The sequence below is a fragment of the Calliopsis andreniformis genome, unplaced genomic scaffold, assembly GCF_051401765.1.
Source record: "Calliopsis andreniformis isolate RMS-2024a unplaced genomic scaffold, iyCalAndr_principal scaffold0197, whole genome shotgun sequence".
Classification (NCBI taxonomy): domain Eukaryota; kingdom Metazoa; phylum Arthropoda; class Insecta; order Hymenoptera; family Andrenidae; genus Calliopsis; species Calliopsis andreniformis.
The window spans coordinates 127,049-703,764 of record NW_027480606.1 but is presented as its reverse complement, the minus strand read 5'-3'; the positions used below and the strand labels follow the sequence as shown (position 1 = coordinate 703,764).

General features: G+C 50.1%; 1 pseudogene; it reads right to left on the bottom strand.

Moving 5' to 3' along the window:
- Window positions 1-553: 553 nt before the first annotated feature.
- On the bottom strand, window positions 554-1,283 carry LOC143187740 (uncharacterized; annotated as a pseudogene).
- Window positions 1,284-576,716: the final 575,433 nt, after the last annotated feature.

Below are 576,716 nucleotides of genomic sequence, written 5' to 3'. Positions count from 1 at the left end.
ATTACCGAATCTTATGGCTGAATACAACATACGGAAACATAGAACTATTAGAATGCGACCATGTGGTGTTGCCCTTACAATTGCTGGTAAGCTTTTGAAGACAGTATATAGCCATATAGAGATTGCTGCTTCACCGAGATTCAAGGTTGGTGTCTCTGTACGCGTCAGCAAATACAAAACCGTTTCCGACAAAGGATATACACCATATTGAACTTCTGAAGTGTTCAAGATAATCAAAGTATAGATAACTAATCCTGTGACTTATCTGCTGCAAGATTCATGCGGAAAGCCTATTGCAGGAGGATTTTATGAACATGAATTACAACGCGTTATCAATCCCGATGTGTATTTAGTGGAAAAAGTATTACGTAAGGAGGACGATAAAGTACATGTTAAATGGTTAAGGTTTGATAATTCATGCAATTCATGGATACATGAAAATAATGTACTGTAAACATAAAAGGATGTTTTTACTACAACGTTAATATAGAAAATGCAAATAAATCGATTTTCGTAAAATAATTTCAATCTATTATTGTACAGCTTCTATCCTTTACAATTTTATTTTATAATGCCCCCAAGGTAGTGTATCATTTGAATCAGATATAAGATATCGCTTATCATCATATGGACTGAGAGCAATTTTCAATTCTGTTACAATATATACCTTATGCAATTTAGATCTTATGCATGACTGACGACGAGTTATTTCAAATGCATTGCGTAAACAATGCTTGTAATCATCGAAATTGATCATTTTGGCAACAACATTGTTTTTGACACTTTTCAACGTTTTCACATCTTTTTTACCAAACTCTTTCAAAGCATACACCTTTGCTCTAAGTCCAACGAATTCAGTCATTATTGAATCACTGTTTTCATTTTTCATCGAACCAGGCACTTTCTTATTGACAAGCGGTATACATTGTCTTTTGGATAATCGCTTGTGTCGAATCTATGGATATCGCATTTCATCATCTCATAAACATCTTCACATTGAATATAATAAATTAAACTGTCTGTGTCAGTATACATAATTTTACAACTTCGTTGGTGTAATGGACACATATAATCGTAGTGGAATATGTTTAGAATGGCCATACCAACGTAAATTGATTTGTTGAATTTAACCATAAGTTTACGCAACTCAATTGCAATTAAATTTTCTGAAAGAATACTTCTGCTTTGAAAGTTAGGTTTTGAGATTATTGCCTGTACACCAAATCTTCCATCCCATTTTGTCAGATGTTTTACATCAACATGATTTCGAACATTTTTCATTGTTTTACCAAATACTGCATTGTTCTTTAATTTATACAAATTTTTTTCAAAATCATTTGATGCATGTGTTCGAAATTGAGTATTGAGTTCTCTATAATCGCGAAGCCATGGTGATTGATTAAATTCGAGAATGCGTTGTATCTTTGTAATGTGAAGACCATGATGAATACACTGTTGTAAGTTGCAATAATGTATACCGTAACGCTCCTTATCGTATAATGTAGCCAATAACTTATCCTGTTTCTTAGCAGAGGATTTGGCACGTGTTGGACAAAACGGTAGATCAGCATGATCATCATGTAGATGTTGTGGATATTCTATATCAACTTCAAGAATATAACCTATCGATGAATCAATTGCAATTGAGGATACATCAAAATTTTCAACACTATCGATCCAGTGAAATCCTGCATATGGTAATGGTTGACACATTGCCCATCCATATAAATTGTTTATATCAAAGTGCATGAGGTACGATGACGATTTCGATGGATCATAGGATAACATATACTTATTATTGGCTTGCGCATATCTCCCAGAACATTGACTCAAACCACCACGTATACACCGCTCGGTAAACAAAACCATTTCGATGTCAGTGAGCAATTCAAAATTAACTTTAGTATGCTTTAACATAGCATCCTATATAAAACTTGGTAATGTGTAATAGTGATCCTGATCTAGACCATAACTCTTGATACAACTTTCTCAGAAATTTTCGAAAATATCTGCTAATAATAAAATATCTGTTTTTAAATACAAATCGCTGTATTCACCTAAAGTTTTAATCTCGAAAGAATGCCATATGTTCTCAGCGTGTGCGTAATCGCTTTCGGATACTATTTCATCAGTCAACGAACTGTAAAAAGATTCCGGCGATGGTAAACAAGAATCTTCTAATTTCTCAAAGCAATCAATGTATTCGTATGGAAAGACACCCTTTCACGTCAATAAATCAAATTTTTCTGTGGACAACATTTGAAGATTAGAGTATAATATTTTTAGCTTATCTTTACTGAGAAAAGACGCTAATTTACCAAAACTAGTATTTAAAAATTTATACGAATCGATAAATCGTAATCTTATATAATTTCGACAACCTAATTCTTGTTCTGTTACATCTTTTAAATGTTTTGTAACAGAAATATACTTTTATTTGGTTATAAGTAGTAAATCAATGTAACCTTCAAATGCGTTAGCTAATTCCATGATGATAAAACGTGAATCATATCCAGATAAATTGTGAAAGACTATCGGGACGTGGAATGAGTTTTTATAATTTATATAACAGTCAACATGTGTAGGATCTCTATAGCGCCCTGTTAAATGACAATGATCTCGCACACGTGTTTCGTTGATATCGAATGGTTTCTCACAAATATGGCAATGTATAACATTGTGAAACTCATCCCACTGCTCTTTCGTTAGGTGCACCATAGAGATATTATTAGATAATATAGATTTAACAGTCTGTGCTAAATTCTTTAATTCCTGGATAAACCATGAAACGCAGTCTATATCGCGACGATATTGATATGATGATAATGATGTATCATAAGAACAATGCATACAATATCCAATACTGAATACCCTATGATGTTGATATGCATGCGATATACATTCATCTGCGACGCTATCCTTAATTTTTTCTAAAACACACTCGAGGTCTTCATAAACCACAAACGGAACCCGATCATTTCTGCAATAATTGTTGACTTTGAGCCATTTATCGTCCTCGCTGGGTAGCAGAACAGTGCATTTATTCATATTCTGACAATTATTCTGATGAGCATCTAACCTTTCACGGGAATTGAAGAAGTGTAAGCATCTGTAAAAGTATTCATATATAATCGTTTATTCTTCATAAAATTAAAATCATAATGTTTTTACACGTTTTATACATACCGATCACAGATGAACTCCTTTTCTTTATGTTTGCTTAATTGTGTGCCAACAAGCCGAGACAAATTTTTTATCCATGCAAAGTGTCCTGTGCCATCATTCTCTATGTACAACAAAATCACATGTCTATCCCTGTTCTGATCAGTGAGACGCAATGGAACGATGACTTACTTCAGATCCTTCTGTGTTTTCTTGATGTTTTCTTCGATGCTGAATAGATTCACGGAGATATTGTTCATCGTTTCAAACTTTTTAGTATCATTCATGGGTATTGGATATCCGATATTTTCAAAATTAAGCACTGTTCTATAATATGGATAGGAACTTTGTTGAGATGTATGCTGTTTAGCTGAATATAAAGCGGCTGCCACAGCCCAAGCGAAACATGCGTGGTCATAGGATTTTACAGAAATTACTGCTTTTTTAAGTAGTATTTCTCGCGGTAGCTTGAAATGACATCCAACATGCATCGGATTATACTTGTTTAAATTGATTATTAAATTCAGTATTTGCGACAATGCCCACCCACTATCACGTTCCTGAAATTCTTCCAACAATGTTATTGTACATTCAACAATACATCGTTCACACCACTCTTCAAGATGCGCGAAATAACTAACAGTATTTGATATTTAAGCATTTATCACCTGCTATAAATTCCCCATTAAATATCGTATTAACTTTAAGTGCAGTGTGCTTCACCAATGCATGTCTGACATGTAAAAGCACTATACTTTTCGCACCGTGAAGGAAATTACGTGGATCGATATAATCTGAGTTTATCACAACACCTGTCAATACACGATTTTCGAATGCAGTTTCTAATTCACGCCACAAGAGACCATTGTTTGAATGTCCTGCACCTTCATGCACGAAACGAGTACGCGTCACTAGTTTAAAACTTTCAAATTGTGCAATTCGAGCAATCAGAGATTGTTGAGTACCAATTGATAATCGAGGGCGTTTCTTTACTTGACAATATTGTTCCAATGACTCAAGATATTCGTTGCAACGTTCTTCCCATGCAATGTATTCATCTAGACAATTCAAACGAACGGCTTGTTCCCGCAATTCGTGTTCAGTAAGAACAAATTCATCCATGTCCATGACTTGTTAACTCTTGAATGTAACAGCACATTACGTACAAATCTTTTATTTTACTTTTATATATTCTGATCACAGTTTAAACTGGTGTTATATGTCGCAATCAAGTTGCATCTGTTTGTTCGTATAAAATTTCTGATAATTTTAGATTATGCTGACATTATGCTGACGAGAAGTCACACGCAATTCGAGAAACTAAATAAATCATATAATATATTACAAATGCATTTTAAAAATTATTTAAGCAAAAAAAAAATGTATTCTTTTTGGAAATTATTTTAACACTTATTGTATCAGTATAAATACAAAGCTTACATCTTTTTTCATGTATTATGCAATGGTTATAAACACAATGCAGATTTATAACTAATCAGCTGTTATTGAATCAAACATTCATTTATACAATTTATAAGAACATAAATACTAAACATAAATTTTTCATATTACATTATGAGATTGCAAGTGATATATAGATGTATTGTTAATCAATTACGACGAAATATTAGACATCTATTATACAATTTGTCAAAATGTATAATTACAGATGGTCCCAACACTATGGGACAAGCCGAGACATGCATATTCTTCATGCAAATAGAAATCGAAAAGTCCTGTACCGTTTTGCAATCTGGAGCTTCATTTTCAAGATATCGGTGATTGAAATTCAGGTGTCGGACTTCCGGGGCGCGCTGTTCAAATCCCAGTCAGCCGAACGTGTGACCACACACACGCGAGTTCGAACGCGAGAAGCACGCGTCGATGAACATACACACGCGTATACTGCTGATGTTACAGATGTTATTGCACTTCCATGGTATGAACTGAACAGTTACTTAACTTTTTCACTAATTGTAAGTCATAATAAATGTTCCAAGAGCAAAGACAGCTCATTTTATAAAAACTCCAAGTACGTCCTGGCTGACTGTAGAAGTGTGAAGAACCGATATCCTGCTGTTTTACCGAAATCGCCGTATCTGGCTGCCGACTGTACACGCGCCTATTGTCCCTCTACAGTGGACAGGGGTAACATCAGAATCTGGTCACCACGTGTACTAGCCGCCGACGCGCCGGAGTAACGTACAGATTAAAAAAAAATAGCTTATTGTTCAGAACGAAGACGTCTGAACTCTTAAAAGGTGTCCTTTTGCGGTGCTTTTCCAAATGAAGCAAGCTGATATTTTCCAGACACTCCTCGAGAAGAAATAACTGCATGTCGTGAGACAAGTAGGTCTTTATTCGCTCGTACCCTTCTTAGATTCTATGAACCAAGACACTTGGCACCGTCGTAAATTTTCCACACAAACAGCTAATACTTTATATGCTGTATTTTTACCATTTCTCTGCCTGCTCTTTTCAAGTTTCTCAACCAATCTTCGTTCATTTTCCAGCTTTCTTAAGTGTTAAAGGAACCAATAATGTTCTTTCGAGGTATCCCCTTGACTTGATCTGTTAACATGCGGATTGTAACAGTCAGAATCATTCTTTGAGCGAAACCGAGAGCATCGTAAAAAGATTTCTGAAGACATACATTATTGGTGTCCAACTAACTATTAGCTTAGTTATTATCTAGTTTTTACCCTTAATTATTGTTTAGACTTTAGTTTAAATTAGTGTGTGGATTTTAGTGTGTGTCATTGTGTAGGTTTTAGTGCGTTATTTTCTAAGTTGTAGTGTACTAAGATTAGTGTTTTGAACTTACGTCGAATTAAAAACTCGAACGTTAAACAATGTTCTCCAACGAAGAGTACTACGATATGATGCTTGCATTAGGTGAATGCAGAGGCAACATTTGTGCAGCAGTACGGTTGTACAATGAAAGATTTGTAAATAGACAACCTACAATGCGAAAAGTGTTAACGCGGGTCATGTGGAACTTCCGGCAGAATGGCCCATATTCGCGTGACCGTTCGGAAACAGGAAGACCAAGGAGCACGCGTTGTAATGCAAACGAGGAACGTGTCCTTCAATACACAGAAGAAAACCCCCAAACGAGTGTACGACAGATGCAAAGATTAATTGGGATACCACGCTCGACTGTACATCGAATTTTACAAGACGAAGGACAATATCCATACCACATGTACCGTGTGCAGTCTCTACAACCTGCTGATCTACCGGCGAGAATGATTTTCTGCAGATGGTTACTGCAGAAACACGAAGAAGATGAGAATATCTTGCAAAGAATACTATGGACAGACGAAATCATTTTTACGAGATCTGGTGCTTTTTATACACGCAATACTCATGTTTGGAGTTATGAAAATCCACATGAGACAAGGTCCACTAATTTCCAATATCGATGGAAACTTAACGTTTGGGCAGGAATAGTAGGTAATGACATTGTGGGTCCAGTTTTTCTCGCGGAGACATTAACAGCCAGGACGTACTTGGAGTTTTTACAAAATGAGCTGCTTCTGCTCTTGGAAAATATTCCATTAGCTGTAAGGAATACTATGCTTTTCCAACAGGATGGAGCACCAGCTCATTTTGGACGAAGTGTTCGTGAATTTTTAAATAATACATACCAAGATCGTTGGATCGGACGATTAGGTCCAGTGGCCTGGCCACCACGATCTCCCGACCTCACTCCCTTAGACTTTCTTTGTGGGGGTACGTGAAACAAAAAGTTTACGGGGTCGAAATTGAAAGTGTCGACATGCTGCGTGACAGGATCCAAAATGCGTTTGAGGAAATTAAACTGGACGGAGTGTGTGCTAGTGTACAGGACTCATTATTAAGAAGACTTCAAAAGTGTGTTGATAGACAAGGAGATGTGTTCGAACATTTATTATGACTTACAATTAGTGAAAAAGTTAAGTAACTGTTCAGTTCATACCATGGAAGTGCGTTAACATCTGTAACATCAGCAGTATACGCGTGTGTATGTTCACCGACGCGTGCTTCTCGCGTTCGAACTCGCGTGTGTGTGGTCACACGTTCGGCTGACTGGGATTTGAACAGCGCGCCCCGGAAGTCCGATACCTGAATTTCAATCACCGATATCTTGAAAATGAAGCTCCAGATTGCAAAACGGTACAGGACTTTTCGATTTTTATTTGCATGAAGAATATGCTTGTCTCGGCTTGTCCCATAGTTTTAGGACACCCTGTATAATGGATGTAGAATATGTTGACGAATAGTAGTGATGGTAAAGTAAGGGGAGGGGAAACTGAATTCAATGGATGTGGCAATGTTGGGGGGGGGGGGGGGGGGGGGATCGTTCGCGCTCGATATGTGATACGAATGAGAGTAGGAAGTATCCCCTCCCAATTAATGTGATGAGCCATTCACATAGCTCATAACAACAAATATAAGTGGAAGGAGTAAAGCATATTTGCAATGGTCGGAAGCCAACTGAAAACTGAGTTATTCATTAAATGCTGTGCTAAAATATAAAGTTCAATCTGTAAACTTCGTGTCACACGTGTGAGTTAATTGTGTTTGAAATGTTTCGAACCGAAAAATTGTATTAATTACTATTAATTGTATACCAGAATACAGTTTTTATAAATACAGTTAAATCAAAATGTGTTCTCAATATTATGAAGAAAATAATGAATCTGTGTCTCATACTCCAATCAACGAATCAACCGAAGATAATGCATCGTCTCCTAAGAAAATTAAATATGTGAAGTATTGTGGGGTTGGATAAGATTATGTTATGTTTAAAAACATTTAGACTTAAGTAGTTTATGACTGGGCCATTTGGGACGTTGATGTTTTGCAGGCGAGTGACGATGGCCTGCAGAACCGTGTCCCAAACCCTTGGAGACTGCTTTAGATTTATTGTTTATGTTTGGGTCGTGAATGAGAGAGAGCATGAAAGAAATGAGTGGTGTCGACGGTGCGGGATGAAGGAAAATTCGGCAGAGTGGATTGGAAAGCCATAGGGCACAGATCAGAAGTTAAGGCGTAGAATATTGTGTGGATTATTAAAATATTTAGTCTAATTCATTTAGTAATATTATATTTCCAGTGATTATACAAATATTTATATATACTTACATTATCATATACACGAGCTTGATTTAGCAAAAATCTTCCAATCCCACAGTACGTATTAATCTTACTCTTAATCTTAAAATTAAAATATTAAATTAATATATATCTTATAAAAAAAATTGATTTGTTCTAGATCTAATTCTACTTTCAAACCGTCACACCCACGCTCTGTTCGTATCTTGTGAGGTAGGTACCCGCTGACATCAACATCCTATAAATATTTAGAAATTGGAATCGCAGTTGGACTCATATCAACCGTTGAAATTATTCTTGGTGATAATCGAGGCAGTCAACTTCTATTACCTGCACCAATATGGGATGCACTCATTGAAAAATGTGCAGAAATTAAAGAATGTGTTCTATCCATGAGTTCAGATTCCCCACCAATATGGATTGAAGGATTTGTAATAGAATTTACCAAAATTCATAATGTTAAGCTAATAAAATTTAGTCTAGCCAATATCTCCTTATATTACACTATCGAAACGTTGAATAATTTATTCAATCATGTAAACTGTATTAATCTTATGCGGTCACAACTATATGAAAATACACATCGTATTCATATTCAGTTTATAAATTTTGTAAATGTTTTGAAACAAAATGGTGTCACACCAAAAACGAACTTGTCATGTATTCCTAATATGATATGTAACAGTAAATATTTCGACGACGATGCTTTGATTGATTGTGAACTACTAGCGTGTGCTTTAAATATTCTTGTCTACAATGCTAATATTTAATATTGTATAAAATTCTATTGTGATTTTACGCATTTAAATAATAATGAGGAAAAAAATTTAATAAATATTAACATTAAATTTTAATTTCATGTACTAAGTTACCTATTGCATTCTACCTTCCCACTCTATACTTACATTTCTATCAATCAATTCGTAACAATTGGAACTAATATATATATAGTTTTTAAAATTTTATTATATTTCAGACAACTAATTTCATGTACTCAATCACATTTTTTTAAAGAAATATCCTTTTATTGAAAAAAATTGAATAATTTTACACATACACACATACACAGTCTATCATTTCAAAATAACTAATTTCATCTACTTAAGGGGTAAAACCACTTTAGACGCAGAAAAGAAGCCCTAAATTTGACAATTTATTTTGGGAGTATGACAAACGGAGTAGAATTTCTTTTCAGAGGGTTTACTCAACACATATTGAAGTATGAAAAGCAATATTTTTATTTTCATTTCCATACAAAATGGCGGCGACGGGGCCCTTCGTCGAAAACAGCTTTTTTAGAACATCCCCAGCGGAGGACGAATTTCTCGCCATGTATGAGTCTTGGAACAAAAGATCAAAAGATTTTGTGATCTATGTACAACTGGCTTTGGAAGTATGTAGGATTATTCTTTTTAATCGATCCTGGAAGTAGTGCACTTTTTAAGAAATGAATCGATCTCTTGCCATAAAAATGGGCATTGAATTGTTTATAAAAATTACTATGATTACTATGATTATTACGATCATCACTAAGGTTATTATTGTGACAATGATTATTATGATTATTATGGCTATTATAATGATTATTAATATTATTTCAATGATTATTCTGTCTATTATGACGATTGCTATGATTATTCAGTTTATTATTACGATTGTTATCATTGTTATGGTTATTACAGTTATTACTATTATTATTATGATTATTATATTTATTACGATTATTATTGTGATTATTATAGTGGTTATTATGATTATTATCGCAATTATTATGATTGTTATGATTATTATTATTATTACGATTATTATGGTTATTATGATTATTATGATTATTATTATGATTATTATGGTTATTATGATTATTATTAGTATTATTATGATTATTACTATTATTATTATGGTTATTATTATTATTAATATGATTATTATGATTACTATGGCTATTATAATGATTATTAAGATTACTTTCATGATTATTCGTTTTATTCTTACGATTGGTATGTTTATTATGGTTATTACAGTTATTACTATGATTATTATGATTGTTAAGGTTATTATTATGATTCTTGTGATTATTATGGATCTTAGTATGGTAATTATGATCATCGTTAAGATTATTATGGCTATTATGATTATTCTGGTTATTATGATTACTATGATTATTATGGCTGTAATAATGGTTATTAAAATAATTTTCATGATTACTCTACTTATTATTACGATTGTTATGATCATTATAGTTAGTATAATTATTACTATCATTATTATGACTATTATGATTATTGCTATGGTTATTATGATTATTATTATGATTATTATGATTATTGTGGTTATGATGACGATTATTATAATTATTATGGTTGTTAGTATGATTATTATGATCATCATTCAGATTAAAATGGCTATTATGATTATTATGGTTATCACGGCCCTCAGAATGGCTATTATGACTATTTCCATGTTTGTTATGGTTATTATTATGATTATTATGATTATTATGGTTCTCAGTATGATTATGGTGAATATTATGATCATCATTAAGGTTATTATGGTTTAATGATTATTAAAATTATTGTGGCTATTATAGTGATTATTATGATTATTTCCATGATTATTCGTTTTATTATTACGATTGTTATGAATATAATGGTTATTACAGTTACTACTATGATTATTAAGATTGTTAAGGTTATTATTACGATTATTGTGATTATTATGTTTTTCAGTATGGTTATTATGATCATCATTAAGATTAGTATGGCTATTATGATTATTATGGTTGTAATGGCTATTATAATGGTTATTATGACTATTTCCATATTTATTGTGGTTATTATTATCATTATTATGATTATTGTAGTTAGTATAATTATTACTACGATTATTATGATTATTATTATTGTTATTATGATTGTTGTGGTTATTAATACGATTACTATGATTATTATGCTTGTTGGTATGATTATTATGAACATCATTCGGATTATTATGTCTAAAATGGGATATACAATTTCTGTCGATGCTTTCCGAAGTAAAAATGTCTGCTGCATCGCGTGGTTGGGTCAAATTTTCCCCTAGACCCTTAGTTTTTTAAGCAAATTGAAAATTATCTGCCAAGATTGGTGCATTTCGGGTGTCCTTTTGCCTTTGTTCTTTGTTTAAACATTTTTAAATGTTTACAGCCCAGTAATAATGCATGCCATTTTGTTTGGGAATGTTCACTGAATAATCTGACACAAAATTCAACTGAATAACTATTACCGTTTAAACACAATAATTGTTCAAAGTTTAAGAGTTGCGTTTATCTTCAAATCCTATTTTTTCGAAAACTGAGGGTGATGGACCAATTCCGTTTCCGGATTCGTATTTCAGACAGGGTAATCTACGAGGATCACACACTGGATATTGAAAGGTAAAACTCGTGTTGGACAGTATAATTGATGAAGTTCCTGCAATATGTATTGAAAAAGTTGTTATGTCTGTTAAGGAAGATGGGTGATACATATGGGTGATATAGTGGAGCATAAATTGTTCATCCAGTTTCTGATCCTCAATTCAATAAGTTTCTTAATTATAATAAGATAATTGAAGGGGGCAGTAATCAAAATCTTATATTATTTATACGAGGAAATGCCATATCTGGTGCACCAATTATTAAAGAGATTAATCAACTTCCTAATCCTCCAATTATAAAAGGTATAACTATAAAAAAGGTTATAATGAAAGCATGGGATGTTACAACAGAATTATAATTTTTATCATTTTTAATTCATGTACCAGGATTTCTTAATTCAAATCGAATAATAAATCTTAACGATGATCCAATTATTCCTGATCATATAGCGAATATAAAACATAATATTCCAATGTTTTTATGATTAGTGGAGTATATTCATTTTTTAATTCATAAAAAAATTAACATTTATATAATTATTTTATATATTTAATTTTGAAGATTAATAGTTTCAATTAACTTAAAATCTCTTTGAAAGTATTATGGCTGATTAAAAGGAATAAATTGTAAGTTTATTAATGAAATGAAAATTTCTAATACTAAATATATACGGAGAGAATAGATATTAAGTTTAAATATTAAATTGTCATTATAAGTATTTTAATTTAGTAAATACAATTATTATAATAAATAAACAGTTAAATTGATAATAAAATAAATGAATATTTACTTCTATAATTTAATGAAAAATATTAAATTGCAAATATAAAAAAAAAATTAATTTTTTAGAAATTAAGTATCAAAATAAATATATATAATTCTAAGAATAATTATTATGATATTTGATGATTTTAGAATTCAAATATATAATCGTTTGTATTTTAAAAATGTATTAGAATAATTTTTATTAAATAAATTGTTATTAATGGAATTTACATAATTTCAGGTTATAGTAAGTCTTCAAATTGCAATAATAATAGAAGGTACATAGTTGAAACGTTTGAATTTAATTAATAAATTTTTTAATGTTATTCATTTTATAAAAAATACCCTTATGGGAGTGATACATATATATGTTAAAGACTAAAAAAATATAAGTTTGCAATTATTTCTACAAATTATGTATACATGTGTTCATTGTTCCCCTTGAGGTTACAATTTTCTCCCTCTTCTCTTACCCTAGCCTCCTCTCTCTCACATTCTACATCTTACACCTATTTATGATCTACGTCTTACGACGGAAGTTTGGGAAGTGTTAATCGCCGATTTTAATGGAACTTTGCAGAATTATTCTATGGTCCTACCTAAGAATCTGGCGGTAGAAAGAAGCTACCCATACGCACTTTTAAGGGAGAAGCTACCTCTACAGGGTGTAACAAAAATGTCGCAGTTCCTTGAAAGGGGTGATTCAGGGGGTGATTTGAAACAACTTTTTCCTTAGCGAAAATGTAAGATGAGGCTTGGTTAACGAGTTATTAAGGAAAAACACCGACCAATGAGAGCGCGAGTTTACCGCTGGAGCGGCCGCGGTAGAGTTGGGTACGCGCTAGGCGCTACGGTTGTACTCCGAACAAGAAAGTCGGCATGCATCGAAGGAAATAGCATTAATATGAAAACTGAAAGCGATATAACAAATAATACCGACTCCTTTTTTTATTTATTATATGAAGTGAATAATTAATTGAAATCGAGGAAAAGTACGTGCAATGTAAAAACACGAATACACAATTGTTTTGTTTAAGGAGAATCGAGAATAATAATTACTTGATGTGAGAGAACAAGGAATACGTAAATTTTATATTCGCATAACAATGAAAAAGCAATGCAAGAAAAAAATGAACGGAAAATCGATTTAAAAAATAATAATGACTAATAAATGAAATGCAATTCACCTGTAGTTTGTAAAGCTGTGTTACTGGGTCACTGTACCGATCCTGGTCATCGACCGTCGAAATGGTTTATGGCAGGGTAGCGTCTAGTCCACAGCTGATCTTAGGTATACGACCACCACTGAGAGTGAAGGGTCGCAACGTCAGGTGCGTTCGGGTTAGTACACCGAATGCGTATTATTTACTTCACTGCACAGCCACTAATCACTTGTCACGACCTTTTTATGTTTGTTGCATGGAACGAATTGTTCCTACGTTATAGGAATTGGTGGCCCCGAAAGGGGCCGATTGTTGTCAATGCAATAAATGTTCGACGTAGCCACCGTCAGTGTCAATGCACGTTTCAGCACGCACAACTATTTGGCGCTGAACGTTTTGAAGCATTTGTGGCGAGATCTTAGCCAATGCGCCGTGGATACGTGCAATTGCCTGTTCAGGCGTCTCCAGTGGCTGACGGTACACCTCATTCTGAAATGATTATCGTAAAACAAATGCAAAATGTAAGTAAAAAAATAATTATAACAGAAATAAGTAAAACAGAAATAAGTAAAATAAGTAAAAAGGATAAATAAGTGAATTAAATTACCTTTAGGTAGCCCCAGAAGAAAAAATCCAGCGGATTCATGTCTGGTGAGCGTGGGGGCCACGCAACAGGACCGCCGCGGCCGATCCACCTGTCCTGGAAGGCTTGATCTAAATAGGCGCGGACATTTTGGCAGTAATGTGCAGGAGCACCGTCATGCTGGTAGAACATGTTCTGTCGAATCTCATATGGAATATCATCCATGAGATCCGGCAGAACATGTTCTAAGAAAATTTTATACTTTGGGCCGTCCAGCCTGTCAGGCAGAATGTACGGCCCAACGAGGAAATCGCCACAAATGCCGGCCCATAGATTGATCGACCAGCGGACTTGTGCTGCTCGTGGACGCAGTGCTCGCGGATTCTCGTCACTCCACATATGCAGATTATGGGAGTTGAAGCACCCATCCCTTGTAAACAGGGCTTCATCTGTCCATAAAATGCATTTGCAGAATGACGGATTTCGCGTCACTTCTGCCAACAGCCACCTAGAATAATGAAGCCGCTGGTGGTAGTCTTCTGGGTGTAAATGCTGCACCCGTACATATCTGTACGGATGCAGCAAGTGCTCCCTCAGAATTCGGTGCACCGTCATGTGGCTGACACTAGAACAAAATACAGAAACATCAATTATTAGATAAAACTTTCCTTCCTTAATTAATAATTACTGCAATTATCTTGTTTTGTGACTTACTTTAAGCGGCGGCTCAAATCGCGTACACTGACGGTGGCATCTTCTTGAACTGCATCCAGGACACGGTCCGTAGTTGCAAGGCTCCGGCTGGACCTAGGCCTTCCAACCTCGCTGCCATGCGTTTCTGTCCTGCCCGTAGAGAAAAGTCGTGTCGCTAATCGACGTAGTGTTCCGGCGTCAGGTATTCTAAGATTAGGGAACTCCTGCTCAAGAGCCCTTATCGTTGCTGTTGCATCCCCGTTATTTTGGGCATAAACCCAAAACATAGAGTAATACTCTTGGGAGGTGTACATGACAAACCTGTGATGCTTGTAATGCTGAGCTTGTAAATGCTTAGACTGACAGAATTTTTCCAAAGAAGCTCCTTCTACCCCCACATAGTTTCCCATCGTTCTATTATGAGTTAACTCCCACTACGACAAGAAGTTTGAGAGAGAGAAAAATCAGTATTCCCCGAAAAAGCACGTGCTTTGCAGAAGTGCATAACGAACAGACCATCAAGCAGTTTTACAAAAGCGCCCACTCCACTCTTTTACTGTCTACGTATCCAATGCTTCGAGACAGAAAACAGACACATCGTGCATCGGTCCAAAAGGGTCCGCGAAGAAGAGAAAGTCTTTTCCGTCTCCGAAGAATAAGAGAAAAATTTTTAGCAACACGTGTCGAGTTGTCGCTGCTAGGACCACTCTAAGCATGCCAGACCTTCCTTTTTCGGACACTCCAAGTCCGTTGTCTCGTTCGAAGCCAAAGCAATGAAGCCATAAATTACCTAAACACGTGCCCCGTGTCTCGGTTAGCAGCGACAACTCGACACGTGTTGCTAAAAATTTTTCTCTTATTCTTCGGAGACGGAAAAGACTTTCTCTTCTTCGCGGACCCTTTTGGACCGATGCACGATGTGTCTGTTTTCTGTCTCGAAGCATTGGATACGTAGACAGTAAAAGAGTGGAGTGGGCGCTTTTGTAAAACTGCTTGATGGTCTGTTCGTTATGCACTTCTGCAAAGCACGTGCTTTTTCGGGGAATACTGATTTTTCTCTCTCTCAAACTTCTTGTCGTAGTGGGAGTTAACTCATAATAGAACGATGGGAAACTATGTGGGGGTAGAAGGAGCTTCTTTGGAAAAATTCTGTCAGTCTAAGCATTTACAAGCTCAGCATTACAAGCATCACAGGTTTGTCATGTACACCTCCCAAGAGTATTACTCTATGTTTTGGGTTTATGCCCAAAATAACGGGGATGCAACAGCAACGATAAGGGCTCTTGAGCAGGAGTTCCCTAATCTTAGAATACCTGACGCCGGAACACTACGTCGATTAGCGACACGACTTTTCTCTACGGGCAGGACAGAAACGCATGGCAGCGAGGTTGGAAGGCCTAGGTCCAGCCGGAGCCTTGCAACTACGGACCGTGTCCTGGATGCAGTTCAAGAAGATGCCACCGTCAGTGTACGCGATTTGAGCCGCCGCTTAAAGTAAGTCACAAAACAAGATAATTGCAGTAATTATTAATTAAGGAAGGAAAGTTTTATCTAATAATTGATGTTTCTGTATTTTGTTCTAGTGTCAGCCACATGACGGTGCACCGAATTCTGAGGGAGCACTTGCTGCATCCGTACAGATATGTACGGGTGCAGCATTTACACCCAGAAGACTACCACCAGCGGCTTCATTATTCTAGGTGGCTGTTGGCAGAAGTGACGCGAAATCCGTCATTCTGCAAATGCATTTTATGGACAGATGAAGCCCTGTTTACAAGGGATGGGTGCTTCAACTCCCATAATCTGCATATGTGGAGTGACGAGAATCCGCGAGCACTGCGTCCACGAGCAGCACAAGTCCGCTGGTCGATCAATCTATGGGCCGGCATTTGTGGCGATTTCCTCGTTGGGCCGTACATTCTGCCTGACAGGCTGGACGGCCCAAAGTATAAAATTTTCTTAGAACATGTTCTGCCGGATCTCATGGATGATATTCCATATGAGATTCGACAGAACATGTTCTACCAGCATGACGGTGCTCCTGCACATTACTGCCAAAATGTCCGCGCCTATTTAGATCAAGCCTTCCAGGACAGGTGGATCGGCCGCGGCGGTCCTGTTGCGTGGCCCCCACGCTCACCAGACATGAATCCGCTGGATTTTTTCTTCTGGGGCTACCTAAAGGTAATTTAATTCACTTATTTATCCTTTTTACTTATTTTACTTATTTCTGTTTTACTTATTTCTGTTATAATTATTTTTTTACTTACATTTTGCATTTGTTTTACGATAATCATTTCAGAATGAGGTGTACCGTCAGCCACTGGAGACGCCTGAACAGGCAATTGCACGTATCCACGGCGCATTGGCTAAGATCTCGCCACAAATGCTTCAAAACGTTCAGCGCCAAATAGTTGTGCGTGCTGAAACGTGCATTGACACTGACGGTGGCTACGTCGAACATTTATTGCATTGACAACAATCGGCCCCTTTCGGGGCCACCAATTCCTATAACGTAGGAACAATTCGTTCCATGCAACAAACATAAAAAGGTCGTGACAAGTGATTAGTGGCTGTGCAGTGAAGTAAATAATACGCATTCGGTGTACTAACCCGAACGCACCTGACGTTGCGACCCTTCACTCTCAGTGGTGGTCGTATACCTAAGATCAGCTGTGGACTAGACGCTACCCTGCCATAAACCATTTCGACGGTCGATGACCAGGATCGGTACAGTGACCCAGTAACACAGCTTTACAAACTACAGGTGAATTGCATTTCATTTATTAGTCATTATTATTTTTTAAATCGATTTTCCGTTCATTTTTTTCTTGCATTGCTTTTTCATTGTTATGCGAATATAAAATTTACGTATTCCTTGTTCTCTCACATCAAGTAATTATTATTCTCGATTCTCCTTAAACAAAACAATTGTGTATTCGTGTTTTTACATTGCACGTACTTTTCCTCGATTTCAATTAATTATTCACTTCATATAATAAATAAAAAAAGGAGTCGGTATTATTTGTTATATCGCTTTCAGTTTTCATATTAATGCTATTTCCTTCGATGCATGCCGACTTTCTTGTTCGGAGTACAACCGTAGCGCCTAGCGCGTACCCAACTCTACCGCGGCCGCTCCAGCGGTAAACTCGCGCTCTCATTGGTCGGTGTTTTTCCTTAATAACTCGTTAACCAAGCCTCATCTTACATTTTCGCTAAGGAAAAAGTTGTTTCAAATCACCCCCTGAATCACCCCTTTCAAGGAACTGCGACATTTTTGTTACACCCTGTATAATTCAAATCGCCCTTCTCCTTTCGGTGCTTATAGTTCGCAACGTAAAAGCGCTATAGAAAAGCGTTTCATACAAAAGTTTTGCTGCTTTTCATGTCCTATAAAATGGCTATCTAAAAATTTTGAAAAAACGCATTTTTTTTAAAGATTCAACTTCCCGTCCCCCCTATTTTCCAACAAAAAATGTTTTTATTTCAGATAAATAAAGTGCTTTTTGTTGTTAATTCTGCATTGTATAGCGATATACAATTGTTCTATTTCTTGTATACAAAAACGCTGCATCATTTCTGCGTAGCATAATATTCGATCTTATTGGTACGGTGAATGGAAGTAAATATACAATTATTATATTTTTTATTCTGATTTTCGCGTGCTGTCGTTATCGTCATTCGTTAAAAGCCCTTCATTTATCTGAAGTAAAAACATTTTTTGTCAGAAAAAAGGGGGTGGGGGGGATATTGCATTTTTATAAACAATGAGTTTTTTCAAAATTCTTTTCCAGCCATTTTATAGACCCTGAAAAACGGTTAAACTTTTGTATAGAACCTTTTTTTTATAGCGCTTACACTTTGCGAGCTATAAGCACCGACAGGAAAGGGGCAATTTGGATTTAAGGGGTAGTTTCTCCCTTAAAAGTGCGTATGGGTAGCTTCTTTCTACCGCCAGATTCTTAGGTAGGACCATAGAATAATTCTGCAAAGTTCCATTAAAATCGGCGATTAACACTTCCCAAACTTCCGTCGTAAGACGTAGATCATAAATAGGTGTAAGATGTAGAATGTGAGAGAGAGGAGGCTAGGGTAAGAGAAGAGGGAGAAAATTGTAACCTCAAGGGGAACAATAAACACATGTATACATAATTTGTAGAAATAATTGCAAACTTACATTTTTTTAGTCTTTAACATATATATGTATCACTCCCATAAGGGTATTTATTATAAAATGAATAACATTAAAAAATTCATTAATTAAATTCAATCGTTTCAATTATCTACTTTCTATTATTATTGCAATTTCAAGACTTACTATAACCTGAAATAATTTAAATATCAATAATAATAATTTATTTAATAAAAATTATTCTAATATATTTTTAAAATACAAACGCTTATATATATGAATTCTAATATCATCAAATATCATAATAATTATTCTTAGAATTATATATATTTATTTTAATATTTAACTTCTAAAAAATTAATTTTTTTATTTTTATATTTGCAATTCAATACTTTTCATTAAATTATAGAAATAAATATTCATTTATTTTATTATCAATTTAACTCTTTATTTATTATAATGATTATATTTATTAAATTAAAATACTTATAATGACAGTTTAATATTTAAACTTAATATCTATTCTCTCCGTATATATTTAGTATTAGAAATTTTCATTTCATTAATAAATTTACAATTTATTCCTTTTAATCAGCCATAATACTTTCAATGAGATTTTAATTTAATTGAAACTATTAATTTTCAAAATTAAATACATAAAATAACTACATAAATCTCAATTTTTTTATGAATTAAGAAATGAATATACTCCACTAATCATAAAAACATTGGAATATTATATTTTATATTCGCTATATGATCAGGAATAATTGGATCATCCATACGATTTATTATTCGATTTGAATTAAGAAATCCTGGTACATGAATTAAAAATGATCAAATTTATAATTCTGTTGTAACATCCCATGCTTTCATTATAATCTTTTTTATAGTTGTACCATTTATAATTGGAGGATTAGTAAATTGATTTATCTCTTTAATAATTGGAGCACCAGGTACGGCATTTCCTCGTATAAATAATATAAGATTTTGATTACTGCCCCCTTCAATTATCTTATTATTATTAAGAAACTTATTCAATTCAGGATCAGGAACTGGATGAACAATTTATCCTCCACTATCATCATTTATACAGGGTGTGCCACATAAGGTGGCGGAGCCGAAAAGGGGAGGTTCCTGGTGTGATTCTAAACAACCTTTTCCTTTACAGAAATGTTCTCTGAAGCTTTGTTAACGAGTTATTACCGAAAAACATCGACTAATCAGAAAGCGCGGATAGCGAGCGATCGGCCGTTCAGTGACAGCGCACAAGTTACGCGTAGTGTTTCCTACTCGCTGTGCTCGAATCTTGTACAAGAAACTCAAGATCTCTACGTTATTGCCCAATTTCTCTTAAACTATTAGATGGAAAGTTATGAAAAAAATCAGGGACACGTCAGCTATTCCGACACATATTTTGAAATTTTTTCAAATTTTTAAATTAATTATCTAACTTGTAAAAAATAAAAAGCGAGGAAGAAGAATATAAAAATGCCGATTTATTAAAGTAATGCTATAGTAAGATAATAAAAAACAATGTTTCCGTAGTTCCTACAGATTGTACATTATTTTACTGGGTATCAAAGCATTGAAAACTGTACAAAATTACTTATTCCATAAAGAATGAACGGAAGTTGGACGTATTAGTTGCTGCAATCGGTAAAAAGTACGGACACATTAGTTTTCATTTTTTTAATTATGGCGCACCGAATAATAATTAATAATAGTAATAATTATTATCGGTAAAACTTACCCATTCGGAGAAGAATTAACTTGCTACTTGTACACTTGTTCCACCGGATCACTGCACCGATCCCGGTCGTTGGGGGATGATGCCCAGGTAGCGCTGATCGCAGGTGTCCAAGACCACAAGAAGACACCTTGCATTTACAGCACTACGCGGTCACTAACACTGATCACTTCACTAAACGAGCACTTGAACTTTTAATGACCTACAATCGACTATTTTGAAACGTTCTGCGCCATTCCGTAAATAAAAAAAAGATGTTACACACTTCAGCGGCGAAATTGCGATCGATACTGGTGATTTTTTCCGAACACTCGTTCCTCGTGCCCTCGCATCCCTCCAGCGCGACTTCACGGGGTGTAGTTTCGTCGAAATGCTCAAATTTGATTTATTAGCTGACACCAACGAGGTTGGATCTTGCTCGGTTACTTTTTTTTTTTGGAGGTGGTAGTCTCCTCTTCGGGTCGAAAAAGTCACAAGCAAATTCATGGGGAAAAGCAAAGGCATATCGAATTAGAGTAGGAGGCGGCAACGAGTGTCTCGCATATGTGGCCGTTTATTATCATCGGTATTGGCCTGCAAGTTCAGCGGTACACCGAAGCCGAAGGTCGCAAGGGTTGTGTCGCGCTTACCGTTCAAGTCCTTTCGATGCATTTGGACGGATGAAATATGGAACTGCTCGTCGTAAAAGTAGTAATTGGGGAAAGTTTCTGGACGTTAAACATTTGGTCAACGGATGTCTCGCACAGATAGACAAACTTGTCGATTAAGGAAAAATACATCAATTGCATTCCAATGTAGAATAAATAACATTTTTATTTCGATACCTGTATAAATTTGGTTGATAATCTATTATTTTTCATGGAATGCAAGTATACTCTTGCGGATAAATGATTTTGTATTATTCTATGAAAGCGTTGCTTTTAGCGTGCTTTTGTCGTATCAATCGTTAAATGTCGATAAATGTCGATAAATACTATTCTGTGACGGATTTAATTTTTGTTACAGTTAGTTTTATTGATGGCCAGGTTGAGGGCGCATTATGTACTAAATATCGATTAAACATAGGTGACACATACATATCTCTATACACGCACACGACCACACGCACATAGCGGAAACGACGTGATCTTCGCATTTCTTTTGTTTCTTGTATATAGGGATTATACGTATTATTGGGTACATTGCGTTGCGACAAAGAGGTGGTTTTTTTTATTACATTTGTACTGATTTAAGGCAAGTAAATTCATAATAATATTTGTCATTACTTTGTATTTACGTGTAAATATGCTTCGTTAAATCGCAGAAGCGATAAGACAAACCGATACGTTTTCTTAATGTATATAATTTATACTGTGTGTCTCTATCGCATGTATGGTTTAGGTATGTACGCAACCTCATACGTAGCACAGAGATGCATGAGTAAAAGTGTCTAAAAGAAATCCGGTAAAGCTCTAAAAAAAAAAATGGCGATGAGACGTTCCTGAGATGTTTGATCATTACAAATCAGTATGTTTTTAGGACGTCTTAAAATGCATTTTCATAAAACGCTTAAATTAGGTTACGTCTACAAGATGTTTTGCGTTAATGCTTTTGATTCCGTTCTCTCTTGCTTTTACTTTGAAATGCATGTACCTCTTTATATTAACAAAAAATATTTCTTTAACTTTAGAACTTGACTTTCTTTTCATTTTTAGAAATACTATTAAGGAGAAAAACAGAAACCATTGAGTATGGTAAGCTTTTTTTCTTTTTTATTTCTGGGTTCCTTGAGTTATTTACAATAAGCAAAATCTACTCGTTTAGCTGCTCTGCGCCATTGTCGAGTACGCTTTACTGGTTGCAGATTTGAGCCTTAATGTTTCACATAAAATTAGTCGATAGGCTGCATTGTTTGCGCCGTGTATCCAGAGCAGCAACCGTAGAAAGGGGCGATACAAACGTCTTGTGGATGTCGTTGTCGTTCTTGTTGTCATTGTTTTATAATTATTATTACGATTATGATTATGGTTATGATTATGACTAGGATTACGATTATAACTATAATTATGATTACGATTATGATTATGATTTTAACTATGACTATAGCTATGGCTTCCACGGCTATCACTATGGCTATGGCTATGGCTATGGCTATGGCTGCTATGGCTATGACTATGGCTGCTATAGCTACGGCTATGTCTACTATGACCATGGCTATGGCTGCTGTGGCTATAGCTATGGCTGCTATGGCTATGGCTATGGTTGCGGCTGCTATGGCTGTGACTAAGGCTGCTATGGCTATGGCTATGGCTGGTTTGGCTATGGCTATAGCTACTATGGCTATGGCTATGTATATGGCTGCTATGGCTATGGCTATGGGTATGGCTGCTATCGCTATGGCTATGGCTATGGCTATGTCTATGGCTGCTATGGCTATGGCTATGGCTGCTATTTCTTGGGATACGGCTGCTATGGCTTCGGCTATGGGTATGGCTGCTATGGCTATGGCTTTGGCTGCTAAGGCTATGGTTATGGGTATGGCTGCTATGCCTATGGCTTCTATGGCTGCTATGGCTATGGCTATGTCTGCTATGGCTATGGCTATGGCCGCTATGGCTATGGCTATGGCTATGTCTATGGCTGCTATGGCCATGGCTATGGCTATGACTGCAATGGATATAGCTATGGCTGCTATGGCTATGGCTGCTATGGCTATGGCTATGGCTATGGCTGCTATGGATATAGCTATGGCTGCTATGGCTATGGCTGCTATGGCTACTACGGCTATGGCTATGGCTATGGCTACAGCTATGGCTGCTATGGCTATGGCTATGGTTGCTATGGCTATGGCTATGGCTACAGCTATGGCTGCTGTGTCTATGGCTATGTTGCTATGGCTATGGCTATGGCTACGGCTATGGCTGCTGTGTCTATGGCTATGTCTATGGCTGCTACGGCTATGGCTATGGCTGCTATGGATATAGCTACGTCTGCTATGGCTATGGCTACGCCTACAGCTGCTACCGCTATCGCGATGACTGCTATGGCTATGGCTATGGCTGCTATGGCTCTGGCTGCTATGGCTATCGCTATGGCTATGGCCGCTAAGGCTATAGCTATGGCTACGGCTGCTGTGGCTCCGTCTATGGCTGCTATGGCTATGGCTATGGCTGCTATGGCTATGGTTATGGCTGCTATGGCTATGGCTATGGATATGGCTGCTATGGCTATGGCTATGGTTGCTATGGCTATGGATATGGCTGCTATGGCTATGGCTATGGCTATGGGTATGGCTGCTTTGGCTATGGCTATGGCTGCTGAGGCTATGGCTATGGCTATGGTTGCGATGGATATGGCTGCCATGGCTGCTATGTCTATGGCTATGGCTGCTATGGCTATGGCTATGTCTGCTGAGGCTATAGCTATGGCTACGGCTGCTGTAGCTATGTCTATGGCTGCTATGGCTATGGCTATGGCTGCTATGGCTATGGCTATGGCTGCTATGGCTATGGCTATAGTTGCTGTGGCTATGGCTGCTGTTGCTGCTATGGCCATGGCTATGTCTATGGCTGCTATGGCTATGGCTATCGCTGCTATGGCTATGGCTATGGCTGCTAAAGCTATGGCTATGGCTACGGCTGCCGTGGCTCTGTCTATGGCTGCTATTGCTATGGCTATGGCTGCTATGGCTGTGGCTATGGCTGCGATGGCTATGGCCACGGCGAAGGCTACTATGGCTATGGCTATGGCTATGGCTATGGCTGCTATGGCTATGGCCATGGCAATGGCTACTATGGCTATGGCTGTGGCTATGGCTGCCATTGCTATGGCTGTGGTTCTTATGGCTATTGCGTCTGTCTGCGATGGCTATGGCTATGGCTATGGCTGCTATGGCTGCTATGGCTATGACTATGGCTGCTATAGCTTTGGCTGTGGCTACTACGGCTATGGCCAAGGCTGCTATTTCTTTGGCTATGGCAGCTATGGCTATGGCTATAGCTATAGCTCCTATGGCTATGGCTCTGACTACTTTGGCTATGGCTATGGCTGCGGCTGCAATGGCTATGCAGCCATTGTCAGTATCAGGCGCATTGTCAGTGGCAGGAGCAGAGTTAGGAGCAGTGTCAGTGTTTTGAGCACTGTCACGAGCAGTGTCGGTGTCAGGAGCAGCGTCAGTGCCAGTGTCATGAGCAGTGTCGGTGTCAGAAGAAGTGCCAGGAGCAGTGTCAGTGTCAGGAGCAGTGTCAGTGCCAGGAGCAGTATCAGGAACAGTGTCAGTGTCATGAGCAGGGTCAGGAGCAGTGTCAGTGTCAGGAGAAGTGTCAGTGTCAGCCTCAGTGTCAGGAGCAGTGCCAGTGTCAGTGTCAGTAGCAGTGTCAGCGTCAGGAGCAGTATCAGGAGTAGTGTCAGTATAAGGAGCAGTGTCAGTATCAGCGTCAGTGTCAGGAGCATAGCAGACTTAGCCATAGCCATAGACATAGCAGCCATAGTCATAGCCACCGCAATAGCAGCCATAGCCATAGCCATAGCAGCCATGGCCATAGCCATAGCAGCCATAGCCATAGCCATAGCCATAGACACAGCCATAGCAGCCATAGCCATAACAATAGCAGACATAGCCATAACCACAGACATAGCAGCCGTATGCATAGCCATAGTAGCCATAGCCATAGCAGCCGCAACCATAGCCATAGCCATAGCAGCCATAGCCATGGTCATACTAGACATAGCCGTAGCCATAGCAGCCAGATCCATAACCACAGCCATAGCAGCTATAGCCATAGCCATAGCATTCATAGCCATAGCGATAGCCATAGAACCCATAGCCATATAAGGCATAGCCATAGCAGCCATAGCAATAGCCATAGCAGCTATAGCCATAGCCTCAGTCATAGCCATAGCAGCCATAGCCATAGCCATAGAAGCCATAGCTATAACCATAGCAGCCATAGCAGCCATAGCCATAGCCATAGCAACGTAGCCATAGCCATAGACATAGCAGCCATAGGCATAACCATAGCCATAGCGGCCATAGCCATAGCCATAGCCACAGCAGCCACAGCCATGGTCATAGTAGACATAGCCATAGCCATAGCAGCCATAGCTATAGCCATAGCCATAGCAGCCATATCCATAGCCATAACCATAGCAGTCATATCCATAGCGATAGCAATAGAAGCCATAGCCATAGCCATAGCAGCCATAGCCTTAACCATTGCCATAGCGGCCATAGCCATAGCCATAGCAGCCACAGCCATGGTCACAGTAGACATAGCCATAGCCATAGCAGCCATAGCTTTGGCTATAGCCATAGCAGCCATACCCATAGCCATAACCATAGCAGCCATAGCCATAGCCATAGCCACAGCAGCCACAGCCATGGTCATAGTAGACATAGCCATAGCCATAGCAGCCATAGCTATAGCCATAGTCATAGCAGCCATATCCATAGCCATAACCATAGCAGTCATATCCATAGCGATAGAAGCCATAGCCATAGCCATAGCAGCCATAGCCTTAACCATTGCCATAGCGGCCATAGCCATAGCCATAGCAGCCACAGCCACGGTCACAGTAGACATAGCCATAGCCATAGCAGCCATAGCTTTGGCTATAGCCATAGCAGCCATACCCATAGCCATAACCATAGCAGCCATAGCCATAGTCATAGCAGACATAGCCATAGCGATAGCCATAGAGGCCATAGCCATAAAAGGCATAGCCATAGCAGCTATAGCCATAGCCACAGTCATAGCCATAGCCATAGCCATTGCAGCCATAGCCATAGCCATAGCCATTGCAGCCATAGCCATAGCCATAGCCATAGCGATAGCCATCGAAGCCATAGCCATAGAAGCCATAACCATAGAAGCCATAGCCATAGCAGCCATAGCCATAGCCATGGCGGCCACAGCAGCCATAGCCGTAGCCATAGCCGTAGGCATAGCAGCCATAGTCATAGCCATAGAAGCCATAGCCAAAACCATAGCAGCCGTATCCATAGCCATAGGAGCCATAGCCATAGCCATAGCAGACACATCCATAGCCATAGCCATAGCAGCCATAGCCATAGCCATGGTGGCCCGAGCAGCCATAGCCGTAGCCATAGCCATAGCTATAGCCATAGCAGTCATAGCCATAGCCATAGCAGCCATAGCCATAGCCATAGCCATAGCAGCCATAGCGATAGCCATAGCAGCCGTAGGCATAGGCATAGCCATAGCAGCCATAGCTATATCCATGGCTGCCACAGACATAGGCATAGCCATAGCAGCCTTAGACATAGTCATAGCAGCCTCAGCCATAGCGATAGCCATAGCCATAGCAGCCATAGCCATAGCCATACTAGCCGTAGCCATAGCCATAGCAGACACAGCCATAGCCATAGCAGCCATAGCCATAACCACAGCCATAGCTGCCATAGCCATAGCTATAGCAGCAATAGCCATGGCCAAAGCCATAGCAACCATAGCCATAGCAGACGCAGCCGTAGCCATAGCCATAGCAGTCATAGCCATAGCCATGGCGCCAATGCCAGACATACACGAGGCCATAGCCATAGCCATAGCAGCCGTAGCCATAGCCATAGCAGCCGTAGCCATAGCCATAGCAGCCATAGCCATAATCACAGCCATAGTTGCCACAGCCATAGCCACAGCAGCCATAGCCATGGCCAAAGACATAGCAGCCATAGGCATAGACATAGCCATAGCCACAGCAGCCAAAGCCATAGCCATAGCCATAGCAGCTATAGACATAGCTATAGCAGCCATACCCATAGCCACAGCCATAGCAGCCATAGCCATAGCCATAGCAGTCATAGCCATAGCGATAGCCATAGGAGCCATAGCCGTAGCAGACATAGCCATAGCCATAGACATAGCAGCCGTATCCATAGCCATAGTAACCATAGCCATAGCCGCAGCAGCTTTAGTCATAGTCATAGCAGCCATAGCAATAGCCGTAGCAGCCATAGCCATGGTCATACTAGACATAGCCGTAACCATAGCAGCCAGATCCATAGCCACAGCCATAGCAGCCATAGCCATAGCCATAGCCAAAGCAGCCATAGCCATTGCCACAGCAGCCTTAGCCATAGCCATAGCCATAGCAGACATAGCCATAGCCATAGCCACAGCAGCCTTAGACATAGCCATAGCCTTAGCAGCCATAGCCATAGCCACAGCCATAGCAGCCATAGCCATAGCTATAGCAGCCATAGCCGTCGCCATAGCAGCCATGGCCATTGTCATGGCGGCCATAGCCATGGCCATAGCAGCCATAGCCATAGCCATAGCCATAGCAGCCATATCCATAGCCATAGCCATAGCAGCCGCAGCCATAGCCATAGCCAAAGCCATAGCCATAGCCATAGCCATAGCAACCATAGCCATAGCAATAGCAGCCATAGCCGTAGCCATAGTAGCCATAGCCATAGCCATAGCAGCCATAGACATAGCCATAGCCATAGCCATAGCCATAGCCATAGCAACCATAGCCATAGCCAAAGCAGCCATAGCCATAGCCATAGCAGCCATAGCCATAGCCATAGCAGCCATAGCCATAACCATAACCACAGCGGCCATAGCCATAGCCACAGCAGCCGCAGCCATGGCCATAGTAGACATAGCTTTAGCCATAGCAGCCATAGCTATAGTCATAGCCATGGCAGCCATAGCCATAGCCATAACCATAGCAGCCATAGCCATAACCATAGCAGTCATAGCCATAGCGATAGCCATAGAGGCCAAAGGCATAAAAGGCATAGCCATAGCAGCCATGGCCATAGCCATAGCCATAGCCATAGCAGCCATAGCCATAGCCATAACAGCCTTAGCCATAGCCACAGCAGCAGCAGCCATAGCCATAGACATATCAGCCATAGCCATAGCCATAGCCATAGCAGCCATAGCCATAGCCATAACAGCCTTAGCCATAGCCATAGCAGCCGCAGCCATAGCCATAGCCATAGCAGCCATAGCCATAACCATAGCAGTCATAGCCATAGCGATATCCATACAAGCCACAGCTATTAAGGCATAGCCTTCGCAGCCATAGCAATAGCCATAGCAGCTATAGCCATTGCCACAGTCATAGCCGTAGCAGCCATATCCAGAGCCATAGTAGCCATAGCCATAGCAGCCATAGCTGTAGCCATAGCCATAGCAGCCATGGCCATAGCAGTAACCATATCAGCCACAGCCATAGCCATAGCAGTCATAGCCATAACGATAGACATAGCAGCCATAGCTATATCCATAGCAGCCACAGACATAGGCAGAGCCATAGCAGCCTTAGCCATAGTCAGAGCAGCCGCAGCCATAGCCATAGCAATAGCAGCCATAGCCATAGCCATGGCGGCCATAGCAGCCATAGCCGTAGCCATAGCCATAGCCATAGGCATAGCAGCCATAGCCATAGCCACAGAAGCCATAGCCAAAACCATAGCAGCCGTATCCATAGCCATAGTAGCCATAGCCATAGCCATAGAAGATACAGACATAGCCATAGCCATAGCAGCCGTAGCCGTTGCCGTAGCCATAGCAGCCATAGCAATAGCCACAGCTCACATAGCCATAACCAAAGACATAGCAGGCATAGCCACATCCATAGCAGCCACAGCCATGGTCACAGTAGACATAGCCATAGCCATAGCAGCCATAGCCATAGTCATAGCAGTCATAGCCATAGCGATAGCCATAGAGGCCATAGCCATAGCCATAGCAGCCACAGCCATGGTCACAGTAGACATAGCCATAGCCATAGCAGCCATAGCTTTGGCTATAGCCATAGCAGCCATACCCATAGCCATAACCATAGCAGCCATAGCCATAGTCATAGCAGTCATAGCCATAGCGATAGCCATAGAGGCCATAGCCATAAAAGGCATAGCCATAGCAGCTATAGCCATAGCCACAGTCATAGCCATAGCCATAGCCATTGCAGCCATAGCCATAGCCATAGCCATTGCAGCCATAGCCATAGCCATAGCCATAGCGATAGCCATCGAAGCCATAGCCATAGAAGCCATAGCCATAGAAGCCATAGCCATAGCAGCCATAGCCATAGCCATGGCGGCCACAGCAGCCATAGCCGTAGCCATAGCCGTAGGCATAGCAGCCATAGTCATAGCCATAGAAGCCATAGCCAAAACCATAGCAGCCGTATCCATAGCCATAGGAGCCATAGCCATAGCAGACACATCCATAGCCATAGCCATAGCAGCCATAGCCATAGCCATGGCGGCCCGAGCAGCCATAGCCGTAGCCATTGCCATAGCTATAGCCATAGCGGTCATAGCCATAGCCATAGCAGCCATAGCCATAGCCATAGCCATAGCAGCCATAGCGATAGCCATAGCAGCCGTAGGCATAGGCATAGCCATAGCAGCCATAGCTATATCCATGGCTGCCACAGACATAGGCATAGCCATAGCAGCCTTAGACATAGTCATAGCTGCATTAGCCATAGCCATAGCAGCCGCAGCCATAGCCATAGCCATAGCAGCAACAGCCATGGTCATAGTAGACATACCCGTAGCCATAGCAGCCATAGCCATAGCCATAGACATACCAGCCATAGCTATAGCCATAGCCACAGCAGCCATAGCCATAGCCATAGCCATAGCAGCCATAGCCATAGCTGACGCTGCCGTAGCCATAGCCATAGCAGCCATAGCCATAGCCATGGCGCCAATGGCAAACAGAGACGTAGCCATAGCCATAGCCATAGCAGCCGTAGCCATAGCCACAGCAGCCATAGCCATAACCACAACCATAGCTGCCACAGCCAGAGCCATAGCAGCCATAGCCATGGCCAAAGACATAGCAGCCATAGACATAGACATAGCCCTAGCCACAGCAGCCAATGCCATAGCCATAGCCATAGCAGCTATAGCCATAGCCAAAGCAGCCATCGCCAAAGACATGGCAGCCATCGCCATAGCAGACATAGCCATAACCTTAGCCATAACTGCCATAGCCATAGCCATAGCAGCCGTAGCCATAGCACACATAGCCATAACCATAGCCATGACTGCCATAGCCATAGCCATAGCAGCCATAGCCATGGACATTCTAGCCGTAGCCATAGCCATAGCAGCCATAGCCATAGCCATAGCCATAGAAGCCATTGCCATAGCCATAGCAGCCATAGCCATAACCACAGCCATAGTTGCCACAGCCATAGCCATAGCAGCCATAGCCATAACCATAGCCACAGCGGCCATAGCCACAGCCATAGCAGCCAGAGCCATGGTCATAGTAGACATAGACATAGCCATAGCAGCCATAGCTATAGCCATAGCCATAGCAGTCATAGCTATAACCATAGCAGCCACAGCCATAGCCATATCTGCATTAGCCATAGCCATAGCAGCCGCAGCCATAGCCATAGCCATAGCAGCAACAGCCATGGTCATAGTAGACATACCCGTAGCCATAGCAGCCATAGCCATAGCCATAGACATACCAGCCATAGCTATAGCCATAGCCACAGCAGCCATAGCCATAGCCATAGCCATAGCAGCCATAGCCATAACCATAGCAGCCGTAGCCATAGCCATAGCAGTCATAGCCATAGCGATAGCCGTAGACGCCACAGCCATAGCAGCCACAGGCATGGTCATAGTGGACATAGCCGTAGCCATAGCAGCCATAGCCATAGCCATAGCCATTGCAAGCATAGCCATAACCATAGCAGTCATAGCCATAGCGATAGCCATAGAAGCCATAGCCATAGTCATAGCCATAGCAGCCATAGCTATAGCCATAGCAGCCGTAGCCATAGCCATAGCCACAGCCATAGCAGCCATAACCATAGCCATAGCAGCCATAACCATAGCCATAGCAACCATAGGCATAGCCATAGCCATAGCAGCCATAGCCATAGCCATAGCCATAGCAGCCATGGCCATAGCCATAGCAGCCACAGCCATAGCAGCCACAGGCATGGTCATAGTGGACATAGCCGTAGCCATAGCAGCCATAGCCATAGCCATAGCCATTGCAAGCATAGCCATAACCATAGCAGTCATAGCCATAACGATAGCCAGAGAGGCCAATGCCATAAAAGGCATAGCCATAGCAGCCATAGTCATAGCAATAGCCATAGCGGTCATAGCCATAGCGATAGCCATAGAAGCCATAGCCATAGCCATAGCAGACATAGCCATAACCATAACCATAGCGGCCATAGCCATAGCCATAGCAGCCGCAGCCATGGCCATAGTAGATATAGCCATAGCAATAGCAGCCATAGCCATAGCCATAGCAGCAATAGCCATACTCATAGCAGCCATAGCCATAGCCATAGCAGCCATAGCCATAACCATAGCAGCCATAGCGATAGCCATAGCAGCCGTAGCCATAGCCATAGCCATAGCAGCCATAGCTATATCCAAAGCAGCCACATACATAGCCATAGCCATAGCAGCCATAGACATAGCCATAGCCATTGCAGCCATAGCCATAGCCATAGCCATAGCAGCCATAGCCATAGCCATAGCAGTCATGGCCATAGTAGACATAGCCATAGCAATAGCAGCCATAGCCATAGCCACAGCAGCAATAGCCATACTCATAGCAGCCATAGCCATAGCCATAGCAGCCATAGCCATAGCCATAGCAGCCATAGCGATAGCCATAGCAGCCGTATCCATAGCCATAGCCATAGCAGCCATAGCTATATCCAAAGCAGCCACATACATAGCCATAGCCATAGCAGCCATAGACATAGCCATAGCCATTGCAGCCATAGCCATAGCCATAGCCACAGCAGCCATAGCCATAGCCATAGTCATAGCCATAGCAGCCATAGCCATAGCCATAGGAGCCATAGCCATAGCAGCCATAGCCCTAGCCATACCCGTAGCCATAGCAGTCATCGCGATAGCCGTACCAGCCGTAGCCATTGCCATAGCCATAGCGGCCATAGCTATATCCAGAGCAGCCATAGCGACAGTCATAGCTGCCGTAGCCATAGCCATAGCCATAGCAGCCATAGTTATATCCTTAGTAGACAGTGCCATAGCCATAGCCATAGCAGCCATAGCCATAGCCATAACAGCCATAGCCATAACCATAGCCATAGCTGCCATAGCCATAGCTATAGCAGCAATAGCCATGGCCAAAGCCATAGCATCCATAGCCATAGCAGACGCAGCCGTAGCCATAGCCATAGCAGCCATAGCCATAGCCATGGCGCCTATGGCAGACATAGACGTAGCCATAGCCATAGCCATAGCAGCGGTAGCCATAGCCATAGCAGCCATAGCCATAACCACAGTCATAGCTGCCACAGCCATAGCCATAGCAGCCATAGCCATGGCCAAAGACATAGCAGCCATAGACATAGACATAGCCATAGCCACAGCAGCCAATGCCATAGCCATAGCCATAGCGGCTATAGCCATAGACAAAGCAGCCATCGCCAAAGCCATAGCAGCCATAGCCATAGCAGACATAGCCATAACCATAGCCATAACTGACATAGCCATAGCTATAGCAGCCATAGCCATTGCTATGGCGGCCATAGCAGCCATAGCCGTAGCCATAGGCATAGCCATAGCAGCCATAGCTATATCCAAAGCAGCCACACACTTAGCCATAGCCGTAGCAGCCATAGACATAGCCATAGCCATAGCAGCCATTGACATAGCCATAGCCATTGCAGCCATAGCCATAGCCATAGCCATAGCTATAGCAGCCATAGCCATAGCCATAGCAGTAATAGCCATAGCCATGGCGGCCATAGCAGCCATAGCCGTAGCCATAGCCATAGGCATAGCAGCCATAGCCATAGCCATAGAAGCCATAGCCAAATCCATAGCAGCCGTATCCGTAGCCGTAGCAGCCATAGCCATAGCCATAGCAGATACAGCCATAGCCACAGTCATAGGCATAGCCATAGCCATGGCAGCCATAGCCATAGCCATAGCCATAGCAGTCATAGCTATAGCGATAGCCATACAAGCCATAGGCATAGCCATAGCCATAGCAGCCATAGCCATAACCATAACCACAGCGGCCATAGCCATAGCCACAGCAGCCGCAGCCATGGCCATAGTAGACATAGCCTTAGCCATAGCAGCCATAGCTATAGCCATAGCCATAGCAGCCATAGCCATAGCCATAACCATAGCAGCCATAGCCATAACCATAGCAGTCATAGCCATAACGATAGCCAGAGAGGCCAATGCCATAAAAGGCATAGCCATAGCAGCCATAGCCATAGCAATAGCCATAGCGGTCATAGCCATAGCGATAGCCATAGAAGCCATAGCCATAGCCATAGCAGCCATAGCCATAACCATAAGCATAGCGGCCATAGCCATAGCCATAGCAGCCGCAGCCATCGCCATAGTAGACATAGCCATAGCAATAGCAGCCATAGCCACAGCCATAGCAGCAATAGCCATACTCATAGCAGCCACAGCCATAGCCATAGCAGCCATAGCCATAGCCATAGCAGCCATAGCTATATCCATAGCAGCCACACACTTAGCCATAGCCATAGAAGCCATAGCCATAGCCATAGCCATAGCAGCCTTAGACATAGCCATAGCCTTAGTAGCCATAGCCACAGCCACAGCCATAGCAGCCATAACCATAGCCATAGCAGCCATAGGCATAGCCATAGCCATAGCAGCCATAGCCATAGCCATAGCAGCCATGGCCATAGCCATAGCAGCCACAGCCATAGCAGCCACAGGCATGGCCATAGTGGACATAGCCGGAGCCATAGCAGCCATAGCCATAGCCATAGCCATTGCAGCCATAGCCATAGCCGTAGCCATAACAGTTATAGCCATAGCGATAGCCATAGAAGCCATAGCCATAGAAGCCATAGCCATAGCAGCCATAGCCATAGCCATGGCGGCCATAGCAGCCACAGCCGTAGCCATAGCCATAGCCATAGCAGCAACAGCCATAGCCATAGAAGCCATAGCCATAACCATAGCAGCCATAGCAGCCATACCCGTAGCCATAGCCATAGCCATAGCCATAGCTGTAGCCATAGCAACCATAGCCATAGCCAAAGCAGCCATAGCCATAGCCATAGCCATAGTAGGCATAGCCATAGACATAGCCATAGCAGCCATGGGCATAGCCATAGAAGCCATAGCCATAGGCATAGCAGCCATAGCCATAGCCATAGGCATAGCAGCCATAGCCATAGCCATAGCAGCCATAGCTATAGCCATAGCCATAGCAGTCATAGCCATAGCGATAGCCATAGAAGCCATAGCCATAGCCATAGCAGCCATAGCCATAACCATAGCAGACACAGGCATAGCCATAGCCATAGCAGCCATAGCCATAATAGGCATAGCCATAGCAGCTATAGCCATAGCCACATTCATAGCCATAGACATAGCCATTGCAGCCATAGCCATAGCCATAGCCATATCAGTCATAGCCATAGCGATAGCCATAGAAGACATAGCCATAGAAGCCATAGCCATAGAAGCCATAGGCATAGAAGCCATAGCCATAGCAGCCATAGCCATAGCCATGGCGGCCATAGCAGCCATAGCCGTAGCCATAGCCATAGGCATAGCAGCCATAGCCATAGCCATAGAAGCCATAGCCAAAACCATAGCAGCCGTATCCATAGCCATAGTAGCCATAGCCATAGCCATAGAAGATACAGACATAGCCATAGCCATAGCAGCCATAGCCGTTGCCGTAGCCATAGCAGCCATAGCAATAGCCACAGCTCACATAGCCATAACCAAAGACATAGCAGGCATAGCCATATCCATAGCAGACACAGCCATGGTCACAGTAGACATACCCGCAGCCATAGCAGCCATAGCCGTAGGCATAGCTATAGCAGCCATAGCCATAGCCATAGCCATAGCAGCCATAACCATAGCAAACATAGCCATAGCCATAGCCATACCAGCCATAGACATAGCCATAGCCATAGCAGCCATAGCAATAGTCATAGCCATAGCAGCCATAGCCATAGCCATAGCAGCCGTAGCCATAGCCATAGCAGCCATAGCCGTAGCCATAGCAGCCATAGCCATAGCAGTCATAGCCATAGCGATAGCAATAGAAGCCATAGCCATAAAAGGCTTAGCCACAGCAGCCATATCAATAGCCATAGCAGCTATAGCCATAGCCACAGTGATAGCCATAGCAGCCGTATCCGTAGCCATAGTAGCCATAGCCATAGCCATAGCCATAGCAGCCATAGCCATAGCCATAGCAGAAATAGCCATAGCCATAGCAGCCATAGACATAGCCATAGCCATAGCAGCCAATGCCATAGTCATCGCCAAAGCAGCCTTAGACATAGCCATAGCCATAGCAGCCTTAAACATAGCCACAGCCATAACAGCCATAGCCATAGCCATAGCCATAGCAGCCATAGCCATAGCAGCCGCAGCCATAGCCATAGCCAAAGCAGCCATAGCCATTGCCATAGCAGCCTTAGCCATAGCCATAGCCATAGCAGACATAGCCATAGCCATAGCCATAGCAGCCTTAGACATAGCCATAGCCTTAGCAGCCATAGCCATAGCCACAGCCATAGCAGCCATAGCCATAGCTATAGCAGCCATAGCCGTCGCCATAGCAGCCATGGCCATTGTCATGGCGGCCATAGCCATGGCCATAGCAGCCATAGCCATAGCCATAGCCATAGCAGCCATATCCATAGCCATAGCCATAGCAGCCGCAGCCATAGCCATAGCCAAAGCCATAGCCATAGCCATAGCCATAGCAACCATATCCATAGCAATAGCAGCCATAGCCGTAGCCATAGTAGCCATAGCCATAGCCATAGCAGCCATAGCCATAACCATAACCACAGCGGCCATAGCCATAGCAACAGCAGCCGCAGCCATGGCCATAGTAGACATAGCCTTAGCCATAGCAGCCATAGCTATAGTCATAGCCATGGCACCAATAGCCATAGCCATAACCATAGCAGCCATAGCCATAACCATAGCAGTCATAGCCATAGCGATAGCCATAGAGGCCAAAGCCATAAAAGGCATAGCCATAGCAGCCATGGCCATAGCCATAGCCATAGCCATAGCAGCCATAGCCATAGCCATAACAGCCTTAGCCATAGCCATAGCAGCAGCAGCCATAGCCATAGACATATCAGCCATAGCCATAGCCATAGCCATAGCAGCCATAGCCATAGCCATAACAGCCTTAGCCATAGCCATAGCAGCCGCAGCCATAGCCATAGCCATAGCAGCCATAGCCATAACCATAGCAGTCATAGCCATAGCGATATCCATACAAGCCACAGCTATTAAGGCATAGCCTTCGCAGCCATAGCAATAGCCATAGCAGCTATAGCCATTGCCACAGTCATAGCCGTAGCAGCCATATCCAGAGCCATAGTAGCCATAGCCATAGAAGCCATAGCCATAGCCATAGCCATGGCAGCCATAGTCATAGCCGTAGCAGCCACAGCCATAGCCATAGCCATAGTAGCCTTAGCCATAGCCATAGCCATAGCAGACATAGCCATAGCGATAGCCATAGAAGCCATAGCCATATCCACAGCAGCCACAGCCATGGTCAGAGTAGAAATAGCCATAGCCATAGCAGCCATAGCGATAGCCATAGCAGCCGTAGGCATAGGCATAGCCATAGCAGCCATAGCTATATCCATAGCTGCCACAGACATAGGCATAGCCATAGCAGCCTTAGCCATAGTCATAGCCGTAGGCATAGCAGCCATAGTCATAGCCCTAGAAGCCATAGCCGAAGCCATAGCAGCCGTATCCATAGCCATAGTAGTCATAGCCATAGCCGTAGCAGACATAGCCATAGCCATAGACATAGCAGCCGTATCCATAGCCATAGTAACCATAGCCATAGCCGCAGCAGCTATAGTCATAGTCATAGCAGCCATAGCCATAGCCATAGCAGCCATAGCCATGGTCATACTAGACATAGCCGTAACCATAGCAGCCAGATCCATAGTCACAGCCATAGCAGCCATAGTCATAGCCATAGAAGCCATAGCCATAACCATAGCAGCCATAGCAGCCATAGACGTAGCCATAGCCATAGCCATAGCCATAGCAGCCATAGCCATAGCCATAGCAGACGTAGCCATAGCCATAGCCATAGCAGCCATAGCCATAGCCATAGCAGCCATAGCCATAGCCATAGCAGCAATAGCCATGGTCATACTAGACATAGCCGTAGCCATAGCAGCCAGATCCATAGCCATAGCCATAGCAGCTATAGCCATAGCCATAGCATTCATAGTCATAGCGATAGCCATAGAAGCCATAGCCATAAAAGGCATAGCCATAGCAGCCATTGCAATAGCCATAGCAGCTATAGCCAGAGCCACAGTCATAGCCATAGCCGCCATAGCCATAGCCATAGAAGCCATAGCCATAACCATAGCAGCCATAGCAGCCATAGACGTAGCCATAGCCATAGCAGCCATAGCCACGGCCATAGCCATAGCAGCCTTAGCCATAGCCATGGCGGCCATAGCAGCCATAGCCGTAGCCATAGCCGTGGCCATAGCAGTCATAGCCATAGCGATAGCCATAGTGGCCATAGCCATAGACATAGCAGCCATAGGCATAACCATAGCCATAGCGGCCATAGCCATAGCCATAGCCACAGCAGCCGCTGCCATGGCCATAGTAGACATAGCCTTAGCCATAGCAGCCATAGCCATAGCCATAACCATAGCAGCCATAGCTATAACCATAGCAGTCATAGCCATAGCGATAGCCATAGAGGCCAAAGCCATAAAAGGCATAGCCATAGCAGCCATGGCCATAGCCATAGCCATAGCCATAGCAGCCATAGCCATAGCCATAACAGCCTTAGCCATAGCCATAGCAGCAGCAGCCATAGCCATAGACATATCAGCCATAGGCATAGCCATAGCCATAGCAGCCATAGCCATAGCCATAACAGCCTTAGCCATAGCCCTAGCAGCCGCAGCCATAGCCATAGCCATAGCAGCCATAGCCATAACCATAGCAGTCATAGCCATAGCGATATCCATACAAGCCACAGCTATTAAGGCATAGCCTTCGCAGCCATAGCAATAGCCATAGCAGCTATAGCCATTGCCACAGTCATAGCCGTAGCAGCCGTATCCAGAGCCATAGTAGCCATAGCCATAGAAGCCATAGCCATAGCCATAGACATAGCAGCCATAGGCATAACCATAGCCATAGCAGCCATATCAATAGCCATAGCAGCTATAGCCATAGCCACAGTGATAGCCATAGCAGCCGTATCCGTAGCCATAGTAGCCATAGCCATAGCCATAGCCATAGCAGCCATAGCCATAGCCATAGCAGAAATAGCCATAGCCATAGCAGCCATAGACATAGCCATAGCCATAGCAGCCAATGCCATAGTCATCGCCAAAGCAGCCTTAGACATAGCCATAGCCATAGCAGCCTTAAACATAGCCACAGCCATAACAGCCATAGCCATAGCCATAGCCATAGCAGCCATAGCCATAGCAGCCGCAGCCATAGCCATAGCCAAAGCAGCCATAGCCATTGCCATAGCAGCCTTAGCCATAGCCATAGCCATAGCAGACATAGCCATAGCCATAGCCATAGCAGCCTTAGACATAGCCATAGCCTTAGCAGCCATAGCCATAGCCACAGCCATAGCAGCCATAGCCATAGCTATAGCAGCCATAGCCGTCGCCATAGCAGCCATGGCCATTGTCATGGCGGCCATAGCCATGGCCATAGCAGCCATAGCCATAGCCATAGCCATAGCAGCCATATCCATAGCCATAGCCATAGCAGCCGCAGCCATAGCCATAGCCAAAGCCATAGCCATAGCCATAGCCATAGCAACCATATCCATAGCAATAGCAGCCATAGCCGTAGCCATAGTAGCCATAGCCATAGCCATAGCAGCCATAGCCATAACCATAACCACAGCGGCCATAGCCATAGCAACAGCAGCCGCAGCCATGGCCATAGTAGACATAGCCTTAGCCATAGCAGCCATAGCTATAGTCATAGCCATGGCACCAATAGCCATAGCCATAACCATAGCAGCCATAGCCATAACCATAGCAGTCATAGCCATAGCGATAGCCATAGAGGCCAAAGCCATAAAAGGCATAGCCATAGCAGCCATGGCCATAGCCATAGCCATAGCCATAGCAGCCATAGCCATGGCCATGGCGGCCATAGCAGCCATAGCCGTAGCCATAGCCATAGCCATAGCAGCCATAGCCATAGCCATACTAGCCGTAGCCATAGCCATAGCAGACACAGCCATAGCCATAGCAGCCATAGCCATAACCACAGCCATAGCTGCCATAGCCATAGCTATAGCAGCAATAGCCATGGCCAAAGCCATAGCAACCATAGCCATAGCAGACGCAGCCGTAGCCATAGCCATAGCAGCCATAGCCATAGCCATGGCGCCAATGCCAGACATACACGAGGCCATAGCCATAGCCATAGCAGCCGTAGCCATAGCCATAGCAGCCATAGCCATAATCACAGCCATAGTTGCCACAGCCATAGCCACAGCAGCCATAGCCATGGCCAAAGACATAGCAGCCATAGGCATAGACATAGCCATAGCCACAGCAGCCAAAGCCATAGCCATAGCCATAGCAGCTATAGCCATAGCCAAAGCAGCCATCGCCAAAGCGATAGCAGCCATAGCCATAGCAGACATAGCCATAACCTTAGCCATAACTGCCATAGCCATAGCCATAGCAGGCGTAGCCATAGCAGACATAGCCATAACCATAGCCATGACTGCCATAGCCATAGCCATAGCAGCCATAGCCATGGACATTGTAGCCGTAGCCATAGCCATAGCAGCCATAGCCATAGCCATGGCCGTAGGCATAGCAGCCATAGTCATAGCCATAGAAGCCATAGCCAAAACCATAGCAGCCGCATCCATAGCCATAGTAGTCATAGCCATAGCCATAGCAGACACATCCATAGCCATAGCCATAGCAGCCATAGCCACAGCAATGGTGGCACGAGCAGCCATAGCCGTAGCCATAGCCATAGCTATAGCCATAGCAGCCATAGCCATAGCCATAGCAGCCATAGCCATAGCCATAGCCATAGCAGCCATAGCGATAGCCATAGCAGCCGTAGGCATAGGCATAGCCATAGCAGCCATAGCTATATCCATAGCTGCCACTGACATAGGCATAGCCATAGCAGCCTTAGCCATAGTCATAGCAGCCGCAGCCATAGCCATAGCCATAGCAGCCAGAGCTGTAGCCATAGCCATGACTGCCATAGCCATAGCCATAGCAGCCATAGCCATGGACATTGTAGCCGTAGCCATAGCCATAGCAGCCATAGCCATAGCCATAGCCGTAGGCATAGCAGCCATAGTCATAGCCCTAGAAGCCATAGCCAAAGCCATAGCAGCCGTATCCATAGCCATAGTAGTCATAGCCATAGCCGTAGCAGACATAGCCATAGCCATAGACATAGCAGCCGTATCCATAGCCATAGTAACCATAGCCATAGCCGCAGCAGCTATAGTCATAGTCATAGCAGCCATAGCCATAGCCATAGCAGCCATAGCCATGGTCATACTAGACATAGCCGTAACCATAGCAGCCAGATCCATAGCCACAGCCATAGCAGCCATAGTCATAGCCATAGAAGCCATAGCCATAACCATAGCAGCCATAGCAGCCATAGACGTAGTCATAGCCATAGCCATAGCCATAGCAGCCATAGCCATAGCCATAGCAGACGTAGCCGTAGCCATAGCCATAGCAGCCATAGCCATAGCCATAGCAGCCATAGCCATAGCCATAGCCATAGCAGCCATAGCCATGGTCATACTAGACATAGCCGTAGCCATAGCAGCCAGATCCATAGCCATAGCCATAGCAGCTATAGCCATAGCCATAGCATTCATAGCCATAGCGATAGCCATAGAAGCCATAGCCATAAAAGGCATAGCCATAGCAGCCATAGCAATAGCCATGGCAGCTATAGCCATAGCCACAGTCATAGCCATAGCCGCCATAGCCATAGCCATAGAAGCCATAGCCATAACCATAGCAGCCATAGCAGCCATAGACGTAGCCATAGCCATAGCAGCCATAGCGACGGCCATAGCCATAGCAGCCTTAGCCATAGCCATGGCGGCCATAGCAGCCATAGCCGTAGCCATAGCCGTGGCCATAGCAGTCATAGCCATAGCGATAGCCATAGAAGCCATAGCCATAGACATAGCAGCCATAGGCATAACCATAGCCATGGCGGCCATAGCAGCCATAGCCGTAGCCATAGCCATAGCCATAGCAGCCATAGCCATAGCAGACATAGCCATAACCTTAGCCATAACTGCCATAGCCATAGCCATAGCAGCCATAGCCATAGCAGACATAGCCATAACCAAAGCCATAACTGCCATAGCCATAGCCATAGCCATAGCAGCCATAGCCATAGCCATAGCCATAGCAGCCATAGCCATAGCCATAGCAGCCATAGCCATAGCCATAGCCATAGCAGCCATAGCGATAGCCATAGCAGCCGTAGGCATAGGCATAGCCATAGCAGCCATAGCTATATCCATAGCTGCCACAGACATAGGCATAGCCATAGCAGCCTTAGCCATAGTCATAGTAGCCGCAGCCATAACCACAGCCATAGCTGCCATAGCCATAGCTATAGCAGCAATAGCCATGGCCAAAGCCATAGCAACCATAGCCATAGCAGACGCAGCCGTAGCCATAGCCATAGCAGCCATAGCCATAGCCATGGCGCCAATGCCAGACATACACGAGGCCATAGCCATAGCCATAGCAGCCGTAGCCATAGCCATAGCAGCCATAGCCATAGCCATAGCCATAGCGATAGCCATCGAAGCCATAGCCATAGAAGCCATAGCCATAGAAGCCATAGCCATAGCAGCCATAGCCATAGCCATGGCGGCCACAGCAGCCATAGCCGTAGCCATAGCCGTAGGCATAGCAGCCATAGTCATAGCCATAGAAGCCATAGCCAAAACCATAGCAGCCGTATCCATAGCCATAGGAGCCATAGCCATAGCCATAGCAGACACATCCATAGCCATAGCCATAGCAGCAATAGCCATAGCCATAGCCATAGCAGCCATAGCGATAGCCATAGCAGCCGTAGGCATAGGCATAGCCATAGCAGCCATAGCTATATCCATGACTGCCACAGACATAGGCATAGCCATAGCAGCCTTAGACATAGTCATAGCAGCCTCAGCCATAGCGATAGCCATAGCCATAGCAGCCATAGCCATAGCCATACTAGCCGTAGCCATAGCCATAGCAGACACAGCCATAGCCATAGCAGCCATAGCCATAACCACAGCCATAGCTGCCATAGCCATAGCTATAGCAGCAATAGCCATGGCCAAAGCCATAGCAACCATAGCCATAGCAGACGCAGCCGTAGCCATAGCCATAGCAGCCATAGTCATAGCCACAGAAGCCATAGCCAAAACCATAGCAGCCGTAACCATAGCCATAGGAGCCATAGCCATAGCCATAGCAGACACATCCATAGCCATAGCCATAGCAGCCATAGCCATAGCCATGGTGGCCCGAGCAGCCATAGCCGTAGCCATAGCCATAGCTATAGCCATAGCAGTCATAGCCATAGCCATAGCAGCCATAGCCATAGCCATAGCCATAGCAGCCATAGCGATAGCCATAGCAGCCGTAGGCATAGGCATAGCCATAGCAGCCATAGCTATATCCATGGCTGCCACAGACATAGGCATAGCCATAGCAGCCTTGGACATAGTCATAGCAGCCTCAGCCATAGCGATAGCCATAGCCATAGCAGCCATAGCCATAGCCAAACTAGCCGTAGCCATAGCCATAGCAGACACAGCCATAGCCATAGCAGCCATAGCCATAACCACAGCCATAGCTGCCATAGCCATAGCTATAGCAGCAATAGCCATGGCCAAAGCCATAGCAACCATAGCCATAGCAGACGCAGCCGTAGCCATAGCCATAGCAGCCATAGCCATAGCCATGGCGCCAATGCCAGACATATACGAGGCCATAGCCATAGCCATAGCAGCCGTAGCCATAGCCATTGCAGCCATAGCCATAATCACAACCATAGGTGCCACAGCCATAGCCACAGCAGCCATAGCCATGGCCAAAGACATAGCAGCCATAGGCATAGACATAGCCATAGCCACAGCAGCCAAAGCCATAGCCATAGCCATAGCAGCTATAGCCATAGCCAAAGCAGCCATCGCCAAAGCGATAGCAGCCATAGCCATAGCAGACATAGCCATAACCTTAGCCATAACTGCCATAGCCATAGCCATAGCAGGCGTAGCCATAGCAGACGTAGCCATAACCATAGCCATGACTGCCATAGCCATAGCCATAGCAGCCATAGCCATGGACATTGTAGCCGTAGCCATAGCCATAGCAGCCATAGCCATAGCCATGGCCGTAGGCATTGCAGCCATAGTCATAGCCATAGAAGCCATAGCCAAAACCATAGCAGCCGCATCCATAGCCATAGTAGTCATAGCCATAGCCATAGCAGACACATCCATAGCCATAGCCATAGCAGCCATAGCCACAGCAATGGTGGCACGAGCAGCCATAGCCGTAGCCATAGCCATAGCTATAGCCATAGCAGCCATAGCCATAGCCATAGCAGCCATAGCCATAGCCATAGCCATAGCAGCCATAGCGATAGCCATAGCAGCCGTAGGCATAGGCATAGCCATAGCAGCCATAGCTATATCCATAGCTGCCACAGACATAGGCATAGCCATAGCAGCCTTAGCCATAGTCATAGCAGCCGCAGCCATAGCCATAGCCATAGCAGCCAGAGCCATAAAAGGCATAGCCATAGCAGCCATAGCAATAGCCATAGCAGCTATAGCCATAGCCATAGTCATAGCCATAGCCGCCATAGCCATAGCCATAGAAGCCATAGCCATAACCATAGCAGCCATAGCAGCCATAGACGTAGCCATAGCCATAGCAGCCATAGCGACGGCCATAGCCATAGCAGCCTTAGCCATAGCCATGGCGGCCATAGCAGCCATAGCCGTAGCCATAGCCGTGGCCATAGCAGTCATAGCCATAGCGATAGCCATAGAAGCCATAGCCATAGACATAGCAGCCATAGGCATAACCATAGCCATAGCGGCCGTAGCCATAGCCATAGCCATAGCAGCCACAGCCATGGTCATAGTAGACATAGCCATAGCAGCCATAGCCATAGCCATAGCAGACGTAGCTATAGCCATAGCCATAGCAGCCATAGCCATAGCCATAGCAGCCATAGCAATAGCCATAGCAGCTATAGCCATAGCCACAGTCATAGCTATAGCAGCCTAAGCCATAGCCATAGAAGCCATAGCCATAACCATAGCAGCCATAGCAGCCATAGACGTAGCCATAGCCATGGCAGCCATAGCCACAGCCATAGCCATAGCAGCCTTAGCCATAGCCATGGCGGCCATAGCAGCCATAGCCGTAGCCATAGCCATAGCCATAGCAGCCATAGCCATAGCAGACATAGCCATAACCTTAGCCATAACTGCCATAGCCATAGCCATAGCAGCCATAGCCATAGCAGACATAGCCATAACCAAAGCCATAACTGCCATAGCCATAGCCATAGCCATGGCAGCCATAGCCATAGCCATAGCCATAGCAGCCATAGCCATAGCCATAGCAGCCATAGCCATAGCCATAGCCATAGCAGCCATAGCGATAGCCATAGCAGCCGTAGGCATAGGCATAGCCATAGCAGCCATAGCTATATCCATAGCTGCCACAGACATAGGCATAGCCATAGCAGCCTTAGCCATAGTCATAGTAGCCGCAGCCATAACCACAGCCATAGCTGCCATAGCCATAGCTATAGCAGCAATAGCCATGGCCAAAGCCATAGCAACCATAGCCATAGCAGACGCAGCCGTAGCCATAGCCATAGCAGCCATAGCCATAGCCATGGCGCCAATGCCAGACATACACGAGGCCATAGCCATAGCCATAGCAGCCGTAGCCATAGCCATAGCAGCCATAGCCATAGCCATAGCCATAGCGATAGCCATCGAAGCCATAGCCATAGAAGCCATAGCCATAGAAGCCATAGCCATAGCAGCCATAGCCATAGCCATGGCGGCCACAGCAGCCATAGCCGTAGCCATAGCCGTAGGCATAGCAGCCATAGTCATAGCCATAGAAGCCATAGCCAAAACCATAGCAGCCGTATCCATAGCCATAGGAGCCATAGCCATAGCCATAGCAGACACATCCATAGCCATAGCCATAGCAGCCATAGCCATAGCCATGGTGGCCCGAGCAGCCATAGCCGTAGCCATAGCCATAGCTATAGCCATAGCAGTCATAGCCATAGCCATAGCAGCCATAGCCATAGCCATAGCCATAGCAGCCATAGCGATAGCCATAGCAGCCGTAGGCATAGGCATAGCCATAGCAGCCATAGCTATATCCATGGCTGCCACAGACATAGGCATAGCCATAGCAGCCTTAGACATAGTCATAGCAGCCTCAGCCATAGCGATAGCCATAGCCATAGCAGCCATAGCCATAGCCATACTAGCCGTAGCCATAGCCATAGCAGACACAGCCATAGCCATAGCAGCCATAGCCATAACCACAGCCATAGCTGCCATAGCCATAGCTATAGCAGCAATAGCCATGGCCAAAGCCATAGCAACCATAGCCATAGCAGACGCAGCCGTAGCCATAGCCATAGCAGCCATAGTCATAGCCATAGAAGCCATAGCCAAAACCATAGCAGCCGTAACCATAGCCATAGGAGCCATAGCCATAGCCATAGCAGACACATCCATAGCCATAGCCATAGCAGCCATAGCCATAGCCATGGTGGCCCGAGCAGCCATAGCCGTAGCCATAGCCATAGCTATAGCCATAGCAGTCATAGCCATAGCCATAGCAGCCATAGCCATAGCCATAGCCATAGCAGCCATAGCGATAGCCATAGCAGCCGTAGGCATAGGCATAGCCATAGCAGCCATAGCTATATCCATGGCTGCCACAGACATAGGCATAGCCATAGCAGCCTTAGACATAGTCATAGCAGCCTCAGCCATAGCGATAGCCATAGCCATAGCAGCCATAGCCATAGCCATACTAGCCGTAGCCATAGCCATAGCAGACACAGCCATAGCCATAGCAGCCATAGCCATAACCACAGCCATAGCTGCCATAGCCATAGCTATAGCAGCTATAGCCATGGCCAAAGCCATAGCAACCATAGCCATAGCAGACGCAGCCGTAGCCATAGCCATAGCAGCCATAGCCATAGCCATGGCGCCAATGCCAGACATACACGAGGCCATAGCCATAGCCATAGCAGCCGTAGCCATAGCCATAGCAGCCATAGCCATAATCACAACCATAGGTGCCACAGCCATAGCCACAGCAGCCATAGCCATGGCCAAAGACATAGCAGCCATAGGCATAGACATAGCCATAGCCACAGCGGCCAAAGCCATAGCCATAGCCATAGCAGCTATAGCCATAGCCAAAGCAGCCATCGCCAAAGCGATAGCAGCCATAGCCATAGCAGACATAGCCATAACCTTAGCCATAACTGCCATAGCCATAGCCATAGCAGGCGTAGCCATAGCAGACGTAGCCATAACCATAGCCATGACTGCCATAGCCATAGCCATAGCAGCCATAGCCATGGACATTGTAGCCGTAGCCATAGCCATAGCAGCCATAGCCATAGCCATGGCCGTAGGCATAGCAGCCATAGTCATAGCCATAGAAGCCATAGTCAAAACCATAGCAGCCGCATCCATAGCCATAGTAGTCATAGCCATAGCCATAGCAGACACATCCATAGCCATAGCCATAGCAGCCATAGCCACAGCAATGGTGGCACGAGCAGCCATAGCCGTAGCCATAGCCATAGCTATAGCCATAGCAGCCATAGCCATAGCCATAGCAGCCATAGCCATAGCCATAGCCATAGCAGCCATAGCGATAGCCATAGCAGCCGTAGGCATAGGCATAGCCATAGCAGCCATAGCTATATCCATAGCTGCCACAGACATAGGCATAGCCATAGCAGCCTTAGCCATAGTCATAGCAGCCGCAGCCATAGCCATAGCCATAGCAGCCAGAGCTGTAGCCATAGCCATGACTGCCATAGCCATAGCCATAGCAGCCATAGCCATGGACATTGTAGCCGTAGCCATAGCCATAGCAGCCATAGCCATAGCCATAGCCGTAGGCATAGCAGCCATAGTCATAGCCCTAGAAGCCATAGCCAAAGCCATAGCAGCCATAGCCATGGTCATACTAGACACAGCCGTAGCCATAGCAGCCAGATCCATAGCCATAGCCATAGCAGCTATAGCCATAGCCATAGCCATAGCAGACGTAGCCGTAGCCATAGCCATAGCAGCCATAGCCATAGCCACAGCCATAGCAGCCATAGTCATAGCCATAGAAGCCATAGCCATAACCATAGCAGCCATAGCAGCCATAGACGTAGTCATAGCCATAGCCATAGCCATAGCAGCCATAGCCATAGCCATAGCAGACGTAGCCGTAGCCATAGCCATAGCAGCCATAGCCATAGCCATAGCAGCCGTAGCCATAGCCATAGCAGCCATAGCCATGGTCATACTAGACATAGCCGTAGCCATAGCAGCCAGATCCATAGCCATAGCCATAGCAGCTATAGCCATAGCCATAGCCATAGCAGACGTAGCCGTAGCCATAGCCATAGCAGCCATAGCCATAGCCATAGCAGCCGTAGCCATAGCCATAGCAGCCATAGCCATGGTCATACTAGACATAGCCGTAGCCATAGCAGCCAGATCCATAGCCATAGCCATAGCAGCTATAGCCATAGCCATAGCATTCATAGCCATAGCGATAGCCATAGAAGCCATAGCCATAAAAGGCATAGCCATAGCAGCCATAGCAATAGCCATAGCAGCTATAGCCATAGCCACAGTCATAGCCATAGCCGCCATAGCCATAGCCATAGAAGCCATAGCCATAACCATAGCAGCCATAGCAGCCATAGACGTAGCCATAGCCATAGCAGCCATAGCCACGGCCATAGCCATAGCAGCCTTAGCCATAGCCATGGCGGCCATAGCAGCCATAGCCGTAGCCATAGCCGTGGCCATAGCAGTCATAGCCATAGCGATAGCCATAGAGGCCATAGCCATAGACATAGCAGCCATAGCTATATCCGTAGTAGACAATGCCGTAGCCATAGCCATAGCAGCCATTGCCATAGCCATAGCAGCCATAGCCATAACCACAGCCATAGCAGCCATAGCCATAGCTATAGCAGCAATAGCCATGGCCAAAGCCATAGCTGCCATAGCCATAGCAGACGCAGCCGTAGCCATAGCCATAGCAGCCATAGCCATAGCCATGGCGCCAATGGCAGACATAGACGTAGCCATAGCCATAGCCATAGCAGCCATTGCCATAGCCATAGCAGCCATAGCCATAACCACAGCCATAGCTGCCATAGCCATAGCTATAGCAGCAATAGCCATGGCCAAAGCCATAGCTGCCATAGCCATAGCAGGCGCAGCCGTAGCCATAGCCATAGCAGCCATAGCCATAGCCATAGCAGCCATGGACATAGACATGGCGGCCGTAGCAGACATAGCCGTAGGCATAGCCATAACCATAGCAGCCATAGCCATAGCCACAGCAGAAATAGCCATAACCATAGCCATAGCAGCCATAGCCACATCCATAGCAGCTAGAGCCATGGTCATAGTAGACATACCCACAGCCATAGCAGCCATAGCAATAGCCATAGCCATAGCAGCCATAGCCATATCCATAGCCATAGCAGCCATAGCCATAGCAAACTTAGCCATAGCCATAGCCATAGCAGCCATAGACATAGCCATAGCCATAGCAGCCATAGCCATAGCCATAGCCATAGCAGCCATAACCATAGCCATAGCAGCCATAGCCACAGCAGCCGCTGCCATAGACATAGTCATGACAGCCACAGACATAACCATAGCCATAGCCAGAGCCACAGCAGCCATAGCCATAGCAGCCATAGCCATAGCCATAGCAGCCATAGCCATGGTCATACTAGACATAGCCGTAGCCATAGCAGCCAGATCCATAGCCATAGCCATAGCAGCCATAGCCATAGCTATAGAAACCATAGCCATAACCATAGCAGCCATAGCAGCCATAGACGTAGCCATAGCCATAGCCATAGCAGCCATAGCCATAGCCATAGCAGACGTAGCCATAGCCATAGCCATAGCAGCCATAGCTATATCCATAGTAGACAATGCCGTAGCCATAGCCATAGCAGCCATTGCCATAGCCATAGCAGCCATAGCCATAACCACAGCCATAGAAGCCATAGCCATAGCTATAGCAGCAATAGCCATGGCCAAAGCCATAGCTGCCATAGCCATAGCAGACGCAGCCGTAGCCATAGCCATAGCAGCCATAGCCATAGCCATGGCGCCAATGGCAGACATAGACGTAGCCATAGCCATAGCCATAGCAGCCGTAGCCATAGCCATAGCAGCCATAGCCATAACCACAGCCATAGTTGCCACAGCCATAGCCATTGCAGCCATAGCCATGGCCAAAGACATAGCAGCCATAGGCATAGACATAGCCATAGCCACAGCAGCCAATGCCATAGCCATAGCCATAGCAGCTATAGCCATAGCCAGAGCAGCCATCGCCAAAGCGATAGCAGCCATAGCCATAGCAGACATAGCCATAACCTTAGCCATAACTGCCATAGCCATAGCCATAGCAGGCGTAGCCATAGCAGACATATCCATAACCATAGCCATGACTGCCATAGCCATAGCCATAGCAGCCATAGCCATGGACATTGTAGCCGTAGCCATAGCCATAGCAGCCATAGCCATAGCCATAGCCATAGCATTCATAGCCATACCGATAGCCATAGAAGCCATAGCCATTGAAGACATAGCCACAGCAGCCATAGCCATAGCCATAGCCATGGCCAAAGCCATAGCAGCCATAGCCATAGCCATAGCAGACATAGCGATAGCCATAGCAGCCGTAGCCATAGCCATAGCCATAGCAGCCATAGCTATATCCATAGCAGCCACAGACACAGCCATAGCCATAGCCATAGCAGCCTTAGCCATAGCCACAGCCATAACAGCCATACCCATAGCCATAGCCATAGCAGTCATAGCCATAGCCATAGCCATAGCAGCCATAGCGATAGCCATAGCAGCCATAGCCATAGCTAGAGCAGCAATAGCCATGGCCAAAGCCATAGCAGCCATATCCATAGCAGACGCAGCCGTAGCCATAGCCATAGCAGCCATAGCCATAGCCATCTCGCCAATGGCAGACATAGACGTAGCCATAGCCATAGCCATAGCAGCCGTAGCCATAGCCATAGCAGCCATAGCCATAACCACAGCCATAGCTGCCGCAGCCATAGCTGCCGCAGCCATAGCCATAGCAGCCATAGCCATGGCCAAAGAGATAGCAGCCATAGACATAGGCATAGCCATAGCCCCAGCAGCCAATGCCGTAGCCATAGCCAAAGCAGCTATCGCCATAGCCAAAGCAGCCACCGCCAAAGCGATAGCAGCCATAGCCATAGCAGACATAGCCATAACCATAACCATAACTGACATAGTCATAGCTATAGCAGCCATAGCCATGGCCGTAGTGGACATAGCCATAGCAGCCATAGCCATAGCCATAGCCATAGCAGTAGTAGCCATACCGATAGCCATAGAAGTCATAGTCATTGAAGCCATAGCCATAGCAGCCATGGCCATAGCCATAGGCATAGGAGCCATGGCGATCGCCGTAGCAGCCGTAGCCATGGCCATAGCCATAGCGATAGCCATAGCACCCATAGCCACAGCCACAGCAGCCATATCCATAGCCATAGCCATAGCAGCCACAGCCATAGCCATAGCCAAAGCCATAGCCATAGCCATAGCCATAGCAACCATAGCTATAGCAATAGCAGCCATAGCCATAGCCATAGCAGCCATAGCCATAGCCGTAGTAGCCATAGCCATAGCCATAGGAGCCATAGCCATAGCCATAGCCATAGCATCCATAGCCATAGGCATGGCGGCCATAGCAGCCATAGCCGTAGCCATGGCCATAGGCATAACAGCCATAGCCATAGCCATAGAAGACATAGCCAAAACCATAGCAGCCGTATCCATAGCAATAGTAGCCATATCCATAGCCATAGCAGACACAGCCATAGCCATAGCCATAGCATCCATAGCCATAGGCATGGCGGCCATAGCAGCCATAAACGTAGCCATAGCCATAGGCATAGCAGCCATAGCCATAGCCATAGAAGACATAGCCAAAACCATAGCAGCCGTATCCATAGCAATAGTAGCCATAGCCATAGACATAGCAGACACAGCCATAGCCATAGCCATAGCAGCCATAGCCATAGCCATAGCAGCCATAACCATAGCCATGGAGGCCCGAGCAGACATAGCCGTAGACATAGCCATAGCCATAGCCATAGCAGCCATAGCCATATCCATAGCAGCCACAGCCATGGTCATAGTAGACATACCCGCAGCCATAGCAGCCATAGCCATAGCCATAGTTATAGCAGCCATAGCCATAGCCATAGACATAGCAGACATAGCCATAGCAAACATAGCCATAGCCATAGCCATACCAGCCATAGACATAGCAATAGCCATAGCAGCCATAGCCATAGTCATAGCCATAGCAGCCATAGCCATAGCCATAGCAGCTAAGGCCATAGCCAAAGCAGCCATCGCCAAAGACATAGCAGCCATAGCCATAGCAGACATAGCCATAGCCATGGTGGCCCGAGCAGACATAGTCGTAGCCATAGCCAAAGCCACAGCAGCCATGCCATAGCCATAGCAGCCATAGCCATAACCATAGCAGTCATAGCCATAGCGATAGCCATACAAGCCACATCTATAAAGGGCATAACCTTAGCAGCCATAGCAATAGCCATAGCAGCTATAGCCATAGCCATAGCCGTAGCAGCCATAGCCATAGCCATAGCAGCCATAGCCATAACCACAGCCATAGCTGCCATAGCCATAGCTATAGCAGCAATAGCCATGGCCAAAGCCATAGCAGCCATAGCCATAGCTGACGCAGCCGTAGCCATAGCTATAGCAGCCATAGCCATAGCCATGGCGCCAATGGCAGACAGAGACGTAGCCATAGCCATAGCCATAGCAGCCGTAGCCAGAGCCATAGCAGCCATAGCCATAACCACAGCCATAGCTGCCACAGCCATAGCCATAGCAGCCATAGCCATGGCCAAAGACATAGCAGCCATAGACATAGACATAGCCTTAGCCACAGCAGCCAATGCCATAGCCATAGCCATAGCAGCTATAGCCATAGCCACAGCAGCCATAGCCATAGCCATAGCCATAGCAGCCATAGCCATAACCATAGCAGTCATAGCCATAGCGATATCCATACAAGCCACAGCTATTAAGGCATAGCCTTCGCAGCCATAGCAATCGCCATAGCAGCTATAGACATTGCCACAGTCATAGCCGTAGCAGCCGTATCCAGAGCCATAGTAGCCATAGCCATAGAAGCCATAGCCATAGCCATAGCCATGGCAGCCATAGTCATAGCCGTAGCAGCCACAGCCATACCCATAGCCATAGTAGCCTTAGCCATAGCCATAGCCATAGCAGACATAGCCATAGCGATAGCCATAGAAGCCATAGCCATATCCACAGCAGCCACAGCCATGGTCAGAGTAGAAATAGCCATAGCCATAGCAGCCATAGCTGTAGCCATAGCCATAGCAGCCATGGCCATAGCAGTAACCATATCAGCCACAGCCATAGCCATAGCAGTCATAGCCATTTGTATAGACATAGCAGCCATAGCTATATCCATAGCAGCGACAGACATAGGCATAGCCATAGCAGCCTTAGCCATAGTCAGAGCAGCCGCAGCCATAGCCATAGCAATAGCAGCCATAGCCATGGCGGCCATAGCAGCCATAGCCGTAGCCATAGCCATAGCCATAGCAGCCATAGCTATATCCATAGCAGCCACACACTTAGCCATAGCCATAGCAGCCATAGACATAGCCATAGCCATAGCAGCCATAGACATAGCCATAGCCATTGCAGCCATAGCCATAGCAGCCATAGCTATATCCATAGTAGACAGTGCCATAGCCATAGCCATAGCAGCCATAGCCATAGCCATAGCAGCCATAGCCATAACCACAGCCATCGCTGCCATAGCCATAACTATAGCAGCAATAGCCATGGCCAAAGCCATAGCATCCATAGCCATAGCAGACGCAGCCGTAGCCATAGCCATAGCAGACGCAGCCGTAGCCATAGCCATAGCAGCGGTAGCCATAGTCATAGCAGCCATAGCCATAACCACAGCCATAGCTGCCACAGCCATAGCCATAGCAGCCATAGCCATGGCCAAAGACATAGCAGCCATAGACATAGACATAGCCATAGCCACAGCAGCCAATGCCATAGCCATAGCCATAGCAGCTATAGCCATAGACAAAGCAGCCATCGCCAAAGCCATAGCAGCCATAGCCATAGCAGACATAGCCATAACCATAGCCATAACTGACATAGCCATAGCTATAGCAGCCATAGCCATAGCTATGGCGGCCATAGCAGCCATAGCCGTAGCCATAGCCATAGCCATAGCAGCCATAGCTATATCCAAAGCAGCCACACACTTAGCCATAGCCATAGCAGCCATGGACATTGCCATAGCCATAGCAGCCATAGACATAGCCATAGCCATTGCAGCCATAGCCATAGCCATAGCCATAGCAGCCATAGCCATAGCCATAGCAGCCATAGCCATAGCCATGGCGGCCATAGCAGCCATAGCCGTAGCCATAGCCATAGGCATAGCAGCCATAGCCATAGCCATAGAAGCCATAGCCAAATCCATAGCAGCCGTATCCGTAGCCGTAGCAGCCATAGCCATAGCCATAGCAGATACAGCCATAGCCACAGTCATAGTCGTAGCAATAGCCATAGCCATAGCAGCCATGCCATAGCCATATCAGCCATAGCCATAACCATAGCAGACATAGCAATAGCCATAGCAGTTATAGCCATTGCCACAGTCATAGCCGTAGCAGCCGTATCCAGAGCCATAGTAGCCGTAGCCATAGAAGCCATAACCATAGCCATAGCCATAGCAGCCATAGTCATAGCCATAGCCATACCAGCCATAGCTATAGCCATAGCCACAGCAGCCATAGCCATAGCCATAGACATACCAGCCATAGCTATAGCCATAGCCACAGCAGCCATAGCCATAGCCATAGCCATAGCAGCCATAGCCATAACCATAGCAGCCGTAGCCATAGCCATAGCGGTCATAGCCATAGCGATAGCCATAGAAGCCATAGCCATAGCCATAGCAGACATAGCCATAACCATAACCATAGCGGCCACAGCCATAGCCATAGCAGCCGCAGCCATGGCCATAGTAGATATAGCCATAGCAATAGCAGCCATAGCCATAGCCATAGCAGCAATAGCCATACTCATAGCAGCCATAGCCATAGCCATAGCAGCCATTGCCATAGCCATTGCAGCCATAGCGATAGCCATAGCAGCCGTAGCCATAGCCATAGCCATAGCAGCCATAGCTATATCCAAAGCAGCCACATACATAGCCATAGCCATAGCAGCCATAGACATAGCCATAGCCATTGCAGCCATAGCCATAGCCATAGCCATAGCAGCCATAGCCATAGCCATAGCAGCCATGGCCATAGTAGACATAGCCATAGCAATAGCAGCCATAGCCATAGCCATAGCAGCAATAGCCATACTCATAGCAGCCATAGCCATAGCCATAGCAGCCATAGCCATAGCCATAGCAGCCATAGCGGTAGCCATAGCAGCCGTATCCATAGCCATAGCCATAGCAGCCATAGCTATATCCAAAGCAGCCACATACATAGCCATAGCCATAGCAGCCATAGACATAGCCATAGCCATTGCAGCCATAGCCATAGCCATAGCAGCCATAGCCATAGCCATAGTCATAGCCATAGCAGCCATAGCCATAGCCATAGGAGCCATAGCCATAGCAGCCATAGCCCTAGCCATACCCGTAGCCATAGCAGTCATCGCGATAGCCGTACCAGCCGTAGCCATTGCCATAGCCATAGCAGCCATAGCTATATCCTTAGTAGACAGTGCCATAGCCATAGCCATAGCAGCCATAGCCATAGCCATAGCAGCCATAGCCATAACCATAGCCATAGCTGCCATAGCCATAGCTAAAGCAGCAATAGCCATGGCCAAAGCCATAGCATCCATAGCCATAGCAGACGCAGCCGTAGCCATAGCCATAGCAGCCATAGCCATAGCCATGGCGCCTATGGCAGACATAGACGTAGCCATAGCCATAGCCATAGCAGCGGTAGCCATAGTCATAGCAGCCATAGCCATAACCACAGCCATAGCTGCCACAGCCATAGCCATAGCAGCCATAGCCATGGCCAAAGACATAGCAGCTATAGACATAGACATAGCCATAGCCACAGCAGCCAATGCCATAGCCATAGACATTGCAGCTATAGCCATAGACAAAGCAGCCATCGCCAAAGCCATAGCAGCCATAGCCATAGCAGACATAGCCATAACCATAGGCATAACTGACATAGCCATAGCTATAGCAGCCATAGCCATAGCTATGGCGGCCATAGCAGCCATAGCCGTAGCCATAGCCATAGCCATAGCAGCCATAGCCATAACCATAGCAGTCATAGCCATAGCGATATCCATACAAGCCACAGCTATTAAGGCATAGCCTTCGCAGCCATAGCAATAGCCATAGCAGCTATAGCCATTGCCACAGTCATAGCCGTAGCAGCCGTATCCTGAGCCATAGTAGCCATAGCCATAGAAGCCATAGCCATAGCCATAGCCATGGCAGCCATAGTCATAGCCGTAGCAGCCACAGCCATACCCATAGCCATAGTAGCCTTAGCCATAGCCATAGCCATAGCAGACATAGCCATAGCGATAGCCATAGAAGCCATAGCCATATCCACAGCAGCCACAGCCATGGTCAGAGTAGAAATAGCCATAGCCATAGCAGCCATAGCTGTAGCCATAGCCATAGCAGCCATGGCCATAGCAGTAACCATATCAGCCACAGCCATAGCCATAGCAGTCATAGCCATTTGTATAGACATAGCAGCCATAGCTATATCCATAGCAGCGACAGACATAGGCATAGCCATAGCAGCCTTAGCCATAGTCAGAGCAGCCGCAGCCATAGCCATAGCAATAGCAGCCATAGCCATGGCGGCCATAGCAGCCATAGCCGTAGCCATAGCCATAGCCATAGCAGCCATAGCTATATCCATAGCAGCCACACACTTAGCCATAGCCATAGCAGCCATAGACATAGCCATAGCCATAGCAGCCATAGACATAGCCATAGCCATTGCAGCCATAGCCATAGCAGCCATAGCTATATCCATAGTAGACAGTGCCATAGCCATAGCCATAGCAGCCATAGCCATAGCCATAGCAGCCATAGCCATAACCACAGCCATCGCTGCCATAGCAATAACTATAGCAGCAATAGCCATGGCCAAAGCCATAGCATCCATAGCCATAGCAGACGCAGCCGTAGCCATAGCCATAGCAGACGCAGCCGTAGCCATAGCCATAGCAGCGGTAGCCATAGTCATAGCAGCCATAGCCATAACCACAGCCATAGCTGCCACAGCCATAGCCATAGCAGCCATAGCCATGGCCCAAGACATAGCAGCCATAGACATAGACATAGCCATAGCCACAGCAGCCAATGCCATAGCCATAGCCATAGCAGCTATAGCCATAGACAAAGCAGCCATCGCCAAAGCCATAGCAGCCATAGCCATAGCAGACATAGCCATAACCATAGCCATAACTGACATAGCCATAGCTATAGCAGCCATAGCCATAGCTATGGCGGCCATAGCAGCCATAGCCGTAGCCATAGCCATAGCCATAGCAGCCATAGCTATATCCAAAGCAGCCACACACTTAGCCATAGCCATAGCAGCCATGGACATTGCCATAGCCATAGCAGCCATAGACATAGCCATAGCCATTGCAGCCATAGCCATAGCCATAGCCATAGCAGCCATAGCCATAGCCATAGCAGCCATAGCCATAGCCATGGCGGCCATAGCAGCCATAGCCGTAGCCATAGCCATAGGCATAGCAGCCATAGCCATAGCCATAGAAGCCATAGCCAAATCCATAGCAGCCGTATCCGTAGCCGTAGCAGCCATAGCCATAGCCATAGCAGATACAGCCATAGCCACAGTCATAGTCGTAGCAATAGCCATAGCCATAGCAGCCATGCCATAGCCATATCAGCCATAGCCATAACCATAGCAGACATAGCAATAGCCATAGCAGTTATAGCCATTGCCACAGTCATAGCCGTAGCAGCCGTATCCAGAGCCATAGTAGCCGTAGCCATAGAAGCCATAACCATAGCCATAGCCATAGCAGCCATAGTCATAGCCATAGCCATACCAGCCATAGCCATAGCCATAGCCATAGCAGTCATCGCGGTGGCCGTTACAGCCGAAGGCATAGCCATAGCCATAGCCATATCCATAGCAGCCATAGCCATTGCCATAGTAGACATAGCCATAGCCATAGACATAGCAGCCGTATCCATAGCCGTACTAGCCAGAGCCATAGCCATAGCCATAGCCATAGCAGCCATAACCATAGCCATAGCAGCCATAGCCACAGCAGCCGCTGCCATAGACATAGCCATGACAGCCACAGACATAACCATAGCCATAGCCAGAGCCACAGCAGCCATAGCCATAGCAGCCATATCCGTAGCCATAGTAGACATAGCCATTGAAGCCATAGCCATAACTGACATAGCCATAACCATAGCCATAGCAGCCATAGCCATATCCATAGCAGCCACAGCCATGGTCATAGTAGACATACCCGCAGCCATAGCAGCCATAGCCATAGCCATAACCATATCAGCCATAGCCATAACCATAGCAGTCATAGCCATAGCGATAGCCAGAGAGGCCAATGCCATAAAAGGCATAGCCATAGCAGCCATAGCCATAGCAATAGCCATAGCGGTCATAGCCATAGCGATAGCCATAGAAGCCATAGCCATAGCCATAGCAGCCATAGCCATAGCCATAGCCATAGCAGCAATAGCCATACTCATAGCAGCCACAGCCATAGCCATAGCAGCCATAGCCATAGCCATAGCAGCCATAGCGATAGCCATAGCAGCCGTAGCCATAGCCATAGCCATAGCAGCCATAGCTATATCCAAAGCAGCCACATACATAGCCATAGCCATAGCAGCCATAGACATAGCCATAGCCATTGCAGACATAGCCATAGCCATAGCCATAGCAGCCATAGCCATAGCCATAGCAGCCATAGCCATAGCAGCCGCAACCATAGCCATAGCCATAGCAGCTGTATCCGTAGCCATAGTAGACATAGCCATTGAAGCCATAGCCATAACTGACATAGCCATAACCATAGCCATAGCAGCCATAGCCATATCCATAGCAGCCACAGCCATGGTCATAGTGGACATACCCGCAGCCATAGCAGCCATAGCCATAGCCATAGCTATAGCAGCCATAGCCATAGCCATAGACATCGCAGCCATAGCCATAGCAAACATAGCCAGAGCCATAGCCATACCAGCCGTAGACATAGCCATAGCCACAGCAGCCATTGCCATAGCCATAGCCATAGCAGCCATAGCCATAGATATACCCGTAGCCATAGCAGTCATCGCGATAGCCGTACCATCCGTAGCCATTGCCATAGCCATAGCGGCCATAGCTATATCCAGAGCAGCCATAGCGACAACCATAGCTGCCGTATCCATAGCCATAGCCATAGCAGGCATAGCTATATCCATAGTAGACAGTGCCATAGCCATAGCCATAGCAGCCATAGCCATAGCCATAGCAGTCACAGCCATAACCACAGCCATAGCTGCCATAGCCATAGCTATAGCAGCAATAGCCATGGCCAAAGCCATAGCATCCATAGCCATAGCAGACGCAGCCGTAGCCATAGCCATAGCAGCCATAGCCATAGCCATGGCGCCTATGGCAGACATAGACGTAGCCATAGCCATAGCCATAGCAGCGGTAGCCATAGTCATAGCAGTCATAGCCATAACCACAGCCATAGCTGCCACAGCCATAGCCATAGCAGCCATAGCCATGGCCAAAGACATAGCAGCTATAGACATAGACATAGCCATAGCCACAGCAGCCAATGCCATAGCCATAGCCATAGCAGCTATAGCCATAGCTAAAGCAGCCATCGCCAAAGCCATAGCAGCCATAGCCACAGCAGACATAGCCATAACCATAGCCATAACTGACATAGCCATAGCTATAGCAGCCATAGCCATAGCCATGGCGGCCATAGCAGCCATAGCCGTAGCCATAGCCATAGGCATAGCAGCCATAGCCATAGCCATAGAAGCCATAGCCAAAACCATAGCAGTCGTATCCATAGCCGTAGTAGCCATAGCCATAGCCATAGCAGCCACAGTCATTGCCGTAGCCATAGCAGCCATAGCAATAGCCACAGCAGACATAGCCATAACCCTAGCCATAGCAGGCATAGCCATATCCATAGCAGCCACAGCCATGGTCACAGTAGACATACCCGCAGCCATAGCAGCCATAGCCATAGCGATCGCCATAGAAGCCATAGCCATAAAAGGCTTAGCCATAGCAGCCATAGCAATAGCCATAGCAGCTATAGACATAGCCAAAGTCATAGCCATAGCAGCCGTATCCATAGCCATAGTAGACATAGCCATAGCCATAGGCATAGCAGCCATAGCCATAGCCATAGCAGCCATAGCGATAGCCATAGCCATAGCAGTCATAGCCATAGCGATAGCCATAGAAGCCATAGCCATAGCCATAGCAGCCATAGCCATAACCATAGCAGACACAGGCATAGCCATAGCCATAGCAGCCATAGCCATAATAGGCATAGCCATAGCAGCTATAGCCATAGCCACATTCATAGCCATAGACATAGCCATTGCAGCCATAGCCATAGCCATAGCCATATCTGTCATAGCCATAGCGATAGCCATAGAAGACATAGCCATAGAAGCCATAGCCATAGAAGCCATAGCCATAGAAGCCATAGCCATAGCAGCCATAGCCATAGCCATGGCGGCCATAGCAGCCATAGCCGTAGCCATAGCCATAGGCATAGCAGCCATAGCCATAGCCATAGAAGCCATAGCCAAAACCATAGCAGCCGTATCCATAGCCATAGTAGCCATAGCCATAGCCATAGAAGATACAGACATAGCCATAGCCATAGCAGCCATAGCCATTGCCGTAGCCATAGCAGCCATAGCAATAGCCACAGCTCACATAGCCATAACCAAAGACATAGCAGGCATAGCCATATCCATAGCAGCCACAGCCATGGTCACAGTAGACATACCCGCAGCCATAGCAGCCATAGCCATTGCCATAGCAGCCTTAGCCATAGCCATAGCAATAGCAGACATAGCCATAGCCATAGCCATAGCAGCCTTAGACATAGCCACAGCCTTAGCAGCCATAGCCATAGCCACAGCCATAGCAGCCATAGCCATAGCTATAGCAGCCATAGCCGTCGCCATAGCAGCCATGGCCATTGTCATGGCGGCCATAGCCATGGCCATAGCAGCCATAGCCATAGCCATAGCCATAGCCATAGTAGACATAGCCATAGCCATAGCCATAGCAGCCATGGGCATAGCCATAGCAGCCACAGCCATAGCCATAGCCATAGTAGCCTTAGCCATAGCCATAGCCATAGCAGCATTAGCCAGAGACATAGCTGCCATAGCCATAGCCATAGCCATAGCAGCCATAGCGATAGCCATAGCAGCCATAGCCATAGCCATAGCAGCCATAGCGATAGCCATAGCAGCCATAGCCATTGCCATAGCAGACATACACACTGCCATATACATAGCAGCCGTATCGATAGCCATAGTATCCATAGCCATAGCCACAGCAGCCATATCCATAGCCATAGCCATAGCAGCCACAGCCATAGCCATAGCCAATGCCATAGCCATTGCAACCATAGCCATAGCAATAGCAGCCATAGCCATAGCCATAGCAGCAATAGCCATAGTCATAGCCATAGCAGCCATAGCCATAGCCATAGCAGCAATAGCCATAGTCATAGCCATAGCAGCCATAGCCATAGCCATAGGAGCCATAGCCATAGCAGCCATAGCCATAGCCATACCCGTAGCCATAGCAGTCATCGCGATAGCCGTACCAGCCGTAGCCATTGCCATAGCCATAGCGGCCATAGCTATATCCAGAGCAGCCATAGCGACAGCCATAGCTGCCGTAGCCATAGCCATAGCCATAGCATCCATAGCTATATCCAAAGCAGCCACACACTTAGCCATAGCCATAGCAGCCATAGACATAGCCATAGCCATAGCAGTCATAGACATAGCCATAGCCATAGCCATAGCCATAGTCATAGCCATAGCCATAGCCATAGCCATTGCAACCATAGCCATAGCCATGGCGGCCATAGCAGCCATAGCCGTAGCCATAGCCATAGGCATAGCAGCCATAGCCATAGCCATAGAAGCCATAGCCAAATCCATAGCAGCCGTATCCGTAGCCGTAGCAGCCATAGCCATAGCCATAGCAGATACAGCCATAGCCACAGTCATAGGCATAGCCATAGCCATGGCAGCCATAGCCATAGCCATAGCCATAGCAGTCATAGCTATAGCGATAGCCATACAAGCCATAGGCATAGCCATAGCCATAGCAGCCATAGCCATAACCATAACCACAACGGCCATAGCCATAGCCACAGCAGCCGCAGCCATGGCCATAGTAGACATAGCCTTAGCCATAGCAGCCATAGCCATAGCCATAGCCATAGCAGCAATAGCCATACTCATAGCAGCCACAGCCATAGCCATAGCAGCCATAGCCATAGCCATAGCAGCCATAGCGATAGCCATAGCAGCCGTAGCCATAGCCATAGCCATAGCAGCCATAGCTATATCCAAAGCAGCCACATACATAGCCATAGCCATAGCAGCCATAGACATAGCCATAGCCATTGCAGCCATAGCCATAGCCATAGCCATAGCAGCCATAGCCATAGCCATAGCAGCCATAGCCATAGCAGCCGCAACCATAGCCATAGCCATAGCAGCCGCATCCGTGGCCATAGTAGACATAGCCATTGAAGCCATAGCCATAACTGACATAGCCATAACCATAGCCATAGCAGCCATAGCCATATCCATAGCAGCCACAGCCATGGTCATAGTAGACATACCCGCAGCCATAGCAGCCATAGCCATAGCCATAGCTATAGCAGCCATAGCCATAGCCATAGACATCGCAGCCATAGCCATAGCAAACATAGCCATAGCCATAGCCATACCAGCCGTAGACATAGCCATAGCCACAGCAGCCATTGCCATAGCCATAGCCATAGAAGCCATAGCCATAAAAGGCTTAGCCATAGCAGCCATAGCAATAGCCATAGCAGCTATAGCCATAGCCAAAGTCATAGCCATAGCAGCCGTATCCATAGCCATAGTAGACATAGCCATAGCAATAGGCATAGCAGCCATAGCCATAGCCATAGCAGCCATAGCCATAGCCATAGCCATAGCAGTCATAGCCATAGCGATAGCCATAGAAGCCATAGCCATAGCCATAGCAGCCATAGCCATAACCATAGCAGACACAGGCATAGCCATAGCCATAGCAGCCATAGCCATAATGGGCATAGCCATAGCAGCTATAGCCATAGCCACATTCATAGCCATAGACATAGCCATTGCAGCCATAGCCATAGCCATAGCCATAGCAGCCACAGCCATAGCCATAGCCATAGCCATAGTCATAGCCATAGCCATAGCCATAGCCATTGCAACCATAGCCATAGCAATAGCAGCCATAGCCATAGCCATAGCAGCAATAGCCATAGTCATAGCAGCCATAGTCATAGCCATAGCAGCCATAGTCATAGCCATAGCCATAGCAGCCATAGCTATATCCAAAGCAGCCACACACTTAGCCATAGCCATAGCAGCCATAGACATAGCCATAGCCATAGCAGCCATAGACATAGCCATAGCCATAGCAGACATAGCCATAACCATAGCCATAACTGACATAGCCATAGCTATAGCAGCCATAGCCATAGCTATGGCGGCCATAGCAGCCATAGCCGTAGCCATAGCCATAGCCATAGCAGCCATTGCTATATCCAAAGCAGCCACACACTTAGCCATAGCCATAGCAGCCATAGACATAGCCATAGCCATAGCAGCCATAGACATAGCCATAGCCATTGCAGCCATAGCCATAGCCATAGCCATAGCAGCCATAGCCATAGCCATAGCAGCCATAGCCATAGCCATGGCGGCCATAGCAGCCATAGCCATAGCCACAGCCATAGGCATAGCAGCCATAGCCATAGCCATAGAAGCCATAGCCAAATCCATAGCAGCCGTATCCGTAGCCGTAGCAGCCATAGCCATAGCCATAGCAGATACAGCCATAGCCACAGTCATAGTCGTAGCAATAGCCCTAGCCATAGCAGCCATGCCATAGCCATATCAGCCATAGCCATAACCATAGCAGGCATAGCAATAGCCATAGCAGTTATAGCCATTGCCGCAGTCATAGCCGTAGCAGCCGTATCCAGAGCCATAGTAGCCGTAGCCATAGAAGCCATAACCATAGCCATAGCCATAGCAGCGGTAGCCATAGTCATAGCAGTCATAGCCATAACCACAGCCATAGCTGCCACAGCCATAGCCATAGCAGCCATAGCCATGGCCAAAGACATAGCAGCTATAGACATAGACATAGCCATAGCCACAGCAGCCAATGCCATAGCCATAGCCATAGCAGCTATAGCCATAGCCAAAGCAGCCATCGCCAAAGCCATAGCAGCCATAGCCACAGCAGACATAGCCATAACCATAGCCATAACTGACATAGCCATAGCTATAGCAGCCATAGCCATAGCCATGGCGGCCATAGCAGCCATAGCCGTAGCCATAGCCATAGGCATAGCAGCCATAGCCATAGCCATAGAAGCCATAGCCAAAACCATAGCAGCCGTATCCATAGCCGTAGTAGCCATAGCCATAGCCATAGCAGATACAGCCATAGCCATAGCCATAGCAGCCACAGTCATTGCCGTAGCCATAGCAGCCATAGCAATAGCCACAGCAGACATAGCCATAACCCTAGCCATAGCAGGCATAGCCATATCCATAGCAGCCACAGCCATGGTCACAGTAGACATACCCGCAGTCATAGCAGCCATAGCCATAGCCATAGCTATAGCAGCCATAGCCATTGCCATAGCCATAGCAGCCATAGCCATAGCCATAGCAGCCGTAGCCATAGCCATAGCAGCCATAGCCATCGCCATAGCAGCCATAGCCATTGTCATGGCGGCAATAGCCATGGCCATAGCAGCCATAGCCATAGCCATAGCAGCCATAGCCATAGCCACAGCAGCCATAGCCATAGCCATAGCAGTTATAGCTATAGCGATAGCCATAGAAGCCATAGCCATAAAAGGCTTAGCCATAGCAGCCATAGCAATAGCCATAGCAGCTATAGCCATAGCCAAAGTCATAGCCATAGCAGCCGTATCCATAGCCATAGTAGACATAGCCATAGCCATAGGCATAGCAGCCATAGCCATAGCCATAGCAGCCATAGCCATAGCCATAGCCATAGCAGTCATAGCCATTGCAACCATAGCCATAGCAATAGCAGCCATAGCCATTGCCATAGCAGACATAGCCATAGCCATAGACATAGCAGCCGTATCCATAGCCATACTAGCCAGAGCCATAGCCACAACAGACATAGCCATAGCCATAGCCATAGCAGCCACAGCCATAGCCATAGCCATAGCCATAGTCATAGCCATAGCCATAGCCATAGCCATTGCAACCATAGCCATCGCAATAGCAGCCGTAGCCATAGCCATAGCAGCAATAGCCACAGTCATAGCAGCCATAGTCATAGCCATAGCAGCCATAGCCATAGCCATAGGAGCCATAGCCATAGCAGCCATAGCCATAGCCATACCCGTAGCCATAGCAGTCATCGCGATAGCCGTACCAGCCGTCGCCATTGCCATAGCCATAGCGGCCATAGCTATATCCAGAGCAGCCATAGCGACAGCCATAGCTGCCGTAGCCATAGCCATAGCCATAGCATCCATAGCTATATCCAAAGCAGCCACACACTTAGCCATAGCCATAGCAGCCATAGACATAGCCATAGCCATAGCAGCCATAGACATAGCCATAGCCATTGCAGCCATAGCCATAGCCATAGCCATAGCCATAGCAGCCATAGCCATAGCCATAGCAGCCATAGCGATAGCCATGGCGGCCATAGCAGCCATAGCCGTAGCCATAGCCATAGGCATAGCAGCCATAGCCATAGCCATAGAAGCCATAGCCAAATCCATAGCAGCCGTATCCGTAGCCGTAGCAGCCATAGCCATAGCCATAGCAGATACAGCCATAGCCACAGTCATAGGCATAGCCATAGCCATGGCAGCCATAGCCATAGCCATAGCCATAGCAGTCATAGCTATAGCGATAGCCATACAAGCCATAGGCATAGCCATAGCCATAGCAGCCATAGCCATAACCATAACCACAGCGGCCGTAGCCATAGTCACAGCAGCCGCAGCCATGGCCATAGTAGACATAGCCTTAGCCATAGCAGCCATAGCTATAGCCATAGTCATAGCAGCCATAGCCATAGCCATAACCATAGCAGCCATAGCCATAACCATAGCAGTCATAGCCATAGCGATAGCCAGAGAGGCCAATGCCATAAAAGGCATAGCCATAGCAGCCATAGCCATAGCAATAGCCATAGCGGTCATAGCCATAGCGATAGCCATAGATGCCATAGCCATAGCCATAGCAGCCATAGCCATAGCCATAGCCATAGCAGCAATAGCCATACTCATAGCAGCCACAGCCATAGCCATAGCAGCCATAGCCATAGCCATAGCAGCCATAGCGATAGCCACAGCAGCCGTTGCCATAGCCATAGCCATAGCAGCCATAGCTATATCCAAAGCAGCCACATACATAGCCATAGCCATAGCAGTCATAGACATAGCCATAGCCATTGCAGCCATAGCCATAGCCATAGCCATAGCAGCCATAGCCATAGCCATAGCAGCCATAGCCATAGCAGCCGCAACCATAGCCATAGCCATAGCAGCCGTATCCGTAGCCATAGTAGACATAGCCATTGAAGCCATAGCCATAACTGACATAGCCATAACCATAGCCATAGCAGCCATAGCCATATCCATAGCAGCCACAGCCATGGTCATAGTAGACATACCCGCAGCCATAGCAGCCATAGCCATAGCCATAGCTATAGCAGCCATAGCCATAGCCATAGACATCGCAGCCATAGCCATAGCAAACATAGCCATAGCCATAGCCATACCAGCCGTAGACATAGCCATAGCCACAGCAGCCATTGCCATAGCCATAGCCATAGCAGCCATAGGCATAGATATACCCGTAGCCATAGCAGTCATCGCGATAGCCGTACCAGCCGTAGCCATTGCCATAGCCATAGCGGCCATAGCTATATCCAGGGCAGCCATAGCGACAGCCATAGCTGCCGTATCCATAGCCATAGCCATAGCAGCCATAGCTATATCCATAGTAGACAGTGCCATAGCCATAGCCATAGCAGCCATAGCCATAGCCATAGCAGCCACAGCCATAACCACAGCCATAGCTGCCATAGCCATAGCTATAGCAGCAATAGCCATGGCCAAAGCCATAGCATCCATAGGCATAGCAGACGCAGCCGTAGCCATAGCCATAGCAGCCATAGCCATAGCCATGGCGCCTATGGCAGACATAGACGTAGCCATAGCCATAGCCATAGCAGCGGTAGCCATAGTCATAGCAGTCATAGCCATAACCACAGCCATAGCTGCCACAGCCATAGCCATAGCAGCCATAGCCATGGCCAAAGACATAGCAGCTATAGACATAGACATAGCCATAGCCACAGCAGCCAATGCCATAGCCATAGCCATAGCAGCTATAGCCATAGCCAAAGCAGCCATCGCCAAAGCCATAGCAGCCATAGCCACAGCAGACATAGCCATAACCATTGCCATAACTGACATAGCCATAGCTATAGCAGCCATAGCCATAGCCATGGCGGCCATAGCAGCCATAGCCGTAGCCATAGCCATAGGCATAGCAGCCATAGCCATAGCCATAGAAGCCATAGCAAAAACCATAGCAGCCGTATCCATAGCCGTAGTAGCCATAGCCATAGCCATAGCAGATACAGCCATAGCCATAGCCATAGCAGCCACAGTCATTGCCGTAGCCATAGCAGCCATAGCAATAGCCACAGCAGACATAGCCATAACCCTAGCCATAGCAGGCATAGCCATATCCATAGCAGCCACAGCCATGGTCACAGTAGACATACCCGCAGCCATAGCAGCCATAGCCATAGCGATAGCCATAGAAGCCATAGCCATAAAAGGCTTAGCCATAGCAGCCATAGCAATAGCCATAGCAGCTATAGCCATAGCCAAAGTCATAGCCATAGCAGCCGTATCCATAGCCATAGTAGACATAGCCATAGCCATAGGCATAGCAGCCATAGCCATAGCCATAGCAGCCAGAGCCATAGCCATAGCCATAGCAGTCATAGCCATAGCGATAGCCATAGAAGCCATAGCCATAGCCATAGCAGCCATAGCCATAACCATAGCAGACACAGGCATAGCCATAGCCATAGCAGCCATAGCCATAATAGGCATAGCCATAGCAGCTATAGCCATAGCCACATTCATAGCCATAGACATAGCCATTGCAGCCATAGCCATAGCCATAGCCATATCTGTCATAGCCATAGCGATAGCCATAGAAGACATAGCCATAGAAGCCATAGCCATAGAAGCCATAGCCATAGAAGCCATAGCCATAGCAGCCATAGCCATAGCCATGGCGGCCATAGCAGCCATAGCCGTAGCCATAGCCATAGGCATAGCAGCCATAGCCATAGCCATAGAAGCCATAGCCAAAACCATAGCAGCCGTATCCATAGCCATAGTAGCCATAGCGATAGCCATAGAAGATACAGACATAGCCATAGCCATAGCAGCCATAGCCATTGCCGTAGCCATAGCAGCCATAGCAATAGCCACAGCTCACATAGCCATAACCAAAGACATAGCAGGCATAGCCATATCCATAGCAGCCACAGCCATGGTCACAGTAGACATACCCGCAGCCATAGCAGCCATAGCCATAGCCATAGCTATAGCAGCCATAGCCATAGCCATAGACATAGCAGCCATAGCCATAGCAAACATAGCCATAGCCATAGCCATACCAGCTATAGACATAGCCATAGCCATAGCAGCCATAGAAATAGTCATAGCCATAGCAGCCATAGCCATAGCCATAGCAGCCGTAGCCATAGCCATAGCAGCCATAGCCGTAGCCATAGCAGCCATAGCCATAGCAGTTATAGCCATAGCGATAGCAATAGAAGCCATAGCCATAAAAGGCTTAGCCACAGCAGCCATATCAATAGCCATAGCAGCTATAGCCATAGCCAGAGTGATAGCCATAGCAGCCGTATCCATAGCCATAGTAGCCTTAGACATAGCCATAGCCATAGCAGCCTTAGCCATAGCCACAGCCATAACAGCCATAGCCATAGCCACAGCCATAGCAGCCACAGCCATAGCCATAGCCAATGCCATAGCCATAGCCATAGCCATAGCAACCATAGCCATAGCAATAGCAGCCATAGACGTAGCCATAGTAGCCATAGCCATAGCCATAGCAGCCATAGACATAGCCATAGCCATAGCCATAGCCATAGCCGCAGCCATAGCCATAGCCATAGCAGCCATAGCCATTGCCATAGCAGACATAGCCATAGCCATAGCCATAGCAGCCTTAGACATAGCCACAGCCTTAGCAGCCATAGCCATAGCCACAGCCATAGCAGCCATAGCCATAGCTATAGCAGCCATAGCCGTCGCCATAGCAGCCATGGCCATTGTCATGGCGGCCATAGCCATGGCCATAGCAGCCATAGCCATAGCCATAGCCATAGTAGACATAGCCATAGCCATAGCCATAGCAGCCATAGCCATAGCCATAGCAGCCATAGCCATAGCCATGGCGGCCATAGCAGCCATAGCCGTAGCCATAGCCATAGGCATAGCAGCCATAGCCATAGCCATAGAAGCCATAGCCAAATCCATAGCAGCCGTATCCGTAGCCGTAGCAGCCATAGCCATAGCCATAGCAGATACAGCCATAGCCACAGTCATAGTCGTAGCAATAGCCATAGCCATAGCAGCCATGCCATAGCCATATCAGCCATAGCCATAACCATAGCAGGCATAGCAATAGCCATAGCAGTTATAGCCATTGCCACAGTCATAGCCGTAGCAGCCGTATTCAGAGCCATAGTAGCCGTAGCCATAGAAGCCATAACCATAGCCATGGCCATAGCAGCCATAGTCATAGCCATAGCCATACCAGCCATAGCCATAGCCATAGCCATAGCAGTCATCGCGGTGGCCGTTACAGCCGAAGGCATAGCCATAGCCATAGCCATATCCATAGCAGCCATAGCCATTGCCATAGCAGACATAGCCATAGCCATAGACATAGCAGCCGTATCCATAGCCGTACTAGCCAGAGCCATAGCCACAACAGACATAGCCATAGCCATAGCCATAGCAGCCACAGCCATAGCCATAGCCATAGCCATAGTCATAGCCATAGCCATAGCCATAGCCATTGCAACCATAGCCTTAGCAATAGCAGCCATAGCCATAGCCATAGCAGCAATAGCCATAGTCATAGCAGCCATAGTCATAGCCGTAGCAGCCATAGCCATAGCCATAGGAGCCATAGCCATAGCAGCCATAGCCATAGCCATACCCGTAGCCATAGCAGTCATCGCGATAGCCGTACCAGCCGTAGCCATTGCCATAGCCATAGCGGCCATAGCTATATCCAGAGCAGCCATAGCGACAGCCATAGCTGCCGTAGCCATAGCCATAGCCATAGCATCCATAGCTATATCCAAAGCAGCCACACACTTAGCCATAGCCATAGCAGCCATAGACATAGCCATAGCCATAGCAGCCATAGCCATAGCCATAGCCATAGCAGCCATAACCATAGCCATAGCAGCCATAGCCACAGCAGCCGCTGCCATAGACATAGCCATGACAGCCACAGACATAACCATAGCCATAGCCAGAGCCACAGCAGCCATAGCCATAGCAGCCATATCCGTAGCCATAGTAGACATAGCCATTGAAGCCATAGCCATAACTGACATAGCCATAACCATAGCCATAGCAGCCATAGCCATATCCATAGCAGCCACAGCCATGGTCATAGTAGACATACCCGCAGCCATAGCAGCCATAGCCATAGCCATAACCATATCAGCCATAGCCATAACCATAGCAGTCATAGCCATAGCGATAGCCAGAGAGGCCAATGCCATAAAAGGCATAGCCATAGCAGCCATAGCCATAGCAATAGCCATAGCGGTCATAGCCATAGCGATAGCCATAGAAGCCATAGCCATAGCCATAGCAGCCATAGCCATAGCCATAGCCATAGCAGCAATAGCCATACTCATAGCAGCCACAGCCATAGCCATAGCAGCCATAGCCATAGCCATAGCAGCCATAGCGATAGCCATAGCAGCCGTAGCCATAGCCATAGCCATAGCAGCCATAGCTATATCCAAAGCAGCCACATACATAGCCCTAGTCATAGCAGCCATAGACATAGCCATAGCCATTGCAGACATAGCCATAGCCATAGCCATAGCAGCCATAGCCATAGCCATAGCAGCCATAGCCATAGCAGCCGCAACCATAGCCATAGCCATAGCAGCCGTATCCGTAGCCATAGCAGCCACAACCATGGTCATAGTGGACATACCCGCAGCCATAGCAGCCATAGCCATAGCCATAGCTATAGCAGCCATAGCCATAGCCATAGACATCGCAGCCATAGCCATAGCAAACATAGCCAGAGCCATAGCCATACCAGCCGTAGACATAGCCATAGCCACAGCAGCCATTGCCATAGCCATAGCCATAGCAGCCATAGCCATAGATATACCCGTAGCCATAGCAGTCATCGCGATAGCCGTACCAGCCGTAGCCATTGCCATAGCCATAGCGGCCATAGCTATATCCAGAGCAGCCATAGCGACAACCATAGCTGCCGTATCCATAGCCATAGCCATAGCAGGCATAGCTATATCCATAGTAGACAGTGCCATAGCCATAGCCATAGCAGCCATAGCCATAGCCATAGCAGTCACAGCCATAACCACAGCCATAGCTGCCATAGCCATAGCTATAGCAGCAATAGCCATGGCCAAAGCAATAGCATCCATAGCCATAGCAGACGCAGCCGTAGCCATAGCCATAGCAGCCATAGCCATAGCCATGGCGCCTATGGTAGACATAGACGTAGCCATAGCCATAGCCATAGCAGCGGTAGCCATAGTCATAGCAGTCATAGCCATAACCACAGCCATAGCTGCCACAGCCATAGCCATAGCAGCCATAGCCATGGCCAAAGACATAGCAGCTATAGACATAGACATAGCCATAGCCACAGCAGCCAATGCCATAGCCATAGCCATAGCAGCTATAGCCATAGCCAAAGCAGCCATCGCCAAAGCCATAGCAGCCATAGCCACAGCAGACATAGCCATAACCATAGCCATAACTGACATAGCCATAGCTATAGCAGCCATAGCCATAGCCATGGCGGCCATAGCAGCCATAGCCGTAGCCATAGCCATAGGCATAGCAGCCATAGCCATAGCCATAGAAGCCATAGCCATAGCCATAGCAGGCATAGCCATATCCATAGCAGCCACAGCCATGGTCACAGTAGACATACCCGCAGCCATAGCAGCCATAGCCATAGCCATAGCTATAGCAGCCATAGCCATAGCCATAGCCATAGCAGCCATAGCCATAGCCATAGCAGCCGCAGCCATAGCCATAGCAGCCATAGCCGTCGCCATAGCAGCCATAGCCATTGTCATGGCGGCCATAGCCATGGCCATAGCAGCCATAGCCATAGCCGTAGCAGCCATAGCCATAGCCACAGCAGCCATAGCCATAGCCATAGCAGTTATAGCTATAGCAATAGCCATAGAAGCCATAGCCATAAAAGGCTTAGCCATAGCAGCCATAGCAATAGCCATAGCAGCTATAGCCATAGCCAAAGTCATAGCCATAGCAGCCGTATCCATAGCCATAGTAGACATAGCCATAGCCATAGGCATAGAAGCCATAGCCATAGCCATAGCAGCCATAGCCATAGCCATAGCCATAGCAGTCATAGCCATTGCAACCATAGCCATAGCAATAGCAGCCATAGCCATTGCCATAGCAGACATAGCCATAGCCATAGACATAGCAGCCGTATCCATAGCCATACTAGCCAGAGCCATAGCCACAACAGACATAGCCATAGCCATAGCCATAGCAGCCACAGCCATAGCCATAGCCATAGCCATAGTCATAGCCATAGCCATAGCCATAGCCATTGCAACCATAGCCATAGCAATAGCAGCCGTAGCCATAGCCATAGCAGCAATAGCCATAGTCATAGCAGCCATAGTCATAGCCATAGCAGCCATAGCCATAGCCATAGGAGCCATAGCCATAGCAGCCATAGCCATAGCCATACCCGTAGCCATAGCAGTCATCGCGATAGCCGTACCAGCCGTAGCCATTGCCATTGCCATAGCGGCCATAGCTATATCCAGAGCAGCCATAGCGACAGCCATAGCTGCCGTAGCCATAGCCATAGCCATAGCATCCATAGCTATATCCAAAGCAGCCACACACTTAGCCATAGCCATAGCAGCCATAGAGATAGCCATAGCCATAGCAGCCATAGACATAGCCATAGCCATTGCAGCCATAGCCATAGCCATAGCCATAGCAGCCATAGCCATAGCCACAGCAGCCAATGCCATAGCCATAGCCATAGCAGCTATAGCCATAGCCAAAGCAGCCATCGCCAAAGCCATAGCAGCCATAGCCACAGCAGACATAGCCATAACCATAGCCATAACTGACATAGCCATAGCTATAGCAGCCATAGCCATAGCCATGGCGGCCATAGCAGCCATAGCCGTAGCCATAGCCATAGGCATAGCAGCCATAGCCATAGCCATAGAAGCCATAGCCAAAACCATAGCAGTCGTATCCATAGCCGTAGTAGCCATAGCCATAGCCATAGCAGATACAGCCATAGCCATAGCCATAGCAGCCACAGTCATTGCCGTAGCCATAGCAGCCATAGCAATAGCCACAGCAGACATAGCCATAACCCTAGCCATAGCAGGCATAGCCATATCCATAGCAGCCACAGCCATGGTCACAGTAGACATACCCGCAGCCATAGCAGCCATAGCCATAGCGATAGCCATAGAAGCCATAGCCATAAAAGGCTTAGCCATAGCAGCCATAGCAATAGCCATAGCAGCTATAGCCATAGCCAAAGTCATAGCCATAGCAGCCGTATCCATAGCCATAGTAGACATAGCCATAGCCATAGGCATAGCAGCCATAGCCATAGCCATAGCAGACACAGGCATAGCCATGGCGGCCATAGCAGCCATAGCCGTAGCCATAGAAGATACAGACATAGCCATAGCCATAGCAGCCATAGCCATTGCCGTAGCCATAGCAGCCATAGCAATAGCCACAGCTCACATAGCCATAGCGATAGCCATAGAAGACATAGCCATAGAAGCCATAGCCATAGAAGCCATAGCCATAGAAGCCATAGCCATAGCAGCCATAGCCATAGCCATGGCGGCCATAGCAGCCATAGCCGTAGCCATAGCCATAGGCATAGCAGCCATAGCCATAGCCATAGAAGCCATAGCCAAAACCATAGCAGCCGTATCCATAGCCATAGTAGCCATAGCCATAGCCATAGAAGATACAGACATAGCCATAGCCATAGCAGCCATAGCCATTGCCGTAGCCATAGCAGCCATAGCAATAGCCACAGCTCACATAGCCATAACCAAAGACATAGCAGGCATAGCCATATCCATAGCAGCCACAGCCATGGTCACAGTAGACATACCCGCAGCCATAGCAGCCATAGCCATAGCCATAGCAGAAATAGCCATAGCCATAGCAGCCATAGACATAGCCATAGCCATAGCAGCCAATGCCATAGCCATAGCCAAAGCAGCCTTAGACATAGCCATAGCCATAGCAGCCTTAGCCATAGCCACAGCCATAACAGCCATAGCCATAGCCATAGCCATAGCCATAGCAGCCATAGCCATAGCAGCCGCAGCCATAGCCATAGCCATAGCAGCCATAGCCATTGCCATAGCAGCCTTAGCCATAGCCATAGCAATAGCAGACATAGCCATAGCCATAGCCATAGCAGCCTTAGACATAGCCACAGCCTTAGCAGCCATAGCCATAGCCACAGCCATAGCAGCCATAGCCATAGCTATAGCAGCCATAGCCGTCGCCATAGCAGCCATGGCCATTGTCATGGCGGCCATAGCCATGGCCATAGCAGCCATAGCCATAGCCATAGCCATAGCCATAGTAGACATAGCCATAGCCATAGCCATAGTAGCCTTAGCCATAGCCATAGCCATAGCAGCATTAGCCAGAGACATAGCTGCCATAGCCATAGCCATAGCCATAGCAGCCATAGCGATAGCCATAGCAGCCATAGCCATAGCCATAGCAGCCATAGCGATAGCCATAGCAGCCATAGCCATTGCCATAGCAGACATACACATTGCCATATACATAGCAGCCGTATCGATAGCCATAGTATCCATAGCCATAGCCACAGCAGCCATATCCATAGCCATAGCCATAGCAGCCACAGCCATAGCCATAGTCAATGCCATAGCCATAGCCATAGCCATAGCAACCATAGCCATAGCAATAGCAGCCATAGCCGTAGCCATAGTAGCCAGAGCCATAGCCACAACAGACATAGCCATAGCCATAGCCATAGCAGCCACAGCCATAGCCATAGCCATAGCCATAGTCATAGCCATAGCCATAGCCATAGCCATTGCAACCATAGCCATAGCAATAGCAGCCATAGCCATAGCCATAGCAGCAATAGCCATAGTCATAGCCATAGCAGCCATAGCCATAGCCATAGGAGCCATAGCCATAGCAGCCATAGCCATAGCCATACCCGTAGCCATAGCAGTCATCGCGATAGCCGTACCAGCCGTAGCCATTGCCATAGCCATAGCGGCCATAGCTATATCCAGAGCAGCCATAGCGACAGCCATAGCTGCCGTAGCCATAGCCATAGCCATAGCATCCATAGCTATATCCAAAGCAGCCACACACTTAGCCATAGCCATAGCAGCCATAGACATAGCCATAGCCATAGCAGCCATAGACATAGCCATAGCCATTGCAGCCATAGCCATAGCCATAGCCATAGCAGCCATAGCCATAGCCATAGCAGCCATAGCCATAGCCATGGCGGCCATAGCAGCCATAGCCGTAGCCATAGCCATAGGCAAAGCAGCCATAGCCATAGCCATAGAAGCCATAGCCAAATCCATAGCAGCCGTATCCGTAGCCGTAGCAGCCATAGCCATAGCCATAGCAGATACAGCCATAGCCACAGTCATAGGCATAGCCATAGCCATGGCAGCCATAGCCATAGCCATAGCCATAGCAGTCATAGCTATAGCGATAGCCATACAAGCCATAGGCATAGCCATAGCCATAGCAGCCATAGCCATAACCATAACCACAGCGGCCATAGCCATAGCCACAGCAGCCGCAGCCATGGCCATAGTAGACATAGCCTTAGCCATAGCAGCCATAGCCATAGCCATAGCCATAGCAGCAATAGCCATACTCATAGCAGCCACAGCCATAGCCATAGCAGCCATAGCCATAGCCATAGCAGCCATAGCGATAGCCATAGCAGCCGTAGCCATAGCCATAGCCACAGCAGCCATAGCTATATCCAAAGCAGCCACATACATAGCCATAGCCATAGCAGCCATAGACATAGCCATAGCCATTGCAGCCATAGCCATAGCCATAGCCATAGCAGCCATAGCCATAGCCATAGCAGCCATAGCCATAGCAGCCGCATCCGTGGCCATAGTAGACATAGCCATTGAAGCCATAGCCATAACTGACATAGCCATAACCATAGCCATAGCAGCCATAGCCATATCCATAGCAGCCACAGCCATGGTCATAGTAGACATACCCGCAGCCATAGCAGCCATAGCCATAGCCATAGCTATAGCAGCCATAGCCATAGCCATAGACATCGCAGCCATAGCCATAGCAAACATAGCCATAGCCATAGCCATACCAGCCGTAGACATAGCCATAGCCACAGCAGCCATTGCGATAGCCATAGCCATAGAAGCCATAGCCATAAAAGGCTTAGCCATAGCAGCCATAGCAATAGCCATAGCAGCTATAGCCATAGCCAAAGTCATAGCCATAGCAGCCGTATCCATAGTCATAGTAGACATAGCCATAGCAATAGGCATAGCAGCCATAGCCATAGCCATAGCAGCCATAGCCATAGCCATAGCCATAGCAGTCATAGCCATAGCGATAGCCATAGAAGCCATAGCCATAGCCATAGCAGCCATAGCCATAACCATAGCAGAGACAGGCATAGCCATAGCCATAGCAGCCATAGCCATAATGGGCATAGCCATAGCAGCTATAGCCATAGCCACATTCATAGCCATAGACATAGCCATTGCAGCCATAGCCATAGCCATAGCCATAGCAGCCACAGCCATAGCCATAGCCATAGCCATAGTCATAGCCATAGCCATAGCCATAGCCATTGCAACCATAGCCATAGCCATGGCGGCCATAGCAGCCATAGCCGTAGCCATAGCCATAGGCATAGCAGCCATAGCCATAGCCATAGAAGCCATAGCCAAATCCATAGCAGCCGTATCCGTAGCCGTAGCAGCCATAGCCATAGCCATAGCAGATACAGCCATAGCCACAGTCATAGGCATAGCCATAGCCATGGCAGCCATAGCCATAGCCATAGCCATAGCAGTCATAGCTATAGCGATAGCCATACAAGCCATAGGCATAGCCATAGCCATAGCAGCCATAGCCATAACCATAACCACAGCGGCCATAGCCATAGCCACAGCAGCCGCAGCCATGGCCATAGTAGACATAGCCTTAGCCATAGCAGCCATAGCCATAGCCATAGCCATAGCAGCAATAGCCATACTCATAGCAGCCACAGCCATAGCCATAGCAGCCATAGCCATAGCCATAGCAGCCATAGCGATAGCCATAGCAGCCGTAGCCATAGCAGCCGCAACCATAGCCATAGCCATAGCAGCCGCATCCGTGGCCATAGTAGACATAGCCATTGAAGCCATAGCCATAACTGACATAGCCATAACCATAGCCATAGCAGCCATAGCCATATCCATAGCAGCCACAGCCATGGTCATAGTAGACATACCCGCAGCCATAGCAGCCATAGCCATAGCCATAGCTATAGCAGCCATAGCCATAGCCATAGCCATAGCAGCCATAGCCATAGCCATAGCAGCCATAGCGATAGCCATAGCAGCCATAGCCATTGCCATAGCAGACATACACATTGCCATATACATAGCAGCCGTATCGATAGCCATAGTATCCATAGCCATAGCCACAGCAGCCATATCCATAGCCATAGCCATAGCAGCCACAGCCATAGCCATAGCCAATGCCATAGCCATAGCCATAGCCATAGCAACCATAGCCATAGCAATAGCAGCCATAGCCGTAGCCATAGTAGCCAGAGCCATAGCCACAACAGACATAGCCATAGCCATAGCCATAGCAGCCACAGCCATAGCCATAGCCATAGCCATAGTCATAGCCATAGCCATAGCCATAGCCATTGCAACCATAGCCATAGCAATAGCAGCCATAGCCATAGCCATAGCAGCAATAGCCATAGTCATAGCCATAGCAGCCATAGCCATAGCCATAGGAGCCATAGCCATAGCAGCCATAGCCATAGCCATACCCGTAGCCATAGCAGTCATCGCGATAGCCGTACCAGCCGTAGCCATTGCCATAGCCATAGCGGCCATAGCTATATCCAGAGCAGCCATAGCGACAGCCATAGCTGCCGTAGCCATAGCCATAGCCATAGCATCCATAGCTATATCCAAAGCAGCCACACACTTAGCCATAGCCATAGCAGCCATAGACATAGCCATAGCCATAGCAGCCATAGACATAGCCATAGCCATTGCAGCCATAGCCATAGCCATAGCCATAGCAGCCATAGCCATAGCCATAGCAGCCATAGCCATAGCCATGGCGGCCATAGCAGCCATAGCCGTAGCCATAGCCATAGGCAAAGCAGCCATAGCCATAGCCATAGAAGCCATAGCCAAATCCATAGCAGCCGTATCCGTAGCCGTAACAGCCATAGCCATAGCCATAGCAGATACAGCCATAGCCACAGTCATAGGCATAGCCATAGCCATGGCAGCCATAGCCATAGCCATAGCCATAGCAGTCATAGCTATAGCGATAGCCATACAAGCCATAGGCATAGCCATAGCCATAGCAGCCATAGCCATAACCATAACCACAGCGGCCATAGCCATAGCCACAGCAGCCGCAGCCATGGCCATAGTAGACATAGCCTTAGCCATAGCAGCCATAGCCATAGCCATAGCCATAGCAGCAATAGCCATACTCATAGCAGCCACAGCCATAGCCATAGCAGCCATAGCCATAGCCATAGCAGCCATAGCGATAGCCATAGCAGCCGTAGCCATAGCCATAGCCACAGCAGCCATAGCTATATCCAAAGCAGCCACATACATAGCCATAGCCATAGCAGCCATAGACATAGCCATAGCCATTGCAGCCATAGCCATAGCCATAGCCATAGCAGCCATAGCCATAGCCATAGCAGCCATAGCCATAGCAGCCGCATCCGTGGCCATAGTAGACATAGCCATTGAAGCCATAGCCATAACTGACATAGCCATAACCATAGCCATAGCAGCCATAGCCATATCCATAGCAGCCACAGCCATGGTCATAGTAGACATACCCGCAGCCATAGCAGCCATAGCCATAGCCATAGCTATAGCAGCCATAGCCATAGCCATAGACATCGCAGCCATAGCCATAGCAAACATAGCCATAGCCATAGCCATACCAGCCGTAGACATAGCCATAGCCACAGCAGCCATTGCCATAGCCATAGCCATAGAAGCCATAGCCATAAAAGGCTTAGCCATAGCAGCCATAGCAATAGCCATAGCAGCTATAGCCATAGCCAAAGTCATAGCCATAGCAGCCGTATCCATAGCCATAGTAGACATAGCCATAGCAATAGGCATAGCAGCCATAGCCATAGCCATAGCAGCCATAGCCATAGCCATAGCCATAGCAGTCATAGCCATAGCGATAGCCATAGAAGCCATAGCCATAGCCATAGCAGCCATAGCCATAACCATAGCAGAGACAGGCATAGCCATAGCCATAGCAGCCATAGCCATAATGGGCATAGCCATAGCAGCTATAGCCATAGCCACATTCATAGCCATAGACATAGCCATTGCAGCCATAGCCATAGCCATAGCCATAGCAGCCACAGCCATAGCCATAGCCATAGCCATAGTCATAGCCATAGCCATAGCCATAGCCATTGCAACCATAGCCATAGCCATGGCGGCCATAGCAGCCATAGCCGTAGCCATAGCCATAGGCATAGCAGCCATAGCCATAGCCATAGAAGCCATAGCCAAATCCATAGCAGCCGTATCCGTAGCCGTAGCAGCCATAGCCATAGCCATAGCAGATACAGCCATAGCCACAGTCATAGGCATAGCCATAGCCATGGCAGCCATAGCCATAGCCATAGCCATAGCAGTCATAGCTATAGCGATAGCCACACAAGCCATAGGCATAGCCATAGCCATAGCAGCCATAGCCATAACCATAACCACAGCGGCCATAGCCATAGCCACAGCAGCCGCAGCCATGGCCATAGTAGACATAGCCTTAGCCATAGCAGCCATAGCCATAGCCATAGCCATAGCAGCAATAGCCATACTCATAGCAGCCACAGCCATAGCCATAGCAGCCATAGCCATAGCCATAGCAGCCATAGCGATAGCCATAGCAGCCGTAGCCATAGCAGCCGCAACCATAGCCATAGCCATAGCAGCCGCATCCGTGGCCATAGTAGACATAGCCATTGAAGCCATAGCCATAACTGACATAGCCATAACCATAGCCATAGCAGCCATAGCCATATCCATAGCAGCCACAGCCATGGTCATAGTAGACATACCCGCAGCCATAGCAGCCATAGCCATAGCCATAGCTATAGCAGCCATAGCCATAGCCATAGACATCGCAGCCATAGCCATAGCAAACATAGCCATAGCCATAGCCATACCAGCCGTAGACATAGCCATAGCCACAGCAGCCATTGCCATAGCCATAGCCATAGAAGCCATAGCCATAAAAGGCTTAGCCATAGCAGCCATAGCAATAGCCATAGCAGCTATAGCCATAGCCAAAGTCATAGCCATAGCAGCCGTATCCATAGCCATAGTAGACATAGCCATAGCAATAGGCATAGCAGCCATAGCCATAGCCATAGCAGCCATAGCCATAGCCATAGCCATAGCAGTCATAGCCATAGCGATAGCCATAGAAGCCATAGAAATAGCCATAGCAGCCATAGCCATAACCATAGCAGACACAGGCATAGCCATGGCGACCATAGCAGCCATAGCCGTAGCCATAGCCATAGGCATAGCAGCCATAGCCATAGCCATAGAAGCCATAGCCAAAACCATAGCAGCCGTATCCATAGCCGTAGTAGCCGCAGCCATAGCCATAGCCATAGCAGCCATGGCAATAGCCATGGCGGCCATAGCAGCCATAGCCGTAGGCATAGCCATAACCATAGCAGCCATAGTCATAGCCACAGCAGACATAGCCATAACCATAGGCATAGCAGCCATAGCCATTTCCATAGCCGCCACAGCCATGTTCATAGTAGACATACCCGCAGCCATAGCAGCCATAGCCATAGCCATAGCTATAGCAGCCATAGCCATAGCCATAGACATAGCAGCCATAGCCATAGCAAACATAGCCATAGCCATAGCCATACCAGCCATAGACATAGCCATAGCCATAGCAGCCATAGCCATAGTCATAGCCATAGCAGCCATAGCCATAGGAATAGCAGCCATAGCCATAGCAGCCATAGCCATAGCCATAGCAGCCATAGCCATAACCACAGCCATAGCTGCCATAGCCATAGCTATAGCAGCAATAGCCATTGCCAAAGCCATAGCATCCATAGCCATAGCAGCCATAGACATAGCCATAGCCATTGCAGCCATAGCCATAGCCATAGCAGCCGCAACCATAGCCATAGCAGCCGTATCCGTAGCCATAGTAGACATAGCCATAGAAGCCATAGCCATAACTGACGTAGCCATAGCCATAGCCATAGCAGCCATAGCTATATCCAAAGCAGCCACACACTTAGCCATAGCTATAGCAGCCATAGACATAGCCATAGCCATAGCAGCCATAGACATAGCCATAGCCATTGCAGCCATAGCCATAGCCATAGCCATAGCAGCCATAGCCATAGCCATAGCAGCCATAGCCATAGCCATGACGGCCATAGCAGCCATAGCCGTAGCCATAGCCATAGGCATAGCAGCCATAGCCATAGCCATAGAAGCCATAGCCAAATCCATAGCAGCCGTATCCGTAGCCGTAGCAGCCATAGCCATAGCCATAGCAGATACAGCCATAGCCACAGTCATAGTCGTAGCAATAGCCATAGCCATAGCAGCCATGCCATAGCCATATCAGCCATAGCCATAACCATAGCAGGCATAGCAATAGCCATAGCAGTTATAGCCATTGCCGCAGTCATAGCCGTAGCAGCCGTATCCAGAGCCATAGTAGCCGTAGCCATAGAAGCCATAACCATAGCCATAGCCATAGCAGCGGTAGCCATAGTCATAGCAGTCATAGCCATAACCACAGCCATAGCTGCCACAGCCATAGCCATAGCAGCCATAGCCATGGCCAAAGACATAGCAGCTATAGACATAGACATAGCCATAGCCACAGCAGCCAATGCCATAGCCATAGCCATAGCAGCTATAGCCATAGCCAAAGCAGCCATCGCCAAAGCCATAGCAGCCATAGCCACAGCAGACATAGCCATAACCATAGCCATAACTGACATAGCCATAGCTATAGCAGCCATAGCCATAGCCATGGCGGCCATAGCAGCCATAGCCGTAGCCATAGCCATAGGCATAGCAGCCATAGCCATAGCCATAGAAGCCATAGCCAAAACCATAGCAGCCGTATCCATAGCCGTAGTAGCCATAGCCATAGCCATAGCAGATACAGCCATAGCCATAGCCATAGCAGCCACAGTCATTGCCGTAGCCATAGCAGCCATAGCAATAGCCACAGCAGACATAGCCATAACCCTAGCCATAGCAGGCATAGCCATATCCATAGCAGCCACAGCCATGGTCACAGTAGACATACCCGCAGCCACAGCAGCCATAGCCATAGCCATAGCTATAGCAGCCATAGCCATAGCCATAGCCATAGCAGCCATAGCCATAGCCATAGCAGCCGTAGCCATAGCCATAGCAGCCATAGCCGTCGCCATAGCAGCCATAGCCATTGTCATGGTGGCCATAGCCATGGCCATAGCAGCCATAGCCATAGCCATAGCAGCCATAGCCATAGCCACAGCAGCCATAGCCATAGCCATAGCAGTTATAGCTATAGCGATAGCCATAGAAGCCATAGCCATAAAAGGCTTAGCCATAGCAGCCATAGCAATAGCCATAGCAGCTATAGCCATAGCCAAAGTCATAGCCATAGCAGCCGTATCCATAGCCATAGTAGACATAGCCATAGCCATAGGCATAGCAGCCATAGCCATAGCCATAGCAGCCATAGCCATAGCGATAGCCATAGCAGTCATAGCCATTGCAACCATAGCCATAGCAATAGCAGCCATAGCCATTGCCATAGCAGACATAGCCATAGCCATAGACATAGCAGCCGTATGCATAGCCATACTAGCCAGAGCCATAGCCACAACAGACATAGCCATAGCCATAGCCATAGCAGCCACAGCCATAGCCATAGCCATAGCCATAGTCATAGCCATAGCCATAGCCATAGCCATTGCAACCATAGCCATAGCAATAGCAGCCGTAGCCATAGCCATAGCAGCAATAGCCATAGTCATAGCAGCCATAGTCATAGCCATAGCAGCCATAGCCATAGCCATAGGAGCCATAGCCATAGCAGCCATAGCCATAGCCATACCCGTAGCCATAGCAGTCATCGCGATAGCCGTACCAGCCGTAGCCATTGCCATAGCCATAGCAGCCATAGCTATATCCAGAGCAGCCATAGCGACAGCCATAGCTGCCGTAGCCATAGCCATAGCCATAGCATCCATAGCTATATCCAAAGCAGCCACACACTTAGCCATAGCCATAGCAGCCATAGACATAGCCATAGCCATAGCAGCCATAGACATAGCCATAGCCATTGCAGCCATAGCCATAGCCATAGCCATAGCAGCCATAGCCATAGCCATAGCAGCCATAGCCATAGCCATGGCGGCCATAGCAGCCATAGCCGTAGCCATAGCAATAGGCATAGCAGCCATAGCCATAGCCATAGAAGCCATAGCCAAATCCATAGCAGCCGTATCCGTAGCCGTAGCAGCCATAGCCATAGCCATAGCAGATACAGCCATAGCCACAGTCATAGTCGTAGCAATAGCCATAGCCATAGCAGCCATGCCATAGCCATATCAGCCATAGCCATAACCATAGCAGGCATAGCAATAGCCATAGCAGTTATAGCCATTGCCGCAGTCATAGCCGTAGCAGCCGTATCCAGAGCCATAGTAGCCGTAGCCATAGAAGCCATAACCATAGCCATAGCCATAGCAGCGGTAGCCATAGTCATAGCAGTCATAGCCATAACCACAGCCATAGCTGCCACAGCCATAGCCATAGCAGCCATAGCCATGGCCAAAGACATAGCAGCTATAGACATAGACATAGCCATAGCCACAGCAGCCAATGCCATAGCCATAGCCATAGCAGCTATAGCCATAGCCAAAGCAGCCATCGCCAAAGCCATAGCAGCCATAGCCACAGCAGACATAGCCATAACCATAGCCATAACTGACATAGCCATAGCTATAGCAGCCATAGCCATAGCCATGGCGGCCATAGCAGCCATAGCCGTAGCCATAGCCATAGGCATAGCAGCCATAGCCATAGCCATAGAAGCCATAGCCAAAACCATAGCAGCCGTATCCATAGCCGTAGTAGCCATAGCCATAGCCATAGCAGATACAGCCATAGCCATAGCCATAGCAGCCACAGTCATTGCCGTAGCCATAGCAGCCATAGCAATAGCCACAGCAGACATAGCCATAACCCTAGCCATAGCAGGCATAGCCATATCCATAGCAGCCACAGCCATGGTCACAGTAGACATACCCGCAGCCATAGCAGCCATAGCCATAGCCATAGCTATAGCAGCCATAGCCATAGCCATAGCCATAGCAGCCATAGCCATAGCCATAGCAGCCGTAGCCATAGCCATAGCAGCCATAGCCGTCGCCATAGCAGCCATAGCCATTGTCATGGCGGCCATAGCCATGGCCATAGCAGCCATAGCCATAGCCATAGCAGCCATAGACATAGCCACAGCAGCCATAGCCATAGCCATAGCAGTTATAGCTATAGCGATAGCCATAGAAGCCATAGCCATAAAAGGCTTAGCCATAGCAGCCATAGCAATAGCCATAGCAGCTATAGCCATAGCCAAAGTCATAGCCATAGCAGCCGTATCCATAGCCATAGTAGACATAGCCATAGCCATAGGCATAGCAGCCATAGCCATAGCCATAGCAGCCATAGCCATAGCCATTGCCATAGCAGTCATAGCCATTGCAACCATAGCCATAGCAATAGCAGCCATAGCCATTGCCATAGCAGACATAGCCATAGCCATAGACATAGCAGCCGTATGCATAGCCATACTAGCCAGAGCCATAGCCACAACAGACATAGCCATAGCCATAGCCATAGCAGCCACAGCCATAGCCATAGCCATAGCCATAGTCATAGCCATAGCCATAGCCATAGCCATTGCAACCATAGCCATAGCAATAGCAGCCGTAGCCATAGCCATAGCAGCAATAGCCATAGTCATAGCAGCCATAGTCATAGCCATAGCAGCCATAGCCATAGCCATAGGAGCCATAGCCATAGCAGCCATAGCCATAGCCATACCCGTAGCCATAGCAGTCATCGCGATAGCCGTACCAGCCGTAGCCATTGCCATAGCCATAGCGGCCATAGCTATATCCAGAGCAGCCATAGCGACAGCCATAGCTGCCGTAGCCATAGCCATAGCCATAGCATCCATAGCTATATCCAAAGCAGCCACACACTTAGCCATAGCCATAGCAGCCATAGACATAGCCATAGCCATAGCAGCCATAGACATAGCCATAGCCATTGCAGCCATAGCCATAGCCATAGCCATAGCAGCCATAGCCATAGCCATAGCAGCCATAGCCATAGCCATGGCGGCCATAGCAGCCATAGCCGTAGCCATAGCAATAGGCATAGCAGCCATAGCCATAGCCATAGAAGCCATAGCCAAATCCATAGCAGCCGTATCCGTAGCCGTAGCAGCCATAGCCATAGCCATAGCAGATACAGCCATAGCCACAGTCATAGGCATAGCCATAGCCATGGCAGCCATAGCCATAGCCATAGCCATAGCAGTCATAGCTATAGCGATAGCCATACAAGCCATAGGCATAGCCATAGCCATAGCAGCCATAGCCATAACCATAACCACAGCGGCCATAGCCATAGCCACAGCAGCCGCAGCCATGGCCATAGTAGACATAGCCTTAGCCATAGCAGCCATAGCTATAGCCATAGTCATAGCAGCCATAGCCATAACCATAACCATAGCAGCCATAGCCATAACCATAGCAGTCATAGCCATAGCGATAGCCAGAGAGGCCAATGCCATAAAAGGCATAGCCATAGCAGCCATAGCCATAGCAATAGCCATAGCGGTCATAGCCATAGCGATAGCCATAGATGCCATAGCCATAGCCATAGCAGCCATAGCCATATCCATAGCAGCCACAGCCATGGTCATAGTAGACATACCCGCAGCCATAGCAGCCATAGCCATAGCCATAGCTATAGCAGCCATAGCCATAGCCATAGACATCGCAGCCATAGCCATAGCAAACATAGCCATAGCCATAGCCATACCAGCCGTAGACATAGCCATAGCCACAGCAGCCATTGCCATAGCCATAGCCATAGCAGCCATAGCCATAGATATACCCGTAGCCATAGCAGTCATCGCGATAGCCGTACCAGCCGTAGCCATTGCCATAGCCATAGCGGCCATAGCTATATCCAGGGCAGCCATAGCGACAGCCATAGCTGCCGTATCCATAGCCATAGCCATAGCAGCCATAGCTATATCCATAGTAGACAGTGCCATAGCCATAGCCATAGCAGCCATAGCCATAGCCATAGCAGCCACAGCCATAACCACAGCCATAGCTGCCATAGCCATAGCTATAGCAGCAATAGCCATGGCCAAAGCCATAGCATCCATAGCCATAGCAGACGCAGCCGTAGCCATAGCCATAGCAGCCATAGCCATAGCCATGGCGCCTATGGCAGACATAGACGTAGCCATAGCCATAGCCATAGCAGCGGTAGCCATAGTCATAGCAGTCATAGCCATAACCACAGCCATAGCTGCCACAGCCATAGCCATAGCAGCCATAGCCATGGCCAAAGACATAGCAGCTATAGACATAGACATAGCCATAGCCACAGCAGCCAATGCCATAGCCATAGCCATAGCAGCTATAGCCATAGCCAAAGCAGCCATCGCCAAAGCCATAGCAGCCATAGCCACAGCAGACATAGCCATAACCATAGCCATAACTGACATAGCCATAGCTATAGCAGCCATAGCCATAGCCATGGCGGCCATAGCAGCCATAGCCGTAGCCATAGCCATAGGCATAGCAGCCATAGCCATAGCCATAGAAGCCATAGCCAAAACCATAGCAGCCGTATCCATAGCCGTAGTAGCCATAGCCATAGCCATAGCAGATACAGCCATAGCCATAGCCATAGCAGCCACAGTCATTGCCGTAGCCATAGCAGCCATAGCAATAGCCACAGCAGACATAGCCATAACCCTAGCCATAGCAGGCATAGCCATATCCATAGCAGCCACAGCCATGGTCACAGTAGACATACCCGCAGCCACAGCAGCCATAGCCATAGCCATAGCTATAGCAGCCATAGCCATAGCCATAGCCATAGCAGCCATAGCCATAGCCATAGCAGCCGTAGCCATAGCCATAGCAGCCATAGCCGTCGCCATAGCAGCCATAGCCATTGTCATGGTGGCCATAGCCATGGCCATAGCAGCCATAGCCATAGCCATAGCAGCCATAGCCATAGCCACAGCAGCCATAGCCATAGCCATAGCAGTTATAGCTATAGCGATAGCCATAGAAGCCATAGCCATAAAAGGCTTAGCCATAGCAGCCATAGCAATAGCCATAGCAGCTATAGCCATAGCCAAAGTCATAGCCATAGCAGCCGTATCCATAGCCATAGTAGACATAGCCATAGCCATAGGCATAGCAGCCATAGCCATAGCCATAGCAGCCATAGCCATAGCGATAGCCATAGCAGTCATAGCCATTGCAACCATAGCCATAGCAATAGCAGCCATAGCCATTGCCATAGCAGACATAGCCATAGCCATAGACATAGCAGCCGTATGCATAGCCATACTAGCCAGAGCCATAGCCACAACAGACATAGCCATAGCCATAGCCATAGCAGCCACAGCCATAGCCATAGCCATAGCCATAGTCATAGCCATAGCCATAGCCATAGCCATTGCAACCATAGCCATAGCAATAGCAGCCGTAGCCATAGCCATAGCAGCAATAGCCATAGTCATAGCAGCCATAGTCATAGCCATAGCAGCCATAGCCATAGCCATAGGAGCCATAGCCATAGCAGCCATAGCCATAGCCATACCCGTAGCCATAGCAGTCATCGCGATAGCCGTACCAGCCGTAGCCATTGCCATAGCCATAGCAGCCATAGCTATATCCAGAGCAGCCATAGCGACAGCCATAGCTGCCGTAGCCATAGCCATAGCCATAGCATCCATAGCTATATCCAAAGCAGCCACACACTTAGCCATAGCCATAGCAGCCATAGACATAGCCATAGCCATAGCAGCCATAGACATAGCCATAGCCATTGCAGCCATAGCCATAGCCATAGCCATAGCAGCCATAGCCATAGCCATAGCAGCCATAGCCATAGCCATGGCGGCCATAGCAGCCATAGCCGTAGCCATAGCAATAGGCATAGCAGCCATAGCCATAGCCATAGAAGCCATAGCCAAATCCATAGCAGCCGTATCCGTAGCCGTAGCAGCCATAGCCATAGCCATAGCAGATACAGCCATAGCCACAGTCATAGTCGTAGCAATAGCCATAGCCATAGCAGCCATGCCATAGCCATATCAGCCATAGCCATAACCATAGCAGGCATAGCAATAGCCATAGCAGTTATAGCCATTGCCGCAGTCATAGCCGTAGCAGCCGTATCCAGAGCCATAGTAGCCGTAGCCATAGAAGCCATAACCATAGCCATAGCCATAGCAGCGGTAGCCATAGTCATAGCAGTCATAGCCATAACCACAGCCATAGCTGCCACAGCCATAGCCATAGCAGCCATAGCCATGGCCAAAGACATAGCAGCTATAGACATAGACATAGCCATAGCCACAGCAGCCAATGCCATAGCCATAGCCATAGCAGCTATAGCCATAGCCAAAGCAGCCATCGCCAAAGCCATAGCAGCCATAGCCACAGCAGACATAGCCATAACCATAGCCATAACTGACATAGCCATAGCTATAGCAGCCATAGCCATAGCCATGGCGGCCATAGCAGCCATAGCCGTAGCCATAGCCATAGGCATAGCAGCCATAGCCATAGCCATAGAAGCCATAGCCAAAACCATAGCAGCCGTATCCATAGCCGTAGTAGCCATAGCCATAGCCATAGCAGATACAGCCATAGCCATAGCCATAGCAGCCACAGTCATTGCCGTAGCCATAGCAGCCATAGCAATAGCCACAGCAGACATAGCCATAACCCTAGCCATAGCAGGCATAGCCATATCCATAGCAGCCACAGCCATGGTCACAGTAGACATACCCGCAGCCATAGCAGCCATAGCCATAGCCATAGCTATAGCAGCCATAGCCATAGCCATAGCCATAGCAGCCATAGCCATAGCCATAGCAGCCGTAGCCATAGCCATAGCAGCCATAGCCGTCGCCATAGCAGCCATAGCCATTGTCATGGCGGCCATAGCCATGGCCATAGCAGCCATAGCCATAGCCATAGCAGCCATAGACATAGCCACAGCAGCCATAGCCATAGCCATAGCAGTTATAGCTATAGCGATAGCCATAGAAGCCATAGCCATAAAAGGCTTAGCCATAGCAGCCATAGCAATAGCCATAGCAGCTATAGCCATAGCCAAAGTCATAGCCATAGCAGCCGTATCCATAGCCATAGTAGACATAGCCATAGCCATAGGCATAGCAGCCATAGCCATAGCCATAGCAGCCATAGCCATAGCCATTGCCATAGCAGTCATAGCCATTGCAACCATAGCCATAGCAATAGCAGCCATAGCCATTGCCATAGCAGACATAGCCATAGCCATAGACATAGCAGCCGTATGCATAGCCATACTAGCCAGAGCCATAGCCACAACAGACATAGCCATAGCCATAGCCATAGCAGCCACAGCCATAGCCATAGCCATAGCCATAGTCATAGCCATAGCCATAGCCATAGCCATTGCAACCATAGCCATAGCAATAGCAGCCGTAGCCATAGCCATAGCAGCAATAGCCATAGTCATAGCAGCCATAGTCATAGCCATAGCAGCCATAGCCATAGCCATAGGAGCCATAGCCATAGCAGCCATAGCCATAGCCATACCCGTAGCCATAGCAGTCATCGCGATAGCCGTACCAGCCGTAGCCATTGCCATAGCCATAGCGGCCATAGCTATATCCAGAGCAGCCATAGCGACAGCCATAGCTGCCGTAGCCATAGCCATAGCCATAGCATCCATAGCTATATCCAAAGCAGCCACACACTTAGCCATAGCCATAGCAGCCATAGACATAGCCATAGCCATAGCAGCCATAGACATAGCCATAGCCATTGCAGCCATAGCCATAGCCATAGCCATAGCAGCCATAGCCATAGCCATAGCAGCCATAGCCATAGCCATGGCGGCCATAGCAGCCATAGCCGTAGCCATAGCAATAGGCATAGCAGCCATAGCCATAGCCATAGAAGCCATAGCCAAATCCATAGCAGCCGTATCCGTAGCCGTAGCAGCCATAGCCATAGCCATAGCAGATACAGCCATAGCCACAGTCATAGGCATAGCCATAGCCATGGCAGCCATAGCCATAGCCATAGCCATAGCAGTCATAGCTATAGCGATAGCCATACAAGCCATAGGCATAGCCATAGCCATAGCAGCCATAGCCATAACCATAACCACAGCGGCCATAGCCATAGCCACAGCAGCCGCAGCCATGGCCATAGTAGACATAGCCTTAGCCATAGCAGCCATAGCTATAGCCATAGTCATAGCAGCCATAGCCATAACCATAACCATAGCAGCCATAGCCATAACCATAGCAGTCATAGCCATAGCGTTAGCCAGAGAGGCCAATGCCATAAAAGGCATAGCCATAGCAGCCATAGCCATAGCAATAGCCATAGCGGTCATAGCCATAGCGATAGCCATAGATGCCATAGCCATAGCCATAGCAGCCATAGCCATATCCATAGCAGCCACAGCCATGGTCATAGTAGACATACCCGCAGCCATAGCAGCCATAGCCATAGCCATAGCTATAGCAGCCATAGCCATAGCCATAGACATCGCAGCCATAGCCATAGCAAACATAGCCATAGCCATAGCCATACCAGCCGTAGACATAGCCATAGCCACAGCAGCCATTGCCATAGCCATAGCCATAGCAGCCATAGCCATAGATATACCCGTAGCCATAGCAGTCATCGCGATAGCCGTACCAGCCGTAGCCATTGCCATAGCCATAGCGGCCATAGCTATATCCAGGGCAGCCATAGCGACAGCCATAGCTGCCGTATCCATAGCCATAGCCATAGCAGCCATAGCTATATCCATAGTAGACAGTGCCATAGCCATAGCCATAGCAGCCATAGCCATAGCCATAGCAGCCACAGCCATAACCACAGCCATAGCTGCCATAGCCATAGCTATAGCAGCAATAGCCATGGCCAAAGCCATAGCATCCATAGCCATAGCAGACGCAGCCGTAGCCATAGCCATAGCAGCCATAGCCATAGCCATGGCGCCTATGGCAGACATAGACGTAGCCATAGCCATAGCCATAGCAGCGGTAGCCATAGTCATAGCAGTCATAGCCATAACCACAGCCATAGCTGCCACAGCCATAGCCATAGCAGCCATAGCCATGGCCAAAGACATAGCAGCTATAGACATAGACATAGCCATAGCCACAGCAGCCAATGCCATAGCCATAGCCATAGCAGATTTAGCCATAGCCAAAGCAGCCATCGCCAAAGCCATAGCAGCCATAGCCACAGCAGACATAGCCATAACCATTGCCATAACTGACATAGCCATAGCTATAGCAGCCATAGCCATAGCCATGGCGGCCATAGCAGCCATAGCCGTAGCCATAGCCATAGGCATAGCAGCCATAGCCATAGCCATAGAAGCCATAGCAAAAACCATAGCAGCCGTATCCATAGCCGTAGTAGCCATAGCCATAGCCATAGCAGATACAGCCATAGCCATAGCCATAGCAGCCACAGTCATTGCCGTAGCCATAGCAGCCATAGCAATAGCCACAGCAGACATAGCCATAACCCTAGCCATAGCAGGCATAGCCATATCCATAGCAGCCACAGCCATGGTCACAGTAGACATACCCGCAGCCATAGCAGCCATAGCCATAGCGATAGCCATAGAAGCCATAGCCATAAAAGGCTTAGCCATAGCAGCCATAGCAATAGCCATAGCAGCTATAGCCATAGCCAAAGTCATAGCCATAGCAGCCGTATCCATAGCCATAGTAGACATAGCCATAGCCATAGGCATAGCAGCCATAGCCATAGCCATAGCAGCCATAGCCATAGCCATAGCCATAGCAGTCATAGCCATAGCGATAGCCATAGAAGCCATAGCCATAGCCATAGCAGCCATAGCCATAACCATAGCAGACACAGGCATAGCCATAGCCATAGCAGCCATAGCCATAATAGGCATAGCCATAGCAGCTATAGCCATAGCCACATTCATAGCCATAGACATAGCCATTGCAGCCATAGCCATAGCCATAGCCATATCTGTCATAGCCATAGCGATAGCCATAGAAGACATAGCCATAGAAGCCATAGCCATAGAAGCCATAGCCATAGAAGCCATAGCCATAGCAGCCATAGCCATAGCCATGGCGGCCATAGCAGCCATAGCCGTAGCCATAGCCATAGGCATAGCAGCCATAGCCATAGCCATAGAAGCCATAGCCAAAACCATAGCAGCCGTATCCATAGCCATAGTAGCCATAGCCATAGCCATAGAAGATACAGACATAGCCATAGCCATAGCAGCCATAGCCATTGCCGTAGCCATAGCAGCCATAGCAATAGCCACAGCTCACATAGCCATAACCAAAGACATAGCAGGCATAGCCATATCCATAGCAGCCACAGCCATGGTCACAGTAGACATACCCGCAGCCATAGCAGCCATAGCCATAGCCATAGCTATAGCAGCCATAGCCATAGCCATAGCCATAGCAGCCATAGCCATAGCAAACATAGCCATAGCCATAGCCATACCAGCTATAGACATAGCCATAGCCATAGCAGCCATAGAAATAGTCATAGCCATAGCAGCCATAGCCATAGCCATAGCAGCCGTAGCCATAGCCATAGCAGCCATAGCCGTAGCCATAGCAGCCATAGCCATAGCAGTTATAGCCATAGCGATAGCAATAGAAGCCATAGCCATAAAAGGCTTAGCCACAGCAGCCATATCAATAGCCATAGCAGCTATAGCCATAGCCACAGTGATAGCCATAGCAGCCGTATCCATAGCCATAGTAGCCTTAGACATAGCCATAGCCATAGCAGCCTTAGCCATAGCCACAGCCATAACAGCCATAGCCATAGCCACAGCCATAGCAGCCACAGCCATAGCCATAGCCAATGCCATAGCCATAGCCATAGCCATAGCAACCATAGCCATAGCAATAGCAGCCATAGCCGTAGCCATAGTAGCCATAGCCATAGCCATAGCAGCCATAGACATAGCCATAGCCATAGCCATAGCCATAGCAGCCATAGCCATAGCAATAGCTATAGCAGCCATAGCCATAGCCATAGTCATAGCAGCCATAGCCATAGCAAACATAGCCATAGCCATAGCCATTCCAGCCATAGCCATAGCCATAGCCATAGCAGCCATAGCCATAGCCATAGCCATATCAGCCATAGCCATAGCAAACATAGCCATAGCCATAGCCATACCAGCCATAGACATAGCCATAGCAGCCATAGCCGTAGCCATAGCAGCCATAGCCGTCGCCATAGCAGCCATAGCCATTGTCATGGGGGCCATAGCCATGGCCATAGCAGCCATAGCCATAGCCATAGCAGCCATAGCCATAGCCACAGCAGCCATAGCCATAGCCATAGCAGCCATAGCCGTAGCCAAAGTCATAGCCATAGCAGCCGTATCCATAGCCATAGTAGCCATAGCCATAGCCATAGGCATAGCAGCCATAGCCATAGCCGTAGCAGCCATAGCCATAGCCATAGCCATAGCCATAGCAGTAATAGCCATAGCGATAGCCATAGAAGCCATAGCCATAGCCATAGCAGCCATAGCCATAACCGTAGCAGACACAGCCATAGTCATAGCCATAGCAGCCATAGCCATAATAGGCATAGCCATAGAAGCCATAGCCATAGAAGCCATAGCCATAGAAGCCATAGCCATAGCAGCCATAGCCATAGCCATAGAAGCCATAGCCAAAACCATAGCAGCCGTATCCATAGCCATAGTAGCCATAGCCATAGCCATAGCAGATACAGACATAGCCATAGCCATAGCAGCCATAGCCATTGCCGTAACCATAGCAGCCATAGCAATAGCCACAGCTGACATAGCCATAGCCATGGCGCCTATGGCAGACATAGACGTAGCCATAGCCATAGCCATAGCAGCGGTAGCCATAGTCATAGCAGTCATAGCCATAACCACAGCCATAGCTGCCACAGCCATAGCCATAGCAGCCATAGCCATTGCCGTAGCCATAGCAGCCATAGCAATAGCCACAGCTCACATAGCCATAACCAAAGACATAGCAGGCATAGCCATATCCATAGCAGCCACAGCCATGGTCACAGTAGACATACCCGCAGCCATAGCAGCCATAGCCATAGCCATAGCTATAGCAGCCATAGCCATAGCCATAGCCATAGCAGCCATAGCCATAGCAAACATTGCCATAGCCATAGCCATACCAGCTATAGACATAGCCATAGCCATAGCATCCATAGAAATAGTCATAGCCATAGCAGCCATAGCCATAGCCATAGCAGCCGTAGCCATAGCCATAGCAGCCATAGCCGTAGCCATAGCAGCCATAGCCATAGCAGTTATAGCCATAGCGATAGCAATAGAAGCCATAGCCATAAAAGGCTTAGCCACAGCAGCCATATCAATAGCCATAGCAGCTATAGCCATAGCCACAGTGATAGCCATAGCAGCCGTATCCATAGCCATAGTAGCCTTAGACATAGCCATAGCCATAGCAGCCTTAGCCATAGCCACAGCCATAACAGCCATAGCCATAGCCACAGCCATAGCAGCCACAGCCATAGCCATAGCCAATGCCATAGCCATAGCCATAGCCATAGCAACCATAGCCATAGCAATAGCAGCCATAGCCGTAGCCATAGTAGCCATAGCCATAGCCATAGCAGCCATAGACATAGCCATAGCCATAGCCATAGCCATAGCCGCAGCCATAGCCATAGCCATAGCAGCCATAGCCATTGCCATAGCAGACATAGCCATAGCCATAGCCATAGCAGCCTTAGACATAGCCACAGCCTTAGCAGCCATAGCCATAGCCACAGCCATAGCAGCCATAGCCATAGCTATAGCAGCCATAGCCGTCGCCATAGCAGCCATGGCCATTGTCATGGCGGCCATAGCCATGGCCACAGCAGCCATAGCCATAGCCATAGCCATAGTAGACATAGCCATAGCCATAGCCATAGCAGCCATGGGCATAGCCATAGCAGCCACAGCCATAGCCATAGCCATAGTAGCCTTAGCCATAGCCATAGCCATAGCAGCATTAGCCAGAGACATAACTGCCATAGCCATAGCCATAGCCATAGCAGCCATAGCGATAGCCATAGCAGCCATAGCCATAGCCATAGCAGCCATAGCGATAGCCATAGCAGCCATAGCCATTGCCATAGCAGACATACACATTGCCATATACATAGCAGCCGTATCGATAGCCATAGTATCCATAGCCATAGCCACAGCAGCCATATCCATAGCCATAGCCATAGCAGCCACAGCCATAGCCATAGCCAATACCATAGCCATAGCCATAGCCATAGCAGCCATAGACATAGCCATAGCCATAGCCATAGCCATAGCCGTAGCAATCATAGCCATAGCCAAAGCAGCCATAGCCATAGCCATAGCAGCCATAGCCTTAGCAGCCGCAGCCATAGCCATAGCCATAGCAGCCATAGCCATAGCCATAGCCATGGCAGCCATAGCCATTACCTATAGCCATAGCAGCCATGGCCATAGCCATAGGCATAGGAGCCATGGCGGTCGCCGTAGCAGCCGTAGCCATTGCCATAGCCATAGCGATAGCCATAGCAGCCATAGCCATTGCCATAGCAAACATAGCAATAGCCATAGACATAGCAGCCGTATCCATAGCCATAGTAGCCATAGCCATAGCCACAGCAGCCACATCCATAGCCATAGCCATAGCAGCCACAGCCATAGCCATAGCCAAAGCCATAGCCATAGCCATAGCCATAGCCATAGCAGCTATAGCCATAGCCATAACAGCCTTAGCCATAGCCATAGCAGCCGCATCCATAGCCATAGCCATAGCAGCCATGGCTATAGCCATGGCGGCCATAGCAGCCATAGCCGTAGCCATAGCCATAACCATAGCAGTCACATCTATAGCCACAGCAGACATAGCCATAACCATAGCCATAACAGCCATATCCATAGCCATAGCAGCCATAGCCATAGCCATAGCAGCCATAGCCATAGCTATAGCAGCCATAGCCATAGCCATAGCAGCCATGGACATAGCCATGGCGGCCATAGCAGCCATAGCCGTAGGCATAGCCATAACCATAGCAGCCATAGCCATAGCCATAGCCATAGCAGCCATAGACGTAGCCATAGCCATAGCCATAGCAGCCATAGCCATGGCCATAGCAGCCATAGCCGCCGCCATAGCAGCCATAGCCGTTGTCATGGCGGCCATAGCCATGGCCATAGCAGCCATAGCAATAGCCATAGCAGCCATAGCCATAGCCACAGCAGCCATAGCCATAGCCATAGCAGCTATAGCCATAGACATAACCATAGCAGTCATAGCCATAGCGATAGCCATAGAAGCCATAGCCATAGCCATAGCAGCCATGGCCATAACCATAGCAGACACAGCCATAGCCATAGCCATAGCAGACACAGCCATAGCCATAGCCATAGCAGCCATAGCCATAGCCATAGCAGCCATAACCATAGTCATGGTGGCCCGAGCAGCCATAGCCGTAGCCATAGCCATAGCAGCCATAGCCATAGCCATGGTGGCCCGAGCAGCCATAGCCGTAGCCATAGCCATAGCCATAGCCATAGCAGCCATAGCCATAGCCATAGCAACAGTAGCAATAGCCATAGCCATAGCAGCCATAGCTATGTCCATAGCAGCAACAGACATAGCCATAGCCATTGCCATAGCCATAGCAGCCTTAGCCATAGCCATAGCCATAGCAGCCATAGCCATAGCCATAGCCATAGCAACCATAGCCACAGCCGTAGCTGCCATAGGCTTAGCCATAGCAGCCATAGCCATAGCCATAGCAGCCAGTGCCAGAGCCACAGCAGCCGCAGCCATATCCATAGCCTTAGCAGCCATAGCCATGGCCATAGCAGAGATATCTATAGCCATAGCAGCCATAGCCATATCCATAGCAACCATAGCCATAGCTATAGCAGCCATAGCCATAGCCATAGCCATAGCAGCCATAGCCATAGCAAACATAGCCATAGCCATAGCCATACCAGCTATAGACATAGCCATAGCCATAGCAGCCATAGAAATAGTCATAGCCATAGCAGCCATAGCCATAGCCATAGCAGCCGTAGCCATAGCCATAGCAGCCATAGCCGTAGCCATAGCAGCCATAGCCATAGCAGTTATAGCCATAGCGATAGCAATAGAAGCCATAGCCATAAAAGGCTTAGCCACAGCAGCCATATCAATAGCCATAGCAGCTATAGCCATAGCCACAGTGATAGCCATAGCAGCCGTATCCATAGCCATAGTAGCCTTAGAAATAGCCATAGCCATAGCAGCCTTAGCCATAGCCACAGCCATAACAGCCATAGCCATAGCCATAGCCATAGCAGCCATAGCCATAGCAGCCGCAGCCATAGCCATAGCCATAGCAGCCATAGCCATTGCCATAGCAGACATAGCCATAGCCATAGCCATAGCAGCCTTAGACATAGCCACAGCCTTAGCAGCCATAGCCATAGCCACAGCCATAGCAGCCATAGCCATAGCTATAGCAGCCATAGCCGTCGCCATAGCAGCCATGGCCATTGTCATGGCGGCCATAGCCATGGCCATAGCAGCCATAGCCATAGCCATAGCCATAGTAGACATAGCCATAGCCATAGGCATAGGAGCCATGGCGATCGCCGTAGCAGCCGTAGCCATGGCCATAGCCATAGCGATAGCCATAGCAGCCATAGCCATTGCCATAGCAAACATAGCAATAGCCATAGACATAGCAGCCGTATCCATAGCCATAGTAGCCATAGCCATAGCCACAGCAGCCACATCCATAGCCATAGCCATAGCAGCCACAGCCATAGCCATAGCCAAAGCCATAGCCATAGCCATAGCCATAGCAACCATAGCCATTGCAATAGCAGCCATAGCCATAGCCATAGCAGCCATAGCCTTAGCCATGGCCATAGCGGTCATAGACATAGCCATAGCCATAGCAGCCATATCAATAGACATAGCAGCTATAGCCATAGCTATAGCATTCATAGCAATAGCGATAGCCATAGAAGCCATAGCAAAACCATAGCAGCCGTATCCATAGCAATAGTAGCCATAGCCATAGCCATAGCAGACACAGCCATAGCCGTAGCCATAGCAGCCATAGACATAGCCATAGCAGCCATAACCATAGTCATGGTGGCCCGAGCAGCCATAGCCGTAGCCATAGCCATAGCAGCCATAGCCATAGCCATGGTGGCCCGAGCAGCCATAGCCGTAGCCATAGCCATAGCCATAGCCATAGCAGCCATAGCCATAGCCATAGCAACAGTAGCAATAGCCATAGCCATACCAGCCATAGCTATGTCCATAGCAGCCACAGACATAGCCATAGCCATTGCCATAGCCATAGCAGCCTTAGCCATAGCCATAGCCATAGCAGCCATAGCCATAGCCGTAGCCATAGCAGCCATAGACATAGCCATGGCGGCCATAGCAGCCATAGCCCTAGACAAAGCCAAAGCCATAGCTGCCATTGCCATAGCCATAACAGCCATAGGCATAACCATAGCCATAGCCAGAGCCACAGCAGCCATAGCCATAGCAGCCATAGACATGGTCATAGTAGACATACCAGCAGCTAGAGCAGCTATAGCCATAGCCACAGCCATAGCAGCCATAGCCATGACCGTAGCAGTCATAGCCATACCGATAGCCATAGAAGCCATAGTCATTGAAGCCATAGCCATAGCAGCCATAGCCATAGCCATAGCCATAGCAGCCATAGCCATAGCCATAGCCATAGCAGCTATAGCCATAGCCATAACAGCCTTAGCCATAGCCATAGCAGCCGCAGCCATAGCCATAGCCATAGCAGCCATGGCTATAGCCATGGCGGCCATAGCAGCCATAGCCGTAGCCATAGCCATAACCATAGCAGTCACATCTATAGCCACAGCAGACATAGCCGTAACCATAGCCATAACAGCCATATCCATAGCCATAGCAGCCATAGCCATAGCCATAGCAGCCATAGCCATAGCCATAGCAGCCATAGCCATAGCCATAGCAGCCATAACCATAGTCATGGTGGCACGAGCAGCCATAGCCGTAGCCATAGCCATAGCAGCCATAGCCATAGCCATGGTGGACCGAGCAGCCATAGCCGTAGCCATAGCCATAGCCATAGCCATTGCAGCCATAGCAGCCATAGCCATAGCCGTAGCCATAACGGTCATAGCCATAGCGATAGCCATAGAAGCCATAGCCATAGAAGCCATAGCCATAGCAGCCATAGCCATAGCCATGGCGGCCATAGCAGCCACAGCCGTAGCCATAGCCATAGCCATAGCAGCAACAGCCATAGCCATAGAAGACATAGCCATAACCATAGCAGCCATAGCAGCCATACCCGTAGCCATAGCCATAGCCATAGCCATAGCTGTAGCCATAGCAACCATAGCCATAGCCAAAGCAGCCATAGCCATAGCCATAGCCACAGTAGGCATAGACATAGCCATAGCCACAGCAGCCATGGGCATAGCCATAGCAGCCATAGCCATAGCAATAGCTATAGCAGCCGTAGCCATAGCCATAGTCATAGCAGCCATAGCCATAGCAAACATAGCCATAGCCATAGCCATAGCAAACATAGTCATAGCCATAGCCATACCAGCCATAGACATAGCCATAGCCATAGCAGCCATAGCAGTAGTCATAGCCATAGCAGCCATAGCCATAGCCATAGCAGCCGTAGCCATAGCCATAGCAGCCATAGCCGTCGCCATAGCAGCCATAGCCATTGTCATGGCGGCCATAGCCATGGCCATAGCAGCCATAGCCATAGCCATAGCAGCCATAGCCGTCGCCATAGCAGCCATAGCGATTGTCATGGGGGCCATAGCCATGGCCATAGCAGCCATATCCATAGCCATAGCAGCCATAGCCATAGCCACAGCAGCCATAGCCATAGCCATAGCAGCCATAGCCATAGCCAAAGTCATAGCCATAGCAGCCGTATCCATAGCCATAGTAGCCATAGCCATAGCCATAGGCATAGCAGCCATAGCCATAGCCGTAGCAGCCATAGCCATAGCCATAGCCATAGCCATAGCCATAGCAGTAATAGCCATAGCGATAGCCATAGAAGCCATAGCCATAGCCATAGCAGCCATAGCCATAACCATAGCAGACACAGCCATAGTCATAGCCATAGCAGCCATAGCCATAATAGGCATAGCCATAGCAGCTATAGCCATAGCCACATCCATAGCCATAGACATAGCCATTGCAGCCATAGCCATAGCCATAGCCATATCAGTCATAGCCATAGCGATAGCCATAGAAGCCATAGCCATAGAAGCCATAGCCATAGAAGCCATAGCCATAGCAGCCATAGCCATAGCCATGGCGGCCATAGCAGACATAGCCGTAGCCATAGCCATAGGCATAGCAGCCATAGCCATAGCCATAGAAGCCATAGCCAAAACCATAGCAGCCGTATCCATAGCCATAGTAGCCATAGCCATAGCCATAGCAGCAATAGCCATAGCCATAACCATAGCAGCCATAGCCATAACCATAGCAGTCATAGCCATAGCGATAGCCAGAGAGGCCAATGCCATAAAAGGCATAGCCATAGCAGCCATAGCCATAGCACTAGCCATAGCGGTCATAGCCATAGCGATAGCCATAGAAGCCATAGCCATAGCCATAGCAGCCGTAGCCATAACCATAACCATAGCGGCCATAGCCATAGCCATAGCAGCCGCAGCCATGGCCATAGTAGACATAGCCATAGCAATAGCAGCCATAGCTATAGCCATAGCAGCAATAGCCATACTCATAGCAGCCACAGCCATAGCCATAGCAGCCATAGCCATAGCCATAGCAGCCATAGCGATAGCCATAGCAGCCGTAGCCATAGCCATAGCCATAGCAGCCATAGCTATATCCAAAGCAGCCACATACATAGCCATAGCCATAGCAGCCATAGACATAGCCATAGCCATTGCAGCCATAGCCATAGCCATAGCCATAGCAGCCATAGCCATAGCCATAGCAGCCATAGCCATAGCAGCCGCAACCATAGCCATAGCCATAGCAGCCGTATCCGTAGCCATAGTAGACATAGCCATTGAAGCCATAGCCATAACTGACATAGCCATAACCATAGCCATAGCAGCCATAGCCATATCCATAGCAGCCACAGCCATGGTCATAGTAGACATACCCGCAGCCATAGCAGCCATAGCCATAGCCATAGCCATAGCAGCCATAGCCATAGACATACCCGTAGCCATAGCAGTCATCGCGATAGCCTTACCAGCCGTAGTCATTGCCATAGCCATAGCGGCCATAGCTATATCCATAGCAGCCATATCGACAGCCATAGCTGCCGTATCCATAGCCATAGCCATAGCAGCCATAGCTATATCCATAGTAGACAGTGCCATAGCCATCGCCAAAGCAGCCATAGCCATAGCCATAGCAGCCATAGCCTTAGCAGCCGCAGCCATAGCCATAGCCATAGCAGCCATAGCCATAGCCATAGCCATGGCAGCCATAGCCATTACCTATAGCCATAGCAGCCATGGCCATAGCCATAGGCATAGGAGCCATGGCGATCGCCGTAGCAGCCGTAGCCATGGCCATAGCCATAGCGATAGCCATAGCAGCCATAGCCATTGCCATAGCAAACATAGCAATAGCCATAGACATAGCAGCCGTATCCATAGCCATAGTAGCCATAGCCATAGCCACAGCAGCCACATCCATAGCCATAGCCATAGCAGCCACAGCCATAGCCATAGCCAAAGCCATAGCCATAGCCATAGCCATAGCCATAGCAGCTATAGCCATAGCCATAACAGCCTTAGCCATAGCCATAGCAGCCGCATCCATAGCCATAGCTATAGCAGCCATGGCTATAGCCATGGCGGCCATAGCAGCCATAGCCGTAGCCATAGCCATAACCATAGCAGTCACATCTATAGCCACAGCAGACATAGCCATAACCATAGCCATAACAGCCATATCCATAGCCATAGCAGCCATAGCCATAGCCATAGCAGCCATAGCCATAGCTATAGCAGCCATAGCCATAGCCATAGCAGCCATGGACATAGCCATGGCGGCCATAGCAGCCATAGCCGTAGGCATAGCCATAACCATAGCAGCCATAGCCATAGCCATAGCCATAGCAGCCATAGACGTAGCCATAGCCATAGCCATAGCAGCCATAGCCATGGCCATAGCAGCCATAGCCGCCGCCATAGCAGCCATAGCCGTTGTCATGGCGGCCATAGCCATGGCCATACCAGCCATAGCAATAGCCATAGCAGCCATAGCCATAGCCACAGCAGCCATAGCCATAGCCATAGCAGCTATAGCCATAGACATAACCATAGCAGTCATAGCCATAGCGATAGCCATAGAAGCCATAGCCATAGCCATAGCAGCCATGGCCATAACCATAGCAGACACAGCCATAGCCATAGCCATAGCAGACACAGCCATAGCCATAGCCATAGCAGCCATAGCCATAGCCATAGCAGCCATAACCATAGTCATGGTGGCCCGAGCAGCCATAGCCGTAGCCATAGCCATAGCAGCCATAGCCATAGCCATGGTGGCCCGAGCAGCCATAGCCGTAGCCATAGCCATAGCCATAGCCATAGCAGCCATAGCCATAGCCATAGCAACAGTAGCAATAGCCATAGCCATAGCAGCCATAGCTATGTCCATAGCAGCAACAGACATAGCCATAGCCATTGCCATAGCCATAGCAGCCTTAGCCATAGCCATAGCCATAGCAGCCATAGCCATAGCCATAGCCATAGCAACCATAGCCACAGCCGTAGCAGCCATAGGCTTAGCCATAGCAGCCATAGCCATAGCCATAGCAGCCAGTGCCAGAGCCACAGCAGCCGCAGCCATATCCATAGCCTTAGCAGCCATAGCCATGGCCATAGCAGAGATATCTATAGCCATAGCAGCGATAGCCATATCCATAGCAACCATAGCCATAGCTATAGCAGCCATAGCCATAGCCATAGCCATAGCAGCCATAGCCATAGCAAACATAGCCATAGCCATAGCCATAGCAGTAATAGCCATAGCGATAGCCATAGAAGCCATAGCCATAGCCATAGCAGCCATAGCCATAACCATAGCAGACACAGCCATAGTCATAGCCATAGCAGCCATAGCCATAATAGGCATAGCCATAGCAGCTATAGCCATAGCCTCATCCATAGCCATAGACATAGCCATTGCAGCCATAGCCATAGCCATAGCCATATCAGTCATAGCCATAGCGATAGCCATAGAAGCCATAGCCATAGAAGCCATAGCCATAGAAGCCATAGCCATAGCAGCCATAGCCATAGCCATGGCGGCCATAGCAGACATAGCCGTAGCCATAGCCATAGGCATAGCAGCCATAGCCATAGCCATAGAAGCCATAGCCAAAACCATAGCAGCCGTATCCATAGCCATAGTAGCCATAGCCATAGCCATAGCAGCAATAGCCATAGCCATAACCATAGCAGCCATAGCCATAACCATAGCAGTCATAGCCATAGCGATAGCCAGAGAGGCCAATGCCATAAAAGGCATAGCCATAGCAGCCATAGCCATAGCACTAGCCATAGCGGTCATAGCCATAGCGATAGCCATAGAAGCCATAGCCATAGCCATAGCAGCCGTAGCCATAACCATAACCATAGCGGCCATAGCCATAGCCATAGCAGCCGCAGCCATGGCCATAGTAGACATAGCCATAGCAATAGCAGCCATAGCTATAGCCATAGCAGCAATAGCCATACTCATAGCAGCCACAGCCATAGCCATAGCAGCCATAGCCATAGCCATAGCAGCCATAGCGATAGCCATAGCAGCCGTAGCCATAGCCATAGCCATAGCAGCCATAGCTATATCCAAAGCAGCCACATACATAGCCATAGCCATAGCAGCCATAGACATAGCCATAGCCATTGCAGCCATAGCCATAGCCATAGCCATAGCAGCCATAGCCATAGCCATAGCAGCCATAGCCATAGCTATGGCGGCCATAGCAGCCATAGCCGTAGCCATAGCCATAGCCATAGCAGCCATAGCTATATCCAAAGCAGCCACACACTTAGCCATAGCCATAGCAGCCATGGACATTGCCATAGCCATAGCAGCCATAGACATAGCCATAGCCATTGCAGCCATAGCCATAGCCATAGCCATAGCAGCCATAGCCATAGCCATAGCAGCCATAGCCATAGCCATGGCGGCCATAGCAGCCATAGCCGTAGCCATAGCCATAGGCATAGCAGCCATAGCCATAGCCATAGAAGCCATAGCCAAATCCATAGCAGCCGTATCCGTAGCCGTAGCAGCCATAGCCATAGCCATAGCAGATACAGCCATAGCCACAGTCATAGTCGTAGCAATAGCCATAGCCATAGCAGCCATGCCATAGCCATATCAGCCATAGCCATAACCATAGCAGACATAGCAATAGCCATAGCAGTTATAGCCATTGCCACAGTCATAGCCGTAGCAGCCGTATCCAGAGCCATAGTAGCCGTAGCCATAGAAGCCATAACCATAGCCATAGCCATAGCAGCCATAGTCATAGCCATAGCCATACCAGCCATAGCCATAGCCATAGCCATAGCAGTCATCGCGGTGGCCGTTACAGCCGAAGGCATAGCCATAGCCATAGCCATATCCATAGCAGCCATAGCCATTGCCATAGTAGACATAGCCATAGCCATAGACATAGCAGCCGTATCCATAGCCGTACTAGCCAGAGCCATAGCCATAGCCATAGCCATAGCAGCCATAACCATAGCCATAGCAGCCATAGCCACAGCAGCCGCTGCCATAGACATAGCCATGACAGCCACAGACATAACCATAGCCATAGCCAGAGCCACAGCAGCCATAGCCATAGCAGCCATATCCGTAGCCATAGTAGACATAGCCATTGAAGCCATAGCCATAACTGACATAGCCATAACCATAGCCATAGCAGCCATAGCCATATCCATAGCAGCCACAGCCATGGTCATAGTAGACATACCCGCAGCCATAGCAGCCATAGCCATAGCCATAACCATATCAGCCATAGCCATAACCATAGCAGTCATAGCCATAGCGATAGCCAGAGAGGCCAATGCCATAAAAGGCATAGCCATAGCAGCCATAGCCATAGCAATAGCCATAGCGGTCATAGCCATAGCGATAGCCATAGAAGCCATAGCCATAGCCATAGCAGCCATAGCCATAGCCATAGCCATAGCAGCAATAGCCATACTCATAGCAGCCACAGCCATAGCCATAGCAGCCATAGCCATAGCCATAGCAGCCATAGCGATAGCCATAGCAGCCGTAGCCATAGCCATAGCCATAGCAGCCATAGCTATATCCAAAGCAGCCACATACATAGCCATAGCCATAGCAGCCATAGACATAGCCATAGCCATTGCAGACATAGCCATAGCCATAGCCATAGCAGCCATAGCCATAGCCATAGCAGCCATAGCCATAGCAGCCGCAACCATAGCCATAGCCATAGCAGCTGTATCCGTAGCCATAGTAGACATAGCCATTGAAGCCATAGCCATAACTGACATAGCCATAACCATAGCCATAGCAGCCATAGCCATATCCATAGCAGCCACAGCCATGGTCATAGTGGACATACCCGCAGCCATAGCAGCCATAGCCATAGCCATAGCTATAGCAGCCATAGCCATAGCCATAGACATCGCAGCCATAGCCATAGCAAACATAGCCAGAGCCATAGCCATACCAGCCGTAGACATAGCCATAGCCACAGCAGCCATTGCCATAGCCATAGCCATAGCAGCCATAGCCATAGATATACCCGTAGCCATAGCAGTCATCGCGATAGCCGTACCATCCGTAGCCATTGCCATAGCCATAGCGGCCATAGCTATATCCAGAGCAGCCATAGCGACAACCATAGCTGCCGTATCCATAGCCATAGCCATAGCAGGCATAGCTATATCCATAGTAGACAGTGCCATAGCCATAGCCATAGCAGCCATAGCCATAGCCATAGCAGTCACAGCCATAACCACAGCCATAGCTGCCATAGCCATAGCTATAGCAGCAATAGCCATGGCCAAAGCCATAGCATCCATAGCCATAGCAGACGCAGCCGTAGCCATAGCCATAGCAGCCATAGCCATAGCCATGGCGCCTATGGCAGACATAGACGTAGCCATAGCCATAGCCATAGCAGCGGTAGCCATAGTCATAGCAGTCATAGCCATAACCACAGCCATAGCTGCCACAGCCATAGCCATAGCAGCCATAGCCATGGCCAAAGACATAGCAGCTATAGACATAGACATAGCCATAGCCACAGCAGCCAATGCCATAGCCATAGCCATAGCAGCTATAGCCATAGCTAAAGCAGCCATCGCCAAAGCCATAGCAGCCATAGCCACAGCAGACATAGCCATAACCATAGCCATAACTGACATAGCCATAGCTATAGCAGCCATAGCCATAGCCATGGCGGCCATAGCAGCCATAGCCGTAGCCATAGCCATAGGCATAGCAGCCATAGCCATAGCCATAGAAGCCATAGCCAAAACCATAGCAGTCGTATCCATAGCCGTAGTAGCCATAGCCATAGCCATAGCAGCCACAGTCATTGCCGTAGCCATAGCAGCCATAGCAATAGCCACAGCAGACATAGCCATAACCCTAGCCATAGCAGGCATAGCCATATCCATAGCAGCCACAGCCATGGTCACAGTAGACATACCCGCAGCCATAGCAGCCATAGCCATAGCGATAGCCATAGAAGCCATAGCCATAAAAGGCTTAGCCATAGCAGCCATAGCAATAGCCATAGCAGCTATAGCCATAGCCAAAGTCATAGCCATAGCAGCCGTATCCATAGCCACAGTAGACATAGCCATAGCCATAGGCATAGCAGCCATAGCCATAGCCATAGCAGCCATAGCCATAGCCATAGCCATAGCAGTCATAGCCATAGCGATAGCCATAGAAGCCATAGCCATAGCCATAGCAGCCATAGCCATAACCATAGCAGACACAGGCATAGCCATAGCCATAGCAGCCATAGCCATAATAGGCATAGCCATAGCAGCTATAGCCATAGCCACATTCATAGCCATAGACATAGCCATTGCAGCCATAGCCATAGCCATAGCCATATCTGTCATAGCCATAGCGATAGCCATAGAAGACATAGCCATAGAAGCCATAGCCATAGAAGCCATAGCCATAGAAGCCATAGCCATAGCAGCCATAGCCATAGCCATGGCGGCCATAGCAGCCATAGCCGTAGCCATAGCCATAGGCATAGCAGCCATAGCCATAGCCATAGAAGCCATAGCCAAAACCATAGCAGCCGTATCCATAGCCATAGTAGCCATAGCCATAGCCATAGAAGATACAGACATAGCCATAGCCATAGCAGCCATAGCCATTGCCGTAGCCATAGCAGCCATAGCAATAGCCACAGCTCACATAGCCATAACCAAAGACATAGCAGGCATAGCCATATCCATAGCAGCCACAGCCATGGTCACAGTAGACATACCCGCAGCCATAGCAGCCATAGCCATAGCCATAGCAGAAATAGCCATAGCCATAGCAGCCATAGACATAGCCATAGCCATAGCAGCCAATGCCATAGCCATAGCCAAAGCAGCCTTAGACATAGCCATAGCCATAGCAGCCTTAGCCATAGCCACAGCCATAATAGCCATAGCCATAGCCATAGCCATAGCCATAGCAGCCATAGCCATAGCAGCCGCAGCCATAGCCATAGCCATAGCAGCCATAGCCATTGCCATAGCAGCCTTAGCCATAGCCATAGCAATAGCAGACATAGCCATAGCCATAGCCATAGCAGCCTTAGACATAGCCACAGCCTTAGCAGCCATAGCCATAGCCACAGCCATAGCAGCCATAGCCATAGCTATAGCAGCCATAGCCGTCGCCATAGCAGCCATGGCCATTGTCATGGCGGCCATAGCCATGGCCATAGCAGCCATAGCCATAGCCATAGCCATAGCCATAGTAGACATAGCCATAGCCATAGCCATAGCAGCCATGGGCATAGCCATAGCAGCCACAGCCATAGCCATAGCCATAGTAGCCTTAGCCATAGCCATAGCCATAGCAGCATTAGCCAGAGACATAGCTGCCATAGCCATAGCCATAGCCATAGCAGCCATAGCGATAGCCATAGCAGCCATAGCCATAGCCATAGCAGCCATAGCGATAGCCATAGCAGCCATAGCCATTGCCATAGCAGACATACACACTGCCATATACATAGCAGCCGTATCGATAGCCATAGTATCCATAGCCATAGCCACAGCAGCCATATCCATAGCCATAGCCATAGCAGCCACAGCCATAGCCATAGCCAATGCCATAGCCATTGCAACCATAGCCATAGCAATAGCAGCCATAGCCATAGCCATAGCAGCAATAGCCATAGTCATAGCCATAGCAGCCATAGCCATAGCCATAGCAGCAATAGCCATAGTCATAGCCATAGCAGCCATAGCCATAGCCATAGGAGCCATAGCCATAGCAGCCATAGCCATAGCCATAGGAGCCATAGCCATAGCAGCCATAGCCATAGCCATACCCGTAGCCATAGCAGTCATCGCGATAGCCGTACCAGCCGTAGCCATTGCCATAGCCATAGCGGCCATAGCTATATCCAGAGCAGCCATAGCGACAGCCATAGCTGCCGTAGCCATAGCCATAGCCATAGCATCCATAGCTATATCCAAAGCAGCCACACACTTAGCCATAGCCATAGCAGCCATAGACATAGCCATAGCCATAGCAGTCATAGACATAGCCATAGCCATAGCCATAGCCATAGTCATAGCCATAGCCATAGCCATAGCCATTGCAACCATAGCCATAGCCATGGCGGCCATAGCAGCCATAGCCGTAGCCATAGCCATAGGCATAGCAGCCATAGCCATAGCCATAGAAGCCATAGCCAAATCCATAGCAGCCGTATCCGTAGCCGTAGCAGCCATAGCCATAGCCATAGCAGATACAGCCATAGCCACAGTCATAGGCATAGCCATAGCCATGGCAGCCATAGCCATAGCCATAGCCATAGCAGTCATAGCTATAGCGATAGCCATACAAGCCATAGGCATAGCCATAGCCATAGCAGCCATAGCCATAACCATAACCACAACGGCCATAGCCATAGCCACAGCAGCCGCAGCCATGGCCATAGTAGACATAGCCTTAGCCATAGCAGCCATAGCCATAGCCATAGCCATAGCAGCAATAGCCATACTCATAGCAGCCACAGCCATAGCCATAGCAGCCATAGCCATAGCCATAGCAGCCATAGCGATAGCCATAGCAGCCGTAGCCATAGCCATAGCCATAGCAGCCATAGCTATATCCAAAGCAGCCACATACATAGCCATAGCCATAGCAGCCATAGACATAGCCATAGCCATTGCAGCCATAGCCATAGCCATAGCCATAGCAGCCATAGCCATAGCCATAGCAGCCATAGCCATAGCAGCCGCAACCATAGCCATAGCCATAGCAGCCGCATCCGTGGCCATAGTAGACATAGCCATTGAAGCCATAGCCATAACTGACATAGCCATAACCATAGCCATAGCAGCCATAGCCATATCCATAGCAGCCACAGCCATGGTCATAGTAGACATACCCGCAGCCATAGCAGCCATAGCCATAGCCATAGCTATAGCAGCCATAGCCATAGCCATAGACATCGCAGCCATAGCCATAGCAAACATAGCCATAGCCATAGCCATACCAGCCGTAGACATAGCCATAGCCACAGCAGCCATTGCCATAGCCATAGCCATAGAAGCCATAGCCATAAAAGGCTTAGCCATAGCAGCCATAGCAATAGCCATAGCAGCTATAGCCATAGCCAAAGTCATAGCCATAGCAGCCGTATCCATAGCCATAGTAGACATAGCCATAGCAATAGGCATAGCAGCCATAGCCATAGCCATAGCAGCCATAGCCATAGCCATAGCCATAGCAGTCATAGCCATAGCGATAGCCATAGAAGCCATAGCCATAGCCATAGCAGCCATAGCCATAACCATAGCAGACACAGGCATAGCCATAGCCATAGCAGCCATAGCCATAATGGGCATAGCCATAGCAGCTATAGCCATAGCCACATTCATAGCCATAGACATAGCCATTGCAGCCATAGCCATAGCCATAGCCATAGCAGCCACAGCCATAGCCATAGCCATAGCCATAGTCATAGCCATAGCCATAGCCATAGCCATTGCAACCATAGCCATAGCAATAGCAGCCATAGCCATAGCCATAGCAGCAATAGCCATAGTCATAGCAGCCATAGTCATAGCCATAGCAGCCATAGTCATAGCCATAGCCATAGCAGCCATAGCTATATCCAAAGCAGCCACACACTTAGCCATAGCCATAGCAGCCATAGACATAGCCATAGCCATAGCAGCCATAGACATAGCCATAGCCATTGCAGCCATAGCCATAGCCATAGTCATAGCAGCCATAGCCATAGCCATAGCAGCCATAGCCATAGCCATGGCGACCATAGCAGCCATAGCCGTAGCCATAGCCATAGGCATAGCAGCCATAGCCATAGCCATAGAAGCCATAGCCAAAACCATAGCAGCCGTATCCATAGCCGTAGTAGCCGCAGCCATAGCCATAGCCATAGCAGCCATGGCTATAGCCATGGCGGCCATAGCAGCCATAGCCGTAGGCATAGCCATAACCATAGCAGCCATAGTCATAGCCACAGCAGACATAGCCATAACCATAGGCATAGCAGCCATAGCCATTTCCATAGCCGCCACAGCCATGTTCACAGTAGACATACCCGCAGCCATAGCAGCCATAGCCATAGACAAAGCAGCCATCGCCAAAGCCATAGCAGCCATAGCCATAGCAGACATAGCCATAACCATAGCCATAACTGACATAGCCATAGCTATAGCAGCCATAGCCATAGCTATGGCGGCCATAGCAGCCATAGCCGTAGCCATAGCCATAGCCATAGCAGCCATTGCTATATCCAAAGCAGCCACACACTTAGCCATAGCCATAGCAGCCATAGACATAGCCATAGCCATAGCAGCCATAGACATAGCCATAGCCATTGCAGCCATAGCCATAGCCATAGCCATAGCAGCCATAGCCATAGCCATAGCAGCCATAGCCATAGCCATGGCGGCCATAGCAGCCATAGCCATAGCCACAGCCATAGGCATAGCAGCCATAGCCATAGCCATAGAAGCCATAGCCAAATCCATAGCAGCCGTATCCGTAGCCGTAGCAGCCATAGCCATAGCCATAGCAGATACAGCCATAGCCACAGTCATAGTCGTAGCAATAGCCATAGCCATAGCAGCCATGCCATAGCCATATCAGCCATAGCCATAACCATAGCAGACATAGCAATAGCCATAGCAGTTATAGCCATTGCCACAGTCATAGCCGTAGCAGCCGTATCCAGAGCCATAGTAGCCGTAGCCATAGAAGCCATAACCATAGCCATAGCCATAGCAGCCATAGTCATAGCCATAGCCATACCAGCCATAGCTATAGCCATAGCCACAGCAGCCATAGCCATAGCCATAGACATACCAGCCATAGCTATAGCCATAGCCACAGCAGCCATAGCCATAGCCATAGCCATAGCAGCCATAGCCATAACCATAGCAGCCGTAGCCATAGCCATAGCGGTCATAGCCATAGCGATAGCCATAGAAGCCATAGCCACAGCCATAGCAGACATAGCCATAACCATAACCATAGCGGCCACAGCCATAGCCATAGCAGCCGCAGCCATGGCCATAGTAGATATAGCCATAGCAATAGCAGCCATAGCCATAGCCATAGCAGCAATAGCCATACTCATAGCAGCCATAGCCATAGCCATAGCAGCCATTGCCATAGCCATTGCAGCCATAGCGATAGCCATAGCAGCCGTAGCCATAGCCATAGCCATAGCAGCCATAGCTATATCCAAAGCAGCCACATACATAGCCATAGCCATAGCAGCCATAGACATAGCCATAGCCATTGCAGCCATAGCCATAGCCATAGCCATAGCAGCCATAGCCATAGCCATAGCAGCCATGGCCATAGTAGACATAGCCATAGCAATAGCAGCCATAGCCATAGCCATAGCAGCAATAGCCATACTCATAGCAGCCATAGCCATAGCCATAGGAGCCATAGCCATAGCAGCCATAGCCCTAGCCATACCCGTAGCCATAGAGGTCATCGCGATAGCCGTACCAGCCGTAGCCATTGCCATAGCCATAGCAGCCATAGCTATATCCTTAGTAGACAGTGCCATAGCCATAGCCATAGCAGCCATAGCCATAGCCATAGCAGCCATAGCCATAACCATAGCCATAGCTGCCATAGCCATAGCTAAAGCAGCAATAGCCATGGCCAAAGCCATAGCATCCATAGCCATAGCAGACGCAGCCGTAGCCATAGCCATAGCAGCCATAGCCATAGCCATGGCGCCTATGGCAGACATAGACGTAGCCATAGCCATAGCCATAGCAGCGGTAGCCATAGTCATAGCAGCCATAGCCATAACCACAGCCATAGCTGCCACAGCCATAGCCATAGCAGCCATAGCCATGGCCAAAGACATAGCAGCTATAGACATAGACATAGCCATAGCCACAGCAGCCAATGCCATAGCCATAGACATTGCAGCTATAGCCATAGACAAAGCAGCCATCGCCAAAGCCATAGCAGCCATAGCCATAGCAGACATAGCCATAACCATAGGCATAACTGACATAGCCATAGCTATAGCAGCCATAGCCATAGCTATGGCGGCCATAGCAGCCATAGCCGTAGCCATAGCCATAGCCATAGCAGCCATAGCCATAACCATAGCAGTCATAGCCATAGCGATATCCATACAAGCCACAGCTATTAAGGCATAGCCTTCGCAGCCATAGCAATAGCCATAGCAGCTATAGCCATTGCCACAGTCATAGCCGTAGCAGCCGTATCCTGAGCCATAGTAGCCATAGCCATAGAAGCCATAGCCATAGCCATAGCCATGGCAGCCATAGTCATAGCCGTAGCAGCCACAGCCATACCCATAGCCATAGTAGCCTTAGCCATAGCCATAGCCATAGCAGACATAGCCATAGCGATAGCCATAGAAGCCATAGCCATATCCACAGCAGCCACAGCCATGGTCAGAGTAGAAATAGCCATAGCCATAGCAGCCATAGCTGTAGCCATAGCCATAGCAGCCATGGCCATAGCAGTAACCATATCAGCCACAGCCATAGCCATAGCAGTCATAGCCATTTGTATAGACATAGCAGCCATAGCTATATCCATAGCAGCGACAGACATAGGCATAGCCATAGCAGCCTTAGCCATAGTCAGAGCAGCCGCAGCCATAGCCATAGCAATAGCAGCCATAGCCATGGCGGCCATAGCAGCCATAGCCGTAGCCATAGCCATAGCCATAGCAGCCATAGCTATATCCATAGCAGCCACACACTTAGCCATAGCCATAGCAGCCATAGACATAGCCATAGCCATAGCAGCCATAGACATAGCCATAGCCATTGCAGCCATAGCCATAGCAGCCATAGCTATATCCATAGTAGACAGTGCCATAGCCATAGCCATAGCAGCCATAGCCATAGCCATAGCAGCCATAGCCATAACCACAGCCATCGCTGCCATAGCCATAACTATAGCAGCAATAGCCATGGCCAAAGCCATAGCATCCATAGCCATAGCAGACGCAGCCGTAGCCATAGCCATAGCAGACGCAGCCGTAGCCATAGCCATAGCAGCGGTAGCCATAGTCATAGCAGCCATAGCCATAACCACAGCCATAGCTGCCACAGCCATAGCCATAGCAGCCATAGCCATGGCCCAAGACATAGCAGCCATAGACATAGACATAGCCATAGCCACAGCAGCCAATGCCATAGCCATAGCCATAGCAGCTATAGCCATAGACAAAGCAGCCATCGCCAAAGCCATAGCAGCCATAGCCATAGCAGACATAGCCATAACCATAGCCATAACTGACATAGCCATAGCTATAGCAGCCATAGCCATAGCTATGGCGGCCATAGCAGCCATAGCCGTAGCCATAGCCATAGCCATAGCAGCCATAGCTATATCCAAAGCAGCCACACACTTAGCCATAGCCATAGCAGCCATGGACATTGCCATAGCCATAGCAGCCATAGACATAGCCATAGCCATTGCAGCCATAGCCATAGCCATAGCCATAGCAGCCATAGCCATAGCCATAGCAGCCATAGCCATAGCCATGGCGGCCATAGCAGCCATAGCCGTAGCCATAGCCATAGGCATAGCAGCCATAGCCATAGCCATAGAAGCCATAGCCAAATCCATAGCAGCCGTATCCGTAGCCGTAGCAGCCATAGCCATAGCCATAGCAGATACAGCCATAGCCACAGTCATAGTCGTAGCAATAGCCATAGCCATAGCAGCCATGCCATAGCCATATCAGCCATAGCCATAACCATAGCAGACATAGCAATAGCCATAGCAGTTATAGCCATTGCCACAGTCATAGCCGTAGCAGCCGTATCCAGAGCCATAGTAGCCGTAGCCATAGAAGCCATAACCATAGCCATAGCCATAGCAGCCATAGTCATAGCCATAGCCATACCAGCCATAGCCATAGCCATAGCCATAGCAGTCATCGCGGTGGCCGTTACAGCCGAAGGCATAGCCATAGCCATAGCCATATCCATAGCAGCCATAGCCATTGCCATAGTAGACATAGCCATAGCCATAGACATAGCAGCCGTATCCATAGCCGTACTAGCCAGAGCCATAGCCATAGCCATAGCCATAGCAGCCATAACCATAGCCATAGCAGCCATAGCCACAGCAGCCGCTGCCATAGACATAGCCATGACAGCCACAGACATAACCATAGCCATAGCCAGAGCCACAGCAGCCATAGCCATAGCAGCCATATCCGTAGCCATAGTAGACATAGCCATTGAAGCCATAGCCATAACTGACATAGCCATAACCATAGCCATAGCAGCCATAGCCATATCCATAGCAGCCACAGCCATGGTCATAGTAGACATACCCGCAGCCATAGCAGCCATAGCCATAGCCATAACCATATCAGCCATAGCCATAACCATAGCAGTCATAGCCATAGCGATAGCCAGAGAGGCCAATGCCATAAAAGGCATAGCCATAGCAGCCATAGCCATAGCAATAGCCATAGCGGTCATAGCCATAGCGATAGCCATAGAAGCCATAGCCATAGCCATAGCAGCCATAGCCATAGCCATAGCCATAGCAGCAATAGCCATACTCATAGCAGCCACAGCCATAGCCATAGCAGCCATAGCCATAGCCATAGCAGCCATAGCGATAGCCATAGCAGCCGTAGCCATAGCCATAGCCATAGCAGCCATAGCTATATCCAAAGCAGCCACATACATAGCCATAGCCATAGCAGCCATAGACATAGCCATAGCCATTGCAGACATAGCCATAGCCATAGCCATAGCAGCCATAGCCATAGCCATAGCAGCCATAGCCATAGCAGCCGCAACCATAGCCATAGCCATAGCAGCTGTATCCGTAGCCATAGTAGACATAGCCATTGAAGCCATAGCCATAACTGACATAGCCATAACCATAGCCATAGCAGCCATAGCCATATCCATAGCAGCCACAGCCATGGTCATAGTGGACATACCCGCAGCCATAGCAGCCATAGCCATAGCCATAGCTATAGCAGCCATAGCCATAGCCATAGACATCGCAGCCATAGCCATAGCAAACATAGCCAGAGCCATAGCCATACCAGCCGTAGACATAGCCATAGCCACAGCAGCCATTGCCATAGCCATAGCCATAGCAGCCATAGCCATAGATATACCCGTAGCCATAGCAGTCATCGCGATAGCCGTACCATCCGTAGCCATTGCCATAGCCATAGCGGCCATAGCTATATCCAGAGCAGCCATAGCGACAACCATAGCTGCCGTATCCATAGCCATAGCCATAGCAGGCATAGCTATATCCATAGTAGACAGTGCCATAGCCATAGCCATAGCAGCCATAGCCATAGCCATAGCAGTCACAGCCATAACCACAGCCATAGCTGCCATAGCCATAGCTATAGCAGCAATAGCCATGGCCAAAGCCATAGCATCCATAGCCATAGCAGACGCAGCCGTAGCCATAGCCATAGCAGCCATAGCCATAGCCATGGCGCCTATGGCAGACATAGACGTAGCCATAGCCATAGCCATAGCAGCGGTAGCCATAGTCATAGCAGTCATAGCCATAACCACAGCCATAGCTGCCACAGCCATAGCCATAGCAGCCATAGCCATGGCCAAAGACATAGCAGCTATAGACATAGACATAGCCATAGCCACAGCAGCCAATGCCATAGCCATAGCCATAGCAGCTATAGCCATAGCTAAAGCAGCCATCGCCAAAGCCATAGCAGCCATAGCCACAGCAGACATAGCCATAACCATAGCCATAACTGACATAGCCATAGCTATAGCAGCCATAGCCATAGCCATGGCGGCCATAGCAGCCATAGCCGTAGCCATAGCCATAGGCATAGCAGCCATAGCCATAGCCATAGAAGCCATAGCCAAAACCATAGCAGTCGTATCCATAGCCGTAGTAGCCATAGCCATAGCCATAGCAGCCACAGTCATTGCCGTAGCCATAGCAGCCATAGCAATAGCCACAGCAGACATAGCCATAACCCTAGCCATAGCAGGCATAGCCATATCCATAGCAGCCACAGCCATGGTCACAGTAGACATACCCGCAGCCATAGCAGCCATAGCCATAGCGATAGCCATAGAAGCCATAGCCATAAAAGGCTTAGCCATAGCAGCCATAGCAATAGCCATAGCAGCTATAGCCATAGCCAAAGTCATAGCCATAGCAGCCGTATCCATAGCCATAGTAGACATAGCCATAGCCATAGGCATAGCAGCCATAGCCATAGCCATAGCAGCCATAGCCATAGCCATAGCCATAGCAGTCATAGCCATAGCGATAGCCATAGAAGCCATAGCCATAGCCATAGCAGCCATAGCCATAACCATAGCAGACACAGGCATAGCCATAGCCATAGCAGCCATAGCCATAATAGGCATAGCCATAGCAGCTATAGCCATAGCCACATTCATAGCCATAGACATAGCCATTGCAGCCATAGCCATAGCCATAGCCATATCTGTCATAGCCATAGCGATAGCCATAGAAGACATAGCCATAGAAGCCATAGCCATAGAAGCCATAGCCATAGAAGCCATAGCCATAGCAGCCATAGCCATAGCCATGGCGGCCATAGCAGCCATAGCCGTAGCCATAGCCATAGGCATAGCAGCCATAGCCATAGCCATAGAAGCCATAGCCAAAACCATAGCAGCCGTATCCATAGCCATAGTAGCCATAGCCATAGCCATAGAAGATACAGACATAGCCATAGCCATAGCAGCCATAGCCATTGCCGTAGCCATAGCAGCCATAGCAATAGCCACAGCTCACATAGCCATAACCAAAGACATAGCAGGCATAGCCATATCCATAGCAGCCACAGCCATGGTCACAGTAGACATACCCGCAGCCATAGCAGCCATAGCCATTGCCATAGCAGCCTTAGCCATAGCCATAGCAATAGCAGACATAGCCATAGCCATAGCCATAGCAGCCTTAGACATAGCCACAGCCTTAGCAGCCATAGCCATAGCCACAGCCATAGCAGCCATAGCCATAGCTATAGCAGCCATAGCCGTCGCCATAGCAGCCATGGCCATTGTCATGGCGGCCATAGCCATGGCCATAGCAGCCATAGCCATAGCCATAGCCATAGCCATAGTAGACATAGCCATAGCCATAGCCATAGCAGCCATGGGCATAGCCATAGCAGCCACAGCCATAGCCATAGCCATAGTAGCCTTAGCCATAGCCATAGCCATAGCAGCATTAGCCAGAGACATAGCTGCCATAGCCATAGCCATAGCCATAGCAGCCATAGCGATAGCCATAGCAGCCATAGCCATAGCCATAGCAGCCATAGCGATAGCCATAGCAGCCATAGCCATTGCCATAGCAGACATACACACTGCCATATACATAGCAGCCGTATCGATAGCCATAGTATCCATAGCCATAGCCACAGCAGCCATATCCATAGCCATAGCCATAGCAGCCACAGCCATAGCCATAGCCAATGCCATAGCCATTGCAACCATAGCCATAGCAATAGCAGCCATAGCCATAGCCATAGCAGCAATAGCCATAGTCATAGCCATAGCAGCCATAGCCATAGCCATAGCAGCAATAGCCATAGTCATAGCCATAGCAGCCATAGCCATAGCCATAGGAGCCATAGCCATAGCAGCCATAGCCATAGCCATACCCGTAGCCATAGCAGTCATCGCGATAGCCGTACCAGCCGTAGCCATTGCCATAGCCATAGCGGCCATAGCTATATCCAGAGCAGCCATAGCGACAGCCATAGCTGCCGTAGCCATAGCCATAGCCATAGCATCCATAGCTATATCCAAAGCAGCCACACACTTAGCCATAGCCATAGCAGCCATAGACATAGCCATAGCCATAGCAGTCATAGACATAGCCATAGCCATAGCCATAGCCATAGTCATAGCCATAGCCATAGCCATAGCCATTGCAACCATAGCCATAGCCATGGCGGCCATAGCAGCCATAGCCGTAGCCATAGCCATAGGCATAGCAGCCATAGCCATAGCCATAGAAGCCATAGCCAAATCCATAGCAGCCGTATCCGTAGCCGTAGCAGCCATAGCCATAGCCATAGCAGATACAGCCATAGCCACAGTCATAGGCATAGCCATAGCCATGGCAGCCATAGCCATAGCCATAGCCATAGCAGTCATAGCTATAGCGATAGCCATACAAGCCATAGGCATAGCCATAGCCATAGCAGCCATAGCCATAACCATAACCACAACGGCCATAGCCATAGCCACAGCAGCCGCAGCCATGGCCATAGTAGACATAGCCTTAGCCATAGCAGCCATAGCCATAGCCATAGCCATAGCAGCAATAGCCATACTCATAGCAGCCACAGCCATAGCCATAGCAGCCATAGCCATAGCCATAGCAGCCATAGCGATAGCCATAGCAGCCGTAGCCATAGCCATAGCCATAGCAGCCATAGCTATATCCAAAGCAGCCACATACATAGCCATAGCCATAGCAGCCATAGACATAGCCATAGCCATTGCAGCCATAGCCATAGCCATAGCCATAGCAGCCATAGCCATAGCCATAGCAGCCATAGCCATAGCAGCCGCAACCATAGCCATAGCCATAGCAGCCGCATCCGTGGCCATAGTAGACATAGCCATTGAAGCCATAGCCATAACTGACATAGCCATAACCATAGCCATAGCAGCCATACCCATATCCATAGCAGCCACAGCCATGGTCATAGTAGACATACCCGCAGCCATAGCAGCCATAGCCATAGCCATAGCTATAGCAGCCATAGCCATAGCCATAGACATCGCAGCCATAGCCATAGCAAACATAGCCATAGCCATAGCCATACCAGCCGTAGACATAGCCATAGCCACAGCAGCCATTGCCATAGCCATAGCCATAGAAGCCATAGCCATAAAAGGCTTAGCCATAGCAGCCATAGCAATAGCCATAGCAGCTATAGCCATAGCCAAAGTCATAGCCATAGCAGCCGTATCCATAGCCATAGTAGACATAGCCATAGCAATAGGCATAGCAGCCATAGCCATAGCCATAGCAGCCATAGCCATAGCCATAGCCATAGCAGTCATAGCCATAGCGATAGCCATAGAAGCCATAGCCATAGCCATAGCAGCCATAGCCATAACCATAGCAGACACAGGCATAGCCATAGCCATAGCAGCCATAGCCATAATGGGCATAGCCATAGCAGCTATAGCCATAGCCACATTCATAGCCATAGACATAGCCATTGCAGCCATAGCCATAGCCATAGCCATAGCAGCCACAGCCATAGCCATAGCCATAGCCATAGTCATAGCCATAGCCATAGCCATAGCCATTGCAACCATAGCCATAGCAATAGCAGCCATAGCCATAGCCATAGCAGCAATAGCCATAGTCATAGCAGCCATAGTCATAGCCATAGCCATAGCAGCCATAGCTATATCCAAAGCAGCCACACACTTAGCCATAGCCATAGCAGCCATAGACATAGCCATAGCCATAGCAGCCATAGACATAGCCATAGCCATTGCAGCCATAGCCATAGCCATAGTCATAGCAGCCATAGCCATAGCCATAGCAGCCATAGCCATAGCCATGGCGACCATAGCAGCCATAGCCGTAGCCATAGCCATAGGCATAGCAGCCATAGCCATAGCCATAGAAGCCATAGCCAAAACCATAGCAGCCGTATCCATAGCCGTAGTAGCCGCAGCCATAGCCATAGCCATAGCAGCCATGGCTATAGCCATGGCGGCCATAGCAGCCATAGCCGTAGGCATAGCCATAACCATAGCAGCCATAGTCATAGCCACAGCAGACATAGCCATAACCATAGGCATAGCAGCCATAGCCATTTCCATAGCCGCCACAGCCATGTTCACAGTAGACATACCCGCAGCCATAGCAGCCATAGCCATAGACAAAGCAGCCATCGCCAAAGCCATAGCAGCCATAGCCATAGCAGACATAGCCATAACCATAGCCATAACTGACATAGCCATAGCTATAGCAGCCATAGCCATAGCTATGGCGGCCATAGCAGCCATAGCCGTAGCCATAGCCATAGCCATAGCAGCCATTGCTATATCCAAAGCAGCCACACACTTAGCCATAGCCATAGCAGCCATAGACATAGCCATAGCCATAGCAGCCATAGACATAGCCATAGCCATTGCAGCCATAGCCATAGCCATAGCCATAGCAGCCATAGCCATAGCCATAGCAGCCATAGCCATAGCCATGGCGGCCATAGCAGCCATAGCCATAGCCACAGCCATAGGCATAGCAGCCATAGCCATAGCCATAGAAGCCATAGCCAAATCCATAGCAGCCGTATCCGTAGCCGTAGCAGCCATAGCCATAGCCATAGCAGATACAGCCATAGCCACAGTCATAGTCGTAGCAATAGCCCTAGCCATAGCAGCCATGCCATAGCCATATCAGCCATAGCCATAACCATAGCAGGCATAGCAATAGCCATAGCAGTTATAGCCATTGCCGCAGTCATAGCCGTAGCAGCCGTATCCAGAGCCATAGTAGCCGTAGCCATAGAAGCCATAACCATAGCCATAGCCATAGCAGCGGTAGCCATAGTCATAGCAGTCATAGCCATAACCACAGCCATAGCTGCCACAGCCATAGCCATAGCAGCCATAGCCATGGCCAAAGACATAGCAGCTATAGACATAGACATAGCCATAGCCACAGCAGCCAATGCCATAGCCATAGCCATAGCAGCTATAGCCATAGCCAAAGCAGCCATCGCCAAAGCCATAGCAGCCATAGCCACAGCAGACATAGCCATAACCATAGCCATAACTGACATAGCCATAGCTATAGCAGCCATAGCCATAGCCATGGCGGCCATAGCAGCCATAGCCGTAGCCATAGCCATAGGCATAGCAGCCATAGCCATAGCCATAGAAGCCATAGCCAAAACCATAGCAGCCGTATCCATAGCCGTAGTAGCCATAGCCATAGCCATAGCAGATACAGCCATAGCCATAGCCATAGCAGCCACAGTCATTGCCGTAGCCATAGCAGCCATAGCAATAGCCACAGCAGACATAGCCATAACCCTAGCCATAGCAGGCATAGCCATATCCATAGCAGCCACAGCCATGGTCACAGTAGACATACCCGCAGCCATAGCAGCCATAGCCATAGCCATAGCTATAGCAGCCATAGCCATTGCCATAGCCATAGCAGCCATAGCCATAGCCATAGCAGCCGTAGCCATAGCCATAGCAGCCATAGCCGTCGCCATAGCAGCCATAGCCATTGTCATGGCGGCAATAGCCATGGCCATAGCAGCCATAGCCATAGCCATAGCAGCCATAGCCATAGCCACAGCAGCCATAGCCATAGCCATAGCAGTTATAGCTATAGCGATAGCCATAGAAGCCATAGCCATAAAAGGCTTAGCCATAGCAGCCATAGCAATAGCCATAGCAGCTATAGCCATAGCCAAAGTCATAGCCATAGCAGCCGTATCCATAGCCATAGTAGACATAGCCATAGCCATAGGCATAGCAGCCATAGCCATAGCCATAGCAGCCATAGCCATAGCCATAGCCATAGCAGTCATAGCCATTGCAACCATAGCCATAGCAATAGCAGCCATAGCCATTGCCATAGCAGACATAGCCATAGCCATAGACATAGCAGCCGTATCCATAGCCATACTAGCCAGAGCCATAGCCACAACAGACATAGCCATAGCCATAGCCATAGCAGCCACAGCCATAGCCATAGCCATAGCCATAGTCATAGCCATAGCCATAGCCATAGCCATTGCAACCATAGCCATCGCAATAGCAGCCGTAGCCATAGCCATAGCAGCAATAGCCACAGTCATAGCAGCCATAGTCATAGCCATAGCAGCCATAGCCATAGCCATAGGAGCCATAGCCATAGCAGCCATAGCCATAGCCATACCCGTAGCCATAGCAGTCATCGCGATAGCCGTACCAGCCGTCGCCATTGCCATAGCCATAGCGGCCATAGCTATATCCAGAGCAGCCATAGCGACAGCCATAGCTGCCGTAGCCATAGCCATAGCCATAGCATCCATAGCTATATCCAAAGCAGCCACACACTTAGCCATAGCCATAGCAGCCATAGACATAGCCATAGCCATAGCAGCCATAGACATAGCCATAGCCATTGCAGCCATAGCCATAGCCATAGCCATAGCCATAGCAGCCATAGCCATAGCCATAGCAGCCATAGCGATAGCCATGGCGGCCATAGCAGCCATAGCCGTAGCCATAGCCATAGGCATAGCAGCCATAGCCATAGCCATAGAAGCCATAGCCAAATCCATAGCAGCCGTATCCGTAGCCGTAGCAGCCATAGCCATAGCCATAGCAGATACAGCCATAGCCACAGTCATAGGCATAGCCATAGCCATGGCAGCCATAGCCATAGCCATAGCCATAGCAGTCATAGCTATAGCGATAGCCATACAAGCCATAGGCATAGCCATAGCCATAGCAGCCATAGCCATAACCATAACCACAGCGGCCGTAGCCATAGTCACAGCAGCCGCAGCCATGGCCCAAGACATAGCAGCCATAGACATAGACATAGCCATAGCCACAGCAGACACAGGCATAGCCATAGCCATAGCAGCCATAGCCATAATAGGCATAGCCATAGCAGCTATAGCCATAGCCACATTCATAGCCATAGACATAGCCATTGCAGCCATAGCCATAGCCATAGCCATATCTGTCATAGCCATAGCGATAGCCATAGAAGACATAGCCATAGAAGCCATAGCCATAGAAGCCATAGCCATAGAAGCCATAGCCATAGCAGCCATAGCCATAGCCATGGCGGCCATAGCAGCCATAGCCGTAGCCATAGCCATAGGCATAGCAGCCATAGCCATAGCCATAGAAGCCATAGCCAAAACCATAGCAGCCGTATCCATAGCCATAGTAGCCATAGCCATAGCCATAGAAGATACAGACATAGCCATAGCCATAGCAGCCATAGCCATTGCCGTAGCCATAGCAGCCATAGCAATAGCCACAGCTCACATAGCCATAACCAAAGACATAGCAGGCATAGCCATATCCATAGCAGCCACAGCCATGGTCACAGTAGACATACCCGCAGCCATAGCAGCCATAGCCATTGCCATAGCAGCCTTAGCCATAGCCATAGCAATAGCAGACATAGCCATAGCCATAGCCATAGCAGCCTTAGACATAGCCACAGCCTTAGCAGCCATAGCCATAGCCACAGCCATAGCAGCCATAGCCATAGCTATAGCAGCCATAGCCGTCGCCATAGCAGCCATGGCCATTGTCATGGCGGCCATAGCCATGGCCATAGCAGCCATAGCCATAGCCATAGCCATAGCCATAGTAGACATAGCCATAGCCATAGCCATAGCAGCCATGGGCATAGCCATAGCAGCCACAGCCATAGCCATAGCCATAGTAGCCTTAGCCATAGCCATAGCCATAGCAGCATTAGCCAGAGACATAGCTGCCATAGCCATAGCCATAGCCATAGCAGCCATAGCGATAGCCATAGCAGCCATAGCCATAGCCATAGCAGCCATAGCGATAGCCATAGCAGCCATAGCCATTGCCATAGCAGACATACACACTGCCATATACATAGCAGCCGTATCGATAGCCATAGTATCCATAGCCATAGCCACAGCAGCCATATCCATAGCCATAGCCATAGCAGCCACAGCCATAGCCATAGCCAATGCCATAGCCATTGCAACCATAGCCATAGCAATAGCAGCCATAGCCATAGCCATAGCAGCAATAGCCATAGTCATAGCCATAGCAGCCATAGCCATAGCCATAGCAGCAATAGCCATAGTCATAGCCATAGCAGCCATAGCCATAGCCATAGGAGCCATAGCCATAGCAGCCATAGCCATAGCCATACCCGTAGCCATAGCAGTCATCGCGATAGCCGTACCAGCCGTAGCCATTGCCATAGCCATAGCGGCCATAGCTATATCCAGAGCAGCCATAGCGACAGCCATAGCTGCCGTAGCCATAGCCATAGCCATAGCATCCATAGCTATATCCAAAGCAGCCACACACTTAGCCATAGCCATAGCAGCCATAGACATAGCCATAGCCATAGCAGTCATAGACATAGCCATAGCCATAGCCATAGCCATAGTCATAGCCATAGCCATAGCCATAGCCATTGCAACCATAGCCATAGCCATGGCGGCCATAGCAGCCATAGCCGTAGCCATAGCCATAGGCATAGCAGCCATAGCCATAGCCATAGAAGCCATAGCCAAATCCATAGCAGCCGTATCCGTAGCCGTAGCAGCCATAGCCATAGCCATAGCAGATACAGCCATAGCCACAGTCATAGGCATAGCCATAGCCATGGCAGCCATAGCCATAGCCATAGCCATAGCAGTCATAGCTATAGCGATAGCCATACAAGCCATAGGCATAGCCATAGCCATAGCAGCCATAGCCATAACCATAACCACAACGGCCATAGCCATAGCCACAGCAGCCGCAGCCATGGCCATAGTAGACATAGCCTTAGCCATAGCAGCCATAGCCATAGCCATAGCCATAGCAGCAATAGCCATACTCATAGCAGCCACAGCCATAGCCATAGCAGCCATAGCCATAGCCATAGCAGCCATAGCGATAGCCATAGCAGCCGTAGCCATAGCCATAGCCATAGCAGCCATAGCTATATCCAAAGCAGCCACATACATAGCCATAGCCATAGCAGCCATAGACATAGCCATAGCCATTGCAGCCATAGCCATAGCCATAGCCATAGCAGCCATAGCCATAGCCATAGCAGCCATAGCCATAGCAGCCGCAACCATAGCCATAGCCATAGCAGCCGCATCCGTGGCCATAGTAGACATAGCCATTGAAGCCATAGCCATAACTGACATAGCCATAACCATAGCCATAGCAGCCATAGCCATATCCATAGCAGCCACAGCCATGGTCATAGTAGACATACCCGCAGCCATAGCAGCCATAGCCATAGCCATAGCTATAGCAGCCATAGCCATAGCCATAGACATCGCAGCCATAGCCATAGCAAACATAGCCATAGCCATAGCCATACCAGCCGTAGACATAGCCATAGCCACAGCAGCCATTGCCATAGCCATAGCCATAGAAGCCATAGCCATAAAAGGCTTAGCCATAGCAGCCATAGCAATAGCCATAGCAGCTATAGCCATAGCCAAAGTCATAGCCATAGCAGCCGTATCCATAGCCATAGTAGACATAGCCATAGCAATAGGCATAGCAGCCATAGCCATAGCCATAGCAGCCATAGCCATAGCCATAGCCATAGCAGTCATAGCCATAGCGATAGCCATAGAAGCCATAGCCATAGCCATAGCAGCCATAGCCATAACCATAGCAGACACAGGCATAGCCATAGCCATAGCAGCCATAGCCATAATGGGCATAGCCATAGCAGCTATAGCCATAGCCACATTCATAGCCATAGACATAGCCATTGCAGCCATAGCCATAGCCATAGCCATAGCAGCCACAGCCATAGCCATAGCCATAGCCATAGTCATAGCCATAGCCATAGCCATAGCCATTGCAACCATAGCCATAGCAATAGCAGCCATAGCCATAGCCATAGCAGCAATAGCCATAGTCATAGCAGCCATAGTCATAGCCATAGCAGCCATAGTCATAGCCATAGCCATAGCAGCCATAGCTATATCCAAAGCAGCCACACACTTAGCCATAGCCATAGCAGCCATAGACATAGCCATAGCCATAGCAGCCATAGACATAGCCATAGCCATTGCAGCCATAGCCATAGCCATAGTCATAGCAGCCATAGCCATAGCCATAGCAGCCATAGCCATAGCCATGGCGACCATAGCAGCCATAGCCGTAGCCATAGCCATAGGCATAGCAGCCATAGCCATAGCCATAGAAGCCATAGCCAAAACCATAGCAGCCGTATCCATAGCCGTAGTAGCCGCAGCCATAGCCATAGCCATAGCAGCCATGGCTATAGCCATGGCGGCCATAGCAGCCATAGCCGTAGGCATAGCCATAACCATAGCAGCCATAGTCATAGCCACAGCAGACATAGCCATAACCATAGGCATAGCAGCCATAGCCATTTCCATAGCCGCCACAGCCATGTTCACAGTAGACATACCCGCAGCCATAGCAGCCATAGCCATAGACAAAGCAGCCATCGCCAAAGCCATAGCAGCCATAGCCATAGCAGACATAGCCATAACCATAGCCATAACTGACATAGCCATAGCTATAGCAGCCATAGCCATAGCTATGGCGGCCATAGCAGCCATAGCCGTAGCCATAGCCATAGCCATAGCAGCCATTGCTATATCCAAAGCAGCCACACACTTAGCCATAGCCATAGCAGCCATAGACATAGCCATAGCCATAGCAGCCATAGACATAGCCATAGCCATTGCAGCCATAGCCATAGCCATAGCCATAGCAGCCATAGCCATAGCCATAGCAGCCATAGCCATAGCCATGGCGGCCATAGCAGCCATAGCCATAGCCACAGCCATAGGCATAGCAGCCATAGCCATAGCCATAGAAGCCATAGCCAAATCCATAGCAGCCGTATCCGTAGCCGTAGCAGCCATAGCCATAGCCATAGCAGATACAGCCATAGCCACAGTCATAGTCGTAGCAATAGCCCTAGCCATAGCAGCCATGCCATAGCCATATCAGCCATAGCCATAACCATAGCAGGCATAGCAATAGCCATAGCAGTTATAGCCATTGCCGCAGTCATAGCCGTAGCAGCCGTATCCAGAGCCATAGTAGCCGTAGCCATAGAAGCCATAACCATAGCCATAGCCATAGCAGCGGTAGCCATAGTCATAGCAGTCATAGCCATAACCACAGCCATAGCTGCCACAGCCATAGCCATAGCAGCCATAGCCATGGCCAAAGACATAGCAGCTATAGACATAGACATAGCCATAGCCACAGCAGCCAATGCCATAGCCATAGCCATAGCAGCTATAGCCATAGCCAAAGCAGCCATCGCCAAAGCCATAGCAGCCATAGCCACAGCAGACATAGCCATAACCATAGCCATAACTGACATAGCCATAGCTATAGCAGCCATAGCCATAGCCATGGCGGCCATAGCAGCCATAGCCGTAGCCATAGCCATAGGCATAGCAGCCATAGCCATAGCCATAGAAGCCATAGCCAAAACCATAGCAGCCGTATCCATAGCCGTAGTAGCCATAGCCATAGCCATAGCAGATACAGCCATAGCCATAGCCATAGCAGCCACAGTCATTGCCGTAGCCATAGCAGCCATAGCAATAGCCACAGCAGACATAGCCATAACCCTAGCCATAGCAGGCATAGCCATATCCATAGCAGCCACAGCCATGGTCACAGTAGACATACCCGCAGCCATAGCAGCCATAGCCATAGCCATAGCTATAGCAGCCATAGCCATTGCCATAGCCATAGCAGCCATAGCCATAGCCATAGCAGCCGTAGCCATAGCCATAGCAGCCATAGCCGTCGCCATAGCAGCCATAGCCATTGTCATGGCGGCAATAGCCATGGCCATAGCAGCCATAGCCATAGCCATAGCAGCCATAGCCATAGCCACAGCAGCCATAGCCATAGCCATAGCAGTTATAGCTATAGCGATAGCCATAGAAGCCATAGCCATAAAAGGCTTAGCCATAGCAGCCATAGCAATAGCCATAGCAGCTATAGCCATAGCCAAAGTCATAGCCATAGCAGCCGTATCCATAGCCATAGTAGACATAGCCATAGCCATAGGCATAGCAGCCATAGCCATAGCCATAGCAGCCATAGCCATAGCCATAGCCATAGCAGTCATAGCCATTGCAACCATAGCCATAGCAATAGCAGCCATAGCCATTGCCATAGCAGACATAGCCATAGCCATAGACATAGCAGCCGTATCCATAGCCATACTAGCCAGAGCCATAGCCACAACAGACATAGCCATAGCCATAGCCATAGCAGCCACAGCCATAGCCATAGCCATAGCCATAGTCATAGCCATAGCCATAGCCATAGCCATTGCAACCATAGCCATCGCAATAGCAGCCGTAGCCATAGCCATAGCAGCAATAGCCACAGTCATAGCAGCCATAGTCATAGCCATAGCAGCCATAGCCATAGCCATAGGAGCCATAGCCATAGCAGCCATAGCCATAGCCATACCCGTAGCCATAGCAGTCATCGCGATAGCCGTACCAGCCGTCGCCATTGCCATAGCCATAGCGGCCATAGCTATATCCAGAGCAGCCATAGCGACAGCCATAGCTGCCGTAGCCATAGCCATAGCCATAGCATCCATAGCTATATCCAAAGCAGCCACACACTTAGCCATAGCCATAGCAGCCATAGACATAGCCATAGCCATAGCAGCCATAGACATAGCCATAGCCATTGCAGCCATAGCCATAGCCATAGCCATAGCCATAGCAGCCATAGCCATAGCCATAGCAGCCATAGCGATAGCCATGGCGGCCATAGCAGCCATAGCCGTAGCCATAGCCATAGGCATAGCAGCCATAGCCATAGCCATAGAAGCCATAGCCAAATCCATAGCAGCCGTATCCGTAGCCGTAGCAGCCATAGCCATAGCCATAGCAGATACAGCCATAGCCACAGTCATAGGCATAGCCATAGCCATGGCAGCCATAGCCATAGCCATAGCCATAGCAGTCATAGCTATAGCGATAGCCATACAAGCCATAGGCATAGCCATAGCCATAGCAGCCATAGCCATAACCATAACCACAGCGGCCGTAGCCATAGTCACAGCAGCCGCAGCCATGGCCATAGTAGACATAGCCTTAGCCATAGCAGCCATGGCTATAGCCATAGTCATAGCAGCCATAGCCATAGCCATAACCATAGCAGCCATAGCCATAACCATAGCAGTCATAGCCATAGCGATAGCCAGAGAGGCCAATGCCATAAAAGGCATAGCCATAGCAGCCATAGCCATAGCAATAGCCATAGCGGTCATAGCCATAGCGATAGCCATAGATGCCATAGCCATAGCCATAGCAGCCATAGCCATAGCCATAGCCATAGCAGCAATAGCCATACTCATAGCAGCCACAGCCATAGCCATAGCAGCCATAGCCATAGCCATAGCAGCCATAGCGATAGCCATAGCAGCCGTTGCCATAGCCATAGCCATAGCAGCCATAGCTATATCCAAAGCAGCCACATACATAGCCATAGCCAGAGCAGTCATAGACATAGCCATAGCCATTGCAGCCATAGCCATAGCCATAGCCATAGCAGCCATAGCCATAGCCATAGCAGCCATAGCCATAGCAGCCGCAACCATAGCCATAGCCATAGCAGCCGTATCCGTAGCCATAGTAGACATAGCCATTGAAGCCATAGCCATAACTGACATAGCCATAACCATAGCCATAGCAGCCATAGCCATATCCATAGCAGCCACAGCCATGGTCATAGTAGACATACCCGCAGCCATAGCAGCCATAGCCATAGCCATAGCTATAGCAGCCATAGCCATAGCCATAGACATCGCAGCCATAGCCATAGCAAACATAGCCATAGCCATAGCCATACCAGCCGTAGACATAGCCATAGCCACAGCAGCCATTGCCATAGCCATAGCCATAGCAGCCATAGGCATAGATATACCCGTAGCCATAGCAGTCATCGCGATAGCCGTACCAGCCGTAGCCATTGCCATAGCCATAGCGGCCATAGCTATATCCAGGGCAGCCATAGCGACAGCCATAGCTGCCGTATCCATAGCCATAGCCATAGCAGCCATAGCTATATCCAGAGTAGACAGTGCCATAGCCATAGCCATAGCAGCCATAGCCATAGCCATAGCAGCCACAGCCATAACCACAGCCATAGCTGCCATAGCCATAGCTATAGCAGCAATAGCCATGGCCAAAGCCATAGCATCCATAGGCATAGCAGACGCAGCCGTAGCCATAGCCATAGCAGCCATAGCCATAGCCATGGCGCCTATGGCAGACATAGACGTAGCCATAGCCATAGCCATAGCAGCGGTAGCCATAGTCATAGCAGTCATAGCCATAACCACAGCCATAGCTGCCACAGCCATAGCCATAGCAGCCATAGCCATGGCCAAAGACATAGCAGCTATAGACATAGACATAGCCATAGCCACAGCAGCCAATGCCATAGCCATAGCCATAGCAGCTATAGCCATAGCCAAAGCAGCCATCGCCAAAGCCATAGCAGCCATAGCCACAGCAGACATAGCCATAACCATTGCCATAACTGACATAGCCATAGCTATAGCAGCCATAGCCATAGCCATGGCGGCCATAGCAGCCATAGCCGTAGCCATAGCCATAGGCATAGCAGCCATAGCCATAGCCATAGAAGCCATAGCAAAAACCATAGCAGCCGTATCCATAGCCGTAGTAGCCATAGCCATAGCCATAGCAGATACAGCCATAGCCATAGCCATAGCAGCCACAGTCATTGCCGTAGCCATAGCAGCCATAGCAATAGCCACAGCAGACATAGCCATAACCCTAGCCATAGCAGGCATAGCCATATCCATAGCAGCCACAGCCATGGTCACAGTAGACATACCCGCAGCCATAGCAGCCATAGCCATAGCGATAGCCATAGAAGCCATAGCCATAAAAGGCTTAGCCATAGCAGCCATAGCAATAGCCATAGCAGCTATAGCCATAGCCAAAGTCATAGCCATAGCAGCCGTATCCATAGCCATAGTAGACATAGCCATAGCCATAGGCATAGCAGCCATAGCCATAGCCATAGCAGCCATAGCCATAGCCATAGCCATAGCAGTCATAGCCATAGCGATAGCCATAGAAGCCATAGCCATAGCCATAGCAGCCATAGCCATAACCATAGCAGACACAGGCATAGCCATAGCCATAGCAGCCATAGCCATAATAGGCATAGCCATAGCAGCTATAGCCATAGCCACATTCATAGCCATAGACATAGCCATTGCAGCCATAGCCATAGCCATAGCCATATCTGTCATAGCCATAGCGATAGCCATAGAAGACATAGCCATAGAAGCCATAGCCATAGAAGCCATAGCCATAGAAGCCATAGCCATAGCAGCCATAGCCATAGCCATGGCGGCCATAGCAGCCATAGCCGTAGCCATAGCCATAGGCATAGCAGCCATAGCCATAGCCATAGAAGCCATAGCCAAAACCATAGCAGCCGTATCCATAGCCATAGTAGCCATAGCGATAGCCATAGAAGATACAGACATAGCCATAGCCATAGCAGCCATAGCCATTGCCGTAGCCATAGCAGCCATAGCAATAGCCACAGCTCACATAGCCATAACCAAAGACATAGCAGGCATAGCCATATCCATAGCAGCCACAGCCATGGTCACAGTAGACATACCCGCAGCCATAGCAGCCATAGCCATAGCCATAGCTATAGCAGCCATAGCCATAGCCATAGACATAGCAGCCATAGCCATAGCAAACATAGCCATAGCCATAGCCATACCAGCTATAGACATAGCCATAGCCATAGCAGCCATAGAAATAGTCATAGCCATAGCAGCCATAGCCATAGCCATAGCAGCCGTAGCCATAGCCATAGCAGCCATAGCCGTAGCCATAGCAGCCATAGCCATAGCAGTTATAGCCATAGCGATAGCAATAGAAGCCATAGCCATAAAAGGCTTAGCCACAGCAGCCATATCAATAGCCATAGCAGCTATAGCCATAGCCAGAGTGATAGCCATAGCAGCCGTATCCATAGCCATAGTAGCCTTAGACATAGCCATAGCCATAGCAGCCTTAGCCATAGCCACAGCCATAACAGCCATAGCCATAGCCACAGCCATAGCAGCCACAGCCATAGCCATAGCCAATGCCATAGCCATAGCCATAGCCATAGCAACCATAGCCATAGCAATAGCAGCCATAGACGTAGCCATAGTAGCCATAGCCATAGCCATAGCAGCCATAGACATAGCCATAGCCATAGCCATAGCCATAGCCGCAGCCATAGCCATAGCCATAGCAGCCATAGCCATTGCCATAGCAGACATAGCCATAGCCATAGCCATAGCAGCCTTAGACATAGCCACAGCCTTAGCAGCCATAGCCATAGCCACAGCCATAGCAGCCATAGCCATAGCTATAGCAGCCATAGCCGTCGCCATAGCAGCCATGGCCATTGTCATGGCGGCCATAGCCATGGCCATAGCAGCCATAGCCATAGCCATAGCCATAGTAGACATAGCCATAGCCATAGCCATAGCAGCCATAGCCATAGCCATAGCAGCCATAGCCATAGCCATGGCGGCCATAGCAGCCATAGCCGTAGCCATAGCCATAGGCATAGCAGCCATAGCCATAGCCATAGAAGCCATAGCCAAATCCATAGCAGCCGTATCCGTAGCCGTAGCAGCCATAGCCATAGCCATAGCAGATACAGCCATAGCCACAGTCATAGTCGTAGCAATAGCCATAGCCATAGCAGCCATGCCATAGCCATATCAGCCATAGCCATAACCATAGCAGGCATAGCAATAGCCATAGCAGTTATAGCCATTGCCACAGTCATAGCCGTAGCAGCCGTATCCAGAGCCATAGTAGCCGTAGCCATAGAAGCCATAACCATAGCCATGGCCATAGCAGCCATAGTCATAGCCATAGCCATACCAGCCATAGCCATAGCCATAGCCATAGCAGTCATCGCGGTGGCCGTTACAGCCGAAGGCATAGCCATAGCCATAGCCATATCCATAGCAGCCATAGCCATTGCCATAGCAGACATAGCCATAGCCATAGACATAGCAGCCGTATCCATAGCCGTACTAGCCAGAGCCATAGCCACAACAGACATAGCCATAGCCATAGCCATAGCAGCCACAGCCATAGCCATAGCCATAGCCATAGTCATAGCCATAGCCATAGCCATAGCCATTGCAACCATAGCCTTAGCAATAGCAGCCATAGCCATAGCCATAGCAGCAATAGCCATAGTCATAGCAGCCATAGTCATAGCCGTAGCAGCCATAGCCATAGCCATAGGAGCCATAGCCATAGCAGCCATAGCCATAGCCATACCCGTAGCCATAGCAGTCATCGCGATAGCCGTACCAGCCGTAGCCATTGCCATAGCCATAGCGGCCATAGCTATATCCAGAGCAGCCATAGCGACAGCCATAGCTGCCGTAGCCATAGCCATAGCCATAGCATCCATAGCTATATCCAAAGCAGCCACACACTTAGCCATAGCCATAGCAGCCATAGACATAGCCATAGCCATAGCAGCCATAGCCATAGCCATAGCCATAGCAGCCATAACCATAGCCATAGCAGCCATAGCCACAGCAGCCGCTGCCATAGACATAGCCATGACAGCCACAGACATAACCATAGCCATAGCCAGAGCCACAGCAGCCATAGCCATAGCAGCCATATCCGTAGCCATAGTAGACATAGCCATTGAAGCCATAGCCATAACTGACATAGCCATAACCATAGCCATAGCAGCCATAGCCATATCCATAGCAGCCACAGCCATGGTCATAGTAGACATACCCGCAGCCATAGCAGCCATAGCCATAGCCATAACCATATCAGCCATAGCCATAACCATAGCAGTCATAGCCATAGCGATAGCCAGAGAGGCCAATGCCATAAAAGGCATAGCCATAGCAGCCATAGCCATAGCAATAGCCATAGCGGTCATAGCCATAGCGATAGCCATAGAAGCCATAGCCATAGCCATAGCAGCCATAGCCATAGCCATAGCCATAGCAGCAATAGCCATACTCATAGCAGCCACAGCCATAGCCATAGCAGCCATAGCCATAGCCATAGCAGCCATAGCGATAGCCATAGCAGCCGTAGCCATAGCCATAGCCATAGCAGCCATAGCTATATCCAAAGCAGCCACATACATAGCCCTAGTCATAGCAGCCATAGACATAGCCATAGCCATTGCAGACATAGCCATAGCCATAGCCATAGCAGCCATAGCCATAGCCATAGCAGCCATAGCCATAGCAGCCGCAACCATAGCCATAGCCATAGCAGCCGTATCCGTAGCCATAGCAGCCACAACCATGGTCATAGTGGACATACCCGCAGCCATAGCAGCCATAGCCATAGCCATAGCTATAGCAGCCATAGCCATAGCCATAGACATCGCAGCCATAGCCATAGCAAACATAGCCAGAGCCATAGCCATACCAGCCGTAGACATAGCCATAGCCACAGCAGCCATTGCCATAGCCATAGCCATAGCAGCCATAGCCATAGATATACCCGTAGCCATAGCAGTCATCGCGATAGCCGTACCAGCCGTAGCCATTGCCATAGCCATAGCGGCCATAGCTATATCCAGAGCAGCCATAGCGACAACCATAGCTGCCGTATCCATAGCCATAGCCATAGCAGGCATAGCTATATCCATAGTAGACAGTGCCATAGCCATAGCCATAGCAGCCATAGCCATAGCCATAGCAGTCACAGCCATAACCACAGCCATAGCTGCCATAGCCATAGCTATAGCAGCAATAGCCATGGCCAAAGCCATAGCATCCATAGCCATAGCAGACGCAGCCGTAGCCATAGCCATAGCAGCCATAGCCATAGCCATGGCGCCTATGGTAGACATAGACGTAGCCATAGCCATAGCCATAGCAGCGGTAGCCATAGTCATAGCAGTCATAGCCATAACCACAGCCATAGCTGCCACAGCCATAGCCATAGCAGCCATAGCCATGGCCAAAGACACAGCAGCTATAGACATAGACATAGCCATAGCCACAGCAGCCAATGCCATAGCCATAGCCATAGCAGCTATAGCCATAGCCAAAGCAGCCATCGCCAAAGCCATAGCAGCCATAGCCACAGCAGACATAGCCATAACCATAGCCATAACTGACATAGCCATAGCTATAGCAGCCATAGCCATAGCCATGGCGGCCATAGCAGCCATAGCCGTAGCCATAGCCATAGGCATAGCAGCCATAGCCATAGCCATAGAAGCCATAGCCATAGCCATAGCAGGCATAGCCATATCCATAGCAGCCACAGCCATGGTCACAGTAGACATACCCGCAGCCATAGCAGCCATAGCCATAGCCATAGCTATAGCAGCCATAGCCATAGCCATAGCCATAGCAGCCATAGCCATAGCCATAGCAGCCGCAGCCATAGCCATAGCAGCCATAGCCGTCGCCATAGCAGCCATAGCCATTGTCATGGCGGCCATAGCCATGGCCATAGCAGCCATAGCCATAGCCGTAGCAGCCATAGCCATAGCCACAGCAGCCATAGCCATAGCCATAGCAGTTATAGCTATAGCAATAGCCATAGAAGCCATAGCCATAAAAGGCTTAGCCATAGCAGCCATAGCAATAGCCATAGCAGCTATAGCCATAGCCAAAGTCATAGCCATAGCAGCCGTATCCATAGCCATAGTAGACATAGCCATAGCCATAGGCATAGAAGCCATAGCCATAGCCATAGCAGCCATAGCCATAGCCATAGCCATAGCAGTCATAGCCATTGCAACCATAGCCATAGCAATAGCAGCCATAGCCATTGCCATAGCAGACATAGCCATAGCCATAGACATAGCAGCCGTATCCATAGCCATACTAGCCAGAGCCATAGCCACAACAGACATAGCCATAGCCATAGCCATAGCAGCCACAGCCATAGCCATAGCCATAGCCATAGTCATAGCCATAGCCATAGCCATAGCCATTGCAACCATAGCCATAGCAATAGCAGCCGTAGCCATAGCCATAGCAGCAATAGCCATAGTCATAGCAGCCATAGTCATAGCCATAGCAGCCATAGCCATAGCCATAGGAGCCATAGCCATAGCAGCCATAGCCATAGCCATACCCGTAGCCATAGCAGTCATCGCGATAGCCGTACCAGCCGTAGCCATTGCCATTGCCATAGCGGCCATAGCTATATCCAGAGCAGCCATAGCGACAGCCATAGCTGCCGTAGCCATAGCCATAGCCATAGCATCCATAGCTATATCCAAAGCAGCCACACACTTAGCCATAGCCATAGCAGCCATAGAGATAGCCATAGCCATAGCAGCCATAGACATAGCCATAGCCATTGCAGCCATAGCCATAGCCATAGCCATAGCAGCCATAGCCATAGCCACAGCAGCCAATGCCATAGCCATAGCCATAGCAGCTATAGCCATAGCCAAAGCAGCCATCGCCAAAGCCATAGCAGCCATAGCCACAGCAGACATAGCCATAACCATAGCCATAACTGACATAGCCATAGCTATAGCAGCCATAGCCATAGCCGTGGCGGCCATAGCAGCCATAGCCGTAGCCATAGCCATAGGCATAGCAGCCATAGCCATAGCCATAGAAGCCATAGCCAAAACCATAGCAGTCGTATCCATAGCCGTAGTAGCCATAGCCATAGCCATAGCAGATACAGCCATAGCCATAGCCATAGCAGCCACAGTCATTGCCGTAGCCATAGCAGCCATAGCAATAGCCACAGCAGACATAGCCATAACCCTAGCCATAGCAGGCATAGCCATATCCATAGCAGCCACAGCCATGGTCACAGTAGACATACCCGCAGCCATAGCAGCCATAGCCATAGCGATAGCCATAGAAGCCATAGCCATAAAAGGCTTAGCCATAGCAGCCATAGCAATAGCCATAGCAGCTATAGCCATAGCCAAAGTCATAGCCATAGCAGCCGTATCCATAGCCATAGTAGACATAGCCATAGCCATAGGCATAGCAGCCATAGCCATAGCCATAGCAGACACAGGCATAGCCATGGCGGCCATAGCAGCCATAGCCGTAGCCATAGAAGATACAGACATAGCCATAGCCATAGCAGCCATAGCCATTGCCGTAGCCATAGCAGCCATAGCAATAGCCACAGCTCACATAGCCATAGCGATAGCCATAGAAGACATAGCCATAGAAGCCATAGCCATAGAAGCCATAGCCATAGAAGCCATAGCCATAGCGGCCATAGCCATAGCCATGGCGGCCATAGCAGCCATAGCCGTAGCCATAGCCATAGGCATAGCAGCCATAGCCATAGCCATAGAAGCCATAGCCAAAACCATAGCAGCCGTATCCATAGCCATAGTAGCCATAGCCATAGCCATAGAAGATACAGACATAGCCATAGCCATAGCAGCCATAGCCATTGCCGTAGCCATAGCAGCCATAGCAATAGCCACAGCTCACATAGCCATAACCAAAGACATAGCAGGCATAGCCATATCCATAGCAGCCACAGCCATGGTCACAGTAGACATACCCGCAGCCATAGCAGCCATAGCCATAGCCATAGCAGAAATAGCCATAGCCATAGCAGCCATAGACATAGCCATAGCCATAGCAGCCAATGCCATAGCCATAGCCAAAGCAGCCTTAGACATAGCCATAGCCATAGCAGCCTTAGCCATAGCCACAGCCATAACAGCCATAGCCATAGCCATAGCCATAGCCATAGCAGCCATAGCCATAGCAGCCGCAGCCATAGCCATAGCCATAGCAGCCATAGCCATTGCCATAGCAGCCTTAGCCATAGCCATAGCAATAGCAGACATAGCCATAGCCATAGCCATAGCAGCCTTAGACATAGCCACAGCCTTAGCAGCCATAGCCATAGCCACAGCCATAGCAGCCATAGCCATAGCTATAGCAGCCATAGCCGTCGCCATAGCAGCCATGGCCATTGTCATGGCGGCCATAGCCATGGCCATAGCAGCCATAGCCATAGCCATAGCCATAGCCATAGTAGACATAGCCATAGCCATAGCCATAGTAGCCTTAGCCATAGCCATAGCCATAGCAGCATTAGCCAGAGACATAGCTGCCATAGCCATAGCCATAGCCATAGCAGCCATAGCGATAGCCATAGCAGCCATAGCCATAGCCATAGCAGCCATAGCGATAGCCATAGCAGCCATAGCCATTGCCATAGCAGACATACACATTGCCATATACATAGCAGCCGTATCGATAGCCATAGTATCCATAGCCATAGCCACAGCAGCCATATCCATAGCCATAGCCATAGCAGCCACAGCCATAGCCATAGTCAATGCCATAGCCATAGCCATATTCATAGCAACCATAGCCATAGCAATAGCAGCCATAGCCGTAGCCATAGTAGCCAGAGCCATAGCCACAACAGACATAGCCATAGCCATAGCCATAGCAGCCACAGCCATAGCCATAGCCATAGCCATAGTCATAGCCATAGCCATAGCCATAGCCATTGCAACCATAGCCATAGCAATAGCAGCCATAGCCATAGCCATAGCAGCAATAGCCATAGTCATAGCCATAGCAGCCATAGCCATAGCCATAGGAGCCATAGCCATAGCAGCCATAGCCATAGCCATACCCGTAGCCATAGCAGTCATCGCGATAGCCGTACCAGCCGTAGCCATTGCCATAGCCATAGCGGCCATAGCTATATCCAGAGCAGCCATAGCGACAGCCATAGCTGCCGTAGCCATAGCCATAGCCATAGCATCCATAGCTATATCCAAAGCAGCCACACACTTAGCCATAGCCATAGCAGCCATAGACATAGCCATAGCCATAGCAGCCATAGACATAGCCATAGCCATTGCAGCCATAGCCATAGCCATAGCCATAGCAGCCATAGCCATAGCCATAGCAGCCATAGCCATAGCCATGGCGGCCATAGCAGCCATAGCCGTAGCCATAGCCATAGGCAAAGCAGCCATAGCCATAGCCATAGAAGCCATAGCCAAATCCATAGCAGCCGTATCCGTAGCCGTAGCAGCCATAGCCATAGCCATAGCAGATACAGCCATAGCCACAGTCATAGGCATAGCCATAGCCATGGCAGCCATAGCCATAGCCATAGCCATAGCAGTCATAGCTATAGCGATAGCCATACAAGCCATAGGCATAGCCATAGCCATAGCAGCCATAGCCATAACCATAACCACAGCGGCCATAGCCATAGCCACAGCAGCCGCAGCCATGGCCATAGTAGACATAGCCTTAGCCATAGCAGCCATAGCCATAGCCATAGCCATAGCAGCAATAGCCATACTCATAGCAGCCACAGCCATAGCCATAGCAGCCATAGCCATAGCCATAGCAGCCATAGCGATAGCCATAGCAGCCGTAGCCATAGCCATAGCCACAGCAGCCATAGCTATATCCAAAGCAGCCACATACATAGCCATAGCCATAGCAGCCATAGACATAGCCATAGCCATTGCAGCCATAGCCATAGCCATAGCCATAGCAGCCATAGCCATAGCCATAGCAGCCATAGCCATAGCAGCCGCATCCGTGGCCATAGTAGACATAGCCATTGAAGCCATAGCCATAACTGACATAGCCATAACCATAGCCATAGCAGCCATAGCCATATCCATAGCAGCCACAGCCATGGTCATAGTAGACATACCCGCAGCCATAGCAGCCATAGCCATAGCCATAGCTATAGCAGCCATAGCCATAGCCATAGACATCGCAGCCATAGCCATAGCAAACATAGCCATAGCCATAGCCATACCAGCCGTAGACATAGCCATAGCCACAGCAGCCATTGCGATAGCCATAGCCATAGAAGCCATAGCCATAAAAGGCTTAGCCATAGCAGCCATAGCAATAGCCATAGCAGCTATAGCCATAGCCAAAGTCATAGCCATAGCAGCCGTATCCATAGCCATAGTAGACATAGCCATAGCAATAGGCATAGCAGCCATAGCCATAGCCATAGCAGCCATAGCCATAGCCATAGCCATAGCAGTCATAGCCATAGCGATAGCCATAGAAGCCATAGCCATAGCCATAGCAGCCATAGCCATAACCATAGCAGAGACAGGCATAGCCATAGCCATAGCAGCCATAGCCATAATGGGCATAGCCATAGCAGCTATAGCCATAGCCACATTCATAGCCATAGACATAGCCATTGCAGCCATAGCCATAGCCATAGCCATAGCAGCCACAGCCATAGCCATAGCCATAGCCATAGTCATAGCCATAGCCATAGCCATAGCCATTGCAACCATAGCCATAGCCATGGCGGCCATAGCAGCCATAGCCGTAGCCATAGCCATAGGCATAGCAGCCATAGCCATAGCCATAGAAGCCATAGCCAAATCCATAGCAGCCGTATCCGTAGCCGTAGCAGCCATAGCCATAGCCATAGCAGATACAGCCATAGCCACAGTCATAGGCATAGCCATAGCCATGGCAGCCATAGCCATAGCCATAGCCATAGCAGTCATAGCTATAGCGATAGCCATACAAGCCATAGGCATAGCCATAGCCATAGCAGCCATAGCCATAACCATAACCACAGCGGCCATAGCCATAGCCACAGCAGCCGCAGCCATGGCCATAGTAGACATAGCCTTAGCCATAGCAGCCATAGCCATAGCCATAGCCATAGCAGCAATAGCCATACTCATAGCAGCCACAGCCATAGCCATAGCAGCCATAGCCATAGCCATAGCAGCCATTGCGATAGCCATAGCAGCCGTAGCCATAGCAGCCGCAACCATAGCCATAGCCATAGCAGCCGCATCCGTGGCCATAGTAGACATAGCCATTGAAGCCATAGCCATAACTGACATAGCCATAACCATAGCCATAGCAGCCATAGCCATATCCATAGCAGCCACAGCCATGGTCATAGTAGACATACCCGCAGCCATAGCAGCCATAGCCATAGCCATAGCTATAGCAGCCATAGCCATAGCCATAGCCATAGCAGCCATAGCCATAGCCATAGCAGCCATAGCGATAGCCATAGCAGCCATAGCCATTGCCATAGCAGACATACACATTGCCATATACATAGCAGCCGTATCGATAGCCATAGTATCCATAGCCATAGCCACAGCAGCCATATCCATAGCCATAGCCATAGCAGCCACAGCCATAGCCATAGCCAATGCCATAGCCATAGCCATAGCCATAGCAACCATAGCCATAGCAATAGCAGCCATAGCCGTAGCCATAGTAGCCAGAGCCATAGCCACAACAGACATAGCCATAGCCATAGCCATAGCAGCCACAGCCATAGCCATAGCCATAGCCATAGTCATAGCCATAGCCATAGCCATAGCCATTGCAACCATAGCCATAGCAATAGCAGCCATAGCCATAGCCATAGCAGCAATAGCCATAGTCATAGCCATAGCAGCCATAGCCATAGCCATAGGAGCCATAGCCATAGCAGCCATAGCCATAGCCATACCCGTAGCCATAGCAGTCATCGCGATAGCCGTACCAGCCGTAGCCATTGCCATAGCCATAGCGGCCATAGCTATATCCAGAGCAGCCATAGCGACAGCCATAGCTGCCGTAGCCATAGCCATAGCCATAGCATCCATAGCTATATCCAAAGCAGCCACACACTTAGCCATAGCCATAGCAGCCATAGACATAGCCATAGCCATAGCAGCCATAGACATAGCCATAGCCATTGCAGCCATAGCCATAGCCATAGCCATAGCAGCCATAGCCATAGCCATAGCAGCCATAGCCATAGCCATGGCGGCCATAGCAGCCATAGCCGTAGCCATAGCCATAGGCAAAGCAGCCATAGCCATAGCCATAGAAGCCATAGCCAAATCCATAGCAGCCGTATCCGTAGCCGTAGCAGCCATAGCCATAGCCATAGCAGATACAGCCATAGCCACAGTCATAGGCATAGCCATAGCCATGGCAGCCATAGCCATAGCCATAGCCATAGCAGTCATAGCTATAGCGATAGCCATACAAGCCATAGGCATAGCCATAGCCATAGCAGCCATAGCCATAACCATAACCACAGCGGCCATAGCCATAGCCACAGCAGCCGCAGCCATGGCCATAGTAGACATAGCCTTAGCCATAGCAGCCATAGCCATAGCCATAGCCATAGCAGCAATAGCCATACTCATAGCAGCCACAGCCATAGCCATAGCAGCCATAGCCATAGCCATAGCAGCCATAGCGATAGCCATAGCAGCCGTAGCCATAGCCATAGCCACAGCAGCCATAGCTATATCCAAAGCAGCCACATACATAGCCATAGCCATAGCAGCCATAGACATAGCCATAGCCATTGCAGCCATAGCCATAGCCATAGCCATAGCAGCCATAGCCATAGCCATAGCAGCCATAGCCATAGCAGCCGCATCCGTGGCCATAGTAGACATAGCCATTGAAGCCATAGCCATAACTGACATAGCCATAACCATAGCCATAGCAGCCATAGCCATATCCATAGCAGCCACAGCCATGGTCATAGTAGACATACCCGCAGCCATAGCAGCCATAGCCATAGCCATAGCTATAGCAGCCATAGCCATAGCCATAGACATCGCAGCCATAGCCATAGCAAACATAGCCATAGCCATAGCCATACCAGCCGTAGACATAGCCATAGCCACAGCAGCCATTGCCATAGCCATAGCCATAGAAGCCATAGCCATAAAAGGCTTAGCCATAGCAGCCATAGCAATAGCCATAGCAGCTATAGCCATAGCCAAAGTCATAGCCATAGCAGCCGTATCCATAGCCATAGTAGACATAGCCATAGCAATAGGCATAGCAGCCATAGCCATAGCCATAGCAGCCATAGCCATAGCCATAGCCATAGCAGTCATAGCCATAGCGATAGCCATAGAAGCCATAGCCATAGCCATAGCAGCCATAGCCATAACCATAGCAGAGACAGGCATAGCCATAGCCATAGCAGCCATAGCCATAATGGGCATAGCCATAGCAGCTATAGCCATAGCCACATTCATAGCCATAGACATAGCCATTGCAGCCATAGCCATAGCCATAGCCATAGCAGCCACAGCCATAGCCATAGCCATAGCCATAGTCATAGCCATAGCCATAGCCATAGCCATTGCAACCATAGCCATAGCCATGGCGGCCATAGCAGCCATAGCCGTAGCCATAGCCATAGGCATAGCAGCCATAGCCATAGCCATAGAAGCCATAGCCAAATCCATAGCAGCCGTATCCGTAGCCGTAGCAGCCATAGCCATAGCCATAGCAGATACAGCCATAGCCACAGTCATAGGCATAGCCATAGCCATGGCAGCCATAGCCATAGCCATAGCCATAGCAGTCATAGCTATAGCGATAGCCACACAAGCCATAGGCATAGCCATAGCCATAGCAGCCATAGCCATAACCATAACCACAGCGGCCATAGCCATAGCCACAGCAGCCGCAGCCATGGCCATAGTAGACATAGCCTTAGCCATAGCAGCCATAGCCATAGCCATAGCCATAGCAGCAATAGCCATACTCATAGCAGCCACAGCCATAGCCATAGCAGCCATAGCCATAGCCATAGCAGCCATAGCGATAGCCATAGCAGCCGTAGCCATAGCAGCCGCAACCATAGCCATAGCCATAGCAGCCGCATCCGTGGCCATAGTAGACATAGCCATTGAAGCCATAGCCATAACTGACATAGCCATAACCATAGCCATAGCAGCCATAGCCATATCCATAGCAGCCACAGCCATGGTCATAGTAGACATACCCGCAGCCATAGCAGCCATAGCCATAGCCATAGCTATAGCAGCCATAGCCATAGCCATAGACATCGCAGCCATAGCCATAGCAAACATAGCCATAGCCATAGCCATACCAGCCGTAGACATAGCCATAGCCACAGCAGCCATTGCCATAGCCATAGCCATAGAAGCCATAGCCATAAAAGGCTTAGCCATAGCAGCCATAGCAATAGCCATAGCAGCTATAGCCATAGCCAAAGTCATAGCCATAGCAGCCGTATCCATAGCCATAGTAGACATAGCCATAGCAATAGGCATAGCAGCCATAGCCATAGCCATAGCAGCCATAGCCATAGCCATAGCCATAGCAGTCATAGCCATAGCGATAGCCATAGAAGCCATAGAAATAGCCATAGCAGCCATAGCCATAACCATAGCAGACACAGGCATAGCCATGGCGACCATAGCAGCCATAGCCGTAGCCATAGCCATAGGCATAGCAGCCATAGCCATAGCCATAGAAGCCATAGCCAAAACCATAGCAGCCGTATCCATAGCCGTAGTAGCCGCAGCCATAGCCATAGCCATAGCAGCCATGGCAATAGCCATGGCGGCCATAGCAGCCATAGCCGTAGGCATAGCCATAACCATAGCAGCCATAGTCATAGCCACAGCAGACATAGCCATAACCATAGGCATAGCAGCCATAGCCATTTCCATAGCCGCCACAGCCATGTTCATAGTAGACATACCCGCAGCCATAGCAGCCATAGCCATAGCCATAGCTATAGCAGCCATAGCCATAGCCATAGACATAGCAGCCATAGCCATAGCAAACATAGCCATAGCCATAGCCATACCAGCCATAGACATAGCCATAGCCATAGCAGCCATAGCCATAGTCATAGCCATAGCAGCCATAGCCATAGGAATAGCAGCCATAGCCATAGCAGCCATAGCCATAGCCATAGCAGCCATAGCCATAACCACAGCCATAGCTGCCATAGCCATAGCTATAGCAGCAATAGCCATTGCCAAAGCCATAGCATCCATAGCCATAGCAGCCATAGACATAGCCATAGCCATTGCAGCCATAGCCATAGCCATAGCAGCCGCAACCATAGCCATAGCAGCCGTATCCGTAGCCATAGTAGACATAGCCATAGAAGCCATAGCCATAACTGACGTAGCCATAGCCATAGCCATAGCAGCCATAGCTATATCCAAAGCAGCCACACACTTAGCCATAGCTATAGCAGCCATAGACATAGCCATAGCCATAGCAGCCATAGACATAGCCATAGCCATTGCAGCCATAGCCATAGCCATAGCCATAGCAGCCATAGCCATAGCCATAGCAGCCATAGCCATAGCCATGGCGGCCATAGCAGCCATAGCCGTAGCCATAGCCATAGGCATAGCAGCCATAGCCATAGCCATAGAAGCCATAGCCAAATCCATAGCAGCCGTATCCGTAGCCGTAGCAGCCATAGCCATAGCCATAGCAGATACAGCCATAGCCACAGTCATAGTCGTAGCAATAGCCATAGCCATAGCAGCCATGCCATAGCCATATCAGCCATAGCCATAACCATAGCAGGCATAGCAATAGCCATAGCAGTTATAGCCATTGCCGCAGTCATAGCCGTAGCAGCCGTATCCAGAGCCATAGTAGCCGTAGCCATAGAAGCCATAACCATAGCCATAGCCATAGCAGCGGTAGCCATAGTCATAGCAGTCATAGCCATAACCACAGCCATAGCTGCCACAGCCATAGCCATAGCAGCCATAGCCATGGCCAAAGACATAGCAGCTATAGACATAGACATAGCCATAGCCACAGCAGCCAATGCCATAGCCATAGCCATAGCAGCTATAGCCATAGCCAAAGCAGCCATCGCCAAAGCCATAGCAGCCATAGCCACAGCAGACATAGCCATAACCATAGCCATAACTGACATAGCCATAGCTATAGCAGCCATAGCCATAGCCATGGCGGCCATAGCAGCCATAGCCGTAGCCATAGCCATAGGCATAGCAGCCATAGCCATAGCCATAGAAGCCATAGCCAAAACCATAGCAGCCGTATCCATAGCCGTAGTAGCCATAGCCATAGCCATAGCAGATACAGCCATAGCCATAGCCATAGCAGCCACAGTCATTGCCGTAGCCATAGCAGCCATAGCAATAGCCACAGCAGACATAGCCATAACCCTAGCCATAGCAGGCATAGCCATATCCATAGCAGCCACAGCCATGGTCACAGTAGACATACCCGCAGCCATAGCAGCCATAGCCATAGCCATAGCTATAGCAGCCATAGCCATAGCCATAGCCATAGCAGCCATAGCCATAGCCATAGCAGCCGTAGCCATAGCCATAGCAGCCATAGCCGTCGCCATAGCAGCCATAGCCATTGTCATGGTGGCCATAGCCATGGCCATAGCAGCCATAGCCATAGCCATAGCAGCCATAGCCATAGCCACAGCAGCCATAGCCATAGCCATAGCAGTTATAGCTATAGCGATAGCCATAGAAGCCATAGCCATAAAAGGCTTAGCCATAGCAGCCATAGCAATAGCCATAGCAGCTATAGCCATAGCCAAAGTCATAGCCATAGCAGCCGTATCCATAGCCATAGTAGACATAGCCATAGCCATAGGCATAGCAGCCATAGCCATAGCCATAGCAGCCATAGCCATAGCGATAGCCATAGCAGTCATAGCCATTGCAACCATAGCCATAGCAATAGCAGCCATAGCCATTGCCATAGCAGACATAGCCATAGCCATAGACATAGCAGCCGTATGCATAGCCATACTAGCCAGAGCCATAGCCACAACAGACATAGCCATAGCCATAGCCATAGCAGCCACAGCCATAGCCATAGCCATAGCCATAGTCATAGCCATAGCCATAGCCATAGCCATTGCAACCATAGCCATAGCAATAGCAGCCGTAGCCATAGCCATAGCAGCAATAGCCATAGTCATAGCAGCCATAGTCATAGCCATAGCAGCCATAGCCATAGCCATAGGAGCCATAGCCATAGCAGCCATAGCCATAGCCATACCCGTAGCCATAGCAGTCATCGCGATAGCCGTACCAGCCGTAGCCATTGCCATAGCCATAGCAGCCATAGCTATATCCAGAGCAGCCATAGCGACAGCCATAGCTGCCGTAGCCATAGCCATAGCCATAGCATCCATAGCTATATCCAAAGCAGCCACACACTTAGCCATAGCCATAGCAGCCATAGACATAGCCATAGCCATAGCAGCCATAGACATAGCCATAGCCATTGCAGCCATAGCCATAGCCATAGCCATAGCAGCCATAGCCATAGCCATAGCAGCCATAGCCATAGCCATGGCGGCCATAGCAGCCATAGCCGTAGCCATAGCAATAGGCATAGCAGCCATAGCCATAGCCATAGAAGCCATAGCCAAATCCATAGCAGCCGTATCCGTAGCCGTAGCAGCCATAGCCATAGCCATAGCAGATACAGCCATAGCCACAGTCATAGTCGTAGCAATAGCCATAGCCATAGCAGCCATGCCATAGCCATATCAGCCATAGCCATAACCATAGCAGGCATAGCAATAGCCATAGCAGTTATAGCCATTGCCGCAGTCATAGCCGTAGCAGCCGTATCCAGAGCCATAGTAGCCGTAGCCATAGAAGCCATAACCATAGCCATAGCCATAGCAGCGGTAGCCATAGTCATAGCAGTCATAGCCATAACCACAGCCATAGCTGCCACAGCCATAGCCATAGCAGCCATAGCCATGGCCAAAGACATAGCAGCTATAGACATAGACATAGCCATAGCCACAGCAGCCAATGCCATAGCCATAGCCATAGCAGCTATAGCCATAGCCAAAGCAGCCATCGCCAAAGCCATAGCAGCCATAGCCACAGCAGACATAGCCATAACCATAGCCATAACTGACATAGCCATAGCTATAGCAGCCATAGCCATAGCCATGGCGGCCATAGCAGCCATAGCCGTAGCCATAGCCATAGGCATAGCAGCCATAGCCATAGCCATAGAAGCCATAGCCAAAACCATAGCAGCCGTATCCATAGCCGTAGTAGCCATAGCCATAGCCATAGCAGATACAGCCATAGCCATAGCCATAGCAGCCACAGTCATTGCCGTAGCCATAGCAGCCATAGCAATAGCCACAGCAGACATAGCCATAACCCTAGCCATAGCAGGCATAGCCATATCCATAGCAGCCACAGCCATGGTCACAGTAGACATACCCGCAGCCATAGCAGCCATAGCCATAGCCATAGCTATAGCAGCCATAGCCATAGCCATAGCCATAGCAGCCATAGCCATAGCCATAGCAGCCGTAGCCATAGCCATAGCAGCCATAGCCGTCGCCATAGCAGCCATAGCCATTGTCATGGCGGCCATAGCCATGGCCATAGCAGCCATAGCCATAGCCATAGCAGCCATAGACATAGCCACAGCAGCCATAGCCATAGCCATAGCAGTTATAGCTATAGCGATAGCCATAGAAGCCATAGCCATAAAAGGCTTAGCCATAGCAGCCATAGCAATAGCCATAGCAGCTATAGCCATAGCCAAAGTCATAGCCATAGCAGCCGTATCCATAGCCATAGTAGACATAGCCATAGCCATAGGCATAGCAGCCATAGCCATAGCCATAGCAGCCATAGCCATAGCCATTGCCATAGCAGTCATAGCCATTGCAACCATAGCCATAGCAATAGCAGCCATAGCCATTGCCATAGCAGACATAGCCATAGCCATAGACATAGCAGCCGTATGCATAGCCATACTAGCCAGAGCCATAGCCACAACAGACATAGCCATAGCCATAGCCATAGCAGCCACAGCCATAGCCATAGCCATAGCCATAGTCATAGCCATAGCCATAGCCATAGCCATTGCAACCATAGCCATAGCAATAGCAGCCGTAGCCATAGCCATAGCAGCAATAGCCATAGTCATAGCAGCCATAGTCATAGCCATAGCAGCCATAGCCATAGCCATAGGAGCCATAGCCATAGCAGCCATAGCCATAGCCATACCCGTAGCCATAGCAGTCATCGCGATAGCCGTACCAGCCGTAGCCATTGCCATAGCCATAGCGGCCATAGCTATATCCAGAGCAGCCATAGCGACAGCCATAGCTGCCGTAGCCATAGCCATAGCCATAGCATCCATAGCTATATCCAAAGCAGCCACACACTTAGCCATAGCCATAGCAGCCATAGACATAGCCATAGCCATAGCAGCCATAGACATAGCCATAGCCATTGCAGCCATAGCCATAGCCATAGCCATAGCAGCCATAGCCATAGCCATAGCAGCCATAGCCATAGCCATGGCGGCCATAGCAGCCATAGCCGTAGCCATAGCAATAGGCATAGCAGCCATAGCCATAGCCATAGAAGCCATAGCCAAATCCATAGCAGCCGTATCCGTAGCCGTAGCAGCCATAGCCATAGCCATAGCAGATACAGCCATAGCCACAGTCATAGGCATAGCCATAGCCATGGCAGCCATAGCCATAGCCATAGCCATAGCAGTCATAGCTATAGCGATAGCCATACAAGCCATAGGCATAGCCATAGCCATAGCAGCCATAGCCATAACCATAACCACAGCGGCCATAGCCATAGCCACAGCAGCCGCAGCCATGGCCATAGTAGACATAGCCTTAGCCATAGCAGCCATAGCTATAGCCATAGTCATAGCAGCCATAGCCATAACCATAACCATAGCAGCCATAGCCATAACCATAGCAGTCATAGCCATAGCGATAGCCAGAGAGGCCAATGCCATAAAAGGCATAGCCATAGCAGCCATAGCCATAGCAATAGCCATAGCGGTCATAGCCATAGCGATAGCCATAGATGCCATAGCCATAGCCATAGCAGCCATAGCCATATCCATAGCAGCCACAGCCATGGTCATAGTAGACATACCCGCAGCCATAGCAGCCATAGCCATAGCCATAGCTATAGCAGCCATAGCCATAGCCATAGACATCGCAGCCATAGCCATAGCAAACATAGCCATAGCCATAGCCATACCAGCCGTAGACATAGCCATAGCCACAGCAGCCATTGCCATAGCCATAGCCATAGCAGCCATAGCCATAGATATACCCGTAGCCATAGCAGTCATCGCGATAGCCGTACCAGCCGTAGCCATTGCCATAGCCATAGCGGCCATAGCTATATCCAGGGCAGCCATAGCGACAGCCATAGCTGCCGTATCCATAGCCATAGCCATAGCAGCCATAGCTATATCCATAGTAGACAGTGCCATAGCCATAGCCATAGCAGCCATAGCCATAGCCATAGCAGCCACAGCCATAACCACAGCCATAGCTGCCATAGCCATAGCTATAGCAGCAATAGCCATGGCCAAAGCCATAGCATCCATAGCCATAGCAGACGCAGCCGTAGCCATAGCCATAGCAGCCATAGCCATAGCCATGGCGCCTATGGCAGACATAGACGTAGCCATAGCCATAGCCATAGCAGCGGTAGCCATAGTCATAGCAGTCATAGCCATAACCACAGCCATAGCTGCCACAGCCATAGCCATAGCAGCCATAGCCATGGCCAAAGACATAGCAGCTATAGACATAGACATAGCCATAGCCACAGCAGCCAATGCCATAGCCATAGCCATAGCAGATTTAGCCATAGCCAAAGCAGCCATCGCCAAAGCCATAGCAGCCATAGCCACAGCAGACATAGCCATAACCATTGCCATAACTGACATAGCCATAGCTATAGCAGCCATAGCCATAGCCATGGCGGCCATAGCAGCCATAGCCGTAGCCATAGCCATAGGCATAGCAGCCATAGCCATAGCCATAGAAGCCATAGCAAAAACCATAGCAGCCGTATCCATAGCCGTAGTAGCCATAGCCATAGCCATAGCAGATACAGCCATAGCCATAGCCATAGCAGCCACAGTCATTGCCGTAGCCATAGCAGCCATAGCAATAGCCACAGCAGACATAGCCATAACCCTAGCCATAGCAGGCATAGCCATATCCATAGCAGCCACAGCCATGGTCACAGTAGACATACCCGCAGCCATAGCAGCCATAGCCATAGCGATAGCCATAGAAGCCATAGCCATAAAAGGCTTAGCCATAGCAGCCATAGCAATAGCCATAGCAGCTATAGCCATAGCCAAAGTCATAGCCATAGCAGCCGTATCCATAGCCATAGTAGACATAGCCATAGCCATAGGCATAGCAGCCATAGCCATAGCCATAGCAGCCATAGCCATAGCCATAGCCATAGCAGTCATAGCCATAGCGATAGCCATAGAAGCCATAGCCATAGCCATAGCAGCCATAGCCATAACCATAGCAGACACAGGCATAGCCATAGCCATAGCAGCCATAGCCATAATAGGCATAGCCATAGCAGCTATAGCCATAGCCACATTCATAGCCATAGACATAGCCATTGCAGCCATAGCCATAGCCATAGCCATCTCTGTCATAGCCATAGCGATAGCCATAGAAGACATAGCCATAGAAGCCATAGCCATAGAAGCCATAGCCATAGAAGCCATAGCCATAGCAGCCATAGCCATAGCCATGGCGGCCATAGCAGCCATAGCCGTAGCCATAGCCATAGGCATAGCAGCCATAGCCATAGCCATAGAAGCCATAGCCAAAACCATAGCAGCCGTATCCATAGCCATAGTAGCCATAGCCATAGCCATAGAAGATACAGACATAGCCATAGCCATAGCAGCCATAGCCATTGCCGTAGCCATAGCAGCCATAGCAATAGCCACAGCTCACATAGCCATAACCAAAGACATAGCAGGCATAGCCATATCCATAGCAGCCACAGCCATGGTCACAGTAGACATACCCGCAGCCATAGCAGCCATAGCCATAGCCATAGCTATAGCAGCCATAGCCATAGCCATAGCCATAGCAGCCATAGCCATAGCAAACATAGCCATAGCCATAGCCATACCAGCTATAGACATAGCCATAGCCATAGCAGCCATAGAAATAGTCATAGCCATAGCAGCCATAGCCATAGCCATAGCAGCCGTAGCCATAGCCATAGCAGCCATAGCCGTAGCCATAGCAGCCATAGCCATAGCAGTTATAGCCATAGCGATAGCAATAGAAGCCATAGCCATAAAAGGCTTAGCCACAGCAGCCATATCAATAGCCATAGCAGCTATAGCCATAGCCACAGTGATAGCCATAGCAGCCGTATCCATAGCCATAGTAGCCTTAGACATAGCCATAGCCATAGCAGCCATAGCCATTGCCATAGCAGACATAGCCATAGCCATAGCCATAGCAGCCTTAGACATAGCCACAGCCTTAGCAGCCATAGCCATAGCCACAGCCATAGCAGCCATAGCCATAGCTATAGCAGCCATAGCCGTCGCCATAGCAGCCATGGCCATTGTCATGGCGGCCATAGCCATGGCCACAGCAGCCATAGCCATAGCCATAGCCATAGTAGACATAGCCATAGCCATAGCCATAGCAGCCATGGGCATAGCCATAGCAGCCACAGCCATAGCCATAGCCATAGTAGCCTTAGCCATAGCCATAGCCATAGCAGCATTAGCCAGAGACATAACTGCCATAGCCATAGCCATAGCCATAGCAGCCATAGCGATAGCCATAGCAGCCATAGCCATAGCCATAGCAGCCATAGCGATAGCCATAGCAGCCATAGCCATTGCCATAGCAGACATACACATTGCCATATACATAGCAGCCGTATCGATAGCCATAGTATCCATAGCCATAGCCACAGCAGCCATATCCATAGCCATAGCCATAGCAGCCACAGCCATAGCCATAGCCAATACCATAGCCATAGCCATAGCCATAGCAGCCATAGACATAGCCATAGCCATAGCCATAGCCATAGCCGTAGCAATCATAGCCATAGCCAAAGCAGCCATAGCCATAGCCATAGCAGCCATAGCCTTAGCAGCCGCAGCCATAGCCATAGCCATAGCAGCCATAGCCATAGCCATAGCCATGGCAGCCATAGCCATTACCTATAGCCATAGCAGCCATGGCCATAGCCATAGGCATAGGAGCCATGGCGGTCGCCGTAGCAGCCGTAGCCATTGCCATAGCCATAGCGATAGCCATAGCAGCCATAGCCATTGCCATAGCAAACATAGCAATAGCCATAGACATAGCAGCCGTATCCATAGCCATAGTAGCCATAGCCATAGCCACAGCAGCCACATCCATAGCCATAGCCATAGCAGCCACAGCCATAGCCATAGCCAAAGCCATAGCCATAGCCATAGCCATAGCCATAGCAGCTATAGCCATAGCCATAACAGCCTTAGCCATAGCCATAGCAGCCGCATCCATAGCCATAGCCATAGCAGCCATGGCTATAGCCATGGCGGCCATAGCAGCCATAGCCGTAGCCATAGCCATAACCATAGCAGTCACATCTATAGCCACAGCAGACATAGCCATAACCATAGCCATAACAGCCATATCCATAGCCATAGCAGCCATAGCCATAGCCATAGCAGCCATAGCCATAGCTATAGCAGCCATAGCCATAGCCATAGCAGCCATGGACATAGCCATGGCGGCCATAGCAGCCATAGCCGTAGGCATAGCCATAACCATAGCAGCCATAGCCATAGCCATAGCCATAGCAGCCATAGACGTAGCCATAGCCATAGCCATAGCAGCCATAGCCATGGCCATAGCAGCCATAGCCGCCGCCATAGCAGCCATAGCCGTTGTCATGGCGGCCATAGCCATGGCCATAGCAGCCATAGCAATAGCCATAGCAGCCATAGCCATAGCCACAGCAGCCATAGCCATAGCCATAGCAGCTATAGCCATAGACATAACCATAGCAGTCATAGCCATAGCGATAGCCATAGAAGCCATAGCCATAGCCATAGCAGCCATGGCCATAACCATAGCAGACACAGCCATAGCCATAGCCATAGCAGACACAGCCATAGCCATAGCCATAGCAGCCATAGCCATAGCCATAGCAGCCATAACCATAGTCATGGTGGCCCGAGCAGCCATAGCCGTAGCCATAGCCATAGCAGCCATAGCCATAGCCATGGTGGCCCGAGCAGCCATAGCCGTAGCCATAGCCATAGCCATAGCCATAGCAGCCATAGCCATAGCCATAGCAACAGTAGCAATAGCCATAGCCATAGCAGCCATAGCTATGTCCATAGCAGCAACAGACATAGCCATAGCCATTGCCATAGCCATAGCAGCCTTAGCCATAGCCATAGCCATAGCAGCCATAGCCATAGCCATAGCCATAGCAACCATAGCCACAGCCGTAGCTGCCATAGGCTTAGCCATAGCAGCCATAGCCATAGCCATAGCAGCCAGTGCCAGAGCCACAGCAGCCGCAGCCATATCCATAGCCTTAGCAGCCATAGCCATGGCCATAGCAGAGATATCTATAGCCATAGCAGCCATAGCCATATCCATAGCAACCATAGCCATAGCTATAGCAGCCATAGCCATAGCCATAGCCATAGCAGCCATAGCCATAGCAAACATAGCCATAGCCATAGCCATACCAGCTATAGACATAGCCATAGCCATAGCAGCCATAGAAATAGTCATAGCCATAGCAGCCATAGCCATAGCCATAGCAGCCGTAGCCATAGCCATAGCAGCCATAGCCGTAGCCATAGCAGCCATAGCCATAGCAGTTATAGCCATAGCGATAGCAATAGAAGCCATAGCCATAAAAGGCTTAGCCACAGCAGCCATATCAATAGCCATAGCAGCTATAGCCATAGCCACAGTGATAGCCATAGCAGCCGTATCCATAGCCATAGTAGCCTTAGAAATAGCCATAGCCATAGCAGCCTTAGCCATAGCCACAGCCATAACAGCCATAGCCATAGCCATAGCCATAGCAGCCATAGCCATAGCAGCCGCAGCCATAGCCATAGCCATAGCAGCCATAGCCATTGCCATAGCAGACATAGCCATAGCCATAGCCATAGCAGCCTTAGACATAGCCACAGCCTTAGCAGCCATAGCCATAGCCACAGCCATAGCAGCCATAGCCATAGCTATAGCAGCCATAGCCGTCGCCATAGCAGCCATGGCCATTGTCATGGCGGCCATAGCCATGGCCATAGCAGCCATAGCCATAGCCATAGCCATAGTAGACATAGCCATAGCCATAGCCATAGCAGCCATGGGCATAGCCATAGCAGCCACAGCCATAGCCATAGCCATAGTAGCCTTAGCCATAGCCATAGCCATAGCAGCATTAGCCAGAGACATAACTGCCATAGCCATAGCCATAGCCATAGCAGCCATAGCGATAGCCATAGCAGCCATAGCCATAGCCATAGCAGCCATAGCGATAGCCATAGCAGCCATAGCCATTGCCATAGCAGACATACACATTGCCATATACATAGCAGCCGTATCGATAGCCATAGTATCCATAGCCATAGCCACAGCAGCCATATCCATAGCCATAGCCATAGCAGCCACAGCCATAGCCATAGCCATAGCCATAGCCGTAGCAATCATAGCCATAGCCAAAGCAGCCATAGCCATAGCAGCCATAGCCTTAGCAGCCGCAGCCATAGCCATAGCCATAGCAGCCATAGCCATAGCCATAGCCATGGCAGCCATAGCCATTACCTATAGCCATAGCAGCCATGGCCATAGCCATAGGCATAGGAGCCATGGCGATCGCCGTAGCAGCCGTAGCCATGGCCATAGCCATAGCGATAGCCATAGCAGCCATAGCCATTGCCATAGCAAACATAGCAATAGCCATAGACATAGCAGCCGTATCCATAGCCATAGTAGCCATAGCCATAGCCACAGCAGCCACATCCATAGCCATAGCCATAGCAGCCACAGCCATAGCCATAGCCAAAGCCATAGCCATAGCCATAGCCATAGCAACCATAGCCATTGCAATAGCAGCCATAGCCATAGCCATAGCAGCCATAGCCTTAGCCATGGCCATAGCGGTCATAGACATAGCCATAGCCATAGCAGCCATATCAATAGACATAGCAGCTATAGCCATAGCTATAGCATTCATAGCAATAGCGATAGCCATAGAAGCCATAGCAAAACCATAGCAGCCGTATCCATAGCAATAGTAGCCATAGCCATAGCCATAGCAGACACAGCCATAGCCGTAGCCATAGCAGCCATAGACATAGCCATAGCAGCCATAACCATAGTCATGGTGGCCCGAGCAGCCATAGCCGTAGCCATAGCCATAGCAGCCATAGCCATAGCCATGGTGGCCCGAGCAGCCATAGCCGTAGCCATAGCCATAGCCATAGCCATAGCAGCCATAGCCATAGCCATAGCAACAGTAGCAATAGCCATAGCCATACCAGCCATAGCTATGTCCATAGCAGCCACAGACATAGCCATAGCCATTGCCATAGCCATAGCAGCCTTAGCCATAGCCATAGCCATAGCAGCCATAGCCATAGCCGTAGCCATAGCAGCCATAGACATAGCCATGGCGGCCATAGCAGCCATAGCCCTAGACAAAGCCAAAGCCATAGCTGCCATTGCCATAGCCATAACAGCCATAGGCATAACCATAGCCATAGCCAGAGCCACAGCAGCCATAGCCATAGCAGCCATAGACATGGTCATAGTAGACATACCAGCAGCTAGAGCAGCTATAGCCATAGCCACAGCCATAGCAGCCATAGCCATGACCGTAGCAGTCATAGCCATACCGATAGCCATAGAAGCCATAGTCATTGAAGCCATAGCCATAGCAGCCATAGCCATAGCCATAGCCATAGCAGCCATAGCCATAGCCATAGCCATAGCAGCTATAGCCATAGCCATAACAGCCTTAGCCATAGCCATAGCAGCCGCAGCCATAGCCATAGCCATAGCAGCCATGGCTATAGCCATGGCGGCCATAGCAGCCATAGCCGTAGCCATAGCCATAACCATAGCAGTCACATCTATAGCCACAGCAGACATAGCCGTAACCATAGCCATAACAGCCATATCCATAGCCATAGCAGCCATAGCCATAGCCATAGCAGCCATAGCCATAGCCATAGCAGCCATAGCCATAGCCATAGCAGCCATAACCATAGTCATGGTGGCACGAGCAGCCATAGCCGTAGCCATAGCCATAGCAGCCATAGCCATAGCCATGGTGGACCGAGCAGCCATAGCCGTAGCCATAGCCATAGCCATAGCCATTGCAGCCATAGCAGCCATAGCCATAGCCGTAGCCATAACGGTCATAGCCATAGCGATAGCCATAGAAGCCATAGCCATAGAAGCCATAGCCATAGCAGCCATAGCCATAGCCATGGCGGCCATAGCAGCCACAGCCGTAGCCATAGCCATAGCCATAGCAGCAACAGCCATAGCCATAGAAGACATAGCCATAACCATAGCAGCCATAGCAGCCATACCCGTAGCCATAGCCATAGCCATAGCCATAGCTGTAGCCATAGCAACCATAGCCATAGCCAAAGCAGCCATAGCCATAGCCATAGCCACAGTAGGCATAGACATAGCCATAGCCACAGCAGCCATGGGCATAGCCATAGCAGCCATAGCCATAGCAATAGCTATAGCAGCCGTAGCCATAGCCATAGTCATAGCAGCCATAGCCATAGCAAACATAGCCATAGCCATAGCCATAGCAAACATAGTCATAGCCATAGCCATACCAGCCATAGACATAGCCATAGCCATAGCAGCCATAGCAGTAGTCATAGCCATAGCAGCCATAGCCATAGCCATAGCAGCCGTAGCCATAGCCATAGCAGCCATAGCCGTCGCCATAGCAGCCATAGCCATTGTCATGGCGGCCATAGCCATGGCCATAGCAGCCATAGCCATAGCCATAGCAGCCATAGCCGTCGCCATAGCAGCCATAGCGATTGTCATGGGGGCCATAGCCATGGCCATAGCAGCCATATCCATAGCCATAGCAGCCATAGCCATAGCCACAGCAGCCATAGCCATAGCCATAGCAGCCATAGCCATAGCCAAAGTCATAGCCATAGCAGCCGTATCCATAGCCATAGTAGCCATAGCCATAGCCATAGGCATAGCAGCCATAGCCATAGCCGTAGCAGCCATAGCCATAGCCATAGCCATAGACATAACCATAGCAGTCATAGCCATAGCGATAGCCATAGAAGCCATAGCCATAGCCATAGCAGCCATGGCCATAACCATAGCAGACACAGCCATAGCCATAGCCATAGCAGACACAGCCATAGCCATAGCCATAGCAGCCATAGCCATAGCCATAGCAGCCATAACCATAGTCATGGTGGCCCGAGCAGCCATAGCCGTAGCCATAGCCATAGCAGCCATAGCCATAGCCATGGTGGCCCGAGCAGCCATAGCCGTAGCCATAGCCATAGCCATAGCCATAGCAGCCATAGCCATAGCCATAGCAACAGTAGCAATAGCCATAGCCATAGCAGCCATAGCTATGTCCATAGCAGCAACAGACATAGCCATAGCCATTGCCATAGCCATAGCAGCCTTAGCCATAGCCATAGCCATAGCAGCCATAGCCATAGCCATAGCCATAGCAACCATAGCCACAGCCGTAGCAGCCATAGGCTTAGCCATAGCAGCCATAGCCATAGCCATAGCAGCCAGTGCCAGAGCCACAGCAGCCGCAGCCATATCCATAGCCTTAGCAGCCATAGCCATGGCCATAGCAGAGATATCTATAGCCATAGCAGCCATAGCCATATCCATAGCAACCATAGCCATAGCTATAGCAGCCATAGCCATAGCCATAGCCATAGCAGCCATAGCCATAGCAAACATAGCCATAGCCATAGCCATAGCAGTAATAGCCATAGCGATAGCCATAGAAGCCATAGCCATAGCCATAGCAGCCATAGCCATAACCATAGCAGACACAGCCATAGTCATAGCCATAGCAGCCATAGCCATAATAGGCATAGCCATAGCAGCTATAGCCATAGCCTCATCCATAGCCATAGACATAGCCATTGCAGCCATAGCCATAGCCATAGCCATATCAGTCATAGCCATAGCGATAGCCATAGAAGCCATAGCCATAGAAGCCATAGCCATAGAAGCCATAGCCATAGCAGCCATAGCCATAGCCATGGCGGCCATAGCAGACATAGCCGTAGCCATAGCCATAGGCATAGCAGCCATAGCCATAGCCATAGAAGCCATAGCCAAAACCATAGCAGCCGTATCCATAGCCATAGTAGCCATAGCCATAGCCATAGCAGCAATAGCCATAGCCATAACCATAGCAGCCATAGCCATAACCATAGCAGTCATAGCCATAGCGATAGCCAGAGAGGCCAATGCCATAAAAGGCATAGCCATAGCAGCCATAGCCATAGCACTAGCCATAGCGGTCATAGCCATAGCGATAGCCATAGAAGCCATAGCCATAGCCATAGCAGCCGTAGCCATAACCATAACCATAGCGGCCATAGCCATAGCCATAGCAGCCGCAGCCATGGCCATAGTAGACATAGCCATAGCAATAGCAGCCATAGCTATAGCCATAGCAGCAATAGCCATACTCATAGCAGCCACAGCCATAGCCATAGCAGCCATAGCCATAGCCATAGCAGCCATAGCGATAGCCATAGCAGCCGTAGCCATAGCCATAGCCATAGCAGCCATAGCTATATCCAAAGCAGCCACATACATAGCCATAGCCATAGCAGCCATAGACATAGCCATAGCCATTGCAGCCATAGCCATAGCCATAGCCATAGCAGCCATAGCCATAGCCATAGCAGCCATAGCCATAGCTATGGCGGCCATAGCAGCCATAGCCGTAGCCATAGCCATAGCCATAGCAGCCATAGCTATATCCAAAGCAGCCACACACTTAGCCATAGCCATAGCAGCCATGGACATTGCCATAGCCATAGCAGCCATAGACATAGCCATAGCCATTGCAGCCATAGCCATAGCCATAGCCATAGCAGCCATAGCCATAGCCATAGCAGCCATAGCCATAGCCATGGCGGCCATAGCAGCCATAGCCGTAGCCATAGCCATAGGCATAGCAGCCATAGCCATAGCCATAGAAGCCATAGCCAAATCCATAGCAGCCGTATCCGTAGCCGTAGCAGCCATAGCCATAGCCATAGCAGATACAGCCATGGCCACAGTCATAGTCGTAGCAATAGCCATAGCCATAGCAGCCATGCCATAGCCATATCAGCCATAGCCATAACCATAGCAGACATAGCAATAGCCATAGCAGTTATAGCCATTGCCACAGTCATAGCCGTAGCAGCCGTATCCAGAGCCATAGTAGCCGTAGCCATAGAAGCCATAACCATAGCCATAGCCATAGCAGCCATAGTCATAGCCATAGCCATACCAGCCATAGCCATAGCCATAGCCATAGCAGTCATCGCGGTGGCCGTTACAGCCGAAGGCATAGCCATAGCCATAGCCATATCCATAGCAGCCATAGCCATTGCCATAGTAGACATAGCCATAGCCATAGACATAGCAGCCGTATCCATAGCCGTACTAGCCAGAGCCATAGCCATAGCCATAGCCATAGCAGCCATAACCATAGCCATAGCAGCCATAGCCACAGCAGCCGCTGCCATAGACATAGCCATGACAGCCACAGACATAACCATAGCCATAGCCAGAGCCACAGCAGCCATAGCCATAGCAGCCATATCCGTAGCCATAGTAGACATAGCCATTGAAGCCATAGCCATAACTGACATAGCCATAACCATAGCCATAGCAGCCATAGCCATATCCATAGCAGCCACAGCCATGGTCATAGTAGACATACCCGCAGCCATAGCAGCCATAGCCATAGCCATAACCATATCAGCCATAGCCATAACCATAGCAGTCATAGCCATAGCGATAGCCAGAGAGGCCAATGCCATAAAAGGCATAGCCATAGCAGCCATAGCCATAGCAATAGCCATAGCGGTCATAGCCATAGCGATAGCCATAGAAGCCATAGCCATAGCCATAGCAGCCATAGCCATAGCCATAGCCATAGCAGCAATAGCCATACTCATAGCAGCCACAGCCATAGCCATAGCAGCCATAGCCATAGCCATAGCAGCCATAGCGATAGCCATAGCAGCCGTAGCCATAGCCATAGCCATAGCAGCCATAGCTATATCCAAAGCAGCCACATACATAGCCATAGCCATAGCAGCCATAGACATAGCCATAGCCATTGCAGACATAGCCATAGCCATAGCCATAGCAGCCATAGCCATAGCCATAGCAGCCATAGCCATAGCAGCCGCAACCATAGCCATAGCCATAGCAGCTGTATCCGTAGCCATAGTAGACATAGCCATTGAAGCCATAGCCATAACTGACATAGCCATAACCATAGCCATAGCAGCCATAGCCATATCCATAGCAGCCACAGCCATGGTCATAGTGGACATACCCGCAGCCATAGCAGCCATAGCCATAGCCATAGCTATAGCAGCCATAGCCATAGCCATAGACATCGCAGCCATAGCCATAGCAAACATAGCCAGAGCCATAGCCATACCAGCCGTAGACATAGCCATAGCCACAGCAGCCATTGCCATAGCCATAGCCATAGCAGCCATAGCCATAGATATACCCGTAGCCATAGCAGTCATCGCGATAGCCGTACCATCCGTAGCCATTGCCATAGCCATAGCGGCCATAGCTATATCCAGAGCAGCCATAGCGACAACCATAGCTGCCGTATCCATAGCCATAGCCATAGCAGGCATAGCTATATCCATAGTAGACAGTGCCATAGCCATAGCCATAGCAGCCATAGCCATAGCCATAGCAGTCACAGCCATAACCACAGCCATAGCTGCCATAGCCATAGCTATAGCAGCAATAGCCATGGCCAAAGCCATAGCATCCATAGCCATAGCAGACGCAGCCGTAGCCATAGCCATAGCAGCCATAGCCATAGCCATGGCGCCTATGGCAGACATAGACGTAGCCATAGCCATAGCCATAGCAGCGGTAGCCATAGTCATAGCAGTCATAGCCATAACCACAGCCATAGCTGCCACAGCCATAGCCATAGCAGCCATAGCCATGGCCAAAGACATAGCAGCTATAGACATAGACATAGCCATAGCCACAGCAGCCAATGCCATAGCCATAGCCATAGCAGCTATAGCCATAGCCAAAGCAGCCATCGCCAAAGCCATAGCAGCCATAGCCACAGCAGACATAGCCATAACCATAGCCATAACTGACATAGCCATAGCTATAGCAGCCATAGCCATAGCCATGGCGGCCATAGCAGCCATAGCCGTAGCCATAGCCATAGGCATAGCAGCCATAGCCATAGCCATAGAAGCCATAGCCAAAACCATAGCAGCCGTATCCATAGCCGTAGTAGCCATAGCCATAGCCATAGCAGATACAGCCATAGCCATAGCCATAGCAGCCACAGTCATTGCCGTAGCCATAGCAGCCATAGCAATAGCCACAGCAGACATAGCCATAACCCTAGCCATAGCAGGCATAGCCATATCCATAGCAGCCACAGCCATGGTCACAGTAGACATACCCGCAGCCATAGCAGCCATAGCCATAGCCATAGCTATAGCAGCCATAGCCATTGCCATAGCCATAGCAGCCATAGCCATAGCCATAGCAGCCGTAGCCATAGCCATAGCAGCCATAGCCGTCGCCATAGCAGCCATAGCCATTGTCATGGCGGCAATAGCCATGGCCATAGCAGCCATAGCCATAGCCATAGCAGCCATAGCCATAGCCACAGCAGCCATAGCCATAGCCATAGCAGTTATAGCTATAGCGATAGCCATAGAAGCCATAGCCATAAAAGGCTTAGCCATAGCAGCCATAGCAATAATCATAGCAGCTATAGCCATAGCCAAAGTCATAGCCATAGCAGCCGTATCCATAGCCATAGTAGACATAGCCATAGCCATAGGCATAGCAGCCATAGCCATAGCCATAGCAGCCATAGCCATAGCCATAGCCATAGCAGTCATAGCCATTGCAACCATAGCCATAGCAATAGCAGCCATAGCCATTGCCATAGCAGACATAGCCATAGCCATAGACATAGCAGCCGTATCCATAGCCATACTAGCCAGAGCCATAGCCACAACAGACATAGCCATAGCCATAGCCATAGCAGCCACAGCCATAGCCATAGCCATAGCCATAGTCATAGCCATAGCCATAGCCATAGCCATTGCAACCATAGCCATCGCAATAGCAGCCGTAGCCATAGCCATAGCAGCAATAGCCATAGTCATAGCAGCCATAGTCATAGCCATAGCAGCCATAGCCATAGCCATAGGAGCCATAGCCATAGCAGCCATAGCCATAGCCATACCCGTAGCCATAGCAGTCATCGCGATAGCCGTACCAGCCGTCGCCATTGCCATAGCCATAGCGGCCATAGCTATATCCAGAGCAGCCATAGCGACAGCCATAGCTGCCGTAGCCATAGCCATAGCCATAGCATCCATAGCTATATCCAAAGCAGCCACACACTTAGCCATAGCCATAGCAGCCATAGACATAGCCATAGCCATAGCAGCCATAGACATAGCCATAGCCATTGCAGCCATAGCCATAGCCATAGCCATAGCCATAGCAGCCATAGCCATAGCCATAGCAGCCATAGCGATAGCCATGGCGGCCATAGCAGCCATAGCCGTAGCCATAGCCATAGGCATAGCAGCCATAGCCATAGCCATAGAAGCCATAGCCAAATCCATAGCAGCCGTATCCGTAGCCGTAGCAGCCATAGCCATAGCCATAGCAGATACAGCCATAGCCACAGTCATAGGCATAGCCATAGCCATGGCAGCCATAGCCATAGCCATAGCCATAGCAGTCATAGCTATAGCGATAGCCATACAAGCCATAGGCATAGCCATAGCCATAGCAGCCATAGCCATAACCATAACCACAGCGGCCATAGCCATAGTCACAGCAGCCGCAGCCATGGCCATAGTAGACATAGCCTTAGCCATAGCAGCCATAGCTATAGCCATAGTCATAGCAGCCATAGCCATAGCCATAACCATAGCAGCCATAGCCATAACCATAGCAGTCATAGCCATAGCGATAGCCAGAGAGGCCAATGCCATAAAAGGCATAGCCATAGCAGCCATAGCCATAGCAATAGCCATAGCGGTCATAGCCATAGCGATAGCCATAGATGCCATAGCCATAGCCATAGCAGCCATAGCCATAGCCATATCCATAGCAGCAATAGCCATACTCATAGCAGCCACAGCCATAGCCATAGCAGCCATAGCCATAGCCAAAGCAGCCATAGCGATAGCCATAGCAGCCGTTGCCATAGCCATAGCCATAGCAGCCATAGCTATATCCAAAGCAGCCACATACATAGCCATAGCCATAGCAGTCATAGACATAGCCATAGCCATTGCAGCCATAGCCATAGCCATAGCCATAGCAGCCATAGCCATAGCCATAGCAGCCATAGCCATAGCAGCCGCAACCATAGCCATAGCCATAGCAGCCGTATCCGTAGCCATAGTAGACATAGCCATTGAAGCCATAGCCATAACTGACATAGCCATAACCATAGCCATAGCAGCCATAGCCATATCCATAGCAGCCACAGCCATGGTCATAGTAGACATACCCGCAGCCATAGCAGCCATAGCCATAGCCATAGCTATAGCAGCCATAGCCATAGCCATAGACATCGCAGCCATAGCCATAGCAAACATAGCCATAGCCATAGCCATACCAGCCGTAGACATAGCCATAGCCACAGCAGCCATTGCCATAGCCATAGCCATAGCAGCCATAGGCATAGATATACCCGTAGCCATAGCAGTCATCGCGATAGCCGTACCAGCCGTAGCCATTGCCATAGCCATAGCGGCCATAGCTATATCCAGGGCAGCCATAGCGACAGCCATAGCTGCCGTATCCATAGCCATAGCCATAGCAGCCATAGCTATATCCATAGTAGACAGTGCCATAGCCATAGCCATAGCAGCCATAGCCATAGCCATAGCAGCCACAGCCATAACCACAGCCATAGCTGCCATAGCCATAGCTATAGCAGCAATAGCCATGGCCAAAGCCATAGCATCCATAGGCATAGCAGACGCAGCCGTAGCCATAGCCATAGCAGCCATAGCCATAGCCATGGCGCCTATGGCAGACATAGACGTAGCCATAGCCATAGCCATAGCAGCGGTAGCCATAGTCATAGCAGTCATAGCCATAACCACAGCCATAGCTGCCACAGCCATAGCCATAGCAGCCATAGCCATGGCCAAAGACATAGCAGCTATAGACATAGACATAGCCATAGCCACAGCAGCCAATGCCATAGCCATAGCCATAGCAGCTATAGCCATAGCCAAAGCAGCCATCGCCAAAGCCATAGCAGCCATAGCCACAGCAGACATAGCCATAACCATTGCCATAACTGACATAGCCATAGCTATAGCAGCCATAGCCATAGCCATGGCGGCCATAGCAGCCATAGCCGTAGCCATAGCCATAGGCATAGCAGCCATAGCCATAGCCATAGAAGCCATAGCAAAAACCATAGCAGCCGTATCCATAGCCGTAGTAGCCATAGCCATAGCCATAGCAGATACAGCCATAGCCATAGCCATAGCAGCCACAGTCATTGCCGTAGCCATAGCAGCCATAGCAATAGCCACAGCAGACATAGCCATAACCCTAGCCATAGCAGGCATAGCCATATCCATAGCAGCCACAGCCATGGTCACAGTAGACATACCCGCAGCCATAGCAGCCATAGCCATAGCGATAGCCATAGAAGCCATAGCCATAAAAGGCTTAGCCATAGCAGCCATAGCAATAGCCATAGCAGCTATAGCCATAGCCAAAGTCATAGCCATAGCAGCCGTATCCATAGCCATAGTAGACATAGCCATAGCCATAGGCATAGCAGCCATAGCCATAGCCATAGCAGCCATAGCCATAGCCATAGCCATAGCAGTCATAGCCATAGCGATAGCCATAGAAGCCATAGCCATAGCCATAGCAGCCATAGCCATAACCATAGCAGACACAGGCATAGCCATAGCCATAGCAGCCATAGCCATAATAGGCATAGCCATAGCAGCTATAGCCATAGCCACATTCATAGCCATAGACATAGCCATTGCAGCCATAGCCATAGCCATAGCCATATCTGTCATAGCCATAGCGATAGCCATAGAAGACATAGCCATAGAAGCCATAGCCATAGAAGCCATAGCCATAGAAGCCATAGCCATAGCAGCCATAGCCATAGCCATGGCGGCCATAGCAGCCATAGCCGTAGCCATAGCCATAGGCATAGCAGCCATAGCCATAGCCATAGAAGCCATAGCCAAAACCATAGCAGCCGTATCCATAGCCATAGTAGCCATAGCGATAGCCATAGAAGATACAGACATAGCCATAGCCATAGCAGCCATAGCCATTGCCGTAGCCATAGCAGCCATAGCAATAGCCACAGCTCACATAGCCATAACCAAAGACATAGCAGGCATAGCCATATCCATAGCAGCCACAGCCATGGTCACAGTAGACATACCCGCAGCCATAGCAGCCATAGCCATAGCCATAGCTATAGCAGCCATAGCCATAGCCATAGACATAGCAGCCATAGCCATAGCAAACATAGCCATAGCCATAGCCATACCAGCTATAGACATAGCCATAGCCATAGCAGCCATAGAAATAGTCATAGCCATAGCAGCCATAGCCATAGCCATAGCAGCCGTAGCCATAGCCATAGCAGCCATAGCCGTAGCCATAGCAGCCATAGCCATAGCAGTTATAGCCATAGCGATAGCAATAGAAGCCATAGCCATAAAAGGCTTAGCCACAGCAGCCATATCAATAGCCATAGCAGCTATAGCCATAGCCAGAGTGATAGCCATAGCAGCCGTATCCATAGCCATAGTAGCCTTAGACATAGCCATAGCCATAGCAGCCTTAGCCATAGCCACAGCCATAACAGCCATAGCCATAGCCACAGCCATAGCAGCCACAGCCATAGCCATAGCCAATGCCATAGCCATAGCCATAGCCATAGCAACCATAGCCATAGCAATAGCAGCCATAGACGTAGCCATAGTAGCCATAGCCATAGCCATAGCAGCCATAGACATAGCCATAGCCATAGCCATAGCCATAGCCGCAGCCATAGCCATAGCCATAGCAGCCATAGCCATTGCCATAGCAGACATAGCCATAGCCATAGCCATAGCAGCCTTAGACATAGCCACAGCCTTAGCAGCCATAGCCATAGCCACAGCCATAGCAGCCATAGCCATAGCTATAGCAGCCATAGCCGTCGCCATAGCAGCCATGGCCATTGTCATGGCGGCCATAGCCATGGCCATAGCAGCCATAGCCATAGCCATAGCCATAGTAGACATAGCCATAGCCATAGCCATAGCAGCCATAGCCATAGCCATAGCAGCCATAGCCATAGCCATGGCGGCCATAGCAGCCATAGCCGTAGCCATAGCCATAGGCATAGCAGCCATAGCCATAGCCATAGAAGCCATAGCCAAATCCATAGCAGCCGTATCCGTAGCCGTAGCAGCCATAGCCATAGCCATAGCAGATACAGCCATAGCCACAGTCATAGTCGTAGCAATAGCCATAGCCATAGCAGCCATGCCATAGCCATATCAGCCATAGCCATAACCATAGCAGGCATAGCAATAGCCATAGCAGTTATAGCCATTGCCACAGTCATAGCCGTAGCAGCCGCATCCAGAGCCATAGTAGCCGTAGCCATAGAAGCCATAACCATAGCCATGGCCATAGCAGCCATAGTCATAGCCATAGCCATACCAGCCATAGCCATAGCCATAGCCATAGCAGTCATCGCGGTGGCCGTTACAGCCGAAGGCATAGCCATAGCCATAGCCATATCCATAGCAGCCATAGCCATTGCCATAGCAGACATAGCCATAGCCATAGACATAGCAGCCGTATCCATAGCCGTACTAGCCAGAGCCATAGCCACAACAGACATAGCCATAGCCATAGCCATAGCAGCCACAGCCATAGCCATAGCCATAGCCATAGTCATAGCCATAGCCATAGCCATAGCCATTGCAACCATAGCCTTAGCAATAGCAGCCATAGCCATAGCCATAGCAGCAATAGCCATAGTCATAGCAGCCATAGTCATAGCCGTAGCAGCCATAGCCATAGCCATAGGAGCCATAGCCATAGCAGCCATAGCCATAGCCATACCCGTAGCCATAGCAGTCATCGCGATAGCCGTACCAGCCGTAGCCATTGCCATAGCCATAGCGGCCATAGCTATATCCAGAGCAGCCATAGCGACAGCCATAGCTGCCGTAGCCATAGCCATAGCCATAGCATCCATAGCTATATCCAAAGCAGCCACACACTTAGCCATAGCCATAGCAGCCATAGACATAGCCATAGCCATAGCAGCCATAGCCATAGCCATAGCCATAGCAGCCATAACCATAGCCATAGCAGCCATAGCCACAGCAGCCGCTGCCATAGACATAGCCATGACAGCCACAGACATAACCATAGCCATAGCCAGAGCCACAGCAGCCATAGCCATAGCAGCCATATCCGTAGCCATAGTAGACATAGCCATTGAAGCCATAGCCATAACTGACATAGCCATAACCATAGCCATAGCAGCCATAGCCATATCCATAGCAGCCACAGCCATGGTCATAGTAGACATACCCGCAGCCATAGCAGCCATAGCCATAGCCATAACCATATCAGCCATAGCCATAACCATAGCAGTCATAGCCATAGCGATAGCCAGAGAGGCCAATGCCATAAAAGGCATAGCCATAGCAGCCATAGCCATAGCAATAGCCATAGCGGTCATAGCCATAGCGATAGCCATAGAAGCCATAGCCATAGCCATAGCAGCCATAGCCATAGCCATAGCCATAGCAGCAATAGCCATACTCATAGCAGCCACAGCCATAGCCATAGCAGCCATAGCCATAGCCATAGCAGCCATAGCGATAGCCATAGCAGCCGTAGCCATAGCCATAGCCATAGCAGCCATAGCTATATCCAAAGCAGCCACATACATAGCCCTAGTCATAGCAGCCATAGACATAGCCATAGCCATTGCAGACATAGCCATAGCCATAGCCATAGCAGCCATAGCCATAGCCATAGCAGCCATAGCCATAGCAGCCGCAACCATAGCCATAGCCATAGCAGCCGTATCCGTAGCCATAGCAGCCACAACCATGGTCATAGTGGACATACCCGCAGCCATAGCAGCCATAGCCATAGCCATAGCTATAGCAGCCATAGCCATAGCCATAGACATCGCAGCCATAGCCATAGCAAACATAGCCAGAGCCATAGCCATACCAGCCGTAGACATAGCCATAGCCACAGCAGCCATTGCCATAGCCATAGCCATAGCAGCCATAGCCATAGATATACCCGTAGCCATAGCAGTCATCGCGATAGCCGTACCAGCCGTAGCCATTGCCATAGCCATAGCGGCCATAGCTATATCCAGAGCAGCCATAGCGACAACCATAGCTGCCGTATCCATAGCCATAGCCATAGCAGGCATAGCTATATCCATAGTAGACAGTGCCATAGCCATAGCCATAGCAGCCATAGCCATAGCCATAGCAGTCACAGCCATAACCACAGCCATAGCTGCCATAGCCATAGCTATAGCAGCAATAGCCATGGCCAAAGCCATAGCATCCATAGCCATAGCAGACGCAGCCGTAGCCATAGCCATAGCAGCCATAGCCATAGCCATGGCGCCTATGGTAGACATAGACGTAGCCATAGCCATAGCCATAGCAGCGGTAGCCATAGTCATAGCAGTCATAGCCATAACCACAGCCATAGCTGCCACAGCCATAGCCATAGCAGCCATAGCCATGGCCAAAGACATAGCAGCTATAGACATAGACATAGCCATAGCCACAGCAGCCAATGCCATAGCCATAGCCATAGCAGCTATAGCCATAGCCAAAGCAGCCATCGCCAAAGCCATAGCAGCCATAGCCACAGCAGACATAGCCATAACCATAGCCATAACTGACATAGCCATAGCTATAGCAGCCATAGCCATAGCCATGGCGGCCATAGCAGCCATAGCCGTAGCCATAGCCATAGGCATAGCAGCCATAGCCATAGCCATAGAAGCCATAGCCATAGCCATAGCAGGCATAGCCATATCCATAGCAGCCACAGCCATGGTCACAGTAGACATACCCGCAGCCATAGCAGCCATAGCCATAGCCATAGCTATAGCAGCCATAGCCATAGCCATAGCCATAGCAGCCATAGCCATAGCCATAGCAGCCGCAGCCATAGCCATAGCAGCCATAGCCGTCGCCATAGCAGCCATAGCCATTGTCATGGCGGCCATAGCCATGGCCATAGCAGCCATAGCCATAGCCGTAGCAGCCATAGCCATAGCCACAGCAGCCATAGCCATAGCCATAGCAGTTATAGCTATAGCAATAGCCATAGAAGCCATAGCCATAAAAGGCTTAGCCATAGCAGCCATAGCAATAGCCATAGCAGCTATAGCCATAGCCAAAGTCATAGCCATAGCAGCCGTATCCATAGCCATAGTAGACATAGCCATAGCCATAGGCATAGAAGCCATAGCCATAGCCATAGCAGCCATAGCCATAGCCATAGCCATAGCAGTCATAGCCATTGCAACCATAGCCATAGCAATAGCAGCCATAGCCATTGCCATAGCAGACATAGCCATAGCCATAGACATAGCAGCCGTATCCATAGCCATACTAGCCAGAGCCATAGCCACAACAGACATAGCCATAGCCATAGCCATAGCAGCCACAGCCATAGCCATAGCCATAGCCATAGTCATAGCCATAGCCATAGCCATAGCCATTGCAACCATAGCCATAGCAATAGCAGCCGTAGCCATAGCCATAGCAGCAATAGCCATAGTCATAGCAGCCATAGTCATAGCCATAGCAGCCATAGCCATAGCCATAGGAGCCATAGCCATAGCAGCCATAGCCATAGCCATACCCGTAGCCATAGCAGTCATCGCGATAGCCGTACCAGCCGTAGCCATTGCCATTGCCATAGCGGCCATAGCTATATCCAGAGCAGCCATAGCGACAGCCATAGCTGCCGTAGCCATAGCCATAGCCATAGCATCCATAGCTATATCCAAAGCAGCCACACACTTAGCCATAGCCATAGCAGCCATAGAGATAGCCATAGCCATAGCAGCCATAGACATAGCCATAGCCATTGCAGCCATAGCCATAGCCATAGCCATAGCAGCCATAGCCATAGCCACAGCAGCCAATGCCATAGCCATAGCCATAGCAGCTATAGCCATAGCCAAAGCAGCCATCGCCAAAGCCATAGCAGCCATAGCCACAGCAGACATAGCCATAACCATAGCCATAACTGACATAGCCATAGCTATAGCAGCCATAGCCATAGCCATGGCGGCCATAGCAGCCATAGCCGTAGCCATAGCCATAGGCATAGCAGCCATAGCCATAGCCATAGAAGCCATAGCCAAAACCATAGCAGTCGTATCCATAGCCGTAGTAGCCATAGCCATAGCCATAGCAGATACAGCCATAGCCATAGCCATAGCAGCCACAGTCATTGCCGTAGCCATAGCAGCCATAGCAATAGCCACAGCAGACATAGCCATAACCCTAGCCATAGCAGGCATAGCCATATCCATAGCAGCCACAGCCATGGTCACAGTAGACATACCCGCAGCCATAGCAGCCATAGCCATAGCGATAGCCATAGAAGCCATAGCCATAAAAGGCTTAGCCATAGCAGCCATAGCAATAGCCATAGCAGCTATAGCCATAGCCAAAGTCATAGCCATAGCAGCCGTATCCATAGCCATAGTAGACATAGCCATAGCCATAGGCATAGCAGCCATAGCCATAGCCATAGCAGACACAGGCATAGCCATGGCGGCCATAGCAGCCATAGCCGTAGCCATAGAAGATACAGACATAGCCATAGCCATAGCAGCCATAGCCATTGCCGTAGCCATAGCAGCCATAGCAATAGCCACAGCTCACATAGCCATAGCGATAGCCATAGAAGACATAGCCATAGAAGCCATAGCCATAGAAGCCATAGCCATAGAAGCCATAGCCATAGCAGCCATAGCCATAGCCATGGCGGCCATAGCAGCCATAGCCGTAGCCATAGCCATAGGCATAGCAGCCATAGCCATAGCCATAGAAGCCATAGCCAAAACCATAGCAGCCGTATCCATAGCCATAGTAGCCATAGCCATAGCCATAGAAGATACAGACATAGCCATAGCCATAGCAGCCATAGCCATTGCCGTAGCCATAGCAGCCATAGCAATAGCCACAGCTCACATAGCCATAACCAAAGACATAGCAGGCATAGCCATATCCATAGCAGCCACAGCCATGGTCACAGTAGACATACCCGCAGCCATAGCAGCCATAGCCATAGCCATAGCAGAAATAGCCATAGCCATAGCAGCCATAGACATAGCCATAGCCATAGCAGCCAATGCCATAGCCATAGCCAAAGCAGCCTTAGACATAGCCATAGCCATAGCAGCCTTAGCCATAGCCACAGCCATAACAGCCATAGCCATAGCCATAGCCATAGCCATAGCAGCCATAGCCATAGCAGCCGCAGCCATAGCCATAGCCATAGCAGCCATAGCCATTGCCATAGCAGCCTTAGCCATAGCCATAGCAATAGCAGACATAGCCATAGCCATAGCCATAGCAGCCTTAGACATAGCCACAGCCTTAGCAGCCATAGCCATAGCCACAGCCATAGCAGCCATAGCCATAGCTATAGCAGCCATAGCCGTCGCCATAGCAGCCATGGCCATTGTCATGGCGGCCATAGCCATGGCCATAGCAGCCATAGCCATAGCCATAGCCATAGCCATAGTAGACATAGCCATAGCCATAGCCATAGTAGCCTTAGCCATAGCCATAGCCATAGCAGCATTAGCCAGAGACATAGCTGCCATAGCCATAGCCATAGCCATAGCAGCCATAGCGATAGCCATAGCAGCCATAGCCATAGCCATAGCAGCCATAGCGATAGCCATAGCAGCCATAGCCATTGCCATAGCAGACATACACATTGCCATATACATAGCAGCCGTATCGATAGCCATAGTATCCATAGCCATAGCCACAGCAGCCATATCCATAGCCATAGCCATAGCAGCCACAGCCATAGCCATAGTCAATGCCATAGCCATAGCCATAGCCATAGCAACCATAGCCATAGCAATAGCAGCCATAGCCGTAGCCATAGTAGCCAGAGCCATAGCCACAACAGACATAGCCATAGCCATAGCCATAGCAGCCACAGCCATAGCCATAGCCATAGCCATAGTCATAGCCATAGCCATAGCCATAGCCATTGCAACCATAGCCATAGCAATAGCAGCCATAGCCATAGCCATAGCAGCAATAGCCATAGTCATAGCCATAGCAGCCATAGCCATAGCCATAGGAGCCATAGCCATAGCAGCCATAGCCATAGCCATACCCGTAGCCATAGCAGTCATCGCGATAGCCGTACCAGCCGTAGCCATTGCCATAGCCATAGCGGCCATAGCTATATCCAGAGCAGCCATAGCGACAGCCATAGCTGCCGTAGCCATAGCCATAGCCATAGCATCCATAGCTATATCCAAAGCAGCCACACACTTAGCCATAGCCATAGCAGCCATAGACATAGCCATAGCCATAGCAGCCATAGACATAGCCATAGCCATTGCAGCCATAGCCATAGCCATAGCCATAGCAGCCATAGCCATAGCCATAGCAGCCATAGCCATAGCCATGGCGGCCATAGCAGCCATAGCCGTAGCCATAGCCATAGGCAAAGCAGCCATAGCCATAGCCATAGAAGCCATAGCCAAATCCATAGCAGCCGTATCCGTAGCCGTAGCAGCCATAGCCATAGCCATAGCAGATACAGCCATAGCCACAGTCATAGGCATAGCCATAGCCATGGCAGCCATAGCCATAGCCATAGCCATAGCAGTCATAGCTATAGCGATAGCCATACAAGCCATAGGCATAGCCATAGCCATAGCAGCCATAGCCATAACCATAACCACAGCGGCCATAGCCATAGCCACAGCAGCCGCAGCCATGGCCATAGTAGACATAGCCTTAGCCATAGCAGCCATAGCCATAGCCATAGCCATAGCAGCAATAGCCATACTCATAGCAGCCACAGCCATAGCCATAGCAGCCATAGCCATAGCCATAGCAGCCATAGCGATAGCCATAGCAGCCGTAGCCATAGCCATAGCCACAGCAGCCATAGCTATATCCAAAGCAGCCACATACATAGCCATAGCCATAGCAGCCATAGACATAGCCATAGCCATTGCAGCCATAGCCATAGCCATAGCCATAGCAGCCATAGCCATAGCCATAGCAGCCATAGCCATAGCAGCCGCATCCGTGGCCATAGTAGACATAGCCATTGAAGCCATAGCCATAACTGACATAGCCATAACCATAGCCATAGCAGCCATAGCCATATCCATAGCAGCCACAGCCATGGTCATAGTAGACATACCCGCAGCCATAGCAGCCATAGCCATAGCCATAGCTATAGCAGCCATAGCCATAGCCATAGACATCGCAGCCATAGCCATAGCAAACATAGCCATAGCCATAGCCATACCAGCCGTAGACATAGCCATAGCCACAGCAGCCATTGCCATAGCCATAGCCATAGAAGCCATAGCCATAAAAGGCTTAGCCATAGCAGCCATAGCAATAGCCATAGCAGCTATAGCCATAGCCAAAGTCATAGCCATAGCAGCCGTATCCATAGCCATAGTAGACATAGGCATAGCAATAGGCATAGCAGCCATAGCCATAGCCATAGCAGCCATAGCCATAGCCATAGCCATAGCAGTCATAGCCATAGCGATAGCCATAGAAGCCATAGCCATAGCCATAGCAGCCATAGCCATAACCATAGCAGAGACAGGCATAGCCATAGCCATAGCAGCCATAGCCATAATGGGCATAGCCATAGCAGCTATAGCCATAGCCACATTCATAGCCATAGACATAGCCATTGCAGCCATAGCCATAGCCATAGCCATAGCAGCCACAGCCATAGCCATAGCCATAGCCATAGTCATAGCCATAGCCATAGCCATAGCCATTGCAACCATAGCCATAGCCATGGCGGCCATAGCAGCCATAGCCGTAGCCATAGCCATAGGCATAGCAGCCATAGCCATAGCCATAGAAGCCATAGCCAAATCCATAGCAGCCGTATCCGTAGCCGTAGCAGCCATAGCCATAGCCATAGCAGATACAGCCATAGCCACAGTCATAGGCATAGCCATAGCCATGGCAGCCATAGCCATAGCCATAGCCATAGCAGTCATAGCTATAGCGATAGCCATACAAGCCATAGGCATAGCCATAGCCATAGCAGCCATAGCCATAACCATAACCACAGCGGCCATAGCCATAGCCACAGCAGCCGCAGCCATGGCCATAGTAGACATAGCCTTAGCCATAGCAGCCATAGCCATAGCCATAGCCATAGCAGCAATAGCCATACTCATAGCAGCCACAGCCATAGCCATAGCAGCCATAGCCATAGCCATAGCAGCCATAGCGATAGCCATAGCAGCCGTAGCCATAGCAGCCGCAACCATAGCCATAGCCATAGCAGCCGCATCCGTGGCCATAGTAGACATAGCCATTGAAGCCATAGCCATAACTGACATAGCCATAACCATAGCCATAGCAGCCATAGCCATATCCATAGCAGCCACAGCCATGGTCATAGTAGACATACCCGCAGCCATAGCAGCCATAGCCATAGCCATAGCTATAGCAGCCATAGCCATAGCCATAGCCATAGCAGCCATAGCCATAGCCATAGCAGCCATAGCGATAGCCATAGCAGCCATAGCCATTGCCATAGCAGACATACACATTGCCATATACATAGCAGCCGTATCGATAGCCATAGTATCCATAGCCATAGCCACAGCAGCCATATCCATAGCCATAGCCATAGCAGCCACAGCCATAGCCATAGCCAATGCCATAGCCATAGCCATAGCCATAGCAACCATAGCCATAGCAATAGCAGCCATAGCCGTAGCCATAGTAGCCAGAGCCATAGCCACAACAGACATAGCCATAGCCATAGCCATAGCAGCCACAGCCATAGCCATAGCCATAGCCATAGTCATAGCCATAGCCATAGCCATAGCCATTGCAACCATAGCCATAGCAATAGCAGCCATAGCCATAGCCATAGCAGCAATAGCCATAGTCATAGCCATAGCAGCCATAGCCATAGCCATAGTAGCCATAGCCATAGCAGCCATAGCCATAGCCATACCCGTAGCCATAGCAGTCATCGCGATAGCCGTACCAGCCGTAGCCATTGCCATAGCCATAGCGGCCATAGCTATATCCAGAGCAGCCATAGCGACAGCCATAGCTGCCGTAGCCATAGCCATAGCCATAGCATCCATAGCTATATCCAAAGCAGCCACACACTTAGCCATAGCCATAGCAGCCATAGACATAGCCATAGCCATAGCAGCCATAGACATAGCCATAGCCATTGCAGCCATAGCCATAGCCATAGCCATAGCAGCCATAGCCATAGCCATAGCAGCCATAGCCATAGCCATGGCGGCCATAGCAGCCATAGCCGTAGCCATAGCCATAGGCAAAGCAGCCATAGCCATAGCCATAGAAGCCATAGCCAAATCCATAGCAGCCGTATCCGTAGCCGTAGCAGCCATAGCCATAGCCATAGCAGATACAGCCATAGCCACAGTCATAGGCATAGCCATAGCCATGGCAGCCATAGCCATAGCCATAGCCATAGCAGTCATAGCTATAGCGATAGCCATACAAGCCATAGGCATAGCCATAGCCATAGCAGCCATAGCCATAACCATAACCACAGCGGCCATAGCCATAGCCACAGCAGCCGCAGCCATGGCCATAGTAGACATAGCCTTAGCCATAGCAGCCATAGCCATAGCCATAGCCATAGCAGCAATAGCCATACTCATAGCAGCCACAGCCATAGCCATAGCAGCCATAGCCATAGCCATAGCAGCCATAGCGATAGCCATAGTAGCCGTAGCCATAGCCATAGCCACAGCAGCCATAGCTATATCCAAAGCAGCCACATACATAGCCATAGCCATAGCAGCCATAGACATAGCCATAGCCATTGCAGCCATAGCCATAGCCATAGCCATAGCAGCCATAGCCATAGCCATAGCAGCCATAGCCATAGCAGCCGCATCCGTGGCCATAGTAGACATAGCCATTGAAGCCATAGCCATAACTGACATAGCCATAACCATAGCCATAGCAGCCATAGCCATATCCATAGCAGCCACAGCCATGGTCATAGTAGACATACCCGCAGCCATAGCAGCCATAGCCATAGCCATAGCTATAGCAGCCATAGCCATAGCCATAGACATCGCAGCCATAGCCATAGCAAACATAGCCATAGCCATAGCCATACCAGCCGTAGACATAGCCATAGCCACAGCAGCCATTGCCATAGCCATAGCCATAGAAGCCATAGCCATAAAAGGCTTAGCCATAGCAGCCATAGCAATAGCCATAGCAGCTATAGCCATAGCCAAAGTCATAGCCATAGCAGCCGTATCCATAGCCATAGTAGACATAGCCATAGCAATAGGCATAGCAGCCATAGCCATAGCCATAGCAGCCATAGCCATAGCCATAGCCATAGCAGTCATAGCCATAGCGATAGCCATAGAAGCCATAGCCATAGCCATAGCAGCCATAGCCATAACCATAGCAGAGACAGGCATAGCCATAGCCATAGCAGCCATAGCCATAATGGGCATAGCCATAGCAGCTATAGCCATAGCCACATTCATAGCCATAGACATAGCCATTGCAGCCATAGCCATAGCCATAGCCATAGCAGCCACAGCCATAGCCATAGCCATAGCCATAGTCATAGCCATAGCCATAGCCATAGCCATTGCAACCATAGCCATAGCCATGGCGGCCATAGCAGCCATAGCCGTAGCCATAGCCATAGGCATAGCAGCCATAGCCATAGCCATAGAAGCCATAGCCAAATCCATAGCAGCCGTATCCGTAGCCGTAGCAGCCATAGCCATAGCCATAGCAGATACAGCCATAGCCACAGTCATAGGCATAGCCATAGCCATGGCAGCCATAGCCATAGCCATAGCCATAGCAGTCATAGCTATAGCGATAGCCACACAAGCCATAGGCATAGCCATAGCCATAGCAGCCATAGCCATAACCATAACCACAGCGGCCATAGCCATAGCCACAGCAGCCGCAGCCATGGCCATAGTAGACATAGCCTTAGCCATAGCAGCCATAGCCATAGCCATAGCCATAGCAGCAATAGCCATACTCATAGCAGCCACAGCCATAGCCATAGCAGCCATAGCCATAGCCATAGCAGCCATAGCGATAGCCATAGCAGCCGTAGCCATAGCAGCCGCAACCATAGCCATAGCCATAGCAGCCGCATCCGTGGCCATAGTAGACATAGCCATTGAAGCCATAGCCATAACTGACATAGCCATAACCATAGCCATAGCAGCCATAGCCATATCCATAGCAGCCACAGCCATGGTCATAGTAGACATACCCGCAGCCATAGCAGCCATAGCCATAGCCATAGCTATAGCAGCCATAGCCATAGCCATAGACATCGCAGCCATAGCCATAGCAAACATAGCCATAGCCATAGCCATACCAGCCGTAGACATAGCCATAGCCACAGCAGCCATTGCCATAGCCATAGCCATAGAAGCCATAGCCATAAAAGGCTTAGCCATAGCAGCCATAGCAATAGCCATAGCAGCTATAGCCATAGCCAAAGTCATAGCCATAGCAGCCGTATCCATAGCCATAGTAGACATAGCCATAGCAATAGGCATAGCAGCCATAGCCATAGCCATAGCAGCCATAGCCATAGCCATAGCCATAGCAGTCATAGCCATAGCGATAGCCATAGAAGCCATAGAAATAGCCATAGCAGCCATAGCCATAACCATAGCAGACACAGGCATAGCCATGGCGACCATAGCAGCCATAGCCGTAGCCATAGCCATAGGCATAGCAGCCATAGCCATAGCCATAGAAGCCATAGCCAAAACCATAGCAGCCGTATCCATAGCCGTAGTAGCCGCAGCCATAGCCATAGCCATAGCAGCCATGGCAATAGCCATGGCGGCCATAGCAGCCATAGCCGTAGGCATAGCCATAACCATAGCAGCCATAGTCATAGCCACAGCAGACATAGCCATAACCATAGGCATAGCAGCCATAGCCATTTCCATAGCCGCCACAGCCATGTTCATAGTAGACATACCCGCAGCCATAGCAGCCATAGCCATAGCCATAGCTATAGCAGCCATAGCCATAGCCATAGACATAGCAGCCATAGCCATAGCAAACATAGCCATAGCCATAGCCATACCAGCCATAGACATAGCCATAGCCATAGCAGCCATAGCCATAGTCATAGCCATAGCAGCCATAGCCATAGGAATAGCAGCCATAGCCATAGCAGCCATAGCCATAGCCATAGCAGCCATAGCCATAACCACAGCCATAGCTGCCATAGCCATAGCTATAGCAGCAATAGCCATTGCCAAAGCCATAGCATCCATAGCCATAGCAGCCATAGACATAGCCATAGCCATTGCAGCCATAGCCATAGCCATAGCAGCCGCAACCATAGCCATAGCAGCCGTATCCGTAGCCATAGTAGACATAGCCATAGAAGCCATAGCCATAACTGACGTAGCCATAGCCATAGCCATAGCAGCCATAGCTATATCCAAAGCAGCCACACACTTAGCCATAGCTATAGCAGCCATAGACATAGCCATAGCCATAGCAGCCATAGACATAGCCATAGCCATTGCAGCCATAGCCATAGCCATAGCCATAGCAGCCATAGCCATAGCCATAGCAGCCATAGCCATAGCCATGGCGGCCATAGCAGCCATAGCCGTAGCCATAGCCATAGGCATAGCAGCCATAGCCATAGCCATAGAAGCCATAGCCAAATCCATAGCAGCCGTATCCGTAGCCGTAGCAGCCATAGCCATAGCCATAGCAGATACAGCCATAGCCACAGTCATAGTCGTAGCAATAGCCATAGCCATAGCAGCCATGCCATAGCCATATCAGCCATAGCCATAACCATAGCAGGCATAGCAATAGCCATAGCAGTTATAGCCATTGCCGCAGTCATAGCCGTAGCAGCCGTATCCAGAGCCATAGTAGCCGTAGCCATAGAAGCCATAACCATAGCCATAGCCATAGCAGCGGTAGCGATAGTCATAGCAGTCATAGCCATAACCACAGCCATAGCTGCCACAGCCATAGCCATAGCAGCCATAGCCATGGCCAAAGACATAGCAGCTATAGACATAGACATAGCCATAGCCACAGCAGCCAATGCCATAGCCATAGCCATAGCAGCTATAGCCATAGCCAAAGCAGCCATCGCCAAAGCCATAGCAGCCATAGCCACAGCAGACATAGCCATAACCATAGCCATAACTGACATAGCCATAGCTATAGCAGCCATAGCCATAGCCATGGCGGCCATAGCAGCCATAGCCGTAGCCATAGCCATAGGCATAGCAGCCATAGCCATAGCCATAGAAGCCATAGCCAAAACCATAGCAGCCGTATCCATAGCCGTAGTAGCCATAGCCATAGCCATAGCAGATACAGCCATAGCCATAGCCATAGCAGCCACAGTCATTGCCGTAGCCATAGCAGCCATAGCAATAGCCACAGCAGACATAGCCATAACCCTAGCCATAGCAGGCATAGCCATATCCATAGCAGCCACAGCCATGGTCACAGTAGACATACCCGCAGCCATAGCAGCCATAGCCATAGCCATAGCTATAGCAGCCATAGCCATAGCCATAGCCATAGCAGCCATAGCCATAGCCATAGCAGCCGTAGCCATAGCCATAGCAGCCATAGCCGTCGCCATAGCAGCCATAGCCATTGTCATGGTGGCCATAGCCATGGCCATAGCAGCCATAGCCATAGCCATAGCAGCCATAGCCATAGCCACAGCAGCCATAGCCATAGCCATAGCAGTTATAGCTATAGCGATAGCCATAGAAGCCATAGCCATAAAAGGCTTAGCCATAGCAGCCATAGCAATAGCCATAGCAGCTATAGCCATAGCCAAAGTCATAGCCATAGCAGCCGTATCCATAGCCATAGTAGACATAGCCATAGCCATAGGCATAGCAGCCATAGCCATAGCCATAGCAGCCATAGCCATAGCGATAGCCATAGCAGTCATAGCCATTGCAACCATAGCCATAGCAATAGCAGCCATAGCCATTGCCATAGCAGACATAGCCATAGCCATAGACATAGCAGCCGTATGCATAGCCATACTAGCCAGAGCCATAGCCACAACAGACATAGCCATAGCCATAGCCATAGCAGCCACAGCCATAGCCATAGCCATAGCCATAGTCATAGCCATAGCCATAGCCATAGCCATTGCAACCATAGCCATAGCAATAGCAGCCGTAGCCATAGCCATAGCAGCAATAGCCATAGTCATAGCAGCCATAGTCATAGCCATAGCAGCAATAGCCATAGCCATAGGAGCCATAGCCATAGCAGCCATAGCCATAGCCATACCCGTAGCCATAGCAGTCATCGCGATAGCCGTACCAGCCGTAGCCATTGCCATAGCCATAGCAGCCATAGCTATATCCAGAGCAGCCATAGCGACAGCCATAGCTGCCGTAGCCATAGCCATAGCCATAGCATCCATAGCTATATCCAAAGCAGCCACACACTTAGCCATAGCCATAGCAGCCATAGACATAGCCATAGCCATAGCAGCCATAGACATAGCCATAGCCATTGCAGCCATAGCCATAGCCATAGCCATAGCAGCCATAGCCATAGCCATAGCAGCCATACCCATAGCCATGGCGGCCATAGCAGCCATAGCCGTAGCCATAGCAATAGGCATAGCAGCCATAGCCATAGCCATAGAAGCCATAGCCAAATCCATAGCAGCCGTATCCGTAGCCGTAGCAGCCATAGCCATAGCCATAGCAGATACAGCCATAGCCACAGTCATAGTCGTAGCAATAGCCATAGCCATAGCAGCCATGCCATAGCCATATCAGCCATAGCCATAACCATAGCAGGCATAGCAATAGCCATAGCAGTTATAGCCATTGCCGCAGTCATAGCCGTAGCAGCCGTATCCAGAGCCATAGTAGCCGTAGCCATAGAAGCCATAACCATAGCCATAGCCATAGCAGCGGTAGCCATAGTCATAGCAGTCATAGCCATAACCACAGCCATAGCTGCCACAGCCATAGCCATAGCAGCCATAGCCATGGCCAAAGACATAGCAGCTATAGACATAGACATAGCCATAGCCACAGCAGCCAATGCCATAGCCATAGCCATAGCAGCTATAGCCATAGCCAAAGCAGCCATCGCCAAAGCCATAGCAGCCATAGCCACAGCAGACATAGCCATAACCATAGCCATAACTGACATAGCCATAGCTATAGCAGCCATAGCCATAGCCATGGCGGCCATAGCAGCCATAGCCGTAGCCATAGCCATAGGCATAGCAGCCATAGCCATAGCCATAGAAGCCATAGCCAAAACCATAGCAGCCGTATCCATAGCCGTAGTAGCCATAGCCATAGCCATAGCAGATACAGCCATAGCCATAGCCATAGCAGCCACAGTCATTGCCGTAGCCATAGCAGCCATAGCAATAGCCACAGCAGACATAGCCATAACCCTAGCCATAGCAGGCATAGCCATATCCATAGCAGCCACAGCCATGGTCACAGTAGACATACCCGCAGCCATAGCAGCCATAGCCATAGCCATAGCTATAGCAGCCATAGCCATAGCCATAGCCATAGCAGCCATAGCCATAGCCATAGCAGCCGTAGCCATAGCCATAGCAGCCATAGCCGTTGCCATAGCAGCCATAGCCATTGTCATGGCGGCCATAGCCATGGCCATAGCAGCCATAGCCATAGCCATAGCAGCCATAGACATAGCCACAGCAGCCATAGCCATAGCCATAGCAGTTATAGCTATAGCGATAGCCATAGAAGCCATAGCCATAAAAGGCTTAGCCATAGCAGCCATAGCAATAGCCATAGCAGCTATAGCCATAGCCAAAGTCATAGCCATAGCAGCCGTATCCATAGCCATAGTAGACATAGCCATAGCCATAGGCATAGCAGCCATAGCCATAGCCATAGCAGCCATAGCCATAGCCATTGCCATAGCAGTCATAGCCATTGCAACCATAGCCATAGCAATAGCAGCCATAGCCATTGCCATAGCAGACATAGCCATAGCCATAGACATAGCAGCCGTATGCATAGCCATACTAGCCAGAGCCATAGCCACAACAGACATAGCCATAGCCATAGCCATAGCAGCCACAGCCATAGCCATAGCCATAGCCATAGTCATAGCCATAGCCATAGCCATAGCCATTGCAACCATAGCCATAGCAATAGCAGCCGTAGCCATAGCCATAGCAGCAATAGCCATAGTCATAGCAGCCATAGTCATAGCCATAGCAGCCATAGCCATAGCCATAGGAGCCATAGCCATAGCAGCCATAGCCATAGCCATACCCGTAGCCATAGCAGTCATCGCGATAGCCGTACCAGCCGTAGCCATTGCCATAGCCATAGCGGCCATAGCTATATCCAGAGCAGCCATAGCGACAGCCATAGCTGCCGTAGCCATAGCCATAGCCATAGCATCCATAGCTATATCCAAAGCAGCCACACACTTAGCCATAGCCATAGCAGCCATAGACATAGCCATAGCCATAGCAGCCATAGACATAGCCATAGCCATTGCAGCCATAGCCATAGCCATAGCCATAGCAGCCATAGCCATAGCCATAGCAGCCATAGCCATAGCCATGGCGGCCATAGCAGCCATAGCCGTAGCCATAGCAATAGGCATAGCAGCCATAGCCATAGCCATAGAAGCCATAGCCAAATCCATAGCAGCCGTATCCGTAGCCGTAGCAGCCATAGCCATAGCCATAGCAGATACAGCCATAGCCACAGTCATAGGCATAGCCATAGCCATGGCAGCCATAGCCATAGCCATAGCCATAGCAGTCATAGCTATAGCGATAGCCATACAAGCCATAGGCATAGCCATAGCCATAGCAGCCATAGCCATAACCATAACCACAGCGGCCATAGCCATAGCCACAGCAGCCGCAGCCATGGCCATAGTAGACATAGCCTTAGCCATAGCAGCCATAGCTATAGCCATAGTCATAGCAGCCATAGCCATAGCCATAACCATAGCAGCCATAGCCATAACCATAGCAGTCATAGCCATAGCGATAGCCAGAGAGGCCAATGCCATAAAAGGCATAGCCATAGCAGCCATAGCCATAGCAATAGCCATAGCGGTCATAGCCATAGCGATAGCCATAGATGCCATAGCCATAGCCATAGCAGCCATAGCCATATCCATAGCAGCCACAGCCATGGTCATAGTAGACATACCCGCAGCCATAGCAGCCATAGCCATAGCCATAGCTATAGCAGCCATAGCCATAGCCATAGACATCGCAGCCATAGCCATAGCAAACATAGCCATAGCCATAGCCATACCAGCCGTAGACATAGCCATAGCCACAGCAGCCGTAGCCATTGCCATAGCCATAGCGGCCATAGCTATATCCAGGGCAGCCATAGCGACAGCCATAGCTGCCGTATCCATAGCCATAGCCATAGCAGCCATAGCTATATCCATAGTAGACAGTGCCATAGCCATAGCCATAGCAGCCATAGCCATAGCCATAGCAGCCACAGCCATAACCACAGCCATAGCTGCCATAGCCATAGCTATAGCAGCAATAGCCATGGCCAAAGCCATAGCATCCATAGCCATAGCAGACGCAGCCGTAGCCATAGCCATAGCAGCCATAGCCATAGCCATGGCGCCTATGGCAGACATAGACGTAGCCATAGCCATAGCCATAGCAGCGGTAGCCATAGTCATAGCAGTCATAGCCATAACCACAGCCATAGCTGCCACAGCCATAGCCATAGCAGCCATAGCCATGGCCAAAGACATAGCAGCTATAGACATAGACATAGCCATAGCCACAGCAGCCAATGCCATAGCCATAGCCATAGCAGATTTAGCCATAGCCAAAGCAGCCATCGCCAAAGCCATAGCAGCCATAGCCACAGCAGACATAGCCATAACCATTGCCATAACTGACATAGCCATAGCTATAGCAGCCATAGCCATAGCCATGGCGGCCATAGCAGCCATAGCCGTAGCCATAGCCATAGGCATAGCAGCCATAGCCATAGCCATAGAAGCCATAGCAAAAACCATAGCAGCCGTATCCATAGCCGTAGTAGCCATAGCCATAGCCATAGCAGATACAGCCATAGCCATAGCCATAGCAGCCACAGTCATTGCCGTAGCCATAGCAGCCATAGCAATAGCCACAGCAGACATAGCCATAACCCTAGCCATAGCAGGCATAGCCATATCCATAGCAGCCACAGCCATGGTCACAGTAGACATACCCGCAGCCATAGCAGCCATAGCCATAGCGATAGCCATAGAAGCCATAGCCATAAAAGGCTTAGCCATAGCAGCCATAGCAATAGCCATAGCAGCTATAGCCATAGCCAAAGTCATAGCCATAGCAGCCGTATCCATAGCCATAGTAGACATAGCCATAGCCATAGGCATAGCAGCCATAGCCATAGCCATAGCAGCCATAGCCATAGCCATAGCCATAGCAGTCATAGCCATAGCGATAGCCATAGAAGCCATAGCCATAGCCATAGCAGCCATAGCCATAACCATAGCAGACACAGGCATAGCCATAGCCATAGCAGCCATAGCCATAATAGGCATAGCCATAGCAGCTATAGCCATAGCCACATTCATAGCCATAGACATAGCCATTGCAGCCATAGCCATAGCCATAGCCATATCTGTCATAGCCATAGCGATAGCCATAGAAGACATAGCCATAGAAGCCATAGCCATAGAAGCCATAGCCATAGAAGCCATAGCCATAGCAGCCATAGCCATAGCCATGGCGGCCATAGCAGCCATAGCCGTAGCCATAGCCATAGGCATAGCAGCCATAGCCATAGCCATAGAAGCCATAGCCAAAACCATAGCAGCCGTATCCATAGCCATAGTAGCCATAGCCATAGCCATAGAAGATACAGACATAGCCATAGCCATAGCAGCCATAGCCATTGCCGTAGCCATAGCAGCCATAGCAATAGCCACAGCTCACATAGCCATAACCAAAGACATAGCAGGCATAGCCATATCCATAGCAGCCACAGCCATGGTCACAGTAGACATACCCGCAGCCATAGCAGCCATAGCCATAGCCATAGCTATAGCAGCCATAGCCATAGCCATAGCCATAGCAGCCATAGCCATAGCAAACATAGCCATAGCCATAGCCATACCAGCTATAGACATAGCCATAGCCATAGCAGCCATAGAAATAGTCATAGCCATAGCAGCCATAGCCATAGCCATAGCAGCCGTAGCCATAGCCATAGCAGCCATAGCCGTAGCCATAGCAGCCATAGCCATAGCAGTTATAGCCATAGCGATAGCAATAGAAGCCATAGCCATAAAAGGCTTAGCCACAGCAGCCATATCAATAGCCATAGCAGCTATAGCCATAGCCACAGTGATAGCCATAGCAGCCGTATCCATAGCCATAGTAGCCTTAGACATAGCCATAGCCATAGCAGCCTTAGCCATAGCCACAGCCATAACAGCCATAGCCATAGCCACAGCCATAGCAGCCACAGCCATAGCCATAGCCAATGCCATAGCCATAGCCATAGCCATAGCAACCATAGCCATAGCAATAGCAGCCATAGCCGTAGCCATAGTAGCCATAGCCATAGCCATAGCAGCCATAGACATAGCCATAGCCATAGCCATAGCCATAGCAGCCATAGCCATAGCAATAGCTATAGCAGCCATAGCCATAGCCATAGTCATAGCAGCCATAGCCATAGCAAACATAGCCATAGCCATAGCCATTCCAGCCATAGCCATAGCCATAGCCATAGCAGCCATAGCCATAGCCATAGCCATATCAGCCATAGCCATAGCAAACATAGCCATAGCCATAGCCATACCAGCCATAGACATAGCCATAGCAGCCATAGCCGTAGCCATAGCAGCCATAGCCGTCGCCATAGCAGCCATAGCCATTGTCATGGGGGCCATAGCCATGGCCATAGCAGCCATAGCCATAGCCATAGCAGCCATAGCCATAGCCACAGCAGCCATAGCCATAGCCATAGCAGCCATAGCCGTAGCCAAAGTCATAGCCATAGCAGCCGTATCCATAGCCATAGTAGCCATAGCCATAGCCATAGGCATAGCAGCCATAGCCATAGCCGTAGCAGCCATAGCCATAGCCATAGCCATAGCCATAGCAGTAATAGCCATAGCGATAGCCATAGAAGCCATAGCCATAGCCATAGCAGCCATAGCCATAACCGTAGCAGACACAGCCATAGTCATAGCCATAGCAGCCATAGCCATAATAGGCATAGCCATAGAAGCCATAGCCATAGAAGCCATAGCCATAGAAGCCATAGCCATAGCAGCCATAGCCATAGCCATAGAAGCCATAGCCAAAACCATAGCAGCCGTATCCATAGCCATAGTAGCCATAGCCATAGCCATAGCAGATACAGACATAGCCATAGCCATAGCAGCCATAGCCATTGCCGTAACCATAGCAGCCATAGCAATAGCCACAGCTGACATAGCCATAGCCATGGCGCCTATGGCAGACATAGACGTAGCCATAGCCATAGCCATAGCAGCGGTAGCCATAGTCATAGCAGTCATAGCCATAACCACAGCCATAGCTGCCACAGCCATAGCCATAGCAGCCATAGCCATTGCCGTAGCCACAGCAGCCATAGCAATAGCCACAGCTCACATAGCCATAACCAAAGACATAGCAGGCATAGCCATATCCATAGCAGCCACAGCCATGGTCACAGTAGACATACCCGCAGCCATAGCAGCCATAGCCATAGCCATAGCTATAGCAGCCATAGCCATAGCCATAGCCATAGCAGCCATAGCCATAGCAAACATTGCCATAGCCATAGCCATACCAGCTATAGACATAGCCATAGCCATAGCAGCCATAGAAATAGTCATAGCCATAGCAGCCATAGCCATAGCCATAGCAGCCGTAGCCATAGCCATAGCAGCCATAGCCGTAGCCATAGCAGCCATAGCCATAGCAGTTATAGCCATAGCGAAAGCAATAGAAGCCATAGCCATAAAAGGCTTAGCCACAGCAGCCATATCAATAGCCATAGCAGCTATAGCCATAGCCACAGTGATAGCCATAGCAGCCGTATCCATAGCCATAGTAGCCTTAGACATAGCCATAGCCATAGCAGCCTTAGCCATAGCCACAGCCATAACAGCCATAGCCATAGCCACAGCCATAGCAGCCACAGCCATAGCCATAGCCAATGCCATAGCCATAGCCATAGCCATAGCAACCATAGCCATAGCAATAGCAGCCATAGCCGTAGCCATAGTAGCCATAGCCATAGCCATAGCAGCCATAGACATAGCCATAGCCATAGCCATAGCCATAGCCGCAGCCATAGCCATAGCCATAGCAGCCATAGCCATTGCCATAGCAGACATAGCCATAGCCATAGCCATAGCAGCCTTAGACATAGCCACAGCCTTAGCAGCCATAGCCATAGCCACAGCCATAGCAGCCATAGCCATAGCTATAGCAGCCATAGCCGTCGCCATAGCAGCCATGGCCATTGTCATGGCGGCCATAGCCATGGCCACAGCAGCCATAGCCATAGCCATAGCCATAGTAGACATAGCCATAGCCATAGCCATAGCAGCCATGGGCATAGCCATAGCAGCCACAGCCATAGCCATAGCCATAGTAGCCTTAGCCATAGCCATAGCCATAGCAGCATTAGCCAGAGACATAACTGCCATAGCCATAGCCATAGCCATAGCAGCCATAGCGATAGCCATAGCAGCCATAGCCATAGCCATAGCAGCCATAGCGATAGCCATAGCAGCCATAGCCATTGCCATAGCAGACATACACATTGCCATATACATAGCAGCCGTATCGATAGCCATAGTATCCATAGCCATAGCCACAGCAGCCATATCCATAGCCATAGCCATAGCAGCCACAGCCATAGCCATAGCCAATGCCATAGCCATAGCCATAGCCATAGCAGCCATAGACATAGCCATAGCCATAGCCATAGCCATAGCCGTAGCAATCATAGCCATAGCCAAAGCAGCCATAGCCATAGCCATAGCAGCCATAGCCTTAGCAGCCGCAGCCATAGCCATAGCCATAGCAGCCATAGCCATAGCCATAGCCATGGCAGCCATAGCCATTACCTATAGCCATAGCAGCCATGGCCATAGCCATAGGCATAGGAGCCATGGCGGTCGCCGTAGCAGCCGTAGCCATGGCCATAGCCATAGCGATAGCCATAGCAGCCATAGCCATTGCCATAGCAAACATAGCAATAGCCATAGACATAGCAGCCGTATCCATAGCCATAGTAGCCATAGCCATAGCCACAGCAGCCACATCCATAGCCATAGCCATAGCAGCCACAGCCATAGCCATAGCCAAAGCCATAGCCATAGCCATAGCCATAGCCATAGCAGCTATAGCCATAGCCATAACAGCCTTAGCCATAGCCATAGCAGCCGCATCCATAGCCATAGCCATAGCAGCCATGGCTATAGCCATGGCGGCCATAGCAGCCATAGCCGTAGCCATAGCCATAACCATAGCAGTCACATCTATAGCCACAGCAGACATAGCCATAACCATAGCCATAACAGCCATATCCATAGCCATAGCAGCCATAGCCATAGCCATAGCAGCCATAGCCATAGCTATAGCAGCCATAGCCATAGCCATAGCAGCCATGGACATAGCCATGGCGGCCATAGCAGCCATAGCCGTAGGCATAGCCATAACCATAGCAGCCATAGCCATAGCCATAGCCATAGCAGCCATAGACGTAGCCATAGCCATAGCCATAGCAGCCATAGCCATGGCCATAGCAGCCATAGCCGCCGCCATAGCAGCCATAGCCGTTGTCATGGCGGCCATAGCCATGGCCATAGCAGCCATAGCAATAGCCATAGCAGCCATAGCCATAGCCACAGCAGCCATAGCCATAGCCATAGCAGCTATAGCCATAGACATAACCATAGCAGTCATAGCCATAGCGATAGCCATAGAAGCCATAGCCATAGCCATAGCAGCCATGGCCATAACCATAGCAGACACAGCCATAGCCATAGCCATAGCAGACACAGCCATAGCCATAGCCATAGCAGCCATAGCCATAGCCATAGCAGCCATAACCATAGTCATGGTGGCCCGAGCAGCCATAGCCGTAGCCATAGCCATAGCAGCCATAGCCATAGCCATGGTGGCCCGAGCAGCCATAGCCGTAGCCATAGCCATAGCCATAGCCATAGCAGCCATAGCCATAGCAGCCGCAGCCATAGCCATAGCCATAGCAGCCATAGCCATTGCCATAGCAGACATAGCCATAGCCATAGCCATAGCAGCCATAGAAATAGTCATAGCCATAGCAGCCATAGCCATAGCCATAGCAGCCGTAGCCATAGCCATAGCAGCCATAGCCGTAGCCATAGCAGCCATAGCCATAGCAGTTATAGCCATAGCGATAGCAATAGAAGCCATAGCCATAAAAGGCTCAGCCACAGCAGCCATATCAATAGCCATAGCAGCTATAGCCATAGCCACAGTGATAGCCATAGCAGCCGTATCCATAGCCATAGTAGCCTTAGAAATAGCCATAGCCATAGCAGCCTTAGCCATAGCCACAGCCATAACAGCCATAGCCATAGCCATAGCCATAGCAGCCATAGCCATAGCAGCCGCAGCCATAGCCATAGCCATAGCAGCCATAGCCATTGCCATAGCAGACATAGCCATAGCCATAGCCATAGCAGCCTTAGACATAGCCACAGCCTTAGCAGCCATAGCCATAGCCACAGCCATAGCAGCCATAGCCATAGCTATAGCAGCCATAGCCGTCGCCATAGCAGCCATGGCCATTGTCATGGCGGCCATAGCCATGGCCATAGCAGCCATAGCCATAGCCATAGCCATAGTAGACATAGCCATAGCCATAGCCATAGCAGCCATGGGCATAGCCATAGCAGCCACAGCCATAGCCATAGCCATAGTAGCCTTAGCCATAGCCATAGCCATAGCAGCATTAGCCAGAGACATAACTGCCATAGCCATAGCCATAGCCATAGCAGCCATAGCGATAGCCATAGCAGCCATAGCCATAGCCATAGCAGCCATAGCGATAGCCATAGCAGCCATAGCCATTGCCATAGCAGACATACACATTGCCATATACATAGCAGCCGTATCGATAGCCATAGTATCCATAGCCATAGCCACAGCAGCCATATCCATAGCCATAGCCATAGCAGCCACAGCCATAGCCATAGCCATAGCCATAGCCGTAGCAATCATAGCCATAGCCAAAGCAGCCATAGCCATAGCAGCCATAGCCTTAGCAGCCGCAGCCATAGCCATAGCCATAGCAGCCATAGCCATAGCCATAGCCATGGCAGCCATAGCCATTACCTATAGCCATAGCAGCCATGGCCATAGCCATAGGCATAGGAGCCATGGCGATCGCCGTAGCAGCCGTAGCCATGGCCATAGCCATAGCGATAGCCATAGCAGCCATAGCCATTGCCATAGCAAACATAGCAATAGCCATAGACATAGCAGCCGTATCCATAGCCATAGTAGCCATAGCCATAGCCACAGCAGCCACATCCATAGCCATAGCCATAGCAGCCACAGCCATAGCCATAGCCAAAGCCATAGCCATAGCCATAGCCATAGCAACCATAGCCATTGCAATAGCAGCCATAGCCATAGCCATAGCAGCCATAGCCTTAGCCATGGCCATAGCGGTCATAGACATAGCCATAGCCATAGCAGCCATATCAATAGACATAGCAGCTATAGCCATAGCTATAGCATTCATAGCAATAGCGATAGCCATAGAAGCCATAGCAAAACCATAGCAGCCGTATCCATAGCAATAGTAGCCATAGCCATAGCCATAGCAGACACAGCCATAGCCGTAGCCATAGCAGCCATAGACATAGCCATAGCAGCCATAACCATAGTCATGGTGGCCCGAGCAGCCATAGCCGTAGCCATAGCCATAGCAGCCATAGCCATAGCCATGGTGGCCCGAGCAGCCATAGCCGTAGCCATAGCCATAGCCATAGCCATAGCAGCCATAGCCATAGCCATAGCAACAGTAGCAATAGCCATAGCCATACCAGCCATAGCTATGTCCATAGCAGCCACAGACATAGCCATAGCCATTGCCATAGCCATAGCAGCCTTAGCCATAGCCATAGCCATAGCAGCCATAGCCATAGCCGTAGCCATAGCAGCCATAGACATAGCCATGGCGGCCATAGCAGCCATAGCCCTAGACAAAGCCAAAGCCATAGCTGCCATTGCCATAGCCATAACAGCCATAGGCATAACCATAGCCATAGCCAGAGCCACAGCAGCCATAGCCATAGCAGCCATAGACATGGTCATAGTAGACATACCAGCAGCTAGAGCAGCTATAGCCATAGCCACAGCCATAGCAGCCATAGCCATGACCGTAGCAGTCATAGCCATACCGATAGCCATAGAAGCCATAGTCATTGAAGCCATAGCCATAGCAGTCATAGCCATAGCCATAGCCATAGCAGCCATAGCCATAGCCATAGCCATAGCAGCTATAGCCATAGCCATAACAGCCTTAGCCATAGCCATAGCAGCCGCAGCCATAGCCATAGCCATAGCAGCCATGGCTATAGCCATGGCGGCCATAGCAGCCATAGCCGTAGCCATAGCCATAACCATAGCAGTCACATCTATAGCCACAGCAGACATAGCCGTAACCATAGCCATAACAGCCATATCCATAGCCATAGCAGCCATAGCCATAGCCATAGCAGCCATAGCCATAGCCATAGCAGCCATAGCCATAGCCATAGCAGCCATAACCATAGTCATGGTGGCACGAGCAGCCATAGCCGTAGCCATAGCCATAGCAGCCATAGCCATAGCCATGGTGGACCGAGCAGCCATAGCCGTAGCCATAGCCATAGCCATAGCCATTGCAGCCATAGCAGCCATAGCCATAGCCGTAGCCATAACGGTCATAGCCATAGCGATAGCCATAGAAGCCATAGCCATAGAAGCCATAGCCATAGCAGCCATAGCCATAGCCATGGCGGCCATAGCAGCCACAGCCGTAGCCATAGCCATAGCCATAGCAGCAACAGCCATAGCCATAGAAGACATAGCCATAACCATAGCAGCCATAGCAGCCATACCCGTAGCCATAGCCATAGCCATAGCCATAGCTGTAGCCATAGCAACCATAGCCATAGCCAAAGCAGCCATAGCCATAGCCATAGCCACAGTAGGCATAGACATAGCCATAGCCACAGCAGCCATGGGCATAGCCATAGCAGCCATAGCCATAGCAATAGCTATAGCAGCCGTAGCCATAGCCATAGTCATAGCAGCCATAGCCATAGCAAACATAGCCATAGCCATAGCCATAGCAAACATAGTCATAGCCATAGCCATACCAGCCATAGACATAGCCATAGCCATAGCAGCCATAGCAGTAGTCATAGCCATAGCAGCCATAGCCATAGCCATAGCAGCCGTAGCCATAGCCATAGCAGCCATAGCCGTCGCCATAGCAGCCATAGCCATTGTCATGGCGGCCATAGCCATGGCCATAGCAGCCATAGCCATAGCCATAGCAGCCATAGCCGTCGCCATAGCAGCCATAGCGATTGTCATGGGGGCCATAGCCATGGCCATAGCAGCCATATCCATAGCCATAGCAGCCATAGCCATAGCCACAGCAGCCATAGCCATAGCCATAGCAGCCATAGCCATAGCCAAAGTCATAGCCATAGCAGCCGTATCCATAGCCATAGTAGCCATAGCCATAGCCATAGGCATAGCAGCCATAGCCATAGCCGTAGCAGCCATAGCCATAGCCATAGCCATAGCCATAGCCATAGCAGTAATAGCCATAGCGATAGCCATAGAAGCCATAGCCATAGCCATAGCAGCCATAGCCATAACCATAGCAGACACAGCCATAGTCATAGCCATAGCAGCCATAGCCATAATAGGCATAGCCATAGCAGCTATAGCCATAGCCACATCCATAGCCATAGACATAGCCATTGCAGCCATAGCCATAGCCATAGCCATATCAGTCATAGCCATAGCGATAGCCATAGAAGCCATAGCCATAGAAGCCATAGCCATAGAAGCCATAGCCATAGCAGCCATAGCCATAGCCATGGCGGCCATAGCAGACATAGCCGTAGCCATAGCCATAGGCATAGCAGCCATAGCCATAGCCATAGAAGCCATAGCCAAAACCATAGCAGCCGTATCCATAGCCATAGTAGCCATAGCCATAGCCATAGCAGCAATAGCCATAGCCATAACCATAGCAGCCATAGCCATAACCATAGCAGTCATAGCCATAGCGATAGCCAGAGAGGCCAATGCCATAAAAGGCATAGCCATAGCAGCCATAGCCATAGCACTAGCCATAGCGGTCATAGCCATAGCGATAGCCATAGAAGCCATAGCCATAGCCATAGCAGCCGTAGCCATAACCATAACCATAGCGGCCATAGCCATAGCCATAGCAGCCGCAGCCATGGCCATAGTAGACATAGCCATAGCAATAGCAGCCATAGCTATAGCCATAGCAGCAATAGCCATACTCATAGCAGCCACAGCCATAGCCATAGCAGCCATAGCCATAGCCATAGCAGCCATAGCGATAGCCATAGCAGCCGTAGCCATAGCCATAGCCATAGCAGCCATAGCTATATCCAAAGCAGCCACATACATAGCCATAGCCATAGCAGCCATAGACATAGCCATAGCCATTGCAGCCATAGCCATAGCCATAGCCATAGCAGCCATAGCCATAGCCATAGCAGCCATAGCCATAGCAGCCGCAACCATAGCCATAGCCATAGCAGCCGTATCCGTAGCCATAGTAGACATAGCCATTGAAGCCATAGCCATAACTGACATAGCCATAACCATAGCCATAGCAGCCATAGCCATATCCATAGCAGCCACAGCCATGGTCATAGTAGACATACCCGCAGCCATAGCAGCCATAGCCATAGCCATAGCCATAGCAGCCATAGCCATAGACATACCCGTAGCCATAGCAGTCATCGCGATAGCCTTACCAGCCGTAGTCATTGCCATAGCCATAGCGGCCATAGCTATATCCATAGCAGCCATATCGACAGCCATAGCTGCCGTATCCATAGCCATAGCCATAGCAGCCATAGCTATATCCATAGTAGACAGTGCCATAGCCATCGCCAAAGCAGCCATAGCCATAGCCATAGCAGCCATAGCCTTAGCAGCCGCAGCCATAGCCATAGCCATAGCAGCCATAGCCATAGCCATAGCCATGGCAGCCATAGCCATTACCTATAGCCATAGCAGCCATGGCCATAGCCATAGGCATAGGAGCCATGGCGATCGCCGTAGCAGCCGTAGCCATGGCCATAGCCATAGCGATAGCCATAGCAGCCATAGCCATTGCCATAGCAAACATAGCAATAGCCATAGACATAGCAGCCGTATCCATAGCCATAGTAGCCATAGCCATAGCCACAGCAGCCACATCCATAGCCATAGCCATAGCAGCCACAGCCATAGCCATAGCCAAAGCCATAGCCATAGCCATAGCCATAGCCATAGCAGCTATAGCCATAGCCATAACAGCCTTAGCCATAGCCATAGCAGCCGCATCCATAGCCATAGCCATAGCAGCCATGGCTATAGCCATGGCGGCCATAGCAGCCATAGCCGTAGCCATAGCCATAACCATAGCAGTCACATCTATAGCCACAGCAGACATAGCCATAACCATAGCCATAACAGCCATATCCATAGCCATAGCAGCCATAGCCATAGCCATAGCAGCCATAGCCATAGCTATAGCAGCCATAGCCATAGCCATAGCAGCCATGGACATAGCCATGGCGGCCATAGCAGCCATAGCCGTAGGCATAGCCATAACCATAGCAGCCATAGCCATAGCCATAGCCATAGCAGCCATAGACGTAGCCATAGCCATAGCCATAGCAGCCATAGCCATGGCCATAGCAGCCATAGCCGCCGCCATAGCAGCCATAGCCGTTGTCATGGCGGCCATAGCCATGGCCATACCAGCCATAGCAATAGCCATAGCAGCCATAGCCATAGCCACAGCAGCCATAGCCATAGCCATAGCAGCTATAGCCATAGACATAACCATAGCAGTCATAGCCATAGCGATAGCCATAGAAGCCATAGCCATAGCCATAGCAGCCATGGCCATAACCATAGCAGACACAGCCATAGCCATAGCCATAGCAGACACAGCCATAGCCATAGCCATAGCAGCCATAGCCATAGCCATAGCAGCCATAACCATAGTCATGGTGGCCCGAGCAGCCATAGCCGTAGCCATAGCCATAGCAGCCATAGCCATAGCCATGGTGGCCCGAGCAGCCATAGCCGTAGCCATAGCCATAGCCATAGCCATAGCAGCCATAGCCATAGCCATAGCAACAGTAGCAATAGCCATAGCCATAGCAGCCATAGCTATGTCCATAGCAGCAACAGACATAGCCATAGCCATTGCCATAGCCATAGCAGCCTTAGCCATAGCCATAGCCATAGCAGCCATAGCCATAGCCATAGCCATAGCAACCATAGCCACAGCCGTAGCAGCCATAGGCTTAGCCATAGCAGCCATAGCCATAGCCATAGCAGCCAGTGCCAGAGCCACAGCAGCCGCAGCCATATCCATAGCCTTAGCAGCCATAGCCATGGCCATAGCAGAGATATCTATAGCCATAGCAGCCATAGCCATATCCATAGCAACCATAGCCATAGCTATAGCAGCCATAGCCATAGCCATAGCCATAGCAGCCATAGCCATAGCAAACATAGCCATAGCCATAGCCATAGCAGTAATAGCCATAGCGATAGCCATAGAAGCCATAGCCATAGCCATAGCAGCCATTGCCATAACCATAGCAGACACAGCCATAGTCATAGCCATAGCAGCCATAGCCATAATAGGCATAGCCATAGCAGCTATAGCCATAGCCACATCCATAGCCATAGACATAGCCATTGCAGCCATAGCCATAGCCATAGCCATATCAGTCATAGCCATAGCGATAGCCATAGAAGCCATAGCCATAGAAGCCATAGCCATAGAAGCCATAGCCATAGCAGCCATAGCCATAGCCATGGCGGCCATAGCAGACATAGCCGTAGCCATAGCCATAGGCATAGCAGCCATAGCCATAGCCATAGAAGCCATAGCCAAAACCATAGCAGCCGTATCCATAGCCATAGTAGCCATAGCCATAGCCATAGCAGCAATAGCCATAGCCATAACCATAGCAGCCATAGCCATAACCATAGCAGTCATAGCCATAGCGATAGCCAGAGAGGCCAATGCCATAAAAGGCATAGCCATAGCAGCCATAGCCATAGCACTAGCCATAGCGGTCATAGCCATAGCGATAGCCATAGAAGCCATAGCCATAGCCATAGCAGCCGTAGCCATAACCATAACCATAGCGGCCATAGCCATAGCCATAGCAGCCGCAGCCATGGCCATAGTAGACATAGCCATAGCAATAGCAGCCATAGCTATAGCCATAGCAGCAATAGCCATACTCATAGCAGCCACAGCCATAGCCATAGCAGCCATAGCCATAGCCATAGCAGCCATAGCGATAGCCATAGCAGCCGTAGCCATAGCCATAGCCATAGCAGCCATAGCTATATCCAAAGCAGCCACATACATAGCCATAGCCATAGCAGCCATAGACATAGCCATAGCCATTGCAGCCATAGCCATAGCCATAGCCATAGCAGCCATAGCCATAGCCATAGCAGCCATAGCCATAGCAGCCGCAACCATAGCCATAGCCATAGCAGCCGTATCCGTAGCCATAGTAGACATAGCCATTGAAGCCATAGCCATAACTGACATAGCCATAACCATAGCCATAGCAGCCATAGCCATATCCATAGCAGCCACAGCCATGGTCATAGTAGACATACCCGCAGCCATAGCAGCCATAGCCATAGCCATAGCCATAGCAGCCATAGCCATAGACATACCCGTAGCCATAGCAGTCATCGCGATAGCCTTACCAGCCGTAGTCATTGCCATAGCCATAGCGGCCATAGCTATATCCATAGCAGCCATATCGACAGCCATAGCTGCCGTATCCATAGCCATAGCCATAGCAGCCATAGCTATATCCATAGTAGACAGTGCCATAGCCATAGCCAAAGCAGCCATAGCCATAGCCATAGCAGCCATAGCCTTAGCAGCCGCAGCCATAGCCATAGCCATAGCAGCCATAGCCATAGCCATAGCCATGGCAGCCATAGCCATTACCTATAGCCATAGCAGCCATGGCCATAGCCATAGGCATAGGAGCCATGGCGATCGCCGTAGCAGCCGTAGCCATGGCCATAGCCATAGCGATAGCCATAGCAGCCATAGCCATTGCCATAGCAAACATAGCAATAGCCATAGACATAGCAGCCGTATCCATAGCCATAGTAGCCATAGCCATAGCCACAGCAGCCACATCCATAGCCATAGCCATAGCAGCCTCAGCCATAGCCATAGCCAAAGCCATAGCCATAGCCATAGCCATAGCCATAGCAGCTATAGCCATAGCCATAACAGCCTTAGCCATAGCCATAGCAGCCGCATCCATAGCCATAGCCATAGCAGCCATGGCTATAGCCATGGCGGCCATAGCAGCCATAGCCGTAGCCATAGCCATAACCATAGCAGTCACATCTATAGCCACAGCAGACATAGCCATAACCATAGCCATAACAGCCATATCCATAGCCATAGCAGCCATAGCCATAGCCATAGCAGCCATAGCCATAGCTATAGCAGCCATAGCCATAGCCATAGCAGCCATGGACATAGCCATGGCGGCCATAGCAGCCATAGCCGTAGGCATAGCCATAACCATAGCAGCCATAGCCATAGCCATAGCCATAGCAGCCATAGACGTAGCCATAGCCATAGCCATAGCAGCCATAGCCATGGCCATAGCAGCCATAGCCGCCGCCATAGCAGCCATAGCCGTTGTCATGGCGGCCATAGCCATGGCCATAGCAGCCATAGCAATAGCCATAGCAGCCATAGCCATAGCCACAGCAGCCATAGCCATAGCCATAGCAGCTATAGCCATAGACATAACCATAGCAGTCATAGCCATAGCGATAGCCATAGAAGCCATAGCCATAGCCATAGCAGCCATGGCCATAACCATAGCAGACACAGCCATAGCCATAGCCATAGCAGACACAGCCATAGCCATAGCCATAGCAGCCATAGCCATAGCCATAGCAGCCATAACCATAGTCATGGTGGCCCGAGCTGCCATAGCCGTAGCCATAGCCATAGCAGCCATAGCCATAGCCATGGTGGCCCGAGCAGCCATAGCCGTAGCCATAGCCATAGCCATAGCCATAGCAGCCATAGCCATAGCCATAGCAACAGTAGCAATAGCCATAGCCATAGCAGCCATAGCTATGTCCATAGCAGCAACAGACATAGCCATAGCCATTGCCATAGCCATAGCAGCCTTAGCCATAGCCATAGCCATAGCAGCCATAGCCATAGCCATAGCCATAGCAACCATAGCCACAGCCGTAGCAGCCATAGGCTTAGCCATAGCAGCCATAGCCATAGCCATAGCAGCCAGTGCCAGAGCCACAGCAGCCGCAGCCATATCCATAGCCTTAGCAGCCATAGCCATGGCCATAGCAGAGATATCTATAGCCATAGCAGCCATAGCCATATCCATAGCAACCATAGCCATAGCTATAGCAGCCATAGCCATAGCCATAGCCATAGCAGCCATAGCCATAGCAAACATAGCCATAGCCATAGCCATACCAGCTATAGACATAGCCATAGCCATAGCAGCCATAGAAATAGTCATAGCCATAGCAGCCATAGCCATAGCCATAGCAGCCGTAGCCATAGCCATAGCAGCCATAGCCGTAGCCATAGCAGCCATAGCCATAGCAGTTATAGCCATAGCGATAGCAATAGAAGCCATAGCCATAAAAGGCTTAGCCACAGCAGCCATATCAATAGCCATAGCAGCTATAGCCATAGCCACAGTGATAGCCATAGCAGCCGTATCCATAGCCATAGTAGCCTTAGAAATAGCCATAGCCATAGCAGCCTTAGCCATAGCCACAGCCATAACAGCCATAGCCATAGCCATAGCCATAGCAGCCATAGCCATAGCAGCCGCAGCCATAGCCATAGCCATAGCAGCCATAGCCATTGCCATAGCAGACATAGCCATAGCCATAGCCATAGCAGCCTTAGACATAGCCACAGCCTTAGCAGCCATAGCCATAGCCACAGCCATAGCAGCCATAGCCATAGCTATAGCAGCCATAGCCGTCGCCATAGCAGCCATGGCCATTGTCATGGCGGCCATAGCCATGGCCATAGCAGCCATAGCCATAGCCATAGCCATAGTAGACATAGCCATAGCCATAGCCATAGCAGCCATGGGCATAGCCATAGCAGCCACAGCCATAGCCATAGCCATAGTAGCCTTAGCCATAGCCATAGCCATAGCAGCATTACCCAGAGACATAACTGCCATAGCCATAGCCATAGCCATAGCAGCCATAGCGATAGCCATAGCAGCCATAGCCATAGCCATAGCAGCCATAGCGATAGCCATAGCAGCCATAGCCATTGCCATAGCAGACATACACATTGCCATATACATAGCAGCCGTATCGATAGCCATAGTATCCATAGCCATAGCCACAGCAGCCATATCCATAGCCATAGCCATAGCAGCCACAGCCATAGCCATAGCCATAGCCATAGCCGTAGCAATCATAGCCATAGCCAAAGCAGCCATAGCCATAGCAGCCATAGCCTTAGCAGCCGCAGCCATAGCCATAGCCATAGCAGCCATAGCCATAGCCATAGCCATGGCAGCCATAGCCATTACCTATAGCCATAGCAGCCATGGCCATAGCCATAGGCATAGGAGCCATGGCGATCGCCGTAGCAGCCGTAGCCATGGCCATAGCCATAGCGATAGCCATAGCAGCCATAGCCATTGCCATAGCAAACATAGCAATAGCCATAGACATAGCAGCCGTATCCATAGCCATAGTAGCCATAGCCATAGCCACAGCAGCCACATCCATAGCCATAGCCATAGCAGCCACAGCCATAGCCATAGCCAAAGCCATAGCCATAGCCATAGCCATAGCAACCATAGCCATTGCAATAGCAGCCATAGCCATAGCCATAGCAGCCATAGCCTTAGCCATGGCCATAGCGGTCATAGACATAGCCATAGCCATAGCAGCCATATCAATAGACATAGCAGCTATAGCCATAGCTATAGCATTCATAGCAATAGCGATAGCCATAGAAGCCATAGCAAAACCATAGCAGCCGTATCCATAGCAATAGTAGCCATAGCGATAGCCATAGCAGACACAGCCATAGCCGTAGCCATTGCAGCCATAGACATAGCCATAGCAGCCATAACCATAGTCATGGTGGCCCGAGCAGCCATAGCCGTAGCCATAGCCATAGCAGCCATAGCCATAGCCATGGTGGCCCGAGCAGCCATAGCCGTAGCCATAGCCATAGCCATAGCCATAGCAGCCATAGCCATAGCCATAGCAACAGTAGCAATAGCCATAGCCATACCAGCCATAGCTATGTCCATAGCAGCCACAGACATAGCCATAGCCATTGCCATAGCCATAGCAGCCTTAGCCATAGCCATAGCCATAGCAGCCATAGCCATAGCCGTAGCCATAGCAGCCATAGACATAGCCATGGCGGCCATAGCAGCCATAGCCCTAGACAAAGCCAAAGCCATAGCTGCCATTGCCATAGCCATAACAGCCATAGGCATAACCATAGCCATAGCCAGAGCCACAGCAGCCATAGCCATAGCAGCCATAGACATGGTCATAGTAGACATACCAGCAGCTAGAGCAGCTATAGCCATAGCCACAGCCATAGCAGCCATAGCCATGACCGTAGCAGTCATAGCCATACCGATAGCCATAGAAGCCATAGTCATTGAAGCCATAGCCATAGCAGCCATAGCCATAGCCATAGCCATAGCAGCCATAGCCATAGCCATAGCCATAGCAGCTATAGCCATAGCCATAACAGCCTTAGCCATAGCCATAGCAGCCGCAGCCATAGCCATAGCCATAGCAGCCATGGCTATAGCCATGGAGGCCATAGCAGCCATAGCCGTAGCCATAGCCATAACCATAGCAGCCACATCTATAGCCACAGCAGACATAGCCGTAACCATAGCCATAACAGCCATATCCATAGCCATAGCAGCCATAGCCATAGCCATAGCAGCCATAGCCATAGCCATAGCAGCCATAGCCATAGCCATAGCAGCCATAACCATAGTCATGGTGGCACGAGCAGCCATAGCCGTAGCCATAGCCATAGCAGCCATAGCCATAGCCATGGTGGACCGAGCAGCCATAGCCGTAGCCATAGCCATAGCCATAGCCATTGCAGCCATAGCAGCCATAGCCATAGCCGTAGCCATAACAGTCATAGCCATAGCGATAGCCATAGAAGCCATAGCCATAGAAGCCATAGCCATAGCAGCCATAGCCATAGCCATGGCGGCCATAGCAGCCACAGCCGTAGCCATAACCATAGCCATAGCAGCAACAGCCATAGCCATAGAAGACATAGCCATAACCATAGCAGCCATAGCAGCCATACCCGTAGCCATAGCCATAGCCATAGCCATAGCTGTAGCCATAGCAACCATAGCCATAGCCAAAGCAGCCATAGCCATAGCCATAGCCACAGTAGGCATAGACATAGCCATAGCCACAGCAGCCATGGGCATAGCCATAGCAGCCATAGCCATAGCAATAGCTATAGCAGCCATAGCCATAGCCATAGTCATAGCAGCCATAGCCATAGCAAACATAGCCATAGCCATAGCCATTCCAGCCATAGCCATAGCCACAGCCATAGCAGCCATAGCCATAGCCATAGCCATATCAGCCATAGCCATAGCAAACATAGCCATAGCCATAGCCATACCAGCCATAGCAATAGCCACAGCTGACATAGCCATAGCCATGGCGCCTATGGCAGACATAGACGTAGCCATAGCCATAGCCATAGCAGCGGTAGCCATAGGCATAGCAGTCATAGCCATAACCACAGCCATAGCTGCCACAGCCATAGCCATAGCAGCCATAGCCATGGCCAAAGACATAGCAGCTATAGACATAGACATAGCCATAGCCACAGCAGCCAATGCCATAGCCATAGCCATAGCAGCTATAGCCATAGCCAAAGCAGCCATCGCCAAAGCCATAGCAGCCATAGCCACAGCAGACATAGCCATAACCATAGCCATAACTGACATAGCCATAGCTATAGCAGCCATAGCCATAGCCATGGCGGCCATAGCAGCCATAGCCGTAGCCATAGCCATAGACATAGCAGCCATAGCCATAGCCATAGAAGCCATAGCCAAAACCATAGCAGCCGTATCCATAGCCGTAGTAGCCATAGCCATAGCCATAGCAGATACAGCCATAGCCATAGCCATAGCAGCCACAGTCATTGCCGTAGCCATAGCAGCCATAGCAATAGCCACAGCAGACATAGCCATAACCCTAGCCATAGCAGGCATAGCCATATCCATAGCAGCCACAGCCATGGTCACAGTAGACATACCCGCAGCGATAGCAGCCATAGCCATAGCCATAGCTATAGCAGCCATAGCCATAGCCATAGCCATAGCAGCCATAGCCATAGCAAACATAGTCATAGCCATAGCCATACCAGCCATAGACATAGCCATAGCCATAGCAGCCATAGCAGTAGTCATAGCCATAGCAGCCATAGCCATAGCCATAGCAGCCGTAGCCATAGCCATAGCAGCCATAGCCGTCGCCATAGCAGCCATAGCCATTGTCATGGCGGCCATAGCCATGGCCATAGCAGCCATAGCCATAGCCATAGCAGCCATAGCCGTCGCCATAGCAGCCATAGCGATTGTCATGGGGGCCATAGCCATGGCCATAGCAGCCATATCCATAGCCATAGCAGCCATAGCCATAGCCACAGCAGCCATAGCCATAGCCATAGCAGCCATAGCCATAGCCAAAGTCATAGCCATAGCAGCCGTATCCATAGCCATAGTAGCCATAGCCATAGCCATAGGCATAGCAGCCATAGCCATAGCCGTAGCAGCCATAGCCATAGCCATAGCCATAGCCATAGCCATAGCAGTAATAGCCATAGCGATAGCCATAGAAGCCATAGCCATAGCCATAGCAGCCATAGCCATAACCATAGCAGACACAGCCATAGTCATAGCCATAGCAGCCATAGCCATAATAGGCATAGCCATAGCAGCTATAGCCATAGCCACATCCATAGCCATAGACATAGCCATTGCAGCCATAGCCATAGCCATAGCCATATCAGTCATAGCCATAGCGATAGCCATAGAAGCCATAGCCATAGAAGCCATAGCCATAGAAGCCATAGCCATAGCAGCCATAGCCATAGCCATGGCGGCCATAGCAGACATAGCCGTAGCCATAGCCATAGGCATAGCAGCCATAGCCATAGCCATAGAAGCCATAGCCAAAACCATAGCAGCCGTATCCATAGCCATAGTAGCCATAGCCATAGCCATAGCAGCAATAGCCATAGCCATAACCATAGCAGCCATAGCCATAACCATAGCAGTCATAGCCATAGCGATAGCCAGAGAGGCCAATGCCATAAAAGGCATAGCCATAGCAGCCATAGCCATAGCACTAGCCATAGCGGTCATAGCCATAGCGATAGCCATAGAAGCCATAGCCATAGCCATAGCAGCCGTAGCCATAACCATAACCATAGCGGCCATAGCCATAGCCATAGCAGCCGCAGCCATGGCCATAGTAGACATAGCCATAGCAATAGCAGCCATAGCTATAGCCATAGCAGCAATAGCCATACTCATAGCAGCCACAGCCATAGCCATAGCAGCCATAGCCATAGCCATAGCAGCCATAGCGATAGCCATAGCAGCCGTAGCCATAGCCATAGCCATAGCAGCCATAGCTATATCCAAAGCAGCCACATACATAGCCATAGCCATAGCAGCCATAGACATAGCCATAGCCATTGCAGCCATAGCCATAGCCATAGCCATAGCAGCCATAGCCATAGCCATAGCAGCCATAGCCATAGCAGCCGCAACCATAGCCATAGCCATAGCAGCCGTATCCGTAGCCATAGTAGACATAGCCATTGAAGCCATAGCCATAACTGACATAGCCATAACCATAGCCATAGCAGCCATAGCCATACCCATAGCAGCCACAGCCATGGTCATAGTAGACATACCCGCAGCCATAGCAGCCATAGCCATAGCCATAGCCATAGCAGCCATAGCCATAGACATACCCGTAGCCATAGCAGTCATCGCGATAGCCTTACCAGCCGTAGTCATTGCCATAGCCATAGCGGCCATAGCTATATCCATAGCAGCCATATCGACAGCCATAGCTGCCGTATCCATAGCCATAGCCATAGCAGCCATAGCTATATCCATAGTAGACAGTGCCATAGCCATAGCCATAGCAGCCATAGCCATAGCCATTGCAGCCATAGCCATAACCACAGCCATAGCTGCCATAGCCATAGCTATAGCAGCAATAGCCATGGCCAAAGCCATAGCATCCATAGCCATAGCAGACGCAGCCGTAGCCATAGCCATAGCAGCCATAGCCATAGCCATGGCGCCTATGGCAGACATAGACGTAGCCATAGCCATAGCCATAGCAGCGGTAGCCATAGTCATAGCAGCCATAGCCATAACCACAGCCATAGCTGCCACAGCCATAGCCATAGCAGCCATAGCCATGGCCAAAGACAGAGCAGCTATAGACATAGACATAGCCATAGCCACAGCCATAGCAGCCATAGCTATATCCATAGCAGCCACACACTTAGCCATAGCCATAGCAGCCATAGACATAGCCATAGCCATAGCAGCCATAGACATAGCCATAGCCATTGCAGCCATAGCCATAGCCATAGCCATAGCAGCCATAGCCATAGCCATAGCAGCCATAGCCATAGCCATGGCGGCCATAGCAGTCATAGCCGTAGCCATAGCCATAGGCATAGCAGCCATAGCCATAGCCATAGAAGCCATAGCCAAAACCATAGCAGCCGTATCCATAGCCGTAGTAGCCATAGCCATAGCCATAGCAGATACAGCCATAGCCATAGCCATAGCAGCCACAGTCATTGCCGTAGTCATAGCAGCCATAGCAATAGCCACAGCAGACATAGCCATAACCCTAGCCATAGCAGGCATAGCCATATCCATAGCAGCCACAGCCATGGTCACAGTAGACATACCCGCAGCCATAGCAGCCATAGCCATAGCCATAGCTATAGCAGCCATAGCCATAGCTATAGCCATAGCAGCCATAGCCATAGCCATAGCTATAGCAGCCATAGCCATAGCTATAGCCATAGCAGCCATAGCCATAGCAAACATAGCCATAGCCATAGCCATACCAGCCATAGAGATAGCCATAGCCATAGCAGCCATAGCCATAGTCATAGCGATAGCAGCCATAGCTATAGCCATAGCAGCCGTAGCCATAGCAAACACAGCCATAGCCATAGCCATACCAGCCATAGACATAGCCATAGCCATAGCAGCCATAGCCATTGAACCCATTGCCATAGCAGCCATAGCCATAGCCATAGCCATAGCAGCCATAGCCATAGCCATGGTGGCCCGAGCAGCCATAGACGTAACCATAGCCATAGCAGCCACGCCATAGCCATAGAAGCCATAGCCATAACCATAGCAGTCATAACCATAGCGATAGCCATACAAGCCACAGCTATAAAAGGCATAGCCTTCGCAGCCATAGCAATAGCCATAGCAGCTATAGCCATTGCCACACCCATAGCCGTAGCAGCCGTATCCAGAGCCATAGTAGCCATAGCCATAGAAGCCATAGCCATAGCCATAGCCATAGCAGCCTTAGACATAGCCATAGCCTTAGTAGCCATAGCCATAGCCACAGCCATAGCAGCCATAACCATAGCCATAGCAGCCATAGGCATAGCCATAGCCATAGCAGCCATAGCCATAGCCATAGCCATAGCAGCCATGGCCATAGCCATATCAGCCACAGCCATAGCAGCCACAGGCATGGTCATAGTGGCCATAGCCGGAGACATAGCAGCCATAGCCATAGCCATAGCCATTGCAGCCATAGCCATAGCCGTAGCCATAACAGTTATAGCCATAGCGATAGCCATAGCTGTAGCCATAGCAACCATTGCCATAGCCAAAGCAGCCATAGCCATAGCCATAGCCATAGTAGGCATAGACATAGCCACAGCCACAGCAGCCATGGGCAAAGCCATAGCAGCCATAGCCATAGCAATAGCTATAGCAGCCATAGCCATAGCCATAGTCATAGCAGCCATAGCCATAGCAAACATAGCCATAGCCATAGCCATTCCAGCCATAGCCATAGCCATAGCCATAGCAGCCATAGCCATAGCCATAGCCATATCAGCCATAGCCATAGCAAACATAGCCATAGCCATAGCCATACCAGCCATAGACAAAGCCATAGCAGCCATAGCCGTAGCCATAGCAGCCATAACCGTCGCCATAGCAGCCATAGCCATTGTCATGGGGGCCATAGCCATGGCCATAGCAGCCATTGCCATAGCCATAGCAGCCGTAGCCATAGCCACAGCAGCCATAGCCATAGCCATAGCAGCCATAGCCGTAGCCAAAGTCATAGCCATAGCAGCCGTATCCATAGCCATAGTAGCCATAGCCATAGCCATAGGCATAGCAGCCATAGCCATAGCCGCAGCAGCCATAGCCATAGCCATAGCCATAGCCATAGCAGTAATAGCCATAGCGATAGCCATAGAAGCCATAGCCATAGCCATAGCAGCCATAGCCATAACCATAGCAGACACAGCCATAGTCATAGCCATAGCAGCCATAGCCATAATAGGCATAGCCATAGCAGCTATAGCCATAGCCACATCCATAGCCATAGACATAGCCATTGCAGCCATAGCCATAGCCATAGCCATATCAGTCATAGCCATAGCGATAGCCATAGAAGCCATAGCCATAGAAGCCATAGCCATAGAAGCCATAGCCATAGCAGCCATAGCCATAGCCATGGCGGCCATAGCAGACATAGCCGTAGCCATAGCCATAGGCATAGCAGCCATAGCCATAGCCATAGAAGCCATAGCCAAAACCATAGCAGCCGTATCCATAGCCATAGTAGCCATAGCCACAGCCATAGCAGATACAGACATAGCCATAGCCATAGCAGCCATAGCCATTGCCGTAACCATAGCAGCCATAGCAATAGCCACAGCTGACATAGCCATGACCATAGCCATAGCATGCATAGCCATATCCATAGCAGCCTCAGCCATGGTCACAGTAGACATACCCGCAGCCATAGCAGTCATAGCCATAGCCATAGCTATAGCAGCCATAGCCATAGCCATAGCCATAGCAGCCATAGCCATAGCAAACATAGCCATAGCCATAGCCATACCAGCCATAGACATAGCCATAGCCATAGCAGCCATAGCCATAGTCATAGCCATAGCAGCCATAGCCATAGCCATAGCAGCCGTAGCCATAGCAAACATAGCCATAGCCATAGCCATACCAGCCATAGACATAGCCATAGCCATAGCAGCCATAGCCATAGCAAACATAGCCATAGCCATAGCCATACCAGCCATAGACATAGCCATAGCCATAGCACCCATAGCCATAGTCATAGCCATAGCAGCCATAGCGATAGCCATAGAAGCCATAGCCATAGAAGCCATAGCCATAGAAGCCATAGCCATAGCAGCCATAGCCATAGCCATGGCGGCCATAGCAGACATAGCCGTAGCCATAGCCATAGCCATAGCAGCCATAGCCATAGCCATAGCCATAGCAACCATAGCCACAGCCGTAGCAGCCATAGGCTTAGCCATAGCAGCCATAGCCATAGCCATAGCAGCCAGTGCCAGAGCCACAGCAGCCACAGCCATATCCATAGCCTTAGCAGCCATAGCCATGGCCATAGCAGAGATATCTATAGCCATAGCAGCCATAGCCATATCCATAGCAACCATAGCCATAGCCATAGCAGCCATTGCCATAGTCATAGCCATAGCAGCCATAGCCATAGCCATAGCAGCCGTAGCCATAGCAAACATAGCCATAGCCATAGCCATACCAGCCATAGGCGTAGCCATAGCCATAGCAGCCATAGCCAGAGCCGTAGCCATAGCAGCCATAGACATAGCCATGGCGGCCATAGCAGCCATAGCCATTGCCATAGCAAACATAGCAATAGCCATAGACATAGCAGCCGTATCCATAGCCATAGTAGCCATAGCCATAGCCACAGCAGCCACATCCATAGCCATAGCCATAGCAGCCACAGCCATAGCCATAGCCAAAGCCATAGCCATAGCCATAGTCATAGCAACCATAGCCATTGCAATAGCAGCCATAGCCATAGCCATAGCAGCCATAGCCTTAGCCATGGCCATAGCGGTCATAGACATAGCCATAGCCATAGCAGCCATATCAATAGACATAGCAGCTATAGCCATAGCTATAGCATTCATAGCAATAGCGATAGCCATAGAAGCCATAGCAAAACCACAGCAATAGTAGCCATAGCCATAGCCATAGCAGACACAGCCATAGCCATAGCCATAGCAGCCATAGCCATAGCCATAGCAGCCATAACCATAGTCATGGTGGCCCGAGCAGCCATAGCCGTAGCCATAGCCATAGCAGACATAGCCATAGCCATCGTGGCCCGAGCAGCCATAGCCGTAGCCATAGCCATAGCCATAGCCATAGCAGCCATAGCCATAGCCATAGCCATAGCAGCCATAGCGATAGCCATAGCAGCCATAGCGATAGCCATAGCAGCCGTAGGCATAGCCACAGCCATAGAAGTCATAGCTATATCCATAGCAGACACACACATAGCCATAGCCATAGCAGCCATAGACATAGCCATAGCCATAACAGCCAATGCCATAGCCATAGCCATAGCAGCCTTAGACATAGCCATAGCCATAGGAGCCTTATCCATAAACACAGCCATAACAGCCATAGCCATAGCCATAGCCATAGCAGCCATAGCCATAGCAGCCTTAACCATAAACACAGCCATAACAGCCATAGCCATAGCCATAGCCATAGCAGCCATAGCCATAGCCATAGCCATAACAGCCTTAGCCATAGCCATAGCCATAGCAGGCATAGCCATAGCCATAGCAACCATAGCCATACAATAGCCATAGCCATAACCATAGCAACCATAGCCATAGCCATATCAGCCATTGCCACAGCCATAGCAGCTATAGCCATAGCCATAGCAGCCATAGCCATAGGCATAGCAGCCGTAGGCATAGCCACAGCCATAGAAGTCATAGCTATATCCATAGCAGACACACACATAGCCATAGCCATAGCAGCCATAGACATAGCCATACCCATAGCAGCCAATGCCATAGCCATAGCCATAGCAGCGTTAGACATAGCCATAGCCATAGCAGCCTTAACCATTAACACAGCCATAACAGCCATAGCCATAGCCATAGCCATAGCAGCCATAGCCATAGCAGCCGCAGCCATAGCCATAGCCAAAGCAGCCATAGCCATTGCCATAGCAGCCTTAGCCATAGCCGTAGCCATAGCAGACATAGCCATAGCCATAGCCATAGCAGCCTTAGACATAGGCATAGCCTTAGCAGCCATAGCCATAGCCACAGCCATAGCAGCCATAGCCATAGCCATAGCAGCCATAGCCATAGCCATAGACATAGCCATAGCAGCCTGAGCCATAGCCATAGCCATAGCAGCCATAGCGATAGCCATAGCAACAGTAGCAATAGCCATAGCCATAGCAGCCATAGCTATGTCCATAGCAGCCACAGACATAGCCATAGCCATTGCCATAGCCATAGCAGCCTTAGCCATAGCCATAGCCATAGCAGCCATAGCCATAGCCATAGCCATAGCAACCATAGCCACAGCCGTAGCAGCCATAGGCTTAGCCATAGCAGCCATAGCCATAGCCATAGCAGCCAGTGCCAGAGCCACAGCAGCCGCAGCCATATCCATAGCCTTAGCAGCCATAGCCATGGCCATAGCAGAGATATCTATAGCCATAGCAGCCATAGCGACAGCCATAGCTGCCGTAGCCATAGCCATAGCCATAGCATCCATAGCTATATCCAAAGCAGCCATAGCGACAGCCATAGCTGCCGTAGCCATAGCCATAGCCATAGCATCCATAGCTATATCCAAAGCAGCCACACACTTAGCCATAGCCATAGCAGCCATAGACATAGCCATAGCCATAGCAGCCACATCCATAGCCATAGCCATAGCAGCCACAGCCATAGCCATAGCCATAGCCATAGTCATAGCCATAGCCATAGCCATAGCCATTGCAACCATAGCCATAGCAATAGCAGCCATAGCCATAGCCATAGCAGCAATAGCCATAGTCATAGCCATAGCAGCCATGGCCATAGCCATAGGAGCCATAGCCATAGCAGCCATAGCCATAGCCATACCCGTAGCCATAGCAGTCATCGCGATAGCCGTACCAGCCGTAGCCATTGCCATAGCCATAGCGGCCATAGCTATATCCAGAGCAGCCATAGCGACAGCCATAGCTGCCGTAGCCATAGCCATAGCCATAGCATCCATAGCTATATCCAAAGCAGCCACACACTTAGCCATAGCCATAGCAGCCATAGACATAGCCATAGCCATAGCAGCCATAGACATAGCCATAGCCATTGCAGCCATAGCCATAGCCATAGCCATAGCAGCCATAGCCATAGCCATAGCAGCCATAGCCATAGCCATGGCGGCCATAGCGGCCATAGCCGTAGCCATAGCCATAGGCAAAGCAGCCATAGCCATAGCCATAGAAGCCATAGCCAAATCCATAGCAGCCGTATCCGTAGCCGTAGCAGCCATAGCCATAGCCATAGCCATAGCAGTCATAGCTATAGCGATAGCCATACAAGCCATAGGCATAGCCATAGCCATAGCAGCCATAGCCATAACCATAACCACAGCGGCCATCGCCATAGCCACAGCAGCCGCAGCCATGGCCATAGTAGACATAGCCTTAGCCATAGCAGCCATAGCCATAGCCATAGCCATAGCAGCAATAGCCATACTCATAGCAGCCACAGCCATAGCCATAGCAGCCATAGCCATAGCCATAGCAGCCATAGCGATAGCCATAGCAGCCGTAGCCATAGCCATAGCCATAGCAGCCATAGCTATATCCAAAGCAGCCACATACATAGCCATAGCCATAGCAGCCATAGACATAGCCATAGCCATTGCAGCCATAGCCATAGCCATAGCCATAGCAGCCATAGCCATAGCCATAGCAGCCATAGCCATAGCAGCCGCATCCGTGGCCATAGTAGACATAGCCATTGAAGCCATAGCCATAACTGACATAGCCATAACCATAGCCATAGCAGCCATAGCCATATCCATAGCAGCCACAGCCATGGTCATAGTAGACATACCCGCAGCCATAGCAGCCATAGCCATAGCCATAGCTATAGCAGCCATAGCCATAGCCATAGACATCGCAGCCATAGCCATAGCAAACATAGCCATAGCCATAGCCATACCAGCCGTAGACATAGCCATAGCCACAGCAGCCATTGCCATAGCCATAACCATAGAAGCCATAGCCATAAAAGGCTTAGCCATAGCAGCCATAGCAATAGCCATAGCAGCTATAGCCATAGCCAAAGTCATAGCCATAGCAACCGTATCCATAGCCATAGTAGACATAGCCATAGCAATAGGCATAGCAGCCATAGCCATAGCCATAGCAGCCATAGCCATAGCCATAGCCATAGCAGTCATAGCCATAGCGATAGCCATAGAAGCCATAGCCATAGCCATAGCAGCCATAGCCATAACCATAGCAGACACAGGCATAGCCATAGCCATAGCAGCCATAGCCATAATGGGCATAGCCATAGCAGCTATAGCCATAGCCACATTCATAGCCATAGACATAGCCATTAGAGCCATAGCCATAGCCATAGCCATAGCAGCCACAGCCATAGCCATAGCCATAGCCATAGTCATAGCCATAGCCATAGCCATAGCCATTGCAACCATAGCCATAGCCATGGCGGCCATAGCAGCCATGGCCGTAGCCATAGCCATAGGCATAGCAGCCATAGCCATAGCCATAGCAGCAATAGCCATAGTCATAGCAGCCATAGTCATAGCCATAGCAGCCATAGTCATAGCCATAGCCATAGCAGCCATAGCTATATCCAAAGCAGCCACACACTTAGCCATAGCCATAGCAGCCATAGACATAGCCATAGCCATAGCAGCCATAGACATAGCCATAGCCATTGCAGCCATAGCCATAGCCATAGTCATAGCAGCCATAGCCATAGCCATAGCAGCCATAGCCATAGCCATGGCGACCATAGCAGCCATAGCCGTAGCCATAGCCATAGGCATAGCAGCCATAGCCATAGCCATAGAAGCCATAGCCAAAACCATAGCAGCCGTATCCATAGCCGTAGTAGCCGCAGCCATAGCCATAGCCATAGCAGCCATGGCTATAGCCATGGCGGCCATAGCAGCCATAGCCGTAGGCATAGCCATAACCATAGCAGCAATAGTCATAGCCACAGCAGACATAGCCATAACCATAGGCATAGCAGCCATAGCCATTTCCATAGCCGCCACAGCCATGTTCATAGTAGACATACCCGCAGCCATAGCAGCCATAGCCATAGCCATAGCTATAGCAGCCATAGCCATAGCCATAGACATAGCAGCCATAGCCATAGCAAACATAGCCATAGCCATAGCCATACCAGCCATAGACATAGCCATAGCCATAGCAGCCATAGCCATAGTCATAGCCATAGCAGCCATAGCCATAGCCATAGCAGCCATAGCCATAGCAGCCATAGCCATAGCCATAGCAGCCATAGCCATAACCACAGCCATAGCTGCCATAGCCATAGCTATAGCAGCAATAGCCATTGCCAAAGCCATAGCATCCATAGCCATAGCAGCCATAGACATAGCCATAGCCATTGCAGCCATAGCCATAGCCATAGCAGCCGCAACCATAGCCATAGCAGCCGTATCCGTAGCCATAGCAGACATAGCCATAGAAGCCATAGCCATAACTGACGTAGCCATAGCCATAGCCATAGCAGCCATAGCTATATCCAAAGCAGCCACACACTTAGCCATAGCCATAGCAGCCATAGACATAGCCATAGCCATAGCAGCCATAGACATAGCCATAGCCATTGCAGCCATAGCCATAGCCATAGCCATAGCAGCCATAGCCATGGCCATAGCAGCCATAGCCATAGCCATAGCAGCCATAGCCATAGCCACAGCAGCCATAGCCATAGCCATAGCAGTTATAGCTATAGCGATAGCCATAGAAGCCATAGCCATAAAAGGCTTAGCCATAGCAGCCATAGCAATAGCCATAGCAGCTATAGCCATAGCCAAAGTCATAGCCATAGCAGCCGTATCCATAGCCATAGTAGACATAGCCATAGCCATAGGCATAGCAGCCATAGCCATAGCCATAGCAGCCATAGCCATAGCCATAGCCATAGCAGTCATAGCCATTGCAACCATAGCCATAGCAATAGCATCCATAGCCATTGCCATAGCAGACATAGCCATAGCCATAGACATAGCAGCCGTATGCATAGCCATACTAGCCAGAGCGATAGCCACAACAGACATAGCCATAGCCATAGCCATAGCAGCCACAGCCATAGCCATAGCCATAGCCATAGTCATAGCCATAGCCATAGCCATAGCCATTGCAACCATAGCCATAGCAATAGCAGCCGTAGCCATAGCCATAGCAGCAATAGCCATAGTCATAGCAGCCATAGTCATAGCCATAGCAGCCATAGCCATAGCCATAGGAGCCATAGCCATAGCAGCCATAGCCATAGCCATACCCGTAGCCATAGCAGTCATCGCGATAGCCGTACCAGCCGTAGCCATTGCCATAGCCATAGCGGCCATAGCTATATCCAGAGCAGCCATAGCGACAGCCATAGCTGCCGTAGCCATAGCCATAGCCATAGCATCCATAGCTATATCCAAAGCAGCCACACACTTAGCCATAGCCATAGCAGCCATAGACATAGCCATAGCCATAGCAGCCATAGACATAGCCATAGCCATTGCAGCCATAGCCATAGCCATAGCCATAGCAGCCATAGCCATAGCCATAGCAGCCATAGCCATAGCCATGGCGGCCATAGCAGCCATAGCCGTAGACATAGCAATAGGCATAGCAGCCATAGCCATAGCCATAGAAGCCATAGCCAAATCCATAGCAGCCGTATCCGTAGCCGTAGCAGCCATAGCCATAGCCATAGCAGATACAGCCATAGCCACAGTCATAGGCATAGCCATAGCCATGGCAGCCATAGCCATAGCCATAGCCATAGCAGTCATAGCTATAGCGATAGCCATACAAGCCATAGGCATAGCCATAGCCATAGCAGCCATAGCCATAACCATAACCACAGCGGCCATAGCCATAGCCACAGCAGCCGCAGCCATGGCCATAGTAGACATAGCCTTAGCCATAGCAGCCATAGCTATAGCCATAGTCATAGCAGCCATAGCCATAGCCATAACCATAGCAGCCATAGCCATAACCATAGCAGTCATAGCCATAGCGATAGCCAGAGAGGCCAATGCCATAAAAGGCATAGCCATAGCAGCCATAGCCATAGCAATAGCCATAGCGGTCATAGCCATAGCGATAGCCATAGATGCCATAGCCATAGCCATAGCAGCCATAGCCATAGCCATAGCCATAGCAGCAATAGCCATACTCATAGCAGCCACAGCCATAGCCATAGCAGCCATAGCCATAGCCATAGCAGCCATAGCGATAGCCATAGCAGCCGTTGCCATAGCCATAGCCATAGCAGCCACAGCTATATCCAAAGCAGCCACATACATAGCCATAGCCATAGCAGTCATAGACATAGCCATAGCCATTGCAGCCATAGCCATAGCCATAGCCATAGCAGCCATAGCCATAGCCATAGCAGCCATAGCCATAGCAGCCGCAACCATAGCCATAGCCATAGCAGCCGTATCCGTAGCCATAGTAGACATAGCCATTGAAGCCATAGCCATAACTGACATAGCCATAACCATAGCCATAGCAGCCATAGCCATATCCATAGCAGCCACAGCCATGGTCATAGTAGACATACCCGCAGCCATAGCAGCCATAGCCATAGCCATAGCTATAGCAGCCATAGCCATAGCCATAGACATCGCAGCCATAGCCATAGCAAACATAGCCATAGCCATAGCCATACCAGCCGTAGACATAGCCATAGCCACAGCAGCCATTGCCATAGCCATAGCCATAGCAGCCATAGCCATAGATATACCCGTAGCCATAGCAGTCATCGCGATAGCCGTACCAGCCGTAGCCATTGCCATAGCCATAGCGGCCATAGCTATATCCAGGGCAGCCATAGCGACAGCCATAGCTGCCGTATCCATAGCCATAGCCATAGCAGCCATAGCTATATCCATAGTAGACAGTGCCATAGCCATAGCCATAGCAGCCATAGCCATAGCCATAGCAGCCACAGCCATAACCACAGCCATAGCTGCCATAGCCATAGCTATAGCAGCAATAGCCATGGCCAAAGCCATAGCATCCATAGCCATAGCAGACGCAGCCGTAGCCATAGCCATAGCAGCCATAGCCATAGCCATGGCGCCTATGGCAGACATAGACGTAGCCATAGCCATAGCCATAGCAGCGGTAGCCATAGTCATAGCAGTCATAGCCATAACCACAGCCATAGCTGCCACAGCCATAGCCATAGCAGCCATAGCCATGGCCAAAGACATAGCAGCTATAGACATAGACATAGCCATAGCCACAGCAGCCAATGCCATAGCCATAGCCATAGCAGATTTAGCCATAGCCAAAGCAGCCATCGCCAAAGCCATAGCAGCCATAGCCACAGCAGACATAGCCATAACCATTGCCATAACTGACATAGCCATAGCTATAGCAGCCATAGCCATAGCCATGGCGGCCATAGCAGCCATAGCCGTAGCCATAGCCATAGGCATAGCAGCCATAGCCATAGCCATAGAAGCCATAGCAAAAACCATAGCAGCCGTATCCATAGCCGTAGTAGCCATAGCCATAGCCATAGCAGATACAGCCATAGCCATAGCCATAGCAGCCACAGTCATTGCCGTAGCCATAGCAGCCATAGCAATAGCCACAGCAGACATAGCCATAACCCTAGCCATAGCAGGCATAGCCATATCCATAGCAGCCACAGCCATGGTCACAGTAGACATACCCGCAGCCATAGCAGCCATAGCCATAGCGATAGCCATAGAAGCCATAGCCATAAAAGGCTTAGCCATAGCAGCCATAGCAATAGCCATAGCAGCTATAGCCATAGCCAAAGTCATAGCCATAGCAGCCGTATCCATAGCCATAGTAGACATAGCCATAGCCATAGGCATAGCAGCCATAGCCATAGCCATAGCAGCCATAGCCATAGCCATAGCCATAGCAGTCATAGCCATAGCGATTGCCATAGAAGCCATAGCCATAGCCATAGCAGCCATAGCCATAACCATAGCAGACACAGGCATAGCCATAGCCATAGCAGCCATAGCCATAATAGGCATAGCCATAGCAGCTATAGCCATAGCCACATTCATAGCCATAGACATAGCCATTGCAGCCATAGCCATAGCCATAGCCATATCTGTCATAGCCATAGCGATAGCCATAGAAGACATAGCCATAGAAGCCATAGCCATAGAAGCCATAGCCATAGAAGCCATAGCCATAGCAGCCATAGCCATAGCCATGGCGGCCATAGCAGCCATAGCCGTAGCCATAGCCATAGGCATAGCAGCCATAGCCATAGCCATAGAAGCCATAGCCAAAACCATAGCAGCCGTATCCATAGCCATAGTAGCCATAGCCATAGCCATAGAAGATACAGACATAGCCATAGCCATAGCAGCCATAGCCATTGCCGTAGCCATAGCAGCCATAGCAATAGCCACAGCTCACATAGCCATAACCAAAGACATAGCAGGCATAGCCATATCCATAGCAGCCACAGCCATGGTCACAGTAGACATACCCGCAGCCATGGCAGCCATAGCCATAGCCATAGCTATAGCAGCCATAGCCATAGCCATAGCCATAGCAGCCATAGCCATAGCAAACATAGCCATAGCCATAGCCATACCAGCTATAGACATAGCCATAGCCATAGCAGCCATAGAAATAGTCATAGCCATAGCAGCCATAGCCATAGCCATAGCAGCCGTAGCCATAGCCATAGCAGCCATAGCCGTAGCCATAGCAGCCATAGCCATAGCAGTTATAGCCATAGCGATAGCAATAGAAGCCATAGCCATAAAAGGCTTAGCCACAGCAGCCATATCAATAGCCATAGCAGCTATAGCCATAGCCACAGTGATAGCCATAGCAGCCGTATCCATAGCCATAGTAGCCTTAGACATAGCCATAGCCATAGCAGCCTTAGCCATAGCCACAGCCATAACAGCCATAGCCATAGCCACAGCCATAGCAGCCACAGCCATAGCCATAGCCAATGCCATAGCCATAGCCATAGCCATAGCAACCATAGCCATAGCAATAGCAGCCATAGCCGTAGCCATAGTAGCCATAGCCATAGCCATAGCAGCCATAGACATAGCCATAGCCATAGCCATAGCCATAGCCGCAGCCATAGCCATAGCCATAGCAGCCATAGCCATTGCCATAGCAGACATAGCCATAGCCATAGCCATAGCAGCCTTAGACATAGCCACAGCCTTAGCAGCCATAGCCATAGCCACAGCCATAGCAGCCATAGCCATAGCTATAGCAGCCATAGCCGTCGCCATAGCAGCCATGGCCATTGTCATGGCGGCCATAGCCATGGCCATAGCAGCCATAGCCATAGCCATAGCCATAGTAGACATAGCCATAGCCATAGCCATAGCAGCCATGGGCATAGCCATAGCAGCCACAGCCATAGCCATAGCCATAGTAGCCTTAGCCATAGCCATAGCCATAGCAGCATTAGCCAGAGACATAACTGCCATAGCCATAGCCATAGCCATAGCAGCCATAGCGATAGCCATAGCAGCCATAGCCATAGCCATAGCAGCCATAGCGATAGCCATAGCAGCCATAGCCATTGCCATAGCAGACATACACATTGCCATATACATAGCAGCCGTATCGATAGCCATAGTATCCATAGCCATAGCCACAGCAGCCATATCCATAGCCATAGCCATAGCAGCCACAGCCATAGCCATAGCCAATGCCATAGCCATAGCCATAGCCATAGCAGCCATAGACATAGCCATAGCCATAGCCATAGCCATAGCCGTAGCAATCATAGCCATAGCCAAAGCAGCCATAGCCATAGCCATAGCAGCCATAGCCTTAGCAGCCGCAGCCATAGCCATAGCCATAGCAGCCATAGCCATAGCCATAGCCATGGCAGCCATAGCCATTACCTATAGCCATAGCAGCCATGGCCATAGCCATAGGCATAGGAGCCATGGCGATCGCCGTAGCAGCCGTAGCCATGGCCATAGCCATAGCGATAGCCATTGCAGCCATAGCCATTGCCATAGCAAACATAGCAATAGCCATAGACATAGCAGCCGTATCCATAGCCATAGTAGCCATAGCCATAGCCACAGCAGCCACATCCATAGCCATAGCCATAGCAGCCACAGCCATAGCCATAGCCAAAGCCATAGCCATAGCCATAGCCATAGCAACCATAGCCATTGCAATAGCAGCCATAGCCATAGCCATAGCAGCCATAGCCTTAGCCATGGCCATAGCGGTCATAGACATAGCCATAGCCATAGCAGCCATATCAATAGACATAGCAGCTATAGCCATAGCTATAGCATTCATAGCAATAGCGATAGCCATAGAAGCCATAGCAAAACCATAGCAGGCGTATCCATAGCAATAGTAGCCATAGCCATAGCCATAGCAGACACAGCCATAGCCATAGCCATAGCAGCCATAGCCATAGCCATAGCAGCCATAACCATAGTCATGGTGGCCCGAGCAGCCATAGCCGTAGCCATAGCCATAGCAGCCATAGCCATAGCCATGGTGGCCCGAGCAGCCATAGCCGTAGCCATAGCCATAGCCATAGCCATAGCAGCCATAGCCATAGCCATAGCAACAGTAGCAATAGCCATAGCCATAGCAGCCATAGCTATGTCCATAGCAGCCACAGACATAGCCATAGCCATTGCCATAGCCATAGCAGCCTTAGCCATAGCCATAGCCATAGCAGCCATAGCCATAGCCATAGCCATAGCAACCATAGCCACAGCCGTAGCAGCCATAGGCTTAGCCATAGCAGCCATAGCCATAGCCATAGCAGCCAGTGCCAGAGCCACAGCAGCCGCAGCCATATCCATAGCCTTAGCAGCCATAGCCATGGCCATAGCAGAGATATCTATAGCCATAGCAGCCATAGCCATATCCATAGCAACCATAGCCATAGCCATAGCAGCCATTGCCATAATCATAGCCATAGCAGCCATAGCCATAGCCATAGCAGCCGTAGCCATAGCAAACATAGCCATAGCCATAGCCATACCAGCCATAGACGTAGCCATAGCCATAGCAGCCATAGCCATAGCCGTAGCCATAGCAGCCATAGCCATAGCCATAGCAGCCATAGCCATAGCCATAGCCATAGCAGCTATAGCCATAGCCATAACAGCCTTAGCCATAGCCATAGCAGCCGCATCCATAGCCATAGCCATAGCAGCCATGGCTATAGCCATGGCGGCCATAGCAGCCATAGCCGTAGCCATAGCCATAACCATAGCAGTCACATCTATAGCCACAGCAGACATAGCCATAACCATAGCCATAACAGCCATATCCATAGCCATAGCAGCCATAGCCATAGCCATAGCAGCCATAGCCATAGCTATAGCAGCCATAGCCATAGCCATAGCAGCCATGGACATAGCCATGGCGGCCATAGCAGCCATAGCCGTAGGCATAGCCATAACCATAGCAGCCATAGCCATAGCCATAGCCATAGCAGCCATAGACGTAGCCATAGCCATAGCCATAGCAGCCATAGCCATGGCCATAGCAGCCATAGCCGCCGCCATAGCAGCCATAGCCGTTGTCATGGCGGCCATAGCCATGGCCATAGCAGCCATAGCAATAGCCATAGCAGCCATAGCCATAGCCACAGCAGCCATAGCCATAGCCATAGCAGCTATAGCCATAGACATAACCATAGCAGTCATAGCCATAGCGATAGCCATAGAAGCCATAGCCATAGCCATAGCAGCCATGGCCATAACCATAGCAGACACAGCCATAGCCATAGCCATAGCAGACACAGCCATAGCCATAGCCATAGCAGCCATAGCCATAGCCATAGCAGCCATAACCATAGTCATGGTGGCCCGAGCAGCCATAGCCGTAGCCATAGCCATAGCAGCCATAGCCATAGCCATGGTGGCCCGAGCAGCCATAGCCGTAGCCATAGCCATAGCCATAGCCATAGCAGCCATAGCCATAGCCATAGCAACAGTAGCAATAGCCATAGCCATAGCAGCCATAGCTATGTCCATAGCAGCAACAGACATAGCCATAGCCATTGCCATAGCCATAGCAGCCTTAGCCATAGCCATAGCCATAGCAGCCATAGCCATAGCCATAGCCATAGCAACCATAGCCACAGCCGTAGCAGCCATAGGCTTAGCCATAGCAGCCATAGCCATAGCCATAGCAGCCAGTGCCAGAGCCACAGCAGCCGCAGCCATATCCATAGCCTTAGCAGCCATAGCCATGGCCATAGCAGAGATATCTATAGCCATAGCAGCCATAGCCATATCCATAGCAACCATAGCCATAGCTATAGCAGCCATAGCCATAGCCATAGCCATAGCAGCCATAGCCATAGCAAACATAGCCATAGCCATAGCCATACCAGCTATAGACATAGCCATAGCCATAGCAGCCATAGAAATAGTCATAGCCATAGCAGCCATAGCCATAGCCATAGCAGCCGTAGCCATAGCCATAGCAGCCATAGCCGTAGCCATAGCAGCCATAGCCATAGCAGTTATAGCCATAGCGATAGCAATAGAAGCCATAGCCATAAAAGGCTTAGCCACAGCAGCCATATCAATAGCCATAGCAGCTATAGCCATAGCCACAGTGATAGCCATAGCAGCCGTATCCATAGCCATAGTAGCCTTAGAAATAGCCATAGCCATAGCAGCCTTAGCCATAGCCACAGCCATAACAGCCATAGCCATAGCCATAGCCATAGCAGCCATAGCCATAGCAGCCGCAGCCATAGCCATAGCCATAGCAGCCATAGCCATTGCCATAGCAGACATAGCCATAGCCATAGCCATAGCAGCCTTAGACATAGCCACAGCCTTAGCAGCCATAGCCATAGCCACAGCCATAGCAGCCATAGCCATAGCTATAGCAGCCATAGCCGTCGCCATAGCAGCCATGGCCATTGTCATGGCGGCCATAGCCATGGCCATAGCAGCCATAGCCATAGCCATAGCCATAGTAGACATAGCCATAGCCATAGCCATAGCAGCCATGGGCATAGCCATAGCAGCCACAGCCATAGCCATAGCCATAGTAGCCTTAGCCATAGCCATAGCCATAGCAGCATTAGCCAGAGACATAACTGCCATAGCCATAGCCATAGCCATAGCAGCCATAGCGATAGCCATAGCAGCCATAGCCATAGCCATAGCAGCCATAGCGATAGCCATAGCAGCCATAGCCATTGCCATAGCAGACATACACATTGCCATATACATAGCAGCCGTATCGATAGCCATAGTATCCATAGCCATAGCCACAGCAGCCATATCCATAGCCATAGCCATAGCAGCCACAGCCATAGCCATAGCCATAGCCATAGCCGTAGCAATCATAGCCATAGCCAAAGCAGCCATAGCCATAGCCATAGCAGCCATAGCCTTAGCAGCCGCAGCCATAGCCATAGCCATAGCAGCCATAGCCATAGCCATAGCCATGGCAGCCATAGCCATTACCTATAGCCATAGCAGCCATGGCCATAGCCATAGGCATAGGAGCCATGGCGATCGCCGTAGCAGCCGTAGCCATGGCCATAGCCATAGCGATAGCCATAGCAGCCATAGCCATTGCCATAGCAAACATAGCAATAGCCATAGACATAGCAGCCGTATCCATAGCCATAGTAGCCATAGCCATAGCCACAGCAGCCACATCCATAGCCATAGCCATAGCAGCCACAACCATAGCCATAGCCAAAGCCATAGCCATAGCCATAGCCATAGCAACCATAGCCATTGCAATAGCAGCCATAGCCATAGCCATAGCAGCCATAGCCTTAGCCATGGCCATAGCGGTCATAGACATAGCCATAGCCATAGCAGCCATATCAATAGACATAGCAGCTATAGCCATAGCTATAGCATTCATAGCAACAGCGATAGCCATAGAAGCCACAGCAAAACCATAGCAGCCGTATCCATAGCAATAGTAGCCATAGCCATAGCCATAGCAGACACAGCCATAGCCGTAGCCATAGCAGCCATAGACATAGCCATAGCAGCCATAACCAAAGTCATGGTGGCCCGAGCAGCCATAGCCGTAGCCATAGCCATAGCAGCCATAGCCATAGCCATGGTGGCCCGAGCAGCCATAGCCGTAGCCATAGCCATAGCCATAGCCATAGCAGCCATAGCCATAGCCATAGCAACAGTAGCAATAGCCATAGCCATAGCAGCCATAGCAACAGTAGCAATAGCCATAGCCATAGCAGCCATAGCTATGTCCATAGCAGCCACAGACATAGCCATAGCCATTGCCATAGCCATAGCAGCCTTAGCCATAGCCATAGCCATAGCAGCCATAGCCATAGCCGTAGCCATAGCCATAGCCATAGCAGCCGTAGCCATAGCCATAGCCATAGCAGCTATAGCCATAGCCATAACAGCCTTAGCCATAGCCATAGCAGCCGCAGCCATAGCCATAGCCATAGCAGCCATGGCTATAGCCATGGCGGCCATAGCAGCCATAGCCGTAGCCATAGCCATAACCATAGCAGTCACATCTATAGCCACAGCAGACATAGCCGTAACCATAGCCATAACAGCCATATCCATAGCCATAGCAGCCATAGCCATAGCCATAGCAGCCATAGCCATAGCCATAGCAGCCATAGCCATAGCCATAGCAGCCATAACCATAGTCGTGGTGGCACGAGCAGCCATAGCCGTAGCCATAGCCATAGCAGCCATAGCCATAGCCATGGTGGACCGAGCAGCCATAGCCGTAGCCATAGCCATAGCCATAGCCATTGCAGCCATAGCAGCCATAGCCATAGCCGTAGCCATAACAGTCATAGCCATAGCGATAGCCATAGAAGCCATAGCCATAGAAGCCATAGCCATAGCAGCCATAGCCATAGCCATGGCGGCCATAGCAGCCACAGCCGTAGCCATAGCCATAGCCATAGCAGCAACAGCCATAGCCATAGAAGACATAGCCATAACCATAGCAGCCATAGCAGCCATACCCGTAGCCATAGCCATAGCCATAGCCATAGCTGTAGCCATAGCAACCATAGCCATAGCCAAAGCAGCCATAGCCATAGCCATAGCCACAGTAGGCATAGACATAGCCATAGCCACAGCAGCCATGGGCATAGCCATAGCAGCCATAGCCATAGCAATAGCTATAGCAGCCATAGCCATAGCCATAGTCATTGCAGCCATAGCCATAGCAAACATAGCCATAGCCATAGCCATTCCAGCCATAGCCATAGCCATAGCCATAGCAGCCATAGCCATAGCCATAGCAGCCAGTGCCAGAGCCACAGCAGCCGCAGCCATATCCATAGCCTTAGCAGCCATAGCCATGGCCATAGCAGAGATATCTATAGCCATAGCAGCCATAGCCATATCCATAGCAACCATAGCCATAGCCATAGCAGCCATTGCCATAATCATAGCCATAGCAGCCATAGCCATAGCCATAGCAGCCGTAGCCATAGCAAACATAGCCATAGCCATAGCCATACCAGCCATAGACGTAGCCATAGCCATAGCAGCCATAGCCATAGCCGTAGCCATAGCAGCCATAGCCATAGCCATAGCAGCCATAGCCATAGCCATAGCCATAGCAGCTATAGCCATAGCCATAACAGCCTTAGCCATAGCCATAGCAGCCGCATCCATAGCCATAGCCATAGCAGCCATGGCTATAGCCATGGCGGCCATAGCAGCCATAGCCGTAGCCATAGCCATAACCATAGCAGTCACATCTATAGCCACAGCAGACATAGCCATAACCATAGCCATAACAGCCATATCCATAGCCATAGCAGCCATAGCCATAGCCATAGCAGCCATAGCCATAGCTATAGCAGCCATAGCCATAGCCATAGCAGCCATGGACATAGCCATGGCGGCCATAGCAGCCATAGCCGTAGGCATAGCCATAACCATAGCAGCCATAGCCATAGCCATAGCCATAGCAGCCATAGACGTAGCCATAGCCATAGCCATAGCAGCCATAGCCATGGCCATAGCAGCCATAGCCGCCGCCATAGCAGCCATAGCCGTTGTCATGGCGGCCATAGCCATGGCCATAGCAGCCATAGCAATAGCCATAGCAGCCATAGCCATAGCCACAGCAGCCATAGCCATAGCCATAGCAGCTATAGCCATAGACATAACCATAGCAGTCATAGCCATAGCGATAGCCATAGAAGCCATAGCCATAGCCATAGCAGCCATGGCCATAACCATAGCAGACACAGCCATAGCCATAGCCATAGCAGACACAGCCATAGCCATAGCCATAGCAGCCATAGCCATAGCCATAGCAGCCATAACCATAGTCATGGTGGCCCGAGCAGCCATAGCCGTAGCCATAGCCATAGCAGCCATAGCCATAGCCATGGTGGCCCGAGCAGCCATAGCCGTAGCCATAGCCATAGCCATAGCCATAGCAGCCATAGCCATAGCCATAGCAACAGTAGCAATAGCCATAGCCATAGCAGCCATAGCTATGTCCATAGCAGCAACAGACATAGCCATAGCCATTGCCATAGCCATAGCAGCCTTAGCCATAGCCATAGCCATAGCAGCCATAGCCATAGCCATAGCCATAGCAACCATAGCCACAGCCGTAGCAGCCATAGGCTTAGCCATAGCAGCCATAGCCATAGCCATAGCAGCCAGTGCCAGAGCCACAGCAGCCGCAGCCATATCCATAGCCTTAGCAGCCATAGCCATGGCCATAGCAGAGATATCTATAGCCATAGCAGCCATAGCCATATCCATAGCAACCATAGCCATAGCTATAGCAGCCATAGCCATAGCCATAGCCATAGCAGCCATAGCCATAGCAAACATAGCCATAGCCATAGCCATACCAGCTATAGACATAGCCATAGCCATAGCAGCCATAGAAATAGTCATAGCCATAGCAGCCATAGCCATAGCCATAGCAGCCGTAGCCATAGCCATAGCAGCCATAGCCGTAGCCATAGCAGCCATAGCCATAGCAGTTATAGCCATAGCGATAGCAATAGAAGCCATAGCCATAAAAGGCTTAGCCACAGCAGCCATATCAATAGCCATAGCAGCTATAGCCATAGCCACAGTGATAGCCATAGCAGCCGTATCCATAGCCATAGTAGCCTTAGAAATAGCCATAGCCATAGCAGCCTTAGCCATAGCCACAGCCATAACAGCCATAGCCATAGCCATAGCCATAGCAGCCATAGCCATAGCAGCCGCAGCCATAGCCATAGCCATAGCAGCCATAGCCATTGCCATAGCAGACATAGCCATAGCCATAGCCATAGCAGCCTTAGACATAGCCACAGCCTTAGCAGCCATAGCCATAGCCACAGCCATAGCAGCCATAGCCATAGCTATAGCAGCCATAGCCGTCGCCATAGCAGCCATGGCCATTGTCATGGCGGCCATAGCCATGGCCATAGCAGCCATAGCCATAGCCATAGCCATAGTAGACATAGCCATAGCCATAGCCATAGCAGCCATGGGCATAGCCATAGCAGCCACAGCCATAGCCATAGCCATAGTAGCCTTAGCCATAGCCATAGCCATAGCAGCATTAGCCAGAGACATAACTGCCATAGCCATAGCCATAGCCATAGCAGCCATAGCGATAGCCATAGCAGCCATAGCCATAGCCATAGCAGCCATAGCGATAGCCATAGCAGCCATAGCCATTGCCATAGCAGACATACACATTGCCATATACATAGCAGCCGTATCGATAGCCATAGTATCCATAGCCATAGCCACAGCAGCCATATCCATAGCCATAGCCATAGCAGCCACAGCCATAGCCATAGCCATAGCCATAGCCGTAGCAATCATAGCCATAGCCAAAGCAGCCATAGCCATAGCCATAGCAGCCATAGCCTTAGCAGCCGCAGCCATAGCCATAGCCATAGCAGCCATAGCCATAGCCATAGCCATGGCAGCCATAGCCATTACCTATAGCCATAGCAGCCATGGCCATAGCCATAGGCATAGGAGCCATGGCGATCGCCGTAGCAGCCGTAGCCATGGCCATAGCCATAGCGATAGCCATAGCAGCCATAGCCATTGCCATAGCAAACATAGCAATAGCCATAGACATAGCAGCCGTATCCATAGCCATAGTAGCCATAGCCATAGCCACAGCAGCCACATCCATAGCCATAGCCATAGCAGCCACAACCATAGCCATAGCCAAAGCCATAGCCATAGCCATAGCCATAGCAACCATAGCCATTGCAATAGCAGCCATAGCCATAGCCATAGCAGCCATAGCCTTAGCCATGGCCATAGCGGTCATAGACATAGCCATAGCCATAGCAGCCATATCAATAGACATAGCAGCTATAGCCATAGCTATAGCATTCATAGCAACAGCGATAGCCATAGAAGCCACAGCAAAACCATAGCAGCCGTATCCATAGCAATAGTAGCCATAGCCATAGCCATAGCAGACACAGCCATAGCCGTAGCCATAGCAGCCATAGACATAGCCATAGCAGCCATAACCAAAGTCATGGTGGCCCGAGCAGCCATAGCCGTAGCCATAGCCATAGCAGCCATAGCCATAGCCATGGTGGCCCGAGCAGCCATAGCCGTAGCCATAGCCATAGCCATAGCCATAGCAGCCATAGCCATAGCCATAGCAACAGTAGCAATAGCCATAGCCATAGCAGCCATAGCAACAGTAGCAATAGCCATAGCCATAGCAGCCATAGCTATGTCCATAGCAGCCACAGACATAGCCATAGCCATTGCCATAGCCATAGCAGCCTTAGCCATAGCCATAGCCATAGCAGCCATAGCCATAGCCGTAGCCATAGCCATAGCCATAGCAGCCGTAGCCATAGCCATAGCCATAGCAGCTATAGCCATAGCCATAACAGCCTTAGCCATAGCCATAGCAGCCGCAGCCATAGCCATAGCCATAGCAGCCATGGCTATAGCCATGGCGGCCATAGCAGCCATAGCCGTAGCCATAGCCATAACCATAGCAGTCACATCTATAGCCACAGCAGACATAGCCGTAACCATAGCCATAACAGCCATATCCATAGCCATAGCAGCCATAGCCATAGCCATAGCAGCCATAGCCATAGCCATAGCAGCCATAGCCATAGCCATAGCAGCCATAACCATAGTCGTGGTGGCACGAGCAGCCATAGCCGTAGCCATAGCCATAGCAGCCATAGCCATAGCCATGGTGGACCGAGCAGCCATAGCCGTAGCCATAGCCATAGCCATAGCCATTGCAGCCATAGCAGCCATAGCCATAGCCGTAGCCATAACAGTCATAGCCATAGCGATAGCCATAGAAGCCATAGCCATAGAAGCCATAGCCATAGCAGCCATAGCCATAGCCATGGCGGCCATAGCAGCCACAGCCGTAGCCATAGCCATAGCCATAGCAGCAACAGCCATAGCCATAGAAGACATAGCCATAACCATAGCAGCCATAGCAGCCATACCCGTAGCCATAGCCATAGCCATAGCCATAGCTGTAGCCATAGCAACCATAGCCATAGCCAAAGCAGCCATAGCCATAGCCATAGCCACAGTAGGCATAGACATAGCCATAGCCACAGCAGCCATGGGCATAGCCATAGCAGCCATAGCCATAGCAATAGCTATAGCAGCCATAGCCATAGCCATAGTCATAGCAGCCATAGCCATAGCAAACATAGCCATAGCCATAGCCATTCCAGCCATAGCCATAGCCATAGCCATAGCAGCCATAGCCATAGCCATAGCCATATCAGCCATAGCCATAGCAAACATAGCCATAGCCATAGCCATACCAGCCATAGACATAGCCATAGCCATAGTAGACATAGCCATAGCCATAGCCATAGCAGCCATAGCCATAGCAAACATAGCCATAGCCATAGCCATACCAGCTATAGACATAGCCATAGCCATAGCAGCCATAGAAATAGTCATAGCCATAGCAGCCATAGCCATAGCCATAGCAGCCGTAGCCATAGCCATAGCAGCCATAGCCGTAGCCATAGCAGCCATAGCCATAGCAGTTATAGCCATAGCGATAGCAATAGAAGCCATAGCCATAAAAGGCTTAGCCACAGCAGCCATATCAATAGCCATAGCAGCTATAGCCATAGCCACAGTGATAGCCATAGCAGCCGTATCCATAGCCATAGTAGCCTTAGACATAGCCATAGCCATAGCAGCCTTAGCCATAGCCACAGCCATAACAGCCATAGCCATAGCCACAGCCATAGCAGCCACAGCCATAGCCATAGCCAATGCCATAGCCATAGCCATAGCCATAGCAACCATAGCCATAGCAATAGCAGCCATAGCCGTAGCCATAGTAGCCATAGCCATAGCCATAGCAGCCATAGACATAGCCATAGCCATAGCCATAGCCATAGCCGCAGCCATAGCCATAGCCATAGCAGCCATAGCCATTGCCATAGCAGACATAGCCATAGCCATAGCCATAGCAGCCTTAGACATAGCCACAGCCTTAGCAGCCATAGCCATAGCCACAGCCATAGCAGCCATAGCCATAGCTGTAGCAGCCATAGCCGTCGCCATAGCAGCCATGGCCATTGTCATGGCGGCCATAGCCATGGCCATAGCAGCCATAGCCATAGCCATAGCCATAGTAGACATAGCCATAGCCATAGCCATAGCAGCCATGGGCATAGCCATAGCAGCCACAGCCATAGCCATAGCCATAGTAGCCTTAGCCATAGCCATAGCCATAGCAGCATTAGCCAGAGACATAACTGCCATAGCCATAGCCATAGCCATAGCAGCCATAGCGATAGCCATAGCAGCCATAGCCATAGCCATAGCAGCCATAGCGATAGCCATAGCAGCCATAGCCATTGCCATAGCAGACATACACATTGCCATATACATAGCAGCCGTATCGATAGCCATAGTATCCATAGCCATAGCCACAGCAGCCATATCCATAGCCATAGCCATAGCAGCAACAGCCATAGCCATAGCCAATGCCATAGCCATAGCCATAGCCATAGCAGCCATAGACATAGCCATAGCCATAGCCATAGCCATAGCCGTAGCAATCATAGCCATAGCCAAAGCAGCCATAGCCATAGCCATAGCAGCCATAGCCTTAGCAGCCGCAGCCATAGCCATAGCCATAGCAGCCATAGCCATAGCCATAGCCATGGCAGCCATAGCCATTACCTATAGCCATAGCAGCCATGGCCATAGCCATAGGCATAGGAGCCATGGCGATCGCCGTAGCAGCCGTAGCCATGGCCATAGCCATAGCGATAGCCATAGCAGCCATAGCCATTGCCATAGCAAACATAGCAATAGCCATAGACATAGCAGCCGTATCCATAGCCATAGTAGCCATAGCCATAGCCACAGCAGCCACATCCATAGCCATAGCCATAGCAGCCACAGCCATAGCCATAGCCAAAGCCATAGCCATAGCCATAGCCATAGCAACCATAGCCATTGCAATAGCAGCCATAGCCATAGCCATAGCAGCCATAGCCTTAGCCATGGCCATAGCGGTCATAGACATAGCCATAGACATAGCAGCCGTATCCATAGCCATAGTAGCCATAGCCATAGCCACAGCAGCCACATCCATAGCCATAGCCATAGCAGCCACAACCATAGCCATAGCCAAAGCCATAGCCATAGCCATAGCCATAGCAACCATAGCCATTGCAATAGCAGCCATAGCCATAGCCATAGCAGCCATAGCCTTAGCCATGGCCATAGCGGTCATAGACATAGCCATAGCCATAGCAGCCATATCAATAGACATAGCAGCTATAGCCATAGCTATAGCATTCATAGCAATAGCGATAGCCATAGAAGCCATAGCAAAACCATAGCAGCCGTATCCATAGCAATAGTAGCCATAGCCATAGCCATAGCAGACACAGCCATAGCCGTAGCCATAGCAGCCATAGACATAGCCATAGCAGCCATAACCATAGTCATGGTGGCCCGAGCAGCCATAGCCGTAGCCATAGCCATAGCAGCCATAGCCATAGCCATGGTGGCCCGAGCAGCCATAGCCGTAGCCATAGCCATAGCCATAGCCATAGCAGCCATAGCCATAGCCATAGCAACAGTAGCAATAGCCATAGCCATAGCAGCCATAGCGACAGTAGCAATAGCCATAGCCATAGCAGCCATAGCTATGTCCATAGCAGCCACAGACATAGCCATAGCCATTGCCATAGCCATAGCAGCCTTAGCCATAGCCATAGCCATAGCAGCCATAGCCATAGCCGTAGCCATAGCCATAGCCATAGCAGCCATAGCCATAGCCATAGCCATAGCAGCTATAGCCATAGCCATAACTGCCTTAGCCATAGCCATAGCAGCCGCAGCCATAGCCATAGCCATAGCAGCCATGGCTATAGCCATGGCGGCCATAGCAGCCATAGCCGTAGCCATAGCCATAACCATAGCAGTCACATCTATAGCCACAGCAGACATAGCCGTAACCATAGCCATAACAGCCATATCCATAGCCATAGCAGCCATAGCCATAGCCATAGCAGCCATAGCCATAGCCATAGCAGCCATAGCCATAGCCATAGCAGCCATAACCATAGTCATGGTGGCACGAGCAGCCATAGCCGTAGCCATAGCCATAGCAGCCATAGCCATAGCCATGGTGGACCGAGCAGCCATAGCCGTAGCCATAGCCATAGCCATAGCCATTGCAGCCATAGCAGCCATAGCCATAGCCGTAGCCATAACAGTCATAGCCATAACGATAGCCATAGAAGCCATAGCCATAGAAGCCATAGCCATAGCAGCCATAGCCATAGCCATGGCGGCCATAGCAGCCACAGCCGTAGCCATAGCCATAGCCATAGCAGCAACAGCCATAGCCATAGAAGACATAGCCATAACCATAGCAGCCATAGCAGCCATACCCGTAGCCATACCCATAGCCATAGCCATAGCTGTAGCCATAGCAACCATAGCCATAGCCAAAGCAGCCATAGCCATAGCCATAGCCACAGTAGGCATAGACATAGCCATAGCCACAGCAGCCATGGGCATAGCCATAGCAGCCATAGCCATAGCAATAGCTATAGCAGCCATAGCCATAGCCATAGTCATAGCAGCCATAGCCATAGCAAACATAGCCATAGCCATAGCCATTCCAGCCATAGCCATAGCCATAGCCATAGCAGCCATAGCCATAGCCATAGCCATATCAGCCATAGCCATAGCAAACATAGCCATAGCCATAGCCATACCAGCCATAGACATAGCCATAGCCATAGTAGACATAGCCATAGCCATAGCCATAGCAGCCATAGCCATAGCAAACATAGCCATAGCCATAGCCATACCAGCTATAGACATAGCCATAGCCATAGCAGCCATAGAAATAGTCATAGCCATAGCAGCCATAGCCATAGCCATAGCAGCCGTAGCCATAGCCATAGCAGCCATAGCCGTAGCCATAGCAGCCATAGCCATAGCAGTTATAGCCATAGCGATAGCAATAGAAGCCATAGCCATAAAAGGCTTAGCCACAGCAGCCATATCAATAGCCATAGCAGCTATAGCCATAGCCACAGTGATAGCCATAGCAGCCGTATCCATAGCCATAGTAGCCTTAGACATAGCCATAGCCATAGCAGCCTTAGCCATAGCCACAGCCATAACAGCCATAGCCATAGCCACAGCTATAGCAGCCACAGCCATAGCCATAGCCAATGCCATAGCCATAGCCATAGCCATAGCAACCATAGCCATAGCAATAGCAGCCATAGCCGTAGCCATAGTAGCCATAGCCATAGCCATAGCAGCCATAGACATAGCCATAGCCATAGCCATAGCCATAGCCGCAGCCATAGCCATAGCCATAGCAGCCATAGCCATTGCCATAGCAGACATAGCCATAGCCATAGCCATAGCAGCCTTAGACATAGCCACAGCCTTAGCAGCCATAGCCATAGCCACAGCCATAGCAGCCATAGCCATAGCTGTAGCAGCCATAGCCGTCGCCATAGCAGCCATGGCCATTGTCATGGCGGCCATAGCCATGGCCATAGCAGCCATAGCCATAGCCATAGCCATAGTAGACATAGCCATAGCCATAGCCATAGCAGCCATGGGCATAGCCATAGCAGCCACAGCCATAGCCATAGCCATAGTAGCCTTAGCCATAGCCATAGCCATAGCAGCATTAGCCAGAGACATAACTGCCATAGCCATAGCCATAGCCATAGCAGCCATAGCGATAGCCATAGCAGCCATAGCCATAGCCATAGCAGCCATAGCGATAGCCATAGCAGCCATAGCCATTGCCATAGCAGACATACACATTGCCATATACATAGCAGCCGTATCGATAGCCATAGTATCCATAGCCATAGCCACAGCAGCCATATCCATAGCCATAGCCATAGCAGCCACAGCCATAGCCATAGCCAATGCCATAGCCATAGCCATAGCCATAGCAGCCATAGACATAGCCATAGCCATAGCCATAGCCATAGCCGTAGCAATCATAGCCATAGCCAAAGCAGCCATAGCCATAGCCATAGCAGCCATAGCCTTAGCAGCCGCAGCCATAGCCATAGCCATAGCAGCCATAGCAATAGCCATAGCCATGGCAGCCATAGCCATTACCTATAGCCATAGCAGCCATGGCCATAGCCATAGGCATAGGAGCCATGGCGATCGCCGTAGCAGCCGTAGCCATGGCCATAGCCATAGCGATAGCCATAGCAGCCATAGCCATTGCCATAGCAAACATAGCAATAGCCATAGACATAGCAGCCGTATCCATAGCCATAGTAGCCATAGCCATAGCCACAGCAGCCACATCCATAGCCATAGCCATAGCAGCCACAGCCATAGCCATAGCCAAAGCCATAGCCATAGCCATAGCCATAGCAACCATAGCCATTGCAATAGCAGCCATAGCCATAGCCATAGCAGCCATAGCCTTAGCCATGGCCATAGCGGTCATAGACATAGCCATAGCCATAGCAGCCATATCAATAGACATAGCAGCTATAGCCATAGCTATAGCATTCATAGCAATAGCGATAGCCATAGAAGCCATAGCAAAACCATAGCAGGCGTATCCATAGCAATAGTAGCCATAGCCATAGCCATAGCAGACACAGCCATAGCCATAGCCATAGCAGCCATAGCCATAGCCATAGCAGCCATAACCATAGTCATGGTGGCCCGAGCAGCCATAGCCGTAGCCATAGCCATAGCAGCCATAGCCATAGCCATGGTGGCCCGAGCAGCCATAGCCGTAGCCATAGCCATAGCCATAGCCATAGCAGCCATAGCCATAGCCATAGCAACAGTAGCAATAGCCATAGCCATAGCAGCCATAGCTATGTCCATAGCAGCCACAGACATAGCCATAGCCATTGCCATAGCCATAGCAGCCTTAGACATAGCCATAGCCATAGCAGCCATAGCCATAGCCATAGCCATAGCAACCGTAGCCACAGCCGTAGCAGCCATAGGCTTAGCCATAGCAGCCATAGCCATAGCCATAGCAGCCAGTGCCAGAGCCACAGCAGCCGCAGCCATATCCATAGCCTTAGCAGCCATAGCCATGGCCATAGCAGAGATATCTATAGCCATAGCAGCCATAGCCATATCCATAGCAACCATAGCCATAGCCATAGCAGCCACTGCCATAGTCATAGCCATAGCAGCCATAGCCATAGCCATAGCAGCCGTAGCCATAGCAAACATAGCCATAGCCATAGCCATACCAGCCATAGACGTAGCCATAGCCATAGCAGCCATAGCCATAGCCGTAGCCATAGCAGCCATAGACATAGCCATAGCAGCCATAACCATAGTCATGGTGGCCCGAGCAGCCATAGCCGTAGCCATAGCCATAGCAGCCATAGCCATAGCCATGGTGGCCCGAGCAGCCATAGCCGTAGCCATAGCCATAGCCATAGCCATAGCAGCCATAGCCATAGCCATAGCAACAGTAGCAATAGCCATAGCCATAGCAGCCATAGCTATGTCCACAGCAGCCACAGACATAGCCATAGCCATTGCCATAGCCATAGCAGCCTTAGCCATAGCCATAGCCATAGCAGCCATAGCCATAGCCATAGCCATAGCAACCATAGCCACAGCCGTAGCAGCCATAGGCTTAGCCATAGCAGCCATAGCCATAGCCATAGCAGCCAGTGCCAGAGCCACAGCAGCCGCAGCCATATCCATAGCCTTAGCAGCCATAGCCATGGCCATAGCAGAGATATCTATAGCCATAGCAGCCATAGCCATATCCATAGCAACCATAGCCATAGCTATAGCAGCCATAGCCATAGCCATAGCCATAGCAGCCATAGCCATAGCAAACATAGCCATAGCCATAGCCATACCAGCTATAGACATAGCCATAGCCATAGCAGCCATAGAAATAGTCATAGCCATAGCAGCCATAGCCATAGCCATAGCAGCCGTAGCCATAGCCATAGCAGCCATAGCCGTAGCCATAGCAGCCATAGCCATAGCAGTTATAGCCATAGCGATAGCAATAGAAGCCATAGCCATAAAAGGCTTAGCCACAGCAGCCATATCAATAGCCATAGCAGCTATAGCCATAGCCACAGTGATAGCCATAGCAGCCGTATGCATAGCCATAGTAGCCTTAGAAATAGCCATAGCCATAGCAGCCTTAGCCATAGCCACAGCCATAACAGCCATAGCCATAGCCATAGCCATAGCAGCCATAGCCATAGCAGCCGCAGCCATAGCCATAGCCATAGCAGCCATAGCCATTGCCATAGCAGACATAGCCATAGCCATAGCCATAGCAGCCTTAGACATAGCCACAGCCTTAGCAGCCATAGCCATAGCCACAGCCATAGCAGCCATAGCCATAGCTATAGCAGCCATAGCCGTCGCCATAGCAGCCATGGCCATTGTCATGGCGGCCATAGCCATGGCCATAGCAGCCATAGCCATAGCCATAGCCATAGTAGACATAGCCATAGCCATAGCCATAGCAGCCATGGGCATAGCCATAGCAGCCACAGCCATAGCCATAGCCATAGTAGCCTTAGCCATAGCCATAGCCATAGCAGCATTAGCCAGAGACATAACTGCCATAGCCATAGCCATAGCCATAGCAGCCATAGCGATAGCCATAGCAGCCATAGCCATAGCCATAGCAGCCATAGCGATAGCCATAGCAGCCATAGCCATTGCCATAGCAGACATACACATTGCCATATACATAGCAGCCGTATCGATAGCCATAGTATCCATAGCCATAGCCACAGCAGCCATATCCATAGCCATAGCCATAGCAGCCACAGCCATAGCCATAGCCATAGCCATAGCCGTAGCAATCATAGCCATAGCCAAAGCAGCCATAGCCATAGCCATAGCAGCCATAGCCTTAGCAGCCGCAGCCATAGCCATAGCCATAGCAGCCATAGCCATAGCCATAGCCATGGCAGCCATAGCCATTACCTATAGCCATAGCAGCCATGGCCATAGCCATAGGCATAGGAGCCATGGCGATCGCCGTAGCAGCCGTAGCCATGGCCATAGCCATAGCGATAGCCATAGCAGCCATAGCCATTGCCATAGCAAACATAGCAATAGCCATAGACATAGCAGCCGTATCCATAGCCATAGTAGCCATAGCCATAGCCACAGCAGCCACATCCATAGCCATAGCCATAGCAGCCACAGCCATAGCCATAGCCAAAGCCATAGCCATAGCCATAGCCATAGCAACCATAGCCATTGCAATAGCAGCCATAGCCATAGCCATAGCAGCCATAGCCTTAGCCATGGCCATAGCGGTCATAGACATAGCCATAGCCATAGCAGCCATATCAATAGACATAGCAGCTATAGCCATAGCTATAGCATTCATAGCAATAGCGATAGCCATAGAAGCCATAGCAAAACCATAGCAGCCGTATCCATAGCAATAGTAGCCATAGCCATAGCCATAGCAGACACAGCCATAGCCGTAGCCATAGCAGCCATAGACATAGCCATAGCAGCCATAGCAGCCATAGCAACAGTAGCAATAGCCATAGCCATAGCAGCCATAGCTATGTCCATAGCAGCCACAGACATAGCCATAGCCATTGCCATAGCCATAGCAGCCTTAGCCATAGCCATAGCCATAGCAGCCATAGCCATAGCCGTAGCCATAGCAGCCATAGACATAGCCATGGCGGCCATAGCAGCCATAGCCCTAGACAAAGCCAAAGCCATAGCTGCCATTGCCATAGCCATAACAGCCATAGGCATAACCATAGCCATAGCCAGAGCCACAGCAGCCATAGCCATAGCAGCCATAGACATGGTCATAGTAGACATACCAGCAGCTAGAGCAGCTATAGCCATAGCCACAGCCATAGCAGCCATAGCCATGACCGTAGCAGTCATAGCCATACCGATAGCCATAGAAGCCATAGTCATTGAAGCCATAGCCATAGCAGCCATAGCCATAGCCATAGCCATAGCAGCCATAGCCATAGCCATAGCCATAGCAGCTATAGCCATAGCCATAACAGCCTTAGCCATAGCCATAGCAGCCGCAGCCATAGCCATAGCCATAGCAGCCATGGCTATAGCCATGGCGGCCATAGCAGCCATAGCCGTAGCCATAGCCATAACCATAGCAGTCACATCTATAGCCACAGCAGACATAGCCGTAACCATAGCCATAACAGCCATATCCATAGCCATAGCAGCCATAGCCATAGCCATAGCAGCCATAGCCATAGCCATAGCAGCCATAGCCATAGCCATAGCAGCCATAACCATAGTCATGGTGGCACGAGCAGCCATAGCCGTAGCCATAGCCATAGCAGCCATAGCCATAGCCATGGTGGACCGAGCAGCCATAGCCGTAGCCATAGCCATAGCCATAGCCATTGCAGCCATAGCAGCCATAGCCATAGCCGTAGCCATAACAGTCATAGCCATAGCGATAGCCATAAAAGCCATAGCCATAGAAGCCATAGCCATAGCAGCCATAGCCATAGCCATGGCGGCCATAGCAGCCACAGCCGTAGCCATAGCCATAGCCATAGCAGCAACAGCCATAGCCATAGAAGACATAGCCATAACCATAGCAGCCATAGCAGCCATACCCGTAGCCATAGCCATAGCCATAGCCATAGCTGTAGCCATAGCAACCATAGCCATAGCCAAAGCAGCCATAGCCATAGCCATAGCCACAGTAGGCATAGACATAGCCATAGCCACAGCAGCCATGGGCATAGCCATAGCAGCCATAGCCATAGCAATAGCTATTGCAGCCATAGCCATAGCCATAGTCATAGCAGCCATAGCCATAGCAAACATAGCCATAGCCATAGCCATTCCAGCCATAGCCATAGCCATAGCCATAGCAGCCATAGCCATAGCCATAGCCATATCAGCCATAGCCATAGCAAACATAGCCATATCCATAGCCATACCAGCCATAGACATAGCCATAGCAGCCATAGCCGTAGCCATAGCAGCCATAGCCGTCGCCATAGCAGCCATAGCCATTGTCATGGGGGCCATAGCCATGGCCATAGCAGCCATAGCCAGAGCCATAGCAGCCATAGCCATAGCCACAGCAGCCATAGCCATAGCCATAGCAGCCATAGCCGTAGCCAAAGTCATAGCCATAGCAGCCGTATCCATAGCCATAGTAGCCATAGCCATAGCCATAGGCATAGCAGCCATAGCCATAGCCGTAGCAGCCATAGCCATAGCCATAGCCATAGCCATAGCAGTAATAGCCATAGCGATAGCCATAGAAGCCATAGCCATAGCCATAGCAGTCATAGCCATAACCGTAGCAGACACAGCCATAGTCATAGCCATAGCAGCCATAGCCATAATAGGCATAGCCATAGCAGCTATAGCCATAGCCCCATCCATAGCCATAGACATAGCCATTGCAGCCATAGCCATAGCCATAGCCATATCAGTCATAGCCATAGCGATAGCCATAGAAGCCATAGCCATAGAAGCCATAGCCATAGAAGCCATAGCCATAGCAGCCATAGCCATAGCCATGGCGGCCATAGCAGACATAGCCGTAGCGATAGCCATAGGCATAGCAGCCATAGCCATAGCCATAGAAGCCATAGCCAAAACCATAGCAGCCGTATCCATAGCCATAGTAGCCATAGCCATAGCCATAGCAGATACAGACATAGCCATAGCCATAGCAGGCATAGCCATTGCCGTAACCATAGCAGCCATAGCAATAGCCACAGCTGACATAGCCATAGCCATGGCGCCTATGGCAGACATAGACGTAGCCATAGCCATAGCCATAGCAGCGGTAGCCATAGTCATAGCAGTCATAGCCATAACCACAGCCATAGCTGCCACAGCCATAGCCATAGCAGCCATAGCCATGGCCAAAGACATAGCAGCTATAGACACAGACATAGCCATAGCCACAGCAGCCAATGCCATAGCCATAGCCATAGCAGCTATAGCCATAGCCAAAGCAGCCATCGCCAAAGCCATAGCAGCCATAGCCACAGCAGACATAGCCATAACCATAGCCATAACTGACATAGCCATAGCTATAGCAGCCATAGCCATAGCCATGGCGGCCATAGCAGCCATAGCCGTAGCCATAGCCATAGACATAGCAGCCATAGCCATAGCCATAGAAGCCATAGCCAAAACCATAGCAGCCGTATCCATAGCCATAGTAGCCATAGCCATAGCCATAGCAGCAATAGCCATAGCCATAACCATAGCAGCCATAGCCATAACCATAGCAGTCATAGCCATAGCGATAGCCAGAGAGGCCAATGCCATAAAAGGCATAGCCATAGCAGCCATAGCCATAGCACTAGCCATAGCGGTCATAGCCATAGCGATAGCCATAGAAGCCATAGCCATAGCCATAGCAGCCGTAGCCATAACCATAACCATAGCGGCCATAGCCATAGCCATAGCAGCCGCAGCCATGGCCATAGTAGACATAGCCATAGCAATAGCAGCCATAGCTATAGCCATAGCAGCAATAGCCATACTCATAGCAGCCACAGCCATAGCCATAGCAGCCATAGCCATAGCCATAGCAGCCATAGCGATAGCCATAGCAGCCGTAGCCATAGCCATAGCCATAGCAGCCATAGCTATATCCAAAGCAGCCACATACATAGCCATAGCCATAGCAGCCATAGACATAGCCATAGCCATTGCAGCCATAGCCATAGCCATAGCAGCCAGTGCCAGAGCCACAGTAGCCGCAGCCATATCCATAGCCTTAGCAGCCATAGCCATGGCCATAGCAGAGATATCTATAGCCATAGCAGCCATAGCCATATCCATAGCAACCATAGCCATAGCCATAGCAGCCATTGCCATAGTCATAGCCATACCAGCCATAGCCATAGCCATAGCAGCCGTAGCCATAGCAAACATAGCCATAGCCATAGCCATACCAGCCATAGGCGTAGCCATAGCCATAGCAGCCATAGCCATAGCCGTAGCCATAGCAGCCATAGACATAGCCATGGCGGCCATAGCAGCCATAGCCATTGCCATAGCAAACATAGCAATAGCCATAGACATAGCAGCCGTATCCATAGCCATAGTAGCCATAGCCATAGCCACAGCAGCCACATTCATAGCCATAGCCATAGCAGCCACAGCCATAGCCATAGCCAAAGCCATAGCCATAGCCATAGTCATAGCAACCATAGCCATTGCAATAGCAGCCATAGCCATAGCCATAGCAGTCATAGCCTTAGCCATGGCCATAGCGGTCATAGACATAGCCATAGCCATAGCAGCCATATCAATAGACATAGCAGCTATAGCCATAGCTATAGCATTCATAGCAATAGCGATAGCCATAGAAGCCATAGCAAAACCATAGCAATAGTAGCCATAGCCATAGCCATAGCAGACACAGCCATAGCCATAGCCATAGCAGCCATAGCCATAGCCATAGCAGCCATAACCATAGTCATGGTGGCCCGAGCAGCCATAGCCGTAGCCATAGCCATAGCAGACATAGCCATAGCCATGGTGGCCCGAGCAGCCATAGCCGTAGCCATAGCCATAGCCATAGCCATAGCAGCCATAGCCATAGCCATAGCCATAGCAGCCATAGCGATAGCCATAGCAGCCATAGCGATAGCCATTGCAGCCGTAGGCATAGCCACAGCCATAGAAGTCATAGCTATATCCATAGCAGACACACACATAGCCATAGCCATAGCAGCCATAGACATAGCCATAGCCATAACAGCCAATGCCATAGCCATAGCCATAGCAGCCTTAGACATAGCCATAGCCATAGGAGCCTTAACCATAAACACAGCCATAACAGCCATAGCCATAGCCATAGCCATAGCAGCCATAGCCATAGCAGCCTTAACCATAAACACAGCCATAACAGCCATAGCCATAGCCATAGCCATAGCAGCCATAGCCATAGCCATAGCCATAACAGCCTTAGCCATAGCCATAGCCATAGCAGGCATAGCCATAGCCATAGCAACCATAGCCATACAATAGCCATAGCCATAACCATAGCAACCATAGCCATAGCCATATCAGCCATTGCCACAGCCATAGCAGCTATAGCCATAGCCATACCAGCCATAGCCATAGGCATAGCAGCCGTAGGCATAGCCACAGCCATAGAAGTCATAGCTATATCCATAGCAGACACACACATAGCCATAGCCATAGCAGCCATAGACATAGCCATACCCATAGCAGCCAATGCCATAGCCATAGCCATAGCAGCGTTAGACATAGCCATAGCCATAGCAGCCTTAACCATTAACACAGCCATAACAGCCATAGCCATAGCCATAGCCATAGCAGCCATAGCCATAGCAGCCGCAGCCATAGCCATAGCCAAAGCAGCCATAGCCATTGCCATAGCAGCCTTAGCCATAGCCGTAGCCATAGCAGATACAGCCATAGCCATAGCCATAGCAGCCACAGCCATGGTCACAGTAGACATACCCGCAGCCATAGCAGCCATAGCCATAGCGATAGCCATAGAAGCCATAGCCATAAAAGGCTTAGCCATAGCAGCCATAGCAATAGCCATAGCAGCTATAGCCATAGCCAAAGTCATAGCCATAGCAGCCGTATCCATAGCCATAGTAGACATAGCCATAGCCATAGGCATAGCAGCCATAGCCATAGCCATAGCAGCCATAGCCATAGCCATAGCCATAGCAGTCATAGCCATAGCGATAGCCATAGAAGCCATAGCCATAGCCATAGCAGCCATAGCCATAACCATAGCAGACACAGGCATAGCCATAGCCATAGCAGCCATAGCCATAATAGGCATAGCCATAGCAGCTATAGCCATAGCCACATTCATAGCCATAGACATAGCCATTGCAGCCATAGCCATAGCCATAGCCATATCTGTCATAGCCATAGCGATAGCCATAGAAGACATAGCCATAGAAGCCATAGCCATAGAAGCCATAGCCATAGAAGCCATAGCCATAGCAGCCATAGCCATAGCCATGGCGGCCATAGCAGCCATAGCCGTAGCCATAGCCATAGGCATAGCAGCCATAGCCATAGCCATAGAAGCCATAGCCAAAACCATAGCAGCCGTATCCATAGCCATAGTAGCCATAGCCATAGCCATAGAAGATACAGACATAGCCATAGCCATAGCAGCCATAGCCATTGCCGTAGCCATAGCAGCCATAGCAATAGCCACAGCTCACATAGCCATAACCAAAGACATAGCAGGCATAGCCATATCCATAGCAGCCACAGCCATGGTCACAGTAGACATACCCGCAGCCATAGCAGCCATAGCCATAGCCATAGCTATAGCAGCCATAGCCATAGCCATAGCCATAGCAGCCATAGCCATAGCAAACATAGCCATAGCCATAGCCATACCAGCTATAGACATAGCCATAGCCATAGCAGCCATAGAAATAGTCATAGCCATAGCAGCCATAGCCATAGCCATAGCAGCCGTAGCCATAGCCATAGCAGCCATAGCCGTAGCCATAGCAGCCATAGCCATAGCAGTTATAGCCATAGCGATAGCAATAGAAGCCATAGCCATAAAAGGCTTAGCCACAGCAGCCATATCAATAGCCATAGCAGCTATAGCCATAGCCACAGTGATAGCCATAGCAGCCGTATCCATAGCCATAGTAGCCTTAGACATAGCCATAGCCATAGCAGCCTTAGCCATAGCCACAGCCATAACAGCCATAGCCATAGCCACAGCCATAGCAGCCACAGCCATAGCCATAGCCAATGCCATAGCCATAGCCATAGCCATAGCAACCATAGCCATAGCAATAGCAGCCATAGCCGTAGCCATAGTAGCCATAGCCATAGCCATAGCAGCCATAGACATAGCCATAGCCATAGCCATAGCCATAGCCGCAGCCATAGCCATAGCCATAGCAGCCATAGCCATTGCCATAGCAGACATAGCCATAGCCATAGCCATAGCAGCCTTAGACATAGCCACAGCCTTAGCAGCCATAGCCATAGCCACAGCCATAGCAGCCATAGCCATAGCTATAGCAGCCATAGCCGTCGCCATAGCAGCCATGGCCATTGTCATGGCGGCCATAGCCATGGCCATAGCAGCCATAGCCATAGCCATAGCCATAGTAGACATAGCCATTGCCATAGCCATAGCAGCCATGGGCATAGCCATAGCAGCCACAGCCATAGCCATAGCCATAGTAGCCTTAGCCATAGCCATAGCCATAGCAGCATTAGCCAGAGACATAACTGCCATAGCCATAGCCATAGCCATAGCAGCCATAGCGATAGCCATAGCAGCCATAGCCATAGCCATAGCAGCCATAGCGATAGCCATAGCAGCCATAGCCATTGCCATAGCAGACATACACATTGCCATATACATAGCAGCCGTATCGATAGCCATAGTATCCATAGCCATAGCCACAGCAGCCATATCCATAGCCATAGCCATAGCAGCCACAGCCATAGCCATAGCCAATGCCATAGCCATAGCCATAGCCATAGCAGCCATAGACATAGCCATAGCCATAGCCATAGCCATAGCCGTAGCAATCATAGCCATAGCCAAAGCAGCCATAGCCATAGCCATAGCAGCCATAGCCTTAGCAGCCGCAGCCATAGCCATAGCCATAGCAGCCATAGCCATAGCCATAGCCATGGCAGCCATAGCCATTACCTATAGCCATAGCAGCCATGGCCATAGCCATAGGCATAGGAGCCATGGCGATCGCCGTAGCAGCCGTAGCCATGGCCATAGCCATAGCGATAGCCATAGCAGCCATAGCCATTGCCATAGCAAACATAGCAATAGCCATAGACATAGCAGCCGTATCCATAGCCATAGTAGCCATAGCCATAGCCACAGCAGCCACATCCATAGCCATAGCCATAGCAGCCACAGCCATAGCCATAGCCAAAGCCATAGCCATAGCCATAGCCATAGCCATAGCAGCTATAGCCATAGCCATAACAGCCTTAGCCATAGCCATAGCAGCCGCATCCATAGCCATAGCCATAGCAGCCATGGCTATAGCCATGGCGGCCATAGCAGCCATAGCCGTAGCCATAGCCATAACCATAGCAGTCACATCTATAGCCACAGCAGACATAGCCATAACCATAGCCATAACAGCCATATCCATAGCCATAGCAGCCATAGCCATAGCCATAGCAGCCATAGCCATAGCTATAGCAGCCATAGCCATAGCCATAGCAGCCATGGACATAGCCATGGCGGCCATAGCAGCCATAGCCGTAGGCATAGCCATAACCATAGCAGCCATAGCCATAGCCATAGCCATAGCAGCCATAGACGTAGCCATAGCCATAGCCATAGCAGCCATAGCCATGGCCATAGCAGCCATAGCCGCCGCCATTGCAGCCATAGCCGTTGTCATGGCGGCCATAGCCATGGCCATAGCAGCCATAGCAATAGCCATAGCAGCCATAGCCATAGCCACAGCAGCCATAGCCATAGCCATAGCAGCTATAGCCATAGACATAACCATAGCAGTCATAGCCATAGCGATGGCCATAGAAGCCATAGCCATAGCCATAGCAGCCATGGCCATAACCATAGCAGACACAGCCATAGCCATAGCCATAGCAGCCACAGCCATAGCCATAGCCATAGCAGCCATAGCCATAGCCATAGCAGCCATAACCATAGTCATGGTGGCCCGAGCAGCCATAGCCGTAGCCATAGCCATAGCAGCCATAGCCATAGCCATGGTGGCCCGAGCAGCCATAGCCGTAGCCATAGCAATAGCCATAGCCATAGCAGCCATAGCCATAGCCATAGCAACAGTAGCAATAGCCATAGCCATAGCAGCCATAGCTATGTCCATAGCAGCAACAGACATAGCCATAGCCATTGCCATAGCCATAGCAGCCTTAGCCATAGCCATAGCCATAGCAGCCATAGCCATAGCCATAGCCATAGCAACCATAGCCACAGCCGTAGCAGCCATAGGCTTAGCCATAGCAGCCATAGCCATAGCCATAGCAGCCAGTGCCAGAGCCACAGCAGCCGCAGCCATATCCATAGCCTTAGCAGCCATAGCCATGGCCATAGCAGAGATATCTATAGCCATAGCAGCCATAGCCATATCCATAGCAACCATAGCCATAGCTATAGCAGCCATAGCCATAGCCATAGCCATAGCAGCCATAGCCATAGCAAACATAGCCATAGCCATAGCCATACCAGCTATAGACATAGCCATAGCCATAGCAGCCATAGAAATAGTCATAGCCATAGCAGCCATAGCCATAGCCATAGCAGCCGTAGCCATAGCCATAGCAGCCATAGCCGTAGCCATAGCAGCCATAGCCATAGCAGTTATAGCCATAGCGATAGCAATAGAAGCCATAGCCATAAAAGGCTTAGCCACAGCAGCCATATCAATAGCCATAGCAGCTATAGCCATAGCCACAGTGATAGCCATAGCAGCCGTATCCATAGCCATAGTAGCCTTAGAAATAGCCATAGCCATAGCAGCCTTAGCCATAGCCACAGCCATAACAGCCATAGCCATAGCCATAGCCATAGCAGCCATAGCCATAGCAGCCGCAGCCATAGCCATAGCCATAGCAGCCATAGCCATTGCCATAGCAGACATAGCCATAGCCATAGCCATAGCAGCCTTAGACATAGCCACAGCCTTAGCAGCCATAGCCATAGCCACAGCCATAGCAGCCATAGCCATAGCTATAGCAGCCATAGCCGTCGCCATAGCAGCCATGGCCATTGTCATGGCGGCCATAGCCATGGCCATAGCAGCCATAGCCATAGCCATAGCCATAGTAGACATAGCCATAGCCATAGCCATAGCAGCCATGGGCATAGCCATAGCAGCCACAGCCATAGCCATAGCCATAGTAGCCTTAGCCATAGCCATAGCCATAGCAGCATTAGCCAGAGACATAACTGCCATAGCCATAGCCATAGCCATAGCAGCCATAGCGATAGCCATAGCAGCCATAGCCATAGCCATAGCAGCCATAGCGATAGCCATAGCAGCCATAGCCATTGCCATAGCAGACATACACATTGCCATATACATAGCAGCCGTATCGATAGCCATAGTATCCATAGCCATAGCCACAGCAGCCATATCCATAGCCATAGCCATAGCAGCCACAGCCATAGCCATAGCCATAGCCATAGCCGTAGCAATCATAGCCATAGCCAAAGCAGCCATAGCCATAGCAGCCATAGCCTTAGCAGCCGCAGCCATAGCCATAGCCATAGCAGCCATAGCCATAGCCATAGCCATGGCAGCCATAGCCATTACCTATAGCCATAGCAGCCATGGCCATAGCCATAGGCATAGGAGCCATGGCGATCGCCGTAGCAGCCGTAGCCATGGCCATAGCCATAGCGATAGCCATAGCAGCCATAGCCATTGCCATAGCAAACATAGCAATAGCCATAGACATAGCAGCCGTATCCATAGCCATAGTAGCCATAGCCATAGCCACAGCAGCCACATCCATAGCCATAGCCATAGCAGCCAAAGCCATAGCCATAGCCAAAGCCATAGCCATAGCCATAGCCATAGCAACCATAGCCATTGCAATAGCAGCCATAGCCATAGCCATAGCAGCCATAGCCTTAGCCATGGCCATAGCGGTCATAGACATAGCCATAGCCATAGCAGCCATATCAATAGACATAGCAGCTATAGCCATAGCTATAGCATTCATAGCAATAGCGATAGCCATAGAAGCCATAGCAAAACCATAGCAGCCGTATCCATAGCAATAGTAGCCATAGCCATAGCCATAGCAGACACAGCCATAGCCGTAGCCATAGCAGCCATAGACATAGCCATAGCAGCCATAACCATAGTCATGGTGGCCCGAGCAGCCATAGCCGTAGCCATAGCCATAGCAGCCATAGCCATAGCCATGGTGGCCCGAGCAGCCATAGCCGTAGCCATAGCCATAGCCATAGCCATAGCAGCCATAGCCATAGCCATAGCAACAGTAGCAATAGCCATAGCCATAGCAGCCATAGCTATGTCCATAGCAGCCACAGACATAGCCATAGCCATTGCCATAGCCATAGCAGCCTTAGCCATAGCCATAGCCATAGCAGCCATAGCCATAGCCGTAGCCATAGCAGCCATAGACATAGCCATGGCGGCCATAGCAGCCATAGCCCTAGACAAAGCCAAAGCCATAGCTGCCATTGCCATAGCCATAACAGCCATAGGCATAACCATAGCCATAGCCAGAGCCACAGCAGCCATAGCCATAGCCATAGCCACAGTAGGCATAGACATAGCCATAGCCACAGCAGCCATGGGCATAGCCATAGCAGCCATAGCCATAGCAATAGCTATAGCAGCCATAGCCATAGCCATAGTCATAGCAGCCATAGCCATAGCAAACATAGCCATAGCCATAGCCATTCCAGCCATAGCCATAGCCATAGCCATAGCAGCCATAGCCATAGCCATAGCCATATCAGCCATAGCCATAGCAAACATAGCCATAGCCATAGCCATACCAGCCATAGACATAGCCATAGCAGCCATAGCCGTAGCCATAGCAGCCATAGCCGTCGCCATAGCAGCCATAGCCATTGTCATGGGGGCCATAGCCATGGCCATAGCAGCCATAGCCATAGCCATAGCAGCCATAGCCATAGCCACAGCAGCCATAGCCATAGCCATAGCAGCCATAGCCGTAGCCAAAGTCATAGCCATAGCAGCCGTATCCATAGCCATAGTAGCCATAGCCATAGCCATAGGCATAGCAGCCATAGCCATAGCCGTAGCAGCCATAGCCATAGCCATAGCCATAGCCATAGCAGTAATAGCCATAGCGATAGCCATAGAAGCCATAGCCATAGCCATAGCAGCCATAGCCATAACCGTAGCAGACACAGCCATAGTCATAGCCATAGCAGCCATAGCCATAATAGGCATAGCCATAGCAGCTATAGCCATAGCCACATCCATAGCCATAGACATAGCCATTGCAGCCATAGCCATAGCCATAGCCATATCAGTCATAGCCATAGCGATAGCCATAGAAGCCATAGCCATAGAAGCCATAGCCATAGAAGCCATAGCCATAGCAGCCATAGCCATAGCCATGGCGGCCATAGCAGACATAGCCGTAGCCATAGCCATAGGCATAGCAGCCATAGCCATAGCCATAGAAGCCATAGCCAAAACCATAGCAGCCGTATCCATAGCCATAGTAGCCATAGCCATAGCCATAGCAGATACAGACATAGCCATAGCCATAGCAGCCATAGCCATTGCCGTAACCATAGCAGCCATACCAATAGCCACAGCTGACATAGCCATGACCATAGCCATAGCATGCATAGCCATATCCATAGCAGCCTCAGCCATGGTCACAGTAGACATACCCGCAGCCATAGCAGTCATAGCCATAGCCATAGCTATAGCAGCCATAGCCATAGCCATAGCCATAGCAGCCATAGCCATAGCAAACATAGCCATAGCCATAGCCATACCAGCCATAGACATAGCCATAGCCATAGCAGCCATAGCCATAGTCATAGCCATAGCAGCCATAGCCATAGCCATAGCAGCCGTAGCCATAGCAAACATAGCCATAGCCATAGCCATACCAGCCATAGACATAGCCATAGCCATAGCAGCCATAGCCATAGCAAACATAGCCATAGCCATAGCCATACCAGCCATAGACATAGCCATAGCCATAGCAGCCATAGCCATAGTCATAGCCATAGCAGCCATAGCGATAGCCATAGAAGCCATAGCCATAGAAGCCATAGCCATAGAAGCCATAGCCATAGCAGCCATAGCCATAGCCATGGCGGCCATAGCAGACATAGCCGTAGCCATAGCCATAGCCATAGCAGCCATAGCCATAGCCATAGCCATAGCAACCATAGCCACAGCCGTAGCAGCCATAGGCTTAGCCATAGCAGCCATAGCCATAGCCATAGCAGCCAGTGCCAGAGCCACAGCAGCCGCAGCCATATCCATAGCCTTAGCAGACATAGCCATGGCCATAGCAGAGATATCTATAGCCATAGCAGCCATAGCCATATCCATAGCAACCATAGCCATAGCCATAGCAGCCATTGCCATAGTCATAGCCATAGCAGCCATAGCCATAGCCATAGCAGCCGTAGCCATAGCAAACATAGCCATAGCCATAGCCATACCAGCCATAGGCGTAGCCATAGCCATAGCAGCCATAGCCATAGCCGTAGCCATAGCAGCCATAGACATAGCCATGGCGGCCATAGCAGCCATAGCCATTGCCATAGCAAACATAGCAATAGCCATAGACATAGCAGCCGTATCCATAGCCATAGTAGCCATAGCCATAGCCACAGCAGCCACATCCATAGCCATAGCCATAGCATCCACAGCCATAGCCATAGCCAAAGCCATAGCCATAGCCATAGTCATAGCAACCATAGCCATTGCAATAGCAGCCATAGCCATAGCCATAGCAGCCATAGCCTTAGCCATGGCCATAGCGGTCATAGACATAGCCATAGCCATAGCAGCCATATCAATAGACATAGCAGCTATAGCCATAGCTATAGCATTCATAGCAATAGCGATAGCCATAGAAGCCATAGCAAAACCATAGCAATAGTAGCCATAGCCATAGCCATAGCAGACACAGCCATAGCCATAGCCATAGCAGCCATAGCCATAGCCATAGCAGCCATAACTATAGTCATGGTGGCCCGAGCAGCCATAGCCGTAGCCATAGCCATAGCAGACATAGCCATAGCCATCGTGGCCCGAGCAGCCATAGCCGTAGCCATAGCCATAGCCATAGCCATAGCAGCCATAGCCATAGCCATAGCCATAGCAGCCATAGCGATAGCCATAGCAGCCATAGCGATAGCCATAGCAGCCGTAGGCATAGCCACAGCCATAGAAGTCATAGCTATATCCATAGCAGACACACACATAGCCATAGCCATAGCAGCCATAGACATAGCCATAGCCATAACAGCCAATGCCATAGCCATAGCCATAGCAGCCTTAGACATAGCCATAGCCATAGGAGCCTTAACCATAAACACAGCCATAACAGCCATAGCCATAGCCATAGCCATAGCAGCCATAGCCATAGCAGCCTTAACCATAAACACAGCCATAACAGCCATAGCCATAGCCATAGCCATAGCAGCCATAGCCATAGCCATAGCCATAACAGCCTTAGCCATAGCCATAGCCATAGCAGGCATAGCCATAGCCATAGCAACCATAGCCATACAATAGCCATAGCCATAACCATAGCAACCATAGCCATAGCCATATCAGCCATTGCCACAGCCATAGCAGCTATAGCCATAGCCATAGCAGCCATAGCCATAGGCATAGCAGCCGTAGGCATAGCCACAGCCATAGAAGTCATAGCTATATCCACAGCAGACACACACATAGCCATAGCCATAGCAGCCATAGACATAGCCATACCCATAGCAGCCAATGCCATAGCCATAGCCATAGCAGCGTTAGACATAGCCATAGCCATAGCAGCCTTAACCATTAACACAGCCATAACAGCCATAGCCATAGCCATAGCCATAGCAGCCATAGCCATAGCAGCCGCAGCCATAGCCATAGCCAAAGCAGCCATAGCCATTGCCATAGCAGCCTTAGCCATAGCCGTAGCCATAGCAGACATAGCCATAGCCATAGCCATAGCAGCCTTAGACATAGCCATAGCAGCCATGGCTATAGCCATGGCGGCCATAGCAGCCATAGCCGTAGCCATAGCCATAACCATAGCAGTCACATCAATAGCCACAGCAGACATAGCCATAACCATAGCCATAACAGCCATATCCATAGCCATAGCAGCCATAGCCATAGCCATAGCAGCCATAGCCATAGCCATAGCAGCCATAGCCATAGCCATAGCAGCCATGGACATAGCCATGGCGGCCATAGCAGCCATAGCCGTAGGCATAGCCATAACCATAGCAGCCATAGCCATAGCCATAGCCATAGCAGCCATAGACGTAGCCATAGCCATAGCCATAGCAGCCATAGCCATGGCCATAGCAGCCATAGCCGCCGCCATTGCAGCCATAGCCGTTGTCATGGCGGCCATAGCCATGGCCATAGCAGCCATAGCAAAAGCCATAGCAGCCATAGCCATAGCCACAGCAGCCATAGCCATAGCCATAGCAGTTATAGCCATAGACATAACCATAGCAGTCATAGCCATAGCGATAGCCATAGAAGCCATAGCCATAGCCATAGCAGCCATAGCCATTACCATAGCAGACACAGCCATAGCCATAGCCATAGCAGCCATAGCCATAATAGGCATAGCCATAGCAGGCATAGCTATATCCATAGCAGCCACAGACATAGCCATAGCCATTGCCATAGCCATAGCAGCCTTAGCCATAGCCATAGCCATAGCAGCCATAGTCGTAGCCATAGCCATAGCCATAACAGCCATAGCCATGGCCATAGCAGCCATAGCCATGGTCATACTAGACACAGCCGTCGCCATAGCAGCCATAGCTATAGCCATAGCCATAGCAGCCATAGCCATAGCCATAACCATAGCAGCCATAGCCATAACCATAGCAGTCATAGCCATAGCGATAGCCAGAGAGGCCAATGCCATAAAAGGCATAGCCATAGCAGCCATAGCCATAGCACTAGCCATAGCGGTCATAGCCATAGCGATAGCCATAGAAGCCATAGCCATAGCCATAGCAGCCATAGCCATAACCATAACCATAGCGGCCATAGCCATAGCCATAGCAGCCGCAGCCATGGCCATAGTAGACATAGCCATAGCAATAGCAGCCATAGCCATAGCCATAGCAGCAATAGCCATACTCATAGCAGCCACAGCCATAGCCATAGCAGCCATAGCCATACCCATAGCAGCCATAGCGATAGCCATAGCAGCCGTAGCCATAGCCATAGCCATAGCAGCCATAGCTATATCCAAAGCAGCCACATACATAGCCATAGCCATAGCAGCCATAGGCATAGCCATAGCCATTGCAGCCATAGCCATAGCCATAGCCATAGCAGCCATAGCCATAGCCATGGCGCCTATGGCAGACATAGACGTAGCCATAGCCATAGCCATAGCAGCGGTAGCCATAGTCATAGCAGCCATAGCCATAACCACAGCCATAGCTGCCACAGCCATAGCCATAGCAGCCATAGCCATGGCCAAAGACATAGCAGCTATAGACATAGACATAGCCATAGCCACAGCCATAGCAGCCATAGCTATATCCATAGCAGCCACACACTTAGCCATAGCCATAGCAGCCATAGACATAGCCATAGCCATAGCAGCCATAGACATAGCCATAGCCATTGCAGCCATAGCCATAGCCATAGCCATAGCAGCCATAGCCATAGCCATAGCAGCCATAGCCATAGCCATGGCGGCCATAGCAGCCATAGCCGTAGCCATAGCCATAGGCATAGCAGCCATAGCCATAGCCATAGAAGCCATAGCCAAAACCATAGCAGCCGTATCCATAGCCGTAGTAGCCATAGCCATAGCCATAGCAGATACAGCCATAGCCATAGCCATAGCAGCCACAGTCATTGCCGTAGTCATAGCAGCCATAGCAATAGCCACAGCAGACATAGCCATAACCCTAGCCATAGCAGGCATAGCCATATCCATAGCAGCCACAGCCATGGTCACAGTAGACATACCCGCAGCCATAGCAGCCATAGCCATAGCCATAGCTATAGCAGCCATAGCCATAGCTATAGCCATAGCAGCCATAGCCATAGCCATAGCTATAGCAGCCATAGCCATAGCTATAGCCATAGCAGCCATAGCCATAGCAACCATAGCCATAGCCATAGCCATACCAGCCATAGAGATAGCCATAGCCATAGCAGCCATAGCCATAGTCATAGCGATAGCAGCCATAGCTATAGCCATAGCAGCCGTAGCCATAGCAAACACAGCCATAGCCATAGCCATACCAGCCATAGACATAGCCATAGCCATAGCAGCCATAGCCATTGAACCCATTGCCATAGCAGCCATAGCCATAGCCATAGCCATAGCAGCCATAGCCATAGCCATGGTGGCCCGAGCAGCCATAGTCGTAACCATAGCCATAGCAGCCACGCCATAGCCATAGAAGCCATAGCCATAACCATAGCAGTCATAACCATAGCGATAGCCATACAAGCCACAGCTATAAAAGGCATAGCCTTCGCAGCCATAGCAATAGCCATAGCAGCTATAGCCATTGCCACACCCATAGCCGTAGCAGCCGTATCCAGAGCCATAGTAGCCATAGCCATAGAAGCCATAGCCATAGCCATAGCCATAGCAGCCTTAGACATAGCCATAGCCTTAGTAGCCATAGCCATAGCCACAGCCATAGCAGCCATAACCATAGCCATAGCAGCCATAGGCATAGCCATAGCCATAGCAGCCATAGCCATAGCCATAGCCATAGCAGCCATGGCCATAGCCATATCAGCCACAGCCATAGCAGCCACAGGCATGGTCATAGTGGCCATAGCCGGAGACATAGCAGCCATAGCCATAGCCATAGCCATTGCAGCCATAGCCATAGCCGTAGCCATAACAGTTATAGCCATAGCGATAGCCATAGCTGTAGGCATAGCAACCATTGCCATAGCCAAAGCAGCCATAGCCATAGCCATAGCCATAGTAGGCATAGACATAGCCATAGCCACAGCAGCCATGGGCAAAGCCATAGCAGCCATAGCCATAGCAATAGCTATAGCAGCCATAGCCATAGCCATAGTCATAGCAGCCATAGCCATAGCAAACATAGCCATAGCCATAGCCATTCCAGCCATAGCCATAGCCATAGCCATAGCAGCCATAGCCATAGCCATAGCCATATCAGCCATAGCCATAGCAAACATAGCCATAGCCATAGCCATACCAGCCATAGACAAAGCCATAGCAGCCATAGCCGTAGCCATAGCAGCCATAACCGTGGCCATAGCAGCCATAGCCATTGTCATGGGGGCCATAGCCATGGCCATAGCAGCCATAGCCATAGCCATAGCAGCCGTAGCCATAGCCACAGCAGCCATAGCCATAGCCATAGCAGCCATAGCCGTAGCCAAAGTCATAGCCATAGCAGCCGTATCCATAGCCATAGTAGCCATAGCCATAGCCATAGGCATAGCAGCCATAGCCATAACCATAGCAGACACAGCCATAGTCATAGCCATAGCAGCCATAGCCATAATAGGCATAGCCATAGCAGCTATAGCCATAGCCACATCCATAGCCATAGACATAGCCATTGCAGCCATAGCCATAGCCATAGCCATATCAGTCATAGCCATAGCGATAGCCATAGAAGCCATAGCCATAGAAGCCATAGCCATAGAAGCCATAGCCATAGCAGCCATAGCCATAGCCATGGCGGCCATAGCAGACATAGCCGTAGCCATAGCCATAGGCATAGCAGCCATAGCCATAGCCATAGAAGCCATAGCCAAAACCATAGCAGCCGTATCCATAGCCATAGTAGCCATAGCCACAGCCATAGCAGATACAGACATAGCCATAGCCATAGCAGCCATAGCCATTGCCGTAACCATAGCAGCCATAGCAATAGCCACAGCTGACATAGCCATGACCATAGCCATAGCATGCATAGCCATATCCATAGCAGCCTCAGCCATGGTCACAGTAGACATACCCGCAGCCATAGCAGTCATAGCCATAGCCATAGCTATAGCAGCCATAGCCATAGCCATAGCCATAGCAGCCATAGCCATAGCAAACATAGCCATAGCCATAGCCATACCAGCCATAGACATAGCCATAGCCATAGCAGCCATAGACATAGCCATAGCCATAGCAGCCTTAACCATAAACACAGCCATAACAGCCATAGCCATAGCAGCCATAGCCATAGCAGCCTTAACCATAAACACAGCCATAACAGCCATAGCCATAGCCATAGCCATAGCAGCCATAGCGATAGCCATAGCAGCCATAGCGATAGCCATAGCAGCCGTAGGCATAGCCACAGCCATAGAAGTCATAGCTATATCCATAGCAGACACACACATAGCCATAGCCATAGCAGCCATAGACATAGCCATACCCATAGCAGCCAATGCCATAGCCATAGCCATAGCAGCGTTAGACATAGCCATAGCCATAGCAGCCTTAACCATTAACACAGCCATAACAGCCATAGCCATAGCCATAGCCATAGCAGCCATAGCCATAGCAGCCGCAGCCATAGCCATAGCCAAAGCAGCCATAGCCACAGCAATAGCAGCCATAGCCATAGCCATAGCAGCAATATCGACAGCCATAGCTGCCGTATCCATAGCCATAGCCATAGCAGCCATAGCTATATCCATAGTAGACAGTGCCATAGCCATAGCCATAGCAGCCATAGCCATAGCCATAGCAGCCATAGCCATAACCACAGCCATAGCTGCCATAGCCATAGCTATAGCAGCAATAGCCATGGCCAAAGCCATAGCATCCATAGCCATAGCAGACGCAGCCGTAGCCATAGCCATAGCAGCCATAGCCATAGCCATGGCGCCTATGGCAGACATAGACGCAGCCATAGCCATAGCCATAGCAGCGGTAGCCATAGTCATAGCAGCCATAGCCATAACCACAGCCATAGCTGCCACAGCCATAGCCATAGCAGCCATAGCCATGGCCAAAGACATAGCAGCTATAGACATAGACATAGCCATAGCCACAGCAGCCAATGCCATAGCCATAGCCATAGCAGCTATAGCCATAGCCAAAGCAGCCATCGACAAAGCCATAGCAGCCATAGCCATAGCAGACATAGCCATAACCATAGCCACAACTGACATAGCCAAAGCTATAGCAGCCATAGCCATAGCCATGGCGGCCATAGCAGCCATAGCCGTAGCCATAGCCATAGCCATAGCAGCCATAGCTGTATCCATAGCAGCCACACACTTAGCCATAGCCATAGCAGCCATAGACATAGCCATAGCCATAGCAGCCATAGCCATAGCCATGGTGGCCCGAGCAGCCATAGTCGTAACCATAGCCATAGCAGCCACGCCATAGCCATAGAAGCCATAGCCATAACCATAGCAGTCATAACCATAGCGATAGCCATACAAGCCACAGCTATAAAAGGCATAGCCTTCGCAGCCATAGCAATAGCCATAGCAGCTATAGCCATTGCCACATCCATAGCCGTAGCAGCCGTATCCAGAGCCATAGTAGCCATAGCCATAGAAGCCATAGCCATAGCCATAGCCATAGCAGCCTTAGACATAGCCATAGCCTTAGTAGCCATAGCCATAGCCACAGCCATAGCAGCCATAACCATAGCCATAGCAGCCATAGGCATAGCCATAGCCATAGCAGTCATAGCCATAGCGATAGCCATAGAGGACATAGCCATAGACATAGCAGCCATAGGCATAACCATAGCAAACGTAGCCATAGCCATAGCCATAGCAGCCATGGCCATAGCCATAGCAGCCGTAGCGATAGCCATAGCAGCCATAGCCATGGTCATACTAGACATAGCCGTAGCCATAGCAGCCATATCCATAGCCATAGCCATAGCATTCATAGCCATAGCGATAGCCATAGAAGCCATAGCCATAAAAGGCATAGCCATAGCAGCCATAGCAATAGCCATAGCAGCTATAGCCATAGCCACAGTCATAGCTATAGCAGCCTAAGCCATAGCCATAGAAGCCATAGCCATAACCATAGCAGCCATAGCAGCCATAGACGTAGCCATAGCCATAGCAGCCATAGCCACAGCCATAGCCATAGCAGCCTTAGCCATAGCCATGGCGGCCATAGCAGACATAGCCGTAGCCATAGCCATGGCCATAGCAGTCATAGCCATAGCGATAGCCATAGAGGCCATAGCCATAAAAGGCATAGCCATAGCGATAGCCATAGAAGCCATAGCCATAGAAGCCATAGCCATAGAAGCCATAGCCATAGCAGCCATAGCCATAGTCATAACCATAGCAGCCATAGCCATAGCCATAGCAGTCATAGCCATAGCGATATCCATAGAGGCCATAGCCATAAAAGGCATAGCCATAGCAGCTATAGTCACAGCCATAGCCATAGCAGCCATAGCCATAGTCATAGCCATAGCAGCCATAGCCATAGCCATAGCAGCCATAACCATAGCCATGGAGGCCCGAGCAGACATAGCCATAGACATAGCCATAGCCATAGCCATAGCAGCCATAGCCATATCCAGAGCAGCCACAGCCATGGTCATAGTAGACATACCCGCAGCCATAGCAGCCATAGCCATAGCCATAGTTATAACAGCCATAGCCATAGCCATAGACATAGCAGCCATAGCCATAGCAAACATAGCCATAGCCATAGCCATACCAGCCATAGACATAGCAATAGCCATAGCAGCCATAGCCATAGTCATAGCCATAGCAGCCATAGCCATAGCCATAGCCATAGCCAAAGCAGCCATCGCCAAAGACATAGCAGCCATAGCCATAGCAGACATAGCCATAGCCATGGTGGCCCGAGCAGACATAGTCGTAGCCATAGCCATAGCCACAGCAGCCATGCCATAGCCATAGCAGCCATAGCCATAACCATAGCAGTCATAGCCATAGCGATAGCCATACAAGCCACATATATAAAGGGCATAACCTTAGCAGCCATAGCAATAGCCATAGCAGCTATAGCCATAGCCATAGCCATAGCCGTAGCAGCCATAGCCATAGCCATAGCAGCCATAGCCATAACCACAGCCATAGCTGCCATAGCCATAGCTATAGCAGCAATAGCCATGGCCAAAGCCATAGCAGCCATAGCCATAGCAGACGCAGCCGTAGCCATAGCCATAGCAGCCATAGCCATAGCCATGGCGCCAATGGCAGACAGAGACGTAGCCATAGCCATAGCCATAGCAGCCGTAGCCATAGCCATAGCAGCCATAGCCATAACCACAGCCATAGCTGCCACAGCCATAGCCATAGCAGCCATAGCCATGGCCAAAGACATAGCAGCCATAGACATAGACATAGCCCTAGCCACAGCAGCCAATGCCATAGCCATAGCCATAGCAGCTATAGCCATAGCCAAAGCAGCCATCGCCAAAGACATGGCAGCCATAGCCATAGCAGACATAGCCATAACCTTAGCCATAACTGCCATTGCCATAGCCATAGCAGCCGTAGCCATAGCACACATAGCCATAACCATAGCCATGACTGCCATAGCCATAGCCATAGCAGCCATAGCCATGGACATTGTAGCCGTAGCCATAGCCATAGCAGCCATAGCCATAGCCATAGCCATAGCAGCCAGAGCCATGGTCATAGTAGACATAGACATAGCCATAGCAGCCATAGCTATAGCCATAGCCATAGCAGTCATAGCTATAACCATAGCAGCCACAGCCATAGCCATAGCTGCATTAGCCATAGCCATAACAGCCGCAGCCATAGCCATAGCCATAGCAGCAACAGCCATGGTCATAGTAGACATACCCGTAGCCATAGCAGCCATAGCCATAGCCATAGACATACCAGCCATAGCTATAGCCATAGCCACAGCAGCCATAGCCATAGCCATAGCCATAGCAGCCATAGCCATAACCATAGCAGCCGTAGCCATAGCCATAGCAGTCATAGCCATAGCGATAGCCGTAGAAGCCATAGGCATAAAAGGCATAGCCATAGCAGCTATAGCCATAGCCACTGTCATAGGCATAGCCATAGGCATAGCAGCCATAGCCATAGCCATAGCCATAGCAGTCATAGCCATAGCGATAGCCATAGAAGCCATAGCCATAGTCATAGCCATAGCAGCCATAGCTATAGCCATAGCAGCCGTAGCCATAGCAAACATAGCCATAGCCATAGCCATACCAGCCATAGACATAGCCATAGCCATAGCAGCCATAGCCATTGAACCCATTACCATAGCAGCCAGAGCCATAGCCATAGCCATAGCAGCCATAGCCATAGCCATGGTGGCCCGAGCAGCCATAGTCGTAACCATAGCCATAGCAGCCACGGCATAGCCATAGCAGCCATAGCCATAACCATAGCAGTCATAGCCATAGCGATAGCCATACAAGCCACAGCTATAAAAGGCATAGCCTTCGCAGCCATAGCAATAGCCATAGCAGCTATAGCCATTGCCACATCCATAGCCGTAGCAGCCGTATCCAGAGCCACAGTAGCCATAGCCATAGAAGCCATAGCCATAGCCATATCCATAGCAGCCTTAGACATAGCCATAGCCTTAGTAGCCAAAGCCATAGCCACAGCCATAGCAGCCATAACCATAGCCATAGCAGCCATAACCATAGCCATAGCAGCCATAGGCATAGCCATAGCCATAGAAGCCATAGCCATAGCCATAGCAGCCATAGCCATAACCACAACCATAGTTGCCACAGCCATAGCCATAGCAGCCATAGCCATAACCATAGCCACAGCGGCCATAGCCACAGCCATAGCAGCCAGAGCCATGGTCATAGTAGACATAGACATAGCCATAGCAGCCCTAGCTATAGCCATAGCCATAGCAGTCATAGCTATAACCATAGCAGCCACAGCCATAGCCATAGCTGCATTAGCCATAGCCATAGCAGCCGCAGCCATAGCCATAGCCATAGCAGCAACAGCCATGGTCATAGTAGACATACCCGTAGCCATAGCAGCCATAGCCATAGCCATAGACATACCAGCCATAGCTATAGCCATAGCCACAGCAGCCATAGCCATAGCCATAGCCATAGCAGCCATAGCCATAACCATAGCAGCCGTAGCCATAGCCATAGCAGTCATAGCCATAGCGATAGCCGTAGAAGCCATAGGCATAAAAGGCATAGCCATAGCAGCTATAGCCATAGCAATAGCCATAGCGGCCATAGCCATAGCGATAGCCATAGAAGCCATAGCCATCGCCATAGCAGCCATAGCCATAACCATAACCATAGCGGCCATAGCCATAGCCATAGCAGCCGCAGCCATGGCCATAGTAGACATAGCCATCGCAATAGCAGCCATAGCCATAGCCATAGCAGCAATAGCCATACTCATAGCAGCCATAGCCATAGCCATAGCAGCCATAGCCATAGCCATAGCAGCCATAGCGATAGCCATAGCAGCCGTAGCCATAGCCATAGCCATAGCAGCCATAGCTATATCCAAAGCAGCCACATACATAGCCATAGCCATAGCAGCCATAGACATAGCCATAGCCATTGCAGCCATAGCTATAGCCATAGCCATAGCAGCCATAGCCATAGCCATAGCAGCCATAGCCATAGCAGCCGCAACCATAGCCATAGCCATTGCAGCCGTATCCGTAGCCATAGTAGACATAGCCATACAAGCCATAGCCATAACTGACATAGCCATAACCATAGCCATAGCAGCCATAGCCATATCCATAGCAGCCACAGCCATGGTCATAGTAGACATACCCGCAGCCATAGCAGCCATAGCCATAGCCATAGCTATAGCAGCCATAGCCATAGCCATAGACATCGCAGCCATAGCCATAGCAAACATAGCCAGAGCCATAGCCATACCAGCCATAGACATAGCCATAGCCACAGCAGCCATAGCCATAGTCATAGCCATAGCAGCCATAGCCATAGCCATAGGAGCCATAGCCATAGCAGCCATAGCCATAGCCATACCCGTAGCCATAGCAGTCATCGCGATAGCCGTACCAGCCGTAGCCATTGCCATAGCCATAGCGGCCATAGCTATATCCAGAGCAGCCATACCGACAGCCATAGCTGCCGTAGCAATAGCCATAGCCATAGCAGCCATAGCTATATCCATAGTAGACAGTGCCATAGCCATAGCAATAGCAGCCATAGCCATAGCCACACCAGCAATAGCCATACTCGTAGCAGCCATAGCCATAGCTATAGCAGCCATAGCCATAGCCATAGCAGCCATAGCGATAGCCATAGCAGTCGTAGCCATAGCCATAGCCATAGCAGCCATAGCTATATCCAAAGCAGCCACATTCATAGCCATAGCCACAGCAGCCATAGACATAGCCATAGCCATTGCAGCCATAGCCATAGCCATAGCCATAGCAGCCATAGCCATAGCCATAGCCATAGCAGCCATAGACATAGCCATAGCCGTTGCAGCCATAGCCATAGCAGCCATAGCTATATCCATAGTAGACAGTGCCATAGCCATAGCCATAGCAGCCATAGCCATAGCCATAGCAGCCATAGACATAGCCATAGCCATAGCAGCCATAGCCATAGTCATAGCCATAGCAGCCATAGCCATAGCCATAGCAGCCATAGACATAGCCATAGCAGCCATAGCCATAGCCATAGCAGCCATAGCCGTCGCCATAGCAGCCATAGCCATAGCCATAACAGCCTTAGCCACAGCCATAGCAGCCGCAGCCATAGCCATAGCCATAGCAGCCATAGCCATAGCAAACATAGCCATAGCCATAGCCATACCAGCCATAGCCATAGCCATAGCAGCCATAGCCATAGCCATAGCGATGGCAGCCATAGCCATTACCTATAGCCATAGCAGCCGCAACCATAGCCATAGCCATAGCAGCCGTATCCATAGCCATAGTAGCCATAGTAATAGAAGCAATAGCCATAGCCATAGCCATAGCCATAGCCATAGCAGCCATAGCCATAGCCATATCAGCCATAGCCATAGCAAACATAGCCATAGCCATAGCCATACCAGCCATAGACATAGCCATAGCAGCCATAGCCATAGCCATTGCAGCCATAGCCGTCGCCATAGCAGCCATAGCCATAGCCATAACAGCCTTAGCCACAGCCATAGCAGCCGGAGCCATAGCCATAGCCATAGCAGCCATAGCCATAACCATAGCAGTCATAGCCATAGCGATATCCATACAAGCCACAGCTATTAAGGCATAGCCTTAGCAGCCATAGCAATAGCCATAGCAGCTATAGCCATTGCCACAGTCATAGCCGTAGCAGCCGTATCCAGAGCCATAGTAGCCATAGCCATAGATGCCATAGCCATAGCCATAGCCATGGCAGCCATAGTCATAGCCGTAGCAGCCACAGCCATAGCCATAGCCATAGTAGCCTTAGCCATAGCCATAGCCATAGCAGTCATAGCCATAGCGATAGCCATAGAAGCCATAGCCATAGCCATAGCAGCCATAGCCATAACCACAACCATAGTTGCCACAGCCATAGCCATAGCAGCCATAGCCATAACCATAGCCACAGCGGCCATAGCCACAGCCATAGCAGCCAGAGCCATGGTCATAGTAGACATAGACATAGCCATAGCAGCCCTAGCTATAGCCATAGCCATAGCAGTCATAGCTATAACCATAGCAGCCACAGCCATAGCCATAGCTGCATTAGCCATAGCCATAGCAGCCGCAGCCATAGCCATAGCCATAGCAGCAACAGCCATGGTCATAGTAGACATACCCGTAGCCATAGCAGCCATAGCCATAGCCATAGACACACCAGCCATAGCTATAGCCATAGCCACAGCAGCCATAGCCATAGCCATAGCCATAGCAGCCATAGCCATAACCATAGCAGCCGTAGCCATAGCCATAGCAGTCATAGCCATAGCGATAGCCGTAGAAGCCATAGGCATAAAAGGCATAGCCATAGCAGCTATAGCCATAGCAATAGCCATAGCGGCCATAGCCATAGCGATAGCCATAGAAGCCATAGCCATCGCCATAGCAGCCATAGCCATAACCATAACCATAGCGGCCATAGCCATAGCCATAGCAGCCGCAGCCATGGCCATAGTAGACATAGCCATCGCAATAGCAGCCATAGCCATAGCCATAGCTGCAATAGCCATACTCATAGCAGCCATAGCCATAGCCATAGCAGCCATAGCCATAGCCATAGCAGCCATAGCGATAGCCATAGCAGCCGTAGCCATAGCCATAGCCATAGCAGCCATAGCTATATCCAAAGCAGCCACATACATAGCCATAGCCATAGCAGCCATAGACATAGCCATAGCCATTGCAGCCATAGCTATAGCCATAGCCATAGCAGCCATAGCCATAGCCATAGCAGCCATAGCCATAGCAGCCGCAACCATAGCCATAGCCATTGCAGCCGTATCCGTAGCCATAGTAGACATAGCCATACAAGCCATAGCCATAACTGACATAGCCATAACCATAGCCATAGCAGCCATAGCCATATCCATAGCAGCCACAGCCATGGTCATAGTAGACATACCCGCAGCCATAGCAGCCATAGCCATAGCCATAGCTATAGCAGCCATAGCCATAGCCATAGACATCGCAGCCATAGCCATAGCAAACATAGCCAGAGCCATAGCCATACCAGCCATAGACATAGCCATAGCCACAGCAGCCATAGCCATAGTCATAGCCATAGCAGCCATAGCCATAGCCATAGGAGCCATAGCCATAGCAGCCATAGCCATAGCCATACCCGTAGCCATAGCAGTCATCGCGATAGCCGTACCAGCCGTAGCCATTGCCATAGCCATAGCGGCCATAGCTATATCCAGAGCAGCCATACCGACAGCCATAGCTGCCGTAGCAATAGCCATAGCCATAGCAGCCATAGCTATATCCATAGTAGACAGTGCCATAGCCATAGCAATAGCAGCCATAGCCATAGCCACACCAGCAATAGCCATACTCGTAGCAGCCATAGCCATAGCTATAGCAGCCATAGCCATAGCCATAGCAGCCATAGCGATAGCCATAGCAGTCGTAGCCATAGCCATAGCCATAGCAGCCATAGCCATAGCCATAGCCATAGCAGCCATAGACATAGCCATAGCCGTTGCAGCCATAGCCATAGCAGCCATAGCTATATCCATAGTAGACAGTGCCATAGCCATAGCCATAGCAGCCATAGCCATAGCCATAGCAGCCATAGACATAGCCATAGCAGCCATAGCCATAGCCATAGCAGCCATAGCCGTCGCCATAGCAGCCATAGCCATAGCCATAACAGCCTTAGCCACAGCCGTAGCAGCCGCAGCCATAGCCATAGCCATAGCAGCCATAGCCATAGCAAACATAGCCATAGCCATAGCCATACCAGCCATAGCCATAGCCATAGCAGCCATAGCCATAGCCATAGCGATGGCAGCCATAGCCATTACCTATAGCCATAGCAGCCGCAACCATAGCCATAGCCATAGCAGCCGTATCCATAGCCATAGTAGCCATAGTAATAGAAGCAATAGCCATAGCCATAGCCATAGCCATAGCCATAGCAGCCATAGCCATAGCCATATCAGCCATAGCCATAGCAAACATAGCCATAGCCATAGCCATACCAGCCATAGACATAGCCATAGCAGCCATAGCCATAGCCATTGCAGCCATAGCCGTCGCCATAGCAGCCATAGCCATAGCCATAACAGCCTTAGCCACAGCCATAGCAGCCGGAGCCATAGCCATAGCCATAGCAGCCATAGCCATAACCATAGCAGTCATAGCCATAGCGATATCCATACAAGCCACAGCTATTAAGGCATAGCCTTAGCAGCCATAGCAATAGCCATAGCAGCTATAGCCATTGCCACAGTCATAGCCGTAGCAGCCGTATCCAGAGCCATAGTAGCCATAGCCATAGATGCCATAGCCATAGCCATAGCCATGGCAGCCATAGTCATAGCCGTAGCAGCCACAGCCATAGCCATAGCCATAGTAGCCTTAGCCATAGCCATAGCCATAGCAGTCATAGCCATAGCGATAGCCATAGAAGCCATAGCCATATCCACAGCAGCCACAGGCATGGTCAGAGTAGACATAGCCATAGCCATAGCAGCCATAGCAATAGCCACAGCTGACATAGCCATAACCATAGCCATAGCAGGCATAGCCATATCCATAGCAGCCACTGCCATGGTCACAGTAGACATACCCGCAGCCATAGCAGCCATAGCCATAGCCATAGCTATAGCAGCCATAGCCATAGCCATAGCCATAGCAGCCATAGCCATAGCAAACATAGCCATAGCCATAGCCATACCAGCCATAGACATAGCCATAGCCATAGCAGCCATAGCCATAGTCATAGCCATAGCAGCCATAGCCATAGCCATAGCAGCCATAGCCATATCAGCCGCAGCCATAGCCATAGCCATAGCAGCCATTGCCACAGCCATGGCGGCCATAGCAGCCATAGCCGTAGCCATAGCCATAGCCATAGCAGCCATAGACATAGCCATAGCAGCCATAGCCGCCGCCATAGCAGCCATAGCCGTTGTCATGGCGGCCATAGCCATGGCCATAGCAGCCATAGCAATAGCCATAGCAGCCATAACCATAGCCACAGCAGCCATAGCCATAGCCATAGCAGCTATAGCCATAGACATAACCATAGCAGTCATAGCCATAGCGATAGCCATAGAAGCCATAGCCATAGCCATAGCAGCCATAGCCATAACCATAGCAGACACAGCCATAGCCATAGCCATAGCAGCCATAGCCATAATAGGCATAGCCATAGCAGGCATAGCTATATCCATAGCAGCCACAGACATAGCCATAGCCATTGCCATAGCCATAGCAGCCTTAGCCATAGCCATAGCCATAGCAGCCATAGTCGTAGCCATAGCCATAGCCATAGCAGCCATAGCAATGGCCATAGCAGCCATAGCCATGGTCATACTATACACATCCGTCGCCATAGCAGCCATAGCTATAGCCATAGCCATAGCAGCCATAGCCATAGCCATAACCATAGCAGCCATAGCCATAACCATAGCAGCCGTAGCCATAGCCATAGCAGTCATAGCCATAGCGATAGCCGTAGAAGCCATAGGCATAAAAGGCATAGCCATAGCAGCTATAGCCATAGCAATAGCCATAGCGGCCATAGCCATAGCGATAGCCATAGAAGCCATAGCCATCGCCATAGCAGCCATAGCCATAACCATAACCATAGCGGCCATAGCCATAGCCATAGCAGCCGCAGCCATGGCCATAGTAGACATAGCCATCGCAATAGCAGCCATAGCCATAGCCATAGCAGCAATAGCCATACTCATAGCAGCCATAGCCATAGCCATAGCAGCCATAGCCATAGCCATAGCAGCCATAGCGATAGCCATAGCAGCCGTAGCCATAGCCATAGCCATAGCAGCCATAGCTATATCCAAAGCAGCCACATACATAGCCATAGCCATAGCAGCCATAGACATAGCCATAGCCATTGCAGCCATAGCTATAGCCATAGCCATAGCAGCCATAGCCATAGCCATAGCAGCCATAGCCATAGCAGCCGCAACCATAGCCATAGCCATTGCAGCCGTATCCGTAGCCATAGTAGACATAGCCATACAAGCCATAGCCATAACTGACATAGCCATAACCATAGCCATAGCAGCCATAGCCATATCCATAGCAGCCACAGCCATGGTCATAGTAGACATACCCGCAGCCATAGCAGCCATAGCCATAGCCATAGCTATAGCAGCCATAGCCATAGCCATAGACATCGCAGCCATAGCCATAGCAAACATAGCCAGAGCCATAGCCATACCAGCCATAGACATAGCCATAGCCACAGCAGCCATAGCCATAGTCATAGCCATAGCAGCCATAGCCATAGCCATAGGAGCCATAGCCATAGCAGCCATAGCCATAGCCATACCCGTAGCCATAGCAGTCATCGCGATAGCCGTACCAGCCGTAGCCATTGCCATAGCCATAGCGGCCATAGCTATATCCAGAGCAGCCATACCGACAGCCATAGCTGCCGTAGCAATAGCCATAGCCATAGCAGCCATAGCTATATCCATAGTAGACAGTGCCATAGCCATAGCAATAGCAGCCATAGCCATAGCCACACCAGCAATAGCCATACTCGTAGCAGCCATAGCCATAGCTATAGCAGCCATAGCCATAGCCATAGCAGCCATAGCGATAGCCATAGCAGTCGTAGCCATAGCCATAGCCATAGCAGCCATAGCCATAGCCATAGCCATAGCAGCCATAGACATAGCCATAGCCGTTGCAGCCATAGCCATAGCAGCCATAGCTATATCCATAGTAGACAGTGCCATAGCCATAGCCATAGCAGCCATAGCCATAGCCATAGCAGCCATAGACATAGCCATAGCAGCCATAGCCATAGCCATAGCAGCCATAGCCGTCGCCATAGCAGCCATAGCCATAGCCATAACAGCCTTAGCCACAGCCGTAGCAGCCGCAGCCATAGCCATAGCCATAGCAGCCATAGCCATAGCAAACATAGCCATAGCCATAGCCATACCAGCCATAGCCATAGCCATAGCAGCCATAGCCATAGCCATAGCGATGGCAGCCATAGCCATTACCTATAGCCATAGCAGCCGCAACCATAGCCATAGCCATAGCAGCCGTATCCATAGCCATAGTAGCCATAGTAATAGAAGCAATAGCCATAGCCATAGCCATAGCCATAGCCATAGCAGCCATAGCCATAGCCATATCAGCCATAGCCATAGCAAACATAGCCATAGCCATAGCCATACCAGCCATAGACATAGCCATAGCAGCCATAGCCATAGCCATTGCAGCCATAGCCGTCGCCATAGCAGCCATAGCCATAGCCATAACAGCCTTAGCCACAGCCATAGCAGCCGGAGCCATAGCCATAGCCATAGCAGCCATAGCCATAACCATAGCAGTCATAGCCATAGCGATATCCATACAAGCCACAGCTATTAAGGCATAGCCTTAGCAGCCATAGCAATAGCCATAGCAGCTATAGCCATTGCCACAGTCATAGCCGTAGCAGCCGTATCCAGAGCCATAGTAGCCATAGCCATAGATGCCATAGCCATAGCCATAGCCATGGCAGCCATAGTCATAGCCGTAGCAGCCACAGCCATAGCCATAGCCATAGTAGCCTTAGCCATAGCCATAGCCATAGCAGTCATAGCCATAGCGATAGCCATAGAAGCCATAGCCATATCCACAGCAGCCACAGGCATGGTCAGAGTAGACATAGCCATAGCCATAGCAGCCATAGCAATAGCCACAGCTGACATAGCCATAACCATAGCCATAGCAGGCATAGCCATATCCATAGCAGCCACTGCCATGGTCACAGTAGACATACCCGCAGCCATAGCAGCCATAGCCATAGCCATAGCTATAGCAGCCATAGCCATAGCCATAGCCATAGCAGCCATAGCCATAGCAAACATAGCCATAGCCATAGCCATACCAGCCATAGACATAGCCATAGCCATAGCAGCCATAGCCATAGTCATAGCCATAGCAGCCATAGCCATAGCCATAGCAGCCATAGCCATATCAGCCGCAGCCATAGCCATAGCCATAGCAGCCATTGCCACAGCCATGGCGGCCATAGCAGCCATAGCCGTAGCCATAGCCATAGCCATAGCAGCCATAGACATAGCCATGGCGGCTATAGCAGCCATAGCCATAGCCACAGCCATAGCAGCCATAGCCATAGCCATAGCAGCCATAGCCATAGCCATAGCGATGGCAGCCATAGCCATTACCTATAGCCATAGCAGCCGCAACCATAGCCATAGCCATAGCAGCCGTATCCATAGCCAGAGTAGCCATAGTAATAGAAGCCATAGCCATAGCCATAGCCATAGCCATAGCCATAGCAGCCATAGCCATAGCCATAGCCATATCAGCCATAGCCATAGCAAACATAGCCATAGCCATAGCCATACCAGCCATAGACACAGCCATAGCAGCCATAGCCATAGCCATAGCAGCCATAGCCGTCGCCATAGCAGCCATAGCCATAGCCATAACAGCCTTAGCCATAGCCATAGCAGCCGCAGCCATAGCCATAGCCATAGCAGCCATAGCCATAACCATAGCAGTCATAGCCATAGCGATATCCATACAAGCCACAGCTATTAAGGCATAGCCTTAGCAGCCATAGCAATAGCCATAGCAGCTATAGCCATTGCCACAGTCATAGCCGTAGCAGCCGTATCCAGAGCCATAGTAGCCATAGCCATAGATGCCATAGCCATAGCCATAGCCATGGCAGCCATAGTCATAGCCGTAGCAGCCACAGCCATAGCCATAGCCATAGTAGCCTTAGCCATAGCCATAGCCATAGCAGTCATAGCCATAGCGATAGCCATAGAAGCCATAGCCATATCCACAGCAGCCACAGGCATGGTCAGAGTAGACATAGCCATAGCCATAGCAGCCATAGCAATAGCCACAGCTGACATAGCCATAACCATAGCCATAGCAGGCATAGCCATATCCATAGCAGCCACAGCCATGGTCACAGTAGACATACCCGCTGCCATAGCAGCCATAGCCATAGCCATAGCTATAGCAGCCATAGCAATAGCCATAGCCATAGCAGCCATAGCCATAGCAAACATAGCCATAGCCATAGCCATACCAGCCATAGACATTGCCATAGCCATAGCAGCCATAGCCATAGTCATAGCCATAGCAGCCATAGCCATAGCCATAACAGCCGTAGCCATAGCAAACATAGCGATAGCCATAGCCATACCAGCTATAGACATAGCCATAGCCATAGCAGCCATAGCCATAGTCATAGCCATAGCAGCCATAGCCATAGCCATAGCAGCCAGAGCCATAGCAGCCGCAGCCATAGCCATAGCCATAGCAGCCATTGCCACAGCCATGGCGGCCATAGCAGTCATAGCCGTAGGCATAGCCATAACCATAGCAGCCATAGCCATAGCCATAGCCATAGCAGCCATAGACGTAGCCATAGCCATTGCCATAGCAGCCATAGCCATGGCCATAGCAGCCATAGCCGCCGCCATAGCAGCCATAGCCGTTGTCATGGCGGCCATAGCCATGGCCATAGCAGCCATATAAATAGCCATAGCAGCCATAGCCATAGCCACAGCAGCCATAGCCATAGCCATAGCAGCTATAGCCATAGACATAACCATAGCAGTCATAGCCATAGCGATAGCCATAGAAGCCATAGCCATAGCCATAGCAGCCATAGCCATAGCCATAGCCATAGCAACCATAGCCACAGCCGTAGCAGCCATAGGCTTAGCCATAGCAGCCATAGCCATAGCCATAGCAGCCAGTGCCAGAGCCACAGCAGCCGCAGCCATATCCATAGCCTTAGCAGCCATAGCCATGGCCATAGCAGACATATCTATAGCCATAGCAGCCATAGCCATATCCATAGCAACCATAGCCATAGCCATAGCAGCCATTGCCATAGTCATAGTCATAGCAGCCATAGCCATAGCCATAGCAGCCGTAGCCATAGCAAACATAGCCATAGCCATAGCCATACCAGCCATAGACGTAGCCATAGCCATAGCAGCCATAGCCATAGCCGTAGCCATAGCAGCCATAGACATAGCCATGGCGGCCATAGCAGCCATAGCCCTAGACAAAGCCAAAGCCATAGCTGCCATTGCGATAGCCATAGGCATAGCAGCTATAGCCATAGCCATAACAGCCTTAGCCATAGCCATAGCAGCCGCAGCCATAGCCATAGCCATAGCAGCCATGGCTATAGCCATGGCGCCCATAGCAGCCATAGCCGTAGCCATACCCATAACCATAGCAGTCACATCTATAGCCACAGCAGACATAGCCATAACCATAGCCATAACAGCCATATCCATAGCCATAGCAGCCATAGCCATAGCCATAGCAGCCATAGCCATAGCCATAGCAGCCATAGCCATAGCCATAGCAGCCATGGACATAGCCATGGCGGCCATAGCAGCCATAGCCGTAGGCATAGCCATAACCATAGCAGCCATAGCCATAGCCATAGCCATAGCAGCCATAGACGTAGCCATAGCCATTGCCATAGCAGCCATAGCCATGGCCATAGCAGCCATAGCCGCCGCCATAGCAGCCATAGCCGTTGTCATGGCGGCCATAGCCATGGCCATAGCAGCCATAGCAATAGCCATAGCAGCCATAACCATAGCCACAGCAGCCATAGCCATAGCCATAGCAGCTATAGCCATAGACATAACCATAGCAGTCATAGCCATAGCGATAGCCATAGAAGCCATAGCCATAGCCATAGCAGCCATAGCCATAACCATAGCAGACACAGCCATAGCCATAGCCATAGCAGCCATAGCCATAATAGGCATAGCCATAGCAGGCATAGCTATATCCATAGCAGCCACAGACATAGCCATAGCCATTGCCATAGCCATAGCAGCCTTAGCCATAGCCATAGCCATAGCAGCCATAGTCGTAGCCATAGCCATAGCCATAGCAGCCATAGCAATGGCCATAGCAGCCATAGCCATGGTCATACTATACACATCCGTCGCCATAGCAGCCATAGCTATAGCCATAGCCATAGCAGCCATAGCCATAGCCATAACCATAGCAGCCATAGCCATAACCATAGCAGTCATAGCCATAGCGATACTCCAGAGAGGCCAATGCCATAAAAGGCATAGCCATAGCAGCCATAGCCATAGCACTAGCCATAGCGGTCATAGCCATAACGATAGCCATAGAAGCCATAGCCATAGCCATAGCAGCCATAGCCATAACCATAACCATAGCGGCCATAGCCATAGCCATAGCAGCCGCAGCCATGGCCATAGTAGACATAGCCACAGCAATAGCAGCCATAGCCATAGCCATAGCAGCAATATCGACAGCCATAGCTGCCGTATCCATAGCCATAGCCATAGCAGCCATAGCTATATCCATAGTAGACAGTGCCATAGCCATAGCCATAGCAGCCATAGCCATAGCCATAGCAGCCATAGCCATAACCACAGCCATAGCTGCCATAGCCATAGCTATAGCAGCAATAGCCATGGCCAAAGCCATAGCATCCATAGCCATAGCAGACGCAGCCGTAGCCATAGCCATAGCAGCCATAGCCATAGCCATGGCGCCTATGGCAGACATAGACGTAGCCATAGCCATAGCCATAGCAGCGGTAGCCATAGCCATAGCAGCCATAGCCATAACCACAGCCACAGCTGCCACAGCCATAGCCATAGCAGCCATAGCCATGGCCAAACACATAGCAGCTATAGACATAGACATAGCCATAGCCACAGCAGCCAATACCATAGCCATAGCCATAGCAGCTATAGCCATAGCCAAAGCAGCCATCGCCAAAGCCATAGCAGCCATAGCCATAGCAGACATAGCCATAACCATAGCCACAACTGACATAGCCATAGCTATAGCAGCCATAGCCATAGCCATGGCGGCCATAGCAGCCATAGCCGTAGCCATAGCCATAGCCATAGCAGCCATAGCTATATCCATAGCAGCCACACACTTAGCCATAGCCATAGCAGCCATAGACATAGCCATAGCCATAGCAGCCATAGCCATAGCCATGGTGGCCCGAGCAGCCATAGTCGTAAGCATAGCCATAGCAGCCACGCCATAGCCATAGAAGCCATAGCCATAACCATAGCAGTCATAACCATAGCGATAGCCATACAAGCCACAGCTATAAAAGGCATAGCCTTCGCAGCCATAGCAATAGCCATAGCAGCTATAGCCATTGCCACATCCATAGCCGTAGCAGCCGTATCCAGAGCCATAGTAGCCATAGCCATAGAAGCCATAGCCATAGCCATAGCCATAGCAGCCTTAGACATAGCCATAGCCTTAGTAGCCATAGCCATAGCCACAGCCATAGCAGCCATAACCATAGCCATAGCAGCCATAGGCATAGCCATAGCCATAGCAGTCATAGCCATAGCGATAGCCATAGAGGACATAGCCATAGACATAGCAGCCATAGGCATAACCATAGCAGACGTAGCCATAGCCATAGCCATAGCAGCCATAGCCATAGCCATAGCAGCCGTAGCGATAGCCATAGCAGCCATAGCCATGGTCATACTAGACATAGCCGTAGCCATAGCAGCCATATCCATAGCCATAGCCATAGCATTCATAGCCATAGCGATAGCCATAGAAGCCATAGCCATAAAAGGCATAGCCATAGCAGCCATAGCAATAGCCATAGCAGCTATAGCCATAGCCACAGTCATAGCTATAGCAGCCTAAGCCATAGCCATAGAAGCCATAGCCATAACCATAGCAGCCATAGCAGCCATAGACGTAGCCATAGCCATAGCAGCCATAGCCACAGCCATAGCCATAGCAGCCTTAGCCATAGCCATGGCGGCCATAGGAGACATAGCCGTAGCCATAGCCATGGCCATAGCAGTCATAGCCATAGCGATAGCCATAGAGGCCATAGCCATAAAAGGCATAGCCATAGCGATAGCCATAGAAGCCATAGCCATAGAAGCCATAGCCATAGAAGCCATAGCCATAGCAGCCATAGCCATAGCCATAGCCATACCAGCCATAGACATAGCCATAGCAGCCATAGCCATAGCCATTGCAGCCATAGCCGTCGCCATAGCAGCCATAGCCATAGCCATAACAGCCTTAGCCACAGCCATAGCAGCCGGAGCCATAGCCATAGCCATAGCAGCCATAGCCATAACCATAGCAGTCATAGCCATAGCGATATCCATACAAGCCACAGCTATTAAGGCATAGCCTTAGCAGCCATAGCAATAGCCATAGCAGCTATAGCCATTGCCACAGTCATAGCCGTAGCAGCCGTATCCAGAGCCATAGTAGCCATAGCCATAGATGCCATAGCCATAGCCATAGCCATGGCAGCCATAGTCATAGCCGTAGCAGCCACAGCCATAGCCATAGCCATAGTAGCCTTAGCCATAGCCATAGCCATAGCAGTCATAGCCATAGCGATAGCCATAGAAGCCATAGCCATATCCACAGCAGCCACAGGCATGGTCAGAGTAGACATAGCCATAGCCATAGCAGCCATAGCAATAGCCACAGCTGACATAGCCATAACCATAGCCATAGCAGGCATAGCCATATCCATAGCAGCCACTGCCATGGTCACAGTAGACATACCCGCAGCCATAGCAGCCATAGCCATAGCCATAGCTATAGCAGCCATAGCCATAGCCATAGCCATAGCAGCCATAGCCATAGCAAACATAGCCATAGCCATAGCCATACCAGCCATAGACATAGCCATAGCCATAGCAGCCATAGCCATAGTCATAGCCATAGCAGCCATAGCCATAGCCATAGCAGCCATAGCCATATCAGCCGCAGCCATAGCCATAGCCATAGCAGCCATTGCCACAGCCATGGCGGCCATAGCAGCCATAGCCGTAGCCATAGCCATAGCCATAGCAGCCATAGACATAGCCATGGCGGCTATAGCAGCCATAGCCATAGCCACAGCCATAGCAGCCATAGCCATAGCCATAGCAGCCATAGCCATAGCCATAGCGATGGCAGCCATAGCCATTACCTATAGCCATAGCAGCCGCAACCATAGCCATAGCCATAGCAGCCGTATCCATAGCCAGAGTAGCCATAGTAATAGAAGCCATAGCCATAGCCATAGCCATAGCCATAGCCATAGCAGCCATAGCCATAGCCATAGCCATATCAGCCATAGCCATAGCAAACATAGCCATAGCCATAGCCATACCAGCCATAGACACAGCCATAGCAGCCATAGCCATAGCCATAGCAGCCATAGCCGTCGCCATAGCAGCCATAGCCATAGCCATAACAGCCTTAGCCATAGCCATAGCAGCCGCAGCCATAGCCATAGCCATAGCAGCCATAGCCATAACCATAGCAGTCATAGCCATAGCGATATCCATACAAGCCACAGCTATTAAGGCATAGCCTTAGCAGCCATAGCAATAGCCATAGCAGCTATAGCCATTGCCACAGTCATAGCCGTAGCAGCCGTATCCAGAGCCATAGTAGCCATAGCCATAGATGCCATAGCCATAGCCATAGCCATGGCAGCCATAGTCATAGCCGTAGCAGCCACAGCCATAGCCATAGCCATAGTAGCCTTAGCCATAGCCATAGCCATAGCAGTCATAGCCATAGCGATAGCCATAGAAGCCATAGCCATATCCACAGCAGCCACAGGCATGGTCAGAGTAGACATAGCCATAGCCATAGCAGCCATAGCAATAGCCACAGCTGACATAGCCATAACCATAGCCATAGCAGGCATAGCCATATCCATAGCAGCCACAGCCATGGTCACAGTAGACATACCCGCTGCCATAGCAGCCATAGCCATAGCCATAGCTATAGCAGCCATAGCAATAGCCATAGCCATAGCAGCCATAGCCATAGCAAACATAGCCATAGCCATAGCCATACCAGCCATAGACATTGCCATAGCCATAGCAGCCATAGCCATAGTCATAGCCATAGCAGCCATAGCCATAGCCATAACAGCCGTAGCCATAGCAAACATAGCGATAGCCATAGCCATACCAGCTATAGACATAGCCATAGCCATAGCAGCCATAGCCATAGTCATAGCCATAGCAGCCATAGCCATAGCCATAGCAGCCAGAGCCATAGCAGCCGCAGCCATAGCCATAGCCATAGCAGCCATTGCCACAGCCATGGCGGCCATAGCAGTCATAGCCGTAGGCATAGCCATAACCATAGCAGCCATAGCCATAGCCATAGCCATAGCAGCCATAGACGTAGCCATAGCCATTGCCATAGCAGCCATAGCCATGGCCATAGCAGCCATAGCCGCCGCCATAGCAGCCATAGCCGTTGTCATGGCGGCCATAGCCATGGCCATAGCAGCCATATAAATAGCCATAGCAGCCATAGCCATAGCCACAGCAGCCATAGCCATAGCCATAGCAGCTATAGCCATAGACATAACCATAGCAGTCATAGCCATAGCGATAGCCATAGAAGCCATAGCCATAGCCATAGCAGCCATAGCCATAGCCATAGCCATAGCAACCATAGCCACAGCCGTAGCAGCCATAGGCTTAGCCATAGCAGCCATAGCCATAGCCATAGCAGCCAGTGCCAGAGCCACAGCAGCCGCAGCCATATCCATAGCCTTAGCAGCCATAGCCATGGCCATAGCAGACATATCTATAGCCATAGCAGCCATAGCCATATCCATAGCAACCATAGCCATAGCCATAGCAGCCATTGCCATAGTCATAGTCATAGCAGCCATAGCCATAGCCATAGCAGCCGTAGCCATAGCAAACATAGCCATAGCCATAGCCATACCAGCCATAGACGTAGCCATAGCCATAGCAGCCATAGCCATAGCCGTAGCCATAGCAGCCATAGACATAGCCATGGCGGCCATAGCAGCCATAGCCCTAGACAAAGCCAAAGCCATAGCTGCCATTGCGATAGCCATAGGCATAGCAGCTATAGCCATAGCCATAACAGCCTTAGCCATAGCCATAGCAGCCGCAGCCATAGCCATAGCCATAGCAGCCATGGCTATAGCCATGGCGCCCATAGCAGCCATAGCCGTAGCCATACCCATAACCATAGCAGTCACATCTATAGCCACAGCAGACATAGCCATAACCATAGCCATAACAGCCATATCCATAGCCATAGCAGCCATAGCCATAGCCATAGCAGCCATAGCCATAGCCATAGCAGCCATAGCCATAGCCATAGCAGCCATGGACATAGCCATGGCGGCCATAGCAGCCATAGCCGTAGGCATAGCCATAACCATAGCAGCCATAGCCATAGCCATAGCCATAGCAGCCATAGACGTAGCCATAGCCATTGCCATAGCAGCCATAGCCATGGCCATAGCAGCCATAGCCGCCGCCATAGCAGCCATAGCCGTTGTCATGGCGGCCATAGCCATGGCCATAGCAGCCATAGCAATAGCCATAGCAGCCATAACCATAGCCACAGCAGCCATAGCCATAGCCATAGCAGCTATAGCCATAGACATAACCATAGCAGTCATAGCCATAGCGATAGCCATAGAAGCCATAGCCATAGCCATAGCAGCCATAGCCATAACCATAGCAGACACAGCCATAGCCATAGCCATAGCAGCCATAGCCATAATAGGCATAGCCATAGCAGGCATAGCTATATCCATAGCAGCCACAGACATAGCCATAGCCATTGCCATAGCCATAGCAGCCTTAGCCATAGCCATAGCCATAGCAGCCATAGTCGTAGCCATAGCCATAGCCATAGCAGCCATAGCAATGGCCATAGCAGCCATAGCCATGGTCATACTATACACATCCGTCGCCATAGCAGCCATAGCTATAGCCATAGCCATAGCAGCCATAGCCATAGCCATAACCATAGCAGCCATAGCCATAACCATAGCAGTCATAGCCATAGCGATACTCCAGAGAGGCCAATGCCATAAAAGGCATAGCCATAGCAGCCATAGCCATAGCACTAGCCATAGCGGTCATAGCCATAACGATAGCCATAGAAGCCATAGCCATAGCCATAGCAGCCATAGCCATAACCATAACCATAGCGGCCATAGCCATAGCCATAGCAGCCGCAGCCATGGCCATAGTAGACATAGCCACAGCAATAGCAGCCATAGCCATAGCCATAGCAGCAATATCGACAGCCATAGCTGCCGTATCCATAGCCATAGCCATAGCAGCCATAGCTATATCCATAGTAGACAGTGCCATAGCCATAGCCATAGCAGCCATAGCCATAGCCATAGCAGCCATAGCCATAACCACAGCCATAGCTGCCATAGCCATAGCTATAGCAGCAATAGCCATGGCCAAAGCCATAGCATCCATAGCCATAGCAGACGCAGCCGTAGCCATAGCCATAGCAGCCATAGCCATAGCCATGGCGCCTATGGCAGACATAGACGTAGCCATAGCCATAGCCATAGCAGCGGTAGCCATAGCCATAGCAGCCATAGCCATAACCACAGCCACAGCTGCCACAGCCATAGCCATAGCAGCCATAGCCATGGCCAAACACATAGCAGCTATAGACATAGACATAGCCATAGCCACAGCAGCCAATACCATAGCCATAGCCATAGCAGCTATAGCCATAGCCAAAGCAGCCATCGCCAAAGCCATAGCAGCCATAGCCATAGCAGACATAGCCATAACCATAGCCACAACTGACATAGCCATAGCTATAGCAGCCATAGCCATAGCCATGGCGGCCATAGCAGCCATAGCCGTAGCCATAGCCATAGCCATAGCAGCCATAGCTATATCCATAGCAGCCACACACTTAGCCATAGCCATAGCAGCCATAGACATAGCCATAGCCATAGCAGCCATAGCCATAGCCATGGTGGCCCGAGCAGCCATAGTCGTAAGCATAGCCATAGCAGCCACGCCATAGCCATAGAAGCCATAGCCATAACCATAGCAGTCATAACCATAGCGATAGCCATACAAGCCACAGCTATAAAAGGCATAGCCTTCGCAGCCATAGCAATAGCCATAGCAGCTATAGCCATTGCCACATCCATAGCCGTAGCAGCCGTATCCAGAGCCATAGTAGCCATAGCCATAGAAGCCATAGCCATAGCCATAGCCATAGCAGCCTTAGACATAGCCATAGCCTTAGTAGCCATAGCCATAGCCACAGCCATAGCAGCCATAACCATAGCCATAGCAGCCATAGGCATAGCCATAGCCATAGCAGTCATAGCCATAGCGATAGCCATAGAGGACATAGCCATAGACATAGCAGCCATAGGCATAACCATAGCAGACGTAGCCATAGCCATAGCCATAGCAGCCATAGCCATAGCCATAGCAGCCGTAGCGATAGCCATAGCAGCCATAGCCATGGTCATACTAGACATAGCCGTAGCCATAGCAGCCATATCCATAGCCATAGCCATAGCATTCATAGCCATAGCGATAGCCATAGAAGCCATAGCCATAAAAGGCATAGCCATAGCAGCCATAGCAATAGCCATAGCAGCTATAGCCATAGCCACAGTCATAGCTATAGCAGCCTAAGCCATAGCCATAGAAGCCATAGCCATAACCATAGCAGCCATAGCAGCCATAGACGTAGCCATAGCCATAGCAGCCATAGCCACAGCCATAGCCATAGCAGCCTTAGCCATAGCCATGGCGGCCATAGGAGACATAGCCGTAGCCATAGCCATGGCCATAGCAGTCATAGCCATAGCGATAGCCATAGAGGCCATAGCCATAAAAGGCATAGCCATAGCGATAGCCATAGAAGCCATAGCCATAGAAGCCATAGCCATAGAAGCCATAGCCATAGCAGCCATAGCCATAGCCATAACCATAGCAGCCATAGCCATAGCCATAGCAGTCATAGCCATAGCGATATCCATAGAGGCCATAGCCATAAAAGGCATAGCCATAGCAGCTATAGTCACAGCCATAGCCATAGCAGCCATAGCCATAGTCATAGCCATAGCAGCCATAGCCATAGCCATAGCAGCCATAACCATAGCCATGGAGGCCCGAGCAGACATAGCCGTAGACATAGCCATAGCCATAGCCATAGCAGCCATAGCCATATCCAGAGCAGCCACAGCCATGGTCATAGTAGACATACCCGCAGCCATAGCAGCCATAGCCATAGCCATAGTTATAACAGCCATAGCCATAGCCATAGACATAGCAGCCATAGCCATAGCAAACATAGCCATAGCCATAGCCATACCAGGCATAGACATAGCAATAGCCATAGCAGCCATAGCCATAGTCATAGCCATAGCAGCCATAGCCATAGCCATAGCCATAGCCAAAGCTGCCATCGCCAAAGACATAGCAGCCATAGCCATAGCAGACATAGCCATAGCCATGGTGGCCCGAGCAGACATAGTCGTAGCCATAGCCATAGCCACAGCAGCCATGCCATAGCCATAGCAGCCATAGCCATAACCATAGCAGTCATAGCCATAGCGATAGCCATACAAGCCACATCTATAAAGGGCATAACCTTAGCAGCCATAGCAATAGCCATAGCAGCTATAGCCATAGCCATAGCCATAGCCGTAGCAGCCATAGCCATAGCCATAGCAGCCATAGCCATAACCACAGCCATAGAAGCCATAGCCATAGCCATAGCAGCCATAGCCATAACCACAACCATAGTTGCCACAGCCATAGCCATAGCAGCCATAGCCATAACCATAGCCACAGCGGCCATAGCCACAGCCATAGCAGCCAGAGCCATGGTCATAGTAGACATAGACATAGCCATAGCAGCCCTAGCTATAGCCATAGCCATAGCAGTCATAGCTATAACCATAGCAGCCACAGCCATAGCCATAGCTGCATTAGCCATAGCCATAGCAGCCGCAGCCATAGCCATAGCCATAGCAGCAACAGCCATGGTCATAGTAGACATACCCGTAGCCATAGCAGCCATAGCCATAGCCATAGACATACCAGCCATAGCTATAGCCATAGCCACAGCAGCCATAGCCATAGCCATAGCCATAGCAGCCATAGCCATAACCATAGCAGCCGTAGCCATAGCCATAGCAGTCATAGCCATAGCGATAGCCGTAGAAGCCATAGGCATAAAAGGCATAGCCATAGCAGCTATAGCCATAGCAATAGCCATAGCGGCCATAGCCATAGCGATAGCCATAGAAGCCATAGCCATCGCCATAGCAGCCATAGCCATAACCATAACCATAGCGGCCATAGCCATAGCCATAGCAGCCGCAGCCATGGCCATAGTAGACATAGCCATCGCAATAGCAGCCATAGCCATAGCCATAGCAGCAATAGCCATACTCATAGCAGCCATAGCCATAGCCATAGCAGCCATAGCGATAGCCATAGCAGCCGTAGCCATAGCCATAGCCATAGCAGCCATAGCTATATCCAAAGCAGCCACATACATAGCCATAGCCATAGCAGCCATAGACATAGCCATAGCCATTGCAGCCATAGCTATAGCCATAGCCATAGCAGCCATAGCCATAGCCATAGCAGCCATAGCCATAGCAGCCGCAACCATAGCCATAGCCATTGCAGCCGTATCCGTAGCCATAGTAGACATAGCCATACAAGCCATAGCCATAACTGACATAGCCATAACCATAGCCATAGCAGCCATAGCCATATCCATAGCAGCCACAGCCATGGTCATAGTAGACATACCCGCAGCCATAGCAGCCATAGCCATAGCCATAGCTATAGCAGCCATAGCCATAGCCATAGACATCGCAGCCATAGCCATAGCAAACATAGCCAGAGCCATAGCCATACCAGCCATAGCCATAGCCATAGCAGCAATAGCCATACTCATAGCAGCCATAGCCATAGCCATAGCAGCCATAGCCATAGCCATAGCAGCCATAGCGATAGCCATAGCAGCCGTAGCCATAGCCATAGCCATAGCAGCCATAGCTATATCCAAAGCAGCCACATACATAGCCATAGCCATAGCAGCCATAGACATAGCCATAGCCATTGCAGCCATAGCTATAGCCATAGCCATAGCAGCCATAGCCATAGCCATAGCAGCCATAGCCATAGCAGCCGCAACCATAGCCATAGCCATTGCAGCCGTATCCGTAGCCATAGTAGACATAGCCATACAAGCCATAGCCATAACTATCATAGCCATAACCATAGCCATAGCAGCCATAGCCATATCCATAGCAGCCACAGCCATGGTCATAGTAGACATACCCGCAGCCATAGCAGCCATAGCCATAGCCATAGCTATAGCAGCCATAGCCATAGCCATAGACATCGCAGCCATAGCCATAGCAAACATAGCCAGAGCCATAGCCATACCAGCCATAGACATAGCCATAGCCATTGCAGCCATAGCCATAGCAGCCATAGCCATAGCCATAGCAGCCATAGCCATAGTCATAGCCATAGCAGCCATAGCCATAGCCATAGCAGCCGTAGCCATAGCAAACATAGCCATAGCCATAGCCATACCAGCCATAGACATAGCCATAGCCATAGCAGCCATAGCCATAGTCATAGCCATAGCAGCCATAGCCATAGCCATAGCAGCCATAGACATAGCCATAGCAGCCATAGCCATAGCCATAGCAGCCATAGCCGTCGCCATAGCAGCCATAGCCATAGCCATAACAGCCTTAGCCACAGCCATAGCAGCCGCAGCCATAGCCATAGCCATAGCAGCCATAGCCATAGCAAACATAGCCATAGCCATAGCCATACCAGCCATAGCCATAGCCATAGCAGCCATAGCCATGGCCATAGCGATGGCAGCCATAGCCATTACCTATAGCCATAGCAGCCGCAACCATAGCCATAGCCATAGCAGCCGTATCCATAGCCATAGTAGCCATAGTAATAGAAGCAATAGCCATAGCCATAGCCATAGCCATAGCCATAGCAGCCATAGCCATAGCCATAGCCATATCAGCCATAGCCATAGCAAACATAGCCATAGCCATAGCCATACCAGCCATAGACATAGCCATAGCAGCCATAGCCATAGCCATAGCAGCCATAGCCGTCGCCATAGCAGCCATAGCCATAGCCATAACAGCCTTAGCCACAGCCATAGCAGCCGGAGCCATAGCCATAGCCATAGCAGCCATAGCCATAACCATAGCAGTCATAGCCATAGCGATATCCATACAAGCCACAGCTATTAAGGCATAGCCTTAGCAGCCATAGCAATAGCCATAGCAGCTATAGCCATTGCCACAGTCATAGCCGTAGCAGCCGTATCCAGAGCCATAGTAGCCATAGCCATAGATGCCATAGCCATAGCCATAGCCATGGCAGCCATAGTCATAGCCGTAGCAGCCACAGCCATAGCCATAGCCATAGTAGCCTTAGCCATAGCCATAGCCATAGCAGTCATAGCCATAGCGATAGCCATAGAAGCCATAGCCATATCCACAGCAGCCACAGGCATGGTCAGAGTAGACATAGCCATAGCCATAGCAGCCATAGCAATAGCCACAGCTGACATAGCCATAACCATAGCCATAGCAGGCATAGCCATATCCATAGCAGCCACTGCCATGGTCACAGTAGACATACCCGCAGCCATAGCAGCCATAGCCATAGCCATAGCTATAGCAGCCATAGCCATAGCCATAGCCATAGCAGCCATAGCCATAGCAAACATAGCCATAGCCATAGCCATACCAGCCATAGACATAGCCATAGCCATAGCAGCCATAGCCATAGTCATAGCCATAGCAGCCATAGCCATAGCCATAGCCATAGCAGCCATAGCCATAACCATAGCAGCCGTAGCCATAGCCATAGCAGTCATAGCCATAGCGATAGCCGTAGAAGCCATAGGCATAAAAGGCATAGCCATAGCAGCTATAGCCATAGCAATAGCCATAGCGGCCATAGCCATAGCGATAGCCATAGAAGCCATAGCCATCGCCATAGCAGCCATAGCCATAACCATAACCATAGCGGCCATAGCCATAGCCATAGCAGCCGCAGCCATGGCCATAGTAGACATAGCCATCGCAATAGCAGCCATAGCCATAGCCATAGCAGCAATAGCCATACTCATAGCAGCCATAGCCATAGCCATAGCAGCCATAGCCATAGCCATAGCAGCCATAGCGATAGCCATAGCAGCCGTAGCCATAGCCATAGCCATAGCAGCCATAGCTATATCCAAAGCAGCCACATACATAGCCATAGCCATAGCAGCCATAGACATAGCCATAGCCATTGCAGCCATAGCTATAGCCATAGCCATAGCAGCCATAGCCATAGCCATAGCAGCCATAGCAATAGCAGCCGCAACCATAGCCATAGCCATTGCAGCCGTATCCGTAGCCATAGTAGACATAGCCATACAAGCCATAGCCATAACTGACATAGCCATAACCATAGCCATAGCAGCCATAGCCATATCCATAGCAGCCACAGCCATGGTCATAGTAGACATACCCGCAGCCATAGCAGCCATAGCCATAGCCATAGCTATAGCAGCCATAGCCATAGCCATAGACATCGCAGCCATAGCCATAGCAAACATAGCCAGAGCCATAGCCATACCAGCCATAGACATAGCCATAGCCATTGCAGCCATAGCCATAGCAGCCATAGCTATATCCATAGTAGACAGTGCCATAGCCATAGCCATAGAAGCCATAGCCATAGCCATAGCAGCCATAGCCATAACCACAGCGATAGCTGCCATAGCCATAGCTATAGCAGCAATAGCCATGGCCAAAGCCATAGCATCCATAGCCATAGCAGACGCAGCCGTAGCCATAGCCATAGCAGCCATAGCTATGTCCAAAGCAGCCACACACTTAGCCATAGCCATAGCAGCCATAGACATAGCCATAGCCATAGCAGCCATAGACATAGCCATAGCCATTGCAGCCATAGCCATAGCCATAGCCATAGCAGCCATAGCCATAGCCATAGCAGCCATAGCCATAGCCATGGCGGCCATAGCAGCCATAGCCGTAGCCATAGCCATAGGCATAGCAGCCATAGCCATAGCCATAGAAGCCATAGCCAAATCCATAGCAGCCGTATCCGTAGCCGTAGCAACCATAGCCATAGCCATAGCAGATACAGCCATAGCCATAGCCATAGCAGCCATAGCAATAGCCGTAACCATAGCAGCCATAGCAATAGCCACAGCTGACATAGCCATAACCATAGCCATAGCAGGCATAGCCATATCCATAGCAGCCACAGCCATGGTCACAGTAGACATACCCGCAGCCATAGCAGCCATAGCCATAGCCATAGCTATAGCAGCCATAGCCATAGCCATAGCCATACTAGCCATAGCCATAGCAAACATAGCCATATCCATAGCCATACCAGTCATAGACATAGCCATAGCCATAGCAGCCATAGCCATAGTCATAGCCATAGCAGCCATAGCCATAGCCATAGCAGCCGTAGCCATAGCAAACATAGCCATAGCCATAGCCATACCAGCCATAGACATAGCCATAGCCATAGCAGCCATAGCCATAGTCATAGCCATAGCAGCCATAGCCATAGCCATAGCAGCCATAGACATAGCCATAGCAGCCATAGCCATAGCCATAGCAGCCATAGCCGTCGCCGTAGCAGCCATAGCCATAGCCATAACAGCCTTAGCCACAGCCATAGCAGCCGCAGCCATAGCCATAGCCATAGCAGCCATAGCCATAGCAAACATAGCCATAGCCATAGCCATACCAGCCATAGCCATAGCCATAGCAGCCATAGCCATAGCCATAGCGATGGCAGCCATAGCCATTACCTATAGCCATAGCAGCCGCAACCATAGCCATAGCCATAGCAGCCGTATCCATAGCCATAGTAGCCATAGTAATAGAAGCAATAGCCATAGCCATAGCCATAGCCATAGCCATAGCAGCCATAGCCATAGCCATAGCCATATCAGCCATAGCCATAGCAAACATAGCCATAGCCATAGCCATACCAGCCATAGACATAGCCATAGCAGCCATAGCCATAGCCATAGCAGCCATAGCCGTCGCCATAGCAGCCATAGCCATAGCCATAACAGCCTTAGCCACAGCCATAGCAGCCGGAGCCATAGCCATAGCCATAGCAGCCATAGCCATAACCATAGCAGTCATAGCCATAGCGATATCCATACAAGCCACAGCTATTAAGGCATAGCCTTAGCAGCCATAGCAATAGCCATAGCAGCTATAGCCATTGCCACAGTCATAGCCGTAGCAGCCGTATCCAGAGCCATAGTAGCCATAGCCATAGATGCCATAGCCATAGCCATAGCCATGGCAGCCATAGTCATAGCCGTAGCAGCCACAGCCATAGCCATAGCCATAGTAGCCTTAGCCATAGCCATAGCCATAGCAGTCATAGCCATAGCGATAGCCATAGAAGCCATAGCCATATCCACAGCAGCCACAGGCATGGTCAGAGTAGACATAGCCATAGCCATAGCAGCCATAGCAATAGCCACAGCTGACATAGCCATAACCATAGCCATAGCAGGCATAGCCATATCCATAGCAGCCACTGCCATGGTCACAGTAGACATACCCGCAGCCATAGCAGCCATAGCCATAGCCATAGCTATAGCAGCCATAGCCATAGCCATAGCCATAGCAGCCATAGCCATAGCAAACATAGCCATAGCCATAGCCATACCAGCCATAGACATAGCCATAGCCATAGCAGCCATAGCCACAGTCATAGCCATAGCAGCCATAGCCATAGCCATAACAGCCGTAGCCATAGCAAACATAGCGATAGCCATAGCCATACCAGCTATAGACATAGCCATAGCCATAGCAGCCATAGCCATAGTCATAGCCATAGCAGCCATAGCCATAGCCATAGCAGCCATAGCCATAGCAGCCGCAGCCATAGCCATAGCCATAGCAGCCATTGCCACAGCCATGGCGGCCATAGCAGTCATAGCCATAGCCACAGCCATAGCAGCCATAGCCATAGCCATAGCAGCCATAGCCGTCGCCATAGCAGCTATAGCCATTGTCATGGCGGCCATAGCCATGGCCATAGTAGCCATAGCCATAGCCATAGCAGCCATAGCCATAGCCACAGCAGCCATAGCCATAGCCATAGCAGTTATAGCTATAACGATAGCCATAGAAGCCATAGCCATAAAAGGCTTAGCCATAGCTGCCATAGCAATAGCCATAGCAGCTATAGCCCTAGCCAAAGTCATAGCCATAGCAGCCGTATCCATAGCCATAGTAGCCATAGCCATAGCCATAGGCATAGCAGCCATAGCCATAGCCATAGCAGCCATAGCCATAGCCATAGCCATAGCAGTAATAGCCATAGCGATAGCCATAGAAGCCATAGCCATAGCGATAGCAGCCATAGCCATAACCATAGCAGACACAGCCATAGTCATAGCCATAGCAGCCATAGCCATAATAGTCATAGCCATAGCAACTATAGCCATAGTCACATCCATAGCCATAGACATAGCCATTGCAGCCATAGCCATAGCCATAGCCATATCAGTCATAGCCATAGCGATAGCCATAGAAGCCATAGCCATAGAAGCCATAGCCATAGAAGACATAGCCATAGCAGCCATAGCCATAGCCATGGCGGCCATAGCAGCCATAGCCGTAGCCATAGCCATAGGCATAGCAGCCATAGCCATAGCCATAGAAGCCATAGCCAAAACCATAGCAGCCGTATCCATAGCCATAGTAGCCATAGCCATAGCCATAGCAGATACAGACATAGCCATAGCCATAGCAGCCATAGCCATTGCCGTAACCATAGCAGCCACAGCAATAGCCACAGCTGACATAGCCATAACCATAGCCATAGGAGGCATAGCCATATCCATAGCAGCCACAGCCATGGTCACAGTAGACATACCCGCAGCCATAGCAGCCATAGCCATAGCCATAGCTATAGCAGCCATAGCCATAGCCATAGCCATAGCAGCCATAGCCATAGCAAACATAGCCATAGCCATAGCCATACCAGCCATAGACATAGCCATAGCCATAGCAGCCATAGCCATAGTCATAGCCATAGCAGCCATAGCCATAGCCATAGCAGCCGTAGCCATAGCAAACATAGCCATAGCCATAGCCATACCAGCCATAGACATAGCTATAGCAGCCAGTGCCAGAGCCACAGCAGCCGCAGCCATATCCATAGCCTTAGCAGCCATAGCCATAGCCATAGCAGAGATATCTATAGCCATAGCAGCCATAGCCAAATCCATAGCAACCATAGCCATAGCCATAGCAGCCATTGCCATAGTCATAGCCATAGCAGCCATAGCCATAGCCATAGCAGCCGTAGCCATAGCAAACATAGCCATAGCCATAGCCATACCAGCCATAGACGTAGCCATAGCCATAGCAGCCATAGCCAAAGCCGTAGCCATAGCAGCTATAGACATAGCCATGGCGGCCATAGCAGCCATAGCCCTAGACAAAGCCAAAGCCATAGCTGCCATTGCCATAGCCATAACAGCCATAGACATAACCATAGCCATAGCCAGAGCCATAGCAGCCATAGCCATAGCAGCCATAGACATGGTCATAGTAGACATACCAGCAGCTAGAGCAGCTATAGCCATAGCCACAGCCATAGCACCCATAGCCATGACCGTAGCAGTCATAGCCATACCGATAGCCATAGAAGCCATAGTCATTGAAGCCATAGCCATAGCAGCCATAGCCATAGCAGCCATAGCCATAGCCATAGCCATAGCAGCCATAGCCATAGCAGCTATAGCCATAGCCATAACAGCCTTAGCTATAGCCATAGCAGCCGCAGCCATAGCCATAGCCATAGCAGCCGCAGCCATAGCCATAGCCATAGCAGCCATGGCTATAGCCATGGCGGCCATAGCAGCCATAGCCGTAGCCATAGCCATAACCATAGCAGCCATAGCCATAGCCACAGCAGACATAGCCATAACCATAGGCATAGCAGCCATAGCCATATCCATAGCCGCCACAGCCATGGTCATAGTAGACATACCCGCAGCCATAGCAGCCATAGCCATAGCCATAGCTATAGCAGCCATAGCTATAGCCATTGACATAGCAGCCATAGCCATAGCAAACATAGCCATAGCCATAGCCATACCAGCCATAGACATAGCCATAGCCATAGCAGCCATAGCCATAGTCATAGCCATAGCAGCCATAGCCATAGCCATAGCAGCCATAGCCATAGCCATAGCCATAGTCATAGCCATAGCCATAGCCATACCCATTGCAACCATAGCCATAGCAATAGCAGCCATAGCCATAGCCATAGCAGCGATAGCCATAGCCATAGCAGGCATAGCCATAGCAGCCGCAACCATAGCCATAGCCATAGCAGCCGTATCCGTCGCCATAGTAGACATAGCCATAGAAGCCATAGCCATAACTGACATAGCCATAACCATAGCCATAGCAGCCATAGCCATATCCATAGCAGCCACAGCCATGGTCATAGTAGACATACCCGCAGCCATAGCAGCCATAGCCATAGCCATAGCTATGGCAGCCATAGCCATAGCCATAGACATAGCAGCCATAGCCATAGCAAACATAGCCATAGCCATAGCCATACCAGCCATAGACATAGCCATAGCCACAGCAGCCATAGCCATAGTCATAGCCATAGCAGCCATAGCCATAGCCATAGGAGCCATAGCCATAGCAGCCATAGCCATAGCCATACCCGTAGCCATAGCAGTCATCGCGATAGCCGTACCAGCCGTAGCCATTGCCATAGCCATAGCGGCCATAGCTATATCCAGAGCAGCCATAGCGACAGCCATAGCTGCCGTAGCCATAGCCATAGCCATAGCAGCCATAGCTATATCCATAGTAGACAGTGCCATAGCCATAGCCATAGCAGCAATAGCCATAGCCATAGCAGCCATAGCCATAACCACAGCCATAGCTGCCATAGCCATAGCTATAGCAGCAATAGCCATGGCCAAAGCCATAGCATCCATAGCCATAGCAGACGCAGTCGTAGCCATAGCCATAGCAGCCATAGCCCTAGCCATGGCGCCTATGGCAGACATAGACGTAGCCATAGCCATAGCCATAGCTGCGGTAGCCATAGTCATAGCAGCCATAGCCATAACCACAGCCATAGCTGCCACAGCCATAGCCATAGCAGCCATAGCCATGGCCAAAGACATAGCAGCCATAGACATAGACATAGCCATAGCCACAGCAGCCACACACTTAGCCATAGCCATAGCAGCCATAGACATAGCCATAGCCATAGCAGCCATAGACATAGCCATAGCCATTGCAGCCATAGCCATAGCCATAGCCATAGCAGCCATAGCCATAGCCATAGCAGCCATAGCCATAGCCATGGCGGCCATAGCAGCCATAGGCGTAGCCATAGCCATAGAAGCCATAGCCAAAACCATAGCAGCCGTATCCATAGCCGTAGTAGCCGCAGCCATAGCCATAGCCATAGCAGCCATGGCTATAGCCATGGCGGCCATAGCAGCCATAGCCGTAGCCATAGCCATAGCCATAGCAGCCATAGCTATATCCAAAGCAGCCACACACTTAGCCATAGCCATAGCAGCCATAGACATAGCCATAGCCATAGCAGCCGTAGACATAGCCATAGCCATTGCAGCCATAGCCATAGCCATAGCCATAGCAGCCATAGCCATAGCCATAGCAGCCATAGCCATAGCCATGGCGGCCATAGCAGCCATAGCCGTAGCCATAGCCATAGAAGCCATAGCCAAAACCATAGCAGCCGTATCCATAGCCGTAGTAGCCGCAGCCATAGCCATAGCCATAGCAGCCATAGCCATAGCCATGGCGGCCATAGCAGCCATAGCCGTAGCCATAGCCATAACCATAGCAGTCACATCTATAGCCACAGCAGACATAGCCATAACCATAGCCATACCAGCCATAGACATAGCCATAGCCATAGCAGCCATAGCCGTAGCCATAGCCATAGAAGCCATAGCCAAAACCATAGCAGCCGTATCCATAGCCGTAGTAGCCGCAGCCATAACCATAGCCATAGCAGGCATAGCCATATCCATAGCAGCCACAGCCATGGTCACAGTAGACATACCCGCAGCCATAGCAGCCATAGCCATAGCCATAGCTAAAGCAGACATAGCCATAGCCATAGCCATAGCAGCCATTGCCATAGCAAACATAGCCATAGCCATAGCCATACCAGCCATAGACATAGCCATAGCCATAGCAGCCATAGACATAGCCACAGCCATTGCAGCCATAGCCATAGCCACAGCCATAGCAGCCATAGCCATAGCCATAGCAGCCATAGCCATAGCCATGGCGGCCATAGCAGCCATAGCCGTAGCCATAGCCATAGGCATAGCAGCCATAGCCATAGCCATAGAGGCCATAGCCAAAACCGTAGCAGCCGTATCCATAGCCGTAGTAGCCATAGCCATAGCCATAGCAGATACAGCCATAGCCATAGCCATAGCAGCCACAGTCATTGCCGTAGCCTTAGCAGCCATAGCAATAGCCACAGCAGACATAGCCATAACCATAGCCATAGCAGGCATAGCTATATCCATAGCAGCCACAGCCATGGTCACAGTAGACATACCCGCAGCCATAGCAGCCATAGCCATAGCCATAGCTATAGCAGACATAGCCATAGCCATAGCCATAGCCATAGCAGCCATAGCCATTGAACCCATTGCCATAGCAGCCATACCCATAGCCATAGCCATAGCAGCCATAGCCATAGCCATGGCGGCCATAGCAGCCATAGCCGTAGCCATAGCCGTAGGCATAGCAGCAACAGCCATAGCCATAGAAGCCATAGCCATAACCATAGCAGCCATAGCAGCCATACCCGTAGCCATAGCCATAGCCATAGCAGACATAGCCATAGCCATAGCAGCCATAGCCATAGCCATACCAGACATAGCCATAGCCATAGCCATGGCGGCCATAGCCATAGCCATAGCCATAGCTGTAGCCATAGCAACCATAGCCATAGCCAAAGCAGCCATAGCCATAGCCATAGCCACGGTAGACATAGCCATAGCCATAGCCATAGCAGCCATGGGTATAACCATAGCAGCCACAGTCATAGCCATAGCCATAGTAGCCTTAGCCATAGCCATAGCCATAGCAGCATTAGCCAGAGACATGGCAGCCATAGCCATAGCCATAGCCATAGCAGCCATAGCGATAGCCATAGCAGCCATAGCCACAACCATAGCAGCCGTAGCCATAGCCATAGCAGTCATAGCCATAGCTATAGCGATAGAAGCCATAGCCATAAAAGGCATAGCCATAGCAGCTATAGCCATAGCCACAGTCATAGGCATAGCCATAGCCATGGCAGCCATAGCCATAGCCATAGCCATACCAGTCATAGCTATAGCGATAGCCATAGAAGCCATAGGCATAGCCATAGCCATAGCAGATATAGCCATAACCATAACCACAGCGGCCATAGCCATAGCCACAGCAGCCGCAGCCATGGCCATAGTAGACATAGCCTTAGCCATAGCAGCCATAGCTATAGCCATAGTCATAGCAGTCATAGCCATAGCCATAACCATAGCAGCCATAGCCATAACCATAGCAGTCATAACCATAGCGATAGCCAGAGAGGCCAATGCCATAAAAGGCATAGCCATAGCAGCCATAGCCATAGCAATAGCCATAGCGGTCATAGCCATAGCGATAGCCATAGAAGCCATAGCCATAGCCATAGCAGCCATAGCCATAACCATAACCATAGCGGCCATAGCCATAGCCATAGCAGCCGCAGCCATGGCCATAGTAGACATAGCCATAGCAATAGCAGCCATAGCCATAGCCATTGCAGCAATAGCCATACTCATAGCAGCCATAGCCATAGCCATAGCAGCCATAGCCATAGCCATAGCAGCCATAGCGATAGCCATAGCAGCCGTAGGCATAGGCATAGCCATAGCAGCCTTAGCTATATCCATAGCAGCCACTTCCATAGGCATAGCCATAGCAGCCTTAGCCATGGACATAGCAGCCGCAGCCATAGCCATAGCCATAGCAGCCATAGCCACAGCCAGAGCAGTCATAGCCATAGCCATAGCCATAGCAGCCATAGTCATAGCCATAGCAGAGATATCCATAGCCATAGCAGCCATAGCAACAGCCGTAGCAGCCATAGGCATAGCCATAGCAGCCATAGCCATAGCCATAGCAGCCATAGCCATAGCCATAGCAGCGATAGCGATAGCCATAGCAGCCGTAGGCATAGCCACAGCCATAGCAGCCATTGCTATATCCATAGCAGCCACACACATGGCCATAGCCATAGTAGACTTCGACATAGCCGTAGCCATATCAGCCATTGTCATAGCCATAGCCATAGCAGCTATAGCCATAGCCAAACCAGCCATAGCCATAGCAATAGCAGCCATAGCCATTGTCATGGCGGCCATAGCCATAGCCACAGCAACCGTAGCCATAGCCATGGTGGCCCGAGCAGCCATAGTCGTTGCCATAGCCATAGCCATAGCAGCCATGGCCATAGCCATGGCGGCCATAGCAGCCATAGCCGTAGCCAAGGCCATAACGATAGCAGCCGTATCTATAGCCACAGCAGACATAGCCATAACCATAGCCATAGCAGCCATAGCCATATCCATAGGAGCAACAGCCATGGTCATAGTAGACATACCCGTAGCCACAGCAGCCATAGCCATAGCGATGGTCATAGAAGCCATAGCCATAGGAGCCACAGCCATAGCTCCCATAGCCATAGCCATGGCGGCCATAGCAGCCATAGCTGTAGCCATAGCCATAGCCATAGCAGCCATAGCCATAGCCATAGCAGCCATAGCCATAGCCATAGCCATAGCAGTAATAGCCATAGCAATAGCCATAGAAGCCATATCCATAGCCATAGCAGCCATAGCCATAACCATAGCAGACAGAGCCATAGCCATAGCCATAGCAGCCATTTCCATAATAGGCATAGCCATAGCAGCTATAGCCATAGCCACATCCATAGCCATAGACATAGCCATTGCAGCCATAGCCATAGCCATAGCCATATCACTCATAGCCATAGCGATAGCCATAGAAGCCATAGCCATAGAAGCCATAGCCATAGAAGCCTTAGCAATAGCAGCCATAGCCATAGCCATGGCGGCCATAGCAGCCATAGCAGTAGCCATAGCCATAGGCATAGCCGCCATAGCCATAGCCATAGAAGCCATAGCCAAAACCATAGCAGCCGTATCCATAGCCATAGTAGCCATAGCCATAGCCATAGCAGATACAGACATAGGCATAGCCATAGCAGCCATAGCCATTGCCGTAGCCATAGCAGCCATAGCAATAGCCACAGCTGACATAGCCATAACCATAGCCATAGCTATAGCAGCCATAGCCATAGTCATAGCCATAGCAGCCATAACCATAGCCATAGCAGCCGTAGGCATAGCAAACATAGCCATAGCCATAGCCATACCAGCCATAGACATAGCCATAGACATAGCCATAGCCATAGCAGCCATAGCCATAGTCATAGCCATAGCAACCATAGCCATAGCCATAGCAGCCATATCCATAGCAGCCGCAGCCATAGCCATAGCCATAGCAGCCATTGCCACAGCCATGGCGGCCATAGCAGCCATAGCCATAGCCACAGCCATAGCAGCCATAGCCATAGCCACAGCAGCCATAGCCGTCGCCATAGCAGCCATTGCCATTGTCATGGCGGCCATAGCCATGGCCATAGCAGCCATAGCCATAGCCATAGCAGCCATAGCCATAGCCACAGCAGCCATAGCCATAGCCATAGCAGTTACAGCTATAGCGATAGCCATAGAAGCCATAGCCATAAAATGCTTCACCATAGCTGCCATAGCAATAGCCATAGCAGCTATAGCCATAGCCAAAGTCATAGCCTAGCAGCCGTATCCATAGCCATAGTAGCCATAGCCATAGCCATAGGCATAGCAGCCATAGCCATAGCCATAGCAGCCATAGCCATAGCCATAGCCATAGCAGTAATAGCCATAGCGATAGCCATAGAAGCCATAGCCATAGCCATAGCAGCCATAGCCATAACCATAGCAGGCACAGCCATTGTCATAGCCATAGCAGCCATAGCCATAATAGGCATAGCCATAGCAGCTATAGCCATAGCCACATTCATAGCCATAGACATAGCCATTGCAGCCATAGCCATAGCCATATCAGTCATAGCCATAGCGATAGCCATAGAAGCCATAGCCATAGAAGCCATAGCCATAGAAGCCATAGCCATAGCAGCCATAGCCATAGCCATGGCAGCCATAGCAGCCATAGCCGTAGCCATAGCCATAGGCATAGCAGCCATAGCCATAGCCATAGAAGCCATAGCCAAAACCATAGCAGCCGTATCCATAGCCATAGTAGCCATAGCCATAGCCATAGCAGATACAGACATAGCCATAGCCGTAGCAGCCATAGCCATTGCCGTAACCATAGCAGCCATAGCAATAGCCATAGCTGACATAGCCATAACCATAGCCATAGCAGGCATAGCCATATCCATAGCAGCCACAGCCATGGTCACAGTAGACATACCCGCAGCGATAGCAGCCATAGCCATAGCCATAGCTATAGCAGACATAGCCATAGCCATAGCCATAGCAGCCATAGCCATAGCAAACATAGCCATAGCCATAGCCATACCAGCCATAGACATAGCCATAGCCATAGCAGCCATAGCCATAGTCGTAGCCATAGCAGCCATAGCCATAGCCATAGCAGCCGTAGCCATAGCAAACATAGCCATAGCCATAGCCATACCAGCCATAGACAAAGCCATAGCCATAGCAGCCATAGCCATAGTCATAGCCATAGCAGCCATAGCCATAGCCATAGCAGCCATAGCCATAGCAGCCGCAGCCATAGCCATAGCCATAGCAGCCATTGCCACAGCCATGGCGGCCATAGCAGCCATAGCCATAGCCACAGCCATAGCAGCCATAGCCATAGCCATAGCAGCCATAGCCGTCGCCATAGCAGCCATAGCCATTGTCATGGCGGCCATAGCCATGGCCATAGCAGCCATAGCCATAGCCATAGCAGCCATAGCCATAGCCATAGCCTTAGTAGCCATAGCCATAGCCACAGCCATAGCAGCAATAACCATAGCCATAGCAGCCATAGGCATAGCCATAGCCACAGCAGCCATAGCCATAGCCATAGCCATAGCACCCACAGCCATAGCAGCCACAGGCATGGTCATAGTGGACAGAGCCGTAGCCATAGCAGCCATAGGCATAGCCATAGCCATTGCAGCCATAGCCATAGCCGTAGCCATAACAGTTATAGCAATAGCGATAGCCATAGAAGCCATAGCCATAGAAGCCATAGCCATAGCAGCCATAGCCATAGCCATGGCGGCCATAGCAGCCATAGGCGTAGCCATAGCCATAGCCATAGCAGCAACAGCCATAGCCATAGAAGCCATAGCCATAACCATAGCAGCCACAGCAGCCATACCCGTAGCCATAGCCATAGGCATAGCCGCCATAGCCATAGCCATAGAAGCCATAGCCAAAACCATTGCAGCCGTATCCATAGCCGTAGTAGCCATAGCCATAGCCATAGCAGATACAGCCATAGCCACAGTCATAGGCATAGCCATAGCCATGGCAGCCATAGCCATAGCCATAGCCATAGCAGTCATAGCTATAGCGTTAGCCATACAAGCCGTAGGCATAGCCTTAGCCATAGCAGCCATAGCTATAGCCATAGCCATAGCAGCCATAGCCATAGCCATAACCATAACAGCCATAGCCATAACCATAGCAGTCATAGCCATAGCGATAGCCAGAGAGGCCAATGCCATAAAAGGCATAGCCATAGCAGCCATAGCCATAGCAATAGCCATAGCGGTCATAGCCATAGCGATAGCCATAGAAGCCATAGCCATAGAAGCCATAGCCATAGAAGCCATAGCCATAGCAGCCATAGCCATAGCCATGGCGGCCATAGCAGCCATAGCCGTAGCCATAGCCATAGGCATAGCAGCCATAGCCACAGCCATAGAAGCCATAGCCAAAACCATAGCAGCCGTATCCATAGCCATAGTAGCCATAGCCATAGCCATAGCAGATACAGACATAGCCATAGCCGTAGCAGCCATAGCCATTGCCGTAACCATAGCAGCCATAGCAATAGCCACTGCTGACATAGCCATAACCATAGCCATAGCAGGCATAGCCATATCCATAGCAGCCACAGCCATGGTCACAGTAGACATACCCGCAGCGATAGCAGCCATAGCCATAGCCATAGCTATAGCAGACATAGCCATAGCCATAGCCATAGCAGCCATAGCCATAGCAAACATAGCCGTAGCCATAGCCATACCAGCCATAGACATAGCCATAGCCATAGCAGCCATAGCCATAGTCGTAGCCATAGCAGCCATAGCCATAGCCATAGCAGCCGTAGCCATAGCAAACATAGCCATAGCCATAGCCATACCAGCCATAGACATAGCCATAGCCATAGCAGCCATAGCGATAGTCATAGCCATAGCAGCCATAGCCATAGCCATAGCAGCCATAGCCATGGCAGCCGCAGCCATAGCCATAGCCATAGCAGCCATTGCCACAGTCATGGCGGCCATAGCAGCCATAGCCATAGACACAGCCATAGCAGCCATAGCCATAGCCATAGCAGCCATAGCCGTCGCCATAGCAGCGATAGCCATTGTCATGGCGGCCATAGCCATGGCCATAGCAGCCATAGCCATAGCCATAGCAGCCATAGCCATAGCCACAGCAGCCATAGCCATAGCCATAGCAGTTATAGCTATAGCGATAGCCATAGAAGCCATAGCCATAAAATGCTTAGCCACAGCTGACATAGCAATAGCCATAGCAGCTATAGCCATAGCCAAAGTCATAGCCATAGCAGCCGTATCCATAGCCATAGTAGCCATAGCCATAGCCATAGGCATAGCAGCCATAGCCATAGCCATAGCAGCCGTAGCCATAGCCATAGCCATAGCAGTAATAGCCATAGCGATAGCCATAGAAGCCATAGCCATAGCCATAGCCATAGAAGCCTTAGACATAGCCATAGCCTTAGTAGCCATAGCCATAGCCACAGCCATAGCAGCAATAACCATAGCCATAGCAGCCATAGGCATAGCCATAGCCATAGCAGCCATAGCCATAGCCATAGCCATAGCAGCCATGGCCATAGCCATAGCAGCCACAGCCATAGCAGCCACAGGCATGGTCATAGTGGACAGAGCCGTAGCCATAGCAGCCATAGGCATAGCCATAGCCATTGCAGCCATAGCCATAGCCGTAGCCATAACAGTTATAGCAATAGCGATAGCCATAGAAGCCATAGCCATAGAAGCCATAGCCATAGCAGCCATAGCCATAGCCATGGCGGCCATAGCAGCCATAGCCGTAGCCATAGCCATAGCCATAGCAGCAACAGCCATAGCCATAGAAGCCATAGCCATAACCATAACCATAGCAGCCATAGCCATAACCATAGCAGTCATAACCATAGCGATAGCCAGAGAAGCCAATGCCATAAAAGGCACAGCCATAGCAGCCATAGCCATAGCAATAGCCATAGCGGTCATAGCCATAGCGATAGCCATAGAAGCCATAGCCATAGCCATAGCAGCCATAGCCATAACCATAACCATAGCGGCCATAGCCATAGCCATAGCAGCCGCAACCATGGCCATAGTAAACATAGCCATAGCAATAGCAGCCATAGCCATAGCCATAGCAGCAATAGCCATACTCATAGCAGCCATAGCCATAGCCATAGCAGCCATAGCCATAGCCATAGCAGCCATAGCGATAGCCATAGCAGCCGTAGCCATAGCCATAGCCATAGCAGCCATAGCTATATCCAAAGCAGCCACATACATAGCCATAGCCATAGCAGCCATAGACATAGCCATAGCCATTGCAGCCATAGCCATAGCCAGAGCCATAGCAGCCATAGCCATAGCCATAGCCGCCATAGCCATAGCAGCCGCAACCATAGCCATAGCCATAGCAGCCGTATCCGTAGCCATAGTAGACATAGCCATAGAAGCCATAGCCATAACTGACATAGCCATAACCATAGCCATAGCAGCCATAGCCATATCCATAGCAGCCACAGCCATGGTCATAGTAGACATACCCGCAGCCATAGCAGCCATAGCCATAGTCATAGCCATAGCAGCCATAGCCATAGCCATAGCAGCCATAGCCATAGCAGCCGCAGCCATAGCCATAGCCATAGCAGCCATTGCCACAGCCATGGCGGCCATAGCAGCCATAGCCATAGCCACAGCCATAGCAGCCATAGCCATAGCCATAGCAGCCATAGCCGTCGCCATAGCAGCCATAGCCATTGTCATGGCGGCCATAGCCATGGCCATAGCAGCCATAGCCATAGCCATAGCAGCCATAGCCATAGCCATAGCCTTAGTAGCCATAGCCATAGCCACAGCCATAGCAGCAATAACCATAGCCATAGCAGCCATAGGCATAGCCATAGCCACAGCAGCCATAGCCATAGCCATAGCCATAGCACCCACAGCCATAGCAGCCACAGGCATGGTCATAGTGGACAGAGCCGTAGCCATAGCAGCCATAGGCATAGCCATAGCCATTGCAGCCATAGCCATAGCCGTAGCCATAACAGTTATAGCAATAGCGATAGCCATAGACGCCATAGCCATAGAAGCCATAGCCATAGCAGCCATAGCCATAGCCATGGCGGCCATAGCAGCCATAGGCGTAGCCATAGCCATAGCCATAGCAGCAACAGCCATAGCCATAGAAGCCATAGCCATAACCATAGCAGCCACAGCAGCCATACCCGTAGCCATAGCCATAGGCATAGCCGCCATAGCCATAGCCATAGAAGCCATAGCCAAAACCATTGCAGCCGTATCCATAGCCGTAGTAGCCATAGCCATAGCCATAGCAGATACAGCCATAGCCACAGTCATAGGCATAGCCATAGCCATGGCAGCCATAGCCATAGCCATAGCCATAGCAGTCATAGCTATAGCGTTAGCCATACAAGCCGTAGGCATAGCCTTAGCCATAGCAGCCATAGCTATAGCCATAGCCATAGCAGCCATAGCCATAGCCATAACCATAACAGCCATAGCCATAACCATAGCAGTCATAGCCATAGCGATAGCCAGAGAGGCCAATGCCATAAAAGGCATAGCCATAGCAGCCATAGCCATAGCAATAGCCATAGCGGTCATAGCCATAGCGATAGCCATAGAAGCCATAGCCATAGAAGCCATAGCCATAGAAGCCATAGCCATAGCAGCCATAGCCATAGCCATGGCGGCCATAGCAGCCATAGCCGTAGCCATAGCCATAGGCATAGCAGCCATAGCCACAGCCATAGAAGCCATAGCCAAAACCATAGCAGCCGTATCCATAGCCATAGTAGCCATAGCCATAGCCATAGCAGATACAGACATAGCCATAGCCGTAGCAGCCATAGCCATTGCCGTAACCATAGCAGCCATAGCAATAGCCACTGCTGACATAGCCATAACCATAGCCATAGCAGGCATAGCCATATCCATAGCAGCCACAGCCATGGTCACAGTAGACATACCCGCAGCGATAGCAGCCATAGCCATAGCCATAGCTATAGCAGACATAGCCATAGCCATAGCCATAGCAGCCATAGCCATAGCAAACATAGCCGTAGCCATAGCCATACCAGCCATAGACATAGCCATAGCCATAGCAGCCATAGCCATAGTCGTAGCCATAGCAGCCATAGCCATAGCCATAGCAGCCGTAGCCATAGCAAACATAGCCATAGCCATAGCCATACCAGCCATAGACATAGCCATAGCCATAGCAGCCATAGCGATAGTCATAGCCATAGCAGCCATAGCCATAGCCATAGCAGCCATAGCCATGGCAGCCGCAGCCATAGCCATAGCCATAGCAGCCATTGCCACAGTCATGGCGGCCATAGCAGCCATAGCCATAGACACAGCCATAGCAGCCATAGCCATAGCCATAGCAGCCATAGCCGTCGCCATAGCAGCGATAGCCATTGTCATGGCGGCCATAGCCATGGCCATAGCAGCCATAGCCATAGCCATAGCAGCCATAGCCATAGCCACAGCAGCCATAGCCATAGCCATAGCAGTTATAGCTATAGCGATAGCCATAGAAGCCATAGCCATAAAATGCTTAGCCACAGCTGACATAGCAATAGCCATAGCAGCTATAGCCATAGCCAAAGTCATAGCCATAGCAGCCGTATCCATAGCCATAGTAGCCATAGCCATAGCCATAGGCATAGCAGCCATAGCCATAGCCATAGCAGCCGTAGCCATAGCCATAGCCATAGCAGTAATAGCCATAGCGATAGCCATAGAAGCCATAGCCATAGCCATAGCCATAGCGGTCATAGCCATAGCGATAGCCATAGAAGCCATAGCCATAGCCATAGCAGCCATAGCCATAACCATAACCATAGCGGCCATAGCCATAGCCATAGCAGCCGCAACCATGGCCATAGTAGACATAGCCATAGCAATAGCAGCCATAGCCATAGCCATAGCAGCAATAGCCATACTCATAGCAGCCATAGCCATAGCCATAGCAGCCATAGCCATAGCCATAGCAGCCATAGCGATAGCCATAGCAGCCGTAGCCATAGCCATAGCCATAGCAGCCATAGCTATATCCAAAGCAGCCACATACATAGCCATAGCCATAGCAGCCATAGACATAGCCATAGCCATTGCAGCCATAGCCATAGCCAGAGCCATAGCAGCCATAGCCATAGCCATAGCCGCCATAGCCATAGCAGCCGCAACCATAGCCATAGCCATAGCAGCCGTATCCGTAGCCATAGTAGACATAGCCATAGAAGCCATAGCCATAACTGACATAGCCATAACCATAGCCATAGCAGCCATAGCCATATCCATAGCAGCCACAGCCATGGTCATAGTAGACATACCCGCAGCCATAGCAGCCATAGCCATAGCCATAGCTATAGCAGCCATAGCCATAGCCATAGACATCGCAGCCATAGCCATAGCAAACATAGCCATAGCCATAGCCATACCAGCCATAGACATGGCCATAGCCACAGCAGACGTAGCCATAGTCATAGCCATAGCAGCCATAGCCATAGCCATAGGAGCCATAGCCATAGCAGCCATATCCATAGCCATACCCGTAGCCATAGCAGTCATCGCGATAGCCGTACCAGCAGTAGCCATTGCCATAGCCATAGCGGCCATAGCTATATCCAGAGCAGCCATAGCGACAGCCATAGCTGCCGTAGCCATAGCCATAGCCATAGCAGCCATAGGTATATCCATAGTAGACAGTGCCATAGCCATAGCCATAGCAGCCATAGCCATAGCCATAGCAGCCATAGCCATAACCACAGCCACAGCTGCCATAGCCATAGCTATAGCAGCAATGGCCATGGCCAAAGCCATAGCATCCATAGCCATAGCAGACGCAGCCGTAGCCATAGCCATAGCAGCCATAGCCATAGCCATGGCGCCTATGGCAGACATAGACGTAGCCATAGCCATAGCCATAGCAGCGGTAGCCACAGTCATAGCAGCCATAGCCATAACCACAGCCATAGCTGCCACAGCCATAGCCATAGCAGCCATAGCCATGGCCAAAGACATAGCAGCCATAGAAATAGACATAGCCATAGCCACAGCAGCCAATGCCATAGCCATAGCCATAGCAGCTATAGCCATAGCCAAAGCAGCCATTGCCAAAGCCATAGCAGCCATAGCCATAGCAGACATAGCCATAAACATAGCCATAACTGACATAGCCATAGCTATAGCAGCCATAGCCATAGCCATGGCGGCCATAGCAGCCGTAGCCGTAGCCATAGCCATAGCCATAGCAGCCATAGCTATATCCAAAGCAGCCACACACTTAGCCATAGCCATAGCAGCCATAGACATAGCCATAGCCATAGCAGCCATAGACATAGCCATAGCCATTGCAGCCATAGCCATAGCCATAGCCATAGCAGCCATAGCCATAGCCATAGCAGCCATAGCCATAGCCATGGCGGCCATAGCAGCCATAGCCGTAGCCATAGCCATAGCCATAGCAGCAACAGCCATAGCCATAGAAGCCATAGCCATAGCCATAGCCATAGCAGCCTTAGACATAGCCATAGCCTTAGTAGCCATAGCCATAGCCACAGCCATAGCAGCCATGACCATAGCCATAGCAGCCATAGGCATAGCCATAGCCATAGCAGCCATAGCCATAGAAGCCTTAGCAATAGCAGCCATAGCCATAGCCATGGCGGCCATAGCAGCCATAGCCGTAGCCATAGCCATAGGCATAGCAGCCATAGCCATAGCCATAGAAGCCGTAGCCAAAACCATAGCTGCCGTATCCATAGCCATAGTAGCCATAGCCATAGCCATAGCGGATACAGACATAGCCATAGCCATAGCAGCCATAGCCATTGCCGTAGCCATAGCAGCCATAGCAATAGCCACAGCTGACATAGCCATAACCATAGCCATAGCAGGCATAGCCATATCCATAGACATCGCAGCCATAGCCATAGCAAACATAGCCATAGCCATAGCCATACCAGCCATAGACATAGCCATAGCCACAGCAGACATAGCCATAGTCATAGCCATAGCCATAGGAGCCATAGCCATAGCAGCCATAGTCATAGCCATACCCGTAGCCATAGCAGTCATCGCGATAGCCGTACCAGCCGTAGCCATTGCCATAGCCATAGCGGCCATAGCTATATCCAGAGCAGCCATAGCGACAGCCATAGCTGCCGTAGCCATAGCCATAGCCATAGCCATAGCAGCCATAGCTATATCCATAGTAGACAGTGCCATAGCCATAGCCATAGCAGCCATAGCCATAGCCATAGCAGCCATAGCCATAACCACAGCCACAGCTGCCATAGCCATAGCTATAGCAGCAATAGCCATGGCCAAAGCCATAGCATCCATAGCCATAGCAGACGCAGCCGTAGCCATAGCCATAGCAGCCATAGCCATAGCCATGGCGCCTATGGCAGCCATAGACATAGACATAGCCATAGCCACAGCAGCCAATGCCATAGCCATAGCCATAGCAGCTATAGCCATAGCCAAAGCAGCCATTGCCAAAGCCATAGCAGCCATAGCCATAGCAGACATAGCCATAACCATAGCCATAACTGACATAGCCATAGCTATAGCAGCCATAGCCATAGCCATGGCGGCCATAGCAGCCATAACCGTAGCCATAGCCATAGCCATAGCAGCCATAGCTATATCCAAAGCAGCCACACACTTAGCCATAGCCATAGCAGCCATAGACATAGCCATAGCCATAGCAGCCATAGACATAGCCATAGCCATTGCAGCCATAGCCATAGCCATAGCCATAGCAGCCATAGCCATAGCCATAGCAGCCATAGCCATGGCGGCCATAGCAGCCATAGCCGTAGCCATAGCCATAGCCATAGCAGCAACAGCCATAGCCATAGAAGCCATAGCCATAGCCATAGCCATAGCAGCCTCAGACATAGGCATAGCCTTAGTAGCCATAGCCATAGCCACAGCCATAGCAGCCATAACCATAGCCATAGCAGCCATAGGCATAGCCATAGCCATAGCAGCCATAGCCATAGAAGCCTTAGCAATAGCAGCCATAGCCATAGCCATGGCGGCCATAGCAGCCATAGCCGTAGCCATAGCCATAGGCATAGCAGCCATAGCCATAGCCATAGAAGCCGTAGCCAAAACCATAGCTGCCGTATCCATAGCCATAGTAGCCATAGCCATAGCCATAGCGGATACAGACATAGCCATAGCCATAGCAGCCATAGCCATAACCACAGCCACAGCTGCCATAGCCATAGCTATAGCAGCAATAGCCATGGCCAAAGCCATAGCATCCATAGCCATAGCAGACGCAGCCGTAGCCATAGCCATAGCAGCCATAGCCATAGCCATGGCGCCTATGGCAGCCATAGACATAGACATAGCCATAGCCACAGCAGCCAATGCCATAGCCATAGCCATAGCAGCTATAGCCATAGCCAAAGCAGCCATTGCCAAAGCCATAGCAGCCATAGCCATAGCAGACATAGCCATAACCATAGCCATAACTGACATAGACATAGCAATAGCAGCCATAGCCATAGCCATGGCGGCCATAGCAGCCATAACCGTAGCCATAGCCATAGCCATAGCAGCCATAGCTATATCCAAAGCAGCCACACACTTAGCCATAGCCATAGCAGCCATAGACATAGCCATAGCCATAGCAGCCATAGACATAGCCATAGCCATTGCAGCCATAGCCATAGCCATAGCCATAGCAGCCATAGCCATAGCCATAGCAGCCATAGCCATGGCGGCCATAGCAGCCATAGCCGTAGCCATAGCCATAGCCATAGCAGCAACAGCCATAGCCATAGAAGCCATAGCCATAGCCATAGCCATAGCAGCCTCAGACATAGCCATAGCCTTAGTAGCCATAGCCATAGCCACAGCCATAGCAGCCATAACCATAGCCATAGCAGCCATAGGCATAGCCATAGCCATAGCAGCCATAGCCATAGAAGCCTTAGCAATAGCAGCCATAGCCATAGCCATGGCGGCCATAGCAGCCATAGCCGTAGCCATAGCCATAGACATAGCCATAGCCATAGCAGCCATAGCCATAGTCATAGCCATAGCAGCCATAGCCATAGCCATAGCAGCCGCAGCCATAGCCATAGCCATAGCAGCCATGGCTATAGCCATGGCGGCCATAGCAGCCATAGCCGTAGCCATAGCCATAACCATAGCAGTCACACCTATAGCAACAGTAGACATAGCCATAGCCATAGCCATAGCAGCCATATCCATAGCCATAGCAGCCATAGCCATAGCCATAGCAGCCAAAGCCATAGCCATAGCAGCCATAGTCATAGCCATAGCAGCCATAGCCATAACCATAGCAGACACAGCCATAGCCATAGCCATAGCAGCCATAGCCACAATAGGCATAGCCATAGCAGCTATAGCCATAGCCACATTCATAGCCATAGACATAGCCATTGCAGCCATAGCCATAGCCATAGCCATATCAGTAATAGCCATAGCGATAGCCATAGAAGCCATAGCCGTAGAATCCATAGCCATAGAAGCCATAGCCATAGCAGCCATAGCCATAGCCATAGAAGCCATAGCCAAAACCATAGCAGTCGTATCCATAGCCATAGTAGCCATAGCCAAAACCATAGCAGCCGTATCCATAGCCATAGTAGCCATAGCCATAGCCATAGCAGATACAGCCATAGCCATAGCCATAGCAGCCATAACCATTGCCGTAGCCATAGCAGCCATAGCCATTGCCGTAGCCATAGCAGCCATAGCAATAGCCACAGCTGACATAGCCATAACCATAGCCATAGCAGGCATAGCCATATCCATAGACATCGCAGCCATAGCCATAGCAAACATAGCCATAGCCATAGCCATACCAGCCATAGACATAGCCATAGCCACAGCAGCCATAGCCATAGTCATAGCCATAGCAGCCATAGCCATAGCCATAGGAGCCATAGCCATAGCAGCCATAGCCATAGCCATACCCGTAGCCATAGCAGTCATCGCGATAGCCGTACCAGCCGTAGCCATTGCCATAGCCATAGCGGGCATAGCTATATCCAGAGCAGCCATAGCGACAGCCATAGCTGCCGTAGCCATAGCCATAGCCATAGCCATAGCAGCCATAGCTATATCCATAGTAGACAGTGCCATAGCCATAGCCATAGCAGCCATAGCCATAGCCATAGCAGCCATAGCCATAACCACAGCCACAGCTGCCATAGCCATAGCTATAGCAGCAATAGCCATGGCCAAAGCCATAGCATCCATAGCCATAGCAGACGCAGCCGTAGCCATAGCCATAGCAGCCATAGCCATAGCCATGGCGCCTATGGCAGCCATAGACATAGACATAGCCATAGCCACAGCAGCCAATGCCATAGCCATAGCCATAGCAGCTATAGCCATAGCCAAAGCAGCCATTGCCAAAGCCATAGCAGCCATAGCCATAGCAGACATAGCCATAACCATAGCCATAACTGACATAGACATAGCTATAGCAGCCATAGCCATAGCCATGGCGGCCATAGCAGCCATAACCGTAGCCATAGCCATAGCCATAGCAGCCATAGCTATATCCAAAGCAGCCACACACTTAGCCATAGCCATAGCAGCCATAGACATAGCCATAGCCATAGCAGCCATAGACATAGCCATAGCCATTGCAGCCATAGCCATAGCCATAGCCATAGCAGCCATAGCCATAGCCATAGCAGCCATAGCCATGGCGGCCATAGCAGCCATAGCCGTAGCCATAGCCATAGCCATAGCAGCAACAGCCATAGCCATAGAAGCCATAGCCATAGCCATAGCCATAGCAGCCTCAGACATAGCCATAGCCTTAGTAGCCATAGCCATAGCCACAGCCATAGCAGCCATAACCATAGCCATAGCAGCCATAGGCATAGCCATAGCCATAGCAGCCATAGCCATAGAAGCCTTAGCAATAGCAGCCATAGCCATAGCCATGGCGGCCATAGCAGCCATAGCCGTAGCCATAGCCATAGACATAGCCATAGCCATAGCAGCCATAGCCATAGTCATAGCCATAGCAGCCATAGCCATAGCCATAGCAGCCGCAGCCATAGCCATAGCCATAGCAGCCATGGCTATAGCCATGGCGGCCATAGCAGCCATAGCCGTAGCCATAGCCATAACCATAGCAGTCACACCTATAGCAACAGTAGACATAGCCATAGCCATAGCCATAGCAGCCATATCCATAGCCATAGCAGCCATAGCCATAGCCATAGCAGCCAAAGCCATAGCCATAGCAGCCATAGTCATAGCCATAGCAGCCATAGCCATAACCATAGCAGACACAGCCATAGCCATAGCCATAGCAGCCATAGCCATAATAGGCATAGCCATAGCAGCTATAGCCATAGCCACATTCATAGCCATAGACATAGCCATTGCAGCCATAGCCATAGCCATAGCCATATCAGTAATAGCCATAGCGATAGCCATAGAAGCCATAGCCGTAGAATCCATAGCCATAGAAGCCATAGCCATAGCAGCCATAGCCATAGCCATAGAAGCCATAGCCAAAACCATAGCAGTCGTATCCATAGCCATAGTAGCCATAGCCAAAACCATAGCAGCCGTATCCATAGCCATAGTAGCCATAGCCATAGCCATAGCAGATACAGCCATAGCCATAGCCATAGCAGCCATAGCCATTGCCGTAGCCATAGCAGCCATAGCAATAGCCACAGCTGACATAGCCATAACCATAGCCATAGCAGGCATAGCCATATCCATAGCAGCCACAGCCATGGTCACAGTAGACATACCCGCAGCCATAGCAGCCATAGCCATAGCAATAGCTATAGCAGCCATAGCCATAGCCATAGCCATAGCTATAGCAGCCATAGCCATAGCAAACATAGCCATATCCATAGCCATAGCAGCCATTGCCACAGCCATGGCGGCCATAGCAGCCATAGCCATAGCCACAGCCATAGCAGCCATAGCCATAGCCACAGCAGCCATAGCCGTCGCCATAGCAGCCATTGCCATTGTCATGGGGGCCATAGCCATGGCCATAGCAGCCATAGCCATAGCCATAGCAGCCATAGCCATAGCCACAGCAGCCATAGCCATAGCCATAGCAGTTACAGCTATAGCGATAGCCATAGAAGCCATAGCCATAAAATGCTTCACCATAGCTGCCATAGCAATAGCCATAGCAGCTATAGCCATAGCCAAAGTCATAGCCATAGCAGCCGTATCCATAGCCATAGTAGCCATAGCCATAGCCATAGGCATAGCAGCCATAGCCATAGCCATAGCAGCCATAGCCATAGCCATAGCCATAGCAGTAATAGCCATAGCGATAGCCATAGAAGCCATAGCCATAGCCATAGCAGCCATAGCCATAACCATAGCAGGCACAGCCATTGTCATAGCCATAGCAGCCATAGCCATAATAGGCATAGCCATAGCAGCTATAGCCATAGCCACATTCATAGCCATAGACATAGCCATTGCAGCCATAGCCATAGCCATATCAGTCATAGCCATAGCGATAGCCATAGAAGCCATAGCCATAGAAGCCATAGCCATAGAAGCCATAGCCATAGCAGCCATAGCCATAGCCATGGCAGCCATAGCAGCCATAGCCGTAGCCATAGCCATAGGCATAGCAGCCATAGCCATAGCCATAGAAGCCATAGCCAAAACCATAGCAGCCGTATCCATAGCCATAGTAGCCATAGCCATAGCCATAGCAGATACAGACATAGCCATAGCCGTAGCAGCCATAGCCATTGCCGTAACCATAGCAGCCATAGCAATAGCCACAGCTGACATAGCCATAACCATAGCCATAGCAGGCATAGCCATATCCATAGCAGCCACAGCCATGGTCACAGTAGACATACCCGCAGCGATAGCAGCCATAGCCATAGCCATAGCTATAGCAGACATAGCCATAGCCATAGCCATAGCAGCAATAGCCATAGCAAACATAGCCATAGCCATAGCCATACCAGCCATAGACATAGCCATAGCCATAGCTGCCATAGCCATAGTCGTAGCCATAGCAGCCATAGCCATAGCCATAGCAGCCGTAGCCATAGCAAACATAGCCATAGCCATAGCCATACCAGCCATAGACATAGCCATAGCCATAGCAGCCATAGCCATAGTCATAGCCATAGCAGCCATAGCCATAGCCATGGCAGCCATAGCCATAGCAGCCGCAGCCATAGCCATAGCCATAGCAGCCATTGCCACAGCCATGGCGGCCATAGCAGCCATAGCCATAGCCACAGCCATAGCAGCCATAGCCATAGCCATAGCAGCCATAGCCGTCGCCATAGCAGCCATAGCCATTGTCATGGCGGCCATAGCCATGGCCATAGCAGCCATAGCCATAGCCATAGCAGCCATAGCCATAGCCATAGCCTTAGTAGCCATAGCCATAGCCACAGCCATAGCAGCAATAACCATAGCCATAGCAGCCATAGCCATAGCCACAGCCATAACAGTTATAGCCATAGCCATAGCCATAGCAGCCACAGCCATAGCAGCCACAGGCATGGTCATAGTGGACAGAGCCGTAGCCATAGCAGCCATAGGCATAGCCATAGCCATTGCAGCCATAGCCATAGCCGTAGCCATAACAGTTATAGCAATAGCGATAGCCATAGAAGCCATAGCCATAGCCATAGCCATAGAAGCCTTAGACATAGCCATAGCCTTAGTAGCCATAGCCATAGCCACAGCCATAGCAGCAATAACCATAGCCATAGCAGCCATAGGCATAGCCATAGCCATAGCAGCCATAGCCATAGCCATAGCCATAGCAGCCATGGCCATAGCCATAGCAGCCACAGCCATAGCAGCCACAGGCATGGTCATAGTGGACAGAGCCGTAGCCATAGCAGCCATAGGCATAGCCATAGCCATTGCAGCCATAGCCATAGCCGTAGCCATAACAGTTATAGCAATAGCGATAGCCATAGAAGCCATAGCCATAGAAGCCATAGCCATAGCAGCCATAGCCATAGCCATGGCGGCCATAGCAGCCATAGCCGTAGCCATAGCCATAGCCATAGCAGCCATAGCTATATCCAAAGCAGCCACATACATAGCCATAGCCATAGCAGCCATAGACATAGCCATAGCCATTGCAGCCATAGCCATAGCCAGAGCCATAGCAGCCATAGCCATAGCCATAGCCGCCATAGCCATAGCAGCCGCAACCATAGCCATAGCCATAGCAGCCGTATCCGTAGCCATAGTAGACATAGCCATAGAAGCCATAGCCATAACTGACATAGCCATAACCATAGCCATAGCAGCCATAGCCATATCCATAGCAGCCACAGCCATGGTCATAGTAGACATACCCGCAGCCATAGCAGCCATAGCCATAGCCATAGCTATAGCAGCCATAGCCATAGCCATAGACATCGCAGCCATAGCCATAGCAAACATAGCCATAGCCATAGCCATACCAGCCATAGACATAGCCATAGCCACAGCAGACATAGCCATAGTCATAGCCATAGCAGCCATAGCCATAGCCATAGGAGCCATAGCCATAGCAGCCATATCCATAGCCATACCCGTAGCCATAGCAGTCATCGCGATAGCCGTACCAGCCGTAGCCATTGCCATAGCCATAGCGGCCATAGCTATATCCAGAGCAGCCATAGCGACAGCCATAGCTGCCGTAGCCATAGCCATAGCCATAGCAGCCATAGGTATATCCATAGTAGACAGTGCCATAGCCATAGCCATAGCAGCCATAGCCATAGCCATAGCAGCCATAGCCATAACCACAGCCACAGCTGCCATAGCCATAGCTATAGCAGCAATGGCCATGGCCAAAGCCATAGCATCCATAGCCATAGCAGACGCAGCCGTAGCCATAGCCATAGCAGCCATAGCCATAGCCATGGCGCCTATGGCAGACATAGACGTAGCCATAGCCATAGCCATAGCAGCGGTAGCCACAGTCATAGCAGCCATAGCCATAACCACAGCCATAGCTGCCACAGCCATAGCCATAGCAGCCATAGCCATGGCCAAAGACATAGCAGCCATAGAAATAGACATAGCCATAGCCACAGCAGCCAATGCCATAGCCATAGCCATAGCAGCTATAGCCATAGCCAAAGCAGCCATTGCCAAAGCCATAGCAGCCATAGCCATAGCAGACATAGCCATAAACATAGCCATAACTGACATAGCCATAGCTATAGCAGCCATAGCCATAGCCATGGCGGCCATAGCAGCCGTAGCCGTAGCCATAGCCATAGCCATAGCAGCCATAGCTATATCCAAAGCAGCCACACACTTAGCCATAGCCATAGCAGCCATAGACATAGCCATAGCCATAGCAGCCATAGACATAGCCATAGCCATTGCAGCCATAGCCATAGCCATAGCCATAGCAGCCATAGCCATAGCCATAGCAGCCATAGCCATAGCCATGGCGGCCATAGCAGCCATAGCCGTAGCCATAGCCATAGCCATAGCAGCAACAGCCATAGCCATAGAAGCCATAGCCATAGCCATAGCCATAGCAGCCTTAGACATAGCCATAGCCTTAGTAGCCATAGCCATAGCCACAGCCATAGCAGCCATGACCATAGCCATAGCAGCCATAGGCATAGCCATAGCCATAGCAGCCATAGCCATAGAAGCCTTAGCAATAGCAGCCATAGCCATAGCCATGGCGGCCATAGCAGCCATAGCCGTAGCCATAGCCATAGGCATAGCAGCCATAGCCATAGCCATAGAAGCCGTAGCCAAAACCATAGCTGCCGTATCCATAGCCATAGTAGCCATAGCCATAGCCATAGCGGATACAGACATAGCCATAGCCATAGCAGCCATAGCCATTGCCGTAGCCATAGCAGCCATAGCAATAGCCACAGCTGACATAGCCATAACCATAGCCATAGCAGGCATAGCCATATCCATAGACATCGCAGCCATAGCCATAGCAAACATAGCCATAGCCATAGCCATACCAGCCATAGACATAGCCATAGCCACAGCAGACATAGCCATAGTCATAGCCATAGCCATAGGAGCCATAGCCATAGCAGACATAGCCATAGCCATACCCGTAGCCATAGCAGTCATCGCGATAGCCGTACCAGCCGTAGCCATTGCCATAGCCATAGCGGCCATAGCTATATCCAGAGCAGCCATAGCGGCAGCCATAGCTGCCGTAGCCATAGCCATAGCCATAGCCATAGCAGCCATAGCTATATCCATAGTAGACAGTGCCATAGCCATAGCCATAGCAGCCATAGCCATAGCCATAGCAGCCATAGCCATAACCACAGCCACAGCTGCCATAGCCATAGCTATAGCAGCAATAGCCATGGCCAAAGCCATAGCATCCATAGCCATAGCAGACGCAGCCGTAGCCATAGCCATAGCAGCCATAGCCATAGCCATGGCGCCTATGGCAGCCATAGACATAGACATAGCCATAGCCACAGCAGCCAATGCCATAGCCATAGCCATAGCAGCTATAGCCATAGCCAAAGCAGCCATTGCCAAAGCCATAGCAGCCATAGCCATAGCAGACATAGCCATAACCATAGCCATAACTGACATAGCCATAGCTATAGCAGCCATAGCCATAGCCATGGCGGCCATAGCAGCCATAACCGTAGCCATAGCCATAGCCATAGCAGCCATAGCTATATCCAAAGCAGCCACACACTTAGCCATAGCCATAGCAGCCATAGACATAGCCATAGCCATAGCAGCCATAGACATAGCCATAGCCATTGCAGCCATAGCCATAGCCATAGCCATAGCAGCCATAGCCATAGCCATAGCAGCCATAGCCATGGCGGCCATAGCAGCCATAGCCGTAGCCATAGCCATAGCCATAGCAGCAACAGCCATAGCCATAGAAGCCATAGCCATAGCCATAGCCATAGCAGCCTCAAACATAGGCATAGCCTTAGTAGCCATAGCCATAGCCACAGCCATAGCAGCCATAACCTTAGCCATAGCAGCCATAGGCATAGCCATAGCCATAGCAGCCATAGCCATAGAAACCTTAGCAATAGCAGCCATAGCCATAGCCATGGCGGCCATAGCAGCCATAGCCGTAGCCATAGCCATAGGCATAGCAGCCATAGCCATAGCCATAGAAGCCGTAGCCAAAACCATAGCTGCCGTATCCATAGCCATAGTAGCCATAGCCATAGCCATAGCGGATACAGACATAGCCATAGCCATAGCAGCCATAGCCATTGCCGTAGCCATAGCAGCCATAGCAATAGCCACAGCTGACATAGCCATAACCATAGCCATAGCAGGCATAGCCATATCCATAGACATCGCAGCCATAGCCATAGCAAACATAGCCATAGCCATAGCCATACCAGCCATAGACATAGCCATAGCCACAGCAGACATAGCCATAGTCATAGCCATAGCAGCCATAGCCATAGCCATAGGAGCCATAGCCATAGCAGCCATAGCCATAGCCATACCCGTAGCCATAGCAGTCATCGCGATAGCCGTACCAGCCGTAGCCATTGCCATAGCCATAGCGGGCATAGCTATATCCAGAGCAGCCATAGCGACAGCCATAGCTGCCGTAGCCATAGCCATAGCCATAGCCATAGCAGCCATAGCTATATCCATAGTAGACAGTGCCATAGCCATAGCCATAGCAGCCATAGCCATAGCCATAGCAGCCATAGCCATAACCACAGCCACAGCTGCCATAGCCATAGCTATAGCAGCAATAGCCATGGCCAAAGCCATAGCATCCATAGCCATAGCAGACGCAGCCGTAGCCATAGCCATAGCAGCCATAGCCATAGCCATGGCGCCTATGGCAGCCATAGACATAGACATAGCCATAGCCACAGCAGCCAATGCCATAGCCATAGCCATAGCAGCTATAGCCATAGCCAAAGCAGCCATTGCCAAAGCCATAGCAGCCATAGCCATAGCAGACATAGCCATAACCATAGCCATAACTGACATATACATAGCTATAGCAGCCATAGCCATAGCCATGGCGGCCATAGCAGCCATAACCGTAGCCATAGCCATAGCCATAGCAGCCATAGCTGTATCCAAAGCAGCCACACACTTAGCCATAGCCATAGCAGCCATAGACATAGCCATAGCCATAGCAGCCATAGACATAGCCATAGCCATTGCAGCCATAGCCATAGCCATAGCCATAGCAGCCATAGCCATAGCCATAGCAGCCATAGCCATGGCGGCCATAGCAGCCATAGCCGTAGCCATAGCCATAGCCATAGCAGCAACAGCCATAGCCATAGAAGCCATAGCCATAGCCATAGCCATAGCAGCCTCAGACATAGCCATAGCCTTAGTAGCCATAGCCATAGCCACAGCCATAGCAGCCATAACCATAGCCATAGCAGCCATAGGCATAGCCATAGCCATAGCAGCCATAGCCATAGAAGCCTTAGCAATAGGCAGCCATAGCCATAGCCATGGCGGCCATAGCAGCCATAGCCGTAGCCATAGCCATAGACATAGCCATAGCCATAGCAGCCATAGCCATAGTCATAGCCATAGCAGCCATAGCCATAGCCATAGCAGCCGCAGCCATAGCCATAGCCATAGCAGCCATGGCTATAGCCATGGCGGCCATAGCAGCCATAGCCGTAGTCATAGCCATAACCATAGCAGTCACACCTATAGCAACAGTAGACATAGCCATAGCCATAGCCATAGCAGCCATATCCATAGCCATAGCAGCCATAGCCATAGCCATAGCAGCCAAAGCCATAGCCATAGCAGCCATAGCCATAGCCATAGCAGCCATAGCCATAACCATAGCAGACACAGCCATAGCCATAGCCATAGCAGCCATAGCCATAATAGGCATAGCCATAGCAGCTATAGCCATAGCCACATTCATAGCCATAGACATAGCCATTGCAGCCATAGCCATAGCCATAGCCATATCAGTAATAGCCATAGCGATAGCCATAGAAGCCATAGCCGTAGAATCCATAGCCATAGAAGCCATAGCCATAGCAGCCATAGCCATAGCCATAGAAGCCATAGCCAAAACCATAGCAGTCGTATCCATAGCCATAGTAGCCATAGCCAAAACCATAGCAGCCGTATCCATAGCCATAGTAGCCATAGCCATAGCCATAGCAGATACAGCCATAGCCATAGCCATAGCAGCCATAGCCATTGCCGTAGCCATAGCAGCCATAGCAATAGCCACAGCTGACATAGCCATAACCATAGCCATAGCAGGCATAGCCATATCCATAGCAGCCACAGCCATGGTCACAGTAGACATACCCGCAGCCATAGCAGCCATAGCCATAGCAATAGCTATAGCAGCCATAGCCATAGCCATAGCCATAGCCATAGCAGCCATAGCCATAGCAAACATAGCCATATCCATAGCCATAGCAGCCATTGCCACAGCCATGGCGGCCATAGCAGCCATAGCCATAGCCACAGCCATAGCAGCCATAGCCATAGCCACAGCAGCCATAGCCGTCGCCATAGCAGCCATTGCCATTGTCATGGCGGCCATAGCCATGGCCATAGCTGCCATAGCCATAGCCATAGCAGCCATAGCCATAGCCACAGCAGCCATAGCCATAGCCATAGCAGTTACAGCTATAGCGATAGCCATAGAAGCCATAGCCATAAAATGCTTCACCATAGCTGCCATAGCAATAGCCATAGCAGCTATAGCCATAGCCAAAGTCATAGCCATAGCAGCCGTATCCATAGCCATAGTAGCCATAGCCATAGCCATAGGCATAGCAGCCATAGCCATAGCCATAGCAGCCATAGCCATAGCCATAGCCATAGCAGTAATAGCCATAGCGATAGCCATAGAAGCCGTAGCCATAGCCATAGCAGCCATAGCCATAACCATAGCAGGCACAGCCATTGTCATAGCCATAGCAGCCATAGCCATAATAGGCATAGCCATAGCAGCTATAGCCATAGCCACATTCATAGCCATAGACATAGCCATTGCAGCCATAGCCATAGCCATATCAGTCATAGCCATAGCGATAGCCATAGAAGCCATAGCCATAGAAGCCATAGCCATAGAAGCCATAGCCATAGCAGCCATAGCCATAGCCATGGCAGCCATAGCAGCCATAGCCGTAGCCATAGCCATAGGCATAGCAGCCATAGCCATAGCCATAGAAGCCATAGCCAAAACCATAGCAGCCGTATCCATAGCCATAGTAGCCATAGCCATAGCCATAGCAGATACAGACATAGCCATAGCCGTAGCAGCCATAGCCATTGCCGTAACCATAGCAGCCATAGCAATAGCCACAGCTGACATAGCCATAACCATAGCCATAGCAGGCATAGCCATATCCATAGCAGCCACAGCCATGGTCACAGTAGACATACCCGCAGCGATAGCAGCCATAGCCATAGCCATAGCTATAGCAGACATAGCCATAGCCATAGCCATAGCAGCAATAGCCATAGCAAACATAGCCATAGCCATAGCCATACCAGCCATAGACATAGCCATAGCCATAGCTGCCATAGCCATAGTCGTAGCCATAGCAGCCATAGCCATAGCCATAGCAGCCGTAGCCATAGCAAACATAGCCATAGCCATAGCCATACCAGCCATAGACATAGCCATAGCCATAGCAGCCATAGGCATAGTCATAGCCATAGCAGCCATAGCCATAGCCATGGCAGCCATAGCCATAGCAGCCGCAGCCATAGCCATAGCCATAGCAGCCATTGCCACAGCCATGGCGGCCATAGCAGCCATAGCCATAGCCACAGCCATAGCAGCCATAGCCATAGCCATAGCAGCCATAGCCGTCGCCATAGCAGCCATAGCCATTGTCATGGCGGCCATAGCCATGGCCATAGCAGCCATAGCCATAGCCATAGCAGCCATAGCCATAGCCATAGCCTTAGTAGCCATAGCCATAGCCACAGCCATAGCAGCAGTAACCATAGCCATAGCAGCCATAGGCATAGCCATAGCCATAGCAGACATAGCCATAGCCATAGCCATAGCAGCCACAGCCATAGCAGCCACAGGCATGGTCATAGTGGACAGAGCCGTAGCCATAGCAGCCATAGCCATAGCCATAGCCATAGCAGTAATAGCCATAGCGATAGCCATAGAAGCCATAGCCATAGCCATAGCAGCCATAGCCATAACCATAGCAGGCACAGCCATTGTCATAGCCATAGCAGCCATAGCCATAATAGGCATAGCCATAGCAGCTATAGCCATAGCCACATTCATAGCCATAGACACAGCCATTGCAGCCATAGCCATAGCCATATCAGTCATAGCCATAGCGATAGCCATAGAAGCCATAGCCATAGAAGCCATAGCCATAGAAGCCATAGCCATAGCAGCCATAGCCATAGCCATGGCAGCCATAGCAGCCATAGCCGTAGCCATAGCCATAGGCATAGCAGCCATAGCCATAGCCGTAGCCATAACAGTTATAGCAATAGCGATAGCCATAGAAGCCATAGCCATAGAAGCCATAGCCATAGCAGCCATAGCCATAGCCATGGCGGCCATAGCAGCCATAGGCGTAGCCATAGCCATAGCCATAGCAGCAACAGCCATAGCCATAGAAGCCATAGCCATAACCATAGCAGCCATAGCAGCCATACCCGTAGCCATAGCCATAGGCATAGCCGCCATAGCCATAGCAGCCATAGCCATAACCATAACCACAGCGGCCATAGCCATAGCCACAGCAGCCGCAGCCATGGCCATAGTAGACATAGCCTTAGCCATAGCAGCCATAGCTATAGCCATAGCCATAGCAGCCATAGCCATAGCCATAACCATAACAGCCATAGCCATAACCATAGCAGTCATAGCCATAGCGATAGCCAGAGAGGCCAATGCCATAAAAGGCATAGCCATAGCAGCCATAGCCATAGCAATAGCCATAGCGGTCATAGCCATAGCGATAGCCATAGAAGCCATAGCCATAGAAGCCATAGCCATAGAAGCCATAGCCATAGCAGCCATAGCCATAGCCATGGCGGCCATAGCAGCCATAGCCGTAGCCATAGCCATAGGCATAGCAGCCATAGCCACAGCCATAGAAGCCATAGCCAAAACCATAGCAGCCGTATCCATAGCCATAGTAGCCATAGCCATAGCCATAGCAGATACAGACATAGCCATAGCCGTAGCAGCCATAGCCATTGCCGTAACCATAGCAGCCATAGCAATAGCCACTGCTGACATAGCCATAACCATAGCCATAGCAGGCATAGCCATATCCATAGCAGCCACAGCCATGGTCACAGTAGACATACCCGCAGCGATAGCAGCCATAGCCATAGCCATAGCTATAGCAGACATAGCCATAGCCATAGCCATAGCAGCCATAGCCATAGCAAACATAGCCGTAGCCATAGCCATACCAGCCATAGACATAGCCATAGCCATAGCAGCCATAGCCATAGTCGTAGCCATAGCAGCCATAGCCATAGCCATAGCAGCCGTAGCCATAGCAAACATAGCCATAGCCATAGCCATACCAGCCATAGACATAGCCATAGCCATAGCAGCCATAGCGATAGTCATAGCCATAGCAGCCATAGCCATAGCCATAGCAGCCATAGCCATGGCAGCCGCAGCCATAGCCATAGCCATAGCAGCCATTGCCACAGTCATGGCGGCCATAGCAGCCATAGCCATAGACACAGCCATAGCAGCCATGGCCATAGCCATAGCAGCCATAGCCGTCGCCATAGCAGCCATAGCCATTGTCATGGCGGCCATAGCCATGGCCATAGCAGCCATAGCCATAGCCATAGCAGCCATAGCCATAGCCACAGCAGCCATAGCCATAGCCATAGCAGTTATAGCTATAGCGATAGCCATAGAAGCCATAGCCATAAAATGCTTAGCCACAGCTGACATAGCAATAGCCATAGCAGCTATAGCCATAGCCAAAGTCATAGCCATAGCAGCCGTATCCATAGCCATAGTAGCCATAGCCATAGCCATAGGCATAGCAGCCATAGCCATAGCCATAGCAGCCGTAGCCATAGCCATAGCCATAGCAGTAATAGCCATAGCGATAGCCATAGAAGCCATAGCCATAGCCATAGCCATAGAAGCCTTAGACATAGCCATAGCCTTAGTAGCCATAGCCATAGCCACAGCCATAGCAGCAATAACCATAGCCATAGCAGCCATAGGCATAGCCATAGCCATAGCAGCCATAGCCATCGCCATAGCCATAGCAGCCATGGCCATAGCCATAGCAGCCACAGCCATAGCAGCCACAGGCATGGTCATAGTGGACAGAGCCGTAGCCATAGCAGCCATAGGCATAGCCATAGCAGCCATAGCGATAGCCATAGCAGCCGTAGCCATAGCCATAGCCATAGCAGCCATAGCTATATCCAAAGCAGCCACATACATAGCCATAGCCATAGCAGCCATAGACATAGCCATAGCCATTGCAGCCATAGCCATAGCCAGAGCCATAGCAGCCATAGCCATAGCCATAGCCGCCATAGCCATAGCAGCCGCAACCATAGCCATAGCCATAGCAGCCGTATCCGTAGCCATAGTAGACATAGCCATAGAAGCCATAGCCATAACTGACATAGCCATAACCATAGCCATAGCAGCCATAGCCATATCCATAGCAGCCACAGCCATGGTCATAGTAGACATACCCGCAGCCATAGCAGCCATAGCCATAGCCATAGCTATAGCAGCCATAGCCATAGCCATAGCAGCCATAGCGATAGCCATAGCAGCCTCAGACATAGGCATAGCCTTAGTAGCCATAGCCATAGCCACAGCCATAGCAGCCATAACCATAGCCATAGCAGCCATTGGCATAGCCATAGCCATAGCAGCCATAGCCATAGAAGCCTTAGCAATAGCAGCCATAGCTATAGCCATGGCGGCCATAGCAGCCATAGCCGTAGCCATAGCCATAGGCATAGCAGCCATAGCCATAGCCATAGAAGCCGTAGCCAAAACCATAGCTGCCGTATCCATAGCCATAGTAGCCATAGCCATAGCCATAGCGGATACAGACATAGCCATAGCCATAGCAGCCATAGCCATTGCCGTAGCCATAGCAGCCATAGCAATAGCCACAGCTGACATAGCCATAACCATAGCCATAGCAGGCATAGCCATATCCATAGACATCGCAGCCATAGCCATAGCAAACATAGCCATAGCCATAGCCATACCAGCCATAGACATAGCCATAGCCACAGCAGACATAGCCATAGTCATAGCCATAGCAGCCATAGCCATAGCCATAGGAGCCATAGCCATAGCAGCCATAGCCATAGCCATACCCGTAGCCATAGCAGTCATCGCGATAGCCGTACCAGCCGTAGCCATTGCCATAGCCATAGCGGGCATAGCTATATCCAGAGCAGCCATAGCGACAGCCATAGCTGCCGTAGCCATAGCCATAGCCATAGCCATAGCAGCCATAGCTATATCCATAGTAGACAGTGCCATAGCCATAGCCATAGCAGCCATAGCCATAGCCATAGCAGCCATAGCCATAACCACAGCCACAGCTGCCATAGCCATAGCTATAGCAGCAATAGCCATGGCCAAAGCCATAGCATCCATAGCCATAGCAGACGCAGCCGTAGCCATAGCCATAGCAGCCATAGCCATAGCCATGGAGCCTATGGCAGCCATAGACATAGACATAGCCATAGCCACAGCAGCCAATGCCATAGCCATAGCCATAGCAGCTATAGCCATAGCCAAAGCAGCCATTGCCAAAGCCATAGCAGCCATAGCCATAGCAGACATAGCCATAACCATAGCCATAACTGACATAGACATAGCTATAGCAGCCATAGCCATAGCCATGGCGGCCATAGCAGCCATAACCGTAGCCATAGCCATAGCCATAGCAGCCATAGCTATATCCAAAGCAGCCACACACTTAGCCATAGCCATAGCAGCCATAGACATAGCCATAGCCATAGCAGCCATAGACATAGCCATAGCCATTGCAGCCATAGCCATAGCCATAGCCATAGCAGCCATAGCCATAGCCATAGCAGCCATAGCCATGGCGGCCATAGCAGCCATAGCCGTAGCCATAGCCATAGCCATAGCAGCAACAGCCATAGCCATAGAAGCCATAGCCATAGCCATAGCCATAGCAGCCTCAGACATAGCCATAGCCTTAGTAGCCATAGCCATAGCCACAGCCATAGCAGCCATAGCAATAGCCACAGCTGACATAGCCATAACCATAGCCATAGCAGGCATAGCCATATCCATAGCAGCCACAGCCATGGTCACAGTAGACATACCCGCAGCCATAGCAGCCATAGCCAAATCAATAGCTATAGCAGCCATAGCCATAGCCATAGCCATAGCCATAGCAGCCATAGCCATAGCAAACATAGCCATATCCATAGCCATAGCAGCCATTGCCACAGCCATGGCGGCCATAGCAGCCATAACCGTAGCCATAGCCATAGCCATAGCAGCCATAGCTATATCCAAAGCAGCCACACACTTAGCCATAGCCATAGCAGCCATAGACATAGCCATAGCCATAGCAGCCATAGACATAGCCATAGCCATTGCAGCCATAGCCATAGCCATAGCCATAGCAGCCATAGCCATAGCCATAGCAGCCATAGCCATGGCGGCCATAGCAGCCATAGCCGTAGCCATAGCCATAGCCAGAGCAGCAACAGCCATAGCCATAGAAGCCATAGCCATAGCCATAGCCATAGCAGCCTCAGACATAGCCATAGCCTTAGTAGCCATAGCCATAGCCACAGCCATAGCAGCCATAACCATAGCCATAGCAGCCATAGGCATAGCCATAGCCATAGCAGCCATAGCCATAGAAGCCTTAGCAATAGCAGCCATAGCCATAGCCATGGCGGCCATAGCAGCCATAGCCGTAGCCATAGCCATAGACATAGCCATAGCCATAGCAGCCATAGCCATAGTCATAGCCATAGCAGCCATAGCCATAGCCATAGCAGCCGCAGCCATAGCCATAGCCATAGCAGCCATGGCTATAGCCATGGCGGCCATAGCAGCCATAGCCGTAGCCATAGCCATAACCATAGCAGTCACACCTATAGCAACAGTAGACATAGCCATAGCCATAGCCATAGCAGCCATATCCATAGCCATAGCAGCCATAGCCATAGCCATAGCAGCCAAAGCCATAGCCATAGCAGCCATAGCCATAGCCATAGCAGCCATAGCCATAACCATAGCAGACACAGCCATAGCCATAGCCATAGCAGCCATAGCCATAATAGGCATAGCCATAGCAGCTATAGCCATAGCCACATTCATAGCCATAGACATAGCCATTGCAGCCATAGCCATAGCCATAGCCATATCAGTAATAGCCATAGCGATAGCCATAGAAGCCATAGCCGTAGAATCCATAGCCATAGAAGCCATAGCCATAGCAGCCATAGCCATAGCCATAGAAGCCATAGCCAAAACCATAGCAGTCGTATCCATAGCCATAGTAGCCATAGCCAAAACCATAGCAGCCGTATCCATAGCCATAGTAGCCATAGCCATAGCCATAGCAGATACAGCCATAGCCATAGCCATAGCAGCCATAGCCATTGCCGTAGCCATAGCAGCCATAGCAATAGCCACAGCTGACATAGCCATAACCATAGCCATAGCAGGCATAGCCATATCCATAGCAGCCACAGCCATGGTCACAGTAGACATACCCGCAGCCATAGCAGCCATAGCCATAGCAATAGCTATAGCAGCCATAGCCATAGCCATGGCCATAGCCATAGCAGCCATAGCCATAGCAAACATAGCCATATCCATAGCCATAGCAGCCATTGCCACAGCCATGGCGGCCATAGCAGCCATAGCCATAGCCACAGCCATAGCAGCCATAGCCATAGCCACAGCAGCCATAGCCGTCGCCATAGCAGCCATTACCATTGTCATGGCGGCCATAGCCATGGCCATAGCTGCCATAGCCATAGCCATAGCAGCCATAGCCATAGCCACAGCAGCCATAGCCATAGCCATAGCAGTTACAGCTATAGCGATAGCCATAGAAGCCATAGCCATAAAATGCTTCACCATAGCTGCCATAGCAATAGCCATAGCAGCTATAGCCATAGCCAAAGTCATAGCCATAGCAGCCGTATCCATAGCCATAGTAGCCATAGCCATAGCCATAGGCATAGCAGCCATAGCCATAGCCATAGCAGCCATAGCCATAGCCATGGCGGCCATAGCAGCCATAGCCGTAGCCATAGCCATAGCCATAGCAGCAACAGCCATAGCCATAGAAGCCATAGCCATAACCATAACCATAGCAGCCATAGCCATAACCATAGCAGTCATAACCATAGCGATAGCCAGAGAGGCCAATGCCATAAAAGGCACAGCCATAGCAGCCATAGCCATAGCAATAGCCATAGCGGTCATAGCCATAGCGATAGCCATAGAAGCCATAGCCATAGCCATAGCAGCCATAGCCATAACCATAACCATAGCGGCCATAGCCATAGCCATAGCAGCCGCAACCATGGCCATAGTAGACATAGCCATAGCAATAGCAGCCATAGCCATAGCCATAGCAGCAATAGCCATACTCATAGCAGCCATAGCCATAGCCATAGCAGCCATAGCCATAGCCATAGCAGCCATAGCCATAGCCATAGCAGCCGTATCCGTAGCCATAGTAGACATAGCCATAGAAGCCATAGCCATAACTGACATAGCCATAACCATAGCCATAGCAGCCATAGCCATATCCATAGCAGCCACAGCCATGGTCATAGTAGACATACCCGCAGCCATAGCAGCCATAGCCATAGCCATAGCTATAGCAGCCATAGCCATAGCCATAGCAGCCATAGCGATAGCCATAGCAGCCTCAGACATAGGCATAGCCTTAGTAGCCATAGCCATAGCCACAGCCATAGCAGCCATAACCATAGCCATAGCAGCCATTGGCATAGCCATAGCCATAGCAGCCATAGCCATAGAAGCCTTAGCAATAGCAGCCATAGCTATAGCCATGGCGGCCATAGCAGCCATAGCCGTAGCCATAGCCATAGGCATAGCAGCCATAGCCATAGCCATAGAAGCCGTAGCCAAAACCATAGCTGCCGTATCCATAGCCATAGTAGCCATAGCCATAGCCATAGCGGATACAGACATAGCCATAGCCATAGCAGCCATAGCCATTGCCGTAGCCATAGCAGCCATAGCAATAGCCACAGCTGACATAGCCATAACCATAGCCATAGCAGGCATAGCCATATCCATAGACATCGCAGCCATAGCCATAGCAAACATAGCCATAGCCATAGCCATACCAGCCATAGACATAGCCATAGCCACAGCAGACATAGCCATAGTCATAGCCATAGCAGCCATAGCCATAGCCATAGGAGCCATAGCCATAGCAGCCATAGCCATAGCCATACCCGTAGCCATAGCAGTCATCGCGATAGCCGTACCAGCCGTAGCCATTGCCATAGCCATAGCGGGCATAGCTATATCCAGAGCAGCCATAGCGACAGCCATAGCTGCCGTAGCCATAGCCATAGCCATAGCCATAGCAGCCATAGCTATATCCATAGTAGACAGTGCCATAGCCATAGCCATAGCAGCCATAGCCATAGCCATAGCAGCCATAGCCATAACCACAGCCACAGCTGCCATAGCCATAGCTATAGCAGCAATAGCCATGGCCAAAGCCATAGCATCCATAGCCATAGCAGACGCAGCCGTAGCCATAGCCATAGCAGCCATAGCCATAGCCATGGCGCCTATGGCAGCCATAGACATAGACATAGCCATAGCCACAGCAGCCAATGCCATAGCCATAGCCATAGCAGCTATAGCCATAGCCAAAGCAGCCATTGCCAAAGCCATAGCAGCCATAGCCATAGCAGACATAGCCATAACCATAGCCATAACTGACATAGACATAGCTATAGCAGCCATAGCCATAGCCATGGCGGCCATAGCAGCCATAACCGTAGCCATAGCCATAGCCATAGCAGCCATAGCTATATCCAAAGCAGCCACACACTTAGCCATAGCCATAGCAGCCATAGACATAGCCATAGCCATAGCAGCCATAGACATAGCCATAGCCATTGCAGCCATAGCCATAGCCATAGCCATAGCAGCCATAGCCATAGCCATAGCAGCCATAGCCATGGCGGCCATAGCAGCCATAGCCGTAGCCATAGCCATAGCCATAGCAGCAACAGCCATAGCCATAGAAGCCATAGCCATAGCCATAGCCATAGCAGCCTCAGACATAGCCATAGCCTTAGTAGCCATAGCCATAGCCACAGCCATAGCAGCCATAGCAATAGCCACAGCTGACATAGCCATAACCATAGCCATAGCAGGCATAGCCATATCCATAGCAGCCACAGCCATGGTCACAGTAGACATACCCGCAGCCATAGCAGCCATAGCCAAATCAATAGCTATAGCAGCCATAGCCATAGCCATAGCCATAGCCATAGCAGCCATAGCCATAGCAAACATAGCCATATCCATAGCCATAGCAGCCATTGCCACAGCCATGGCGGCCATAGCAGCCATAACCGTAGCCATAGCCATAGCCATAGCAGCCATAGCTATATCCAAAGCAGCCACACACTTAGCCATAGCCATAGCAGCCATAGACATAGCCATAGCCATAGCAGCCATAGACATAGCCATAGCCATTGCAGCCATAGCCATAGCCATAGCCATAGCAGCCATAGCCATAGCCATAGCAGCCATAGCCATGGCGGCCATAGCAGCCATAGCCGTAGCCATAGCCATAGCCAGAGCAGCAACAGCCATAGCCATAGAAGCCATAGCCATAGCCATAGCCATAGCAGCCTCAGACATAGCCATAGCCTTAGTAGCCATAGCCATAGCCACAGCCATAGCAGCCATAACCATAGCCATAGCAGCCATAGGCATAGCCATAGCCATAGCAGCCATAGCCATAGAAGCCTTAGCAATAGCAGCCATAGCCATAGCCATGGCGGCCATAGCAGCCATAGCCGTAGCCATAGCCATAGACATAGCCATAGCCATAGCAGCTATAGCCATAGTCATAGCCATAGCAGCCATAGCCATAGCCATAGCAGCCGCAGCCATAGCCATAGCCATAGCAGCCATGGCTATAGCCATGGCGGCCATAGCAGCCATAGCCGTAGCCATAGCCATAACCATAGCAGTCACACCTATAGCAACAGTAGACATAGCCATAGCCATAGCCATAGCAGCCATATCCATAGCCATAGCAGCCATAGCCATAGCCATAGCAGCCAAAGCCATAGCCATAGCAGCCATAGCCATAGCCATAGCAGCCATAGCCATAACCATAGCAGACACAGCCATAGCCATAGCCATAGCAGCCATAGCCATAATAGGCATAGCCATAGCAGCTATAGCCATAGCCACATTCATAGCCATAGACATAGCCATTGCAGCCATAGCCATAGCCATAGCCATATCAGTAATAGCCATAGCGATAGCCATAGAAGCCATAGCCGTAGAATCCATAGCCATAGAAGCCATAGCCATAGCAGCCATAGCCATAGCCATAGAAGCCATAGCCAAAACCATAGCAGTCGTATCCATAGCCATAGTAGCCATAGCCAAAACCATAGCAGCCGTATCCATAGCCATAGTAGCCATAGCCATAGCCATAGCAGATACAGCCATAGCCATAGCCATAGCAGCCATAGCCATTGCCGTAGCCATAGCAGCCATAGCAATAGCCACAGCTGACATAGCCATAACCATAGCCATAGCAGGCATAGCCATATCCATAGCAGCCACAGCCATGGTCACAGTAGACATACCCGCAGCCATAGCAGCCATAGCCATAGCAATAGCTATAGCAGCCATAGCCATAGCCATAGCCATAGCCATAGCAGCCATAGCCATAGCAAACATAGCCATATCCATAGCCATAGCAGCCATTGCCACAGCCATGGCGGCCATAGCAGCCATAGCCATAGCCACAGCCATAGCAGCCATAGCCATAGCCACAGCAGCCATAGCCGTCGCCATAGCAGCCATTGCCATTGTCATGGCGGCCATAGCCATGGCCATAGCTGCCATAGCCATAGCCATAGCAGCCATAGCCATAGCCACAGCAGCCATAGCCATAGCCATAGCAGTTACAGCTATAGCGATAGCCATAGAAGCCATAGCCATAAAATGCTTCACCATAGCTGCCATAGCAATAGCCATAGCAGCTATAGCCATAGCCAAAGTCGTAGCCATAGCAGCCGTATCCATAGCCATAGTAGCCATAGCCATAGCCATAGGCATAGCAGCCATAGCCATAGCCATAGCAGCCATAGCCATAGCCATAGCCATAGCAGTAATAGCCATAGCGATAGCCATAGAAGCCATAGCCATAGCCATAGCAGCCATAGCCATAACCATAGCAGGCACAGCCATTGTCATAGCCATAGCAGCCATAGCCATAATAGGCATAGCCATAGCAGCTATAGCCATAGCCACATTCATAGCCATAGACATAGCCATTGCAGCCATAGCCATAGCCATATCAGTCATAGCCATAGCGATAGCCATAGAAGCCATAGCCATAGAAGCCATAGCCATAGAAGCCATAGCCATAGCAGCCATAGCCATAGCCATGGCAGCCATAGCAGCCATAGCCGTAGCCATAGCCATAGGCATAGCAGCCATAGCCATAGCCATAGAAGCCATAGCCAAAACCATAGCAGCCGTATCCATAGCCATAGTAGCCATAGCCATAGCCATAGCAGATACAGACATAGCCATAGCCGTAGCAGCCATAGCCATTGCCGTAACCATAGCAGCCATAGCAATAGCCACAGCTGACATAGCCATAACCATAGCCATAGCAGGCATAGCCACATCCATAGCAGCCACAGCCATGGTCACAGTAGACATACCCGCAGCGATAGCAGCCATAGCCATAGCCATAGCTATAGCAGACATAGCCATAGCCATAGCCATAGCAGCAATAGCCATAGCAAACATAGCCATAGCCATAGCCATACCAGCCATAGACATAGCCATAGCCATAGCTGCCATAGCCATAGTCGTAGCCATAGCAGCCATAGCCATAGCCATAGCAGCCGTAGCCATAGCAAACATAGCCATAGCCATAGCCATACCAGCCATAGACATAGCCATAGCCATAGCAGCCATAGCCATAATAGGCATAGCCATAGCAGCTATAGCCATAGCCACATTCATAGCCATAGACATAGCCATTGCAGCCATAGCCATAGCCATATCAGTCATAGCCATAGCGATAGCCATAGAAGCCATAGCCATAGAAGCCATAGCCATAGAAGCCATAGCCATAGCAGCCATAGCCATAGCCATGGCAGCCATAGCAGCCATAGCCGTAGCCATAGCCATAGGCATAGCAGCCATAGCCATAGCCATAGAAGCCATAGCCAAAACCATAGCAGCCGTATCCATAGCCATAGTAGCCATAGCCATAGCCATAGCAGATACAGACATAGCCATAGCCGTAGCAGCCATAGCCATTGCCGTAACCATAGCAGCCATAGCAATAGCCACAGCTGACATAGCCATAACCATAGCCATAGCAGGCATAGCCACATCCATAGCAGCCACAGCCATGGTCACAGTAGACATACCCGCAGCGATAGCAGCCATAGCCATAGCCATAGCTATAGCAGACATAGCCATAGCCATAGCCATAGCAGCAATAGCCATAGCAAACATAGCCATAGCCATAGCCATACCAGCCATAGACATAGCCATAGCCATAGCTGCCATAGCCATAGTCGTAGCCATAGCAGCCATAGCCATAGCCATAGCAGCCGTAGCCATAGCAAACATAGCCATAGCCATAGCCATACCAGCCATAGACATAGCCATAGCCATAGCAGCCATAGCCATAGTCATAGCCATAGCAGCCATAGCCATAGCCATGGCAGCCATAGCCATAGCAGCCGCAGCCATAGCCATAGCCATAGCAGCCATTGCCACAGCCATGGCGGCCATAGCAGCCATAGCCATAGCCACAGCCATAGCAGCCATAGCCATAGCCATAGCAGCCATAGCCGTCGCCATAGCAGCCATAGCCATTGTCATGGCGGCCATAGCCATGGCCATAGCAGCCATAGCCATAGCCATAGCAGCCATAGCCATAGCCATAGCCTTAGTAGCCATAGCCATAGCCACAGCCATAGCAGCAATAACCATAGCCATAGCAGCCATAGGCATAGCCATAGCCATAGCAGCCATAGCCATAGCCATAGCCATAGCAGCCACAGCCATAGCAGCCACAGGCATGGTCATAGTGGACAGAGCCGTAGCCATAGCAGCCATAGGCATAGCCATAGCCATTGCAGCCATAGCCATAGCCGTAGCCATAACAGTTATAGCAATAGCGATAGCCATAGAAGCCATAGCCATAGAAGCCATAGCCATAGCAGCCATAGCCATAGCCATGGCGGCCATAGCAGCCATAGGCGTAGCCATAGCCATAGCCATAGCAGCAACAGCCATAGCCATAGAAGCCATAGCCATAACCCTAGCAGCCATAGCAGCCATACCCGTAGCCATAGCCATAGGCATAGCCGCCATAGCCATAGCCATAGAAGCCATAGCCAAAACCATTGCAGCCGTATCCATAGCCGTAGTAGCCATAGCCATAGCCATAGCAGATACAGCCATAGCCACAGTCATAGGCATAGCCATAGCCATGGCAGCCATAGCCATAGCCATAGCCATAGCAGTCATAGCTATAGCGTTAGCCATACAAGCCGTAGGCATAGCCTTAGCCATAGCAGCCATAGCTATAGCCATAGGCATAGCAGCCATAGCCATAGCCATAACCATAACAGCCATAGCCATAACCATAGCAGTCATAGCCATAGCGATAGCCAGAGAGGCCAATGCCATAAAAGGCATAGCCATAGCAGCCATAGCCATAGCAATAGCCATAGCGGTCATAGCCATAGCGATAGCCATAGAAGCCATAGCCATAGAAGCCATAGCCATAGAAGCCATAGCCATAGCAGCCATAGCCATAGCCATGGCGGCCATAGCAGCCATAGCCGTAGCCATAGCCATAGGCATAGCAGCCATAGCCACAGCCATAGAAGCCATAGCCAAAACCATAGCAGCCGTATCCATAGCCATAGTAGCCATAGCCATAGCCATAGCAGATACAGACATAGCCATAGCCGTAGCAGCCATAGCCATTGCCGTAACCATAGCAGCCATAGCAATAGCCACTGCTGACATAGCCATAACCATAGCCATAGCAGGCATAGCCATATCCATAGCAGCCACAGCCATGGTCACAGTAGACATACCCGCAGCGATAGCAGCCATAGCCATAGCCATAGCTATAGCAGACATAGCCATAGCCATAGCCATAGCAGCCATAGCCATAGCAAACATAGCCGTAGCCATAGCCATACCAGCCATAGACATAGCCATAGCCATAGCAGCCATAGCCATAGTCGTAGCCATAGCAGCCATAGCCATAGCCATAGCAGCCGTAGCCATAGCAAACATAGCCATAGCCATAGCCATACCAGCCATAGACATAGCCATAGCCATAGCAGCCATAGCGATAGTCATAGCCATAGCAGCCATAGCCATAGCCATAGCAGCCATAGCCATGGCAGCCGCAGCCATAGCCATAGCCATAGCAGCCATTGCCACAGTCATGGCGGCCATAGCAGCCATAGCCATAGACACAGCCATAGCAGCCATAGCCATAGCCATAGCAGCCATAGCCGTCGCCATAGCAGCCATAGCCATTGTCATGGCGGCCATAGCCATGGCCATAGCAGCCACAGCCATAGCCATAGCAGCCATAGCCATAGCCACAGCAGCCATAGCCATAGCCATAGCAGTTATAGCTATAGCGATAGCCATAGAAGCCATAGCCATAAAATGCTTAGCCACAGCTGACATAGCAATAGCCATAGCAGCTATAGCCATAGCCAAAGTCATAGCCATAGCAGCCGTATCCATAGCCATAGTAGCCATAGCCATAGCCATAGGCATAGCAGCCATAGCCATAGCCATAGCAGCCGTAGCCATAGCCATAGCCATAGCAGTAATAGCCATAGCGATAGCCATAGAAGCCATAGCCATAGCCATAGCCATAGAAGCCTTAGACATAGCCATAGCCTTAGTAGCCATAGCCATAGCCACAGCCATAGCAGCAATAACCATAGCCATAGCAGCCATAGGCATAGCCATAGCCATAGCAGCCATAGCCATCGCCATAGCCATAGCAGCCATGGCCATAGCCATAGCAGCCATAGCCATGGCGGCCATAGCAGCCATAGCCGTAGCCATAGCCATAGCCATAGCAGCAACAGCCATAGCCATAGAAGCCATAGCCATAGCCATAGCCATAGCAGCCTCAGACATAGGCATAGCCTTAGTAGCCATAGCCATAGCCACAGCCATAGCAGCCATAACCATAGCCATAGCAGCCATTGGCATAGCCATAGCCATAGCAGCCATAGCCATAGAAGCCTTAGCAATAGCAGCCATAGCTATAGCCATGGCGGCCATAGCAGCCATAGCCGTAGCCATAGCCATAGGCATAGCAGCCATAGCCATAGCCATAGAAGCCGTAGCCAAAACCATAGCTGCCGTATCCATAGCCATAGTAGCCATAGCCATAGCCATAGCGGATACAGACATAGCCATAGCCATAGCAGCCATAGCCATTGCCGTAGCCATAGCAGCCATAGCAATAGCCACAGCTGACATAGCCATAACCATAGCCATAGCAGGCATAGCCATATCCATAGACATCGCAGCCATAGCCATAGCAAACATAGCCATAGCCATAGCCATACCAGCCATAGACATAGCCATAGCCACAGCAGACATAGCCATAGTCATAGCCATAGCAGCCATAGCCATAGCCATAGGAGCCATAGCCATAGCAGCCATAGCCATAGCCATACCCGTAGCCATAGCAGTCATCGCGATAGCCGTACCAGCCGTAGCCATTGCCATAGCCATAGCGGGCATAGCTATATCCAGAGCAGCCATAGCGACAGCCATAGCTGCCGTAGCCATAGCCATAGCCATAGCCATAGCAGCCATAGCTATATCCATAGTAGACAGTGCCATAGCCATAGCCATAGCAGCCATAGCCATAGCCATAGCAGCCATAGCCATAACCACAGCCACAGCTGCCATAGCCATAGCTATAGCAGCAATAGCCATGGCCAAAGCCATAGCATCCATAGCCATAGCAGACGCAGCCGTAGCCATAGCCATAGCAGCCATAGCCATAGCCATGGCGCCTATGGCAGCCATAGACATAGACATAGCCATAGCCACAGCAGCCAATGCCATAGCCATAGCCATAGCAGCTATAGCCATAGCCAAAGCAGCCATTGCCAAAGCCATAGCAGCCATAGCCATAGCAGACATAGCCATAACCATAGCCATAACTGACATAGACATAGCTATAGCAGCCATAGCCATAGCCATGGCGGCCATAGCAGCCATAACCGTAGCCATAGCCATAGCCATAGCAGCCATAGCTATATCCAAAGCAGCCACACACTTAGCCATAGCCATAGCAGCCATAGACATAGCCATAGCCATAGCAGCCATAGACATAGCCATAGCCATTGCAGCCATAGCCATAGCCATAGCCATAGCAGCCATAGCCATAGCCATAGCAGCCATAGCCATGGCGGCCATAGCAGCCATAGCCGAAGCCATAGCCATAGCCATAGCAGCAACAGCCATAGCCATAGAAGCCATAGCCATAGCCATAGCCATAGCAGCCTCAGACATAGGCATAGCCTTAGTAGCCATAGCCATAGCCACAGCCATAGCAGCCATAACCATAGCCATAGCAGCCATTGGCATAGCCATAGCCATAGCAGCCATAGCCATAGAAGCCTTAGCAATAGCAGCCATAGCTATAGCCATGGCGGCCATAGCAGCCATAGCCGTAGCCATAGCCATAGGCATAGCAGCCATAGCCATAGCCATAGAAGCCGTAGCCAAAACCATAGCTGCCGTATCCATAGCCATAGTAGCCATAGCCATAGCCATAGCGGATACAGACATAGCCATAGCCATAGCAGCCATAGCCATTGCCGTAGCCATAGCAGCCATAGCAATAGCCGCAGCTGACATAGCCATAACCATAGCCATAGCAGGCATAGCCATATCCATAGACATCGCAGCCATAGCCATAGCAAACATAGCCATAGCCATAGCCATACCAGCCATAGACATAACCATAGCCACAGCAGACATAGCCATAGTCATAGCCATAGCAGCCATAGCCATAGCCATAGGAGCCATAGCCATAGCAGCCATAGCCATAGCCATACCCGTAGCCATAGCAGTCATCGCGATAGCCGTACCAGCCGTAGCCATTGCCATAGCCATAGCGGGCATAGCTATATCCAGAGCAGCCATAGCGACAGCCATAGCTGCCGTAGCCATAGCCATAGCCATAGCCATAGCAGCCATAGCTATATCCATAGTAGACAGTGCCATAGCCATAGCCATAGCAGCCATAGCCATAGTCATAGCAGCCATAGCCATAACCACAGCCACAGCTGCCATAGCCATAGCTATAGCAGCAATAGCCATGGCCAAAGCCATAGCATCCATAGCCATAGCAGACGCAGCCGTCGCCATAGCCATAGCAGCCATAGCCATAGCCATGGCGCCTATGGCAGCCATAGACATAGACATAGCCATAGCCACAGCAGCCAATGCCATAGCCATAGCCATAGCAGCTATAGCCATAGCCAAAGCAGCCATTGCCAAAGCCATAGCAGCCATAGCCATAGCAGACATAGCCATAACCATAGCCATAACTGACATAGACATAGCTATAGCAGCCATAGCCATAGCCATGGCGGCCATAGCAGCCATAACCGTAGCCATAGCCATAGCCATAGCAGCCATAGCTATATCCAAAGCAGCCACACACTTAGCCATAGCCATAGCAGCCATAGACATAGCCATAGCCATAGCAGCCATAGACATAGCCATAGCCATTGCAGCCATAGCCATAGCCATAGCCATAGCAGCCATAGCCATAGCCATAGCAGCCATAGCCATGGCGGCCATAGCAGCCATAGCCGTAGCCATAGCCATAGCCATAGCAGCAACAGCCATAGCCATAGAAGCCATAGCCATAGCCATAGCCATAGCAGCCTCAGACATAGCCATAGCCTTAGTAGCCATAGCCATAGCCACAGCCATAGCAGCCATAACCATAGCCATAGCAGCCATAGGCATAGCCATAGCCATAGCAGCCATAGCCATAGAAGCCTTAGCAATAGCAGCCATAGCCATAGCCATGGCGGCCATAGCAGCCATAGCCGTAGCCATAGCCATAGACATAGCCATAGCCATAGCAGCCATAGCCATAGTCATAGCCATAGCAGCCATAGCCATAGCCATAGCAGCCGCAGCCATAGCCATAGCCATAGCAGCCATGGCTATAGCCATGGCGGCCGTAGCAGCCATAGCCGTAGCCATAGCCATAACCATAGCAGTCACACCTATAGCAACAGTAGACATAGCCATAGCCATAGCCATAGCAGCCATATCCATAGCCATAGCAGCCATAGCCATAGCCATAGCAGCCAAAGCCATAGCCATAGCAGCCATAGCCATAGCCATAGCAGCCATAGCCATAACCATAGCAGACACAGCCATAGCCATAGCCATAGCAGCCATAGCCATAATAGGCATAGCCATAGCAGCTATAGCCATAGCCACATTCATAGCCATAGACATAGCCATTGCAGCCATAGCCATAGCCATAGCCATATCAGTAATAGCCATAGCGATAGCCATAGAAGCCATAGCCGTAGAATCCATAGCCATAGAAGCCATAGCCATAGCAGCCATAGCCATAGCCATAGAAGCCATAGCCAAAACCATAGCAGTCGTATCCATAGCCATAGTAGCCATAGCCAAAACCATAGCAGCCGTATCCATAGCCATAGTAGCCATAGCCATAGCCATAGCAGATACAGCCATAGCCATAGCCATAGCAGCCATAGCCATTGCCGTAGCCATAGCAGCCATAGCAATAGCCACAGCTGACATAGCCATAACCATAGCCATAGCAGGCATAGCCATATCCATAGCAGCCACAGCCATGGTCACAGTAGACATACCCGCAGCCATAGCAGCCATAGCCATAGCAATAGCTATAGCAGCCATAGCCATAGCCATAGCCATAGCCATAGCAGCCATAGCCATAGCAAACATAGCCATATCCATAGCCATAGCAGCCATTGCCACAGCCATGGCGGCCATAGCAGCCATAGCCATAGCCACAGCCATAGCAGCCATAGCCATAGCCACAGCAGCCATAGCCGTCGCCATAGCAGCCATTGCCATTGTCATGGCGGCCATAGCCATGGCCATAGCAGCCATAGCCATAGCCATAGCAGCCATAGCCATAGCCACAGCAGCCATAGCCATAGCCATAGCAGTTACAGCTATAGCGATAGCCATAGAAGCCATAGCCATAAAATGCTTCACCATAGCTGCCATAGCAATAGCCATAGCAGCTATAGCCATAGCCAAAGTCATAGCCATAGCAGCCGTATCCATAGCCATAGTAGCCATAGCCATACCAGCCATAGACATAGCCATAGCCACAGCAGACATAGCCATAGTCATAGCCATAGCAGCCATAGCCATAGCCATAGGAGCCATAGCCATAGCAGCCATAGCCATAGCCATACCCGTAGCCATAGCAGTCATCGCGATAGCCGTACCAGCCGTAGCCATTGCCATAGCCATAGCGGCCATAGCTATATCCAGAGCAGCCATAGCGACAGCCATAGCTGCCGTAGCCATAGCCATAGCCATAGCCATAGCAGCCATAGCTATATCCATAGTAGACAGTGCCATAGCCATAGCCATAGCAGCCATAGCCATAGCCATAGCAGCCATAGCCATAACCACAGCCACAGCTGCCATAGCCATAGCTATAGCAGCAATAGCCATGGCCAAAGCCATAGCATCCATAGCCATAGCAGACGCAGCCGTAGCCATAGCCATAGCCATAGCAGCCATAGCTATATCCAAAGCAGCCACACACTTAGCCATAGCCATAGCAGCCATAGACATAGCCATAGCCATAGCAGCCACAGACATAGCCATAGCCATTGCAGCCATAGCCATAGCCATAGCCATAGCTTCCATAGCCATAGCCAAAGCAGCCATAGCCATGGCGGCCATAGCAGCCATAGCCGTAGCCATAGCCATAGCCATAGCAGGAACAGCCATAGCCATAGAAGCCATAGCCATAGCCATAGCCATAGCAGCCTCAGACATAGCCATAGCCTTAGTAGCCATAGCCATAGCCACAGCCATAGCAGCCATAACCATAGCCATAGCAGCCATAGGCATAGCCATAGCCATAGCAGCCATAGCCATAGAAGCCTTAGCAATAGCAGCCATAGCCATAGCCATGGCGGCCATAGCAGCCATAGCCGTAGCCATAGCCATAGACATAGCCATAGCCATAGCAGCCATAGCCATAGTCATAGCCATAGCAGCCATAGCCATAGCCATAGCAGCCGCAGCCATAGCCATAGCCATAGCAGCCATGGCTATAGCCATGGCGGCCATAGCAGCCATAGCCGTAGCCATAGCCATAACCATAGCAGTCACACCTATAGCAACAGTAGACATAGCCATAACCATAGCCATAGCAGCCATATCCATAGCCATAGCAGCCATAGCCATAGCCATAGCAGCCAAAGCCATAGCCATAGCAGCCATAGCCATAGCCATAGCAGCCATAGACATAGCCATAGCCATAGCAGCCATAGCCATAGTCGTAGCCATAGCAGCCATAGCCATAGCCATAGCAGCCGTAGCCATAGCAAACATAGCCATAGCCATAGCCATAGCCATACCAGCCACAGACATAGCCATAGCCATAGCAGCCATAGCCATAGTCATAGCCATAGCAGCCATAGCCATAGCCATAGCAGCAATAGCCATAGCAGCCGCAGCCATAGCCATAGCCATAGCAGCCATAGCCATTGCCATAGCAGCCTTAGCCATAGCCATAGCCATAGCAGACATAGCCATAGCCATAGCCATAGCAGCCTTAGACATAGCCATAGCCTTAGCAGCCATAGCCATAGCCACAGCCATAGCAGCCATAGCCATAGCCATAGCAACCATAGCCATAGCCATAGCCATAGCAGCCTTAGCCATAGCCATAGCCATAGCAGGCATAGCCATAGCCATAGCAACCATAGCCATACAATAGCCATAGCCATAACCATAGCAACCATAGCCATAGCCATAGCAGCCATTGCCACAGCCATAGCAGCTATAGCCATAGCCATAGCAGCCATAGCCATAGGCATAGCAGCCAGAGCTAGAGCCACAGCAGCAGTGGCCATAGCCATAGCCTTAGCAGCCATAGCCACAGCCATACCAGCCATATCCATAGCCATAGCTGCCATAGCCATATCCATAGCAGCCATAGCCATAGCCATAGCAGCCATAGCGATAGCCATAGCAACAGTAGCCATAGCCATAGCCATAGCAGCCGTAGCTATGTCCATAGCAGCCACAGACATAGCCATAGCCATTGCCATAGACATAGCAGCCTTAGCCATAGCCATAGCCATAGCAGCCATAGCCATAGCCATAGCCATAGCAACCATAGCCATACAATAGCCATAGCCATAACCATAGCAACCATAGCCATAGCCATAGCAGCCATTGCCACAGCCATAGCAGCTATAGCCATAGACATAGCAGCCATAGCCATAGCCATAGCAGCCAGTGCCAGAGCCACAGCAGCCGCAGCCGTATCCATAGCTTTAGCAGCCATAGCCATAGCCATAGCAGTCATAGCCATAGCGATATCCATACAAGCCACAGCTATTAAGGCATAGCCTTAGCAGCCATAGCAATAGCCATAGCAGCTATAGCCATTGCCACAGTCATAGCCGTAGCAGCCGTATCCAGAGCCATAGTAGCCATAGCCATAGAAGCCATAGCCATAGCCATAGCCATGGCAGCCATAGTCATAGCCGTAGCAGCCACAGCCATAGCCATAGCAATAGTAGCCTTAGCCACAGTCATAGCCATAGCAGTCATAGCCATAGCGATAGACATAGCAGCCATAGCTATATCCATAGCAGCCACAGACATAGGCATAGCCATAGCAGCCTTAGCCATAGTAAGAGCAGCCGCAGCCATAGCCATAGTCATAGCAGCCATAGCCATAGCCATGGGGGCCATAGCAGCCATAGCCGTATCCATAGCCATAGCCATAGCAGCCATAGCTATATCCAAAGCAGCCACACACTTAGCCATAGCCATAGCAGCCATAGACATAGCCATAGCCATTGCAGCCATAGGCAGAGCCATAGCAGCCTTAGCCATAGCCATAGACATAGCAGACATAGCCATAGCCATTGCCATAGCAGGCTTAGACATAGCCATAGCCTTAGCAGCCATAGCCACAGCCACAGCCATAGCAGCCATAGCCATAGCCATAGCAGCCATAGCCGTCGCCATAGCAGCCATAGCCATTGTTATGGCGGCCATAGCCATGGCCATAGCAGCCATAGCCATAGCCACAGCAGCCATAGCCATAGCCACAGCAGCCATAGCCATAGCCATAGCAGTTATAGCCATAGACATAGCCATAGCAGTCATAGCCATAGCGATAGCCATAGAAGCCATAGCCATAGCCATAGCAGCCATAGCCATAACCATAGCAGACACAGCCATAGCCATAGCCATAGCAGCCATAGCCATAATAGGCATAGCCATAGCAGGCATAGCTATATCCATAGCAGCCACAGACATAGCCATAGCCATTGCCATAGCCATAGCAGCCTTAGACATAGCCATAGCCATAGCAGCCATAGCCATAGCCATAGCAGCCATAGCTATATCCATAGCAGCCATAGGCAAAGGCATAGCAGCCATAGCCGTAGCTATAGCAGCTATAGGCATATCTAAAGGAGTCATAGCCATATCCATAGCAGCCACAACCATAGCCATAGCAGCCATAGCCATGGCCATAGCAGCCATTGCCATGGCCATAGCAGCCATAGCCATACGTATAGGTACCATAGCCATATCAGCCATAGCCATAGCTATAGCAGCCATAGCCAAAGCTGCCATAGCCATAGCTATAGCAGCCATAGCCAGAGCCAGAGCAGCCATAACCACAGCCATAGCAGACATAGCCATAACCATAGCAGGTATAGCCTTATCCATAGGAGCCATAGCCGTAGTCAAAGCATTAGCAGCCATAGCCATAGCTATAGCAGCCGTTGCCATAGCAGCCGTAGCCATTGCCATAGCAGCCATAGACATAGCCATATCAGCCATAGCCATAGCCATAGCCATAGCAGCAATAGCAATAGGCATAGCCATAGCCATAGCAGTAATAGTCATAGCCAGAGCATCCATAGCAGCCATAGCCATAGCCATTGCAGCCATAGCCATAGCCATAGCATTAGCAGCCATAGCCATAGCCATAGCAGCCATAGCCATTGCCATAGCATCCATAGCCAATGGCATAGCAGCCATAGCCATAGCCATAGCCATAGCAGCCATAGACATAGACATAGCCACAGTAGCCAATGCCATAGCCATAGCAGCCATAGACATAGACATAGCCACAGTAGCCAATGCCATAGCCATAGCAGTTATAGCCATAGCCGTAGCAGCCATAGGCATATCTATACCAGCCATAGACATAGCAGCCATAGCCATAGCCATAGCTGCTACAGTCATAGCCATAGCCATAGCCATAGCAGCAATAGTCATAGCCATAGCAGCCCTAGCAGTCATAGCCATATCCATAGCAGTAGCCATAGCAGCAACAACCATAGGCATAGCAGCCATAGAAGCCATAGCCATAGCCACAGCTGCCATAGCCATAGCAATAGCACGAATAGCGATAGCCATAGCAGCCGCAGCCATAGCCATAGCAGCTTCAGCCATAGCCAAAGCAGCCATAGCCATTGCCATAGCATCCATAGCCATAGCCATAGAAGCCATAGCCATAGCCATAGCAGCCATGGCCATAGCCATAGCCATAGCATCCATAGCCATAGTCATAGCAGCCATAGCCATAGCCATAGCAGCCATAGTCATAGCAGCCATAGCCATAGCCATAGCAGCAATAGCCGTAGCCATCGCAGGCATAGCCATAGCCATAGCCACAGCCACAGCAGCCATTGCAATAGCCATAGACAAAGACATAGCAGCAATAGTCATAGCCAGAGCAGCCATAACAATAGCCATAGCAGTAGCCATAGCAGCCATAGCCATAGCCATACGAGCCATAGCCAATGCCATAGTCACAGCAGCCGTAGCCATAGCCACAGCCATAACAGCCATAGCAACAGCCATAGCCATAGCAGCCATAGCTATATCCTTAGCAGCCATAGCCATAGCCATAGCTATAGCAGCCATAGTCATAGCCATAGCCACAGTAGCCAATGCCATAGCCATAGCAGTTATAGCCATAGCCGTAGCAGCCATAGGCATATCTATACCATAGACATAGCAGCCATTGCCATAGCCATAGCAGCCATTGTCATAGCCATAGCCACAGCCATAGCAGCAATAGCCATAGCCATAGCCATAGCCATAGGAGCAATAGTCATAGCCAGAGCAGCCATAGCAGCCATAGCCATAGCCATAGCAGCCATAGCAATGGCCATAACAGTAGCCATAGCAGCAATAGCCATAGGCATAGCAGCCATAGCAGCCATAGCCATACCCATAGCAGCCGTAGCCATAGCCATAACAGCCATAGCCAAAGGCATAGCAACCATAGCCGTAGCTATAGCAGCTATAGGCATATCTAAAGGAGTCATAGCCATATCCATAGCAGCCATAACCATAGCCACAGCAGCCATAGCCGTAGCCATCGCAGCCATAGCCATAGCCATAGCCATAGCCATAGCAGCAACAGTCACAGACATAGCAGCCATAGTCATAGCCATAGCAGCCATAGTCATAGCCATAGCACGCATAGCGACAGCCATAGCAGCCGTAGCCATAGCCATAGCAGCCATAGCCATAGCCATATCAGCCAAAGCCATAGCCAAAGCATCCGTAGCCATAGCCATAGCAGCTATCGCCATAGCCATTCCAGCCATAGCCATAGCTATAGCAGCCATAGCCAAAGCAGTCATATCCATAGCCATAGCAGCCATAGCCATAGCCATAGACATATCAGCCATAGCTGTATCCATAGCAGCCATAGCCATAGCCATAGCCATAGCAGCCATAGACATAGCCATAGCCACATTAGCCGATGCCATAGCCATAGCAGTTATAGCCATAGCCGTAGCAGCCACAGGCATAGCTATACCAGCCATAGATATAGCAGCCATAGCCATAGCCATGGCCATAGCAGCCATTGTGATAGCCATAGCCATAGCCACAGCAGCCAATGCCATAGCCATAGCAGTTATAGCCATAGGCGTAGCAGCCATAGGCATAGCTACACCAGTCATAGACATGGCAGCCATTGCCATGGACATTGCAGCCATAGCCATAGCCATAGCAGCCGTAGCCGTTGCCGTAGCCATAGCAGCCATAGCTATATCCATAGCAGCCATAGCCATAGCCTTAGCCATAGCAGCCATAGACATAGCCATAGCCACAGTAGCCAATGCCATAGCCATAGCAGTTATAGCCATAGCCGTAGCAGCCATGGGCATAGCTATACCAGCCATTGACATAGCAGCCATAGCCATAGCCATAGCAGCCATTGCCATAGCCATAGCCATAGCAGCAACATCCATAGCCATAGCAGACATAGCAATAGCCACAGCAGCTTTAGCCATAGCCAAAGCATCCATAGCCATAGTCATAGCAGCCATAGCCGTAGTCATAGCAGCCATAGCCATAGCCATAGCAGCCGTAGCCATAGCAGCCATAGCAATAGCCATACGTGCCATAGCCAATGGCATAGCCACAGCAGCCGTAGCCATAGCCACAGCCGTAACAGCCATAGCAACAGCCATAGCCATAGCAGCCATAGCTTTATCCATAGCAGCCATAGCCATAGCCATAGCCATAGCAGCCATAGACATAGACATAGCCGCAGTAGCCAATGCCATAGCCATAGCAGTTATAGGCATAGCCGTAGCAGCCATAGGCATATATATAGCATAGACATAGCAGCCATTGCAATAGCCATAGCAGCCATTGTCATAGCCATAGCCACAGCCATAGCAGCAATAGCCATAGCCATAGCCATAGCCATAGCAGCAATAGTCATAGCCAGAGCAGCCATAGCAGCCATAGCCATAGCCATAGCAGCCATAGCAATCGCCATAGCAGTAGCCATAGCAGCAATAGCCATAGGCATAGCAGCCATAGCAGCCATAGCCATAGCCATAGCAGCCATTGCCATAGCCATAGCCATAGCAGCAATAGCCATAGCCATAGCAGACAGAGCCATAGCCATAGCAGCGTTAGCCATAGCCATAGCAAGAGCCATAGCAATAGCCATAGCAGCAATTGCCACAGCCATTGCAGCCATATCCGTAGCCATCGCAGCCATAGCCATAGCAGCTATAGCCATAGCCATAGCCATAGCCATAGCAGCCTCAGACATAGCCATAGCCTTAGTAGCCATAGCCATAGCCACAGCCATAGCAGCCATAACCATAGCCATAGCAGCCATAGGCATAGCCATAGCCATAGCAGCCATAGCCATAGAAGCCTTAGCAATAGCAGCCATAGCCATAGCCATGGCGGCCATAGCAGCCATAGCCGTAGCCATAGCCATAGACATAGCCATAGCCATAGCAGCCATAGCCATAGTCATAGCCATAGCAGCCATAGCCATAGCCATAGCAGCCGCAGCCATAGCCATAGCCATAGCAGCCATGGCTATAGCCATGGCGGCCGTAGCAGCCATAGCCGTAGCCATAGCCATAACCATAGCAGTCACACCTATAGCAACAGTAGACATAGCCATAGCCATAGCCATAGCAGCCATATCCATAGCCATAGCAGCCATAGCCATAGCCATAGCAGCCAAAGCCATAGCCATAGCAGCCATAGCCATAGCCATAGCAGCCATAGCCATAACCATAGCAGACACAGCCATAGCCATAGCCATAGCAGCCATAGCCATAATAGGCATAGCCATAGCAGCTATAGCCATAGCCACATTCATAGCCATAGACATAGCCATTGCAGCCATAGCCATAGCCATAGCCATATCAGTAATAGCCATAGCGATAGCCATAGAAGCCATAGCCGTAGAATCCATAGCCATAGAAGCCATAGCCATAGCAGCCATAGCCATAGCCATAGAAGCCATAGCCAAAACCATAGCAGTCGTATCCATAGCCATAGTAGCCATAGCCAAAACCATAGCAGCCGTATCCATAGCCATAGTAGCCATAGCCATAGCCATAGCAGATACAGCCATAGCCATAGCCATAGCAGCCATAGCCATTGCCGTAGCCATAGCAGCCATAGCAATAGCCACAGCTGACATAGCCATAACCATAGCCATAGCAGGCATAGCCATATCCATAGCAGCCACAGCCATGGTCACAGTAGACATACCCGCAGCCATAGCAGCCATAGCCATAGCAATAGCTATAGCAGCCATAGCCATAGCCATAGCCATAGCCATAGCAGCCATAGCCATAGCAAACATAGCCATATCCATAGCCATAGCAGCCATTGCCACAGCCATGGCGGCCATAGCAGCCATAGCCATAGCCACAGCCATAGCAGCCATAGCCATAGCCACAGCAGCCATAGCCGTCGCCATAGCAGCCATTGCCATTGTCATGGCGGCCATAGCCATGGCCATAGCAGCCATAGCCATAGCCATAGCAGCCATAGCCATAGCCACAGCAGCCATAGCCATAGCCATAGCAGTTATAGCTATAGCGATAGCCATAGAAGCCATAGCCATAAAATGCTTCACCATAGCTGCCATAGCAATAGCCATAGCAGCTATAGCCATAGCCAAAGTCATAGCCATAGCAGCCGTATCCATAGCCATAGTAGCCATAGCCATAGCCATAGGCATAGCAGCCATAGCCATAGCCATAGCAGCCATAGCCATAGCCATAGCCATAGCAGTAATAGCCATAGCGATAGCCATAGAAGCCATAGCCATAGCCATAGCAGCCATAGCCATAACCATAGCAGGCACAGCCATTGTCATAGCCATAGCAGCCATAGCCATAATAGGCATAGCCATAGCAGCTATAGCCATAGCCACATTCATAGACATAGACATAGCCATTGCAGCCATAGCCATAGCCATAGCCATATCAGTCATAGCCATAGCGATAGCCATAGAAGCCATAGCCATAGAAGCCATAGCCATAGAAGCCATAGCCATAGCAGCCATAGCCATAGCCATGGCAGCCATAGCAGCCATAGCCGTAGCCATAGCCATAGGCATAGCAGCCATAGCCATAGCCATAGAAGCCATAGCCAAAACCATAGCAGCCGTATCCATAGCCATAGTAGCCATAGCCATAGCCATAGCAGATACAGACATAGCCATAGCCGTAGCAGCCATAGCCATTGCCGTAACCATAGCAGCCATAGCAATAGCCACAGCTGACATAGCCATAACCATAGCCATAGCAGGCATAGCCATATCCATAGCAGCCACAGCCATGGTCACAGTAGACATACCCGCAGCGATAGCAGCCATAGCCATAGCCATAGCTATAGCAGACATAGCCATAGCCATAGCCATAGCAGCCATAGCCATAGCCATAGCTATAGCAGACATAGCCATAGCCATAGCCATAGCAGCAATAGCCATAGCAAACATAGCCATAGCCATAGCCATACCAGCCATAGACATAGCCATAGCCATAGCTGCCATAGCCATAGTCGTAGCCATAGCAGCCATAGCCATAGCCATAGCAGCCGTAGCCATAGCAAACATAGCCATAGCCATAGCCATACCAGCCATAGACATAGCCATAGCCATAGCAGCCATAGCCATAGTCATAGCCATAGCAGCCATAGCCATAGCCATGGCAGCCATAGCCATAGCAGCCGCAGCCATAGCCATAGCCATAGCAGCCATTGCCACAGCCATGGCGGCCATAGCAGCCATAGCCATAGCCACAGCCATAGCAGCCATAGCCACAGCCATAGCAGCCATAGCCGTCGCCATAGCAGCCATAGCCATTGTCATGGCGGCCATAGCCATGGCCATAGCAGCCATAGCCATAGCCATAGCAGCCATAGCCATAGCCATAGCCTTAGTAGCCATAGCCATAGCCACAGCCATAGCAGCAATAACCATAGCCATAGCAGCCATAGGCATAGCCATAGCCATAGCAGCCATAGCCATAGCCATAGCCATAGCCATAGCAGCCACAGCCATAGCAGCCACAGGCATGGTCATAGTGGACAGAGCCGTAGCCATAGCAGCCATAGGCATAGCCATAGCCATTGCAGCCATAGCCATAGCCGTAGCCATAACAGTTATAGCAATAGCGATAGCCATAGAAGCCATAGCCATAGAAGCCATAGCCATAGCAGCCATAGCCATAGCCATGGCGGCCATAGCAGCCATAGGCGTAGCCATAGCCATAGCCATAGCAGCAACAGCCATAGCCATAGAAGCCATAGCCATAACCATAGCAGCCATAGCAGCCATACCCGTAGCCATAGCCATAGGCATAGCCGCCATAGCCATAGCCATAGAAGCCATAGCCAAAACCATTGCAGCCGTATCCATAGCCGTAGTAGCCATAGCCATAGCCATAGCAGATACAGCCATAGCCACAGTCATAGGCATAGCCATAGCCATGGCAGCCATAGCCATAGCGATAGCCAGAGAGGCCAATGCCATAAAAGGCATAGCCATAGCAGCCATAGCCATAGCAATAGCCATAGCGGTCATAGCCATAGCGATAGCCATAGAAGCCATAGCCATAGAAGCCATAGCCATAGAAGCCATAGCCATAGCAGCCATAGCCATAGCCATGGCGGCCATAGCAGCCATAGCCGTAGCCATAGCCATAGGCATAGCAGCCATAGCCATAGCCATAGAAGCCATAGCCAAAACCATAGCAGCCGTATCCATAGCCATAGTAGCCATAGCCATAGCCATAGCAGATACAGACATAGCCATAGCCGTAGCAGCCATAGCCATTGCCGTAACCATAGCAGCCATAGCAATAGCCACTGCTGACACAGCCATAACCATAGCCATAGCAGGCATAGCCATATCCATAGCAGCCACAGCCATGGTCACAGTAGACATACCCGCAGCGATAGCAGCCATAGCCATAGCCATAGCTATAGCAGACATAGCCATAGCCATAGCCATAGCAGCCATAGCCATAGCAAACATAGCCGTAGCCATAGCCATACCAGCCATAGACATAGCCATAGCCATAGCAGCCATAGCCATAGTCGTAGCCATAGCAGCCATAGCCATAGCCATAGCAGCCGTAGCCATAGCAAACATAGCCATAGCCATAGCCATACCAGCCATAGACATAGCCATAGCCATAGCAGCCATAGCGATAGTCATAGCCATAGCAGCCATAGCCATAGCCATAGCAGCCATAGCCATGGCAGCCGCAGCCATAGCCATAGCCATAGCAGCCATTGCCACAGCCATGGCGGCCATAGCAGCCATAGCCATAGACACAGCCATAGCAGCCATAGCCATAGCCATAGCAGCCATAGCCGTCGCCATAGCAGCCATAGCCATTGTCATGGCGGCCATAGCCATGGCCATAGCAGCCATAGCCATAGCCATAGCAGCCATAGCCATAGCCACAGCAGCCATAGCCATAGCCATAGCAGTTATAGCTATAGCGATAGCCATAGAACCCATAGCCATAAAATGCTTAGCCACAGCTGACATAGCAATAGCCATAGCAGCTATAGCCATAGCCAAAGTCATAGCCATAGCAGCCGTATCCATAGCCATAGTAGCCATAGCCATAGCCATAGGCATAGCAGCCATAGCCATAGCCATAGCAGCCGTAGCCATAGCCATAGCCATAGCAGTAATAGCCATAGCGATAGCCATAGAAGCCATAGCCATAGCCATAGCCATAGAAGCCTTAGACATAGCCATAGCCTTAGTAGCCATAGCCATAGCCACAGCCATAGCAGCAATAACCATAGCCATAGCAGCCATAGGCATAGCCATAGCCATAGCAGCCATAGCCATAGCCATAGCCATAGCAGCCATGGCCATAGCCATAGCAGCCACAGCCATAGCAGCCACAGGCATGGTCATAGTGGACAGAGCCGTAGCCATAGCAGCCATAGGCATAGCCATAGCCATTGCAGCCATAGCCATAGCCGTAGCCATAACAGTTATAGCAATAGCGATAGCCATAGAAGCCATAGCCATAGAAGCCATAGCCATAGCAGCCATAGCCATAGCCATGGCGGCCATAGCAGCCATAGCCGTAGCCATAGCCATAGCCATAGCAGCAACAGCCATAGCCATAGAAGCCATAGCCATAACCATAACCATAGCAGCCATAGCCATAACCACAGCAGTCATAGCCATAGCGATAGCCAGAGAGGCCAATGCCATAAAAGGCATAGCCATAGCAGCCATAGCCATAGCAATAGCCATAGCGGTCATTGCCATAGCGATAGCCATAGAAGCCATAGCCATAGCCATAGCAGCCATAGCCATAACCATAACCATAGCGGCCATAGCCATAGCCATAGCAGCCGCAACCATGGCCATAGTAGACATAGCCATAGCAATAGCAGCCATAGCCATAGCCATAGCAGCAATAGCCATACTCATAGCAGCCATAGCCATAGCCATAGCAGCCATAGCCATAGCCATAGCAGCCATAGCGATAGCCATAGCAGCCGTAGCCATAGCCATAGCCATAGCAGCCATAGCTATATCCAAAGCAGCCACATACATAGCCATAGCCATAGCAGCCATAGACATAGCCATAGCCATTGCAGCCATAGCCATAGCCAGAGCCATAGCAGCCATAGCCATAGCCATAGCAGCCATAGCCATAGCAGCCGCAACCATAGCCATAGCCATAGCAGCCGTATCCGTAGCCATAGTAGACATAGCCATAGAAGCCATAGCCATAACTGACATAGCCATAACCATAGCCATAGCAGCCATAGCCATATCCATAGCAGCCACAGCCATGGTCATAGTAGACATACCCGCAGCCATAGCAGCCATAGCCATAGCCATAGCTATAGCAGCCATAGCCATAGCCATAGACATCGCAGCCATAGCCATAGCAAACATAGCCATAGCCATAGCCATACCAGCCATAGACATAGCCATAGCCACAGCAGACATAGCCATAGTCATAGCCATAGCAGCCATAGCCATAGCCATAGGAGCCATAGCCATAGCAGCCATATCCATAGCCATACCCGTAGCCATAGCAGTCATCGCGATAGCCGTACCAGCCGTAGCCATTGCCATAGCCATAGCGGCCATAGCTATATCCAGAGCAGCCATAGCGACAGCCATAGCTGCCGTAGCCATAGCCATAGCCATAGCAGCCATAGCTATATCCATAGTAGACAGTGCCATAGCCATAGCCATAGCAGCCATAGCCATAGCCATAGCAGCCATAGCCATAACCACAGCCACAGCTGCCATAGCCATAGCTATAGCAGCAATGGCCATGGCCAAAGCCATAGCATCCATAGCCACAGCAGACGCAGCCGTAGCCATAGCCATAGCAGCCATAGCCATAGCCATGGCGCCTATGGCAGACATAGACGTAGCCATAGCCATAGCCATAGCAGCGGTAGCCACAGTCATAGCAGCCATAGCCATAACCACAGCCATAGCTGCCACAGCCATAGCCATAGCAGCCATAGCCATGGCCAAAGACATAGCAGCCATAGAAATAGACATAGCCATAGCCACAGCAGCCAATGCCATAGCCATAGCCATAGCAGCTATAGCCATAGCCAAAGCAGCCATTGCCAAAGCCATGGCGGCCATAGCAGCCATAGCCGTAGCCATAGCCATAGCCATAGCAGCAACAGCCATAGCCATAGAAGCCATAGCCATAGCCATAGCCATAGCAGCCATAGACATAGCCATAGCCATTGCAGCCATAGCCATAGCCATAGCCATAGCAGCCATAGCCATAGCCATAGCAGCCATAGCCATAGCCATGGCGGCCATAGCAGCCATAGCCGTAGCCATAGCCATAGCCATAGCAGCAACAGCCATAGCCATAGAAGCCATAGCCATAGCCATAGCCATAGCAGCCTTAGACATAGCCATAGCCTTAGTAGCCATAGCCATAGCCACAGCCATAGCAGCCATAACCATAGCCATAGCAGCCATAGGCATAGCCATAGCCATAGCAGCCATAGCCATAGAGGCCTTAGCAATAGCAGCCATAGCCATAGCCATGGCGGCCATAGCAGCCATAGCCGTAGCTATAGCCATAGGCATAGCAGCCATAGCCATAGCCATAGAAGCCGTAGCCAAAACCATAGCTGCCGTATCCATAGCCATAGTAGCCATAGCCATAGCCATAGCGGATACAGACATAGCCATAGCCATAGCAGCCATAGCCATTGCCGTAGCCATAGCAGCCATAGCAATAGCCACAGCTGACATAGCCATAACCATAGCCATAGCAGGCATAGCCATATCCATAGACATCGCAGCCATAGCCATAGCAAACATAGCCATAGCCATAGCCATACCAGCCATAGACATAGCCATAGCCACAGCAGACATAGCCATAGTCATAGCCATAGCAGCCATAGCCATAGCCATAGGAGCCATAGCCATAGCAGCCATAGCCATAGCCATACCCGTAGCCATAGCAGTCATCGCGATAGCCGTACCAGCCGTAGCCATTGCCATAGCCATAGCGGCCATAGCTATTTCCAGAGCAGCCATAGCGACAGCCATAGCTGCCGTAGCCATAGCCATAGCCATAGCCATAGCAGCCATAGCTATATCCATAGTAGACAGTGCCATAGCCATAGCCATAGCAGCCATAGCCATAGCCATAGCAGCCATAGCCATAACCACAGCCACAGCTGCCATAGCCATAGCTATAGCAGCAATAGCCATGGCCAAAGCCATAGCATCCATAGCCATAGCAGACGCAGCCGTAGCCATAGCCATAGCCATAGCAGCCATAGCTATATCCAAAGCAGCCACACACTTAGCCATAGCCATAGCAGCCATAGACATAGCCATAGCCATAGCAGCCACAGACATAGCCATAGCCATTGCAGCCATAGCCATAGCCATAGCCATAGCAGCCATAGCCATAGCCAAAGCAGCCATAGCCATGGCGGCCATAGCAGCCATAGCCGTAGCCATAGCCATAGCCATAGCAGCAACAGCCATAGCCATAGAAGCCATAGCCATAGCCATAGCCATAGCAGCCTCAGACATAGCCATAGCCTTAGTAGCCATAGCCATAGCCACAGCCATAGCAGCCATAACCATAGCCATAGCAGCCATAGGCATAGCCATAGCCATAGCAGCCATAGCCATAGAAGCCTTAGCAATAGCAGCCATAGCCATAGCCATGGCGGCCATAGCAGCCATAGCCGTAGCCATAGCCATAGACATAGCCATAGCCATAGCAGCCATAGCCATAGTCATAGCCATAGCAGCCATAGCCATAGCCATAGCAGCCGCAGCCATAGCCATAGCCATAGCAGCCATGGCTATAGCCATGGCGGCCATAGCAGCCATAGCCGTAGCCATAGCCATAACCATAGCAGTCACACCTATAGCAACAGTAGACATAGCCATAACCATAGCCATAGCAGCCATATCCATAGCCATAGCAGCCATAGCCATAGCCATAGCAGCCAAAGCCATAGCCATAGCAGCCATAGCCATAGCCATAGCAGCCATAGACATAGCCATAGCCATAGCAGCCATAGCCATAGTCGTAGCCATAGCAGCCATAGCCATAGCCATAGCAGCCGTAGCCATAGCAAACATAGCCATAGCCATAGCCATAGCCATACCAGCCACAGACATAGCCATAGCCATAGCAGCCATAGCCATAGTCATAGCCATAGCAGCCATAGCCATAGCCATAGCAGCAATAGCCATAGCAGCCGCAGCCATAGCCATAGCCATAGCAGCCATAGCCATTGCCATAGCAGCCTTAGCCATAGCCATAGCCATAGCAGACATAGCCATAGCCATAGCCATAGCAGCCTTAGACATAGCCATAGCCTTAGCAGCCATAGCCATAGCCACAGCCATAGCAGCCATAGCCATAGCCATAGCAACCATAGCCATAGCCATAGCCATAGCAGCCTTAGCCATAGCCATAGCCATAGCAGGCATAGCCATATCCATAGCAGCCATAGCCATAGCCATAGCAGCCATAGCGATAGCCATAGCAACAGTAGCCATAGCCATAGCCATAGCAGCCGTAGCTATGTCCATAGCAGCCACAGACATAGCCATAGCCATTGCCATAGACATAGCAGCCTTAGCCATAGCCATAGCCATAGCAGCCATAGCCATAGCCATAGCCATAGCAACCATAGCCATACAATAGCCATAGCCATAACCATAGCAACCATAGCCATAGCCATAGCAGCCATTGCCACAGCCATAGCAGCTATAGCCATAGACATAGCAGCCATAGCCATAGCCATAGCAGCCAGTGCCAGAGCCACAGCAGCCGCAGCCGTATCCATAGCCTTAGCAGCCATAGCCATAGCCATAGCAGTCATAGCCATAGCGATATCCATACAAGCCACAGCTATTAAGGCATAGCCTTAGCAGCCATAGCAATAGCCATAGCAGCTATAGCCATTGCCACAGTCATAGCCGTAGCAGCCGTATCCAGAGCCATAGTAGCCATAGCCATAGAAGCCATAGCCATAGCCATAGCCATGGCAGCCATAGTCATAGCCGTAGCAGCCACAGCCATAGCCATAGCAATAGTAGCCTTAGCCACAGTCATAGCCATAGCAGTCATAGCCATAGCGATAGACATAGCAGCCATAGCTATATCCATAGCAGCCACAGACATAGGCATAGCCATAGCAGCCTTAGCCATAGTAAGAGCAGCCGCAGCCATAGCCATAGTCATAGCAGCCATAATCATAGCCATGGGGGCCATAGCAGCCATAGCCGTATCCATAGCCATAGCCATAGCAGCCATAGCTATATCCAAAGCAGCCACACACTTAGCCATAGCCATAGCAGCCATAGACATAGCCATAGCCATTGCAGCCATAGGCAGAGCCATAGCAGCCTTAGCCATAGCCATAGACATAGCAGACATAGCCATAGCCATTGCCATAGCAGGCTTAGACATAGCCATAGCCTTAGCAGCCATAGCCACAGCCACAGCCATAGCAGCCATAGCCATAGCCATAGCAGCCATAGCCGTCGCCATAGCAGCCATAGCCATTGTTATGGCGGCCATAGCCATGGCCATAGCAGCCATAGCCATAGCCACAGCAGCCATAGCCATAGCCACAGCAGCCATAGCCATAGCCATAGCAGTTATAGCCATAGACATAGCCATAGCAGTCATAGCCATAGCGATAGCCATAGAAGCCATAGCCATAGCCATAGCAGCCATAGCCATAACCATAGCAGACACAGCCATAGCCATAGCCATAGCAGCCATAGCCATAATAGGCATAGCCATAGCAGGCATAGCTATATCCATAGCAGCCACAGACATAGCCATAGCCATTGCCATAGCCATAGCAGCCTTAGACATAGCCATAGCCATAGCAGCCATAGCCATAGCCATAGCAGCCATAGCTATATCCATAGCAGCCATAGGCAAAGGCATAGCAGCCATAGCCGTAGCTATAGCAGCTATAGGCATATCTAAAGGAGTCATAGCCATATCCATAGCAGCCACAACCATAGCCATAGCAGCCATAGCCATGGCCATAGCAGCCATTGCCATGGCCATAGCAGCCATAGCCATACGTATAGGTACCATAGCCATATCAGCCATAGCCATAGCTATAGCAGCCATAGCCAAAGCTGCCATAGCCATAGCTATAGCAGCCATAGCCAGAGCCAGAGCAGCCATAACCACAGCCATAGCAGACATAGCCATAACCATAGCAGGTATAGCCTTATCCATAGGAGCCATAGCCGTAGTCAAAGCATTAGCAGCCATAGCCATAGCTATAGCAGCCGTTGCCATAGCAGCCGTAGCCATTGCCATAGCAGCCATAGACATAGCCATATCAGCCATAGCCATAGCCATAGCCATAGCAGCAATAGCAATAGGCATAGCCATAGCCATAGCAGTAATAGTCATAGCCAGAGCATCCATAGCAGCCATAGCCATAGCCATTGCAGCCATAGCCATAGCCATAGCATTAGCAGCCATAGCCATAGCCATAGCAGCCATAGCCATTGCCATAGCATCCATAGCCAATGGCATAGCAGCCATAGCCATAGCCATAGCCATAGCAGCCATAGACATAGACATAGCCACAGTAGCCAATGCCATAGCCATAGCAGTTATAGCCATAGCCGTAGCAGCCATAGGCATATCTATACCATGGACATAGCAGCCATTGCCATAGCCGTAGCAGCCATTGTCATAGCCATAGCCACAGCCATAGCAGCAATAGCCATAGCCATAGCCATAGCCATAGCAGCAATAGCCATAGTCATAGCAGCCATAGCCATAGCCATAGCAGCCATAGCCGTAGCCATCGCAGGCATAGCCATAGCCATAGCCATAGCCATAGCAGCAATAGCAATAGCCATTGCCATAGCCATAGCAGTAATAGTCATGGCCAGAGCAGCCATAGCAGCCATAGCCATATGTATATGTACCATAGCCATAGCAGCCATTGCCATAGCCATAACAGCCATAGCCAAATGCATTGCAGGATAAAGGAGTCATAGCCATATCCATAGCAGCCATAACCATAGCCATAGCAGCCATAGCCATAGCCATAGCAGCCATAGCTATATCCATAGCAGCCATAGGCAAAGGCATAGCAGCCATAGCCGTAGCTATAGCAGCTATAGGCATATCTAAAGGAGTCATAGCCATATCCATAGCAGCCACAACCATAGCCATAGCAGCCATAGCCATGGCCATAGCAGCCATTGCCATGGCCATAGCAGCCATAGCCATATGTATAGGTACCATAGCCATATCAGCCATAGCCATAGCTATAGCAGCCATAGCCAAAGCTGCCATAGCCATAGCTGTAGCAGCCATAGCCAGAGCCAGAGCAGCCATAACCACAGCCATAGCAGACATAGCCATAACCATAGCAGGCATAGCCTTATCCATAGGAGCCATAGCCGTAGTCAAAGCATTAGCAGCCATAGCCATAGCTATAGCAGCCATTGCCATAGCAGCCGTAGCCATTGCCATAGCAGCCATAGCCATAGCCATATCAGCCATAGCCATAGCCATAGCCATAGCAGCAATAGCAATAGGCATAGCCATAGCCATAGCAGTAATAGTCATAGCCAGAGCATCCATAGCAGCCATAGCCATAGCCATTGCAGCCATAGCCATAGCCATAGCATTAGCAGCCATAGCCATAGCCATAGCAGCCATAGCCATTGCCATAGCATCCATAGCCAATGGCATAGCAGCCATAGCCATAGCCATAGCCATAGCAGCCATAGACATAGACATAGCCACAGTAGCCAATGCCATAGCCATAGCAGCCATAGACATAGACATAGCCACAGTAGCCAATGCCATAGCCATAGCAGTTATAGCCATAGCCGTAGCAGCCATAGGCATATCTATACCAGCCATAGACATAGCAGCCATAGCCATAGCCATAGCTGCTACAGTCATAGCCATAGCCATAGCCATAGCAGCAATAGTCATAGCCATAGCAGCCCTAGCAGTCATAGCCATATCCATAGCAGTAGCCATAGCAGCAATAACCATAGGCATAGCAGCCATAGAAGCCATAGCCATAGCCACAGCTGCCATAGCCATAGCAATAGCACGAATAGCGATAGCCATAGCAGCCGCAGCCATAGCCATAGCAGCTTCAGCCATAGCCAAAGCAGCCATAGCCATTGCCATAGCATCCATAGCCATAGCCATAGAAGCCATAGCCATAGCCATAGCAGCCATGGCCATAGCCATAGCCATAGCATCCATAGCCATAGTCATAGCAGCCATAGCCATAGCCATAGCAGCCATAGTCATAGCAGCCATAGCCATAGCCATAGCAGCAATAGCCGTAGCCATCGCAGGCATAGCCATAGCCATAGCCACAGCCACAGCAGCCATTGCAATAGCCATAGACAAAGACATAGCAGCAATAGTCATAGCCAGAGCAGCCATAACAATAGCCATAGCAGTAGCCATAGCAGCCATAGCCATAGCCATACGAGCCATAGCCAATGCCATAGTCACAGCAGCCGTAGCCATAGCCACAGCCATAACAGCCATAGCAACAGCCATAGCCATAGCAGCCATAGCTATATCCTTAGCAGCCATAGCCATAGCCATAGCTATAGCAGCCATAGTCATAGCCATAGCCACAGTAGCCAATGCCATAGCCATAGCAGTTATAGCCATAGCCGTAGCAGCCATAGGCATATCTATACCATAGACATAGCAGCCATTGCCATAGCCATAGCAGCCATTGTCATAGCCATAGCCACAGCCATAGCAGCAATAGCCATAGCCATAGCCATAGCCATAGGAGCAATAGTCATAGCCAGAGCAGCCATAGCAGCCATAGCCATAGCCATAGCAGCCATAGCAATGGCCATAACAGTAGCCATAGCAGCAATAGCCATAGGCATAGCAGCCATAGCAGCCATAGCCATACCCATAGCAGCCGTAGCCATAGCCATAACAGCCATAGCCAAAGGCATAGCAACCATAGCCGTAGCTATAGCAGCTATAGGCATATCTAAAGGAGTCATAGCCATATCCATAGCAGCCATAACCATAGCCACAGCAGCCATAGCCGTAGCCATCGCAGCCATAGCCATAGCCATAGCCATAGCCATAGCAGCAACAGTCACAGACATAGCAGCCATAGTCATAGCCATAGCAGCCATAGTCATAGCCATAGCACGCATAGCGACAGCCATAGCAGCCGTAGCCATAGCCATAGCAGCCATAGCCATAGCCATAGAAGCCATAGCCAAAACCATAGCAGCCGTATCCATAGCCATAGTAGCCATAGCCATAGCCATAGCAGATACAGACATAGCCATAGCCGTAGCAGCCATAGCCATTGCCGTAACCATAGCAGCCATAGCAATAGCCACTGCTGACATAGCCATAACCATAGCCATAGCAGGCATAGCCATATCCATAGCAGCCACAGCCATGGTCACAGTAGACATACCCGCAGCGATAGCAGCCATAGCCATAGCCATAGCTATAGCAGACATAGCCATAGCCATAGCCATAGCAGCCATAGCCATAGCAAACATAGCCGTAGCCATAGCCATACCAGCCATAGACATAGCCATAGCCATAGCAGCCATAGCCATAGTCGTAGCCATAGCAGCCATAGCCATAGCCATAGCAGCCGTAGCCATAGCAAACATAGCCATAGCCATAGCCATACCAGCCATAGACATAGCCATAGCCATAGCAGCCATAGCGATAGTCATAGCCATAGCAGCCATAGCCATAGCCATAGCAGCCATAGCCATGGCAGCCGCAGCCATAGCCATAGCCATAGCAGCCATTGCCACAGCCATGGCGGCCATAGCAGCCATAGCCATAGACACAGCCATAGCAGCCATAGCCATAGCCATAGCAGCCATAGCCGTCGCCATAGCAGCCATAGCCATTGTCATGGCGGCCATAGCCATGGCCATAGCAGCCATAGCCATAGCCATAGCAGCCATAGCCATAGCCACAGCAGCCATAGCCATAGCCATAGCAGTTATAGCTATAGCGATAGCCATAGAACCCATAGCCATAAAATGCTTAGCCACAGCTGACATAGCAATAGCCATAGCAGCTATAGCCATAGCCAAAGTCATAGCCATAGCAGCCGTATCCATAGCCATAGTAGCCATAGCCATAGCCATAGGCATAGCAGCCATAGCCATAGCCATAGCAGCCGTAGCCATAGCCATAGCCATAGCAGTAATAGCCATAGCGATAGCCATAGAAGCCATAGCCATAGCCATAGCCATAGAAGCCTTAGACATAGCCATAGCCTTAGTAGCCATAGCCATAGCCACAGCCATAGCAGCAATAACCATAGCCATAGCAGCCATAGGCATAGCCATAGCCATAGCAGCCATAGCCATAGCCATAGCCATAGCAGCCATGGCCATAGCCATAGCAGCCACAGCCATAGCAGCCACAGGCATGGTCATAGTGGACAGAGCCGTAGCCATAGCAGCCATAGGCATAGCCATAGCCATTGCAGCCATAGCCATAGCCGTAGCCATAACAGTTATAGCAATAGCGATAGCCATAGAAGCCATAGCCATAGAAGCCATAGCCATAGCAGCCATAGCCATAGCCATGGCGGCCATAGCAGCCATAGCCGTAGCCATAGCCATAGCCATAGCAGCAACAGCCATAGCCATAGAAGCCATAGCCATAACCATAACCATAGCAGCCATAGCCATAACCACAGCAGTCATAGCCATAGCGATAGCCAGAGAGGCCAATGCCATAAAAGGCATAGCCATAGCAGCCATAGCCATAGCAATAGCCATAGCGGTCATTGCCATAGCGATAGCCATAGAAGCCATAGCCATAGCCATAGCAGCCATAGCCATAACCATAACCATAGCGGCCATAGCCATAGCCATAGCAGCCGCAACCATGGCCATAGTAGACATAGCCATAGCAATAGCAGCCATAGCCATAGCCATAGCAGCAATAGCCATACTCATAGCAGCCATAGCCATAGCCATAGCAGCCATAGCCATAGCCATAGCAGCCATAGCGATAGCCATAGCAGCCGTAGCCATAGCCATAGCCATAGCAGCCATAGCTATATCCAAAGCAGCCACATACATAGCCATAGCCATAGCAGCCATAGACATAGCCATAGCCATTGCAGCCATAGCCATAGCCAGAGCCATAGCAGCCATAGCCATAGCCATAGCAGCCATAGCCATAGCAGCCGCAACCATAGCCATAGCCATAGCAGCCGTATCCGTAGCCATAGTAGACATAGCCATAGAAGCCATAGCCATAACTGACATAGCCATAACCATAGCCATAGCAGCCATAGCCATATCCATAGCAGCCACAGCCATGGTCATAGTAGACATACCCGCAGCCATAGCAGCCATAGCCATAGCCATAGCTATAGCAGCCATAGCCATAGCCATAGACATCGCAGCCATAGCCATAGCAAACATAGCCATAGCCATAGCCATACCAGCCATAGACATAGCCATAGCCACAGCAGACATAGCCATAGTCATAGCCATAGCAGCCATAGCCATAGCCATAGGAGCCATAGCCATAGCAGCCATATCCATAGCCATACCCGTAGCCATAGCAGTCATCGCGATAGCCGTACCAGCCGTAGCCATTGCCATAGCCATAGCGGCCATAGCTATATCCAGAGCAGCCATAGCGACAGCCATAGCTGCCGTAGCCATAGCCATAGCCATAGCAGCCATAGCTATATCCATAGTAGACAGTGCCATAGCCATAGCCATAGCAGCCATAGCCATAGCCATAGCAGCCATAGCCATAACCACAGCCACAGCTGCCATAGCCATAGCTATAGCAGCAATGGCCATGGCCAAAGCCATAGCATCCATAGCCACAGCAGACGCAGCCGTAGCCATAGCCATAGCAGCCATAGCCATAGCCATGGCGCCTATGGCAGACATAGACGTAGCCATAGCCATAGCCATAGCAGCGGTAGCCACAGTCATAGCAGCCATAGCCATAACCACAGCCATAGCTGCCACAGCCATAGCCATAGCAGCCATAGCCATGGCCAAAGACATAGCAGCCATAGAAATAGACATAGCCATAGCCACAGCAGCCAATGCCATAGCCATAGCCATAGCAGCTATAGCCATAGCCAAAGCAGCCATTGCCAAAGCCATGGCGGCCATAGCAGCCATAGCCGTAGCCATAGCCATAGCCATAGCAGCAACAGCCATAGCCATAGAAGCCATAGCCATAGCCATAGCCATAGCAGCCATAGACATAGCCATAGCCATTGCAGCCATAGCCATAGCCATAGCCATAGCAGCCATAGCCATAGCCATAGCAGCCATAGCCATAGCCATGGCGGCCATAGCAGCCATAGCCGTAGCCATAGCCATAGCCATAGCAGCAACAGCCATAGCCATAGAAGCCATAGCCATAGCCATAGCCATAGCAGCCTTAGACATAGCCATAGCCTTAGTAGCCATAGCCATAGCCACAGCCATAGCAGCCATAACCATAGCCATAGCAGCCATAGGCATAGCCATAGCCATAGCAGCCATAGCCATAGAGGCCTTAGCAATAGCAGCCATAGCCATAGCCATGGCGGCCATAGCAGCCATAGCCGTAGCTATAGCCATAGGCATAGCAGCCATAGCCATAGCCATAGAAGCCGTAGCCAAAACCATAGCTGCCGTATCCATAGCCATAGTAGCCATAGCCATAGCCATAGCGGATACAGACATAGCCATAGCCATAGCAGCCATAGCCATTGCCGTAGCCATAGCAGCCATAGCAATAGCCACAGCTGACATAGCCATAACCATAGCCATAGCAGGCATAGCCATATCCATAGACATCGCAGCCATAGCCATAGCAAACATAGCCATAGCCATAGCCATACCAGCCATAGACATAGCCATAGCCACAGCAGACATAGCCATAGTCATAGCCATAGCAGCCATAGCCATAGCCATAGGAGCCATAGCCATAGCAGCCATAGCCATAGCCATACCCGTAGCCATAGCAGTCATCGCGATAGCCGTACCAGCCGTAGCCATTGCCATAGCCATAGCGGCCATAGCTATATCCAGAGCAGCCATAGCGACAGCCATAGCTGCCGTAGCCATAGCCATAGCCATAGCCATAGCAGCCATAGCTATATCCATAGTAGACAGTGCCATAGCCATAGCCATAGCAGCCATAGCCATAGCCATAGCAGCCATAGCCATAACCACAGCCACAGCTGCCATAGCCATAGCTATAGCAGCAATAGCCATGGCCAAAGCCATAGCATCCATAGCCATAGCAGACGCAGCCGTAGCCATAGCCATAGCCATAGCAGCCATAGCTATATCCAAAGCAGCCACACACTTAGCCATAGCCATAGCAGCCATAGACATAGCCATAGCCATAGCAGCCACAGACATAGCCATAGCCATTGCAGCCATAGCCATAGCCATAGCCATAGCAGCCATAGCCATAGCCAAAGCAGCCATAGCCATGGCGGCCATAGCAGCCATAGCCGTAGCCATAGCCATAGCCATAGCAGCAACAGCCATAGCCATAGAAGCCATAGCCATAGCCATAGCCATAGCAGCCTCAGACATAGCCATAGCCTTAGTAGCCATAGCCATAGCCACAGCCATAGCAGCCATAACCATAGCCATAGCAGCCATAGGCATAGCCATAGCCATAGCAGCCATAGCCATAGAAGCCTTAGCAATAGCAGCCATAGCCATAGCCATGGCGGCCATAGCAGCCATAGCCGTAGCCATAGCCATAGACATAGCCATAGCCATAGCAGCCATAGCCATAGTCATAGCCATAGCAGCCATAGCCATAGCCATAGCAGCCGCAGCCATAGCCATAGCCATAGCAGCCATGGCTATAGCCATGGCGGCCATAGCAGCCATAGCCGTAGCCATAGCCATAACCATAGCAGTCACACCTATAGCAACAGTAGACATAGCCATAACCATAGCCATAGCAGCCATATCCATAGCCATAGCAGCCATAGCCATAGCCATAGCAGCCAAAGCCATAGCCATAGCAGCCATAGCCATAGCCATAGCAGCCATAGACATAGCCATAGCCATAGCAGCCATAGCCATAGTCGTAGCCATAGCAGCCATAGCCATAGCCATAGCAGCCGTAGCCATAGCAAACATAGCCATAGCCATAGCCATAGCCATACCAGCCACAGACATAGCCATAGCCATAGCAGCCATAGCCATAGTCATAGCCATAGCAGCCATAGCCATAGCCATAGCAGCAATAGCCATAGCAGCCGCAGCCATAGCCATAGCCATAGCAGCCATAGCCATTGCCATAGCAGCCTTAGCCATAGCCATAGCCATAGCAGACATAGCCATAGCCATAGCCATAGCAGCCTTAGACATAGCCATAGCCTTAGCAGCCATAGCCATAGCCACAGCCATAGCAGCCATAGCCATAGCCATAGCAACCATAGCCATAGCCATAGCCATAGCAGCCTTAGCCATAGCCATAGCCATAGCAGGCATAGCCATATCCATAGCAGCCATAGCCATAGCCATAGCAGCCATAGCGATAGCCATAGCAACAGTAGCCATAGCCATAGCCATAGCAGCCGTAGCTATGTCCATAGCAGCCACAGACATAGCCATAGCCATTGCCATAGACATAGCAGCCTTAGCCATAGCCATAGCCATAGCAGCCATAGCCATAGCCATAGCCATAGCAACCATAGCCATACAATAGCCATAGCCATAACCATAGCAACCATAGCCATAGCCATAGCAGCCATTGCCACAGCCATAGCAGCTATAGCCATAGACATAGCAGCCATAGCCATAGCCATAGCAGCCAGTGCCAGAGCCACAGCAGCCGCAGCCGTATCCATAGCCTTAGCAGCCATAGCCATAGCCATAGCAGTCATAGCCATAGCGATATCCATACAAGCCACAGCTATTAAGGCATAGCCTTAGCAGCCATAGCAATAGCCATAGCAGCTATAGCCATTGCCACAGTCATAGCCGTAGCAGCCGTATCCAGAGCCATAGTAGCCATAGCCATAGAAGCCATAGCCATAGCCATAGCCATGGCAGCCATAGTCATAGCCGTAGCAGCCACAGCCATAGCCATAGCAATAGTAGCCTTAGCCACAGTCATAGCCATAGCAGTCATAGCCATAGCGATAGACATAGCAGCCATAGCTATATCCATAGCAGCCACAGACATAGGCATAGCCATAGCAGCCTTAGCCATAGTAAGAGCAGCCGCAGCCATAGCCATAGTCATAGCAGCCATAATCATAGCCATGGGGGCCATAGCAGCCATAGCCGTATCCATAGCCATAGCCATAGCAGCCATAGCTATATCCAAAGCAGCCACACACTTAGCCATAGCCATAGCAGCCATAGACATAGCCATAGCCATTGCAGCCATAGGCAGAGCCATAGCAGCCTTAGCCATAGCCATAGACATAGCAGACATAGCCATAGCCATTGCCATAGCAGGCTTAGACATAGCCATAGCCTTAGCAGCCATAGCCACAGCCACAGCCATAGCAGCCATAGCCATAGCCATAGCAGCCATAGCCGTCGCCATAGCAGCCATAGCCATTGTTATGGCGGCCATAGCCATGGCCATAGCAGCCATAGCCATAGCCACAGCAGCCATAGCCATAGCCACAGCAGCCATAGCCATAGCCATAGCAGTTATAGCCATAGACATAGCCATAGCAGTCATAGCCATAGCGATAGCCATAGAAGCCATAGCCATAGCCATAGCAGCCATAGCCATAACCATAGCAGACACAGCCATAGCCATAGCCATAGCAGCCATAGCCATAATAGGCATAGCCATAGCAGGCATAGCTATATCCATAGCAGCCACAGACATAGCCATAGCCATTGCCATAGCCATAGCAGCCTTAGACATAGCCATAGCCATAGCAGCCATAGCCATAGCCATAGCAGCCATAGCTATATCCATAGCAGCCATAGGCAAAGGCATAGCAGCCATAGCCGTAGCTATAGCAGCTATAGGCATATCTAAAGGAGTCATAGCCATATCCATAGCAGCCACAACCATAGCCATAGCAGCCATAGCCATGGCCATAGCAGCCATTGCCATGGCCATAGCAGCCATAGCCATACGTATAGGTACCATAGCCATATCAGCCATAGCCATAGCTATAGCAGCCATAGCCAAAGCTGCCATAGCCATAGCTATAGCAGCCATAGCCAGAGCCAGAGCAGCCATAACCACAGCCATAGCAGACATAGCCATAACCATAGCAGGTATAGCCTTATCCATAGGAGCCATAGCCGTAGTCAAAGCATTAGCAGCCATAGCCATAGCTATAGCAGCCGTTGCCATAGCAGCCGTAGCCATTGCCATAGCAGCCATAGACATAGCCATATCAGCCATAGCCATAGCCATAGCCATAGCAGCAATAGCAATAGGCATAGCCATAGCCATAGCAGTAATAGTCATAGCCAGAGCATCCATAGCAGCCATAGCCATAGCCATTGCAGCCATAGCCATAGCCATAGCATTAGCAGCCATAGCCATAGCCATAGCAGCCATAGCCATTGCCATAGCATCCATAGCCAATGGCATAGCAGCCATAGCCATAGCCATAGCCATAGCAGCCATAGACATAGACATAGCCACAGTAGCCAATGCCATAGCCATAGCAGTTATAGCCATAGCCGTAGCAGCCATAGGCATATCTATACCATGGACATAGCAGCCATTGCCATAGCCGTAGCAGCCATTGTCATAGCCATAGCCACAGCCATAGCAGCAATAGCCATAGCCATAGCCATAGCCATAGCAGCAATAGCCATAGTCATAGCAGCCATAGCCATAGCCATAGCAGCCATAGCCGTAGCCATCGCAGGCATAGCCATAGCCATAGCCATAGCCATAGCAGCAATAGCAATAGCCATTGCCATAGCCATAGCAGTAATAGTCATGGCCAGAGCAGCCATAGCAGCCATAGCCATATGTATATGTACCATAGCCATAGCAGCCATTGCCATAGCCATAACAGCCATAGCCAAATGCATTGCAGGATAAAGGAGTCATAGCCATATCCATAGCAGCCATAACCATAGCCATAGCAGCCATAGCCATAGCCATAGCAGCCATAGCTATATCCATAGCAGCCATAGGCAAAGGCATAGCAGCCATAGCCGTAGCTATAGCAGCTATAGGCATATCTAAAGGAGTCATAGCCATATCCATAGCAGCCACAACCATAGCCATAGCAGCCATAGCCATGGCCATAGCAGCCATTGCCATGGCCATAGCAGCCATAGCCATATGTATAGGTACCATAGCCATATCAGCCATAGCCATAGCTATAGCAGCCATAGCCAAAGCTGCCATAGCCATAGCTGTAGCAGCCATAGCCAGAGCCAGAGCAGCCATAACCACAGCCATAGCAGACATAGCCATAACCATAGCAGGCATAGCCTTATCCATAGGAGCCATAGCCGTAGTCAAAGCATTAGCAGCCATAGCCATAGCTATAGCAGCCATTGCCATAGCAGCCGTAGCCATTGCCATAGCAGCCATAGCCATAGCCATATCAGCCATAGCCATAGCCATAGCCATAGCAGCAATAGCAATAGGCATAGCCATAGCCATAGCAGTAATAGTCATAGCCAGAGCATCCATAGCAGCCATAGCCATAGCCATTGCAGCCATAGCCATAGCCATAGCATTAGCAGCCATAGCCATAGCCATAGCAGCCATAGCCATTGCCATAGCATCCATAGCCAATGGCATAGCAGCCATAGCCATAGCCATAGCCATAGCAGCCATAGACATAGACATAGCCACAGTAGCCAATGCCATAGCCATAGCAGCCATAGACATAGACATAGCCACAGTAGCCAATGCCATAGCCATAGCAGTTATAGCCATAGCCGTAGCAGCCATAGGCATATCTATACCAGCCATAGACATAGCAGCCATAGCCATAGCCATAGCTGCTACTGTCATAGCCATAGCCATAGCCATAGCAGCAATAGTCATAGCCATAGCAGCCCTAGCAGTCATAGCCATATCCATAGCAGTAGCCATAGCAGCAATAACCATAGGCATAGCAGCCATAGAAGCCATAGCCATAGCCACAGCTGCCATAGCCATAGCAATAGCACGAATAGCGATAGCCATAGCAGCCGCAGCCATAGCCATAGCAGCTTCAGCCATAGCCAAAGCAGCCATAGCCATTGCCATAGCATCCATAGCCATAGCCATAGAAGCCATAGCCATAGCCATAGCAGCCATGGCCATAGCCATAGCCATAGCATCCATAGCCATAGTCATAGCAGCCATAGCCATAGCCATAGCAGCCATAGTCATAGCAGCCATAGCCATAGCCATAGCAGCAATAGCCGTAGCCATCGCAGGCATAGCCATAGCCATAGCCACAGCCACAGCAGCCATTGCAATAGCCATAGACAAAGACATAGCAGCAATAGTCATAGCCAGAGCAGCCATAACAATAGCCATAGCAGTAGCCATAGCAGCCATAGCCATAGCCATACGAGCCATAGCCAATGCCATAGTCACAGCAGCCGTAGCCATAGCCACAGCCATAACAGCCATAGCAACAGCCATAGCCATAGCAGCCATAGCTATATCCTTAGCAGCCATAGCCATAGCCATAGCTATAGCAGCCATAGTCATAGCCATAGCCACAGTAGCCAATGCCATAGCCATAGCAGTTATAGCCATAGCCGTAGCAGCCATAGGCATATCTATACCATAGACATAGCAGCCATTGCCATAGCCATAGCAGCCATTGTCATAGCCATAGCCACAGCCATAGCAGCAATAGCCATAGCCATAGCCATAGCCATAGGAGCAATAGTCATAGCCAGAGCAGCCATAGCAGCCATAGCCATAGCCATAGCAGCCATAGCAATGGCCATAACAGTAGCCATAGCAGCAATAGCCATAGGCATAGCAGCCATAGCAGCCATAGCCATACCCATAGCAGCCGTAGCCATAGCCATAACAGCCATAGCCAAAGGCATAGCAACCATAGCCGTAGCTATAGCAGCTATAGGCATATCTAAAGGAGTCATAGCCATATCCATAGCAGCCATAACCATAGCCACAGCAGCCATAGCCGTAGCCATCGCAGCCATAGCCATAGCCATAGCCATAGCCATAGCAGCAACAGTCACAGACATAGCAGCCATAGTCATAGCCATAGCAGCCATAGTCATAGCCATAGCACGCATAGCGACAGCCATAGCAGCCGTAGCCATAGCCATAGCAGCCATAGCCATAGCCATATCAGCCAAAGCCATAGCCAAAGCATCCGTAGCCATAGCCATAGCAGCTATCGCCATAGCCATTCCAGCCATAGCCATAGCTATAGCAGCCATAGCCAAAGCAGTCATATCCATAGCCATAGCAGCCACAGCCATAGCCATAGACATATCAGCCATAGCTGTATCCATAGCAGCCATAGCCATAGCCATAGCCATAGCAGCCATAGACATAGCCATAGCCACATTAGCCGATGCCATAGCCATAGCAGTTATAGCCATAGCCGTAGCAGCCACAGGCATAGCTATACCAGCCATAGATATAGCAGCCATAGCCATAGCCATGGCCATAGCAGCCATTGTGATAGCCATAGCCATAGCCACAGCAGCCAATGCCATAGCCATAGCAGTTATAGCCATAGGCGTAGCAGCCATAGGCATAGCTACACCAGTCATAGACATGGCAGCCATTGCCATGGACATTGCAGCCATAGCCATAGCCATAGCAGCCGTAGCCGTTGCCGTAGCCATAGCAGCCATAGCTATATCCATAGCAGCCATAGCCATAGCCTTAGCCATAGCAGCCATAGACATAGCCATAGCCACAGTAGCCAATGCCATAGCCATAGCAGTTATAGCCATAGCCGTAGCAGCCATGGGCATAGCTATACCAGCCATTGACATAGCAGCCATAGCCATAGCCATAGCAGCCATTGCCATAGCCATAGCCATAGCAGCAACATCCATAGCCATAGCAGACATAGCAATAGCCACAGCAGCTTTAGCCATAGCCAAAGCATCCATAGCCATAGTCATAGCAGCCATAGCCGTAGTCATAGCAGCCATAGCCATAGCCATAGCAGCCGTAGCCATAGCAGCCATAGCAATAGCCATACGTGCCATAGCCAATGGCATAGCCACAGCAGCCGTAGCCATAGCCACAGCCGTAACAGCCATAGCAACAGCCATAGCCATAGCAGCCATAGCTTTATCCATAGCAGCCATAGCCATAGCCATAGCCATAGCAGCCATAGACATAGACATAGCCGCAGTAGCCAATGCCATAGCCATAGCAGTTATAGGCATAGCCGTAGCAGCCATAGGCATATATATAGCATAGACATAGCAGCCATTGCAATAGCCATAGCAGCCATTGTCATAGCCATAGCCACAGCCATAGCAGCAATAGCCATAGCCATAGCCATAGCCATAGCAGCAATAGTCATAGCCAGAGCAGCCATAGCAGCCATAGCCATAGCCATAGCAGCCATAGCAATCGCCATAGCAGTAGCCATAGCAGCAATAGCCATAGGCATAGCAGCCATAGCAGCCATAGCCATAGCCATAGCAGCCATTGCCATAGCCATAGCCATAGCAGCAATAGCCATAGCCATAGCAGACAGAGCCATAGCCATAGCAGCGTTAGCCATAGCCATAGCAAGAGCCATAGCAATAGCCATAGCAGCAATTGCCACAGCCATTGCAGCCATATCCGTAGCCATCGCAGCCATAGCCATAGCAGCTATAGCCATAGCCATAGCACGCATAGCGACAGCCATAGCAGCCGTAGCCATAGCCATAGCAGAAAGACGCAATAGCTACAGCAACCATAGGCATAGCCATCGCAGCCATAGCCATAGCCATAGCCACAGTAGCCATAGCCACAGCCATAGCAGCCATAGACATAGACGTAGCCACAGTAGCCAATGCCATAGCCATAGCAGTTATAGCCATAGCCGTAGCAGCAATAGCCATAGCAATAGCCATAGCCATAGCAGCAATAGTCATAGCCATACGAGCCATAGCCAATGGCATAGCCACAGCAGCCGTAGCCATAGCCACAGCCATAACAGCCATAGCAACAACCATAGCCACAGCAGCCATAGCTATATCCATAGCATCCATAGCCATAGCCATAGCCATAGCAGCCATAGACATAGACATAGCCACAGTAGCCAATGCCATAGCCATAGCAGTTATAGGCATAGCCGTAGCAGCCATAGGCATATCTATACCGTAGACATAGCAGCCATTGCCATAGCCATAGCAGCCATTGTCATAGCCATAGCCACAGCCATAGCAGCAATAGCCATAGCCATAGCAGACATAGCCATAGCCATAGCTGCTTTAGCCATAGCCAAAGCATCCATAGGCATTGTCATAGCAGCCATAGCCATAGACATAGCAGCTTCAGCCATAGCCAAAGCAGCCATAGCAATTGCCATAGCATCCACAGCCATAGCCATAGCAGCAATAGCCATAGCCATAGCAGACATAGCCATAGCCATAGCAGCTTTAGCCATAGCCAAAGCATCCATAGCCATAGTCATAGAAGGCATAGCCATAGCCATAGCAGCTTCAGCCATAGCCAAAGCAGCCAGAGCCATTTCCATAGCATCCATAGCCACAGCCATAGCAGCCATAGCCATAGCCATAGCAGCCATCGCCATAGCCATAGCCAAAGCATCCATAGCCATAGTCATAGCAGGCATAGCCATAGCCATAGCAGCTTCAGCCATAGCCAAAGCAGCCATAGCCATTGCCATAGCATCCATAGCCACAGCCATAGCAGCCATCGCCGTAGCCATCGCAAGCATAGCCATAGCCATAGCCATAGCCATAGCAGCAATAGCAATAGCCATAGCCATAGCCATAGCAGTAATAGTCATCGCCAGGGCAGCCATAGCAGCCATAGCCATAGCCATTGCAGCCATAGCCATAGCCATAGCATTAGCAGTCATAGCCATAGCCATAGCAGCCAAGGCCATTGCCATAGCATCCATAGCCATAACTATAGCAGCCGTAGCCATAGCCATAGCAGTCATCGGAATAGCCATAGCCATAGCAGTCATAGCCTTAGCCATATCAGCCATAGCCATAGCAATATCACGCATAGCCATAGCCATAGCAGCCGCAGCCATAGCCATAGCAGCCGTAGCCATAGCCATAGAAGCCATAGCCTAGCCATAGCAGCCATAGCCGTAGCCATCGCAGCCATATCCATAGCCATAGCACGCATAGCGACAGCCATAGCAGCCGTAGCCATTGCCGTAGCAGCCATAGCCATAGCCATAGCAGCCATAGCCATAGCCATAGCAGCCACAGCCATAGCAATATCACGCATAGCCAAAGCCATAGCAGCCGCAGCCATAGCCATAGCAGCAATAGCAATAGCCATAGCAGCCATAGCAGCCATAGCCGTAGCCATAGCCACAGCCGTAACAGCCATAGCAACAGCCATAGCCATAGCAGCCATAGCTATATCCATAGCAGCCATAGCCAGAGCCATAGCCATAGCAGCCATAGACATAGACATAGCCACAGTAGCCAATGCCATAGCCATAGCAGTTATAGCCATAGCCGTAGCAGTCATAGGCATATCTGTACCATAGACATAGCAGCCATTGCCATAGCCATAGCAGCCATTGTCATAGCCATAGCCACAGCCATATCAGCAATAGCCATAGCCATAGCCATAGCCATAGCAGCAATAGTCATAGCCATATCCATAGCAGACATAACCATAGCCATAGCAGCAATAGCCATGGCCATAGCAGCCATTGCCATGGCCATAGCCTTAGCAGCAACAGCCACAGCCATAGCAGCCATAGCGATAGCCATAGCAGGCATAGCCATAGCCATAGCCATAGCCATAGCAGCAATAGCAATAGCCATAGCAGCCATAGCAGCCATAGCCATAGCCATAGCAGCCATAGTCATAGGCATAGCATGCATAGCGACAGCCATAGCAGCCGTATCCATAGCCATAGCAGCCATAGCCATAGCCATATCAGCCATAGCCATAGCCAAAGTACCCATAGCCATAGCCATAGCAGCTATAGCCATAGCCATATCAGCCATAGCCATAGCTATAGCAGCCATAGCCAAAGCAGCCATAGCCATAGCCATAGCAGCCATAGCCGTAGCCATAGCAGCCATAGCCACAGCCATAGCAGCCGTAGACATAGACATAGCCACAGTAGCCAATGCCATAGCCATAGCAGTTATAGCCATAGCCGTAGCAGCCATAGGCATATCAATACCATAGACATAGCAGCCATTGCCATAGCCATAGCAGCCATTGTCATAGCCATAGCCACAGCCATAGCAGCAATAGCCATAGCCATAGCCATAGCCATAGCAGCAATAGTCATAGCCATATCCATAGCAGCCATAACCATAGCCATAGCAGCCATAGCCATGGCCATAGCAGTAGCCATAGCAGCAATAGCCATAGGCAAAGCAGCCATAGCAGCCATAGCCATAGCCATAGCAGCCATAGCCATGGCCATAGCAGCCATTGCCATGGACATAGCAGCCATATCCATATGTATAGGTACCATAGCCATATCAGCCATAGCCATAGCTATAGTCGCCATAGCCAAAGCAGTCATAGCCATAGCTATAGCAGCCATAGCCATAGCCATAGCAGCAATAGCCGTAGCCATCGCAGCCATTGCCATACACATAGCCATAGCCATAGCAGCAATAGCAATAGCCATAGCAGCCGAAGACATAGCCATAGCCACATTAGCCGATGCCATAACCATAGCAGTTATAGCCATAGCCGCAGCAGCCATAGGCATAGCTATACCAGCCATAGACATAGCAGACATAGCCATAGCTATAGCAGCCATTGTCATAGCCATAGCCATAGCCACAGCAGCCAATGCCATAGCCATAGCAGTCATAGCCATAGCCATATCAGCCATAGCCATAGCTATAGCAGCCATAGCCGAAGCAGCCATAGCCATAGCCATAGCAGCCATAGCCGTAGCCATACCGGCCATAGCCATAGCCATAGCAGCCGTAGCCATAACCATAGTAGCCATAGCCATATCCATTGGAGCCATAGCCATATCCATAGCATTAGCAGCCATAGCCATAGCTATAGCAGCCACTGCCATAGCTGCCATAGGCATAGCCATAGCAGCCGTAGCCATAGCAGCCATAGCCATAGCCATATCAGCCATAGCCATAGCCATAGCCAAAGCAGCCATAGCCACAGCCATAGCAGCCATAGACATAGACATAGCCACAGTAGCCAATGCCATAGCCATAGCAATTATAGCCATAGCCGAAGCAGCCATAGGCATATCTATACCATAGACATAGCAGCCATTGCCATAGCCATAGCAGCCATTGTCATAGCCATAGCCACAGCCATAGCAGCAATAGCCATAGCCATAGCCATAGCCATAGCAGCAATATTCATAGCCATATCCATAGCAGCCATAACCATAGCCATAGCAGCCATAGCCATGGCCATAGCAGCCATTGCCATGGCCATAGCAGCCATAGCCATATGTATAGGTATCATAGCCATAGCAGCCATAGCCGTAGCCATAGCAGCCATAGCCATAGCCATAGCAGCCGTAGCCATAGCAGCCATAGCCATAGCCATAGCAGCCGTAGCCATAGCAGCCATAGCCATAGCCATACGAGCCATAGCCAATGGCGTAGCCACAGCAGCCGTAGCCATAGCCACAGCCGTAACAGCCATTGCAACAGCCATAGCCATAGCAGCCATAGCTATATCCATAGCAGCCATAGCCATAGCCATATCCATAGCAGCCATAGACATAGACATAGCCACAGTAGCCAATGCCATAGCCATAGCAATTATAGCCATAGCCGTAGCAGCCATAGGCATATCTATACCATAGACATAGCAGCCATTGTCATAGCCATAGCCACAGCCATAGCAGCAATAGCCATAGCCATAGCCATAGCCATAGCAGCAATAGTCATAGCCATATACATAGCAGCCATAACCATAGCCATAGCAGCCATAGGCATGGCCATAGCAGCCATTGCCATTGCCATAGCAGCCATAGCCATATGTATAGGTACCATAGCCATAGCAGCCATAGACATAGACATAGCCATAGTAGCCAATGCCATAGCCATAGCAGTTATAGGCATAGCCGTAGCAGCCATAGGCATATCTATACCATAGACATAGCAGCCATTGCCATAGCCATAGCAGCCATTGGCATAGCCATAGCCACAGCCATAGCAGCAATAGCCATAGCCATAGCCATAGCCATAGCAGCAATAGTCATAGCCATATCCATAGCAGCCATAACCATAGCCATAGCAGCCATAGCCATGGCCATAGCAGCCATTGCCATGGCCATAGCCTAAGCAGCAACAGCCACAACCATAGCAGCCATAGCGATAGCCACAGCAGCCATAGCCGTAGCCATCGCAGCCATAGCCATAGCCATAGCCTTAGCAGCAACAGCCACAGCCATAGCAGCCCTAGCAGCCATAGCCATAGCCATAGCAGCCATAGTCATAGCCATAGCACGCATAGCGACAGCCATAGCAGCCGTAGCCATAGCCATAGCAGCCATAGCCATAGCAATAGCACGCATAGCGATAACCAAAGCAGCCGCAGCCATAGCCATAGCAGCCGTAGCCATAGCCATATCAGCCATAGCCATAGCTATAGCAGCCATAGCCAAAGCAGCCATAGCCATAGCCATAGCAGCCATAGCAATAGCACGCATAGCCATAGTCATAGCAGCCGCAGCCATAGCCATAGCAGCCGTAGCCATAGCCATAGCAGCCAAAGCCATAGCCATAGCAGCCATAGCCGTAGCCATCCCAGGCATAGCCATAGCCATAGCCATAGCCATAGCAGCAATAGCAATAGCCATAGCAGCCATAGCAGCCATAGCCATAGCCATAGCAGCCATAGTCATAGCCATAGCACGCATAGCGACAGCCATAGCAGCCGTAGCCATAGCCATAGCAGCCATAGCCATAGCCATATCAGCCATAGCCATAGCCATAGCCATAGCAGACATAGACATAGACATAGCCACAGTAGCCAATGCCATAGCCATAGCAGTTATAGCCATAGCCGTAGCAGCCATAGGCATATCTATACCATAGACATAGCAGCCATTGCCATAGCCATAGCAGCCATTGTCATAGCCATAGCCACAGCCATAGCAGCAATAGCCATAGCCATAGCCATAGCCATAGCAGCAATAGTCATAGCCTTATCCATAACAGCCATAACCATAGCCACAGCAGCCATAGCCATGGCCATAGCATCCATAGCCATAGCCATAGCAGCCATAGCCATAGCCATAGCAGCCATAGCCGTATCCATCGCAGGCATAGCCATAGCCATAGCCATAGCCATAGCAGCAACAGCAATAGCCATAGCAGCCATAGCAGACATAGCCATAGCCATAGCCAAAGTACCCATAGCCATAGCCATAGCAGTTATAGCCATAGCCATATCAGCCATAGCCATAGCTATAGCAGCCATAGCCAAAGCAGCCATAGCTATAGCCATAGCCGTAGCCAAAGCATTAGCAGCCATAGCCACAGCTATAGCAGCCATTGCTATAGCAGCCATAGGCATAGCCATTGCAGCCATTGCCATAGCCATACGAGCCATAGCCAATGCCATAGCCACAGCAGCCATAGACATAGCAGCCACAGCCATAGCCATAGCAGCCATAGCCGTACACATCGCAGGCATAGCCATAGCAATAGCCATACCCATAGCAGCAATAGCAATAGCCATAGCAGCCATAACAGACATAGCCATAGCCTTAGCAGCCATATCCATAGCCATAGCACGCATAGCGACAGCCATAGCAGCCGTAGCCATTGCCGTAGCAGCCATAGCCATAGCCATAGCAGCCATAGCCATAGCCATAGCAGCCATAGCCATAGCAATATCACGCATAGCCATAGCCATAGCAGCCGCAGCCATAGCCATAGCAGCCGTAGCCATAGCCATAGAAGCCATAGCCTAGCCATAGCAGCCATAGCCGTAGCAATATCACGCATAGCCATAGCCATAGCAGCCGCAGCCATAGCCATAGCAGCCGTAGCCATAGCCATAGAAGCCATAGCCTAGCCATAGCAGCCATAGCCGTAGCCATAGCCACAGCTGTAACAGCCATAGCAACAGCCACAGCCATAGCAGCCATAGCTATATCCATAGCAGCCATAGCCAGAGCCATAGCCATAGCAGCCATAGACATAGACATAGCCACAGTAGCCACTGCCATAGCCATAGCAGTTATAGCCATAGCCGTAGCAGCCATAGGCATATCTGTACCATAGACATAGCAGCCATTGCCATAGCCATAGCAGCCATTGTCATAGCCATAGCCACAGCCATAGCAGCAATAGCCATAGCCATAGCCATAGCCATAGCAGCAATAGTCATAGCCATATCCATAGCAGACATAACCATAGCCATAGCAGCAATAGCCATGGCCATAGCAGTAGCCATAGCAGCAATAGCCATAGGCAAAGCAGCCATAGCAGCCATAGCCATAGCCATAGCAGCCATAGCCATGGCCATAGCAGCCATTGCCATGGCCATAGCAGCCATATCCATATGTATAGGTACCATAGCCATATCAGCCATAGCCATAGCTATAGTCGCCATAGCCAAAGCAGTCATAGCCATAGCTATAGCAGCCATAGCCATAGCCATAGCAGCAATAGCCGTAGCCATCGCAGCCATTGCCATACACATAGCCATAGCCATAGCAGCAATAGCAATAGCCATAGCAGCCGAAGACATAGCCATAGCCACATTAGCCGATGCCATAACCATAGCAGTTATAGCCATAGCCGCAGCAGCCATAGGCATAGCTATACCAGCCATAGACATAGCAGACATAGCCATAGCTATAGCAGCCATTGTCATAGCCATAGCCATAGCCACAGCAGCCAATGCCATAGCCATAGCAGTCATAGCCATAGCCATATCAGCCATAGCCATAGCTATAGCAGCCATAGCCGAAGCAGCCATAGCCATAGCCATAGCAGCCATAGCCGTAGCCATACCGGCCATAGCCATAGCCATAGCAGCCGTAGCCATAACCATAGTAGCCATAGCCATATCCATTGGAGCCATAGCCATATCCATAGCATTAGCAGCCATAGCCATAGCTATAGCAGCCACTGCCATAGCTGCCATAGGCATAGCCATAGCAGCCGTAGCCATAGCAGCCATAGCCATAGCCATATCAGCCATAGCCATAGCCATAGCCAAAGCAGCCATAGCCACAGCCATAGCAGCCATAGACATAGACATAGCCACAGTAGCCAATGCCATAGCCATAGCAATTATAGCCATAGCCGAAGCAGCCATAGGCATATCTATACCATAGACATAGCAGCCATTGCCATAGCCATAGCAGCCATTGTCATAGCCATAGCCACAGCCATAGCAGCAATAGCCATAGCCATAGCCATAGCCATAGCAGCAATATTCATAGCCATATCCATAGCAGCCATAACCATAGCCATAGCAGCCATAGCCATGGCCATAGCAGCCATTGCCATGGCCATAGCAGCCATAGCCATATGTATAGGTATCATAGCCATAGCAGCCATAGCCGTAGCCATAGCAGCCATAGCCATAGCCATAGCAGCCGTAGCCATAGCAGCCATAGCCATAGCCATAGCAGCCGTAGCCATAGCAGCCATAGCCATAGCCATACGAGCCATAGCCAATGGCGTAGCCACAGCAGCCGTAGCCATAGCCACAGCCGTAACAGCCATTGCAACAGCCATAGCCATAGCAGCCATAGCTATATCCATAGCAGCCATAGCCATAGCCATATCCATAGCAGCCATAGACATAGACATAGCCACAGTAGCCAATGCCATAGCCATAGCAATTATAGCCATAGCCGTAGCAGCCATAGGCATATCTATACCATAGACATAGCAGCCATTGTCATAGCCATAGCCACAGCCATAGCAGCAATAGCCATAGCCATAGCCATAGCCATAGCAGCAATAGTCATAGCCATATACATAGCAGCCATAACCATAGCCATAGCAGCCATAGGCATGGCCATAGCAGCCATTGCCATTGCCATAGCAGCCATAGCCATATGTATAGGTACCATAGCCATAGCAGCCATAGACATAGACATAGCCATAGTAGCCAATGCCATAGCCATAGCAGTTATAGGCATAGCCGTAGCAGCCATAGGCATATCTATACCATAGACATAGCAGCCATTGCCATAGCCATAGCAGCCATTGGCATAGCCATAGCCACAGCCATAGCAGCAATAGCCATAGCCATAGCCATAGCCATAGCAGCAATAGTCATAGCCATATCCATAGCAGCCATAACCATAGCCATAGCAGCCATAGCCATGGCCATAGCAGCCATTGCCATGGCCATAGCCTAAGCAGCAACAGCCACAACCATAGCAGCCATAGCGATAGCCACAGCAGCCATAGCCGTAGCCATCGCAGCCATAGCCATAGCCATAGCCTTAGCAGCAACAGCCACAGCCATAGCAGCCCTAGCAGCCATAGCCATAGCCATAGCAGCCATAGTCATAGCCATAGCACGCATAGCGACAGCCATAGCAGCCGTAGCCATAGCCATAGCAGCCATAGCCATAGCAATAGCACGCATAGCGATAACCAAAGCAGCCGCAGCCATAGCCATAGCAGCCGTAGCCATAGCCATATCAGCCATAGCCATAGCTATAGCAGCCATAGCCAAAGCAGCCATAGCCATAGCCATAGCAGCCATAGCAATAGCACGCATAGCCATAGTCATAGCAGCCGCAGCCATAGCCATAGCAGCCGTAGCCATAGCCATAGCAGCCAAAGCCATAGCCATAGCAGCCATAGCCGTAGCCATCCCAGGCATAGCCATAGCCATAGCCATAGCCATAGCAGCAATAGCAATAGCCATAGCAGCCATAGCAGCCATAGCCATAGCCATAGCAGCCATAGTCATAGCCATAGCACGCATAGCGACAGCCATAGCAGCCGTAGCCATAGCCATAGCAGCCATAGCCATAGCCATATCAGCCATAGCCATAGCCATAGCCATAGCAGACATAGACATAGACATAGCCACAGTAGCCAATGCCATAGCCATAGCAGTTATAGCCATAGCCGTAGCAGCCATAGGCATATCTATACCATAGACATAGCAGCCATTGCCATAGCCATAGCAGCCATTGTCATAGCCATAGCCACAGCCATAGCAGCAATAGCCATAGCCATAGCCATAGCCATAGCAGCAATAGTCATAGCCTTATCCATAACAGCCATAACCATAGCCACAGCAGCCATAGCCATGGCCATAGCATCCATAGCCATAGCCATAGCAGCCATAGCCATAGCCATAGCAGCCATAGCCGTATCCATCGCAGGCATAGCCATAGCCATAGCCATAGCCATAGCAGCAACAGCAATAGCCATAGCAGCCATAGCAGACATAGCCATAGCCATAGCCAAAGTACCCATAGCCATAGCCATAGCAGTTATAGCCATAGCCATATCAGCCATAGCCATAGCTATAGCAGCCATAGCCAAAGCAGCCATAGCTATAGCCATAGCCGTAGCCAAAGCATTAGCAGCCATAGCCACAGCTATAGCAGCCATTGCTATAGCAGCCATAGGCATAGCCATTGCAGCCATTGCCATAGCCATACGAGCCATAGCCAATGCCATAGCCACAGCAGCCATAGCCATAGCAGCCACAGCCATAGCCATAGCAGCCATAGCCGTACACATCGCAGGCATAGCCATAGCAATAGCCATAGCCATAGCAGCAATAGCAATAGCCATAGCAGCCATAACAGACATAGCCATAGCCTTAGCAGCCATATCCATAGCCATAGCACGCATAGCGACAGCCATAGCAGCCGTAGCCATTGCCGTAGCAGCCATAGCCATAGCCATAGCAGCCATAGCCATAGCCATAGCAGCCATAGCCATAGCAATATCACGCATAGCCATAGCCATAGCAGCCGCAGCCATAGCCATAGCAGCCGTAGCCATAGCCATAGAAGCCATAGCCTAGCCATAGCAGCCATAGCCGTAGCCATAGCCACAGCCGTAACAGCCATAGCAACAGCCATAGCCATAGCAGCCATAGCTATATCCATAGCAGCCATAGCCAGAGCCATAGCCATAGCAGCCATAGACATAGACATAGCCACAGTAGCCACTGCCATAGCCATAGCAGTTATAGCCATAGCCGTAGCAGCCATAGGCGTATCTGTACCATAGACATAGCAGCCATTGCCATAGCCATAGCAGCCATTGTCATAGCCATAGCCAGAGCCATAGCCATAGCAGCCATAGGCATAGACATAGCCACAGTAGCCACTGCCATAGCCATAGCAGTTATAGCCATAGCCGTAGCAGCCATAGGCATATCTGTACCATAGACATAGCAGCCATTGCCATAGCCATAGCAGCCATTGTCATAGCCATAGCCACAGCCATAGCAGCAATAGCCATAGCCATAGCCATAGCCATAGCAGCAATAGTCATAGCCATATCCATAGCAGCCATAACCATAGCCATAGCAGCAATAGCCATGGCCATAGCAGCCATTGCCATGGCCATAGCCTTAGCAGCAACAGCCACAGCCATAGCAGCCATAGCGATAGCCATAGCAGGCATAGCCATAGCCATAGCCATAGCCATAGCAGCAATAGCAATAGCCATAGCAGCCATAGCAGCCATAGCCATAGCCATAGCAGCCATAGTCATAGGCATAGCATGCATAGCGACAGCCATAGCAGCCGTATACATAGCCATAGCAGCCATAGCCATAGCCATATCAGCCATAGCCATAGCCAAAGTACCCATAGCCATAGCCATAGCAGCTATAGCCATAGCCATATCAGCCATAGCCATAGCTATAGCAGCCATAGCCAAAGCAGCCATAGCCATAGCTATAGCAGCCATAGCCGTAGCCATAGCAGCCATAGCCACAGCCATAGCAGCCGTAGCCATAGCAGCCATAGCCATAGCCATACGAGACATAGCCAATGGCGTAGCCACAGCAGCCGTAGCCATAGCCACAGCCGTAACAGACATAGCAACAGCCATAGCAATAGCAGCCATAGCTATATCCATAGCAGACATAGCCATAGCCATAGCCATAGCAGCCATAGACATAGACATAGCCACAGTAGCCAATGCCATAGCCATAGCAGTTATAGCCATAGCCGTAGCAGCCATAGGCATATCAATACCATAGACATAGCAGCCATTGCCATAGCCATAGCAGCCATTGTCATAGCCATAGCCACAGCCATAGCAGCAATAGCCATAGCCATAGCCATAGCCATAGCAGCAATAGTCATAGCCATATCCATAGCAGCCAGAACCATAGCCATAGCAGCCATAGCCATGGCCATAGCAGTAGCCATAGCAGCAATAGCCATAGGCATAGCAGCCATAGCAGCCATAGCCATAGCCATAGCAGCCATAGCCATAGCCATAGCCATAGCCATAGCAGCCATAGCCGTAGCCATACCGGCCATAGCCATAGCCATAGCTGCCGTAGCCATAACCATAGCAGCCATAGCCATATCCATTGTAGCCATAGCCATATCCATAGCATTAGCAGCCATAGCCATAGCTATAGCAGCCACTGCCATAGCTGCCATAGGCATAGCCATAGCAGCCGTAGCCATAGCAGCCATAGCCATAGACATATCAGCCATAGCCATAGCCATAGCCAAAGCAGCCATAGCCACAGCCATAGCAGCCATAGACATAGACATAGCCACAGTAGCCAATGCCATAGCCATAGCAATTATAGCCATAGCCGTAGCAGCCATGGGCATATCTCTACCATAGACATAGCAGCCATTGCCATAGCCATAGCAGCCATTGTCATAGCCATAGCCACAGCCATAGCAGCAATAGCCATAGCCATAGCCATAGCCATAGCAGCAATAGTCATAGCCATATCCATAGCAGCCATAACCATAGCCATAGCAGCCATAGCCATGGCCATAGCAGCCATTGCCATGGCCATAGCAGCCATAGCCATATGTATAGGTATCATAGCCATAGCAGCCATAGCCGTAGCCATAGCAGCCATAGCCATAGCCATAGCAGCCGTAGCCATAGCAGCCATAGCCATAGCCATACGAGCCATAGCCAATGGCGTAGCCACAGCAGCCGTAGCCATAGCCACAGCCGTAACAGCCATTGCAACAGCCATAGCCATAGCAGCCATAGCTATATCCATAGCAGCCATAGCCATAGCCATATCCATAGCAGCCATAGACATAGACATAGCCACAGTAGCCAATGCCATAGCCATAGCAATTATAGCCATAGCCGTAGCAGCCATAGGCATATCTATACCATAGACATAGCAGCCATTGTCATAGCCATAGCCACAGCCATAGCAGCAATAGCCATAGCCACAGCCATAGCCATAGCAGCAATAGTCATAGCCATATCCATAGCAGCCATAACCATAGCCATAGCAGCCATAGCCATGGCCATAGCAGCCATTGCCATTGCCATAGCAGCCATAGCCATATGTATAGGTACCATAGCCATAGCAGCCATAGCGATAGCCACAGCAGCCATAGCCGTAGCCATAGCAGCCATAGCCATAGCCATAGCCTTAGCAGCAGCAGCCACAGCCATAGCAGCCATAGCAGCCATAGCCATAGCCATAGCAGCCATAGTCATAGCCATAGCACGCATAGCGACAGCCATAGCAGCCGTAGCCATAGCCATAGCAGCCATAGCCATAGCAATAGCACGCATAGCGATAACCATAGCAGCCGCAGCCGTAGCCATAGCAGCCGTAGCCATAGCTATAGCAGACATAGCCATAGCCACAGCCATAGCAGACATAGCCATAGCCATAGCCACAGTAGCCAATGCCATAGCCATAGCAGTTATAGCCATAGCCGTAGCAGCCATAGGCATAGCTATACCAGCCATAGACATAGCAGCCATAGCCATAGCCATAGCAGCCATTGTCATTGCCATAGCCATAGCCACAGCAGCCAATGCCATAGCCATAGCAGTTATGGCCATAGCCGTAGCAGCCATACGCATAGCTATACCAGCCATAAACGAAGCAGCCATAGCCATAACCATAGGAGCCATAGCTATATCCACAGCAGCAATAGCCACAGCCGTAGCAGCCATGGGCATAGCCATCGGAGCCATAGCCATAGCAACAGCACGCATAGCGATAGCCATAGCAGCCTAGACATAGCCATTGCAGCCATGGCCATAGCCATAGCCACTGCAGCCAATGCCATAGCCATAGCAGTTATAGCCATAGCCGTAGCAGCCATAGGCATAGCTATAGCAGCTATAGTCGTAGGCATAGCAGCTTTAGCCACAGACAAAGTATCCACAGCCATAGTCATAGGAGCCATAGCCATAGCCATAGCAGCCATAGCGATAGCCATAGCAGCCATAGCCGTAGCCATAGCTGTAGCAGACATAGCCATAGCCACAGCCATAGCAGACATAGCGATAACCATAGCAGCCGCAGCCATAGTCATAGCAGCCATAGCCACAACCATAGCAGCCATAGCCATAGACATAGCAGTCATCGGCATAGCCATAGCCATAGCAGTCATAGCCATAGCCATATCAGCCATAGCCATAGCTATAGCAGCCATAGCCGAAGCAGCCATAGCCATAGCCATAGCAGCCATAGCCGTAGCCATACCGGCCATAGCCATAGCCATAGCTGCCGTAGCCATAACCATAGCAGCCATAGCCATATCCATTGGAGCCATAGCCATATCCATAGCATTAGCAGCCATAGCCATAGCTATAGCAGCCACTGCCATAGCTGCCATAGGCATAGCCATAGCAGCCGTAGCCATAGCAGCCATAGCCATAGACATATCAGCCATAGCCATAGCCATAGCCAAAGCAGCCATAGCCACAGCCATAGCAGCCATAGACATAGACATAGCCACAGTAGCCAATGCCATAGCCATAGCAATTATAGCCATAGCCGTAGCAGCCATGGGCATATCTCTACCATAGACATAGCAGCCATTGCCATAGCCATAGCAGCCATTGTCATAGCCATAGCCACAGCCATAGCAGCAATAGCCATAGCCATAGCCATAGCCATAGCAGCAATAGTCATAGCCATATCCATAGCAGCCATAACCATAGCCATAGCAGCCATAGCCATGGCCATAGCAGCCATTGCCATGGCCATAGCAGCCATAGCCATATGTATAGGTATCATAGCCATAGCAGCCATAGCCGTAGCCATAGCAGCCATAGCCATAGCCATAGCAGCCGTAGCCATAGCAGCCATAGCCATAGCCATACGAGCCATAGCCAATGGCGTAGCCACAGCAGCCGTAGCCATAGCCACAGCCGTAACAGCCATTGCAACAGCCATAGCCATAGCAGCCATAGCTATATCCATAGCAGCCATAGCCATAGCCATATCCATAGCAGCCATAGACATAGACATAGCCACAGTAGCCAATGCCATAGCCATAGCAATTATAGCCATAGCCGTAGCAGCCATAGGCATATCTATACCATAGACATAGCAGCCATTGTCATAGCCATAGCCACAGCCATAGCAGCAATAGCCATAGCCACAGCCATAGCCATAGCAGCAATAGTCATAGCCATATCCATAGCAGCCATAACCATAGCCATAGCAGCCATAGCCATGGCCATAGCAGCCATTGCCATTGCCATAGCAGCCATAGCCATATGTATAGGTACCATAGCCATAGCAGCCATAGCGATAGCCACAGCAGCCATAGCCGTAGCCATAGCAGCCATAGCCATAGCCATAGCCTTAGCAGCAGCAGCCACAGCCATAGCAGCCATAGCAGCCATAGCCATAGCCATAGCAGCCATAGTCCTAGCCATAGCACGCATAGCGACAGCCATAGCAGCCGTAGCCATAGCCATAGCAGCCATAGCCATAGCAATAGCACGCATAGCGATAACCATAGCAGCCGCAGCCGTAGCCATAGCAGCCGTAGCCATAGCTATAGCAGACATAGCCATAGCCACAGCCATAGCAGACATAGCCATAGCCATAGCCACAGTAGCCAATGCCATAGCCATAGCAGTTATAGCCATAGCCGTAGCAGCCATAGGCATAGCTATACCAGCCATAGACATAGCAGCCATAGCCATAGCCATAGCAGCCATTGTCATTGCCATAGCCATAGCCACAGCAGCCAATGCCATAGCCATAGCAGTTATGGCCATAGCCGTAGCAGCCATACGCATAGCTATACCAGCCATAAACGAAGCAGCCATAGCCATAGCCATAGGAGCCATAGCTATATCCACAGCAGCAATAGCCACAGCCGTAGCAGCCATGGGCATAGCCTTCGGAGCCATAGCCATAGCAACAGCACGCATAGCGATAGCCATAGCAGCCTAGACATAGCCATTGCAGCCATGGCCATAGCCATAGCCACTGCAGCCAATGCCATAGCCATAGCAGTTATAGCCATAGCCGTAGCAGCCATAGGCATAGCTATAGCAGCTATAGTCGTAGGCATAGCAGCTTTAGCCACAGACAAAGTATCCACAGCCATAGTCATAGGAGCCATAGCCATAGCCATAGCAGCCATAGCGATAGCCATAGCAGCCATAGCCGTAGCCATAGCTGTAGCAGACATAGCCATAGCCACAGCCATAGCAGACATAGCCATAGCCATAGCAGCCATAGTCATAGCAATAGCAGCCATAGCCATAGCTATAGCAGCCATAGATATAGCAGCCATTGCCATAGCTGTAGCAGTAATAGTCATAGCCATAGCAGATTTAGCCATAGCCAAAGCATCCATAGCCATAGCCATAGGAGCCATCGCCATATCCATAGGAGCCATAGCCATAGCCATAGCAGCCATAGCCGTAGCCATAGCAGCCATAGCCATAGCCATAGCAGTAGCCATAGCAGGAATAGCCATAGCCATAGCAGAAATAGCAGCCATAGTCATAGCCATAGCAGCCATAGCCATAGCAATAGCACGCATAGCGATAACCTTAGCAGCCGCAGCCTTAGCCATAGCTGCCGTTGCCATATCCATAGCATCCATAGCCATAGCCATAGCAGCCATAGCCATAGCCAAAGCATCCATAGCCATAGCCATAGCAGCTATAGCCATAGCCATATCAGCCATAGCCATAGCTATAGCAGCCATAGCCAAAGCAGCCATAGCCATAGCAATAGCAGCCATAGCCATAGCCATAGCAGTCTTAGCCATAGCTATAGCAGCCCTAGCCAAAGCAGCCATAGCCATAGCCATAGCAGCCATAGCCGTAGCCATAGCAGCCATAGCCATAGCCATAGCAGCCGTAGCCATAGCAGCCATAGCCATAGCCATACGAGCCATAGCCAATGGCGTAGCCACAGCAGCCGTAGCCATAGCCACAGCCGTAACAGCCATAGCAACAGCCATAGCCATAGCAGCCATAGACATAGACATAGCCACAGTAGCCAATGCCATAGCCATAGCAGTTATAGCCATAGCCGTAGCAGCCATAGGCATATCTGTACCATAGACATAGCAGCCATTGCCATAGCCATAGCAGCCATTGTCATAGCCATAGCCACAGCCATAGCAGCAATAGCCATAGCCATAGCCATAGCCATAGCAGCAATAGTCATAGCCATATCCATAGCAGCCATAACCATAGCCATAGCAGCCATAGCCATGGCCATAGCAGCCATTGCCATGGCCACAGCCATAGCAGCCATAGCCACAGACATAGACATAGCAGCCATAGCTATTTCAATAGCAGCCATAGCCATAGCCATAGCCATAGCAGCCATAGACGTAGCCATAGCCACATTAGCCGATGCCATAGCCATAGCAGTTATAGCCATAGCCGCAGCAGCCATAGGCATGGCTATACCAGCCATAGACATACCAGCCATAGCCATAGCCATAGGAGCCATTGTCATAGCCATAGCCATAGCCACAGCAGCCAATGCCATAGCCATAGCAGTTATAGCCATAGCCGTAGCAGCGATAGGCATAGCTATAGCAGCTATAGTCGTAGGCATAGCAGTTTTAGCCACAGCCAAAGTATCCATAGCCATAGTCATAGGAGCCATAGCCATAGCCATAGCAGCCGTAGCGATAGCCATAGCAGCCATAGCCATAGCCATAGCAGCCATAGCCGTAGCCATAGCAGCCATAGCCATAGCCATAGCAGTAGCCATAGCAGCAATAGCCATAGCCATAGCAGCCATAGCAGCCATAGTCATAGCCATAGCAGCCATAGCCATAGCAATAGCACGCATAGCGATAACCTTAGCAGCCGCAGCCATAGCCATAGCAGCCGTTGCCATAGCCATACCATCCATAGCCATAGCCATAGCAGCCATAGCCATAGCCATAGCAGCCATAGCCGTAGCCATCGCAGTCACAGCCATAGCCATAGCAGCCATTGTCATAGCCATAGCCATAGCCACTGCAGCCGTAGCCGTAGCCATAGCAGCCATAGCCATAGCCACAGCAATAGCCATAGGCATAGCCATAGCACGCATAGCGACAGCCATAGCAGCCGTAGCCATAGCCATAGCAGATAGACGCATTAGCAACAGCAACCATAGACATAGCCATCGCAGCCATAGCCATAGCCATAGCCACTGTAGCCATAGCCACAGCCATAGCAGCAATAGCCATAGCCATAGTCATAGCAATAGCAGCAACAGTCATAGCCACAGCAGCCATAGCAGCAATAGCCATAGCCATAACAGCCATAGCTATATCCATAGCAGCCATAGCTATATCCATAGCAGCCATAGACATAGCCATACCCATAGCAGCCATAGACATAGCCATACACATAGCAGCCATAGCCATAGCCACACCTGCTATTGTCATAGCCATAGCCATAGCCATAGCACCAATAGTCACAGCCATAGCAGCCCTAGCAGCCATAGCCATAGCCATAGCAGACATAGCCATAGCCAAAGCAGTAGCCATAGCAGCAATAGCCATAGGAATAGCAGCCACAGAAGCCATAGCCATAGCCATAGCAATAGCCATAGCAGCAATAGCCATAGGCATAGCAGCCATAGAAGCCATAGCTATAGCCATAGCAGCCATAGCCATAGCAACAGCACGAATAGCGATAGCCATAGCAGCCGCAGCCATAGCCATAGCAGCCGTAGCCATAACCATAGCAGGCATAGCCATAGCCATAGCAGCCATAGCCGTAACCATCGCAGCCATAGTCATAGCCATAGCCATAGCCATAGCAGCAATAGCAATAGCCATACAGCCATAGCAGCCATAGCCATAGCCATAGCAGCCATAGCCATAGCCACAGCCATAGCAGACATAGCCATAGCCAAAGCAGCAATAGTCATAGCAATAGCAGCCATAGCCATAGCTATAGTAGCCATAGCCATAGCAGCCATAGCCATGGCCATAGCAGCCATAGCCATACGTATAGGTACCATAGCCATATCAGCCATAGCCATAGCTATAGCAGCCATAGCCAAAGCTGCCATAGCCATAGCTATAGCAGCCATAGCCAGAGCCAGAGCAGCCATAACCACAGCCATAGCAGACATAGCCATAACCATAGCAGGTATAGCCTTATCCATAGGAGCCATAGCCGTAGTCAAAGCATTAGCAGCCATAGCCATAGCTATAGCAGCCGTTGCCATAGCAGCCGTAGCCATTGCCATAGCAGCCATAGACATAGCCATATCAGCCATAGCCATAGCCATAGCCATAGCAGCAATAGCAATAGGCATAGCCATAGCCATAGCAGTAATAGTCATAGCCAGAGCATCCATAGCAGCCATAGCCATAGCCATTGCAGCCATAGCCATAGCCATAGCATTAGCAGCCATAGCCATAGCCATAGCAGCCATAGCCATTGCCATAGCATCCATAGCCAATGGCATAGCAGCCATAGCCATAGCCATAGCCATAGCAGCCATAGACATAGACATAGCCACAGTAGCCAATGCCATAGCCATAGCAGTTATAGCCATAGCCGTAGCAGCCATAGGCATATCTATACCATGGACATAGCAGCCATTGCCATAGCCGTAGCAGCCATTGTCATAGCCATAGCCACAGCCATAGCAGCAATAGCCATAGCCATAGCCATAGCCATAGCAGCAATAGCCATAGTCATAGCAGCCATAGCCATAGCCATAGCAGCCATAGCCGTAGCCATCGCAGGCATAGCCATAGCCATAGCCATAGCCATAGCAGCAATAGCAATAGCCATTGCCATAGCCATAGCAGTAATAGTCATGGCCAGAGCAGCCATAGCAGCCATAGCCATATGTATATGTACCATAGCCATAGCAGCCATTGCCATAGCCATAACAGCCATAGCCAAATGCATTGCAGGATAAAGGAGTCATAGCCATATCCATAGCAGCCATAACCATAGCCATAGCAGCCATAGCCATAGCCATAGCAGCCATAGCTATATCCATAGCAGCCATAGGCAAAGGCATAGCAGCCATAGCCGTAGCTATAGCAGCTATAGGCATATCTAAAGGAGTCATAGCCATATCCATAGCAGCCACAACCATAGCCATAGCAGCCATAGCCATGGCCATAGCAGCCATTGCCATGGCCATAGCAGCCATAGCCATATGTATAGGTACCATAGCCATATCAGCCATAGCCATAGCTATAGCAGCCATAGCCAAAGCTGCCATAGCCATAGCTGTAGCAGCCATAGCCAGAGCCAGAGCAGCCATAACCACAGCCATAGCAGACATAGCCATAACCATAGCAGGCATAGCCTTATCCATAGGAGCCATAGCCGTAGTCAAAGCATTAGCAGCCATAGCCATAGCTATAGCAGCCATTGCCATAGCAGCCGTAGCCATTGCCATAGCAGCCATAGCCATAGCCATATCAGCCATAGCCATAGCCATAGCCATAGCAGCAATAGCAATAGGCATAGCCATAGCCATAGCAGTAATAGTCATAGCCAGAGCATCCATAGCAGCCATAGCCATAGCCATTGCAGCCATAGCCATAGCCATAGCATTAGCAGCCATAGCCATAGCCATAGCAGCCATAGCCATTGCCATAGCATCCATAGCCAATGGCATAGCAGCCATAGCCATAGCCATAGCCATAGCAGCCATAGACATAGACATAGCCACAGTAGCCAATGCCATAGCCATAGCAGCCATAGACATAGACATAGCCACAGTAGCCAATGCCATAGCCATAGCAGTTATAGCCATAGCCGTAGCAGCCATAGGCATATCTATACCAGCCATAGACATAGCAGCCATAGCCATAGCCATAGCTGCTACAGTCATAGCCATAGCCATAGCCATAGCAGCAATAGTCATAGCCATAGCAGCCCTAGCAGTCATAGCCATATCCATAGCAGTAGCCATAGCAGCAATAACCATAGGCATAGCAGCCATAGAAGCCATAGCCATAGCCACAGCTGCCATAGCCATAGCAATAGCACGAATAGCGATAGCCATAGCAGCCGCAGCCATAGCCATAGCAGCTTCAGCCATAGCCAAAGCAGCCATAGCCATTGCCATAGCATCCATAGCCATAGCCATAGAAGCCATAGCCATAGCCATAGCAGCCATGGCCATAGCCATAGCCATAGCATCCATAGCCATAGTCATAGCAGCCATAGCCATAGCCATAGCAGCCATAGTCATAGCAGCCATAGCCATAGCCATAGCAGCAATAGCCGTAGCCATCGCAGGCATAGCCATAGCCATAGCCACAGCCACAGCAGCCATTGCAATAGCCATAGACAAAGACATAGCAGCAATAGTCATAGCCAGAGCAGCCATAACAATAGCCATAGCAGTAGCCATAGCAGCCATAGCCATAGCCATACGAGCCATAGCCAATGCCATAGTCACAGCAGCCGTAGCCATAGCCACAGCCATAACAGCCATAGCAACAGCCATAGCCATAGCAGCCATAGCTATATCCTTAGCAGCCATAGCCATAGCCATAGCTATAGCAGCCATAGTCATAGCCATAGCCACAGTAGCCAATGCCATAGCCATAGCAGTTATAGCCATAGCCGTAGCAGCCATAGGCATATCTATACCATAGACATAGCAGCCATTGCCATAGCCATAGCAGCCATTGTCATAGCCATAGCCACAGCCATAGCAGCAATAGCCATAGCCATAGCCATAGCCATAGGAGCAATAGTCATAGCCAGAGCAGCCATAGCAGCCATAGCCATAGCCATAGCAGCCATAGCAATGGCCATAACAGTAGCCATAGCAGCAATAGCCATAGGCATAGCAGCCATAGCAGCCATAGCCATACCCATAGCAGCCGTAGCCATAGCCATAACAGCCATAGCCAAAGGCATAGCAACCATAGCCGTAGCTATAGCAGCTATAGGCATATCTAAAGGAGTCATAGCCATATCCATAGCAGCCATAACCATAGCCACAGCAGCCATAGCCGTAGCCATCGCAGCCATAGCCATAGCCATAGCCATAGCCATAGCAGCAACAGTCACAGACATAGCAGCCATAGTCATAGCCATAGCAGCCATAGTCATAGCCATAGCACGCATAGCGACAGCCATAGCAGCCGTAGCCATAGCCATAGCAGCCATAGCCATAGCCATAGAAGCCATAGCCAAAACCATAGCAGCCGTATCCATAGCCATAGTAGCCATAGCCATAGCCATAGCAGATACAGACATAGCCATAGCCGTAGCAGCCATAGCCATTGCCGTAACCATAGCAGCCATAGCAATAGCCACTGCTGACATAGCCATAACCATAGCCATAGCAGGCATAGCCATATCCATAGCAGCCACAGCCATGGTCACAGTAGACATACCCGCAGCGATAGCAGCCATAGCCATAGCCATAGCTATAGCAGACATAGCCATAGCCATAGCCATAGCAGCCATAGCCATAGCAAACATAGCCGTAGCCATAGCCATACCAGCCATAGACATAGCCATAGCCATAGCAGCCATAGCCATAGTCGTAGCCATAGCAGCCATAGCCATAGCCATAGCAGCCGTAGCCATAGCAAACATAGCCATAGCCATAGCCATACCAGCCATAGACATAGCCATAGCCATAGCAGCCATAGCGATAGTCATAGCCATAGCAGCCATAGCCATAGCCATAGCAGCCATAGCCATGGCAGCCGCAGCCATAGCCATAGCCATAGCAGCCATTGCCACAGCCATGGCGGCCATAGCAGCCATAGCCATAGACACAGCCATAGCAGCCATAGCCATAGCCATAGCAGCCATAGCCGTCGCCATAGCAGCCATAGCCATTGTCATGGCGGCCATAGCCATGGCCATAGCAGCCATAGCCATAGCCATAGCAGCCATAGCCATAGCCACAGCAGCCATAGCCATAGCCATAGCAGTTATAGCTATAGCGATAGCCATAGAACCCATAGCCATAAAATGCTTAGCCACAGCTGACATAGCAATAGCCATAGCAGCTATAGCCATAGCCAAAGTCATAGCCATAGCAGCCGTATCCATAGCCATAGTAGCCATAGCCATAGCCATAGGCATAGCAGCCATAGCCATAGCCATAGCAGCCGTAGCCATAGCCATAGCCATAGCAGTAATAGCCATAGCGATAGCCATAGAAGCCATAGCCATAGCCATAGCCATAGAAGCCTTAGACATAGCCATAGCCTTAGTAGCCATAGCCATAGCCACAGCCATAGCAGCAATAACCATAGCCATAGCAGCCATAGGCATAGCCATAGCCATAGCAGCCATAGCCATAGCCATAGCCATAGCAGCCATGGCCATAGCCATAGCAGCCACAGCCATAGCAGCCACAGGCATGGTCATAGTGGACAGAGCCGTAGCCATAGCAGCCATAGGCATAGCCATAGCCATTGCAGCCATAGCCATAGCCGTAGCCATAACAGTTATAGCAATAGCGATAGCCATAGAAGCCATAGCCATAGAAGCCATAGCCATAGCAGCCATAGCCATAGCCATGGCGGCCATAGCAGCCATAGCCGTAGCCATAGCCATAGCCATAGCAGCAACAGCCATAGCCATAGAAGCCATAGCCATAACCATAACCATAGCAGCCATAGCCATAACCACAGCAGTCATAGCCATAGCGATAGCCAGAGAGGCCAATGCCATAAAAGGCATAGCCATAGCAGCCATAGCCATAGCAATAGCCATAGCGGTCATTGCCATAGCGATAGCCATAGAAGCCATAGCCATAGCCATAGCAGCCATAGCCATAACCATAACCATAGCGGCCATAGCCATAGCCATAGCAGCCGCAACCATGGCCATAGTAGACATAGCCATAGCAATAGCAGCCATAGCCATAGCCATAGCAGCAATAGCCATACTCATAGCAGCCATAGCCATAGCCATAGCAGCCATAGCCATAGCCATAGCAGCCATAGCGATAGCCATAGCAGCCGTAGCCATAGCCATAGCCATAGCAGCCATAGCTATATCCAAAGCAGCCACATACATAGCCATAGCCATAGCAGCCATAGACATAGCCATAGCCATTGCAGCCATAGCCATAGCCAGAGCCATAGCAGCCATAGCCATAGCCATAGCAGCCATAGCCATAGCAGCCGCAACCATAGCCATAGCCATAGCAGCCGTATCCGTAGCCATAGTAGACATAGCCATAGAAGCCATAGCCATAACTGACATAGCCATAACCATAGCCATAGCAGCCATAGCCATATCCATAGCAGCCACAGCCATGGTCATAGTAGACATACCCGCAGCCATAGCAGCCATAGCCATAGCCATAGCTATAGCAGCCATAGCCATAGCCATAGACATCGCAGCCATAGCCATAGCAAACATAGCCATAGCCATAGCCATACCAGCCATAGACATAGCCATAGCCACAGCAGACATAGCCATAGTCATAGCCATAGCAGCCATAGCCATAGCCATAGGAGCCATAGCCATAGCAGCCATATCCATAGCCATACCCGTAGCCATAGCAGTCATCGCGATAGCCGTACCAGCCGTAGCCATTGCCATAGCCATAGCGGCCATAGCTATATCCAGAGCAGCCATAGCGACAGCCATAGCTGCCGTAGCCATAGCCATAGCCATAGCAGCCATAGCTATATCCATAGTAGACAGTGCCATAGCCATAGCCATAGCAGCCATAGCCATAGCCATAGCAGCCATAGCCATAACCACAGCCACAGCTGCCATAGCCATAGCTATAGCAGCAATGGCCATGGCCAAAGCCATAGCATCCATAGCCACAGCAGACGCAGCCGTAGCCATAGCCATAGCAGCCATAGCCATAGCCATGGCGCCTATGGCAGACATAGACGTAGCCATAGCCATAGCCATAGCAGCGGTAGCCACAGTCATAGCAGCCATAGCCATAACCACAGCCATAGCTGCCACAGCCATAGCCATAGCAGCCATAGCCATGGCCAAAGACATAGCAGCCATAGAAATAGACATAGCCATAGCCACAGCAGCCAATGCCATAGCCATAGCCATAGCAGCTATAGCCATAGCCAAAGCAGCCATTGCCAAAGCCATGGCGGCCATAGCAGCCATAGCCGTAGCCATAGCCATAGCCATAGCAGCAACAGCCATAGCCATAGAAGCCATAGCCATAGCCATAGCCATAGCAGCCATAGACATAGCCATAGCCATTGCAGCCATAGCCATAGCCATAGCCATAGCAGCCATAGCCATAGCCATAGCAGCCATAGCCATAGCCATGGCGGCCATAGCAGCCATAGCCGTAGCCATAGCCATAGCCATAGCAGCAACAGCCATAGCCATAGAAGCCATAGCCATAGCCATAGCCATAGCAGCCTTAGACATAGCCATAGCCTTAGTAGCCATAGCCATAGCCACAGCCATAGCAGCCATAACCATAGCCATAGCAGCCATAGGCATAGCCATAGCCATAGCAGCCATAGCCATAGAGGCCTTAGCAATAGCAGCCATAGCCATAGCCATGGCGGCCATAGCAGCCATAGCCGTAGCTATAGCCATAGGCATAGCAGCCATAGCCATAGCCATAGAAGCCGTAGCCAAAACCATAGCTGCCGTATCCATAGCCATAGTAGCCATAGCCATAGCCATAGCGGATACAGACATAGCCATAGCCATAGCAGCCATAGCCATTGCCGTAGCCATAGCAGCCATAGCAATAGCCACAGCTGACATAGCCATAACCATAGCCATAGCAGGCATAGCCATATCCATAGACATCGCAGCCATAGCCATAGCAAACATAGCCATAGCCATAGCCATACCAGCCATAGACATAGCCATAGCCACAGCAGACATAGCCATAGTCATAGCCATAGCAGCCATAGCCATAGCCATAGGAGCCATAGCCATAGCAGCCATAGCCATAGCCATACCCGTAGCCATAGCAGTCATCGCGATAGCCGTACCAGCCGTAGCCATTGCCATAGCCATAGCGGCCATAGCTATATCCAGAGCAGCCATAGCGACAGCCATAGCTGCCGTAGCCATAGCCATAGCCATAGCCATAGCAGCCATAGCTATATCCATAGTAGACAGTGCCATAGCCATAGCCATAGCAGCCATAGCCATAGCCATAGCAGCCATAGCCATAACCACAGCCACAGCTGCCATAGCCATAGCTATAGCAGCAATAGCCATGGCCAAAGCCATAGCATCCATAGCCATAGCAGACGCAGCCGTAGCCATAGCCATAGCCATAGCAGCCATAGCTATATCCAAAGCAGCCACACACTTAGCCATAGCCATAGCAGCCATAGACATAGCCATAGCCATAGCAGCCACAGACATAGCCATAGCCATTGCAGCCATAGCCATAGCCATAGCCATAGCAGCCATAGCCATAGCCAAAGCAGCCATAGCCATGGCGGCCATAGCAGCCATAGCCGTAGCCATAGCCATAGCCATAGCAGCAACAGCCATAGCCATAGAAGCCATAGCCATAGCCATAGCCATAGCAGCCTCAGACATAGCCATAGCCTTAGTAGCCATAGCCATAGCCACAGCCATAGCAGCCATAACCATAGCCATAGCAGCCATAGGCATAGCCATAGCCATAGCAGCCATAGCCATAGAAGCCTTAGCAATAGCAGCCATAGCCATAGCCATGGCGGCCATAGCAGCCATAGCCGTAGCCATAGCCATAGACATAGCCATAGCCATAGCAGCCATAGCCATAGTCATAGCCATAGCAGCCATAGCCATAGCCATAGCAGCCGCAGCCATAGCCATAGCCATAGCAGCCATGGCTATAGCCATGGCGGCCATAGCAGCCATAGCCGTAGCCATAGCCATAACCATAGCAGTCACACCTATAGCAACAGTAGACATAGCCATAACCATAGCCATAGCAGCCATATCCATAGCCATAGCAGCCATAGCCATAGCCATAGCAGCCAAAGCCATAGCCATAGCAGCCATAGCCATAGCCATAGCAGCCATAGACATAGCCATAGCCATAGCAGCCATAGCCATAGTCGTAGCCATAGCAGCCATAGCCATAGCCATAGCAGCCGTAGCCATAGCAAACATAGCCATAGCCATAGCCATAGCCATACCAGCCACAGACATAGCCATAGCCATAGCAGCCATAGCCATAGTCATAGCCATAGCAGCCATAGCCATAGCCATAGCAGCAATAGCCATAGCAGCCGCAGCCATAGCCATAGCCATAGCAGCCATAGCCATTGCCATAGCAGCCTTAGCCATAGCCATAGCCATAGCAGACATAGCCATAGCCATAGCCATAGCAGCCTTAGACATAGCCATAGCCTTAGCAGCCATAGCCATAGCCACAGCCATAGCAGCCATAGCCATAGCCATAGCAACCATAGCCATAGCCATAGCCATAGCAGCCTTAGCCATAGCCATAGCCATAGCAGGCATAGCCATATCCATAGCAGCCATAGCCATAGCCATAGCAGCCATAGCGATAGCCATAGCAACAGTAGCCATAGCCATAGCCATAGCAGCCGTAGCTATGTCCATAGCAGCCACAGACATAGCCATAGCCATTGCCATAGACATAGCAGCCTTAGCCATAGCCATAGCCATAGCAGCCATAGCCATAGCCATAGCCATAGCAACCATAGCCATACAATAGCCATAGCCATAACCATAGCAACCATAGCCATAGCCATAGCAGCCATTGCCACAGCCATAGCAGCTATAGCCATAGACATAGCAGCCATAGCCATAGCCATAGCAGCCAGTGCCAGAGCCACAGCAGCCGCAGCCGTATCCATAGCCTTAGCAGCCATAGCCATAGCCATAGCAGTCATAGCCATAGCGATATCCATACAAGCCACAGCTATTAAGGCATAGCCTTAGCAGCCATAGCAATAGCCATAGCAGCTATAGCCATTGCCACAGTCATAGCCGTAGCAGCCGTATCCAGAGCCATAGTAGCCATAGCCATAGAAGCCATAGCCATAGCCATAGCCATGGCAGCCATAGTCATAGCCGTAGCAGCCACAGCCATAGCCATAGCAATAGTAGCCTTAGCCACAGTCATAGCCATAGCAGTCATAGCCATAGCGATAGACATAGCAGCCATAGCTATATCCATAGCAGCCACAGACATAGGCATAGCCATAGCAGCCTTAGCCATAGTAAGAGCAGCCGCAGCCATAGCCATAGTCATAGCAGCCATAATCATAGCCATGGGGGCCATAGCAGCCATAGCCGTATCCATAGCCATAGCCATAGCAGCCATAGCTATATCCAAAGCAGCCACACACTTAGCCATAGCCATAGCAGCCATAGACATAGCCATAGCCATTGCAGCCATAGGCAGAGCCATAGCAGCCTTAGCCATAGCCATAGACATAGCAGACATAGCCATAGCCATTGCCATAGCAGGCTTAGACATAGCCATAGCCTTAGCAGCCATAGCCACAGCCACAGCCATAGCAGCCATAGCCATAGCCATAGCAGCCATAGCCGTCGCCATAGCAGCCATAGCCATTGTTATGGCGGCCATAGCCATGGCCATAGCAGCCATAGCCATAGCCACAGCAGCCATAGCCATAGCCACAGCAGCCATAGCCATAGCCATAGCAGTTATAGCCATAGACATAGCCATAGCAGTCATAGCCATAGCGATAGCCATAGAAGCCATAGCCATAGCCATAGCAGCCATAGCCATAACCATAGCAGACACAGCCATAGCCATAGCCATAGCAGCCATAGCCATAATAGGCATAGCCATAGCAGGCATAGCTATATCCATAGCAGCCACAGACATAGCCATAGCCATTGCCATAGCCATAGCAGCCTTAGACATAGCCATAGCCATAGCAGCCATAGCCATAGCCATAGCAGCCATAGCTATATCCATAGCAGCCATAGGCAAAGGCATAGCAGCCATAGCCGTAGCTATAGCAGCTATAGGCATATCTAAAGGAGTCATAGCCATATCCATAGCAGCCACAACCATAGCCATAGCAGCCATAGCCATGGCCATAGCAGCCATTGCCATGGCCATAGCAGCCATAGCCATACGTATAGGTACCATAGCCATATCAGCCATAGCCATAGCTATAGCAGCCATAGCCAAAGCTGCCATAGCCATAGCTATAGCAGCCATAGCCAGAGCCAGAGCAGCCATAACCACAGCCATAGCAGACATAGCCATAACCATAGCAGGTATAGCCTTATCCATAGGAGCCATAGCCGTAGTCAAAGCATTAGCAGCCATAGCCATAGCTATAGCAGCCGTTGCCATAGCAGCCGTAGCCATTGCCATAGCAGCCATAGACATAGCCATATCAGCCATAGCCATAGCCATAGCCATAGCAGCAATAGCAATAGGCATAGCCATAGCCATAGCAGTAATAGTCATAGCCAGAGCATCCATAGCAGCCATAGCCATAGCCATTGCAGCCATAGCCATAGCCATAGCATTAGCAGCCATAGCCATAGCCATAGCAGCCATAGCCATTGCCATAGCATCCATAGCCAATGGCATAGCAGCCATAGCCATAGCCATAGCCATAGCAGCCATAGACATAGACATAGCCACAGTAGCCAATGCCATAGCCATAGCAATTATAGCCATAGCCGTAGCAGCCATGGGCATATCTCTACCATAGACATAGCAGCCATTGCCATAGCCATAGCAGCCATTGTCATAGCCATAGCCACAGCCATAGCAGCAATAGCCATAGCCATAGCCATAGCCATAGCAGCAATAGTCATAGCCATATCCATAGCAGCCATAACCATAGCCATAGCAGCCATAGCCATGGCCATAGCAGCCATTGCCATGGCCATAGCAGCCATAGCCATATGTATAGGTATCATAGCCATAGCAGCCATAGCCGTAGCCATAGCAGCCATAGCCATAGCCATAGCAGCCGTAGCCATAGCAGCCATAGCCATAGCCATACGAGCCATAGCCAATGGCGTAGCCACAGCAGCCGTAGCCATAGCCACAGCCGTAACAGCCATTGCAACAGCCATAGCCATAGCAGCCATAGCTATATCCATAGCAGCCATAGCCATAGCCATATCCATAGCAGCCATAGACATAGACATAGCCACAGTAGCCAATGCCATAGCCATAGCAATTATAGCCATAGCCGTAGCAGCCATAGGCATATCTATACCATAGACATAGCAGCCATTGTCATAGCCATAGCCACAGCCATAGCAGCAATAGCCATAGCCACAGCCATAGCCATAGCAGCAATAGTCATAGCCATATCCATAGCAGCCATAACCATAGCCATAGCAGCCATAGCCATGGCCATAGCAGCCATTGCCATTGCCATAGCAGCCATAGCCATATGTATAGGTACCATAGCCATAGCAGCCATAGCGATAGCCACAGCAGCCATAGCCGTAGCCATAGCAGCCATAGCCATAGCCATAGCCTTAGCAGCAGCAGCCACAGCCATAGCAGCCATAGCAGCCATAGCCATAGCCATAGCAGCCATAGTCCTAGCCATAGCACGCATAGCGACAGCCATAGCAGCCGTAGCCATAGCCATAGCAGCCATAGCCATAGCAATAGCACGCATAGCGATAACCATAGCAGCCGCAGCCGTAGCCATAGCAGCCGTAGCCATAGCTATAGCAGACATAGCCATAGCCACAGCCATAGCAGACATAGCCATAGCCATAGCCACAGTAGCCAATGCCATAGCCATAGCAGTTATAGCCATAGCCGTAGCAGCCATAGGCATAGCTATACCAGCCATAGACATAGCAGCCATAGCCATAGCCATAGCAGCCATTGTCATTGCCATAGCCATAGCCACAGCAGCCAATGCCATAGCCATAGCAGTTATGGCCATAGCCGTAGCAGCCATACGCATAGCTATACCAGCCATAAACGAAGCAGCCATAGCCATAGCCATAGGAGCCATAGCTATATCCACAGCAGCAATAGCCACAGCCGTAGCAGCCATGGGCATAGCCTTCGGAGCCATAGCCATAGCAACAGCACGCATAGCGATAGCCATAGCAGCCTAGACATAGCCATTGCAGCCATGGCCATAGCCATAGCCACTGCAGCCAATGCCATAGCCATAGCAGTTATAGCCATAGCCGTAGCAGCCATAGGCATAGCTATAGCAGCTATAGTCGTAGGCATAGCAGCTTTAGCCACAGACAAAGTATCCACAGCCATAGTCATAGGAGCCATAGCCATAGCCATAGCAGCCATAGCGATAGCCATAGCAGCCATAGCCGTAGCCATAGCTGTAGCAGACATAGCCATAGCCACAGCCATAGCAGACATAGCCATAGCCATAGCAGCCATAGTCATAGCAATAGCAGCCATAGCCATAGCTATAGCAGCCATAGATATAGCAGCCATTGCCATAGCTGTAGCAGTAATAGTCATAGCCATAGCAGATTTAGCCATAGCCAAAGCATCCATAGCCATAGCCATAGGAGCCATCGCCATATCCATAGGAGCCATAGCCATAGCCATAGCAGCCATAGCCGTAGCCATAGCAGCCATAGCCATAGCCATAGCAGTAGCCATAGCAGGAATAGCCATAGCCATAGCAGAAATAGCAGCCATAGTCATAGCCATAGCAGCCATAGCCATAGCAATAGCACGCATAGCGATAACCTTAGCAGCCGCAGCCTTAGCCATAGCTGCCGTTGCCATATCCATAGCATCCATAGCCATAGCCATAGCAGCCATAGCCATAGCCAAAGCATCCATAGCCATAGCCATAGCAGCTATAGCCATAGCCATATCAGCCATAGCCATAGCTATAGCAGCCATAGCCAAAGCAGCCATAGCCATAGCAATAGCAGCCATAGCCATAGCCATAGCAGTCTTAGCCATAGCTATAGCAGCCCTAGCCAAAGCAGCCATAGCCATAGCCATAGCAGCCATAGCCGTAGCCATAGCAGCCATAGCCATAGCCATAGCAGCCGTAGCCATAGCAGCCATAGCCATAGCCATACGAGCCATAGCCAATGGCGTAGCCACAGCAGCCGTAGCCATAGCCACAGCCGTAACAGCCATAGCAACAGCCATAGCCATAGCAGCCATAGACATAGACATAGCCACAGTAGCCAATGCCATAGCCATAGCAGTTATAGCCATAGCCGTAGCAGCCATAGGCATATCTGTACCATAGACATAGCAGCCATTGCCATAGCCATAGCAGCCATTGTCATAGCCATAGCCACAGCCATAGCAGCAATAGCCATAGCCATAGCCATAGCCATAGCAGCAATAGTCATAGCCATATCCATAGCAGCCATAACCATAGCCATAGCAGCCATAGCCATGGCCATAGCAGCCATTGCCATGGCCACAGCCATAGCAGCCATAGCCACAGACATAGACATAGCAGCCATAGCTATTTCAATAGCAGCCATAGCCATAGCCATAGCCATAGCAGCCATAGACGTAGCCATAGCCACATTAGCCGATGCCATAGCCATAGCAGTTATAGCCATAGCCGCAGCAGCCATAGGCATGGCTATACCAGCCATAGACATACCAGCCATAGCCATAGCCATAGGAGCCATTGTCATAGCCATAGCCATAGCCACAGCAGCCAATGCCATAGCCATAGCAGTTATAGCCATAGCCGTAGCAGCGATAGGCATAGCTATAGCAGCTATAGTCGTAGGCATAGCAGTTTTAGCCACAGCCAAAGTATCCATAGCCATAGTCATAGGAGCCATAGCCATAGCCATAGCAGCCGTAGCGATAGCCATAGCAGCCATAGCCATAGCCATAGCAGCCATAGCCGTAGCCATAGCAGCCATAGCCATAGCCATAGCAGTAGCCATAGCAGCAATAGCCATAGCCATAGCAGCCATAGCAGCCATAGTCATAGCCATAGCAGCCATAGCCATAGCAATAGCACGCATAGCGATAACCTTAGCAGCCGCAGCCATAGCCATAGCAGCCGTTGCCATAGCCATACCATCCATAGCCATAGCCATAGCAGCCATAGCCATAGCCATAGCAGCCATAGCCGTAGCCATCGCAGTCACAGCCATAGCCATAGCAGCCATTGTCATAGCCATAGCCATAGCCACTGCAGCCGTAGCCGTAGCCATAGCAGCCATAGCCATAGCCACAGCAATAGCCATAGGCATAGCCATAGCACGCATAGCGACAGCCATAGCAGCCGTAGCCATAGCCATAGCAGATAGACGCATTAGCAACAGCAACCATAGACATAGCCATCGCAGCCATAGCCATAGCCATAGCCACTGTAGCCATAGCCACAGCCATAGCAGCAATAGCCATAGCCATAGTCATAGCAATAGCAGCAACAGTCATAGCCACAGCAGCCATAGCAGCAATAGCCATAGCCATAACAGCCATAGCTATATCCATAGCAGCCATAGCTATATCCATAGCAGCCATAGACATAGCCATACCCATAGCAGCCATAGACATAGCCATACACATAGCAGCCATAGCCATAGCCACACCTGCTATTGTCATAGCCATAGCCATAGCCATAGCACCAATAGTCACAGCCATAGCAGCCCTAGCAGCCATAGCCATAGCCATAGCAGACATAGCCATAGCCAAAGCAGTAGCCATAGCAGCAATAGCCATAGGAATAGCAGCCACAGAAGCCATAGCCATAGCCATAGCAATAGCCATAGCAGCAATAGCCATAGGCATAGCAGCCATAGAAGCCATAGCTATAGCCATAGCAGCCATAGCCATAGCAACAGCACGAATAGCGATAGCCATAGCAGCCGCAGCCATAGCCATAGCAGCCGTAGCCATAACCATAGCAGGCATAGCCATAGCCATAGCAGCCATAGCCGTAACCATCGCAGCCATAGTCATAGCCATAGCCATAGCCATAGCAGCAATAGCAATAGCCATACAGCCATAGCAGCCATAGCCATAGCCATAGCAGCCATAGCCATAGCCACAGCCATAGCAGACATAGCCATAGCCAAAGCAGCAATAGTCATAGCAATAGCAGCCATAGCCATAGCTATAGTAGCCATAGCCATAGCAGCCATAGCCATGGCCATAGCAGCCATAGCCATACGTATAGGTACCATAGCCATATCAGCCATAGCCATAGCTATAGCAGCCATAGCCAAAGCTGCCATAGCCATAGCTATAGCAGCCATAGCCAGAGCCAGAGCAGCCATAACCACAGCCATAGCAGACATAGCCATAACCATAGCAGGTATAGCCTTATCCATAGGAGCCATAGCCGTAGTCAAAGCATTAGCAGCCATAGCCATAGCTATAGCAGCCGTTGCCATAGCAGCCGTAGCCATTGCCATAGCAGCCATAGACATAGCCATATCAGCCATAGCCATAGCCATAGCCATAGCAGCAATAGCAATAGGCATAGCCATAGCCATAGCAGTAATAGTCATAGCCAGAGCATCCATAGCAGCCATAGCCATAGCCATTGCAGCCATAGCCATAGCCATAGCATTAGCAGCCATAGCCATAGCCATAGCAGCCATAGCCATTGCCATAGCATCCATAGCCAATGGCATAGCAGCCATAGCCATAGCCATAGCCATAGCAGCCATAGACATAGACATAGCCACAGTAGCCAATGCCATAGCCATAGCAGTTATAGCCATAGCCGTAGCAGCCATAGGCATATCTATACCATGGACATAGCAGCCATTGCCATAGCCGTAGCAGCCATTGTCATAGCCATAGCCACAGCCATAGCAGCAATAGCCATAGCCATAGCCATAGCCATAGCAGCAATAGCCATAGTCATAGCAGCCATAGCCATAGCCATAGCAGCCATAGCCGTAGCCATCGCAGGCATAGCCATAGCCATAGCCATAGCCATAGCAGCAATAGCAATAGCCATTGCCATAGCCATAGCAGTAATAGTCATGGCCAGAGCAGCCATAGCAGCCATAGCCATATGTATATGTACCATAGCCATAGCAGCCATTGCCATAGCCATAACAGCCATAGCCAAATGCATTGCAGGATAAAGGAGTCATAGCCATATCCATAGCAGCCATAACCATAGCCATAGCAGCCATAGCCATAGCCATAGCAGCCATAGCTATATCCATAGCAGCCATAGGCAAAGGCATAGCAGCCATAGCCGTAGCTATAGCAGCTATAGGCATATCTAAAGGAGTCATAGCCATATCCATAGCAGCCACAACCATAGCCATAGCAGCCATAGCCATGGCCATAGCAGCCATTGCCATGGCCATAGCAGCCATAGCCATATGTATAGGTACCATAGCCATATCAGCCATAGCCATAGCTATAGCAGCCATAGCCAAAGCTGCCATAGCCATAGCTGTAGCAGCCATAGCCAGAGCCAGAGCAGCCATAACCACAGCCATAGCAGACATAGCCATAACCATAGCAGGCATAGCCTTATCCATAGGAGCCATAGCCGTAGTCAAAGCATTAGCAGCCATAGCCATAGCTATAGCAGCCATTGCCATAGCAGCCGTAGCCATTGCCATAGCAGCCATAGCCATAGCCATATCAGCCATAGCCATAGCCATAGCCATAGCAGCAATAGCAATAGGCATAGCCATAGCCATAGCAGTAATAGTCATAGCCAGAGCATCCATAGCAGCCATAGCCATAGCCATTGCAGCCATAGCCATAGCCATAGCATTAGCAGCCATAGCCATAGCCATAGCAGCCATAGCCATTGCCATAGCATCCATAGCCAATGGCATAGCAGCCATAGCCATAGCCATAGCCATAGCAGCCATAGACATAGACATAGCCACAGTAGCCAATGCCATAGCCATAGCAGCCATAGACATAGACATAGCCACAGTAGCCAATGCCATAGCCATAGCAGTTATAGCCATAGCCGTAGCAGCCATAGGCATATCTATACCAGCCATAGACATAGCAGCCATAGCCATAGCCATAGCTGCTACAGTCATAGCCATAGCCATAGCCATAGCAGCAATAGTCATAGCCATAGCAGCCCTAGCAGTCATAGCCATATCCATAGCAGTAGCCATAGCAGCAATAACCATAGGCATAGCAGCCATAGAAGCCATAGCCATAGCCACAGCTGCCATAGCCATAGCAATAGCACGAATAGCGATAGCCATAGCAGCCGCAGCCATAGCCATAGCAGCTTCAGCCATAGCCAAAGCAGCCATAGCCATTGCCATAGCATCCATAGCCATAGCCATAGAAGCCATAGCCATAGCCATAGCAGCCATGGCCATAGCCATAGCCATAGCATCCATAGCCATAGTCATAGCAGCCATAGCCATAGCCATAGCAGCCATAGTCATAGCAGCCATAGCCATAGCCATAGCAGCAATAGCCGTAGCCATCGCAGGCATAGCCATAGCCATAGCCACAGCCACAGCAGCCATTGCAATAGCCATAGACAAAGACATAGCAGCAATAGTCATAGCCAGAGCAGCCATAACAATAGCCATAGCAGTAGCCATAGCAGCCATAGCCATAGCCATACGAGCCATAGCCAATGCCATAGTCACAGCAGCCGTAGCCATAGCCACAGCCATAACAGCCATAGCAACAGCCATAGCCATAGCAGCCATAGCTATATCCTTAGCAGCCATAGCCATAGCCATAGCTATAGCAGCCATAGTCATAGCCATAGCCACAGTAGCCAATGCCATAGCCATAGCAGTTATAGCCATAGCCGTAGCAGCCATAGGCATATCTATACCATAGACATAGCAGCCATTGCCATAGCCATAGCAGCCATTGTCATAGCCATAGCCACAGCCATAGCAGCAATAGCCATAGCCATAGCCATAGCCATAGGAGCAATAGTCATAGCCAGAGCAGCCATAGCAGCCATAGCCATAGCCATAGCAGCCATAGCAATGGCCATAACAGTAGCCATAGCAGCAATAGCCATAGGCATAGCAGCCATAGCAGCCATAGCCATACCCATAGCAGCCGTAGCCATAGCCATAACAGCCATAGCCAAAGGCATAGCAACCATAGCCGTAGCTATAGCAGCTATAGGCATATCTAAAGGAGTCATAGCCATATCCATAGCAGCCATAACCATAGCCACAGCAGCCATAGCCGTAGCCATCGCAGCCATAGCCATAGCCATAGCCATAGCCATAGCAGCAACAGTCACAGACATAGCAGCCATAGTCATAGCCATAGCAGCCATAGTCATAGCCATAGCACGCATAGCGACAGCCATAGCAGCCGTAGCCATAGCCATAGCAGCCATAGCCATAGCCATAGAAGCCATAGCCAAAACCATAGCAGCCGTATCCATAGCCATAGTAGCCATAGCCATAGCCATAGCAGATACAGACATAGCCATAGCCGTAGCAGCCATAGCCATTGCCGTAACCATAGCAGCCATAGCAATAGCCACTGCTGACATAGCCATAACCATAGCCATAGCAGGCATAGCCATATCCATAGCAGCCACAGCCATGGTCACAGTAGACATACCCGCAGCGATAGCAGCCATAGCCATAGCCATAGCTATAGCAGACATAGCCATAGCCATAGCCATAGCAGCCATAGCCATAGCAAACATAGCCGTAGCCATAGCCATACCAGCCATAGACATAGCCATAGCCATAGCAGCCATAGCCATAGTCGTAGCCATAGCAGCCATAGCCATAGCCATAGCAGCCGTAGCCATAGCAAACATAGCCATAGCCATAGCCATACCAGCCATAGACATAGCCATAGCCATAGCAGCCATAGCGATAGTCATAGCCATAGCAGCCATAGCCATAGCCATAGCAGCCATAGCCATGGCAGCCGCAGCCATAGCCATAGCCATAGCAGCCATTGCCACAGCCATGGCGGCCATAGCAGCCATAGCCATAGACACAGCCATAGCAGCCATAGCCATAGCCATAGCAGCCATAGCCGTCGCCATAGCAGCCATAGCCATTGTCATGGCGGCCATAGCCATGGCCATAGCAGCCATAGCCATAGCCATAGCAGCCATAGCCATAGCCACAGCAGCCATAGCCATAGCCATAGCAGTTATAGCTATAGCGATAGCCATAGAACCCATAGCCATAAAATGCTTAGCCACAGCTGACATAGCAATAGCCATAGCAGCTATAGCCATAGCCAAAGTCATAGCCATAGCAGCCGTATCCATAGCCATAGTAGCCATAGCCATAGCCATAGGCATAGCAGCCATAGCCATAGCCATAGCAGCCGTAGCCATAGCCATAGCCATAGCAGTAATAGCCATAGCGATAGCCATAGAAGCCATAGCCATAGCCATAGCCATAGAAGCCTTAGACATAGCCATAGCCTTAGTAGCCATAGCCATAGCCACAGCCATAGCAGCAATAACCATAGCCATAGCAGCCATAGGCATAGCCATAGCCATAGCAGCCATAGCCATAGCCATAGCCATAGCAGCCATGGCCATAGCCATAGCAGCCACAGCCATAGCAGCCACAGGCATGGTCATAGTGGACAGAGCCGTAGCCATAGCAGCCATAGGCATAGCCATAGCCATTGCAGCCATAGCCATAGCCGTAGCCATAACAGTTATAGCAATAGCGATAGCCATAGAAGCCATAGCCATAGAAGCCATAGCCATAGCAGCCATAGCCATAGCCATGGCGGCCATAGCAGCCATAGCCGTAGCCATAGCCATAGCCATAGCAGCAACAGCCATAGCCATAGAAGCCATAGCCATAACCATAACCATAGCAGCCATAGCCATAACCACAGCAGTCATAGCCATAGCGATAGCCAGAGAGGCCAATGCCATAAAAGGCATAGCCATAGCAGCCATAGCCATAGCAATAGCCATAGCGGTCATTGCCATAGCGATAGCCATAGAAGCCATAGCCATAGCCATAGCAGCCATAGCCATAACCATAACCATAGCGGCCATAGCCATAGCCATAGCAGCCGCAACCATGGCCATAGTAGACATAGCCATAGCAATAGCAGCCATAGCCATAGCCATAGCAGCAATAGCCATACTCATAGCAGCCATAGCCATAGCCATAGCAGCCATAGCCATAGCCATAGCAGCCATAGCGATAGCCATAGCAGCCGTAGCCATAGCCATAGCCATAGCAGCCATAGCTATATCCAAAGCAGCCACATACATAGCCATAGCCATAGCAGCCATAGACATAGCCATAGCCATTGCAGCCATAGCCATAGCCAGAGCCATAGCAGCCATAGCCATAGCCATAGCAGCCATAGCCATAGCAGCCGCAACCATAGCCATAGCCATAGCAGCCGTATCCGTAGCCATAGTAGACATAGCCATAGAAGCCATAGCCATAACTGACATAGCCATAACCATAGCCATAGCAGCCATAGCCATATCCATAGCAGCCACAGCCATGGTCATAGTAGACATACCCGCAGCCATAGCAGCCATAGCCATAGCCATAGCTATAGCAGCCATAGCCATAGCCATAGACATCGCAGCCATAGCCATAGCAAACATAGCCATAGCCATAGCCATACCAGCCATAGACATAGCCATAGCCACAGCAGACATAGCCATAGTCATAGCCATAGCAGCCATAGCCATAGCCATAGGAGCCATAGCCATAGCAGCCATATCCATAGCCATACCCGTAGCCATAGCAGTCATCGCGATAGCCGTACCAGCCGTAGCCATTGCCATAGCCATAGCGGCCATAGCTATATCCAGAGCAGCCATAGCGACAGCCATAGCTGCCGTAGCCATAGCCATAGCCATAGCAGCCATAGCTATATCCATAGTAGACAGTGCCATAGCCATAGCCATAGCAGCCATAGCCATAGCCATAGCAGCCATAGCCATAACCACAGCCACAGCTGCCATAGCCATAGCTATAGCAGCAATGGCCATGGCCAAAGCCATAGCATCCATAGCCACAGCAGACGCAGCCGTAGCCATAGCCATAGCAGCCATAGCCATAGCCATGGCGCCTATGGCAGACATAGACGTAGCCATAGCCATAGCCATAGCAGCGGTAGCCACAGTCATAGCAGCCATAGCCATAACCACAGCCATAGCTGCCACAGCCATAGCCATAGCAGCCATAGCCATGGCCAAAGACATAGCAGCCATAGAAATAGACATAGCCATAGCCACAGCAGCCAATGCCATAGCCATAGCCATAGCAGCTATAGCCATAGCCAAAGCAGCCATTGCCAAAGCCATGGCGGCCATAGCAGCCATAGCCGTAGCCATAGCCATAGCCATAGCAGCAACAGCCATAGCCATAGAAGCCATAGCCATAGCCATAGCCATAGCAGCCATAGACATAGCCATAGCCATTGCAGCCATAGCCATAGCCATAGCCATAGCAGCCATAGCCATAGCCATAGCAGCCATAGCCATAGCCATGGCGGCCATAGCAGCCATAGCCGTAGCCATAGCCATAGCCATAGCAGCAACAGCCATAGCCATAGAAGCCATAGCCATAGCCATAGCCATAGCAGCCTTAGACATAGCCATAGCCTTAGTAGCCATAGCCATAGCCACAGCCATAGCAGCCATAACCATAGCCATAGCAGCCATAGGCATAGCCATAGCCATAGCAGCCATAGCCATAGAGGCCTTAGCAATAGCAGCCATAGCCATAGCCATGGCGGCCATAGCAGCCATAGCCGTAGCTATAGCCATAGGCATAGCAGCCATAGCCATAGCCATAGAAGCCGTAGCCAAAACCATAGCTGCCGTATCCATAGCCATAGTAGCCATAGCCATAGCCATAGCGGATACAGACATAGCCATAGCCATAGCAGCCATAGCCATTGCCGTAGCCATAGCAGCCATAGCAATAGCCACAGCTGACATAGCCATAACCATAGCCATAGCAGGCATAGCCATATCCATAGACATCGCAGCCATAGCCATAGCAAACATAGCCATAGCCATAGCCATACCAGCCATAGACATAGCCATAGCCACAGCAGACATAGCCATAGTCATAGCCATAGCAGCCATAGCCATAGCCATAGGAGCCATAGCCATAGCAGCCATAGCCATAGCCATACCCGTAGCCATAGCAGTCATCGCGATAGCCGTACCAGCCGTAGCCATTGCCATAGCCATAGCGGCCATAGCTATATCCAGAGCAGCCATAGCGACAGCCATAGCTGCCGTAGCCATAGCCATAGCCATAGCCATAGCAGCCATAGCTATATCCATAGTAGACAGTGCCATAGCCATAGCCATAGCAGCCATAGCCATAGCCATAGCAGCCATAGCCATAACCACAGCCACAGCTGCCATAGCCATAGCTATAGCAGCAATAGCCATGGCCAAAGCCATAGCATCCATAGCCATAGCAGACGCAGCCGTAGCCATAGCCATAGCCATAGCAGCCATAGCTATATCCAAAGCAGCCACACACTTAGCCATAGCCATAGCAGCCATAGACATAGCCATAGCCATAGCAGCCACAGACATAGCCATAGCCATTGCAGCCATAGCCATAGCCATAGCCATAGCAGCCATAGCCATAGCCAAAGCAGCCATAGCCATGGCGGCCATAGCAGCCATAGCCGTAGCCATAGCCATAGCCATAGCAGCAACAGCCATAGCCATAGAAGCCATAGCCATAGCCATAGCCATAGCAGCCTCAGACATAGCCATAGCCTTAGTAGCCATAGCCATAGCCACAGCCATAGCAGCCATAACCATAGCCATAGCAGCCATAGGCATAGCCATAGCCATAGCAGCCATAGCCATAGAAGCCTTAGCAATAGCAGCCATAGCCATAGCCATGGCGGCCATAGCAGCCATAGCCGTAGCCATAGCCATAGACATAGCCATAGCCATAGCAGCCATAGCCATAGTCATAGCCATAGCAGCCATAGCCATAGCCATAGCAGCCGCAGCCATAGCCATAGCCATAGCAGCCATGGCTATAGCCATGGCGGCCATAGCAGCCATAGCCGTAGCCATAGCCATAACCATAGCAGTCACACCTATAGCAACAGTAGACATAGCCATAACCATAGCCATAGCAGCCATATCCATAGCCATAGCAGCCATAGCCATAGCCATAGCAGCCAAAGCCATAGCCATAGCAGCCATAGCCATAGCCATAGCAGCCATAGACATAGCCATAGCCATAGCAGCCATAGCCATAGTCGTAGCCATAGCAGCCATAGCCATAGCCATAGCAGCCGTAGCCATAGCAAACATAGCCATAGCCATAGCCATAGCCATACCAGCCACAGACATAGCCATAGCCATAGCAGCCATAGCCATAGTCATAGCCATAGCAGCCATAGCCATAGCCATAGCAGCAATAGCCATAGCAGCCGCAGCCATAGCCATAGCCATAGCAGCCATAGCCATTGCCATAGCAGCCTTAGCCATAGCCATAGCCATAGCAGACATAGCCATAGCCATAGCCATAGCAGCCTTAGACATAGCCATAGCCTTAGCAGCCATAGCCATAGCCACAGCCATAGCAGCCATAGCCATAGCCATAGCAACCATAGCCATAGCCATAGCCATAGCAGCCTTAGCCATAGCCATAGCCATAGCAGGCATAGCCATATCCATAGCAGCCATAGCCATAGCCATAGCAGCCATAGCGATAGCCATAGCAACAGTAGCCATAGCCATAGCCATAGCAGCCGTAGCTATGTCCATAGCAGCCACAGACATAGCCATAGCCATTGCCATAGACATAGCAGCCTTAGCCATAGCCATAGCCATAGCAGCCATAGCCATAGCCATAGCCATAGCAACCATAGCCATACAATAGCCATAGCCATAACCATAGCAACCATAGCCATAGCCATAGCAGCCATTGCCACAGCCATAGCAGCTATAGCCATAGACATAGCAGCCATAGCCATAGCCATAGCAGCCAGTGCCAGAGCCACAGCAGCCGCAGCCGTATCCATAGCCTTAGCAGCCATAGCCATAGCCATAGCAGTCATAGCCATAGCGATATCCATACAAGCCACAGCTATTAAGGCATAGCCTTAGCAGCCATAGCAATAGCCATAGCAGCTATAGCCATTGCCACAGTCATAGCCGTAGCAGCCGTATCCAGAGCCATAGTAGCCATAGCCATAGAAGCCATAGCCATAGCCATAGCCATGGCAGCCATAGTCATAGCCGTAGCAGCCACAGCCATAGCCATAGCAATAGTAGCCTTAGCCACAGTCATAGCCATAGCAGTCATAGCCATAGCGATAGACATAGCAGCCATAGCTATATCCATAGCAGCCACAGACATAGGCATAGCCATAGCAGCCTTAGCCATAGTAAGAGCAGCCGCAGCCATAGCCATAGTCATAGCAGCCATAATCATAGCCATGGGGGCCATAGCAGCCATAGCCGTATCCATAGCCATAGCCATAGCAGCCATAGCTATATCCAAAGCAGCCACACACTTAGCCATAGCCATAGCAGCCATAGACATAGCCATAGCCATTGCAGCCATAGGCAGAGCCATAGCAGCCTTAGCCATAGCCATAGACATAGCAGACATAGCCATAGCCATTGCCATAGCAGGCTTAGACATAGCCATAGCCTTAGCAGCCATAGCCACAGCCACAGCCATAGCAGCCATAGCCATAGCCATAGCAGCCATAGCCGTCGCCATAGCAGCCATAGCCATTGTTATGGCGGCCATAGCCATGGCCATAGCAGCCATAGCCATAGCCACAGCAGCCATAGCCATAGCCACAGCAGCCATAGCCATAGCCATAGCAGTTATAGCCATAGACATAGCCATAGCAGTCATAGCCATAGCGATAGCCATAGAAGCCATAGCCATAGCCATAGCAGCCATAGCCATAACCATAGCAGACACAGCCATAGCCATAGCCATAGCAGCCATAGCCATAATAGGCATAGCCATAGCAGGCATAGCTATATCCATAGCAGCCACAGACATAGCCATAGCCATTGCCATAGCCATAGCAGCCTTAGACATAGCCATAGCCATAGCAGCCATAGCCATAGCCATAGCAGCCATAGCTATATCCATAGCAGCCATAGGCAAAGGCATAGCAGCCATAGCCGTAGCTATAGCAGCTATAGGCATATCTAAAGGAGTCATAGCCATATCCATAGCAGCCACAACCATAGCCATAGCAGCCATAGCCATGGCCATAGCAGCCATTGCCATGGCCATAGCAGCCATAGCCATACGTATAGGTACCATAGCCATATCAGCCATAGCCATAGCTATAGCAGCCATAGCCAAAGCTGCCATAGCCATAGCTATAGCAGCCATAGCCAGAGCCAGAGCAGCCATAACCACAGCCATAGCAGACATAGCCATAACCATAGCAGGTATAGCCTTATCCATAGGAGCCATAGCCGTAGTCAAAGCATTAGCAGCCATAGCCATAGCTATAGCAGCCGTTGCCATAGCAGCCGTAGCCATTGCCATAGCAGCCATAGACATAGCCATATCAGCCATAGCCATAGCCATAGCCATAGCAGCAATAGCAATAGGCATAGCCATAGCCATAGCAGTAATAGTCATAGCCAGAGCATCCATAGCAGCCATAGCCATAGCCATTGCAGCCATAGCCATAGCCATAGCATTAGCAGCCATAGCCATAGCCATAGCAGCCATAGCCATTGCCATAGCATCCATAGCCAATGGCATAGCAGCCATAGCCATAGCCATAGCCATAGCAGCCATAGACATAGACATAGCCACAGTAGCCAATGCCATAGCCATAGCAGTTATAGCCATAGCCGTAGCAGCCATAGGCATATCTATACCATGGACATAGCAGCCATTGCCATAGCCGTAGCAGCCATTGTCATAGCCATAGCCACAGCCATAGCAGCAATAGCCATAGCCATAGCCATAGCCATAGCAGCAATAGCCATAGTCATAGCAGCCATAGCCATAGCCATAGCAGCCATAGCCGTAGCCATCGCAGGCATAGCCATAGCCATAGCCATAGCCATAGCAGCAATAGCAATAGCCATTGCCATAGCCATAGCAGTAATAGTCATGGCCAGAGCAGCCATAGCAGCCATAGCCATATGTATATGTACCATAGCCATAGCAGCCATTGCCATAGCCATAACAGCCATAGCCAAATGCATTGCAGGATAAAGGAGTCATAGCCATATCCATAGCAGCCATAACCATAGCCATAGCAGCCATAGCCATAGCCATAGCAGCCATAGCTATATCCATAGCAGCCATAGGCAAAGGCATAGCAGCCATAGCCGTAGCTATAGCAGCTATAGGCATATCTAAAGGAGTCATAGCCATATCCATAGCAGCCACAACCATAGCCATAGCAGCCATAGCCATGGCCATAGCAGCCATTGCCATGGCCATAGCAGCCATAGCCATATGTATAGGTACCATAGCCATATCAGCCATAGCCATAGCTATAGCAGCCATAGCCAAAGCTGCCATAGCCATAGCTGTAGCAGCCATAGCCAGAGCCAGAGCAGCCATAACCACAGCCATAGCAGACATAGCCATAACCATAGCAGGCATAGCCTTATCCATAGGAGCCATAGCCGTAGTCAAAGCATTAGCAGCCATAGCCATAGCTATAGCAGCCATTGCCATAGCAGCCGTAGCCATTGCCATAGCAGCCATAGCCATAGCCATATCAGCCATAGCCATAGCCATAGCCATAGCAGCAATAGCAATAGGCATAGCCATAGCCATAGCAGTAATAGTCATAGCCAGAGCATCCATAGCAGCCATAGCCATAGCCATTGCAGCCATAGCCATAGCCATAGCATTAGCAGCCATAGCCATAGCCATAGCAGCCATAGCCATTGCCATAGCATCCATAGCCAATGGCATAGCAGCCATAGCCATAGCCATAGCCATAGCAGCCATAGACATAGACATAGCCACAGTAGCCAATGCCATAGCCATAGCAGCCATAGACATAGACATAGCCACAGTAGCCAATGCCATAGCCATAGCAGTTATAGCCATAGCCGTAGCAGCCATAGGCATATCTATACCAGCCATAGACATAGCAGCCATAGCCATAGCCATAGCTGCTACTGTCATAGCCATAGCCATAGCCATAGCAGCAATAGTCATAGCCATAGCAGCCCTAGCAGTCATAGCCATATCCATAGCAGTAGCCATAGCAGCAATAACCATAGGCATAGCAGCCATAGAAGCCATAGCCATAGCCACAGCTGCCATAGCCATAGCAATAGCACGAATAGCGATAGCCATAGCAGCCGCAGCCATAGCCATAGCAGCTTCAGCCATAGCCAAAGCAGCCATAGCCATTGCCATAGCATCCATAGCCATAGCCATAGAAGCCATAGCCATAGCCATAGCAGCCATGGCCATAGCCATAGCCATAGCATCCATAGCCATAGTCATAGCAGCCATAGCCATAGCCATAGCAGCCATAGTCATAGCAGCCATAGCCATAGCCATAGCAGCAATAGCCGTAGCCATCGCAGGCATAGCCATAGCCATAGCCACAGCCACAGCAGCCATTGCAATAGCCATAGACAAAGACATAGCAGCAATAGTCATAGCCAGAGCAGCCATAACAATAGCCATAGCAGTAGCCATAGCAGCCATAGCCATAGCCATACGAGCCATAGCCAATGCCATAGTCACAGCAGCCGTAGCCATAGCCACAGCCATAACAGCCATAGCAACAGCCATAGCCATAGCAGCCATAGCTATATCCTTAGCAGCCATAGCCATAGCCATAGCTATAGCAGCCATAGTCATAGCCATAGCCACAGTAGCCAATGCCATAGCCATAGCAGTTATAGCCATAGCCGTAGCAGCCATAGGCATATCTATACCATAGACATAGCAGCCATTGCCATAGCCATAGCAGCCATTGTCATAGCCATAGCCACAGCCATAGCAGCAATAGCCATAGCCATAGCCATAGCCATAGGAGCAATAGTCATAGCCAGAGCAGCCATAGCAGCCATAGCCATAGCCATAGCAGCCATAGCAATGGCCATAACAGTAGCCATAGCAGCAATAGCCATAGGCATAGCAGCCATAGCAGCCATAGCCATACCCATAGCAGCCGTAGCCATAGCCATAACAGCCATAGCCAAAGGCATAGCAACCATAGCCGTAGCTATAGCAGCTATAGGCATATCTAAAGGAGTCATAGCCATATCCATAGCAGCCATAACCATAGCCACAGCAGCCATAGCCGTAGCCATCGCAGCCATAGCCATAGCCATAGCCATAGCCATAGCAGCAACAGTCACAGACATAGCAGCCATAGTCATAGCCATAGCAGCCATAGTCATAGCCATAGCACGCATAGCGACAGCCATAGCAGCCGTAGCCATAGCCATAGCAGCCATAGCCATAGCCATATCAGCCAAAGCCATAGCCAAAGCATCCGTAGCCATAGCCATAGCAGCTATCGCCATAGCCATTCCAGCCATAGCCATAGCTATAGCAGCCATAGCCAAAGCAGTCATATCCATAGCCATAGCAGCCACAGCCATAGCCATAGACATATCAGCCATAGCTGTATCCATAGCAGCCATAGCCATAGCCATAGCCATAGCAGCCATAGACATAGCCATAGCCACATTAGCCGATGCCATAGCCATAGCAGTTATAGCCATAGCCGTAGCAGCCACAGGCATAGCTATACCAGCCATAGATATAGCAGCCATAGCCATAGCCATGGCCATAGCAGCCATTGTGATAGCCATAGCCATAGCCACAGCAGCCAATGCCATAGCCATAGCAGTTATAGCCATAGGCGTAGCAGCCATAGGCATAGCTACACCAGTCATAGACATGGCAGCCATTGCCATGGACATTGCAGCCATAGCCATAGCCATAGCAGCCGTAGCCGTTGCCGTAGCCATAGCAGCCATAGCTATATCCATAGCAGCCATAGCCATAGCCTTAGCCATAGCAGCCATAGACATAGCCATAGCCACAGTAGCCAATGCCATAGCCATAGCAGTTATAGCCATAGCCGTAGCAGCCATGGGCATAGCTATACCAGCCATTGACATAGCAGCCATAGCCATAGCCATAGCAGCCATTGCCATAGCCATAGCCATAGCAGCAACATCCATAGCCATAGCAGACATAGCAATAGCCACAGCAGCTTTAGCCATAGCCAAAGCATCCATAGCCATAGTCATAGCAGCCATAGCCGTAGTCATAGCAGCCATAGCCATAGCCATAGCAGCCGTAGCCATAGCAGCCATAGCAATAGCCATACGTGCCATAGCCAATGGCATAGCCACAGCAGCCGTAGCCATAGCCACAGCCGTAACAGCCATAGCAACAGCCATAGCCATAGCAGCCATAGCTTTATCCATAGCAGCCATAGCCATAGCCATAGCCATAGCAGCCATAGACATAGACATAGCCGCAGTAGCCAATGCCATAGCCATAGCAGTTATAGGCATAGCCGTAGCAGCCATAGGCATATATATAGCATAGACATAGCAGCCATTGCAATAGCCATAGCAGCCATTGTCATAGCCATAGCCACAGCCATAGCAGCAATAGCCATAGCCATAGCCATAGCCATAGCAGCAATAGTCATAGCCAGAGCAGCCATAGCAGCCATAGCCATAGCCATAGCAGCCATAGCAATCGCCATAGCAGTAGCCATAGCAGCAATAGCCATAGGCATAGCAGCCATAGCAGCCATAGCCATAGCCATAGCAGCCATTGCCATAGCCATAGCCATAGCAGCAATAGCCATAGCCATAGCAGACAGAGCCATAGCCATAGCAGCGTTAGCCATAGCCATAGCAAGAGCCATAGCAATAGCCATAGCAGCAATTGCCACAGCCATTGCAGCCATATCCGTAGCCATCGCAGCCATAGCCATAGCAGCTATAGCCATAGCCATAGCACGCATAGCGACAGCCATAGCAGCCGTAGCCATAGCCATAGCAGAAAGACGCAATAGCTACAGCAACCATAGGCATAGCCATCGCAGCCATAGCCATAGCCATAGCCACAGTAGCCATAGCCACAGCCATAGCAGCCATAGACATAGACGTAGCCACAGTAGCCAATGCCATAGCCATAGCAGTTATAGCCATAGCCGTAGCAGCAATAGCCATAGCAATAGCCATAGCCATAGCAGCAATAGTCATAGCCATACGAGCCATAGCCAATGGCATAGCCACAGCAGCCGTAGCCATAGCCACAGCCATAACAGCCATAGCAACAACCATAGCCACAGCAGCCATAGCTATATCCATAGCATCCATAGCCATAGCCATAGCCATAGCAGCCATAGACATAGACATAGCCACAGTAGCCAATGCCATAGCCATAGCAGTTATAGGCATAGCCGTAGCAGCCATAGGCATATCTATACCGTAGACATAGCAGCCATTGCCATAGCCATAGCAGCCATTGTCATAGCCATAGCCACAGCCATAGCAGCAATAGCCATAGCCATAGCAGACATAGCCATAGCCATAGCTGCTTTAGCCATAGCCAAAGCATCCATAGGCATTGTCATAGCAGCCATAGCCATAGACATAGCAGCTTCAGCCATAGCCAAAGCAGCCATAGCAATTGCCATAGCATCCACAGCCATAGCCATAGCAGCAATAGCCATAGCCATAGCAGACATAGCCATAGCCATAGCAGCTTTAGCCATAGCCAAAGCATCCATAGCCATAGTCATAGAAGGCATAGCCATAGCCATAGCAGCTTCAGCCATAGCCAAAGCAGCCAGAGCCATTTCCATAGCATCCATAGCCACAGCCATAGCAGCCATAGCCATAGCCATAGCAGCCATCGCCATAGCCATAGCCAAAGCATCCATAGCCATAGTCATAGCAGGCATAGCCATAGCCATAGCAGCTTCAGCCATAGCCAAAGCAGCCATAGCCATTGCCATAGCATCCATAGCCACAGCCATAGCAGCCATCGCCGTAGCCATCGCAAGCATAGCCATAGCCATAGCCATAGCCATAGCAGCAATAGCAATAGCCATAGCCATAGCCATAGCAGTAATAGTCATCGCCAGGGCAGCCATAGCAGCCATAGCCATAGCCATTGCAGCCATAGCCATAGCCATAGCATTAGCAGTCATAGCCATAGCCATAGCAGCCAAGGCCATTGCCATAGCATCCATAGCCATAACTATAGCAGCCGTAGCCATAGCCATAGCAGTCATCGGAATAGCCATAGCCATAGCAGTCATAGCCTTAGCCATATCAGCCATAGCCATAGCAATATCACGCATAGCCATAGCCATAGCAGCCGCAGCCATAGCCATAGCAGCCGTAGCCATAGCCATAGAAGCCATAGCCTAGCCATAGCAGCCATAGCCGTAGCCATCGCAGCCATATCCATAGCCATAGCACGCATAGCGACAGCCATAGCAGCCGTAGCCATTGCCGTAGCAGCCATAGCCATAGCCATAGCAGCCATAGCCATAGCCATAGCAGCCACAGCCATAGCAATATCACGCATAGCCAAAGCCATAGCAGCCGCAGCCATAGCCATAGCAGCAATAGCAATAGCCATAGCAGCCATAGCAGCCATAGCCGTAGCCATAGCCACAGCCGTAACAGCCATAGCAACAGCCATAGCCATAGCAGCCATAGCTATATCCATAGCAGCCATAGCCAGAGCCATAGCCATAGCAGCCATAGACATAGACATAGCCACAGTAGCCAATGCCATAGCCATAGCAGTTATAGCCATAGCCGTAGCAGTCATAGGCATATCTGTACCATAGACATAGCAGCCATTGCCATAGCCATAGCAGCCATTGTCATAGCCATAGCCACAGCCATATCAGCAATAGCCATAGCCATAGCCATAGCCATAGCAGCAATAGTCATAGCCATATCCATAGCAGACATAACCATAGCCATAGCAGCAATAGCCATGGCCATAGCAGCCATTGCCATGGCCATAGCCTTAGCAGCAACAGCCACAGCCATAGCAGCCATAGCGATAGCCATAGCAGGCATAGCCATAGCCATAGCCATAGCCATAGCAGCAATAGCAATAGCCATAGCAGCCATAGCAGCCATAGCCATAGCCATAGCAGCCATAGTCATAGGCATAGCATGCATAGCGACAGCCATAGCAGCCGTATCCATAGCCATAGCAGCCATAGCCATAGCCATATCAGCCATAGCCATAGCCAAAGTACCCATAGCCATAGCCATAGCAGCTATAGCCATAGCCATATCAGCCATAGCCATAGCTATAGCAGCCATAGCCAAAGCAGCCATAGCCATAGCCATAGCAGCCATAGCCGTAGCCATAGCAGCCATAGCCACAGCCATAGCAGCCGTAGACATAGACATAGCCACAGTAGCCAATGCCATAGCCATAGCAGTTATAGCCATAGCCGTAGCAGCCATAGGCATATCAATACCATAGACATAGCAGCCATTGCCATAGCCATAGCAGCCATTGTCATAGCCATAGCCACAGCCATAGCAGCAATAGCCATAGCCATAGCCATAGCCATAGCAGCAATAGTCATAGCCATATCCATAGCAGCCATAACCATAGCCATAGCAGCCATAGCCATGGCCATAGCAGTAGCCATAGCAGCAATAGCCATAGGCAAAGCAGCCATAGCAGCCATAGCCATAGCCATAGCAGCCATAGCCATGGCCATAGCAGCCATTGCCATGGACATAGCAGCCATATCCATATGTATAGGTACCATAGCCATATCAGCCATAGCCATAGCTATAGTCGCCATAGCCAAAGCAGTCATAGCCATAGCTATAGCAGCCATAGCCATAGCCATAGCAGCAATAGCCGTAGCCATCGCAGCCATTGCCATACACATAGCCATAGCCATAGCAGCAATAGCAATAGCCATAGCAGCCGAAGACATAGCCATAGCCACATTAGCCGATGCCATAACCATAGCAGTTATAGCCATAGCCGCAGCAGCCATAGGCATAGCTATACCAGCCATAGACATAGCAGACATAGCCATAGCTATAGCAGCCATTGTCATAGCCATAGCCATAGCCACAGCAGCCAATGCCATAGCCATAGCAGTCATAGCCATAGCCATATCAGCCATAGCCATAGCTATAGCAGCCATAGCCGAAGCAGCCATAGCCATAGCCATAGCAGCCATAGCCGTAGCCATACCGGCCATAGCCATAGCCATAGCAGCCGTAGCCATAACCATAGTAGCCATAGCCATATCCATTGGAGCCATAGCCATATCCATAGCATTAGCAGCCATAGCCATAGCTATAGCAGCCACTGCCATAGCTGCCATAGGCATAGCCATAGCAGCCGTAGCCATAGCAGCCATAGCCATAGCCATATCAGCCATAGCCATAGCCATAGCCAAAGCAGCCATAGCCACAGCCATAGCAGCCATAGACATAGACATAGCCACAGTAGCCAATGCCATAGCCATAGCAATTATAGCCATAGCCGAAGCAGCCATAGGCATATCTATACCATAGACATAGCAGCCATTGCCATAGCCATAGCAGCCATTGTCATAGCCATAGCCACAGCCATAGCAGCAATAGCCATAGCCATAGCCATAGCCATAGCAGCAATATTCATAGCCATATCCATAGCAGCCATAACCATAGCCATAGCAGCCATAGCCATGGCCATAGCAGCCATTGCCATGGCCATAGCAGCCATAGCCATATGTATAGGTATCATAGCCATAGCAGCCATAGCCGTAGCCATAGCAGCCATAGCCATAGCCATAGCAGCCGTAGCCATAGCAGCCATAGCCATAGCCATAGCAGCCGTAGCCATAGCAGCCATAGCCATAGCCATACGAGCCATAGCCAATGGCGTAGCCACAGCAGCCGTAGCCATAGCCACAGCCGTAACAGCCATTGCAACAGCCATAGCCATAGCAGCCATAGCTATATCCATAGCAGCCATAGCCATAGCCATATCCATAGCAGCCATAGACATAGACATAGCCACAGTAGCCAATGCCATAGCCATAGCAATTATAGCCATAGCCGTAGCAGCCATAGGCATATCTATACCATAGACATAGCAGCCATTGTCATAGCCATAGCCACAGCCATAGCAGCAATAGCCATAGCCATAGCCATAGCCATAGCAGCAATAGTCATAGCCATATACATAGCAGCCATAACCATAGCCATAGCAGCCATAGGCATGGCCATAGCAGCCATTGCCATTGCCATAGCAGCCATAGCCATATGTATAGGTACCATAGCCATAGCAGCCATAGACATAGACATAGCCATAGTAGCCAATGCCATAGCCATAGCAGTTATAGGCATAGCCGTAGCAGCCATAGGCATATCTATACCATAGACATAGCAGCCATTGCCATAGCCATAGCAGCCATTGGCATAGCCATAGCCACAGCCATAGCAGCAATAGCCATAGCCATAGCCATAGCCATAGCAGCAATAGTCATAGCCATATCCATAGCAGCCATAACCATAGCCATAGCAGCCATAGCCATGGCCATAGCAGCCATTGCCATGGCCATAGCCTAAGCAGCAACAGCCACAACCATAGCAGCCATAGCGATAGCCACAGCAGCCATAGCCGTAGCCATCGCAGCCATAGCCATAGCCATAGCCTTAGCAGCAACAGCCACAGCCATAGCAGCCCTAGCAGCCATAGCCATAGCCATAGCAGCCATAGTCATAGCCATAGCACGCATAGCGACAGCCATAGCAGCCGTAGCCATAGCCATAGCAGCCATAGCCATAGCAATAGCACGCATAGCGATAACCAAAGCAGCCGCAGCCATAGCCATAGCAGCCGTAGCCATAGCCATATCAGCCATAGCCATAGCTATAGCAGCCATAGCCAAAGCAGCCATAGCCATAGCCATAGCAGCCATAGCAATAGCACGCATAGCCATAGTCATAGCAGCCGCAGCCATAGCCATAGCAGCCGTAGCCATAGCCATAGCAGCCAAAGCCATAGCCATAGCAGCCATAGCCGTAGCCATCCCAGGCATAGCCATAGCCATAGCCATAGCCATAGCAGCAATAGCAATAGCCATAGCAGCCATAGCAGCCATAGCCATAGCCATAGCAGCCATAGTCATAGCCATAGCACGCATAGCGACAGCCATAGCAGCCGTAGCCATAGCCATAGCAGCCATAGCCATAGCCATATCAGCCATAGCCATAGCCATAGCCATAGCAGACATAGACATAGACATAGCCACAGTAGCCAATGCCATAGCCATAGCAGTTATAGCCATAGCCGTAGCAGCCATAGGCATATCTATACCATAGACATAGCAGCCATTGCCATAGCCATAGCAGCCATTGTCATAGCCATAGCCACAGCCATAGCAGCAATAGCCATAGCCATAGCCATAGCCATAGCAGCAATAGTCATAGCCTTATCCATAACAGCCATAACCATAGCCACAGCAGCCATAGCCATGGCCATAGCATCCATAGCCATAGCCATAGCAGCCATAGCCATAGCCATAGCAGCCATAGCCGTATCCATCGCAGGCATAGCCATAGCCATAGCCATAGCCATAGCAGCAACAGCAATAGCCATAGCAGCCATAGCAGACATAGCCATAGCCATAGCCAAAGTACCCATAGCCATAGCCATAGCAGTTATAGCCATAGCCATATCAGCCATAGCCATAGCTATAGCAGCCATAGCCAAAGCAGCCATAGCTATAGCCATAGCCGTAGCCAAAGCATTAGCAGCCATAGCCACAGCTATAGCAGCCATTGCTATAGCAGCCATAGGCATAGCCATTGCAGCCATTGCCATAGCCATACGAGCCATAGCCAATGCCATAGCCACAGCAGCCATAGACATAGCAGCCACAGCCATAGCCATAGCAGCCATAGCCGTACACATCGCAGGCATAGCCATAGCAATAGCCATACCCATAGCAGCAATAGCAATAGCCATAGCAGCCATAACAGACATAGCCATAGCCTTAGCAGCCATATCCATAGCCATAGCACGCATAGCGACAGCCATAGCAGCCGTAGCCATTGCCGTAGCAGCCATAGCCATAGCCATAGCAGCCATAGCCATAGCCATAGCAGCCATAGCCATAGCAATATCACGCATAGCCATAGCCATAGCAGCCGCAGCCATAGCCATAGCAGCCGTAGCCATAGCCATAGAAGCCATAGCCTAGCCATAGCAGCCATAGCCGTAGCAATATCACGCATAGCCATAGCCATAGCAGCCGCAGCCATAGCCATAGCAGCCGTAGCCATAGCCATAGAAGCCATAGCCTAGCCATAGCAGCCATAGCCGTAGCCATAGCCACAGCTGTAACAGCCATAGCAACAGCCACAGCCATAGCAGCCATAGCTATATCCATAGCAGCCATAGCCAGAGCCATAGCCATAGCAGCCATAGACATAGACATAGCCACAGTAGCCACTGCCATAGCCATAGCAGTTATAGCCATAGCCGTAGCAGCCATAGGCATATCTGTACCATAGACATAGCAGCCATTGCCATAGCCATAGCAGCCATTGTCATAGCCATAGCCACAGCCATAGCAGCAATAGCCATAGCCATAGCCATAGCCATAGCAGCAATAGTCATAGCCATATCCATAGCAGACATAACCATAGCCATAGCAGCAATAGCCATGGCCATAGCAGTAGCCATAGCAGCAATAGCCATAGGCAAAGCAGCCATAGCAGCCATAGCCATAGCCATAGCAGCCATAGCCATGGCCATAGCAGCCATTGCCATGGCCATAGCAGCCATATCCATATGTATAGGTACCATAGCCATATCAGCCATAGCCATAGCTATAGTCGCCATAGCCAAAGCAGTCATAGCCATAGCTATAGCAGCCATAGCCATAGCCATAGCAGCAATAGCCGTAGCCATCGCAGCCATTGCCATACACATAGCCATAGCCATAGCAGCAATAGCAATAGCCATAGCAGCCGAAGACATAGCCATAGCCACATTAGCCGATGCCATAACCATAGCAGTTATAGCCATAGCCGCAGCAGCCATAGGCATAGCTATACCAGCCATAGACATAGCAGACATAGCCATAGCTATAGCAGCCATTGTCATAGCCATAGCCATAGCCACAGCAGCCAATGCCATAGCCATAGCAGTCATAGCCATAGCCATATCAGCCATAGCCATAGCTATAGCAGCCATAGCCGAAGCAGCCATAGCCATAGCCATAGCAGCCATAGCCGTAGCCATACCGGCCATAGCCATAGCCATAGCAGCCGTAGCCATAACCATAGTAGCCATAGCCATATCCATTGGAGCCATAGCCATATCCATAGCATTAGCAGCCATAGCCATAGCTATAGCAGCCACTGCCATAGCTGCCATAGGCATAGCCATAGCAGCCGTAGCCATAGCAGCCATAGCCATAGCCATATCAGCCATAGCCATAGCCATAGCCAAAGCAGCCATAGCCACAGCCATAGCAGCCATAGACATAGACATAGCCACAGTAGCCAATGCCATAGCCATAGCAATTATAGCCATAGCCGAAGCAGCCATAGGCATATCTATACCATAGACATAGCAGCCATTGCCATAGCCATAGCAGCCATTGTCATAGCCATAGCCACAGCCATAGCAGCAATAGCCATAGCCATAGCCATAGCCATAGCAGCAATATTCATAGCCATATCCATAGCAGCCATAACCATAGCCATAGCAGCCATAGCCATGGCCATAGCAGCCATTGCCATGGCCATAGCAGCCATAGCCATATGTATAGGTATCATAGCCATAGCAGCCATAGCCGTAGCCATAGCAGCCATAGCCATAGCCATAGCAGCCGTAGCCATAGCAGCCATAGCCATAGCCATAGCAGCCGTAGCCATAGCAGCCATAGCCATAGCCATACGAGCCATAGCCAATGGCGTAGCCACAGCAGCCGTAGCCATAGCCACAGCCGTAACAGCCATTGCAACAGCCATAGCCATAGCAGCCATAGCTATATCCATAGCAGCCATAGCCATAGCCATATCCATAGCAGCCATAGACATAGACATAGCCACAGTAGCCAATGCCATAGCCATAGCAATTATAGCCATAGCCGTAGCAGCCATAGGCATATCTATACCATAGACATAGCAGCCATTGTCATAGCCATAGCCACAGCCATAGCAGCAATAGCCATAGCCATAGCCATAGCCATAGCAGCAATAGTCATAGCCATATACATAGCAGCCATAACCATAGCCATAGCAGCCATAGGCATGGCCATAGCAGCCATTGCCATTGCCATAGCAGCCATAGCCATATGTATAGGTACCATAGCCATAGCAGCCATAGACATAGACATAGCCATAGTAGCCAATGCCATAGCCATAGCAGTTATAGGCATAGCCGTAGCAGCCATAGGCATATCTATACCATAGACATAGCAGCCATTGCCATAGCCATAGCAGCCATTGGCATAGCCATAGCCACAGCCATAGCAGCAATAGCCATAGCCATAGCCATAGCCATAGCAGCAATAGTCATAGCCATATCCATAGCAGCCATAACCATAGCCATAGCAGCCATAGCCATGGCCATAGCAGCCATTGCCATGGCCATAGCCTAAGCAGCAACAGCCACAACCATAGCAGCCATAGCGATAGCCACAGCAGCCATAGCCGTAGCCATCGCAGCCATAGCCATAGCCATAGCCTTAGCAGCAACAGCCACAGCCATAGCAGCCCTAGCAGCCATAGCCATAGCCATAGCAGCCATAGTCATAGCCATAGCACGCATAGCGACAGCCATAGCAGCCGTAGCCATAGCCATAGCAGCCATAGCCATAGCAATAGCACGCATAGCGATAACCAAAGCAGCCGCAGCCATAGCCATAGCAGCCGTAGCCATAGCCATATCAGCCATAGCCATAGCTATAGCAGCCATAGCCAAAGCAGCCATAGCCATAGCCATAGCAGCCATAGCAATAGCACGCATAGCCATAGTCATAGCAGCCGCAGCCATAGCCATAGCAGCCGTAGCCATAGCCATAGCAGCCAAAGCCATAGCCATAGCAGCCATAGCCGTAGCCATCCCAGGCATAGCCATAGCCATAGCCATAGCCATAGCAGCAATAGCAATAGCCATAGCAGCCATAGCAGCCATAGCCATAGCCATAGCAGCCATAGTCATAGCCATAGCACGCATAGCGACAGCCATAGCAGCCGTAGCCATAGCCATAGCAGCCATAGCCATAGCCATATCAGCCATAGCCATAGCCATAGCCATAGCAGACATAGACATAGACATAGCCACAGTAGCCAATGCCATAGCCATAGCAGTTATAGCCATAGCCGTAGCAGCCATAGGCATATCTATACCATAGACATAGCAGCCATTGCCATAGCCATAGCAGCCATTGTCATAGCCATAGCCACAGCCATAGCAGCAATAGCCATAGCCATAGCCATAGCCATAGCAGCAATAGTCATAGCCTTATCCATAACAGCCATAACCATAGCCACAGCAGCCATAGCCATGGCCATAGCATCCATAGCCATAGCCATAGCAGCCATAGCCATAGCCATAGCAGCCATAGCCGTATCCATCGCAGGCATAGCCATAGCCATAGCCATAGCCATAGCAGCAACAGCAATAGCCATAGCAGCCATAGCAGACATAGCCATAGCCATAGCCAAAGTACCCATAGCCATAGCCATAGCAGTTATAGCCATAGCCATATCAGCCATAGCCATAGCTATAGCAGCCATAGCCAAAGCAGCCATAGCTATAGCCATAGCCGTAGCCAAAGCATTAGCAGCCATAGCCACAGCTATAGCAGCCATTGCTATAGCAGCCATAGGCATAGCCATTGCAGCCATTGCCATAGCCATACGAGCCATAGCCAATGCCATAGCCACAGCAGCCATAGCCATAGCAGCCACAGCCATAGCCATAGCAGCCATAGCCGTACACATCGCAGGCATAGCCATAGCAATAGCCATAGCCATAGCAGCAATAGCAATAGCCATAGCAGCCATAACAGACATAGCCATAGCCTTAGCAGCCATATCCATAGCCATAGCACGCATAGCGACAGCCATAGCAGCCGTAGCCATTGCCGTAGCAGCCATAGCCATAGCCATAGCAGCCATAGCCATAGCCATAGCAGCCATAGCCATAGCAATATCACGCATAGCCATAGCCATAGCAGCCGCAGCCATAGCCATAGCAGCCGTAGCCATAGCCATAGAAGCCATAGCCTAGCCATAGCAGCCATAGCCGTAGCCATAGCCACAGCCGTAACAGCCATAGCAACAGCCATAGCCATAGCAGCCATAGCTATATCCATAGCAGCCATAGCCAGAGCCATAGCCATAGCAGCCATAGACATAGACATAGCCACAGTAGCCACTGCCATAGCCATAGCAGTTATAGCCATAGCCGTAGCAGCCATAGGCGTATCTGTACCATAGACATAGCAGCCATTGCCATAGCCATAGCAGCCATTGTCATAGCCATAGCCAGAGCCATAGCCATAGCAGCCATAGGCATAGACATAGCCACAGTAGCCACTGCCATAGCCATAGCAGTTATAGCCATAGCCGTAGCAGCCATAGGCATATCTGTACCATAGACATAGCAGCCATTGCCATAGCCATAGCAGCCATTGTCATAGCCATAGCCACAGCCATAGCAGCAATAGCCATAGCCATAGCCATAGCCATAGCAGCAATAGTCATAGCCATATCCATAGCAGCCATAACCATAGCCATAGCAGCAATAGCCATGGCCATAGCAGCCATTGCCATGGCCATAGCCTTAGCAGCAACAGCCACAGCCATAGCAGCCATAGCGATAGCCATAGCAGGCATAGCCATAGCCATAGCCATAGCCATAGCAGCAATAGCAATAGCCATAGCAGCCATAGCAGCCATAGCCATAGCCATAGCAGCCATAGTCATAGGCATAGCATGCATAGCGACAGCCATAGCAGCCGTATACATAGCCATAGCAGCCATAGCCATAGCCATATCAGCCATAGCCATAGCCAAAGTACCCATAGCCATAGCCATAGCAGCTATAGCCATAGCCATATCAGCCATAGCCATAGCTATAGCAGCCATAGCCAAAGCAGCCATAGCCATAGCTATAGCAGCCATAGCCGTAGCCATAGCAGCCATAGCCACAGCCATAGCAGCCGTAGCCATAGCAGCCATAGCCATAGCCATACGAGACATAGCCAATGGCGTAGCCACAGCAGCCGTAGCCATAGCCACAGCCGTAACAGACATAGCAACAGCCATAGCAATAGCAGCCATAGCTATATCCATAGCAGACATAGCCATAGCCATAGCCATAGCAGCCATAGACATAGACATAGCCACAGTAGCCAATGCCATAGCCATAGCAGTTATAGCCATAGCCGTAGCAGCCATAGGCATATCAATACCATAGACATAGCAGCCATTGCCATAGCCATAGCAGCCATTGTCATAGCCATAGCCACAGCCATAGCAGCAATAGCCATAGCCATAGCCATAGCCATAGCAGCAATAGTCATAGCCATATCCATAGCAGCCAGAACCATAGCCATAGCAGCCATAGCCATGGCCATAGCAGTAGCCATAGCAGCAATAGCCATAGGCATAGCAGCCATAGCAGCCATAGCCATAGCCATAGCAGCCATAGCCATAGCCATAGCCATAGCCATAGCAGCCATAGCCGTAGCCATACCGGCCATAGCCATAGCCATAGCTGCCGTAGCCATAACCATAGCAGCCATAGCCATATCCATTGGAGCCATAGCCATATCCATAGCATTAGCAGCCATAGCCATAGCTATAGCAGCCACTGCCATAGCTGCCATAGGCATAGCCATAGCAGCCGTAGCCATAGCAGCCATAGCCATAGACATATCAGCCATAGCCATAGCCATAGCCAAAGCAGCCATAGCCACAGCCATAGCAGCCATAGACATAGACATAGCCACAGTAGCCAATGCCATAGCCATAGCAATTATAGCCATAGCCGTAGCAGCCATGGGCATATCTCTACCATAGACATAGCAGCCATTGCCATAGCCATAGCAGCCATTGTCATAGCCATAGCCACAGCCATAGCAGCAATAGCCATAGCCATAGCCATAGCCATAGCAGCAATAGTCATAGCCATATCCATAGCAGCCATAACCATAGCCATAGCAGCCATAGCCATGGCCATAGCAGCCATTGCCATGGCCATAGCAGCCATAGCCATATGTATAGGTATCATAGCCATAGCAGCCATAGCCGTAGCCATAGCAGCCATAGCCATAGCCATAGCAGCCGTAGCCATAGCAGCCATAGCCATAGCCATACGAGCCATAGCCAATGGCGTAGCCACAGCAGCCGTAGCCATAGCCACAGCCGTAACAGCCATTGCAACAGCCATAGCCATAGCAGCCATAGCTATATCCATAGCAGCCATAGCCATAGCCATATCCATAGCAGCCATAGACATAGACATAGCCACAGTAGCCAATGCCATAGCCATAGCAATTATAGCCATAGCCGTAGCAGCCATAGGCATATCTATACCATAGACATAGCAGCCATTGTCATAGCCATAGCCACAGCCATAGCAGCAATAGCCATAGCCACAGCCATAGCCATAGCAGCAATAGTCATAGCCATATCCATAGCAGCCATAACCATAGCCATAGCAGCCATAGCCATGGCCATAGCAGCCATTGCCATTGCCATAGCAGCCATAGCCATATGTATAGGTACCATAGCCATAGCAGCCATAGCGATAGCCACAGCAGCCATAGCCGTAGCCATAGCAGCCATAGCCATAGCCATAGCCTTAGCAGCAGCAGCCACAGCCATAGCAGCCATAGCAGCCATAGCCATAGCCATAGCAGCCATAGTCATAGCCATAGCACGCATAGCGACAGCCATAGCAGCCGTAGCCATAGCCATAGCAGCCATAGCCATAGCAATAGCACGCATAGCGATAACCATAGCAGCCGCAGCCGTAGCCATAGCAGCCGTAGCCATAGCTATAGCAGACATAGCCATAGCCACAGCCATAGCAGACATAGCCATAGCCATAGCCACAGTAGCCAATGCCATAGCCATAGCAGTTATAGCCATAGCCGTAGCAGCCATAGGCATAGCTATACCAGCCATAGACATAGCAGCCATAGCCATAGCCATAGCAGCCATTGTCATTGCCATAGCCATAGCCACAGCAGCCAATGCCATAGCCATAGCAGTTATGGCCATAGCCGTAGCAGCCATACGCATAGCTATACCAGCCATAAACGAAGCAGCCATAGCCATAACCATAGGAGCCATAGCTATATCCACAGCAGCAATAGCCACAGCCGTAGCAGCCATGGGCATAGCCATCGGAGCCATAGCCATAGCAACAGCACGCATAGCGATAGCCATAGCAGCCTAGACATAGCCATTGCAGCCATGGCCATAGCCATAGCCACTGCAGCCAATGCCATAGCCATAGCAGTTATAGCCATAGCCGTAGCAGCCATAGGCATAGCTATAGCAGCTATAGTCGTAGGCATAGCAGCTTTAGCCACAGACAAAGTATCCACAGCCATAGTCATAGGAGCCATAGCCATAGCCATAGCAGCCATAGCGATAGCCATAGCAGCCATAGCCGTAGCCATAGCTGTAGCAGACATAGCCATAGCCACAGCCATAGCAGACATAGCGATAACCATAGCAGCCGCAGCCATAGTCATAGCAGCCATAGCCACAACCATAGCAGCCATAGCCATAGACATAGCAGTCATCGGCATAGCCATAGCCATAGCAGTCATAGCCATAGCCATATCAGCCATAGCCATAGCTATAGCAGCCATAGCCGAAGCAGCCATAGCCATAGCCATAGCAGCCATAGCCGTAGCCATACCGGCCATAGCCATAGCCATAGCTGCCGTAGCCATAACCATAGCAGCCATAGCCATATCCATTGGAGCCATAGCCATATCCATAGCATTAGCAGCCATAGCCATAGCTATAGCAGCCACTGCCATAGCTGCCATAGGCATAGCCATAGCAGCCGTAGCCATAGCAGCCATAGCCATAGACATATCAGCCATAGCCATAGCCATAGCCAAAGCAGCCATAGCCACAGCCATAGCAGCCATAGACATAGACATAGCCACAGTAGCCAATGCCATAGCCATAGCAATTATAGCCATAGCCGTAGCAGCCATGGGCATATCTCTACCATAGACATAGCAGCCATTGCCATAGCCATAGCAGCCATTGTCATAGCCATAGCCACAGCCATAGCAGCAATAGCCATAGCCATAGCCATAGCCATAGCAGCAATAGTCATAGCCATATCCATAGCAGCCATAACCATAGCCATAGCAGCCATAGCCATGGCCATAGCAGCCATTGCCATGGCCATAGCAGCCATAGCCATATGTATAGGTATCATAGCCATAGCAGCCATAGCCGTAGCCATAGCAGCCATAGCCATAGCCATAGCAGCCGTAGCCATAGCAGCCATAGCCATAGCCATACGAGCCATAGCCAATGGCGTAGCCACAGCAGCCGTAGCCATAGCCACAGCCGTAACAGCCATTGCAACAGCCATAGCCATAGCAGCCATAGCTATATCCATAGCAGCCATAGCCATAGCCATATCCATAGCAGCCATAGACATAGACATAGCCACAGTAGCCAATGCCATAGCCATAGCAATTATAGCCATAGCCGTAGCAGCCATAGGCATATCTATACCATAGACATAGCAGCCATTGTCATAGCCATAGCCACAGCCATAGCAGCAATAGCCATAGCCACAGCCATAGCCATAGCAGCAATAGTCATAGCCATATCCATAGCAGCCATAACCATAGCCATAGCAGCCATAGCCATGGCCATAGCAGCCATTGCCATTGCCATAGCAGCCATAGCCATATGTATAGGTACCATAGCCATAGCAGCCATAGCGATAGCCACAGCAGCCATAGCCGTAGCCATAGCAGCCATAGCCATAGCCATAGCCTTAGCAGCAGCAGCCACAGCCATAGCAGCCATAGCAGCCATAGCCATAGCCATAGCCATAGCAGCCATAGTCCTAGCCATAGCACGCATAGCGACAGCCATAGCAGCCGTAGCCATAGCCATAGCAGCCATAGCCATAGCAATAGCACGCATAGCGATAACCATAGCAGCCGCAGCCGTAGCCATAGCAGCCGTAGCCATAGCTATAGCAGACATAGCCATAGCCACAGCCATAGCAGACATAGCCATAGCCATAGCCACAGTAGCCAATGCCATAGCCATAGCAGTTATAGCCATAGCCGTAGCAGCCATAGGCATAGCTATACCAGCCATAGACATAGCAGCCATAGCCATAGCCATAGCAGCCATTGTCATTGCCATAGCCATAGCCACAGCAGCCAATGCCATAGCCATAGCAGTTATGGCCATAGCCGTAGCAGCCATACGCATAGCTATACCAGCCATAAACGAAGCAGCCATAGCCATAGCCATAGGAGCCATAGCTATATCCACAGCAGCAATAGCCACAGCCGTAGCAGCCATGGGCATAGCCTTCGGAGCCATAGCCATAGCAACAGCACGCATAGCGATAGCCATAGCAGCCTAGACATAGCCATTGCAGCCATGGCCATAGCCATAGCCACTGCAGCCAATGCCATAGCCATAGCAGTTATAGCCATAGCCGTAGCAGCCATAGGCATAGCTATAGCAGCTATAGTCGTAGGCATAGCAGCTTTAGCCACAGACAAAGTATCCACAGCCATAGTCATAGGAGCCATAGCCATAGCCATAGCAGCCATAGCGATAGCCATAGCAGCCATAGCCGTAGCCATAGCTGTAGCAGACATAGCCATAGCCACAGCCATAGCAGACATAGCCATAGCCATAGCAGCCATAGTCATAGCAATAGCAGCCATAGCCATAGCTATAGCAGCCATAGATATAGCAGCCATTGCCATAGCTGTAGCAGTAATAGTCATAGCCATAGCAGATTTAGCCATAGCCAAAGCATCCATAGCCATAGCCATAGGAGCCATCGCCATATCCATAGGAGCCATAGCCATAGCCATAGCAGCCATAGCCGTAGCCATAGCAGCCATAGCCATAGCCATAGCAGTAGCCATAGCAGGAATAGCCATAGCCATAGCAGAAATAGCAGCCATAGTCATAGCCATAGCAGCCATAGCCATAGCAATAGCACGCATAGCGATAACCTTAGCAGCCGCAGCCTTAGCCATAGCTGCCGTTGCCATATCCATAGCATCCATAGCCATAGCCATAGCAGCCATAGCCATAGCCAAAGCATCCATAGCCATAGCCATAGCAGCTATAGCCATAGCCATATCAGCCATAGCCATAGCTATAGCAGCCATAGCCAAAGCAGCCATAGCCATAGCAATAGCAGCCATAGCCATAGCCATAGCAGTCTTAGCCATAGCTATAGCAGCCCTAGCCAAAGCAGCCATAGCCATAGCCATAGCAGCCATAGCCGTAGCCATAGCAGCCATAGCCATAGCCATAGCAGCCGTAGCCATAGCAGCCATAGCCATAGCCATACGAGCCATAGCCAATGGCGTAGCCACAGCAGCCGTAGCCATAGCCACAGCCGTAACAGCCATAGCAACAGCCATAGCCATAGCAGCCATAGACATAGACATAGCCACAGTAGCCAATGCCATAGCCATAGCAGTTATAGCCATAGCCGTAGCAGCCATAGGCATATCTGTACCATAGACATAGCAGCCATTGCCATAGCCATAGCAGCCATTGTCATAGCCATAGCCACAGCCATAGCAGCAATAGCCATAGCCATAGCCATAGCCATAGCAGCAATAGTCATAGCCATATCCATAGCAGCCATAACCATAGCCATAGCAGCCATAGCCATGGCCATAGCAGCCATTGCCATGGCCACAGCCATAGCAGCCATAGCCACAGACATAGACATAGCAGCCATAGCTATTTCAATAGCAGCCATAGCCATAGCCATAGCCATAGCAGCCATAGACGTAGCCATAGCCACATTAGCCGATGCCATAGCCATAGCAGTTATAGCCATAGCCGCAGCAGCCATAGGCATGGCTATACCAGCCATAGACATACCAGCCATAGCCATAGCCATAGGAGCCATTGTCATAGCCATAGCCATAGCCACAGCAGCCAATGCCATAGCCATAGCAGTTATAGCCATAGCCGTAGCAGCGATAGGCATAGCTATAGCAGCTATAGTCGTAGGCATAGCAGTTTTAGCCACAGCCAAAGTATCCATAGCCATAGTCATAGGAGCCATAGCCATAGCCATAGCAGCCGTAGCGATAGCCATAGCAGCCATAGCCATAGCCATAGCAGCCATAGCCGTAGCCATAGCAGCCATAGCCATAGCCATAGCAGTAGCCATAGCAGCAATAGCCATAGCCATAGCAGCCATAGCAGCCATAGTCATAGCCATAGCAGCCATAGCCATAGCAATAGCACGCATAGCGATAACCTTAGCAGCCGCAGCCATAGCCATAGCAGCCGTTGCCATAGCCATACCATCCATAGCCATAGCCATAGCAGCCATAGCCATAGCCATAGCAGCCATAGCCGTAGCCATCGCAGTCACAGCCATAGCCATAGCAGCCATTGTCATAGCCATAGCCATAGCCACTGCAGCCGTAGCCGTAGCCATAGCAGCCATAGCCATAGCCACAGCAATAGCCATAGGCATAGCCATAGCACGCATAGCGACAGCCATAGCAGCCGTAGCCATAGCCATAGCAGATAGACGCATTAGCAACAGCAACCATAGACATAGCCATCGCAGCCATAGCCATAGCCATAGCCACTGTAGCCATAGCCACAGCCATAGCAGCAATAGCCATAGCCATAGTCATAGCAATAGCAGCAACAGTCATAGCCACAGCAGCCATAGCAGCAATAGCCATAGCCATAACAGCCATAGCTATATCCATAGCAGCCATAGCTATATCCATAGCAGCCATAGACATAGCCATACCCATAGCAGCCATAGACATAGCCATACACATAGCAGCCATAGCCATAGCCACACCTGCTATTGTCATAGCCATAGCCATAGCCATAGCACCAATAGTCACAGCCATAGCAGCCCTAGCAGCCATAGCCATAGCCATAGCAGACATAGCCATAGCCAAAGCAGTAGCCATAGCAGCAATAGCCATAGGAATAGCAGCCACAGAAGCCATAGCCATAGCCATAGCAATAGCCATAGCAGCAATAGCCATAGGCATAGCAGCCATAGAAGCCATAGCTATAGCCATAGCAGCCATAGCCATAGCAACAGCACGAATAGCGATAGCCATAGCAGCCGCAGCCATAGCCATAGCAGCCGTAGCCATAACCATAGCAGGCATAGCCATAGCCATAGCAGCCATAGCCGTAACCATCGCAGCCATAGTCATAGCCATAGCCATAGCCATAGCAGCAATAGCAATAGCCATACAGCCATAGCAGCCATAGCCATAGCCATAGCAGCCATAGCCATAGCCACAGCCATAGCAGACATAGCCATAGCCAAAGCAGCAATAGTCATAGCAATAGCAGCCATAGCCATAGCTATAGTAGCCATAGCCATAGCAGCCATAGCCATAGCCATATCAGCCATAGCCATAGCCATAGCCAATGCAGAAATAGCCATAGCCATAGCAGACATAGCCATAGACATAGCAGCTTTAGCCATAGTCATAGCAGTCATAGCAGACGTAGCCTTAGCCATAGCAGCCATAGCCATAGCCATAGCCATAGCAGCCATAGCCATAGCCATAGGACGCATAGCAACAGCCATAGCAGCCATAGCCATAGCCATATCAGCCATAGCCATAGCCATAGCCATAGCAGCAATAGCCATAGCCATAGCAGACATAGCCATAGCCATAGCAGCTTTATCCATAGCCAAAGCATCCATAGCCATAGTCATAGCAGGCATAGCCATAGCCATAGCAGCTTCAGCCATAGCCATAGCAGCCGTAGCCATAGCCATAGCAGCCATAGACATAACCACAGCCATAGCTGCCACAGCCATAGCCACAGCAGCCATAGCCATAGCAATAGCCATAGCGGTCATAGCCATAGCGATAGCCATAGAAGCCATAGCCATAGCCATAGCAGCCATAGCCATAACCATAACCATAGCGGCCATAGCCATAGCCATAGCAGCCGCAGCCATGGCCATAGTAGACATAGCCATAGCAATAGCAGCCATAGCCATAGCCATAGCAGCAATAGCCATACTCATAGCAGCCATAGCCATAGCCATAGCAGCCATAGCCATAGCCATAGCAGCCATAGCGATAGCCATAGCAGCCGTAGCCATAGCCATAGCAATAGCAGCCATAGCTATATCCAAAGCAGCCACATACATAGCCATAGCCATAGCAGCCATATACATAGCCATAGCCATTGCAGACATAGCCATAGCCATAGCCATAGCAGCCATAGCCATAGCCATAGCTATAGCAGCCATAGCCATAGCCATAGACATCGCAGCCATAGCCATAGCAAACATAGCCATAGCCATAGCCATACCAGCCATAGACATAGCCATAGCCACAGCAGCCATAGCCATAGTCATAGCTATAGCAGCCATAGCCATAGCCATAGGAGCCATAGCCATAGCAGCCATAGCCATAGCCATACCCGTAGCCATAGCAGTCATCGCGATAGCCGTACCAGCCGTAGCCATTGCCATAGCCATAGCGGCCATAGCTATATCAAGAGCAGCCATTGCGACAGCCATAGCTGCCGTAGCCATAGCCATAGCGATAGCAGCCATAGCTATATCCATAGTAGACAGTGCCATAGCCATAGCCAGAGCAGCCATAGCCATAGCTATAGCAGCCATAGCCATAACCACAGCCATAGCTGCCATAGCCATAGCTATAGCAGCAATAGCCATGGCCAAAGCCATAGCATCCATAGCCATAGCAGACGCAGCCGTAGCCATAGCCATAGCAGCCATAGCCATAGCCATGGCGCCTATGGCAGACATAGACGTAGCCATAGCCATAGCCATAGCAGCGGTAGACATAGTCATAGCAGCCATAGCCATAACCACAGCCATAGCTGCCACAGCCATAGCCATAGCCATGGCCTAAGCCATAGCAGCCATAGACATAACCATAGCCACAGCAGCCAGTGGCATAGCCATAGCCATAGCAGCTATAGCCATTGCCAAAGCAGCCATAGCCAAAGCCATAGCAGCCATAGCCAAAGCCATAGCAGCCATAGCCATAGCAGACATAGCCATAACCATAGCCATAACTGACATAGCCATAGCCATAGCCACAGTAGCCAATGCCATAGCCATAGCAGTTATAGCCATAGCCGTAGCAGCCATAGGCATAGCTATACCAGCCATAGACATAGCAGCCATAGCCATAGCCATAGCAGCCATTGTCATTGCCATAGCCATAGCCACAGCAGCCAATGCCATAGCCATAGCAGTTATGGCCATAGCCGTAGCAGCCATACGCATAGCTATACCAGCCATAAACGAAGCAGCCATAGCCATAACCATAGGAGCCATAGCTATATCCACAGCAGCAATAGCCACAGCCGTAGCAGCCATGGGCATAGCCATCGGAGCCATAGCCATAGCAACAGCACGCATAGCGATAGCCATAGCAGCCTAGACATAGCCATTGCAGCCATGGCCATAGCCATAGCCACTGCAGCCAATGCCATAGCCATAGCAGTTATAGCCATAGCCGTAGCAGCCATAGGCATAGCTATAGCAGCTATAGTCGTAGGCATAGCAGCTTTAGCCACAGACAAAGTATCCACAGCCATAGTCATAGGAGCCATAGCCATAGCCATAGCAGCCATAGCGATAGCCATAGCAGCCATAGCCGTAGCCATAGCTGTAGCAGACATAGCCATAGCCACAGCCATAGCAGACATAGCGATAACCATAGCAGCCGCAGCCATAGTCATAGCAGCCATAGCCACAACCATAGCAGCCATAGCCATAGACATAGCAGTCATCGGCATAGCCATAGCCATAGCAGTCATAGCCATAGCCATATCAGCCATAGCCATAGCTATAGCAGCCATAGCCGAAGCAGCCATAGCCATAGCCATAGCAGCCATAGCCGTAGCCATACCGGCCATAGCCATAGCCATAGCTGCCGTAGCCATAACCATAGCAGCCATAGCCATATCCATTGGAGCCATAGCCATATCCATAGCATTAGCAGCCATAGCCATAGCTATAGCAGCCACTGCCATAGCTGCCATAGGCATAGCCATAGCAGCCGTAGCCATAGCAGCCATAGCCATAGACATATCAGCCATAGCCATAGCCATAGCCAAAGCAGCCATAGCCACAGCCATAGCAGCCATAGACATAGACATAGCCACAGTAGCCAATGCCATAGCCATAGCAATTATAGCCATAGCCGTAGCAGCCATGGGCATATCTCTACCATAGACATAGCAGCCATTGCCATAGCCATAGCAGCCATTGTCATAGCCATAGCCACAGCCATAGCAGCAATAGCCATAGCCATAGCCATAGCCATAGCAGCAATAGTCATAGCCATATCCATAGCAGCCATAACCATAGCCATAGCAGCCATAGCCATGGCCATAGCAGCCATTGCCATGGCCATAGCAGCCATAGCCATATGTATAGGTATCATAGCCATAGCAGCCATAGCCGTAGCCATAGCAGCCATAGCCATAGCCATAGCAGCCGTAGCCATAGCAGCCATAGCCATAGCCATACGAGCCATAGCCAATGGCGTAGCCACAGCAGCCGTAGCCATAGCCACAGCCGTAACAGCCATTGCAACAGCCATAGCCATAGCAGCCATAGCTATATCCATAGCAGCCATAGCCATAGCCATATCCATAGCAGCCATAGACATAGACATAGCCACAGTAGCCAATGCCATAGCCATAGCAATTATAGCCATAGCCGTAGCAGCCATAGGCATATCTATACCATAGACATAGCAGCCATTGTCATAGCCATAGCCACAGCCATAGCAGCAATAGCCATAGCCACAGCCATAGCCATAGCAGCAATAGTCATAGCCATATCCATAGCAGCCATAACCATAGCCATAGCAGCCATAGCCATGGCCATAGCAGCCATTGCCATTGCCATAGCAGCCATAGCCATATGTATAGGTACCATAGCCATAGCAGCCATAGCGATAGCCACAGCAGCCATAGCCGTAGCCATAGCAGCCATAGCCATAGCCATAGCCTTAGCAGCAGCAGCCACAGCCATAGCAGCCATAGCAGCCATAGCCATAGCCATAGCAGCCATAGTCCTAGCCATAGCACGCATAGCGACAGCCATAGCAGCCGTAGCCATAGCCATAGCAGCCATAGCCATAGCAATAGCACGCATAGCGATAACCATAGCAGCCGCAGCCGTAGCCATAGCAGCCGTAGCCATAGCTATAGCAGACATAGCCATAGCCACAGCCATAGCAGACATAGCCATAGCCATAGCCACAGTAGCCAATGCCATAGCCATAGCAGTTATAGCCATAGCCGTAGCAGCCATAGGCATAGCTATACCAGCCATAGACATAGCAGCCATAGCCATAGCCATAGCAGCCATTGTCATTGCCATAGCCATAGCCACAGCAGCCAATGCCATAGCCATAGCAGTTATGGCCATAGCCGTAGCAGCCATACGCATAGCTATACCAGCCATAAACGAAGCAGCCATAGCCATAGCCATAGGAGCCATAGCTATATCCACAGCAGCAATAGCCACAGCCGTAGCAGCCATGGGCATAGCCTTCGGAGCCATAGCCATAGCAACAGCACGCATAGCGATAGCCATAGCAGCCTAGACATAGCCATTGCAGCCATGGCCATAGCCATAGCCACTGCAGCCAATGCCATAGCCATAGCAGTTATAGCCATAGCCGTAGCAGCCATAGGCATAGCTATAGCAGCTATAGTCGTAGGCATAGCAGCTTTAGCCACAGACAAAGTATCCACAGCCATAGTCATAGGAGCCATAGCCATAGCCATAGCAGCCATAGCGATAGCCATAGCAGCCATAGCCGTAGCCATAGCTGTAGCAGACATAGCCATAGCCACAGCCATAGCAGACATAGCCATAGCCATAGCAGCCATAGTCATAGCAATAGCAGCCATAGCCATAGCTATAGCAGCCATAGATATAGCAGCCATTGCCATAGCTGTAGCAGTAATAGTCATAGCCATAGCAGATTTAGCCATAGCCAAAGCATCCATAGCCATAGCCATAGGAGCCATCGCCATATCCATAGGAGCCATAGCCATAGCCATAGCAGCCATAGCCGTAGCCATAGCAGCCATAGCCATAGCCATAGCAGTAGCCATAGCAGGAATAGCCATAGCCATAGCAGAAATAGCAGCCATAGTCATAGCCATAGCAGCCATAGCCATAGCAATAGCACGCATAGCGATAACCTTAGCAGCCGCAGCCTTAGCCATAGCTGCCGTTGCCATATCCATAGCATCCATAGCCATAGCCATAGCAGCCATAGCCATAGCCAAAGCATCCATAGCCATAGCCATAGCAGCTATAGCCATAGCCATATCAGCCATAGCCATAGCTATAGCAGCCATAGCCAAAGCAGCCATAGCCATAGCAATAGCAGCCATAGCCATAGCCATAGCAGTCTTAGCCATAGCTATAGCAGCCCTAGCCAAAGCAGCCATAGCCATAGCCATAGCAGCCATAGCCGTAGCCATAGCAGCCATAGCCATAGCCATAGCAGCCGTAGCCATAGCAGCCATAGCCATAGCCATACGAGCCATAGCCAATGGCGTAGCCACAGCAGCCGTAGCCATAGCCACAGCCGTAACAGCCATAGCAACAGCCATAGCCATAGCAGCCATAGCTATATCCATAGCAGCCATAGCCAGAGCCATAGCCATAGCAGCCATAGACATAGACATAGCCACAGTAGCCAATGCCATAGCCATAGCAGTTATAGCCATAGCCGTAGCAGCCATAGGCATATCTGTACCATAGACATAGCAGCCATTGCCATAGCCATAGCAGCCATTGTCATAGCCATAGCCACAGCCATAGCAGCAATAGCCATAGCCATAGCCATAGCCATAGCAGCAATAGTCATAGCCATATCCATAGCAGCCATAACCATAGCCATAGCAGCCATAGCCATGGCCATAGCAGCCATTGCCATGGCCACAGCCATAGCAGCCATAGCCACAGACATAGACATAGCAGCCATAGCTATTTCAATAGCAGCCATAGCCATAGCCATAGCCATAGCAGCCATAGACGTAGCCATAGCCACATTAGCCGATGCCATAGCCATAGCAGTTATAGCCATAGCCGCAGCAGCCATAGGCATGGCTATACCAGCCATAGACATACCAGCCATAGCCATAGCCATAGGAGCCATTGTCATAGCCATAGCCATAGCCACAGCAGCCAATGCCATAGCCATAGCAGTTATAGCCATAGCCGTAGCAGCGATAGGCATAGCTATAGCAGCTATAGTCGTAGGCATAGCAGTTTTAGCCACAGCCAAAGTATCCATAGCCATAGTCATAGGAGCCATAGCCATAGCCATAGCAGCCGTAGCGATAGCCATAGCAGCCATAGCCATAGCCATAGCAGCCATAGCCGTAGCCATAGCAGCCATAGCCATAGCCATAGCAGTAGCCATAGCAGCAATAGCCATAGCCATAGCAGCCATAGCAGCCATAGTCATAGCCATAGCAGCCATAGCCATAGCAATAGCACGCATAGCGATAACCTTAGCAGCCGCAGCCATAGCCATAGCAGCCGTTGCCATAGCCATACCATCCATAGCCATAGCCATAGCAGCCATAGCCATAGCCATAGCAGCCATAGCCGTAGCCATCGCAGTCACAGCCATAGCCATAGCAGCCATTGTCATAGCCATAGCCATAGCCACTGCAGCCGTAGCCGTAGCCATAGCAGCCATAGCCATAGCCACAGCAATAGCCATAGGCATAGCCATAGCACGCATAGCGACAGCCATAGCAGCCGTAGCCATAGCCATAGCAGATAGACGCATTAGCAACAGCAACCATAGACATAGCCATCGCAGCCATAGCCATAGCCATAGCCACTGTAGCCATAGCCACAGCCATAGCAGCAATAGCCATAGCCATAGTCATAGCAATAGCAGCAACAGTCATAGCCACAGCAGCCATAGCAGCAATAGCCATAGCCATAACAGCCATAGCTATATCCATAGCAGCCATAGCTATATCCATAGCAGCCATAGACATAGCCATACCCATAGCAGCCATAGACATAGCCATACACATAGCAGCCATAGCCATAGCCACACCTGCTATTGTCATAGCCATAGCCATAGCCATAGCACCAATAGTCACAGCCATAGCAGCCCTAGCAGCCATAGCCATAGCCATAGCAGACATAGCCATAGCCAAAGCAGTAGCCATAGCAGCAATAGCCATAGGAATAGCAGCCACAGAAGCCATAGCCATAGCCATAGCAATAGCCATAGCAGCAATAGCCATAGGCATAGCAGCCATAGAAGCCATAGCTATAGCCATAGCAGCCATAGCCATAGCAACAGCACGAATAGCGATAGCCATAGCAGCCGCAGCCATAGCCATAGCAGCCGTAGCCATAACCATAGCAGGCATAGCCATAGCCATAGCAGCCATAGCCGTAACCATCGCAGCCATAGTCATAGCCATAGCCATAGCCATAGCAGCAATAGCAATAGCCATACAGCCATAGCAGCCATAGCCATAGCCATAGCAGCCATAGCCATAGCCACAGCCATAGCAGACATAGCCACAGCCAAAGCAGCAATAGTCATAGCAATAGCAGCCATAGCCATAGCTATAGTAGCCATAGCCATAGCAGCCATAGCCATAGCCATATCAGCCATAGCCATAGCCATAGCCAATGCAGAAATAGCCATAGCCATAGCAGACATAGCCATAGACATAGCAGCTTTAGCCATAGTCATAGCAGTCATAGCAGACGTAGCCTTAGCCATAGCAGCCATAGCCATAGCCATAGCCATAGCAGCCATAGCCATAGCCATAGGACGCATAGCAACAGCCATAGCAGCCATAGCCATAGCCATATCAGCCATAGCCATAGCCATAGCCATAGCAGCAATAGCCATAGCCATAGCAGACATAGCCATAGCCATAGCAGCTTTATCCATAGCCAAAGCATCCATAGCCATAGTCATAGCAGGCATAGCCATAGCCATAGCAGCTTCAGCCATAGCCATAGCAGCCGTAGCCATAGCCATAGCAGCCATAGACATAACCACAGCCATAGCTGCCACAGCCATAGCCACAGCAGCCATAGCCATAGCAATAGCCATAGCGGTCATAGCCATAGCGATAGCCATAGAAGCCATAGCCATAGCCATAGCAGCCATAGCCATAACCATAACCATAGCGGCCATAGCCATAGCCATAGCAGCCGCAGCCATGGCCATAGTAGACATAGCCATAGCAATAGCAGCCATAGCCATAGCCATAGCAGCAATAGCCATACTCATAGCAGCCATAGCCATAGCCATAGCAGCCATAGCCATAGCCATAGCAGCCATAGCGATAGCCATAGCAGCCGTAGCCATAGCCATAGCAATAGCAGCCATAGCTATATCCAAAGCAGCCACATACATAGCCATAGCCATAGCAGCCATATACATAGCCATAGCCATTGCAGACATAGCCATAGCCATAGCCATAGCAGCCATAGCCATAGCCATAGCTATAGCAGCCATAGCCATAGCCATAGACATCGCAGCCATAGCCATAGCAAACATAGCCATAGCCATAGCCATACCAGCCATAGACATAGCCATAGCCACAGCAGCCATAGCCATAGTCATAGCTATAGCAGCCATAGCCATAGCCATAGGAGCCATAGCCATAGCAGCCATAGCCATAGCCATACCCGTAGCCATAGCAGTCATCGCGATAGCCGTACCAGCCGTAGCCATTGCCATAGCCATAGCGGCCATAGCTATATCAAGAGCAGCCATTGCGACAGCCATAGCTGCCGTAGCCATAGCCATAGCGATAGCAGCCATAGCTATATCCATAGTAGACAGTGCCATAGCCATAGCCAGAGCAGCCATAGCCATAGCTATAGCAGCCATAGCCATAACCACAGCCATAGCTGCCATAGCCATAGCTATAGCAGCAATAGCCATGGCCAAAGCCATAGCATCCATAGCCATAGCAGACGCAGCCGTAGCCATAGCCATAGCAGCCATAGCCATAGCCATGGCGCCTATGGCAGACATAGACGTAGCCATAGCCATAGCCATAGCAGCGGTAGACATAGTCATAGCAGCCATAGCCATAACCACAGCCATAGCTGCCACAGCCATAGCCATAGCCATGGCCTAAGCCATAGCAGCCATAGACATAACCATAGCCACAGCAGCCAGTGGCATAGCCATAGCCATAGCAGCTATAGCCATTGCCAAAGCAGCCATAGCCAAAGCCATAGCAGCCATAGCCAAAGCCATAGCAGCCATAGCCATAGCAGACATAGCCATAACCATAGCCATAACTGACATAGCCATAGCTATAGCAGCCATAGCCATGGCCATAGTGGCCGTAGCCATAGCCATAGCAGCCATAGCCATAGCCATGGTGGCCCGAGCAGCCATAGTCGTAGCCATAGCCATAGCCATAGAAGCCATGCCATAGCCATAGCAGCTATAGCCATTGCCACAGTCATAGCCGTTAGCAGCCGTATCCAGAACCATAGGAGCCATAGCCGTAGCCATAGCAGCCATAGCCCTAGACAAAGCCAAAGCCATAGCTGCCATTGCCATAGCCATAACAGCCATAGACATGACCATAGCCATAGCCAGAGCCATAGCAGCCATAGCTATAGCAGCCATAGACATGGTCATAGTAGACATACCCGCAGCAAGAGCAGCCATAGCCATGACCATAGCAGTCATAGCCATAGCGATAACGATAGAAGCCACAGCCATGATAGGCTTAGCCATAGCAGCCAAAGCTATAGCCGTAGCAGCTATAGCCATAGCAACAGTCATAGCCATAGCAGCCGTATCAATAGCTATAATAGCCATAGCGATAGCCATAGCCATAGCAGCCATAGCCATAGCCATACTAGCCGTAGCCATAGCCATAGCAGACACAGCCATAGCCATAGCAGCCATAGCCATAACCACAGCCATAGCTGCCATAGCCATAGCTATAGCAGCAGTAGCCATGGCCAAAGCCATCGCAACCATAGCCATAGCAGACGCAGCCGTAGCCATAGCCATAGCAGCCACAGCCATAGCCATGGCGCCAATGGCAGACATAGACGTAGCCATAGCCATAGCCATAGCAGCTATAGCCATAGCCAAAGCAGCCATCGCCAAAGCGATAGCAGCCATAGCCATAGCAGACATAGCCATAACCTTAGCCATAACTGCCATAGCCATAGCCATAGCAGGCGTAGCCATAGCAGACATAGCCATAACCATAGCCATGACTGCCATGGCCATAGCCATAGCAGCCATAACCATGGACATTGTAGCCGTAGCCATAGCCATAGCAGCCATAGCCATAGCCATAGCCATGGCCAAAGCCATAGCAGCCATAGACATAGCCATAGCCACAGCAGCCATGCCATAGCCACAGCAGCCATAGCCATAACCATAGCAGCAATAGCCATAGCAATAGCCATACAAGCCACAGCTATAAAAGGCATAGCCTTAGCAGCCATAGCAATAGCCATAGCAGCTATAGCCATTGCCACAGTCATAGCCGTAGCAGCCGTATGCAGAGCCATAGTAGCCATAGCCATAGAAGCCATAGCCATAGCCATAGCCATAGCAGCCATAGCCATATCCATAGCAGCCACAGCCATGGTCATAGTAGACATACCCGCAGCCATAGCAGCCATAGCCATAGCCATAGCTATAGCAGCCATAGCCATAGCCATAGACATAGCAGCCATAGCCATAGCAAACGTAGCCATAGCCATAGCCATACCAGCCATAGACATAGGCATAGCTATAGCAGCAATAGCCATGGCCATAGCAGCCATAGCCATAGCCATGGCGCCTATGGCAGACATAGGCGTAGCCATAGCCATAGCCATAGTAGCGGTAGCCATAGTCATAGCAGCCATAGCCATAACCACAGCCATAGCTGCCACAGCCATAGCCATAGCAGCCATAGCCATGGCCAAAGACATAGCAGCCATAGACATAGAAATAGCCCTAGCCACAGCAGCCAATGCCATAGCCATAGCCATAGCAGCTATAGCCATAGCCAAAGCAGCCATCGCCAAAGACATAGCAGCCATAGCCATAGCACACATAGCCATAACCTTAGCCATAACTGCCATAGCCATAGCCATAGCAGCCGTAGCCGTAGCACACATAGCCATAACCATAGCCATTACTGCCATAGCCATAGCCATAGCAGCCGTAGCCATTGCCATAACCATAGCAGCCATAGCCATAACCATAGCAGTCATAGCCATAGCGATAGCCAGAGAGGCCAATGCCATAAAACGCATAGCCATAGCAGCCATAGCCATAGCAATAGCCATAGCGGTCATAGCCATAGCGATAGCCATAGAAGCCATAGCCATAGCCATAGCAGCCATAGCCATATCCACAGCAGACGCAGCCATGGCCATAGTAGACATAGCCTTAGCCATAGCAGCCATAGCTATAGCCATAGCCATAGCAGCCATAGCCATAGCCATAACCATAGCAGCCATAGCCATAACCATAGCAGTCATAGCCATAGCGATGGCCAGAGAGGCCAATGCCATAAAAGGCATAGCCATAGCAGCCATAGCCATAGCCATAGCAGCAATAGCCATACTCATAGCAGCCATAGACATAGCCATAGCAGCCATAGCCATAGCCATAGCAGCCATAGCTATAGCCATAGCAGCCGGAGCCATAGCCATAGCAATAGCAGCCATAGCTATATCCAAAGCAGCCACATACATAGCCATAGCCATAGCAGCCATAGACATAGCCATAGCCATTGCAGACATAGCCATAGCCATAGCCATAGCAGCCATAGCCATAGCCATAGCAGCCATAGCCATAGCAGCCGCAACCATAGCCATAGCCATAGAAGCCGTATCCGTAGCCATAGTAGACATAGCCATACAAGCCATAGCCATAACTGACATAGCCATAACCATAGCCATAGCAGCCATAGCCATATCCATAGCAGCCACAGCCATGGTCATAGCAGACATACCCGCAGCCATAGCAGCCATAGCCATAGCCATAGCTATAGCAGCCATAGTCATAGCCATAGACATCGCAGCCATAGCCATAGCAAACATAGCCATAGCCATAGCCATACCAGCCATAGACATAGCCATAGCCACAGCAGCCATAGCCATAGTCATAGCAGCCATAGCCATAGCCATAGCAGCCATAGCCATAGCCATAGCAGCCTTAGCGATAGCCATAGCAGCCGTAGCCATAACCACAGCCATAGCTGCCACAGCCATAGCCATAGCAGCCATAGCCATGGCCAAAGACATAGCAGCCATAGACATAGACATAGCCATAGCCACAGCAGCCAATGCCATAGCCATAGCCATAGCAGCTATAGCCATAGCCAAAGCAGCCATCGCCAAAGCCATAGCAGCCATAGCCATAGCAGACATAGCCATAACCATAGCCATAACTGACATAGCCATAGCTATAGCAGCCATAGCCATAGCCATGGCGGCCATAGCAGCCATAGCCGTAGCCATAGCCATAGCCATAGCAGCCATAGCTATATACAAAGCAGCCACACACTTAGCCATAGACATAGCTGCCATAGACATAGCCATAGCCATAGCAGCCATAGACATAGCCATAGCCATTGGAGCCATAGCCATAGCCATAGCCATAGCAGCCATAGCCATAGCCATAGCAGCCATAGCCATAGCCATGGCGGCCATAGCAGCCATAGCCGTAGCCATAGCCATAGGCATAGCAGCCATAGCCATAGCCATAGAAGCCGTAGCCAAAACCATAGCAGCCGTATCCATAGGCGTAGTAGCCATAGCCATAGCCATAGCAGATACAGCCATAGCCACAGTCATAGGCATAGCCATAGCCATGGCAGCCATAGCCATAGCCATAGCCATAGCAGTCATAGCTATAGCGATAGCCATACAAGCCATAGGCATAGCCATAGCCATAGCCATGGCAGCCATAGTCATAGCCGTAGCAGCCACAGCCATAGCCATAGCAATAGTAGCCTTAGCCACAGTCATAGCCATAGCAGTCATAGCCATAGCGATAGACATAGCAGCCATAGCTATATCCATAGCAGACACAGCCATAGCCATAGCCATAGCAGTTATAGCCATAGACATAGCCATAGCAGTCATAGCCATAGCGATAGCCATAGAAGCCATAGCCATAGCCATAGCAGCCATAGCCATAACCATAGCAGACACAGCCATAGCCATAGCCATAGCAGCCATAGCCATAATAGGCATAGCCATAGCAGGCATAGCTATATCCATAGCAGCCACAGACATAGCCATAGCCATTGCCATAGCCATAGCAGCCTTAGACATAGCCATAGCCATAGCAGCCATAGCCATAGCCATAGCAGCCATAGCTATATCCATAGCAGCCATAGGCAAAGGCATAGCAGCCATAGCCGTAGCTATAGCAGCTATAGGCATATCTAAAGGAGTCATAGCCATATCCATAGCAGCCACAACCATAGCCATAGCAGCCATAGCCATGGCCATAGCAGCCATTGCCATGGCCATAGCAGCCATAGCCATACGTATAGGTACCATAGCCATATCAGCCATAGCCATAGCTATAGCAGCCATAGCCAAAGCTGCCATAGCCATAGCTATAGCAGCCATAGCCAGAGCCAGAGCAGCCATAACCACAGCCATAGCAGACATAGCCATAACCATAGCAGGTATAGCCTTATCCATAGGAGCCATAGCCGTAGTCAAAGCATTAGCAGCCATAGCCATAGCTATAGCAGCCGTTGCCATAGCAGCCGTAGCCATTGCCATAGCAGCCATAGACATAGCCATATCAGCCATAGCCATAGCCATAGCCATAGCAGCAATAGCAATAGGCATAGCCATAGCCATAGCAGTAATAGTCATAGCCAGAGCATCCATAGCAGCCATAGCCATAGCCATTGCAGCCATAGCCATAGCCATAGCATTAGCAGCCATAGCCATAGCCATAGCAGCCATAGCCATTGCCATAGCATCCATAGCCAATGGCATAGCAGCCATAGCCATAGCCATAGCCATAGCAGCCATAGACATAGACATAGCCACAGTAGCCAATGCCATAGCCATAGCAGTTATAGCCATAGCCGTAGCAGCCATAGGCATATCTATACCATGGACATAGCAGCCATTGCCATAGCCGTAGCAGCCATTGTCATAGCCATAGCCACAGCCATAGCAGCAATAGCCATAGCCATAGCCATAGCCATAGCAGCAATAGCCATAGTCATAGCAGCCATAGCCATAGCCATAGCAGCCATAGCCGTAGCCATCGCAGGCATAGCCATAGCCATAGCCATAGCCATAGCAGCAATAGCAATAGCCATTGCCATAGCCATAGCAGTAATAGTCATGGCCAGAGCAGCCATAGCAGCCATAGCCATATGTATATGTACCATAGCCATAGCAGCCATTGCCATAGCCATAACAGCCATAGCCAAATGCATTGCAGGATAAAGGAGTCATAGCCATATCCATAGCAGCCATAACCATAGCCATAGCAGCCATAGCCATAGCCATAGCAGCCATAGCTATATCCATAGCAGCCATAGGCAAAGGCATAGCAGCCATAGCCGTAGCTATAGCAGCTATAGGCATATCTAAAGGAGTCATAGCCATATCCATAGCAGCCACAACCATAGCCATAGCAGCCATAGCCATGGCCATAGCAGCCATTGCCATGGCCATAGCAGCCATAGCCATATGTATAGGTACCATAGCCATATCAGCCATAGCCATAGCTATAGCAGCCATAGCCAAAGCTGCCATAGCCATAGCTGTAGCAGCCATAGCCAGAGCCAGAGCAGCCACAACCACAGCCATAGCAGACATAGCCATAACCATAGCAGGCATAGCCTTATCCATAGGAGCCATAGCCGTAGTCAAAGCATTAGCAGCCATAGCCATAGCTATAGCAGCCATTGCCATAGCAGCCGTAGCCATTGCCATAGCAGCCATAGCCATAGCCATATCAGCCATAGCCATAGCCATAGCCATAGCAGCAATAGCAATAGGCATAGCCATAGCCATAGCAGTAATAGTCATAGCCAGAGCATCCATAGCAGCCATAGCCATAGCCATTGCAGCCATAGCCATAGCCATAGCATTAGCAGCCATAGCCATAGCCATAGCAGCCATAGCCATTGCCATAGCATCCATAGCCAATGGCATAGCAGCCATAGCCATAGCCATAGCCATAGCAGCCATAGACATAGACATAGCCACAGTAGCCAATGCCATAGCCATAGCAGCCATAGACATAGACATAGCCACAGTAGCCAATGCCATAGCCATAGCAGTTATAGCCATAGCCGTAGCAGCCATAGGCATATCTATACCAGCCATAGACATAGCAGCCATAGCCATAGCCATAGCTGCTACAGTCATAGCCATAGCCATAGCCATAGCAGCAATAGTCATAGCCATAGCAGCCCTAGCAGTCATAGCCATATCCATAGCAGTAGCCATAGCAGCAATAACCATAGGCATAGCAGCCATAGAAGCCATAGCCATAGCCACAGCTGCCATAGCCATAGCAATAGCACGAATAGCGATAGCCATAGCAGCCGCAGCCATAGCCATAGCAGCTTCAGCCATAGCCAAAGCAGCCATAGCCATTGCCATAGCATCCATAGCCATAGCCATAGAAGCCATAGCCATAGCCATAGCAGCCATGGCCATAGCCATAGCCATAGCATTCATAGCCATAGTCATAGCAGCCATAGCCATAGCCATAGCAGCCATAGTCATAGCAGCCATAGCCATAGCCATAGCAGCAATAGCCGTAGCCATCGCAGGCATAGCCATAGCCATAGCCACAGCCACAGCAGCCATTGCAATAGCCATAGACAAAGACATAGCAGCAATAGTCATAGCCAGAGCAGCCATAACAATAGCCATAGCAGTAGCCATAGCAGCCATAGCCATAGCCATACGAGCCATAGCCAATGCCATAGTCACAGCAGCCGTAGCCATAGCCACAGCCATAACAGCCATAGCAACAGCCATAGCCATAGCAGCCATAGCTATATCCTTAGCAGCCATAGCCATAGCCATAGCTATAGCAGCCATAGTCATAGCCATAGCCACAGTAGCCAATGCCATAGCCATAGCAGTTATAGCCATAGCCGTAGCAGCCATAGGCATATCTATACCATAGACATAGCAGCCATTGCCATAGCCATAGCAGCCATTGTCATAGCCATAGCCACAGCCATAGCAGCAATAGCCATAGCCATAGCCATAGCCATAGGAGCAATAGTCATAGCCAGAGCAGCCATAGCAGCCATAGCCATAGCCATAGCAGCCATAGCAATGGCCATAACAGTAGCCATAGCAGCAATAGCCATAGGCATAGCAGCCATAGCAGCCATAGCCATACCCATAGCAGCCGTAGCCATAGCCATAACAGTCATAGCCAAAGGCATAGCAACCATAGCCGTAGCTATAGCAGCTATAGGCATATCTAAAGGAGTCATAGCCATATCCATAGCAGCCATAACCATAGCCACAGCAGCCATAGCCGTAGCCATCGCAGCCATAGCCATAGCCATAGCCATAGCCATAGCAGCAACAGTCACAGACATAGCAGCCATAGTCATAGCCATAGCAGCCATAGTCATAGCCATAGCACGCATAGCGACAGCCATAGCAGCCGTAGCCATAGCCATAGCAGCCATAGCCATAGCCATATCAGCCAAAGCCATAGCCAAAGCATCCGTAGCCATAGCCATAGCAGCTATCGCCATAGCCATTCCAGCCATAGCCATAGCTATAGCAGCCATAGCCGAAGCAGTCATATCCATAGCCATAGCAGCCATAGCCATAGCCATAGACATATCAGCCATAGCTGTATCCATAGCAGCCATAGCCATAGCCATAGCCATAGCAGCCATAGACATAGCCATAGCCACATTAGCCGATGCCATAGCCATAGCAGTTATAGCCATAGCCGTAGCAGCCACAGGCATAGCTATACCAGCCATAGATATAGCAGCCATAGCCATAGCCATGGCCATAGCAGCCATTGTGATAGCCATAGCCATAGCCACAGCAGCCAATGCCATAGCCATAGCAGTTATAGCCATAGGCGTAGCAGCCATAGGCATAGCTACACCAGTCATAGACATGGCAGCCATTGCCATGGACATTGCAGCCATAGCCATAGCCATAGCAGCCGTAGCCGTTGCCGTAGTAATAGCAGCCATAGCTATATCCATAGCAGCCATCGCCATAGCCTTAGCCATAGCAGCCATAGACATAGCCATAGCCACAGTAGCCAATGCCATAGCCATAGCAGTTATAGCCATAGCCGTAGCAGCCATGGGCATAGCTATACCAGCCATAGACATAGCAGCCATAGCCATAGCCATAGCAGCCATTGCCATAGCCATAGCCATAGCAGCAACAGCCATAGCCATAGCAGACATAGCAATAGCCACAGCAGCTTTAGCCATAGCCAAAGCATCCATAGCCATAGTCATAGCAGCCATAGCCGTAGTCATAGCAGCCATAGCCATAGCCATAGCAGCCGTAGCCATAGCAGCCATAGCAATAGCCATACGTGCCATAGCCAATGGCATAGCCACAGCAGCCGTAGCCATAGCCACAGCCGTAACAGCCATAGCAACAGCCATAGCCATAGCAGCCATAGCTTTATCCATAGCAGCCATAGCCATAGCCATAGCCATAGCAGCCATAGACATAGACATAGCCGCAGTAGCCAATGCCATAGCCATAGCAGTTATAGGCATAGCCGTAGCAGCCATAGGCATATATATAGCATAGACATAGCAGCCATTGCAATAGCCATAGCAGCCATTGTCATAGCCATAGCCACAGCCATAGCAGCAATAGCCATAGCCATAGCCATAGCAATAGCAGCAATAGTCATAGCCAGAGCAGCCATAGCAGCCATAGCCATAGCCATAGCAGCCATAGCAATAGCCATAGCAGTAGCCATAGCAGCAATAGCCATAGGCATAGCAGCCATAGCAGCCATAGCCATAGCCATAGCAGCCATTGCCATAGCCATAGCCATAGCAGCAATAGCCATAGCCATAGCAGACAGAGCCATAGCCATAGCAGCGTTAGCCATAGCCATAGCAAGAGCCATAGCAATAGCCATAGCAGCAATTGCCACAGCCATTGCAGCCATATCCGTAGCCATCGCAGCCATAGCCATAGCAGCTATAGCCATAGCCATAGCACGCATAGCGACAGCCATAGCAGCCGTAGCCATAGCCATAGCAGAAAGACGCAATAGCTACAGCAACCATAGGCATAGCCATCGCAGCCATAGCCATAGCCATAGCCACAGTAGCCATAGCCACAGCCATAGCAGCCATAGACATAGACATAGCCACAGTAGCCAATGCCATAGCCATAGCAGTTATAGCCATAGCCGTAGCAGCAATAGCCATAGCAATAGCCATAGCCATAGCAGCAATAGTCATAGCCATACGAGCCATAGCCAATGGCATAGCCACAGCAGCCGTAGCCATAGCCACAGCCATAACAGCCATAGCAACAGCCATAGCCACAGCAGCCATAGCTATATCCATAGCATCCATAGCCATAGCCATAGCCATAGCAGCCATAGACATAGACATAGCCACAGTAGCCAATGCCATAGTCATAGCAGGCATAGCCATAGCCATAGCAGCTTCAGCCATAGCCAAAGCAGCCATAGCCATTGCCATAGCATCCATAGCCACAGCCATAGCAGCCATCGCCGTAGCCATCGCAAGCATAGCCATAGCCATAGCCATAGCCATAGCAGCAATAGCAATAGCCATAGCCATAGCCATAGCAGTAATAGTCATCGCCAGGGCAGCCATAGCAGCCATAGCCATAGCCATTGCAGCCATAGCCATAGCCATAGCATTAGCAGTCATAGCCATAGCCATAGCAGCCAAGGCCATTGCCATAGCATCCATAGCCATAACTATAGCAGCCGTAGCCATAGCCATAGCAGTCATCGGAATAGCCATAGCCATAGCAGTCATAGCCTTAGCCATATCAGCCATAGCCATAGCAATATCACGCATAGCCATAGCCATAGCAGCCGCAGCCATAGCCATAGCAGCCGTAGCCATAGCCATAGAAGCCATAGCCTAGCCATAGCAGCCATAGCCGTAGCCATCGCAGCCATATCCATAGCCATAGCACGCATAGCGACAGCCATAGCAGCCGTAGCCATTGCCGTAGCAGCCATAGCCATAGCCATAGCAGCCATAGCCATAGCCATAGCAGCCACAGCCATAGCAATATCACGCATAGCCAAAGCCATAGCAGCCGCAGCCATAGCCATAGCAGCAATAGCAATAGCCATAGCAGCCATAGCAGCCATAGCCGTAGCCATAGCCACAGCCGTAACAGCCATAGCAACAGCCATAGCCATAGCAGCCATAGCTATATCCATAGCAGCCATAGCCAGAGCCATAGCCATAGCAGCCATAGACATAGACATAGCCACAGTAGCCAATGCCATAGCCATAGCAGTTATAGCCATAGCCGTAGCAGTCATAGGCATATCTGTACCATAGACATAGCAGCCATTGCCATAGCCATAGCAGCCATTGTCATAGCCATAGCCACAGCCATAGCAGCAATAGCCATAGCCATAGCCATAGCCATAGCAGCAATAGTCATAGCCATATCCATAGCAGACATAACCATAGCCATAGCAGCAATAGCCATGGCCATAGCAGCCATTGCCATGGCCATAGCCTTAGCAGCAACAGCCACAGCCATATCAGCCATAGCGATAGCCATAGCAGGCATAGCCATAGCCATAGCCATAGCCATAGCAGCAATAGCAATAGCCATAGCAGCCATAGCAGCCATAGCCATAGCCATAGCAGCCATAGTCATAGGCATAGCATGCATAGCGGCAGCCATAGCAGCCGTATCCATAGCCATAGCAGCCATAGCCATAGCCATATCAGCCATAGCCATAGCCAAAGTACCCATAGCCATAGCCATAGCAGCTATAGCCATAGCCATATCAGCCATAGCCATAGCTATAGCAGCCATAGCCAAAGCAGCCATAGCCATAGCCATAGCAGCCATAGCCGTAGCCATAGCAGCCATAGCCACAGCCATAGCAGCCGTAGACATAGACATAGCCACAGTAGCCAATGCCATAGCCATAGCAGTTATAGCCATAGCCGTAGCAGCCATAGGCATATCAATACCATAGACATAGCAGCCATTGCCATAGCCATAGCAGCCATTGTCATAGCCATAGCCACAGCCATAGCAGCAATAGCCATAGCCATAGCCATAGCCATAGCAGCAATAGTCATAGCCATATCCATAGCAGCCATAACCATAGCCATAGCAGCCATAGCCATGGCCATAGCAGTAGCCATAGCAGCAATAGCCATAGGCAAAGCAGCCATAGCAGCCATAGCCATAGCCATAGCAGCCATAGCCATGGCCATAGCAGCCATTGCCATGGCCATAGCAGCCATATCCATATGTATAGGTACCATAGCCATATCAGCCATAGCCATAGCTATAGTCGCCATAGCCAAAGCAGTCATAGCCATAGCTATAGCAGCCATAGCCATAGCCATAGCAGCAATAGCCGTAGCCATCGCAGCCATTGCCATACACATAGCCATAGCCATAGCAGCAATAGCAATAGCCATAGCAGCCGAAGACATAGCCATAGCCACATTAGCCGATGCCATAACCATAGCAGTTATAGCCATAGCCGCAGCAGCCATAGGCATAGCTATACCAGCCATAGACATAGCAGACATAGCCATAGCTATAGCAGCCATTGTCATAGCCATAGCCATAGCCACAGCAGCCAATGCCATAGCCATAGCAGTCATAGCCATAGCCATATCAGCCATAGCCATAGCTATAGCAGCCATAGCCGAAGCAGCCATAGCCATAGCCATAGCAGCCATAGCCGTAGCCATACCGGCCATAGCCATAGCCATAGCAGCCGTAGCCATAACCATAGTAGCCATAGCCATATCCATTGGAGCCATAGCCATATCCATAGCATTAGCAGCCATAGCCATAGCTATAGCAGCCACTGCCATAGCTGCCATAGGCATAGCCATAGCAGCCGTAGCCATAGCAGCCATAGCCATAGCCATATCAGCCATAGCCATAGCCATAGCCAAAGCAGCCATAGCCACAGCCATAGCAGCCATAGACATAGACATAGCCACAGTAGCCAATGCCATAGCCATAGCAATTATAGCCATAGCCGAAGCAGCCATAGGCATATCTATACCATAGACATAGCAGCCATTGCCATAGCCATAGCAGCCATTGTCATAGCCATAGCCACAGCCATAGCAGCAATAGCCATAGCCATAGCCATAGCCATAGCAGCAATATTCATAGCCATATCCATAGCAGCCATAACCATAGCCATAGCAGCCATAGCCATGGCCATAGCAGCCATTGCCATGGCCATAGCAGCCATAGCCATATGTATAGGTATCATAGCCATAGCAGCCATAGCCGTAGCCATAGCAGCCATAGCCATAGCCATAGCAGCCGTAGCCATAGCAGCCATAGCCATAGCCATAGCAGCCGTAGCCATAGCAGCCATAGCCATAGCCATACGAGCCATAGCCAATGGCGTAGCCACAGCAGCCGTAGCCATAGCCACAGCCGTAACAGCCATTGCAACAGCCATAGCCATAGCAGCCATAGCTATATCCATAGCAGCCATAGCCATAGCCATATCCATAGCAGCCATAGACATAGACATAGCCACAGTAGCCAATGCCATAGCCATAGCAATTATAGCCATAGCCGTAGCAGCCATAGGCATATCTATACTATAGACATAGCAGCCATTGTCATAGCCATAGCCACAGCCATAGCAGCAATAGCCATAGCCATAGCCATAGCCATAGCAGCAATAGTCATAGCCATATACATAGCAGCCATAACCATAGCCATAGCAGCCATAGCCATGGCCATAGCAGCCATTGCCATTGCCATAGCAGCCATAGCCATATGTATAGGTACCATAGCCATAGCAGCCATAGACATAGACATAGCCATAGTAGCCAATGCCATAGCCATAGCAGTTATAGGCATAGCCGTAGCAGCCATAGGCATATCTATACCATAGACATAGCAGCCATTGCCATAGCCATAGCAGCCATTGGCATAGCCATAGCCACAGCCATAGCAGCAATAGCCATAGCCATAGCCATAGCCATAGCAGCAATAGTCATAGCCATATCCATAGCAGCCATAACCATAGCCATAGCAGCCATAGCCATGGCCATAGCAGCCATTGCCATGGCCATAGCCTAAGCAGCAACAGCCACAACCATAGCAGCCATAGCGATAGCCACAGCAGCCATAGCCGTAGCCATCGCAGCCATAGCCATAGCCATAGCCTTAGCATCAACAGCCACAGCCATAGCAGCCCTAGCAGCCATAGCCATAGCCATAGCAGCCATAGTCATAGCCATAGCACGCATAGCGACAGCCATAGCAGCCGTAGCCATAGCCATAGCAGCCATAGCCATAGCAATAGCACGCATAGCGATAACCAAAGCAGCCGCAGCCATAGCCATAGCAGCCGTAGCCATAGCCATATCAGCCATAGCCATAGCTATAGCAGCCATAGCCAAAGCAGCCATAGCCATAGCCATAGCAGCCATAGCAATAGCACGCATAGCCATAGTCATAGCAGCCGCAGCCATAGCCATAGCAGCCGTAGCCATAGCCATAGCAGCCAAAGCCATAGCCATAGCAGCCATAGCCGTAGCCATCCCAGGCATAGCCATAGCCATAGCCATAGCCATAGCAGCAATAGCAATAGCCATAGCAGCCATAGCAGCCATAGCCATAGCCATAGCAGCCATAGTCATAGCCATAGCACGCATAGCGACAGCCATAGCAGCCGTAGCCATAGCCATAGCAGCCATAGCCATAGCCATATCAGCCATAGCCATAGCCATAGCCATAGCAGACATAGACATAGACATAGCCACAGTAGCCAATGCCATAGCCATAGCAGTTATAGCCATAGCCGTAGCAGCCATAGGCATATCTATACCATAGACATAGCAGCCATTGCCATAGCCATAGCAGCCATTGTCATAGCCATAGCCACAGCCATAGCAGCAATAGCCATAGCCATAGCCATAGCCATAGCAGCAATAGTCATAGCCTTATCCATAACAGCCATAACCATAGCCACAGCAGCCATAGCCATGGCCATAGCATCCATAGCCATAGCCATAGCAGCCATAGCCATAGCCATAGCAGCCATAGCCGTATCCATCGCAGGCATAGCCATAGCCATAGCCATAGCCATAGCAGCAACAGCAATAGCCATAGCAGCCATAGCAGACATAGCCATAGCCATAGCCAAAGTACCCATAGCCATAGCCATAGCAGTTATAGCCATAGCCATATCAGCCATAGCCATAGCTATAGCAGCCATAGCCAAAGCAGCCATAGCTATAGCCATAGCCGTAGCCAAAGCATTAGCAGCCATAGCCACAGCTATAGCAGCCATTGCTATAGCAGCCATAGGCATAGCCATTGCAGCCATTGCCATAGCCATACGAGCCATAGCCAATGCCATAGCCACAGCAGCCATAGCCATAGCAGCCACAGCCATAGCCATAGCAGCCATAGCCGTACACATCGCAGGCATAGCCATAGCAATAGCCATAGCCATAGCAGCAATAGCAATAGCCATAGCAGCCATAACAGACATAGCCATAGCCTTAGCAGCCATATCCATAGCCATAGCACGCATAGCGACAGCCATAGCAGCCGTAGCCATTGCCGTAGCAGCCATAGCCATAGCCATAGCAGCCATAGCCATAGCCATAGCAGCCATAGCCATAGCAATATCACGCATAGCCATAGCCATAGCAGCCGCAGCCATAGCCATAGCAGCCGTAGCCATAGCCAAAGAAGCCATAGCCTAGCCATAGCAGCCATAGCCGTAGCCATAGCCACAGCTGTAACAGCCATAGCAACAGCCATAGCCATAGCAGCCATAGCTATATCCATAGCAGCCATAGCCAGAGCCATAGCCATAGCAGCCATAGACATAGACATAGCCACAGTAGCCACTGCCATAGCCATAGCAGTTATAGCCATAGCCGTAGCAGCCATAGGCATATCTGTACCATAGACATAGCAGCCATTGCCATAGCCATAGCAGCCATTGTCATAGCCATAGCCACAGCCATAGCAGCAATAGCCATAGCCATAGCCATAGCCATAGCAGCAATAGTCATAGCCATATCCATAGCAGACATAACCATAGCCATAGCAGCAATAGCCATGGCCATAGCAGTAGCCATAGCAGCAATAGCCATAGGCAAAGCAGCCATAGCAGCCATAGCCATAGCCATAGCAGCCATAGCCATGGCCATAGCAGCCATTGCCATGGCCATAGCAGCCATATCCATATGTATAGGTACCATAGCCATATCAGCCATAGCCATAGCTATAGTCGCCATAGCCAAAGCAGTCATAGCCATAGCTATAGCAGCCATAGCCATAGCCATAGCAGCAATAGCCGTAGCCATCGCAGCCATTGCCATACACATAGCCATAGCCATAGCAGCAATAGCAATAGCCATAGCAGCCGAAGACATAGCCATAGCCACATTAGCCGATGCCATAACCATAGCAGTTATAGCCATAGCCGCAGCAGCCATAGGCATAGCTATACCAGCCATAGACATAGCAGACATAGCCATAGCTATAGCAGCCATTGTCATAGCCATAGCCATAGCCACAGCAGCCAATGCCATAGCCATAGCAGTCATAGCCATAGCCATATCAGCCATAGCCATAGCTATAGCAGCCATAGCCGAAGCAGCCATAGCCATAGCCATAGCAGCCATAGCCGTAGCCATACCGGCCATAGCCATAGCCATAGCAGCCGTAGCCATAACCATAGTAGCCATAGCCATATCCATTGGAGCCATAGCCATATCCATAGCATTAGCAGCCATAGCCATAGCTATAGCAGCCACTGCCATAGCTGCCATAGGCATAGCCATAGCAGCCGTAGCCATAGCAGCCATAGCCATAGCCATATCAGCCATAGCCATAGCCATAGCCAAAGCAGCCATAGCCACAGCCATAGCAGCCATAGACATAGACATAGCCACAGTAGCCAATGCCATAGCCATAGCAATTATAGCCATAGCCGAAGCAGCCATAGGCATATCTATACCATAGACATAGCAGCCATTGCCATAGCCATAGCAGCCATTGTCATAGCCATAGCCACAGCCATAGCAGCAATAGCCATAGCCATAGCCATAGCCATAGCAGCAATATTCATAGCCATATCCATAGCAGCCATAACCATAGCCATAGCAGCCATAGCCATGGCCATAGCAGCCATTGCCATGGCCATAGCAGCCATAGCCATATGTATAGGTATCATAGCCATAGCAGCCATAGCCGTAGCCATAGCAGCCATAGCCATAGCCATAGCAGCCGTAGCCATAGCAGCCATAGCCATAGCCATAGCAGCCGTAGCCATAGCAGCCATAGCCATAGCCATACGAGCCACAGCCAATGGCGTAGCCACAGCAGCCGTAGCCATAGCCACAGCCGTAACAGCCATTGCAACAGCCATAGCCATAGCAGCCATAGCTATATCCATAGCAGCCATAGCCATAGCCATATCCATAGCAGCCATAGACATAGACATAGCCACAGTAGCCAATGCCATAGCCATAGCAATTATAGCCATAGCCGTAGCAGCCATAGGCATATCTATACCATAGACATAGCAGCCATTGTCATAGCCATAGCCACAGCCATAGCAGCAATAGCCATAGCCATAGCCATAGCCATAGCAGCAATAGTCATAGCCATATACATAGCAGCCATAACCATAGCCATAGCAGCCATAGGCATGGCCATAGCAGCCATTGCCATTGCCATAGCAGCCATAGCCATATGTATAGGTACCATAGCCATAGCAGCCATAGACATAGACATAGCCATAGTAGCCAATGCCATAGCCATAGCAGTTATAGGCATAGCCGTAGCAGCCATAGGCATATCTATACCATAGACATAGCAGCCATTGCCATAGCCATAGCAGCCATTGGCATAGCCATAGCCACAGCCATAGCAGCAATAGCCATAGCCATAGCCATAGCCATAGCAGCAATAGTCATAGCCATATCCATAGCAGCCATAACCATAGCCATAGCAGCCATAGCCATGGCCATAGCAGCCATTGCCATGGCCATAGCCTAAGCAGCAACAGCCACAACCATAGCAGCCATAGCGATAGCCACAGCAGCCATAGCCGTAGCCATCGCAGCCATAGCCATAGCCATAGCCTTAGCAGCAACAGCCACAGCCATAGCAGCCCTAGCAGCCATAGCCATAGCCATAGCAGCCATAGTCATAGCCATAGCACGCATAGCGACAGCCATAGCAGCCGTAGCCATAGCCATAGCAGCCATAGCCATAGCAATAGCACGCATAGCGATAACCAAAGCAGCCGCAGCCATAGCCATAGCAGCCGTAGCCATAGCCATATCAGCCATAGCCATAGCTATAGCAGCCATAGCCAAAGCAGCCATAGCCATAGCCATAGCAGCCATAGCAATAGCACGCATAGCCATAGTCATAGCAGCCGCAGCCATAGCCATAGCAGCCGTAGCCATAGCCATAGCAGCCAAAGCCATAGCCATAGCAGCCATAGCCGTAGCCATCCCAGGCATAGCCATAGCCATAGCCATAGCCATAGCAGCAACAGCAATAGCCATAGCAGCCATAGCAGCCATAGCCATAGCCATAGCAGCCATAGTCATAGCCATAGCACGCATAGCGACAGCCATAGCAGCCGTAGCCATAGCCATAGCAGCCATAGCCATAGCCATATCAGCCATAGCCATAGCCATAGCCATAGCAGACATAGACATAGACATAGCCACAGTAGCCAATGCCATAGCCATAGCAGTTATAGCCATAGCCGTAGCAGCCATAGGCATATCTATACCATAGACATAGCAGCCATTGCCATAGCCATAGCAGCCATTGTCATAGCCATAGCCACAGCCATAGCAGCAATAGCCATAGCCATAGCCATAGCCATAGCAGCAATAGTCATAGCCTTATCCATAACAGCCATAACCATAGCCACAGCAGCCATAGCCATGGCCATAGCATCCATAGCCATAGCCATAGCAGCCATAGCCATAGCCATAGCAGCCATAGCCGTATCCATCGCAGGCATAGCCATAGCCATAGCCATAGCCATAGCAGCAACAGCAATAGCCATAGCAGCCATAGCAGACATAGCCATAGCCATAGCCAAAGTACCCATAGCCATAGCCATAGCAGTTATAGCCATAGCCATATCAGCCATAGCCATAGCTATAGCAGCCATAGCCAAAGCAGCCATAGCTATAGCCATAGCCGTAGCCAAAGCATTAGCAGCCATAGCCACAGCTATAGCAGCCATTGCTATAGCAGCCATAGGCATAGCCATTGCAGCCATTGCCATAGCCATACGAGCCATAGCCAATGCCATAGCCACAGCAGCCATAGCCATAGCAGCCACAGCCATAGCCATAGCAGCCATAGCCGTACACATCGCAGGCATAGCCATAGCAATAGCCATAGCCATAGCAGCAATAGCAATAGCCATAGCAGCCATAACAGACATAGCCATAGCCTTAGCAGCCATATCCATAGCCATAGCACGCATAGCGACAGCCATAGCAGCCGTAGCCATTGCCGTAGCAGCCATAGCCATAGCCATAGCAGCCATAGCCATAGCCATAGCAGCCATAGCCATAGCAATATCACGCATAGCCATAGCCATAGCAGCCGCAGCCATAGCCATAGCAGCCGTATCCATAGCCATAGAAGCCATAGCCTAGCCATAGCAGCCATAGCCGTAGCCATAGCCACAGCCGTAACAGCCATAGCAACAGCCATAGCCATAGCAGCCATAGCTATATCCATAGCAGCCATAGCCAGAGCCATAGCCATAGCAGCCATAGACATAGACATAGCCACAGTAGCCACTGCCATAGCCATAGCAGTTATAGCCATAGCCGTAGCAGCCATAGGCGTATCTGTACCATAGACATAGCAGCCATTGCCATAGCCATAGCAGCCATTGTCATAGCCATAGCCAGAGCCATAGCCATAGCAGCCATAGGCATAGACATAGCCACAGTAGCCACTGCCATAGCCATAGCAGTTATAGCCATAGCCGTAGCAGCCATAGGCATATCTGTACCATAGACATAGCAGCCATTGCCATAGCCATAGCAGCCATTGTCATAGCCATAGCCACAGCCATAGCAGCAATAGCCATAGCCATAGCCATAGCCATAGCAGCAATAGTCATAGCCATATCCATAGCAGCCATAACCATAGCCATAGCAGCAATAGCCATGGCCATAGCAGCCATTGCCATGGCCATAGCCTTAGCAGCAACAGCCACAGCCATAGCAGCCATAGCGATAGCCATAGCAGGCATAGCCATAGCCATAGCCATAGCCATAGCAGCAATAGCAATAGCCATAGCAGCCATAGCAGCCATAGCCATAGCCATAGCAGCCATAGTCATAGGCATAGCATGCATAGCGACAGCCATAGCAGCCGTATACATAGCCATAGCAGCCATAGCCATAGCCATATCAGCCATAGCCATAGCCAAAGTACCCATAGCCATAGCCATAGCAGCTATAGCCATAGCCATATCAGCCATAGCCATAGCTATAGCAGCCATAGCCAAAGCAGCCATAGCCATAGCTATAGCAGCCATAGCCGTAGCCATAGCAGCCATAGCCACAGCCATAGCAGCCGTAGCCATAGCAGCCATAGCCATAGCCATACGAGACATAGCCAATGGCGTAGCCACAGCAGCCGTAGCCATAGCCACAGCCGTAACAGACATAGCAACAGCCATAGCAATAGCAGCCATAGCTATATCCATAGCAGACATAGCCATAGCCATAGCCATAGCAGCCATAGACATAGACATAGCCACAGTAGCCAATGCCATAGCCATAGCAGTTATAGCCATAGCCGTAGCAGCCATAGGCATATCAATACCATAGACATAGCAGCCATTGCCATAGCCATAGCAGCCATTGTCATAGCCATAGCCACAGCCATAGCAGCAATAGCCATAGCCATAGCCATAGCCATAGCAGCAATAGTCATAGCCATATCCATAGCAGCCAGAACCATAGCCATAGCAGCCATAGCCATGGCCATAGCAGTAGCCATAGCAGCAATAGCCATAAGCATAGCAGCCATAGCAGCCATAGCCATAGCCATAGCAGCCATAGCCATAGCCATAGCCATAGCCATAGCAGCCATAGCCGTAGCCATACCGGCCATAGCCATAGCCATAGCTGCCGTAGCCATAACCATAGCAGCCATAGCCATATCCATTGGAGCCATAGCCATATCCATAGCATTAGCAGCCATAGCCATAGCTATAGCAGCCACTGCCATAGCTGCCATAGGCATAGCCATAGCAGCCGTAGCCATAGCAGCCATAGCCATAGACATATCAGCCATAGCCATAGCCATAGCCAAAGCAGCCATAGCCACAGCCATAGCAGCCATAGACATAGACATAGCCACAGTAGCCAATGCCATAGCCATAGCAATTATAGCCATAGCCGTAGCAGCCATGGGCATATCTCTACCATAGACATAGCAGCCATTGCCATAGCCATAGCAGCCATTGTCATAGCCATAGCCACAGCCATAGCAGCAATAGCCATAGCCATAGCCATAGCCATAGCAGCAATAGTCATAGCCATATCCATAGCAGCCATAACCATAGCCATAGCAGCCATAGCCATGGCCATAGCAGCCATTGCCATGGCCATAGCAGCCATAGCCATATGTATAGGTATCATAGCCATAGCAGCCATAGCCGTAGCCATAGCAGCCATAGCCATAGCCATAGCAGCCGTAGCCATAGCAGCCATAGCCATAGCCATACGAGCCATAGCCAATGGCGTAGCCACAGCAGCCGTAGCCATAGCCACAGCCGTAACAGCCATTGCAACAGCCATAGCCATAGCAGCCATAGCTATATCCATAGCAGCCATAGCCATAGCCATATCCATAGCAGCCATAGACATAGACATAGCCACAGTAGCCAATGCCATAGCCATAGCAATTATAGCCATAGCCGTAGCAGCCATAGGCATATCTATACCATAGACATAGCAGCCATTGTCATAGCCATAGCCACAGCCATAGCAGCAATAGCCATAGCCACAGCCATAGCCATAGCAGCAATAGTCATAGCCATATCCATAGCAGCCATAACCATAGCCATAGCAGCCATAGCCATGGCCATAGCAGCCATTGCCATTGCCATAGCAGCCATAGCCATATGTATAGGTACCATAGCCATAGCAGCCATAGCGATAGCCACAGCAGCCATAGCCGTAGCCATAGCAGCCATAGCCATAGCCATAGCCTTAGCAGCAGCAGCCACAGCCATAGCAGCCATAGCAGCCATAGCCATAGCCATAGCAGCCATAGTCATAGCCATAGCACGCATAGCGACAGCCATAGCAGCCGTAGCCATAGCCATAGCAGCCATAGCCATAGCAATAGCACGCATAGCGATAACCATAGCAGCCGCAGCCGTAGCCATAGCAGCCGTAGCCATAGCTATAGCAGACATAGCCATAGCCACAGCCATAGCAGACATAGCCATAGCCATAGCCACAGTAGCCAATGCCATAGCCATAGCAGTTATAGCCATAGCCGTAGCAGCCATAGGCATAGCTATACCAGCCATAGACATAGCAGCCATAGCCATAGCCATAGCAGCCATTGTCATTGCCATAGCCATAGCCACAGCAGCCAATGCCATAGCCATAGCAGTTATGGCCATAGCCGTAGCAGCCATACGCATAGCTATACCAGCCATAAACGAAGCAGCCATAGCCATAGCCATAGGAGCCATAGCTATATCCACAGCAGCAATAGCCACAGCCGTAGCAGCCATGGGCATAGCCATCGGAGCCATAGCCATAGCAACAGCACGCATAGCGATAGCCATAGCAGCCTAGACATAGCCATTGCAGCCATGGCCATAGCCATAGCCACTGCAGCCAATGCCATAGCCATAGCAGTTATAGCCATAGCCGTAGCAGCCATAGGCATAGCTATAGCAGCTATAGTCGTAGGCATAGCAGCTTTAGCCACAGACAAAGTATCCACAGCCATAGTCATAGGAGCCATAGCCATAGCCATAGCAGCCATAGCGATAGCCATAGCAGCCATAGCCGTAGCCATAGCTGTAGCAGACATAGCCATAGCCACAGCCATAGCAGACATAGCGATAACCATAGCAGCCGTAGCCATAGTCATAGCAGCCATAGCCACAACCATAGCAGCCATAGCCATAGACATAGCAGTCATCGGCATAGCCATAGCCATAGCAGTCATAGCCATAGCCATATCAGCCATAGCCATAGCTATAGCAGCCATAGCCGAAGCAGCCATAGCCATAGCCATAGCAATTATAGCCATAGCCGTAGCAGCCATGGGCATATCTCTACCATAGACATAGCAGCCATTGCCATAGCCATAGCAGCCATTGTCATAGCCATAGCCACAGCCATAGCAGCTATAGCCATAGCCATAGCCATAGCCATAGCAGCAATAGTCATAGCCATATCCATAGCAGCCATAACCATAGCCATAGCAGCCATAGCCATGGCCATAGCAGCCATTGCCATGGCCATAGCAGCCATAGCCATATGTATAGGTATCATAGCCATAGCAGCCATAGCCGTAGCCATAGCAGCCATAGCCATAGCCATAGCAGTAGCCATAGCAGGAATAGCCATAGCCATAGCAGAAATAGCAGCCATAGTCATAGCCATAGCAGCCATAGCCATAGCAATAGCACGCATAGCGATAACCTTAGCAGCCGCAGCCTTAGCCATAGCTGCCGTTGCCATATCCATAGCATCCATAGCCATAGCCATAGCAGCCATAGCCATAGCCAAAGCATCCATAGCCATAGCCATAGCAGCTATAGCCATAGCCATATCAGCCATAGCCATAGCTATAGCAGCCATAGCCAAAGCAGCCATAGCCATAGCAATAGCAGCCATAGCCATAGCCATAGCAGTCTTAGCCATAGCTATAGCAGCCCTAGCCAAAGCAGCCATAGCCATAGCCATAGCAGCCATAGCCGTAGCCATAGCAGCCATAGCCATAGCCATAGCAGCCGTAGCCATAGCAGCCATAGCCATAGCCATACGAGCCATAGCCAATGGCGTAGCCACAGCAGCCGTAGCCATAGCCACAGCCGTAACAGCCATAGCAACAGCCATAGCCATAGCAGCCATAGCTATATCCATAGCAGCCATAGCCAGAGCCATAGCCATAGCAGCCATAGACATAGACATAGCCACAGTAGCCAATGCCATAGCCATAGCAGTTATAGCCATAGCCGTAGCAGCCATAGGCATATCTGTACCATAGACATAGCAGCCATTGCCATAGCCATAGCAGCCATTGTCATAGCCATAGCCACAGCCATAGCAGCAATAGCCATAGCCATAGCCATAGCCATAGCAGCAATAGTCATAGCCATATCCATAGCAGCCATAACCATAGCCATAGCAGCCATAGCCATGGCCATAGCAGCCATTGCCATGGCCACAGCCATAGCAGCCATAGCCACAGACATAGACATAGCAGCCATAGCTATTTCAATAGCAGCCATAGCCATAGCCATAGCCATAGCAGCCATAGACGTAGCCATAGCCACATTAGCCGATGCCATAGCCATAGCAGTTATAGCCATAGCCGCAGCAGCCATAGGCATGGCTATACCAGCCATAGACATACCAGCCATAGCCATAGCCATAGGAGCCATTGTCATAGCCATAGCCATAGCCACAGCAGCCAATGCCATAGCCATAGCAGTTATAGCCATAGCCGTAGCAGCGATAGGCATAGCTATAGCAGCTATAGTCGTAGGCATAGCAGCTTTAGCCACAGCCAAAGTATCCATAGCCATAGTCATAGGAGCCATAGCCATAGCCATAGCAGCCGTAGCGATAGCCATAGCAGCCATAGCCATAGCCATAGCAGCCATAGCCGTAGCCATAGCAGCCATAGCCATAGCCATAGCAGTAGCCATAGAAGCAATAGCCATAGCCATAGCAGCCATAGCAGCCATAGTCATAGCCATAGCAGCCATAGCCATAGCAATAGCACGCATAGCGATAACCTTAGCAGCCGCAGCCATAGCCATAGCAGCCGTTGCCATAGCCATACCATCCATAGCCATAGCCATAGCAGCCATAGCCATAGCCATAGCAGCCATAGCCGTAGCCATCGCAGTCACAGCCATAGCCATAGCAGCCATTGTCATAGCCATAGCCATAGCCACTGCAGCCGTAGCCGTAGCCATAGCAGCCATAGCCATAGCCACAGCAATAGCCATAGGCATAGCCATAGCACGCATAGCGACAGCCATAGCAGCCGTAGCCATAGCCATAGCAGATAGACGCATTAGCAACAGCAACCATAGACATAGCCATCGCAGCCATAGCCATAGCCATAGCCACTGTAGCCATAGCCACAGCCATAGCAGCAATAGCCATAGCCATAGTCATAGCAATAGCAGCAACAGTCATAGCCACAGCAGCCATAGCAGCAATAGCCATAGCCATAACAGCCATAGCTATATCCATAGCAGCCATAGCTATATCCATAGCAGCCATAGACATAGCCATACCCATAGCAGCCATAGACATAGCCATACACATAGCAGCCATAGCCATAGCCACACCTGCTATTGTCATAGCCATAGCCATAGCCATAGCACCAATAGTCACAGCCATAGCAGCCCTAGCAGCCATAGCCATAGCCATAGCAGACATAGCCATAGCCAAAGCAGTAGCCATAGCAGCAATAGCCATAGGAATAGCAGCCACAGAAGCCATAGCCATAGCCATAGCAATAGCCATAGCAGCAATAGCCATAGGCATAGCAGCCATAGAAGCCATAGCTATAGCCATAGCAGCCATAGCCATAGCAACAGCACGAATAGCGATAGCCATAGCAGCCGCAGCCATAGCCATAGCAGCCGTAGCCATAACCATAGCAGGCATAGCCATAGCCATAGCAGCCATAGCCGTAACCATCGCAGCCATAGTCATAGCCATAGCCATAGCCATAGCAGCAATAGCAATAGCCATACAGCCATAGCAGCCATAGCCATAGCCATAGCAGCCATAGCCATAGCCACAGCCATAGCAGACATAGCCATAGCCAAAGCAGCAATAGTCATAGCAATAGCAGCCATAGCCATAGCTATAGTAGCCATAGCCATAGCAGCCATAGCCATAGCCATATCAGCCATAGCCATAGCCATAGCCAATGCAGAAATAGCCATAGCCATAGCAGACATAGCCATAGACATAGCAGCTTTAGCCATAGTCATAGCAGTCATAGCAGACGTAGCCTTAGCCATAGCAGCCATAGCCATAGCCATAGCCATAGCAGCCATAGCCATAGCCATAGGACGCATAGCAACAGCCATAGCAGCCATAGCCATAGCCATATCAGCCATAGCCATAGCCATAGCCATAGCAGCAATAGCCATAGCCATAGCAGACATAGCCATAGCCATAGCAGCTTTATCCATAGCCAAAGCATCCATAGCCATAGTCATAGCAGGCATAGCCATAGCCATAGCAGCTTCAGCCATAGCCATAGCAGCCGTAGCCATAGCCATAGCAGCCATAGACATAACCACAGCCATAGCTGCCACAGCCATAGCCACAGCAGCCATAGCCATAGCAATAGCCATAGCGGTCATAGCCATAGCGATAGCCATAGAAGCCATAGCCATAGCCATAGCAGCCATAGCCATAACCATAACCATAGCGGCCATAGCCATAGCCATAGCAGCCGCAGCCATGGCCATAGTAGACATAGCCATAGCAATAGCAGCCATAGCCATAGCCATAGCAGCAATAGCCATACTCATAGCAGCCATAGCTATATCCAAAGCAGCCACATACATAGCCATAGCCATAGCAGCCATATACATAGCCATAGCCATTGCAGACATAGCCATAGCCATAGCCATAGCAGCCATAGCCATAGCCATAGCTATAGCAGCCATAGCCATAGCCATAGACATCGCAGCCATAGCCATAGCAAACATAGCCATAGCCATAGCCATACCAGCCATAGACATAGCCATAGCCACAGCAGCCATAGCCATAGTCATAGCTATAGCAGCCATAGCCATAGCCATAGGAGCCATAGCCATAGCAGCCATAGCCATAGCCATACCCGTAGCCATAGCAGTCATCGCGATAGCCGTACCAGCCGTAGCCATTGCCATAGCCATAGCGGCCATAGCTATATCAAGAGCAGCCATTGCGACAGCCATAGCTGCCGTAGCCATAGCCATAGCGATAGCAGCCATAGCTATATCCATAGTAGACAGTGCCATAGCCATAGCCAGAGCAGCCATAGCCATAGCTATAGCAGCCATAGCCATAACCACAGCCATAGCTGCCATAGCCATAGCTATAGCAGCAATAGCCATGGCCAAAGCCATAGCATCCATAGCCATAGCAGACGCAGCCGTAGCCATAGCCATAGCAGCCATAGCCATAGCCATGGCGCCTATGGCAGACATAGACGTAGCCATAGCCATAGCCATAGCAGCGGTAGACATAGTCATAGCAGCCATAGCCATAACCACAGCCATAGCTGCCACAGCCATAGCCATAGCCATGGCCTAAGCCATAGCAGCCATAGACATAACCATATCCACAGCAGCCAGTGGCATAGCCATAGCCAGAGCAGCTATAGCCATTGCCAAAGCAGCCATAGCCAAAGCCATAGCAGCCATAGCCATAGCAGACATAGCCATAACCATAGCCATAACTGACATAGCCATAGCTATAGCAGCCATAGCCATGGCCATAGTGGCCGTAGCCATAGCCATAGCAGCCATAGCCATAGCCATGGTGGCCCGAGCAGCCATAGTCGTAGCCATAGCCATAGCCATAGCAGCCATGCCATAGCCATAGCAGCTATAGCCATTGCCACAGTCATAGCCGTTAGCAGCCGTATCCAGAACCATAGGAGCCATAGCCGTAGCCATAGCAGCCATAGCCCTAGACAAAGCCAAAGCCATAGCTGCCATTGCCATAGCCATAACAGCCATAGACATGACCATAGCCATAGCCAGAGCCATAGCAGCCATAGCTATAGCAGCCATAGACATGGTCATAGTAGACATACCCGCAGCAAGAGCAGCCATAGCCATGACCATAGCAGTCATAGCCATAGCGATAACGATAGAAGCCACAGCCATGATAGGCTTAGCCATAGCAGCCAAAGCTATAGCCGTAGCAGCTATAGCCATAGCAACAGTCATAGCCATAGCAGCCGTATCAATAGCTATAATAGCCATAGCGATAGCCATAGCCATAGCAGCCATAGCCATAGCCATACTAGCCGTAGCCATAGCCATAGCAGACACAGCCATAGCCATAGCAGCCATAGCCATAACCACAGCCATAGCTGCCATAGCCATAGCTATAGCAGCAGTAGCCATGGCCAAAGCCATCGCAACCATAGCCATAGCAGACGCAGCCGTAGCCATAGCCATAGCAGCCACAGCCATAGCCATGGCGCCAATGGCAGACATAGACGTAGCCATAGCCATAGCCATAGCAGCTATAGCCATAGCCAAAGCAGCCATCGCCAAAGCGATAGCAGCCATAGCCATAGCAGACATAGCCATAACCTTAGCCATAACTGCCATAGCCATAGCCATAGCAGGCGTAGCCATAGCAGACATAGCCATAACCATAGCCATGACTGCCATAGCCATAGCCATAGCAGCCATAACCATGGACATTGTAGCCGTAGCCATAGCCATAGCAGCCATAGCCATAGCCATAGCCATGGCCAAAGCCATAGCAGCCATAGACATAGCCATAGCCACAGCAGCCATGCCATAGCCACAGCAGCCATAGCCATAACCATAGCAGCAGTAGCCATAGCAATAGCCATACAAGCCACAGCTATAAAAGGCATAGCCTTAGCAGCCATAGCAATAGCCATAGCAGCTATAGCCATTGCCACAGTCATAGCCGTAGCAGCCGTATGCAGAGCCATAGTAGCCATAGCCATAGAAGCCATAGCCATAGCCATAGCCATAGCAGCCATAGCCATATCCATAGCAGCCACAGCCATGGTCATAGTAGACATACCCGCAGCCATAGCAGCCATAGCCATAGCCATAGCTATAGCAGCCATAGCCATAGCCATAGACATAGCAGCCATAGCCATAGCAAACGTAGCCATAGCCATAGCCATACCAGCCATAGACATAGGCATAGCTATAGCAGCAATAGCCATGGCCATAGCAGCCATAGCCATAGCCATGGCGCCTATGGCAGACATAGGCGTAGCCATAGCCATAGCCATAGTAGCGGTAGCCATAGTCATAGCAGCCATAGCCATAACCACAGCCATAGCTGCCACAGCCATAGCCATAGCAGCCATAGCCATGGCCAAAGACATAGCAGCCATAGACATAGAAATAGCCCTAGCCACAGCAGCCAATGCCATAGCCATAGCCATAGCAGCTATAGCCATAGCCAAAGCAGCCATCGCCAAAGACATAGCAGCCATAGCCATAGCACACATAGCCATAACCTTAGCCATAACTGCCATAGCCATAGCCATAGCAGCCGTAGCCGTAGCACACATAGCCATAACCATAGCCATTACTGCCATAGCCATAGCCATAGCAGCCGTAGCCATTGCCATAACCATAGCAGCCATAGCCATAACCATAGCAGTCATAGCCATAGCGATAGCCAGAGAGGCCAATGCCATAAAACGCATAGCCATAGCAGCCATAGCCATAGCAATAGCCATAGCGGTCATAGCCATAGCGATAGCCATAGAAGCCATAGCCATAGCCATAGCAGCCATAGCCATATCCACAGCAGACGCAGCCATGGCCATAGTAGACATAGCCTTAGCCATAGCAGCCATAGCTATAGCCATAGCCATAGAAGCCATAGCCATAGCCATAACCATAGCAGCCATAGCCATAACCATAGCAGTCATAGCCATAGCGATGGCCAGAGAGGCCAATGCCATAAAAGGCATAGCCATAGCAGCCATAGCCATAGCCATAGCAGCAATAGCCATACTCATAGCAGCCATAGACATAGCCATAGCAGCCATAGCCATAGCCATAGCAGCCATAGCTATAGCCATAGCAGCCGGAGCCATAGCCATAGCAATAGCAGCCATAGCTATATCCAAAGCAGCCACATACATAGCCATAGCCATAGCAGCCATAGACATAGCCATAGCCATTGCAGACATAGCCATAGCCATAGCCATAGCAGCCATAGCCATAGCCATAGCAGCCATAGCCATAGCAGCCGCAACCATAGCCATAGCCATAGAAGCCGTATCCGTAGCCATAGTAGACATAGCCATACAAGCCATAGCCATAACTGACATAGCCATAACCATAGCCATAGCAGCCATAGCCATATCCATAGCAGCCACAGCCATGGTCATAGCAGACATACCCGCAGCCATAGCAGCCATAGCCATAGCCATAGCTATAGCAGCCATAGTCATAGCCATAGACATCGCAGCCATAGCCATAGCAAACATAGCCATAGCCATAGCCATACCAGCCATAGACATAGCCATAGCCACAGCAGCCATAGCCATAGTCATAGCAGCCATAGCCATAGCCATAGCAGCCATAGCCATAGCCATAGCAGCCTTAGCGATAGCCATAGCAGCCGTAGCCATAACCACAGCCATAGCTGCCACAGCCATAGCCATAGCAGCCATAGCCATGGCCAAAGACATAGCAGCCATAGACATAGACATAGCCATAGCCACAGCAGCCAATGCCATAGCCATAGCCATAGCAGCTATAGCCATAGCCAAAGCAGCCATCGCCAAAGCCATAGCAGCCATAGCCATAGCAGACATAGCCATAACCATAGCCATAACTGACATAGCCATAGCTATAGCAGCCATAGCCATAGCCATGGCGGCCATAGCAGCCATAGCCGTAGCCATAGCCATAGCCATAGCAGCCATAGCTATATACAAAGCAGCCACACACTTAGCCATAGACATAGCTGCCATAGACATAGCCATAGCCATAGCAGCCATAGACATAGCCATAGCCATTGGAGCCATAGCCATAGCCATAGCCATAGCAGCCATAGCCATAGCCATAGCAGCCATAGCCATAGCCATGGCGGCCATAGCAGCCATAGCCGTAGCCATAGCCATAGGCATAGCAGCCATAGCCATAGCCATAGAAGCCGTAGCCAAAACCATAGCAGCCGTATCCATAGGCGTAGTAGCCATAGCCATAGCCATAGCAGATACAGCCATAGCCACAGTCATAGGCATAGCCATAGCCATGGCAGCCATAGCCATAGCCATAGCCATAGCAGTCATAGCTATAGCGATAGCCATACAAGCCATAGGCATAGCCATAGCCATAGCAGCCATAGACATAACCATAACCACAGCGCCCATAGCCATAGCCACAGCAGCCGCAGCCATGGCCATAGTAGACATAGCCTTAGCCATAGCAGCCATAGCTATAGCCATAGCCATAGCAGCCGTAGCCATTGCCATAACCATAGCAGCCATAGCCATAGCCATAGCAGCCATAGCCATAACCATAACCATAGCGGCCATAGCTATAGCCATAGCAGCCGCAAGCATGGCCATAGTAGACATAGCCATAGCAATAGCAGCCATAGCCATAGCCATAGCAGCAATAGCCATACTCATAGCAGCCATAGCCATAGCCATAGCAGCCTAAGCCATAGCCATAGCAGCCATAGCGATAGCCATAGCAGCCGTAGCCATAGCCATAGCCATAGCAGCCATAGCTATATCCAAAGCAGCCACATACATAGCCATAGCCATAGCAGCCATAGACATAGCCATAGCCATTGCAGCCATAGCCATAGCCATAGCCATAGCAGCCATAGCCATAGCCATAGCAGCCATAGCCATAGCAGCCGCAACCAGAGCCATAGCCATAGCAGCCGTATCCGTAGCCATAGTAGACATAGCCATAGAAGCCATAGCCGTAACTGACATAGCCATAACCATAGCCATAGCAGCCATAGCCATATCCATAGCAGCCACAGCCATGGTCATAGTAGACATACCCGCAGCCATACCAGCCATAGCCATAGCCATAGCTATAGCAGCCGTAGCCATAGCCATAGACATCGCAGCCATAGCCATAGCAAACATAGCCATAGCCATAGCCATACCAGCCATAGACATAGCCATAGCCACAGCAGCCATAGCCATAGTCATAGCCATAGCAGCCATAGCCATAGCCATAGGAGCCATAGCCATAGCAGCCATAGCCATAGCCATACCCGTAGCCATAGCAGTCATCGCGATAGCCGTACCAGCCGTAGCCAATGCCATAGCCATAGCGGCCATAGCTATATCCAGAGCAGCCATAGCGACAGCCATAGCTGCCGTAGCCATAGCCATAGCCATAGCAGCCATAGCTATATCCACAGTAGACAGTGCCATAGCCATATCCATAGCAGCCATAGCCATAGCCATAGCAGCCATAGCCATAACCACAGCCATAGCTGCCATAGCCATAGCTATAGCAGCAATAGCCATGGCCAAAGCCATAGCATCCATAGCCATAGCAGACGCAGCCGTAGCCATAGCCATAGCAGCCATAACCATAGCCATGGCGCCTATGGCAAACATAGACGTAGCCATAGCCATAGCCATAGCAGCGGTAGCCATAGTCATAGCAGCCATAGCCATAACCATAGCCATAGCTGCCACAGCCATGGCCATAGCAGCCATAGCCATGGCCAAAGACATAGCAGCCATAGACATACACATAGCCATAGCCACAGCAGCCAATGCCATAGCCATAGCCATAGCAGCTATAGCCATAGCCAAAGCAGCCATCGCCAAAGCCATAGCAGCCATAGCCATAGCAGACACAGCCATAACCATAGCCATAACTGACATAGCCATAGCCATAGGAGACATAGCTATATCCACAGCAGCAATAGCCACAGCCGTAGCAGCCATGGGCATAGCCATCGGAGCCATAGCCATAGCAATAATAGCACGCATAGCGATAGCCATAGCAGCCTAGACATAGCCATTGCAGCCATAGCCATAGCCATAGCCACTGCAGCCAATGACATAGCCATAGCAGTTATAGCCATAGCCGTACCAGCCATAGGCATAGCTATAGCAGCTATAATCGTAGGCATAGCAGCTTTACCCACAGACAAAGTATCCACAGCCATAGTCATAGGAGCCATAGCCATAGCCATAGCAGCCATAGCGATAGCCATAGCAGCCATAGCCGTAGCCATAGCTGTAGCAGACATAGCCATAGCCACAGCCATAGCAGACATAGCCATAGCCATAGCAGCCATAGTCATAGCAATAGCAGGCATAGCCATAGCTATAGCAGCCATAGATATAGCAGCCATTGCCATAGCTGTAGCAGTAATAGTCATAGCCATAGCATATTTAGCCATAGCCAAAGCATCCATGGCCATAGCCATAGGAGCCATCGCCATATCCATAGGAGCCATAGCCATAGCCATAGCAGCCATAGCCGTAGCCATAGCAGCCATAGCCATAGCCATAGCAGTAGCCATAGCAGCAATAGTCATGGCCATAGCAGCCCTAGCAGCCGTAGCCATAGCCATAGCAGCCATAGGCATACCTATGCCAGCCATAGACATAGCAGCCATAGCCATAGCAATAGCACGCATAGCGATAACAATAGCAGCCGCAGCCATAGCCATAGCAGCCATAGCCACAACCACAGCAGCCATAGCCATAGCCATAGCAGTCATCGGCATAGCCATAGCCATAATAGTCATAGCCATAGCCATATCAGCCATAGCCATAGCTATAGCAGCCATAGCCGAAGCACCCATAGCCATAGCCATAGCAGCCATAGCCGTAGCCATAGCAGCCATAGCCATAGCCATAGCAGCCGTAGCCATAACCATAGCAGCCATAGCCATACCCATTGGAGCCCTAGCCATATCCATAGCATTAGCAGCCATAGCCATAGCTATAGCAGCCATTGCCAGAGCTGCCATAGGCATAGCCATAGCAGCCGTAGCCATAGCAGCCATAGCCATAGCCATACGAGCCATAGCCAATGCCACAACCACAGCAGCCGTAGCCATAGCCACAGCCATAACAGCCATAGCAACAGCCATAGCCACAGTAGCCAATTCCATAGCCATAGCAGTTATAGCCATAGCCGTTGCAGCCATAGGCATACCTTTAACATAGATATAGCAGCCATTGCCATAGCCATAGCAGCCATTGTCATAGCCATAGCAGCCATAGCGATAGCCATAGCAGCCGTAACCATAGCCATAGCAGCCATAGCCATGGCCATAGCAGCCATTGCCATGGCCATAGCAGCCATATCCATATGTATAGGTACCATAGCCATATCAGCCATAGCCATAGCTATCGCCGCCATAGCCAAAGCAGTCATAGCCATAGCTATAGCAGCCATAGCCATAGCCATAGCAGCCATAGCCGTAGCCATCGCAGCCATTGCCATACACATAGCCATAGCCATAGCAGCAATAGCAATAGCCATAGCAGCCAAAGACATAGCCATAGCCACATTAGCCGATGCCATAGCCATAGCAGTTATAGCCATAGCCGCAGCAGCCATAGGCATAGCTATACCAGCCATAGACATAGCAGACATAGCCATAGCTATAGCAGCCATTGTCATAGCCATAGCCATAGCCACAGCAGCCAATGCCATAGCCATAGCAGTCATAGCCGTAGCCATCGCAGCCATAGCCATAGCCATAGCATCCATAGCCATAGCAGCAACAGCCACAGCCATAGCAGCCATAGCAGCCATAGCCATAGCCATAGCAGCCATAGTCATAGCCATAGCATCCATAGCCATAGCCATAGCAGCCATAGCCATAGCCATAGCAGCCATAGCCGTACCCATCGCAGGCATAGCCATAGCCATAGCCATAGCCAGAGCAGCAACAGCAATAGCCATAGCAGCCATAGCAGACATAGCCATAGCCATAGCCAAAGTACCCATAGCCATAGCCATAGCAGTTATAGCCATAGCCATATCAGCCATAGCCATAGCTATAGCAGCCATAGCCAAAGCAGCCATAGCTATAGCCATAGCCGTAGCCAAAGCATTAGCAGCCATAGCAATAGCTACAGCAGCCATTGCTATAGCAGCCATAGGCATAGCCATTGCAGCCATAGCCATAGCCATACGGGCCATAGCCAATGCCATAGCCACAGCAGCCATAGCCATAGCCACAGCCATAGCAGCCATAGCCACAGCCATAGACATAGCAGCCATAGCCATAGCCATAGCCATAGCAGCAATAGCCATAGCCATAGCAGACATAGCCATAGCCATAGCAGCTTTATCCATAGCCAAAGCATCCATAGCCATAGTCATAGCAGGCATAGCCATAGCCATAGCAGCTTCAGCCATAGCCATAGCAGCCGTAGCCATAGCCATAGCAGCCATAGCCATAACCACAGCCATAGCTGCCACAGCGATAGCCATAGCAGCCATAGCCATAGCAGCCATAGCCATAGCCAAAGCAGCCATCGCCAAAGACATAGCAGCCATAGCCATAGCAGACATAGCCATAACCTTAGACATAACTGCCATAGCCATAGCCATAGCAGCCATAGCCATAGCAATAGCCATAGCGGTCATAGCCATAGCGATAGCCATAGAAGCCATAGCCATAGCCATAGCAGCAATAGCCATACTCATAGCAGCCATAGCCATAGCCATAGCAGCCATAGCCATAGCCATAGCAGCCATAGCGATGGCCATAGCAGCCGTAGCCATAGCCATAGCAAACATAGCCATAGCCATAGCCATACCAGCCATAGACATAGCCATAGCCACAGCAGCCATAGCCATAGTCATAGCCATAGCAGCCATAGCCATAGCCATAGGAGCCATAGCCATAGCAGCCATAGCCATAGCCATACCCGTAGTCATAGCAGTCATCGCGATAGCCGTACCAGCCGTAGCCATTGCCATAGCCATAGCGGCCATAGCTATATCAAGAGCAGCCATTGCGACAGCCATAGCTGCCGTAGCCATAGCCATAGCGATAGCAGCCATAGCTATATCCATAGTAGACAGTGCCATAGCCATAGCCAGAGCAGCCATAGCCATAGCCATAGCAGCCATAGCCATAACCACAGCCATAGCTGCCATAGCCATAGCTATAGCAGCAATAGCCATGGCCAAAGCCATAGCATCCATAGCCATAGCAGACGCAGCCGTAGCCATAGCCATAGCAGCCATAGCCATAGCCATGGCGCCTATGGCAGACATAGACGTAGCCATAGCCATAGCCATAGCAGCGGTAGACATAGTCATAGCAGCCATAACCATAACCACAGCCATAGCTGCCACAGCCATAGCCATAGCCATGGCCTAAGCCATAGCAGCCATAGACATAACCATAGCGACTGCAGCCAATGGCATAGCCATAGCCATAGCAGCTATAGCCATTGCCAAAGCAGCCATAGCCAAAGCCATAGCAGCCATAGCCATAGCCATGGTGGCCCGAGCAGCCATAGTCGTAGCCATAGCCATAGCCATAGCAGCCATGCCATAGCCATAGCAGCTATAGCCATTGCCACAGTCATAGCCGTTAGCAGCCGTATCCAGAGCCATAGGAGCCATAGCCGTAGCCATAGCAGCCATAGCCCTAGACAAAGCCAAAGCCATAGCTGCCATTGCCATAGCCATAACAGCCATAGACATGACCATAGCCATAGCCAGAGCCATAGCAGCCATAGCTATAGCAGCCATAGACATGGTCATAGTAGACATACCCGCAGCTAGAGCAACCATAGCCATAACCATAGCAGTCATAGCCATAGCGATAACGATAGAAGCCACAGCCATGAAAGGCTTAGCCATAGCAGCCAAAGCTATAGCCGTAGCAGCTATAGCCATAGCAACAGTCATAGCCATAGCAGCCGTATCAATAGCTATAATAGCCATAGCGATAGCCATAGCCATAGCAGCCATAGCCATAGCCATACTAGCCGTAGCCATAGCCATAGCAGACACAGCCATAGCCATAGCAGCCATAGCCATAACCACAGCCATAGCTGCCATAGCCATAGCTAAAGCAGCAGTAGCCATGGCCAAAGCCATAGCAACCATAGCCATACCAGACGCAGCCGTAGCCATAGCCATAGCAGCCATAGCCATAGCCATGGCGCCAATGGCAGACATAGACGTAGCCATAGCCATAGCCATAGCAGCTATAGCCATAGCCAAAGCAGCCATCGCCAAAGCGATAGCAGCCATAGCCATAGCAGACATAGCCATAACCTTAGCTATAACTGCCATTGCCATAGCCATAGCAGGCGTAGCCATAGCAGACATAGCCATAACCATAGCCATGACTGCCATAGCCATAGCCATAGCAGCCATAGCCATGGACATTGTAGCCGTTGCCATAGCCATAGCAGCCATAGCCATAGCCATAGCCATAGCATTCATAGCCATACCGATAGCCATAGAGGCCATAGCCATTGAAGACATAGCCATAGCAGCCATAGCCATAGCCATAGCAGACATAGCCATAGCCATAGCAGTAGCCATAGCAGCAATAGCCATAGGAATAGCAGCCATAGAAGCCATAGCCATAGCCATAGCAATAGGCATAGCAGCAATAGCCATAGGCATAGCAGCCATAGACGCCATAGCTATAGCCATAGCAGCCATAGCCATAGCAATAGCACGAATAGCGATAGCCATAGCAGCCGCAGCCATAGCCATAGCAGCCGTAGCCATAACCATAGCAGGCATAGCCATAGCCATAGCAGCCATAGCCGTAGCCATCGCAGCCATAGTAATAGCCATAGCCATAGCCATAGCAGCAATAGCAATAGCCATACAGCCATAGCAGCCATAGCCATAGCCATAGCAGCCATAGCCATAGCCACAGCCATAGCAGACATAGCCATAGCCAAAGCAGCAATAGTCATAGCAATAGCAGACATAGCCATAGACATAGCAGCTTTAGCCATAGTCATAGCAGTCATAGCAGACGTAGCCATAGCCATAGCAGCCATAGCCATAGCCATAGCCATAGCAGCCATAGCCATAGCCATAGGACGCATAGCAACAGCCATAGCAGCCATAGCCATAGCCATATCAGCCATAGCCATAACCATAGCCATAGCAGCAATAGCCATAGCCATAGCAGACATAGCCATAGCCATAGCAGCTTTATCCATAGCCAAAGCATCCATAGCCATAGTCATAGCAGGCATGGCCATAGCCATAGCAGCTTCAGCCATAGCCATAGCAGCCGTAGCCATAGCCATAGCAGCCATAGCCATAACCACAGCCATAGCTGCAACAGCCGTAGCCATAGCAGCCATAGCCATAGCCGCTATAGCCATAGCCAAAGCAGCCATCGCCAAAGACATAGCAGCCATAGCCATAGCAGACATAGCCATAACCTTAGCCATAACTGCCATAGACATAGCCATCGCAGCCATAGCCATAGCAATAGCCATAGCGGTCGTAGCCATAGCGATAGCCATAGAAGCCATAGCCATAGCCATAGCAGCCATAGCCATAACCATAACCATAGCGGTCACAGCCATAGCCATAGCAGCCGCAGCCATGGCCATAGTAGACATAGCCATAGCAATAGCAGCCATAGCCATAGCCATAGCAGCAATAGCCATACTCATAGCAGCCATAGCCATAGCCATAGCAGCCATAGCCATAGCCATAGCAGCCATAGCCATATCCATAGCAGCCACAGCCATGGTCATAGTAGACATACCCGCAGCCATAGCAGCCATAGCCATAGCCATAGCTATAGCAGCCATAGCCATAGCCATAGACATAGCAGCCATAGCCATAGCAAACGTAGCCATAGCCATAGCCATACCAGCCATAGACATAGGCATAGCTATAGCAGCAATAGCCATGGCCATAGCAGCCATAGCCATAGCCATGGCGCCTATGGCAGACATAGGCGTAGCCACAGCCATAGCCATAGTAGCGGTAGCCATAGTCATAGCAGCCATAGCCATAACCACAGCCATAGCTGCCACAGCCATAGCCATAGCAGCCATAGCCATGGCCAAAGACATAGCAGCCATAGACATAGAAATAGCCCTAGCCACAGCAGCCAATGCCATAGCCATAGCCATAGCAGCTATAGCCATAGCCAAAGCAGCCATCGCCAAAGACATAGCAGCCATAGCCATAGCACACATAGCCATAACCTTAGCCATAACTGCCATAGCCATAGCCATAGCAGCCGTAGCCGTAGCACACATAGCCATAACCATAGCCATTACTGCCATAGCCATAGCCATAGCAGCCGTAGCCATTGCCATAACCATAGCAGCCATAGCCATAACCATAGCAGTCATAGCCATAGCGATAGCCAGAGAGGCCAATGCCATAAAACGCATAGCCATAGCAGCCATAGCCATAGCAATAGCCATAGCGGTCATAGCCATAGCGATAGCCATAGAAGCCATAGCCATAGCCATAGCAGCCATAGCCATATCCACAGCAGACGCAGCCATGGCCATAGTAGACATAGCCTTAGCCATAGCAGCCATAGCTATAGCCATAGCCATAGCAGCCATAGCCATAGCCATAACCATAGCAGCCATAGCCATAACCATAGCAGTCATAGCCATAGCGATGGCCAGAGAGGCCAATGCCATAAAAGGCATAGCCATAGCAGCCATAGCCATAGCCATAGCAGCAATAGCCATACTCATAGCAGCCATAGACATAGCCATAGCAGCCATAGCCATAGCCATAGCAGCCATAGCTATAGCCATAGCAGCCGGAGCCATAGCCATAGCAATAGCAGCCATAGCTATATCCAAAGCAGCCACATACATAGCCATAGCCATACCAGCCATAGACATAGCCATAGCCATTGCAGACATAGCCATAGCCATAGCCATAGCAGCCATAGCCATAGCCATAGCAGCCATAGCCATAGCAGCCGCAACCATAGCCATAGCCATAGAAGCCGTATCCGTAGCCATAGTAGACATAGCCATACAAGCCATAGCCATAACTGACATAGCCATAACCATAGCCATAGCAGCCATAGCCATATCCATAGCAGCCACAGCCATGGTCATAGCAGACATACCCGCAGCCATAGCAGCCATAGCCATAGCCATAGCTATAGCAGCCATAGTCATAGCCATAGACATCGCAGCCATAGCCATAGCAAACATAGCCATAGCCATAGCCATACCAGCCATAGACATAGCCATAGCCACAGCAGCCATAGCCATAGTCATAGCAGCCATAGCCATAGCCATAGCAGCCATAGCCATAGCCATAGCAGCCTTAGCGATAGCCATAGCAGCCGTAGCCATAACCACAGCCATAGCTGCCACAGCCATAGCCATAGCAGCCATAGCCATGGCCAAAGACATAGCAGCCATAGACATAGACATAGCCATAGCCACAGCAGCCAATGCCATAGCCATAGCCATAGCAGCTATAGCCATAGCCAAAGCAGCCATCGCCAAAGCCATAGCAGCCATAGCCATAGCAGACATAGCCATAACCATAGCCATAACTGACATAGCCATAGCTATAGCAGCCATAGCCATAGCCATGGCGGCCATAGCAGCCATAGCCGTAGCCATAGCCATAGCCATAGCAGCCATAGCTATATACAAAGCAGCCACACACTTAGCCATAGACATAGCTGCCATAGACATAGCCATAGCCATAGCAGCCATAGACATAGCCATAGCCATTGGAGCCATAGCCATAGCCATAGCCATAGCAGCCATAGCCATAGCCATAGCAGCCATAGCCATAGCCATGGCGGCCATAGCAGCCATAGCCGTAGCCATAGCCATAGGCATAGCAGCCATAGCCATAGCCATAGAAGCCGTAGCCAAAACCATAGCAGCCGTATCCATAGGCGTAGTAGCCATAGCCATAGCCATAGCAGATACAGCCATAGCCACAGTCATAGGCATAGCCATAGCCATGGCAGCCATAGCCATAGCCATAGCCATAGCAGTCATAGCTATAGCGATAGCCATACAAGCCATAGGCATAGCCATAGCCATAGCAGCCATAGCCATAACCATAACCACAGCGCCCATAGCCATAGCCACAGCAGCCGCAGCCATGGCCATAGTAGACATAGCCTTAGCCATAGCAGCCATAGCTATAGCCATAGCCATAGCAGCCGTAGCCATTGCCATAACCATAGCAGCCATAGCCATAGCCATAGCAGCCATAGCCATAACCATAACCATAGCGGCCATAGCTATAGCCATAGCAGCCGCAAGCATGGCCATAGTAGACATAGCCATAGCAATAGCAGCCATAGCCATAGCCATAGCAGCAATAGCCATACTCATAGCAGCCATAGCCATAGCCATAGCAGCCTAAGCCATAGCCATAGCAGCCATAGCGATAGCCATAGCAGCCGTAGCCATAGCCATAGCCATAGCAGCCATAGCTATATCCAAAGCAGCCACATACATAGCCATAGCCATAGCAGCCATAGACATAGCCATAGCCATTGCAGCCATAGCCATAGCCATAGCAGCCATAGCCATAGCCATAGCAGCCATAGCCATAGCAGCCGCAACCAGAGCCATAGCCATAGCAGCCGTATCCGTAGCCATAGTAGACATAGCCATAGAAGCCATAGCCGTAACTGACATAGCCATAACCATAGCCATAGCAGCCATAGCCATATCCATAGCAGCCACAGCCATGGTCATAGTAGACATACCCGCAGCCATACCAGCCATAGCCATAGCCATAGCTATAGCAGCCGTAGCCATAGCCATAGACATCGCAGCCATAGCCATAGCAAACATAGCCATAGCCATAGCCATACCAGCCATAGACATAGCCATAGCCACAGCAGCCATAGCCATAGTCATAGCCATAGCAGCCATAGCCATAGCCATAGGAGCCATAGCCATAGCAGCCATAGCCATAGCCATACCCGTAGCCATAGCAGTCATCGCGATAGCCGTACCAGCCGTAGCCAATGCCATAGCCATAGCGGCCATAGCTATATCCAGAGCAGCCATAGCGACAGCCATAGCTGCCGTAGCCATAGCCATAGCCATAGCAGCCATAGCTATATCCACAGTAGACAGTGCCATAGCCATATCCATAGCAGCCATAGCCATAGCCATAGCAGCCATAGCCATAACCACAGCCATAGCTGCCATAGCCATAGCTATAGCAGCAATAGCCATGGCCAAAGCCATAGCATCCATAGCCATAGCAGACGCAGCCGTAGCCATAGCCATAGCAGCCATAACCATAGCCATGGCGCCTATGGCAGACATAGACGTAGCCATAGCCATAGCCATAGCAGCGGTAGCCATAGTCATAGCAGCCATAGCCATAACCATAGCCATAGCTGCCACAGCCATGGCCATAGCAGCCATAGCCATGGCCAAAGACATAGCAGCCATAGACATACACATAGCCATAGCCACAGCAGCCAATGCCATAGCCATAGCCATAGCAGCTATAGCCATAGCCAAAGCAGCCATCGCCAAAGCCATAGCAGCCATAGCCATAGCAGACACAGCCATAACCATAGCCATAACTGACATAGCCATAGCCATAGGAGACATAGCTATATCCACAGCAGCAATAGCCACAGCCGTAGCAGCCATGGGCATAGCCATCGGAGCCATAGCCATAGCAATAATAGCACGCATAGCGATAGCCATAGCAGCCTAGACATAGCCATTGCAGCCATAGCCATAGCCATAGCCACTGCAGCCAATGACATAGCCATAGCAGTTATAGCCATAGCCGTACCAGCCATAGGCATAGCTATAGCAGCTATAATCGTAGGCATAGCAGCTTTAGCCACAGACAAAGTATCCACAGCCATAGTCATAGGAGCCATAGCCATAGCCATAGCAGCCATAGCGATAGCCATAGCAGCCATAGCCGTAGCCATAGCTGTAGCAGACATAGCCATAGCCACAGCCATAGCAGACATAGCCATAGCCATAGCAGCCATAGTCATAGCAATAGCAGGCATAGCCATAGCTATAGCAGCCATAGATATAGCAGCCATTGCCATAGCTGTAGCAGTAATAGTCATAGCCATAGCATATTTAGCCATAGCCAAAGCATCCATGGCCATAGCCATAGGAGCCATCGCCATATCCATAGGAGCCATAGCCATAGCCATAGCAGCCATAGCCGTAGCCATAGCAGCCATAGCCATAGCCATAGCAGTAGCCATAGCAGCAATAGTCATGGCCATAGCAGCCCTAGCAGCCGTAGCCATAGCCATAGCAGCCATAGGCATACCTATGCCAGCCATAGACATAGCAGCCATAGCCATAGCAATAGCACGCATAGCGATAACAATAGCAGCCGCAGCCATAGCCATAGCAGCCATAGCCACAACCACAGCAGCCATAGCCATAGCCATAGCAGTCATCGGCATAGCCATAGCCATAATAGTCATAGCCATAGCCATATCAGCCATAGCCATAGCTATAGCAGCCATAGCCGAAGCACCCATAGCCATAGCCATAGCAGCCATAGCCGTAGCCATAGCAGCCATAGCCATAGCCATAGCAGCCGTAGCCATAACCATAGCAGCCATAGCCATACCCATTGGAGCCCTAGCCATATCCATAGCATTAGCAGCCATAGCCATAGCTATAGCAGCCATTGCCAGAGCTGCCATAGGCATAGCCATAGCAGCCGTAGCCATAGCAGCCATAGCCATAGCCATACGAGCCATAGCCAATGCCACAACCACAGCAGCCGTAGCCATAGCCACAGCCATAACAGCCATAGCAACAGCCATAGCCACAGTAGCCAATTCCATAGCCATAGCAGTTATAGCCATAGCCGTTGCAGCCATAGGCATACCTTTAACATAGATATAGCAGCCATTGCCATAGCCATAGCAGCCATTGTCATAGCCATAGCAGCCATAGCGATAGCCATAGCAGCCGTAACCATAGCCATAGCAGCCATAGCCATGGCCATAGCAGCCATTGCCATGGCCATAGCAGCCATATCCATATGTATAGGTACCATAGCCATATCAGCCATAGCCATAGCTATCGCCGCCATAGCCAAAGCAGTCATAGCCATAGCTATAGCAGCCATAGCCATAGCCATAGCAGCCATAGCCGTAGCCATCGCAGCCATTGCCATACACATAGCCATAGCCATAGCAGCAATAGCAATAGCCATAGCAGCCAAAGACATAGCCATAGCCACATTAGCCGATGCCATAGCCATAGCAGTTATAGCCATAGCCGCAGCAGCCATAGGCATAGCTATACCAGCCATAGACATAGCAGACATAGCCATAGCTATAGCAGCCATTGTCATAGCCATAGCCATAGCCACAGCAGCCAATGCCATAGCCATAGCAGTCATAGCCGTAGCCATCGCAGCCATAGCCATAGCCATAGCATCCATAGCCATAGCAGCAACAGCCACAGCCATAGCAGCCATAGCAGCCATAGCCATAGCCATAGCAGCCATAGTCATAGCCATAGCATCCATAGCCATAGCCATAGCAGCCATAGCCATAGCCATAGCAGCCATAGCCGTACCCATCGCAGGCATAGCCATAGCCATAGCCATAGCCAGAGCAGCAACAGCAATAGCCATAGCAGCCATAGCAGACATAGCCATAGCCATAGCCAAAGTACCCATAGCCATAGCCATAGCAGTTATAGCCATAGCCATATCAGCCATAGCCATAGCTATAGCAGCCATAGCCAAAGCAGCCATAGCTATAGCCATAGCCGTAGCCAAAGCATTAGCAGCCATAGCAATAGCTACAGCAGCCATTGCTATAGCAGCCATAGGCATAGCCATTGCAGCCATAGCCATAGCCATACGGGCCATAGCCAATGCCATAGCCACAGCAGCCATAGCCATAGCCACAGCCATAGCAGCCATAGCCACAGCCATAGACATAGCAGCCATAGCCATAGCCATAGCCATAGCAGCAATAGCCATAGCCATAGCAGACATAGCCATAGCCATAGCAGCTTTATCCATAGCCAAAGCATCCATAGCCATAGTCATAGCAGGCATAGCCATAGCCATAGCAGCTTCAGCCATAGCCATAGCAGCCGTAGCCATAGCCATAGCAGCCATAGCCATAACCACAGCCATAGCTGCCACAGCGATAGCCATAGCAGCCATAGCCATAGCAGCCATAGCCATAGCCAAAGCAGCCATCGCCAAAGACATAGCAGCCATAGCCATAGCAGACATAGCCATAACCTTAGCCATAACTGCCATAGCCATAGCCATAGCAGCCATAGCCATAGCAATAGCCATAGCGGTCATAGCCATAGCGATAGCCATAGAAGCCATAGCCATAGCCATAGCAGCAATAGCCATACTCATAGCAGCCATAGCCATAGCCATAGCAGCCATAGCCATAGCCATAGCAGCCATAGCGATGGCCATAGCAGCCGTAGCCATAGCCATAGCAAACATAGCCATAGCCATAGCCATACCAGCCATAGACATAGCCATAGCCACAGCAGCCATAGCCATAGTCATAGCCATAGCAGCCATAGCCATAGCCATAGGAGCCATAGCCATAGCAGCCATAGCCATAGCCATACCCGTAGTCATAGCAGTCATCGCGATAGCCGTACCAGCCGTAGCCATTGCCATAGCCATAGCGGCCATAGCTATATCAAGAGCAGCCATTGCGACAGCCATAGCTGCCGTAGCCATAGCCATAGCGATAGCAGCCATAGCTATATCCATAGTAGACAGTGCCATAGCCATAGCCAGAGCAGCCATAGCCATAGCCATAGCAGCCATAGCCATAACCACAGCCATAGCTGCCATAGCCATAGCTATAGCAGCAATAGCCATGGCCAAAGCCATAGCATCCATAGCCATAGCAGACGCAGCCGTAGCCATAGCCATAGCAGCCATAGCCATAGCCATGGCGCCTATGGCAGACATAGACGTAGCCATAGCCATAGCCATAGCAGCGGTAGACATAGTCATAGCAGCCATAACCATAACCACAGCCATAGCTGCCACAGCCATAGCCATAGCCATGGCCTAAGCCATAGCAGCCATAGACATAACCATAGCGACTGCAGCCAATGGCATAGACATAGCCATAGCAGCTATAGCCATTGCCAAAGCAGCCATAGCCAAAGCCATAGCAGCCATAGCCATAGCCATGGTGGCCCGAGCAGCCATAGTCGTAGCCATAGCCATAGCCATAGCAGCCATGCCATAGCCATAGCAGCTATAGCCATTGCCACAGTCATAGCCGTTAGCAGCCGTATCCAGAGCCATAGGAGCCATAGCCGTAGCCATAGCAGCCATAGCCCTAGACAAAGCCAAAGCCATAGCTGCCATTGCCATAGCCATAACAGCCATAGACATGACCATAGCCATAGCCAGAGCCATAGCAGCCATAGCCATAGCCATACTAGCCGTAGCCATAGCCATAGCAGACACAGCCATAGCCATAGCAGCCATAGCCATAACCACAGCCATAGCTGCCATAGCCATAGCTAAAGCAGCAGTAGCCATGGCCAAAGCCATAGCAACCATAGCCATACCAGACGCAGCCGTAGCCATAGCCATAGCAGCCATAGCCATAGCCATGGCGCCAATGGCAGACATAGACGTAGCCATAGCCATAGCCATAGCAGCTATAGCCATAGCCAAAGCAGCCATCGCCAAAGCGATAGCAGCCATAGCCATAGCAGACATAGCCATAACCTTAGCTATAACTGCCATTGCCATAGCCATAGCAGGCGTAGCCATAGCAGACATAGCCATAACCATAGCCATGACTGCCATAGCCATAGCCATAGCAGCCATAGCCATGGACATTGTAGCCGTTGCCATAGCCATAGCAGCCATAGCCATAGCCATAGCCATAGCCATAGCCATAGCATTCATAGCCATACCGATAGCCATAGAGGCCATAGCCATTGAAGACATAGCCATAGCAGCCATAGCCATAGCCATAGCAGACATAGCCATAGCCATAGCAGTAGCCATAGCAGCAATAGCCATAGGAATAGCAGCCATAGAAGCCATAGCCATAGCCATAGCAATAGGCATAGCAGCAATAGCCATAGGCATAGCAGCCATAGACGCCATAGCTATAGCCATAGCAGCCATAGCCATAGCAATAGCACGAATAGCGATAGCCATAGCAGCCGCAGCCATAGCCATAGCAGCCGTAGCCATAACCATAGCAGGCATAGCCATAGCCATAGCAGCCATAGCCGTAGCCATCGCAGCCATAGTAATAGCCATAGCCATAGCCATAGCAGCAATAGCAATAGCCATACAGCCATAGCAGCCATAGCCATAGCCATAGCAGCCATAGCCATAGCCACAGCCATAGCAGACATAGCCATAGCCAAAGCAGCAATAGTCATAGCAATAGCAGACATAGCCATAGACATAGCAGCTTTAGCCATAGTCATAGCAGTCATAGCAGACGTAGCCATAGCCATAGCAGCCATAGCCATAGCCATAGCCATAGCAGCCATAGCCATAGCCATAGGACGCATAGCAACAGCCATAGCAGCCATAGCCATAGCCATATCAGCCATAGCCATAACCATAGCCATAGCAGCAATAGCCATAGCCATAGCAGACATAGCCATAGCCATAGCAGCTTTATCCATAGCCAAAGCATCCATAGCCATAGTCATAGCAGGCATGGCCATAGCCATAGCAGCTTCAGCCATAGCCATAGCAGCCGTAGCCATAGCCATAGCAGCCATAGCCATAACCACAGCCATAGCTGCAACAGCCGTAGCCATAGCAGCCATAGCCATAGCAGCTATAGCCATAGCCAAAGCAGCCATCGCCAAAGACATAGCAGCCATAGCCATAGCAGACATAGCCATAACCTTAGCCATAACTGCCATAGACATAGCCATCGCAGCCATAGCCATAGCAATAGCCATAGCGGTCGTAGCCATAGCGATAGCCATAGAAGCCATAGCCATAGCCATAGCAGCCATAGCCATAACCATAACCATAGCGGTCACAGCCATAGCCATAGCAGCCGCAGCCATGGCCATAGTAGACATAGCCATAGCAATAGCAGCCATAGCCATAGCCATAGCAGCAATAGCCATACTCATAGCAGCCATAGCCATAGCCATAGCAGCCATAGCCATAGCCATAGCAGCCATAGCGATAGCCATAGCAGCCGTAGCCATAGCCATAGCAATAGCAGCCATAGCTATATCCAAAGCAGCCACATACATAGCCATAGCCATAGCAGCCATATACATAGCCATAGCCATTGCAGACATAGCCATAGCCATAGCCATAGCAGCCATAGCCATAGCCATAGCTCTAGCAGCCATAGCCATAGCCATAGACATCGCAGCCATAGCGATAGCCATAGCAGCCATAGCCGTAGCCATAGCTGTAGCAGACATAGCCATAGCCACAGCCATAGCAGACATAGCCATAGCCATAGCAGCCATAGTCATAGCAATAGCAGCCATAGCCATAGCTATAGCAGCCATAGATATAGCAGCCATTGCCATAGCTGTAGCAGTAATAGTCATAGCCATAGCAGATTTAGCCATAGCCAAAGCATCCATAGCCATAGCCATAGGAGCCATCGCCATATCCATAGGAGCCATAGCCATAGCCATAGCAGCCATAGCCGTAGCCATAGCAGCCATAGCCATAGCCATAGCGGTAGCCATAGCAGGAATAGCCATAGCCATAGCAGAAATAGCAGCCATAGTCATAGCCATAGCAGCCATAGCCATAGCAATAGCACGCATAGCGATAACCTTAGGAGCCGCAGCCATAGCCATAGCAGCCGTTGCCATATCCATAGCATCCATAGCCATAGCCATAGCGGCCATAGCCATAGCCAAAGCATCCATAGCCATAGCCATAGCAGCTATAGCCATAGGCATATCAGCCATAGCCATAGCTATAGCAGCCATAGCCAAAGGAGCCATAGCCATAGCCATAGCAGCCATAGCCATAGCCATAGCAGTCATAGCCATAGCTATAGCAGCCCTAGCCAAAGCAGCCATAGCCATAGCCATAGCAGCCATAGCCGTAGCCATTGCAGCCATAGCCATAGCCATAGCAGCCGTAGCCATAGCAGCCATAGCAATAGCCATACGAGCCATAGCCAATGGCGTAGCCACAGCAGCCGTAGCCATAGCCACAGCCGTAACAGCCATAGCAACAGCCATAGCAATAGCAGCCATAGCTATATCCATAGTAGCCATAGCCATAGCCATAGCCATAGCAGCCATAGACATAGATATAGCCACAGTAGCCAATGCCATAGCCATAGCAGTTATAGCCATAGCCGTAGCAGCCATTGTCATAGCCATAGCCACAGCCATAGCAGCAATAGCCATAGCCATAGCCATAGCCATAGCAGCAATAGTCATAGCCATATCCATAGCAGCCATAACCATAGCCATAGCAGCCATAGCCATAGCCATAGCAGCCGTAGCCGTAGCACACATAGCCATAACCATAGCCATTACTGCCATAGCCATAGCCATAGCAGCCGTAGCCATTGCCATAACCATAGCAGCCATAGCCATATCCACAGCAGCAGCAGCCATGGCCATAGTAGACATAGCCTTAGCCATAGCAGCCATAGCTATAGCCATAGCCATAGCAGCCATAGCCATAGCCATAACCATAGCAGCCATAGCCATAACCATAGCAGTCATAGCCATAGCGATAGCCAGAGAGGCCAATGCCATAAAAGGCATAGCCATAGCAGCCATAGCCATAGCAATAGCCATAGCGGTCATAGCCATAGCTATAGCCATAGAAGCCATAGCCATAGCCATAGCAGCCATAGCCATATCCACAGCAGCAGCAGCCATGGCCATAGTAGACATAGCCTTAGCCATAGCAGCCATAGCTATAGCCATAGCCATAGCAGCCATAGCCATAGCCATAACCATAGCAGCCATAGCCATAACCATAGCAGTCATAGCCATAGCGATAGCCAGAGAGGCCAATGCCATAAAAGGCATAGCCATAGCAGCCATAGCCATAGCAATAGCCATAGCGGTCATAGCCATAGCGATAGCCATAGAAGCCATAGCCATAGCCATAGCAGCCATAGCCATAACCATAACCATAGCGGCCATAGCCATAGCCATAGCAGCCGCAGCCATGGCCACAGTAGACATAGCCATAGCAATAGCTGCCATAGCCATCACACATAGCAGCAATAGCCATACTCATAGCAGCCATAGACATAGCCATAGCAGCAATAGCCATAGCCATAGCAGACATAGCCATAGCCATAGCAGCTTTATCCATAGCCAAAGCATCCATAGCCATAGTCATAGCAGGCATGGCCATAGCCATAGCAGCTTCAGCCATAGCCATAGCAGCCGTAGCCATAGCCATAGCAGCCATAGCCATAACCACAGCCATAGCTGCCACAGCCGTAGCCATAGCAGCCATAGCCATAGCAGCTATAGCCATAGCCAAAGCAGCCATCGCCAAAGACATAGCAGCCATAGCCATAGCAGACATAGCCATAACCTTAGCCATAACTGCCATAGCCATAGCCATAGCAGCCATAGCCATAGCAATAGCCATAGCGGTCGTAGCCATAGCGATAGCCATAGAAGCCATAGCCATAGCCATAGCAGCCATAGCCATAACCATAACCATAGCGGTCACAGCCATAGCCATAGCAGCCATAGCCATGGCCAAAGACATAGCAGCCATAGACATAGACATAGCCATAGCCACAGCAGCCAATGCCATAGCCATAGCCATAGCAGCTATAGCCATAGCCAAAGCAGCCATCGCCAAAGCCATAGCAGCCATAGCCATAGCAGACATAGCCATAACCATAGCCATAACTGACATAGCCATAGCTATAGCAGCCATAGCCATAGCCATGGCGGCCATAGCAGCCATAGCCGTAGCCATAGCCATACCCATAGCAGCCATAGCTATATACAAAGCAGCCACACACTTAGCCATAGACATAGCAGCCATAGACATAGCCATAGCCATAGCAGCCATAGACATAGCCATAGCCATTGGAGCCATAGCCATAGCCATAGCCATAGCAGCCATAGCCATAGCCATAGCAGCCATAGCCATAGCCATGGCGGCCATAGCAGCCATAGCCGTAGCCATAGCCATAGGCATAGCAGCCATAGCCATAGCCATAGAAGCCGTAGCCAAAACCATAGCAGCCGTATCCATAGCCGTAGTAGCCATAGCCATAGCCATAGCAGATACAGCCATAGCCACAGTCATAGGCATAGCCATAGCCATGGCAGCCATAGCCATAGCCATAGCCATAGCAGTCATAGCTATAGCGATAGCCATACAAGCCATAGGCATAGCCATAGCCATAGCAGCCATAGCCATAACCATAACCACAGCGGCCATAGCCATAGCCACAGCAGCCGCAGCCATGGCCATAGTAGACATAGCCTTAGCCATAGCAGCCATAGCTATAGCCATAGCCATAGCAGCCATAGCCATAGCCATAACCATAGCAGCCATAGCCATAATCATAGCAGTCATAGCCATAGCGATAGCCAGAGAGGCCAATGCCATAAAGGGCATAGCCATAGCAGCCATAGCCATAGCAATAGCCATAGCGGTCATAGCCATAGCGATAGCCATAGAAGCCATAGCCATAGCCATAGCAGACATAGCCATAACCATAACCATAGTGGCCATAGCCATAGCCATAGCAGCCGCAGCCATGGCCACAGTAGACATAGCCATAGCAATAGCAGCCATAGCCATAGCCATAGCAGCAATAGCCATACTCATAGCAGCCATAGCCATAGCCATAGCAGCCATAGCCATAGCAGCCGCAACCATAGCCATAGCCATAGCAGCCGTATCCGTAGCCATAGTAGACATAGCCATACATGCCATAGCCATAACGGACATAGCCATAACCATAGCCATAGCAGCCATAGCCATAGCCATAGCAGGCACAGCCATAGCCATAACAGCCATAGCCAAATTCATATTAGCCATAGCCGTAGCTATAGCAGCGATAGGCATATCTAAAGGAGCCATAGCCATAGCCAAAGCAGACATAGCCATAGCTATAGCAGCCATAGCCATAGCCATAGCAGCCATAGCCGTAGCCATCGCAGCCATTGCCATACACATAGCCATTGCCATAGCAGCTTTAGCCATAGCCAAAGCAGCTTTAGCCACAGCCAAAGTATCCATAGCCATAGTCATAGGAGCCATAGCCATAGCCATAGCAGCCATAGCGATAGCCATAGCAGCCATAGCCATAGTCATAGCAGGCATAGCCATAGCCATAGCAGCTTCAGCCATAGCCATAGCAGCCGTAGCCATAGCCATAGCAGCCATAGACATAGCCATAGCCACAGCAGCCATGCCATAGCCATAGCAGCCATAGCCATAACCATAGCAGCAATAGCCATAGCGATAGCCATACAAGCCACAGCTATAAAAGGCATAGCCTTAGCAGCCATAGCAATAGCCATAGCAGCTATAGCCATTGCCACAGTCATAGCCGTAGCAGCCGTATGCAGAGCCATAGTAGCCATAGCCATAGAAGCCATAGCAATAGCCATAGCCATAGCAGCCATAGCCATATCCATAGCAGCCACAGCCATGGTCATAGTAGACATACCCGCAGCCATAGCAGCCATAGCCATAGCCATAGCTATAGCAGCCATAGTCATAGCCATAGACATCGCAGCCATAGCCATAGCAAACATAGCCATAGCCATAGCCATACCAGCCATAGACATAGCCATAGCCACAGCAGCCATAGCCATAGTCATAGCAGCCATAGCCATAGCCATAGCAGCCATAGCCATAGCCATAGCAGCCATAGCGATAGCCATAGCAGCCGTAGCCATAACCACAGCCATAGCTGCCACAGCCATAGCCATAGCAGCCATAGACATAGCCATAGCCATTGCAGACATAGCCATAGCCATAGCCATAGCAGCCATAGCCATAGCCATAGCAGCCATAGCCATAACAGCCGCAACCATAGCCATAGCCATAGCAGCCGTATCCGTAGCCATAGTAGACATAGCCATACAAGCCATAGCCATAACTGGCATAGCCATAACCATAGCCATAGCAGCCATAGCCATATCCATAGCAGCCACAGCCATGGTCATAGTAGACATACCCGCAGCCATAGCAGCCATAGCCATAGCCATAGCTATAGCAGCCATAGTCATAGCCATAGACATCGCAGCCATAGCCATAGCAAACATAGCCATAGCCATAGCCATACCAGCCATAGACATAGCCATAGCCACAGCAGCCATAGCCATAGTCATAGCAGCCATAGCCATAGCCATAGCAGCCATAGCCATAGCCATAGCAGCCATAGCGATAGCCATAGCAGCCGTAGCCATAACCACAGCCATAGCTGCCACAGCCATAGCCATAGCAGCCATAGCCATGGCCAAAGACATAGCAGCCATAGACATAGACATAGCCATAGCCACAGCTGCCAATGCCATAGCCATAGCCATAGCAGCTATAGCCATAGCCAAAGCAGCCATCGCCAAAGCCATACCAGCCATAGCCATAGCAGACATAGCCATAACCATAGCCATAACTGACATAGCCATAGCTATAGCAGCCATAGCCATAGCCATGGCGGACATAGCAGCCATAGCCGTAGCCATAGCCATAGCCATAGCAGCCATAGCTATATACAAAGCAGCCACACACTTAGCCATAGACATAGCCATAGCCATAGCAGCCATAGACATAGCCATAGCCATTGGAGCCATAGCCATAGCCATAGCCATAGCAGCCATAGCCATAGCCATAGCAGCGATAGCCATAGCCATGGCGGCCATGGCAGCCATAGCCGTAGCCATAGCCATAGGCATAGCAGCCATAGCCATAGCCATAGAAGCCGTAGCCAAAACCATAGCAGCCGTATCCATAGCCGTAGTAGCCATAGCCATAGCCATAGCAGATACAGCCATAGCCACAGTCATAGGCATAGCCATAGCCATGGCAGCCATAGCCATAGCCATAGCCATAGCAGTCATAGCTATAGCGATAGCCATACAAGCCATAGGCATAGCCATAGCCATAGCAGCCATAGCCATAACCATAACCACAGCGGCCATAGCCATAGCCACAGCAGCCGCAGCCATGGCCATAGTAGACATAGCCTTAGCCATAGCAGCCATAGCTATAGCCATAGCCATAGCAGCCATAGCCATAGCCATAACCATAGCAGCCATAGCCACAATCATAGCAGTCATAGCCATAGCGATAGCCAGAGAGGCCAATGCCATAAAAGGCATAGCCATAGCAGCCATAGCCATAGCAATAGCCATAGCGGTCATAGCCATAGCGATAGCCATAGAAGCCATAGCCATAGCCATAGCAGACATAGCCATAACCATAACCATAGTGGCCATAGCCATAGCCATAGCAGCCGCAGCCATGGCCACAGTAGACATAGCCATAGCAATAGCAGCCATAGCCATAGCCATAGCAGCAATAGCCATACTCATAGCAGCCATAGCCATAGCCATAGCAGCCATAGACATAGCAGCCGCAACCATAGCCATAGCCATAGCAGCCGTATCCGTAGCCATAGTAGACATAGCCATACATGCCATAGCCATAACGGACATAGCCATAACCATAGCCATAGCAGCCATAGCCATATCCATAGCAGCCACAGCCATGGTCATAGTAGACATACCCGCAGCCATTGCAGCCATAGCCATAGCCATAGCTATAGCAGCCATAGTCATAGCCATAGACATCGCAGCCATAGCCATAGCAAACATAGCCATAGCCATAGCCATACCAGCCATAGACATAGCCATAGCCACAGCAGCCATAGCCATAGTCATAGCAGCCATAGCCATAGCAATAGCCATAGCGGTCATAGCCATAGCGATAGCCATAGAAGCCATAGCCATAGCCATAGCAGCCATAGCCATAACCATAACCATAGCGGCCATAGCCATAGCCATAGCAGCCGCAGCCATGGCCACAGTAGACATAGCCATAGCAATAGCAGCCATAGCCATAGCCATAGCAGCCATAGCCATAGTCATAGCAGCCATAGCCATAGCCATAGCAGCCATAGCCATAGCCATAGCAGCCATAGCGATAGCCATAGCAGCCGTAGCCATAACCACAGCCATAGCTGCCACAGCCATAGCCATAGCAGCCATAGCCATGGCCAAAGACATAGCAGCCATAGACATAGACACAGCCATAGCCACAGCAGCCAATGCCATAGCCATAGCCATAGCAGCTATAGCCATAGCCAAAGCAGCCATCGCCAAAGCCATAGCAGCCATAGCCATAGCAGACATAGCCATAACCATAGCCATAACTGACATAGCCATAGCTATAGCAGCCACAGCCATAGCCATGGCGGCCATAGCAGCCATAGCCGTAGCCATAGCCATAGCCATAGAAGCCATAGCTATATACAAAGCAGCCACACACTTAGCCATAGACATAGCAGCCATAGACATAGCCATAGCCATAGCAGCCATAGACATAGCCATAGCCATTGGAGCCATAGCCATAGCCATAGCCATAGCAGCCATAGCCATAGCCATAGCCATAGGCATAGCAGCCATAGCCATAGCCATAGAAGCCGTAGCCAAAACCATGGCAGCCGTATCCATAGCCGTAGTAGCCATAGCCATAGCCATAGCAGATACAGCCATAGCCACAGTCATAGGCATAGCCATAGCCATGGCAGCCATAGCCATAGCCATAGCCATAGCAGTCATAGCTATAGCGATAGCCATACAAGCCATAGGCATAGCCATAGCCATAGCAGCCATAGCCATAACCATAACCACAGCGGCCATAGCCATAGCCACAGCAGCCGCAGCCATGGCCATAGTAGACATAGCCTTAGCCATAGCAGCCATAGCTATAGCCATAGCCATAGCAGCCATAGCCATAGCCATAACCATAGCAGCCATAGCCATAACCATAGCAGTCATAGCCATAGCGATAGGCAGAGAGGCCAATGCCATAAAAGGCATAGCCATAGCAGCCATAGCCATAGCAATAGCCATAGCGGTCATAGCCATAACCATAACCACAGCGGCCATAGCCATAGCCACAGCAGCCGCAGCCATGGCCATAGTAGACATAGCCTTAGCCATAGCAGCCATAGCTATAGCCATAGCCATAGCAGCCATAGCCATAGCCATAACCATAGCAGCCATAGCCATAATCATAGCAGTCATAGCCATAGCGATAGCCAGAGAGGTCAATGCCATAAAAGGCATAGCCATAGCAGCCATAGCCATAGCAATAGCCATAGCGGTCATAGCCATAGCGATAGCCATAGAAGCCATAGCCATAGCCATAGCAGACATAGCCATAACCATAACCATAGTGGCCATAGCCATAGCCATAGCAGCCGCAGCCATGGCCACAGTAGACATAGCCATAGCAATAGCAGCCATAGCCATAGCCATAGCAGCAATAGCCATACTCATAGCAGCCATAGCCATAGCCATAGCAGCCATAGCCATAGCAGCCGCAACCATAGCCATAGCCATAGCAGCCGTATCCGTAGCCATAGTAGACATAGCCATACATGCCATAGCCATAACGGACATAGCCATAACCATAGCCATAGCAGCCATAGCCATATCCATAGCAGCCACAGCCATGGTCATAGTAGACATACCCGCAGCCATTGCAGCCATAGCCATAGCCATAGCTATAGCAGCCATAGTCATAGCCATAGACATCGCAGCCATAGCCATAGCAAACATAGCCATAGCCATAGCCATACCAGCCATAGACATAGCCATAGCCATAGCAGCCATAGCCATAACCATAACCACAGCGGCCATAGCCATAGCCACAGCAGCCGCAGCCATGGCCATAGTAGACATAGCCTTAGCCATAGCAGCCATAGCTATAGCCATAGCCATAGCAGCCATAGCCATAGCCATAACCATAGCAGCCATAGCCATAACCATAGCAGTCATAGCCATAGCGATAGCCAGAGAGGCCAATGCCATAAAAGGCATAGCCATAGCAGCCATAGCCATAGCAATAGCCATAGCGGTCATAGCCATAGCGATAGCCATAGAAGACATAGCGATAGCCATAGCAGCCATAGCCATAACCATAACCATAGCGGCCATAGCTATAGCCATAGCAGCCGCAACCATGGCCATAGTAGACATAGCCATAGCAATAGCAGCCATAGCCATAGCCATAGCAGCAATAGCCATACTCATAGCAGCCGTAGCCATAGCCATAGCAGCCATAGCCATAGCCATAGCAGCCATAGCGATAGCCATAGCAGCCGTAGCCATAGCCATAGCCATAGCAGCCATAGCTATATCCAAAGCCGCCTCATACATAGCCATAGCCATAGCAGCCATAGACATAGCCATAGCCATTGCAGCCATAGCCATAGCCATAGCCATAGCAGCCATAGCCATAGCCATAGCAGCCATAGCCATAGCAGCCGTATCCGTAGCCATAGTAGACATAGCCATAGAAGCCATAGCCATAACTGACATACCCATAACCATAGCCATAGCAGCCATAGCCATATCCATAGCAGCCACAGTCATGGTCATAGTAGACATACCCGCAGCCATAGCAGCCATAGCCATAGCCATAGCTATAGCAGCCATAGCCATAGCCATAGACATCGCAGCCATAGCCATAGCAAACATAGCCATAGCCATAGCCATACCAGCCATAGACATAGCCATAGCCACAGCAGCCATAGCCATAGTCATAGCCATAGCGGCCATAGCTATATCCAGAGCAGCCATTGCGACAGCCATAGCTGCCGTAGCCATAGCCATAGCGATAGCAGCCATAGCTATATCCATAGTAGACAGTGCCATAGCCATAGCCAGAGCAGCCATAGCCATAGCCATAGCAGCCATAGCCATAACCACAGCCATAGCTGCCATAGCCATAGCTATGGCAGCAATAGCCATGGCCAAAGCCATAGCATACATAGCCATAGCAGACGCAGCCGTAGCCATAGCCATAGCAGCCATAGCCACAGCCATGGCGCCTATGGCAGACATAGACGTAGACATAGCCATAGCCATAGCAGCGGTAGACAGAGTCATAGCAGCCATAGCCATAACCACAGCCATAGCTGCCACAGCCATAGCCATAGCCATGGAATAAGCCATAGCAGCCATAGACATAACCATAGCCACAGCAGCCAATGGCATAGCCATAGCCATAGCAGCTATAGCCATTGCCAAAGCAGCCATAGCCAAAGCCATAGCAGCCATAGCCATAGCAGACATAGCCATAACCATAGCCATAACTGACATAGCCATAGCTATAGCAGCCATTGCCATGGCCATAGTGGCCGTAGCCATAGCCATAGCAGCCATAGCCATAGCCATAGCCATAGCAGTCGTAGCCATACCGATAGCCATAGAAGCCATAGTCATTGAAGCCATAGCCATAGCAGCCATAGCCATAGCCATAGCCATAGCAGCCATAGCCATAGCCATGGTGGCCCGAGCAGCCATAGTCGTAGCCATAGCCATAGCCATAGCAGCCATGCCATAGCCATAGCAGCTATAGCCATTGCCACAGTCATAGCCGTTAGCAGCCGTATCCAGAGCCATAGGAGCCATAGACATAGCCATAGCAGCCATAGCCCTAGAGAAAGCCAAAGCCATAGCTGCCATTGCCATAGCCATAACAGCCATAGACATGACCATAGCCATAGCCAGAGCCATAGCAGCCATAGCTATAGCAGCCATAGACATGGTCATAGTAGACATACGCGCAGCTAGAGCAGCCATAGCCATGACCATAGCAGTCATATCCATAGCGATAACGATAGAAGCCACCGCCATGAAAGGCTTAGCCATAGCAGCCAAAGCTATAGCCGTAACAGCTATAGCCATAGCAACAGTCATATCCATAGCAGCCGTATCAATAGCTATAATAGCCATAGCGATAGCCATAGCCATAGCAGCCATAGCCATAGCCATACTAGCCGTAGCCATAGCCATAGCAGACACAGCCATAGCCATAGCAGCCATAGCCATAACCACAGCCATAGCTGCCATAGCCATAGCTATAGCAGCAGTAGCCATGGCCAAAGCCATAGCAACCATAGCCATAGCAGACGCAGCCGTAGCCATAGCCATAGCAGCCATAGCCATAGCCATAGCAGCTATAGCCATAGCCAAAGCAGCCATCGCCAAAGCGATAGCAGCCATAGCCATAGCAGACATAGCCATAACCTTAGCCATAACTGCCATAGCCATAGCCATAGCAGGCGTAGCCATAGCAGAGATAGCCATAACCATAGCCATGACTGCCATAGCCATAGCCATAACAGCCATAGCCATGGACATTGTAGCCGTAGCCATAGCCATAGCAGCCATAGCCATAGCCATAGCCATAGCATTCATAGCCATACCGATAGCCATAGAAGCCATAGCCATTGAAGACATAGCCATAGCAGCCATAGCCATAGCCATAGCCATGGCCAAAGCCATAGCAGCCATAGACATAGCCATAGCCACAGCAGCCATGCCATAGCCATAGCAGCCATAGCCATAACCATAGCAGCAATAGCCATAGCGATAGCCATACAAGCCACAGCTATAAAAGGCATAGCCTTAGCAGACATAGCAATAGCCATAGCAGCTATAGCCATTGCCACAGTCATAGCCGTAGCAGCCGTATGCAGAGCCATAGTAGCCATAGCCATAGAAGCCATAGCCATAGCCATAGCCATAGCAGCCATAGCCATATCCATAGCAGCCACAGCCATGGTCATAGTAGACATACCCGCAGCCATAGCAGCCATAGCCATAGCCATAGCTATAGCAGCCATAGCCATAGCCATAGACATAGCAGCCATAGCCATAGCAAACGTAGCCATAGCCATAGCCATACCAGCCATAGACATAGGCATAGCTATAGCAGCAATAGCCATGGCCATAGCAGCCATAGCCATAGCCATGGCGCCTATGGCAGACATAGACGTAGCCATAGCCATAGCCATAGCAGCGGTAGCCATAGTCATAGCAGCCATAGCCATAACCACAGCCATAGCTGCAACAGCCATAGCCATAGCAGCCATAGCCATGGCCAAAGACATAGCAGCCATAGACATTGAAATAGCCCTAGCCACAACAGTCAATGCCATAACCATAGCCATAGCAGCTATAGCCATAGCCAAAGCAGCCATCGCCAAAGACATAGCAGCCATAGCCATAGCAGACATAGCCATAACCTTAGCCATAACTGCCATAGCCATAGCCATAGCAGCCGTAGCCGTAGCACACATAGCCATAACCATAGCCATTACTGCCATAGCCATAGCCATAGCAGCCGTAGCCATTGCCATAACCATAGCAGCCATAGCCATAACCATAGCAGTCATAGCCATAGCGATAGCCAGAGAGGCCAATGCCATAAAAGGCATAGCCATAGCAGCCATAGCTATAGCAATAGCCATAGCGGTCATAGCCATAGCGGTCATAGCCATAGCGATAGCCATAGAAGCCATAGCCATAGCCATAGCAGCCATAGCCATATCCACAGCAGCCGCAGCCATGGCCATAGTAGACATAGCCTTAGCCATAGCAGCCATAGCTATAGCCATAGCCATAGCAGTCATAGCTATAGCGATAGCCATACAAGCCATAGGCATAGCCATAGCCATAGCAGCCATAGCCATAACCATAACCACAGCGGCCATAGCCATAGCCACAGCAGCCGCAGCCATGGCCATAGTAGACATAGCCTTAGCCATAGCAGCCATAGCTATAGCCATAGCCATAGCAGCCTTAGCCATAGCCATAACCATAGCAGCCATAGCCATAACCATAGCAGTCATAGCCATAGCGATAGCCAGAGAGGCCAATGCCATAAAAGGCATAGCCATAGCAGCCATAGCCATAGCAATAGCCATAGCGGTCATAGCCATAGCGATAGCCATAGAAGACATAGCCATAGCCATAGCAGCCATAGCCATAACCATAACCATAGCGGCCATAGCTATAGCCATAGCAGCCGCAACCATGGCCATAGTAGACATAGCCATAGCAATAGCAGCCATAGCCATAGCCATAGCAGCAATAGCCATACTCATAGCAGCCATAGCCATAGCCATAGCAGCCATAGCCATAGCCATAGCAGCCATAGCGATAGCCATAGCAGCCGTAGCCATAGCCATAGCCATAGCAGCCATAGCTATATCCAAAGCAGCCACATACATAGCCATAGCCATAGCAGCCATAGACATAGCCATAGCCATTGCAGCCATAGCCATAGCCATAGCCATAGCAGCCATAGCCATAGCCATAGCAGCCATAGCCATAGCAGCCGCAACCAGAGCCATAGCCAGAGCAGCCGTATCCGTAGCCATAGTAGACATAGCCATAGAAGCCATAGCCATAACTGGCATAGCCATAACCATAGCCATAGCAGCCATAGCCATATCCATAGCAGCCACAGCCATGGTCATAGTAGACATACCCGCAGCCATAGCAGCCATAGCCATAGCCATAGCTATAGCAGCCATAGCCATAGCCATAGACATCGCAGCCATAGCCATAGCAAACATAGCTATAGCCATAGCCATACCAGCCATAGACATAGCCATAGCCACAGCAGCCATAGCCATAGTCATAGCCATAGCAGCCATAGCCATAGCCATAGGAGCCATAGCCATAGCAGCCATAGCCATAACCATACCCGTAGCCATAGCAGTCATCGCGATAGCCGTACCAGCCGTAGCCATAGCCATAGCCATAGCGGCCATAGCTATATCCAGAGCAGCCATAGCGACAGCCATAGCTGCCGTAGACATAGCCATAGCCATAGCTGCCATAGCCATAGCTATAGCAGCAATAGCCATGGCCAAAGCCATAGCATCCATAGCCATAGCAGACGCAGCCGTAGCCATAGCCATAGCAGCCATAACCATAGCCATGGCGCCTATGGCAGACATAGACGTAGCCATAGCCATAGCCATAGCAGCGGTAGCCATAGTCATAGCAGCCATAGCCATAACCATAGTCATAGATGCCACAGCCATGGCCATAGCAGCCATAGCCATGGCCAAAAACATAGCAGCCATAGACATAGACATAGCCATAGCCACAGCAGCCAATGCCATAGCCATAGCCATAGCAGCTATAGCCATAGCCAAAGCAGCCATCGCCAAAGCCATAGCAGCCATAGCCATAGCAGACATAGCCATAACCATAGCCATAACTGACATAGCCATAGCTATAGCAGCCATAGCCATAGCCATGGCGGCCATAGCAGCCATAGCCGTAGCCATAGCCATAGCCATAGCAGCCATAGCTATATCCAAAGCAGCCACACACTTAGCCATAGCCATAGCAGCCATAGACATAGCCATAGCCATAGCAGCCATAGATATAGCCATAGCCTCAGCAGCCATAGCCATAGCCATAGCCATAGCAGCCATAGCCATAGCCACAGCCATAGCAGCCATAACCATAGCCATAGCAGCCATAGGCATAGCCATAGCCATAGCAGCCATAGCCATAGCCATAGCCATAGCAGCCATGGCCATAGCCATAGCAGCCACAGCCATAGCAGCCACAGGCATGGTCATAGTGGACATAGCCGTAGCCATAGCAGCCATAGCCATAGCCATAGCCATAGCAGCAACAGCCATAGCCATAGAAGCCATAGCCATAACCATAGCAGCCATAGCAGCCATACCCGTAGCCATAGCCATAGCCACAGCAGCCATGGGCATAACCATAGCAGCCACAGCCATAGCCATAGCCATAGTAGCCTTAGCCATAGCCATAGCCATAGCAGCATTAGCCAGAGACATGGCAGCCATAGCCATAGCCATAGCCATAGCAGCCATAGCGATAGCCATAGCAGCCATGGCCTCAACCATAGCAGCCGTAGCCATAGCCATAGCAGCAATAGCCATACTCATAGCAGCCATAGCCATTGCCATAGCAGCCATAGCCATAGCCATTGCAGCCATAGCGATAGCCATAGCAGCCGTAGGCATAGGCATAGCCATAGCAGCCATAGCTATATCCATAGCAGCCATAGTCATAGCCATAGCAGAGATATCCATAGCCATAGCAGCCATAGCCACAGCCGTATCAGCCATAGGCATAGCCATAGCAGCCATAGCCATAGCCATAGCAGCCATAGCCATAGCCATAGCAGCTATAGCCATAGCCAAACCAGCCATAGCCATAGCAATAGCAGCCATAGCCATTGTCATGGCGGCCATAGCCATAGCCATAGCAACCGTAGCCATAGCCATGGTGGCCCGAGCAGCCATAGTCGTTGCCATAGCCATAGCCATAGCAGCCATGGACAATGGCCATAGCGGCCATAGCAGCCATAGACGTAGCCATAGCCATAACCATAGCAGCCATATCTATAGCCACAGCAGACATAGCCATAACCATAGCCATAGCAGCCCTAGCCATATCCATAGGAGCAACAGCCATGGTCATAGTAGACATACCCGTAGCCACAGCAGCCATAGCCATAGCGATGGTCATAGAAGACATAGCCATAGGAGCCACAGCCATAGCTCCCATAGCCATAGCCATGGTGGCCATAGCAGCCATACCGATAGCCATAGAAGCCATAGCCATTGAAGCCATAGCCATAGCAGCCATAGCCATAGCCACAGCCATAGCAGGCTTAGCCATAGCCATGGTGGCCCGAGCAGCCATAGCCGTAGCCATAGTCATAGCCATAGCAGCCATGCCATAGCCATAGCAGCTATAGCCATTGCCACAGTCATAGCCGTTAGCAGCCGTATCCAGAGCCATAGGAGCCATAGACATAGCCATAGCAGCCATAGCCCTAGAGAAAGCCAAAGCCATAGCTGCCATTGCCATAGCCATAACAGCCATAGACATGACCATAGCCATAGCCAGAGCCATAGCAGCCATAGCTATAGCAGCCATAGACATGGTCATAGTAGACATACGCGCAGCTAGAGCAGCCATAGCCATGACCATAGCAGTCATATCCATAGCGATAACGATAGAAGCCACCGCCATGAAAGGCTTAGCCATAGCAGCCAAAGCTATAGCCGTAACAGCTATAGCCATAGCAACAGTCATAGCCATAGCAGCCGTATCAATAGCTATAATAGCCATAGCGATAGCCATAGCCATAGCAGCCATAGCCATAGCCATACTAGCCGTAGCCATAGCCATAGCAGACACAGCCATAGCCATAGCAGCCATAGCCATAACCACAGCCATAGCTGCCATAGCCATAGCTATAGCAGCAGTAGCCATGGCCAAAGCCATAGCAACCATAGCCATAGCAGACGCAGCCGTAGCCATAGCCATAGCAGCCATAGCCATAGCCATAGCAGCTATAGCCATAGCCAAAGCAGCCATCGCCAAAGCGATAGCAGCCATAGCCATAGCAGACATAGCCATAACCTTAGCCATAACTGCCATAGCCATAGCCATAGCAGGCGTAGCCATAGCAGAGATAGCCATAACCATAGCCATGACTGCCATAGCCATAGCCATAGCAGCCATAGCCATGGACATTGTAGCCGTAGCCATAGCCATAGCAGCCATAGCCATAGCCATAGCCATAGCATTCATAGCCATACCGATAGCCATAGAAGCCATAGCCATTGAAGACATAGCCATAGCAGCCATAGCCATAGCCATAGCCATGGCCAAAGCCATAGCAGCCATAGACATAGCCATAGCCACAGCAGCCATGCCATAGCCATAGCAGCCATAGCCATAACCATAGCAGCAATAGCCATAGCGATAGCCATACAAGCCACAGCTATAAAAGGCATAGCCTTAGCAGACATAGCAATAGCCATAGCAGCTATAGCCATTGCCACAGTCATAGCCGTAGCAGCCGTATGCAGAGCCATAGTAGCCATAGCCATAGAAGCCATAGCCATAGCCATAGCCATAGCAGCCATAGCCATATCCATAGCAGCCACAGCCATGGTCATAGTAGACATACCCGCAGCCATTGCAGCCATAGCCATAGCCATAGCCATAGCAGCCATAGCCATAGCCATAGCAGCCATAGCCATAGCAGCCGCAACCAGAGCCATAGCCAGAGCAGCCGTATCCGTAGCCATAGTAGACATAGCCATAGAAGCCATAGCCATAACTGGCATAGCCATAACCATAGCCATAGCAGCCATAGCCATATCCATAGCAGCCACAGCCATGGTCATAGTAGACATACCCGCAGCCATAGCAGCCATAGCCATAGCCATAGCTATAGCAGTCATAGCCATAGCCATAGACATCGCAGCCATAGCCATAGCAAACATAGCTATAGCCATAGCCATACCAGCCATAGACATAGCCATAGCCACAGCAGCCATAGCCATAGTCATAGCCATAGCAGCCATAGCCATAGCCATAGGAGCCATAGCCATAGCAGCCATAGCCATAACCATACCCGTAGCCATAGCAGTCATCGCGATAGCCGTACCAGCCGTAGCCATAGCCATAGCCATAGCGGCCATAGCTATATCCAGAGCAGCCATAGCGACAGCCATAGCTGCCGTAGACATAGCCATAGCCATAGCTGCCATAGCCATAGCTATAGCAGCAATAGCCATGGCCAAAGCCATAGCATCCATAGCCATAGCAGACGCAGCCGTAGCCATAGCCATAGCAGCCATAACCATAGCCATGGCGCCTATGGCAGACATAGACGTAGCCATAGCCATAGCCATAGCAGCGGTAGCCATAGTCATAGCAGCCATAGCCATAACCATAGTCATAGATGCCACAGCCATGGCCATAGCAGCCATAGCCATGGCCAAAAACATAGCAGCCATAGACATAGACATAGCCATAGCCACAGCAGCCAATGCCATAGCCATAGCCATAGCAGCTATAGCCATAGCCAAAGCAGCCATCGCCAAAGCCATAGCAGCCATAGCCATAGCAGACATAGCCATAACCATAGCCATAACTGACATAGCCATAGCTGTAGCAGCCATAGCCATAGCCATGGCGGCCATAGCAGCCATAGCCGTAGCCATACCCGCAGCCATAGCAGCCATAGCCATAGCCATAGCCACAGCAGCCATAGCCATAGTCATAGCCATAGCGGCCATAGCTATATCCAGAGCAGCCATTGCGACAGCCATAGCTGCCGTAGCCATAGCCATAGCGATAGCAGCCATAGCTATATCCATAGTAGACAGTGCCATAGCCATAGCCAGAGCAGCCATAGCCATAGCCATAGCAGCCATAGCCATAACCACAGCCATAGCTGCCATAGCCATAGCTATGGCAGCAATAGCCATGGCCAAAGCCATAGCATACATAGCCATAGCAGACGCAGCCGTAGCCATAGCCATAGCAGCCATAGCCACAGCCATGGCGCCTATGGCAGACATAGACGTAGACATAGCCATAGCCATAGCAGCGGTAGACAGAGTCATAGCAGCCATAGCCATAACCACAGCCATAGCTGCCACAGCCATAGCCATAGCCATGGAATAAGCCATAGCAGCCATAGACATAACCATAGCCACAGCAGCCAATGGCATAGCCATAGCCATAGCAGCTATAGCCATTGCCAAAGCAGCCATAGCCAAAGCCATAGCAGCCATAGCCATAGCAGACATAGCCATAACCATAGCCATAACTGACATAGCCATAGCTATAGCAGCCATTGCCATGGCCATAGTGGCCGTAGCCATAGCCATAGCAGCCATAGCCATAGCCATAGCCATAGCAGTCGTAGCCATACCGATAGCCATAGAAGCCATAGTCATTGAAGCCATAGCCATAGCAGCCATAGCCATAGCCATCGCCATAGCAGCCATAGCCATAGCCATGGTGGCCCGAGCAGCCATAGTCGTAGCCATAGCCATAGCCATAGCAGCCATGCCATAGCCATAGCAGCTATAGCCATTGCCACAGTCATAGCCGTTAGCAGCCGTATCCAGAGCCATAGGAGCCATAGACATAGCCATAGCAGCCATAGCCCTAGAGAAAGCCAAAGCCATAGCTGCCATTGCCATAGCCATAACAGCCATAGACATGACCATAGCCATAGCCAGAGCCATAGCAGCCATAGCTATAGCAGCCATAGACATGGTCATAGTAGACATACGCGCAGCTAGAGCAGCCATAGCCATGACCATAGCAGTCATATCCATAGCGATAACGATAGAAGCCACCGCCATGAAAGGCTTAGCCATAGCAGCCAAAGCTATAGCCGTAACAGCTATAGCCATAGCAACAGTCATAGCCATAGCAGCCGTATCAATAGCTATAATAGCCATAGCGATAGCCATAGCCATAGCAGCCATAGCCATAGCCATACTAGCCGTAGCCATAGCCATAGCAGACACAGCCATAGCCATAGCAGCCATAGCCATAACCACAGCCATAGCTGCCATAGCCATAGCTATAGCAGCAGTAGCCATGGCCAAAGCCATAGCAACCATAGCCATAGCAGACGCAGCCGTAGCCATAGCCATAGCAGCCATAGCCATAGCCATAGCAGCTATAGCCATAGCCAAAGCAGCCATCGCCAAAGCGATAGCAGCCATAGCCATAGCAGACATAGCCATAACCTTAGCCATAACTGCCATAGCCATAGCCATAGCAGGCGTAGCCATAGCAGAGATAGCCATAACCATAGCCATGACTGCCATAGCCATAGCCATAGCAGCCATAGCCATGGACATTGTAGCCGTAGCCATAGCCATAGCAGCCATAGCCATAGCCATAGCCATAGCATTCATAGCCATACCGATAGCCATAGAAGCCATAGCCATTGAAGACATAGCCATAGCAGCCATAGCCATAGCCATAGCCATGGCCAAAGCCATAGCAGCCATAGACATAGCCATAGCCACAGCAGCCATGCCATAGCCATAGCAGCCATAGCCATAACCATAGCAGCAATAGCCATAGCGATAGCCATACAAGCCACAGCTATAAAAGGCATAGCCTTAGCAGACATAGCAATAGCCATAGCAGCTATAGCCATTGCCACAGTCATAGCCGTAGCAGCCGTATGCAGAGCCATAGTAGCCATAGCCATAGAAGCCATAGCCATAGCCATAGCCATAGCAGCCATAGCCATATCCATAGCAGCCACAGCCATGGTCATAGTAGACATACCCGCAGCCATAGCAGCCATAGCCATAGCCATAGCTATAGCAGCCATAGCCATAGCCATAGACATAGCAGCCATAGCCATAGCAAACGTAGCCATAGCCATAGCCATACCAGCCATAGACATAGGCATAGCTATAGCAGCAATAGCCATGGCCATAGCAGCCATAGCCATAGCCATGGCGCCTATGGCAGACATAGACGTAGCCATAGCCATAGCCATAGCAGCGGTAGCCATAGTCATAGCAGCCATAGCCATAACCACAGCCATAGCTGCAACAGCCATAGCCATAGCAGCCATAGCCATGGCCAAAGACATAGCAGCCATAGACATTGAAATAGCCCTAGCCACAGCAGTCAATGCCATAACCATAGCCATAGCAGCTATAGCCATAGCCAAAGCAGCCATCGCCAAAGACATAGCAGCCATAGCCATAGCAGACATAGCCATAACCTTAGCCATAACTGCCATAGCCATAGCCATAGCAGCCGTAGCCGTAGCACACATAGCCATAACCATAGCCATTACTGCCATAGCCATAGCCATAGCAGCCGTAGCCATTGCCATAACCATAGCAGCCATAGCCATAACCATAGCAGTCATAGCCATAGCGATAGCCAGAGAGGCCAATGCCATAAAAGGCATAGCCATAGCAGCCATAGCTATAGCAATAGCCATAGCGGTCATAGCCATAGCGGTCATAGCCATAGCGATAGCCATAGAAGCCATAGCCATAGCCATAGCAGCCATAGCCATATCCACAGCAGCCGCAGCCATGGCCATAGTAGACATAGCCTTAGCCATAGCAGCCATAGCTATAGCCATAGCCATAGCAGTCATAGCTATAGCGATAGCCATACAAGCCATAGGCATAGCCATAGCCATAGCAGCCATAGCCATAACCATAACCACAGCGGCCATAGCCATAGCCACAGCAGCCGCAGCCATGGCCATAGTAGACATAGCCTTAGCCATAGCAGCCATAGCTATAGCCATAGCCATAGCAGCCATAGCCATAGCCATAACCATAGCAGCCATAGCCATAACCATAGCAGTCATAGCCATAGCGATAGCCAGAGAGGCCAATGCCATAAAAGGCATAGCCATAGCAGCCATAGCCATAGCAATAGCCATAGCGGTCATGGCCATAGCGATAGCCATAGAAGACATAGCCATAGCCATAGCAGCCATAGCCATAACCATAACCATAGCGGCCATAGCTATAGCCATAGCAGCCGCAACCATGGCCATAGTAGACATAGCCATAGCAATAGCAGCCATAGCCATAGCCATAGCAGCAATAGCCATACTCATAGCAGCCATAGCCATAGCCATAGCAGCCATAGCCATAGCCATAGCAGCCATAGCGATAGCCATAGCAGCCGTAGCCATAGCCATAGCCATAGCAGCCATAGCTATATCCAAAGCAGCCACATACATAGCCATAGCCATAGCAGCCATAGACATAGCCATAGCCATTGCAGCCATAGCCATAGCCATAGCCATAGCAGCCATAGCCATAGCCATAGCAGCCATAGCCATAGCAGCCGCAACCAGAGCCATAGCCAGAGCAGCCGTATCCGTAGCCATACCGATAGCCATAGAAGCCATAGCCATTGAAGCCATAGCCATAACCATAGCCATAGCAGCCATAGCCATATCCATAGCAGCCACAGCCATGGTCATAGTAGACATACCCGCAGCCATAGCAGCCATAGCCATAGCCATAGCTATAGCAGCCATAGCCATAGCCATAGACATCGCAGCCATAGCCATAGCAAACATAGCTATAGCCATAGCCATACCAGCCATAGACATAGCCATAGCCACAGCAGCCATAGCCATAGTCATAGCCATAGCAGCCATAGCCATAGCCATAGGAGCCATAGCCATAGCAGCCATAGCCATAACCATACCCGTAGCCATAGCAGTCATCGCGATAGCCGTACCAGCCGTAGCCATAGCCATAGCCATAGCGGCCATAGCTATATCCAGAGCAGCCATAGCGACAGCCATAGCTGCCGTAGACATAGCCATAGCCATAGCTGCCATAGCCATAGCTATAGCAGCAATAGCCATGGCCAAAGCCATAGCATCCATAGCCATAGCAGACGCAGCCGTAGCCATAGCCATAGCAGCCATAACCATAGCCATGGCGCCTATGGCAGACATAGACGTAGCCATAGCCATAGCCATAGCAGCGGTAGCCATAGTCATAGCAGCCATAGCCATAACCATAGTCATAGATGCCACAGCCATGGCCATAGCAGCCATAGCCATGGCCAAAAACATAGCAGCCATAGACATAGACATAGCCATAGCCACAGCAGCCAATGCCATAGCCATAGCCATAGCAGCTATAGCCATAGCCAAAGCAGCCATCGCCAAAGCCATAGCAGCCATAGCCATAGCAGACATAGCCATAACCATAGCCATAACTGACATAGCCATAGCTATAGCAGCCATAGCCATAGCCATGGCGGCCATAGCAGCCATAGCCGTAGCCACAGCCATAGCCATAGCAGCCATAGCTATATCCAAAGCAGCCACACACTTAGCCATAGCCATAGCAGCCATAGACATAGCCATAGCCATAGCAGCCATAGATATAGCCATAGCCTCAGCAGCCATAGCCATAGCCATAGCCATAGCAGCCATAGCCATAGCCACAGCCATAGCAGCCATAACCATAGCCATAGCAGCCATAGGCATAGCCATAGCCATAGCAGCCATAGCCATAGCCATAGCCATAGCAGCCATGGCCATAGCCATAGCAGCCACAGCCATAGCAGCCACAGGCATGGTCATAGTGGACATAGCCGTAGCCATAGCAGCCATAGCCATAGCCATAGCCATAGCAGCAACAGCCATAGCCATAGAAGCCATAGCCATAACCATAGCAGCCATAGCAGCCATACCCGTAGCCATAGCCATAGCCACAGCAGCCATGGGCATAACCATAGCAGCCACAGCCATAGCCATAGCCATAGTAGCCTTAGCCATAGCCATAGCCATAGCAGCATTAGCCAGAGACATGGCAGCCATAGCCATAGCCATAGCCATAGCAGCCATAGCGATAGCCATAGCAGCCATGGCCTCAACCATAGCAGCCGTAGCCATAGCCATAGCAGCAATAGCCATACTCATAGCAGCCATAGCCATTGCCATAGCAGCCATAGCCATAGCCATTGCAGCCATAGCGATAGCCATAGCAGCCGTAGGCATAGGCATAGCCATAGCAGCCATAGCTATATCCATAGCAGCCATAGTCATAGCCATAGCAGAGATATCCATAGCCATAGCAGCCATAGCCACAGCCGTATCAGCCATAGGCATAGCCATAGCAGCCATAGCCATAGCCATAGCAGCCATAGCCATAGCCATAGCAGCTATAGCCATAGCCAAACCAGCCATAGCCATAGCAATAGCAGCCATAGCCATTGTCATGGCGGCCATAGCCATAGCCATAGCAACCGTAGCCATAGCCATGGTGGCCCGAGCAGCCATAGTCGTTGCCATAGCCATAGCCTACGCAGCCATAGCAATAGCCATAGCAGCTATAGCCATTGCCACATCCATAGCCGTAGCAGCCGTATCCAGGGCCATAGTAGCCATAGCCATAGAAGCCACAGCCATAGCTCTCATAGCCATAGCCATGGCGGCCATAGCAGCCATATCTATAGCCACAGCAGACATAGCCATAACCATAGCCATTGCTGCCCTAGCCATATCCATAGGAGCAACAGCCATGGACATAGTAGACATACCCGTCGCCACAGCAGCCATAGCCATAGCGATGGTCATAGAAGCCATAGCCATAGGAGCCACAGCCATAGCTCCCATAGCCATAGCCATGGGGGCCATAGCAGCCATACCGATAGCCATAGTAGCCATAGCCATTGAAGCCATAGCCATAGCAGCCATAGCCATAGCCGTAGCCATAGCAGGCTTAGCCATAGCCATGGTGGCCCGAGCAGCCATAGTCGTAGCCATAGTCATAGCCATAGCAGCCATGCCATAGCCATAGCAGCCATAGCCATAGCCATAGCAGTCATAGCCATAGCGATAGCCATACAAGCCACAGCTATAAAAGGCATAGCCTACGCAGCCATAGCAATAGCCATAGCAGCTATAGCCATTGCCACATCCATAGCCGTAGCAGCCGTATCCAGAGCCATAGTAGCCATAGCCATAGAAGCCATAGCCTTAGCCATAGCCATAGCAGCCTTAAACATAGCCATAGCCTTAGTAGCCATAGCCATAGCCACAGCCATAGCAGCCATAACCATAGCCATAGCAGCCATAGGCATAGCCATAGCCATAGCAGCCATAGCCATAGCCATAGCAGCCATAGCCACAGCCATAGCAGCCATAGCCATAGCCACAGCCATAGCAGCCATAGCCATAGCCATAGCAGCCATAGCCGTCGCCATAGCAGCCATAGCCATTGTCATGGCGGCCATAGCCATGGCCATAGCAGCCATAGCCATAGACATAGCAGCCATAGCCATAGCCACAGCAGCCATAGCCATAGCCATAGCAGTTATAGCTATAGCGATAGCCATAGAAGCCATAGCCATAAAAGGCTTATCCATAGCAGCCATAGCAATAGCCATAGCAGACACAGCCATAGCCATAGCAGCCATAGCCATAGCCATAGAAGCCATAGCCATAGCCATAGCCATAGCCACAGCCATAGCAGCCATAGCCATAGCCATAGCCATAGCAGCTATAGCCATAGCCATAACAGCCTTAGCCATAGCCATAGCAGCCATAGCCATAGCCATATCCATAGCAGCCATAGACGTAGCCATAGCCATAGCCATAGCAGCCATAGCCATGGCCATAGCAGCCATAGCCATGGTCATACTAGACACAGCCGTCGCCATAGCAGCCATATTCATAGCCATAGGCATAGCAGCTATAGCCATAGCCATTGCAGCCATAGTCATAGCCGTAGCCATAACAGTTATAGCTATAGCGATAGCCATAGAAGCCATAGCCATAGAAGCCATGGCCATAGCAGCCATAGCCATAGCCATGGCGGCCATAGCAGCCATAGCCGTAGCCATAGCCATAGCCATAGCAGCAACAGACATAGCCATAGAAGCCATAGCCATAACCATAGCAGTCATAGCAGCCATACCCGTAGCCATAGCCATAGCAATAGCAGACATAGACATAGCCATAGCAACCATAGCCATAGCCAAAGCAGCCATAGCCATAGCCATAGCCATGGTAGACATAGCCATAGACATAGCCATAGCAGCCATGGGCATAGCCATAGCAGCCACAGCCATAGCCATAGCCATAGTAGCCTTAGCCATAGCCATAGCCATAGCAGCATTAGCCAGAGACATAGCAGCCATAGCCATAGCCATAGCAGCCATAGCGATAGCCATAGCAGCCATAGCGATAGCCATAGCAGCCGTAGGCATAGCCACAGCCATAGAAGTCATAGCTATATCCATAGCAGACACACACATAGCCATAGCCATAGCAGCCATAGACATAGCCATAGCCATAGTAGCCAATGCCATTGCCATAGCCATAGCAGCGTTAGACATAGCCATAGCCATAGCAGCCTTAACCATTAACACAGCCATAACAGCCATAGCCATAGCCATAGCCATAGCCATAGCAGCCATAGCGATAGCCATAGCAGCCATAGCCACAACCATAGCAGCCGTAGCCATAGCCATAGCAGTCATGGCAATAGCTATAGCCATAGAAGCCATAGCCATAAAAGGCATAGCCATAGCAGCTATAGCCATAGCCACAGTCATAGGCATAGCCATAGCCATGGCAGCCATAGCCATAGCCATAGCCATAGCAGTCATAGCTATAGCGATAGCCATACAAGCCATAGGCGTAGCCATAGCCATAGCAGCCATAGCCATAACCATAACCACAGCGGCCATAGCCATAGCCACAGCAGCCGCAGCCATGGCCATAGTAGACATAGCCTTAGCCATAGCAGCCATAGCTATAGCCATAGCCATAGCAGCCATAGCCATAGCCATAGTAGCCGCAGCCATGGCCATAGTAGACATAGCCATAGCAATAGCAGCCATAGCCATAGCCATAGCAGCAATAGCCATACTCATAGCAGCCATAGCCATAGCCATAGCAGCCATAGCCATAGCCATAGCAGCCATAGCGATAGCCACAGCAGCCGTAGCCATAGCCATAGCCATAGCAGCCGTAGCTATATCCAAAGCAGCCACATACATAGCCATAGCCATAGCAGCCATAGACATAGCCATAGCCATAGGAGCCATAGCCATAGCAATAGCAGCCATATCCATAGCAGCCGCAACCATAGCCATAGCCATAGCAGCCGCATCCGTAGCCATAGTAGACATAGCCATAGAAGCCATAGCCATAACTGACATAGCCATAACCATAGCCATAGCAGCCATAGCCATATCCATAGCAGCCACAGCCATGGTCATAGTAGACATACCCGCAGCCATAGCAGCCATAGCCATAGCCATAGCTATAGCAGCCATAGCCATAGCCATAGACATAGCAGCCATAGCCATAGCAAACATAGCCATAGCCATAGCCATACCAGGCATAGACATAGCCATAGCCACAGCAGCCACAGCCATAGTCATATCCATAGCAGCCATAGCCATAGCCATAGGAGCCATAGCCATAGCAGCCATAGCCATAGCCATAGCCAAAGCAGCCATAGTCATTGCCATAGCAGCCTTAGCCATAGCCATAGCCATAGCAGGCATAGCCATAGCCATAGCCATAGCCATAGCAGCCAAAGATATAGCCATATCCTCAGCAGCCATAGCCATAGCCATAGCCATAGCAGCCATAGCCATAGCCACAGCCATAGCAGCCATAACCATAGCCATAGCAGCCATAGGCATAGCCATAGCCATAGCAGCCATAGCCATAGCCATAGCCATTGCAGCCATAGCCATAGCCACAGCCATAGCAGCCATAACCATAGCCATAGCAGCCATAGGCATAGCCATAGCCATAGCAGCCATAGCCATAGCCATAGCCATAGCAGCCATAGCCATAGCAGCCATAGCCATAGGCATAGCAGCCAGAGCTAGAGCCACAGCAGCTGTAGCCATAGCCATAGCCTTAGCAGCCATAGCCACAGCCATACCAGCCATATCCATAGCCATAGCAGCCATAGCCATAGCCATAGCAGCCATAGCCATAGCCATAGCAGCCATAGCGATAGCCATAGCCATACCAGCCATAGACGTAGCCATAGCCATAGCAGCCATAGCCATAGCCGTAGCCATAGCAGCTATATACATAGCCATAGCAGCCATAGCCATAGCCATAGCAGCCAGTGCCAGAGCCACAGCAGCCGCAGCCATATCCATAGCCTTAGCAGCCATAGCCATAGCCATAGCAGAGATATCTATAGCTATAGCAGCCATAGCCATATCCATAGCAACCATAGCCATAGCCATAGCAGCCATTGCCATAGTCATAGCCATAGCAGCCATAGCCATAGCCATAGCAGCCGTAGCCATAGCAAACATAGCCATAGCCATAGCCATACCAGCCATAGACGTAGCCATAGCCATAGCAGCCATAGCCATAGCCGTAGCCATAGCAGCTATATACATAGCCATGGCGGCCATAGCAGCCATAGCCCTAGACAAAGCCAAAGCCATTGCTGCCATTGCCATAGCCATAACAGCCATAGACATAACCATAGGCATAGCCAGAGCCATAGCAGCCATAGCCATAGCAGCCATAGACATGGTCATAGTAGACATACCAGCAGCTAGAGCAGCTATAGCCATAGCCACAGCCATAGCAGCCATAGCCATGACCGTAGCAGTCATAGCCATACCGATAGCCATAGAAGCCATAGTCATTGAAGCCATAGCCATAGCAGCCATAGCCATAGCCATAGCCACAGCAGCCATAGCCATAGCCATGGTGGCCCGATCAGCCATAGTCGTAGCCATAGCCATAGCCATAGCAGCCATGCCATAGCCATAGCAGCCATAGCCATAGCAGTCATAGCCATAGCGATAGCAATAGAAGCCATAGCCATAGCCATAGCAGCCATAGACATAGCCATAGCCATAGCAGCCATAGCCATAGTCATAGGCATAGCAGCCATAGCCATAGCCATAGCAGACATAGACATAGCCATAGCAACCATAGCCATAGCCAAAGCAGCCATAGCCATAGCCATAGCCATGGTAGACATAGCCATAGACATAGCCATAGCAGCCGTGGGCATAGCCATAGCAGCCACAGCCATAGCCATAGCCATAGTAGCCTTAGCCATAGCCATAGCCATAGCAGCATTAGCCAGAGACATAGCAGCCATAGTCATAGCCATAGCAGCCATAGCGATAGCCATAGCAGCCATAGCGATAGCCATAGCAGCCGTAGGCATAGCCTCAGCCATAGAAGTCATAGCTATATCCATAGCAGACACACACATACCCATAGCCATAGCAGCCATAGACATAGCCATAGCCATAGCAGCCAATGCCATAGCCATAGCCATAGCAGCGTTAGACATAGCCATAGCCATAGCAGCCTTAACCATTAACACAGCCATAACAGCCATAGCCATAGCCATAGCCATAGCCATAGCAGCCATAGCGATAGCCATAGCAGCCATAGCCACAACCATAGCAGCCGTAGCCATAGCCATAGCAGTCATAGCAATAGCTATAGCCATAGAAGCCATAGCCATAAAAGGCATAGCCATAGCAGCTATAGCCATAGCCACAGTCATAGGCATAGCCATAGCCATGGCAGCCATAGCCATAGCCATAGCCATAGCAGTCATAGCTATAGCGATAGCCATACAAGCCATAGGCGTAGCCATAGCCATAGCAGCCATAGCCATAACCATAACCACAGCGGCCATAGCCATAGCCACAGCAGCCGCAGCCATGGCCATAGTAGACATAGCCTTAGCCATAGCAGCCATAGCTATAGCCATAGCCATAGCAGCCATAGCCATAGCCATAACCACAGCAGCCATAGCCATAACCATAGCAGTCATAGCCATAGCGATAGCCAGTGAGGCCAATGCCATAAAAGGCATAGCCATAGCAGCCATAGCCATAGCAATAGCCATAGCGGTCATAGCCATAGCGATAGCCATAGAAGCCATCGCCATAGCCATAGCAGCCATAGCCATAACCATAACCATAGGGGCCATAGCCATAGCCATAGTAGCCGCAGCCATTTCCATAGTAGACATAGCCATAGCAATAGCAGCCATAGCCATAGCCATAGCAGCCATAGCGATAGCCATAGCAGCCATAGCCATAGCCATAGCAGCCATAGCGATAGCCATAGCAGCCGTAGCCATAGCCATAGCCATAGCAGCCATAGCTATATCCAAAGCAGCCACATACATAGCCATAGCCATAGCAGCCATAGACATAGCCAAAGCCATTGCAGCCATAGCCATAGCCATAGCCATAGGAGCCATAGCCATAGCAATAGCAGCCATATCCATAGCAGCCGCAACCATAGCCATAGCCATAGCAGCCGTATGCGTAGCCATAGTAGACATAGCCATAGAAGCCATAGCCATAACTGACATAGCCATAACCATAGCCATAGCAGCCATAGCCATATCCATAGCAGCCACAGCCATGGTCATAGTAGACATACCCGCAGCCATAGCAGCCATAGCCATAGCCATAGCTATAGCAGCCATAGCCATAGCCATAGACATAGCAGCCATAGCCATAGCAAACGTAGCCATAGCCATAGCCATACCAGCCATAGAAATAGCCATAGCCACAGCAGCCATAGCCATAGTCATATCCATAGCAGCCATAGCCATAGCCATAGGAGCCATAGCCATAGCAGCCATAGCCATAGCCATACCCGTAGCCATAGCAGTCATCGCGATAGCCGTACCAGCCGTAGCCATTGCCATAGCCATAGCGGCCATAGCTATATCCAGAGCAGCCATAGCGACAGCCATAGCTGCCGTAGCCATAGCCACAGCCATAGCAGCCATAGCTATATCCATAGTGGACAGTGCCATAGCCATAGCCATAGCAGCCATAGCCATAGCCATAGCAGACATAGTCATAACCACAGCCATAGCTGCCATAGCCATAGCTATAGCAGCAATAGCCATGGCCAAAGCCATAGCATCCATAGCCATAGCAGACGCAGCCGTAGCCATAGCCATAGCAGCCATAGCCATACCCATGGCGCCTATGGTGGACATAGACGTAGCCATAGCCATAGCCATAGCAGCGGTAGCCACAGTCATAGCAGCCATAGCCATAACCACAGCCATAGCTGCCACAGCCATAGCCATAGCAGCCATAGCCATGGCCAAAGACATAGCAGCCACAGTCATTGCCGTAGCCATAGCAGCCATAGCAATAGCCACAGCAGACATAGCCACAACCATAGCCATAGCAGGCATAGCCATATCCATAGCAGCGACAGCCATGGTCACAGTAGACATACCCGCAGCCATAGCAGCCATAGCCATAGCCATAGCTATAGCAGACATAGCCATAGCCAAAGCCATAGCAGCCATAGCCATAGCAAACATAGCCATAGCCATAGCCATAGCCATACCAGCCATAGACATAGCCATAGCCATAGCAGCCATAGCCATAGTCATAGCCATAGCAGCCACAGCTATAGCCATAGCAGCCGTAGCCATAGCAAACATAGCCATAGCCATAGCCATACCAGCCATAGACATAGCCATAGCCATAGCAGCCATAGCCATTGAACCCATTGCCATTGCAGCCATAGCCATAGCCATAGCCATAGCAGCCATAGCCATAGCCATGGTGGCCCGAGCAGCCATAGTCTTAACCATAGCCATAGCAGCCACGCCATAGCCATAGCAGCCATAGCCATAACCATAGCAGTCACAGCCATAGCGATAGCCATACAAGCCACAGCTATAAAAGGCATAGCCTTCGCAGCCATAGCAATAGCCGTAGCAGCTATAGCCATTGCCATATCCATAGCCGTAGCAGCCGTATCCAGAGCCATAGTAGCCATAGCCATAGAAGCCATAGCCATAGCCATAGCCATAGCAGCCTTAGACATAGCCATAGCCTTAGTAGCCATACCCATAGCCACAGCCATAGCAGCCATAACCATAGCCATAGCAGCCATAGGCATAGCCATAGCCATAGCAGCCATAGCCATAGCCATAGCCATAGCAGCCATGGCCATAGCCATAGCAGCCACAGCTATAGCAGCCACAGGCATGGTCATAGTGGACATAGCCGTAGCCATAGCAGCCATAGCCATAGCCATAGCCATTGCAGCCATAGCCATAGCCGTAGCCATAACAGTTATAGCCATAGCGATAGCCATAGAAGCCATAGCCATAGAAGCCATAGCCATAGCAGCCATAGCCGTAGCCATGGCGGCCATAGCAGCCATAGCCGTAGCCATAGCCATAGGCATAGCAGCCATAGCCATAGCCATAGAAGCCATAGCCAAAACCATAGCAGCCGTATCCATAGCCATAGTAGCCATAGCCATAGCCATAGCAGATACAGACATAGCCATAGCCATAGCAGCCATAGCCATTGCCTTAGCGATAGGAGCCATAGCAATAGCCACAGCTGACATAGCCATAACCATAGCCATGGCAGGCATAGCCATATCCATAGCAGCCACAGCCATGGTCACAGTAGACATACCCGCAGCCATAGCAGCCATAGCCATAGCCATAGCTATAGCAGCCATAGCCATAGCCATAGCCATAGCAGCCATAGCCATAGCAAACATAGTCATAGCCATAGCCATACCAGCCATAGACATAGCCATAGCCATAGCAGCCATAGCCATAGTCATAGCCATAGCAGCCATAGCCATAGCCATAGCAGCCGTAGCCATAGCAAACATAGCCATAGCCATACCAGCCATAGACATAGCCATAGCCACAGCAGACATAGCCATAGTCATAGCCATAGCAGCCATAGCCATAGCCATAGCAGCCATAGCCGTAGCATCCGCAGCCATAGCCATAGCCATAGCAGCAATTGCCACAGCCATGGCGGCCATAGCAGTCATAGCCATAGCCACATCCATAGCAGCCATAGCCATAGCCAAAGCAGCCATCGCCAAAGCCATAGCAGCCATAGCCATAGCAGACATAGCCATAACCATAGCCATAACTGACATAGCCATAGCTATAGCAGCCATAGCCATAGCCATGGCGGCCATAGCAGCCATAGCCGTAGCCATAGCCATGGCCATAGCAGCCATAGCTATATCCAAAGCAGCCCCACACTTAGCCATAGCCATAGCAGCCATAGACATAGCCATAGCCATAGCAGCCATAGACATCGCCATAGCCATTGCAGCCATAGCCATAGCCATAGCCATAGCAGCCATAGCCATAGCCATAGCAGCCATAGCCATAGCCATGGCGGCCATAGCAGCCATAGACGTAGCCATAGCCATAGGCATAGCAGCCATAGCCATAGAAGCCATAGCCAAAACCATAGCAGCCGTATCCATAGCCGTAGTAGCCATAGCCATAGCCATAGCAGATACAGCCATAGCCATAGCCGTAGCAGCCACAGTCATTGCCGTAGCCATAGCAGCCATAGCAATAGCCACAGCAGACATAGCCATTGCCACATCCATAGCCGTAGCAGCCGTATCCAGAGCCATAGTAGCCATAGCCATAGAAGCCATAGCCATAGCCATAGCCATAGCAGCCTTAGACATAGCCATAGCCTTAGTAGCCATAGCCATAGCCACAGCCATAGCAGCCATAACCATAGCCATAGCAGCCATAGCCACAACCATAGCAGCCGTAGCCATAGCCATAGCAGTCATAGCAATAGCTATAGCCATAGAAGCCATAGCCATAAAAGGCATAGCCATAGCAGCTATAGCCATAGCCACAGTCATAGGCATAGCCATAGCCATGGCAGCCATAGCCATAGCCATAGCCATAGCAGTCATAGCTATAGCGATAGCCATACAAGCCATAGGCGTAGCCATAGCCATAGCAGCCATAGCCATAACCATAACCACAGCGGCCATAGCCATAGCCACAGCAGCCGCAGCCATGGCCATAGTAGACATAGCCTTAGCCATAGCAGCCATAGCTATAGCCATAGCCATAGCAGCCATAGCCATAGCCATAACCACAGCAGCCATAGCCATAACCATAGCAGTCATAGCCATAGCGATAGCCAGAGAGGCCAATGCCATAAAAGGCATAGCCATAGCAGCCATAGCCATAGCAATAGCCATAGCGGTCATAGCCATAGCGATAGCCATAGAAGCCATAGCCATAGCCATAGCAGCCATAGCCATAACCATAACCATAGGGGCCATAGCCATAGCCATAGTAGCCGCAGCCATGGCCATAGTAGACATAGCCATAGCAATAGCAGCCATAGCCATAGCCATAGCAGCCATAGCGATAGCCATAGCAGCCATAGCCATAGCCATAGCAGCCATAGCGATAGCCATAGCAGCCGTAGCCATAGCCATAGCCATAGCAGCCATAGCTATATCCAAAGCAGCCACATACATAGCCATAGCCATAGCAGCCATAGACATAGCCATAGCCATTGCAGCCATAGCCATAGCCATAGCCATAGGAGCCATAGCCATAGCAATAGCAGCCATATCCATAGCAGCCGCAACCATAGCCATAGCCATAGCAGCCGTATGCGTAGCCATAGTAGACATAGCCATAGAAGCCATAGCCATAACTGACATAGCCATAACCATAGCCATAGCAGCCATAGCCATATCCATAGCAGCCACAGCCATGGTCATAGTAGACATACCCGCAGCCATAGCAGCCATAGCCATAGCCATAGCTATAGCAGCCATAGCCATAGCCATAGACATAGCAGCCATAGCCATAGCAAACGTAGCCATAGCCATAGCCATACCAGCCATAGACATAGCCATAGCCACAGCAGCCATAGCCATAGTCATATCCATAGCAGCCATAGCCATAGCCATAGGAGCCATAGCCATAGCAGCCATAGCCATAGCCATACCCGTAGCCATAGCAGTCATCGCGATAGCCGTACCAGCCGTAGCCATTGCCATAGCCATAGCGGCCATAGCTATATCCAGAGCAGCCATAGCGACAGCCATAGCTGCCGTAGCCATAGCCATAGCCATAGCAGCCATAGCTATATCCATAGTGGACAGTGCCATAGCCATAGCCATAGCAGCCATAGCCATAGCCATAGCAGACATAGTCATAACCACAGCCATAGCTGCCATAGCCATAGCTATAGCAGCAATAGCCATGGCCAAAGCCATAGCATCCATAGCCATAGCAGACGCAGCCGTAGCCATAGCCATAGCAGCCATAGCCATACCCGTGGCGCCTATGGTGGACATAGACGTAGCCATAGCCATAGCCATAGCAGCGGTAGCCATAGTCATAGCAGCCATAGCCATAACCACAGCCATAGCTGCCACAGCCATAGCCATAGCAGCCATAGCCATGGCCAAAGACATAGCAGCCATAGACATAGACGTAGCCACAGCCACAGCAGCCAATGCCATAGCCATAGCCATAGCAGCTATAGCCATAGCCAAAGCAGCCATCGCCAAAGCCATAGCCATAGCAGCCATAGCCATAGCCATAGCAGCCATAGCCATAGTCATGGCGGCCATAGCAGCCATAGCCGTAGCCATAGCAGCCATAGCCATAGCCATGGCGCCCATAGCAGCCATAGCCGTAGCCATAGCCATAGGCATAGCAGCCATAGCCATAGCCAAAACCATAGCAGCCGTATCCATAGCCGTAGTAGCCATAGCCATAGCCATAGCAGATACAGCCATAGCCATAGCCATAGCAGCCACAGTCATTGCCGTAGCCGTAGCAGCCATAGCAATAGCCACAGCAGACATAGCCACAACCATAGCCATAGCAGGCATAGCCATATCCATAGCAGCGACAGCCATGGTCACAGTAGACATACCCGCAGCCATAGCAGCCATAGCCATAGCCATAGCTATAGCAGACATAGCCATAGCCAAAGCCATAGCAGCCATAGCCATAGCAAACATAGCCATAGCCATAGCCATACCAGCCATAGACATAGCCATAGCCATAGCAGCCATAGCCATAGTCATAGCCATAGCAGCCACAGCTATAGCCATAGCAGCCGTAGCCATAGCAAACATAGCCATAGCCATAGCCATACCAGCCATAGACATAGCCATAGCCATAGCAGCCATAGCCATTGAACCCATTGCCATAGCAGCCATAGCCATAGCCATAGCCATAGCAGCCATAGCCATAGCCATGGTGGCCCGAGCAGCCATAGTCTTAACCATAGCCATAGCAGCCACGCCATAGCCATAGCAGCCATAGCCATAACCATAGCAGTCACAGCCATAGCGATAGCCATACAAGCCACAGCTATAAAAGGCATAGCCTTCGCAGCCATAGCAATAGCCGTAGCAGCTATAGCCATTGCCATATCAATAGCCGTAGCAGCCGTATCCAGAGCCATAGTAGCCATAGCCATAGAAGCCATAGCCATAGCCATAGCCATAGCAGCCTTAGACATAGCCATAGCCTTAGTAGCCATACCCATAGCCACAGCCATAGCAGCCATAACCATAGCCATAGCAGCCATAGGCATAGCCATAGCCATAGCAGCCATAGCCATAGCCATAGCCATAGCAGCCATGGCCATAGCCATAGCAGCCACAGCTATAGCAGCCACAGGCATGGTCATAGTGGACATAGCCGTAGCCATAGCAGCCATAGCCATAGCCATAGCCATTGCAGCCATAGCCATAGCCATAGCAGCCATAGCCATAGCCATGGCGGCCATAGCAGCCATAGCCGTAGCCATAGCCATAGGCATAGCAGCCATAGCCATAGCCATAGAAGCCATAGCCAAAACCATAGCAGCCGTATCCATAGCCGTAGTAGCCATAGCCATAGCCATAGCAGATACAGCCATAGCCATAGCCGTAGCAGCCACAGTCATTGCCGTAGCCATAGCAGCCATAGCAATAGCCACAGCAGACATAGCCATTGCCACATCCATAGCCGTAGCAGCCGTATCCAGAGCCATAGTAGCCATAGCCATAGAAGCCATAGCCATAGCCATAGCCATAGCAGCCTTAGACATAGCCATAGCCTTAGTAGCCATAGCCATAGCCACAGCCATAGCAGCCATGGCCATAGCCATAGCAGCCACAGCCATAGCAGCCACAGGCATGGTCATAGTGGGCATAGCCGTAGCCATAGCAGCCGTAGCCATAGCCATAGCCATTGCAGCCATAGCCATAGCCGTAGCCATAACAGTTATAGCCATAGCGATAGCCATAGAAGCCATAGCCATAGAAGCCATAGCCATAGCAGCCATAGCCATAGCCATAGCATCCATAGCCGTCGCCATAGCAGCCATAGACATAGCCATGGCGGCTATAGCAGCCATAGGCATAGCCACAGCCATAGCAGCCATAGCCATAGCCATAGCAGCCATAGCCATAGCCATAGCCATGGCAGCCATAGCCATAGCCATAGCAGCCGTAGCCATTGTCATGGCGGCCATAGCCATGGCCATAGCAGCCATAGCCATAGCCATAGCAGCCATAGCCATAACCACAGCAGCCATAGCCATAGCCATAGCAGTTATAGCTATAGCGATAGCCATAGAAGCCATAGCCATAAAAGGCTTAGCCATAGCTGCCATAGCAATAGCCATAGCAGCCATAGCCATAGCCATAGCAGCCATAGCCATAGCCATGGCCATAGCGGCCATAGACATAGCCATAGCCATAGCAGCCATATCAATAGACATAGCAGTTATAGCCATAGCCATAGCATTCATAGCCATGGCGATAGCCATAGAAGCCATAGCCAAAACCATAGCAGCCGTATCCATAGCAATAGTAGCCATAGCCATAGCCATAGCAGACACAGCCATAGCCATAGCCATACCAGCCATAGACATAGCCATAGCCATAGCAGCCATAGCCATAGTCATAGCCATAGCAGCCATAGCCATAGCCATAGCTGCCGTAGCCATAGCAAACATAGCCATAGCCATACCAGCCATAGACATAGCCATAGCCACAGCAGCCATAGCCATAGTCATAGCCATAGCAGCCATAGCCATAGCCATAGCAGCCATAGCCATAGCAGCCGCAGCCATAGCCATAGCCATAGCAGCGATTGCCACAGCCATGGCGGCCATAGCAGTCATAGCCATAGCCACAGCCATAGCAGCCATAGCCATAGCCGTAGCAGCCATAGCCGTCGCCATAGCAGCCATAGCCATTGTCATGGCGGCCATAGACATGGCCATAGCAGCCATAGCCATAGCCATAGCAGCCATAGCCATAACCACAGCAGCCATAGCCATAGCCATAGCAGTTATAGCTATAGCGATAGCCATAGAAGCCATAGCTATAAAAGGCTTAGCCATAGCTGCCATAGCAATAGCCATAGCAGCTATAGCCATAGCCATAGCCATAGCAGCCATAGCCATAGCCATAGCCATAGCAGCCATGGCCATAGCCATAGCAGCCACAGCTATAGCAGCCACAGGCATGGTCATAGTGGACATAGCCGTAGCCATAGCAGCCATAGCCATAGCCATAGCCATTGCAGCCATAGCCATAGCCATAGCCATAGCAGCCATAGCCATAGCCATAGCAGCCATAGCCATAGCCATGGCGGCCATAGCAGCCATAGACGTAGCCATAGCCATAGGCATAGCAGCCATAGCCATAGAAGCCATAGCCAAAACCATAGCAGCCGTATCCATAGCCGTAGTAGCCATAGCCATAGCCATAGCAGATACAGCCATAGCCATAGCCGTAGCAGCCACAGTCATTGCCGTAGCCATAGCAGCCATAGCAATAGCCACAGCAGACATAGCCATTGCCACATCCATAGCCGTAGCAGCCGTATCCAGAGCCATAGTAGCCATAGCCATAGAAGCCATAGCCATAGCCATAGCCATAGCAGCCTTAGACATAGCCATAGCCTTAGTAGCCATAGCCATAGCCACAGCCATAGCAGCCATAACCATAGCCATAGCAGCCATAGCCACAACCATAGCAGCCGTAGCCATAGCCATAGCAGTCATAGCAATAGCTATAGCCATAGAAGCCATAGCCATAAAAGGCATAGCCATAGCAGCTATAGCCATAGCCACAGTCATAGGCATAGCCATAGCCATGGCAGCCATAGCCATAGCCATAGCCATAGCAGTCATAGCTATAGCGATAGCCATACAAGCCATAGGCGTAGCCATAGCCATAGCAGCCATAGCCATAACCATAACCACAGCGGCCATAGCCATAGCCACAGCAGCCGCAGCCATGGCCATAGTAGACATAGCCTTAGCCATAGCAGCCATAGCTATAGCCATAGCCATAGCAGCCATAGCCATAGCCATAACCACAGCAGCCATAGCCATAACCATAGCAGTCATAGCCATAGCGATAGCCAGAGAGGCCAATGCCATAAAAGGCATAGCCATAGCAGCCATAGCCATAGCAATAGCCATAGCGGTCATAGCCATAGCGATAGCCATAGAAGCCATAGCCATAGCCATAGCAGCCATAGCCATAACCATAACCATAGGGGCCATAGCCATAGCCATAGTAGCCGCAGCCATGGCCATAGTAGACATAGCCATAGCAATAGCAGCCATAGCCATAGCCATAGCAGCCATAGCGATAGCCATAGCAGCCATAGCCATAGCCATAGCAGCCATAGCGATAGCCATAGCAGCCGTAGCCATAGCCATAGCCATAGCAGCCATAGCTATATCCAAAGCAGCCACATACATAGCCATAGCCATAGCAGCCATAGACATAGCCATAGCCATTGCAGCCATAGCCATAGCCATAGCCATAGGAGCCATAGCCATAGCAATAGCAGCCATATCCATAGCAGCCGCAACCATAGCCATAGCCATAGCAGCCGTATGCGTAGCCATAGTAGACATAGCCATAGAAGCCATAGCCATAACTGACATAGCCATAACCATAGCCATAGCAGCCATAGCCATATCCATAGCAGCCACAGCCATGGTCATAGTAGACATACCCGCAGCCATAGCAGCCATAGCCATAGCCATAGCTATAGCAGCCATAGCCATAGCCATAGACATAGCAGCCATAGCCATAGCAAACGTAGCCATAGCCATAGCCATACCAGCCATAGACATAGCCATAGCCACAGCAGCCATAGCCATAGTCATATCCATAGCAGCCATAGCCATAGCCATAGGAGCCATAGCCATAGCAGCCATAGCCATAGCCATACCCGTAGCCATAGCAGTCATCGCGATAGCCGTACCAGCCGTAGCCATTGCCATAGCCATAGCGGCCATAGCTATATCCAGAGCAGCCATAGCGACAGCCATAGCTGCCGTAGCCATAGCCATAGCCATAGCAGCCATAGCTATATCCATAGTGGACAGTGCCATAGCCATAGCCATAGCAGCCATAGCCATAGCCATAGCAGACATAGTCATAACCACAGCCATAGCTGCCATAGCCATAGCTATAGCAGCAATAGCCATGGCCAAAGCCATAGCATCCATAGCCATAGCAGACGCAGCCGTAGCCATAGCCATAGCAGCCATAGCCATACCCGTGGCGCCTATGGTGGACATAGACGTAGCCATAGCCATAGCCATAGCAGCGGTAGCCATAGTCATAGCAGCCATAGCCATAACCACAGCCATAGCTGCCACAGCCATAGCCATAGCAGCCATAGCCATGGCCAAAGACATAGCAGCCATAGACATAGACGTAGCCACAGCCACAGCAGCCAATGCCATAGCCATAGCCATAGCAGCTATAGCCATAGCCAAAGCAGCCATCGCCAAAGCCATAGCCATAGCAGCCATAGCCATAGCCATAGCAGCCATAGCCATAGTCATGGCGGCCATAGCAGCCATAGCCGTAGCCATAGCAGCCATAGCCATAGCCATGGCGCCCATAGCAGCCATAGCCGTAGCCATAGCCATAGGCATAGCAGCCATAGCCATAGCCAAAACCATAGCAGCCGTATCCATAGCCGTAGTAGCCATAGCCATAGCCATAGCAGATACAGCCATAGCCATAGCCATAGCAGCCACAGTCATTGCCGTAGCCGTAGCAGCCATAGCAATAGCCACAGCAGACATAGCCACAACCATAGCCATAGCAGGCATAGCCATATCCATAGCAGCGACAGCCATGGTCACAGTAGACATACCCGCAGCCATAGCAGCCATAGCCATAGCCATAGCTATAGCAGACATAGCCATAGCCAAAGCCATAGCAGCCATAGCCATAGCAAACATAGCCATAGCCATAGCCATACCAGCCATAGACATAGCCATAGCCATAGCAGCCATAGCCATAGTCATAGCCATAGCAGCCACAGCTATAGCCATAGCAGCCGTAGCCATAGCAAACATAGCCATAGCCATAGCCATACCAGCCATAGACATAGCCATAGCCATAGCAGCCATAGCCATTGAACCCATTGCCATAGCAGCCATAGCCATAGCCATAGCCATAGCAGCCATAGCCATAGCCATGGTGGCCCGAGCAGCCATAGTCTTAACCATAGCCATAGCAGCCACGCCATAGCCATAGCAGCCATAGCCATAACCATAGCAGTCACAGCCATAGCGATAGCCATACAAGCCACAGCTATAAAAGGCATAGCCTTCGCAGCCATAGCAATAGCCGTAGCAGCTATAGCCATTGCCATATCAATAGCCGTAGCAGCCGTATCCAGAGCCATAGTAGCCATAGCCATAGAAGCCATAGCCATAGCCATAGCCATAGCAGCCTTAGACATAGCCATAGCCTTAGTAGCCATACCCATAGCCACAGCCATAGCAGCCATAACCATAGCCATAGCAGCCATAGGCATAGCCATAGCCATAGCAGCCATAGCCATAGCCATAGCCATAGCAGCCATGGCCATAGCCATAGCAGCCACAGCTATAGCAGCCACAGGCATGGTCATAGTGGACATAGCCGTAGCCATAGCAGCCATAGCCATAGCCATAGCCATTGCAGCCATAGCCATAGCCATAGCAGCCATAGCCATAGCCATGGCGGCCATAGCAGCCATAGCCGTAGCCATAGCCATAGGCATAGCAGCCATAGCCATAGCCATAGAAGCCATAGCCAAAACCATAGCAGCCGTATCCATAGCCGTAGTAGCCATAGCCATAGCCATAGCAGATACAGCCATAGCCATAGCCGTAGCAGCCACAGTCATTGCCGTAGCCATAGCAGCCATAGCAATAGCCACAGCAGACATAGCCATTGCCACATCCATAGCCGTAGCAGCCGTATCCAGAGCCATAGTAGCCATAGCCATAGAAGCCATAGCCATAGCCATAGCCATAGCAGCCTTAGACATAGCCATAGCCTTAGTAGCCATAGCCATAGCCACAGCCATAGCAGCCATGGCCATAGCCATAGCAGCCACAGCCATAGCAGCCACAGGCATGGTCATAGTGGGCATAGCCGTAGCCATAGCAGCCGTAGCCATAGCCATAGCCATTGCAGCCATAGCCATAGCCGTAGCCATAACAGTTATAGCCATAGCGATAGCCATAGAAGCCATAGCCATAGAAGCCATAGCCATAGCAGCCATAGCCATAGCCATAGCATCCATAGCCGTCGCCATAGCAGCCATAGACATAGCCATGGCGGCTATAGCAGCCATAGGCATAGCCACAGCCATAGCAGCCATAGCCATAGCCATAGCAGCCATAGCCATAGCCATAGCCATGGCAGCCATAGCCATAGCCATAGCAGCCGTAGCCATTGTCATGGCGGCCATAGCCATGGCCATAGCAGCCATAGCCATAGCCATAGCAGCCATAGCCATAACCACAGCAGCCATAGCCATAGCCATAGCAGTTATAGCTATAGCGATAGCCATAGAAGCCATAGCCATAAAAGGCTTAGCCATAGCTGCCATAGCAATAGCCATAGCAGCCATAGCCATAGCCATAGCAGCCATAGCCATAGCCATGGCCATAGCGGCCATAGACATAGCCATAGCCATAGCAGCCATATCAATAGACATAGCAGTTATAGCCATAGCCATAGCATTCATAGCCATGGCGATAGCCATAGAAGCCATAGCCAAAACCATAGCAGCCGTATCCATAGCAATAGTAGCCATAGCCATAGCCATAGCAGACACAGCCATAGCCATAGCCATACCAGCCATAGACATAGCCATAGCCATAGCAGCCATAGCCATAGTCATAGCCATAGCAGCCATAGCCATAGCCATAGCTGCCGTAGCCATAGCAAACATAGCCATAGCCATACCAGCCATAGACATAGCCATAGCCACAGCAGCCATAGCCATAGTCATAGCCATAGCAGCCATAGCCATAGCCATAGCAGCCATAGCCATAGCAGCCGCAGCCATAGCCATAGCCATAGCAGCGATTGCCACAGCCATGGCGGCCATAGCAGTCATAGCCATAGCCACAGCCATAGCAGCCATAGCCATAGCCGTAGCAGCCATAGCCGTCGCCATAGCAGCCATAGCCATTGTCATGGCGGCCATAGACATGGCCATAGCAGCCATAGCCATAGCCATAGCAGCCATAGCCATAACCACAGCAGCCATAGCCATAGCCATAGCAGTTATAGCTATAGCGATAGCCATAGAAGCCATAGCTATAAAAGGCTTAGCCATAGCTGCCATAGCAATAGCCATAGCAGCTATAGCCATAGCCAAAGACATAGCCATAGCAGCCGTATCCATAGCCATAGTAGCCATAGCCATAGCCATAGGCGTAGCAGCCATAGCCATAGCAAACACAGCCATAGCCATAGCCATACCAGCCATAGACATAGCCATAGCCATAGCAGCCATATCAATAGACATAGCAGTTATAGCCATAGCCATAGCATTCATAGCCATGGCGATAGCCATAGAAGCCATAGCCAAAACCATAGCAGCCGTATCCATAGCAATAGTAGCCATAGCCATTGCCATAGCAGACACAGCCATAGCCATAGCCATACCAGCCATAGACATAGCCATAGCCATAGCAGCCATAGCCATAGTCATAGCCATAGCAGCCATAGCCATAGCCATAGCAGCCGTAGCCATAGCAAACATAGCCATAGCCATACCAGCCATAGACATAGCCATAGCCACAGCAGCCATAGCCATAGTCATAGCCATAGCAGCCATAGCCATAGCCATAGCCATAGCAGCCATAGCCATAGCCATGGTGGCCCGAGCAGCCATAGTCTTAACCATAGCCATAGCAGCCACGCCATAGCCATAGCAGCCATAGCCATAACCATAGCAGTCACAGCCATAGCGATAGCCATACAAGCCACAGCTATAAAAGGCATAGCCTTCGCAGCCATAGCAATAGCCGTAGCAGCTATAGCCATTGCCATATCAATAGCCGTAGCAGCCGTATCCAGAGCCATAGTAGCCATAGCCATAGAAGCCATAGCCATAGCCATAGCCATAGCAGCCTTAGACATAGCCATAGCCTTAGTAGCCATACCCATAGCCACAGCCATAGCAGCCATAACCATAGCCATAGCAGCCATAGGCATAGCCATAGCCATAGCAGCCATAGCCATAGCCATAGCCATAGCAGCCATGGCCATAGCCATAGCAGCCACAGCTATAGCAGCCACAGGCATGGTCATAGTGGACATAGCCGTAGCCATAGCAGCCATAGCCATAGCCATAGCCATTGCAGCCATAGCCATAGCCATAGCAGCCATAGCCATAGCCATGGCGGCCATAGCAGCCATAGCCGTAGCCATAGCCATAGGCATAGCAGCCATAGCCATAGCCATAGAAGCCATAGCCAAAACCATAGCAGCCGTATCCATAGCCGTAGTAGCCATAGCCATAGCCATAGCAGATACAGCCATAGCCATAGCCGTAGCAGCCACAGTCATTGCCGTAGCCATAGCAGCCATAGCAATAGCCACAGCAGACATAGCCATTGCCACATCCATAGCCGTAGCAGCCGTATCCAGAGCCATAGTAGCCATAGCCATAGAAGCCATAGCCATAGCCATAGCCATAGCAGCCTTAGACATAGCCATAGCCTTAGTAGCCATAGCCATAGCCACAGCCATAGCAGCCATGGCCATAGCCATAGCAGCCACAGCCATAGCAGCCACAGGCATGGTCATAGTGGGCATAGCCGTAGCCATAGCAGCCGTAGCCATAGCCATAGCCATTGCAGCCATAGCCATAGCCGTAGCCATAACAGTTATAGCCATAGCGATAGCCATAGAAGCCATAGCCATAGAAGCCATAGCCATAGCAGCCATAGCCATAGCCATAGCATCCATAGCCGTCGCCATAGCAGCCATAGACATAGCCATGGCGGCTATAGCAGCCATAGGCATAGCCACAGCCATAGCAGCCATAGCCATAGCCATAGCAGCCATAGCCATAGCCATAGCCATGGCAGCCATAGCCATAGCCATAGCAGCCGTAGCCATTGTCATGGCGGCCATAGCCATGGCCATAGCAGCCATAGCCATAGCCATAGCAGCCATAGCCATAACCACAGCAGCCATAGCCATAGCCATAGCAGTTATAGCTATAGCGATAGCCATAGAAGCCATAGCCATAAAAGGCTTAGCCATAGCTGCCATAGCAATAGCCATAGCAGCCATAGCCATAGCCATAGCAGCCATAGCCATAGCCATGGCCATAGCGGCCATAGACATAGCCATAGCCATAGCAGCCATATCAATAGACATAGCAGTTATAGCCATAGCCATAGCATTCATAGCCATGGCGATAGCCATAGAAGCCATAGCCAAAACCATAGCAGCCGTATCCATAGCAATAGTAGCCATAGCCATAGCCATAGCAGACACAGCCATAGCCATAGCCATACCAGCCATAGACATAGCCATAGCCATAGCAGCCATAGCCATAGTCATAGCCATAGCAGCCATAGCCATAGCCATAGCTGCCGTAGCCATAGCAAACATAGCCATAGCCATACCAGCCATAGACATAGCCATAGCCACAGCAGCCATAGCCATAGTCATAGCCATAGCAGCCATAGCCATAGCCATAGCAGCCATAGCCATAGCAGCCGCAGCCATAGCCATAGCCATAGCAGCGATTGCCACAGCCATGGCGGCCATAGCAGTCATAGCCATAGCCACAGCCATAGCAGCCATAGCCATAGCCGTAGCAGCCATAGCCGTCGCCATAGCAGCCATAGCCATTGTCATGGCGGCCATAGACATGGCCATAGCAGCCATAGCCATAGCCATAGCAGCCATAGCCATAACCACAGCAGCCATAGCCATAGCCATAGCAGTTATAGCTATAGCGATAGCCATAGAAGCCATAGCTATAAAAGGCTTAGCCATAGCTGCCATAGCAATAGCCATAGCAGCTATAGCCATAGCCAAAGACATAGCCATAGCAGCCGTATCCATAGCCATAGTAGCCATAGCCATAGCCATAGGCGTAGCAGCCATAGCCATAGCAAACACAGCCATAGCCATAGCCATACCAGCCATAGACATAGCCATAGCCATAGCAGCCATATCAATAGACATAGCAGTTATAGCCATAGCCATAGCATTCATAGCCATGGCGATAGCCATAGAAGCCATAGCCAAAACCATAGCAGCCGTATCCATAGCAATAGTAGCCATAGCCATTGCCATAGCAGACACAGCCATAGCCATAGCCATACCAGCCATAGACATAGCCATAGCCATAGCAGCCATAGCCATAGTCATAGCCATAGCAGCCATAGCCATAGCCATAGCAGCCGTAGCCATAGCAAACATAGCCATAGCCATACCAGCCATAGACATAGCCATAGCCACAGCAGCCATAGCCATAGTCATAGCCATAGCAGCCATAGCCATAGCCATAGCAGCCATAGCCATAGCAGCCGCAGCCATAGCCATAGCCATAGCAGCGATTGCCACAGCCATGGCGGCCATAGCAGTCATAGCCATAGCCACAGCCATAGCAGCCATAGCCATAGCCATAGCAGCCATAGCCGTCGCCATAGCAGCCATAGCCATTGTCATGGCGGCCATAGCCATGGCCATAGCAGCCATAGCCATAGCCATAGCAGCCATAGCCATAACCACAGCAGCCATAGCCATAGCCATAGCAGTTATAGCTATAGCGATAGCCATAGAAGCCATAGCTATAAAAGGCTTAGCCATAGCTGCCATAGCAATAGCCATAGCAGCTATAGCCATAGCCAAAGACATAGCCATGGCAGCCGTATCCATAGCCATAGTAGCCATAGCCATAGCCATAGGCGTAGCAGCCATAGCCATAGCAAACACAGCCATAGCCGTAGCCATACCAGCCATAGACATAGCCATAGCCATAGCAGCCATAGCCATAGTCATAGCCATAGTAGCCATAGCCATAGCCATAGCAGCCGTAGCCATAGCAAACATAGCCATAGCCATAGCCATACCAGCCATAGACATAGCCATAGCCATAGCAGCCATAGCCATAGTCATAGCCATAGCAGCCGTAGCCATAGCCATAGTAGCCATAGCCATAGCAGCCGCAGCCATAGCCATAGCCATAGCAGCCATTGCCACAGCCATGGCGGCCATAGCAGCCATAGCCGTAGCCATAGCCCTAACCATAGCAGCCATAGACATAGCCATGGCGTCTATAGCAGCCATAGGCATAGCCACAGCCATAGCAGCCATAGCCATAGCAGCCGCAGGCATAGCCATAGCCATAGCTGCCATGGCTATAGCCATGGCGGCCATAGCAGCCATAGCGGTAGCCATAGCCATAACCATAGCAGTCACATCTATAGCCACAGCAGACATAGCCATAACCATAGCCATAGCAGCCATATCCATAGCCATAGCAGCCGTATCCAGAGCCATAGTAGCCATAGCCATAGAAGCCACAGCCGTAGCCATAGCCATAGCAGCCTTAGACATAGCCATAGCCTTAGTAGCCATAGCCATAGCCACAGCCATAGCAGCCATAACCATAGCCATAGCAGCCATAGGCATAGCCATAGCCATAGCAGCCATAGCCATAGCCATAGCCATAGCAGCCATCGCCATAGCCATAGCAGCCATAGCCATAGCAGCCACAGGCATGGTCATAGTAGACATAGCCGTAGCCATAGCAGCCATAGTCATAGCCATAGCCATTGCAGCCATATCCGTAGCCATCGCAGCCATAGCCATAGCCATAGCAGCCATAGCCATAGCCATAGCACGCATAGCCACAGACATAGCAGCCGTAGCCATAGCCATAGCAGATAGACGCAATAGCTACAGCACCCATAGACATAGCCATCGCAGCCATAGCCATAGCCATAGCCACAGTTGCCATAGCCACAGCCATAGCAGCCATAGACATAGACATAGCCACAGTAGCCAATGCCATAGCCATAGCAGTTATAGCCATAGCCGTAGCAGCCATAGGCATATCTATACCATAGACATAGCAGCCATTGCCATAGCCATAGCAGCCATTGTCATAGCCATAGCCACAGCCATAGCAGCAATAGCCATAGCCATAGCCATAGCCATAGCAGCAATAGTCATAGCCCGAGCAGCCATAGCAGCCATAGCCATAGCAGCCATAGCCGTATCCATAGCAGCCATAGCCATAGCCATAGCAGCCGTAGCCATAACCATAGCTGCCATAGCCATATCCATTGGAGCCATAGCCATAGCCATAGCATTAGCAGCCATAGCCATAGCCGTAGCAGCCATAGGCATATCTATACCATAGACATAGCAGCCATTGCCATAGCCATAGCAGCCATTGTCATAGCCATAGCAGCCATGGCCATAGCCATAGACATATCAGCCATAGCTATATCCATAGCAGCCATAGACATAGCCATAGCCATAGCAGCCATAGACATAGCCATAGCCTTAGCAGCAACAGCCACAGCCATAGCAGCCATAGCAGCCATAGCCATAGCCATAGCAGCCATAGTCATAGCCATAGCACGCATAGCGACAGCCATAGCAGCCGTAGCCATAGCCATAGCAGCCATAGCCATAGCCATATCAGCCAAAGCCATAGCCAAAGCATCCATAGCCATAGCCATAGCAGCTATCGCCATAGCCATATCAGCCATAGCCATAGCTATAGCAGCCATAGCCAAAGCAGCCATAGCCAGAGCCATAGCAGCCATGGCCATAGCCATAGACATATCAGCCACAGCTATATCCATAGCAGCCATAGACATAGCCATAGCCATAGCAGCCATAGATATATCCATAGCAGCCATAGTCATAGCCATAGCCATAGCAGCCATAGACATAGCCATAGCCACAGTAGCCAATGCCATAGCCATAGCAGTTATAGCCATAGCCGTAGCAGCCATAGGCATAGCTATACCAGCCATAGACATAGCAGCCATAGCCATAGCCATAGCAGCCATTGTCATAGCCATAGCCATAGCCACAGCAGCCAATGCCATAGCCATAGCAGTTATAGCCATAGCCGTAGCAGCCATACGGATAGCTATACCAGCCATAGACGTAGCAGCCATAGCCATAGCCATAGGAGCCATAGCTATATCCACAGCAGCAATAGCCACAGCCGTAGCAGCCATGGGCATAGCCATCGGAGACATAGCCATAGCAATAGCACGCATAGCGATAGCTATAGCAGCCTAGACATAGCCATAGCAGCCATAGCCATAGCCATAGCCACTGCAGCCAATGCCATAGCCATAGCAGTTATAGCCAAAGCCGTAGCAGCCATAGGCATAGCTATACCAGCCACAGACATAGCAGCCATAGCAATAGCCATAGCAGACATAGTCATAGCCATAGCCGTAGCCATAGCAGCAATAGTCATAGCCATAGCAGCCCTAGCAGCCATAGCCATAGCCATAGCCATAGCAGTAGCCATAGCAGCAATAGCCATAGCCATAGCAGCCATAGCAGCCATAGCCTTAGCCATAGCAGCCATAGCCATAGCAATAGCACGCATAGCATTAGCCATAGCAGCCGCAGCCATAGCCATAACAATAGCACGCATAGCATTAGCCATAGCAGCCGCAGCCATAGCAATAGCAGCCGTAGCCATAGCCATAGCAGCCATAGCCATAGCCATAGCAGCCATACCCATAGACAGAGCCATAGAAGCAATAGCTATAGCCATAGCAGCCATAGACGTAGCCATAGCCACATTAGCCGATTCCATAGCCATAGCAGTTATAGCCATAGCCGCAGCAGCCATAGGCATAGCTATACCAGCCATAGTCATAGCAGCAATAGCCATAGGCATAGCAGCCATAGCAGCCATAGCCATAGCCATAGCAGCCATAGCCATAACCATAACAGCCATAGCCAAAGGCCTAGCAGCCATAGCCGTAGCTATAGCAGCTATAGGCATATCTAAAGGAGTCATAGCCATATCCATAGCAGCCATAACCATAGCCATAGCAGCCATAGCCATGGACATAGCAGCCATTGCCATGGCCATAGCAGCCATAGCCATATGTATAGGTACCATAGCCATATCAGCCATAGCCATAGCCATAGCAGCCATAGCCAAAGCAGCCATAGCCATAGCTATAGCAGCCATAGCCATAGCCACAGCCATAGCAGACATAGCCATAGCCAAAGCAGCCTTAGTCATAGCAATAGCAGCCATAGCCATAGCTATAGTAGCCATAGCCATAGCAGCCATAGTCATAGCCATAGCCACAGCCATAGCAGCAATAGTCATCGCCATAGCAGCCCTAGCAGCCGTAGCCATAGCCATAGCAGCCATAGGCATACCTATACCAGCCATAGACATAGCAGCCATAGCCATAGCAATAGCACGCATAGCGATAACCATAGCAGCCGCAGCCATAGCCATAGCAGCCATAGCTACAACCATAGCAGCCATAGCCATAGCCATAGCAGTCATCGGCATAGCCATAGCCATAGCAGTCATAGCCATAGCCATATCGGCCATAGCCATAGCTATAGCAGCCATAGCCGAAGCAGCCATAGCCATAGTCATAGCAGCCATAGCCATAGCTATAGTAGCCATAGCCATAGCAGCCATACCCATAGCCATATCAGCCATAGCCATAGCCATAGCCATTGCAGCAATAGCCATAGCCATAGCAGACATAGCCATAGCCATAGCAGCCATAGCCGTAGCCATCGCAGCCATAGCCATAGCCATAGCCATAGCCATAGCCATAGCAGCCATAGCCGTAGCCATCGCAGGCATAGTCATAGCCATAGCCATAGCCATAGCAGCAATCGCAATAGCCATACAGCCATAGCAGCCATAGCCATAGCCATAGCAGCCATAGCCATAGCCATAGCAGCCATAGCCATAGCCATAGCAGCCATACCCGTAGCCATAGCCATAGCCATAGCAGACATAGACATAGCCATAGCAGCCATAGCCATAGCCATAGCAGACATAGCCATAGCCATAGCAGCCTTAACCATTAACACAGCCATAACAGCCATAGCCATAGCCATAGCCATAGCAGCCATAGCCATAGCAGCCGCAGCCATAGCCATAGCCAAAGCAGCCATAGCCATTGCCATAGCAGCCTTAGCCATAGCCATAGCCATAGCAGACATAGCCATAGCCATAGCCATAGCAGCCTTAGACATAGCCATAGCCTTAGCAGCCATAGCCATAGCCTTAGCAGCCATAGCCATAGCCACAGCCATAGCCACAGCCATAGCAGCCATAGCCAAAGCCATAGCAGCCATAGCCATAGCCATAGCCATAGCAGCCTTAGCCATAGCCATAGCCATAGCAGGCATAGCCATAGCCATAGCAACCATAGCCATACAATAGCCATAGCCATAACCATAGCAACCATAGCCATAGCCATAGCAGCCATTGCCACAGCCATAGCAGCTATAGCCATAGACATAGCAGCCATAGCCATAGGCATAGTAGCCAGAGCTAGAGCCACAGCAGCTGTAGCCATAGCCATAGCAACAGTAGCAATAGCCATAGCCATAGCAGCCATAGCTATGTCCATAGCAGCCACAGACATAGCCATAGCCATTGCCATAGCCATAGCAGCCTTAGCCATAGCCATAGCCATAGCAGCCATAGCCATAGCCATAGCCATAGCAACCATAGCCACAGCCGTAGCAGCCATAGGCTTAGCCATAGCAGCCATAGCCATAGCCATAGCAGCCAGTGCCAGAGCCGCAGCAGCCGCAGCCATATCCATAGCCTTAGCAGCCATAGCCATAGCCATAGCAGAGATATCTATAGCCATAGCAGCCATAGCCATATCCATAGCAACCATAGCCATAGCCATAGCAGCCATTGCCATAGTCATAGCCATAGCAGCCATAGCCATAGCCATAGCAGCCGTAGCCATAGCAAACATAGCCATAGCCATAGCCATACCAGCCATAGACGTAGCCATAGCCATAGCAGCCATAGCCATAGCCGTAGCCATAGCAGCCACAGACATAGCCATGGCGGCCATAGCAGCCATAGCCCTAGACAAAGCCAAAGCCATAGCTGCCATTGCCATAGCCATAACAGCCATAGGCATAGCCATAGCCATAGCCAGAGCCATAGCAGCCATAGCCATAGCAGCCATAGACATGGTCATAGTAGACATACCAGCAGCTAGAGCAGCTATAGCCATAGCCACAGCCATAGCAGCCGTAGCCATGACCGTAGCAGTCATAGCCATACCGATAGCCATAGCAGCTATAGCCATAGCCATAGCAGCCGTAGCCATAGCCATAGCTATAGCAGCAATAGCCATAACCATAGCAGTCATAGCCATAGCGATATCCATACAAGCCACAGCTATTAAGGCATAGCCTTAGCAGCCATAGCAATAGCCATAGCAGCTATAGCCATTGCCACAGTCATAGCCGTAGCAGCCGTATCCAGAGCCATAGTAGCCATAGCCATAGAAGCCATAGCCATAGCAATAGCCATGGCAGTCATAGTCATAGCCGTAGCAGCCACAGCCATAGCAATAGCCATAGTAGCCTTAGCCACAGCCATAGCCATAGCAGTCATAGCCATAGCGATAGACATAGCAGCCATAGCTATATCCATAGCAGCCACAGACATAGGCATAGCCATAGCAGCCTTAACCATAGTAACAGCAGCCGCAGCCATAGCCATAGCCATAGCAGCCATAGCCATAGCCATGGCGGCCATAGCAGCCATAGCCGTAGCCATAGCCATAGCCATAGCAGCCATAGCTATATCCAAAGCAGCCACACACTTAGCCATAGCCATTGCAGCCATAGACATAGCCATAGCCATTGCAGCCATAGGCAGAGCCATAGCCATAGCAGCCATAGCCAAAGCCATAGCAGCCATAGCCATAGCCATAGGACGCATAGCAACAGCCATAGCAGCCATAGCCATTGCCATATCAGCCATTGCCATAGGCATAGCAGCTTTAGCCATAGCCAAAGCAACCATAGCCATAGCCATAGCAGCCATAGCCGTAGCCATAGCAGCCATAGCCATAGCCATAGCACGCATAGCGACAGCCATAGCAGCCGCAGCCATAGCCATAGCAGATAGACGCAATAGCCACAGCAACCATAGACATAGCCATCGCAGCCATAGCCATAGCCATAGCCACAGTAGCCATAGCCACAGCCATAGCAGCCATAGCCATAGCCATAGCAGCCATAGTCATAGCCATAGCACGCATAGCGACAGCCATAGCAGCCGTAGCCATAGCCATAGCAGCCATAGCCATAGCCATATCAGCCAAAGCCATAGCCAAAGCATCCATAGCCATAGCCATAGCAGCTATCGCCATAGCCATATCAGCCATAGCCATAGCTATAGCAGCCATAGCCAAAGCAGCCATAGCCAGAGCCATAGCAGCCATGGCCATAGCCATAGACATATCAGCCACAGCTATATCCATAGCAGCCATAGACATAGCCATAGCCATAGCAGCCATAGATATATCCATAGCAGCCATAGTCATAGCCATAGCCATAGCAGCCATAGACATAGCCATAGCCACAGTAGCCAATGCCATAGCCATAGCAGTTATAGCCATAGCCGTAGCAGCCATAGGCATAGCTATACCAGCCATAGACATAGCAGCCATAGCCATAGCCATAGCAGCCATTGTCATAGCCATAGCCATAGCCACAGCAGCCAATGCCATAGCCATAGCAGTTATAGCCATAGCCGTAGCAGCCATACGGATAGCTATACCAGCCATAGACGTAGCAGCCATAGCCATAGCCATAGGAGCCATAGCTATATCCACAGCAGCAATAGCCACAGCCGTAGCAGCCATGGGCATAGCCATCGGAGACATAGCCATAGCAATAGCACGCATAGCGATAGCTATAGCAGCCTAGACATAGCCATAGCAGCCATAGCCATAGCCATAGCCACTGCAGCCAATGCCATAGCCATAGCAGTTATAGCCAAAGCCGTAGCAGCCATAGGCATAGCTATACCAGCCACAGACATAGCAGCCATAGCAATAGCCATAGCAGACATAGTCATAGCCATAGCCGTAGCCATAGCAGCAATAGTCATAGCCATAGCAGCCCTAGCAGCCATAGCCATAGCCATAGCCATAGCAGTAGCCATAGCAGCAATAGCCATAGCCATAGCAGCCATAGCAGCCATAGCCTTAGCCATAGCAGCCATAGCCATAGCAATAGCACGCATAGCATTAGCCATAGCAGCCGCAGCCATAGCCATAACAATAGCACGCATAGCATTAGCCATAGCAGCCGCAGCCATAGCAATAGCAGCCGTAGCCATAGCCATAGCAGCCATAGCCATAGCCATAGCAGCCATACCCATAGACAGAGCCATAGAAGCAATAGCTATAGCCATAGCAGCCATAGACGTAGCCATAGCCACATTAGCCGATTCCATAGCCATAGCAGTTATAGCCATAGCCGCAGCAGCCATAGGCATAGCTATACCAGCCATAGTCATAGCAGCAATAGCCATAGGCATAGCAGCCATAGCAGCCATAGCCATAGCCATAGCAGCCATAGCCATAACCATAACAGCCATAGCCAAAGGCCTAGCAGCCATAGCCGTAGCTATAGCAGCTATAGGCATATCTAAAGGAGTCATAGCCATATCCATAGCAGCCATAACCATAGCCATAGCAGCCATAGCCATGGACATAGCAGCCATTGCCATGGCCATAGCAGCCATAGCCATATGTATAGGTACCATAGCCATATCAGCCATAGCCATAGCCATAGCAGCCATAGCCAAAGCAGCCATAGCCATAGCTATAGCAGCCATAGCCATAGCCACAGCCATAGCAGACATAGCCATAGCCAAAGCAGCCTTAGTCATAGCAATAGCAGCCATAGCCATAGCTATAGTAGCCATAGCCATAGCAGCCATAGTCATAGCCATAGCCACAGCCATAGCAGCAATAGTCATCGCCATAGCAGCCCTAGCAGCCGTAGCCATAGCCATAGCAGCCATAGGCATACCTATACCAGCCATAGACATAGCAGCCATAGCCATAGCAATAGCACGCATAGCGATAACCATAGCAGCCGCAGCCATAGCCATAGCAGCCATAGCTACAACCATAGCAGCCATAGCCATAGCCATAGCAGTCATCGGCATAGCCATAGCCATAGCAGTCATAGCCATAGCCATATCGGCCATAGCCATAGCTATAGCAGCCATAGCCGAAGCAGCCATAGCCATAGTCATAGCAGCCATAGCCATAGCTATAGTAGCCATAGCCATAGCAGCCATACCCATAGCCATATCAGCCATAGCCATAGCCATAGCCATTGCAGCAATAGCCATAGCCATAGCAGACATAGCCATAGCCATAGCAGCCATAGCCGTAGCCATCGCAGCCATAGCCATAGCCATAGCCATAGCCATAGCCATAGCAGCCATAGCCGTAGCCATCGCAGGCATAGTCATAGCCATAGCCATAGCCATAGCAGCAATCGCAATAGCCATACAGCCATAGCAGCCATAGCCATAGCCATAGCAGCCATAGCCATAGCCATAGCAGCCATAGCCATAGCCATAGCAGCCATACCCGTAGCCATAGCCATAGCCATAGCAGACATAGACATAGCCATAGCAGCCATAGCCATAGCCATAGCAGACATAGCCATAGCCATAGCAGCCTTAACCATTAACACAGCCATAACAGCCATAGCCATAGCCATAGCCATAGCAGCCATAGCCATAGCAGCCGCAGCCATAGCCATAGCCAAAGCAGCCATAGCCATTGCCATAGCAGCCTTAGCCATAGCCATAGCCATAGCAGACATAGCCATAGCCATAGCCATAGCAGCCTTAGACATAGCCATAGCCTTAGCAGCCATAGCCATAGCCTTAGCAGCCATAGCCATAGCCACAGCCATAGCCACAGCCATAGCAGCCATAGCCAAAGCCATAGCAGCCATAGCCATAGCCATAGCCATACCAGCCATAGACGTAGCCATAGCCATAGCAGCCATAGCCATAGCCGTAGCCATAGCAGCCACAGACATAGCCATGGCGGCCATAGCAGCCATAGCCCTAGACAAAGCCAAAGCCATAGCTGCCATTGCCATAGCCATAACAGCCATAGGCATAGCCATAGCCATAGCCAGAGCCATAGCAGCCATAGCCATAGCAGCCATAGACATGGTCATAGTAGACATACCAGCAGCTAGAGCAGCTATAGCCATAGCCACAGCCATAGCAGCCGTAGCCATGACCGTAGCAGTCATAGCCATACCGATAGCCATAGCAGCTATAGCCATAGCCATAGCAGCCGTAGCCATAGCCATAGCTATAGCAGCAATAGCCATAACCATAGCAGTCATAGCCATAGCGATATCCATACAAGCCACAGCTATTAAGGCATAGCCTTAGCAGCCATAGCAATAGCCATAGCAGCTATAGCCATTGCCACAGTCATAGCCGTAGCAGCCGTATCCAGAGCCATAGTAGCCATAGCCATAGAAGCCATAGCCATAGCAATAGCCATGGCAGTCATAGTCATAGCCGTAGCAGCCACAGCCATAGCAATAGCCATAGTAGCCTTAGCCACAGCCATAGCCATAGCAGTCATAGCCATAGCGATAGACATAGCAGCCATAGCTATATCCATAGCAGCCACAGACATAGGCATAGCCATAGCAGCCTTAACCATAGTAACAGCAGCCGCAGCCATAGCCATAGCCATAGCAGCCATAGCCATAGCCATGGCGGCCATAGCAGCCATAGCCGTAGCCATAGCCATAGCCATAGCAGCCATAGCTATATCCAAAGCAGCCACACACTTAGCCATAGCCATTGCAGCCATAGACATAGCCATAGCCATTGCAGCCATAGGCAGAGCCATAGCCATAGCAGCCATAGCCAAAGCCATAGCAGCCATAGCCATAGCCATAGGACGCATAGCAACAGCCATAGCAGCCATAGCCATTGCCATATCAGCCATTGCCATAGGCATAGCAGCTTTAGCCATAGCCAAAGCAACCATAGCCATAGCCATAGCAGCCATAGCCGTAGCCATAGCAGCCATAGCCATAGCCATAGCACGCATAGCGACAGCCATAGCAGCCGCAGCCATAGCCATAGCAGATAGACGCAATAGCCACAGCAACCATAGACATAGCCATCGCAGCCATAGCCATAGCCATAGCCACAGTAGCCATAGCCACAGCCATAGCAGCCATAGACATAGACATAGCCACAGTAGCCAATGCCATAGCCATAGCAGTTATAGCCATAGCCGTAGCAGCCATAGGCATATCTATACCATAGACATAGCAGCCATTGCCATAGCCATAGCAGCCATTGTCATACTCATAGCCACAGCCATAGCAGCAATAACCATAGCCATAGCTATAGCCATAGCAGCAATAGTCATAGCCAGAGCATCCATAGCAGCCATAGCCATAGCAGCCATAGACATAGACATAGCCACAGTAGCCAATGCCATAGCCATAGCAGTTATAGCCATAGCCGGAGCAGCCATAGGCATATCTATACCATAGACATAGCAGCCATTGCCATAGCCATAGCAGGCATCGGCATAGCCATAGCCATAGCAGTCATAGCCTTAGCCATATCAGCCATAGCCATAGCTATAGCAGCCATAGTCAAAGCAGCCATAGCCATAGCCATAGCGGCCATAGCCATATCCATTGGAGCCTTAGCCACAGCCATAGCATTAGCAGCCATAGCCATAGCTATAGCAGCCAATGCTATAGCTGCCATAGGCACAGCCATAGCAGCCGTAGCCATAGCAGCCATAGCCATAGCCATACGAGCCATAGCCAATGGCATAGCCGCAGCAGCCGTAGCCATAGCCACAGCCATAACAGCCATAACAAAAGCCATAGTCATAGCAGCCATAGCCATAGCCATAGCAGCCATAGCCGTAGCCATCGCAGGCATAGCCATAGCCGTAGCCATAGCCATAGCAGCAATAGCAATAGCCATTGCCATAGCCATAGCAGTAATAGTCATGGCCAGAGCAGCCATAGCAGCCATAGCCATAGCCATAGCAGCCATAGCCATTGCCATAGCATCCATAGCCATAACCATAGCAGCCATAGCCATATGTATAGGTACCATAGCCATATCAGCCATAGCCATAGCCATAGCAGCCATAGCCAAAGCAGCCATAGCCATAGCTATAGCAGCCATAGCCATAGCCACAGCCATAGCAGACATAGCCATAGCCAAAGCAGCCATAGTCATAGCAATAGCAGCCATAGCCATAGCTATAGTAGCCATAGCCATAGCAGCCATAGTCATAGCCATAGCCACAGCCATAGCAGCAATAGTCATCGCCATAGCAGCCCTAGCAGCCGTAGCCATAGTCATAGCAGCCATAGGCATACCTATACCAGCCATAGACATAGCAGCCATAGCCATAGCAATAGCACGCATAGCGATAACCATAGCAGCCGCAGCCATAGCCATAGCAGCCATAGCCACAACCATAGCAGCCATAGCCATAGCCATAGCAGTCATCGGCATAGCCATAGCCATAGCAGTCATAGCCATAGCCATATCGGCCATAGCCATAGCTATAGCAGCCATAGCCGAAGCAGCCATAGCCATAGCCATAGCAGCCATAGCGATAGCTATAGTAGCCATAGCCATAGCAGCCATACCCATAGCCATATCAGCCATAGCCATAGCCATAGCCATTGCAGCAATAGCCATATCCATAGCAGACATAGCCATAGCCATAACAGCCATAGCCGTAGCCATCGCAGCCATAGCCATAGCCATAGCCATAGCCATAGCCATAGCATCCATAGCCGTAGCCATCGCAGCCATAGTCATAGCCATTGCCATAGCCATAGCAGCAGTCGCAATAGCCATACAGCCATATCAGCCATAGCCATAGCCATAGCAGCCATAGCCATAGCCATAGCAGCCATAGCCCTAGCCATCGCAGCCATAGCCATAGCCATAGCCATAGCCATAGCCATAGCAGCCATAGCCGTAGCCATAGCAGCCATAGCCATAGCCATAGCAGCCGTAGCCATAGCCACAGCCGTGGCAGCCATAGCAGCAGCCATAGCCATAGCGGCCATAGCTATATCCATAGCAGCCATAGCCATAGCCATAGCCATAGCAGCCATAGACATAGACATAGCCACATTAGCCAATGCCATAGCCCTAGCAGTTATAGCCATAGCCGTAGCAGTCATAGGCATATCTATACCATAGACATAGCAGCCATTGCCATAGCCATAGCAGCCATTGTCATAACCATAGCCACAGCCATAGCAGCAATAGCCATAGCCATAGCCATAGCCATAGCAGCAATACTCATAGCCATATCCATAGCAGCCATAACCATAGCCGTAGCAGCCATAACCATAGCCATAGCAGCCATAGCCATGGCCATAGCAGCCATTGCCATGGCCATAGCAGCCATAGCCGTAGCCATCGCAGGCATAGCCATAGCAATAGCCATAGCCATAGCAGCAATAGCAATAGCCATAGCAGCCATAGCAGCCATAGCCATAGCCATAGCAGCCATAGTCATAGCCTTAGCACGCATAGCGACAGCCATAGCAGCCGTAGCTATAGCCATAGCAGCCATAGCCATAGCCATATCAGCCATTGCCATAGCCAAAGTACCCATAGCCATAGCCATAGCAGCTATAGCCATAGCCATATCAGCCATAGCCATAGCTATAGCAGCCATAGCCAAAGCAGCCATAGCCATAACCATAGCAGCCATAGCCGTAACCATAGCAGCCGTAGCCATAGCCATAGCAGCCGTAGCCATAGCAGCCATAGCCATAGCCATATCAGCCATAGCCATAGCCAAAGTACCCATAGCCATAGCCATAGCAGCTATAGCCATAGCCATATCAGCCATAGCCATAGCTATAGCAGCCATAGCCAAAGCAGCCATAGCCAGACCCATAGCAGCCATAGCCGTAGCCATAGCAGCCATAGCTATAGCCATAGCAGCCGTAGCTATAGCAGCCATAGCCATAGCCATACGAGCCATAGCCAATGGCATAGCCACAGCAGCCGTAGCCATAGCCACAGCCGTAACAGCCATAGCAACAGCCATAGCCATAGCAGCCGTAGCTATATCCATAGCAGCCATATCCATAGCCATAGCCATAGCAGCCATAGACATAGACATAGCCACAATAGCCAATGCCATAGCCATAGCAGTTATAGCCATAGCCGTAGCAGCCATAGGCATATCTATACCATAGACATAGCAGCCATTGCCATAGCCATAACAGCCATTGTCATAGCCATAGCCACAGCCATAGCAGCAATAGCCATAGCCATAGCCATAGCCGAAGCAGCCATAGCCATAGCCATAGCAGCCATAGCGATAGCTATAGTAGCCATAGCCATAGCAGCCATACCCATAGCCATATCAGCCATAGCCATAGCCATAGCCATTGCAGCAATAGCCATAGCCATAGCATCCATAGCCATAGCCATAGCAGCCATAGCCGTAGCCATAGCAGCCATCGCCATAGCCATAGCAGCTTCAGCCATAGCCAAAGCAGCCATAGCCATTGCCATAGCATCCATAGCCATAACCATAGCAGCCATAGCCATAGCCATAGCCATAGCAGCCATAGACATAGACATAGCCACAGTAGCCAATGCCATAGCCATAGCAGTTATAGCCATAGCCGGAGCAGCCATAGGCATATCTATACCATAGACATAGCAGCCATTGCCATAGCCATAGCAGGCATCGGCATAGCCATAGCCATAGCAGTCATAGCCTTAGCCATATCAGCCATAGCCATAGCTATAGCAGCCATAGTCAAAGCAGCCATAGCCATAGCCATAGCGGCCATAGCCATATCCATTGGAGCCTTAGCCATAGCCATAGCATTAGCAGCCATAGCCATAGCTATAGCAGCCAATGCTATAGCTGCCATAGGCACAGCCATAGCAGCCGTAGCCATAGCAGCCATAGCCATAGCCATACGAGCCATAGCCAATGGCATAGCCGCAGCAGCCGTAGCCATAGCCACAGCCATAACAGCCATAACAAAAGCCATAGTCATAGCAGCCATAGCCATAGCCATAGCAGCCATAGCCGTAGCCATCGCAGGCATAGCCATAGCCGTAGCCATAGCCATAGCAGCAATAGCAATAGCCATTGCCATAGCCATAGCAGTAATAGTCATGGCCAGAGCAGCCATAGCAGCCATAGCCATAGCCATAGCAGCCATAGCCATTGCCATAGCATCCATAGCCATAACCATAGCAGCCATAGCCATAGCCACAGCAGTCATCGGCATAGCCTTAGCCATAGCAGTCATAGCCTAAGCCATACCAACCATAGCCATAGCTATAGCAGCCGTAGCCAAAGCAGCCATAGCCATAGCCATAGCAGCCATAGCCGTAGCCATAGCAGCCATAGCCATAGCCATACCAGCCGTAGCCATAGCAGCCATAGCCAAGGCCATACGAGCCATAGCCAATGGCACAGCCACAGCAGCCGTAGCCATAGCCGCAGCCGTAACAGCCATAGCAACAGCCATAGCCATAGCAGCCATAGACATAGACATAGCCACAATAGCCAATGCCATAGCCATAGCAGTTATAGGCATAGCCGTAGCAGCCATAGGCATATCTATACCATAGACATAGCAGCCATTGCCATAGCCATAACAGCCATTGTCATAGCCATAGCCACAGCCATAGCAGCAATAGCCATAGCCATAGCCATAGCCATAGCAGCAATAGCCATAGCCAGAGCAGCCATAGCAGGCATACCCATAGCCATAGCAGCCGTAGCCATAGCCATAGCCATAGCAGCAATAGCAATAGCCACAGCAGCCATAGCCATAGCCATAGCAGCCATTGTCATAGCCATAGCCATAGCCACAGCAGCCAATGCCATAGCCATAGCAGTTATAGCCATAGCCGTAGCAGCCATACGGATAGCTATACCAGCCATAGACGTAGCAGCCATAGCCATAGCCATAGGAGCCATAGCTATATCCACAGCAGCAATAGCCACAGTCGTAGCAGCCATGGGCATAGCCATCGGAGACATAGCCATAGCAATAGCACGCATAGCGATAGCTATAGCAGCCTAGACATAGCCATAGCAGCCATAGCCATAGCCATAGCCATTGCAGCCAATGCCATAGCCATAGCAGTTATAGCCATAGCCGTAGCAGCCATAGGCATAGCTATACCAGCCACAGATATAGCAGCCATAGCCATAGCCATAGCAGACATAGTCATAGCCATAGCCGTAGCCATAGCAGCAATAGTCATAGCCATAGCAGCCCTAGCAGCCATAGCCATAGCCATAGCCATAGCAGTAGCCATAGCAGCAATAGCCATAGCCATAGCAGCCATAGCAGCCATAGCCATAGCCATAGCAGCCATAGCCATAGCAATAGCACGCATAGCATTAGCCATAGCAGCCGCAGCCATAGCCATAACAATAGCACGCATAGCATTAGCCATAGTAGCCGCAGCCATAGCAATAGCAGCCGTAGCCATAGCCATAGCAGCCATAGACATAGCCATAGCAGCCATACCCATAGACAGAGCCATAGAAGCAATAGCTATAGCCATAGCAGCCATAGACGTAGCCATAGCCACATTAGCCGATTCCATAGCCATAGCAGTTATAGCCATAGCCGCAGCAGCCATAGGCATAGCTATACCAGCCATAGTCATATCAGCAATAGCCATAGGCATAGCAGCCATAGCAGCCATAGCCATAGCCATAGCAGCCATAGCCATAACCATAACAGCCATAGCCAAAGGCCTAGCAGCCATAGCCGTAGCTATAGCAGCTATAGGCATATCTAAAGGAGTCATAGCCATATCCATAGCAGCCATAACCATAGCCATAGCAGCAATAGCCATGGACATAGCAGCCATTGCCATGGCCATAGCAGCCATAGCCATAGCCATAGCATTCATAGCCATAACCACGGCAGCCGTAGCCATAGCCATAGCACTCATCGGCATAGCTATAGCCATAGCAGTCATAGCCTTAGCCATATCAGCCATAGCCATAGCTATAGCAGCCATAGCCGAAACAGCCATAGCCATAGCCATAGCAGCCATAGCCGTAGCCATAGCAGCCATAGCCATAGCCATAGCAGCCGTAGCCATAACCATAGCAGCCATAGCCATATCCATTGGAGCCATAGCCGTAGCCAAAGCATTAGCTTCCATAGCCATAGCTATAGCAGCCATTGCCATAGCAGCCATAGGCATAGCCACAGCAGCCGTAGCCATAGCAGCCATAGCCATAGCCATACGAGCCATAGCCAATGGCATAGCCACAGCAGCCGTAGCCATAGCCACAGCCATAACAGCCATAGCAACACCCATAGCCATAGCAGCCATAGCTATATCCATAGCAGCCATAGCCAAAGCCATAGCCATAGCAGCCATGGACATAGCCATAGCCACAGTAGCCAATGCCATAGCCATAGCAGTTATAGCCATAGCCGTAGCAGCCATAGGCATAGCTATAACATAGACATAGCAGCCATTGGATAGCCATAGCAGCCATTGTCATAGCCATAGCCACAGCCATAGCAGCAATTGCCATAGCCATAGCAATAGATATAGCAGCAATATTCATAGCCAGAGCAGCCATAACAATAGCCATAGCAGTAGCCATAGCAGCAATAGCCATAGGCATAGCAGCCATAGCAGCCATAGCCATAGCCATACGAGACATAGCCAATGCCATACCCACAGTAGCCATAGCAATAGCCACAGCCATAGCAGCCATAGCCATAGCCATAGACATAGCAGCCATAGCTATATCCATAGCAGCCATAGCCATAGCCATAGCAGCCATAGCCGTAGCCATCGCAGACCTAGCCATATCCATTGCCATAGCCATAGCCATAGCAGCCATAGCCATAGCCATAACAGCCATAGCCAATGGCATAGCAGCCATAGCCGTAGCTATAGCAGCTATAGGCATATCAAAAGGAGTCATAGCCATATCCATAGCAGCCACTACGATAGCCATAGCAGCCATAGCCATGGCCATAGCAGCCATTGCCATGGCCATAGCAGCCATTGCCATATGTATATGTACCATAGCCATAGCAGCCATTGCCATAGCCATAACAGCCATAACCAAAGGCATAGCAGCCATAGCCGTAGCTATAGCAGCAATAGGCATATCTAAAGGAATCATAGCCATATCCAGAGCAGCCATAACCGTAGCCATAGCAGCTTTAGCCATAGCCATAGCAGCTTCAGCCATAGCCAAAGCAGCCATAGCCATTGCCATAGCATCCATAGCCATAGCCATAGCAGCCATAGCCATAGCCATAGCAGCCATCGCCATAGCCATAGCAGCCATAGCCATATGTATAGGTACCATAGCCATAGCAGCCTTAGCCATAACCAAAGGCATCGCAGCCATAGCCGTAGCTATAGCAGCTACAGGCATATCTAAAGGAGTCATAGCCATATCCATAGCAGCCATAACCATAGCCATAGCAGCTTTAGCCATAGTCATAGCAGACATAGCAGATATAGCCATAGCCATAGCAGCCATAGCCATATCCATACGACGCATAGCAACAGCCATAGCAGCCATAGCCATAGCTATATCAGCCATTGCCATAGCCATAGCCATAGCAGCAATAGCCATAGCCATAGCAGACATAGCCATAGCCATAGCAGCTTTAGCCATAGCCAAAGCATCCATAGCCATAGTCATAGCAGCCATTGCCATAGCTATAGCAGCCATAGCCATTGCCATAGCATTCATAGCCATAACCACGGCAGCCGTAGCTATAGCCGTAGCAGTCATCGGCATAGCCATAGCCATAGCAGTCATAGCCTTAGCCATATCAGCCATAGCAAAAGCCATAGCCATAGCAGCCATAGCCGTAGCCATAGCAGCCATAGCCATAGTCATAGCAGCCGTAGCCATAACCATAGCAGCCATAGCCATATCCATTGGAGCCATAGCCATAGCCATAGCATTAGCAGCCATAGCCATAGCTATAGCAGCCATTGCTATAGCTGCCATAGGCATAGCCATAGCAGCCGTAGCCATAGCAGCCATAGCCATAGCCATACGAGCCATAGCCAATGGCATAGCCGCAGCAGACGTAGCCATAGCCACAGCCATATCAGCCATAGCAAAAGCCATAGCCATAGCAGCCATAGCTATATCCATAGCAGCCATAGCCATAGCCATAGCCATAGCAGCCATAGACATAGACATAGCCACAGTAGCCAATGCCATAGCCATAGCAGTTATATCCATAGCCGGAGCAGCCATAGGCATATCTATACCATAGACATAGCAGCCATTGCCATAGCCATAGCAGTCATCGGCATAGCCATAGCCATATCCATTGGAGCCTTAGCCATAGCCATAGCATTAGCAGCCATATACATAGCTATAGCAGCCATTGCTATAGCTGCCATAGGCATAGCCATAGCAGCCGTAGCCATAGCAGTCATAGCCATAGCCATACGAGCCATAGCCAATGGCACAGCCGCAGCAGCCGTAGCCATAGCCACAGCCATAACAGCCATAGCAAGAGCCATAGTCATAGCAGCCATAGCCATAGCCATAGCAGCCATAGACGTAGCCATCGCAGGCATAGCCATAGCCATAGCCATAGCCACAGCAGCAATAGCAATAGCCATTGCCATAGCCATAGCATTAATAGTCATGGCCAGAGCAGCCATAGCAGCCATAGCCATAGCCGTTGCAGCCATAGCCATAGCCATAGCATTAGCAGCCATGGCCATAGCCATAGCAGACATAGCCATAGCCAAAGCAGCCATAGTCATTGCCATAGCATCCATAGCCATAGCCATAGCAGCCATAGCCATAGCCATTGCAGCCATTGCCATGGCCATAGCAGCGATATCCATATGTACAGGTACCATAGCCATAGCAGCCATAGCCATTGCCATAACAGCCATAGCCAAAGGCATAGCAGCCATAGCCGAAGCTATAGCAGCTATAGGCATATCTAAAGGTGTCATAGCCATATCCATTGCAGCCATAGCCATAGCCATATCAGCTTTAGCCATAGTCATAGCAGACATAGCAGATATAGCCATAGCCGTAGCAGCCATAGCCATAGCCATAGGACGCATAGCAGCAGCCATAGCAGCCATAGCCATAGCCATATCAGCCATTGCCATAGCCATAGCCATAGCAGCAATAGCCATAGCCATAGCAGACATATCCATAGCCATAGCAGCTCTAGCCATAGCCAAAGCATCCATAGCCATAGTCATAGCAGCCATAGCCATAGCCATAGCAGCTTTAGCCATAGCCAAAGCATCCATAGCCATAGTCATTGCAGCCATAGCCATAGCCATAGCAGCTTTAGCCACAGCCAAAGCAGCCATAGCCATTGCCATAGCATCCATAGCCATAGCCATAGCAGCCATAGCCGTAGCCATAGCAGCCATAGCCATAGCCATAGCAGCTTCAGCCATAGCCAAAGCAGCCATAGCCATTGGCATAGCATCCATAGCCATAGCCATAGCAGCCATAGCCATAGCCATAGCAGCCATCGCCATAGGCATAGCAGCCATAACCATACGTATAGGTACCGTAGCCATTGCAGCCATAGCCATAGCCATAACAGCCATAGCCAAAGGCATAGCAGCCATAGCCGTAGCTATAGCAGCTATAGGCATATCTAAAGGAGTCATAGCCATATACATAGCAGCCATAACCATAGCCATAGCAGCTTTAGCCATAGTCATAACAGACATAGCAGATATAGCCATAGCCATAGCAGCCATAGCCATAGCCATAGGACGCATAGCAACAGCCATAGCAGCCATAGCCATTGCCATATCAGCCATTGCCATAGCCATAGCCATAGCAGCAATAGCCATAGCCATAGCAGACATAGCCATAGCCATAGCAGCTTTAGCCATAGCCAAAGCATCCATAGCCATAGTCATAGCAGCCATAGCCATAGCCATAGCCATAGCAGCTTTAGCCATAGCCAAAGCAGCCATAGCCATTGCCATAGCATCCATAGCCATAGCCATAGCAGCCATAGCCGTAGCCATAGCAGCCATAGCCATAGCCATAGCAAGAGCCATAGCAATAGCCATAGCAGCAATAGCCACAGCCATAGCAGCCATATCCGTAGCCATCGCAGCCATAGCCATAGCCATAGCAGCCATAGCCATAGCCATAGCACGCATAGCGACAGCCATAGCAGCCGTAGCCATAGCCATAGCAGATAGACGCAATAGCTACAGCAACCATAGACATAGCCATCGCAGCCATAGCCATAGCCATAGCCACAGTAGCCATAGCCACAGCCATAGCAGCCATAGACATGGACATAGCCACAGTAGCCAATGCCATAGCCATAGCAGTTATAGCCATAGCCGTAGCAGCCATAGGCATATCTATACCATAGACATAGCAGCCATTGCCATAGGCATAGCATCCATTGTCATAGCCATAGCCACAGCCATAGCAGCAATAGCCATAGCCATAGCCATAGCCATAGCAGCAATAGTCATAGCCAGAGCAGCCATAGCAGCCATAGCCATAGCAGCCATAGCCGTAGCCATAGCATTAGCAGCCATAGCCATAGCCATAGCAGCCATAGCCATATCCATTGGAGCCATAGCCATAGCCATAGCATTAGCAGCCATAGCCATAGCTATAGCAGCCATTGCTATAGCTGCCATAGGCATAGCCATAGCAGCCGTAGCCATAGCAGCCATAGCCAAGGCCATACGAGCCATAGCCAATGGCACAGCCACAGCAGCCGTAGCCATAGCCACAGCCGTAACAGCCATAGCAACAGCCATAGCCATAGCAGCCATAGACATAGACATAGCCACAATAGCCAATGCCATAGCCATAGCAGTTATAGGCATAGCCGTAGCAGCCATAGGCATATCTATACCATAGACATAGCAGCCATTGCCATAGCCATAACAGCCATTGTCATAGCCATAGCCACAGCCATAGCAGCAATAGCCATAGCCATAGCCATAGCCATAGCAGCAATAGCCATAGCCAGAGCAGCCATAGCAGGCATACCCATAGCCATAGCAGCCGTAGCCATAGCCATAGCCATAGCAGCCATAGCCATAGCCATAGCAGCCATTACCGTAACCATCGCAGCCATTGCCATACCCATAGCCATAGCCATAGCAGCAATAGCAATAGCCACAGCAGCCATAGCCATAGCCATAGCAGCCATTGTCATAGCCATAGCCATAGCCACAGCAGCCAATGCCATAGCCATAGCAGTTATAGCCATAGGCGTAGCAGCCATAGGCATAGCTACACCAGCCATAGACATAGCTGCCATTGCCATGGACATTGCAGCCATAGCCATAGCCATAGCAGCCGTAGCCATAGCCATAGCCATAGCAGGCATAGTTATATCCATAGCAGCCATAGCCATAGCCATAACCATAGCAGCCATAGACATAGCCATAGCCACAGTAGCCAATGCCATAGCCATAGCAGTTATAGCCATAGATGTGGCAGCCATAGGCATAGCTATACCAGCCATAGACATAGCAGCCATAGCCATAGCCATAGCAGCCATTGTCATAGCCATAGCCATAGCCACAGCAGCCAATGCCATAGCCATAGCAGTTATAGCCATAGCCATAGCAGCCGTAGCCATAGCAGCCATAGCCATAGCCATAAGAGCCATAGCCAATGGGATAGCCACAGCAGCCGTAGCCATAGCCACAGTCGTAATAGCTATAGCAACAGCCATAGCCATAGCAGCCATAGCTATATCCATAGCAGCCATAGCCATAGCCATAGCAGCCATAGCTATATCCATAACAGCCATAGACATAGCCATAGCCATAGCAGCCATAGACATAGCCATAGCCACAGCAGCCAATGCCATGGCCATAGCAGTTATAGCCATAGCCGTAGCAGCCATTGGCGTAGCTATACCAGCCATAGACATAGCAGCCATAGCCATAGCCATAGCAGTAGCCATAGCAGCCATAGCAGCAATAGCCATAGGCATATCAGCCATAGAAGCCATAGCCATAGCCATAGCAGTCATAGCCATAGCAACAGCACGAATAGCGATAGCCATAGCAGCCGCAGCCATAGCCATAGCAGCTTCAGCCATAGCCAAAGCAGCCATAGCCCCTGCCATAGCATCCATAGCCATAGCCATAGAAGCCATAGCCATAGCCATAGCAGCCATCGCCATAGCCATAGTCATAGCAGCCATAGCCATAGCCATATCAGCCATAGCCATAGCTATAGCAGCCATAGCCATAGCATCCATAGACATAGTCATAGCAGCCATAGCCATAGCCATAGCAGCCATAGTCATAGCAGCCATAGCCATAGCCATAGCAGCCATAGCCGTAGCAATCGCAGGCATAGCCATAGCCATAGTCATAGCCATAGCAGCAATAGCAATAGCCATAGCCATAGCCATAGCAGTAATAGTCATAGCCAGTGGAGCCTTTGCAGCCATAGCCATAGCCATTGCAGCCATAGCCATAGCCATAGCATTAGCAGCCATAGCCATAGCCATAGCAGCCGTAGCCCTAGCCATAGCAGCCATAGCCATAGCCATAGCAAGAGCCATAGCAATAGCCATAGCAGCAATAGCCACAGCCATAGCAGCCATATCCGTAGCCATCGCAGCCATAGCCATAGCCATAGCAGCCATAGCCATAGCCATAGCACGCATAGCCACAGACATAGCAGCCGTAGCCATAGCCATAGCAGATAGACGCAATAGCTACAGCACCCATAGACATAGCCATCGCAGCCATAGCCATAGCCATAGCCACAGTTGCCATAGCCACAGCCATAGCAGCCATAGACATAGACATAGCCACAGTAGCCAATGCCATAGCCATAGCAGTTATAGCCATAGCCGTAGCAGCCATAGGCATATCTATACCATAGACATAGCAGCCATTGCCATAGCCATAGCAGCCATTGTCATAGCCATAGCCACAGCCATAGCAGCAATAGCCATAGCCATAGCCATAGCCATAGCAGCAATAGTCATAGCCCGAGCAGCCATAGCAGCCATAGCCATAGCAGCCATAGCCGTATCCATAGCAGCCATAGCCATAGCCACAGCCATAGCAGCAATAGCCATAGCCATAGCCATAGCCATAGCAGCAATAGTCATAGCCAGAGCAGCCATAGCAGCCATAGCCATAGCAGCCATAGCCGTAGCCATAGCATTAGCAGCCATAGCCATAGCCATAGCAGCCATAGCCATATCCATTGGAGCCATAGCCATAGCCATAGCATTAGCAGCCATAGCCATAGCTATAGCAGCCATTGCTATAGCTGCCATAGGCATAGCCATAGCAGCCGTAGCCATAGCAGCCATAGCCATAGCCATACGAGCCATAGCCAATGGCATAGCCACAGCAGCCGTAACCATAGCCACAGCCATAGCAGCCATAGCAACAGCCATAGCCGCAGCAGCCACAGCTATATCCATAGCAGCCATAGCCATAGCCATAGCCATAGCAGCCATAGACATAGACATAGCCACAGTAGCCAATGCCATATCCATAGCAGTTACAGCCATAGCCGTAGCAGCCATAGGCATATCTATACCATAGACATAGCAGCCATTGCCATAGCCATAGCAGCCATTGTCATAGCCATAGCCACAGCCATAGCAGCAATAGCCATAGCCATAGCCATAGCCAAAGCATCCATAGCCATAGTCATGGCAGCCATAGCCATAGCCATAACAGCTTCAGCCATAGTCAAAGCAGCCATAGCCATTGCCATAGCATCCATAGCCATAGCCATAGCAGCCATAGCCATGGCCATAGCAGCCATCGCCATAGCCATAGCAGCGATATCCATATGTATATGTACCATAGCCATAGCAGACATAGCCATTGCCATAACAGCCATAGCCAAAGGCATAGCAGCCATAGCCGAAGCTATAGCAGCTATAGGCATATCTAAAGGAGTCATAGCCATATCCATAGCAGCCATAACCATAGCCATATCAGCTTTAGCCATAGTCATAGTAGACATAGCAGATATAGCCATAGCCATAGCAGCCATAGCCATAGCCATAGCAGCATTGCCATAGCCATAGCCATAGCAGCAATAGCCATAGCCATAGCAGACATAGCCATAGCCATAGCAGCTTTAGCCATAGCCAAAGCATCCATAGCCATAGTCATAGCAGCCATAGCCATAGCCATAGCAGCTTCAGCCATAGCCAAAGCAGCCATAGTCATTGCCATAGCATCCATAGCCATAGACATAGCAGCCATAGCCATAGCCATAGCAGCCATTGCCATCGCCATAGCAGCGATATCCATATGTATATGTACCATAGCCATAGCAGACATAGCCATTGCCATAACAGCCATAGCCAAAGGCATAGCAGCCATAGCCGAAGCTATAGCAGCTATAGGCATATCTAAAGGAGTCATAGCCATATCCATAGCAGCCATAACCATAGCCATATCAGCTTTAGCCATAGTCATAGTAGACATAGCGGATATAGCCATAGCCATAGCAGCCATAGCCATAGCCATAGGACGCATAGCAACAGCCATGGCAGCCACAGCCATTGCCATATCAGCCATTGCCATAGCCATAGCCATAGCAGCTTTAGCCATAGCCAAAGTAGCCATAGCCATTGCCATAGCATCCATAGCCATAGCCATAGCAGCCATAGCCGTAGCCATAGCAGCCATCGCCATAGCCATAGCAGCTTCAGCCATAGCCAAAGCAGCCATAGCCATTGCCATAGCATCCATAGCCATAGCCGTAGCCATAGCAGCCATAGCCATAGCCATACGAGCCATAGCCAATGGCATAGCCGCAGCAGCCGTAGCCATAGCCACAGCCATAACAGCCATAGCAAAAGCCATAGCCATAGCAGCCATAGCTATATCCATAGCAGCCATAGCCATAGCCATAGCAGGCATCGGCATAGCCATAGCCATAGCAGTCATAGCCTTAGCCATATCAGCCATAGCCATAGCTATAGCAGCCATAGTCAAAGCAGCCATAGCCATAGCCACAGCGGCCATAGCCATATCCATTGGAGCCTTAGCCATAGCCATAGCATTAGCAGCCATAGCCATAGCTATAGCAGCCAATGCTATAGCTGCCATAGGCACAGCCATAGCAGCTGTAGCCATAGCAGCCATAGCCATAGCCATACGAGCCATAGCCAATGGCATAGCCGCAGCAGCCGTAGCCATAGCCACAGCCATAACAGCCATAGCAAAAGCCATAGTCATAGCAGCCATAGCCATAGCCATAGCAGCCATAGCCGTAGCCATCGCAGGCATAGCCATAGCCATAGCCATAGCCATAGCAGCAATAGCAATAGCCATTGCCATAGCCATAGCAGTAATAGTCATGGCCAGAGCAGCCATAGCAGCCATAGCCATAGCCATAGCAGCCATAGCCATAGCCATAAGAGCCATAGCCAATGGGATAGCCACAGCAGCCGTAGCCATAGCCACAGTCGTAATAGCTATAGCAACAGCCATAGCCATAGCAGCCATAGCTATATCCATAGCAGCCATAGCCATAGCCATAGCAGCCATAGCTATATCCATAACAGCCATAGACATAGCCATAGCCATAGCAGCCATAGACATAGCCATAGCCACAGCAGCCAATGCCATGGCCATAGCAGTTATAGCCATAGCCGTAGCAGCCATTGGCGTAGCTATACCAGCCATAGACATAGCAGCCATAGCCATAGCCATAGCAGTAGCCATAGCAGCCATAGCAGCAATAGCCATAGGCATATCAGCCATAGAAGCCATAGCCATAGCCATAGCAGTCATAGCCATAGCAACAGCACGAATAGCGATAGCCATAGCAGCCGCAGCCATAGCCATAGCAGCTTCAGCCATAGCCAAAGCAGCCATAGCCCCTGCCATAGCATCCATAGCCATAGCCATAGAAGCCATAGCCATAGCCATAGCAGCCATCGCCATAGCCATAGTCATAGCAGCCATAGCCATAGCCATATCAGCCATAGACATAGCTATAGCAGCCATAGCCATAGCATCCATAGACATAGTCATAGCAGCCATAGCCATAGCCATAGCAGCCATAGTCATAGCAGCCATAGCCATAGCCATAGCAGCCATAGCCGTAGCCATCGCAGGCATAGCCATAGCCATAGTCATAGCCATAGCAGCAATAGCAATAGCCATAGCCATAGCCATAGCAGTAATAGTCATAGCCAGTGGAGCCATTGCAGCCATAGCCATAGCCATTGCAGCCATAGCCATAGCCATAGCATTAGCAGCCATAGCCATAGCCATAGTAGCCGTAGCCCTAGCCATAGCAGCCATAGCCATAGCCATAGCAAGAGCCATAGCAATAGCCATAGCAGCAATAGCCACAGCCATAGCAGCCATATCCGTAGCCATCGCAGCCATAGCCATAGCCATAGCAGCCATAGCCATAGCCATAGCACGCATAGCCACAGACATAGCAGCCGTAGCCATAGCCATAGCAGATAGACGCAATAGCTACAGCACCCATAGACATAGCCATCGCAGCCATAGCCATAGCCATAGCCACAGTTGCCATAGCCACAGCCATAGCAGCCATAGACATAGACATAGCCACAGTAGCCAATGCCATAGCCATAGCAGTTATAGCCATAGCCGTAGCAGCCATAGGCATATCTATACCATAGACATAGCAGCCATTGCCATAGCCATAGCAGCCATTGTCATAGCCATAGCCACAGCCATAGCAGCAATAGCCATAGCCATAGCCATAGCCATAGCAGCAATAGTCATAGCCCGAGCAGCCATAGCAGCCATAGCCATAGCAGCCATAGCCGTATCCATAGCAGCCATAGCCATAGCCATAGCAGCCGTAGCCATAACCATAGCTGCCATAGCCATATCCATTGGAGCCATAGCCATAGCCATAGCATTAGCAGCCATAGCCATAGCCGTAGCAGCCATAGGCATATCTATACCATAGACATAGCAGCCATTGCCATAGCCATAGCAGCCATTGTCATAGCCATAGCAGCCATGGCCATAGCCATAGACATATCAGCCATAGCTATATCCATAGCAGCCATAGACATAGCCATAGCCATAGCAGCCATAGACATAGCCATAGCCTTAGCAGCAACAGCCACAGCCATAGCAGCCATAGCAGCCATAGCCATAGCCATAGCAGCCATAGTCATAGCCATAGCACGCATAGCGACAGCCATAGCAGCCGTAGCCATAGCCATAGCAGCCATAGCCATAGCCATATCAGCCAAAGCCATAGCCAAAGCATCCATAGCCATAGCCATAGCAGCTATCGCCATAGCCATATCAGCCATAGCCATAGCTATAGCAGCCATAGCCAAAGCAGCCATAGCCAGAGCCATAGCAGCCATGGCCATAGCCATAGACATATCAGCCACAGCTATATCCATAGCAGCCATAGACATAGCCATAGCCATAGCAGCCATAGATATATCCATAGCAGCCATAGTCATAGCCATAGCCATAGCAGCCATAGACATAGCCATAGCCACAGTAGCCAATGCCATAGCCATAGCAGTTATAGCCATAGCCGTAGCAGCCATAGGCATAGCTATACCAGCCATAGACATAGCAGCCATAGCCATAGCCATAGCAGCCATTGTCATAGCCATAGCCATAGCCACAGCAGCCAATGCCATAGCCATAGCAGTTATAGCCATAGCCGTAGCAGCCATACGGATAGCTATACCAGCCATAGACGTAGCAGCCATAGCCATAGCCATAGGAGCCATAGCTATATCCACAGCAGCAATAGCCACAGCCGTAGCAGCCATGGGCATAGCCATCGGAGACATAGCCATAGCAATAGCACGCATAGCGATAGCTATAGCAGCCTAGACATAGCCATAGCAGCCATAGCCATAGCCATAGCCACTGCAGCCAATGCCATAGCCATAGCAGTTATAGCCAAAGCCGTAGCAGCCATAGGCATAGCTATACCAGCCACAGACATAGCAGCCATAGCAATAGCCATAGCAGACATAGTCATAGCCATAGCCGTAGCCATAGCAGCAATAGTCATAGCCATAGCAGCCCTAGCAGCCATAGCCATAGCCATAGCCATAGCAGTAGCCATAGCAGCAATAGCCATAGCCATAGCAGCCATAGCAGCCATAGGCTTAGCCATAGCAGCCATAGCCATAGCAATAGCACGCATAGCATTAGCCATAGCAGCCGCAGCCATAGCCATAACAATAGCACGCATAGCATTAGCCATAGCAGCCGCAGCCATAGCAATAGCAGCCGTAGCCATAGCCATAGCAGCCATAGCCATAGCCATAGCAGCCATACCCATAGACAGAGCCATAGAAGCAATAGCTATAGCCATAGCAGCCATAGACGTAGCCATAGCCACATTAGCCGATTCCATAGCCATAGCAGTTATAGCCATAGCCGCAGCAGCCATAGGCATAGCTATACCAGCCATAGTCATAGCAGCAATAGCCATAGGCATAGCAGCCATAGCAGCCATAGCCATAGCCATAGCAGCCATAGCCATAACCATAACAGCCATAGCCAAAGGCCTAGCAGCCATAGCCGTAGCTATAGCAGCTATAGGCATATCTAAAGGAGTCATAGCCATATCCATAGCAGCCATAACCATAGCCATAGCAGCCATAGCCATGGACATAGCAGCCATTGCCATGGCCATAGCAGCCATAGCCATATGTATAGGTACCATAGCCATATCAGCCATAGCCATAGCCATAGCAGCCATAGCCAAAGCAGCCATAGCCATAGCTATAGCAGCCATAGCCATAGCCACAGCCATAGCAGACATAGCCATAGCCAAAGCAGCCTTAGTCATAGCAATAGCAGCCATAGCCATAGCTATAGTAGCCATAGCCATAGCAGCCATAGTCATAGCCATAGCCACAGCCATAGCAGCAATAGTCATCGCCATAGCAGCCCTAGCAGCCGTAGCCATAGCCATAGCAGCCATAGGCATACCTATACCAGCCATAGACATAGCAGCCATAGCCATAGCAATAGCACGCATAGCGATAACCATAGCAGCCGCAGCCATAGCCATAGCAGCCATAGCTACAACCATAGCAGCCATAGCCATAGCCATAGCAGTCATCGGCATAGCCATAGCCATAGCAGTCATAGCCATAGCCATATCGGCCATAGCCATAGCTATAGCAGCCATAGCCGAAGCAGCCATAGCCATAGTCATAGCAGCCATAGCCATAGCTATAGTAGCCATAGCCATAGCAGCCATACCCATAGCCATATCAGCCATAGCCATAGCCATAGCCATTGCAGCAATAGCCATAGCCATAGCAGACATAGCCATAGCCATAGCAGCCATAGCCGTAGCCATCGCAGCCATAGCCATAGCCATAGCCATAGCCATAGCCATAGCAGCCATAGCCGTAGCCATCGCAGGCATAGTCATAGCCATAGCCATAGCCATAGCAGCAATCGCAATAGCCATACAGCCATAGCAGCCATAGCCATAGCCATAGCAGCCATAGCCATAGCCATAGCAGCCATAGCCATAGCCATAGCAGCCATACCCGTAGCCATAGCCATAGCCATAGCAGACATAGACATAGCCATAGCAGCCATAGCCATAGCCATAGCAGACATAGCCATAGCCATAGCAGCCTTAACCATTAACACAGCCATAACAGCCATAGCCATAGCCATAGCCATAGCAGCCATAGCCATAGCAGCCGCATCCATAGCCATAGCCAAAGCAGCCATAGCCATTGCCATAGCAGCCTTAGCCATAGCCATAGCCATAGCAGACATAGCCATAGCCATAGCCATAGCAGCCTTAGACATAGCCATAGCCTTAGCAGCCATAGACATAGCCTTAGCAGCCATAGCCATAGCCACAGCCATAGCCACAGCCATAGCAGCCATAGCCAAAGCCATAGCAGCCATAGCCATAGCCATAGCCATAGCAGCCTTAGCCATAGCCATAGCCATAGCAGGCATAGCCATAGCCATAGCAACCATAGCCATACAATAGCCATAGCCATAACCATAGCAACCATAGCCATAGCCATAGCAGCCATTGCCACAGCCATAGCAGCTATAGCCATAGACATAGCAGCCATAGCCATAGGCATAGTAGCCAGAGCTAGAGCCACAGCAGCTGTAGCCATAGCCATAGCAACAGTAGCAATAGCCATAGCCATAGCAGCCATAGCTATGTCCATAGCAGCCACAGACATAGCCATAGCCATTGCCATAGCCATAGCAGCCTTAGCCATAGCCATAGCCATAGCAGCCATAGCCATAGCCATAGCCATAGCAACCATAGCCACAGCCGTAGCAGCCATAGGCTTAGCCATAGCAGCCATAGCCATAGCCATAGCAGCCAGTGCCAGAGCCGCAGCAGCCGCAGCCATATCCATAGCCTTAGCAGCCATAGTCATAGCCATAGCAGAGATATCTATAGCCATAGCAGCCATAGCCATATCCATAGCAACCATAGCCATAGCCATAGCAGCCATTGCCATAGTCATAGCCATAGCAGCCATAGCCATAGCCATAGCAGCCGTAGCCATAGCAAACATAGCCATAGCCATAGCCATACCAGCCATAGACGTAGCCATAGCCATAGCAGCCATAGCCATAGCCGTAGCCATAGCAGCCACAGACATAGCCATGGCGGCCATAGCAGCCATAGCCCTAGACAAAGCCAAAGCCATAGCTGCCATTGCCATAGCCATAACAGCCATAGGCATAGCCATAGCCATAGCCAGAGCCATAGCAGCCATAGCCATAGCAGCCATAGACATGGTCATAGTAGACATACCAGCAGCTAGAGCAGCTATAGCCATAGCCACAGCCATAGCAGCCGTAGCCATGACCGTAGCAGTCATAGCCATACCGATAGCCATAGCAGCTATAGCCATAGCCATAGCAGCCGTAGCCATAGCCATAGCTATAGCAGCAATAGCCATAACCATAGCAGTCATAGCCATAGCGATATCCATACAAGCCACAGCTATTAAGGCATAGCCTTAGCAGCCATAGCAATAGCCATAGCAGCTATAGCCATTGCCACAGTCATAGCCGTAGCAGCCGTATCCAGAGCCATAGTAGCCATAGCCATAGAAGCCATAGCCATAGCAATAGCCATGGCAGTCATAGTCATAGCCGTAGCAGCCACAGCCATAGCAATAGCCATAGTAGCCTTAGCCACAGCCATAGCCATAGCAGTCATAGCCATAGCGATAGACATAGCAGCCATAGCTATATCCATAGCAGCCACAGACATAGGCATAGCCATAGCAGCCTTAACCATAGTAACAGCAGCCGCAGCCATAGCCATAGCCATAGCAGCCATAGCCATAGCCATGGCGGCCATAGCAGCCATAGCCGTAGCCATAGCCATAGCCATAGCAGCCATAGCTATATCCAAAGCAGCCACACACTTAGCCATAGCCATTGCAGCCATAGACATAGCCATAGCCATTGCAGCCATAGGCAGAGCCATAGCCATAGCAGCCATAGCCAAAGCCATAGCAGCCATAGCCATAGCCATAGGACGCATAGCAACAGCCATAGCAGCCATAGCCATTGCCATATCAGCCATTGCCATAGGCATAGCAGCTTTAGCCATAGCCAAAGCAACCATAGCCATAGCCATAGCAGCCATAGCCGTAGCCATAGCAGCCGTAGCCATAGCCATAGCACGCATAGCGACAGCCATAGCAGCCGCAGCCATAGCCATAGCAGATAGACGCAATAGCCACAGCAACCATAGACATAGCCATCGCAGCCATAGCCATAGCCATAGCCACAGTAGCCATAACCACAGCCATAGCAGCCATAGACATAGACATAGCCACAGTAGCCAATGCCATAGCCATAGCAGTTATAGCCATAGCCGTAGCAGCCATAGGCATATCTATACCATAGACATAGCAGCCATTGCCATAGCCATAGCAGCCATTGTCATACTCATAGCCACAGCCATAGAAGCAATAACCATAGCCATAGCTATAGCCATAGCAGCAATAGTCATAGCCAGAGCATCCATAGCAGCCATAGCCATAGCAGCCATAGACATAGACATAGCCACAGTAGCCAATGCCATAGCCATAGCAGTTATAGCCATAGCCGGAGCAGCCATAGGCATATCTATACCATAGACATAGCAGCCATTGCCATAGCCATAGCAGGCATCGGCATAGCCATAGCCATAGCAGTCATAGCCTTAGCCATATCAGCCATAGCCATAGCTATAGCAGCCATAGTCAAAGCAGCCATAGCCATAGCCATAGCGGCCATAGCCATATCCATTGGAGCCTTAGCCATAGCCATAGCATTAGCAGCCATAGCCATAGCTATAGCAGCCAATGCTATAGCTGCCATAGGCACAGCCATAGCAGCCGTAGCCATAGCAGCCATAGCCATAGCCATACGAGCCATAGCCAATGGCATAGCCGCAGCAGCCGTAGCCATAGCCACAGCCATAACAGCCATAACAAAAGCCATAGTCATAGCAGCCATAGCCATAGCCATAGCAGCCATAGCCGTAGCCATCGCAGGCATAGCCATAGCCGTAGCCATAGCCATAGCAGCAATAGCAATAGCCATTGCCATTGCCATAGCAGTAATAGTCATGGCCAGAGCAGCCATAGCAGCCATAGCCATAGCCATAGCAGCCATAGCCATTGCCATAGCATCCATAGCCATAACCATAGCAGCCATAGCCATAGCCACAGCAGTCATCGGCATAGCCTTAGCCATAGCAGTCATAGCCTTAGCCATACCAACCATAGCCATAGCTATAGCAGCCGTAGCCAAAGCAGCCATAGCCCTAGCCATAGCAGCCATAGCCGTAGCCATAGCAGCCATAGCCATAGCCATAGCAGCCGTAGCCATAGCAGCCATAGCCAAGGCCATACGAGCCATAGCCAATGGCACAGCCACAGCAGCCGTAGCCATAGCCACAGCCGTAACAGCCATAGCAACAGCCATAGCCATAGCAGCCATAGACATAGACATAGCCACAATAGCCAATGCCATAGCCATAGCAGTTATAGGCATAGCCGTAGCAGCCATAGGCATATCTATACCATAGACATAGCAGCCATTGCCATAGCCATAACAGCCATTGTCATAGCCATAGCCACAGCCATAGCAGCAATAGCCATAGCCATAGCCATAGCCATAGCAGCAATAGCCATAGCCAGAGCAGCCATAGCAGGCATACCCATAGCCATAGCAGCCGTAGCCATAGCCATAGCCATAGCAGCAATAGCAATAGCCACAGCAGCCATAGCCATAGCCATAGCAGCCATTGTCATAGCCATAGCCATAGCCACAGCAGCCAATGCCATAGCCATAGCAGTTATAGACATAGGCGTAGCCACACCAGCCATAGACATAGCAAACATTGCCATGGACATTGCAGCCATAGCCATAGCCATAGCAGCCGTAGCCATAGCCATAGCCATAGCAGCCATAGATATATCCATAGCAGCCATAGTCATAGCCATAGTCATAGCAGCCATAGACATAGCCATAGCCACAGTAGCCAATGCCATAGCCATAGCCGTAGCAGCCATAGGCATAGCTATACCAGCCATAGACATAGCAGCCATAGCCATAGCCATAGCAGCCATTGTCATAGCCATAGCCATAGCCACAGCAGCCAATGCCATAGCCATAGCAGTTATAGCCATAGCCGTAGCAGCCATACGGATAGCTATACCAGCCATAGACGTAGCAGCCATAGCCATAGCCATAGGAGCCATAGCTATATCCACAGCAGCAATAGCCACAGTCGTAGCAGCCATGGGCATAGCCATCGGAGACATAGCCATAGCAATAGCACGCATAGCGATAGCTATAGCAGCCTAGACATAGCCATAGCAGCCATAGCCATAGCCATAGCCACTGCAGCCAATGCCATAGCCATAGCAGTTATAGCCATAGCCGTAGCAGCCATAGGCATAGCTATACCAGCCACAGATATAGCAGCCATAGCCATAGCCATAGCAGACATAGTCATAGCCATAGCCGTAGCCATAGCAGCAATAGTCATAGCCATAGCAGCCCTAGCAGCCATAGCCATAGCCATAGCCATAGCAGTAGCCATAGCAGCAATAGCCATAGCCATAGCAGCCATAGCAGCCATAGCCATAGCCATAGCAGCCATAGCCATAGCAATAGCACGCATAGCATTAGCCATAGCAGCCGCAGCCATAGCCATAACAATAGCACGCATAGCATTAGCCATAGCAGCCGCAGCCATAGCAATAGCAGCCGTAGCCATAGCCATAGCAGCCATAGACATAGCCATAGCAGCCATACCCATAGACAGAGCCATAGAAGCAATAGCTATAGCCATAGCAGCCATAGACGTAGCCATAGCCACATTAGCCGATTCCATAGCCATAGCAGTTATAGCCATAGCCGCAGCAGCCATAGGCATAGCTATACCAGCCATAGTCATAGCAGCAATAGCCATAGGCATAGCAGCCATAGCAGCCATAGCCATAGCCATAGCAGCCATAGCCATAACCATAACAGCCATAGCCAAAGGCCTAGCAGCCATAGCCGTAGCTATAGCAGCTATAGGCATATCTAAAGGAGTCATAGCCATATCCATACCAGCCATAACCATAGCCATAGCAGCAATAGCCATGGACATAGCAGCCATTGCCATGGCCATAGCAGCCATAGCCATATGTATAGGTACCATAGCCATATCAGCCATAGCCATAGCCATAGCAGCCATAGCCAAAGCAGCCATAGCCATAGCTATAGCAGCCATAGCCATAGCCACAGCCATAGCAGACATAGCCATAGCCAAAGCAGCCATAGTCATAGCAATAGCAGCCATAGCCATAGCTATAGTAGCCATAGCCATAGCAGCCATAGTCATAGCCATAGCCACAGCCATAGCAGCAATAGTCATCGCCATAGCAGCCCTAGCAGCCGTAGCCATAGCCATAGCAGCCATAGGCATACCTATACCAGCCATAGACATAGCAGCCATAGCCATAGCAATAGCACGCATAGCGATAACCATAGCAGCCGCAGCCATAGCCATAGCAGCCATAGCCACAACCATAGCAGCCATAGCCATAGCCATAGCAGTCATCGGCATAGCCATAGCCATAGCAGTCATAGCCATAGCCATATCGGCCATAGCCATAGCTATAGCAGCCATAGCCGAAGCAGCCATAGCCATAGCTATAGCAGCCATAGCGATAGCTATAGTAGCCATAGCCATAGCAGCCATACCCATAGCCATATCAGCCATAGCCATAGCCATAGCCATTGCAGCAATAGCCATATCCATAGCAGACATAGCCATAGCCATAACAGCCATAGCCGTAGCCATCGCAGCCATAGCCATAGCCATAGCCATAGCCATAGCCATAGCATCCATAGCCGTAGCCATCGCAGCCATAGTCATAGCCATTGCCATAGCCATAGCAGCAGTCGCAATAGCCATACAGCCATATCAGCCATAGCCATAACCATAGCAGCCATAGCCATAGCCATAGCAGCCATAGCCCTAGCCATCGCAGCCATAGCCATAGCCATAGCCATAGCCATAGCCATAGCAGCCATAGCCGTAGCCATAGCAGCCATAGCCATAGCCATAGCAGCCGTAGCCATAGCCACAGCCGTGGCAGCCATAGCAGCAGCCATAGCCATAGCGGCCATAGCTATATCCATAGCAGCCATAGCTATAGCCATAGCAGCCGTAGCTATAGCAGCCATAGCCATAGCCATACGAGCCATAGCCAATGGCATAGCCACAGCAGCCGTAGCCATAGCCACAGCCGTAACAGCCATAGCAACAGCCATAGCCATAGCAGCCGTAGCTATATCCATAGCAGCCATATCCATAGCCATAGCCATAGCAGCCATAGACATAGACATAGCCACAATAGCCAATGCCATAGCCATAGCAGTTATAGCCATAGCCGTAGCAGCCATAGGCATATCTATACCATAGACATAGCAGCCATTGCCATAGCCATAACAGCCATTGTCATAGCCATAGCCACAGCCATAGCAGCAATAGCCATAGCCATAGCCATAGCCGAAGCAGCCATAGCCATAGCCATAGCAGCCATAGCGATAGCTATAGTAGCCATAGCCATAGCAGCCATACCCATAGCCATATCAGCCATAGCCATAGCCATAGCCATTGCAGCAATAGCCATAGCCATAGCATCCATAGCCATAGCCATAGCAGCCATAGCCGTAGCC